Genomic DNA, 414,322 nt, shown 5'->3' with positions numbered 1-414,322 from the left:
CCTCGGTCCCCTCCCGCCGCTGCCGCCTGCTCCCCGGTCCCCCTCCTCCCGCCGCCGCCTGCTCCGCCTCGGCCCCCTCCTCCCGCCCGCCCGCCCGCTCGCAGTCCCCCTCCTCCCGCCGCCGCGGGCTTTAACTCCCTCGCTGCTGCCACCGCCGGCACCGACACCTGCTGCTGCGGCCGGGCGGGGGCGCGGGCCCGCTCCGACCGCCCGCAGCTCCGGCACCGCCGACAGACCCGCGCCCGCCGCCGCCTGAGCCCCGGCACCTGCTCCCGGGGCCCCCGTCCTTCTCAGCCCCCTGCCCAGGGCAGGGACAGCGACAGCGCCCGGGGCACCGACCGCGGCTTTAGCGTCTCCCTGTCCCCGTGTCCCCGCTCCTGGCGGCTCAGGGCTCCCCGGCCGCTCCGCCCCTGCCCGCACCCTCTGCCCTCACCTCCAGGAAAACTCCCGAGTTATCCCAACGCCGAGCTCTCCGCTGACCTGTTGAAATGCCCTCATTCTGACTTCAAGCTAATATAGGATCTTCAAAGTTTATCCAGATAAATAAATTGACTTGGGGGGAAAATTCTTTTGGGGGAAGGTAACTTTGGCGTTACCTTCCACTGCAGAACCCTCCAACATTCATTTTGATTTTGTCTCATTGGTAGTGGAGCTACCCCAGAAGCGCCGTGTCTGGAGGGACTGTGAGCTGCTACCACAAAGGAGCAAACTCGGGACAGCCACCTTCCCTGACGGCAAGGCACTGCTTCAATCACAACAAAAAGTGAATAATGAAGTCCCGTAAGAATTATAGACATAAATTCCAATTTGAAACAGAACTGATCCTTCAAAATTATGGCTTGTTTTCTCTGCAATGAACATTTCCCCATATTTTTAAAGAGTATTTCAAGCCACAGTCAAACTCGGTGGGTGTGAACCCTTATATTTGACAAAAAGCATTAAGAAAACTTTTCCATTAAACTATTTTTACTACACCTTTCCTCTCCCACTTTTGTATTCATGTGCCTACCCACTCTTTCATCCATTCTTCATCCACAACTATCTCAGTCTAATTAATAATAAATAACATCTACAGACAGTAATTAGAAGATGAGCAATAAAACCTTAATACTGCTGATATTCTCCAGGGATCCAGTGAAGAATGCCCAGCCAGCAGCTTTATAAGAAGCTCTCCGTTAGGTAGAGCCCATCCTTTTTGGCTTTACCTTTGTTAATTGAAGAATTAAAAAAAAAAATAGCAGCAAGGCTGATTGGGAGAGCAGCCTTCCACAGATGCTTCCTCTTTTGCAATTTTCTGACCTGACTGGCTCAGCTGTTGCGGGTTTGGTTGATTTGGGATGGCACCACACCCTCTCACAGGTGTCATTACAGTGCAGGTGTTTCCAGTTTAAACAATCTTAACGTACTTAGGTACTTGCCTTACATGTCCAGAAATTAACTTGGACTTCTCAACAGCCAGATATTTATGCTTGGTAGATTTTTCAAAAGTATCTAAATCAAGATTAGTTGCCTAACAACCACTGCAGGCACTGAAGAAGGCACCTCATGTGCTTAGCAGGAGTCAGTGCCTAACCCAAGTACCTAAGAAGTATCCTGGCAAAGCTGGACTCCAGCATCCAAATAATTTTTTTTTAGTTAGGCTCATTAATTTAAGCACTGAGGCACTACTGAGAAATTCACATCTGCTAAGGTTTAGGGCTAACACAAACAAAAACATCTCCAACAAAACTGCTTCCCTTGCAAATGTTTTCATAAATTTCCTGATTTTGGCCTCACCAATGTCTATTTTCTAACCCCCAGTCCTTATAATGACCACAGCAATATGTACTGAAAGCTACCAAATACTCCTCAAAATCAATAAAACCATTAAACAGAGAAAAAAAATTCACAATTGGTCCAAACTTGTAAGCATGTAGTTGTGCATATTTCAAAAGCTAACTGTCCCTTTATTGCTAGATCAAATTACCTACTATATTTTCAAATCAAAATTAGAGCTAAAAAGAAAATGCAAGTCTGTTTAGAAACTTTTGAGGAAGTATTCAGGAACACTGATAGTCTTTAATTACAAAAGTGCTAATTACTGAAGCCATCAATTCTTCTCTGAACAGTTTTCCCTTCTTCTAGAAACTGGTGTCCAGTTTTTTCTCTAGTATTGCTTCACTTTTCTGTCACTTTGATATTGGTTACTCACTCCTGAATGAAATGGCCAGCATTCTGTGGATGTTTTAGAGTATGTCCCAGCTACTATAACAAGTGATGACAGTTTGAATGGAAATAACATTGTCCAGAAAAGAAAGAAATATGGATGTTCCCATGTGTCATACCTCTGTGCCACACCATACTCAGTGCACTTCATTTATATGTTACAGATTGGTAGAGCAGGGATTAGATATATTCAATATTATAATACATTTATTGCAGATTTCCAGCTAAATAACCATCATTCCCCTCTTGATAATATTTACTGCTTCTCAGGGATTTATTCTGAGTAAGGGAAAGAGGCAGATGAAGAAACTGACTCAGGGGTATCATAGAGAGCCCATTAAGAATTTTGGGGTGCTGTGCAGAAGGATAAACCTGCTTAACCAAAACTTCAACCACTATGAACTGCTGGAGTGGAGCACAGCAATGCTGTGAAGGAGATCATTGCAGGAAGCAAAACCAAATCCAGTTGCAATGCATGTGGGAGGAACTTACGTCACCAATATGTAATTTTATAAAAAATGGGAAGCTGCAGAAGTGGCCTCATCCTTAACAAGGGAGGGATTCTCACTCATGCAGGTTAATCCACTATTAATTCTAATAGTCCAGCTGAAGTTATTACTATCCTAATATATACTAAACTATTACTATCCTTATTCATGTGAGGAATATTTTAAGGAAACATGGCTATGTTGCAAACAAGGATTTGCAGGATTAATTCTTGTCCATGTTATACATTTCCTTTTAATTTTGTATATATTTTCATGTGTAGGCTCTCTTCTTGTCTAAAGACTTATATTTTCATTCTACTCATCTAAAGTATGATGGAGCTACAGTTTGAATTTGAAGATTTAGTTCAAATTTTTATCTAAAAAAGACCATGATGAAATTTAAATATGTTCATATATTGTTTATGTCAGATCAGTGAATATCACCTTTCTGATGTCACTGTGAGTAAGGGTGACTCTTTAAAGAACTTAAAATAGCACATTGTTATTGTGGATGTAATTTACATAGAAAAATAGAAAAAGTACAGACTTCTGAAAAACCATTAACTTGGATCTCAAAAGTAGATAAAAATGTACATAAATGGATTTTAAAATACATTAATCCACTATAGGATAAAAATGATGAGAGGGAGGCTTAATTGTCCATGTTATTGACCTTATCCACACTTGAGATTTAATAGGTAAAAGAACTTTCAAGAGGATAAAATGCTGAATTTTTATATGTCCTCTGCAAGAATATTCTTTTATGGTTTTGCATCACTGGGTTTTTTACTAATTTGCATGAGCAAAGTATCCTGATACTAAGCATAATTTTTATTTTCTTCTCTCCTATTTAGCACTTGAAAAAAAATAATTCCAGATACAAGAAACCTACCACACTGAGGTCTTGCCATGTAATCATTTGCATATAATCTCACCAGAAATACAAATTTTTGAAAGGTGAATATAAATGAAGTGAGTAAGACTACTTCAGTCTAGCTGGAGATTTAGCTCTATATTTTGTGAAAAAATCTCATTGTAAAAATTGGTACAAAGACAAGGAGAGTGAGAGGGAGTGAGGGAGAAGGGAAAGAAGGAGGGAAGGCAGCAGGATGCACGGGCAATGCTCTTTTCATTTGTTTGCCTGAGCTGAAGCTTCAAGTGGATTAAAGAAATGGATGATGCTCTCCAGCATGGCTCACCAACTCAACAAAAGTCCAATTTATTTTGTCCATCCCCTCTGCAGAAGTTCATAGAATGGTACCCAGATAGCAAGGAACAACTGCAAACATGATTTTGAATTAAACATTCCTTTTATATATGTCTATAAAAGACATATAGTCTGCAACTATATTGTTCATTATCTCTATATGCAAGTATAAACAGTGTAATCTGCTCTGAACACAATGAAATCTGTCAAATTTAAAATCCAGTTGGACTTTTTCAAAACAAATTACTAAGAATGTAATGAAATGTGTTTTCCTGACTAATTAGATTCTTTGGCTTTGTGTGGCTTCAATTAGGATGCTATTACTCAGCAACACAGTTTATATTCTTCCAGCAGCTCCCTCTTTTAGCTGCAGCTCTTCACTATTTTCAGTGTCTACCATATCTTTTCACCAACTTCTTTTGACTGAAAATACAGCTAATTAAAAGTTGCTCAATATTCTGTTGTTCTTTATCTCAAAGTTTCGTTTCCTAGATGTCAAAAATGAAAAAAATCATCTTCTCCTTGTTCCTCTCTGATCTACAGTCATGGGTTGTCCTCACATTTTTCTCCAGGGATCCCCTGCTATTAATAAATACTTTCCACTCCATGTGTTATATCCACCTTCCAGAGCTCTCTCATGCCTATGCCTGTCCTGCTCCTTTGGGGCCCAAGTGATTTGGCTTTGGTGGGCACCAGACCAGGTTTCCAGCCAGAAATTATTTCCAGCTCTATTACTGTGCTAGCAAGGTGAATTGAAATGGTGACAGCAGGACTACATCACCTTAAATTTAGAGTATCCATATTTAGGATAGAAAATATTTAAACTGTTGACTGCAGGAACACATTTCAAACTGTCATTTAAGTAGATTCAAAATTTTCTCTCAAGAGTTTCATCTCTATTTTTAGTGCTCAGTAGAATGATGATTTCACAGATGGGCAACATAGCCAGCTACCAAAAAAATTCCACTACACATAATTGTGCTTGCAAATGTCACAGCAAAATGGATGGATGACTCACAGTATCAGCACATGTGCCTCATGCAAACAAATAACTTTTATAAATACAAGCCACACTCCAGGTTTTTTCAGAATGTTCTGCTGGTGGCTTGTGATGGAGTTTCGAAACCCCGCACCGGAGGCTGGAAGAGACAACTAAAAACTGCACAGACTTGAGGCAAGCAAACACATCCGTGTGGGGGCTCTCCCCCGGCGCCTGCAGGAGACAGCAGCCAGGCAGCTGCGGCCCCGCCGGGCCGGGGGAGGCTCCGGCAGCGGGGGCGGCCGCTCCCACCGCCCCCAGAGGGAATTCCAGCCCCGGAGCCGCTCCCAGAGCCCCCCGGAGCTGCTCCAGGCGCTGTCCGACCGCCCCCAGAGGGAATTCCAGCCCCGGAGCCGCTCCCAGAGACCCCCGGAGCTGCTCCGGGCGCTGTCCGACCGCCCCCAGAGGGAATTCCAGCCCCGGAGCCGCTCCAGACTCTGCCCGACAGAACCGGACAGGAATTCCAGCCCCGGAGCCGCTCCCAGAGCCCCCCAGAGCTACTCCAGGCGGCCGCTCCGACCATCCCCGGCGGGAATTCCAGCCCTGATGCTGCTCCCAGAGCCCCCCGGAGCTGCTCCAGGAGCTGCCCGAGCGGAGCCCAGCGGGAATTCCAGCCCTGATGCTGCTCCCAGAGCCCCCCGGAGCTGCTCCAGGCGGCCGCTCCGACCATCCCCGGTTGGAATTCCAGCCCCGGAGCCGCTCCCAGCGGCCCCAAGCGCTGCTCCAGGCGGCCGCTCCGACAGCACCCGACGGGAATTCCAGCCCCGGAGCTGCTCCAGGCGACCACTCCGACCTCTCCCAGCGGGAATTCCATCCCCGGAGCCGCTGCAGGCGCTGCCCGAGCGCAGCCCAGCCCAAAGGAGCGCACGCTGTCGGGCACAGTCCCTGCGCTTCCCGCAGAAGCCCTTTGATCTCCCCTCCGAAAGCCCAAATGAACCCTTTCAAATGTAAACTTGCTTGGCAGTTTTAAACCGACTCTATCTGCTGCGCTATCTGGAGGTGTTTTTGCCAGAATAAGTGAAATTTATTGGTTCTGTATGAAATATTAACAAACTGACACAGATATTAGGGAATGTGTAAAAATGCAAGTGTTTTAGCAGAACACAGAGTGAAATGAAATTCTCAGGTTCCTAGTCAAATTCTTCAGTTACTAAAGTCACACATTACCTCGGCTTCAAAAAATATTTCTCTCTTGGCAGATAGAGGAAACTTGAATTTAGCAAATTTCTCTGTAGAACCTTTCCCAAACTGACTTTAAACATTACTTTGAGAGACATTCCTTGTCATAAGAAGACTACAGCTGCATGGCTGAGCACACCAAGGTCAAGAAATGTCCTACTTCATTCTGGGGCTGTGTCATGACACAGTTTCACATGATCCATTCTGCCTTTTGCAGGAATACGTGCTACACCATATGCAGGACAGCCAGCACTTACAGCCAGAAATGAAAGGTAAATACTCTCATATTTATCTTTGCAAACCATTAATTAATGTATTCAGCAATGGATATGACACAAAATGTATTTCAAACTTATTTTGTTGGAAGACAATTTTCTACTGCAGCAAAAGCACACAAGATTTGCCCATACCTGTTTCACAATGAGAAATAGGCACAAACTGGTTTTAAAGTAGGAATTAACAACTGTAAGAAGAAAACTTTCTCTCTATGCTAACTGGCACCTACTGTGGGAAATGCAGTCATGTCTCTTTGTTAGCATTGGCACCCCACACTGAAACAGGAACCAGAGATGATGAGAAGAATCACAGGCCCGTGGAATGAGGGGCAACACAGTAAGTGCATTAGAGAATGGGGGAGGCAAATATATGACACTACTGAAGAGGAACACAAGTCTAGATTTCAGATCTAGAGCAAGCATTTAAAGTAATTTTTGTTTAAAATCTGTCAGTCTTACAAATAGATCCAATGAGCTGCATTACTCACGGGAGTAAAAGATTGCAGTTAAATAATTTAGGAAGTGTGATATAATCTCAATCTGAAATGATATGACATTTTTTAAAGTGCCTCACCAGGTAGAGCAGAGACTGTCACACAAAGGTTCCATCTTTGGCTTTAACATTAACACCTTGAACGAATCATCCGTCTTTGTTTTTATGAGTATCTAAACACGTATGACTTATGCATTATTCAAAAATTCCTTTCTCTGTCTCTCCAGATGCTGTAGGATGTCCAGATTTCTACCTTACCGAGAAGTTTTCTTCCTGACTTTATGGTGACATTCAACAAAACACGGGACCATGTTAGGTCAAACCTCTCACAATGGTGCTTCCACTGGAGTTCAAAGAGCTTGAAAGGACAAAAAAATAAATGAGGAACCAAAGTAAATATCCCATCATATCATAAGGCTTTACTGTGTAGCTCTTGACAACACAAAGACCAGCTTAATAGACTAGGGAAACAAATCCCTATAGAAAAGCACTGAGGGATCACGTTAGTAGCAGACAAGGCAACAGAGGAGCTTTCAATCAGTAATAGAGGAGATGCAAATAACAAAATTCTTCAGCACACGACAGACTCTCTCTTTATGGGTTTCAGTTAGCAGGTGCAAGTACCAAAAGGGGCTTGTGAAATACACTTTGTCACTTAGAGGGTTTGGGGATTTTTCTGTCATCAGAGACATCACTGCCCAAGCACATCAAATGAGGATGTGCTGTGATGTATTTAATTCCATGGAAATATTCCAGGTTTGCATCATATTAATATTTCTAAAACAACTAACAAATTCTGTCACACTTTTGCTTTCTTCTGCATGCCCTTGAAGCTAATTGAAAATCAGGTAGTGCAGCCAAATCTCAATATTTTATAATCACCTGCCTCACACAGTTGGCTTGTTGATGCAGTTCACTCACAGCTTTGAACTCAGGTGTAAGGCTCCTTTCAATGGCTGTGGAACTGAGGTCTCAAGGTAGGGTGCCACTTCCCAGGGAAGGGGGTGTACCCCATCATGGATATCAGCTTGAGACAGCTGACAGACCTGTCAACACACTCTGCAATTTCAAACACAACGGAGCTCTCTGCATGCAAAATAAAACTTAGGATCAGGTGGATTAGGTCTTGGGGCTTTTCCAGTTTGCTATTGTAAAGAATTCTCCAAGCATTTCTCTGTGCAGGAACCTAGCTAGGCAAATATTGGACAGTAATATCTTCAGTCATTTAATATATACATGTTGCCTTTTTTTTTTTTTTTTTTTTTTTTGCTCTGGGGTCTTTTATTTCCTGTCTAATAAAGGGATTATTCCTGAAAATGACTCTCACTAGATTCAGTAAGATTTTTATCCATTTCTACGTCTGAAAGGTTTGCATCATCAAATAAGAAACTAGAGATTATGGCAATGAAAATATGTGAATAAAAGCAAAGAGACAGATGCCGAATCCATAAAAATTACTAAGGCATAATCTGTGCTTGCTGTTCCATATAAATACACAGTTAAAAAAAAAAAGAAACCAAACCACAAACAAAACCAACATAGAGTAAAATCTCAAAATTTATTTTCAGCTCTCAGCTGATTTAGTAGATGAGGGGGTTTTGTTTTGTTCTCTACAAAGGCAAGTGACTGAGCTTATTTATGGGCATATTTTAATTCTTTAAAGATAGAGACTGCTTCCTCTTGCCTCATACTGAATTTAGAAAATTGTAAACAAACCAAATGGTGAATTTCCCTTAAAGGTTCAATTTAGATAAGTTGATTTAGGTTTAAGGGCTCTGTGAAGCTGCAGCACATTTTGACCTAGTTTGTGTACAATACAGTGGGTTAAATAACACTTGATGACAGTGAAATAATTTTTAGCATTTTTAGCCCCCTGAGAGCTAATATAGCTAATATTGTACTTAGCAATATAAACCACGTGTGTGTGCCCTATCATACAAAATCCCCTTCTAGAGTCACACAGTGTGGGTAGGTTACAGCTGTACTTTGTATCTTACACAGCCTTTCATAAATGCCAGCACAAATATATTTAAGAATTCAAGATATAAACCAAGCTGAAAGAGAAAACCACAATTCTTTCAAAAATTCTAGGAAAGACTTTGTCTGAAGCATCACTATTTTTTGAAATTTTTCTGTCTCAGAGGAACCTCAGAACTGCTTTAGCCCTCAGTACACTGTGTTCTCAATGGAAATTCAAATGGCTGTGACCTTTGCCAAGGAGATCCCTGGCTAACAACACAGTTTCTTAGCATCTTGCAGTCAGGCATACACTCCAAGGTAAATTAAAGCATGTCAAATATTAGACCAGCCCCTAGATGTAGTCCTGGACTGCCAGAATGTGAAGACGTACACAAAGTACCTGTCTCCATCCGTGCCATGTCTCCACAGAGCAGCTGTAATTGAAGAACAAATTGTAGTTGAAAGTTTTCTTTCAGAGTGGAAAGGAGAAAAAAGAGCTCAAAAATATTTCAGGCAGTTTTGACAACAACAACTTAAAAAAAAAAATAGGACTGCATGTCTTACACTGCTTTCAGTACCTGGCACAAGAAAAAGAGGCTGATGCTGCCTTCCCCCTGCCCATATTCCTGAACTGTGGATCTCACCTGGGAACACACTGCAGGAGGAACACACAGAGCTCAAATCCACCCCCACAGGGACACTCACTCCAGCCAGGGAGCAGCTGATTAAAAGGAGGCATTCAGCTGTTCCTCATTTGTGGCAGTGAGAGGTGGTGCTGCCATGCCTGGGAGGGAGAGCTTCAGAACTCTGGAGAGAGCAAATGGAACAGGGGCTTCCAAAAAGGGTGCTTGTGAAGATATTTTTTAGAATAATAAGCTGTTTGGCTACATAGAAAACATAGGGAACAAAGCTATACAAAAACAGACAGGAAAGCTTCTTCATTAGGTCGAATTTTTGTCAAAAGTCTACCCTGTAAACCCATGTGAATTATTCTTTTTCTCCATACTTCAAATCTAATTTTGTTTTCAGATACAATATTGCAATGTTATGACTCCATCAGAAAGACTAATTAAATTATATTCAAATATGAAAGTTTGAGGTTGGAGTGTGTGCACAGAAAATGGATTTGATCTTGCCTCTGATGGAGAGGTGCCCACTATAAAAGCAGATGCCACATTTCATAGTGCATTAGCTGACACACTCTGCAGAAGGATGGGGCTTCCTAGAAATACAGCACATAATCTGAAAAACGCAGCAGTTTATTTTTTACCTCTGCCTCAGCATCCTGCTTAAATACAGATTTCCCTTTTGGCAAGCAGAATCTGTATCTCTTCAGCCTGTGCCTGTTGCATCAGCAAGCACCACCTTCTCTGCTGTGCAAATGAGCCAGCAATGCAGCAGTGGCCTGGGGGCAAAGGCTGACTCAGAACCACTGGAGCCAAACATCAATGCCTCCCCGAAATAGGCAGACACTCAATATCATTGACTTCCATGAGATCTGGTATTTCTTTCTATCCAGCCATACCCACTGCTAAATAATGGACAAAGCAGGAGTTGGGGCGAGGAAGGGAGGGCAAGGGATTGCAAGAGCATGAGAAACATCAGCTATTCTAAGCATAAAAGAAGGATGAGACTGATGTGGATGACTAAGAATGTCAAAAGAGTTCTTGAGGAAAAATAGAGGGTATATGACACATATAAGAACATGAAATCCGAAGAGGATTAAGAGAATTATGAACTGGAACTGAAAGGATGCAAAAAACCCCCAAACCCAACAACAGCACTGTGTAAGGCTGCCAGAATTCACAAAGTGAGAAGACTGCAAAGAAAAGCAATAAAGGACCTCAAAATACTGAAATGATATGAAGATCAACAGGGAAACAGCTTCTGAACTGTTAACAGAACCTATGCACAACAGGAGTTAACAAAGCAATAAGATAAACCAAGAAATGTAAATGCTCACTTCTATTCAATAGCTATGCAATAAAGAGAAGTGAAATGCCAGAAAAGAGAACACAGCTTGCAGAGGAGGACACCGAATAAATAAGATTTTAAGAAAAATAAAATAAGTTATAACCTATCTGCCATCTAGAATAACCAGTAACACAAGGAAGCTGTGAGGATAGATTATTTGCAACAAATATACTTAAAATGTCAAACAACAGTGGCCCTTCAATGGTGATTTTGCAGAAAGAACTCAGGCTGAACATAAAAAGTAAGTAATGCTACTCCAGCCTTCAGAAACAGAATTTGAAAGAGCTGGGAAAGCAGAGATGACTCATTATAACCTGAGTGGCCATTGATCCTACTGATATTAAAGCAGAACATCAGTAACCAGGTATGGCACTAGAAGAAATAAAAAGCCTTCCATAGCAATCCACAGTGGGACAGTCTTTGCAACTATGGAGTGTTTCAAATTTCATTTTCCAACTTTACTTTGAAGTGAAGTCAATCTGAGGCAACAGTTTGCAATCTTCCCCTGATTTCTGTCTTTTTTCCCACAGAAACCAGTGGCTCACTACTTAGACAGAACAAAGCAGAGCAGCAGTATCCTTATTTTCAGTGGGAATCTTATGAAAATGTGACACGAGATCTGAAAGAATGGGTGCTTCAGGATCTGTCATGAGCCCTATTTCAGCACCATAAAATAATCCCAAAACTGAAAGTTCTTCACAACAGTGTATTTTTCTTATATTCTACTTGCTTTTTGTATAAAAGGTCAGCAGGCCCATTCAGTATCAGATCCCTGACCTTAAATTCAGCAGCAGGAAGGAAGGAATTCACTGACCCTCTTAGATTCACAAGACGGTAGACAAAATTAAAGAATGTAAAATGTTCTTTGTAACTTAAAGTTAGTTTAATTAAACCCTTTGTATAAAGTAAGTAACTTAGTCAACCAGAGAAAAAGAGAAGCTAGTGCCTTCCTGGCTTCTCCCCACCTGAGCATGCAGTAACACTGTGTAGCTTCTTTGATTAATTCACCGTTTTCACAGCATTTTCTGCCATGGAGAGGTTGTTGAAGTAATGTCTGAAGCCTAAGAACTGCCAAAAAACAGGTTGCGAAATACATTTGATCCAACCATTCTCTTAATCAGATTCAGAATACTTCTGCCCAGGTTTTCCACACTAAATAAACTCACCACTATGCCAGCTGCATTTCTTTTTCTCTACACATACTCCATTTTCTGAGTGCACATTGAAACAACCTGGTAGCTTTTCACCTTTCTGTCATTGAATGCTGCCTAATATAAATGTCTGGACATGCTCCTTACCTCCTGCCTGACCTTTCTCTGAGAGCCTCCACTCTCCTGTGTGAGGCTGTGCTGCAGCTACTACAGATGCTCTATTTGATGACATTACATCAAAGAGATCCATGCCAAAGCTCCTTGGCCACCAGCAGCACTGCTGATGTCAGCAGAGCTGGAAGAACAAGGCTAGTTAGCTAATTGCTTTACAGAGCACTCCCAGGCAGTGCAGAGCTTGGAGCCAAGAGCTTTGCTGGGGCAAGCAGGCAAAATGCCACTGAAGGCTCCTATTCCCTGGGCAGAACTGCCCCTGCAGTGACAGCCAGCACAGAGGTCTCTGCACCTGCTTCTGAAACCAAGGAACAAGGTTTCTCTAGGTTTGCATCCCACATAAGCACAGCAGCAATTGTCTGGTTTAATTACAATGAATCTGATCATTTGTGGGCATCCCTCCACAGTAGCTTTCATTGCCTTGTATTGATTTTATCAGCATCAGGAAGGGTTATTCATTTAGGATAAAATCATGGAATGACTGAAAGCAGAGGAAGCTTTGCTGCTAATTTCAATAGTGTTAAGACTTTCTGCTGCAGGAACCATTCCAGCAGTGCAATGAAGATTAAATGAAAGACAATTCACTGATGTTAGGTAGCAACTCATTGATAGTGCAGTGAACATGCAGGTGGAATCAGATTCCTATTTTTAATAGTCCTATTTATAAGACTATGTTCTAAGTTATTACTATGTTTATGTTATAAAGGATATGTTCCATACGATTTGTCATGATAGATTCTCCACACTATAAAATACATCTTGATCCTACTGTTTTCAATATAATCACTACCACAAGTAATTGTAAATATAATAAATCATGTCAAAATTTATTATTTAATGAGATTAAAATGGCACATTTTAATATTAAATAGTTTTTCATGGAAAGAAGGAAAAAGTTAAATACCTGTATGATAGATTAAAAGTGAAAAATTATGTGATACTACTAAAGTAACTTTTAATGTCTTTGAAGACATTAAAATGGGCACAGAAGTAGAATCAAATTTGTTAAAATAAACCACCAAATCTTCAGGGAAACACGTTGTGCTGAATAAAGTAATACTTTTTATTGGAGGAAAAAATCTTCTAATCATGATACTTCTGCAATGAAGTTGCAGCCATGAGAAACATTAGAGCTTAGTTTTAATCATAGCCTACTATTCAGCATGGGATGTAAAGTATTAAAGTAGTAACTCTCTGGAATTCTACAGAGAAATCTAAGAGACAGCATATTCATTTTTAGAAGCTTCCTAAGTACTGCTTTTCCTTCTCTTTTTTTAATAGTATAAAGACTTTATTCACTATAAAGACATTCTCACTATGCCAATGTATTTCAATCACAGCACTACTAAAATTACCATTTGATTTTTTTTTTGCATCTGCAATAAAGAATTAATGTGGCCATTTCAGAAAAGTCCTCAGTAGTCTTTCACTTCTTTTATATTTAAAAATGCAATGCACACATTGATAAACCAGACTGCTCCCTTGAAGGACCTTCTGAATTCATAATCAACCCATGATGGTTTTGAGTTCTCATAAGCACTGATTTGCTTTTGCAAATAATAACTAGTAAGATGTTTTAACTTGTCATTATTTGACCTCTAAATAAACCTTTATGCAATAATATAACCTATCACCCCAACTTGCCCTCCTGTGTGCAGGAATTCCAGGGCTGCAAAATCATCCTATGCTCACTGACTGCTGGATTAAGCAGTTCAAGAAGATAAGTATTCAAATTCTAACTGCACACAAGTAATTCTTACCAAAATAAAAATCATATTTTAAGTCATTCTCTACTGCTACAGGTTTTTCCTTTTAGATGCAAAGCCTAATTATATAGAAAACCATTTTATATCTCAATTACATATGCTTGTCATTTCAGGATGTGAACAATACAGTATCAGATATTATTTTTAAATTTTCCAAGGACAGTCTCCCAGCTTGGAAGGAGAAATCAATATTAAAATTCAGCTTTAGAGAAAAAAAAAAGCTAAGTTGTGCCAAACAGTGTAAATGGAAGGACCAAGGTAGTTTTATGTCTGTCAGCCTGACAGCAATCCTGAGCAAAATAACAAAAAAGGCAGCACTGGAGTTTTTAGCAAAACTAAGGAGGCAACATGATTTATAAAAGGTAGCATAAGGCAATGGAAAATAAATCTTTCAGACCACCTTGCCAGCTTTTACCCTTTGAGACTAAGAGGTGTCTTGGTAAAATTATATTTCCATTTCTCTCTGGTATTTGACATGTCCTTTTGGTAGCTAAGGCAGGATGATATCAGTGTGGCATACAATGGATTAAACATTGTCTGATGTCCCTTTTGAAGGAAGTGCAAGCTGTGGGCCTGCAAAGGACTTTGCATCACGGTCTATTTTCCTAAAAGCTCAGCTCTCTCTCAGTCATTGCCATTGGACATACTACAATGACTCATTCATAAAATTACATATTTCAAAATAGACATTCACAATAGTCTCTCACAAGTTCAAAATCTATACTTTATATAATCTCATGTAGAATCACTGTAAAGTGGAGATGATTCTTTCAATATCTTTCCAAGGCACAAATTAATGGCTCATGTATCAAGTATCACACATTCAAATGCTATTACTGAAGGCAGAAAAGGCTATTTGTGGGCAGGTAGGATTGTGCTGCTTTCTAAAAAGATCCTGAAATTTCTCCTTTAAGGTAAACATATATTGGTTTGTATTCTAAATTTCAGGAAGTAAATAACCTTAGCAACATTATGAATTAAGAAGGAAAATAAGAAAAAAATTAATAAATCACTATAGGTTATGCAGTAAGTCTGACAGATGTACAGATCTATATTAATGCATCAGTATCTCAACAGAAATCTTGTTTCTCTATAAGAAGATATATTTATCTTCTAGAAAGCACAAATCCCAGATCTTGTAAGATTTTATGGAAAGTATTCAAAAACACCTAGGGAAAAAAGGAGGTCAGTTCTTGAAGAGAGATCCTCTGTTCCTCTTTAATGCCTACATTTAATCATTTCAGCTCAGCAATCAAATATTTGCCTCAGCCTGTGGAGCTCTGGTCTAAGAACAGACATTCACTACAAAAGCCAAGCACACGAGGTCACGTAAGAAGCCACCTGAAGTCATTTCCATGTGGCTGTAGGAGCTCCCAGAGTGACTCCAGGAAGGACAGACAGCGGTCTCAGACAGACAGCTCTTCACTCAGCTAAGCCAGGAGGAAGCAGAAGAGCTACAAGGCATCCGAGGCAAGAAGCAAAGGAATTATGAGCATTAGCACAAGTAAACCTGACTGCAAGTGACAAAGTCCCTGTGCCTGTGTGCTCTGTGAGGTTAAATAAAGCACATTTACATTTGTGAGGAGATAATAAGAGCTTTCTGAGAGAAGGTACTTCTCTCTTGTTGAATTGCCTTTGTAGAAGAGGTTTCCATCCAGAAGGCACAGACCTCCAGAGCTGTGAGAGCTTTCCTTCCTAATAGCAGCCTGTAACAAAACCCTTTTGACTTAGGTAGGTTTGCACAGGTTTTGCACTTTATTCATGCACCATTTATTTATAGAGTATCTACTCTGCATTGTACTTTATTTGCTCTGTTTCCTTTTTTACAAAAATGTTCTCTTTAAGGTTGTCTAAATTTACTGTGATTGTCTAATTCACCTGGGGCAGGTGTCTCAGAAGTAATTTGTTCCAGCTCTGGAAGTCAGAATACAAACTGGATTTTTGCAGGTGCCTGCAGCTAAAGGTATGGCTCACGGTTTTGCTGGAGACTGCCTGCATCTGTGATTTGGGATTTACAATTGAAAAAGGTGCTGAAAGAGAGAGAAAAATGTCATATGACAGCGATCTGGGACATTCTCCTGTCTGCTTAAACTGGCCACTTCACTCACAGTGCTGAAGACACAAACTGATACCTCTGCGCACATTAATGCTGAGCTAGGTTACATTGATTTTTAAAAGATTTCACACTATGTCTTTATTATACATGTTATACTTTTCTTAAAATAATATTAAAATACAATTTTCACCAAAATTATGACCACACACTGAGTACAAAACTAACTAGAAATAGTTTCTTCATATGTAACGTGTTCAATTCCCTTTACTCCTGAAACAGCCAGGGAATATAGTGAATTGATTTCCAAAAAGTAGCAAATTGTTGCTTTGTGATCACACCTTTTCCTGTTCCCAAAACAGCAGCAATACTGCTTCATCTGCTACTACCTACTCTCATTTCCAAACTCGTATTTTAGTGTCACAGCAACAGGCTTTTGCAGAGGAAGTAAAAGACAGTTTCCTGAAGGCTTCTATTAGGAGAAGCTTTTTGCTGTACAAATTCAATAAAAAATCTGTGAAAAAAAGAAGCAACTATTGAACTTCACATCATTTCCCATAAATGTTATCCAGTAGTAATAAGTAAGTGAAGTAATAAAACTTTAGAAACAGTCCTAGACAGAAAGCAGTTAAATATGTGCAGAAGTAATAAAATGTGACTAAAGTATTCCTTAAGTTTCTGTCCCTTTCTGGTAATTTTTCACACCATAAACACTCCTTCATAAAACAGTTTTATAGATTATAAGGAGTCAATCAGTGTGAAGAGGATCAACAATGTGGAAGCCAATATAGGTCTGCTCAGTCTACTACGCCTTTAATTTCAGAATTGTTGTGGTGTATTTTTCACATTTTTCAAGCACAGGAATATCCCACAAAGCAATTTCTGTCATCTGGATACATCATCAGTTGTTTCCCAGTGCTTATGTAAATCTGGGAATTAACACAAAATTGCAGGGTTTAAATTCTCCATCAGCTGTTAATTAGTATCTATTGTGAGTATCCAATAATTTTAGAATATTTTTAAAGTAGATGTTGTCTATGTGTTTTCCATCCTCTTTTCCTATTCTTTCTCACACTAAACAAGACTCTCATTCAGTTTATGTGTATTTGAGAATATGAGTGTGAGGGAGATAATAACCCACATTATCATGCAGCCAGATCACAACAGAAAAATGTCTCTCATATAAAGGCACATAGATGACTGAACTTTTGTTAGCTATTAAATGCTTTCAGAACAGATAAATAACTATTTATTTTTCCTGCCCCTCCAGTCCTCTCTAGTCATGGTTGCTTAAACTGCATCCAGAACAGCAGCCACAATTTCAGCTCAGCATGTGTGGGTGATTTTGGTGCTTAGTTACCATGAGAAAATTATTTCTTCCATTTGGTTCTCTGAACTTTGCTTCATGCCCATAAAGAGAAGCCTTTACTGAAGAAATTAAATGTTCTTGCTTAGTTTAGTTCCTATAAGGTTTTATCTGAACCAGGAGCTCATGCAGAAGTTTAGGATTAGCTCTGACACCAGTGAAGCCAGTTTCAGAGCTGGCCATTTCCATTTATCCTCTTTCTGAAACGGGTTGAGAACTAGGTTTAAAATTCCAATGGACATTTGACTTGGAGCTCACCCTGCACATCAGTCTGGGATGGAAATACAATGTGCAAACCTGTGCAGCAGTCATATGAATTAAATTTTTCTTAACTGCCTGGGAGGAATACCTCAAAATCTTCCCTGAGATGTTTTCATTGAGCTCAGCTGATGAAATAAACCCTGACCTGAATAAAGCTGCTGTTTATAATCAAGAAAATGTAAAACTCCTAAAGAATTGTATTTACCAGGAGATGGATTCTCATTTCAGTAGCAGAGTGACCACAACCCATCATCATGAACACTGGCACTGAGAGGTTCACTGCATGTAAGAAATGAAAGTATGAAACAGTCATTTTTGGTTTTGGCTGCTCACAGTGTATATTGTAGGGCCACCCACTAACACTCAATAGTAAAGCAGAATTCCACAGAGAAATGAAACAGATGTTTGCCAACTGGCATTTGTGAGTCAGGGTACAGTTTGAATGGCACTGTCAAAATATATTTTCACTTTTATGGCCCAGGAGCACAAGAGTGACTTGAAAGCTGAACCATCGCATTCTGCAGGGTTTTCAGTCACAATACTATCAAATGGGTGTAAAAGATATAACCAGAGCTGAAGCTTTTATATTTCCTCAAATATAAAGCACTAAGAATTTGATATTAAATTATGGCATCATTAGGAAAATTATGTGGGTTTATTCCCTTAAAGTTGGGCTACAATTTCCATATTGTATGTGTGAACACAACACAGCACCCCAAACTCTTGCACACCACATACAGTGCACAGTACAACAGTGCATCTAACAGTTGTAGGAGCAGACAAGAGCAACAAATAATTTATTAAATTACCTTCATCTGCCTGCATCATCTGAGAAGGTGAGTGTCTGTAAATACAGGAGTATATCTGTCACAGTGTCACAAGGCTTTATGCAGGGAAAAAAGTGTAAGCAAGGCTGAACTTGAAAATGAAACAAAGGGAATTTGTATGAGATTGATTCTTACAAACCAGAAAAAGGTCCTGAAGACCACATTTGCTACAAAACTGTATTTAACTTTAGAACATTTGGGACAATACTCACGTTTAATTTCAAACTATACAGAACAAATATTTAACTTGTTTCTCACATACCAAATATATACTTGTCCAAATTAAATATTCTGAACAACAAGGATCCTTCTTCTGTCGTTCTGCACTGAGAGACCTCTAAACAGATGGATATCAGGTCTTCACAGGGAACACAGAAGAGTCTCAAACTTCAGGGAGTGGAAAGCAAGTATCCCCGTGGTGGTTGTCCAGGTTTCCAGCTCTGCCACCAGAATAATCTGGAACCTGAGTGCCACTGGTTCCCCCCATTGCTTCACAAGCACAGCTCAATCTCAAACTGCTGAGGAGATGGCGTGGGCTGACCTACCATATCTTTCCCTCAGTGAAGTTTGCAATTCTGTGCTCTCTGCAGTGATGATGAGAGAGCTAATTTATGAATGGCTGGGTCACAAGAGAATTAATGTACCACAGCAATGGAGCACGATATGCAGATCGGAGAGGGAAGAAGAATGTGGAGCTCAGCAAATCCCTTCTTTCTCATATAAGCTGATGCTCAGCTTAGAGAAAAACCATACTAATGATGCAGCTGATGTCTTGTTAGAAAACATCTGAACTGTGACCAATTTTTCTTGACAAGAATTTTTATTCTGTATAAAAATGAGATGTTTAGTCATACAGAAAATAAAGACTAAATCAGTGATGTAATTTCATTCAATGATGGAATTTCAAAAAGGTTGGGTTTTTCCTTTTATTATAAAGAAAATCTTTTAACAAGTCTATTGAACCAGCCCATTAATAAGCTGTTTCCCATCAGTATGAAAAGAGAAGTGAGAGCACAGTGCCTAGAGGATAAACAAGAATATAAAACCTTTTCTCACTGTTTTATAATTCCAAGTTTCCATGTCCCTGCATAAGGCTGCATCTGCATGTTCATGCACAAATAAGAGTGACAAGCAACAAATATCCTCAACAATTTTTAGCCTCTTGCTGTACACAAATGAAGGGCAAATATAGAAGGAAATGTAATGTGTCAGACATCAGCACACTTCTTCTCCCCACAAGATACATGTGAGTGGAGTTCTCCATAGGGAAATCTGCAGGCAAGTAATTCTTAGAATAGAATGCAGACTTGCTGATGATTTAACACATACATTTAAGTGGGGGGAAAGGGAAATGAGCTAAAGTAGCTGGGACAAGTTTCAGCAGCAGTTAATCAAAGTTGGTAAGTGAGCCCTGAGAATGGGAGGCAGAGGAAGGGACTGTTGTCTCCCACAGGCCTTTGCCATAGTCCCTCTGAAAATGAATTTTTAGTTTTCCCTTAGCATCCAGTGAAAAGGAGGCTGCCTGAAAAAAGGTCACTGGGCAGAGGTGGCTGAGAGCACAGCCACATACCTGGTTGCCTCTTTGCAGAGCAATTCTTTCCATGGCAGTCTGGCTAAGACACATATTTGGTGTCTGTATAACCAACAGAGATTGACACATTGCCATAAATACCAGAATTTCCTACTGTCAAATATTGCCTCTGTATGCAGGGATGAAAAATTGTATTACTTCTTAAGCTATATTTATTTATTTATTTATTTTTTCTAAAGCTTTCCACTTGACTTAACACTTTGGACTTCACATAAGCTATTTGGAAAAGCAGTACAAGGGCCAAAAAGTCTATAATTTATTATACTTCTAGTTATGCTGGTATTTTGGAAGTTTTCTTAACATTTACTAGACACACAACAAATCAGTATTTTTTTATACATCAGATCACATCTGTGTCTCAAAGTGCAATCAGAATGAAATCAGAATAATGCTTAACACTCAAATCATACTATTCATAGCATAACTTTGGTTCTACACTCAAGAAAATAAGTGTATCTGTCTCCTGTATGTATTCTCAGCTCTGGAGTCACTGAGATCATCTATCTGTTCTGGAGGTGCTGTATAACTTCTGCCAAGGGCTCTTTATGAATTCTTTATGTCACGCTGCAAACCAAGAGCCCAGAAAATCATTCAAAAAGAGCCACACCTAGATTTTACTACCATTGTCACGCTTCACAGCAGGCTCTTAACCAGCAAATCTTTGGACTCCCATGTCTTCCTCTAAATATTTCAAAATAATGTACAAAGATGAATGGATTAAGCTTCTAATCCTCCTTTTTTATATTAATGAGAACCACTGCACTTTACATGGAGATAAGATGAGGCACTGAGAGACAAAACAAGTTTTGTTGCTATCACAGACAGGTCTGGGTAAGAATAAACTTCCCAAATTTTTTACTTTCCTTCATCTGCTGTGATCTGCCCCAGAGTACAATGATGGTAAAGCCTAATAAAGCAAGGAGGTTACTTGGGGGTTTTCCCATTAAATTTATTTTGCCCATATGTTTATGACCAGCAGAATGCTGTCAACGAAGAGCCCAGAAACCTGTTTTAACTGAAGAGTGAGGCATAACCCAGAGAAGGCTGTTATCATCTAGTTTGCAATTCTGATTCTCAGAAGCTTCTCCTGATGATTTTTTACCTTCTTTAATCAAACCTGACTCAGAGAATAATGATATCACCCCCACTGCTGCTGTTCTCACTCTTGTAAGCATTGTCCCTCAAAAGACTGTTAATGAATAACTGGTGGTAGCTGTCAGCTCAAGAAATCAAGTGTTACACACACTTGTAAGGACAATGTGTCTGTTGCCTTCTCTAGGTAGTGAGATCTTGAAAAACCAAGGGGAGTTAGAGAATGATCTGAAGAGTTTTTGCTGTTTCTCATGGAAAGCAGCATGCAGCAGCGTTCCCCAGGGCTGCAATTGTATTAACACAGTTCCAGGAACCCCACAAGTCATACATAACTCCAGGGAGCCTGAGAAGTGGGTGCAAGGGCCCTGATATTATGCTCTTGTGTGTGAAAAGCAGAAAAGAAAATAAGAGCAAAGGTAGGTACAATGCACAATCATCTCTGTGAATCAACATCATTTCCATACAGTAAAGCAAAGGAAAAGTGGGAGGATTTCAGACAAAGCAGGTGAACTTTTGAGGCATAAGCATTTTGATTCAAAGATTGTATTAAGGATGAGAGAAATACAGAGCTCACAGTGACAGGGAAGCACAGGAGACCAAAGGAAAGCTTGTACCCTAACTTTACTGGCAGCAATGAGTTAATTTGTTGCTGGTATAACACACTTGAAGAGTCTGCCTCAATGATCCTGCCAGAGCTATTAATTCCCTGTAGGCAGGTCTAAACAAGCACTGGGTCAGTAGTTGAGTCAGAGTCACAAAGAAAGGACAATGATTTCACCACTAGTCTTTCCTTCAATAGACCAGAGCAATATCAGATGAAAAGGACCCCTGAAGTCACCTGTCCTATCCCCTGCTCAGAGCAGAACCATTTTGGAAAAGGATGCTCATGGCCTTGCATAGTCAAGTCTTCTCCATGTCATAAGACGCAGATTTCATTTCCCTGATGGAGAAATGGGGCTGAGCTTCATGAGGTTCATAGCAGTGGATGTCTGTGGGCTGCTAAAATCCCTCTGCACAGACATCTTGTTTTATCTTTTTAAATATTTGCATACCATTTTTACTTTGTTCAAATCACTCCTCAGTTAATCTCAGGCAGTATGGGGAGATGCATGGTGGAGCTAAAGGGATTATAGTTTCCTCTTCTTCAGCATTACCTGGTCACATGGCAGAAGAGAGCCACACATCCACCCACATGCTAATTGCAGCTGACTGGAATCAGGCAGAGGCGATTCCTGGAGCCAAATCCTTGTCTAGTGTAAAATAGCAGGGCCTATTCAAGATGAAACAACTTCTGCCATTTTAGAAAAGCTAGAGATATAATCCAAAAGGCATCTTAAACATTTCTGCTTTCACTGAAATCAAAGGAAAACTCCGCAGGATTGTTACTTTCATTGCTGCAACATCAGGTAGAGGCAGACAGGGAATGGGCACTGCAGTACAGATTCATATCCAGTCCATACATTATTTGTTCTGTGTAATGTCAGAAATGTTTTGGACATCTGCTCACACAGGAATGCAGACATCCAGCTTCAAATTACTTACAGGCTAAAATATTAATGCCTACAACATCAACTAATACTTCTTTACTATAAATTAAATTTTCTCACTCTCTGAGGCTTCATTCTTTTCCCATTTACAATACAAAATGTGCTGTTTCTCCCACCTCAGAGGAGCCTGGCCTTACCTTAGCCAGTGTATATAAAATGAGGGATTGTTAGAGGGAGTGATCACAGTGGCCAAAGTTGATGGCAGTGCTGGAATGGCAGTGCAGTATTGACCATCTTGCTGACAGTGTTTTTCCTTCTCAAACCTTGAACTTTTCCACACCTCTAAAAAGAAGGTAGTCCCCAGAGAGAGATCCTTCCACCCCACTGAACAACTCACTTAACTGCACAACTTCTAAGCCATAAACCACTTGAGTAATCCCACTGCTCAACACGGGATAAAAGGAGAAAATAGCATTAAAGATTTAAAGTAAAGAACACAGCAAACTCCAGTGATAGCTGCACCATTCACGTCATTACAGCCAAGGGTTTGTCAGCACTTTCATTATAATGCTCATTCCTCTGCTGTCACTCCAGGCTGAAATTTGGCAGAGCATAAAATTTAAAGCCCAGACAGACACAATAAGAACACAGCAAAAAGGAAAGCAAAGGTTTCAAGGACAGCATCCTAAGACACCTTTGCATGTCAGGAACAAACAGTGTCTTACAAAGCATGATGCAAGAAATTAAGCCAGGAAAACTATCTCTTCTCATTAACATGGTGTCACAGAGAGGGGATTGAACTGGAGGCTCAGTGACACATATTGTTATGAAACTACTATGAGTCCAGAAGGGTGAGTATTACTGCAGTAATTTCAGTTAGATTTATGCTGCAGTACAAGGGAAATAAATAAGTTAGAAAGGCAGACCACACACAAATATTACATCTGAACAGAAGAGATCAGACTTCACTTTGGGAATGTAAGAAAATGTGTAGGCTTGGACTAGTTTGGGGTGCCAAGTCCACCAACATGAGCAATTGCTCTGAAGCACTGTAGAGTACCTTCCTCCCTGCCTCCTTTCAGCATTGAGATTGTTGCTCCAAAAGTCCAAAATACAAGAAAAAAAGAGAACAAAGCACAGGACCAAATTACCTCTTATACTCCAGTAGTAACCCTTACATTATTGGCATGAATTACTTGCCCCTCAATGCTCCTCAGCTCCTTTGTCCACCATGTAGAGCCAGAGTAAAGAACTGAGACCAGAACTAAGCTATGACAGAGACCAGAGAGGCTGAGGACCACTTCTTGCAGTAACAGAGATAGCTAATGCTAACTGTAAAGAGATTACAGTATTAGATACTATTTTTTTTGAAGTTTTTAACGGGGTTGATTAAAAGAACAACAAAGAAAGTTACTGTTGCAGAGACTTAGTGCATTGGATGGTTTAATCATTCTCCATCTTTGTCAGCTGGTGCTGTGGGACTTATCACAAGACTTCTTAATTTTGTTTCAGCATCAATGAAGATGCCTCTTATCTTTAAAAAGCACTTAGAGATGAACTGCACTATCTACACAACATATGATTGCTATTATTATCTCAGTAAATTTTTATGAGGATTTGAAGAATTCCAGTAAGTCAAAAAAGAGTGTGCTTCTTTCCCCTGTTCAGAATTAGTTATAAAAAGACTGTAAGATAACAACTATATAGGTCATCTAATCCCACTGACTTCGTTAGGGTCACATCTTCCTTGACTTCCTAAATAACTGAGAGTTTGGACTGTGATATTCTCCCAGCAGCTTTTGAAGGAGGGCAGCTGTGCATCCTTCATAATAAACATTCAAGAGCTTGAGAAACTCTAGTGCATCATTCTTAGAGCAGTGCTACTGCTGAACATGTAAAAACAGCACTGTGCACATCTTAGGAGAGCTCTGATGGCTGTAAGAAACAGAGTATTAAAAGCAATGTTAAAACCAACATCTGCCCACACAAGATGAGTTTCATTTGGTAGCAAAGGCACTGTAGTAATTTACAGTGCAGGTGCCTAAGCACCACTGTTTTGTCATAAGTTTGTCAGGTCATGCATGCCTGTTATAATGTAAAATTTGTTGTCATTTGTCACAGAGAAGAGGTGGAGCTCCACTCTCCTGCTTGCCTGTGCTGTCAGGGAAGGGCACACTGCTTGCATAAGATACAGGTCACACTTTCAAAAGCATTTTCCTGGCACTCTCAGTCTTTTGCCTTTGTGCAAAACGCTGCTGCTTTAGAGATGCGATGATTTAGCGTGTCACTGCACTGGCAGAACAGATGGCACAGGAGAGTAGAATGAATGAACAATGACCATGTTTCAATTTGCTCAGTGTGCAATCTTTCAGCACTCCTGATACAAGTTATCTGTTATTCACTCTTTTTAAACCAATCTGCTCCCTTTGGTCAACAGTGAGATACATCTTTTGAAAAATTAGGTAAAATGTGCGTGCAGCATGCAGAATTAATGGGGCAAGAGTCAGGACTTTTCAAACCTAAGGACCTTCCTCCCTTCAAGCAGGATTACCACCACTGATCATCTTCATTGTGTGTCTGACCACAGAGCTCCCTGAATGAAACCCAGCTATTTCCTGGTCCTCTGCAAAGCACAACCCTCCTGTGCCACTGAAGCCCCAACCAACACCTGAAGCCAGGTTTTACAGGAGGTTAAACATTTTTGGGCTAAACATAGACTTTGTGATTTATACAAAGATAAGGCAATATAAGGATAAAACTTCCAAAAAGAAAAGGAGAGAAAAGGTTGAAAGTCTTCAAAGCAGTATTCACATGAGTGGTTTATTTATTTATCATATTTACCACCTCACAAAGAATAAAGATGGTGGATTATAAAAACCTGTTCTTACCCACAGGTAAATCAGAAATAGCTGCAGCATGAAATGCAAAGAATAACTTCTCTCCTGTGGGTCAGAAATCATTGATATCCAGCAACATTTTGTCAGACCTCAGGCAGCTGTTGCATATTTTTCAGGGAGTACAGAAAGGAAAGAGTGATACTCCTAAGTACCAGTGCATATGCTAACACAGGAAGTGGATGTATCAGGTAGAAAATTAATTATAAGCTCTTCAAGTGTAAGTATTAAAGCATCAAGCTACAGAAAGCACTGCAGCACTCTGTAGTAACAGGCCAAACATTGCAGTCTAAAAATGTTACAGAAGTGTTTACATAACCGGATCTAAGGACCTAATCCAATGCTCATGGACTTCAGTGAGACTAAAAACCTTGATTCAACTTCCTTTTTTCTTTAAATAATCCCTTGGAACTGTAAAAACTGTTCTATGCTATATATTTGGAAACCAAGGGGTTTCTGCTGATAAAAACCCCAGAAAAGCCATTATCTTCTGAAGCTACTACTGTCTCTGAAGATTAATTAACACTGGCTTGACTTAGTTTTAAGGTGAAAAGAAACATGAATTTTTTGGTCTTGATTTCTTTGATTTTAACCAGTGTGTTACTGATGCCCAGTTCTTACATGCTACACATTTCTGCTCATCTGACAGCGCTCATGCTTTGATCATCAAGACTGCAAGAGGAAGCATGTTGTGTAATAAGGACACAGATCCTACTTCAGGGAGCAGTGTGGCAAAACATGCTTAGTTAGAGAAATAAATTGTCTATCCTTTGGGAAATTCAGGCATTTGAAAGTTTATTTCCATCCTTTGTGGATAAAAAAATATCGAAACCCCAAAATGTTCAGTGAAATGTAGACTGCACTGTCTTTTAATTTGGAAATATCAGCCAGGTCCTGTTGAAATATTTTTACAGTAATATTGAAATGTTATAGCTCATACAGCTAAAGGTTCGCACAAGAAAACATATCCAAATAAAAAATAGAACTACGCTGTTCAATTTCCTTTTTAAAACATTTTGAATGGTTTCCAGATCAAATTCTTCTTGACAGATTTTGAATTTGGTATTTTTCAAGAGTAAAAAAATCTTTTTTCTACAGCTTACTGGAAATTTTAAATGTTATCAGCTTTCAAAGAAGCAGTAAAATAAGATAGAATCACTAAAGCTGTCCTGACTTTAGGAACATGTCTGCACTTGCACATATTTTATAAATTGTGCAATCTGTATCTGTGATCCTTATTAAGGGAGAGAAAAAAAAAAAGAATAGAAACACCTGCTACTATTTTAATGCCTACACCCAAGTAATAGAATATGAAGTTTAAAAGTGTTAAAAAGCCAATTCAGTGAGCATTATCTAAACTCAATATTTTATATTAACAGAAAAAGTGATTACAGTGACACTCTTGAAAATATATAAACAAATACTATTTTTTACAAGATTCATACCTTGTGAACTGCTTAAGACACCTAAAAGTTATTTTATTCCAAAAACAGCTTCCACATCACTTTTTTTTTTTTTTTTGCATAATTTCAAAGCCTTAAATGACCTCCAGCCAGTCAGAAACATGTGTCAAATTATGCAGTACCTATTGCTGTACTGCTCTCCCAACCCCAGATTTTTTTATTGGAATTTTGAGAGAACAGAAGACATTCAAGCATGAAGTCTGGGCAAGGTCAGCATGCTCTCTGCCTGAGCTGGAAATGATGTTGGAACTTCCACTTGGTTGGTCTCAGTGCAGTTTCAAAACAGTGCAAAAGGGATTTGAGAGAAGCAAGGTCATGGAGAGCACTCATCCCCAGCTCTGCAAGGTGGGAATCCTCTGCTGAAAGGCACCAGCAGCTTTTCCTGCAGTGCATCCAGACCATAGCAGGGAAGCCTGGTACACCCAGGGATACGGAAAAGCAGCAAAATGATCTTATGGGGATGCTGCAGCCACTGCCCTGCTCCTGCCCAAGTGCACCTGTGGCCAGAGGAAAAGGAGCCACCTCCATGCAGAGCGCAGGGATGGAGCCATTCCACCTGCTTGTGCAGGGAGTGACAGAGCAGAGCAAGTGCCTCTGAGCCAGGCTGAAATACAGATAGTTGTCCACTAATGGATGAGGGAAAATGGAATATTTCATGATAGTTTTGCAAATTTTTGTCTAGTTGAAAAATTATATTAATTTATTCCTGAAGGTCATTAGATTAGTTCTAAGTGTACAATCTATAAAGTAGGCAGGAACTAAGGTGAAAAAATTAGGAGCCAGAATGAACCTTCACTAGTATACATGTGGAGATTAAAGGCAATTTAACCTCTGCCATCAATGTGGAGGCTGTGCAGTTGTAAAACCTCTCACATCCAAGCCAGTACATTCTAAACCAACACCTTCTTAAGGCTGATCCCTCAGCTGTCAACACAGCCTGGTTTAAAGGCATCTTTGATCCCTGACAAATAGAAAGATCTTGTTGAAAAAAAAATTAAAAATAGATACGGGCCAGAACTTTGAAGATAATCAATTCAGTGGAGGAAAAAAAAGCCTCCTATGCTTTGACAGGTCTTTCTCATACATATGGAGTGTCTGTGCATCATAAAATGTATCAGCCAGCATGTCAGTATTAATGAATAATGAGAAATACAAAGGAGAAGTCAAAGCCTGAGAGCAAAGGCCCAGGAAAGCTTCAATGACTTTTCTATCTCTCAAGTCATAGGTGTGCTTTCTAAAATATCAGATTTGAAACTGAGCTACAAAATCTACTATGTATGGTACAAGTCCTGTACAACATCAAATATGAGGAATCCGTAAACTTACTTCTCTCAAATTAATGATCTTTATATACACTGCTGAAACACCTGAAACTGTGCATCCAGCCAGTGTGAACAACTCAGGATGAAATAAAACTACAGCTTCTTTTGCAAAAACAAAATGCAGCAACTCCAGTGGTCAGTGAGGTACAGGAGCTGCAACAGTGATGAACAATCCTCTAGACCTTCCCAAAGAGCAAACTGGACCCTCCATCTGTAAGACTGCTGAATTATTCAGCGTAACTCTTCATCTAATTCCACTCAACCATTTAATTTTAATGAAAGCATTCTAAAGAACATGTAATAACATTTTAGTAAGGAGGTTTATATAAAATAAGAAAGGAATCATCATCATTTTAAAGTACCTTTACTAACCCCCTCTGCCTCAAAAACTGACTACTCCTTTAAATAAATTTTATAAAATGTGTTTATGGGACCATGGGGTCCTGCTTCTCCTTTACCATTCACACTAGTTCAGTTTTGCTGTTCATATGAAAAATATTCTGAACTGACTCAAAGTCCAAGCTGCTAAAGCCCAAAAATGATGTGGTCTGTGTTGCCCACACCCTTTTACAGACCCAGACGTCTGATCTGTAACCAGAGGACAGAGCCATGTCAGTTGATACGTCAGTTTCAATGCTGTTCTTTAACACAATTTGGTCTTGGTGTGAGTTAGTTTCCTTCATTATGAAAAATTCCTTTGCTGTGCTGTTTACTGCTTTAGTATTCTAATATTGTTGGATGAAACTACAGCAAAACTTCCCCACCACAAACACCTCTAAAGAAGGGGCAGGCATTTAGTCAAGGAAGAACTAATAGACTTAAAAGTATATAATTTAGGTCTCTGCCTATTATGTATGAATATCTAAAATGATAATTTCTTTCTTTGTACCATACGCATTTCATAGAAAACAAAGCCTCATGATTTTACCGAAATTGAAAATGTAGCAGCAACATTCCTTAAGAAACTAAAATGTAAATTATTTTTTAAAATAAAAAATTGATGGCTTTTCTATGACCATACCATGAAATAGTCATGTACATTTAAACTAGAGTTAGCAAGCAATGCTGTGTAGGACAACATTTAACACTTGTTAAAGTGCTGAGTTTTGAAGGAAGCATGTAGTGGAAAGGAGTACCCAAAAAAAGGAGTGTGCTTCCTCCCCACTCAGCAAATCCCAGCATTAAAAGTGACTCTCAGCAATACCTAGGAAACACCTGTGCACACCTTTTTGTGTATTAAGATGTCTTAGATGTGCTGCCAGAACTGGTCTTAAAACAGAGTTAGACTCAACCCTCAAATCTACCGACCTTCCATTTTCACTATTTATACAGTAGTACGTTTTACAGATCAAAACAGAAATCATCTGATAAGACATTAAAAGCAACAAAAAGCCTGTGCTTTTTTTACAAATTGCTGAGAAGAACGACTATGGAAATAACAGCTGCTTGTACCCTGCAGGAAAAGAAGAAAATAATTTGGGCTTTTGGATTCCAGCAGGGGTTCAGCAAAAGGGATAAAGAGCTGGCAAATTTCAGAATGCTGCCGTAACACATACCTGCTACCAGGAGATGTTCTGTTTGTAAAACAGCAGCAAAAATTAGGGGGGTGGGAGGGTGTAATGATGTGACTAGAACTGACAAGTGAGGTGTTGATTCCAGACCATATGTATTGAATTCTCCCCCAGAAACCCAAAGAACAGACACAGAGTCCATCTGCTCTCTGTGCTGCAGAACAAAGCCTCCTTTGCTCGGAGCACTCAGCGCAGCACACGTGTGAGGTTCAACTTCACCTTGCTGTGATTATCTCGGTGCATTCCCCAGCCAGTTTGCCTCACCCACCTGACAGCTGCCCGGTGATGTGGGCTGAGCCCAGCGCTGGCCCCAGGCAGTGGCACGATAGTGACAGCAGCAGTGACAGGGCAGCCCCGCACCGGGCTCATCTGGCACCTCCTCTGCCCACTTCCCCAGCCTCTGCACAAGTGTCAGCACTCGGCAGAGCTGATTCTCCCTATCTATAGCCTTGCTGAGGCTGTGACAGGGATTCCTGTTTGAAATGTTCTTCTGCGTTCCAAACCAGGCCAAGACTGCCTTACTGACTATCCTTTTCTTCTCAGTTAAGTCCTGTAAAATGATGCCCACATCCTCACTTGGAATGACTGGGTCTAATTCACTGAGCTCCAAGAGAAAGGTGTTAAGCAGTGAGAATATATTCCATGTACTTCCTCACATCTTTTTTGCTATTAAATATATCAAGTAATTAGTGCTTTGTTATAAAATACTGTTGACGCTGCCTGAATAGACTTGTAATTATTTAATAAATTACTCAGCAAAAGAGTGAATTTAGCCAGGTGTCCACTGGTGAGGAGACTGCTAATTAACTGATATCCAGGCAGGCAGCAATTACCCTTCTCCTCCCAGACAGGAATATCTCTATTCCAAATATGTGTTGGGAAAGAATCAAGAGCTATAAAATATACATCTCTTCCAGTAGGAAGCAATTTGGAATGGCATAGCAATCAACCTAGAGATTTCAAATTGTATGAACTAAACACAGAACAAGATAAAATAAAGAATCTCTGCTTTATGAAGAGAGTGAACTGGCTTCAGAAATAAGTTTCCAGCTGGGACCAGATTGCAAATGCCTTTATTCACTCTGCAGGAGTGGTTATTCATGCAAACAGTCCCTGCAAAGCCAGGGAAACAAACTCACATGAGCATGTAGTCACAACTGTGAACAAGAAGCTTGCCATCTGACCTCCAAAAGCAACAGAACCTTGTGATGCTTTTACTGAAAATACCATAGGGACCTTGGGGCTGTGTTTATCTTCCTTAGAAATGATTTTTCTGTCATTTCATATATCATGTTTTAGGAGGAAATTGACTGATGTAATATTAATTTATGAGAGTTTTCAATTTTTACACATTCAGACAAATTTCAAGGTTGGTATCTCAACAACAGATTTGTAGCAAACAGGATGCTGGGATTTATCAGGCTTGCATCCCTTTTGGCTTTTTGGATGCCCAACCATCAGGCAGACCTGCCATGGCCAGCTGGGGCTGAGGCTGTGCTGGGGGGCACCCACCCACCTGCACATCACACAAGTGTGAGCACAAAGGAAACCAAGAGACTCCCCATGGTGAGCAGGATCAGGGATTCCTGGAAGAGTGTCCAGACAGCTCTGCATCCTGTTTAATGAGCCACAAGGGAAGGGATGCATTTAGAATCGAGCTGTTCTGATTACAAGAGTTTTACATAAAGGCTGAAAAAGAAATGTAAGAAGTACAATTGGTGCCCTAAGGGGAAAATTTCAAAAGCACATATGAGATTTAAGTGCCAAGCTGCAAGAAGCTGTTAGAGCTAATATCCAAAACTGGAATCCAAGGGTAGGACAAGAGGGGATCTGGCACCCAAAGGCCAGCAGTCAGGCTAAATACCAAAGGTCAGGAGCCCAAGCCAGAAACCAAGATACAAACCAAAGGTTAGGACTGAAATAGGTCCTGGATGCAATCCAAAGGTCACAAAATGAGCATTTTCAAATAGCCACACACCTCAAGCACTGAGTGGTCAGTGAACAGATTTAGATGCTCCCTAAACAGCACTGGGAGCATTCCTGGGCTCAGCCACCAGTCCCTACCAGCCATCACTGAGGCCACTCTGAGGCTGCCACATCCAGACTAAAGCTGGGAACAGCTCCCCTGGATCACACAGATGAGAGAAGCCCATGATAACCACAACTCATCTGCAGTTTCCATTGGAAAAATTAAGTTATACAGATCTGCAAAGTTCCTCTCTTGCATAAGCTCAGTGGAAATGCAAACAAAGGCAGTTCCAGATGAAATATTAAAAAAAAATGGGTCCCACAGAGACTACAGAAGCCTCAAAAATCCCTGAACTAACAGAAGATCTTGTTACAGATCTACATTTCAGTTGCCTTTTTCCTCTATTATCTTTTTTGCTGAGTATAACAGAAGTCCTGCTGCTACTGTATCCCCTTGCCTAAATTCAGATAAGCAAGACATTCACCTCTGATGATTTTACAAGGTAAACATTTTCTAGTGTTAGCTTATTTATAATGGGACACAAGTAACAAAAGTATAAAAAATAATCTTCTAATGTATAAATTAAAATTAAAAATTCATCCTGATGTCCCATTATATCCTCATTAGTTCATCCTCTGGAGAGCACTTGATGGTTTTGGGAGCATTTCAAAAACCAGCACAATTCTGCTTAAAACTACAATTAAGAGAAATCTTAAATAATAATCTCAGTGAACAGTTTGCAAATAGCCCATATACCAGAAAATGTTTTTGCAAACATTCATAATTAAATTCCAACTAGAGATCCAGATGAAAAACCAACTTAAAGAGACAGAATATAGACAATTTCTTTATCTTCCTCTCTGATATTTTTCAAGGTTATAAAGAACTGATGGGGATTGAAGTGAGTTTAATAAGTCTCCCTGTCTTTCTGACATGAGAGTAATAAAACACCATTGGTACAATTATCTTCATTATTACATATTGATTTTTTTCTTTGTCAAAGTGTTTGACAAAGTGCCCCTATTCTGGCAGTCATGCTTTTCTGGTAAAGTCAGTGTTTCAGTTACCATCTTTCACTTGCAGTGCATTTCCCTTACTGAGCCTTTAATTGTTTAAACTCAAAGAAATAGTTACTACCCTTCAAACGTCTCAGCAGTTGGCTTGCTGCCACCAAGCCACAGGCAGCACTTTGCAGAAGTGTCACCACTAAAGAAGCACCATGAAGTAGGCAAGAGACTACAAAGGGAATATCTGAGGCTGGATAAAAGTAAAAATCCAGATATTACACAATATTAGGGGGATTTTCTAAAGGAACAAGAATAACCCTTTTAACTTAAGCATTCCCAACAGCTGTTTGTAAGCCAACAGCATTGCCTGGCTCTTGTGTCACAGAAACTCATGGATCACACAGTGGCCCTGAAGTGCTAAATCTTAGAGCTTTAGACAGCCTGCTTGGCCAGCCCCCACTGCAGCCAGAATTTAAGAACAAGTCCAAAAAAACAAACACTAAAACAGAACATAAAGGGAGAATCCTACCAAAATATATGCCCATGATATTATCAGTTAAACAGTCCCCTTCCCACACAACACACTACAAAGACATGCCTGGTTTTGTCTCCCAGCCCTTCCCTGAGCCTGAGTTCCCCTGCTGTTCCTGTGTGGACACTCTTGCTGCCAAGGGCAGGAGGAAGAGCCTTTCCCTCAGTCCCCCAGTGCAGGAGCATGGCCAGCTCTCCCCTGTACCCAGCTCACCTCCCAGACACAGCACCCCTCATCACTCACGCCCATCGTGAAAACAGAGCTGATGAGAATTTTTCTTAATCCAGTTCTATCTCAGAGTGAAAACACTTTCCAGAAGCAATGTTTTGCTCTATGTTTTGGTAGCTGATTTTGAGTCTTTTTCTGTTGGGCAAATGGTGGACCCTGGCCATTCCTGCCCTGTGGGACAGCTCATCACTGTGGAACTCAGTTCTCCTGGCTGACAGGGCTTTTTGTCATTAAATGTCAAGCTGTGCCACATTGCCCTGTCTGTGCCTGAGCAATGTCAGGTGCACACAGGGACAGGAAGGCCAGCACAGCCAGCTTCACCTCCCCATCCCTGCTTTCTGTGCCAGCTGTCAGCAGCCACAGATCGCACTCAGGGGCAGAGGGGGAGCTGGGCAGGCAGGGACTGTGACACTGCAGGGCCCAGCTCAACCTGCCAGCTCTGCAAGGAGTCACAGCAGAAGGAAAAAGCAAGAGGAGATGGGGTCCTTCAGCTGTTGGTGCATCTGTGCATTGTTTACACTGCAGCTCTCAAAGTCTGTTCCATGTAATTGTTTTGAAAATCACATGGTTTGTACAGACTTTAAATGAGGTAGTAATTCTGAAAATGAGAACTAGTTGTACTGACCATGAGAGTCTTGAAAGAACCTATTACAGCCTGTCATGAGAACTGGTACTCAAGAGGTCTTGAAATAATTATTTGAGATTATTACAATCTATTGGAGAGCTGTTCACCAGCTTGCCAATCCTTACCTGAAAAAAATCTATCACCCCTACGCAAGCTCTTCACATTCAGCATTCCTGTGCACTAACTCCACATACAAAAATTTTATTATGATGTACCTCTGGGAAAGAAATTCTTGTCTGAATGCAAGGGATGGTTTCAACACACAATTTATTTCTTTTTTCCTTTGAAAACATGCCAAAGCAAGCACCCTAATTTGTAGATTAATCTCCCAATTTATACTTCTTTTCCAAATGAAAATTCAGGTAATATCTGCACAGGATTTTGTAGGAAATAGCTGACTGCCATTTCTCTTCACACATGCAACTGCACACAACCCACTTAAAATTAAATAAATAAGATGCCACTGCTTTTATTCTATAATACTTCATTACTATTAGATAATTTATTTTCTAACACCAATGTCAAGGGACATGAAGTCCCAAAATTAAAAAGCTGCAATTGCACTTCCACCACAGCCCTTCAGGCCTGAGCTCCAGCTGTGCCTTAGCTAAGCTTTGTTCCAGTTTGGTTGCAAATTTCCAGAGCACTGTGTGTGAATGCTTTCCCCTGAAACGCCCTTCCTGAGCCACTCCTCACACACCTTATCCACAGGGCTGCCCTACTGATCCTCAGCACACAACTTTATGGCTCTTTTCTGAGTGACTGCAGCAAAGGAATTCTCCATCAGCCAGAACTGAATTGGAGCAAAGAGGCCAAATAAGAGGTGAGGATTTCATCCAGGTTATTCCCTTAGTCATGATGGAACAGTGAGTCCTCCCCACCTGTCCCAGCCTGCCCTCCTCAGCCCTTGCAGGAAAGCCATCCAGAATGGCTGCCTCTACCTCAGAACTGCATTTCAAAGCAGGAGCACATTTATGGATTCTTGACTGAATCTGACAGAGGTAGAATTCAGCACATGACACACACTCAGTCCTTGTGGTTTAAGTCTCTGAATTCTCTTGGACAAGATAGATCCTGGAGAAAGCTGCCAAAGCAAAGATCCCTGTGCTCACAGCAGGAATGAAGGGATGATGTGCTCCAGCCTCTCACTACACCTGTTTCTGTTCCTGTTTTCAGCCCACAGGAGGTGTTGGCTCACTCTGAGGGGCTCCAGAACACCCACCCAGCCAGAGCAGAGCTCCAAAGCTGCTCCTTTGTCCTGGTGACAGCACCCAATGCTGCTGCCTCTCCTTCCAGAGAGGTTCTGTGATCCTTCAGCATCCCAGCAGCCCTTCCCTGGATGAGTGAAATATCACCAGAATGCCTACTGCTCATACTGCTCTTCAGAAAGTATTCCAATTAAATTTATGAGGATGAGTAAATACATTGTACTCATTTTATGGCTGGGAAAATGAAGGTGGAAAGAGATGCAGAGGTTTAATAACCTCTGAAAGGAATGCAGGTTTGCTGATTCCCATTCCTCTGACACTGGAAAACCCAAGAAGCATCAAAGGCAGCCCAAACCACTGGGCTGTTTTGCATTTTATTTGTTTTCAGTCATGTCTGAAAAGCTCTAGAAGCTATTTACTCTCAGAATTGTGCTGCATCTTCCTTATTAATACAGTACCACATCGAGAAAAGCCCATTGAAAAATACACATTTGCTCATAAAAAATTAATCTAACCTATTTTGGAGATGATTGCTCTGATATGGGCATATTTTGAAAGATACAATATTTTAAAATGAAATATTAAAATAAAATATGAAAACAAAATATTAAATGAAAATTACTGACAAATAAAAATAATATTTCTTAAAATATTTAAAAGGAATACTGACTTGCTATTTTACAGCAAGGCTTCAGATATAAAGGAGCATAGAAACCTACATTTTAAAACTTATGTGATGGTCCCAGTATTTAAAGGGCCAGATACATAGAGCCATCAAATGTGGCTCAGGAAAAAAAACGTGCTTTAAGAAGACAAAAATATAACTACACAATAATGCCATAAAGCTGACACTGTATATTTAAGGTAAATCACTCAGTAGTTAAAAATTGGCTGAGTTACAAACCAACATGGTTCTACTAAAGCAGCTTTCTCAAGACTCAGGGTTACTACTACAACGCACAATTATTCCTGATGTATTTCTCAGTTCTGTATAGAGCAGGACCTTGCTAATCTAATTATTTTTTTTCTTTTTTTTAACTGTACAAGGAGACCTAGGGGAACAGGCTATTCTGCTTGTAATAGTAATTTAATATTTTTCCTAACATTATTATAGCAATAAAACAGCAACTACACGCAAAATGAAATAAGCACTTGAAAATCACTGATGGTGCACTTTTGCTATTGCAATATTTTGACCAATAAATATTTGCAATGGAGCTCATTTTCAGCAATTAAATTAGCACAGCCTAATATATTCAACAGCAGGCCTTGAGGCTACAGCCAGATAAAATATCCCAGAATTAGTTAAAGATGTTTGTTCAAAGCCAGTATATCACATTATACACATCAATCAGTAAAAGTTAGGCTGCACACCTGCATCCAGTGGACTTACAGAGGCTGCCATCACTGAAAGGCTTGCATTCAAAATAAGTTGTATTTAAATTTTTCTACCAATTTACTCAGAAAAAACACATTGCTGGACATTATGCAAAAATGCAGAGTCCCAGGAATAACATTTTCTCTCTAGTTCTGCTTTACGTCAACGATAAACTTCTCTCTTTCTTCTGTCAGTGACAGATTCTAACTAAGGGTGAACATGATACAATTTGGAGCTGAACCTCTGTGCCCTAGTTTAAAAAAAAATCATTTTACCTGTCTAATTTCACTACCTACCTTCATCAGAGAAGAGCTGTCATATTTTGATGCAAATTCCAGCAATTTACATGTTTCAAGCTGGCAGGCAATGTCTTCCTAGAAAAACTTGCCACCCTTCCACAATCTCCTGTGAAATGGCAAACCAGGTTAGAAAGATAGAGGAGATTGGATTACCTGTCTGCACCAGATCATTGTTTCTAGGAGATAATCCATAAATGATTAAGCCTTCTAATGTTATTGAGCAATGTAAGGAGGGCTGCCTGTGACCTATTTCACCCTCTTACATTGCTATTGTGGGAGTAGCTTTGCTGTATAAATCGAATTGAGTGTTTTCATTCTTCTGTTTTTATTGAATTGTAACTGTAATTTCATGACTCCTGTTTATTTCAATATTATTTCAGAATCTCTTGGAAGGACTGTAACTGTTGGCTACACTCATATCCAAAATGTCAGTGGACACATAGATGGCTAACTGCTTTTTTTTCCTGATATTTTCCTTGTACTTTATTAAGCTATATTATTTCAGAAAGTGATGGTTTTTTCATGTTTCATGCTTCACATTTTCTAGATGATTTTTCCAATTGTAAAAGAAGGGAAAACAAGAAAAATTAAAGTCATCCATTCCTTTACAGAATCATTACTGCAATTATTTCATTACAAAGAAACTTCAGGTTAAATTCACATTTCACTATTGCAACAGCTGAGAAACTCAGATGTTCTGCAAAGCAGTTCTGTGTTATCTCTGTTTTATACAGAGCATGGAAACAGGAAAAAATCCCTACCTACAGTGGGTAAGTCAGTAGTCCCAGAACAATATTCCTAAACCTTGACACTCCCATGTGATGGTCCTGCCAAACCTGGAGTCCCTTTACACACCATCCTATCCCACCAATTTCAATTGTTGGGATTAACACTGCTGCCCTACGGTACTGTTAATATGCTGCAATTTGGAAAACTTTCCTCTGAAAGAGGAAGAAGATTTTGTACAGCTAAAAACAAATGTGTCACCATGAATATGCAATAAGGTACCTGTGGCTGCAGCATTAGCGCAGAGAGAGCACAGGGCAAGCTGGAGCTCCTAGGGAAGGCTGCTGATCCACTTGGCCCTCCAAAGAGCAGAACTGTCAGGGAAGGTAACTACAGACCCTGAGCAGTTTATATCATATTTACACAAAGGAGGAAAATGCTCAGGTAATACCACCTGTGAAGTAAAAGGGTTTTTCAAATAACATGTCAGCACTTCAAAAATTCAAGCATCTCCTGCCCCTTGGTTTTTATCAAAAGAATTAAAATGTGAAATAAACATTCATTAAGTTATTAAGGAAGTTATGTCCAGGACATTTTGTCCTGTCTAGAACTGCCCAAACAAACAGCCTGTATAATCACAGCCATTAATCTGAAATTTAGGGTATGGATAACAATGCAATTATTAATCAATAACCCAGAAATTGCCTCCCATTACAAAACAAGGAAAGCATCTGCAAACAAACCAACAGGAGCATGTAATTTGGAAAACAGCTCATGAAACCAGGAATATCTAGCATTGTTTTGAGTGGAAAAATGTACAGATAAACCACAAGCTCTGTGAGTCACTCAGATTTGCAGGACTCCCTGGACCCTAATTCAGCCTGGAGTAATACCAGGAAATGCACTGACTGGGAGCACGGGCTGCGCTTCTCCCTCATCTCAACAGCAGCAAGAAATATTTTGCTGAGGATATTCAGCCAACAAGGGAAAAAGAAAAAGACTGAAGACTTTTTCTGCAGGAAGTTGAAAGGAGTGACTATTGTCATCTTACTGCAGGGGTTCCATACTGTTATCTCCTTATCACAAAAGTTTCATACCTTCTTGGTGCTTCTCGTGGGCAACTCCTCAGAGCTCTGACTCTTCCTTCTTCACAAAGCAACCAACTGACTCCAGCTCCCTTCTCACCCAGCCACCCCACTCTTTTATAGTACTCTTCTTCTCATTGCTTACAGCTGTGGCCTGTTAAAGTCAGGCCTGTTCCTAATCTTTGATAATTAGCCCAGCTGCAGCTCCTTAGGGGTAAGATTACTTTCTACACTATCTTTATTTTCTTATATTCTATCCCCCTACAAGTGACTTCAGCCCAAATAAGCTTTGGGAATACACCAGTAATCTACTGTGTAAAAGAAGGGCCAGAAAAATAGTTTGTATAACAGAACTGCCAACAGCAGAGCAACAGAGACCTAGCATGGTGTCACAAGCAAATGAAAGAGAAAAAAAAAGAAAGAAAAATCTTTTTTACTTCATCTACCTTAATATTTACATAGATTAAGTAGACAACAGTACTTAGGGCAATAAACTATCATATCCTGTCCTACAAAACCTCAGCAGTGTAAGTGAACTGTTAAACATGATGTTCTCTTCACTTGTTGAAACACAAATAGAATCTCTCCTGCTCACAGACACACATGAAAAGGGCATCCCTGAATCACCCCCTTGTGCCTGGCTCTGTGCAAGAACAGGAGCAGGGAGCAAGACAGGAACCTTTGCACCTCACAACACTCCCAGCACACACCTGAGCAGCTGCAGCTCCCCAGTGCAGCCCCAGACTCTCCCTGCACATACACTGTGCTGTGCTGCCAGCTTATCACAGGGAGTCCATACTGTTATCTTCTTATCACAAAAGTTCCATACCTTCTTGGTGCTTCTCATGGACATCTCCTCCAAGCACTGACTCTTCCTTCTTCACAAAGCAGACAACTGACTCCAGTTCCCCTCTCACCCCTCTCTTTTATAGCATCTTCGTCTCATTGCTTACAGCTGTGGCCTGTTAAAGTCAGGCCTGTTTCTAATCTTTGATAATTGGCCCAGCTGCAATTCCTTAGGGGTATGATTATTTTCTACACTATCTTTATTTTCTTATATCCTATCCCCCTACAAGGCTGAGGACAGGCTGTGCATCCCTTCTGATATAAAATATTTTATTCCAATGCAACAATGGGGAAGACAGGCAAGGAGAATAAATTCACTGAAATGCAGAACTCGAATTAGCAGGTGCTGGAGGAAAACAATCCATAACCAGGAAGCACTGCTTCCCTTTCTTCCCTGCTGCTCCTTGGGACTCACTTTTAATGCAAGATGAAGCCAGGGAGCTTTCACAACTGAGATCTCACACAGCAGAAAACTTCCTTTGCCAGTAAGTTTTTAAATTTGAAAGATACCTTTTATGTACAGTAATCTTGCAAAAAGGGGCACTTTCATGCAGACATTTAAGATGCCATTTAGAACCATTTTTTTAGAAAAGTTTTTTTCATTTTCTTTCTGAGTTCTTAGAATGTTCTTGCTCTGTAAAATAATTTTAAAACTTTAATTTCCTCTTATTGTCTTTCTGTAATATAAACTGTTAGACAATAATGAAACATTTTATATCAAAGTATTGCCTTTAAGAGGAAACGCTACAGAACTAGGGAAAATCTAAAATTTATGGATTAGGCTCTTCTGTGGTGAAACCATTAGAGAGACGTGAACTATATATGGAGCTCTAACACATTCCATATGACTTTTGTTAAGGTTTTTACTGATGCCTATGCTCTGGGGTTCAAGGGTGAGTTACTGGGATGAAGTTTTCTCTCTAGATTACTTTTTTCCTAAGAAAAGCATTTTTACTTTACACTAGAACTGTTTGACACCAAAACAAGCACATTATTGTTCTGCCCCAAAAGCTTTACAGTTTAAAAAAATATATTAAACTGGAACTCGATATTTCCACTTCTTAACAGAAAGACTTTTTCTGGAATCACACAACTGCTGGGTCCTTGTTTATGGTTTGTGCATTAAATGTCAGCCATCATGGCAGAGGACTAACCTGTAAAGCTGTATTAAAATCAGAAGTTTGTCCACTTGCAACAAAGAACATCACCTGTGGTAAAACAGAGCATGGCACACATTCTTTACAGTCTCAGGAGGGTCAGGAGTTTGCCACCAACAAGGTTTTGTTTAGAAACTTACAAACTAGGTTTTGTTTAGAAATTTACAAGGCTTTGATTTTTTCCTGTCAGATTGCACAAAATGCTACAAAGTACTTGAACTTGGATGAACTTATCTTGGAAGTAATTAATGCCTTGGTTATGATGAATTATCTATACTTTCCTGTTCCTAAAATCACCAGCAATTGACGAAGCTCAGTGCACTGCATGTTACTTTGTTCTCGTTTCAGCAAACGTAGACATGTACTACATAGCGCTCTACATATGCCAGTTTACTGTCCTGTGTACCTTTACCTGAGAAATGTATCTGGGGATGCTTACTATACCTGAAAGAAATATTTAATCCCCAAATTCTTCTAAAACATTGAAAATTCCATATCCCACTGCAGACTGTGAACTACTGACACACCAGCAAAAGACAGACACGGGAGCAAACAGCATCACCCTCCAAGTGCTGGGAGAGAATTCTGAGCCTGTGACCGAGCTCATCGCGCTTCCCAAGGCAGCCTGCAGCAAACCCCGGATTCTTTGCGTTACTGTTGGAGTAAATAAATAACACCACGATGCTGCGGGGGCCGGCCCTCAGCCCTGCCCACGCGCGGCCCTGCCCGAGGCCCACGGGCCCACGGCCCTGCAAGCGCTCATTCACGGGAACTGCGAGGGGGGAGCGGGGAGCCGGGAAAGGGCTGCGGTCTCGAGTTGAGAAGCGAGACTCGGGCAGGGCCCGAGAAGGGCCCGGCGGGGCGGGGCGTGGGCCCTGGCCGGTGGCGGAACTGCGGGCGCGGGCCGGGCGCTCCGGGCGGCGGCGGGGCCGGGCGCGCCGCTGCACCGGCGCGGCTGTTGCCGTTCCGCGGGCGGGGCTGCCCGGATCCAAGATGGAGGCGGCGGGCAGAGCGGGGCAGGAGATGAGCCTGGCGGCCCTGCGGCGGCACGACCCCTTCATCACCGGCATCGCCGACGTGACCGGCCAGGTCGCGCTCTACAGCTTCAGCCCCAAGGACAACGAGTGGGTGAGTCCGGCGGGGCGGGGCGGGCCCGGCCGTGCCCGTGCCCCGGCAGCCGCCTGGCCCGGCGCGCCCGCACGGGGCCCGCGCGGGGCTGCACTCGCCCGGGGGGCGTTCGGGGTTTGGGCGCGTTCCCCCCGCTTGTGCTGGGGGAGAGCAGAGAGAAGGAGACGAGGAGAGGAAGCGAAAGGGAGAGCAGAGAAAGAGGAGGAGGAAGAGGCAGAGGAGGAGGAGGAGAGAGAGGCGAGGCCGTGTGTGTGCTCGGGGAGGCGGCGCCGTTCCCCCTCGGACCGGGCTGGAGGGCGCTTTGGCTGCTGGTGGCCATTGGCTTTTTCTCTTTTTAATCGTACTTTGTTGTTGTTGCTCGCGCCTGTTGCACAGAGCCCTAACTGGGGAAGAGGGAGATTTAAGAGATGTGAGTGTTCGTCGTTGCATTAAAGCACAGTTTGGCTCGACTGCCGGGTTCATCACGGAGCCATAAAAAGGGGAATACGGGAACTGCGCGGTGTCAGGGCAGCCCTGGAGCTGCAGCAGCTTCCCTCGCACACGCCGTGGGGAGGATTGCTCTGGGAGCTGGAGTCTGACACAGAGCCATGGCCACAGTCCTGCCCTGCTCTGCTGTTCTCCTTGGAGCTCAACTGGAACACAACCTCTGCCAGATTTGGAGCCTGCCCCGTCAGGCCCAGCAGGGCAAGGCTGTGGAACGCTCTGTGTGTATCACATCGACAAACAGAGAGAGTGAGCAAAGTAGTTTGGCAGCAGGTTTAACTTCCTGATCTTTCTAATAAAAAAACCTAGTAGTTTCTGAGAACAGCAGAGCATATTTTTAGACCTGTGATGTCAAACCTTATGGAAAGATAAGGATATTGTAATTCTCTCATTAAAACGCTGTCTAAAACCTACTTGTGTGAACAAGCTCATCCCTGAAGTGCTTTTCTTGTTTTTTGTAGGAGAAAACCGACATAGAAGGGACCTTATTTGTGTATAAAAGGTAAGAGGTGGTTTGGGTTGGTTTTTTTGGGGGAGGGGGGATATAGTGGTGGTGATGTTTGTTTTCTTTCCTTAAGAAAACAAACTCCAGATGGCTTCCTGCTGAGCTTTCATACTCATCATTTTTTGCTTGTCCAGCTGTTAACTGCTGTGTACTCACTCAAAAGAATAAATTCTGCACATGGGTGAATAACTCTGTCAAAAGCCCCTAAAAGTATTGCTGAGAAAGCATAAAACCTGAATGCCACATATGTACCCACATCAAAAACTGGTTTATTGAGCTTATTTTATTAATCCAGTAGCACTTGTTAGTGCATTGAGTTTATTAAGAGACAAGTCTCCTTTTGTCTCCTAAAATCCATAAAGCTGATTATGAAAGCAATAGAGATGAGAAATTAAATAATATGTTTTAATTTACTCCTGGAATATGGCATAAATTTTTGTAAATGGACGAAGTTGCCCAAAAAGTGGAGATTTTGTAGTGTCTGGTTTTGGGGGCTGATTGATTTCCTGTCCAAACCATGGGAGAAATTTCCAGTTCTCTAGGACAAGTAAAAGGGGTGAGGAGGAGAACCTGCCCATAAAATCAATAATAAGTTTAAATTATAGACAAATAAAAAAATATAAATGAAATAACACTTTGTTGAAGGTAAGAAATATAAATAACGCAGACTTAAGCCATCCTGAAGCAAACTGTTACAGTTGTTCATTACAATATTTTATCCTGGCACTGTGTAGGGATTTGAGTAACCACTTCCTGCTACTTCAGCTCCCAGTTTGGAAATACTTACAGTGTGAGAAAGTGAACCAAACTTAAAAAAAAAAAAAAAATCAAAGCAAAAACCAAAGCAAAAGCTTTCAGTGTCACTAGCTGATGATTCCAAACAAGTTCTCTGTGGTGCATTAAGAGATTCACTTGTGATGGTAATGGTTGTTTACCCTGTTCTTGGAAGCTCTTGACAGGTTGTAAATCATTCGGTAAAAGTGGCCACATTGTTACAGAAATATTTATATTTACCAGGTAAGTGTGTCCGATTTTTAACCTGCCTTCATTGTGCTGCTGTTGTTGGTTATACACCAGTTTACAGGCACAGCTGAGTGGTGACAGAACATTCATGCAGCAAGAGAAAACACATCTAAAACTGTCTTGAACTTTCAGTGCTTGCTCAGTGTTCTCTGTTTCCACTTGGTGTCCAGAAAAAAATATAGATAAATAAAAATTGCTTCACTAAGCAGTACAATTCTGAATAATTTACTTTCAGGACTCTGGGTTAAGTCCTTACTTCCAGAGTCTCCCTTTAGGAGGAAATTGCTGTTTATGGTTCCCCCTGTAAGTGTACTTCATGCTATTTAAGACAGGAGCTCTCTTTTATTGTCCTGTCTATTTGCAGTAAGGTAATGGTGCTGTGTAAGTGGTTTGGTTTTTCTCCTCTAATAAAAAAATTCTGAAATGCCTCAAAAGGATCTTATGTCAAGTATTGAATACATTTACATTTTAATGGTGGACCTGCCCTAGTTTTTTTGAATATATTTTTCAGAGGCATATCTTCGATTCAGCAGTTTAACAGTGTAGAACTGTAATGTTAATCCTAATCCTGCTTTGAGGTAAGTGTAGTTTGAAATTGAAATTAGGTGGCATGCCAAGAAATGGCATAGAAAAACAACTGCGAGAGCTGCAGGGCTGCTAAAGCTTCACATAATAAAGCAATGGAAATTTGAAGATTAATTCATAACTTGGTTTCAGAAAATTCCTTCTGTTGATGAAGATATTAATCCTTGGTTTTGTTTTAATTGACACAATAGGTCAGCTTCTCCTTATCATGGTTTTACGATAGTGAATCGACTGAATATGCACAACCTGGTTGAGCCAGTAAATAAAGATTTGGAGTTTCAGCTTCATGAACCTTTTCTGCTCTACAGAAATGCCAGCTGTGAGTATAACTTTCTCTAATCCAAATAAACTTCAGGTTCAGTTTTATAACCTAGATCACTTCTGATTACTGTGATGTCTGTTTCAAATACAATGTAATGAGGAGGGTTCCAGTGAAATATCTGATGATGTTTTCTGTCTATGATGCTAAATTTACTTAAATTGCTGTTCTATTATATTATCATGACTGCCTGCTTTCAGTAAAAAGCAAATATACTACCAAAGTGCAATATTGCTTTGGTCTTTAATTAATGATTTGAAATATTTAGATTAAACTTATCTCCCTCCTCCATCAGCATGTCCCCTTGATGGGAACACTGCTTTGGCTGTGCTTTGGTGTACCTAATAGACCAGTCAAATGTTAATCCCTTCCATTTTTCCTCATGGAAGACCTCTGGGATCTGTAAGAAGCAGGATAGATTCTATCATGGTGGCAAAGAACAGCCTAAGGCAGATGATCTCATCTGTTTCATAATCTTGGCAATCTTCCTTCCATAAGTGTCACAAAGAGGAAGAAGTCAAAACTGATCAGTAAGTTGAAAAGTCTGGGAGGTGAGGGAAGTGACTGGCAACAGACTGGGAGAAGTACTGTGTTGAGTTGGGTGTTTAAGCAGATTGCTTGGTTTGCAAAGAAGGGGAGCTGTAGATGGAGGCAGCAGGGGTAAGATGGACCTTAAGGTGTCAGGAAAGAATTGCAGCTCTGAGGTTGGTGACTTAAAGGAGGCAAGAATTTGATTCATTTGTTGGGACTGCTGATGGTATAAGGAAGCAGGAGCTGCTGTGGAATCACCATGGTGTGTGACAGTGACTAGAGGATCATTAGATCATCCAAGGAAGGAATCACAGGATCATTTAGGTTGGAAAATACCTTTAAAATCATCACACCAAACCATTAACCCAGCACTGCACTGTCCACCATTAACCCACATCCCTCAGTGCCACATCTACACATCCTTTAAACATCTCCAGGGATGGTGGCTCCACCACTGCCCTGGGCACTGTTCCAGGGCTTGACAACCCCTTCCATGAAGAAACTTTTCCTAATTCTCAATCTAAACCTCCAGTGGCACAAATTGAGGCCATATACTCTTGTCCCATTACTTCTTATTTGGCAGAAGAGACCAAGCAGCACCTTGCTACAAGCTCCTTTCAGGTATCTGTAATCAGAGAAGGTACAGGCTGTGGGTGAGTTCATTAGAAACCCCTGAAGCCAATTGTTTTCCTTGATAAAAGCTCTCCTTTTCCTGTGGGACATAAGTGGGTAAGATCTGTGGGAGGGTCATGGGTTCAGGATAGAGGTGACATAGAATAGTACAAGGAAGGGAAGAAATCATACAAAGGTCAGCAAGGAAGAAATTACAGCCTGGATGTGGGAATTGCATTCTGAAGTAATCAGGAGTATTTTTTTCCTCTTATTTCTTTGCCATTGACATTTTAAAAGACTTTGGTCAGAAACTCTCCTTTCTTTCATTACCCCATCCTGTCTCCAGTGATTGCAGATGGAAGATGTCCAGTGCAGTTAGTATGTCATGAGTTATTTTCTCAGGTGCCACAAATAAACTGCAGATGAGTTTTCCTGCCCTCTGAGTGTGTTCACTTCGTTCAAATACAAGCTTAAAAGCATTGAAAATGCCATCTAAGCTTTTTATTCCTTATAACTTCCACATCACTTACTCCCTTACATTTTGCATTAAGCTATTTTGTTTTGGATTATTTTCCTTACATAAGGTTTTCTAAATTTTCTGTCCTCTGAAAGAGTTGGAAAACAAATTATATGGTTGAATTGTGTTAAAGCTGTTTGCCTCCATTTGCACAGTATTTGTGAATTTGCAGGCAAATTTGGATTTGCAGACAGATTTCAACACGTGTGTGTTTTGTTTGTCTGGGTGGATCAGGGGATTCTTGTCCAAGTTCTCTTCATGCAGAAGGAACTCCACTTCCACTCATTGCCTGCTGGCTTGAAAAACCTTTGCATTTTTGGAACTAATTCAAATCAGAGGTTTAAGCCAGTGGTTACTATAATGTGTATTTCCAAGGGCTTAATGTCATGTGTCTCTAATGGCTTAAGGTGAAGTTCTTCTGAGAACTCTTAATGACTGAAAGAGGATGGGCTGCTAGTTTGTGTAAGGAGCAGCTTCCTCTTACACAACCCTGTGTCTTGTAGAGTGGCTTTTACTGTGTCCTTGAAGAAATCTCCTGTCATCATTAGAAACCCTCTATGAGTGAGGCTGATTCTGTTTCCTTAGTTTACAAATGGGTGATGGCTCAGACTATCCAGTAAAAACCTAAAATCATGCTAACAGTGCTGTTTGTCAGAGACAAATAGGTACTTTGTGCCTCTGTAGTTACATTGTAACGGGATCAGTAACAAATAGAGATTTGTGCTTCACCAGGGCATGGCAGAAAAGTAGAAAATGATCAAAGCAAAATTATGTCACCATGCATTTGGGGAAGATTCCATGTCAACAATATTTATATTCCATGTGGTACTACTGTTCTACAAACTTCATGTTCTCACTTTGTTCTGGGGTTCTGTCTTGACTTAAAATGAGGCCAAGTCTGTTCTGTGCAGCAGATCAGACCTCTGGCATTTCTGTCTTCAGCAGCACAGGAGCTGTTCTGGGACAGTGAGTAACCTGCTCCAAGCTGCTAATGACTTATGGGAGGAACTTTGCAAGCACTCTACAAACATTAGTTTTTGCTTGGCTGGAGGCTGTAAGAATGATTTGTCTGTCATACTAGATCATAATATTTTGGTGGGGTTTTACTGTTCTTTTGTAGTTTGATTTCTTCAAACACACTTACCATACAAAGGAATTGTTGGTTTGCTGCATATCAGAAGTTACTTTGTTAAGCTGTAGATGTGAGATATTTTATCCAATTGCGCAGAAGCATTTTCATACTCTCAGACCAAGACTGGGTAATGGTCATTTTATTCTTATGGGAAATTACTGATTTTCACAGCTCTTGAGGGGAATCCTCCCATTTTTGGCAGGGTGGGGGATGAAGGAAACTTCCATGGGCATTTTGGAAGAAGAGCAGATACCTTTCTTATATCTGCCTTTTGCTGTTCTCTGAGCACAATGGAAGACATTTGGATCAGTTTGTTATTATTCTGTGAGGTTCCCCCCATCCCAATCCTACCTTTTTCATATTTCAGCTTTTAATGGGGAAATCTTTCCTCACTCCAGAATTTTTGTTCTCAAAATTATTTTGGCTACATAATGTGGTTCCAACCCCAAAAGAATACCAAATGCAAAAAGTTGGACATAATGCTGCCTCAAGACTTACTCCATTTATTTTGTTGGGCATAAGACCCTAAAACAATGATAACAATGTGACTAAGAAACTGTGAGACTTTATACCACTTGCAGTAAATAGAAAAAAGGCATTCTTGTTTTCACTGTTATAAAGAACTAAGGAAAGCAAATATCACCAAACATAAACAGATAAGAAATTATCAAATTGAAAAGACATTGTTTGACTTACTGTAACGTATTTTTAAATTAGAATTACTCTTAAAAGGTAAAAATTTTGAGATTATACTCCATACATAATGTGCCATATATTATTTCTTAGTCTGGAATAGGTATTGCTGGGTATATTTGATCCTTGTTGAACTCTCCCTCTGGACACATGCACATTCTTTAGAGAACTCAGATTATTTGCTCATTAAATACTGAATACCATTGATTATTTTTTTTTAATGAACCTAAACTTGTTTTCTCTTGTCTGTGTTTTGTGGAAAGCATATTAAACTCTATTTTAAAAAATGCATACAGTTCAGCCAGTAACTGTAATAACAGTATAGTCTGAAGTTCAGTACTTCCTTTCAATCTGTAATGTGAGAATTTGGAGCTGTTAGTTAATAGTTTGCTTAATAATTAAGGAAAATTAGTCAAAGTTTTAAGCACTATTGTACTTACCTCCTAAAGTCTGCAGGAAAGATTCTTCTGACCCTTTCTCATTTATAACTTTTCCCTTGTATCGGTGGTGTTGCTCTTGATAAAAAGGGTTTTTAATCCAAGCCAGTTCACCAGACAGGCTGATTTCCATGGTGCACAAAAGACAGATGTTTAGCATAAACGTTGGGCATTAAAATAAATGGTCCTTGTTTGGTGTGGGGTTTTTGTGGTGTTGTGGTTTTTTTCCTTGCTTCTTATTCCTGTCCAAGGGAAGAGTTAGTAATAGAAAAATAATGGATTTTGGAGAGGTTTATATGTATAAGTGGAAAACTCAGTTACAAAGTGCTGTCTTCTGGTCTTGTTGTATTATTGATGAAAACAACTTGTATCCTGAACAGCAAAAGAGAAATGAGTTGCATTAGAAGTGTTTCAAAGAGCTCCTGACTGGTTTCAAAGCTTTAAGGAAAGTCTCTTATCACACATGTTCCATTAAGTGTAACATATCTGTGATTGCTGAGGCTGCCTGGCTCTCCAGCAAGCACATTAACCCAGTGGTTTGGTCTGAGATAAGAAAGGAGCCTTTTCTTCATATCTTCATAGCAGAAGAAGCAATGCAAGCTGGGGGAGGGGGGGAATGATTGAAAACTGTGGAGACATTCTAAAAATACATTGTTTGACCTGAAAGACAGCACTCTAACTGCAAGAGGTTTTCTTCTGTGGTTCAGCTTGCAAAGAAGCAATCCCTCTCCCTCTGTATAATACTGTGGTGGCAGTTAAAGTGTTCCTGAGTTTGGGTGCTGCTTGGCACCTGCTGAATTACTCCATGCTCCTGCTTCTGGGATTTTGCTCTGTGATATATTTGTGAAATGCCTTTAGGTATTGAAAACAGCAAAGGGAGGAACTTCTCCCATTGATTCTAATGGTTTGTAAGTCTATGTGGCAGGCTAATACCTCCATGTAGGAAATATATATGAAGAATGTCAGTGATACAGAGCTGACTGACTGAGGAGAGGTGGCATTTCAGCTGACATTGCTGCTAGAGAAAGTACAAGCTTTAAGAGAGAGAGCTTTATGTCATTTTGCCTCAAACTCTATTTGAGGTGTAAAATGATCATATATGTGCTTTTCTTTATGGAAGTGAGATGGGGTTGTTTTCCATGGTTACATTATAGGAAGGGTTTCAAAATACAAGTCCTTTTCTTTCAAGAGTTTGAAAAATTCCACTTCCAGTTGTTCTCCTTCACTGTATGACAACATCAAAACTGGACCTGTAAAATAAAACTTTTCTCTCTCTTCTACCAGCTCTTCCAGATAGTTAATGGAAGTTTTAACCAAATCATCTCTTTGAATGAGTTGAGGATGTATTTGTACAAATGGCTAAACTGCCTGGGGGAAGGGAGTGACAGTGTCTGGAATTGCTGAAACTGGCAGTGCTGATGAGTCCGTGTGCACTTCCTCTGGCACACAGTTCCATTCTAAGCTTTCCCTTCCTGTGTGTCCCAAGCTTCTTGTTTGTGCAGTCTCATGCTCCAATGGCCTTTTGTGAAGCTGATGCAGAAATGGGATCAAGGATCTGGTCTGGACTGGAATGTACCCAGCTGGCATGAGGGAGGGGGGCCCCTTGGGGTACAGTGGGTTAACAAAGTTGTGGGAATGTGAGGGTGGGGACACTGCCTCTTGCTGCTTACTTAAAATGAGAGCTGAAGTGAAACTACAATTTGGGGATGCAGCTTCATTTTATGTTGGCAAGGATGAGGCTTCTGTCTCGCAGTGGCACTTGGCTATTCCCACACTTAGTCCAGATTATAGAAGAGCCCAAGACCTTCCTTTTGGTATTATTCAGTTGTTAGGCTTGAGCAGGAAGTCTTCCATAATCCTTCTGTTCTCTCAAAAGCTCTTTGGTTTCCCATTTCAGTTTTAATCAGGTTTTAAGGATTGATGCAGACAAGTTTGGAGGGACGTTGAGTGTTATATGTTTAAATAAATATTTATGGGTCAGTGTCTCTGACAAAAATTACATATGTCAGAGAAGAACACTGATTACGACAATGGATGACTTCTTTTAGTTTTATGAAACCTGATTTGTCTGGGGTATGGGTTACTCATTACTCCAGGGGTGTCAAAATGCAGTGTGAATCCTACTGAAAGAATTGCTGCTGATGATTACAAACTACTGTTACTTGATTGCTAAAGATGCCACCCAGCATTCAGTGTAGAAAAGCTGGGTGGAAAAATTCAGTGGCTTCTGTTGGATGAAACTCTTGCAAGAACTGCAGTAGAAAGGTACCATCAGACATAGGAATATTCAGCTAATATTTATGCTGAGTAAAGCAAAAAATCACATATTTAAAAGGAGCTGGTAAGAGCCAACTCTGTCTTTGCTATAAGGATGTTCTTTATTGAAGTTACATGCACGGAAGGAAGTGTATAGGCAAATATATATTAAATAGTAATAGTAATGCTGTTGGGACACACACTTCTGGGGAAGGGAGCTGAACTGGCAGTACAGGAGAGCACTTGGAAAAAGGAAGATAAACATTCCAGCCTGTGGACTGTACCTGCATTAATGCCCAAGTTGTAATCTGCTGTGCATCTTCGTCATATTGTGTAAAATTGTTTTGCAGTGACTCCCTGTGATTGCTTGCCAGTAGTACAAAGTGGAAAAAACCCTCATCTTCTACACCAAACAGAGATTTGGATCTACTTGTGGTCTTGTCTAGGCCTGTTTCTGGCAGAATTGAGTGTGACTTTTATAATTTTTCCTATTTAAATATTATTATAAGTTCCATATCTTCATTTCTTAAGCAAGTATGCTTTTGAAGCAGCTTTCTCCTCTTGGCAGTTTGTCTGGTAATGAAGTCTTTTCTTTAGTGTTAAAGTATGAGCTACTTCTTTAGTCATGTAGCAACCTGGAAACTTTGTAGGTTTCTATGCAACAGAAAATCCAGTTGTATTAAACTGCAAAGTTTAATAGAAGCATTTCATGAGCATTGGCTACATGTGTGAAATGCTTTTTATTGGTTTATGTCTTTTGTGCATTGATTTCTTTGTTTATTACTCAAGAAGCTTTATTATCTATTACTTAAGCTGGAACCTCTAAAGATATAAACACCCAAATTAATACAGCTGATATTTAATGAAAGAAAGAAAAGTCAAGAACTTTTGTCCTAGGATGTTCTTCTAGAAATGAGATGTCTACCTGACTTCTTGAGGATTTTGGCACAACAGAGTACACCTGGAATAAGTTGAAGGGCCAGAAAAAGTTTGGTAAATAATTGCCCTCTTTGCCATGACTTGACATTAGTTTGGGTGGGCTTTGCTTGAGCTTTTTGAGTATCTTGTGGAGAGAAAAAAAGTGAGTAAAGAAAGAAAAAGGATTTCACTGCGAAATAAAAATCTACCTCTAATGGGAAATGGTTGTGTAAAATTTTTTTAGCAGTCCTTTCCTTCACTTTAAGTGTATTTATAATCTGTGATTTCATCTACATAAAATCATTGACATGAACTGCAGTATAAAGATGAGTTTTAAAAGGCTTGAAAGCATTTTTTCAGAAATTCAAATACTTTAATGGTACCATGTGTAAAGTGTCCAATTGCCTTTGATGTTGTAGCACTTTATGCATTGACAAACTTCATAGGTGAACTAAGATTTAAAGTAACCTGCATTGTGGGCTGGATTCAATACAATTCTGAAAAGAGTTGTGGAGCTTTGTGGCTTTGGTGCAGCAGGAGCAGTGGAGCTGCTGTGTGGGGAAAGGCCCTTGGGAGGATTGCTGGGGAAGGAGCAGCTCGGGGCACTCCTGACAGAGTTTCTCCCTCTGAATGGAGGCTCAGTGGTCAAGCTCCAGCTCTGCAAACTTTCAATGGAATTTTACTTACTCTGAAACCAGAATGAGGCTGTCTTGCTGAGCTGGAGTCCTTTTGCTCTCATTGCTTTGTCCTGGACACCTTCAAAGAGCAGAGGTCCCTATCATTGTAGTTTTAAGCTGTTCCATGAATGTGGCTGTGTGATGGGAGCTTTGGTACTGCTTCCTCCTGGAAAGGCAACTTTCCAGAGAGGCTCTGACTGAACTGTCATGCTATAATTCAAATGTTAATGTTGGTCTTTGAATTTGACACATTCAAAAATCAGTGGGTTTTTTTTTAATGGATATTCCTTGGCCTAGCTTAAATGATAAAGTCAATTCAAAAGAGGAGGTTGCAACTGTAGTGAGAAGGCACCTGCTGGTTAAAACATTTTCCTGTCACTTTTATTTACAAACAGTATCAAGATTCTATAGTTCTTCCATTCAATCTGACTAAAGTTGTACTTATGTTTGCACATGTGCTGTTTCTGATTACTTTATAAATAGTAGTTGATGACACAGTATTTCAATGGAAACTGATGGAAATTTGTATGTTGCAGATCTAATGGACTCCTGTTTTTTTCTATTGATTTAATTACTTTTTTTTGTCTTATACTTGCTTTCTTTTCCTTGTTTTCTAGTGTCAATTTACAGTATTTGGTTTTATGACAAGAATGACTGTCATCGAATAGCAAAGCTCATGGCTAAGTAAGTATTGGGGCCTTCTAGAGATTATTCAATGTGTCTGCTTTTTTCCTCACTCTCCTAAAAATGGAGGAATACAACATTCTTGCTCATACAAGTTTTTTTAACTAATGAAAATTACAGATTTGTTTTTTAAAAAACCTGCAGCATTAATATCTTCAATTGAGTGATTAAAAAATGAGTTGAAAAGTTAGTTGGCATTCTCTAAAGAAAGCAACTATGTGCACTGTGTGCTATTTTATATTCTGTTTTGTAGAGGGGTGCTGGTAAAAGATTTTCTGATGCAAAGAGTGTAATTAAATAAACGATGGTTGGGGGTTTTTGCTTGTTTTGTGGAGAGCTGTTTTTTTCTTGGAGTTTGTGGTTTGTTTGGGTTTTATAAGACTTAGCTGTTATTCTTGACTAAAGTGAAGAGACAAAAAATTAGTAGGAGAACTAGGTAGAATTTTCTAGAATTGTAGTGGGTTCAGGAGTGCAAGCAAAACTGTGAAATAATAAGAGCTTGGTGTTGCTAATTTCTGGATTTGGGATAGTTACTCTTGCTAAAATGCAGATTGTAGGTGTACTACCCAGGGTATCTTCTCATCCCTCATTCTCAGCTTTGCTCCTCTTTGCTATCACACTGCTTTCCTGAAGCCTCTTATCTCTTGCATGCCTTCAGCAGCATGTCAGGGCTTGCCAGTCAGGCTGTCCTGAAAACTTGCATAATTTAATTACATGGAAATATATAATATCTAATTATATTAAAACTAGTCACAGTGTAGATATTTCAAGCTGAATTCTGATTTCTTAGTGTAGGGGGTTTGGTGTGGGTTATTTTGGCTTTTTTTTTAGTTATTATTATCTTCACACAGAAGCAGTGAAAGAAAACACAAATGACAGACATTAGTATCAAGATATCTTTCTAATTCCTTTTCTTTTTTCTCATCCTTATAACCCCATTTCCCACTTTGATTTTTTTCTTCCTAGTTATGTTGGACTTCTTATTGTTATTTGGTTTGTCTGTATCTAAGGATTAGTGGGAAACAATTGTGTGAAACTGACTCTTGGATGTTGTTACCAAAACAAATAACAAAACATCTACTGCCTCTCCTCTTTATAAACAGAGCATCAGAAGGACATGGCTTTCTCTTCTAATCTAAACCCATTAGTTAATGTTTGAATTGTGAGAGAGAGCTGGACCTGTCAAACTCTACCATATTCACAGCTGCAGTGCAGATCTAACTTCAGATAGCAAACCTTGAGTCCATTTGAGCTGCTCTGGTCACTGTAGCATAAGTGATGGGATACAAATGATAATTCAGGAGTCTTAAAAAGTGGGATCAGGTAACAGACCAGTCTGGCCATGGCACAGCAGTCCATAAAGCACATTTACCCCTTTGGCTGGATTGCAATATTTACATTTTCTTCCAAGAGTATTAATTTTGTTCTGTAGTTTTTTGTTTTTGGGGTGGAAATTTGGATTTGCACCCTATTCTTAAGGTGGAGTTTTTCTTAATCACTGATAGGAAAGAGTGCTGCCTTTATAATACTTCAGCAGTTCCAAAACATAACCATAAAAGGTTTCAAGGAGATTTGCGTTCTCTTCCCTGCATTTAACTTGACCTTATTGTGCCAGACTGAGTTAACAAGATTGCAGGCCATCCATTTGTATTTTGGTGGCTTATCTTTGAAAAGAAAAGTAAATTAGGCTTTGTAATCACAGACTTCACTTCTCACATTCTCTCCCTCCCCCTGCCCTTCTGTGAGGTTGTGCCAGGTATATTTTCAATGCTGCAACTCCAGATATTCTTCAACAAACTGTCACAGCAGCTACTGTGTCCCTGAAGGAATGTGTGCCTCTTCCACTATCTGATATAATGGAAAGAAACAGCAGGCCTTGCTTAAAAAAGATTTAATCCTGGATTGCACACGGAGCATGTTCAGTGTACAGATTTGCAGCAGTTGACTTTTTTGCCTCCAGGAAGGGTATTTAGGTATTTGATTTACAGATTTATTTTTTTTTTTTTTAGGAATTCTAGAATTTTCTGAAATGAAAACATTTCATGGGAGTCAAACTCCTGATTTGAGAAAAAATTAATTTGTGTCAAGTTAAGATGATTGGTTGAAGGATGGCCTTTCTAGAAGGAGTAGGGCAGAAACTGCAGGGCTTCAAATATTTGAAAAAACTATTGCGTTCTGACCTGTAAGTTTGTATGGGGGGGTTATTTTCAATTTAGTTTATAAGCTTGTTTTACCTTGTTTCAATAGTCAGACCCAAATTGGCTTCTGAGACAGAGGAAGCAGACTAGAATTGGGAAAGAATCTCAGAGTTCTGGGGATACAGTTTCACATTATATTCCATCATCACCATTGAAATGTGGTGCACAAGACAGAAGATGGAGTTTAAGCTATTGGACAATTACCTAGATGAGAAGAGAATTTGTTATTCTTCAAAAAGAAAGTAAACTTTAAGCTTTAAAAAGGTAACAAACACTTCATAATGAGCAAGAGAAAAATATTATGAACTGTTTTTCACATTTTTATGAAACATTTCTGTGAAATGCCTGCACAGGTATTGAAGGTGTTTTGCTGTGAGTTCAATGAGTACTGGTTTCAGGGGAGGATGTTTTACTGAAACCTTCTGGGCCAACTAATTAAGGCAAAAGGAAAGTCTCAAGAGTGAAGCGTTTGCTGTGCCTGCCAGGCACCTTGTGTGTTTTCACTTTGCCCAGAATCTTCCCTTTAACTGAAGTGTTTCTTTTTTCTTATACAATTGTGCTGGCACTTTACATCTCAGCAAAGCATTCTGATTCTCTTACCTTGCTCTTTCTCACCATTAGTTTTGGAGTTGAGTTTAGAGAGGTCCTAAGCCAGGACTGGGTGACCACGTGAGGTGCTAGAACAAAATGTTCTCTCAGGGAATCACCATAGAAACACTTGTGGAGTATTGAGCTGCCTCATCCAAACGAGCACATGCTGCAGTTCTCAGAAATTATCAGGGTTACATTGGCCTCCCTATTGTGAGTTACCTTGCCAGGTGACTGCTGCTTACAGAGGAGGCTGGAAGTAATCAGGAGCTGGTTAAATAACCAGCTTGTATGATGAAAAATTGTGAAAGCAACATTGAATTGTTAAAAGCCAAATCTAACCCTTTTTCAGCTAAACTCTAGTGAAGTAAAGAAGCTTGGTAGCTAGAAAACTGGGAAGAAACTTTCAAAACTCAAACTGTTTTTTCCTCGGAAATGTAAATGTAGAGGTACATATAAATAATTACAAAATCTAGATTTTGTCCTGAATCCTAACTGACCCAAAGAAACTGGAGGCTGGGATGATTGACACTTTCTGTGATTGTTGTGATGGCACCTCTTGGCTCCCCCCTCAGCCATCAGTTCCACAGCATGAGAGTTCCCAAGTGACATGCCAGCTCCAGAGCTCTGCCCTGTTTACAGTGCTTGTTTTTTCTTAACATATTTGATTAATGCAGGCTTAAAAAAGAAGGGATTACAGGCTGGTGTGTGTTTATTTCAAGAGGATAAGCTTCAGCGCACTGCACAGCCATGTATATCTTGTGAACTGCATATGGATTAGGAGTATATGCTGCTTTTATTTTTATTAATGAAATGAGCAGGTGCACCTCACCTTCTTGCATCTCTGACCTATCCTTCAGATGGAGGGTTCTGGATACTTGAGGCAGGCAGGGGTGGAGTAGAAGTGGTGAATGAACCATAGGCACCAGGGGCCAGAGGTAATGCAGGTAATTGGAATGACTGCAGGGCAGCTTGAAGAGGAAATGGTTTGCTGTTCTTTCCAGAGCCTTAGGTGGGGGTGTGAGGGGTGACTTGCTCTAAGTCTTCTTGCAGACTGACTCCAGAGACATCTGGTGTGAGCCAGCTCTCTTCTTTCCTATTGTCTCTGTTGCATAATGGTAGGCCTCATCCTAAATTAGAACTATTTGGTAATAGATTTTGTTGAATGACATGGCTTGACTTGGCTAAATATGGAGAAATGCATGATAGGAAGTAAAGAGTAAAACTTGTATCTTGGTGTATGGTGTAAAACATGTGCTTTTTGTGTATCACATGCTTGGATGTCCACATATTTCATTGTAAAAATGTCTAAACATGAGAGTTTTATAGGAGTAGTGTTTGCTGTAGGCAAACTTTGAGAGAGACAGACCAGTGCTCTGTGAATGGGAGATAAATCGTGCAGACCATTTGGCAATTTGTCTTGTTTGAACCTTGTAGCAAATGAAAACTTGTGTAACTTTGGTCAGCTATGTGTTAGGCTTTTATTCAGGCAGAAAAATGGGTTAATGTACTGGGAGTACTTTTTTCTTTACTGCTTTTTGCAAGATGTTAACTCTAGTTAAATTTTTAAATCCTGTTTCTCCTTTTCTTTTACAGAGTGGTTGAACAAGAAGCTCAGAGGTCGCAGCAAATTTCTCAGGACAGAAAAAGTCCCAGCAGAACCAATGGCTGCAATGAAAACAGGCCCATTGACATCCTAGAGATGCTTAGTAAAGCCAAGGATGAGTATGAACGAGTAAGTAAATGTCTCTTCTGGAAACCAGTTTTTAGCACATCAGCTGTGCTTTGTTTCAAGGGTGGGCAGTGTGCAATAGTTCCAGCAGCCTTGTTTTCAGAGTGCTGTGGTGCTCCCTCCCTCAGGAGCACTGTACTAGGAAACATTCTGTGATTTCAGGCAAGATGGATTGAATCCCCATCATGTGGTCCAACTTGAAGTGTAGCAGGGTGGACCCATTTTATAATGATTTCTCCTGCTGTGAGAAAATCTTGTCTCTGGGAATAGCAAATAAAAATTGTACCAAACAGCATCTGTCTCTTAGTCTCAAAAGATGAACTGTGGTGTTAGAGACTGAGGCATTCAGTTTGTAGACTTTATGAAGCATATTTCTTATTAGCTGTAGACTAAGTGTAACAATACTGTTCCTTTGTCTTTTTGTTCTCCAGTTTATTTCTTGTGTCCTGTCTACTGTTTCTCCCTTTAATAAAATAATTCATCTCAGAAGGAAAAGCCTGTTATCCTTTGCCAGTGCTAAATCCACAAGATTACATAATGAGGAATGTTACTTCTCTTAAGAAAGAATTACTTTATATAGTCATGAGGACCAAATTCATACATGCAGGGTGAATATAAAGGTAATGTGTGGGAGATCCAAAAATGGAAGCAGAGATTCTGAACACGCCTCTTCCCAGAGTAATAATACAGGAATGTGCCATAGTAAAGCAATGTGTGAGTATTGCATTGCAGAGCCATGGTGTGGCTTCTGTGCCTGTGCTGCTGGGAGAAGAGGGAGCACATTTGTACAGTGCTTGATTCCTTGCAGGAGTTGCTTGTGCTGCAGAGCTCCTTTGAGTACTTGAAATTGAGTCTTTGTGAGATTCTGAATGGTTACAATACAGTGTGGGATGAGAAGAGAGCAAGCATGTGGATTAAACCTTGTATGAGCCATCTTAGCCTGTCACTGTGTGAGGTACATTGAGGTCAGGGCAATGTGATAAACAACACAGTATCTTTGACCCAGGCTAGATACTCATCTCTGGAAATCACTCCTATGTTCTTTTAATGCTTTAAAATAGAGATGAAAACAAAATTAATAGCCAGTGTGTGTCAGTGCTGTTTGGGGAGAAGGTGTCTCTGGATGAAGGCCAGCATTGTGCAGGTAGCAGCTTTTGTGAGATCAGGGAAGGAAACATCACATTATGGTTCATCTTTCAGTGCTGTATCAGTCTAGACAGATTTGAAGAAATTGAGGTCTTTTTGAAAAGGGGAAAAGCCCATACCACAGGAATGCACTGCTTTGGTAGTGCCCTCCTGGGTGTGGTGGAGCTTTTCTCCCTCTCTGTCCATGCAGTATTGGATGCACATTTCCAACAGATGGGTGACTTGGGATATTCCAGCTTCTCTTCTAATTTTCAGATTTTTTTCATATGAGAGTACTGAAAAGCTTTTGCTGTAAACAAAGTTCCTGAACATCATGGATGAAGCTCTGTAGACAAGTAAAATTCTGATGAGCAGGAACAGATGCAGATATTTTAATGGACAGACAATATCTGTGGTGCCAGTAATGCAGCAGTGAAATAGGCAGGGCATGGGCTACAACAGAGCTACTTTAAAACTGGGGGCTTTGTATCTTTATTTCTTCTTATTGTTATATATGTGTGTTTCTTTCTTGATATTTTTTGAACACCTGGGAAACTGGAATAATTACTTCATTTCCTTTTTGTGTACATGAACCATAAATGAACCTGTCCACGGTGATCCCATCAGAGCCTGCTGTGACTGTAGTGCTGTACAGTTGTCAGAAAAGCAGAACTGAACAATGTTGGTCACATTTCAAGCAAACTTCTTTGGAGAATGTTCTGTTGACCACCTCAGCTTTAGAAACAACCCCTGGCACGTTAATTTTGGAGCTCTTGTAGCCAAAGTGTGCCAGTGTAAATGTGATGAAGTAACCAGCTTGTTTGGAAGGCACCTTCTTGAGAGACTTTTCCTGACTTAATTTTTTTTTTAAATAATTTTATGGCACTTGGTAATTATGCATGAATTTGTATTTAGGAGCAGAAAGTACTTATCTGCTGGTACATTCCAGATGGATCATACAGTAATCCTTGTGTGCAGCCCACATGAGATTGGCAGAGTGTCAGCATGAGAAGGGGGCAGAGGGAGTGAAAAAGAGATTTATGAAGGTCTGAGTGCTTTAATCTAGGATTCCAAATCAGCTTAATCCTTCAAGTACACACTACATCAAGCCCATATGTGAAAATGAATGAACTCTGAGATTTTTTTTTTTTAATGAAGTGAATGGATGCTTTTTATAGTGTGGTTTTGTGTTTGTATTTCAGTTTGAGCAGGGAAACATACTGCAGCTTATCCTCTAGTGAAAACAAGAGTCTGCCTTTCCTGATTTTATAACTAAAAGGCCTCCAGCCTTTCAGGCACAAGGAGTTTTGACCTTCAAGTTAGTGGCTAAAAGTCAGAAAGATGCAAAGTCTGCTTCTCTCCTCTGTCCTTAACTCACAATATGTAGGCTTGGTTTTGTATTTATTGCTTTCAGTTAGAATTTGAAAACAAAAGAATAAAGCTCAGATTGCTTTTTAATCCGTTGCTAGAAAGTTTAACCCATATTTTACTGCTCTGGGTAAGATACCAGAGCAATCACCATGTGTTGTACCAATGGTTGAACTCTATGAGATGCATCTGGTGTAGTTTACCCATGAAAGCTGGATTATTCTACAGTCTGGGTTTTTCTGGTGATTTTAACAGTAACAGAATATCTGTGTTTGTTTATTTTTATGCTTATTAAAGATGAAAGTCAAATCTGTCTGAAACATACTGTGTCATAATGCAGCTCTCTTGCCTGGTTTTGTCTTGTTCACAGAAAACCAAATTAACACCTGAAAAAAGATGTACCTGGTTGGTTAAATCTGGTGGAAGTAAATCAGTGACAAGCTGTTTTTCCATCCACTTAGAGTGCTTTCTGGCAGGATTGTTTTTTCCTAAGCAGTTCTAGTTTGGGTTGTTGATTGAAGGAAGTGTAGCAGACTTCTGTTAGCAGCCAATGCAGATACAGGATTTGAAAAGCCCACCTTTTCTTTATTGTATCATTTTTGGTTTTGGTGAAAAAGTATAAAATCAGTTGTATTTTCTTGTTGCTTTTCTTATAATAATAAAGAGTAAAAGTTTTATGACTGCATACCAGATTCTGGATGGCTTGGTATGATTTTTATTTCCTAGAATAAATAATAATATTTGTGAATTCCACAGTGTCTTACAAAAACCAGTGCTTTGTACCTCATCTGTATTTCAGTCCCAAGTGCCAGGGACTGCATAGTGGGTAAATGTAGACTGAAATTCATGTATTTATATTATTTTTTTTTCCTCCTCAGAATCAGATTAGTGACCTAAGTATTATATCAAGTTCTGGAATGCAACAGAATTCAAATCCTCCAAAGCCAGAAAGTACAGAGCCTTCAGAACAGAAGCCTTCATTACCAGTGCAAGAGCAGGTATGTTTGATCCAACCCTAAATGAGGGGTTTTTTTTCATTTAATACTTTGTTTTGATACCAAAATTGATTTTTTTCTTAAGATGCCTTCAGTGTTTGCCCAGTGTATTATCACTAAACAGATGAGTTTGAAGACTCTTAGGATCCTAAATTCTGTCTTATGAAAAATGCTATGTCCCCACTAGTGTGAATATTCAGGTTTAAATGGGCCCACTTGGTTTCTGGAAGAAGTGAGTCTGTGGTGATGTGTGTGGGATGACTTGGAGTGACAGGAGGCAAGAACAGATGACCATGCCTGGTGGTCAGGTCTCTCCCTCAGGACCTCAAGCCCTGGTGTTCTGTCTCAGGCATTTACTGAAGGTTTGTCTGTGCTTCAGAGCCACAGCTGTGTACCTGTACAAGGAAGCTGGGGCTTGATACAAGACTTTGTAGAGATAAATTCAGAGAAACAAGTGAGTGAACTGTGCAGTACCTGGATTGCCTGTGACAGGGAGGTGCCATGGGCCTGCTTGCAGTGCCACCCAGTGGGCACGGGACCGGCACTGCTGCTGCTCCTGGAAGTGCCCCATGGAAGACTCCTCTCCCTGCCAGGCTTCTCTGGGGGGCTTCTGATGCAATAAATCACCGTGCCTGAGAAGTGACATCTCCTAGGAAAACGTGGGAAATCTGCATTTAGTACTTGTAAATAATACACACAGTTTGGAGGGGTAGTTGTAGTTCCTGGTTTGGGTCAGAGCTGGGGCAGCAGGAATCTGATTTAGGGTAGGGTAGTAACAGTTAATGAACTAAAATGAGGGGTGGGAGTTTGCTGGGATTATTTCTATCCCAGCCCTTCCAGCCCCTGAGCAGCACCTCTGGTTTTGACCCCTGGCAGCCAGCTCTGTTTGCTGCGTGCCATGTCTGGAGACCTGGCACCAGGGCTGCCTGAGGCTTTGCTCTCAAAGCTCATATTTTCTTTGGGTCATTCCATGTAGACTGTCCAAAATCAGCTGAAATGCTCCACCTGGCAGTGCATGGAATTGCAGAACAGGAATCAATTAACGAGTAAAGGAAAAACTGGAAATATAAGATTCTAACAAATTTCTCTGACGTAATTAAAGGGAAAGTTGATTTATAGAACATGTAGAATGTCATATTTTTAATTCTGTTGAGCTATTTAAAATAATAGCTGCAGAGATATTGGAAAAATTAATTGGGTGCCATAAATGATAGTTCTATAAAGCCAGTTAGCTGGGTTCAAATATATCTGAGGTGTGTTGGTTCTGAGTCACATTTTGAGTAACATGGACAACTGAGAGACTACTGGAAAAACATTCCATTTCAACTATAAAAATATACAGTTTTCATCTAATTAAAGCAGATGGCCAGTGAAATCAAAAAATAGTGTGCATATGATAAGTACAGTGAGATTGCTAAATTCCCTCCAAAATGTCACACTTGCATGTTGATTAACTTCATCTCATGCTAAAGATACCACACATTTGGGAATCAAAATAAATGTCTCCTGTATGATGTTGTGTAGTTAAGTGTTATATATGTTGGCAATTCAAAATTAAATTTAGTTGTATCATGAAATGCTTCTGTGCTAGCAGACTGCAAAACTGAACCAGACCACTGGTACTGAACCATGAATAAGCAGAGCTGGGACTGCAAAGCTTAATTTATCTGAAATCATTTCTGGAGAAACCCTCTGAGCAGCAGCAGCACTCTATTCCTATGAAATAAAGTGATCTTGTGGCCTTTATGCAGCCCCTTGTGGTAAAGGTCTTCATAAACACACTGAGTTGATGAAATGCTCAAAGTACACCTCAGCCAGACAGGGTAAAAGAGGTGTTTTATACTCCATGCTGGAAAGTAACTTGATGTTTGAGACTATCCAGTCTGAATTGGATCAGGGCATGGTAGAGATTTCAGTTTATTACTTGACTATTGCAATGTATTAATAAAGGAAGGCTGGTCAATTAATCATACTGAACAGCTGAGTTTGAAATGATCTGGAACAGTGATTTTTCTCTTAATGGGATCTTTATGCTTGAAGGACAGGTCTCCAGATCAGTAGGATCAGTGGAAAAAAGTAAGAACAACTTTCTAGGAAAAGATTGCTAACATAATTAACAAATTTTATAAACTATAGCATGTCCCAGCCCCAAAATGAAAGGGTGCCAGGCTTTTAACTAGCTAAAATTGAATAACAAGGACAGTAGAGATGAGTAACCTGGGAAAAAGACAGTGTGACTTCAGGCTCAAGGGGCTCTTGTTGGGCTATTTGTGGCACCTGTGCTGCTGTGCTGTCCTGTTCTCTGTGCTGGGGAAATCAGAGCCAGCAGAGCAATGTCATGGTGCAGTGGTTGTCATAGTGAAGTAGCATCTTTGTTTAGACATACCATCAGAATACACTGGAATTATGCTTCAGGCCATTCAGTCTTCTGAACAGAATGTTGTATTTCAGTCCAGCTGTTTTACATAACTTCTGGTCCTGTGCAACCTCAAAAAAAAAAAAGGAAAATTTTGAGATCACTGGTGTTAATAGCTGTTTCTTTTCTCTTTAATGAAACACATTTTGAAATATTTTCAGCAAAATATGATATTGTTAAAACCATATTTTTCTAACAGTGTCAGTGGTGTAGGCCAGATGTATTTTTTTGGGGGAAAGACTAAAGGACTGTTAGATGCAACTGTGTACATTTAACATACTTTTCAAGGAGATACATATTTAAGTTTATAGAAATTCTCTTACCTATTGTAACATCTACTGCACTAGGGCTAGGAAAACTGTCTGACATGTATTGCTAGTTCAGTTTTGCAGCTTCTGGTTTTTATGTTCCTTTCCCATCTTTTCGACCATTTCACTATTTCCAATTCTGTAAGTTCTGTGAGGATTTTTTCAACATGCATGATTTTCCCTCCACTTCCCTAAAGTGCCCTGTGTAGTTAGGGCTGATGGATGATGGCAGGTGCCATGTTCCTGACAGAATCCATTGCTATCCCCCTTCCTGACTACTGCTGCAGAGACTGTCCTGAGATGGCCCTAAGGAAAAGCCATACATAGCCAGGATGTTCCTCATAAATTAAATTAATTTTAAAATTCCTATGAATGGGGCACTCTTGATATCCAAACTGTGTTTTATATGCATTTGACCTAGTTGTCTCTCCTAACTTCCTTGAATTTGTAATAGACTGTGTGAGCTGCACAGTGTTGTGTCTAGTTCTAAACTGAAATCTTCTTCTCCCTTCTTTTTAGCCATTTCAGTCAAGGCAGAAGCATCTGACTTTGGAGGAACTGTTTGGAACCTCTGTCCAAAAGGAACAGCCTGCAGCTCCATATCCCAATCCAGAGAGAATGGAGAAGCTGCAGACAGATGCATCTGCCAGAGAGCAGCACAGTTTGCTTTTGCCTTTTTCCTTTGACCAGTCACCAGTAATGCAACAATCCCTGGGGAAATGTGAAAGTCCAAGCATTAAAGCCAGTGCCAGCCAGCAGGACTGTTTGACACCTATGATAATACCTCCAGCTTCAGTTTCCCAGCCTGAGCTGAAAAACGTTCCAAGCTATTCAGTTCGTTTAAGCCCTGTTCTTAATTCAGCCTCGACAATGGAAGCTGCCCCTGCTCAGATGCTTCCTGGCCTCAAACAAAGCAACAGCATAATGCAAGTTATGCAGCAAGCTGCCAAGCCCATATCCCCACTGGTGAATCAGCCGCCATCTGACGTGAACCACGCTCCACAGAATCTCATGGCTGGCCAAAGCCAGCTCATAGCACCCTTGACTACAGCAAACACAGGGACTGTCTCCAATGCATCTCACACAAGTGTTGATCTTCTCCAGAAACTCAGGTTGACCCCACAGCATGACCAAACACAGCAGCAGTCCCTCGCTAAGAGTCCCTTAACACCAAACATCTCTGCCTCGGTTGGCCAACTTGCAACACCAGAAAGCTTCAAAGAATCTCACAGTAAGCCATCAGCCTTGAACAGCAAGATAATCTCTCCCCTTCAGGTATTCTGTGGGCTTTGATATCCATGAAGCTTTGGACTACATGTATTTTTCCCCTGAAAACTGTGCTGTTATATATTAGCTGTTTGAAGATAATGAAGGATTTCCACTGTGTGGTATTGATTGAATGGCTAAGTTAGAAATGCAGTTCCATTAGTTTTGTATCATTAGCATCTGCTCTCTAGTGGAGGAGGTTTTTCAAACTGCTGCTGGTAGTGGGTGAATAAGTCCTAAAGATTTCACCTTGTGTCAGAAAAGTACTGCTAAGTGCTGGGGATCTGAGAAGGGATGGAAGGTTGCAGGCTGAGCACTGTAATGGGAGATGATGTGTGGAAGTCTACAATACAATTAACAATTTCATTTTTCTGATTATTTTGCTTTGAGTGTTTTGTACTCCTTCAATTTTGACCCACTTCTTCTGTGGACTACATTGAGATATGGCTTTATAGGTTTGCCATAATATTGAAAGCATAAAACATAAGTTCAGATTTTTTCTCTTTTTTTAGCTTCCCCTTGATTATATCAGTTTTACAAAATTGATTGAATTATATCTAAAATCTTGAAATTTTCATTTTTGTGGCTTCCTTAAAAACAGAGAATGACCTCTAGAAATTGAGCTGTGAATGGTAACCTGTAAATTTTGCTTTTTTTTTCCTAACTCAGACTGTACAGCAAAACAAGGAATCAGAAGTATTTCCACAGCCGAAAACATTGTCTAAAGCCAGTCAAGTAAGTGGATAAGTACCTGTGCTAATCAGTCTCAGGGGTTTTCTTAGGGGGAAAAACCCACTGCCCATATTGAAGGAGCTGTTATGAAACAGCACTGGAGGAAGGGGGAGTTGCTGTCAGTGCACTGCTCTTGCACAGTCACTCTTACTGTTGGTTCTAATGCAGAAATGAAAACACATTTTTTGGAGTTGCAGCCCTGCACTGAGCTTGCACCATTTGAACTGGGTTTTTTATGTTGTAAGCAGGGAGTACTTAATGCCATAATATTGTAGGAGGGTATTTTAGCATTGGCCCAACCTTAAGCACCCCAGAGGCTTAAAATGCTATCCTGGCCTTTGTGTGTCTCAGTTTTCTTGAGATACCTTGTATCTTATAAACTGATACAAAGCAGAAAAAGTTGAAGATGGAGGAAAAAAACCCCAATCATTGCTACTGCAAAACTTGCGATAGCAAATTTTAGCCAGCTAAAAGCAGGTTTAAGCTTCTTAGAACTGCCTTGGATAACAGTTTAAAATAGTGTCAAGTTTAAGTTTCAGGTTATAGTTACAAAATAACTTGATAATAGTCAAGTGTTCAAGAACTGGTTTTCATTACCTTTTTGTTATGTATTCATTTTAGGACACCATCTGTATTTTATTTCTGCTTTTCCCTTATGCACCCAATCCTTTTTCAGATATCTTGTCTCATTCTTGTCAAACTTGTTCTCCATGAAAGCAATTTTAGTAGCATGCCCAGATCTGATTGTGAAGGCAAAAAAATGGTCCTACTTGAAGTAAAATGCTGTTTTACCCACTGGGATGCTATAAAATCAGCTCTACAGTCTGATCATGACCCAGTTAGTAAATAATTACCCAATTGAAAGCATTTTATATGGATTTGGGAATTTTAAGAAACATGTGCATGTTGTGTAGCAAACTGTCATTTTAAGCACATTGTCTTCAGCTGACATCCCACACTGTGAGTCTTCACAGTTTTGACTACAAGAAAATCAATTTTCTAGTTCTGCTGTTGTTGATGTTATTTTATACACATTAACTTTAGATGGCTTTGGAGGGCTTTTTCCTCTGAAGATTGTTGGTTATCCAAGGTGAGCTCTTTCTGCTGACATGTCAAACATCTTTATAAATCACATTTAGTGTTGCTTTTCTTTGGAGTGAGATTGGCTTATTTATTTTCTTTTTTTTTTCACCACGTTGATCATCCTGGAAGCCTAAGCAAGACACAGATTATCAGCCTGAGTAACAATTGCAGTTATCAGGAGATGTCAGAGTTGCTCAAAGAGGGCATTTATTTGTGCCCAGTTGATGCAAATGTAATAGTCCTCTAAATGTGCAATTTATGTTTAAAAGAAAAAGTGGTGTAGGCAGTATGGGCATTTGTGTAGTGTAATGGAGACAGACCTGTGGAACAATGAGGTGGGAAGATGGTCTTTAAAATATTTCCATCCTACACCCCCCCCAAGGGAAAACAGAATGAGAATATTTCTGTGTACTCCAATGGTTTAACTATAATTCAGCAGTTTCTTTAAATATGTTTGAGATGCACTTCAAATTTGAAGTATCTGTGGGAGACCATAGAAGTGGGGGTGCAGGAAGCAGGACTGATCTTTCTGAAAACTCCAGAGGAAAATAATTTGCACAGCTCCTTAGATTACTGAGGTGAAAAGCTCAACTTTTGTTGTATCTGTTCAGTTCTAAAAATTCTGGAAGGTAGCAACCACATGAGTAGAAAGGAGTCTGCATACAAGATTGTTCAAGGCTGCTACCTTCTTCAGCTTTGAAAATGAGAAGTACTATTGGTACTAATATTAATCTTCATAGGTAGATATTTCTTGATTAAGAGCAGCTGTTCTGCAATATCTGACTGAGTACATGTGGCTGCAATTTATTTCATTTTCTTTATGCTTATCTCTCCAGCCTTTACAGCATCATTCATTCTTGCTGAGCACAGTAGTTATTAGTCTTCTGTTCTTTTACAGGTTGCACCTGCACAGTTTGTTACAGCCACGACCACAGTAACACCTTCAGTGCTCTTGTCTCCAAGTGTGTTTCAGCAATCAGCTACAAAAGCTACTGAAGTGGAGAATAAACCCAGTTCTTCTTCGCCTTTAACACTTGGAACAACAGAAATTCAGACTACACCTCCTACTGTTCTCAGTAGGTCTCAGCTTCAAGAAGCACTGATACATCTAATAAAGGTAGTGTCTATAGAGAGCTCAGAGTTTCTGAGGGATGGGGTTGCAAGCACAGAAGGCAGCACTGACAGATTCTGTACCCCTGGAACTCCTTTTGCCCTGAAAGATTACAAAAGATGTTCTTTTCTTTTGGAAGGGGCAGGTTACTCCACACTGTACACAGAGTTTGGCACAGCTTGCTCCTTTTGGTCGATGTGTCCTTTCACATCCATATGAATTTGTAGAGAAATGAAGAGTGACTTGCAGTAGTAGAAGCTGGTATGGGGTGGGAGTTGATTTTGCTGTCTTTTTAAGTGTTCCACTTCCTCAAGGAAAGATTTCCTGTTTTCAGTTCCCTAGAACCTTTCCTTATCTTTACTTTTAGTGTGTTTCTTTGAAATGGAAATTGCAAAGTTTTAGCTCTGCTATTTTTAGGGACTAAAAAGTTCTGTTGAATTCAATCTGTGATGTTGGGAGCAGCAGTGCATTGAGATGATTTTGACCTCTAATGTCATGATGAAGTTGCCATGAATGACAAACTGTTCTTTCTTAGCTCAGGATTCTCTTGCTCACTCCATGCTGGTGTTAGTACAGCTTATACCCAAAATGCAAAAATAACAAAAATGACAAACAGCATCTTCCCAGTGACCACGTTGTTAGGACCAAAAAGGTCATTACCAGATCCTATCATTAGGTTGCTTGATTTACCTGTTCCATTTTACATAACCTTTTCTTCTGCTGGTATGTATGGGTTTTCTAATTAAGGGCTTAAACTAATCTTGGAACTGAGCTCACCTGCTAATATTCTGAGTGGTGATTTTAGAGAGCTGACAGGGATATTTGTCTCCAGTCTTTACTGAGACTGAAGAAGACTGAATGAAGACCAAAACTGATGATATACCAGTTTTGTAACTTGTCATTTGAAGGAATTAGACTCGAGAAATATCTGTAAATATTGTCCATAGATGAAACCAATTCACTTCCCAGTCATGCTTTGACTTGGGAATTCTTGTAGAGCACGCTGCAGTCCCATTCAGGCTGCTCTGCCCGACAAACAGCATCACACCTGACACTCAGGCAGACTTGATTTGGGAGCCTGTACCCAGAATGGGATTCTCTGTGCCTGAGTGGATGGTTTGGGCTCTGGAGGGAAGCACAATGTGGCCAGGCTGACACAGTGACCCTGTCTGTGTTTCTGGGCATCCAGAGTGCCTGGTGGTGCCTTCAGCTGCTGCCCAGCTTCATGGTTCACAGCCTGTGTGTGTTCCAAAAGCACCTTCTGTGCAGGTACACAGCTCCTTCAAACCTTATCACAACTAAAATGACTTCAAATTCAACTTTTTTTGGCATCTTTTCACTAATGTTTCTAATGTGTTTCTATTTTTCCTGCAGAATGATTCCCATTTTCTCAGCACTATCCATGAAGTCTACTTGCAAGTCCTCACCAAGAGTACAGACAACATTAAGCTATAATTGAAGCTGAATCTACTTAAAATATGTTCATTTTAGAAACAATTATGCCTCATCTATAAAACTAATATTTTTGTAAAAGAATATTTAGTTTTCAATGTCTTGAATTTGAACCTGTTAGGAACTATTATTCCTTAAATACTTATGAAAGTAATGTTCTCAGAATGATCTAGGTTTTCACTGTGATCATCACCAGCAAACCTTTTTTTTATTGGGGAGGGGACTTAAGTTGCATTTGGGCTCTCATTAGCATTAAGTGAATGTGCAGATGTTTGCTCTGGCTCTCATTCCTGGCTGTATTCATTGTTCAAGGATTACAGACTCAGAACTATTTCAACCAGCAAATGCACAGTATAATACACTACAGCACACCAGAACCAAATTCAGTTGTGGGAACCTCGTTCCAGTTTGTAGGACTGAGGAAAATGAGAGCAAAATGCCTTGTGATGAAACTGGAAGGTGTGGGGAGGGAAAGGGTCTGGAAGCCAGGCCATTGGAGCTAAATCTTTAACAAAAGGTCTAAAAATGTGATTGGCTCAATACATTGGCAGTCTCTAGCTAATGCATGTAAATTCATCCTTTCAATATTTCATTAATCCTGTTTGTTTCTGTGTTACTGACATAAAACACCCAAGTGGGTAAGGCCATTTTCTCTAAAGAGGCAAAATTTGAAATATGCAAAATCCTCAGTGATTGTACTTTTTTTTAAACAACTAAGGAGTTGCATGTTGAAGTTCTCATTTTAAATTTATAGTTAGGCGACCACCACTGGAAGACTCTCTTCCTATTCATGAGTGTTTGATAAAATTTAAACATTTTGTTTCCTTTTAGCTTAAGGATGGACCACACCATAGTTGGCTTTCACTCCTCAGTTGTGTTGGAACTGCAGTGTTAAAAACTATGCAGATGGGAAACAAATGCATGCTTTTCTTCTGTTGCCCTCTCCCCAAATAATTAGTGTAAACTTCATAGTCTGAAGTTAATCTAATTAAAATGTTACTGCTTTGTATATGTGATTTAGTAAGTCACTATTCACTAAGAATTGAACTGGGTACTTTTCCCAAATCAGAAAAATTTTAATTATACCTTCTTATGCTGCTGTGTTGGTTTACCCATGGGTTATATTTATTTCTTAAAGGCATGCAAAGGTAATTAATCTGAGTTCAGGTCCCAACATTTTCCAGCAATAGTAGTTTAGTTTTTCAGTAGAAAAGTGTTGGGTTATTGAGTAAAAAGATAATCTGTAGTCAGTTGTGATGCACTGCTTCATTCTTTTCCCTCAAGCACTATTGAAATATGAAGAAAAATATTGTTTGGCTCCTTACAACATATATGTAAGTATAGATCTCCTAAGGATTAGTTAATGTTGACATAGTCAAGGTGCATGGCCATTTCATTGGAAACTAGTAATTGAGCTTTAATTGTGACTTGTTCACAAATCAGGATGTTTTAGATACAACAAATATTTACAAACATTCAAATATTTTTATCTATTTGAACTATTTTAGGTTTTTTTCTTAGCTTTTTAGTGGAAAATATATTTTGTTTAGCACTACCTGCCTTCTGAAAAGCTCTTCTCAGCCTTTGAGTTCAGTGTTTCCAATTAATATAGTATATTGTTGGAAAAATGCTCAAGATTCAGGGAAAGATGCTTATGTGCATTCATCGAGAAATACATTGGATTTAATGGTAGCATCTAAATTCAGCAATACAAACTCAGACTTCTTAAGGAAGATAGGAACTTCCATAAATTCTGGAGTTTGAATACTGTGTATGCACATAAACAGTGAGATTCAAGTTAGATTGAAGGTCTAAACTGATTTTATGTTGGGCTTTTTTAGGAAAAGTTTCACTGAAAGGGAAACTTTTCCTAAAAAAAACAGGGAGCAGTTCCTCTGAACAAAAATGAACAGTCTAAGCCAAATAGAGGGTTGCTCTTACCTAGATTTAGCAAAGATGGAGTCTGTAGCTTCTCACTTCTCATGGACAGCTTCTGGTTTCTTCAATGCAAGATTTGATAAAGGTTTGGAAGAACAGAAATGTTGGAAGCTGATAGCACACATTGGTACTGTTTGCTAAATCCAGTCATATCCAAAGATCTGTACAAGTGATAGGAAGGAGTTGGATTTTGAGTTCTTCAGCCATATACAAAAGTAATAATACTTTCAATATCCTTAACTTGGGAGGGTTCCTGTGCAGCTGGAAACAAGAAGTTGGCAGATCCTTACTTCACTTTGGTTTTGTAGTGTCCTTGTAGCAGCAGGTTGATGGTTTATTTCCCTGCCCAAACTTTCCAAAGGAACTGGCAGAGAACCAGGGTTGGAATTGTAGTGTCCACAGCAAACTTTCCACCTTGAACTTCACAGCATGTGTTTGTTCCAACCTCTGCATGGGGCCAGCAGACACAGGAACCCCCCAGTGCAGAGGTGTGACAAGTGCCAGGGAGTGGCTCTGACAGATAAACTCCTTTAATTAAAAGCTCATTGTAAAACACAAGCTCAGTTACAGTGTAAAAGCTGATTTTCTTTATGTGATTGCTATCTTTAAAAACTTTTTTCCCTAATTGTTTTAAAATTTTTGTGTAAGTTTCAAATGACCAGCTTGTTGAAGTGCTTGATTTGTGTTTTCTGCATGTAGGGATAACCAGTGTGTAGCAAAAAATGATTGTGACCATTCTAAAGTTGCTGGTTTTTTTTTAATTGCTGGCTTAATGGGGATTTTATCTATTCTTTCTGGGAATCAAAATATTATTAGTTCAGACTGCACACCTCAAATTATTACCTAAGCATGTTTTTCGTGGCTCATATTAAGTTACTTCAGGTTTGAGTTTGGATTTTTAATTTTTCCCTAATCAAAGACAGTTTTAAAACCTACAACTGCTGAATTGTTCAGGAAAATCAAAATTCTCAGTTTTGTAGTTAGACTGTATCTGTTGTTATTTAACAATGCAAAGTTTATATGAAAGGTGCCTAACAGTTATTAACTTTAGGAGAATATCTTTCCAAATTAAACAAGACTTGCAGAATGACTGATAAAAATAATTCAAGTAATTCATCCTGATTTAATATAAAATGTGTAATTCTGTGTATAAGTACTCAATATTTAAACACTTGCTGCTGGATGTATCATTTTTGCTTGCATTTCTAATTGCTTCATTTTGGTTTATTTCTGAAATCCATTATGCCATGTGTAGTCACTGATAGAATTTCTGCAATGTTTTGGAAAGCAAACTTTAATTTGGGACTTCTTGGTTTTTAAAAGTATTTTAAGCAAATCAGCCACCTTTTTGCCAGGTATTTGGGTTGCTTGTACAGCATATCTTAACAAGAGGAATGTGTGCAATATGTATCACCTCATGTTTGTCTGGCAATGTTACTAAAATGTTAAGATGCAATATCTTCCTTTCACTTCAAGTTGGAAAATTTGCAGTATCTCTGATTTGGTGGTGTATTTATTTTTATCTATTCAGTGTATGGGCATATGGTTAGTTAGGTTCTTTTATGTGCATTATGTGCTTTTAGTAATTTCTGAGTTTTATCACTTCTGCATATGCACCAGTTGTAGCCATTTGCATGTTCTTTCAATATGAAGACCATGGGGAAGGGGGGGCTTCAAGGAAAAATTTCTGGAAACCTGAATAATTGTAAGTCAAAAAATGTAGATACTGCATCATTAACGTTTTTGGTATGGTGTGGGTTTTATAGCACCTGTGTATGTTTGCAGTTATTAAGTTATTGCATAAATGTTTAAGAATGAGCATTTTTTTCATCCAAAATTTTGTATGTTTGCAAATATATTTTTGTAATAAAACTTCAAAACAAATGTTTCAGCACCTCCTAAAATCTTGTGATGTTTCTTTTTATTTCTAGAACTCTATTAGCCTACTGGAAGGTTCAGTTTTTATTTAGGATTAATATTTTCCAGAGAAAAAACTCAAATTCCTTTACTTCATTCAGGGGGTAGAGCCAAATTGTATTTGTCCACAAAGAAAATGCAACCTGACTGCTTGAAGGGCAGTGGGGAACAGCTTCTACAAGGCCCTCTGCAGCTGTCAGCAGCCTTGTGTTCTGAATTTGATAAACAGATATCTTTCCTCTCACATTAAGAATGCAGCTGCACTTTCGCTGGTTTGTAAGTACAGCTCTGTGTTTGGTGCCTTTCTGTAGCACTTTTTTATGATATCCCCTTTCACCATCTAGACATGGCATTTGATTCTCAGTCCAGTGTTGGTCTTTGATCCAAGACATTGGAAATTGCAGTTGTCCTCCTACCATATCTTATCAGTATCATGCAACTGGTTGATCCAAGTTTCACAAAGTAAAACAGGGAAGAAAAACATAGAAGTTCATCTTGAAATTAAATAAAACCTTAGGCCTAAATCTTAGCTAGATGCTAATTCCCATTCTAACTCCCCACAGGAGCTGGTGCTTGCAGGGCAGGTCAAATGCCAGGGAGGCCAGTGAAGAATGGCATTTGTTGCCCTGATGGTTCATTTTGCACTGATTCCTGTACTATGTCCAGAAGCAGATTCTTCTAATAGAAGACTGCCATACAAAACAGGTACAGAAGTCATGGATTTACTGCAATATAAGTGGGAAAAAAAGTGGAAAACTGCTTAGAATCAAACTTTAAATTCTGGAATCTAGATCTAAATTCCATATTAGGTGTGTTACCTGTCTGGTTCAATATCAAGAATATTTTTTCATTCTGAGTGCCATTAATCTATTTGTCTTCTCTGGTGCAGGCGTTCCTCTTCACTGATACTCACAGGAAATGCTGTCCTTTGCTTTGGGAATGAGGGAATACTTCTGAATGTCTCTGTATAGCTCCAGCTAAGCCAGGCACTGTACACTTGATCCTGGTGCTCTACAGTCATGTTTTTTTTTCAAGTGTATGACAGAATGAAGCCAATCCCTACTACAGTGGTGATATGTCTTGGATAGGATCAGGGAATAGGCATTAGGCTTCCTAAAGTTCATTGTCTAAAATCCAAATTTCATTTACAGGCTTGCAGAATGAAATAACAAGTTGTAGCTCATGTTCATGGGCCAAATTAATTGAAGGTGGTGGACTCAGGTTTGGTAAGGGTTCAGCTACACTTCCTTCTCACTACAGAAGGTAATACCAACAGTAAGAAACCTGTCATTCCTACAGTTGGGGTGTTTTTTTTGTTTGTTTGTTTGTTAATAGGATGCCTTCAAGTTACTAAATAGTCTTTATTATGACTGAGGTAAATTTCAGTTTAATTTTCTAACCAAAACATTAGAAAGTATAAGGCATGTTATTGAAAGATATTTCCAGTGCCCAGTAGTGGAATTTTTTCACTTATCTTCACACAACTTCAGGTGTGAATCAGCTTTATTCTATCTTCTAGATTTTGATTGGGGGATTTATTTTTTGATCTGACCTACTAATTTAGGAGAATTAAACTCCTGTGATAGACCTGTAACTTAAAATACAGCCATGTAAAACTCATCGTTGTCAGTTATGCAACAATTTTTTCATAAGACATTCCTTATCAGGCTCAAAAAGCATTGAGAAAAGAGGGCAGTGAAGAGAGATTTTTATCAGTTGCTGCATTTTTTCAAAGAGTACTGGCAATAAAAAGAGGGAAAGACAATTGAATAGAAGATTGCTGAGAAGAAAACAAGGGAAGGAATAGCAAAAGCATCCATGTAAATATGAAAGGGGATATTGTGGAGAGAGAAGTATGGCCTGTGAAGGTATTTCCTGAAGCACAGAGGAATTTAAGTTACAGTTTTGCTTCTGTACTGCTGCTTGTCTTCAGGTGTTCTCCAAGCTCCAATGCAGATTGCCTGTGAGAATGCAGAGTATTTCAGGGTGTGTTCAGAAAATGACTGGGTAGGCATGATTTCCTTGCTCCAATTCTTCAGGTCTGCTGTGGAGTTTTTAACCTCTGGTAATGAGGCAGCACAGTGGAGCTGACTGATCACAGCAGTACCTAATTTTTTGCTTTGTGGCCTCCCATTACAGTTTAAAATCTGTTACACAGAACAAGGCTGCTCATACCTTGTTGCCTTATGTCTTTTATTTTAAACAGATCTTTAAAAATATTTTGACCAGAATCCATTCTTTAAAATTCAAACAGTTCATTTTTACAAAATCAACCTTGGGAAATAAAACCACAAAATAATTAGATTTTTATGCTGGCTGAAATGAAAGTACTTGCCCTTAGGCCTTTCTTGGAAACACGCAGGGATGTGATGTAAATGCACAAGTTTTACTTCTTTTCTCCTCATAAATAAGTTATGAAGCTTTTAAGAGCATCTACTGAGCAAAGATCACCCAGCCTGGCTCCTGTAAACAAAACTCTATGTTGGTCTTAATTTAGACAGCATATGACTTGCACATCCTGCTCGTACTTGTTGTGGTTTGGAAGAGGGATCAGAGAGGCTTAGCAGGTTATCCCGCGTTCTCATGGAGGTCTGAGATGTGTGGGAGATGCTGAGTGCCTTCTCTGGTTTTGTTCTAAGCATCAAACAGATTCACTTCTGTCCTCTGGGGACACAGCTCTCCCATGTGACAGCACTGCTGCACAGGAAGCTTCTGTCATCTTACACTCCCCACTGGAGTTGAGTACAGGAGTGCAGCTGAAGCCTGCAGGGGCTGGATGTGTACAGAGGCTGTTGTGGTTTACAGCAAGCCCTGCTCCTGATGGGATCTTCAGGATGGGAGGCACAGGGTGCCCATTATAAAGAGAGAGCTCTGCTTTTCAATGGTTTAGTAGGAAAATCCTGCCACAACAGAAGCTTTTACAGAAGGCCCAAAGGTTTGGTTAGAAACATTTGCAGTACTTTTAATAAGGGTTTGAAAAGAAATTAATATTCTTCAGATATGAGGACAGCTGTCTGAGGGAAACTGCTAACATAACAGACATATGTGAAAGTAATGTAGACTCACAGTCTGTAGTGCCTGAGCCTGTGATGTAGCTTTATCTGTAACATCATTTTAGATAAAAAAGCCTGATCTTATTACTGCTCCTAAATCTGTTTTCATGCAGTACATATAATTTCTTACAATTACTGGTGATGTGCTGCACAGACATCAGAGGGTTTTTTTTCTTTTTCCTTAAATTCATTAGCAGCTAAATAATGTTATTACTGGAGATGAGCTGAACAATCTGTTCCATGTCTAACTGAAGTCACTGTTTTTGCATGTGGAAGGATGTGCTGGTGGCACATAATGAGAGAATGCTCTGGCATCAATCCACTTCATCAATTCTTGAATGATTTTCTTCTCAAAGGGCTTCTAATGCAGCTGTTCTTTCAAAGGAATAGTCAAACCCTGTTGTGCTGCAGGGGTCAGGCTGAAGAGGATTTTTTCACTTTCTCTCCTATGCATTACAGCACAAATAAATCCTGCTTTATTTGGTCATTACAGCTCTCTTACACCTTCTTTCTAATGTGCACACCCTGTGAAAGCATTGCTGTTTGTTTGTGCAAGTTATCACCAATAACTTTATCCTTTCAATTTTGTCACATTCAGTTAATTGAGTACAGATATTCAATTAAACAAAGACTAAAGAAATTAATTACTTCTGAGCTTGTTTGAAGAGTGTCATAGAACTTGAGTCAAGAACCAAATAGAAAAGCAAGCATGGTGAAGTAACTGTGGAACATCTCTATTCAGTAGGCCCTTCAAGTACAGATGCAGGCAAAGGCCTCAAACTCCTACTACATGAGTACTTCATATTAACATAATTTGAAGAAATTGCAGCAAGTAAAAAGTCAGATTATAAATTTAAACAGCTTTGTAAATAATATCTTTAACTGGTCATACTAAACCAATCCATATACACCAAAACACTGCAATATTAGCATTGCAAATTTTGATTTAAATACTGTAATTTTCTTGCACTGCTAGTGGAAATACTTCCCTTAATATCATCAAAAACAGCCCAAACCTTATCACTGTGAGTTCCTTTTAACTGTGTGAGACAAAAAATGCTTTGGTTTTTCTCTGGCAGGCTAAAAGTTAGATAGACATTTAAAAGTCTCACTGTGTAAGAGTTGTCTTATTTGGCTTAATCTAAACATTTTTCATGTGTAATAAAACTGTCATAATATTTTGGAAACTTTGCAGGTTTTGGGTTGGGTTTGGTTTTTTTAGTAAATAACATTTTTATTTAGAGGCAATGTAAAAAGAACTATGGTTTAAAATTGTTTTCATTCAACATTTGCCTGCGTGTAACTCAAAAATGGTCTGTTCTTTTATGAAGATTTACATACACATTTTTGGTTTTGCAGACAATTTTGTCAGCTGAGGAGAAAGTTTTAGTTGAACTATGAATCTATTGTGTTTGTATGTATCTTGTCCTTGTATCTTGTTGTTACATACTTCAGATGTGGATGATTTCCCTTCTGGATGTTTCTGCATCAGGCGCTGCACAAGAACTCTGCATTTTCCAGGTTGCTGGTTATAGCTGTTTGTAGTCTCTGTAGCACAAACTGCTGTTCTATGGCAACTAAAGGATGTTGAGAGTGTTTTTCATGCTCCAATGGGAACTGCAGAGCTGATCATTATTTCACAGCTTGCTGAATATTCTTTTCACAGGGTGTTTACTTGAGTGTTCACTTGTGCTTATCTAAAACCACTTGCTATCACTGATGAAGGAATAGAATTTATTTTGAGTCAGATGTGACAGTAAGGACTGAGTCTCTGGAAAATTTGCAGCACCAGATTTGGTCTGACAATGTACTGCATTCCCATCCATCAGGCTACAACGATTGGAATTCCACTTCTTTTTTTTAAGCCACTCTGCAAATGACATTAAACCCTGTGCACTACATGGAGGTGCTCAGGACTAGGAAGGTGACAGTCCAGGACAGCAGTGACTGTCAATTCCATTTCAGTTTGGAACCCATACAGTGCTCAAACTGCAATGCACAGCCTGTTGGTCTCCTCCCACATCTCCAAGCATTTTCTTTACTCACTACTGTTTGGATTCTGTAGTGATGAGGTCTTACTAGACTTGGATTTGGCAATCTTTTGAGAACAGTTTTTAAGGCAAAATTGGGCACATAGCCCCGTGGTAGCAACTGCAACTGGCCTGAATTCTAGCAGTGCTGAGTGCCTGCAGCTCCTGCTCTGGTAAACAGGGTTGCATGTACTTATGTCAGCAATGCATTTTTGCAGTATCTCAGCAAATGTCAGTCATTGCTGAGCTTTCATGCTTCTGCTGCGCATAATACCCTGATGCTGAAATGTGGATGAAGGGATGGAAAAATCCAGTTATCCTGTGTATGTATTTAATAAGCTGTCTAGTCTAGTAGTTAATTCTGAAGCTAACAAGATGTGATTGTATGTTCTGAAGCAAGGCTGCTTGTCCATACATTTGCATCCTTGGTTTAATCACATGGTACGTGGTTCCAGAGGCAAGGCTGAGGAATGTGGAAGAAACGTTGCCTGTTGTATGCAATGTATACCATGACTGCAGCTATTGCTTTACAGTCCATCACACTTGGCCAGAGGTGCAGAAATAACATGCCTCTCCAGTAGATCAAAGAGGAGGCACTGACACAAGGTGGAATTTCATCCTGTGAATGCTTGAGCTGCTGTTTTAACAGCACAATACCACAATAAGCACTCGGTGATGCAGCACAAGGATTCAGGGAACTGAGGGGGAGTCGTGGGCAGTCATCTCCTAATGACATTGTCTAAGCTAAGTCTATCTTAAAGTCATTTTACCATTCAGATCACAATGGAGGAAACAAAAGAAGTTGTGAGCTGTAGTAATACTGGACTGATTCAGATCATCCCCCTTATTTTCTTACAGGAGGGGAACAAGACAGCACCATATGTCCAGGCAGAGAAGGCGCTTGCTAAGATTGCTGTTGCCAGTACACTTGGGACAGTTTGTGAGGGAGCCATACAGGGCAATTCAAGAACACATCATCACTGTGATCACAGAGACTCAACCACAGGCCTTACCCTTCAGGCAAAGAATGGAATCAGCCTGGGCCAACAAGGCAAAAGCAAGGCTATGATCTGTTGTCATCTTATTGCAAAACTCCCATACCTTCTCAGTGATTTCTCATGGACATCCCCTCACAGCACTGACTCCTTCTTCTTCACAGCACAGCCAAGAAATCCAACTCTCTCCTCACCCAGCTCACTCCAACTCTTCTGTAGCACTCATCTTCTTATTGGACACAGCTGTGGCCTGTTAAGGGCAGGGCGGTTCCCAATCTTTGGTGATTTGTACAGCTGCAACTCCTCAGGTGTGACACTACCTTCTGCACTATCTTTTCTTACATTCTATCCCTCCACAATGATCTGGCCAGTTTATATTTTAAAAAATTTTGAGAGAAAACAAAGGGCATTGACAAAGGAGTGGGGAGTCCCTGAACTCCACATTTCACTTGACTTTGCCACTATCAATGATATATGCAGAGAAGAACAGTAACAGCCTGGCAATGTTCACCTCTTAATCACACTGTATGGACAGAAAATAGGGAATAAATTAATTTTGAAATTTGTTTTCTGCAGCTGAAAGTGGGTACACAGCCATGTTTTCTTAATGTACCTTTGGTCAACACAAAATACTGTGGAGTTTGGCATCATAAACATGATTTCACTTACACTTGGCCTCATTTGAAGAATTTACTTTATGCACCTCTTCTAAACCACAGATTAGAGAAAACCAAATTATCCTGCCTAACATCACTCAGCTGACATGGATAACTCTGTGTCAGTGAGATGATGGTCAAGCCAAATGTCAACATCTGTCTAAAGAACAGTGTTTCAAGAGCAGGGGTGATAGAAAAAGTGTCATTCCCTTCCTTGCAGCCAGTATTTTAACAACTGCTCTCCAATCTGTGAGCATGGTACAGAGCTCAAGCTAATAAATTAATAAATGCTGCTGTGCTGCTAAAATGGTTCTGTGCCTTTGACTACACCAGCAGGCAGGAGGTTCCAGTGGAGCAGGTCTATGGAGCACATGACAAAGAGCTGAGGACTCCCCATCTGCACTCTAAGGGAGTTTGAATTCTGCTCCAGACTGGCTCTTGTCTGTCCTGTTGAACTGAATACTCATTAACAGCTGGGATGCATTAGCTGCTTTCTCAGACTGAATCTTCTGTTTCATCTTTATTTGAAAGGAATCCAGTTCATGAGCTGTGGGAGTGCTCAGCAGAGAAAGCCAGAGCACAGTGAGCAAGGAACAATCAGGAAATTTGATCTGAAATGGTGGCTCAATGGTGGCTGCCTGACTCTTACCCTCTGACCATATGGCTGCAGACAGAATCAAGTGTGCTGCTGCCTTGAGAAGGCTGACAGGTCGTGGAAAAGATTCAAGAATAGACAGAGGAGGAGAGGAAAAGTTGTGCAACATGCTCAGAGAAGTTGTCACCCTCACTCTACAATGTTAATTTGATTTTAGGTAATTAATTTGATTTGAGGCAATGGCACAACCAGATCCCAAGCAAGGTATTTACTGGAGTGTAAGGTTCAATTAAGGATCTTGTACTTAGGTTTGAATTCACTGTTACCTCACCAACAGTTAGGGTAGATTTTATAGTTTAAAATTTGCAAAAGAAGAGGAAAAAAAAATCAGCATTTCTCATAGATGTAATTCTAAAAATCTCTTTAAAAAATCAGCATTTCTCACTTGTAACTCTTGAGATCTTTCATACTCCCCTACTGATAATATTCCTTTGGACATCAGAGCTCCAGGAGGACAAAAGAAGTCGCTGTCCTGTACCAAAGTGGATTTTAACAGGAATGTTGTGGGGAAACTGCTGTTAAGAATGGCTGTTGATTGTTCCCACAGTGTCTGGCAGTCCTGTGTCTGTTTCCTCAGCTAGGATCTCTTTGGTATATTTCCTACACAAGTAGCTACTTTCTAACTATCACGTGTTACTTAATTTCCAAGCTGCTGTTTAAACATAGTGGGTTACAAGGTGTCTTTCTGTACCCTGAGAGGAAACCTGCACAATGAAAGTGCATTAACACCCTCATTTCTTGGCCGTCTGCTCTGCCACTGAAAGCTCTTGGCATTATAGCCCATATCTTCAGAGCTCCTAAATTTAAACCAAGGCTTGTGTGATTCTCATCAGGCTCTACCCTATCCCAATTTTATTGTCCATATAATTTCAAAGTGTATTACTGAAATGAAAAAATTTTGGTAACTGGTTTTGCAGAAAGAAAAAAAAAAAACCAAACAACAAAACAAAAACAAAAATAAAACAAAAAACCACCAAACCAAAACCACCAAACCAAAAAACCCCACCACAGCTAGTAGGCCTACCCTACCCAATTATTTGAAGGTCAAATATAGACTGGGGCAGAGCAAATGGCAGTTGCAGCAGTTAACCTTTGTATAGTGTTCTCCAGAACAACCTCTGCACTTTGCTACTGTCAGGTCTGGTTGTTTGGCTCTCTTTTATCCTTCCTGGCCTATTTCCAGTCTAGTTTTTCTTCTGAAGATTTTTATTAAAAGGATCTTCAAGAAGACAACTGATAAAACAATTTAAGAAAACAGTTAAGCTAAGGGAGTGGTGTCTGCTTTTATTTCTTCTAATAAATTGCTTAGCTTATGGAAAAAAGTTTTATCATACCTTGCTGAGAGTTTCACATGCTACTCCTTACTGGCAGTTTGCCAAGTGAGCATGGCTGAATGTTCTGTGAATTGAGGTCGTTTCCTTTGTTTCTGAAACCCAAAGTCTGCAGAGCCTGGAAGGTGAGGGGTTTTTAATGGGTCCAGTGTCTTCTGGAAGTAGATGATGATAGCATTAGGTCACTAAAAGTAACTAGGATGTTTTTAAATCAATACAATACAGTTTCTAGAACAAACTACCAGTAGACAGAACACTAAAATACAGGAGTGCAGGGCAGGAATATCAGGCTGAATGAACAAGATTTGAGGTATCTTAGAACGACAGAGACATCAAGGTTGGAAGATACTTTCAAGATTGTCAATTTCAACCTGCAACCTAGCACTATGACTTTTTTGTCATGGTTGTCTGATTAACCTTTTGTTTGTTTGTTTGTTTCTAGGTTGTGACTTCTAATGCCACTTGAGCTTTCTAGAACAAACATGAAGTATTTTACTTGCCTATTTAAGTCTAGTATTAATGCCGTAGTGTTCAGAATTGCTAGGGAAAATGTATTGGCTGATTGATGGCTGGTGAAGTCAGTATTTTATGCAAGAGTCTCTGTGTTCATCACATTTTTTAACATATGTTATGGAAATATGAATTATATCCTGACAGGAAGCCACATGGGGCAAGTCTGCTACTGTTTCTCCTGTGTGGAAGAACCAGGTTACTGTTATGCCGTGGGATACTGTAACATTCTTTTAGACACAAGAACAGACTGGGGTGGCGACCAACAGCTTTAAGGAGCAGGGGTTGAATCAAATGTGCCGAGAGAGGTGATCCTGCCCCTGAACTCGGCCCTGGTGAGGCACACCTGGAGTTCTCTATCCAGTTCTGGGCTCCTCAGTACAAGACAGACAAGGCACCACTGGAGAGGAACAGTGGAGGCCACAAACATGAAGGATCTGGAGTGTCTCTTATGAGGAGAGACCGTGGGAGCTGGGCCTGTTCATTCTGGGAAAGACTGAGGGGACCTCCTTAATGCATATAAACATCTAAAGACAGGTGCCAAAAGGATGGTGCCAGACTCCTTTCTGTGCTGCCCAGCAACAGGACAGGAGCAATGGCAAAACTAAACCATACGAAATTCCACCTCAACTGAGAGAACTTCTTTACGTTGAAGGGGGAAGAGCACTGGAGCAGCTGCCCAGGGAAGGATTGGAGTGCTCCTCCCTGCAGACATTCCAAACCCACCCGGACCCGTTCCTGTGTCACCTGCCCTGGGTGACCCTGCCCTGGCAGGGGCTGCACTGGGGGATCTCCAGAGCTCCCTTCCAGCCTCACCATTGCTGTGATTCCCTGAGCGATGGCGGGCGGAGAGCGCGGCTCCCTCGCCCTCAGCGCCGCCTCAGCGCGCGCCGCGGAAATGGCGCCCGCGGGAGGAGCCGGGGCCGCCGCGGGGCCCGCGCAGGGCGCTGAGCGCAGAGCGGGCCCGGCGCGCCCCGCCCGCGGGCGGCGGGATGGAGGGAGGGAGGATGGAGGCGGCCGCTCCTCTCTCCGCCCCCTCGCTCCTCTCCCCTCCCCCGCGCTCCTCTCTCCGCCCCAGCGCTCGGCCCCGGTGAGCCGCGCCGCCGCATCGCAAAGCCCGTCCTCAGAGCAGGTCCAGCCGCCACCGCCCGAGACCCGCCGCCGCAGCCCTCCCGCGTCGCACACATGGAGGATTACCACAAACCCGACCAGCAGACGCTGCAGGCGCTGAAGGACACGGCCAACCGGCTCCGCATCAGCTCCATCAAGGCCACGACCGCGGCCGGCTCCGGGTGAGTGAGAGAGGCGGGCGTGGAGCGACTCAGCCCCGGCCGCACACCAGAGCCGCGCTCCCGCATCCCGGGGCTGCATCCGGCCTCGGCGTGGTGCGGGGAGGGGCCGTGCCGGGCTCCCGCTGCCCGAGACGCTCCGGTGCCCGGGGCACAGCCCCCGGTCCCGCGGTCCGCTTCCCGCCCGCAGCGCGGGGATGCGCCGGGCCCGGCCGCGGGAGCGCTGGGGCGGCGTGCGCGGGGATGGGCAGCGGGCAGGGCCGATCCCGCCGGAGCCCCCGGCGCTGATGGATGCGCAGGAGACACGTGTGGAAATGGCGGCCGGGGGCTCCGCGGGCACAGCCCGCCCGGGCCGGGCCACGCCGGTCGCCGGTGCCGCCTGGTGTTGTGACTGGGAGAGAATGCTAAGTTGGGGCAGGACTGGAAACCAAAGAATTTGTGCCCGAGGCGCAAGCGGCTTCTTTTTCATTGCGTGCCCGTCAGTTGGAACTAATTCTGCACAGAATTTCAAGTGAGCCCAAGTGGGATTATCTGTGCAATGCCCGCGGTCTCCAATGGGCAGTTTATTCAAGCCTCTGGACAGGATTTAGTGTGGGCTCTGATGTGTGCAGATTCCAGGGTTATCCTTTCTTTGATCGTGCTTTACCTATGGAAAAAAAAAATCTCTGCAAACAATCAGCTTTTAGTCATGTAAAATCAAAGCCATTTTTTTTTTTCTTCTTGAAAAATATATGAATGCTTCCATATAAAGTGCTGGGCTTTTTTTCTTTTTTACACATATTCCATCTTGTTGCAATTTCCTCCTTTGGCTCTCTTTGAAACTAGCTGCAGTGTTTAAAAAAATCTGACTGAATCCCTTGGATGCTGAGGTTTCTGTGAAGAAGGATGATGTGCAAAATATTATAAAGCTTCTTTGAATTGCCTTCCAGTCCCCACCCTGTGCCTGGCATGAGCTCCCTCACATGGCTCTCGGAGCTGAACTTTACTCGTTCCGTTTGCAGCCAGCAAGTGAAAGTGCTGCTGTTGTTCTTCCTGTGAAATGGGGTGTTGGATGCGGGAAAGCTCTCAGCAAGTCAGAGCAGTGCTTTTTTACAAATCTGTCTTGTTGGGTCCAGTCTGGAGAGAGAGGTATAGAATACCCAACAATTGCCCTTTTAATTCTTGATTTGTTTCAGAGCTGCAGTGTACAGTATTACACAAGTCTGTGTGAAAGTGTAATTTGAAAACTGTGTTTTGTAGAGCTTGGGCTTCTGTGTTCAGTTTCCAGTAATTATTTTAAGCAAGCAGCAGGGATGTGTGGTATCAGTTGTCACATCAACAGATAAAATTATTTCTCTGGTTTGTCTGATGTGCTGTTAAAGAATAAGGATCATACTACAGCCTCTGTTTCTCTTCCGTGGTCCACAAAATTCACCAGTAAAACCATTCTCACCATGCTGATGAAACAGTAAAAGTAGTTTTACTCAAGCTTTTTATTCCCTGGTTCATCTGTGCTACAATACTGAGTCCTTCTAGCACAAAGGCATTTCAGTAATCCCTCTGGTTTATTCTGCCACTGGAGTTGTGTAGTCTGAAATTATTACACAACTTGATAACAAGCAGATTATGAAAGATGGGCTCTTGAGAGAAGATTCTGTTGATAAGTAATATATTTTCTTAATAAGATTTGGTTGCCAAGATGATGGTGTAGTAATGTGCCCAAAAGACATTCAGTCTGTTGTGGAGTTAGGCAAAGCATGTACATTTCCAAAGCAGCTGTGCATTATGAATGTTTCCCAAAAACTGAGACAGTGTGCTTTGCTTAAATAGCTGGTGTGCACTGAGGATGGGAAAAGATGCTTGAATGGAAGTTAAGGTTAAATATAAGCTTCCAGTTAGTTAGAAATGTGAATTGTCATGATGGCTTTGATTTTGTTAAGGAAATACATGTTTGTTAAAGGTGTAGCTTGTAAAAACTGCAATAAAAGCACTTCAGAAGAAACAGGACCTGCCTACACTTTCAAGGAAGTAATTTCTGTGAACTGTGGCATGTATTGCAACATAAATGGTGGTGTGGTAGATATGTCACACCAGTTCTTGCAGTCTTTACTTCTTTTACCTTCTGCTAAAGAAAGTACAGTCTTTGTCTGGGCAAGACCTAACTCAGTCTGATCCTGAAGTTGCTCAAACACATCACTGAGTATTTCATCAGCTGGAGTGGAAAAATTCAGTGAACTGGAAAAAAAATTTTGCGCTCAAAATTACTTACGTGGGCAAAAATTTGATTCGTTTAGTTGTAAAGATTGACCATACTTGCTTTGGGGTGTGGAAGAGCTTTCTCTTTTAGATAAGTAGTCCACACATTCCCATTGAAATGGGTAGAGTGTCTGCTGTAGCTGATGATAAATTTCTGCAGTTTTGAAACAGTGTCTTGGCTTCCTAGAGCAGGATGGATACATTCTTAAAAGTGGAAGTTGCAAGAGTTTCTTAAGAGGCAGTTAAGTTTCATAATGGGTGATGTGATCACTTGTTGCAGATGATTTTTTCTTCAGTTTTTTTTTTTTTGTTTTGACTCAGTGTTCCATTTTAGCTTTCCACTGCTATCCTTTGAAATGTGTGGATACATGTAGATGGAACAAACATCAGTTGATTCACAGTAATAAAAAAAAACCCACAAAACGAACCTGGAGTATTATTTTACCCTTGTTTTGTGTGGATCCAGGATTTTGGTGTTCCAGTATGCTTTGGTTTGGTTTCCTATCGAAGGACGGTATTTCAAAGTTAAGGTTTTGGGGGTTTTTTATTTCAAATAGTAGAAATTAATTTAATTAACCTGTAGCTTTAACAAGATGTTTTTCCAATTTTCAGGTAATTTATTAAATTTTTCTACTTTTTTTTTTTATTTCCACATGCTACCATTTTAGGTGGTTTAAAACTTTTTTAATCAAGACCAGGAGTTCATAGAAGTATGGTTAAGTATAAAGTTAATAAAATTAAAGGAATGAAAGCTTTAAACAAGCATGTAAGGCTTATTGATTAACTCAAATATATGAATATTTACTAATATGTTTGAACCATGGTTTAAAGCTAATTCTCTTGGTTCCCTGTGTGTGAGTACTTACTAAGGGATCAACACTAACCATAATTTGTATTTTGCTAGTGTTTTGCATGTTTTTATTCTTTTATTACAGTTATGTTGGGGATATTGGGTGGGAAGGTTTATTACTATCAAAAGAAAATATTCTGGTTCACTTAGTGAAAGTGTTGTCTAATCCTAACATGCATGGTAAATGTACATGTAGGAAACAAAAGTGACACTTTCACAGTCAGTTTATCCTGTTTTACAAGGAGGATCAAATACTTGAAGAATAGCCTGCAAAAGATGAAAAGTAAATGTGGGTAGAAGAGGAAGTGAGAAGAAACAGCTTTTTCAACCTCCTTACTATTCATCATCCACTTTCCTGTACTTCAGTAGTGATGGCTGATGTCAAGAATTATGTTTATATCAGTAAAATCTGAAAAATGCTATTTTCCATATTCAATAAAGATTTTTAAGGAGCCTCCTTACCCCTTTTAAGCTTTATGGCAAGAGAAAACCAAGGCTGGTACCCCCAAGTGGTCAAATGGTGCCACCCACTCCAGGTGCATAAGAACTACAGTGATTATTATGTAAATTACAGTAATCTAGAGAAATAAAAGTAATTCTGTGTCCTTCTATTGCACTTCCAATGAAATATATACCTTGTCATGGAATAACTCCATATTTGCTACTTGCATGACCTCTTCACATAACTTTATGTTCACTTGGTACTTCATGGCACAGCTGCCTGTGAAATGGGCCTGTGTATTCCAAAGGCAAGTTATAGTTGAGTATGAATTCATGTGCTGTTATCCCAGACAATTCAATGGGAGAGACTACACAGATACTGAAAAATGTTTGATAAACCAACACATATAATATTTCAAACTTAAAGATGTAAATGTAGAAAATGTTAGTTCCCCTCCTAGCCAAAGATTAAGCAATTTAGTACTTTACAACATGTATCTGGGTGTTTACTGGAGACAGTAAATTTCCATATCCAGTTTCAACAGAAGATGAAAAAAAATTGCATTATTTAATGTCCTCTTTAAAAATCAGAATTCTTATTCTGTCAGCTCTAATGTGGTACAATGAAATGGTTCCTAAGTTATACTATTATAAATGTTCCAGAGCTCTCTGCAGAAGTTAATCTTGCATTACCAATCCCTGCACGTGCACCAGAGCCTGAACAAGTCCTGATGCCATGCTTTCAATTTCTCCACTCAGCGAGTGGCTCCAGTTCTGTGGAAAGCTGCCCTTGTTTCCTCTGCATTGGTGTGAATTTCTGCCACCAGATAAATCAGTGGAGTCTGATTTCAGGCCCAGGCTGAGTGTCCTGTGCTTCAGCCACCCCTTCAGGTGGTGGTCCTTGGCATGGAGAAGAAGGGAGACTTCTAAAAAACAAGTTCTTGAGCTATCAGCAGGGTCTTGATTGAACACCCATTTCAACCAGATCAGAGGCTCCCTCTGCCTCAAAGTATCTGATTAGCACAGGGGTGGGATATCAAACACTTCAGATTTGTGCATTTTAATGCTGGGGAGTTGGGGTCTGATGAAGTGATACTTTAAAGATGTGGTCCTGAGCAAACAGTAACACAAGTGGTAACCTTGGGTCTTCTTGACTTGTAGCCACCCTACATCATGTTGCAGTGCAGCAGAGATTATGTCTGTGCTGTTTTTCCATACCATGAGGTACAAAGTGCAAGACCCCAGAAACGCCAGCAACGACCGGTTTGTCCTTTCAAAGGTAAATAAATAATTACTGGTTTGCTGTCCTGTTACAGTCTGCTAGCAAAGAGCTGTCTGTCTGTAGATTTAATTGACTTGTCTTCTTTGACTTGTGTTTACATACACCTACATCTGCAGAGAAGTCTGTTGGAAATATCTGAGAGCCTGGAATTTGTCTGCTTCAGAAAGAAAGAAACTGGCTGAATTAAGTTACAACATAACTTAAAAACAGTTTTAAAAGGGTCTTTGTAATGTGTCCTGATAAGTCTTAACTCCACTATGTCAAGTTGTTATAATGTTAAATAATAAATATTATATTGTCTATACAATCTATCAGGATGCAGCAAGGTCTATTTTATTTTTCTAACAAGGCAGTTGCAGTTGGCTTTTGTGCTCATTGTTAAATGCAGCCCTGCTGTTCTGCCTGCAGCCATGTCACAGTGGGCTCCAATTCCTGCCAGCTTCTCAGGGAGCATTGCATGAAACAGGGCAGGTTAGTGAGTAGTTTGTAGATTGCACTCCTACTGTGTCAGCATGGTACTAAAGTCACTGTTACATCTGAAGCCACTGTGGGTCAGAAAACACTTAAACCCCAGTCTGTGCTGCCTGTTAGTGTTTCTGTCCCCTCCTACATTGTGTCCTTGCAAATCACAGGGATATATTATTCATATGGCATAAAGGCAGGTGAGGGCCTTCAGAAAACATAAAACATGGAAAAGATGGAAAACGTGGCAGATGAAGTGCTCCTGTGATGCACATTCCATCTCTGAGTCAGAGTCCCTCAGCAGTGCTGTGGAGCCCATGGTGAATGTCCTTGTGCTGGATGTAACTGCTGCCATGTCTGGTGGCCACTCTGAAAGAAGGAACTGAGTGAGAAGCAAGCAGTTGATGCTGAGGTGGTAAAACACTGAAAGTCACTTCCTCATGTTTACTTTAGCTCTCTAATTAATCAGTGTTTCTGTCCAGAGTTGCTAAATGGCTTCAAACCTCTGCCTGCTCTTTTGACTCCTGAGGACTCCAGGGGTGGAAGATGACTGCTCCACAAAGATGGAGTGGAAGGAGTGGAGTGGAAGATGACTGCTCTGAGTGTACAAAGCTTAAAACTTTGCCTGTTGTCACTCACTGCATTTAAGCCTGAGTACATTCATTCTGAAGGAAGCTCTAGTGAGATAACACTGCTCATCCTGCTGGGGTGCTGTAAGCAGGGGCATGGGGAACTTGGAAACAAGCATCAATGTGGTGTGTGCATTGTAAAAATGTTCAATAATTCCATGTCTTCCTGATGGGCACAAGAACCTGATTTCGGGGTCTGTCAGCTTTGTAGAGTTTTGTCCTGGTAGTTAGGAATTGTGAAACTTGTGTTTTGTTTACAATTTCTGTTTCTCTCTAGGGTCATGCAGCACCAATTTTGTATTCTGTTTGGGCAGAAGCTGGCTTTCTACAAGAAGCAGATTTACTGAACTTGAGGAAAATTGATTCTGTCCTAGAAGGACACCCAGTGCCAGTGAGTGCTCATAATCTTTGATATGAAAGTGTTTCCTCCTGTGAAACAACAAGTGTATGTATTTCACAGTGATTTTGGTTGCTAGCTGTTCAGTACAGGAAAGAGAGACTTCTAAGAAGGATGATGGCATTTATGGCTTCACAATTGAATTTGAATTTGAACTGTGTTTGAATGAGCATGTAGAAATGACCTTTATTGTAGTAGTAAAGTTCCCCTACAGCCCTGCATGGCAGTATTTTCCATTTCATAATAAATGTTTAGGTAAAGTTTCATCCAGGCTTCACTTGCCCTTTAAGCAGCTTTGAGGTATTTCAAGAGTTTACACCCAGCTTGGCCACTTCATTGGTCTTTCCATTCCCAGCCAGTTGTTTCAATTGATTCTTTTTTACACAGAATCATCAATTCTTAACTGTTGCCACCCAAAGAATAGCTGAGAAATTCCATTCCCTCTCAGAGTGCCCAGTTAGCTTGTGACAGTCAACATGAAGGAAATTGCATTGCAGGGAAATCAGGGGTTCAAGATTTAGAGGGACTTGCACATTGTTATGGCTGAGAAGCTGCATTTTGGTGCATGTTGAACCAGCTTCTAGCACTGGAAATTACTTCCTCTATTTCATAACTACAAAATAATCATCTTTTTATTCTCAGAGACAAGCCTTCACTGATGTGGCTACTGGATCCCTTGGGCAGGGTCTTGGCGCTGCTTGTGGAATGGCATACACTGGCAAATTCTTTGACAGAGCCAGGTAATTCCATTTTCATACTTCATGATTATTTAATGGGAAAATTTTGTTAAAATTAGATAGATAGATAGATAGATAGATAGATAGATAGATAGATAGATAGATAGATAGATAGATAGATTCATTCTCCTTTATTCAATCCCAAATCTGATTTCAAATTCAGGTTTTAAATGATAGATAATTACAAAGCTGTTGCCAGTGAAACTACCAAGGGTTTAAAGCTTAGCAACAATTAGTGCATATGTGTGTTTCTTTTGTGACCTGACAGCATTGCAAGCTGATGTTCCTGAACAGAGAAGACAGGGAGTTGTTGGAGGAGCCTCTAACTTCCAGAGAGTAACTGATATCCATTTTGAGACTGGATGAGTCCCTTTAGAAGGAAAGTGCAAGCTGGAGAGGTCTGTTCAAAGTCAGATGACAAATAATGGAGAAGGTTGGATAAGGACCCGTTATGGTCAATAATAGCATAATTGAATCATAAAGTAGGGCTCCAAAATGTTATCAGAAAGGCACTCAACTCCACAGAGACAAAAATGACTGCTCCTGCCATTTGTTTTGTGCACAAGAAAAGAAGATGTCTAAAGGCAAATCTGTATGAGGAGGAAAATAGCCTGATGTGGTTGATATATTTTATTTGACAGTTCTAGTACATCCAAGCATAGGCTGCCCAGTTAATGTGTCCTACACTTCACTAGCTTGAAATCATTTCTGTGAAAGATGACTTGCTGATTTTAATTGAGTTTAGCAGATGCTACGTGTGGAAAAAATCTAACTAGTGCTTACATGACAAAAGGAAAAGGTGGTCTTGCGTGCAGCACTGGGGAGCAGCTTAAGTGCAAGGAGTTCACATTTAGCTGAAGGCAGGTAGGAATCAGATCAAAAGTCTCTTATAGCTTCATGTTGAGTAAAAACAATATCACTGACAGCCATCTCAATTATTTTGTTTTAAAATTATATATTTGAAGAATAATTTACCTTTTTTTTTTTTTTTTTTCTTTTTGGTGGGTAATAAGCATTTACAAAGTTTTGTTGTCCAGAAGAAGAGTGGAAGTAAAAGACAAATGTTGTGGCTGAATTTGGTAGAGGTGATTCAGTACTCCTGCTGAGTTTTATCTAAATAAAGGGCTTCAGTGGTTGGAGAAATAGTCTACAAAGTCATTTAATGTTGGTTATCTTTTTACTGAACTCTGAATTTGTTATGCAGTATGCTTTAATCCATAGCTGAGCTCATCTACAGTTTTAGAGTTTCCTGGAATTAATTCCTGTTGGTTGTCCTTCCAGAGGGTATATGGGAGGAAGGAGGAAGCAGAGGTAACTGTCCCTGCATTGTTCAGGATCTTGCTGAGTCACAGTGACAGTGTTCAATGGGCTTGTTCAGTCAAGCCTTGCAGTGGGAGGCTTAAACTTGATTTTTTTTGAGACAAAGGCTTGGAAAGGAGTGCAGTATTTCTCATCTTATTTTTCTAACGTGTAACGGCTCATAACTATTTGAATTTGATTTGTCTAAGGTTATGTAACTTTAGCTGAGGTGAATGCATTGAACAATGGGAACTGAGTTTGGGATAGAAAAATGAGATGAATTCTTACCATGAATTATTGGAGGAGTTTTGATTTAATAGTGCTCACAAATCAAACCTAATTTATTTTCATTTTTAATTTCTTCTAGCTATCGAGTGTACTGTCTGCTTGGAGATGGAGAGTTATCTGAAGGCTCTGTTTGGGAGGCAATGGCCTTTGCTGGCTTTTACAAGCTTGATAATCTTGTTGCTATATTTGATATTAATCGTCTTGGACAAAGTGACCCTGCTCCTCTGCAGCATCACGTTGAAATCTACCAGAAACGCTGCGAGGCCTTTGGGTATGTGAGTGGGAGAAGCTCAGGATAATCTCTCATTTGAAAATGTATGTTCTGTTTGCTTCTCAGAATTGTTCAAATGAGCTTTCAGCTCTAAAGGATTCCATCAGCATGGAAGAGGGCCTTTCATAATGCCTGATATTGGTCGACTTTAGGGCTGCAGCAGGAATATTGGAAGTGGCAAAATTTGTTGGTTTTGAGGAAAAATAAGGACTGCTTGCACAGATAAATCTGTCAAGGGTCTTAAATCTGTTTTTAACATATCAAATTCAGATTTTATAACTGTGACCACATGTCCTATTATAGCAAGTAGATCAGAAAAAAACAGCATGGAAAGAGAATTCTTTGTGTATTGACTTTCATTTAGTTTCATATTTCTATGCAGATGCAAAATCCATGCTAAAAAAATGTCAGATACAATAGAAACCAAATCATGCCTGAGTGTTTGGGGTTTTTTTAATCAACGTCTATTGTCAGTTTTCATCTTATTTTTAGATGTTTGATTTGCTCTTGTGATTAAAAATGGCCATTATATCTGAAGAAATGTAGGATAACTTAGTTATCTGTGGGCTGTGAATTTTGCTCATAGTTGTTGATCCCCCTGTGACTCATTTTGCATTATAAAAAAGCAGCTGTGCTATTTTTTATGGTCTCAAATAAATGCTAGTTCGTGTTTCTGGCATACTTTGGGTCTCTTAAAAAGACACTGCACTGGAATGAAGTTAGTATTTGTTATTGTTATTGCTGACTACCAGAGAGTGTCACATGCTAAAACCCTTTAGAAACAGTTGATCTGTTTGTGTTCTTAGCTGGCATGCCATCATTGTGGATGGACACAGTGTGGAGGAGCTTTGCAAAGCCTTTGGCCAGGCCAAACATCAGCCAACAGCCATCATTGCAAAGACTTTCAAAGGCAAAGGCATATCAGGTAATAAAACAATTCTTGCTTTGCATACACACATAGATATGATGTACACCTAGTGCTGCAGTGCAGAGAGCTGCACATCTCAGCAACAGCTGCAGAAGGTCTTTGACCCTCTCTACCTGTCAGCAACATTATTGCTGAGAAAATTGGTTTGGTCCTGTCAGTGGGACGTGTGCCAGCTACGGAGTGTTCTGTCCCTGGGATGGAGCAAATGCACACTCAGTGTGTCAAGGGTTGCCATGATTTCCTGTAGCCACAGCTTTTAGCAGCACTCTGAGCTTGCCTTTCTGACCAGATAAATATTAGTAACAGCACAGAATATCATTCCTTTTCATTGAGTAAGCAAGCAAAGTTCATTATTTGCATAATAAGAGTCATCAGATAAGAGTCATCAGAAGCTATTAAAATAAAGCTGTAAAATATCAGATCTTGTTTGAATTGGACACCTTGGTTAACTGTTGTTTCAAACTTACCTGAGTTTGTTTAAATAGAACTGTTGAAATTTCATAGGAAATGTAAATGCTGATTTACTGGTTGCTTCCTGCCACACTGAGGTCTATTAGGGGCAAATTTACAAATCATTTCTGTAGAAGGTGCTGGGATTTTGTCACAAGTTTGGAATATATGTAATTTGATCATGTAAAATTCCTCCTCTTTGTTTAAATGTCTGTCTTAATGCAGCTGAATACTACTGCAATTGTTCAAGGAATTTCTTCCTTGGAAGAAAATACTGGACTGTCATACACCACTGCACTTTCATCTGGATAAAATCTGAAGCTAAATTGTTTTTATATTCTTACTTGTAATGTGACTTTAAATACACAGGTGTTGAAGATAAGGAAAGCTGGCATGGAAAGCCCCTTCCAAAAAATATGGCTGAACAAGTCATTCAGGAAATAGATGACAGAATCCAGAACAAGAAAAAACTTTCTCCAGCCCTTCCAGAAGAAGATGCACCTATAGTAAATATTAGAAACATTAAGATGCCATCTCCACCAACTTACAAAGTGGGAGAAAAGGTATTCCCTTCTTTTTCACTGATAGTCAGATATTTCAAAGTGTGAGACCGTTTAACAGGATGGCAGGAGGTTTTGTGTTATCTCTTCCCCCAGTTGCAACTACCCACCTCTTCTCAATAGGCAGACATTATTTCTGTAGTGTGACACAGTCAACTTGCTGGGTATCGAAAGGGTATATAAATATATTAAAATATGGAGATTCAAATCACTCTTCTTCATTTCATGATCATTATCAATTTTATAAACTATTTTATGTGCCTTTGAAATTGAAGAAACTCCTTGAGGTTCAGTGAATTTCTATGATTGGAAAGCAAGGTTTAAACATTTCCTAGTCAGATTGGTGGGGAGTTGCCCATTTCAGAACAGATGTATTTCTAATGCTTTGTTGTGGGTTTGTTTACTCTTCTGTGTGTCACCATTCTCATGTGTACTTTTGATACTGCTATCATTTGAAAACAATAAAACAGGAACAAAAAAGCAGGAAGCTACAGCAGCCCTGGTGTGTTTTCCTTTTGCAGTGGGCCACCCGCAAGGCTTACGGGGTTGCGCTTGCAAAACTGGGCCACGCCAACGATCGAGTGATTGCCCTGGATGGCGACACAAAGAACTCCACCTTCTCTGAGCTCTTCAAGAAGGAACATCCCAGTCGCTACATTGAGTGCTACATTGCTGAGCAGAACATGGTAACTGCTCCCTTGGCTTTGTTGAAAGATCAGTATGACCATTCAGTGTGAGTCCCCTCACGGTGGGGTCTAATACTTGTTTTTCAAATAAATGTGAGGTAATTGTAGCTAAAACCAATTTAGGAACTTTGTTCTAATTTCCAGTTTGCTAAAGAAGGGCCCTTTTAGTAAATACCAGTCCAAATAACACAGGTAAATCCATTCCCTCTTACTAATGATGATTTTTGTTTTCTGGAGATAGCAAGACCATGTCCATTGGACTGAGAACCTAAGCCTTTGATCCAGGAGAAGAAAGAGAGGGATAAGTCTTAAAAATCTTTGAATGGCTGCTTTAAGCAGATAAAGAAAAGAAGCTGCCAGTAAGAGACAACAATAACAGCTAGCAGTTGAAGCATGGAGCAGAGGAGATGCAGGAGAATAGATACTGGGAGGGTGAGTTGCCTCCTTTCCTTTCTGGAAATGCCAGCAATTAGAAGCAGGACTAAACAGAGATTTTTAATCTGCATTGAGAGCTTCTTGCTAAATTTTTAGGGCAAGAAGTCGCACAGACGATGTCCTAGGAACCACTGATAAATGAAGAATTCACTGTTCTTACCCAATGTCCAATTTCAGGTGAGCATTGCAGTTGGCTGTGCCACTCGTGACAGGACCGTTGCTTTTGCCAGCACCTTCGCCACCTTCTTCTCGCGGGCGTTCGACCAGATCCGCATGGCCGCCATCTCCGACAGCAACATCAACCTGTGCGGCTCCCACTGCGGCGTCTCCATCGGTAAGGGAGCCACAGTGTCCCCAGGCACTCCCTGGTGCCTGGCTGGCAGCCAGATGGACCCTGCTCTGGGCAGGGAAGCTGGGCTCTAGCTGGGTGCTGTAACAGTGGCAGCAGGGATAGCAGGAAGTTGTATTTGCAAGTCCACTTCTGTTGTGTTTAGAAAGAATGGGAAAAATTTCAAGCTGTCATCGGCCTTGTTTTGCCTCTTTGGCCCGATGAAAATAGGACTTTTCCCTGCAAGATTTCCTACTGTACAAGTACAGACTGATATATAGGGATTGGACTGAAACTGAAGGGTTCAGGTTCCATTTCATCTTTGCAGTTGATGAAAAAAAGAGAATATTTTTTCTGTGGAGAGAATAGTCATGTGCTTACTGTACCATTGTTTCCCAGTCTCTTACTGGGAATCTCTCTCTTACTAATGATAACTGGTTTTGCACAGATGCTCTTGTCCATCAATCTCAAAAACACTTTAGAGATCACACATTTGAAATAACTACTTCAACTTATCCCAGTATTTTTACTACTGAAATTGTTAATATGGTGATTAATAAAATCTGAAATCTCTTACATACTAATGAAACAGGAACTGTGAAGCTGTTACATAATTCAGAAAATTGAATCATAGAAAGTTTCGGTTGGAAAGATCTTAAAGGTCATCTCCTTCCAACTTCTCCCACTAAACTAGGTTGCTCAAAGTCAGGCAGGACTTACCCTTGGCTGTCTTGAATCACCTCCCTCTCCCCATGTGCCTCAGTACAGCTTCTAGGAGGATGGGTTCCAGGATCTTCCCAGGCACAGAGTGGTAGTTGGTAGTTCCCAGGATTCTCTCTTTTCCCCTATTTGAAACCAGGTGCAGTGTTTCCCTTTTTCCAGTCAGTGGGGACTCCACCTGGTGCTGCTGTGACTTTCGCTGGGGAATGTCTTGGCAGCTACTTCAGCCAATTCCCTCAGGACTCTGGGATGCATCTGCTCAGCTCCCATGGACTCTGTAGGCTGAGGTTCCTCAGGAGATCACAAGCCTGATCTGTTGTGGTTTAATCCCAGCTGGACACCAAGTACCACCCAGCCACTCACACACTGCCTGTCCCTGCAATGGGATTGGGAGGAGAATCAGAAAAAAACTTTAAAGTTAACTGCTACTACTACTAATAATAATAATTATAAAAATAAACTGAAAAGCACAATACCATTTCTCAACACCCACTGACCAATGCCCAGCCTGTCCCTGAGCTGTGGTCAGCCCCTTGGAGCCCCCCTCTTTCCCAGTCTCTATGCTGAGCATGGCATTCTGTGGTATGGAACATCCTTGTAGCCAGTTTGGGCCATGGTCCCTCCCAGCTATTTGTCCATCTCCTCCCTGGCAGAGGATGAGGACACTGAAAAGTCCTTGATTTAGGGTAACACCACACAGCAGCAACCAAAACATTGGTGTGTTATCAACAGCATTCTCATCCTAAATCCAAAACACTCCACTGTACCAGCTAAGAAAAAAAAATGAACTATCCCAGCCAAACCCAGGATGTCTGACAGCAGAAAGAACTTTGCTTGTCCAGACCCTGTCCTGGTGTGGGAAAAGGGTTTGCCAGTGGAGACCAAGGCAGCAGAGTCAGCACACCTCAGTCCAGCTGGCTGAAGGCCCTCACCAGCAGAGCCTTCTCTGGTCTTGGCTTCCCACTGTCACTGTTTGGAGCACGTCAGATCATAGTGGGGTTGGCTTTGGTTTGAAGGAGGAAAAGAATTTTATTTTTAATCTGAAATGCATAGACATGACCCATGAAAACAGGAACAGACTTGCATACCAAGAAGAAAAATGCAAGTAGACATTCATGCTTGAAAAACTAGTAGGTATTTGTAGGGAAAGTGAAAGAGAAGGAGAGCTGACAGGGGTAGTAAATTAAGGTTCACTGCCTACATCAGTTTTTCAGTTGATTTAATAGTTTTGGCTGGCAGTAAGGTTTGGCAGAGTTGGATGGGGGTTTTTTTCATTTAAAACAAAATAGTTAACTTGATCTGTAATATTGGTAAAGATTTAAAGATGCTTCATAAACACGTGTAATCTCATCCCAAACTTCAAACTTACCTGTAGCAGTGCAGTTCTCTGGAGCAGACTCTGTACATATTGTATATGTAATTGAGGGAGGGATTCTATTACAAGCCTCTTTTTAAAATCAGTCCTTCCACTTTCAGACTTCTAGCAAGCAGAGTGTTGATGTAAAAGCCAAGTAGCTTTGGTCTTTGCTGATTTAGGAAGATGAAACTCTTTTGGGTTACCCAAATTGTCTCCTAGAACTACACTTCCAAGTTTCAATTTTCAGCACATGAAATGTTCTGCTGGGAGCTGTGATGGTGAAGTGCAGACTTGGATTTATAAAGTTGTTTGAGGTACAAATCTCATTCAAGCCTCAACTTGATTTTCAAAAAAGAATTTCAACTGAAAGTTTTGCAACTTATATTAAGAGCTATATAAAGTTTTATAAAGAGTTATATGATGTTAATGTAAGTTTTGCAATTTATATGAAGAGTTATAAAGAAAGTTATTCAGAGAAATCCTTTAGCAGTTAAAAAATTCAATTTTAAATGAAAGGGTATGAATGAAGCATACTTCCTATTAGAACTTTGGGCCTGCATGGAACTCCAAATCTGCATGCAATTCAGAATCCAATCTGGACCTGTGGTGAAAATTGAAGTTTTATGTATGCAGTTCTAGGCAGACCTGGGCTTCTACTGCACTGAAATTTGAACCATTAAACTTATGAGAAATAGCTATCACAATGACCTTCTGTACAAGTTCACTCCTAGACCAATAGTTGCTGATGGACTGAAACATTAAATAAGTTATAAGGTCATAAAAGTATAATGGAAAAATCTGTATTTTTCAAACTGAACATACAGAAAAAGAAATCATAGCGTACATGTGTCAGAAATAGAAATATCAATTGTTTAGACTGTTTTATATTCTGGACATTTGCTACTGCTCATATTAAGCATTTACTTCTTTTATTAAGCTATAAATCTAAGTTTTGCAGATGTAATTGAGAATTATACTCTCATTTGATCTGTTGTATTCCAAAACCATATAAATTTACATTTTCATAAAGACTTGGGGCCAGACTCAACTTGATTCCAGTCTGTAAGTTACTTTGAATTGAATTGAGGAGCTTGGAATGTTGGTGGTATTGGCACCACCATAGCAAAAGCAGGACAAGCATAAGTAACTCTCTGCATTCGATAATATTCAGATTCAGGATATTAAAATTATCACCTGATAATTTTATTCTTCATCATTTCATTTTCCTTCTATGCCTTCATTGTGCGAGTGCATTTTAGGAAAGGAAATGCCCACTGGATCCCTCTCACTCAGAGTACACTCATTTAGAAACTGTGATGTTGAGAGGGTATCTTCATGTCATGATTGAAAGCCAAGACAATTCCTTTTCCTGGTCTGTGCTTACTTCATTAGTAATGTGCAGTGGCAGAGTTCAATAATTGATCTCTTTAACGTGTTTAAAGTTCTTCAGAATTTTGTGCTGCTCTTAGGAACATATTCTCCTCCTTCCTCGTGAACTCGTCCTTCTTGAATAACAGGTAGTGGGTGCATGTGGGAAGGCTCCTAGCCCTGCTGCTGCAGGCTGTGACATGAGTGGATTCTGGGCTCTGTGCATGGCTGCTTCGGAGCAGTGCCATTCCCAAAGCTCCCTTACATAAGGTCACTGGGGGCGGGGGGTGTTGTGGTGGTTGTTTCTTTAACCATGGAAAATCATGGCACCCAGCACGTGTCCTGCCTAACAGTTCCTTTTCAGAGATCTGTGCTATGAGGTGCTTGAGTTGTTAAAATAACAACACAGATGCCCTATTGCTCCTTAAAAGACCTTTTTACAGCATTAAAAAGTACATACATACCTTTCATTTAATCTTGAAATCAGCCTAAGAATTTGAGAGTAGTTGTGCTAATTGCACTCTCCCTTTCCTATGGGACACATGCAATTCTCCCTTCACATTTCCAGCAGTTTAAATCTGGAGGAACACTTATTGACAAGTATAAATTTTGCCTCAGCACATGTAAATCTAAAGATGTTCGGATATCTTGTGACCCTCTTTCTGTATCTGTACCCCTCCTATTTGGTTATATTCCTTTTGTGTTGTTTTATTGTTATACTTTATTTCCTATTTTTTCTTTTTAATCCCAGTTTTCTTTCTTTTTAGTCTCTTTCTATCCTTATTTACTGTTTAGATGGTTCCAAGTTTAAGGAGAAGATGATTCTTTTCTCAAGCAGGTAGACTTGCATGTTGTGTGTGTGCCTGATTTTATCCTTTTCTCCTTTTTTGCTTGGTTTACGTTGAACCTCACTTCTATATTGAGTGATTGTCAAAAATGTGAACTTGCTCCCTTGTAACCCTGCTTTAATTCTTCCAGGTGAGGATGGGCCATCTCAGATGGGGCTGGAGGATCTGAGCATGTTCCGGGCTATTCCCAACTCCACTGTGTTTTACCCCAGTGATGCTGTAGCCACTGAAAAAGCAGTGGAAATAGCTGCCAACACCAAGGTTTGCATCAGAGTATTTCTGAGCCAGAAAATAATTCTGGCTTTTGTACTACTCTTGTTGCTTCTGGCATGTTTCTTGCATGTCTCTACCCACGTAAATTCTTCCCAAGGCTCCACTGGGGCAGTGGGATGTTTTCTTTTCAAGGAAAGGTTGCAGACATTCTGTCCAGGCTGGTGCAGAATGAACAATCTTGAATGCTGTGGGCCAGATTTGGGGAGATGTAAATGATTGCACAAGTGCAGTTTGAATCTATATTAAATTAAAGTGTAGGTCTTTAGCAAACCTAAAAGTGCTCTCCTAGTACCTTATCTCTGGGTTCAAACTTGAAGCTGGATATGGAAAGATAAATCTCTATATTGAGGATTTTGATCATCTCCTTGATCAGTATTTTCCTTGGCTGCCATGAAGTTTTTCTTGAGAAAGGAGAAAATTATCTGAAAAAATCCAATCTTGCTACTACAGGTTTCTAGTGAAGGAGTGTAACAAATATGATGAGTGGTTTGTGGAAAAAAAGATGGGAGGTGGGGAAAGAAGTAGGAAGAACAGATTAAAGTACAAGTTTGCTACTTCAGGGCATCTGAACTTTAACTGATGAAAAGCCTTTTTCCTTGCTTTCAACCAAGCATTCTTCTCCAATTTAAAATTGACAAAGTGAAAGTTGCACAGGTATGGTAAGGTTCCAAGAGTCTAATTAACTCAAGTAGGATTCTCCATTTCCACAAGAGAACAAAAGAGAGATAAGTATCTTGGAATCAGAAAGGAAATTGCGAGTTATCAGTGTGCTTTAAGAGGAGGTGAAGTGTTTTGTACTGCTTGAAGCAATCAGCTGTCACAAGGGACTAATGGGAATTGGTGGGGCAGAATTTACTTATAAGAACCAGAGGCAACACAGGAGGGTGAACATCAGACAAATAGAAAAAGTCATTTTTTCTGTATTTTTTGTATAGGATTTATCAACTAGAATGTTAACACTTTTCTGTTTTATTAAATTCTACCATGTTTACCTCGGAAACAGGGCATTTGTTTCATCAGAACCAGTCGTCCTGAAAACCCTGTCATTTACAACAACAATGAGGACTTCCATATTGGACAGGCAAAGGTAAATACTGCACAGATAAAGAGAATCAGAAAAATATGCAGTGTTCCCTTTGTAAAAGCCCTTTTGCCTCTAAAGTGTTGCAAAGATTTGATCTTTTCATTAAAATCTCTAGAAATGTAAAAAAAACCCCAGTAAGATTAAGTGTTAAAAACACATGGACATGTTTTCTTGCAGGTGGTTTTGAAGAGTAAGGATGACCAAGTGACTGTGATTGGAGCAGGAGTCACTCTGCATGAAGCACTGGCTGCAGCAGAGCAGCTGAGAAAAGGTGGGGCTTTTTTCCCTTTGTCATGTAACACCAAAAAAAATCAATACCAGTCAGCCTAAGTGCTCACCCTTTGTACTGGTAAACATGAATGACACTGTTCAGGCAGCTGGTCAGGCACTGTTAGCTGAAACTGCAACACAGCATGCAGCTGCCAGTCTCACCTAATGGAGGAGGTTTTCGTTGGCTTAGCAGCATCTGTAGCCATGAAAATTGACAACAGATCACACCAGGGTCTCATTAGAATTGCTGATCTGTGGTAGGGCCCTGTGGGCAGAGCCTTGGGGACACTGTGTGAGAAGCAGGAGTGGCACCCAGTCTGCTACAGCACAATCAGCTGCAAACAGGCTGGAGCCAGGTCCCAAAGCACAGCTTGTCACCTGTGTGTGCCCATGGGCACCTGGCCCTGGGCTGGGCTCACTGCTGACCTGGGTTCCTTTGAATGCAGCAACTCTGAACCACTGTGGGAGGGGCACAAATCTATGGCAGTGCTCAAGCCACTGACATCTCACAGCAATGGTAACCCTTCAATGACACAAGAGAAAGAAACCATCAAAAACCCATCTGTGAGTCAGGAGCCTCTCCTCAGGAAGAGATTACAAATAGCAGGAGATAATACAGTAATGCTGCTGTGGCTTATGGGGAGCTTTGTGTGCAGCATCTGGGTGGACTGATACTTTGTCATGACCTTCAGTCACCAGGCTTAGGACATTTTGAAAGTTGTATTTTCAGAACCATTGTTATTTTTCTACACTTACCATGCTTTACAGTGCTCTGCTGCTCTTGAAGTCTGAGTAATCACCTCTGGAGAGATAATCCCACAGTGCAGAGGCAAAGTCTAATATCTAAAATGTATTGGCCACTAAAGAGCCTTCAGTCACAAAATGACAATAGGGCCTCTTCATGTGTAGGAATCCAGCCCAGTGTTCAGCCAGCCAGGATCAGAGACAACCTCACACAATTGCTATTCTTTATAAACAATTGCCATTTGTGTGCAGCTTTAATGAGCCATTGGGCCTGCCTTACGAGGGCAGGGCAGATCTGGGTTTGGTGCCAACAAACCTTAAGGGTGCCCTGGTAGGGCTGGGCAGCTCAGACAGGCACGCCTGAGAGGTGGCAGCCTGCAGTGAAGAAAGAATTCAGAATGCCTACACACCAAAGAATCAGGTGGAAATTGCACTTGGCTTGACAATAAAGGTTAAATAAAGGTCTGGGGAAAAAATTACAATTGACAGCCTGAGTAAGGAGGATTTCTCTGGTGACTGAATTCTCTCTTACCTGGGGAAAGCCAGTTACATTACTTTTTACCAGGGTGCTCCTGGTAACCTTGAGTCCCTCATCCAAGCCTCCTCCATCATGTCTGTGAATAAATGGGTATCACTATTCCACAAGGTCCATGGAGAAAGAATACATATAGAAATTAGGCTTGGCTAGGTTCTGTGGTAGATGAGCCATAGGTACAGCTACCTGGCAGTTCATGTGGGCAGTTCTCATAATGGTCTAGGAGATCACAGCCATTGTCTGTACCACTGGCATTGTCTTGCATGTTGCAGTTCATTGTTGCAAATAATTTTCATTTGTTCATGCAGAAAAGATCTACATCCGTGTGATTGATCCCTTCACCATAAAGCCCCTGGATAAGAAGACAATACTTGAAAATGCAAGAGCAACCAAGGGCAGAATCATCACTGTTGAGGACCATTACCATGAAGGTAAGAAGGGTCTGGGAAGTCACAGCACTCAGAAGCTGGAAGTTCCCAGCTTCTGACCTGACAGAGGAGTATGAGACCTGATGCTGTCATCTCATGAAAGCAAAAGAGAGATTTCAGTTTTTTTTGGTGCTGTTAGAATTATAAAGTGACACTGAGGATTGAAAGGCTCCAAAGATTTAAGGGGTAATCAGGGCTGTCTTTCTGATTCACTTGGCCTTGTGTGCCCTTTCTGTGCTTGGTCCAAGAGAAGTCTGGATTCATTTGTGCCCAGTGAAATTGTAAATTCCTGCTATGCTGCAGGGGATCTGCTCAGAGAGCTCTCTGAAAGGCTGCACAGCAGCTTCTTTGCAGATGTGAAATTGCAAGAGAGACCATTGCTGTGCAGGTTTAAGTACTCCATGTGTCCAAAAGCTTGGCTCCAGGTTACCTGAAATCAGATGGTTTGGGCAGTTTCCATAGTTTTTCCACAGTTACTCTGGGATAAATTCCTCCCTATTTCTTCTCCACCACCATAGATATCTACTAACAGAAATCAGTAGATATAGTTATGAGAATATTATCTTAAATTAAGGTGAACATCACTCCGGCCGGGTACCTGAAGTGAGCTGGTTCTACTGTAAGTGCTGGATACTCCATGCTTTTGTCCCAGACTATGGATGGTGATAGATACCTGAACCTCTTCATTTTCTAGCTCAATGTTCAGCTCTGGATAAGCATTTTACTGCTTGCAAGACAGCAGAGTCTTAACTGTGAGGTGCTGAGCAGCGGCTCTGTGCTGGCACAGTGCTCTGTGGTGCAGGCAGGGCAGGTGTCTGTGCTTGCAGGCCCCATCCCACTGAGCTCACCAGCTGCATCCACAGAGGGGCATCTGGCTGCAGGCTCAGCTTGGTTAAATCCCACCATGCCAGGAGCTGTGAGCAGCCCTGTGATCCTGGAAACACTCTCTGAAGGGTAGCACTAAGGTGTCCCTTCTACCAGGTTTTACAGCACATGCTTTTGACCCAAGTCCTGTTTTCTTCTTCCTTGGTACCTCTGCTTCCAGTGTCTCTCCTGCCTCCATGCAGTGCCCATTGCATCCTTTGTGCTTGTGACTGATAGTGAGTCAGAGGTGAGCTCTGAGCAAAGGTTTGAATACATTACATAACCCAGAGAGGTGCCCAGCAGCACGTACAGACATGTGAAAAGATGGAGCTCTGAGCTGCTGAGATTGGTTGGAATTTCAGCACGTTAAGTACACTTGTAAATGCTCTTCAGTCAAAGTGTATTTTTAAACCTGGCTCCTGGTGGCTGATGCTGAGGTGGTGAGAGCTTGCTGACAATCCTGTGCCCTTGAGAGGCAGGTGTGTCCTGCTGCTTATGGCTGAGTACTTCAGAAAAGGCAGCCTGCTTGTCCTCAGGATGCCTTTGGCACAGGACAGGCTTTTCAGTTCGCAGTCAGCCCACTCAGACACGTGTGACTGGTGTTCTCCTGAGGCTGGGATGGAGGCTGGTAGGTGCAGGCCCCACACACAGTGTGGGTGTTCTGCTGGGACGCTCCCTCAGTGCCGTATCTCCCTCTCTCCGCAGGCGGCATGGGCGAAGCCGTGTGCGCCGCCGTGGTGGGCGAGCCCGGCGTCACCGTCACTCGCCTGGCCGTGTCCCACGTGCCCCGCAGCGGGAAGCCAGCGGAGCTGCTGAGGATGTTTGGCATTGACAAGGATGCCATCATGCAGGCGGTGAGGGCAGCCCTGTCCAAGTCCAGGAACGCCGAGTAGACGGGAGCATCTCGTGCTGTGTAACAAGGAGCTGCGTTCGGAGAGGTTAAGGCAGGCAAAGGTGCTTTATGTAGAGAGTTCTAATAAAATACCAGCTTAAAAAACTTTCTGGGGTTTCATCTCTTCTTTTCTATGTGAGGTTTGGCGGTGTGGGGCAATACCTGCATGTTTAGAGCCCCTCCTCTCTGCACTGCCCCCAGCCATTTCAAACCAAAGGCAAGGAGGCTGTACCCAATGTGCTGGGTGGTGCTGAGGTGGAATGAGATGTTCCAGGTCCTGGGGAACCAACGGGGAGGTGAGGCCCAGCTGGGCTGAATGGCAGCGCAGACAGCACAGGTGAAGGAAAAAAAAATTGGAACTGCTCATAGGAACTTGTAGTTTTGAGTGCTTGGCTGATGCTACAGCAAGGGTGATGCTGAGAAGGACTAAAGGATCTGGAAGAAGAGCAGGAAATTCCCAGGTACTCAAGAGGATGCAGCTCAATGTGTAAGTTGCTTTTTTGTTGAGAACTGACTTTTCTCATGGGACCTGCTGTAAGTGGCTTAGCTGTTCATCTCACACGGTGGGATGCACTTGGTGACTTTTTAAATGTTTTGCAGTTTTTAAATGTTTTGCTTATTTTACCCTTAAGCAGTTTCTGTTAAAATTAAAAATTTATGTTTACTGCAGAGTACCAAATTTAAAACATTAAGTATTGAAACATGTTTCTCATCTTGACTGTTCCACAAATTGCCTTTCAGAAAGACATTAGACAGCAGAGGACACCAAAAAAGCCCTTTTCATCAGAGCAGGGTGACTGTAGTTTTCAGTTCACCCAAAAGCCATTTGCCTCTACCATGGCTACAGTGCTCTGAGCAAGGCCTTATTTGCAGACTAACACAAAATATACAGTAGTTTGGGATGGTGAAATATTTCTACAAAGACATATAAAGGAGCATATAAATACTATGAAATAATTTATATTCATCCTTCTTGCACAATTTAGCCCTTGAGGCATTGGGTGGCAGCTGTGCTGTGTTGGTGCAGGCCTGAGTGCAACTGTTGGTGTTTCTGGCAGTGCAGCTGGAACTGCAGGCAAGAGTGACTGGCACTAGTGCTTCAAACCATGTACAACAAAAAGTAACCTTTCTAATTTTCTGAGCACGGCTTGAAATTGTTCCTGTAAAACTCTGAGCTGTTTGGCTTTACAGCCTTCAGATTTACATTTCCTTAAAAGTCCATGTTTAGGGCTTTTTCTTTTCAACTGGTTGCCTTCATCATTCTGTGGGTATGAAGACCTTACATTTTTACTTAAAATGTAGCTTTGTTGCAGTCTTCCTATGGTTGCATTCTTGCAATGTGTAACATATCCTATAATGTTAAAGTTTCATGTTTATTTTACTCAAAGAAAAAAAGGTTGGGAGATGAGTCAAATCAAGCACTTTGTTTTTCCCCTGAGAAAAGATGAAATCTGCTGTTGTTAATAACAATCTCATTACTGCAGCACTCTGTCAGTGCCTGTAACATCTCCCCAGCTCTCCTCGGGTGGAACCACTGCCCGCCCACTGCTCCGAGTTCTGCCACAATCGATTCATCAGCCCCAGTGCCGGCACCGCGGGGCTCAGCTGGGACAGCAGGGCCCGCCTCTGCCTGCTCTGGGCAGCACCAGGGGGAGGAGGAGGAGGCCAGAATCCCGACAGAAACAGCCAGAGCCTGAGCCAGGACCAGCACAGGCCATTGGTCTGTTGGTTCTGGTACACCACAGGCAGACTGATGAGGTTTGTAAAATGAGAGCTGCACCACCACATGGCTGCCTGGGGCAGGGAAGGTGGCTGTGTTTGTATTTCAATGGAATTGAACACAAGGCTGTATTTCCATTGTCTTCCAAGCTCTGCTGAGCCCCAAACCACTTCAGAATCCAGAGTGGGGCCCTGTACCCCAATTTCAGGTTTATTTTGGAGGGAAAGGAGTGAAGTTTTTCAGAGGTTTCACATTTCAGTATTTCACATTGGCCATTTGGTTGTTAGGTTCACCTCATAAAGCAGTTCCTTTAGTACTGGAAATCTGGACAGCCAGGTTTGAGGAACTCTCCTGAAATACTCCTCCTAGGCAGCTTTCCTCAGGCCTGTGGGATGAAGAAAAACACAGCTGTGAGGACTGCTGTGTTCACTCTATCCATGCAGCTTTTCAGTATTCTTTGTGTTTTGTGTCCTTAAACATGAACCAGGAGTCTGTCTGAAGACCCAACAAGTGAAGACTCCCTCCAGCCCTTGAGTTTTTATTTAAGCTCCAGAATTCTTACACAGATACTGCCAGGAAATAATACTCCATAGAGGGTGGAGTATTAAAAATGTGAAAATGTTCTGCCACGGGGAAAGAGTCAAGACTAATTAATTTTCAAACCCAAGCAGCTGTAATAAACTGTAGTAAATTTTAAGACAGAAAGATGGGAAATTGTAATTTAAGTGAGTTGGTCTTAACTCTTGACCAAACCAAGGTCTAGGGAAAATATGCTGTCAGGAAAAAGAGCACTGTTACCTCTTGGCCTGAATCTGTTAATCAGAGGAACAAAGCTGTCAAGGACACTCCGAATTCGGTACACTGGGTGTGAAAACAAACATATAAGGTAAGCAACGTAAAACATAAAAAAGTAAAAAATGGCAAAACCCAAACACTGACACTTGTTTAAACAAGCACATCTGCAATATCATTAATAAGAAAGATCAGGCTGAGTCATGAGAGAACCATCCATAACCTCCCACCACATTAACATGAGATTACAGAGGAGACAAGTTCTTGGTTGGGGAGCCATAACTTGCTGCTGGTGGCAGCACTCCTATACCATTCTTAAGGATTGTCAAAATGCACAGGTTTTAATATTTCCAGTAGCTGCTGCCCCAAGCTCATCCTCAATCCCAGGGGAATGCATGGCAGCCAGGATGCACAGCATCTTATCCAGTGGATCTGGGAAGACAGGCCTGGCTGCTAAAATTACACGTTGTCATGGCAACACAGCATTCGGCCATTGCTGCAGAAAGAGGTGACTCAGGGCCTTGTGATCACTGAGAAGGAAAAATGAGTCAACCTCTCCCTTCAGTAGCATTAAGGCTGCTTGTCTGCATCCCCTCTGTAATTGGGAGATGTTGGGGGAGTTTCATGGTGAGTACAGAATCTCAGCCCCAGCAGTTTCATGGGCTGTGGCAACTGTGTGACCTTGTCCTTAGTGGAGGGACACTTACCTAGACCAAAGTATATCCCAGTGGTTTCCAGGGAAGCAAAGGTGATTAAACCAATCCCAAGAGAAATGGTCCAATCTAAGGCAACAAAATAAATGTCAGCTTTGCTCATTTTTCTACAGTGCAACAATACATCCTTCAATTGAATCCTGCCTTACCTTTGTGGTAGTAGTAGCAAACAAGTAAAGCTCCAATTGCAAAGCAAAGAATGACAAAATGAAAGAATTCATCTGAAATTGAGAGGGAAGGTTAGGTCACAACTGCAGCCATGGCCCTTCCAAATTCACCTTTAGGTACAGAGTATCACTCATGGAATTAAATCAATTTCCCTGAGATTTCTCAGGGAGTAGGCTAAAGATTGTGAGAAGCCTCTATGATTTTCATCCTGAGGCCTTGATGCACTTCAACAAAGCACTGATGTTGGAAAAATAAAGTTTTTTTTGAACCAGAGATCTTATTCTTTGACTAAGGTTCAACAGGTTTGCCATCAGTTTGATTCAATAAATCAATTACCATCCTTCCGTATGCCCATCCACCGTACTGTGCACTGAGGGGGGTGAGTGCTCTCCTCATAAGCTACAAAAAAGAGAAGTCTTTTAGTGCCATGGAACTGTGAAATTAAGGAGTTCAAAGTTTATTTCCCTTTTTCTATCTAAAATAGATTGTCAGAGCAGAATATATGTAAAACTGTTTGTTGGTCTGCAAACCTTTCAGAAAGATCAAATTAGCAATTTTAAAATCACTCCAAAGAGCATGGGTTTAAAAATGAATTTTAAAAAGTACAACCAGATGGCTGCATTAACAATACTGAATTGTTTTAAAGCACTCTGAGTCTTTTCTGCCTCTTCTGGGACAAGCCATAGTCTCAGAATGACAGTGGGGGAGTAAAGCCACAGTACAAGGCAGCTTCAGTTTGATTCCTGGGTGCTTTGCACAACCACAGGCACAGTAAAAGGCTCCCCTTCATTACTGAGGGTGTGAGAACCATCCCTCTACTAACACCTGACACCAAGTACTTCTGCACCTCCCAGAATGAGACCTGCTGCTGAAATGAGTCTCCTGCAGCTACGTTGGCATAGAGAAAAACAACATAAGAACAAATAAGGTATTTTAGAAGTTTAAACACAGAGCAGTTTGCTCTTTGTCATGAGTGGACTTGCCAAATTCTCTTTTTTCTCCACCTGTATTGCCAGAAAGAGCTCAGTCTTTTACCATCTCTCCAACAACAGGTTTAAAGCAGCAGTTTTTTCCTTTTCTCTTTGTTGGTGGTTTGAGCAGCCCCTGAGGCACGTGCTGCACCTAAGCCTTTGGGAGTTCATTCAGAACAAGTTTCAGGTGCTGATTTCCCCTTCACTGGGCAGCCTCTGCCTGGCAGTGAATTCTCTCTAAAGATGTAACAGGTGAGTACTAGAGGGGTCCTTTACATGAGATGTAGACTTTTGCTGTGGTGCTTTTGAACCACAGAACAACTAAACCTTGAACAGAACCTCTGCTCTGGGTTACCTGATACAGACTTCAGATCTTTGCCTCTTTGAGCAGTCTGGATTGATCACATTCTGGTTTGGGGGCAAACTCAATTATTTTCTTATTAAAAACACAGTATTGCATTATTCTGACTCAAAGATACAACTCTGTGCATTTGTATGAATGATATATAGATAAAGAATTTAGCAGGACATCAATTCACACATGGCAAGTGTCTGTCCTGCATTACTCTACTTCCTAAATGCAACAGTCCCACTGTAACTTGGCATCATGGAATGACTTGCACAGTATGTTTTGTGTTAAAGCATTCCACGTTATTACCTGTTTTCAACCTTCAACTTTTTGATTAGGCAATCTCTAGGCATCAAGGAGCTGGTATTACCCTCACCACATTATGCAAAACTCCTGAAAGAACATCCACAAATAAACTTCTTTATTTGCATGTTTGTACTCACCATCTACATCTGAATCTTCTCTTCTGGCAATCTCTGAAAAGAAATATAGTTCTGTTACTTCTGATGGAAAAAATACAAATATAGAGCTTCCCACCATACTCAGCACCAAGAAGCACAGTGAGCAATCACCTACCTGCAACAAAACTGGGGTGAGTGGTAGAGAGGACAAACACCAAGGGGAGAAGTACCATGACCCTTTCTGCACCTGGCAGTGTGGGGAGAATATGGCCCTGCAATGGATCCCTCTGCCCTGATGTTCCTGTGGCTCCTTGGGGATAGGTAACACAAAAACCTCCCCAAGGGATTATGCTGCAATTTGTAACTTTCCACTGCACAGAACAGAAGTGGAGCAGATGTCCTCTCCAAAGGCTGCTCCACTGGGCTGTTTGTCTCTCCTAACTCATCCTCTGGCCTTGGCCTGGGCACAGGAGGGATGAGCTCAGTAATGCAATTAAGCTGTTGGCAATTTCCTGCTGTGGGCTTTTACAAACATTCTGGGGCTGTGCAGAGTGTCTGGTGGGAGGAAGTCTGCCTTCACACTGCCTGTCTGTGCAGGCCTCTTGCCTGGCACTGTTGCCCTGTTGCTGAGGCTTTCACCTGGCACCTCCTGCTGAGAATGCTGTGCACTCAGAGCCAAGCATCACTGCTGGCAGAAAGCAGGTTCCAGCTCCTCCCAGACTTGCAACCCTGCTCAGCAGGGGACAGAGGGCTTCAGGGAATGCTAAAAACTGCCTCTAGCTTTTTTGGCAAAAACGAAACAGTTGCCCAACAGAACTGCTGGGTTTTTCCCTAAAGAATGACTGCTATGAGCTGATCTTGTGAGAACCTGGCAGGCCTACAAAAATGGGTTAATCTGCCAGAATACCTTGTGCAAATCACCTGCTGTCAGCCAGGCACTACCACAGCCTTGCAACAGAATGTCTGCACCATGCCCAGGCCCAACACCAGGCTAACTGGAAACCAAGGGATTTACAGCCTGAGTTATTTTTAAATGTCTCAGCAGGTCAGAAAGAAGACACTGCAGTTATAGTCATTCCAGCAGGATGAGGTGACCTGGGAGCACTTACCTGAATCTCTGTAAGGAACCATCTCTGCTGGTATTCCTAAAACATGACACAGAGATGATGTGGTTAATACCTGCAGTGAAGGTATCTGTGCCAGCACCAGAGCTGAAATCTGTGCCAGCCCATCAGCTCCCTGAAATCAGTGTGAGTGTGTAACAGAGACAAGGAAGAGACTGACTCTAACCCCTTAAAGAGGATGCCTCTGCTGGGGGTTATGCAGTAAAAAAGTGGGAAATGAGTGAATTCTTCCCCCCTGCTATTCCATCCCTCCAAGTATCTGGAGGGATAGAATGATTCAGGTAGAATCAGACTCCTGTGAGACAGATTAGATCTCCTAATGTCAATTTTAAATTAACTGCTCTTACATTTGGGCTGAGCTCAGTTTAAGACATTAATTAAAATATTAACGCTTTACATTTTTACAACCATAATTCTATAGGTATTTCTGTGTATTGACACAGCACATTTTCCTCATCTGCACTGTACTTATTTTCCACTTTTCCTCTGGTAGGAAAGGAAAATCCTCAGGAACAAGATGGTCCTTGGTGATGATCTCCAGTCAGTGCTGTGGGCTGACTGCAGCCCCTCTAAGCAGTGGCTGTGACAGATGTTTTCAGAACCCTCTTGCTGCATTTCAGTGGCAGCTGTGCAGACCCAGGCAGCAGGACTCCTCCCACAACAGCAGATTTTGCTGCTTTCCTGGTTCAACTCTGAGCACAGGCCATGGCTGAGTGTCAACATTAGTTGAGCTTCATCTTGTAGGAAATGTCTTTCCTACAGCCAAATTCTGACTTGTCTTTCTTTTACATCTACATATGTTAATATACCTTTGTTCAACAGCTAAAGCAAAGAATGCAAAAAATAGTCCTTTTTTGGTTTATATTGGTTGCCTCTAGTAAAAGCCAATACTGTTGTCACTTTGTCCTACCTCCAAGTAACTGGCCTTCAGTCTTCTGTATTCCTAAGTCTTCCTCATCACTGTCTGGATAGGAGAAAGAATTGTTCATCAGAGTAAAGAAAAATGTGCTAGCAGCATCAGAAACAACAGCACTGCAGTTGTTTGCTCACAATGTAACCATATGAAGGTAAAAATCAAGGCTCTGAAATGCAAGGATCACTATTGGCTGCTTTTGCCTCACAGCTCCCTTCAAAGCTGGCTGAATAGGTGAAGCTCAGCAAAACCTGAAGTTGGATTAACTTGTATAAAGGGCTGTAGAGAGAAGTTAAGATCTTTTATTTGGGGAAGGAATCTTGCAGCAGATTTCTATGTTTCTGAAACCAACTTCCACAAGAGTGGGTGGCAGCCACTGTTTTGCTGATTATGAATCAGGTACTGATGATTTTCTACATTCTCTCTTTTGCACAATTTCTTACTTTATTCAGAGCTCTACAGAATTGCCACATCTCCTTTGTCAATCCTTACAAACATGCAGTCAGACTAAATTATGTATCAGGGAAAATAAAATAAATCCTCTTTACCTTGTGTATCTTCATCCATGGACTCCTGGGCTGAGTTTTCAGACTTTTTGTCCTCTTCTGAATATACAAAATTCCTTTCCAAACTCTTCAGGAGTTTCAACTTTTCATCTTTTTTTATAAAGAGAGAAAAAAAAAAAAAAAAAACATTATCAGTGACTACATTTTCTATTTTACAATTACAGATTTCCTAATGCTTTATTAAAAGTTGCCTGACAGGAAATCAGACCCTTTGTCTAATTTCAGTTGTGGTTTTGGCACACAAAGGGTAGTAGTACAAAGCATCAAATGAAAGCATCAAACACACTACAGTTTAGACCTTCTTAAATGGTTGTGGTAGACACCTAAATTTTCATATTCTGGCGTTTAATTATTCATAATGTTACCCCTGTGCAAATTCCCACTCCCTGAAGCAGCAGCAGCTGAATGATGAGGAAGGAGAGCAGGAGAGGAGTGGCTGACCCGGCCCTGGGCTACTCCTGCCAGGGCTCCCTGTGCCGACGCCGCGGCTGCAGCTCCCTCTCGTGGCACAGGAGCACAGCCCTGACAGCCGGGCCACGCCAGGATCCTCTGCTGCTGCCTCCTGTGGCCAGGGGTGACCCTGAACACCATGTCTTCATCAGGAGGCACAGGCAGGTAGATGGGATTCCTTCTCCTCCAGCTCCTCGAGGCTGCTCACAGCCCAAGGGTCTTGTTACCAACATTCCTGCTCTGAGAGATGACCAAAGCTGGGCTGTGCACCAGGCTGGGAGGTCTCCCCCCTTCAGGAACATGTTTAACCAAGGCAGAAGGAGGAACAGGATGTCCTTGAGGGTCTCCAGATAAATTTAGGGTCATCTTAAGTGAGTGCTCCTTTGTCATCTGTTAAAGACAATTAATGACTATGGACCCTGTGAAACTGCCTGTGGTTTCTTCCTGCACAGCCAGGCAAATAAGTCTCTTTTAACTTGTTGCCAGGTTCAGCACCCTGTGTGCCATCCCCTGTCCATTCCATTTAGTTTTATATGTGCTGCTAGGGAATTATATTTGTACAAATATTTTCCCTTGTAGTTCTACATGTGCTGCTAGGGAATTGTATTTGCACAAATATTTTACTGGTTCAGCTCTGATTTCCTACCACTGGGAGTGCTCAGGGGGGCCCTGGCTGGCTGAATAACAGCCTGTGCAAAAACATCAGGGAAAACGTTCTCAAGTCAGAGAAACTTCCTTGGCAGCACCATCCCAGGACATGCTCTCTCCCTAAACACAGGTGGGTTTTCCCCAGAAGAGGCCAAGTCTAACTGCAGTAAAATACTAACTTTGGCTCTCCTTACCACCACACCTAACTGCCTTTCCTGAGCAGCACTTCCAGACAGTTCAGTTGTTCACTAATAATCACTTCCAAGCACATACCAGTGTTCAAGCTGTTGTCAAGTCCCACTGACAGCTGACAGGAGGACAGGTAGGACTCACCCTTTCCCTTGGAGCTGGGCAGCTGCCTGTACCCAGATGGGTTGGAAGTCTTCAGCAAAAGGTAAAGAAGAACCATTGCCCTGGCTCCTTTCTTCTCTATGGCTTTCAGGCAGGCAGCACAGCCTTCAGGGAGCACATCACAGCTGTTAAGGAGCTGGAAAGGAGGTCAGTAACTAGCAAATGGTCTTTCCAATAAAACACAGCCTGTAGAAGCACACCCTGATGGGCAAATGAGTGTATCCCACCCTGTGGGAAATGTAACCCCCTGTTCCTACTATGCAAAGGGAAAACTGGGGACAAACAGTCATGTCAAAGAAAGGAAGAGAATGTAAACTCCATTCAGCAACTGGGAGCAGAGCCATCAACTGGGAAAAACAGCATGGTGGGCAATAGTTAACTATTCAGAGAGCTGGAGAAACACAGCTATAGGGTCTGAAAAAGGCCATGCAATTGCTGCAGTATCTTACAGCAAAATATGACTAACAATGGTCCTGCCTAGAACACACTGAGCTGAGCTGATCCTGAGGAATTTATACAGAGCCAATTATTTTTGCACATGGAGAGCAGTGAAGTAAAAAGCAGTGGCCTGAACCTCATTTGTCTAAGTGCCCTGTTATACCTTTTAATATATTTCAGTACATCAGCTAGTGAGACTGTGCTCTCTCTCCCCAGAGTATAGGAGAAAAGTAAAATAACAAGGATAAGTTGTTCCTTTGGTAACTTACATTGTTCTTTTCTTCGGTATTGAGGATAGGTGGGTCAGTAATGGCCAAGCATTTCACAAGTGATTCCCAGAAGGACTGGTTCATTTTCTCATGATTCTCCAAGTACTTGGCATCAGCAGCAAAAGCTCTCTGAAAAATGTCTGTAAGGAAAACAAACCTGTCACTGTGCAGGAGCAGAGGGGGGTTCATGGCAGTGTTCCTGTGGTGCTCAGTGCAGGTATGGAGACAGACACCAGGCTGTAACACACTGCCCAGTAACAGCACACAGGAAAGAGAGTGCTGCTGTATTGTATAAAGCATCTCAGTCTGTCACAAAACACTAGACAAATGTCAACAGTCCATACAAATGACTGATGTCCCTGTGATGCTGTTGTCTCAGTTAGAGAAGCATGGCAAGTGTTCCCAAAGTATTCCTAGCTATTTAACAAGTGTTTATTCTGACCCTGCTGTTTTACAGACAGGCACAAAGACCCCAAGGACTGCATACCAAGGCACTGAGATTGCTCATCAAGCATTTAATGCACAGTAAAGTCTCCTTCATGTATCTAAATTCCCACTTGCATGTGCACAAAGCCTAACAGGAGCCTGTGGAAGAGCTGGGAATTGACTGCTGGTCTCTCTTTACAAGCAAGGAGATGGATAGGATGTGTTTTCAGAGGAAACAGATTTCATTGACTCACGCCCACCCTGGCAAACACTGCTGTGCACTGTGCATGAGCCAAAGCTCTGATCTTTGTGTGCTTCCCTCACCTTGCTGTTCTTCAGTAAGGTCTGGGACTGGGACATCCAAATTCTCCATTGCTGTGCCTGTTTGAGAGGGGAGAAAAAGCACACTTAGAATCAGGTCACTGACCTTCCTGGTTTTCTGCCTGTGATTTTCTGCAAACACTGTGTCTGTCTCTGGGCCTTTCAGTTTTGAAATCACTTCTCTGTTTCACATCATGATTCATTTACCCTCCTGGGACCCAATTCTTGACTCCTCCAAGTGAGCCCTATTGGCCTTTGGTTATTAGGAAAGAACAAAAGTCTGATCATCATGAGTAAAACAAAAAGAAGTCAGACTTGATCATTCACATTGTTGTTTTGTAAAGCTACCAAGGTGTCTAATTAAACATTTACCACAGATGTGAGTAACCTAATAGGCTGGGTTCCATTCACGAAACAGAACAATTATCCTGCAGCTTTTACATCCCAATACTTGAAATGTATCAGCCAGGAAAAAGAGCAGAAATAGTTCCTAGGAAAGTCCCACAAGACTTTGAACTCTTGCCTCACAGAAGACTTTGATACTTCAATGTCTGTTCTTCCCAAGTTGTCATGAAATTTCCATAAACTTTAACTTTATGAATTACAAACTTTTAAGTGTTGATCCCAGACTAATTATTGGTATTTGCCAAAGAAACAAATGTTCTGACATCCCCAAAATTCAGCACTTCCTTTCATTTTGATAAACTTGCCACAGAACTTTTGGGCTGAGGCTGGAACATTCTGATGGTGCACATTTTGTGGTGGCTGTGGTTCTGAATTGTTGCCTCTGCCTAGCATGGTCCAGGCATTCTGCACTGATGCATCTGCCCTTGTGCAACACTGCAACCAACCAACAGCTGCACTGAGAGATGCAAAAGAAGGGTTTTGGGGAGCCTAAAGCACAGTTTCCACTATGCAGGATGCAACAGGAAAACAGTTTGTATGTCCACACATTTTCTTACAATATGACTTCTGGATCCATTCAACAAAACACTTCCAATCAAGCAGTTTGAAAACTAAGAATACCCTTCAAACTTTCCAGAGAAAAACCTGTTTCCTTTCTCATTGGTATTAAGACAATCATATAAGTTCAAAAAACATTCTAATACAAAACCCAAAACAGGTCAGTAAATATCTTCAGAAGGATACTGTAACACATAAGCAAACACTCAAACAGAACAACTTTTTAGGGTGTCAGTTCTCAGACAGAGGAACTTAGACACAGACTTCAAAAGACTTCTGGGAAAATTACATAACCACTTTCAAAGGATCAACTCAGAAAACTTGGCTTACCTGCCTCCAAAGTGTATTGAGAGAGAACAATATTTTAACAACATTTTGAAATTATTCCCAGTGATGAATCTATGCAAAAGATCTACAGATCCTCCCCTTCCCCTGACTTACATCCAGCCTTTGCTGCTGTAGCTGTGGCAGCAGCCCTGTGGGAGCTGTGAGCACCGATAGGGAATGCAGGAAATGCATCTGTCCCCTCTGTGGGTAAGCAGCAGCTGATGTGGAAATGTAGGAACCCAGCACGCCACACCCTGGACAGACTCTCTTGGCCACTCAGTGTCAGTTCACAGCACTCAGGTATCTCCAGCTACAGTTTTCTGCCTTTTCCAGTCCCTTTCTTGCCTTCCTATTTGCTCAACTTAGACCTTGCAACAGTTGCTTTTTTAACCTAAATCCTTTAGGCCTCTCTCTGGACTGCATAATTAAAATACCAGAGCTAAAGGAACAAAAGTACCTTAAATATAAACATTTTTCCCAGCTGATTAATTTAATTTCAGAAAATAATTCAAAAGTATTCTGATATTTTACTGTCTAATGAAACTCAGAAGATTTGTCTTTGGGGTTCCTCATACCTAGTGACTTTCAGTGGCATTTAAAGGCAAGTTGCTGTTCCCCTGACAGGAACAAGTCACAGCAGCTGCCCTATCCCAGCTTTGCATCATCCCAAAGACAAAGTGAGCAGGTTGGCACTACCTGACCTGTCCTGCCACACACACAGGAAGAGCAGATTCAACAGTGAAGGCAGGGCAGACACTGCCAACATCATCTTCATCTGCTATCAGACTGATTTACTTCAAAACTATTCATTTGCTGGCCCAAATGAGCCAGCAGACTGCTCAGCTGTTCCAGCAACAGAAACACAGTTGCCCAATGCACTTTTGTATCATGCTGTGGTAAGACCTGGATGCCACAAGAGGATCCAGGAGCACTCAGCATCTGCTCCCATCTCCCTTTCTGTGCCTCCAGCACAGCTCAGCCCAGTAAGTCACCAAGATTTACATTAGCCAAGGAAGTTGGGTAGCTAATTTCTCTTAGACTATGCACATTAATTCCCTTGTGGCTCTTCTGGAAAGAAAATCAGATCTAAACAAAGGATAAGTATAGGTGCCTAATTATTGTATGTTTTAAAAGTGACTTAGTTGATTATACCTCATAATGAGAGAAGGATGATGATATACAGGTATTTCAGCCTGGCCATGAGCTCACTGGGGAATGACATGAACAACAGACCTCACCTTGCTTTCCTCAGTAAATCAGAATTTAATTGTAGTGAGGTCTTTTTAACGTGTTAGAATAAAATTTGTGTGCAGAGTCAGATTTAGAAAGTGAGGCTAACAATTTCCATACATGAAGTTTTGCTTAGCTGATTAAATATATCTGAGGGAAATTGCTCAATGGGAAAACAAAAAATATGCAAATAAAATAAAATAAAATAAGATTGTTTGAACTTCAAGACAAAAATCAGATAATCCCAGACCTCTTCCCTTTGAAACTGCTTTCACCTTTCATTTTAAGTTATATGCTGACACCTAAGCATGCTAAATTTTATTTTAAAGTCCCTCAATTATTTTCTCTCAAATCAAACCAAACCAACTTCTTAAAGCACACCTGCAAGTCTCAGGTTGGTCCTAGCTGTTGGTTCCACAGGAAGACGTCCTGGAGGGCCGTGGTGAAAGCTGAGTTTCTTCCTGTGAGACAACAAAAGCTGATCCACACCAGTTCCGTTTGAAATCCTTCCTGCTCCAGGCTCCTCGGGCTGTGGTAATAATTCTGCTACCCTTCTCCTTCCCTTCCTGTTGTCAAATGCAGCTGAAATGTCACAGAGAAGTAGCAAAACTTGGACTTTTCACTCTCCTTGAACACAGGCATGTACAGAGACCCAGCAAGTGCAGGTCTCCGCAGCAAGGGCAGCTCCCAGCTCTGACAGCCCCATGGGGGTGAGCAAGGAGCAGGCACAGCCCAAGCACTCCTTGCAGCTCCAGCACTTCCTTCCTCCCTGGCTTTCACAGCAGGCCCAGACACGGTGGCTGCACTGCTGCCAGCCCCACACCTGTGAGCCCTGGGGAGGTTGCTGCCCATTTTCCAGCTCTGCCTTAAGCATTGACGTGCAGCATTTGAAATTACTCAGTTTGTGTTTCTCCTTTCACACCCTGTGCCTCTCTGTGGTTGCTGTAAAGCTCTGAAGGAAGAATATTAACTCATCAGAAGCCAGAAATGTTTATGCTCGTAGCCTGAGTAAAATTAAGGCAAACAAACCTTTCTCTTTGCATAAAGTATTGGGCTTGCTGCGAGGATTTTAGAGAAAAAAGCTATTTAAAAGATGGGGAAGTTGAGTCAAAAAGACTCCAGTTGAGTCAGTAAGAGAGGTTATAGGGAAGTCCTGTAATCCCCACAGCACCAGCACCCTTTTCCTGTACAGTGGCTTGATGCCTCAAACAGCAGCCAATAACCCAGCAGTACCAAGAGCCAGCAGGCAGCCCCCCAGCACCCTCAGGCTTGGCCCCAAGAAGCCCCTGCAGCCCTCCCCAGCACTCACCTGCAGGGCTGTGTGGTGGTTCAGGATCCTGGCTCAGGGATCCCAGCCCAGGGAAGACGTCGGGGCCGGGGCCTCACGTGGCCTCCCTGAGTCACGGCTGAGCGGCGGCGGCTCCGTTGTCCTGTGGCTGCTGAGGTCACACTGCAGGCGTGTGTCCCCATGTCCCTGAGCCCTGGGGATGTGCCCAAGGGCCAGTCCCACTGGCACAGACAGAGGAGCTGTGCAGCTCCCAGCCTGCCTCAGGCAGTGATGGCCCTCAGTAGCCCTGAACAGCCAGGATCCCTCACTCCTGCCCGTGCTGCTCCAGCACAGCCCCGGCTCAGGCTGGAGACCCAGCCCCACTTGCTTGGCCTTCCTGGGACATCAGGAGACCCCAGCCCCGCTTGTTTGGCCTTCCTGGGACATCAGGAGACCCTGCCCCACTTCCTTGGCCCTCCTGGGACATCAGGAGACCCTGCCCCACTTCCTTGGCCTTCCTGGGACATCAGGAGACCCCAGCCCTGCTTGTTTGGCCTTCCTGGGACATCAGGAGACCCCAGCCCCGCTTGTTTGGCCTCCCTGGGATATGAGGAGGGCACTGGGGATGTAGAATCCGCTCTGTGGGGAGCGGCCTGGGCTCTGCTAAAGCTAAGCAGGGACACCATGATGAGGGTGTGGAAGGCCAGGCACGCTCCCCTCCTGCTCAGGGCATCCCAGGATGGCACAGATAGACTGCCTGTGCAGCTGGGCCAGTGGCAGCAAAGGAAACGTGCCCTCCACCCCATCTGTCCCCAGCAGCCACAGAGGGTGCTGACAACACAGACCCTGTGGCTCTGCCCATCCTATACCCACTGTAAGGTCATTGGTGCCCCCCCCAGCCCTTCTCAGCCACTCTGACACACATCTTACAGCACAACAGTGTCTGCAGCCACCCAGGGCTGTTTGCTGTTCAGGACAGCTGCTCCCTCACTGGCAGGTGATGCTTCCTGAGCCAGCCAGCCTCCACCACAAGGAAACAGGAGTAGGAAAGGAGGGGATAAATTCCTGCAGTGCACCACAGCACAAAGGTGGCAGATGTTTGTTCACCTGAAAATGTATGTGAGGAGAGACAGCCAGTGTCAAAGGAGACTCCTTGGGACACTCCAATAGCACAGTGGCTGTTGATTCCACAAGGTGTGGTCATGTAAGTCATTTGTCATATTCCGCTAATGGTTTGACCCTGGTGCAGTTGGGATCCCAGGAAGGATTGTACTCCCTCCCTCTGCTCTCCTCACTTCATCTCCTGATGCTTCTGGAGTGACTGGGACACAGGTAAAGTAAGTTATACCTACTAAAGTAGGTGTGCATTTATTTTTAACAGTTTGTTTGGCTGTTTGCTGTGGGTTTTTTGTATTTTTTTAGAGGGGGAAAGGACTGGGGTTTGTGGTTTTTAAGCCAGGTATTCCACTACTTTTCTACAAGCACCTATTCAAGTGCCTTGTCTCACCTCCCCTGACATTTTTAATTACATGTAACATTGAACACTTAAAGCAGCAAATACCCTGCATCTACTGCTGGGAAGATTATAATGCTTTATCATGTATTACATGTGTTTACCTGGCCATTATTTGGGAACTGTCCTCTGAGAGATTAAGGAGAATGGTGATTTATTCTTTGTATGCTGGGAAAATTGCTTCCAGGAGGAGTTTAGCAAGGTGAGACACAGGCAGAGCAGCTCTTATGCTTGACACTAATTGGGTGCAATGTGTGTGTGGATTTGTCACACAGGCAGGTTGCATGAGAAATGTAGAAATACTGCTAAGTGAGTGTAGGAGGGGCCCAGTGATGGAACATAGAGTAGTTATTGCTCATTATGTCATCACATTTCTGACAGATTTAAACAGTCCCATGACTCCTCTTGCCCTACCCTGACTTTCATCCAATGGGTTGGTTAAATTACTCCCTCCTGTGCTACTTACTTACTTGCTACTTATTTTGCTTTAAATAAAGTCTGCTTCAACAATTGTTGTGAGCCTGTGAAGCACAGGTAAGTGCAGGGAGATTATGCCTCACTGCCAGCTGTACTTTGCAGGCTACAGGTAGTTTACAGCTACCTTTCTGCTTTGAGAGAGAAGAAAAAAGCAACAAACAGTGAATACAACTCACTTTCTAACCTTCCAAACCATCATTGAACCAGTAACACCCTGTTATGCTGAAATCAGGTGAAAGATGTTTGCTTTTGGCTGGGACAAAGCCTGAGATTTTGCTATGAAAGCTTGTGGAATCATGAGTAGATCATGTTGTACCTTACTATGATTTTTGGAAATTTTTTTCTCATTCTGTACCCTTCTGTGGGATTACCTGCCATAATAAATAATTCATTGTATTAGTATTTTAAATTAACACAGTATAATTTTTACTAAAGCCCGTTAAATTGAAGAACTAGGCCTGTTTGAGCAGGCTAAATCAAAGGCCAGGATATATCACTCACTTCCTGGAGGATTACTGAGCTCCTCAGGTGCTGCTATCAACAGCTCCCGGGGCAGAAGAGTGAGTGCTTCCAGTACTGACAAGCACAGGATCCTCCCCTTAATGGCTGCAGGTAATGGTGGAAATTCCCTCATTATGGGAGCTCCCCTTTACTATGGTCAGCACATAGCAGGCTCAGAAATGGCCTCTGAGGGATGAGAGGGAGGGTGTCTGACCTCTGGGGCACTCTGGGGCACTCTGGTCCTTCCAATTTAGTCACAAGGGCACTCCTCAGTTACAATCTGGCTGCTTTAGCCCAGGCCCATCAGTAGGACAGACAGTGCAGCCCCAATACAAAGCAGAAATCCAAAAAGGACAGGCTGCTGGCTGACAGAAGCAGGGAACAGTGAGCTCTTCCCAGCCCCTGGCCTGGGTGAGCAGTGCTGCAGCAAGCACAGGGATCAACACAGGGTCCCAGGATACTCTCCCCACCCACTGCCCTAACTGGAGAACTGCTTCCATGAGCAACCTCCAAAAATATCTGCTCCAGTATCTGCTCCTCTCCTCTCCTCGTTCTCCCAGCTCACTGGGCTCCCCTTCCATCCCCAGTCTTCTGGTCTAGCAATAGGGCTGGAAGTGCCTGATGGGAGCAGTCAAAGGCAGGAGAACACAGATGCTCCCTGGGACAATTCCCAGCTTCAGCTGATCCTCCCTCCTGACAAAGGCCTTTTCCTCAGCACTTTTAATCACACAGGCAACACCAAGGATTTCGATATTTAATCCTGATGTTTTGTGGGATGGGTTTGGTCCTGGATCCATTTTGTAACTCTGTCAGCAAGGCAGGCTGTGACCTGTCCCCAGTGCTTTGTCAGCACTGTACCTGCCAGGAGATGGCAAGGCCAGGAAGCAGAACAGCCTGCAAGGGTAAGGAGGCACGGGGTGGTTACCTGGTGGGTTATCTGCTGGCACAGGGGCAACACAGGGAGAGTCACAGAGCCAGGCTGGGGCTGGGCCAGCAGCTCTGTGCAACACTGACCAAACTGGCTGGGGCATCCCCTGACAAGGTGAACCTCAGAGCTCCCACCCAGAGTGGGAATCAAGAGTTTGATCTACCCATTATTTCCCCAGGATATTATTTTCAAGCTTTTGCTCCAGGACATACACAATAATCCTCTCCTCCTCCAAAAAGAGGGTTTTGTCAATGACTGGCTTCACACTGCTGTGATATGAAGTGAAAGCACACAGGCTGTGTCAGATTGCACAGGGAGAGGATGGAGAAGGTAAGTGGAAAGGTGAGCTCATGGTACAGCCACTGTAATGCTTTTATGTACTCCAAGGCCAAGTTTCCAGCTCCCAGGACCTGCAGAGCTCAGAGCAGCACTGCTGGCAGCTTTTGGAAATTGGACACAAAGCCTCAGTGAATCTGGAGACCTCCCACTCTCCTGTGACCTTCCCATCTCACTGACCTGGGGAGCAGCAGCCGTCCCAGACTGGCAGGGCCAATCTTCTCCTTGTGAGACAGCTACTCCAGTGACATCAGTGATGTGGGTGCCTTGGCACCAGGATGCAAGCAGACACCATCTTCTGGGATCTTTACAATTCAGCCTTGCAAAGCTCTTAGGATCAAAGTGCAGCTGTCCCTCAACAACTCAGCTGTGTCCTAAAACATTCCTCTCTTGAAATGGCCTCAGCTCACTGAATTATCAGGTTCAATCACCTGCAACATAAAGGGGATGAAGGTACATTTCACTTCTAAACTGTTTCCTAAAATCAAGGGTCTGCTCACAGTAGGCACTGAGAGCCCAAAGGGTATTTACTAAAAGCTAGCACTATTTGAGAAATCTGGTCCAATCCATTCATCTTAAAAGATGTACTCTGGATCAGACTAAAACTTTTTTGGGCTATGCAAAGCTTGAATCAAGTTCTGGGTCCCTGTTCTGCTGATAGCACACAAACATGTCTTCCACCCAGATGAAAACACTACATTCCCAAACCTTGGAGCCTCTAATGAGCACTGCTGGACTGCTCCCATCACTGCATGAGCCTGGCTGCCTGTCCAGCAGGCAGTGAGCACTACCAGCCCACTCTCTGTCATCCAAGAGTGCAAACCCTTCTCAAGCTACAGACTGGCTCAGGCTCTCTAGGTCAATTCTGGCACCTTCATAGGGGGCTTCAAAGCAGCTTCTCTGCAGTTCAGACTCTGGGAAAAGGTCTCAGACCACCAACAGGTCTCTGCTGACCACAAGTAGAGCACCCAGCCCTCTCAGGAGATGAGGACAGCATGGTATCAGGACATAGAGGACACAGCCATCTCTGCTACATTAAATGTGTGGTGGGAAGAACAGCACCACTAACACACCACATAAATCAGTCATCTAAATTAGAATACACAAATCCACTCCAGAAAAATTTAATGTGGGTTCCTGGGGCATCATATTCTAAAAAAAAACAAACCAAAAAAAAAACAAACCAAAAACCAAAATACAGTACAAAGAAAAAAGGCAAACAGAATTCCCCAGTATTTGAAATAATGAAATGTATCAAAGCTCCATCTATTACAAGGCTGCACATCACAGCAGGTGCTGGAGGAAGCAGTACCAGCCTGAGGACCAGGAGGCTTCACCTCCCAGAGATGGCCTGGAGTAAGCAGCACCCAAGCAGAAAACCTGGCTCCTTAGGGAACTAGTAAGGCTTCTTGAAAGGAAAAGGGCAGAACTCTGAAGAGCAGTGAGCTGCCCAGCATCCCTGCTGCTGGGGGATGAACCAGACAGGCTGATCCCACAGTGCTGAAGCTCTGTGAGAGCACAAATCCTGGGGGGAGTGGCAACTTCCAGCAGATCCCACCAACTGCATGGCAAACCCCACTCCTCTGAGAAATCCTGGTATGAGAGGAGAAAGTGCCATTCCAACAGCCAGTGAGACCAGGAAGGGATTGAGACACACCGTGCCACTAGCTGGGAACAGAAACAAGCAATGGATCTCGAGTTAAGAGGTCAGCCCAGTACAGACACAGTGCCAGAGACTGTCTGTGGTACCATCTCTCCCATTCAGTCTTTGGATTGAAGAATCTCAGCATAATTTAGGCAAGAACCTCTGCTGGTCTCTGCCTCAACCCCATCCCACTCAACGCAGGGCCAACTTCAACATCCAATTAGTTCAGGGCCTTCTCCAGATAAATACTGAGTTATCTCCAATGATGGAGATCTCAGGACTCCAGCACATGCACAGTAAGCAATGCATGGCCATGGCAGTACTTCTGATGTACTACAGAGCAGCCACCTTGGAGCCAAGGGAGAGCTGCTTTCCTACCATCTATCAATCTTCTTATGACAACAGTATAATTTGATATGGCCCCTACACCTAAGGGCAGTGAGCCATGGCTGTTCTGCTTCACTGCAGGGCTGCTACAAAGCACTCATTTCCACAGCCAAGCCTCCCTGATGTGCAGCCCAAACTGACAGTAACCATGAGAGCTGAGGGAAAAACTGGAGGAGCACTTATTCAAACAATGGAAAACAGAGATTCCTATGGAGAACAAAACTGTGAGCTCGGAGGAGGACCTACATCAACAAGGAACCAGCTGATGTCAGATAGCATCAAAAATATAACAAACATTAAGTAACTCAGGTGCTCAGTAAACACTGCAGGCATGACAGTGCCATCATGAAAAAGCTAAGATTACAGTTGGAGAACATACCAAGACTTTTAAAGCCTGCTGGGAAGTAATAAAACCTTTGCTGACACCAATTCCATTGACTCCCCAACAAACACTAAATATGAGCAGTGAATCTGCAGATTTAGATGCCCACTGAAAAACTGAGATAAATAGAGGAGTGGTGGGGAAGGGCTGAGAGACTTCCTTCTCCTTGCCACTTGCCTCGCAGAGAGGAGAAACTCCTCTTCCCGGGTGCTGGCAAAGGGCCCTTTCCTGTGGCATGTGCACCACGCCAGGTGAGCCTGCTGTCCCCACACTGCCCTGACATGTGCACATGTGAAGGCTGAGACACCCTCCAGACCACAGGGACCATCAGATTTTCTATGATCCCAGCAGGAGCACAAAGCGCCCCAAAGGCCAGTCAGGTGCCTCCAGGAGCTGACAACAGCCTGGCCCACAGCCCCTGTGGTGCAGCCCCCACGCGTGGGGAGGAACGTGTGCCCAAACCCCGCGAGTCAGGCGGATGGAAGGGCAGGCTCTGGACATCCAGGACGGTGGCAGGGAGCCGGGCATCCCGCGGCCCGGCCCCAGGCAGGCACGCAGAGAGCAGGCAGGGCAGGAGCACAGCGGTTTATTGGCAACACGAGCAGAGGCGGCGGCGGTGGCGGCGGGCCCCGAGCGGGGTGAGGGGCGGCGGTGCTGGGGCCGCCCCGGGCCTATGTCAGCGTCTCCCCCTTGGTGACCTACGGGAAAAGGAAAAGCCTCAACCAGAGCCGGCCCCGGGCCCGGCCCGCACCCGGCTCACCTCCCCCGCTGCTCACCCGGGCTTCGATGTACTCGATTCTCCGCTCCAGCGCCGTCAGCTTCTCGTTCAGGGTGGCCAGCCGGGACCGGCACGACATGTCTGCGGGGAGGCGGCAGTGAGACACCGCGGGCCGCCGCACCGCCCGCCCCGGCCCGCCCGCAGCCCCCGCGCCGCGCCCTCACCGAAGGAGTTGAGGAAGTCCGCGATTTTCTTGATGGAGCTGGTGATCACCTCGATGTACTCGCGGTTGGCCCAGTCCTGGTGGATCTCCCGCTGCACCGGGTCCTCCTGCACCGACATGGCCGCCGCCGCCGCCGCGCCTGCGCGGGAGCCGCGCCCCGCCCGCCCGCCCGGTGCCTCAGGGCCGCGCCGCCTCACGGCCGGGCCCGGCCCCGCCGCGCTCCTCGCTGCCGTCCGTGTCGCTGCCGCTCGCCTCCTGCGGGACGGGCCCCGTCAGTACCCGGGCTGCACCCCCGCCATCCCCCGCCTCGGAGCAGCGCAGCCCGGCGGCCCCTGAAGTACCTCCTCAGCGGGGCCCTCCGCCGAGTCCTCCTCGTCCCCCGAGTCCTCATCCGAGCCCCTCTCCTCAGAGGCCTGAGTCAAAATTTCTTCTCCCTAAGTTGAACACAAGATCTGTACTGAGCGTACGTGAAGCCGAGAAAGCATGCCAGGGTGGGATGGGAGAAAAGGGCATTTTGTTGCCTTCTTAAATAAAAGTTTTAGAGTTTAAAAAAATCAGGTTTTGTTCAACTGTCCTGCTTCTACAGTGAAAAATGAAGAGCCAGAACTGGCTTCTTTTAAAACCGCACATTAAAGTGTGTGAAGATGTTCAAATGGCCTTTACATTCTTCCCTCTTGTGCATGTAGTTCTTGTCAGGGAACAGCCAAAAATTCCCTGTACCTGTTAATAATGATCAAATCTGACCCCTCAGTGCAAGAGCCTAGAGATGCAAACTCTTAATCTTGAAATAAAATTCTTCTTTTTCCTGCACTAGACATGGCTGCACTGTGGTCACACTGAATTTGGCCTTTTAGCTATACCCACACACACGGGGAGAGTTAGAGATGTCTCTAGTGTTGGGCAAGATGAGCATTGTCCTCTCCCAGATTTTAAGTGCCCCAGGCAGGGCAGTGGCTCACCTGAAGATCCCGATTTTTGAGGATGCCGACCCAGAAGGCCTCCTGGCAGTGGTTGAATGCCAGCATTGCCTTCACTCTGTACACAAATTGTTCCAGAGACTTCTTCAACAAAGGCACATGGTTGGTCAATCCAATGTCTTGGTGAATCTATGCAACAGTAAAATGTGATGAGGATTGATTCTTGCCTGAGTGTTCTGGCTGTTTAAAAGCCATTGGTTATCAGGTGGGATGGACATGACCCCCACAAAGCTTGCCCACATGACATCACTTCTTGACCAAATTATGGCTATTGTTAAAAAATAAAGCTCAGATCAGTATTTTGTCTAAACTGATCCCTGACAACAATCCAAATATTCACATTCACCTGGATTAAAATAAATCTGGTTTTGTCATGAACTCCAGAGAGAAGCTAGTAACTTCTCTGCTGAATTCCCAAGCTCAGAAAAAACGAGAAAGGTATTAAATATACCACTTCCATCACAACCTTTTCTTCCTCACTGCCTCAAGCAATTCCTTTACATGGAATGTGTGTGCACTATAATCTCCAAATCCAGCTTCTCTGGAGCAAAGCAGCATTGGCTTTTAGAGAACTAGGACAGGAGGAACAGATGGAGTTGCTGTAAGCAAAAACCACCAGAGGAAGGGCAGCTATGCCAGGCATCCTAGAGATTTAGCTCTGGGTGAGCATCTCCTGCTAGGCTTCAATCTGCAGTACAGAACAGTCACTGCTAAACCACAAATCCTGTCAACCTGCCAAAACCTGCACAATTATTTTGTATGCAAGTATTTTCCTCTTTCATGAGAATACTTTGTAATCTTCTGGGATTAAGGTGCTCTCATTATCTGTACTCTGAATTCAGGTCACCTGCATTTCTTGGAAGAGTTCAACATGCTTGGGGCAGAGGGACACTGCTTTGCTTCAAGTTCTGCCAACAGGGTTGAAGCAAAGTTGGTAACTGCTTACCGACAGCAAGCTGTTCTCTAGTCTATGTAACAGGCAGGAGCTGGCCATCATCAGCACTGATCAAAACCCAATCAGCAGAACCCTTGCTAATGACACAGTCAACACTCACAATGCTCCCTGGGCCCTGGAACCTGCCCCACTGTGTGCAGGCAGTTTGGAGACTCAACAAAGTACAGCACTGGCAAAATTCTGTCTCCAGAAACTGTCCACGTGCCCAGGGTTAGGTATGTAAACAGAAAAGAGGCTTGGTGTGAAAGGGGAAATGACAAATACTTAGGGAATGACAGGGGAAGCTGACTGCTGTTGCCTGCTGTGTAATGCTCTTTAAAGACACATGTATTGAGGGAGAGTGACAAATCCTAGGTCACCCTGCACCGTGGGTTAGTGAGCTCCCTGAGGTTTGTGTGAAAGTGAAATCAAGGCTGGTTTAACAAATGTTGGTGTCAACTCCTCTTCAAACAAGTATGGAACATTCATTGCATACATTTACTTGCCCCAGATTCAGTTTCTGCCTTCTCATTCTTGCAAAATGATTTGGTACAGAGATCTGTACCAGAGAAGTGGTAGAACACAGGTGTTCATTAATTGCAGCCCCGTGCTAACAAGGACCATGGGCCACAGCACTTGAACATGCTGGCCAAGTGCAAAGATAAAGATTACATGAAAAGCTGCAATGCTGCTTTTCCTGCTAACAAGGTGAATTGTGACTTTAAAGCAGGCATGAGGATTTCACTTTGAAATATGAGGACTTTTTAGCATTGTCAGGGTTTGTGCCAGCTTCCACTTCTCTCTCTGTGCTGAGCGGTGCAACAGCATCTTCTGATCTTCAGCTAAATATCTATGCTTCTGATGCCAGCTCTTGCCTAAATGGGTAGCAATTCTGGCTTGGGAGCCAGGCTGGTAGCTGGCTTTCCCCCTTCAGCTACTTTGGCAAAGCTCCCTTCTTGGACAAGTGTTCATGAACCTTTTAGGAGTCAGGAACAAAGCAGCACACAGGAAGATCTTCCTATCTGCTCCTGTGTGATTCTCTCTTGCAACACACACTGTCAGCAAAGCTCTAATCCTCTCCTTCCTTCCTGCCCAAGTCTCCCACAGAGACAGACTGTTATCACTGTCCTCCTTCTCCCTTTGCCCTTACCAACATAACATAAAAGCCACCTCAAAAGGACTTTGAGCAGGGTTTTTCCCCATCCACCTCCTGTTGCTGATTCTTCTGAGTCACAAGGCTGTTCATCTTTGGCAAAGCTTCTCTCCTATATTATCAATCTGGCATTTGTACTTTGTTCAAGGTCTCTAAGACCTTAGCTTGTGTTCTCAGAAACAACCAGCAATAGATGCCAATAACTAAAGATATCCAGAACCTCTGTGTTAAAAAAAATATTATGCCAACCTGACCTAACATTCAAGTCAGCCACTTCCAGAATAAATGCTTCCACTTTTGGCCATTAAACAAGGCTATTTCACCTTCTCTCAGAGCTTTTGCTTGCACAGACCCTGCTGGAAGCATGCAAGTAGAACCTGCCAATGCCCTGGAAAAGCAGTGGAAGGGAAATAATACCATCCTTAGGACAGGAGTCTGTGCTGAAAATGGAACTTATCTTACCTTGGAATGGCCACACATGTGATGAAGTTGTCTGGTACTCATCTGCAAGGTTTTCAGCAAACTCTGCACATCATCCTGCAATAAATAAGCAGATCAGCAAATCACTCTCAAAGGACTTTTCCATAGGGAAACAAGAATATTGAACAGCCTTAGTCCTAGCAGTCCTTTCAAAGGGTTATGGGATAGAGGTGAGATGTGTCTATGGAGGCAGTATCAGTCATGATTCCCAGCTGGCTGCAGCCATTCTGTCCCCAGGATTACCGTGTGCTTTTTAAAGCTGTGGTCCAGGAGAGGCATGGCCAGCTTCAGAAATGCTTCCACAAAGAGGCGGCCATACTGTAAAACAGAGACAAATATGTCAGCAAGCAAATTGAAACTCCTTCTCAAAGAACCATCACAGAGTCAGAGGAGGTAATGATACAATCTTCCAAGTACCCCAGAGACTGTTCTTGCTTAGAAAAAGACTATATTCATGTGAATATGTACTGTACATATGTGCTGTACTGGAATATGCAGGGTCAGTAAAGGGTCCCACTTAAATCCCGGCAAAGAGAGGCAAGAAGGACCAGGTCTCATCATTGTACACATTCCTGGTTTTATCCACCAGGCATCTGGGAATAATACTCAACTAAATGCAAATGTTAGAATCACTATACATATATATGTATAGCAAGGTGTATGGAATACAATATGTGCTTCTTCCTGAGAACCCAGTACCCACTCTACTGCACTAGAGGCAATGAGTCAAGAAAGCTGCTACTTAAACTGCTCTCTTTAGTTATCTTGAACTTTTGCTTACCTTCAGGCAGATGCTGAGTACAGGCCTGCTGTCAAATACCTACATGGACAAGAGGAAAAAAGAGTCAGATCAGTCCACAAGTTTAAGGAAAACTGTGTAAGCACAGCACACCCCTGTGAATGTGTGAATCCTGCTCTAAAGCAACATCCATTCTCAAGGATTCTCTCATTCAGCAGGAACACCACATAAGCACATGAATTGTGGTGGCTCTCAGCTGGAAGCCTTTGGCAGGATTGCTGTTCAGTGAGCTAAGGTGCACCTTTTGCAGATGGCACAAAATTATCTCAATGAGTCTAATGTTCTTAACAGTTTGGGATTTGAGAGACCCAAGCCCAGCTGATGGGCAAATAATCACATAGCAGACAAAGCAAAACTGAGATGGGCAAAATAATGTGAAGGTAACCCTGGTGCTGCTGTGGACTAAACTGAACTATGGGCAAAACTGAACTAAGTGGCCCAGCTCTACCCTTTATGCTCTCCAAAGGCATCTGGTACACAGGTAGGGTTCCAGTGAATGCTGCTGTATAGAAAAACCTGGGCTTGCCAATTATCACTTCAGATATGTAAAAATAAACAGTAATGATCAACCTAAGCAAGGAGAGAAGTGGAGCTGTACCTATCACCTTCTGGCCCAAACAGCGTCACACTCAAGAGACACTGGATGAACCAGAAGGGGATATTTTGTCCAGTGGGACAGGGCACAGATTATAACTGGCTTTATAATGGCTAGCTCCAGGTTGTTCCACAGTCACACTTTGTTTTTCCCCAGTGCTCCTGAGCCTGTGAACACCAGGCCTCACTGAGAATTTGGGGGCAAAGGCAGAAAACCAGCCAGAAGCTCACCTTGACCAAGTTAACAAGGATGTGGAAGTTCCGCACAGCGATGTTCCAGCGCAGCAGCTTCTCCAGCTGCACCTATAGGATGCAAGGGGACAAGAACCCAGGAGGCTGCATTTCCTCTCACTGCTGGATGTGCTTTCAGCATTTGCTGTACATAAAGCACTGTTGTTGTTGAAGGCAAAGGAACAAAGCTTCACCACAAGCGTATTTATCACAGCAGAAACACTCCATGGCAATTCCAGCCTGATCAGTGGCTTTAAGTGCTAGGAGTTAACTTGCTTGCTCTCAGAGAAGCTCTTGGTTGCAAAAAGTTGCTGTCCTCCCACACAGGTGTGCAGATCAACTGCACAGTTAAGTATTTTGCTGATTAATGCCTATTTTCTGGTTGCAGCTTCTGCTGGATTTACTAGATTTTTGACATGGTGCAAACTGGATTTACTAGATTTTTTCCTGGTGCAAACCAGGAAAAAAAGATGTTACTTATATGTTACCCTGCATATCAATGTCAATATACACTGATGAAGGAAGGTGTCTGACTGCATTTCCTAGACAAAGTTCAGAAGTAAATTCCTTTCCAGTTTATACATCTTTATTGTACTGTCCAGTTTAGCCTAAGTTTTCTTCCCCTTACAAAGTCCAGTGTATTGATATTCCTACCTCACTTGAGTCTGATGGTTTCCCAGCTGGGATGCTTTTCACTGAACTCTCCAGCTGAGCCATCATTACTCTGAAGAAAACTGGGAATGTCTGCCTATGGAGAAAATGAAAAAAACTGCAAGTCAGCTCTGGGCATTTTGATAGGCTGTTTGTGACCAGAATGATGCAGAAAAGTCAAAGGTTGCCCAGCTGGGCATCCTTCTCAGTAGGAAATCACAGAAGATTTGCCCTAGGACTCATAAACAGGTACAGCCCAGCCTAATTGCCCAGACAGATGAAGAATCCTGGGAAGTCACTAGCACTTCCTTAGTGTGAATGACACTTAGACACCACCACTTCCTTGTAGCTGTAGGGGTGCACAGTGGAAGGATTGCAACTCTCAGCATAAGATAATTTTGGAAGTTTCAGAGTACAGGAACTTTCTTCACCCCTGCTTCCAAATTCCCAGGCTAGGGCAGAAGCACCCTGAGTGTGTTTTTGCACACTGCATATCTGCCCAGATTGCCTACAGCCATCTCAGGCCTCTGGGGCTGACTTTTGGAGTGCTTTATACCACAGAGACAACACTGATGACAGACAGCAGTTCATTCTCCAGTTAAAATGGCTCACAGAAATAAACTCAGCATCATATTAAACACAGAACATTCCACTTTGGCATAAAGCTACCCCATGCTACCTGTTGCATAGTGCCAAAACAATGTTTACAAGTGTCCAGAGTAGCCATCACAGTACCAACATGAAATTACAATAGGCCACAAAATAAGAAAACTACATATTTAAAAGCAGAAATTATCATTATATATATCATAGAATTCAAAGTTTCTATTGCTACAATTACCTGCTTAGGGTAGGATAAGTAGAAGAATATGCATCTTTGGGAGAGTTCATCAGTTCAGCAACACCAGCACTGGAGATTTCCTCTATGGCTTTCAGGATGTTATCTGTGTGCTCCAGGTAGACACTAAATCCAAAACCAACATAGCTGATCAGTAGATACCTCACAGAATGACACAACAAGGCCTTGAACACTGCCCTACCTGAAACATGTGGCCTAAAACTGCCAAGCTTTTCCCTGGCAAAAGCAATCACATGCAGGAAACCCAAAGCACTACTTAGAACTGTCACAGTGGTGTCATTAAAAGCTACCATGATCTGAAACATACATGGATTCACTATTCCCCCATTTCAGTATTCAGGAAGGACAGGCTGGGAAGAGGATGAGATGGAATTGCCCTTTCTGAGAGAGAACACCCAATCAGTATGGGTGACACTTAAATGGCTGCCTGCTATGGGCAACCTGGATCAGGAACAAGCCAACAAAGCCTTCTACAGACAGCCAGGAGTACCCCCATGATCCTCATGGCAAACTAACCACCATGACACTTGCTGGAAGGACAGCCCAGCAGGGCATAAGCAATCCAGGAGACTCCTGGAGGCCATTGATGAGAACTTCCTGACACAAGGGACAGAGGACCTGATGAAGAAAGGTGCTCAGCTGGACCTCAGATTTCAAACCATGAAAGAAACTGAGCTTTAGAAACAGTGCAGAAACAGGGCTTCAGGCCAAGCTGTGCAAGCATGAGGGTTATGATTCAGAGGGGCCATTCCTCTGTAGCAACAGTAATCACTAAAAAAATAGAGTGTCTTGGTGTGCCTGAGAGAATGGTTTGAGCATTACCAGAGCAGGGTGTGCAGGGCACTGTTGAACTGGCTGCCCTTCTCTCTGTCTCCACTGGGCTTCACCCAGGACTGGCAGAGGAACTGCTTTGCTAGAGAAGCTGGGAAACATAAGGGACAACTTAGTGAAAGAAAAATATTAGTAAAAAAAATCCTTCTTCCATATAAAATCTGCATATTCAAATGATTTTTGAAAGATCACAGTATCACTGCCCCTCATGTGCCTGACCTTTCTAAGTCAGAATGCATTTTCCCTAAAAAGCTGCAAGGCCACAAGGACATATATCATGATAACAAAGTATTTGCACATCCAGCATGTTCCTGGTCTGGAATACCTGCTCACATCAGAACCATCATCCACCTCTGGCCACTTCTGACAAACTTAAGTTAAATCTTACTTGTTTGGCAGCTTCTACAGTGTGCCATCTATTTGTTTTTAATTAGGCCATGTGCAACCCTTAGGATATCCATCTCCAGAAATGGAGTTCCAATAACAAGTGACTTGACCTTTTGGCCACAGCACTATAGTAATAAATGTGAACAGACAAGTTTAAAATCTTACCAGATTTCTGAAATCAAAACTGCTAACAAACCTGCTTGTCTCTTGCAGAAATGTTTAAAACCAGGAAATGATTAGTTAAAATAGGTTATTGCCTGCCACAATCAGTCATTCTCCCAATGTGGGACTGTTTAAAATAGCAAAATTGTCTTTAAGGAGGGAAGTTACAATTCTGTGTGGCTATGGGGATTGGAGAAGGACAAATTCTAGAGGTGTCTTAGTATGACAAGGAATGGCTGAGGGAGGCAAGTGTCTGGAGTCTTTATGTCAGTGCTGAAGTGGAGATCAAGTAGTTTTCTTGTATATTCCCTGCAACCATGCCTATCCTTTATCTGCTATTTATCTTATGTAATGGGTCCTAATCTATGAGAGACTCTTTCTTAACTGGAAACATTTGTTGCATGGGGTTAAGAATTTACAGGTTTTCCTCTCTCTGCCCTGGAGTAACAGCTGTATTTGCAGCTCATTTCAATAAATTTTGGAAACAAGCTGTCACAGACATCTGTACTTAGAGTAGGAAGGTACATCAGATCAAGTCTGTGATCACTCACCTCCATAACCAGTGATTAAACTGGTACCAACACTGAACAGCAGGCTCATGCTTAGAACTCCTGAAAGTTGTGAAGCTCTGATTTTTAAAAACACCAGCTGAGAGAGCTGAGTCTGCCTGCCTGCATGTGACTGAGGCACAGCAGAACACACACCAAAGAGTGTCCCATATATTTACTGCTGTTCCCTTATTAATGGCTAGGACTGTTCACCCAGTAAGATTACCAGGATGTGAAAGGGAAATCTCTCCCTTAAAAGGCAAAGACCACACAAAAACTCATCTGAGATGAGTGACTCTTCACACATTACCCATTTTCTCCCTCTTCCAGCCAGACATGGGTTTCTCAGCAATGGCAATCAGGAGCTGAGTGAGGATATAGGCACAGTGGAAGCTGGGAACACTCTGCTGGAAATTCAGGAGGTACTGAAAACTCTCACTGGGGATGAAAGGAAAGGGAGAAGGTAAAAAAAGTGCAGACAGGGTAATGTCTCAGACACACACAAATAAAAAGGAAGCATTAGACTATCTCAGATTCAAGGTCTCCATATCCCAGTGTTTTGTCTCTGGCAGTGCCCTTCTGAAGAAGGGGTGATCAGCCAGTAATACATAGGAGTTCAATCACTGAAAAATTCTCTCAAGCCCCAGCCACTCAGAGTCTAGCAACAGCTTTATATACTGCTTTTGCCTAGTGAACCTGTAAGCATTTTAACTCTGCAGAACATAGCCATTCCTTCTGGGAATCCTACTAATCTCCTTGTCTCAACAGCATACAAACAAATGAAATTCACAGATTCATGCATATTTTACATTTTTTAATCCTTTAACAAGGTTTGACTACACTGCCATTCAATTAAACACAAAGCTCTGTGTAGTCTCTATGACAGCTCCCAAATACACATTTGCCCATAATGCCCACACAAAACAGAGAAAAATCCCTGAAATTTGTTCATTTCAAACAGTGTGAAATATAGATTCTACCTTATCAGTTCCTCAAGAAGAAGAAACTCTGTCTCTCCTGGCTTTAGTCTGTCTGCAAGCACCTGGAGAGCTGACCTCAGCAAGTCAGTATTTTCATGCTGAGAAAAACCATTCCTGAGGGGGAAAAAAAAAATCCAGTTCATCATCAGAACAGAAGAGATATCAGATGCAAATGCATATCTAAGCCTATTTGGCAAGGTGAAAAATAGAGAAGCTGGATACTCAAGATAAGTCCTGCAATATGAGAGTTATAAAGGGACACAAAAAATTGAAAAATCAATGACAATGGAAAGCATTGAGCACAAACAACATCAATTTTTCAGTTAGACTGCAGATCTAGCTTGGTGAGGAGAGGCCATTTCCCAGAAGTGGAGGTCCATATATACTAAACCAATGCTATGCAGACCTAAACCACAGGATGTATAATGATAGCGGCTGTGCAATGCACTGACCATGGGTGGTCACCTCCTGAGCAGCTGGTAGGAGCCTTACAGGGGGAAAACTCTAGGGATCTTCATTATTTCTCTGAACTCCCAGTGTCTGTGAGGATATCTATGCTAGAAATAATCAAATACATCCACATGCCAGTTCTATAGACTGAACAGGTAGACTTGATAATGATAATGATCAAGTGCACCAGTACCACAAAATCTAATTAACCATTGGTAATGTAAGAGGCCTTGACTAAACAAATGTAAAAAGAGCTGCAATTTGGTTGTTGAATTTCAGTGGACTGGACAGCTCATTCCAATATATAAGGCTGTCTGACCTGCAGCAAAACAGATTTTATACTGGACAGCAAAACTGATGTTGGATTGTCTGGTACAAAACTGACCAGGTTCTCTGATTTACAAAATAGATGAACTCAGGAACAACCAACATTCACACTGGCTAAAGAGGGAATGACAAATCTGGGAATGGCCAGGAGTGGATCAGGGGCCCTCAGTCTCCAGTAGAGATCAACAGGAGACAAACCTCAGACATCTTTTTATGCAGTTACTGCTGTTCATGAAGTACAACAAAGCTAAAATGCTTTCCACAAGCAAATCCAAATTGGGGTTTAGAAAAAAAATTTTTATGATACTATCCTGGATTATGGTAGCAGATGCAGAAGTCTGCAGAATGCACAAGCATTTCTGAGTTGGATATTTATGAATTCAGCTTGAATGCATCAACAGTGTTGGCTTTTTGCCAGTGAAATACACCTTCATCTTTTCTCATTGGCAAAAGAAATTCTTCCATCACTCAGGATTCAGGCAGTGACAATTTAGCAAAGGATAAGGGGAAGGAAATGGGAAAGGATGGGTAAGAAAATCCAAGATCCCTAGGCAGACTGGAAATTGCTCAGCTAGGTGTACCAGTGTGCCCCTTATGCTGACCTTGACCCAAAAGCCAGACTGAATTCTACCCAGTCAGTGCTTCATCACCTACAGCTTGAGCACTGCTCAGAATCAGGCAATGAAGCCTGGCTTAACTAAGAAGTGCTTAGAAGCCTCCACCCACTGCAGTGGGTTGTTTTTCATGGCTGACAGGCCTTTGGCAGGGTGCAAACACTTTAAAGAAAAGAAACAAGAAGAAGAAGCAATAAATGGGTACAACTATGGACTTTTATTTTAAACTCACCAAGCAAATAAGGAGCGAAAAGTCAGTAAGAGCAGTTGGTAGCAGGAGGACATCAGCTGGTGCTCCTGGATGTTCTCTCCTGGTTCACCTTCTGCACCCTGATTTTGTACAGCTGCCTTTAATACAAATCAAATAATCCATTAAACACTATTCCAAATAAAGATAATGGCACAAGAATCCATTCCCATAAATTCCACATTAAAAAAACCGGAAGAAAACAAAGTGACTCTTTTTCCCCTCAAACCAAATTAAAAGTATCTTTACAGGAGACAAAACTTTAGGGGTTTTTTAGTCAAAAAACTGCTGTCAACTAACCTGGAAGTAGTTATGCATGTTCTCCATGTGCTTACACAATGGCTTGAGTAGATCAACCACACACATGGCAACTTCCTTGGGAGATCTCTGACACAGATGGGAAAAGCCAATATCCTTGTTGCCTCTCTCCTGCAGCAAACACAAAAGATAAAAGTTGCTTCATTAGACTCTCTTGAGAATAACTTCAATTGTTACATCTCAGATGCTGCCAAGCAGTGCAATCCCTTATGCCATACAGGGACAGGAAGGGTCACAGGGTAGGAAAGTTGGCTTCTACTGAACCAGCACCACCAACTCACACAAATGGATAACATTTGACTAAAAGGATAAAACTGATCTGACACACAGCTCTTATAGAATAATTTAGGTTGGATGAGACAATCCAACACTTTACTCAAACACTAAGAGAAGACAGTCTCTGCACATGGGAATTAAGATAGGTAAAAAGACAAAGAGAAAGAACAATGACCATGAAAAGCCCAAAAGCCCAGCCAATTGCAGTGCATTTCTCAGTTTAATGCAGTGGGACATGCATTTACTTTCCTCCTGAAGGCATCAGCAAGGAGTTTCTGCACTCAGAGGGGCTTCTAATGCAGAAAAAGCAGAAACACGGATGCAGCAGCTTCTGCTGGCTGCTGCAGCCATCTGGCCTGGCTAAATTTGAGCAGCACAGCCAGTGTCCCCAGGGAGGGCTAGGAAAAGGGTCACCTGAGTTTTGAGGCTACAAGACTGCCTCAGTTAAATACCCTTTCCTGAGACACGCAGAGAACCAGAGGCTGCAAACACTTCAGCAAGAGCTGTGTACACAAGACTTTTTCAAAAGTGCTGCTCTGGCACACAGCTGGGTGTCACACTTCCACTGAACTAACAAGTGAAGTAATTCTGAAAAACATTTCTCAGGAAGCCCCTGATGTGCTGTGCCTCAGCCTAGGACCCACAGCCTGCTGCTGCTCTTGCCTTTGGAAAGGGCACCCTCCTTGTGGAGCCTGAGGGCAGCACATGTTCCAGCTTCCAGCACAGGTCATCCAGAAGGAAGCAAAGCTCAGCAGGCCCCAGCTGCACAACTTCACGAGCCTGCAATTAAAAGAACAGTCAGTCCCAGGACCCAGATGTAGCTGTAGTGCCTTGAAGCTCAAGTTTACCCTGTTTCCAGTCATGACTCCTGGACTAGGTTAACCTCAGGACTTATTTGGTAGATGCTTGGTTTTATGCTCCCCCATGGCAGGGATGAGGCATTGGCTCTGGTTACTCAAAGCATGAAGCCATCCTGATGCTCTAAACAGCTGAGGCAATGTCAGTACAACTTAACAACTGAGAAAGAACAGATTTATATACATTGACATTGAAATAAGCTTCTAAAGATAAAAAGAGGTTTAAGCCCAGAGAGTCACAGAATTCACCAACTGAATAACAGGCAAGAAGTATTTTGAAATAATGCCACATAGCCCAAGAGACTTGTCAAACAGCCTTCCAGCTGGCCTGTGACCTGCATGCACAGAGACAGCTGTCTGCAGGGACAGACCAGGCTGTGCTCCAGCCTGCCATGGCCTTCTCCCATCTCATGCATTTTCTGACAAAAGGAGACTCCAGATGGAGTCAGCCTGCCTACAAAGAGGGTATTAACAAAATTAAGCATATCTATTTTCCACAGCCATAGCAATACAGCTTTTACAAGCTCCCAGATGATACACAGCACCCTGCTCACTGAGAGCACCTCCATGACTCCAGTCCAACATTTGTGCTGTTCATGATTTCCTCATGCCTTGAGACATTTGAGTTTTTGCGATACAGGCTTTACTTTATGTCATAGATTCTTTTTGACAGGCAATACTTAGTGTATCTACCACCCTGTATCTTACCTGTGGTCAGTATTAAAGCCCCTTTCTTTCCATTAGGTCTATGCATGTTGTACAGTATCTTTCACCTTTTATGCAATATTTATATTAGTTTGTTATTAACATTACTAGATGACATGTCTGTTCTTCTCAGGAAAGTCTCTTTTTCTCAGTGCCTTGAAGTACTTGGGGCCAAATGCTCTCCTGGTCCCCAGCTCACAGCCCTGGGCCAACACATCTTAGCACCAGCCCGTTGTGCACTTCAGTGGAACAGGAAGGGTCAAGGTCCCTGAGAGAGGCCATTCCACAAAGCCTCATCAGTGTGGGCTTCAGGCTGCTCCACTCACCTCTGTGTGCATCTCTGTGTCCAGCACAGACTTTGTGAGCAGCCCACAGTGCAGCACAGTGAACACCTCGAGGTCCAGCTCTCGGAAGTACGGGCGGTAGCTCTGCAGCTGGGCCAGAGGATTTCCTGCCTCTCTGTCAGCAGCACTCTGAAAAGGAAATTGCAGGAGAATGGGCACTGCAGGCATAATTTACAAAATTAAGATGGGAGGCAGGTGCCAGAAAGCAGAACTGAACCACTGACTGTGATTAACTTTGGAAGGAACAACCCCTCTCTCAAAGCTTTTGTTTTTGCTTCCATGGCATCTTCCCTGCTCTGGCTTCCTTGCAGTGCCCAGGGCTGCACACCTACCTTGTCCAGCTCAGAGAGCTCAGTATCAGGCTGGATTCCCTCAGAACTGTCTTCTGCTTGAGAACGATCTGCAGAGCCAGCTTTGCTGCCATCAGCCTTCTTTTTCCTTCCTTAAACACAAAAGCAACTTCAGACTCAAAGGTTGCACACTGTGCTCAACACTAGGAGCACTTGAATCAGCACAAAGAAAACATGGAGCACAGGTCCATAGATTAAATGCTCCTTCAAAATACAGTATCTAAAGTGATGGATTCTCCTCTTGTCAAAACTTTCCTTCTGCCTCCAACATGCTCCTACATAACAGGCCCAGACCCTGCACAATGGGTTTGGCACAGGAGGGAAAGGCTGTTCTCATTGAATGGAATGTGAATTTTTGTCCACTTTGGCTTAAGGCAGATATGTTCCCAGGAAATGCTAATCTAAACTAGAAATAAATCTAATCTAGAAACAGAACTAGAGACAGGAAAAACAAAGCAAATCTGATTCAGCTTGAAAACTGAGAGGGAAGTTCTGTCTTCTCTGTGGGAGCTAGCAATGGGAAAGGATGAAGGAAAGATTTCCTTGTGCAGCAGAGCCATGCCAAGGTTCCCAGAACATTGGTAAGGTACAGCCTAAAGCTCAGGGGTTTACAAGGCAGCTCAAGCCACAGATTCAGCACCAGGTGATGCCACAAACCCATCAAAGACAGAACTTGCTGCTGCAGTAGCAGAAAGTACTTTGGCATGTGAAAGCAATCAATGAAAGCCCTGGATTTTCACTGTTAAATGCAGCAGCTCTCCCAACGAGACAGACTATCCAACACCTATTTGGTGTAGGTTATTTTTCCATCTCCACTTCAGCTGCAACAGGAGTTGATGAGGTAAAATTTCCAGCTAGATGGACTTTGCCAAAAATTTAGTGCTTTAGGCACACACAAGTGCTATCTGCCAGCCAACCCCCATCACATCTGTCTGCTTAAACATTTTAAATCTTCTTTACCACCTCTTTTCCTGGCTGGACCAGCAGCATTCATGGATGGTGCAGCCTCCGGGGCCTCAGAGTCAAAAGTAGCTGGTGGTGGGACATAGCCAGGGGTTGCTGAAAGAGCCAAAATGTAGAAAATTGGGTTAATTCAACTCCTGAATGACAACATACAGGCCAGATACATATCTAAAGGAAGTACCATAAATTTCACTGTCCTGGGGAAAGTGTGGAGTGGTGAGGTAAGTGTAAGAATTTACCTGCAAACGAGCAGTGAGCTGAAATAGCAGTGAGTGGGAAGCAGTGGAGCAGATCAGAGTGCCTGGGATCTGGGCAGGCTACTGGGAGATGGACAAGGTGTGTCTTGGGGGATCTGCTAAAGTTTGTGTGCTTGTGACTCTAGAATGTGTAATTTGTGTGCTCCTCACTGAGGAAATGATTAAGAAGAGCAGTTTGGATTTGGACAAATTGAAAATTATAGCTGCCCATGCACAAACTTTTAAAACTGTAAAACTGCAGTGTGTGTTACCATTTGTTTCCTCCATTGATGTCTAAGGCAACCCCTGGTACAGGCCCAGAATGTACAAATGTTTCATACTCACCTGCCAAGCATTTTCCCAGCACATTCTGCAGCTCTGTGATGTTCTGTAATCGAGTTAAAACTTTCCCTTTCATCTCAGCATCCTGTTGCTGGCAGAAGGCATTTACAACCTAGAGACACAAACCAAGCTCACTCAGTCAGGGAGATTTGTACCCACTTTGCTTCTTTTTCTTTTCTGAATAATATTCTCAAGTCCTGAATAAATACACAACACAGCACAGGTGGCCTGTGTGACCAGGTTCACACTGCATGAACAAAGCTCTTCAGAAGTCCATAAGAACATGGATACAATTGGTGCAATCTAAAAAAAGCAAGAGGACAACACCTATAGATAAAATATTAATTGAACAAGAGGAATTAGCAGACAGCACATTGTCAGGTTCTGTGATACCTGTGGCTCTGAAGATCCCTTGGCATTTCCTAGGTCTGCCAGGAAAGAGGCAGTCCTGGGAGGGGAGCAGAAGGACCGGGAATGTGGAATTGCACCAAATCTGCCCTTCTCATGTTATGAGAATAACTGCAGCAGGAAAAATCCCACTGACCAATACATTGTCCAAATCTGCATGAAGGCATTGCATTTTACTCTTCAGAGGTATAGAACAGAGAGTACAGAGCACTCCAAGAAAGGGAATTTACAGCCTCTCTGAAAGTGGAGCACAACCTTTCTGTTAGGTAAAAGACCACAACATTCCCTCCCCTCCACCTTCCCCTTTCCTGGCTGACCAACCCCTGCCCTCCTGGGCTTCCCTCATCCCTCCACCCCAGAAGCTGCAGACAAAGCTCTACTCACTTCCCGGAACCAGTTGAGAGCATAGAACAGGAGTGAGCACAGAAATTCACGCTCCTGCTTGGACAGAGAGTCCAGCTTCCCTTCAACCTCCAGGTCAGTCAGGTACAGGGGACAACCTGGCACAGAGCAAGAAAAGTATAGGTAGGACTGTGTGCTACCCATGCTTTAGTTTTTGCATTTACCAGGCCTCTTACCACAGCCTGCCCCAATTCCAGTGGCTGTTTGGAGTAAGGCCCATCAGCCACTCCATCCCCAGACACAGCAACTGTCTCCCTGCCTCCCTTCCACTTTGTGGGCACAGAGCATCTCAGCCTCCTCACAAAATGCACAACCCCTCCTGCAGCTGGAGGAAATCTGTGCAGATCTGGCACAGGAGCAAGGCAGGCAGCCAGGCTCTGTAAAAAGTGCATTTCCCATACCTAGTAAGGCATCAATCTCCTCCAGGCTTCCACTGTTCTGCTCTGCAGTGTAGAGCCTCAGCAAGCGGAAACAGGGTGACAGACACAGGGGTGACACTGCCCTGGGGGAAAAAAGAAATGGAGTGGGTTTGATGTTTTATATAACTCCAGAATGCCCATCACTTTTCCACTATGTCCTGTGTCCTTCCCAGGCTACCTTGCCTATGCCTTCTATTTTGCTTCTTGCAAGTCCCAGCAACACAGAACAGAAATGCACCATGTTGGTTAGAAAAAAACTCCCACAAATTAATAACTGGTGATTACCAGTTTTCTGGAAAAGCATGTAAGAGCAGAAAAATGGCTGCAATGAACAAAAAATGGGGTCAGATTTACTTCTGGTGGAAATCAAAAGTTGAGTAACTCAGAAGGAACTCTAAGAAATTAGAGTTGTGTGCACAACACAGTTATAAGCAGTGGAGAAACCTTCAATGTTTCAGTGTGCCACTGCTCCAGTTCTGAGTGATTAAAATTAACATTTTTCCAGAGATGCATGCAAAGTAGCTATATTTTCTCTCATTTTAAAATGATCATGTGTTTTTTAAAGAACAATTAAAATCTCAACAAAATCTTATGACAACAAATTACAAACTATGTGCATAAAATAAAAAAAAAGAGAGCCTTTTATAACCTTAACAAGTCTATGACTCTTATGATTCTTTTAACTTTGGCATGCTCCTGTTTACTTAAGAGATTTTTACATCTTAGAGGCTTCCTGTTCCATTTGCCAAAGACAATGCCCTGATTCTTGAGTTGAATTTCATTTTTGGCTGCATGTTTGTGGGTTTAGCACCATCTGTCACCATGACACACCCAAGATTACCTAAACAGCCCAAGCCAGAACAGACTGCCAGCTCCCAACCAGACTATGCCTCTAAACCTATCTGAGTATGTTTAACATCAAAAGAAGAAGAACACTGGAAATTGGTAAATTCTTTGACCAGCTCTTATCAGACACCTGAAGGGCACAAATGGAAACCCTTCCTTCACCTTTGCAGCTATCCCACAGATAAGGGTCAAATACCTTTTACTCTGGTTATTTGCTCCAGCAGTGACCCTGCCAAGCTCACTCTGTGACACCAATGGCAAGAGGTTAATGGCAATTGCATCCTGACTTTGATCTTCATCCAGATTGTACAAGGACTTCAATGGGAACAAGAATGAACTGCAAGGAAAGACAGACAGCATCTTGTTGGTGACTTCAGTTCTCAGTGACAGAAACACTACCCATGCTTTATTTGTGATTAGCATACCCATGCACTGAGGGGCTGAGATCCACCACAAAGTCACTGGGAAAATCCTCCACCAAACTCTTCCCAAACTCATCCTGTTATAAAAAAAGGAAAAGAAAACTTGCTCAGCAAAGGGGCTCAGTGAAGAAAGCTCCAGCAGCAGCAGTGGAAGATGCAGAAGATAAGGCCAAGCAGAAGTATCCTGGAACCATCACAGTAATGAAGCCCCATGGCCTGCAAGGAGAGCCAAGGGCTGCCTTAGAGACAGAGCCAGGAAACATCGCTAAGTGTGCACAACCAATTTCTTCCCTGCTCTTTGGATGTGGGCTTGACTACAAGTTCCAGAGTGATGCAGAGAGACAGAGCAGCTGGCTGGAAGAGGAAAGCAGCCCACATGTAAAAGGAGCTCCCAGCAGGAAGAAAGAGTTGTCCAGAGGCCTTCACAAAACTCTTCCTATCACCATAAATACCATTTATTTATTCAATTATTACCATTAATGACTGTGGCTCTTCCAAGATCTTAGGGATTAGATAGTCTTAATAGTCTGACCCAGAAACCAATTCCCATACTAAGCTTAAAGTTCTTTCAAATTCTATTTTTGTCTATGAATAGGAACAGCACGCTCTCAGAAATGTCACTTAGTTTCCTTTAAAAGGCTTCCCCTTGTCATGTAAAATTGTTATGTAAAATTTCACAAAAAAGAAGCTGTTAAAGCACATGAGCACATTCCTGTTAATGAGGAATCTGCCACAACCAAAAAAAGCCCAGAGAGCTGAATGAGGATTTTGTATCTGACCAACCACTCACAGAACAAAACAAGTTCCCAGCTAGAGTGAAATCCTCAAATTGACTCTATTTTGCCAATGTTTGAAAACTAACATTTTTCCTGAAGAATTCATGTAAGTGATTAAGTTCAAAATGCTCTGCAACATACTAGGAGCTGCAAGTCCAAATTGCCCTTCTGCTTCTCAATCAAACTGGCAAACTCATCGTAGTACAGAGCCAAGACCTCTGGTGTTTGCTCACAGCAGAAACCCACAAGGTCCAGCAGGGTAGACAGCTGAAAAGAGAGAAAACAGTGCAGAAATGGGTAAGGTAAATGGATTCAGTTCAAGTTTTTACCTTCAGTCCTTTTTACATTAATTTACTGTGAGGCATATTCAAAGCTTCATCTCTAGAGTAACAACCCATGGTGAATATTCTTGAATAGACACAGACTTAAGAAGGAACATGGGCCTTTTAGTGTCCTCTGTCATGAAATAACAAAAGAGTTTGCCTAGGATCACTCTTAAATAGACTGTCAGCAGAGAAGAAGGCTCTTTAACAGAACCTAAGGAAAAAGGCTGCTAGGCCAATCCTGTGGAACAGAACTGCTTTGTCTGGATGGCAGGAAAGGCACAGCTACCAAAGCTGAGAGGATGGACATGGTCACCCTTGGCTCCCTGAAGCAGATTGTCCTGCTTCTCTCCTTTGTATTTGAAATAACAACTGGACAGAAGACTTTCACTAAATGGCTGCAGTGCTGCTTGTTCTGGTGTAGCAGAGGCAACACCAGCAGGCACCTTTGTTTCTCCAAAACCATTTTTAATAGACTCTTGGCTCTGCAGTCAATGTACAAGAATCCCAGGCTCAGGAAAGCCAACTCCCAGACCCACAGAGTTTTTCAGCTAAGACTGCATTTCCAGTCACCCCTCCTTGCTGACCATGTCCTCCCTATGTCCCACACTGCCATGTTCCTGGCACTCACCTGCTCATCACGTTCACTGTTCAGCTCTGGTCTCTCCCGTGAAGCAGCATCTCCTTCACTCCTGGAAGCAATTGATAGACTTGCTGTTGTGGCACAGGACTCAAGAGACAGCAAAACCCATCACACACAAGGTTCTCTCTCCAGAAATCAGAGAATTAGACAATAAAAAGATTTCTTTGGAACACATTAGGAAAACACCTGGTGCTGTTCGGGACTTCTCTTTTAGACTTCCCTGGACTCAAACACAGAGCACCTCAGGTTATTCAGCCTAGAGGCAGAAGCTGATCTGTAGTCAGTCTCCCAGTGTTCTATTTTTTTCCAAGCAACAGGTTGTGCAGTGTGGTCAAGGGATCCACAAATAGGCATTAACAAGGAATTTGGGATGCCTTTCAGAGCAGCAGCAGGTGAGCAGCACAGGCTGAAATATCAAACTGCACAGGCTGAAAAATCAAACACCACAGTATGCAGAAGAGAGTTTTAAGATCCTGGATTTGCCCAAGATGTGCCTGAACTCAAAGGCAATGCCCTCCTGTCTTTGTTTCACTCCAGGCCTGAACTGAAAGCCATGTTCAATTCATCTTTGCTACATTTTCTCTCACCTTTTTAATGCCACACTGCCTATCATGGAAACAGCACCAATAATCCCCATTTGTTTGTGGTTGGGAACTGTGCTGGAGAGCCATTTCCTGATCACCATGTGCATATCATCCTGAAAAGAAACACAGACCATGTCACCACAGAGCTACCTGTGTCCATCACTCCCAGTTCTATTGGCATCTTCACTTAATGTCATCTCCAAGAGCTACAGAGGGATGGTGTACAAGGACTTTTGCTTAAGGAATGCACATTCTGACATTTCATTTATTATGAAAATACTGGTCTCAACTCCAAGTAAGGTTGTAAGCAGCATTAAAAGTGATTTGGTTTGACTTTGCTGTAACTACTACAAAGAACTACAACACAGACACAATTGCTCCAGATTTCAACCATAATTAATAGGAGAGTATGTTAAAAAACAAATGGTCTTGGAGCCTGTCACACCCAAAGAGCAGCTGCAGAGCTGCACTCCAAAACACTGTCAGCTTCAGGAGGCTGAGGGATGGAGCAGTTTGTGGTGAAGGTCCAAAGAGAATCTGTGCAGTGCAAGGAAAAATTCCTAATCTGCCTGCAGAGATCCTCATGTCTAAGAGGCATCAGCTTAGAAGAAAAGAACACTTAGAGATGGCAGAGAGGAAGTTGGCTCTCAGGTACTGATTTCTTTAGTGACCTACCCCTGGAGTCTTCAGTAACACTGAGGATAAGAGTCAAACTGCCAACCTTGGATCTCCACAGTTACAAACTCTCAGCTCAAACTAAATTCTAGACACTCCTCCCCTTCTTTTCACAACTTCTGAGGGTGACAGGCAGAACATCCTGATGGCAAGTCCTGCAGGGCTGCAAAGTCACACTGTTTGTTGCCAGGGCAATTTTCCCAAGTCACATGTAAGACTCAGGGTGGGAGGTGGGGAGATCATTGAGGAAACTAGATCAGAATGGAGCTAAACCTGCCACACAACTGGGAATTTTGGCAGTGAAGAGCTCCAATTTAACAGGGTAAGTGGGAAGGACAAAATGGCTACAGACATGCTATTTTACATGCCACAAACCAATCAGGAGAGGAAGAGCAGTTTTCCTTTATAGGCTCAAGTTAGCATGTGCAAACATAGCTACAATTACAAACTACACAGGGACTCAAAGAAAGACAAATAGTCCTAATTTCTAGAGCTGAACTTTATGAATGGGAAGATTTTAAACCCTAACATCTCTGTTGTGGAATAAATATCTCTGAGTTATTTCTTTATCTGCTCTGCTCAAGGATTCAGAAATCCAGACAAAGGTACCACCACTGATATGCTGCAGCTGAGTCACACAAGGTATCCTCTGCAAGATGAAAGTGGATTTAGACAGACCAGGTCTGACAGCTTCTTATGTTTAAACCAGAGGCACAAGAGGTGTGGAGTCTACCACTTCACATACTCTGCTCTGTGCACTTCAGCTCTTCTAACAAAAGAGTCTTTGTTGTCTCTGGTGTGCAGAATTTAAGCGGCTGAATCAATACAAACATCTCAGGGAGGAAGCTCAACTGTGCTTTCTGAAGGTTTCCAAGTGATGGAGGAACAGAGCTGTGCAAGGAGGCTGCTGAATTTACACTTCTGCAAGCCTTCAAGGCTCAGCTAGACAAAGCAACAATCAACATGACACCATGCTGGTGACAGTCCCACTTTGACTGGGAGGTTAGGTTAGGGACTACCATCAGCACCCTTCCTACAACACGTCTAACAACTCTGCCTTTCTCAAATGTGCAAGAGAAGGGGACCTTTCTGGGACAGATGAGAGGCACAGTCACTGTGATAAGCCCTTGATATCAGGGTGGAAAGTCTAGAGCCACAAGCTGGTTTGCAGACACTGGAGGAGAAGAGAATTTTAAACTCAAGGCTATCCTGACATCAATCCCTGTTCATAGATGATGCCAGTATTTAGTTAACCTAGCAGAAGAACCAAGGCACAGATTGAACAACTTTCTGTTGTGTCTCTGCTCACCTGAATGTAGCTCCCTTCTTGCTTCTGGCTGAATGCTAAAGTGCTGAGGATGTAGAAAAGCTTCCGGATCTGGCATGGATTCAGTTTCTGTGTAGAGTCTAAAATGGTCTGGAAGAGAAGCCACAAAGTAGCTCAGAATATCAAGAATCCCTTTCCATATTCTCAAAAACACATGAATTGTCAACCTCAGGGAAGATAATTACCTTTTTTGTACATGCATGAAAAAGCTACATTCAAATTAACCAAACATAAATGACAGATTATTGCTCTGGCCTTACTTATGGGATTTCATTTTATCAGAGGCTGAATGGAAAGAATAACTTGGCTACAATAAGCATTTTAGGAGTGCTCAGGACAAGTGGCAGCTGTCAGTTTTCTATCACAGGTTTGGTCACAGGATTCAAATATTTGACAAGCAAGTAATTAAGCAAGTACTTTTCATTTAGCAACCAACCAACTAAACAGCAAAAAGTATACACCTTTCTCACAATGTATAATTAAATCACCAGGAGCACCAAAATATCAGAGAGGTGTGGGAATACCCACACCCACCCTCTTCAAGGGCTCTTAAACACAAGCTGTCCTTAAGCTACAAACCAACATGGATGGGGGAGTGTTCAAGGAAAGTATTGTTACATGCTTGCTTTACTGTTTAACTCTTCCTTCAATCTCCACTTTTACTACTTTTGGAAATAGGCAACTCGGCAGGTCTGACCCTGCTTGTGACTCTTAGAATTCAGTAGCCCATATTTTTTCTCCCCACTGAGTACTTCTTTTAAATTTTAGGATATGTCTTTTTCCATCTCTGCAAGCAATTTTGTCTTAGGATTCAAATACTGGCTGAAGTACTGTCAGTCCTTCAACAGACAGAATGTGCAGTCCACAAAGGGGGCGAGTTTTTGCCAAGTTTTGAAATAGCTCATGTAAATAAAGACAACACTTCCATTGTAGGCACCATTCCATGCCTGTAATTTAAGCATTGTCCAGTTAAAGGGAATTGTCTATCTCAATTTCCCCTGTCAAAAAATCATTCAGTCCTATCGTACAGCTCACACTTTGACAGCAGTTACCTTTCACTTCTGACCACTGCCTTTCTCCAGGCAGAAAAGCTTTACAGGTACAAGTTTTTCCAATACCTGTATTTTGGAGAAGTACTGGCCTATTCTGGATCTGAGGCACAGTAGTGTAAGGGCCCCAAAATGTAGTACAAACCCAGAAAAGCAGATACCTTCACAAAGGTGGCATAGCGCATCAGCAGCGACGTGTGCAGCACCACCAAATCCGTGAGCACATCCAGAGAAATGTCCAGCTCTGTCTCACTTCCACTGCACACATGAGTCACCAAAGCACTCACAACCTCCTAAGGAAAAAGCCACCAAAAGAACCACAGTGCAATATCACCAGAAAAATGTCTGCCTTGCTCTGCTCATATGGACCACGTTGATCAAGAACAGATAATCACAGCAATCTTTGTGCTTGAAGTCACTTGCTATCACAGTCTTGCTATGATTGTTCCCCATCTTCTTCTTGTCCTACTGTTTGGCACAGACCTCTCTCCAAAGGCTTCCAACTGCCTGAAACCCTGTCCCCAAAGGATTATGACATAAACTCTAGAACAAAGTGCAAACCCAAATCAGCTGCCATCCATCACACTGTACCTGCTGGCAGTAGGAGTCAAAGGCTGCAAAAGCTTGTTTGTACATGCAGCTGCCAAAGGAGACAACAGCTGGGTGTGCTGAGTGCAGAAATGTCTGAGCAAGGGCTAGGATTGAAGGGAAGAAGTCTTTGATAACCTGAAATACAGACACCATGAAAGAGGAGATTATTGTTGCTTGTTTTCAACACATCCAATGCTGAGGAAAACTCAACCCCAAAAAAACCACATGACAGTTACAACAGAGAACATGTGCCTTGGGACACTGATCTGGACTAAAAATTATAAAAGAGAAGTACATGAACATTACTGGAAAGGTATAAATAATGCAGCACAGGGCTAAATCATCATCTGACAAGATCTTTGACAGACGAAAGAGAGAGTCCCAAAGCAGGATCAGCACTGACCGTTGCATGGTTTTGGAAGGCATTCTGCATCAGCTGTTCTGGCATGCAGCCCAGTCGGATTTTGCTCCTCAAAACCTTCTCAGTTTGCTTCCTGTTCCTGGTGTTTGTAGAATGGATTAGCAGCAAAACTATCAGATCCAGAACCTTTTAGAGGAAATAACCACCACTCATTATGCTGAAATATTAAACAGTCCAGATAACTCCAAGTCAAAACTTGAAGTCCAAACTGAGAAGAAAAAAAGAGCTCAGAAAGTCCCAAGAGTTACAACTTAAATAAAACTTTATGAGTACAACAGTACAGAATTAAAGCAGGATTAACTCTGAATTAACTCTGTCCCTTAAGAGAAGGGACAGGGATGAACCTGAAGGAAGGGATGAACCAAGAGTTACAAGAAAATGGCTGGCTGTTATACTTGGAACAAGTCCAACACCAAGAGAACCATCCATGAAACATCACCAGTAAGTTTCTGGTCCAAATTCAAATATCTCCTAATCTACAACCAAGAAGAAAGTCCTTGAGAAATCAAGAGAAGAAGACACTTACAGAGCAGAACTATTACCTTATGGTCAGACACAGATGTGCTGTTCTCAATAGCCTGAGAGGAAAAAAACCAAGCAAGCTGTTAGGTTACAGTATAATTCTATATTCCAAAACCAAATCACAAAAGGTAGACACCAGAAGTCTGTGACACCCTGCTCACAGATTTCTCTCCTCTACAGCAGGATACCCATCAAAGTCAGCAAACTGGATCCTCCCAACAACAGAGAATCCGGGAGGTATTAAAAAATAGCAGAAAACTGAGTTTGAACAAGGATATTCTCAAGTAATATGAGGCTTGAGAAAGGAACTGAGATATTGAGGACAAGAAACAGCTTCATGGTTTACACTAAAATGCAATTTAAAATTAAATTTAACCTAATACCAGCTGATACTGATTTCTAGCAGGACATTTTCTAGCACCTTAAGGCCTCACATAGCTCAGTCTCAATATATGGTATACATTTTTCCTCTCTTGTAGAATGAAATCTGTATCAGTAAAATGAAGGGCTAACATCTGTCTTTTAATACCACATTTGATTACAAGAAAAGCTCAGGGTCAATCAAGGAGCCCAAATAAATAAGGAAACAAGGACTGAAGTTTGTCTCTTACCTTAATCCATGCTTCAGAGACATCTTTCTGAAATCTCACAGCTAACTTGATGACATCAAAAAGTAGCTTCACACAGTTCTGGCTGGTGGTTACTTGGCTCATGGAAGAACTGCAAATCATCAGAAAAGAGGAGACTCAGTCCCTGCAAATACTGTCCCAGAAGGAGCAAGGCAGCCCAGCAGTCACAGAGTAACTTAAAGCAGCCATTGTCCACAGGGAATGCTCTGGGAAAGACAGGGAGTTTTCCAAGAGGGTGGAACCAGAGGTTGCAGAATCAATGGAACACATACTGGAGGGAACTTAAAACAGATAAATTGGTAGCAATATTATTATAAATGAAGTTGCTTATCCCCATGCAGACATGGAGGCAGATGGCTCAAAAGGAACTACAGCCATGGCAGGGGAAGCTGGCTAGGCAAGGAGTGACACATGTATTGCATTAGCACCAAGCAGGAAGGAATAAATGTGTCCTTGCCTTTCCACAGGATAAATTAGGCTCATGTTTGTAGCCAATTGTGCCAGAGAGACCAAAAGAGGAACAGTTTAAGTTATCTTGCCTCATCCTACCTTTGGAGAATCAAGTAAACTTCTTAAAGTACCTGGCCTGGACTTGGCTTTTAATCTTCTTCTGGGAACTGTGAATCTGCAGGGGCAGAACACACGAGGACAGATCCAAGTTCTTCCGAAGATCAGAAATCACCTGTAAAGCACAAACCCATGCACAAATCACTGTGACAAATGAGGGAAGAACAGAAAAAGCTGAGGAAAATAAAACTATTTCCTATAATAACCCTAAAATTACAAATCAAAACTCATATATTTGTAAAGATTCACAAGTATTTAATCATGCCCAAATTTAATTTTAACTCAGAAAATGAACCAGCAAAACTTTTCTCTTCACCTTTATGTCATACAAAAGACAGTTTTTCAAGACCTACTCTGTGAAATTCCCACCAATATCTGCTTTACATTGCTGTGAACTGTATTTGTTCTGTTTAGCAGCTGAGCAAGATACATGACAGCCTCGGGAACTCTGGGACATGCAAGTTTACCAATGTGACTGCTGTTCAAATGCAGCGTGCCAGCACAGACTGGCTGCCATGTCATAGGCACAGTTTTTTACAGGGATCTCCCTGAAATGTTTGGGTAGATCTCAAACCTCACTTGGCTTAGGCTGAGGCTGCCTCAACATATGAAACAAAGTGTGCTTGATAGCTCAGCAAGGTTGGCTTTGATCCCTGGCAATATTAAAATTTTACCTGAAAACATTAAAAACATACAGCTCTGTGTATGAAGCAACTTCCCTCTATTAAAACACACACTGGTGTGGAAATCATATTCATTATGAAAAAGATACTGTACCTCTACTGCATCTGCTGCCTTGACATTCTGGAGGATGAATTTTACTACTACAGGCAAATCTTCCAGTTTTACAGAAGGCACAATGGTCATGGCAGACTGTCTCACCTGAGGAGAGAGCAGCACTGCATCAGCTGGAAGACAACACTTCACAGAAACATAGTCATGCCAGTGGGAAGGAATCCTTGGAGATAACAGTCCAACCCTCTGCTCAGAGCAGGAATATTGTCAGTACCAGATCAGATTCACCTTGGCTTTGTTGAATCTTGAAGGATGGAGGAAGCCTCCAATCTCTGCCACTTCTTTGATAATTTAAGTTAAGGCTGCAGATCTTAACTAGTTTTTCCAAATGTCCAACTTAAACCTCTTGCTGTGGCCACTGCCCCTTATCAGTCTTCAGCAGGAAGAGCTTGGCTCCACCATTTTGTAACTGGCTTTCAAAAGGGAAAAGCATGGAGGATGTGCAGCCTGCTATGCAGCACCAGCCTTTTGGCACTATGTAAAACACTATGTACTCAAATGAACCAATTTTATTTTATCCATAAGAAGCCCAACTCCAAAAAGTGCAGCAATGCAACATATCCAAAAGCACAATGTACATGATCATCTCTTCTCCTTTGTCAGCATTCTGCAGAGAAAATCTGTTTAATTATTTAATCACCAATCTGCCTTTCCTTAGAATACAACAGTCTAGTCTGGTCACTGTACTTAAAAAAGATGAGATAATGACAATAAGATTTAAGATAGGCAGTAAACAATTACTGCAGCAGGACAAAGTGCTTCTGCATTTGCTAAAACAGCTGTGATTGAAATTCCTGGCTGTTACAGCAGGCATTCAGAAAACCTCTCTGCTCTTCACTGAACCCCTCATACATGTTTCAAAAACCAGCTTTAGCTTCTGACCTCTTTCCAACTTCAGGAGCTCATGACTTTTGAAGGCCTACAGGAGTCAGATTTAGCAAAACACTGGGAATGAAGAAACAATTCCAGTTCTTGTGTTGCTAAGCAGGGGCTGGGGTGTGCTGAAGTGCTCAGTAAATGCTCTCACCTCAGCCACAAGTTCTGCATCAAGATCCAGACGAGAAAGGGCATCCAGGATTGGCACTGTCAGCCGTCTGCCCTGCTTCAGCAGGCAGCTGATACACAGGGAAAAAGAAAACAAAGGGTCCTCTTAACAAAACCAAGAATGTATCTTTAGTGTATTGTATGATTCCAGTAGTTTTTGTGGCCACTGCAAAAAAAAAAAATCTCTGAAACTGACAACATATGCCACTGGGATTATGGAAAATTTGTTCTCAAAATGATTACTCCTCATGTAAGAACTGCACCTGTCTTTAACAGCCTCATGGACTTTCCCAAAACTCATGTAATCATTCTTGGCTGGCCTCTGAGTTTCTTACAAACTTTCTTAAGTAAGAAGTTGTACTTAAATTTTGTTAGTTGAAAAACAGCTCATCTGCAGCATCCTGGTAACTGTGTTTGTGCTTCCTAACTCATTAGAAGTAATGAGCTGTTTTCTGCATCAGAAATAGGTAGAGGCTATGGAGAATATGGAAATAAGTATGCCCTGCTGATACTGTTTGGATCTCAGCTTTCAAAATACACAAACAGAGAAAAGAGAAGTCTGAGGAGTTTGATCAGCATAGGAAAAATGTGTGGAGTTTTTTTATCTAGAAGCTGAGGCAATAAACTGAGAATGAAAACAAAGTCACAATTTGAGAGGGTACAAGGAATAGGATGCACTGCTTGCAGTAATAATCTGCAAGTGATCACAGGTTTGAAAAGGTGATTAACTCCAGTAGAAATGTAAGTGCAATAATAAGAATTAGAAACACTTAGACTACTCAAATTCTTGTGTAAAATGAATACATTTTTAAAGCAGACAGATGTAAGGACTAGCCTATGGCAGTGCTCCCTGGGAGGGTAACTCTTGGCATCAGGCTCCCCAGTTGTTTGGATCAGTAAATATGCTTGAGAAAAATATATAAAATAGCCAGAAAGTTCTGTTTCATACAAACATTTACTGTGTTGTGGATCTGGGGTTTTCTTTATTAATAAAAACCATGTTGATCCTTAGCACAGCAGAATCCAAGACAAATCAGAAGCTGTCAGCAGTAATAGCCAAGTGACTGACCATAGACTATCGAGCAGAAGTAGTGACTACTTAACTGGATGCCACCTGTGCTGCCTCCAGGTAGTCAAGAGTTTAATCATAATTTAGATAAAAGCAGTTTTGGAGCATTGTCTAAATGCAATGTCTTTTGCTGGATTGCCTGTGCTGTCTTTAGGAGCACAACAGTACAAATGGAATGTCCTAAGACAGTGCTGGGTGTCCCCAGATGCTGCAGTTAACAGGAACACAGTGCTGTCCTAATATTTCAGTCAGCCCTAGAGTAACCTGCATTAAGGCATCCTGTCCTTTTCTGCTAAGTGCCAGGGGGAAAAAACAAAACAAAACAAACCCTCCCAACCAAATCATCCATACCTGAGCTCTCTGGCAACCTCACTTTGCTGGGAATCCTCCAGGATCTCAGGCAAACTGGTGATAATATCGTGCTGGATTGGTACTGGAGAGACACTGACCATCTGCATTAACTTCCTGACCAGATCCTGCAGACAACAGGAGCACTGCTGAAATGCACAAATCTCTCAGCACAACAATATTATGTATCTAAGGTCTCTCAGTCCAACATCTGCTTGAGTTTGTGCCAACTGTCCCCTAACTCGTTGTCCTGCTGACATCATGAAGCAGAGCAGAGATTTTTGTGGAAAAAGGATATTTTACAGCTAGGATATAATGATCTTGGTGAGCAGAGGAAACTGGGAAACACAAGAAGTTTCCCAGCATTTAGTACTCCAGTAGAGTAACCCACAGAGACCAACTGACTTAGGGAAAGAAGGGAAAGAATTACCAGAACAAGAACAGAGAATTCATCCCCACACACTTGCAAGTATCCAGTACCTTGTCAAAATTAAACAAGAGGGGACTGCAACTTCCTGCCAACAACTTTAAAATGGGGCCATCTGTGTAATACACATGCACAGATATAAATTTATGTAAAAGAAGACTCAGACCAAGGAAAGAAGAAAAAGAAAAAAAAAAATAGTAACAAAAAATAGTAAAAGATGTTCAGATGTAACTCAAGGCAAACATAACAAAACAGAAAAAATTAAATCTCTCCTTCAGCATGTAAATACAAGAACAGAATCAGTTCTCATCAGCACAATAATTCAATCTAATCCCACCTGAGAGGCATTCCAGAAGTTGTTTGGAAAAAGCATCTGTGTGACTGCACCTCTGGCACCCACCTGGCTGTCAAGGAGCCTGTCAAGCCACTTGAACTGATTGATGATGAGCCGGGGGAAATTTGTTCCAAAGGTGCCCACACTGGAACGGCAGAAAAGGATACACAGCTTAGTCACACCTCCAGAGTCCAGAGCTCTGCTGCTGGGCAGCAAGAACAACTGACCCCATTCTTAACTGGTCACTAATACACAGAAAGGACTTCACTCTTCTTACAATTTGATAGGAGACAAATGTAACAATATCCATTTTCCAGAATTCCCAAAGGATTCACAGCACAATTAACAGCTTATCACTTTTACATCCAAGATCCTTTAGAATTCTTGGGTGAAAACAGTTCAGACCTTGTGACTGTCTATGTTAAACCCTCCTCAAACAAGATTTCAGTCTGAGACAATTTCTTCCCTGTGCAGCATTTGTATGCTGTATTTCAACACTGGAACAAAAGTTGCAGCAGGAACAGCCTCAGCTCCTTTCTGCCCCTTGGCCTGCCCCACTAACTCTGCAGGGAGCATCCAGGGCACAGGGAGAAGAGATGAAAAGAAAGAAAATCGTATCTATATCTTGGGGCTGACATGCAGCACCCAATTTTACTCAGACTTTGGGAACATCAAGGAATCACTGTTAATTCTGTCCCCCCAACTACTCTTCTCCACTTTGAAACGTGCGGGTCCACCCAGAGATCTTTGTGAAACAGAAAAACTCCACATGACTGCAGTGAAGGGTTAAACATTTGGACATTTTTTGGACTACACCCCTGTGCAGCATTTGTATCCTGTATTTCAGCACTGGAACAAAAACTGCAGCAGGAACAGCCTCAGCTCCTTTCTGCCCCTCGGCCTGCCCCACTAACTCTGCAGGGAGCATCCAGGGCACAAGAAGAAGAGATGGAGTGGTCAAGTCTTGCCTGTGTTACACCTCAAGATCTCTCACTCCACTGTGGTGTTCTACATTCAAAAACCAAGAGATGATCTTTCAATTTCCCTAGTTTGAACACAACTTGGGATTTTAAAAGGAGATTTGTTTGCATCTCCCAGCCTCCTAAACTCTGCCAGCAGCCACTTCCATCCTTTTTAAATGATGACACACTCTCTAGTTCCTCTGCTGAAATAATTCCTCAGCTTGTGTCAGTAGCTGTGAAAAGCACAACCAATCAGTGCACAATGTCTGCATTTCACCTTCTAGAAATCTGTCTTCTGCTCTATGGACTCACCAATTTATGGTACCTCACAGATTATTTTACACAGGTATGAAAAAAAACCCCACATCAGTGCAAACTGCCAGCCAGGTAAACTTGAAGTACAGCTAAAGTCAAACAGCTGGTGATTGTCCAAAAGAAATTTCATTTCAAGGCAGAGAGAAGCCAGTTTATACTCACATGTCAAAAAAGAATTCAGGGATCTTTTCCAACAACAGTGTTATGACAGCAGGCTAAAAAAAGGAAAAAAACAATGTTAAAAGGCAATGTTAGGGTGATTTACTGGTTGTGCTGTGGTACTGCCACCAAAACTGACCTTTCAGAAAAGATTAAATACACACAGAGAATGAAATGCTTGAAAGGCTCAATAAAGCATTGCCTGTATAAGAAATCTCTTGCCTAATGCCAGAAATGAGGCACACAGCCTAAGAAGTGAAAATCACTTTTCAGAGGGTAGTATAAACTACCCACATAACCCAGCAGAATATGGCCATTAGGGCAGGATGTACAATTCCTCTGGGTTAATTAATCTCTTTTTCTCAGACCCTGAGCTGCTCTTCACCACTCAGAAAATTAAAGCACCAATTTTAGATAAGTTTGAAAACAGTGCTCAGCTCTAGCCCTAAAGATTCTCCACAGTGGAAGTGGTTATATCTCATCAGAATTTCCTGTGGTTGACCTGAGCCATCATCTCTCATTCTGCCCCTGTTCGCCTTTGAGGAGAGTCTGGCTCTGTGCTCCCTACACCTTGCAACCAGGTATTTGAAGACCATGAAATTTCCCTTAATCTTCTTTTAAAACTGAACAAACCCAGTTCCCTCTGTCTCTGCTTGTCTGCCATGTGTCTCAGGCCCTAAGCATCTTTGTGTCCCTGCAACAACAAACTGGACACTATTCCAGATGCAGCCTCACCTGCCTCGAAACCAGCTCTATTAATCCTTTACTGAAGTAAGCAAAATGTTCCCTACAATCAAAACATTGTAAAGAGCAAGGTAAGGTTCCCATACCTGTAATATCTTAATCCCAAGAAGCAGTTTAATGAGGCTTTCACAATATGAGTGCACCAGATTCCTGCAAGATGAAAGATTCCACCACAGTTGTGTCAAAAACATGCTGGGAGAACATGCTGTAAATCTTCCCATTACTGTTTTCTTTTAAAAACTACATACAATGACTTAAGGTAGCACATGGCAATCACAGACACATAAAAAGATTTACAACTGCACTTTAGCTCTGAACCAGCTCACTTTCTACAGGATTAAAAATGTGAAAGTCTGTGGTGAAGCTGTATCTCCTGGGGAAAAAAATCTTAAAAAGGAATTGACCTCCACCAGCCCTGGCAAATTTTTTTCACAGTATTTGGTTGTTGCCATAAAATGCTATAGAATCCAATGTGTGCCATGGACAGGTAGTAAATTCTGACACTTAACACTCTAAACTCCCTGCAATTAAACAGCAATTGATTACACCAGCCATGCTGCCTTGGTGTGCACCAGCTGGAGCCTTTAGCTGCACCCTGGTCAATGTCCCAGCACATCTCCAGAGACTGGCTCTGACTGAGGGGAAGGCAAAATTCATTGTCTCTACCTGGACCCCTCAGTCCGTACAGGAGTGCAGGGCAAGAGGCAGTTCTTGAACTGGTTCCTGTCCTTGATGTGAGACTCCAGGCCACTGATGAACTGCTTCACCACCTGCAAAGCAGAGAGAAGTTATCCACCCTGAAGGGACACCCCAGTCAGCTGCTGTCCTTTAGGATGCAATTTGCAAGCAGATGATGAGAACCAGGGAGAGCTAATCTGGGAACTGCAGACAGAAACTGTGGTGGAAGGCATGCTGGATAATAAATGAATGCTAGTCTAGACTATTTCCAGAGGAAAGTGATTGCTCTGCAAAGCAACTCTAAAGTAAGTGTCTCACATTTTACTTTGATTTAAGAAGACTTTGCCTTTCTTCCTGTTCAGCTGAGATAATGTGACAAGGCCTACACCCAAAAAACATTTTCAGTCAAGTCATTTGCCTCGGGACTTTCACCTGGACTTGGTGTCTGGGGAGGAGCACCACATCATGGCAGTGTCAATGCTGCCAGCTCCCACCCAACAGAAAACCAAACCCAGCTCCCACCAGAGAGCTATGCAAGTGATTTGTCTGCTCTAAGAGTCTTTGTCTATTGAATAATATTGCCAATGAAAATTACTTTGACAGTCAGAAAAACCGTGGGACTAAAAGGCTGGAACAGCAACACTAAGAGGACTGGAAAATGTGAACCACAGAAATCCAAGACAAGCTGCTGTGTTGCACACTTCTGTCTGGGCCTAGCAGGGACAGGCAGATGCATTTGCATATTTTCCTACTCAGCAAGCAGCTTTAAAGGTGGCTCCTGCCAGAGTTACTTACAGCTGGGTAAGTAGGGTGCTTCTCCAGGGCCAGGCAGAGCTTCTTCTGAAAAGCTATTTGATCAACAGCTGAGGAAACAGTTTAGAAAGGAAATAAAGAATGAGACACAGTCTGTCCATACAACATCCTAACAGCTACACCAAGTACAAGCTCTCAAGCCCATCCACCAACATTTTGCATTTGCTCTATTGAGAAGTGCAGTTGGCAGAAGCCTGAGTGGCATCAGCACTTGTGCTTTCTCTAGTCAGGGCTGAGAGCAGCATTGAAACACTGAATACAGGGCTCCCTGAAGGCATTGCCTGAAATGCAAGGCAACAATGCCGTGTTTGCTTCCCCATTTCAGAGCTCCTGCCTCTGTAATTAATTCAACACTGTAATCACAGATGCAGTCTAATACTTTTCTATGTACCTCCAATAATCTTTCAGAAGTCTTTAGACTTAACAGGTATACACCCAAAGAGGTGGAATAATGAGTTTAGGTGCTGCACTGAATTCAGCAGGAGCAAGAGGTATATAACAAATAAGAGGCCAAATGAAGGTTTGCTGGACTTTTGAAACAAGCTGGCTCAAGCACTTTTGTGCTGCAAGTAAAACACATCATTGCTTTGTACTATCCATCCTTGCAGGTTTTGATCTGAAGCAGAAACAGCAAATGATGAACTCATACCTATTTCATTCTGTCCCTCCCCAGCTTTCAGCACAATTCCTGATGTCCTGAGGAGCTCTTCAAAGACTCCCTCATTCTCCAATCCACAGAAGGCAGAGGCATTTTCCTTATCAGAACTCCGTGACTTCTTAGTTTCTGAGAAAACAACACATGCTACATCAAATAAAAAAAAAAAAAAAAAATCAGCAGTTTCATTAACAATCAGCATTATCAGAACTGCCATTTTGGCCTTGCCCCTGCTTGGGAGCTGCTGCCTCTATTAATGGGTCTCCACTCCACTAAAATGATACCCAGGCACCTACTTGCCAAGTCTGTCTTGCAGCTCTCTTCAGAAGCATCAACTTTGGACAATTTCCTTTTTGAAACCATGGTAACAAAACCTTTGTTGCTGCCTAAAAAAAATGCAGGAAAAAGACAAGTGTTTTATTAATCTCTTTTTTAAGCAGATCTAGGATGTGAATAGAAAAAGGGAACATGATAGAAATTGAGAGTGCTCAAAGAAAGACAGATTGCCTGGGTAACCAATATCACACCACATTTTTCTACTATGCAGGTTGAAATTTTAGAGCTTGTCATATTTCAATAGCACAATACATTCCTTTTTCTAAAATTCAGTTCCTCATAAAGCAAGGCTTGGTCCTTCATTCAGGCAAATTAAATGGCATATTAAAGTGAGCAACTATGACGACCCAGATTGCATCCACTGAGCTAAAGTCAAGCTCTACACATGACAAAGCAACAAAGGATTCACAGATGGGTGTTCATGGGCCCAAACACATTAAGTGATCCTGTTCATGCCCCTAACCACGAGTCACAGCCAGTGAGCTCTGTCAGCACAAACCTCCATCTCACCATCCTCTTTTGGGGGGTGGCAACAATTAAAAAGAAAAATAAACTCAACTCACCTTTAAAACTTAAAGGTTATGAAAAAAAGATGTGTGTGCATCTCACGCTAAATTTCAGCTGCTTGGCAGAGGCTGGTAAAATGACTTATTTGAAATACCAGCATGGAAGTGGAACAGTTTAAAAACAAAAGTGCAATGAGCCTTTCACAGCTGTTTCAGATGTATAAATATCTGAAAGATGGGCGCCAAAGCAATGGTGCCCGACTCTCTTCAGTGGTGCCCAGTGACAAGATAAGGAGCAATGGCCAAAACTAAAACACGAGAAGTTTCATTCCAACATGACCAAAATCTTCAGTTTGTGGACGGCAGAGCACTGGAACAGCTGCCCGGGGAAGGCACGCCCAGGCATGCCCAGGGAAGGACTCTCCCTCCCTGCGGACACTCCCAACGCACCCTGCCCCGCTCCTGTGTCACCTGCCTTGGGTGTCCCTTGGGTGTCCCTGCCTCGGCAGGGGCTGCCCTGGCTGATCGCCAGAGCTCCCTTCCAGCCCCACCGCTGCTGGGATGGTGTTGTGGGTGCGAGGCGCAGCCTGACAGCCCAGCCTGGCCCCCGTCCATCACACCTATTGCCAAAGGCGGGCAGTGCCTCAGGCGGCCGTTCCAGCTCAGCTCAGCTCAGCTCAGCCCGTCTCACCTGTGCCCACCTCACCTGAGCTGAGCCGAGCCGAGCCGAGCCGAGCTCACCTCCCGTCCTCTCCGGGCAAGGCAGGACAGGGCAGGGCAGGGCGGGACACGCCGCTGTCCCCTCACGCCTCTGTCCCCTCACGCCGCTCCCGCCACTCGCGCTCGAGTTTCCCGCCCGCGGCGCGCGCTGACGCCGTTCCGCCGGGGGCGGAAGGGCCGGTCCCGGTTCCGGAAGCGGAAGCGCGGCGTGCGGCGGCGGCCCGGTGTCGGCCGGAGCCGGGCCCGAAGCGGCACCGCCGCGATGAGCGAGCCCGAGCTGCTGCTGGACTCCAACATCCGGCTATGGGTGGTGCTGCCCATCGTCTTCATCACTTTCTTCGTGGGCATGATCCGGCACTACGTGTCCATCCTGCTGCAGAGCGACAAGCGCCTCACGCAGGAGCAGGTGTCCGACAGGTCAGGGCCCGCCTCACCCCCGCCCGCCCCGCTCCCCCGGCCCGGCCCGGCCCGCCGCTAACGCCGCGTGTCTCTCTTCCAGCCAAGTCCTGATCCGGAGCAGAGTCCTTCGGGAAAATGGAAAATACATTCCAAAGCAGGTAGGGAGCTGCGCGCTCGGGCTGTACAAGGGTGCCTGGGGGGCTCTGCACGGGCAGTGCCGCGGGACCCGCAGCGCCCGCGGGCTCGGACGCTGCCGGGTCACCCCTGGGCACAGCAGTGTCCGTAAGGGCACATTCCCGGGAATCTTGGATACAGCACTGCTGTTTATGTCTTTTCCTTGAAATTTATGTTAGCTGTCACTGCTCGATGTTTTAACTGCCTGCTGACATGAGATGTGCCTCCAAACTGCTGTGTTTAATATCTGCCAGCAAGCACACAGGGATGTAATGCTAGCATGGGATAACGAGGTGGTCATACAATGTCAGCTGAAACATTTGCTAAACTAAAAATGCATCGCTCATGTTGGCTCTGTTGGTACAAAGTGTGTATTTTGTGAAATCCAGAGGTCAGTTGGGCGAGTGAAGATGTCCCGTGTATCAGTATTGGTGCTCCCCGGCACAAAGAATTCGCACAAAACACTAAAAGCTCTTTAATTAACATGGGTTTCTCTTCAGAGAATTCTTATCATTACTTTAAGAATTTTAGAGAGCCAGAGATCTGGTACTCTGGATGCAGAAAAATGTGATGAGCTTCAGAACACATGGGCAGTGAGGCACCTATCCCAGGAAGGTGTGTTGTGAAAGAACTCACGAGATGTCTGTATGTCTGAGCAAGAACTAATGCTTCTGTCCTTTTACTTCTTACGGTGTTGGCATTGTCTTTCTCTGCTTTCAGTCTTTCCTGTCCCGGAAATATTTTTTTAATAACCCCGAGGATGGATTTTTTAAGAAAACAAAAAGAAAGGTAGTGCCTCCTTCACCAATGACAGGTATGTTAAGGTACCCCAACTGCAGCCAGGTAGAAAAACCTTCAGTGTCTGCTGAGGGTGGAAGGTGAATCAGCTCTGCAGGGAGCTCGGGCAGTGTGAGGGAGGGGGTGGGAGTGAGATCCCTCTCTTGGATAACAAAAACATTAGATTGCTTCATGTTGCTTAACTTCAGTCTTGAGCTGCTTGCAGCATCTCAGGAGGCCTGACCTCCTCAGGGTAGCCAGGAGTGGGAGTGCTACTCTTGTCTCCTTCTGCCAGTGTTTTGCTCCAGCTCCCAGAGGGTCTTCTCTAAAGTGATTTAATTTAACTAATGTATACAGCAAAATAGGAGCTTGTCCTTCCTCTACCCAGGTCAGCTCACGGAGGTCAGGCAAGTCCAGAGATCTGGGGCAAGGGATGGGGTCAGGCACAGCACAGAACACAACACCTCTGTGGCAGCAATCTCCACCACACTGGCTGCTCAGTTCCTTTTGCAAAGTATTGTCAGCAATGGAAAATTGTAGATACTGGAACAGGAGTGTTGTCTCATGCAGTTTCTTAATTAAATTATCTGACATGTAATGGCTTGTTTCTCTTAATGTGATGTGCTGCTACTTCACAGCCTGTCTATGATTTGCAGATCCTACCATGCTGACAGATATGATGAAAGGGAATGTAACCAATGTTCTGCCTATGATCCTCATTGGTGGCTGGATCAACATGACATTTTCAGGATTTGTCACAAGTAAGTGTCTGGAGTAACAAGGGTTTGCTTGTGTTTCTGAAGATGGCCTTGAGGGTCTGAGCTGCATCAGAGGTTTGCTCCTGGACCTGAGAGCAGTCAGTTAGAAGCAGCATAAATATTTGGCTTGTGGCACTGCTGCTCTTCACTCCACAAACTGCACAAATTTGCTTGTCCCATTGCAAAGGGTGGAAATTGTTTTCTGAGTGTTGGTCATGCTCTCCAAGAAAATAGCTCATGTATTTGGGAACAACTGTAGTGACAAAACCAGTATTTTATTAAAACTGCCTGAAATTTAAGTTGATGCAGTGGATTTTCCTCTGAACCTGTCCAGGGAATTGGTTACTGTGTGGAATGTACACATCAAAAATACTTACTTAAATTCATAATTCTGGGGGTTTTTTTTCTATACTGTTAATGTGATAACTGTTTCTTTAACAAGGGACCTTCCCCTTCACAGTGTCACTGAAGTAACACCTGTGAGGGTTTGGTCATCTGATTCAGTTTCAGAAAGTCTTTTCATGTTAAAATGAATAAGAACTGCAGCTTTTTCAAAAATCCAAGTTAATTCTTTATTGTACACATTGCAGACTACATTAGATGTAATAAAAGAGCTACCTGCTCCTTTGCAATCATGCACTGTCACTTTGTGAAACTGGGTTTTTTTTCTTTACCCTGCAGCAAAGGTCCCGTTTCCCCTGACGCTGCGTTTCAAGCCAATGCTGCAGCAGGGAATTGAGCTGCTCACTTTGGATGCATCCTGGTAAGTCCCTGTCCTCAGCAAGCAAGGTCCAGTTCCCACTTGGAAAATGTTGAAAGTGTTAATAGCCCTTGGCTGGTCTGTGTGTGCTGCTGGAATGAGGTCATGAGCCAGCTTTGAACTGACAACAACTGTGCTTGTTCTGATTTGTCAGGGTGAGCTCTGCTTCCTGGTACTTCTTGAATGTGTTTGGACTCAGAAGCATTTATACTCTCATCCTGGGCCAAGATAATGGTAAGGCACTTGCCATTTCTGGGAACTGGCTGCTCCTTCCATGGGATGTTGTCTGGGGGAGGCTGGAGGAAAGATTTCTGTGTTTACAGCCAAGAAGCTCCTGAATTCTTCTCTTGTTTCTGTGATATTACTTACTGTCCATGGGCCAGGTTTGACATCTCCTGCACCAGCCACTGGCTCATAAACTCCCATGGTTGTTAGCCCAGGCTTGCTTTCCCATCAAAGCAGTGTGCAAAGGTTTTGTCCTCAGGTTTATTTCTAGCAAGTACTGGTTTTAAGGAAAACTGCAGAGATTTCCTAATGTTGCATGTGGGGCAGGACAGATGTGCATTGGGAATAGAAAACTACTTTCTTCAATTTTTCTGCAGGTTTTATGTAAATCTGGCTAAGACAGCAGGTTGGGAGCAAGATGTCTTGTGAGGACTCCTGGCACAGCAGTGTTGCATTCTGGCTGTTGCTGCATTGTTCTCATCTACAGATAAAAACCTTCCCAACTGCACCATGCTCCAGGAAATGCTGTTTAATAGCACAGAAATCATCCTCTCGTTTCTCATTTGCAGCTGCAGATCAGTCCAGGGTGATGCAAGAACAAATGACAGGGGCAGCAATGGCCATGCCAGCAGATACTAACAAAGCATTTAAGGTACAGTATTCCCACCTGCACTCCTGTTTGTGTGAGCCTGCAGGGTTGTAAATTGCATGTAACTCATCTCCACGTGTCAAGTAAGGGAATTGCTCTGGATTCCTGTTCCTAAAATTAGAGCTGACAGCTTCTGAAGGCTGTGGGAGTTACTCTGGGTCTGGCAGAGCCCAAATACCCTGAAGTAAACCTGACAGATCAGTCATTGCTGGTACAAAAGCTGAATTTATGTCCCATGCTTTGCTTTTGCTGAGGAAGGGGTTTTTTTACCTTGAGGTATAGTTCCAAAGCAGAAGCTGGCTCTTCAAAAGTTGTGTTAATAGTGCAGCTGAGCATGAGTCCAGCATGATCCTCATTGAACTTGGGTGAGAAAATCAAGTAAGCCAGTCAGTTCAGTGGAAAATCCATCAGCAATTTACTGTCTTGCAGTTCTCCTGAAGCACTTTCCACAGGCACTTGCTTGTTAGGCTGCCTGTGCCTTTCGCAGGCCTGTTCATGGCCAGGTTTATGCACGAAGGACACACCTGGTTTCTGGTTTTGTGTGCTGTAGAAGATGTTTAGCCACACACATCATCTGCTGCCTGGGAAGCTGGGATGGTCTGCTCCTGCACTTTGTTTTCAGTAACCTTGCTGGTTAAAGATCCAACAGTACCCAGGCAGAGGCTCAGCCAGGGCAGAGGATGGCTGCAGCAGTGCTGGAGCACTGGCTGTTCTGCCACACTCAGCACTGAGGTGCAATTCCAGCCAGGACTGACTCCACTTCCACCCAGTACCAGCTCTCCACAGCATTTCTGCCAATTCAGCCTTGCAGGGACCAAAACCCACTACATGTTCCAGCAGAAACAAAAGGGAAAAAGCCCATATTGCAGGAGAAGTGTTCTGGCCAAGAAATACAAATCCCTTGCTGGGCATCATGTGACATGGTTTTTTGCAGGCTTTGTGCACAAGTCTGTGATCAGGTGCAAAATTTTTGGCCTCTTACCTGTTGTTATCAAGTAACTCTGAACTAAAGAATTACCTCACTGCAAAGCACTTGGCCCACCAGAACAGAACTGGCTGTTACAAAAGCTATGGACTGTTCCAGAAGGTTAGAGGGTTGGCAGAAAGTAGATAATGTAGTTTTTCTAATTTCTGTGATGCAATTTGTATTGAGCAACTAACATCTAATTAAGCATAAACCACTGATTTCAGAGAGTTGATATGATTGCCAGGTTTTTAATAGAAATCAGTGTTTGTTGCAGTTTTCAAAGCAAGCACTGCTTTGTGTAGTTCCTGTTTAACTAATCCTGTGTTACTTTTCCTTCTCTGCTTCTGCTCACTGCCAATGCAGACTGAATGGGAAGCCTTAGAATTGACAGATCATCAGTGGGCCTTAGAAGATGTAGAAGAAGAGCTCATGGCAAAGGACCTCCATTTTGAAGGCATGTTTAAGGAAGAACTTCAGACCTCCATCTTCTGAATTTGAGAATATGCTTTTGTCACTTCTTGTAAAAGTTATTTGAAAAGAAATCTGTTATCTAGAACTATATAATGTATTTTAGCAAGGCTGCAATTAAAATAAAAACATCATGTTCAGAACTGCAGTGCACTCGCTTTGATTTGAGCCCACAGACACACACACACTATTTCCCCATTAATTTAATCCTTCCCAAGTCTATTTGTAAGCACCTGAGTGCCCACACAGCCTCTCCTGCCTGTGAGCAGAGTGTTGTAGAGTGCCTGGCTGTTATTTACTGGGCCAGGTGGGATAATAAATGCTTTAAGCTGCCCACCTTGCACTGTAGAGAACAGGGAGCAACTGCTCCTGGCTTATCCCTCTGTAGAAACTCCTCAGACCTCTTCCCCAACCTAGAGAAATGCTTTGCAAAAAGCTCTTCCATACTCAGGCTGTTATTCATTTCCCCCTTCTTTATTCTGAGCAGCTTTTTCTCAGGGTAACACTGTAAATCCTCTCCAGGCAGGAGCTGTGCCAGGACTGTGACACTGATTTTCTGTTCTCACCAAATACAGGGAACAGGGAAGGTGCCCCTTTGCTTTCCCTTCTTCCCACAATGGGTTTCATGTTTTGGGGACCAGCCCTTCACAGCAAAGCTCAGCAGCCCTGGTACCCCTGGAGAAAATGGACAGAAGGAAGACCAGAACTCTCAGGAGTTTGCAGAGGAAGGATGAAACCATAGCTGAGGCTGTCCAGTGCCACAAAAACGCAAGGACAGCTTTGCTAGAGCACCAGGTACCAGCAACCCAGCACTGCAGAGAGAAAAGGCAACCCTGGAGCAGAGTGAAGCCTCAGCTGTGCAGAGCTGTGCCCTCAGCAGCTGATTTCCTCCCAGATCCCCACTGGCTCTGCAGGACTCACCCTCCCCCAGCCCAAATTTCTCCTAGAGCACCAGGAATCCCCACAACCAGCAGTGCTAGGCCACGTAATGAAAGCTGAAAACACAACAAAACCCAGTTTCAGTGCAAACCACTCTTTAATTTTCCTCTTTGTACAACAGAGCCAGCCACTTACAAAGTGCTAGTCTAAAAAACAGTCTGGTATTACAGCACACACACACCAGCCAAAGCCCAGCAGCTCAGAGGCAGAGAAAGCAGAGCTGGGCTGCTTGTTCTGCAGTACAACAGTCTGTTCAGGATCTGAGACTGAACCCCACAGATGCATTTCTCAGTGTCAGCACAGGTAGGGAGGTGAGGAGGAGGACAAAGGCTACTTCAGATTGATTTATCTTTTAAAAAGGTCTTTTACTGTCCTCCCTTTCCTCTATTCCCCATTTTGGAATGCCCACATGACTTACTTTCTGGGTAAAACAAACAAAAAAATGCTGATTAGAGTAATTTCAGTGCAGCGCTACAGCTTAAAAGTTGCTTTTTGCATGCTCCCCTCAGTAATAAGGAAAAAAAATTCAATATTAAGAGTTGCAAAAATAAAAATAAAACAGCAGAAGCAACTAAGCAATTGTGACCTCAAAATTTAAATTTTAATGCTTTAAAGCTAATCCCACAAAGGAGAATCACATCAGCAGCATGCTGGCTAGAGACAATGCCCCTTCCTCCTCCCCATCACTTTCCAGTGCCCTGGCCAAGGGCTGCCTGTGCTGCCCTGCCAGGGTGCAGGGACAGGCACACTGCAATGTCAGGCACTGCCTGGGCTGCAGAAAGGTGGGGCTGAGGTGGAAAGTTTGGAGTTGAATGGATGAGCACTGCTGACCACCACAACAGCTGATGATGGCAGCACTGAAGCCACAGCAGCTGCAAGCACATATTCCAGAGGGAACAAAAAGCACACTGAGCCAGTCTCAGCCTTTCATTCTGCCAACACACTTGGATCTAAAAGGAAAAACCCTCCTGTTTGGGTCACTACCTTGAGCTAGATGTTCCCCTAAAAAATACAGGCTAAGGCTCTGGAATTTTTCCCATTTTTCACATGGAAGACCAGTTCTCCACTGAGACTCACAGGAGTCTCTTTTCAAGAAAGCTGGACTTGAATCCTAAAAAGCAGCACTCAGTAAAGGAGGACAGAGGGAAGAGCATTTGCCAGTTGTGAGAAAAGGATGGAGCAGAACCATTGAACAGCAGAGGCCAACAGGACCTGGGACAGGACTGTGACACCTGCAGCCCCACAGAGGGTGATCAGGTGAGGATAGAAAGGCAGCACTCAAGGGTGGTGGAGGGCTGAAAGAGCAGTCCAAAAAAACCAAAGTTGCAAGAGAAAAGGCTGAAAACTCACACAATCCATGGCATTGGGCTGTCACCTGTACAGGTGACAGCTCTGGGGACACAGTGCTGAGCTTGGCTGGAGACATAAATGAGCAAAAAAAGGATAAAAATGCTGTTACTGCACAAACCATAGGAGAAATGCTGGCAGCAGAAAAGTGCTTAGAGCAGCCTGGAAGTGAGGGGTGTAGGAGATTGAAAAGACAAGAAATCATCAATGTTATGGATGGTATTTTCTCTGCAGAAGAACAGGAGCCAGAGCAGCTGTAACCTGCATCTCCATGGGGATCAGCCTGCACATATGCCACACCACAGGCAAGTATGATTCACTTCTGGCCAAGATTCCTGCATCACTAGATTCAGTGTTCACATAAAAAATGCTGAGTCAAAACTGCCCAGGAGAGCCTCAAATGCATCAGTGAAAGGATGCAAGCAAGAGAAACATTTGTTGCTTTGCCAGGGGACCTAGGTACAATGGCAGAGACTGCAACAGACCAGAAGTACAAAGATTTGAACTGAGCTCCAGAAAAGGTGCAGGAGGCCTCCCTGCCACAGGCAGGGCCCAACAGCAACACCAGAGGTGGCAGGAAGCCCCAATGCCGATTCACAGAATCGTACCCACCATTCTCCTCCACGGGCCCCTCAAGGCTCAGCTGTGCTGGCCTCCAGCTCAGGCTGTCCTCTCCCAACCCCAGCTACAACCCTCAGCCCAGGAACCAGAGCCCCAGCCCCTGCCTCTAGCCACACAGCTCAGCCAGATTTTAAAAAGAACTTTATTGAAGCTCCAATATATATTACTTTTGGCCTCTAAATACCCAAGTGTCAGCACCTATTCCTGGCTCTTCAGTGCTATTCTGCAACCCCCAGCACTGACTCTCTCAGTGCTTGATTTTCTGCTTGACCCCTACAGAAGGAAGAAAAATTTTCAGGCGCCTCAGGCATTGCTTTACAAGAGCAACCACTACCATGGTGGCTGAGTGCTGGAGGTGGTGCTTAGTTGGTGTCCATGCCATCACACTCTTCCTGGGGAGCAGAGGGGGCAGAATGTTCCTCGCTGTTTCGGCGCTCATAGAACAGCACATACGCAGCTTTTGTCTACCAAACAGAGAGAAAACCCACCTGAAACCATCCACACAGCTTGGCTGCAACGTCACACAAAGCAGGGAACCACACAAAGCACAGAGCTGGAACAGCCTCAAGCCAAATACTCACCACTATTTGGTCTTCTGAAGCCACCGAGACGCTGCTGTCGTCGAAGTAGTACCACTTGTCATTCACCTTGTTCTTGGCATAGGCAGTGTCTGTCAGGGAGGAACTGCAGCTCAGCAGGCTGGCCAGGGCCAGCAGGGAGGGAATGCACACCTGGGAGGGACACTGGGACTCCAACCACGTGTGCTTGGGAGGCCAGGAGCCAGCTTTGGCATTGCCTGCCCCAAGCCTAGTTAACCAACATGAATATCTACAACATGCCAGCTGGCCCAGCTAGTCCAGGACCAGGTTCCACACACCAGGCTTAGCCCTGCCAGCTGAGATACAGGGAAAAGAAACTTAGGGGAAAAAAATAGGCTTTGTTCACTGCCCTTGAGTCAGAGCTTTCCCAAACACGCACAGTTTAAGACTCTGCATTTTCACTAGAAAGGAAAGTTCTCTGCTGCTAATGGATCTGATCTGATTCTTGCAAGAATCCTCACTCAAGAATGAAGTTAGAAGTCCCTCAACATCTTTTCCAGCCAAGACTTCTTGGCTGTGATCTCCAGCCTCACAACATGTGCCCCTTCAGCTACAGGAGTTCATCATCCTCTCAATGGTAAATTGCTTCTGGGTGGTTTTACAAGTGTCACCTACAGCATGGATCTGCATGGACACCTGATACAGGGAACTCACAGACACTTTTCATCTGTGCTGCAGCAAAACCAGTGACAGAAAACACAGACTCATCATGTACAAAACTTGTATGTAAGTGGGTTTTCTCTTGATGAAATGACATTTTGCTATGTCAGTTCTTATCAGTGCAAAGGTGGAGACATTCTGTCAGCCAGTGTCACAATTTCAAGTTCAGCACTGAAAAATTTGGACTCCACTCATAAATTGGGGAACACCATCACACAAACTAATGACAACTAACCAGGGTCCCACAGGCATCAGTCAGACCTCAGGCCAAAGTGCTGCTGCCTATCTGGCCTCCAATCCTAACAGGATCCCAATCCAATACTCACCTGCACACAAACACAGGTCAGTTTTGCACCAGTCACCTTAGGGAGGGCTATTGAGGTGTCCCAGTGCAGAGCCCTCCCATGTCCCCTGTGCCCAAGGACACAGCAGCAGTTACTCACAGTGGCCCACTCCCATGGCTCCATAGTGATTGGATACTGCAATGAGGTCATACACGTATGAGCCTGCTCTTGGGTCACAGACAAACTCAGACATGTTCAAACCCCTGGAAGGAAACACAGAACTATCAGTACACCAGTAACCATCACTTTTTAGGAAATGAAGCATGGCACCAGTGCTGCTCTGCTGCTCAGGGGCCAGGTGTTGCTAGTGTGAAGACCAGGCTTGTTACCCCTCCCACACAAGGCAGGTCCTGACAAACACACCAAGCACTGCCAGTTTAGAGGGAGGTGTTGAATAAAACACAGCTTGGGAGTGTCCCTGTGTAGGCATGAAGAGTGAGACAGGAATAGTAAGAGATTTGCTTCATCCCACAGCAGGATGCAGAAGCAGAGGGACAAGGCAGGCTTTCATCTTGTAATTGTGCAGTACTCAATACTGCAAGTGCAGCACTGCCAAAAAAAATTGCCAAAATTGCTACAGAAGTTCTCTTGGTTGAATGACATGGGCTTAAGTGAATTTCAGAACAGTACCTGCTAGTAATTAATGCTCTTTGAGATGAATAGCATTAACAAAAACCACCCCCCCAAAGACACTAACCCTCTCAACTCCTGCCTGCTGTCCAGCCATTCAAACCCAGAAAACACCTGCTCCACTTACAGCCTTTACAACAAGCCCACCCAACAGAAACATCAGAAGTACATCTTTCTTGACCAAGATCTTCCTGGCTTGAGAGAAGAATCCTACCTGATGGGGAATTCCACAACCGTGTCAAGTTTATCCCTCCAGTATCTGCTGTACGAGAAGCGTTTTAAATGTACCACCAAAATCCTGGGCAAAGACCACAAGTCAAACTTCTTCGTGGCCTGCTGATGTTTCTTACAGTTAGGGCAGTACCTAAGGAAGGAGCAACAAGCAAGGAAATTAATGACTGCATGAAAGGAAAAGCTTCTGGCCTTCCATTAAAGATCCTCACTAGCACAAGCACAGTCCATGCCTGACAGAAGGCACACTGCCTGTGGAATCTGCAGGTGAACATTCTGCCTCAGAGAATTCCAAACTCCACTTGCTTTCATTTTATAGTCCTACAGCAAGTATGTTGACTGCACATTGTACAAAAACCAACTTTGAAAAACAGCCTGGTTATTGGAAGCTGCATTCCCACTGATACTTTTTTCTTAAATATAGGCAAGAAACAAATACTTTTATTAACCCATGCCCACAGCCTATTGAGTCAATGACTTAATACAGATCTGACAGACTTCTCAAAGATAAGGACAAAAGGACAGACCTGGGAAATGATAAGAATCCCATGAAAAATCATATGAACTCAAACAGTTACATTTGATGGTAAATATGGCAGGCAGACAGTGGTTCTTACCACGGGTCATGTTCACCAAGTGTTTCCATAGTAGTGAAGAGCTCTATGCAGTCTCTGAGGGCTACAACAGCCTTCTTCTTCTGTACTTGTAGCATGCTTCCATGTTTTTCAAATGCCTAGTGAAAGAGACAGGTGCTTTAGTCAATTCCACGTACTCTGTAATCCCTGACATCAAGAAATTACATGCTCACTTTCCCCACAATGCCTATTTCTGCACCTCCTTCCCCACCCAGACAATCATCTCCAGCTTCCAGCCACTCCTTTCTTATGCTAAATAGTCCTTAAGAGAAAATATATGTCCTCACTTGGGTTTAGAGCTTTTACAAGACAGTAAAAACTGTCCTATTCTGTTATAAAAAAAAAACAGTTCATTCTTTTAAAACCATGACCCACCAGAACACTGTTTACTATCACCTTTTAAAAACCATGCAAATTTACATAGATGTCTTATGAAAAGAGCATACTACAACCTGTGCCTCCTGTTCATCATACAGCAGCCTCCGTGTCTCAGAATCCCAGTCAATAGCAACTGCAGAAAAAGCTGCCAAAAAAAGGAAATAGTTATTGTACAGGTGTAAAAAGAAGAAAGGGGAAAAAAAACTAGCACGAAAATAATTACCATTCAGTTTTAAGATTTTTCCTTCAACAATGGAGTTTATCTCCGAGGTCCCAGAGGAATTCACAAGGCTTAAAGTGAAATGCTGTTTCTTGCAAGGCTGCAGGTCTCTTGCTGACTCCACTTGCATACAACCCTCAGAGTGGCAGGGGTCAACTTCTGTCAGCTTTTCCTTGCCTTCCTCTCCACCATCCTGATGCTCCATCTCTTCAATGTCGCCTGGACAAACATTTCAAACAAGGACAATGTAACAGGGCTCCAGTGACACCTCCCATGGACAGCTGTGTGCATCAGCCTGTACAACACACACCACTTGTGTGGGAAGCAATGAAAAGGCACACAGAAAAAGAAACCTCTGCTTGCTAACCACTCCATCTGAAGTTGTGTTTTCTCCTTTAGCAGATGCCAGTTTAGGAGAGTGCTCAGTTTGCAGGTTAACAATGACTCCTGGCAGCACACCCTGAGAAGCATCCCCAAGAGAGAATCAGCAAGGTTGCAGCTGGGTGTCTTCACAGAAAGGAATATGTAAGTCACCAGGAAAGTTATTTCCACTCTTTGGGGGAAATGGGCAGGTTTTCCCCCCATTTAACTTAATTGCAGCTGTTACCCTCAGGGCTACACTAGGGAATCATTTCAAACAGGGAAGGGAAACACTCATGTGCCATCAGCATTAAAAGCCTCCTAGAGAGCATGTGGCCTAGGAATGAAACTGTTGATTCTATGTCCTCCAACAGACAAATTTCTCCACAATCTTTGTGACCTAACAGGCCAGTTTTCATCACCAAAGGGCATGTCAGGAAGGGTTGCCTCTGGAGGGAGGCACCTGGACACCTCAATTAAGTAAGGACTTCTCTAACACTGGTCAGAATGAATGCACATCCACACCTTGTTCAGCAGCTGCTGCACATCTGATCTCCCTAGGAAGGAAATGGCCTACAAGATTCTCCCTGTACCAAGCAGATACCCAGCACAACTGTGTGGTTTAATCATGGTGGAGAAACAACCTGTTAGAGCTTAAGCCAAATACATACAGCACAAACCAAAGCTGTTAGAAAGCTGAAGTGCTGAAAAGCTTCCAGCAGATTTTGAAAGGGCTTTACCTTCAACCACACCATTGGAGCCATTGCAGGTTCCTCTGTCTGGGCAGGGTGGAGAGTATTCTTCTGCCAGAGGGAGTTTCACACAGCGGCTGAAGAGAAGGGATACATTTCTTACACAGCCATACTGGAGCTGTGCACCAGAACAGCAGCACAGCCCTCTTTAATCAGCTCTTGCTGCCCAGTTCCCACCAGCAAACCAAAACCCAACCTGTACAGCACCATGTACATTTACATGACAGCACCAAGAGCCCTCAGAATGAGTCAAACAACAATTCCCTGAATCTTTGCTCTCACTGCTTGTTCCATGTTTCACTGGCTGTATATTGAAAAGGCAGAAGTAAGTTATGGTGGCCCCATCTGTGAGCCCTGAAAACATGCCCTCAGTTCTGCTCCTGATTCCTTTTGCAAGGCTGAGCCAGCAATATCTGTTACAAAGCCGAAAAAAACAGGACCTTGAAATGTCCCTGGGGCCTCCAGACACTAATGCAATGCAAATCCTGGTTTATACAACCCACACAAATTAAGGAAAATTCTCCCTGTAACAAGGATTCAGTAATCCTATTACAGTGTAATTGAATAAGAGACATCTAGAGCTTGGCACAGGATTCAAAGGTACAGCCATGACTTACCTGATCTGCTCCAACACCACATTGTACAGGTGATCCACAGTGAGCTTGTGTTTGGGCACAGATATTAACAGTGGCTGCCCAAAGAGCACAGTCCCTGAAGTGTTGCTGGATTGCCTCACTGTCTTCTCCCGAAAGTAAATGGAGAGAGTGACATACTCTGAGCCATCCTCACTTGGCTTGCACACTTCATACCTGTTTGAAAGATAGGTATTTCCAGGGGTTATTCCCACTGCCAAGAAGCACAGCAGGACCAATATGAACTCAGTTCAAGTCTCTCCCACTGTACAAGAGGGCTGTGCTGTCCTCATGCTACAGAGCAGTTTTCTGAACACACCCCATGGCTCACAGTGGCACCTGCAAATGACTCAGCTGCCACCTTCCCTCTGTCTTTATTCCTAATTCAAACCCCTGTTACCAATCACCTCCCAAGACACTACCCTGACAACTCCACCAGTGAAAAATACTAAATGAACTTTGAAATTCCTCTGACAGTGTTTGTTCCCCCTGGAGAAAGAAATCTTGTTGATACCTTGGGTCTTGCATTCTGCCAGCCTCTCAATCAGTTTTATGGCCTGAGCTCACATCACTGAGCAGCTAATGTTTCATAAAACCAAGAGTCTGGAAACATCTGCTTCACAGAAAAATCCAAGGACAGTAAACAAACAAGAAAAATTCTGGAAGACAACAAACAGCCTGGGAGAACAGTGAGGAGACTGTGACGCAGTTTGTGCCCTGGGTGAAACAGCAAATGAGGTATTCGCAGCTGTCAGAGGAGACGCAAAAGTAACCACATGCTCCAACACTATCACACTGTTTGCTTCAGGCCTATTCATTACAAAAGATTCATTTTCAGGAATACCAAGTCACAGTGTTCTTTAATTTAGTGAGTCACCTGTCCCAGACTTACCTTAAAACTGAAAGAGAAAGAAAGATTTCATGAAAAGATGTCACTACACATAATGACCTAGACCACAGTCACATATCTGAATGCCTCAAACTCCTAACAATTCTCTTCCATTAGACAAACACTCCCCTTCTGTCAAGAGCTGGGAAACATTTTTTTATTCCTGTGTTCAGAGCAGGGAGGAGAACAAATTTCAGAGCTGTAACTCTGCTTCATCCTACTTACAACAAAAAACGATCCCAGCTTGGGACTTGGACTGAGTTCAGTAGAGCACAGAAGGAAAACATCCTGCCAGGGAGTCCCAGCCCACCAAGAACACAAGAGCTCAGAGTCAGCATAAGAGTCCAATGCCAGCAGCTGTTGAGGTTTTCTGGGCTGTCAATGCTACTCAGCTGGACACCAGCACTGCATACAGCCCACACCTCCTAAAGCTTCCTGAGAAACAGCACTACAAAAAGGTGAATTATTTCACTTAGTACTGTTTAAACCACAAAAGGCCATAATCAGTCCCAGAATATAAGCTGTGATTAACACCAGGTCCTATGAGACCCTTAGCCTGGACTCCTGTAACACAGCTCAGCGCGTGCCACTCCTGTGACTCCTCCCACACCACCTACACTGCTCTGCAAGCAGCAATTCATGAAGCCCCATTTACACTCCACCCTCAAGCACCTGAATGAAGCCCTGCCCATGAGAAGGAATAGATGGGACAGAAATAAAAGGTTATTTCCACAGGTAGAGATCATCCATCACAAAGAGCCAGCATGCAGCACCCCACAACACTCTGCAGAGAGCATCTCACACACTTCTCACCCCAACACAACAGATTATGCAAGTGTCCCTCTACCCATTCCACCTCAGAACACCTTTTATATACTAGCACTAAAGCAGACACATCAGAATCAAGATCTGTCATTTTTATGATCTCCTGAGAAACAGCTATCCCTTGAAAAAACCCAAAGCCAAAGTATTTTAAGTACAGTGTAACAGGCCATAGAGCTGATACTGGGAATTGCTGGGCAATACTCCATAATTCTGTATGTTACAACCTAATTGAAATAATAGAACATGATGGTGATGCTACTCCAGAAGACACAACATGGTTTTAGAAGTCAGAAACATTAGCTCAGCTGCTACCACATTGCTAGATACTGGCTAATTGCCTTTATAATTCATGACAACTCAGAAGTGTCTGAAAACTACTAAGTAATAGGGTAGGACTTGACCAGTCTTTATCAGCATTATGGAGGTTCAGGTGTGTGGTTTTAATTCAGAAAGGAGGCACGGAGCAATGAGGTAACTTTGTTCCATTGCACAATGAAGGTAAAGCAAGTGCACAGAAGAATGGAAAGCTATGAAGGACCAGAACTACAGGAAAGGACAATGAGCTGAACACCAGGCTAATATATAGGTTGCATGTCACTGAAACATTCCCTCACAGGTGCTGGGATCTGTGATACTAACTCCAGCTGCAAAACACTATGTGGACCACGAGTCAGTCTACAGCAACAACCAAGAAGTCTATTTTGAAAAAGAATGAAGAAAGGCAGGAAGAAATGCTTTGCAGAAGCTGCCAAACAGATCTGTCTGAAGGAGTTACTACTGTACAATAACCCAGAGATGCTGCTGAGAAACCACAACAGGGTCAAAAGTAGATAGTAAGAATAAACACAGGATTGGAAAAAAACTGGGAGAAACTGTGGCACATATTCTGATCTCTTCTAGAAATGGAGATACATCTGATCTGTTTACTTCCTCTCATAATACCAGAACACATACAAACAAGTCAACTAAGAGATCAGAGACTGAAAATGCAATGTTCTTAAGACAATGGACAGTTTGCACCACAGAACCTGGTCAAAAGATTTTCCCAGTCTTTCAGAGGAACAAGATTAAAAATGATGAGGAATTCACACAGGAGATTTATACTTGGCTTAAAAAAATACAAGTTCATTTAGGAAAGGACGCAAACCCTCATTGCAAACAAGAAAACCCCAGTTTTAATAAGTGTGAACAAACTTCACAGATCAGTCTGCTACAAGATCTCAAATGTCTTGTATAAAACTGGACTTGCTGGTCTGCTGACCTCACTTACTCAGCTCAGTAATTGCTGTAGGCTCAGTCACACTAACAAACCTGACATCTCTGCAGCCAGTGATGTTTGTTCAAGACCATGAACTTATCTGAATGTAATACACAGCATGTTGTAAGAGAAGGCAGAAAACATGGCATGTATGGCAAACTGAATAGATCCTATTCAAATATGCACACTTTTATAGGTTAAAGGTGACCTGCAAATCAATTTGTGAAACTTTTATCAACATAAACAATACATGTTCTGTAATATGCCCCATGAGCCAGGCTAAGAGAACAGGGGTATCTAGTCGATCCATCAGATCATTTTTCTTCTTAGTTCCTCAGAACTAAGAAGAAACACTAAGAGCAATGTCCCTGCAATGGGCTGTGGAGTTTGTTTCCATGTGGGACTTACCTGAGCCCTTGTAGGCCGGCTCCAAGCTCCAGCAGGATCCCTGGTGGTGGGACAGCACCAGCAGGTCCATGTGAGGGGTTACATTGGAGCGGGAGCCGGAGGTCCTAGGGGGGCTGGGCTTCCCAGGACCTGGGGAAAAGAAACAGCAAGTGTTTGGGTTGTGTGCTGAATGCTGTGCTCTGCTTAGCCTGGGCAATGAGAGCATTCAGCACAAACACTGAACTACTGGCATCAAATTGATTTGCAGACCACCTTTACAGAGATTTCTGATTATTTGCCACAAACCTCCCTGTCCTTCCACAGAACAACATGCTTGGAGAGAACCATTTCCAGCTGTGAGAAGTGGGATACTCCCATCATTCTCTGGCTGCACTGCCCCTGCATGGTGGATCAGTGATCTTGTTTCAAGACTTCTAGCAACCCTCTCTACTTCTGCATCTCAGCTCTTCTCTGATAAATATTAACACAACTTGCTCCAGGTCTACCTGACAGTTCCAAACCTGTCAAGATGAGAAAGAGATGTGTGCAAAGCCTTGTGAAAGAACAGGCTTGGAGAACTTCCAAAATGTCCGAATCCTCCTTCCCTCTCAGTGGAGAAGAAAACGTGGTTTTGTCCTCTCGTGTAAAAGGTGCCAGGCAAATTTTGGAATGCATTTCAAAGTTACTTGAAGTCACCTAAATATCAACCAGTGTGTATTTGCATTTCTTCTTTTTGAGGTTTTACTATCAGAGAGCTCAACAGGTAAAATTATAAACCAGAAGAACTGATGAACCAGAAACTGAGCACCTCAGAGGAAAAACATATCTTAGAAATCCAGGGCACAGCACATCTTCATTTTCCAAACTGCAATCCATTCAGCTTAAGTTCCAAATGGAGTCCCCCTTTCCTCAGTCCCCCAGATTCAGTATTCCCAACCACTTTAGTGGCACATTAAAATTCACAATGCACATCTCAAGATGTCCAAGATGCCTTGCAAAAACTGAATGTGCCTTCCCTCATAACCCTAGGGTGAAAACCAGAAAAAAACCCCACAGTTCTTCCTGTCACTAAAATATCCCATAAAAGGTGGCACCTCAATATCCATACGTCCCATATACAGCACATTTCCCAAATTTCACCAACAGTCTGGACTACAATACCTATTCTGCAGGCCGTGTCCTCTGGCAAGCAAATGCTCAGAAAAGCCAAGGCCCATCCCAGCTGCTCTATTCCTGCTGCAATGTGTTGTGAGAGCTCCTGCTCCCTCACATTTCCAACCCAAGCATTTCAGGGAAATCCATGATCTGCTCACTAACAAACCAACAGAGGCCCAAATGAAAAGCTGAGACTTAACAGACATTGGTGTCAAAAGCAAGACACCAGTACAAAAGTACTGACTTTAATTTTTTAAGTCACAACTCTGCTGGAGCACCAATCTCCTGCAGTATTAGGAGTTTTTGAATTCTGAATTGAGATGTGTGTTGCCAGCTGGCCAGTGCACAATACAGTAAGAGGTCTGGCAAACCACAGAGGTATTGTTGTCACAGGCAGGCCTGGCTACTGCTCTCAGCAAAGCAAGCCTGCAGAAACACTGCAAGAGACTGACATTCATAATTAAATTTTTCAATCCTGAAACAACTTAATATGATGCTAAGAAATGTACAGAAGGCAAGAACTGCCAGTTTAAGCTACAAGCAGATCCTGCAGCTTCAGAACCACCAACACAACCGATTTCTGTTGCAGGAGACAGCCACAAAGGCGATCACAGGTGGGAGATCTGAGCAAGGTCATGTTTAGAGGGGAATAATGAGAACAAGGAACACAGGAACAAGTGGATGGCAGCTGCTCATGAACTCAGCCCCAGGGCTCTGTACTGCCCTATCATTACTCACTCATTCTTTGGATCCCCCGAGTCCAGCAAATAAGTACAGATGATTACTAAAACAACCTTGGTTTGCTTCGGCCAGTGGAAGGGAGGAGTGCTTCTCAGGTAAGGAAACTGTTACATCTTTAAAAAAGTCATTTAAATGGAAGGGTGTGGCCTTCAGTTTATCACAACTTCTCTCAGAATTCACTCAGTGTGCAAGGAATCAGGAAGAATAAAAGAAAAGGCCTGTGAGCCTACCTCAATTCAAAGACCAGGCAACAAAATCCTTCAGAAAAAGACCTCAAAAATCAATAGAACCCACTGAGCCATGTGTAATTTCAAAATGTAAGTTTGGGAAATGCACACAAGTTTTGGGGAAATACACGTAAGAAATATCTGTTTCTGAATATGCTGTACTGCTTCAACTCTGTTTTGGATAGTTTTTCCCTTTGTTTTCTAACCAGTGAAAGAAACTTAGCATTTAACTGCAATTACTTAAAACAAGGAGCAAGATATACACATTACAGTTTTCCCACAGGGAGGCCTTGTTACTGAACCTTACTGGGAAATAAGAGCACATGATGAGTATATAAAAGGGACAGGATCAATAAAACATGAGTGAGGAAAGAGTTCAAGCACATGAGACAGCAAGTATCATGAAGTATCATTTAAATACAAGAGATACTTTGATTCTAGAAAACATCTTTTACTTCAATAAAAAAATTAATAGACAGTATTCAGTCATATCCCAGGTTCCATTATATGTCAACTTGAAGCACACCTACATTAAGATTTAGTGTATAAGAACACACCCTGCACAAGGTGCCAGGACTACCAGATAATCCCTTTCCAGTTTGTTTTTCACACCTGATAGCTGACATAGCTCTCACTTGGCTTTACTGCACTGAGCCCAACACCCTGAAATGATGCAGCTTCCCTATTTGATTTATAAATAAGTAATGCTATTGAAAACCCATCTGTTCTGTAACTTCTATCTTCCTAGACTCAAAGCTGGTATGTTTTAGTCTTACCATACAAGGCCATTAAGTGATTCATACAAATCTCAGGAAAAATTTAAGTTTTCAAAACATGGTAGGCAAGAAGCTTCCAGAAGAATTCTTCCTTTCTTAAAAAGCAATTGCTATCTTTTCAGCCCAACACTCTAGAAAGTGTTCTTAAGAGTTTCTTTTGTGGTAATATCCAGTATAAATGTAGTGCAAACAAATGTTTGATGAGTTAGCATTGTTTTATTGAGTCTTTTTTAAGTTATTTATTTCAACTGTGATTTTTGGGTGAAAATACTGTGATTGTAAAACCCTACACTGCTGTACTTTCTAATAAAAGGCATCTGTTCCCCTTCATGAAGTGATACAAAGCCAGTTTTCTTCCAGAACAGCAGAGAGATGCATCATTCTGTGTAACCATTACACACCCCACAGCTCCATCACCAGTACAGGAGATCTTTTCCAAGCTGAGCATTTCATGGACTGTGCAGGCATACAGAGCATCCTCCAAGTCACAAGCAGCAAGTCTTTTCCTTGAGGCAAGAATTTGCCTCAATTTAAGAAGAAAAAAATTCTTTTTAGTGAGAAACTCTTCTTCATTGACTCTGGGGAAATAAAATGTTTCTCAACATTTCAAGTGGAAACAAGTTTGTTCTTTAAAGGTGGAAGGTTTTGAAAGACCTATTTTTTTTGAAGTATTTTTATTCCTCTTTTTAATAAACAGTGAGATATTTGCCAGTAATCTAAGAAGTTAAGTTGCTGAGACATCAGAAACTCCTGAAGCTATTGGCAGCAGCAACCTGAACAAAGCACCACACACCACATTCCCCAGCCACACACCACACAGTACCTGCAGGAGGCAGAAACCTGCTCTGCCAAGGCATTGCCTGAAACTTCTGGCACAAACACAACAGCTTGAGCAGCACGTGACAAGTTCCTCTTTAACTGTAAAACCATCTTTTCTGCAAGAAGCAGAAGGCAGAGAGGTACATCCACAACTAAAAGTACATCCCCTAATGGAAAACAGGTTTTGAAGCTGGCAGGACAAAAAAATTATACATGGAAAGAAAGTGGAAGTCAAGAACCTTCACACTACTCTAACCATTCACTGAATGATCTTAGAACACCTAACAGCAGACCTTTTATAACCAGGCAAGGCAGGTAGATTGCCCACACTAGAAGTAATTATGCAATTGCCTTTTAAATACTTTCCTCTTTATGAACAAGTGTTTCTCTGCTCATTTTTTTAAACAAGACTTCTTTCAATAAAAGAATGCTGGTTTTTAGCTGTAGTTAGAATATTACTTTACATATCTTTTTCCTGGCAGCATTACCCATTAAAAGGACTTCCTATGAACAGCTTTTTCCTAATTCTTGCCCTGGTGCCTGGCTTCTTGCACTTGCCTCTTAGTGCTGAAAAGATCTTGGAGGGTGTACATGGAAAAACAGGATTTGCAAAACTTCCTCCTGCTACCTCTCCTCTTCCTCAGAAGGTTATTTTTAACCCAGGTCAGTTCACTCACTGTGACTCACAGCAGCACCTCATTTACAGTTACCCTGCACAGAAAAGGAAGAGGCAATTGCAAGGGAAAATACACTTGGAGCAGTTCAGCCAATGCTTGCCCCACACCAGACCTGATTCAGACACACAGTTACTTTCTGGGGAGGGATTTACAACATGTTATGCCTGTATGAAAGCAGAGGTTTTTTTGCAATTACCACTGTAATATCATGCTTCTTGATTTTAAAATGTTTTACTTGCTGCAGAGACAGACAGACTTACAAACTAACACTCTACAAACAGATTTCATAGAAGCCAAACTTCCTTCCCAGAGATCCCAACTGGTGATGAAGACATGAAGATGAAGACAACAACTTTTACAGAACTCCTTCATTACATCTCAGCAATAAAGTCACAACAGACAGCATGACAGAAGAGCACCAGGATGTCACAGCATCCCACCCCATGAAAGGTTCACAAAGCACCACAGGATGTCAGTGCAAGTCTCCACACAGACCCAACAATTCCATGGCAGCAATATCCTTGCACTGGAATGTTCTCCTATTTCAGCTGCAATAGAGGATCACCTTCTGCTCTCCTCACCAGATTTCAGAGGTGACTGAAAATATCTCACTCACCACACACATGTAGAACATCAAGCAGGACCAAATCCTCAGCTTTGCCCTCACAACAACAGTTTGGATACAGTGTTTAGTAACAGTCAAGAGCCCATAAAAACGCCCAGTCAGGGTGTTCTAACACCAATGATGGATTTTGGAAAGGCAGAGTGCAACAACTTAGACTTTGTACTATCCTACTAATGGTGCAAAGCTTTTGGCTGATTTGGAAAACATAAGAACAACAACCTTGAGCAAAAGTAAAAATGTCAGTAAGAGCAAAACTGTAATCCAGATGTAATTATGTCCTAAAGAGGCTTGTAGGAAGTTCTAAACTGCATAACACAGACCAGACTGAAAGTTTACTGTGATCCAAGGGCCATGTCCTCCTGTGTTAGAAGAATGCCAGCTGAACACTGCAGATGTTGACCTGCTGGTAGGAGCAGTGCTGCTGAGCCATGCAAAAGGTCTACAAGAAGGGCTAGGTCTTGTGAGGGGACAGGAACTGGGTTTTAGACCCTAAAATCAAAGGAAATGTTTTGCAGTATTCTTCACATGGGGCATTTTCCCAGTTTACTCACACAAAGATGTCGTCTTTTGGCATGATATGATTTAAACCTTCATCCATTTGGAAGATTTTGTGGAATCTGTGATTATACACGTCTGTCACCACCATCTAGGACAGCAAGTGAGATTTGCAAAGTGATTATAGTAAAAACTTACATAAATTTTGGCAAACTACCTTTAAATTCAAGCTACAGTTTATTCCAATTCTCTATCACAATTGTCAGCATACCAACATCAGCTGCACTTTGCTTTTCTGTCCCTTCTCTTAAACCTCTCTACTGCAATGGAATTATCAGAATATAGACTATTTCATGCATCTTTTTAATCTTCAAGCAAAGAACAGCATTTTAATTTGTTACAGTTTTGTCACTAACCCATTTAGTTCAGCTTATCACCCATACAAAAGCTAGGCCACCAAAATGCTTCAAGAAGAATAAACATTTATCAACATTACTGTCTCCATTTATCCTTACATTTTCTGCAGGAACACCAGAGAGTTTGGAAAGTGCTTCACACAGATCTGAGATGGCCCCCATCATTGGCACCACAACCCGGTACTAGAAACAAAAATAATGTTATATTAACACCAGGCAAAAGAAACCCATACAAGGCAGAGAGCAAGAAAATGGAAATAAATTCTTAAAACTCTTAAATCTTTAATTTACAGGAGTTCTGCTGAAGTTAAGGTCACAGCCACACACTTGAAGGTCTTCTGGATCTCAGCTTTGCCTTACACAAAGCAGGGATTTGGAGGGAATGAAAGCCATGAACAGCCTTCTGCGGTGATCAGGCTCAGCAGTAGTAAAACCCAAGAAAAAACATAATCACCAGACACAGCAGCTTGCTTAGAACATAAAATTGCTGGTTTTTTCTGTGATAAAAAACATCTTAGAGCCATTCTCTTCAATGCTGCTGAAGGTCAAGGCAAAAATCTTGACAGACATGGAAATGCTGCCAATCAGCTCCTCCAGAACTGCATCAAGGACATCCACTCCCTCTCCTTGGGTGCCCCAGCCTGTGCTTCTGTGACATGTGGCAAGCACAAGGCTACTTTAGGGATGTGTGTATCCATTTGAAAATACAGTGGGGGCAAATTTAAAACAAGTCTATTGAGGAGGCTGATAAGCAAACGTCATTTTTCTTTTTTTATTTCCCCAAGAGGAGTTATTTTTCAATTCTGTTTGAAATTCAGCGGCCTTACCCATTTACAATCACAGAACCATAGAATATGCTGAGTTGGAAAGGACCCACAAGGACCATCAAAGCCCAACTCCTGACCCTGCACAGGACACCCCAACAATCCCACCCTGTGCCTGAGAGCATTGTCCACACATTCCTTGAATTCTGACAGTGGCTGTGATCACTCCCCTGGGGAGTGTTCCAGGGCTCAACCACCCTCTGGGTGAAAAACCTTTTCCTGGCATCCAACCTAGACCCTCCCTGCCTCAGCTTCAGGCCCTTCCCCAGGGTCCTGTCACTGGTCTCAAAGGTGAACAGGGAGCCTGCCTTTTCACTTCCCTCTGTGAGGATGCTGAAGACCACAAGGTTTCTCCCCTCAGTCTCCTCCCTCTTCCCAGGCTGAACAAACCTGTGATATCATAAGGCTTCCCCTCCAGCCCCTTCACCATCCTCATGGCTCTCTTTGGACAGTCTCTAATGATTTGTGCCTTTTTTGTATTGTGATGATCTAAACTACCCCCAGCATTTGAGGTGAGGCTGCCCCAGTGCAGAGCAGAGGACAGTCCCCCCCTTTGGCAGGCTGTGCACCCCAGGGCACAATATAAGTTACATCTTTACATTTTGTAAGCACACTGCTGCTTTCAGGGAGCAGCACATCACACAGGTCATCTCACCACAGAAAACCACTTCCAGCTGACCATGACCCTTAGTTTCATGAGCCAAGATTTTATAAAGTCTCTTGATTTCACATCTCAAATTTTTTATCACCAAACCCATACTACCTCACTCAAAGGTGGACATCAATATCCTTCAGATTACTTTCAGAGTCTCGATTTTAAAATCTCATAGAACTCAGATGACTTCAAAGAAATGTGTGTCTTCAGCATGCCTCACCTGGACAGGTCTGCGCTGTGGGTCTGCATACACCAGGGTCACCTCCATGAGCCGGTCCCTCCGCAAGGGCAGGGGCAGAGTTAAGTAACAGAAGGGATCAAAGGTCACAGAAACTTTAGAGCATTTGGGACAAACAAGGGTAGACTTGAAAAGACCATGAAAAATATCCACAATGATGGAATCATTCCTCAGCCTATGATTCTCCCATGCCTCTTTTGCCACCTCCTATAAAAACAATTAAAAAAATGTATTAGAAGTTATTTCTTGCAAAGATTTCTACAGTGGATTGAGCACCAGGATCAAAGAGAACTTGGGAAATTGATACTGATAGGTCAATTTCAGAGGGAAGGAGCACTACCAGTATGTGTACATCAAGCACCACACACTGGGATTTCTCAGTGAAATTAATGCCTAGCAACAAGTAAAATTTAATCTATCTGTTCTGGCTGAGTTTGATCAGGTATTCCTTGGTGCACACAATGCCAGAAGCATGAACAGAGCTGAGGGGACAGTGACAGAGTCACATGCTGCTCTTCAGGACAAGCAGGTTTGCTCCACTCTCCAGAAGGAATGGAGCACTGCCTGTTGCTTTGGAAAGGCAACTGCAGTTACAGCTTTCAAGAAAAAAAAAAACAGAGCTTTTTTGTCTTGGAAAATGATGGCCATGCTTCATAAAGACAGGCTAAAAGGAGACAAATTACAATTCCCTGAAGACCTTCACAAGACAACTTATAAACTCCTTACCAAAGAGCATCTGGCATTTGTCTATTCAGGGCAATCAGAGGCTGCTCTTAGCATGAGACTTTTAGTCTCAGGAAGAAAACTGAAAACAAGAAACTTATTGAGCCTCTACCAGGTAAACCTCATAAGATAATTCCTTTTCTCTATTTAGGTAGAGAGCAACAAGGCATGACAAGTCTGTCCTGTGCCAAGGACACTGCTCTGTGGGAAGGATGTTTGTGTGGCTTGTGAGCAGAAGGAAGGCCAGGAGTGTCCCAGAACCCAACTAAAGGCCCTGGGAATCCTTAAGCAAAGGGCACTGTACCGAATCAGGTCTGCCATTGGCATCCTTCAGCTCCAAGTAGGGCTTCTTCTTCACTCTGTTCAAATCCTCATGCAAGCCATCCAGCAGAAAAGCCAAGAGCTCCTGGGAGTCCTGCTGCTGGTATCCTGAGAACTGAGGAGCAAATCGCCCAACCTGTGTCTGAAACACCAAGGCAACAGTGAGGGCACACAGAACACTCAGGCTGTGCTTTTGGCAGAGCTCAGCTCAGCACCACCTTCTGCTGGCAGCAGGCCATGGTGAACTGGATGCTAATGCAGGGAAAGGTGCCAGAACCATTTCCCCAGCTACTTTCAGTATTTCAGCAGAAAGCAGCTCTTCACACTGAAGCAATGAGAACATTACACCAATAAACAAAGTTATAGACAAGGAGATGTGTTTTGATGTTCACTTCATAATTTAAATGTTTAGATTTATAACTTGCACACCTTTTCTCACTGACCAAAGTTCACAGCTGGCAATTCATACGACCTTGCTAAAGTCTTGCAGCAAAGACCATTCTGATTCATCTGTAAACAGCCCCCAGGCTGGGAGGTCATTTACTAAGTAACATTAAAGAGCAGTAGCAAACCCTGAGGAAGGACACTGCTCACTGACAAGTTCCTCCCAGTACCCCAAAAAGCATTCACAAACCATGAAACACTGGAGCAATTCTGTCCTTACTGCCTTCATAACATCAAAACACGTGGCAGGCATGTTAGCTTTCACTGTTTCTGCTGTCCAGAGCTGTGCCACAGGAACAGGACACACTTACTTTGAACATCCGTGGGGCCACGTGAGACTGCCTCCCAGACCACATCTGTTTAATGAGATCTGCATAGGCTTCTGCAATTTCTCCCCTCATCCCCAGGGGGTTGTTCTGATTTATTTCAGCTTCATATTTATCTTCCAGGAAGTAGTCAGTCAGAGGAGGAGTATTGCTCAGGCACTGAGAAAAGATTAAGAAAATTAATTTACTGCACAGGACAAGAGATTTGTGTGACAATGAAACAACAAAACCAACTTTCACATCAGAACATGTACCAAGTTAACAAAACTGGTAAGACTGAGAGTTTGTTTAGTGAAACAAAGAAAAAATTAAGGCAGAAATTTGCATTTGAAAGACTGATATCTAGAAAATTAAAGCATAATGGTAAATACAAAAAAGAAAGTAATTGGTCCTTAACATGACTAGTTTGCATAACAAACTAAGATTGAAGTACATTTGATTTAAGTCACTTGGATAATAAAAAATTTTAAAGTTGTCTCTTAGCTAAGTCCAAGAAAACAGAGTAGCTTAAGGATACCATGACACAACTGAAAATAAAATCATGTTGAACAAAAAGCAGGGCAGCCCAAGTTTATTGTGGTGTCCTGAATACCATGTGCATAATGCATTAGTTATTTTAAGACCTGTTCCAGATTTCAAAGCCATCACAGAGTGACTGAAGTAATTTCACAGCATTGGTATCACACTAGAAGTTTGCCCATTCCTTAAATCAAAATTCATACAATTTGTCTCATATTTTGTTTTAACTTCTTAGCAAAAAACTACCCCAGCAAGTTTTTGCATTCTTTAAAATGAACAAAATAATCCTAAGAAATTAAGTTCAAAAGAAAAGAAATAATTATTAGCTTTGCATCACTGTTTCAACCTTAACAACTTGTACAATGAACCTGAACCCTTCCTGTGGCTTTTCATGCTCTTCATTTTTCAAGAATCTTTACACAGGCCCAGAACCGCACACAGTGAGCTGCTCATGTATTTGTGCAGCCCACACAAGCCAAAACATCCTCCATGTCACACATTTTTGGCAGGGCACAGCACTGGGACCTTGTGTTACAGTCAGGCACCTGCTCAATACAACTTCCCCTGGCCATTTCAAATGCCACATATTTCAGATTCAGTCCCCAACACTGTAATCTGTTTTACAGTACTAATGAGCTAAATATAAACCAAACTAAACATGATTTTTTGGTCTGTTTATTTTTGAGGTGTAGTCTACCCATGGAATCACATTAAATATTCTTTTCTTTTCACAGATTTTAATGCACAATATTATGAGACTGATCTTTTATTTAATTCTAATGAGGGCTCTTTCTAATTCTTACCTGTAATGCAGAATTCATGAAGCAGGTGTTTCCAAGGTTACTGAGTCCACAGAGTCCAGGCTGTGAGAGGGAAGCACTGTCCCTGCAGTTGTAAGAGTTACAGCCAAACCCAGAACCTCTGCAAGAAAAGACAATACAGTGAACTCCACAATGAGTTTGTTGAGTCTCACTACTATTTAGAAGTCACATCAAATACAAGTCAGAAAACTGTTTACTGAATTTTTTTAATCAGGCTACCTGTTTGCGCTACCTCATAGGGGCTAATGCTGCATATCAGGAAAAAAATGTACATGCTAACTTTGGAAACATTAATCCTTACAAAGTCTATTATTTATTTATGGCCCATAACACATTCATTTCCTCTGTCTGTAAGTAAACAGCACACTACCCTAACACAGCAAGAGTCTAGATAATGCACTTTAAGGAATAATAAGAGAATTATGATCTGTACCTGGAAGGCTTCTACCACAATGGCAGACAGACAAAAGAACATAATCCCTTCCCTCATGCTCTGAGTCACCACAAAAAACAGGCAATGCTCTGGCAGTTAGTAAGCTCTGGAACATGCACTACTTTTGCAAGTCAGCAAGGAACAGCAGAAGGCAGTGGTTTCAAAAAGCCAAGTTTGATAAACAGGTACACAAGAGTAGTAGAAGTCCTCTAGGGCACCATCACACTCCTTTTCTATACAGGCAAGGATGCATGGGATCACACACATGAAGGGTGACAAAACAAAAAGAACATTCCTGCTCTTACCCCCTGCCCAGGTGGGAGCTGTTGAGTCCATAGGAGTTACTGCTATCACCGTTAGTAATGACAGAAGTGGCAGACACTGAGGAATAAGAACTTGCTGATGATTTTGAAGAGGTAGTAAAGTTTCTGCTAGTTGCAGTGCTTGATCTGGGAGAAAGGAAAAAGAAGCAGAAACAGTGCTACTACTTTCTTTATCCCCAGCCCCACCTCCCACAAAACTCTAAGGACTTGCTGAGCTATAGTTAGTTACCCCACACAGAATTTACTGCTTTAATCTGTTTGATCACATTTCCAAACAATTGTCTGGAACAGAAATATCAGGAAAAATGTACCAGAAGTAGGAGCAACAATTATTGCTTAAAGGCAAATCTGGGTCCCAGACAGAAATAAGTAGCAATTCAGTGTGAGAGGGAAGCAAGCTTTAATTTTATGAGCAAACCACCTTGAAATAAGCAAGCAAAACCTCCCAAATCAGAAGACCACAGAACACTCTACCTGCATTAGAAAGTGACCAGGTCAGTCCTTCCCTACCTGAAACTCAGACCATCTATTCAAACACAACATTCATCAGGAAGAAGATAACCAACAAGGCACTAAAATTTAACAGTGTCCTGTCATCGACAGTTCCATAAAAAAAAGGCAAAACCACAAGACAGTACTAATTTTGACACTAATTAGTTTCTCTATAGTAAGAGTTGACTGGTCTAATCTCTCCATCTCTGCCCAAATAAACACACAAAACCAAAAGTAAAAAGGTGCAGGACACCAACAGCCACACAACAGTTGCTACTAGCCCCAAAACAGAGCAGGGAGCCAGTAGAGGATAGGGCTCTCAAACTTCAGCTTGTGAATTTATTCTTTTTTATTGTGGCCCTTGTTTTCAAATGATACAAACCAAAAATGCATATTCATAGCTCAGATGGCACTAAAAAAATTGTTCTGGAAAACTTCAGTGGAAAAAAACTATAGAACAATAAACAAGCCATAAATGCCATGACAAGGCAGAACAGCTGGATAGCCTCAACAGTTTGGAAATATAATAGCAGTAAAATAAATACAGAAGTAAACAAGTTACAGATGAAACTGGAACACCCCAAACACAGTCAAAGCCTGAAGCATGCTAAAAAAACTCACCAGCCAGCACAACAAAAAAGTATACAGGAAAGTATCCTGGAAAGAATGAGATCTAGCAGAATAACTGAGAGAACCATGTCTGGGACAACACACAACATTCTGTTGTTCCATGCTGGAGGTGGAACTTCAAGATTACCTGGACACCAAAGTAAAATCAATGGGAAAGCAGAAGGTCTAGACTACACAACAATTATCAGACTCATGTTCATATGTGTGGGTTTCAAGGGTCAAGAATAAAACAGTTTAGGTAACAACAGCATGTAAATCCATTAAGAACACATTTTAAAAGTCTGAAGTAGTGAACTACCTAGAAGCAAAGGGGAGCAATCTAGAAAATGCTAGACTTGAGAACTAAGCATCTCTGCTTCACACATTTGATCTCCCAGAGTGTGAAACTCAGAAAATCATAAGAAGAAAATCTACTGGTGAAAAAGGAAAATGAGGACAACCTCCTAAGGGATTGCAAGGTTTCCAAGAGAAGCATAGAGACAGTGTTTCATCAAGTCACGTGGCAACTAAAGAGTTCCAAGTACCTCAACAGCATCCTACACAAACAAAGAAAAAGCTAAGAATTACAAAGGAAGATAAAAAAACAGATCAGAAAGCAAAGGTAAGACACAAGTCAAGAGTCTTTTCACAAGGTGCTACCTACAAAGTCATCCAGGATCTTGAGTGAGTTCCAGCTAGAAAATTGGGAAGGTTCATGTAAGTAGCAAAACAACAACAGAGGTTAAGAGCTTTCCATGTGAGAATAAAAGAACAGAAACCAAATGTATTTGGGAAGATAAAGAATTCTACATACTCCTACATTTTAGAAATTACTCATCTGTGTGTAACTACTGAAGAAAGGATTTCCTGAGGACAGCTGCTTCCCCTCATTTCACAAGATGCTCACAAAGGCAGCCATTGATTGCAGGTGAAGGGCACAGAGAGAAGCAAAGAAAAACATTTTTCTCTGAAAGCTTCCCACTTGAAGCCTGGAAAGCCATTGTTAATGACCCCAGAGTACTGCAAGCTCTCAAGGACTGCCTCACTCACACACAGTGACAACAGACAACCTGGATGCCAAATATTTATCCCCAATGCCACAAAAGGGGTTTCTGTGGTACATGCAGACTTTGTCTGGTCAAAGGCATCTGCCACCTCTCAGGATGTGACTTCTGCTCCCTCAGAAATGGGGGCCCCAAGACCTTGCTCTGAAGTAAGAGAACAAAGTTATTTCATCTTTGAAATTTATGATCTGGGCTACCACTGAAACCCAACTTCATCTTCACAACACTGAAGCACACTGTGTCCCCATCTGCAGGTAAAGACAGCTGCTTTGTTTTGCTACAAAACCTGTGGGTTTTGTGTCAAAAACCCACACAAATGGCAAGTGAGGAGAAATCTGGAGACTTACAGGACAAAGAGGATAAAATCAAATTACTCTGAGTCCATATGGTAAAAAACCTCCTAAACTAAACAACTTGAAAAATATTGTAAAAGGCTTTCAGGTGGCTGAAAGGCACAGATAGAAAAAGTGTTTCAATTCAGCTGAGGCCACCTTTAGAGCAGTAGAGTCATTCCTCCTTTACACAACCAATAATAAAATAGCAATTTTGTGACAAAAAGTTTTTGTCTGAGCCAGATTAGCTGGGATTTTGTTCAATTGACAAAGCAGAGGCAGTAATGGATGCTCATTTAGAAAGTTCTTACAGGCAAAAGCCTCCAGAACTTATGTTACATCCTCAGGGCTCCTCTGCAAGCCTGGCATCTGCTGCAAACTCAAGCACTTCAAAGTCAGGGAATAAAGATCTGCACACAAAATATTTAGCCCAGTACTGAAGGGGTCCTCTGAAATCACACAGTGCCATGAGTAAACAGAGGAGCTGGAAGAGGAAACAGCAGGAAAATTCTAGCTCCAACCAAAGAATCAAAAGGTATTTTACTGCTGCATATTGAAAAGGGAGAAATACCAGGCAGACACTAAATACAACTTCACTTCAGTTTGCAAGTACAATCCCAGGTGGAAAAGTTGTTCTTTTCAAGAACTAACACAACTTCTTGTTTGCCTTCACTAAGAAAATTATATCCAGGATGAAAGAAAAAAAAAAAAAAAAAAAAAAGGCAGGGGAAAAAAAAGTGTGCTAGGGCTGAAATGGAATTCTGCTAGTTCAGGACTTTATTTTGCGAGTCCTGTAAGTAACAATTTAAGAGTACTAAATTCCACAGAGTCATTGACAATCTCCCTTCAGAAACAAAGTATGCCTCTAATTTTGAAATTCCTAGAATAAGTAAAATCCATTCCCTCTTCTGAAACTTTGTCTAGAAGTAAAAGCAGTTTCAAACTACAGGAAGAAGAAACTATTTTGTTCTTTAGAAAGCAGCAAACTAACAGCAGTGGCCAAGCACAGGCTGAATATACCACCCAGGGACTGCTGTGGAGTTTAAGAGCATTTTTCCTGTAAAATGTCAGCCAGATTGATGGCTGGGGAAACAATTTCCACAGCTGCCAAACCTGTGGAAAAGCTATTTCCTCTGCTAGGGGGCCAGTGCCTCTGACAAACTGCAAATGGTGGGGAAAAATCCTGATGGCACAGAACCACCCAGCCCATGGTCACTTTGCAGCCACCCTCTGAGTGGGGAGGATATGAACTCCCAGCTTGCCAGAACCTCTCTTGGCACTTGGGCAGTGATGCAGGTGCTCTCCAATTCTCTATCAGCAGCAGGGAGCTCTGCATTCTGTTTGGTTGATGTCATCAAAACTCTAAATTCATAAAAAATTCCCTCATAAGCTTTCAGTAATAAACTCGTGCAGCCCAGAAAAAAAAAAAAGCTCCAAATATTAATTTTCCCATGTATTTTCTGGAGCTGAGAAATAGAACACTGAGGCAAAAGCTTGCCTGAGATAGGACAAAGCATAAGACAAAGTACAAAAGAACATATAATCCTTGTATTCCTTAATACACTTCTTTCAGCCACCATTATCAGTATCAAGTCAATTTCACAAGTTTCATGCTATATAATCAGTAAATATTTTTATGTCATTAGAAAATAGTAATCTACATACCAATACCCACTTTCATTTATCTATCACTAGAGGTTAAATCAAACCTTTACATATCAAACTAGCTGCTGACAAAGGACTACTCTGAGGCCTGAGAATGCTACACAGCTCCTTTTTAGCTTTGTTTCCTGTAGAAACAAAAGGTTGTGATTGGTCTTGCACAGCTGCATCTCCCATACTGACTTCAACCAGGTACATGATGTGAATGTTCAGTTGCTTTCCACATGGCAATCCTATAGAAAGTTCATTGTAATCTCATTCAGGGCATTCTCCTGATTAATTTCCACAGTATGATCTCTCAAAGTACTGTTTCAGAAGAGGTTTCACTGACCTATCTAATCAACTCTTCAAGTTTAACACTAGTGTATCCTGATTTCAAATGAGATCACTTGGCATCAGGCTCTCTAAGTGAACTGATTGTACAGAAAAGCATTTTCTTTATCAATATCAAGTCAGATGGCCCCTGGAATGGCACCAAGCAGGCAGCAGACAGGGGAAGTCATCAAATTCTACTTTCTGTAGCAGGACTTGATATGAGCAGTTCCTTATCATTGCAACTTCCATTCTACACCATTCACTCTATACACATCATATTTCACCAAGCCCTGCAATACCCATCTCTTCTCTAAATCAGAGAGCACTGAGGGAATCTGGGTCACTTTTACAGGCTTCTGTAATTGTCTTTTGTGGGAGAGGTGTTAGTCACCTATTTTCTATACCCTTTTTAAGGGGGAACTACCAGAACTCTGAGCATTCACTACTGGCAGGTTTGGGAACACACTCCAAGATCCTTTCTGTTCTACAACAGCAAAGGACAGATTATTTATTTCACTGTGCAGTGTGCAGAGATAGCTTTTTAAGCACACCAGCTCAACACAAATAGTACTTTTGCCTCCTAAGCACTACAGAAACCCTAAGCTATTTAATCCTTACACAACCTGTTTGAAACAGGCTTTAAAACACACTCTTGCTAAGAAAAGAAACCAGCAGTAGAACCACTGAAGAATATTTGTATTTGAGATTTTCTCTCCTTCAAAATAACCAAAAAAAGGAAGCCACAACAGCCAGTGATAACCAGGCTTTCAGAGAGAACATGTGGTCACTAAAGCCTAGCAAACAAGCTGCACAAAATAACAGAAACCTTTAGAACATGCTTGCTTACTTTGCCAGGCAATGCTGTCCAGGCCACGTGCCATCTTCATTTTTCACTTCTATTAAAACAACCTGAAAGAGAGTGCAGGTAATAAAGGTAACTGCAAGTCTGTTACACATTTTGCAAAAGCATTAGCAAATCCCATTGTCAATGTTTGCTTAAAGTACATAAAAGCAAGTGAAAAAATATACACATCAGCAAAAGTACTACATTAAAAAAAAAAAAAAAAAAAAAAAAAGAGAGAGAGAAAAAGTTATGCCCCTTACCTGACCCTGATAGAGCCCTGCATCTTGCACTGTGCTATCCAGCTTGCTGAGCTGCTCATAAGTGTTACTCATGTATCTGTTCCATAGCCTGGTTTCCTTCTCAGCTGGGATATTGAATAGTTTTCTCATTTCTTTCTCAATGGTAGCTGTTCAGGAGAAAGTAAAAACACCAAAATTCCTAAAACATGAGTGCTTTAGGAGAAACACTAAGACATTCATTCAGCAAGGACGTACATCACTTGTCCTTCAAGATCCTTCATGCAGAAAATATATTACGGAAGTTATAATTGCTCATATAGTTTGCCAAATATTAAGTCTGAAAAAATTAAAAACTTTTGTTTTCAGTCATGTATTTGCTTGTCAAGCCCTCAAACCAATAACATGCAGAACACTCTGAGAGCTTTCTGCCCAAAGGCCAACTTCTCTTCATCTGAAAACACAGGGTCAAGTTTTCAGTTACTACTGTCAAGGTGCCCATAAAGATGCTGTGCTGCTTTGGCATGGCCTGCACTTTGGTAGGGGGAGAGGCCACAGAGGTGGCTCCTGTGAGGAGCTGCTGGAAGCTTCCAGCAGGTCCAGCAGAACCAATCCCTGATGGCTCTAAACAAGGACATGCTGCTGGCCAAGCATGGGCCAGTTAGAGAGGGTGGTAACATCTGTGATTACATATTTAAGAAAACCAAAATAAACTGCATAAAGTTATTTCCTAGTCAGAGAAGTGGAGGAGGTGAGAACATGTGAGGGAAACAACATGGAGACACCAAGATCAGCGGAGAAGGAGGGGGAGGAGGTGCTGCAGGTGCTGGAGCTGAGCCTCCTCTGCAGGCTGTGGTGAGACCAGGGTGAAGCAGCTGAGCCCCTGCAGCCCATGGGGATCCAGGGGGGATGCAGAGATCCACCCACCGTGCCTGCAGGAGGCTGTGATCCAGCAGAAGCCCCAGTGGAGAGAGAGGGCCCTGCTTCCAGGCTGGAGCAGCCTGTCCTTGGAGGACTGCACTCCATGTGAAGAGAGACCCCCATCACAGCAGTTCTGGGAGTGCTGTGTGCCCATGGGAGGGGCTGACACTGCAGCAATTTGGGAGGGCTGTGTGCCCCTGGGAGAGGCTAACATTGAAGCAGTGTTAGGAGGACTGCTGCTCATGAGATTGGAGAGCTGTCACCCGTGGGAGGGATCCCACAGCCCCACAGGGGAAGGGTTCCTCTCCTGGAGCAGCAGAGGAAAACCTCAGATGATAAACTCACCAAACCCCCATGGCCTGTTGGTAGGAAGGAGGGAGGGGCTGGAGGAAGAAAAGGTGTTTTTAAGGGCTTATTTTTACTTCTCATTATCCTCCTGTGATTCTGTTAGTATTAAACTGACTGTATACCTCTAAATTGCGCCTGTTTTGCCCTTGCAGTGTTTTCTCTGAGTCCTTATCTCAACTCATTAACCCTTTGTTAATTTTCTTCTCTCCTCTGCCCAGCTGTGGCTGGGAAGGGTGAGTGAGCAGTTTTTGAGGGTGCCTGGCATTTTGGCCAGTGTCACACCACAACAGATGCTTTCTTCAGTTTAGTACTGTAGATACAGGACAGCTGACATTCAGCATTTTAACATGTGAAAAATATAGCAATGAGAGAGAAAAGTCAGATTTGCTCCAGTCTGGAGGTTTTGGAGGGCAGAGATTATCTCCTGAGACAGCCTCAGAGCACAGCTTCATCTGTCAGAGAATGACTTACCAACAGTATCTGCCTTGCTGAAGTGGCAGCTGATGACATTGTCGGGATCGCTGCTCTCGCACAGCTTCAGCTCCAGGAGATAAACCTCGACCTTGTAGTGCTTCACAAAGAGCCCATACTCCACCACCTGCACAGGGAGCAAGGCAACACAGAGCTGCAGCACTGAGCCCTTCTCTGAGGCAAGGCAACACAGAGCTGCAGCACTGGGCACTCCTCTGAGGCACACAGCTCTAAATGCTGTGAGCCTTGTGGAGAACTGAGAGTCAAGCCATAAACTGAACACTGATTGCTCCCCACATTCAGTCACCAGCTTGTTTAGGGGGTTTTGTTTGGTTTTTTAAATGGGAAATCCCAGTGCAAAGTTCCAGAGGTCCATATCACAGCTGAACTGGCAGTGTCAGCTAACCACTCATGAAAAGTCCTTGATAACACAAAGCATTCTAGAAGAAAATTACCTTTTGCCTCTAGTATTTGTTAAAGTTTTATAAAAGAATTAAACCAGGCTGCAACACTGGAGCAAAATCTCTTCTACCAGAAGAGAGCAAACCAAAGCATTAATTATTTTTCTGCACAGTACACAGAACCTGCCTCAAAACTCCCTCCTAGCAAGAACAGAAAAGTACCTCTGAAGTTGTTTGGATGCCACTGCTTTATTTCAGAGTACCTTTCAAATCAACTCTGTATTTGAGAGAATATTCCAATAGGTACATTTACTCATGCCACTAGCTTTCAGCGTATTTTTAAAATAAATTCCATAAAACTGGACACCATTCTTCACCTACAGATCACAGAACACATTATGCCAGAAAGAAAAGCACATTTCACAGGCCAGTTATGAGACAACTGCAATGGAATAGGAAGAGTAAGAAAAGAAAGAAAACCCCACACCTCAATTCTCTCCAGAGTTCTTGGCAGCTACAAAGCCTCTGAAAATGGGAACATATTTCATTGAAAAAGCTGATATAATTTTTAAAAGTAACAGTGAGAGGCATTTGGACAATGCCCTTAATTTGCTTTAACTTTCAGTCAGACCTGAATTGGTCAGGCAGTTGGACCAGATGATTAAGTCCCCTTCAACTGAAATATTCCATTCTATTCCTGTGACACCAAACTTGGTATGATCTACACCTAACATATGACAGAAAAAACTACCCAGCTTTGGAAAGAAATAAAGCATTAAGACCTAGACTTATAGTGACAATTCTACTAAATTATGCTTCCATTTCTGAGGATTGCTGCTTTTAGAAGGTTTTATTAGATATGCAAGGTGCTTTAAAGGTAAATAATTAACAAACACATTTGACAAGATCTTCAGTACTTTGCTGTTACAACAGAAAGTAAAACTCCCTGTTTAAACAGCTTCTTGACAAGCAGAGCAGACTTGTTTTCAGGAAAGAAAAGAAACCAAGTCAAAAGCTTCCATTTATTTTTCAGAATAAATGTCACTAAACGTGACTTCCTGTTCTCCAGCATTCTGTAGTTAGAAACAAATAAGAGCCATATTCAGAAAAGAAAAGAACTCTTTCCAAGAAGTTCCTGATCAGATCATTGTGTCCATCAGGATGGAGGAATAGAGTCTCTAATCACCTGCAGATGTCTGTTAAACTGCATCTGAGCAGCTTCCTTGTTCTCTGCCAAAGGACAGCTCATGTCATGCCACTGCCCAGCAATCCCAGCACAACCCAGCTGCTGAGGAAGCACATCAATAAACCTTCCCACAGGACTCCAGAGATGACTGCCCAAAAATATGGTTTGAGACTATCAAAAGAAACTGAACTACAAATAAATCAAATCTAATCCTCCTGTACTTGGCTCTGATCATCAAACACAGAGATGGAAGAAATATCTTTTAAAACCATAAAGATGCCTGAAAATCACTTTCCATATCCTACTTTTATGGATGTTTTTATGTATGAATTACAGTTGATCCATCTTTAGGAAAAGTCTTAAGGCACTCAAGGACCACAAGTTTAAGTGCTTGACTTTTAATGCAGTCTGGGGAATAGTGTAACCAGATCCTGCCCACATCCTACTCAGGTGCAGCAGGGCAGCTTCTGTGTCTCACTGACCTACTGGATTTTTGTAAGATGCTCTTACCTCCCACAAACCAACCATTCTGCTATATTTTAGTATCTCCTTAAATATAAAAACCCCCTTCAGTTATCAGGTTAACAACAGAGACTGACAGTTTCATAGCAATTCAAAACTTGAAAAATTTACTCTTAACTAGACTCAGAATAACCTGGCATGTCAGGTCTGTAACCCAGCACTGAGCTCTACCCCCTTGGTTACTGCACCACTGAAAGCAGCATCAGATACCACAACAAAAGAAGGCTCATGCAGTTAAGACCAAGTGTTTCTCCAATAGCTCCCAAATCTCTTGTCAAATTTCAATTTTTTCAGAAAAGGGAGTGTGCCACAAAAAAAGGGCTTTGTGACAGCCATCAGCCAGCTCAGGAAGGAAAGCTCCCTCACTTGGAGAGGCACTGAGCACTGACAGCACCAGTTCTCCCTCTCAGCACAGACTCACAATTCCTCAAGATGTTACATGTTTCTCTAAAACCACATCTCCTTTAATGCTGTAATTATTTTCTCCTCTCCTGCTTCCATGGGAGTTCTGTCTACTCAGCTGAGTGAACCTGAAGTAACCCAGGTGATCTTGGGTTAACTCACCACATCAGAATTTCTTACTACCTGCAATTTCTAGCCCACACTAAATGACAACATTCCAGCACTTCCTGATCTTACTTCCCTTCTGGTGCCACACTTTGCTAGGTCTTGCACACCTGAAGTAACTCTTACTTACAACACAGTGCTGCTTAAACATAAGTGGTGTTAATTCCATATTACATCAACACTTGGTGTAGTGATTAGTTTCTTCATGAGCCCCACACACTGGCATTGCTCAATTTAGTCTGAACAATTGGCTAAAACTAAAATAAAAACAAAACACCCTTTTACCGATACACTTTCCAAAAAAAACAACCAACCAAAAAAAAAACCCCAAACAAAATGAAAACAAACACTTGTTAATTCCACCTTACAAAACAGGTTATATATCCAGAATGCATACCTGACTGCAACTGTCAACCAAATATATGACTTACAGAACAAAACCATATATCCATCTCTTTAGAAAGATTTTAGAATCACACAATTTTGGAAGAGAAAATAAGAATCACCTTACACTCCAGAGGAAGCCCCTAATCCATCTGCACTAAAAGACTCATTCTGTCCTGGAAGATAAACTATTTTGACCAATAACTTACACTGATCCACAAAGTACAAACTATTCCATGCAATATAAAAGCACTGTACTAGCCCAAAGAATCATAACCTGAACAAGGTTCAGGGTTCTTGCCCCAGATAAACCATCAACTCAGAACCCCTAAACATTCAGGCATTTTGGCTGAAATACAGGCAAGCTGTTCTTTCAGACAAAGCAAAAAGACATCACGTTATTATCTCCAAAGAGCTACTGAGAATCCTATCTTAGCTGGCATGTGGCAAAATAAACCGTTTACGTTTGATGGAGATCAAAAAATGAAACCAGGAGGAGGAGAAGTTGATTCAGCCATACTTACTTTCCTCACAATAGGCTGCTGTCCGTCTATGCAGCCGTACCACGCTACTAGTTTGTTCCAGGCTTCGGTGGGCACCAGCACGTAATCCAGCTCATCAATGAGGTGCTCTTTCAAACTTTGAGTTTGCGGATCTAAAAGGAGACAGACAGCAGAGAGCAGGGCATCACAATCAGCGCCTTTTCCTCTCCAGAGGGACACACGTAGTGCCGGGACACGGAGGAACAGCGGCGCTCCGGGACGGCAGAGCCCGGCCGGTCCCCTCACGGCCAGGGCGGTGCGGCCCCTGCAGCGCCCGGCTCCGAAAGCGAAAGCGGCGCGGGGAAGTTCCCGGCCGAGCCCCGGCCCGAGCCGCGGCCCCGCTGCCCGCAGCACTCACCGCCGAACAGGCCCGAGTTGTCGATGGGCCCCGGGAACAGGCCCGCGTTGTCGACGGGGCCCGGGAAGAGGTTGGGATCGCCGGCGCCGAACATGTCCCAGCTGTCGAAGCCCACGTACTTCTTCCATTGCTTGAACCACCGGCTCTCCACCAGGTACCTGCAACACACGGCACCGCCCGGCGCGGCCCCTCAGCGGCGGCGCGGCCCGGTCCGCAGGCCCCGCCGCCCGCAGGGGAGGGGGACGGGGAGGGAGGGGAGGCGCGGGTGTGCTCACCAGGACTCGCCGGGCCGGAGGGCCGTGGCCAGGAGCGGCCCCAGCTCGGCCCGCTGCTCCGCCGGGTCCGGCCGGGTCCGTTCCCCGCCGGCCGCGGCCGCCGCCATGTCCGTGCGCGAGACCCGGCGCGGGCGGAGGTCGGAGCGCGCGCGAGCGCGCGGGCGGGCACGCGCTGGGCGAGTGGGAGGGACCCGCCCCGCCCGCGCGCGCTCCGTGACGGGGTGGGCGGGGCCGCGCGCGCTATGGCGGCGGCCGCCATCTTGCGGCGGCACCGTGAGGGCGCTTGGGAAGGGTGGGGTGTGTGCCGCGCTGAGCGCCCGTACGGGGGCTGCAGGGGGAGCCCGGGGAGCGGGAGCGCTCTTCCCGCGGGTATACGCCTCGTCCCCGAGGGAGCTTCGTGGTCGAGCGGGCTCCCGGGCCAGCCTCTCTGAGTGCTCAGATAAAAACACTTGTGCGAACACTGTGCTCCCTTCCGCCTCCGCAGCAGCACCAGCCCAGCCCTCCCCAAACCTGCCCAGGGTGGCTCCTGCCAGCCCCTTGCTCTGGGCTCCCGACACCCTGTGCTTCACTTTCTCAGCAAGAATCTCTTCCCTGAATTATGGCTCAGTGAAGATCGAACCCAAGCGAAACCTTTAGTTCTTCATAAAGAGTTTATTTTTCTTTCTCTCTGTCTACACTGGTGGCAGAAACATTTGGTTGGACTGTGGTTTCGGTTTTAGACGCTCCATTTTCTGACGTGGGGCACACTGGTGAGGGCGTTGCACTTCAGATTGTTAGGGGTATAAACGGGACAACGGGTGTGTGAGATCGACTGGGGCATGTCTCAGGAGAGAACTGCTCCAGGAGATTCAGGCATTGATCCCTCCAGTACCGTGTCGAGTCCTTGAGAAGGAGGGCTCTTGGGTAGAATTCAAAAAAATCTGCCTTAAACGGATGCACCGAAGAAATCCCTTTACCTTATGTGAAAAAAAGGCGAGGGTGCTGTGGGGGTGCTGTGACTGCCTGTGCCAGGAGCCTTCTGGCAGCACCATGGGCAGGTGGGCTCTGCCAGCCTGGCATTGCTGCAGCAACCAGGGTAACGTGATAAAAGCCTTTTATCTTCCTGACAGCAGGGCAATTCCATTCAGTTAACGCTGAAAGAACCATTTTCTCCTTCCAGTAAGAGTTGAGTGTTGTTACTTCAGTTTTTCTCAGAGGGTAGGGCCCCTTCAGGCTCTAACACACCCTATTATGGCAAGGCTGGGTGTGTTTTTAAAATGAGTCAGCTATTCTGAGATAGTGCTTGGTGGCTGACCTCACTCTGCTAATGAATTACTGACTCCTCATAGAAAGTGTGGTAAACAATTAAATGGTTTAATTCAGGGCTTTCTGATTCAGTGCAAGAAAATTACATTGTTCCAGTTTCACTGTAGACAGAGATGTCTGTGTTCTCCTCGCTCCTCAAGCACTTTCCTTTCAGCCATGGACTTCTGCCCCCATCTCCAGCTCATCTCGATGGGTGTGAAAGTGGCACTGACAGCAGCAAAGCCCCCTCAAGTACCACAGGACTGAGGCAGGTGTTCCCAGCCTGCCTTGTGATGGCAATGATCAAACACAGTGACTGAAAGCTGCCGAGGAGAAAAGGAATTTAAATAGCTGAAAGAACCTTGTACAGGCTGAGTAAGAAAGGTCTCAGGCTGATGGCACTTCTGTTGAGTAGACACTTCTGAACACCACATCTCATCAGCCAGGATTTCAGCAGATAGCCCAGGGTTTGGTGGGCAGAACACTAGGGAATCTGGGTGAGGGAGAAAGGGCCAGGAAGGATAATTTTTCTTCGAACTAGGTAACACTCCTGAAAGCTTCAAATATTTGAACTTGTTTAAGTATTTAAGAAGTTGGTAGTGACTATTAGCAGCTAAAGGGGGGAAGAATCACTGGGAAGGGGGACAAGTAGGGGACAAACACTTTCTGTGAAGGAGAGAATATATGAAACTTTGATGTGCAGAAGAATGGAAAAACAGGAACACTAACAGAGGGATTAAGTGTTTGCAATTAAAGTGTAGTGTAGGAGTGTATATGTGACAGACAGGAGATGTTGAAAGGACAACTTCCTCAAGCCACAGAAGCAGCCAATTGTGCTAAAGTAGTATTTATTTTAAGGTTGCCCTCTGAGTCAGTCTGTTTCTCTCTGGAATTACAGAAATAGAACTGGGCTGATTTATAATACCTGAAGAATTGCCTGGGATCCTTCATGCCTCCCCTCAGTACAGAGCTGCTGCCTGTGGTGAAGTGTTCACCTCCCCTCATCACAGCACCAGCCAAGGTTTGGGGTGAGATCCTGTGTGGGGACCGTGGTGCCCTGTCCCTGTCACTGCCCGGGAGCTCCAGCCAGTGCCCTCTGTGCTGCAGCCCACTGACCCCAGAGCCAGCTGCTGCAGGGAGTGCTGAAATGAGACTGGGCGGCTTTCAGCCACGCTGCTGAGTTCCTGCTGGTGTGCTTACACTGGGATTGTTCATCTTCCTGCTGGCATGGCTCAGTTTTGTCCTGGAATCGTGTCACTGTGCTGCTTCTGGCACAGCTGGAGCTGTTGCTTTGTTGTTCTGCTAGCACAGCCCCAGCAGTCAGAAGGTAAATAAATCCCTTGGCCACAGGCACAGAATAAGCACAGTGCAAGGTGCAAGAGACCTTTTTTGGCATGATGGAGCTGCAGTAGGTGTTGGGCTCTGCTCCCTGTGGGCCTTGGCCAGAGCCAGAGGCTGGTTAGGGACAGAGGAGGCCCCACTCAAAAGCTCGGGTTTGGTGAGTCAGGAATGAGGAAGTGCCAGAGCTCATGTTGAGAAAGATTTTCAGTGCCCTAGGTTTCTGCTGCTCCTGATCCCCTGTACTTTCCACCTATTTCAACATCTTGCATTTATGAAGGAAGTAGAACTAACTGAAAAAATAATCCCCTACACCATGCATCATCTGCTGCAAAGCTACAATAGCTGCTGAAAACATCCTGTTTTTTTCTATGAAGCTGTTCTGGGATTTAAGAAATCCCCCGGTGAGGATTGTGCAATCCGAGTTCAAAGCTCGATGACTCAGGGGTAGCAGCAAGCAGGGTGGTGCTGGTTGCAAGGTTTACCCAGTCTCTCCTCAATCTGGAGAGATCCTTGGATATAGGTACAGTAACAAAGCAACTGTGAGTTTGTGAAGTGAAAAGCTACAAACAAGAAAAAAACCTTACCAAACCCTCAAATCCTGAGTGTTTTTATTATGAAAACAGTGCATGAATGCTTGAAAGCATTATGCCTTCCCTTGGAGAGCCCAAGTTTTGAGTCAGGGTTAGGATTCCTCAGTCCCACACCAAGTTTATGCACAGTGCTACAAGGCCTTGTGAGGAGTGGCTTGCAATGAAAATGTGCTCACAGAGCAATTGGAGGAGTGAACATTTTCCTGTAGAAGGAGTTGAGCTACTGGGCAGAAGGATGGCAGGTGAAATTTGGCAGAGGTTCATGATTTCCCATGGGAAACCAATCATAATTTCAGTCATTTAGCAGCAGCCTGTAAAACCAGGATTGCTGAGCAGGGCCAATATGTCAGAATTATTACTGAATCATAGAATCATTAAGATTAGGAAAGACCTCCAAGATCATTGGCTTCAGTTGTACCAACCTCTCATTAAGTACTTCTCAGCTCCATGGTTGCCAGGAGTCAAAAAACTGTTATGGAAGAAGTGAAAAGGAAATATTTCCTGGCAGATCTGCACTTGGGAGTGTCATATGCAATTCCTGTGCCCAAAGGAAACAAGGACACTGAGGCAGGGCACAGTTCCCATGGGCCAGGTGGTTGATTGGGGTGGTGTTGCTCTGGGAACATGAACAAACTGGTTTGTCACAAGATTCCCTGCATGGTGCTTCGGTCTCATGGAGGACTGGGCAAGCATGTGAGGACCTGTGCTGGGCCACCACTAATGCAAAGTGGGGTAGAGTCAGCGAGGGGACAGTGGCTCAGGGACAAGGGGAGGGACAGTGGGTGCTGCTCCTGGTCTAGGTCCCCCCAAGCTGCAGAATCGCTCATCTCCCTGCCCTAGCAGTTATCAGCCTGTTGTGACCTGTTGCTGGTAGCCACACTGGGGATTCAGCCAGTGTAAAATCACCCCCTGGCCACATGCCCGGGTGTTCCCTCTGCACTTAAGGGTGTTCCGACAGCCTTAAGGGAGGCCCAGTGAGCACTGGGGCAAGGTCTGTTTGTTCCCCACCGCCCTCCCGCTCTGCCAGGCTTGTTACACGTGGGGCAGGACATGGTACTGATTCACAGCCTGCAGAGCTCATGCCCTCAGTTTAGTTCAGCCTGACTGCACGGCCGTGCTCGAGTGCTCCAGGTGAGCACCCACATGGGCTGATGAACAGGTAACAGACCCACCACGTTTTACCCAACTCACACAGATTTATCAAGCCACAGCCTTAAAGAAACTACACAATTTTTATTCAGAGAATCACAATGAACTACTGAAACTCACAGCTGCTTGCCCTGGCATACCTTCCCAAACATTCCCGTGCAACTTTTGAAAACATCAGGCACACTTCAAGGATTTGGAAGATGCACCATCATAAGCAAAATCTGCACGAGACATTGGGATTTCTGCCAAAGCAGCGGCTCCCTGAAAGAAAAACAGCCAACAGCAAGGGCAAAGGGCAGAGAACTTTCTAGTCAACCTTCTGCAGAAGCATCTCAATGTCGTCCTGGATCTTGATGGTTTCGAAATGCCGGCTGTAGCGTTTGAAGGGCATGCCGTCGGGGCGAATGAGGAACTTCTCGAAGTTCCAGGCGATGTCATTGCGGCACACCGGGGACCAGATGATGTATTGCGGGTTGGTCATCAGCGACGAGGGGTCGTCGTGCGGGAAGGGCAGCGCCTCTTTCAGGAAGGTGAACAGAGGGTGCGCGTCCTTCCCGTTCACGTCGCACTTCTCGAACATCATGAAATTGGGCTTGAAGCCGTTGCCAGGGCGAACGTGCTCGAGCATGGGAAGGATCTCTTCGTTGGTGCAGTTTTCCTAAGGAAACAAAGGTAAAATCGCGCCGAGAACGGCCCGTGAGAGCCCGGCCCGGGGGACGGCTCCCCTCCGCTCCCCGGCCCCACTCCCGGCCCCGCCACCCGCCCTACCTGGTGACCGAACTGGTTGCAGGGGAAGCCGAGGACCTGGAGCCCGCGGGGACCGAAGCGCTGCTGCAGCTCGTTGAGCTGCTGGTAATCGCGCTTGGTCGTGCCTCAGAGCGACGCCACATTGACCACCAGCAGCACCTTGCCCTTCAGCGAGCCCAGCGACAGCGGCTCCGCCGCGCCCAGGGGCTTCGCCGCCAGCTCCTCCAGCCTGGCCACACGCCCGCCCGCTCTCGCCGCCGCCATGGTGCGCAATGCTGAGGGAGCGGCTCCGCTCCCGCCGCTGCCGCGCTCCGCCCGCCCCGTCCCGCCGGGAGCCGCCCCCGGCGCCGCCCCGAGCCGCCCCGAGCGCTGCCCCGCCCGGACACCGCCCCCGCACCTCCTCGGCGGGGCCTGCTCTGAGGGGCTCGGGGGCTGCGATCAGTGAAATGCGCAGAGCGGGGTGGCTTTAAAACCACAGCTAACGGGGAAGTGTCACCGATTTTCCGAAACGCTGTGGAAAAGCAGCAAAACACAGAATGGTCCAGCCTTCGTAGTGACAGGCCACCCGCACAGTGTGGCACCAAGGCTGCAGCATTCTCCGAGCACGCCACTGCCACTGAGCGTGGCCTTGGGGAGAGAAACATCTGCAGTTTGTGCTTCAGGAATGGGAAAGATGGAAGTTTGACAAGAAAGTCTCACAAATATGGATGCTTGGCAGAAAGATTTTTGAATGTAGAATCTGAAGAAGGAACGGAATTGAAAGCAAGTTTTGATATAGAAGGAAATAATTGCTGAGCCAGTCTTACTGGGTAACCAAGAAGGCAAAGGGTGTGTTAGTTAGAAGGGGTTTTTATGGCTTAGAGCAAAGGATAAACCCACCTCAAACAAGAAGGTGTTTTTACCAAGCAGAAAGATAGCACAGGCAAACAAGCCTGCTGATGTTGCAAGTAGAAAAAAGGTCTCAGAGTTTTCCACTGCAAGAAAACTGAAAAACAACTTCTAGCTTAAACTGTAACGTACTAACTTTAGTGATTGGTGAACAGTAACATGAATATGGTAATTATAGTAGCTATGATAGGCTATAGGTAAAAATTAAGGTATAGATTGGTCCTTCTGTTTTAAGGTGCTCAGCAAAGAAAAGTATATAATGCATTGTAACCAAAACCAAAGGGTCTCCAGGCCTGCCTGCAGCTGGAGCTGACAGCTGTAGGCACAGGCTCTGTCACCCACAACCCTGGGCTGCTGTAACATCTTGGATCTAACACACTACATTATGAAGAGCTGCCTGGAGTCCCACATCCCTCATTACAGCTCTTACAGAAGAAGAACAGGAGGAGCACAAGAAAGAAGGGCAACAAATTCCCTTCTCCAGAGTCCTATAATTTTTCCACTTATTTGAGGGTGGTAAAGTCTACACACAGGATTACAGCTGGTATATCCTCACTAGATAAAGAGAAGTAAGCTCCTTTCTCAATTTCAGGCGTTGCTGTTTCCCATCCTTGGCTTTTCCATTTCTTGCCTAACTGCTTCAGTCTGTTTGCAGGAGTGTTATGTCATGCAGTATTGACTGCTCAGTTCCCCACAGACCGAAGGCAGCCCTAAGTGAGCTGGGCTGTTTCTTGTGCTCACACCAAGCAAGTGGCCCAGCTGTCCCTCCCAGGTCTTTGTGAGCCACTGCCCTCCCCCTGAGCACCCTGTGAAGAGGCAGGTCGGGGTCAGGCCTCGTGTCCATGTCCGTGGGTTGGACCAACAGTGGAGCAGCACAGCCCAGCAGGAACAAAGAGCCAGGGCCTCAGCTCCAGTGCAGCTCCCAGGGGAAGCAGGGAGCCCCTGCTGAGCCTCCTGCCTGCATCTGTGCCAAGCGAGCTCCTTTCACAACAGCCCAAGGTCAGACAGCTGCTTATCAGCGCTGGCCAGCAGCCAAGGCAGCGGGGCCCCCACGCGGGGGATGCGCTCAGCCCGCCCCGCTGTCTGCTCTCCTTTGTGCTTGGGAGCAGGGACTTGTCACCAAATGCCAGCTGTCACCAACAGGCACCACATAATGTGCCTCTCTGCTCTGGGTGCCCAGGTGACTGCAGGATCTGGGGGGCTGCTTTGAGCTGCTCTTGCCACCTGCCCCCAATGACTGGGAACTGGAATAGTTCCAGTTCCCAGCTGTGGCAAGTTTTGGGGACTTTCCTGATTATCTTGCATCTTTGGGGACCTGCAGTGTGTTGCAGCAGTGATGGCAGGAGCCATGTCAAGTGTCCTGAGAGAGATTAGTGCTGAGAAATGGCTGATGAGCAGAGGCACATGATCCATGTTTGCTCTTGATAAAATTGACAGTTACAGTCACCACAGACTCCTCCTCACCCACCCTGGGCACAGCGAGCCACAGCTCCGAAGAAGAGGAATTTCCCTTCAGGGTGACCTTTACGGTGGGGCCACATCTCTGCTGCCACTTTTGACCTCAAACTGGCACCTTCACTTTTTTGTCTGGTCCCACGGAATTACTCTGAAGTGGAGGAGTTTACTTCTGGGGCCCTGCCCTTTCCAGAGAAGCACAGGTTAGGGCTTTCCCTTCCTTGATGAGCAAATCTAAGGGTATGGAATGAACTTCCTTGTTGGCTCAGAACTATGGCCTGTGCCTGGACACATTCTGTGCAGCCTCCTCAGCTGGGATCCAGAGGAGTGCCAGAAGTTCCAGGGGGACCAGATGGGTTCAGGGGACCCCTTTTGGGCTGTGTGACAAGTGACAGTTGTCCTACACGGTCAAAAAATTACTGTTCAACAGCAACAGCAGCGAGTAATCACAAAGGCCACACCTTCTGGCCTCCTGCTTACATCATGTCCCCACTCCTGGTAGGGAACTCCCTCCCCTGCCCACTTGGCTCCTGGCTTGGCTTTTTCCCTGCCTCTTCCACAGCTCCTTGCCTGCCTGGATCACTCTCCATTAATGCTGAGCTCTCATTCCCCAGGTCAGGTCTGGCCATCTGTGTCCTCAGCTCAGTTTCATCCAGAGCAAATGTGGCTTCACATTTGTCCAGAGGTGACAGATGTGGCAGGAACCCAGAGGGAGCCAGGCTGCCAGCCCTCAAAGGCAGGAAAGCTGACTGATAACTGAGATGATGGCGTAAGTCAGCAAAAGCTTAGTCACACTGGGCTAACAGTCACTGCTGGGTTGAAGAAAAGCAGCAGACACACAGCCACGGGCTTTGAGGAACAGGCAACCTGACTCCAAACCCCTGTAAGAGCTGTTCTGTAACTGTGGCCACAGCAGACTGCAACCCCACGTCCCTGCAAGACTGAAAACCCCCAGATTTGCTTAACTGCAACAACCCCCCAGAAAAGGGAACTGCAAATGAGCCACTAAACTTATCAACAGGCCAGCAAATTAAATCCTCCCTGGCAGCCCCACGGCCACAGCTGAGAACTTCCTGCTCTGTTCAACCCAGTCACCCTGCAGGGGGAGGACAAACACCCAGGAGAGGAAGGAGGGAAGGGTGGGGTGGGTGAGACGCTGGGGCTGTCAGACAATTCACTCTGGGTGTCTGTGGCTGAAGAGGAAGGACAAGGACCAGAGGTACAGGGCATTGCTACGGCTGGGTCTGCTTCTCCTTTGCTGCAGGAAAAGCAATCAGGAATTGATCAAAAAAAAAAAAAAAGTGACACAGGTGTTTTGTGTGCCATTATGGGATGCAGCCAGGTGCTCAGACATGACTCCCTCCTACCCAACCCAGCAAGGAGGCTCTCAGCTCAGCAGCAGCTGCTGTTCATACCAGTGTGAGCACAGAGATGCCCACTGCTGTTCATACCAGTGTGAGCACGGAGATGCCCACTGCTGTTCATACCAGTGTGAGCATGGAGATGCCCACTGCTGTTCATACCAGTGTGAGCATGGAGATGCCCACTGCTGTTCCCTGGCCTTTCCTCCCCAGGAGCAGCACAATCCTCTCTCCAGCATGGGTGCAGCACAGGGCCCACACCGTGAGCCCAGCCCATGCTGCAGGGCTTGAAGGCCTCCCTCATGCAATGCCATGGCAAACACCATGCCTCATGCAACCTCTGCCACTGCTCCAGTGCAGCCCAGCTGCTGCAAACCATCACATGCTCCCACAGCAACACTGCACCTGCTCCTCCCTTCCTCCTGCACAGCCTCCTCCTGCTCCTCTAGTCCCATGCTCAGGACTGACAAACCCAACTCAAGTGATGCACTCTCATCCTGCTGGTATCAAAAGCTCCTGGGAAGCTTTGCTGCTCCCTGTGGGGGCCAGGTGAGATACTGCAACTCGGCTCTGCTGCAGTGTTTGGAAAGCACCACAAGCAGCAGATGGGTGTCCCTTGCTGGGAAATAAAAATAAGTATTAAAGCACTTGCAACTGCTCAGTGAATTCTCTCTCAGCTTTATCAAAAATGCTATTTCTAATTCAGGCTGTCAGATGCTGGGACAAAAACCCAGAGTGAGGAATACAGACACCAGGATACAGGGAGCTTAGAAAACTGCCTTTATTCTATTAGTTCTTGGAAAAATGAAAATACAGAAAGAGTTTAGTTGGCTGCAGAACAGCAAGAAGTTCACAGGTTAGGAGTCTGATCACTACATGGTAACCAAACTTACACAAAAAGTTTCTTTTTTTTTTTTAAGTTTTGAAACTGGGTCCAGCAATGAATTTAAGGCAACTGAACAGTTCAGAAGCTTTGAGTGTGAGCAGGCTGTCTTTTCTCATCCCTACAGCACGTTATGGAAAAAACTCCTCCTGGGTGTGCAGACCACTCGTATCATTCAAATGGGTCAGACTCTTACAAATGAACAGGGGAAGAGGATCAGCTGCTTTCCACCGGACTTTATTTTCAAATACAGTTTCTTAAAAAACCCAGAACACCTTAACGCAGAGGTTACAAGTAACAGTATTAGGAAATCCAATTATACAAAAAATACTACATCTAAGCTGGGGTAAATAGATTTATTTTTGGTAACATACATTTAAACTGGCACTAATTACACAGTAACTAAAAGGTAACTAACATGAAACCACAGAACCCTCACTTTTCCTTAGCTGAATGGGACTTGGTCATTTCAGAGTGATCACATTTTCAAATTAATGTTTTACACCAAGCCATGAAAATCAGATCTTCCTAAATGTGATAGCACTGAAGCTACTCTTGATTCCATACAGCCATGTAACGGTTGTACTCAATTAGAATAGGACGTTAGTTATAAAGTAGTTACAGACCAATCCTCTGTGCTGACAGCTTTTTCTCTTTATAGAGACAAGAAAGAAGATAGAGAATTGTCTTCAATTAGCGCCTGGCATATCCTGTGAGTGCAGAAAAGGTTTGTTAGAGGAATGTTGAGGTTAACCTTGGGTGCACAGATGAATTTGATGCAGATTGTTATAAAAATCATGGTTGGCTTCTAAATACTGGTAGCAAGATGACTCGATTTTTAAATCTCTTAAGTAAATTATAGATAATGAAAAAGGCCAGTAATCATACACTAAGATTAATAAACAGCACTTCAAAATTACTCAAGTGCAGGGTGCTGCTTTGGCCATCTTCCTCTGGCCACGCTTTATAAGAGAAGGCACCCGGACTTTTTCTTGCCACGCCGGGCTTGCAAAGCAGCTCTAGTGGCCATTTCAAACACCTCCCTGACACCGTCTTTGGTCTTTGCCGAACACTCCATGTACCCGAATGCACCAATGCGGTTTGCCATGTCCCGGCCCTCCTCGGGTTTCACAGGCTCCTGCAACAGCACAAAAGCAGCAGGTGAGGACAGCCCAAAGCCACACTGCTCCTCCCCTTCCCACCCAGCTTCCCAACAAATGCAAAGAATTTCTGGATTAAGCACACATAATGAACTGGTGAGTTAAAAATCCAATGCCAGAGGACACGATCAGTTTTCTGATACCTCTGAGCTTGAAAGCTGCAAGCCTTATTAAAACGAGCAAGTGACTGCCTATTTCTGATGAAGCATTTATGCAACTCTTTGCCACCACTGTAAAAGAGCCTATGAGCAAATCCCCAAATCAATGCCTCAGTCTTTGTATACAGGTGTTGATCAGACAGCCCACAGAGACCAGCAGCCAGCTGTGGGTGCCTGTTTAATGCTCTGCTGCAACCACCACACACTTCTGTGTAATACACCATTTATTGTAAGGCTCTGGAAGGAACCTGCCTGCTTCATTTTGGCCAGCTCTCGTCTTGTGTGCTCGTCATTCCTCAGGTCCTTCTTGTTTCCTACCAAGATGATAGGCACGTTGGGGCAGAAATGCTTCACCTCCGGGGTCCACTTCTCTGGGATGTTTTCTGAAGAAAATAAATTGAGGCATGACTGTAAAAAAAAATCCCACTTCTGGGGAGAGTTTTATTTTAAAGCTTTTACACGCTGCTTGAGTCATTGTAACTTGATAATCCACACTGATGCCCTTTTTTCTGCTCTTCATAAGGAAGCAAATAGAGCTGTTCTGGTGTTACCAAAAAAGACAAGCCTGTGTGTGGTAATTTGAAGGCTGAAGGACATGTAACATTTTGGCTTCTCTCAGCAGCTACCTGACAAGGGTTAGCACAAGAGACTTTAAAGAACAGCATGCAGATTTCTGGACTGGAAAGTTATGGAATATTTTGCTTCAAGAGAAACATTTTATTTATCTCCAGAAACTAGAGGTGGGCACAATAATGAAGCCTAAGTTTTAACCTCACTTCTTTTCCTAAAGCAACACAAAACAACCCCTCTCAGTTCTCCCCTTACTGCAGCAGAGCTGTTCAACACACTAATTACACACACACAGAAACAAAGGCTTAGGGTAAGTAATTTTCAATCTGCCATTTCTCCCTACATGCAGCAAATGAATTTGTTCTCATATACAAGCAACCTCCTCCTCACATTGCTACGTGACTTTCGTTTTTTCATGAAAGGAGGACTTGGGGGCTTTTGAAAGCAAAACCTTCACAAGTTCTGTACAGCAGGAAGTGCTGAGCAGCCTAAAACATCTGGCTGTGCTTTCATAAGCTCTTAGACATTTGAGATTCACCAGTGGATGTACCTGCAGGCTGCATAACCACTTTTTATCTTCATGAAATTCCATTCAGCTTTTGAAGAGACATTCACTATTATGTAATATGGCATATTTTCTTGCTTGAAGGAACAACTTAAACAAGGGTTTTGAAGGTAGTTTTTGCACTACAGCCAAAATACCAATTCTGCAGCTGCACCTGGAGTGCTCAGGTGTGCTGGCTTCTAGATGCTGCACACCTGAAAAGCTGCCTGGCAGTTCACTGCTCCCAGGGACCCTGGCACCCAGACACTGTGAGCAGGAAGGGAGGAGAGGGAAGAGAATTGTTACAATCTGGGCAAACAGAGTGCTGCTGCAGCTCTCAGTGTTGCTGCAGAATTCCCTACTGTCTGAAAACTACAAACTCAAAGCAGCAGCAATTCTGAAACTAGGAAAACCCCCCAAGGGAAAATGCATTCTACAGTGCAATTTCCAAGGGGAATATATTGATATAGAGAAGTGGTTCTGATTCAGTTAGAGATCTACTTACCTAAACTATCAGGACTATCAATTGAAAAACACATAAGTATAACATCAGTATCTGGATAAGAAAGCGGTCTAAGTCGATCGTAGTCTTCCTGTCCTGCTGTATCCCACAAAGCCAACTCAACCTGCAGAGTTAAGATAAGGGGTTAGTCAGATCACCAGGAAAGTTCTGATTCAGAAGCCAGGAACACAACAGGAGTGAATAAAATATTTCAGTCAATACCACTCAAAAGGAGGAGACTGCAAGTTCTCCTTTGCCAGGAGAACTATTAGGCATTTTACATTCTGTAACTCCAAAAACCAACTTATTGCTGCTTATGAGTATTTTCTTTATACCTATGACCACTAAAAGGCTTATGAGTATTTTCTTTATACCTATGACCACTAAAAGGCCATAAAAGCTACCAGCAGGAAAGCAAGACAAAAGAATTGAAGGGAATCAGCTTCAAAGGCTGGGAGCTCTCTGACAACCATCCCAGAAATACCAGTTTTCAGTGAAAGTGGACTAAGTATATGCTTTTTAGGATTATGCACATTTTCAATGGGTTTACAGCTGGAACATTTAGTGACTAAGAAATGTCAAGATTGTACTTATTTGTGCACAAATTTAACAAAACTGATTTGTGTGTAAAGCTTCTTGTTACTAAGAAGTAAAGTACTTAATGTTCTCAATTTTTCTACTTTTGCTGGAGCTAGGTGAGAACACCCCAACAGGATTGTTTAAAACTGTAGAAGGACTAGCCAACATTTAAAGCAAAGAACTTTAAAAACTATAATCAAGCTCTTTAGGTACATATACTCTTGCTTCAGATTCTCTGATGTGTCTGCCTTCATAATGGACTGGGTGCCTTCTTTAAACTCTTGCATTCAAAAATTCCAGGAAAAAGGTCCATAGAAGCTCAGATAAAGACAGATGGGCAGAACTGGGACCCAAATGTGAGCCTGCATGTCTGTTTGAACTGTGAAGAGACAAAGCCTTGAGTGCACACATATACAAAAATAATCTTCTGTATTTCAGTCAGAAATACTCCTCCTCTCAGAGTCACCTCTGCAGCTGCAAATGTGAATTCTGGGGCAAATGTTGATATTTTTAAAGTGATGTCTATGATGCTGGAATCAGCTCCTAAAACACCACATCTCCTACCATCACCTCTTTGTCTTCATATGACTTCTGGACATTTCTGGGAATGCTTTTCTAGGAAGACAGAGGTAAGTGGCTGTCAAACAGAAGAGGTTTAAGCTCTCCTACAAACTTTTGTCATCAAATTTTCTGAAGACCAAGAGCTTAGGTAAAATATATCCTCTAGTTACAAAAATAAAATCAGCTGATACTGCTCAAGCTGCTGATGCTATTTTCCTTTAGCTACTGGCTGCATCTAGCTGATAGGGCATGACTCCCTGTTCTCTCATTCAGAGATGCAGAGATTCAGGCAGAAAGGAATGAGGAAGTTAGACTTGGTGATGAGACAGAGAAATGGATATCATACATATTTCAAACAATAGTCCTTAGAGTCTAAAATACAATATAGAAACTGTAGAACCTGTCACTTAGGGAAAAAACATGTCCTAATATTAGTCTAAAAGTAAATTTTATTTTACTGATTCACATTATGGGAGAGGAAAGCTCTTTTTAAACTCAAGTAGCAAGAGTTATCATGACTAAATCTATAAATAACCCATCCCTGCAACACCGGGAAATTAAATTTAACATAAGAAGCTCAAAAACTTCTTTTTCTCCAGTCAGGATTGACAGTCACTGCATCTGAACTGGAATGGACTGAAAAATGTCCTGGCTGTAGCTGAGGCCAGAGCCAAGGCAATGACCCACAGGGACAAAACAAGGGAGCTCAGCACCAGCAGCACCAAGAGCTGGCACCTGCCTGAGGTGCAGTCCCATGGCAGAGTCAGCTCTGTGTGCTCACAGCACCCAAACAGACACAGGCTGTGCCTGCCTGACAGGGTTTGGCAATAGCTGAGCTTTCAGGGTGCAAAGCTCCTGCTTTGTGTGCTTCTGGAGCAGCCTGGAAAGTGACAATTTTGCACATCACCCAGCACCCTGCTGACAGAAGTGCAGAAGGCAACCTACCCAGGGATCAGCACCTACAGCTGCCCCTGGAGCAGGTGTGTGACATGTCTGCCTAACAAAAGGACTCAAGAGGTTCCCCTGATTAAAATCTGATTTTCAAAATATTTAAAACTAAAATGAAATATTTTAATAATTAGTTTACTGAAGTACAAGCTGAAGATGAAGCTCAGTGAGCTGTGGCTACACTTGGGTGCTAAGAATTGTGGTCCTTCAGACAACCAGGACAGGTGATGCTGATGTACACTACAAAAATCAACCCCCTTATCAACCTGTCTGTCATCTGTTCTCAGAAGGATGCTGGATGTTGCCAGGAGTAGGTATTAAAAAAATCCTCTCAAGGAATTAGTCTTTGTAATTACAATACCAGGTCCTTATTAAAACAGGGACTCTGTTCCAAAGGCCAGGAGCCTCAGCATCTTTGCATTGCTCCATCCCCTCCCACCTGCTGCAGCATTCTCCTCACACTGATTGCATGGCTTTTAGAACCTCAGCTTGTGTACAGCTAGAAGCACCTTGTTAGACAGACACTGGATATGAGCACGTTCTAGCAAGGCCAGTATTTTTTTCCACAGGAACATCCTTAATATGTGGCTAGTGCTTATATTGTAAATATATTTTTAAAAATGAAGTAAGTGTGAAGATGTCCATGCTATTCTGAACAAACACCAGTTCATTCTGGCTCTTAGGGAAGGGTTCACATACCTGCTTTCCATCCACTTCAATATCTGCTACGTAATTTTCAAAGACAGTGGGGACATACACTTCAGGGAACTGGTCTTTGCTAAATACAATCAGCAGACAGGTCTTTCCACAGGCACCATCTCCCACTATAACCAGCTTTTTTCGAATGGCTGCCATAGCTGAAAAACAAAACAATGACTTGTTAATTCAACTGATACAGCTTTTAACCGAGATGCTAATAATTAATAAACACCAAGTCTTCAATTAATAAGACCTTTTAAATTGGTTATACATGACTGTTAGAGAGACAGACAAATCTGGACTTGGGTAAGTTCAGATTCCCATTCTTTTAAGAAAAAACATTCCCCAGCACTTATAAACACACCAGTGAGCCCACTAATGCAAGAATAATAGACAGGAGAAGAGATGGGCCTGGTTTAGCATTTATTGATCTGTCCTAAAGGCTGAGATGGCAGCACCCAGAGACAGTGAGTGTGTGAGCAGCACTGTCCCAGGGTACCCTCTCAGAAGTGGATTCCAGGTAATCATATACAGGATGCTGCAATTGAAGGGCAGTAACATTTTCTTATCACACTGAGCTGTGTTAACCACAAAGTGCCAGTCAGCTGCACTGAGGAGCACCAACAGAAGGATCTCAAGGTAACCAGTTCCTCAGATTACAACCACCACTCTGCAAAGGATTTTGGCAGGACACATCTCACTCCTCAACCCCCTTTCCTGGATATTAACCTGCTCCCAGGTTAACAGCCTGCTGTCAGCTGGCACTGAGAGAAGGGGGTACTCAGAAGTGGAGACCCCTGTGATACTCCATGCAGATCTCTGCTGTGCAATGAAATGATCAATGATTAATTGATTGGTCTGTATCAGGACCACACAAATCCATGTCCTGCTCATGAGCAAACCTGGCCTCAAAAAGCCAGTACAAGAGCTTGGAAAGCTCTAAGGCAAGCCTGGAGTCAGGGTGGGGCCGAAGGAGATGGTTGTTTTGGATCTGGCAAAGCAAACAAAAGCAGCACTATGTATGTGCCTGCTCTCTCTTTCCTCCAGGTGTTTATTTGTGACAAGCCAGGGATTCAGGGAGTGACCTGCCTGCAGCAGAGTGCACTGAGGACAGAGCCAGGAGGACTTTCCTCTCCAGAACACAAAGGCACTCCAGGGGAAGCCGCTTAGTCATCCCATGAAGCTTCCTGGAAATGGAGCAAACGGCAACCCCACCACAATACCTATGGCTGCACGACCAAAACAGCACAGAGGGAGCACCCTGTGAGGTCACTTTTGCCATGACAAACCCAGAACAAAGATCTATGAGGATGATCATGGCTGCTGGCAAGGGGAGAAGGCCTCAAAGAAGCACAGGAGAGATTTAGAGGACACAGCAAAAACTTTTTATCCTTTTCACCTCTTCTTCTGCCTCATGAAATGAAGTAAAAAGGTAAAACTACCATCTAAAAGCAAACTTTGGTACTGTTAGGTGATGAAGAAACATTGGATATTACTGAGAGATTCTGTACTTCTGCTCCAGGTACAGAGAATGTTCCAGGTACCATTTCAACCCACCAAGCAGCAGAGGTCAAGGACAGCCCTGTCAGACACCACTGCTCAAGTGATCCAAATCCATGTCTAAAGTGAGTTTCTTTCACCTTGCAAACATATATGTACACAAGTTAAAGTTATTTACTTTAGGGACTTGGGGCAATTTTTACATTTGTGGAAGGTTTTAAATGATCCAAGCCTTATAAAAGTTTTCTTTCCATTGTTTGAGATGATTTGGAATCCTTTCTAGCAATGGTAGTATTTGAATTTTACAGAACTGGAAATTATCTGTTGTCTGTACCAACTCAAGATCAACTACTTGTAACTTTTATTTAATGTCAGTTTTGGCTAATCTGCCCTTCAAGTCCTACAAAACCTCTGAAGTAATCTACTCATGTGCTCCACAATATTTACAAAGAGAAAATGTCCCTCAGTGAGTACCCCTGCCCTTCTTTGATGTAATATACACCCATTACTGTTTATGCTGGTTTTTGTGGCCATAAGGAAATTGATTATTCCCTTTCCCCAGTGCAGCTGAGAATACATGCCTTCATTTAGTCTTCTCTTCAGGCAAAACAATGCCAGTTTATTCAAACCTCCTCTGTAAATCATATTTCCTAGGCTTTCCCATTGCTCCCTTCTGGGCAGAGTCCAACTGGCACAAATGTACCCAAGTGTGGAGCCCAAAAGCTGAATCCAGTATTTCTCCTAGGGCTCTGTGAAGAGTGCCCAGAGCTGAAGGAATAATTTCATTGATCTTCTGGGACACTCTGCTTAAACACCAATTTGGAATTATGTGTCTTTCTCTTTCTTCTTGCTCTCCCTTGAAGACAACACTGTTGATACAGTCAGCTTTTAATTCCTCATAGCTCCCAGACTTTTTTTCATTCAGATGTCTCTATAGTGAATAGTTCTCTCTTCACACAGCTGAGTATCCACTGCCACACTTTTATTTATCCTTACACTGACTGATTGTTTATTCTACCTTCAGGTTCTAGCTCTGTCCTCCAGTTTAACCACGGTATGTTGGATGCAAGTTTAATAGCAGTGATCCCCAGATAATTATCCAGGCCACTGATGAAACCACCCTGGAGACACAGTGGGTGGCTGACAAAACCTGTCCTTCCCTGCCACCCTCCCTCCTTCTCCCTTCTGGGCTGGTGGCTGGGCCTGGCCTGGGATGCCTTGAGTTCCCTGCAGGATCACCCAGGGTAGGTGACCTTTTGGCATCACCTGCAGATAACTGTATTTTTCAATGGAGTATCACACCAACTCTATCTTCTTCTAAATACTTTCACTCACATTATTTTTTAAGTATTCCTTCCCAGTTAAATTTTATGTTTTGGCCTGCTACATACCTATGCCTAAGGTCTACAAGGAAACTACAATTGTGTAAAAAAACTCCCACAAACCCATTATTTAATGTAGATCTTTCTAAAAATCCTTCCCCAAAAAAGCTTGGAAAATTTATGGATATATATTTATCAAAAATATTTCAGGAGCTTTAATTTATCTCCTTTGTTTTTCCTGAGAAAATCCTACCATAAAACTCTCTGCCTGAATGCTTCCTGAGATGTGCTGATATCATTTGGACCCAAGATGCCCTTCAGCAATGTGAGCTCAACCACTTCCTTCCCACTGCTCAGCACCTGCCCCATGAGGCTCTCCAGCTCACAGTTCTGTGCAGGACCATCACCAGAACAGATCAAACCTGCCCTCAGTTCCCTCCATCTAGTAAATTCAAAATCCAGGGAATTAAAATTCCCTCAGCATCAGCTTCTAGAGGATCCTTCTGGACCATCTCATAAAGCCTCAACCACATTATCATTTTTGGTGACCTATGGCATCCTTGTATTTTTTACTTTAGTTTCACCTTCCACAGCATTTCCACAAAACAATTCCTTCTAGAACAAGTGTGTTGTATAAAATTCAATTCAGGAGGCAAAGATCACCACTAAAAATCTCCAATTTTCAGAAGCAGCCCAGATTATAAATGCTGGGTAGATATAAACACCTCAGGATGTCAGCTCTGATCACCTCCACCCACCTCGGAAGGAAGTCACCAAACATCACAACCACTTCTTTCTACTTATCACTATCAATGAACCACAGAAGGTTTGGGCTGGAAGGAACCTCCAAGATCATATAATTCCAACCCCTGACACAGGCAGGGACAGCTTTCACCAGATCAGGCTGCTCAAAGCCTCATCCAACACTTTCTAATTTAGGAATTCCTTGAATTTCCTAATTTAGAGGATTCAGTGTACAGATCAGCATATTCCAGCTAGTTATTTTTAGCCAAAATAAATACACTCCTTTCCAGTGGACAGCTGTAAGGGGTTGTCATGTCTGGCAAAGATACAGAAAAACAACATCTTGGTAGCACAATAGAGAAAAAAATGGATTGTTGGAATGGAGCTGCATTTTAGTGGTGCATGTAGCAAGACAACACTAACAGCATTCACAGCAGCTGGGTCTTCCTGCTGCACTCTGACATGCTCTGCTTTTCTTCATCAAGTATTCTGAAACATGGAAATACATCAAATTTCTACCAGCAGTATGTGAGTATCAAAGCACTTTGTTGGCCTAAAGAGTTTCATTTAAGATGCACATTACACACAATTTACTATTTGCTGCAGCACAGCTTTTCACCAGGGCTAAAAAACCTCCATGAGCTACCTGAGAGGCTGTAACAAACAGCTACTACTGCCTCCTGTAACTGAATGAAAGTACATTCATCCTTTTACACAACACACAGAGCAGGGAGAGTCCAATAAACCCAGAAAGCTGCTGGAACTGCATCACTGATGATGCACACACAACATTGAGCAAGAAATAATTTATCCCAATTAGTGTAGCAGAATGGCTGCAGTGATCTTCTAGGAGAATCTGTGCTGTCTTCTGCAGCAAGGCAAGAGATCTGCAATTTTTCCTACTCTTAAATAAACCACTCTTCCCTCTTCCTTTGCATTTATAGGATTCTCAAAACCAGCTAGGCTGCTAGATTCAAAGTGGAAACTCTCACAACATGACTCAAGTGACTCATCTGAATGGAAGAGATTCAATTATGACATTTCCCCAGCCTCAGCCAGTGTCTTTCACAGGTATTACAGGAGCTTTAGACATCATTTGCTCAATCCCACTAACATCACAGGAGGTTACAACACAAGGAGCTCCTGTTTGCAGAGTTGCCACACTAATATCCTTGTTACAGGAGGCTGCTGTTTCTAAGTGCAGTGAGGCTCCAAGACTCCTGCAGCATAAAGCCCTGCTTGTTAAGGGAATCCACCAAATACTCCAGAAGAATTAGAAATAGGGAAAGTATTTTTTTCATGTTTTAAACATACTCCCCCCAAGTATTACTCTTTACTGCAAGGGAATTTGCCTCTTCAGCATGCTATTTGTTTTTCCAAGGAACAACTTTTCTAGTGCCACCTCTCTGGCAGGTCCCAGGGCCACACAGCATGAGTGAGGACTGTGGACACTGCTGACATTCTGAAGTTGGATAGGCTGACAACAAACATGCCAGGTTTGTCTGTCTCACTCTGGATCTCATCCTGGAGAAAGTAACTGATGGAAGAAACAGCCCTTTACCATCACAGAGGTACCACAACTATATTTAATTTCAATTACCAATTAACTACTAGTAACTTTATGTTGCCTGCTATGCTATACAGGCAGACCCTTGGCATAATACAGAATTTTGTAAAAACATAATTCTGGATTATTGCACGTCAGCAAGAACTCAGCAGATGCAGTTCAGAAGCAGTTCAGCTTGCAGTAAGGATGCTGCAGGGGATGGGGGGAGAACATCCTTTAAATTCTTTCCCACTTAATCTTGCTGAAGTTCTTAAAACCAAAATGTTGGAAGGCAAAGGTTTTGAAATCTGAGAAAGACTGCCTTGCTGCTGACTCCTCTACACAGTACTGAAGCAGTTTGCTGCTGAGTGAATCACAGCCTGGCACTCTTCTCACTTGCTGTGCTTCCCTTCATTCAGTCAGCCCTGCCCTGGGCAGCAGGAGGAACAAGAGCTGGGCTGAGGGACCAGAAGAAGAAACCCTTCCCAAGTGTCTCCCACCCTGACCAGTGAGGCCCTGCCCTCTACCTACCACAGGGGGGAACTGACTCTGCCCCAGCCCTCAGCTGCTTCTGCCTCAGTACCCACAGTCACTCCTAAAATATCCTCACTTTTGTTCAAGTCTGAGGTGGAGGAATGAAGAGTTTTCCTCAAAGACTCCAGGGATCAAGAGGGGGTGAGCAGGCTTTTCTCAGTTTTCTTCTGGCCATTTAGCAAGGATGGGCATTAACACTGAGAACTAGCAAAGCAGTTTGGAGCCCAAAGTAGATCAGCCCCAAAGCAAACGGGCCTGATTTTACAGCAGCTGTGTACAGTGAAGAAAGAGACTGAACACAGAGCATCTGAGTGGGTGAAGTGGCCCAAAGACTATGACCAGGGAAGGAGGTCAGACAAACAGGCCAGGAGGAAACAGCAGAAGGATGTAACCACTCCTCTAGAGCACAATCCAGGATTCCCACATCTCCAACAGCAGGCAAGAGTCTCAATCTCCTCCTCCACTGAAGTCCCAATGGAGAATGTCAGCAACTATACATTCTATAATCCTTTTTGCTGCTCACTTCTCATTAGTGAAAGCACATATAAACAAATACCAGAAATACTGCAGCTTGCTGCTGAAATACTAATCCTGCTACCTTAAATCAGCTTCCTTCAGCCTATGTAAGCCTATGTGTGCTATCTTGCCACTTTTCCCCCCATAACCAACACAGGATGGCTCTGCTCTTCCATAGCAATAGCTGTGAAGTAAAAGAAACTGTGACCCAAATTCACCTCTTAGAGAAGCTGCAAACTGGGAAATCAACAGCCTTGGGACTGAAATAAAAGTAAGAAAAAAAATATGGAGAAACATGAGTCAGTCACATAAAGGAGTCAGATAGAAACCATGTTTCTGTTCCAGGGTTCCAAAAAGATCCTGGAAGATGTACATACCCCAAAACATGCAGCAAGTGACCACTTATTTACTGTCTGAACTGATCTGTACAGCCAGACACACTGAGCTCAGAGTGATCTGCTCTTCTGACACCATGAACAACCTGAAACCAAGCATTACTGGGATGGAACCTCAGTTCAATTCCAAGCCACTAGAATCAAAACACTAAAAACATGAATATGGTCAATACATTTCATTATAATGGTTGAGATTTTCTTAATTCTGTGCAAGTCTGCCTGTGGACACCTCCACTCATAAACCAAAAAGCCACATTATTTAAAGTGTTGCTAACAAGACCTTTGAGAAATAGCTATAATTATATTCCTTACATGCAGCCAGTACATAAAGCAGTTTGACAGTACTGCAAAATAGACCTATTTCTAACTACAGCACTATGTGGGAGCAGTTGGTGAGAAAAAGAGATCTGCTGGGGCTTTTGGGGAGGGTTACATATGAAATCTAACATTTGAAAAAAGTTCCAAAGGTGGCAAAGCATAGGGCAGGCTACTGATATTGCACATGAAATTCAACCCACAGAGAAATAGAATTTTTCTGTTGTAAGACTGAAGTACAATTGAAAAACTGACACAGAAGGTCAGCATAGTATCCAACAGGATTAAACACTAAACACAGGTCCTTGGGAAAGGTCTTTGGATAAGGTAAGCTGAGTGTTCAGCTTTCTGATAACAGTTCATTCAGCCTACATCAACCAGGCTCAAGTCTGGCATGTTTTACTAGCTTGGAAAAAAGGTCTTGCAAATAGAGCTGTACATTTCCAGAGGCAGCTTTAAATCCAGAGCAGCATAGCTGTGCTCAGCCCCAGCTAATAAACCTCCCCAGGTCTCAGCTAACTCCACAAATAACCAGCTCAAGCCTCTTTGTACTACATCACCAGAACTGGGAACAGGGTCAGCTTAACTGCATTAGGTCTTAGCAACACTGGTTGCCAGCCCCAGTGAACCCTTAATGACTGATTAATTTTATACAGTCATTAAGAGTTATCCAAAAGTACACAATAGGTGTTTTACAGGCATGGGCATACAGTGAATCTTCATTAAGGACACAGAGTGCTGTTCATGCTGCCTGTGCAATGGCTGTGATGGGGCAGGAGGTTCCTCATGCAGTATAAAGCTGCCAGTGCAATGTTTGGGAGGAAACCTGAATCAGCTGTCAGCACTAGATCCGTGCTGAGTGTCATGCGGACACAGCACGTCTAATCTGAGATATCATGTGAAGCCTCAAAGTAGGATTCATCCTATCAAATTACAGCCTTTGCCCTTGCCTTCCTCTTCAGGAAAAATCCTGTGTGACAACAATTCATCTTCCACAATTCATCCTCCTCTCAGAGAAGAAAATTGTTTTGGATTCTAATAAATTTGCTTGAAAACATTTTACTTTGCTCTCCTTCCCTGTACAGAGCACCTGCCTGTGCTTTACAGGAACGAGCCTCAGCACTGCCAAGTGCTCCCAGGAACACACAAACTATCTTCTGTGAAAATACCCAAATCATGACCTGGGCAACCCTCTACACCCAGCACTGTGTCCCACAAGCAGCTCCAACATGGACACTGACCACGGGACCAACTTGTTTCTGCACCTAAACTTACACCTAGAGACTCACAGACCATCTGTTACTGCAGGTCTACACACATGGAAATGGGGACATGGACTTAGGAGTTGGGGCTCTCCACCTCAGTGCCTGGCATTTCAGATAAACTCAGGACTGGATTCTTGCACTAAAGAAGAGGAAAAATGAACAAGAAGCTTCTCCCTGCATGTTCTCCAGCCTTCAGCTCAGGAGCTTCTTGGGTCAGATGTGGTTCCCATGAATTTGGTAACCTCAAACAGATTTCTCCTCCATGAGCTTGTCCAGACTCCCTTTGAACCCATGTAAACTTCCAGCACACAAAACATCCTGTGGAGGGAGTTCCCACAATTTAATTACACATTGTCTAAAGCCACTTCCTTCAAATTCAAGATTGTCCCTATTAGTTTCTTTACTGCCTCCTAATTCCGAAATGGAAAGGGAGTGAACAATTTGCCTCCGCTCACCATCTTCCTGCTGCTCACATAACAGCCTTTCCAGACTGCAGCACCCTAGCAATGAGCTGGTTGTTTTTTGGTTTTTGGTTTTTTTTTAATTACCTTTACACCTTTGACAGGAGTGCCTGTCTATTCCTGGCTTAAGGAGTAACAAAGTGGTAGAGGTGTCATCATCCCACATTATCCACCCCAGCTCCAAACGCCCCAGGGCTGCTGCAGCCCAGCTCCAGGAGAGGAGCCTTAAACCCATTCACTCAGTATCAGAGAACCACGCCCTGAGATGCGTTTCAAGTGCAAACAAGCCACTGCTTGGTCTTTCCCCAGCACATTTCACCCCGTGCATTAATTCAAGTGCAGATCATCTTGACTTTAAAATAGCAGTAACAGAGAATGCCATACACCATGCTCCTCGCTCCAGCAGCCAACTACATTTTCTGCATTATGATGAAGTCACTTCTTCAGCCTCTGCAAATTTCCCATTATTGGCATTTTGCATTTCTTCCTGGTGACCACTCAAAAGCACAGCCCAAGAGTCCAACTCCTTCATGCTCTCGCTACACACAGACTCACTTGAGCCTCCACTTGCCTTTCTACTAAATTTAATATGAACCATATTGATTTTGTTCTGGATTCTTTTCTCACTGAAAACGACATGTTATTACTGTCAAGTACTAACTGAAGGTTAAGATGAACATTTGTACTTAAGAACCGAACTAAAACAATTAACACCTCTTGTTTCTATTTCCCCCAGTCCAGGCTGAGTGACACTGCCTTAATTCTTTCCTGAACACTTTGTTACTTATTCCATTATTGTACCTGGGATTGATGTCTTAAATCCGATGGGATTACAATCATTAAGACTGTCCTAGTTGTCTTTATTATTACTGCATATTAGCATTCTTTCAAACTCAAACTGCTGCAGTATGTAAAGAGCTTTCTGGAAAAAAAAATTACATTGCCCCCCTCAATTTTCAGGCCAGAGATCTTCAGAGCTAAGATATATATCAAAACAGGTGTCAATTACCAAATCTGGTCAGATTAGGTGTGCAATATCATTCAACGTTTTTCTTTTAAACTTAATGAGATAATCAGAATACCTGATTACACGGAAGTTCTCTGTGTATAGATAAATAAGTGCCAAAAGATAGGAAACCAGGCAGAAGGAAATGCTCAGCGCTCTCAGAAAAACACCCGTGGAACCTGCACAGCTCAACGTTCATAAATGACCTGAAAAAGCGAAGAAAAATAGCTATACAACAAAACTTACTGGTGATATCAATAAAGGCAAGGGTTAACTGTGATGGATTTCAGAACTTTAACAGGCTCTGTGCCTTGGCAATAAAATTTGAAAGAGAGAAATGTGAAGTGATATGCAATGCAAAAACCAGACTCAACTTTCTACACAAAATGATGGACTGGGAGCTGACCACTGCCACTCAGGGACAGCATTCAAAGGTTATATAGTTAATTCCTTTAAAATAAAAGCTCAATACTCCAAAGTGCCACAATTTTAAAGATTCCAGTATTAAGAACTAGGAGAAAAGGAACAAACCAGAAACCATTAAGATGCTGTCGGAATCCATCGCATGACTGCATCTTCTGATGTGTGCAGCTGTGATCCTCCCATGTCAAAAGGCTATAAATGAACTGGAAATGACTCAGAGCAGGGCACACGGATGATTAAACTACACAGCAGTGACCATATGAGGAACAACTACAGCAGGACTGGGAAAAGGACAGTCTGGAAGAGACACAGCCACAGAAGAAAACAACTGGATGCTTCTCTCAGACCCTAAAGAGCAGTGAGCAAAGCTGGGGCCTGAAACAAGGACAAGAGCAAATGGGATGAGCCAGCTTGAAAGCAAAGGCAGGCAGGCCTCCCAGCAGGACACATTTCTACTTTTTAGATCCATAATTTCATAGTTATTTGAGCTCCTTTTTCCTCCCAGTTACTTTCTACAATTTTGAGCTTCTGTTTTCTATTTTCTATGTTCAGTTACTACTTTTCTCTTATTTCATCTGTAGGGCTTTCTTGCACTTTTTTTTAAGTGTGAACAAAACAGATGCCTTCATTTCCTTTCCAAGCCAGGTTATTTAATTCACATTCAACACTTGGAAGGAGAAAAACACTGCAAAAGAAGGTTCCTGAAAGACCTTTTTAAAGCATGTTTAAGTCAATTTTTTTTAAACTAAACCAGCAATATGTGCAAGCAAAACTCTGTCTTAACATTGTCAACATGCATCCTGTTTTGTTAACAACAAACTTAGCAGGGTGCTCCTGATAACTGCCTGCAAAGTTCACCCCTATACTGTTCACCTCCCTACTGGTACATAATTAGTAAATTAACACCATTTCAGAACCCAGGGAAGAAGACTAATTCGAGCATTTCTCCCTTGTCTTCCTCTACCATGACAAGTCCCTCTCCAAGGCTGAAGGCAAAGTTTGGATTTTGGGGGCAGAAAGAAGGATTCTGTCCTCAGGATCTGTGGCTGCTGTTGCTGTCCTTGCTCCCCCCATGGAACATTCTTGCTCATTTGCCCCCACTGACTCCATCTTTGCTATCTGCAGGCACGACTTACGAGAGCACTTCTCTTACGCAATACCGAGTCCCAAGATTACTCTGCACAAAATGAGATTAGGGCTTAATATTGAGGTAATTATAGTAGATCTGTGGATTTCCATGCCTGTGTAATCTGCAAAAAGCTTTGCATTTCAGCCAGTTTTTTCTTGTTGTCCTCTCCTCCCAGACACCTGCTGCATGTCAGATGGGATGTGGGGCACCTCATGCTGAGCAAGGCAGGCTTCTGCTTGGGTGTGGTGGTTCTGTCTTCAGGTGCTGGCAGCAAAGAACATATGGACAAGAAAAACTAACACTAACTTCTCCAGACAGCCACTTGTACCCACAACTGACACTCAGCTGTGCTCCTTCCTCCTCTTCTCCCACCACAAGACATCTGTTGAAACTGCACTGGTTCAGATCAAACACCACTGCCTGACACTGCAGGTATGTCAGAGTAAAAGGAGCAAATGCACTGATACCACCACAAGTGTATTTTCTCAGTAGACAGCTTGGGGGTAATTATTTATTTTTATTCTTTATGCCCAACAGCCCAACATTTGACAGTGTTTTCTGCTGTCATTCCACCTGTTTGGTTCTGGAGCCGTGTAAATCACTGTCATTCAAAGCACTCTGTGGTCTCAGTGCAGACTGAGGGAGAGGCACCTCAGTTTTGATCTAGACCAGACTGCTTGGTCATGTCTTTGCCAAGCTGAGGAGTTCAAATCTTTTTAAGCATCCCTTGTATCGAATCCATTCCTTATCTCTGATCACTATTTCCAGCCTCATCTTTGCTTTTCCAGTTGCAGTGTATCTCAAAGCACATCTTTCTCTGTGGCACCCCACTGTAATCAGTGTGTTGAGGACTAAGAGCCATGATGCTATTCCTGTTTTCCTTTTTATATTCCTTTCCCAAAGCCCCTCATACAAACTCATATGATCACTGTTGAACACTAAACTTCCATTTTCACAGAATTCTGGCAAGCTCTTCCTTCTAAGTGACAATAATTAACTTTCAACCCATCAGTGCATAAACAAATTAAGACTATCCCCCTGCTTTGTATTTATCTGGAACAAATTTCATTTGGCATTTTGCTGCCTGTAATTCAGTGAGAGAAGGACAAGCTGCAATTCTTCCTAATCAGCATTGGTCTTTTCCTCCCTTCATCCTCAACACCTTTCTCACCAGATCATTTATGCATATGCTGAACAGTAGAGATGTAACACAGATCCCTCTTCTTCTCTTCTCCCAAACTTCCCTTCTTTGTGCTTCTCAAGTAATTACAAACCTCCAGCAGCTATGAGCTGCACCATTTCCTTTGCAAAAGCCACACTGGCTTTCTGCTACTCTCAAGTTGTTGGTCCATCTGGTTAGCTTTTTTTTTTGTTTTCTACTTTTTAAAAAGGCACTGAATTGTGATATCCTGCTGAACTATCTTTAAGAACTGCTACCACATAAATCCTCCTATATTTCTGTGGCTTCAAGGTATTGAGAAGTTACACAGTGTAATTAGTAATTCGGTCATTTCAGGCCTGAGTTTCCTTTGGAACCCTTGGGCAAGCACCATCTGGTCTTGGCATCTTGTAACTGTATTTATTACTTTGCTCTATAAATTACTTTGCTGACAATTCAAGCAGAGACAGATCTTCCAATGAGTCCTGTTCTCCATAACGAGAATATCTGGCACAGGGAACTCTTTGGACTCCTGGACTCCTCCACAGGAAACAGGAATAAGTCATCTTCCTACTCATGGCTTCATCATCAAATATTTCTTTCACTTTTCCATCTATCGGCCCTCCAGAATCCTGAACCTTTCTTGTTTCTGATGAACTTGGAAATTTTTTTTTTTAGTATGATGTTTCTCAGAGTCTCTCTGACAGGTCCTTGTATTTTTCATTTGACTTGCCAGACTTCAGGTTCTTATTTACTTTTCTGGTCAACTTCATGACTTAAACTTTCTGAAGGCTGTATTCTTATTTCTAATACTTTCTTTATCCCAAACTGCATGCTCATTCTCATCTGTCAACATTCCACAGTATAATTTAAAATCCTCCCAACAACATTTCCAATTTCAAGCGCAGAAGCCTAGTTCTGCTGTGGTTTGCATGGAACCCAGCCTTTCCAAACAGCTCTTGGACTGAGGTTCAAAAATGAGCCAATTCACTTGGTCAGCACCCAGTCAAGATCCCACTCTGAGACAGCCTTCTCACTTCACACAGTTTCAACAGAGCAAACGGGAGGTGAAGAGTAAAGAATCTCCAGGTGTAAAATATAAGAAAAATGAAATGCTAGCAAAGAATGCAAACAGAGATAACTGGTACTTGGACAGCTGCTAGTTCTTTCAAATCACTGACACATGCAAAGACAATCTTCCTTAAAACTGTGAAGATGAGGAGGAATCCCTTTGTACACATCCACGCTAGCAACCTGCTCCAAATGTGACAGTTCAGGCCAGGTGAGACAGAACTATTTATGGTTGCAAAACACTGCTAATTAACTGAGCAGAGAGACTGAATTGAGCTCTGTTTCTGATTAAAAAACAACAATAAAAAAGCAAGCAGAAAACCCACAACTGTCAGAGCCTGAGGAAAGCAAAACCTCATATTTGGTGTACTGCCCAATTTTACTGGGTATACTTGTGACTCTCCACCTGTTTGTTTTACAAGGGACCTTGGTCATGAAAGGTGGTCACAGAAAGACAGCAAACCTTCTTCTGATTAGTTTAATTAGCTGACTCACTTAGAAGGACTGGCTGTTAGTTGTGTGGATGGCAAACATCTTAATTAAAAGGTGGTCTATAGATATTTTAATTCAACTTTTATAATCTCAAATGTCCTTTCCAAATGAAAATATGGTGATAGGAAAAGGACAGAAGAGAGGAGGGACAGGGCAGTGTCACTCTACCAATTCCAATTAGCCTTTGTTACTTTATTCACTGTTCAGAATGAGTGGTAACAGATCCCACCAAGACCAGAAGGCACCAGACACCAAACGGGAGTGTAAAAGTAGTAGTAACTTAAACCAGTGTACCACAGGCAGTATTTTGGGATATTTTTGCTTATTTTTGAGATTTACCAAAAAGTAATAAGCAACTACCTCTTTCTATTTAGCTACCCACTATTTATAGCAGGAGAGGAATTATACCAAAAGGCAAGGAGCAGAGGATTTTCATCATGCACTCAGGTGTGTGCAGGTGCATAGCTGTACCCTGGGAATGGAATGAAGGTCAGCTGTCATTTGGCACATTTATTTTGCATTGCACTGTTCTCTATTATAGAGTTTCACCCTTATTATGTGTTTTACTAGGACAAGCTCATCAGGGATTAAATTAAAATTTCAAGGGCACACTTGCTGTACTTTATCAACATGCTCACTTCCTCAAACTCACCCAATTACACTTCTCCACAGTTCAAACTGCATTTAAAGACACTCTGTAAGGCAACAGAGCAGAACAAGAGAGAGATGAGATTTAGTATTAAAGGTAAAATATGGTGGCTGAGTGGAGAATTGGAAAGAACCTGAAGATGCCACAGCAGCAGGGAGTAAAATGTTAGAGAAACTGAGAAGGTACACTGGGCTAATGAAAAGGTAGCCAAGGTCAGAAATATCTAGCACAGAGCAGACCACAGACATGGTGTGAAGAAGAGCCCACAGGGTTCTGGGCAACTTAAATACATTGAGAGAAAAAGATTAAGTGTAAAAAAACAGAAAACCCAAGAGTTACTGTCAGAAAAATGAGGAAAGATTATGGTACTCCCAAGACCCCTCCAAAAGGTTTTCAATTTGGAATTTGCTTATCTGAAGAGCCATCCCCAGCCCTACATCCTGGTGGCAGTTAAGATCATTTAGGATGTTTTTACTGTCAATTCCTGGCTCGGAGAACTCCCCGCCTCTGGCGCTTGGCTGCTGTGGCACTCGGCCAGGGCCTGAGCCTGGTGAGCGAGGAGGGACAACATGGGAGCTGCTCAGCTCACTTCTGCTGGGACTGAATTCATTCTGCCCCTGGTGTGACACTGCATTCATGTCTTGAAAAATTAGTTCGGAAAAATCCATGTATGCTAGTGTTAAATGATACAAAGCACCCAAATTTATGGGTGATTGTACAAATCACTCAAATTTATGTCAAACATTTATGCTGAATATGCTGTTAAACATTCCAGTGAACTAATTAAAGGGAAATAAGGCTAAGGTTTTTCTTTTTTTAAACATGTAGCCTTGGTCCAAATCAGTGCCAGAATTAGACTCTATATTTGAATGAGAAATGCCAGTGCTGTGTGGCTGTGTGGAGACCTGGATAAGACCAGAAGAGGGCAGGGAGAAAGCACGCATCTATCAGAAAAGCTTTAAACAGCAAGCAAATATTTTCACAAACAGTCTTTTCAGGGAGGGAAAGACTTAATATTTCCATACTGGGAAAAAATCCCCAAATAAAGCCATCAGAGACTTAATCTTTGAGTCACAAACAACATTTAGGGCACATAAAATTAACTTTTGAGATTTCTGAGATAAAAAGAAGATCAACAGAAGTCTGCTTCTTGGAGAAGTTCACCATTTCAAAGTCACACAGATGGCAGAATTGACACTTAGGCTAAGCTCTGGAGGGGGAGGAAAAGGCAACAACAAACTTAACATTACCTATGGAGGGCTTAGTGTTTGATTTTGTCCAAATACTGTGTCACACAGAGAAAGGGTGGGTGGGAACCACCACTCCTCAAGGGTTCCCTGCAACAAACAGGTGAACTGTACCAGGAGAGAAACAAAAGCTGGATATGAGGCAGCAAATAAAAACAAACAAACGCCCGTTCCAGACACCTCTTAAAGGGATATTAAAGCAGATGTGGTATCATTGGACTGGGAACAATACTTCATCCTGAGGATCTGCACTAACTAACTCCCCAGACCTCTGGGAGAAGTTTTTAGGTTTTATTTTTAAAACCCAAACAGTGGTCTCGAGGTTCCTCTCGCCCTCGAAGGAGTGGGTTTCCTGGCAGAAAAGGTTTGTGCAGATTTCGTTGAACACCGGGCAGTTCTCAGCCAGGTGAGGCCCTGGGGGCTCCGGCCGTGTCAAACCACCCCCGGCGTTTCCCGGCCTGTGCAGCCGCCCCACCGAAAAACACCGCCCAAACTTTCCAGTTTCGCTCCAAAGGCCGATTCCTCCCCAAGATAAAAGTTCAGCGGCGCACGGATCCCGGCAGCCCTTCCGCAGGGATCCGGGCCCGGCCCCGTGTGCCGCGGGGGCCCCGGCGCGACCCCCGCCTGCGACCCCCGGGGCGCGGCCCGCCGCGGGTGACGTCACACAACGCCGCCACTCACCGGGGCAGCCCCGGTGCCGCCCGTGTCACCCCGCGGGGCCGGGGCAGCGCCGCCGCCGCCTCCCTGCGCGCCGCCCACGGCCGGGCGGCGGTACCGGGGCCCGGGCGGGGCGCGGGCGGCTCCCGCGGGAGAGCCCCGGGGCCGCGCCCCTTCCTCCCCTCCCCCGCTCCCGCGGCCCGGAAAAGGCCCCGTTACCGGCCCCGGGAACTCGCGGAGAGACCACCCCAGCCAGCCCTCCCCTTTTGTGCGCGGCGGTGGCGGCGAGAGGCCCGGCCGGGCCCGGCCGCCCCCGCCCGCAGGCCGCGGACTCCCGGCGGGGGCGGGCGGGCCCCACCCGGCGACGGCGGCGGGAAGGGGGGAAGGGAGGAGAGAAACCGGCGATCCGCTCCCCCCCGCGCCCCCCGGTCGGCCGAGAGCCCCCCGGTACCTGCGGCCTGCGCTGGTCCGGCTCCCGCCGCCTCCTGCTCCACAGGCCCGAGCGCGAGCGGCGGCGGCGGCGGAAACGGGCGGGGCGGGGCGGGCCGTGCGCGCTCCCGGCCCCCCGCGCGCGCCGCGCTCCCGAGCCGCCCCGCCCGGCCGCGCGCGCCCGCCCGCCCCCCGGCCAATCGGCGCGGCCGCGCGCGGGGGCTGCCGGGAAGGGCCGCTATAAAAACGCCGGTGCTATTTACATCGCGCCAGTTGGGGAGCGGCGGGGCTGGGTTGCGGGTGGTTCATCAGGGAGCTGCCCGCCTCCTTGCGGCCTCATCGGTGCCTACCGTGAGAGGAGCTCTCGATGCTGGGCACGGCCCCTCCGCACCTACTGGGGGAAAGGCGGCTTGGTGGGGACCTGAATCGCGATGCCCAGTTTGCCTATGGGTGGTTCGTTTCCCCCTTTCTTCCGGCGGAGTCTCACCGCAGGTCCCGTGCGTCGTTCTGGGCCCTCAGCTCAGAAGAAGATTTAAGGGGCTGGAGCAGGTCCAGAGAAGGGCAGAGAAGCTGGGGAGGGGTCTGGAGCACAAGTCCTGTCAGGAGCAGCTGGGGGTGTTTAGCCTGGAGAAAAGGAGGCTCAGGGATGACTCTGCCACCCTGCACAGCTCCTGGCAGAAAGCTGTGCCAGGTGGGAATTGGCCTCCCCTGCCTGGGACCTCATGATGGGGTGAGAGGATGTAGTCTTAAACTGCTCTGTGCTGGACATAGGAAGAATTTCTTCACACCAAAGGTGATCAGACCTTGGAACAGGCTGCTCAGGGAGATGTGGGGTCACTGTTCCTGGAGGTGTTTAAGGAAAGGCTGGCTGTGGCACTCTGCCATGGTCTGGCTCACATCCAGGAGTTTGCTCATCGGTTGGATTTGATGACCTCGGGTCTTTTACAACCTAATTGCTTCAGTTAAAAGTGGGTGGGGGCAGTGGTATCAAAGTGCCCTGTTTGTCTCTGAACCTTATTGTTCCCGTGGAGGAGATGAGCTCTGCTTCTAGCAGGCACTGAGCTGTGCTCTTGGCTAGAGAAAGCTGAGGGGCTCACAGGCAGCACAAAGCAGGGCCTGCAATGGTTGGACTCACTGACAGCATCTCCTGAGCATGTCTGTGGTGAGCTTAGAGCCAAGGATTGCCCTCATCCCAGGGTGCAGAGCCCTGTAGCTGATGCCCTGGAGGAAGGGTACTACTTCATCATTTCCTTCCTTGCCCCCCTGAGAAGGTTCAACATGTGGAACTGGCCTCAGAGGACCCAGGGTGGGGACATCACTGCAAAGGGAATGTGTGCATGGAGGAGGGTTGATGACAAAAAGCCTCTGCTGTGTCTCAGGGCTCCCTTGTGAACAGGCGCAGCAGCTTTCAGCTGGCACCTGGGGATGGCCTGTGTAACCTGGGCACTGTAACAAACTGGTGCTGTGCTGCCTCTGATGTGTGATCTGCAGTGTTTGTCCCCATTCCATCATTTGACAACATTTGCATTGCCAGCTAACTTTAGCCTGACCTTTTTATGGGCTGCTCTGGTGCCTGTGGAGGAAAGGTGCTGCTTGGCTCCTCTCAGTAAGCAGCTCCCCGGGACTGGCTTGTTCTGTAGAGCATTGCAAGGAAGGGGACTTTTCCTTACCAAGCAGACATTTGATTCAATGGGGTAAATGGTTTTTACAGCTTGGCATCAGTTCTTGGTGGATGACTGACAGTGTGCACACTTTGAGGCACATGATGGTTTGTTCTGTGGCTGACCAGTACACCTCCACCTCTGATGCTGAGACAGAAGTTCATTTTCCTGAAGTCCATAGGGAAATTACCTGTGATTTGAACACTGGGTTGGTGAGGCTTGAACCAGAAATCAGTTATTTCTAGGCCATGGGTTCTTTTCATAATTGTTTTTATTACTGTTTGATGGAGATCCTTGTGGCCTACTGGTTATTTTTCATGATCCATTGGGAAATTTGGTTTTGTTTACAAAACACTGTCAGGTGTTTTGATCACAGTGTGTGTGCTTCCTTTTCCTGTAAGTGGCTCCTTGCCCAAGGGAGAGCACTCACTGAATGTGGATGGTTCTGTGGCCCCAGGTCCTGCTCTCTCAGGTGGGTACTGTTTGGGCATGATGTTAATGAAAGCACTTCAGGAGCTGACTTTTCCCAGTTTGGTGAATAGGTAGCTCTTGATGAATTCAAAACTGATTTTAATCAAGGTGGCCAACAAGCTCTACTGCCAGCAATGAGGATCCTCAGTCTATCTCTCTGTAAACCACACCTTCTGAAGGTGTCTCTAGTGTGAGCTTGCCACCTTCTCTTGTCTTGTGTTACTGTTGAAAACAGTTTTCATCCTGACTTTCACGATGGTCAGGACCCAGTAAGTTTTCTGTGTCAAGGGTGAGAAAGTTGCAGACAAGCTGCAGAAGTGCAGCTCTTCTCACACAAATTTGGAGACTTTGTTTATAAATTAAAGGCAATGTATTCTGAAACTATTAGTTTGGTCATAAACATAAGCCCCTCCCTCCCTCTGTCCTCCTCCCCTCAATTTAATTTTTTTGCCAAGGTAAGGGCCCATACGGGGGGGAAAATGGTTTATTAACTGAATAGCTAAAACACCCCTGAATATCTTTTGCAGATATTTTTATTGCAGAGATATATTTTGCAATCAGTTCTGCTTAACTCAGACAGTCTTTCAAGTGTGTTTACAGCTATCAGAAAAAGAAAAGAAGCCAAAAACAAGGACTGAGAAGAAATAATAGCATACTGTAGCTGATAAGTTTTTTTTTTCCCTCAGGGAATATACCATGAGTTATATTTTTGGTCAAGCTATACACTTGACTGAAGAGTAAATGTAATTCCTGTGCCAGGGAACTGAGAACTTCCTTCAAACATCACAGCATTCACATGATGTACTAAGAATGCTTCCATAACTTGCCCATTAGTTAATTGCATTGTAATTTGTTTTTAAAAGTCTTGTCAGAAACTGGGAGTAGTATCTAGAAGTGTTTGCCAACCAAACCTGATGGTATGTCAATGTTGTCTTTGTTCTGGGGCTATAAGCTGAGCAGTGTAAAGCATCTTGTCTACCACAATAAAAATGTGGGTTTGTGTCTGCTGTAGAAAAAACAAAACCAACCCAAAATCCCCAACACCTATCCTTCCCAGCTGATTTGGGTATCCAGCTCCTACTGTTAAGAACTTTTATCTGAGCCCAGGTGGCTCAGATTAATAAACAATGAAAATTAGCAGGTCAAGCCAAATATGCCAAGTGTCTTTCCTGTTTCCTCATATGTGGCCTAATTAAGCAAATGGAACTTTCCCAATGGTGCCAATAAAAAAAAAAAGTAAAACCAGCAGAGTCCAAACCAAAAGGAGGTCTATTTCTTCTATGTAGGCCGTCAGTCTTCCTCTCTGCATAGCCTACACCACATTTAGGCCAAGTGCAGGCCTTGATGGATTTAGTTTTTGATCTGCCTCACAGATAAAGAATCCTGAAGGGCAAGTCACCTGTCTGAAGTCCTAAAGGAAGTGGCCACCTTAAAAGCCAGTCCTTTAGCCTCCTCCTTCCCTCCTGCTGTAGCAATTAGCTCACTTGTGTCTGCCCATGGGTGCTTTGATGTGTTGCTGTCATGACAGCCCTGGTGAAGGGAGCAGTCCTGTGCTGTGGATAGGATTTTAACAGAAGAAAATTTTACTGTTCACACAGATATGAATTCCAAAGCCTTTGATATGCAGAGGGGGAGTAGAAGCTCCAAAACTTTGCTGTCTCTAGCAGTGGTTGGGGACAGGCTGCCCAGAGCCCCAGATCAGTGCTGCTGAAGTGTCTGGCTCAGGCACCTCCAAGGTGGCATTGGCACCTCCTGTTGCAGGAGAAAGCAGCAGGAGAAAGCAGCTCTGTGCTCCTGCTGAGAGAATCCTGGTTGGAAGGCCTTGAGGCTCAGAGGAACACCAGCCTCCCAAGGACTGTGTGTCTCCCTGCCTGTCCTCTGCCTCCATGGGGGCAGCCAGCACTCTAAAATCCTGCAGCCAAGGCATTAGAGCACTCTGGGGTCTGTGTTCCCTGTGCCAGTGTGGGCTCCTGCTGGTCTCCTCGTGTGAAGGTGATTTACTGCCTGAACTGAAAGTTATTTTGTCCTTACCTGGGAATGTGCATCCAGGAGGCTGCACCCCTCAGGGACCCTGGCTGGCCCTTGGGCTCAACAGCTCCAGACTGCAGTGACTTGCACGAGCTCATCCCTTAATCCTGGTGTGACCCACCTTCCTGTGTTCCACAAATAGGGCACAGGCTCCTCCTGCAGCTCTGAAAGCCTTTCCTGTAGTCATCTTGTTGCAAGTCATTTCTTTTTCTACACAATTCTTTTCAGCTTGTGTCTCAGTTGAAAACTGAATAATGTAGTTTATTTCACAGCAATACAGCAGCTTTGCTTTAAGCTTGTATATGGCATTTTGCTGTCTTTCAGTGAGCAGTAGCTGCTGTGGCAAGAAAATGAAATGGCAATAACTTTACTTTGTGGGATGTTCAGAGAAACTTAATTGACTTAAAAAACCCTGTCAGAGAAGTGAAGTTTGACTAATAGGCAGCAAACAAGACCAGTGGAGTTCAGTTTATGATCAAACCCAAAATAATTCCAGACCTTTGAGTTTGTAAATGGAGCAGAACACAGAAAATTCAGAGATATTTTGTAGAATCCAGCAATAACTCTATTAGACAAATATTAATGCTTTGTAAAACAAAAGAATATAGAATAGAAAGGGAATATATTTCAATTGTACAGTAAGGCATTTAATATTAAAAACTTTCTGTGCACTTTGAGATAATTTTTCTTCCTCTTTTCTAAATTTAGAAATACTTGGAAGAGCTCTAGTAAATTGTGCTAGAAATAAAAGTGAAGTAAAACCCCTTTCCCTTTTAGTTTTAAAGGGTAAACAGAAGAGAACATAATGATGCAACTTGATCCTGAAATAATTAGATTTCTACAACATTCTATTATGCCAAAGCTGTTTTTTCTGTGAAGTGCCCATGCTCCCCTTTTCCAGTTTTGTTTCAAGAACCAGCGAAAAACTGGTTAAGTGTGGGGCACAAACATTCAGCACATGCAACACTTGACTTAATCCTAGCAGAGGGGGCACATCAGGGAAAACAGCTGAGTTTTCTTATGTGATTTTGTCCTGCCATTAAATGCTCATTAAATCAAGTATTTCCCTCACAGTCAGAAGCAGAGGACCGGTGGTACCCCCTCAGTGTGAAACCGTGGGAAGGACAGACAGAGCTGCCAGTGACCACAGGAGCCTGCAGTCCTGCCTGAGCAGGGCTCTGCCTGTGCTCTGCTGTCTCCTGCTGCATCCTGGAGAAGCCAAAGCACAGCGGGACCACAGCAGGAGCCCTGGCGTGTGCTGACACAGCTGGAGGGCCTGGCCATGCCCGGCTGCCGTGGGAGGTTCCCCCTGGTCAGCTGCAGCAGGGCAGGATGAGAGCTGCAGTTTTAAGAGCTGGTTGTGTTTGGCTGGGGAGTCCCCTACCACCGGGAAGCTGTTCTGGAGACTTCTCTGCCTGCATTCAAAAAATGGGAGAAAATGCATGATATCCTCGGTTATTCAGGTGCCCTGCTCCGAGGGACACTCGGACAGACTTCAGGCCGCTTGTATTACTTTCTGTCAGAGGAGGGAGCTGTCAGCTCAGCGTTGAGCATTTCAGCAGGCAGCGGTGCCCACCTGGGAGCTGCCTATGCTGTCCGGGCAGCCCGCTGGAGGGACGTGTTCAGCTTGATGTGCAGGAGATGGAGCTGATTTGGAAGGGTTAAAGTCTTCTGCTGTAAGTGCATGCATGGAGTGTTTGTGTCCCCGTACAATGAAACCGCAGCCGTGGGTCTGCAGGGACAGTGGGAGCAGTGGGACTGAGAAGCTGTTTGGAGGGGCAACGTTTGGCAGTGGCACCTTGCAGTTTCTGTGGCTGTAGCAGTGTCCCCTTCCATTGTACCAAGAGTCCCCAGAAACCTGAACAACACCTTCCTGACCAGAGCCAGAGCACCCTCCTCTGTGCCACAGCAATGCAAGCAGCCCTTTTAGCTGGGAGACCTGCCAGGCAGCAGAAACAGGCAAGGAAACAGCTACATTAAACTGGTCTGAGGCTGGCTCAAGCCAATGTGGACTGGTCTGAAGTGGAATAACAACCTGATTCCATCTCCTGCTTCTCCTGGTACAACCCACAGCAGCCTTCCTGCCTCAGCCAGTGGCAGTGTTGCGAGGTATGGCTTAATTACAGCCCTGAAATGAAAATAATTTCTTCATTAGATGTTGCTTTACAACTGCATCAGTCATCTCCTGTCCAGCTGCTGGTGGCAGGGCTCCAAGTGGGCTGGATGGGGCTGGTTTGGCAGGTATGTGGGGTGGTGGTGGTTGGAGCGTGCAGCCAGGCAGAGCAGGGTTAAGTCAGGAGCTCCCAGTGACGTTGCTAGATTCGGTTTGCCACAAAGATCTTTTTCTCCTTCATGCTGGAGCTGTGTTTCTGCAGTCTTTCTGCCTTCAGAAACGTGGCTCAGCCCCAGTTTCTGCGAGTCACAGGCGTTCACTTGCTGGCCCTTGGAAAAAGGGCAGTGAGGAAATGTGGTGTCTGTGTTACATGTTTGGGACTGGTTTCCACCATGCTTGTCCTCTGGCAGCAGTTAGGTGACAAAGATTGAAAGTATGTCTTCCCACCCAGGGTATTGTCCTTTATTTCTCAAGCCACAGAGATAATCCCTGTCAGATGACTCCATTTTAAATTGCAGTGAGACCCTGAACTGATGATTTAGGAGCACACACTCTCTTTGTTGTGGTTCTGAGTTTGGTGTGTTGCTTTGTGCCCAAGAAAGATGGATTGTTACTCAGCCAAGGCTAAATGTGGAGGTAATAGCAAACGCTGTAGGAAATGGAATCTCTTCCCAGCCCCAGTGAGTCCTCCAATCCCAAATCCTTCTTTCCCCCAGGAACTGGTGCTAGAAACCAGCAGCCTTTCCTCTGCCCCACTTAATGTACCAGCATCAACTTAATGTTTTGATCTGGTCTGGATTAATGAAAAACGTTGTGTGTTGTGAACAGCAGGGACTGACTCACATCAGCTCGTTTGATCACTTATTCCAGGAAAAATAACACTCAAGTTTGCCAGAGAACTGTCCCTGACACCCTGAAATATTTGTGAATTCAAAGCTTTTGCAACTCAGAATGACAATTTCTGGACATTTTCCTCTAAAATTGTTCGTACTGAAATGTGAGGATTGTACAGAGAGTCTTGACAGACTCTTCAGTTTGAGAAGAGTTTAAAATTGATCACTTGAACCAGTAGGAGCCTTTGTTCTAGGTATTAGCTAGGTATCTAGCTCAGACTAATGGAGAGTTGCACAAAAATCTCCCAAGGAAAAATGAAAGTATAAACTTGAGATTTAATCTCAAGTTCATGGAGAGGTTTTTTAAAGAATATTTTAGCCTCAGTAACCCAGGAAAGGGCTGTATCTATCTGGAAAATATTGCTTTTCTCAGTGACAGACTTGATGTGACCCTTTCATTGGGTATTTTTTTTTTCTTTTTTTGGACAAGAGGAAAAAGTTACAGGAGCAAACACTCCACAGGCATAAAACTTCCCCTCTTGTATGCAAGGAGCAGAGGTTTCATAATTAAATGGAAAAAAGACTTGATTTTGGGCTTCTGAGTTTTGGCAGAAGCTCCTGTGGGATCTGTGTGACTCGCCCTCCCCAGCCTCTGCACAGTGTTGCATTTCTTTACAAAAATAGGACCTTTGCTGGTACTGGAGTAAACAGAGGAAAATGTGGGGAAATGCACTGGGAAAGGGGGAGCAAACTGGGTGTGAGGTGAAGTGGATGGCTCAGAGTTAAATGCTGCAGCTCAGTACCTCCTTTTCATTTACTTAGGAGTAAATTAAATATGAGTCCATATAGTCCATATCCCAAGGCTGGAGACCCTCCTGCACTTTCAAAGTGATTCTGTAAGGGTTGCTCAGACGTGGCTGACTGATCCTTGACTGGTAGCAGGACTAGAAACAAAACAAAACAAAACAAAACAAAAAAAAAAAAAAAAAAAAAAAATCAAAATATGCAAAGTTAAGCCCATGGCTGTGACACTTGGAGGAGAGGAAGGAGGTCACATTGAGGTGGAATAATGTCAGAAATCCTCTATGTTTAATAGCTTTTATTATGAATGGTGTGTCCACTACACCATGAGGTAGTAGGAAGAGAAAGGGAAATATGAGAGTATAAATAATCAGGGTTTCTCAAAGTCCTTTTGGAAGCCTTCCCCCTCCTCAGATTCACAGCAGCTCTCCACAGATGTTCTGTAGTTGGAGGAGTCTCAGAAGTATTTTTGCAAGATGGTTTTTCTTTGCCAGAAAGGAGATGAAAATCTTATACCAAAAATGTCTTTTGACTTTAAATTTGGAGCTGTTGTTGCAATGTAGTTCTTCAGAGAGCTGCCAGAGAGGTTTTAAAAAGCACTATTTATACATGTGTATTAAAAACAGGAGCACAACATGGCTATAAGAAATTAATTTTCTGGTTTTGAAGCTAGCAATTAAGGTTGGAACAAATGTTCCTGCTTGTTGTTTCTTCTGCAGTCACTCTAGTAAAACTAAAGGAGAGCCATTGACATGAAAGCTCTGTTGGTATCATTACTGCTGGGCTGCTTTGCTTTGTGGAGTGCCAGACTCTGGTTACAATGACATTGTGTAAGGCTCTTAAAATCCTGCTGAGATCCCTGAATCCTGTTAGGGGATTCCTCATTAAAAATTCTGGAAGACAGTCTAAATTGTCACTTGCTGTAGAGAATGAGCTTGTTGACAAGCCCACATTAAACCCAGCACTTTTTATGAGCACAGTTTGCAAACCCAGAGAGACAAAGTGTGGTGTGTTCCTGATTCCCTTCTTGGTTCTGTCTGGATGGAAAATGGAAAAACACTCTGGGTAAACTATCTCATGTTTTCAGCAAGAAAAACACCATAAACTTAATCTAGACTTCATGTACTAGAGAGGAGGTGAAGAAAAAAGAGGAAGGAAGGGCCTGGTTGGCCTGGTGAGTTAATGTGTATTCTGTAGCTCAAAGCCAATGGAAGATATTCCTCAGGGTAAAGAAGGAAGCACACAGTTGCTGCTATGGCAATGCAAGTTGAAGGCATGCCACAGGAGGAGAAAGAAGAGAATATTTCAATGTAAATGTCCCTGTAAAATACATTTTTCACCAGGAAAAGGTGTGGATAGCCCCGTGCTCTGTGTGTGTGTGACAGGGCAGTAGGAGGTAGCAATATTCCCAGCATGGGCAAAGGGAGGTGCTGTGCTCTGGATCAAACACAGGTGTCTGTGAGAAGCATTGCCACCAAGGAAAGAACAGATCCTCCTGAGCATGGCCCCTGCCTGGCACCTCAGGAGGAATTTGGCCAGTCCTGTTTGGTCATGAGTCAAAGCTGTGCACCCAAGTTCCAAGTGACTGGAGCTATAAACAGCTTAAAATGATTTTCAGGGGAGTTCAAAGATGAATAATGCATCTCTTCAGGCTTGTAAGTGATCTTTTATTCACAGAAAATCAAAGCAATGTACAAAGGTAGTTGCTGGCCTTGGGGACAGGAGTCTGAATGACTCCTTGTCATTCACAGCAGCTACCAGAGATGATGTGACATCTGAAAGGAAGAGATGAAAGCTCCATTGCAATTTGTTAAATAAAAACCACCTAAGTATCTTGCTAAATAGATGATGATCAGAGGTGCAGAATTCCAATCTGCAGTTTAGGGCTTTGGTAGCAAAAAGAGGAGCTCATAGGCTACAACCTACAGGTGTTTTTCTTCCATAACTTTATGGAAGTTTGCTTGTAGTATCCATGGAAATTCCCCATGTCAGAATTACTTGTCCTGCCACTCTGTGTCATGGCATTACTGAGTGTTTTGCCTCCATTACTGAGTGTCACTGCCATCCATTCTGTTTGGTTTGGTGGCTAGTTTTGTTTTACTGGATCCTACAACACCCAAGTTTGTGTGGTTCAGGACTGGGATCTGAACACAAGGTGAGAATCTAAACTTGACCCTTCTGGTTTCCAAAGGCAGGAGGTAGGAAAGGTTATGTGTCTGTACTTCATACCTTAAAAACTGCTTTTAATTATGAGACCATTTTTGCTAATAGATCCTGGGGGGAAATTGTTTGCTGTTTAGCATTTGTGACCTAAATAGACAGTTAGCCATAAGAATAATTTGCATATTTCTTAACTTTTAAGTTTGTCTGAAAAGATATGTGTGCCTTTTCTTACTCTGTAACGCTGAAATTTTTATTCCTCTCATGAGAAAGAAACATTTCTGTCCTGCAGTGGGAAACGAATGTAAATCTGAGGGCAAGCCAATGGACCAACACTTAATCCTTCAGTGCATCTCCTCTTTTGTGTTAGCAGAGGCACCAAAAGGTCAGGGGCTGAAGTGCTGCTGAGCTCTTCACGCTGTTTGCCTTTCACAGGCCTGGCCCTTATGGGATGCCAGGTTGTGTGTGAGCCCTTCCTGGTCTCACCTTGAGGCTTTCCCATCAACAGCAGCTGCATTTCAACAAAGGAATGATCTTTTAGAAAATGGATGGATTGTACAAGAAGCTCCACAGTGGCAAATATTAAAAGTTTATGTGTGAGTACTGGGTGCTCAGAGGGATAAATCCGTTATGCAGAGGAGCAAACCTGTCCTGTCTTGTGCAGCCTTTGTGAGGGATTCCCAGGGAGCTTCCTGCTCCCAGCACCACTAACCCTGTGTTTAGGGAGGCCAGTGGCCAAAACCATACTGACTTGAGTGAGCCACACCCTGGTCCTGGCAGCCCCCAAACAGCCCTTTGTGTCCTCACTCTGTCCACACAGCCCAGTCCTGCCCTCTGCCAGCACAGTCCCTCCCTCTGCAGTGTCTCTCCTCTGAAGGGGACCTACCAGGGAGCATTTCCATGTGCCTGTGCTGCCTTCCTTCCAGTTTTTCCCACAACTGATGGTCTCCTTTGGTTGCAAGGAACAATGTGCCAGTCTTGGTTCATCAACAGTAATGCAGAGTTGCTGTTATGGGCCTCCAGGAAGGACTTGGGAGTGGAGCCCATCTGTGTCTGTGCTGATGGAAATTGCTCAGGGCTGTGTGATCTGTTCTGGCCTCTTGCCTGCCCCTCTAGGGAGGGTATTTCCATGCAGAGTTAGTCAGAGCCCTTTGTGTTTTGCCATGTTCCCAGGGTGATCAGTATCCTTATCACATCTATTTGCTTACTGCAAACCTGAAGTGACCTTTGCAAAGCTCAGCTCACCTTGTCCAGCAGGTGAAGGCAATGGAGAGAGGAAGGACAATGAAGTATCTTGTCCTGGAGCAGAGGATAGAGGGTCCAGCAGGTGTGAGCAGAACTGGAAAGCCAAGGACTGGGCCAAGGCTGAGCTGAATATCCCAGCACAGGTACCCTGCTGAGGCAACTGTGGAGTATTGCAGGAGTCAGATGAGGTCACTGCCCTATTAAACATCATTTCTGCCTGCTAATGCTGGGATGAAGCTGGAGTCCCTCCATAGAGAGGCTACAGGAGATGGAGAAATGTTGGCTGGAGCCACATTTGCTCGCTCACATCTGCCAACATCTGCTTCTGCTCACAACCCACCTCCACTTCTGACTGCCACTTAGCATTCAAATGAGAATGGGCTGATCTGCATCCCCTGTTAGAGATGTTAGGGCTCAAACAAATCTGCTGAGACCTCTCCTGCCATGTGCTGGAGAGCACATTTTACCTGCCTCACCTCTCCCCAATGTACTGGTTCAGAGTGAAGGCACGGAGCTGTTAAATGAGACCCAAATTTTAGTGTTAGCTGTTGTAATGGAGAAACATACGTGTTATGTACTAAATGTGTGTAGATTTAAAGAACTTTAAGGCTGGAGGAAGGAGAGGTGTCTGATGGCCAGAGCTGGCAGCTGCAGGGCTTTTGGGTTCTGTTCCTCTTGCCAGTGATTCACTGCATGGCTCCAGGCAAGACACGTAACCAAGCTGGAATATTTTCTTCCAGCTGCAAAAGAGTTATAATGCCAAATACAAGGAGGGCCTCTGAGGTTGAACTAATTTCAGGTTATGGAAAGCCTCGAGATCCTCACAAGGAAGCTGCTGGAGAAAGGCAAGTATTGAAGTACTGCAGTATTTCACACTGCTGTTTGTAAATGAGCACATTGGTGAAAAGCAGTGGCTGGGCTCCCTCTGCAAACAAAACAAAAAAACCCCAACCCCAGTGAAGGGGGTTGGGATGCAGGGAAATGGATGTGAAACCACAGCAGGAGAGGCCACAGCAAACTCCACTGCTCCTTGTTGCTGCATCTGGAGGTTGCTCATGGACCAACATAGAGCAAACTTGGAGGTTTGAAGAGGCTGAAGACAGTTCAGAGGTGTTAAGTTTGCTTCTGTGCCCTGCTGGTGCTCCCCTTGGTGGGCACTGCTGTCTGAGATGTCTGGCTGATTTTCCTTCCAGCTGGGCAGTGGGAAAACCCCAGCACGGGCAGAAGCCAAGATATTTCTGCCAGGTTGCAACAGCCCCAGCGATGGAACCTGCGGGCAGCTGGTGAAAACCCTCTCAGGGTTTGTTGGGAAGGGTTTGGGTGCTGCAGAGCAGCTCTGCCCGCTGCCCGGACCGGCCAGGCCGTGTGCTCAGGGCCCTGACTCGGCTGCAGGCTCAGGGCCCCTGCTTGTCTAGTACCCGGGGGAAGGAAGGAAGGGCCCGTTCACCGGGGGCTCCTCACCAGGCCTGGGGAGCCTGAGGCACAGCTCAGCCGGCAGGGACGAGCCGCGGGATGCCGCAGCCCCGGCAGGCTGCAGGACACGGCGTTGGTTGGCGATCAGCGGTGCCCTGCAGGGCGCACGGCTGAGAGGGGAGGGGGGAGGAGAGCCCTCCATCCACAGCCCTCCTGCTCGGCTCCCGGGCTGCAGGGCTGGGCAGCCGGCGAGGCACCGGAGGGCTCGGTGAGCAGCCGGGAACTGTGAGGAGCCTCGGGGGGCTCGAACCCGTGGCCGCACTGAGGCCGGGCCGTGCCGCCGCCCGTCCGCCAGAGGGCGCGCTCCCCGCGGGGCGGGCAAACCCTCGGGCTGCCCCGCCCAAGCCCTGCCCCCTCGGGAAGCCCCGCCCCTCCCTCTGGTACTGTGCCCGTACGCCCCGCCCATCCCGCCGGCCCCGCCCCCAGGCCCGGCGCGCAGCCGCCCCCTGGCGGCGGGGCGGGGCGGCGCCGGGATCGCTCCGGGCCGGCCGCGCCGGGAGCCCCGGTGAGAGCGCGGGGGGTGCCCGGGGACCCCGCCCGGCACCGCGGCGGGGGCGGCTCTGCGGGGATCCGCGGGGCCCGGCGGGCAGCGCCGCGCCGATCCGGTCCGGTCCCCCCAGGCTGCGGCCTGCTTGGAGCCGGAGGGCGCCGGCCGGGTCCCGCAGCGCTCCGGCGGTGGGCGCGCCCGTGGCGGGGGCTGCACCGGTGCCGGTGCGAGGGACGCTGCCTGCGGGCAGGCGGGGCCCAGGGCTGCGGCTCCCGGCAGGCAGGCCGGACTGCGGGGCCGCTCGGGGCAGACCCCCAGCCTCGGCCGGGCACGGGCACCGGGAGGGTCGGCATCCCGGGCCGAAAGGGGAGGTGACATCCCCGGCCCGTGAGGAGGGCTGGGGGGAACCGGCAGTGCCTGCCTGTGCCGGCGGGGAACGAGCCACGGATCCGGGAAGAACGGCCAAAAATACCCTTCTCTCCTCTGGGGCGGCTGCCATCAGGGCCCCGGGGCTGGGCGTGGGGCTGGCAGCTCGGGGGAATCACCGGGCCGTGATTGGAGTGCCGGCTCTGTGTTGGTTACCGGGAGCCGCGGAGGCGCTGCGGGAGCGGCTGTGTCCCTCCGGGAGCTCTCTGCTGCCAGGGCACCCGGGAGCGGCTCCGGCCGAGGCTCCGGTGTCCCCGGGGGCGGCCGGGCTGGGACACCCAGCAGAGGCAGGACATCGTCCTCTTTCACCGTTCGTTCCCCGTTTCCACGTTTCTTGGTGCCCGTGCATTCAGCCGCAGAGTTTTGGGAAGAAACCTTGGCCTGCGTGCTTCTGCAGGAGCAGGTTCTCCTCGGGACACCCCTCCTGTGGGGAGCAGGTCGGAGGTGACCGGGCGCCTTTCGGCTGCTCTGCCGCAGCTGTGTTGCCTTTGGTCCTGTGAGTTTGAGAGGAAGCAATGATCCTTATTTTTTCCTGCTGCAGCGCCACAGATCCTGCACCCCAGTGGATCAGATGTCTTGAAGCGTTTCAGGGCTGAGCTGGTTTTTCAGGTGAGTGGGGTCATGGTGCGAGATGGTGCCTGGCCCAGGAGCGCGGCCCCAGTTTGGGCTCAGCAGGGTTTGGTTTTGCCGTGTATCTTGCCGGGCCAAAGCAGAGCTGCCTGCGCTTCCTACCAGGATGTGGCTTTTCTCTTGTAAACCTGAGTGAACAAGCAGCAGCCTCGGTGAATGACACTTTGTGGACGAAGTGTGTTTATAACACACAGAGGTAAAGGTGGATTGTTTACTTCAGCGCTCACTCCCAAGCCTGCCTTGTGTGAAAGTCCCAGGGGAGCATCGCAACCGTTCCCTGTGTGACCAGAGCTGTGTCTCAAGGGAGTGTAAAACACAAACAACTCTTCTGGAATGGTTGGGGTTGCAACTCCCCAGAGTGGTTGCACTTGGTGGGTGAAAACAAGCAGGAGGCATTCACCAGGCTGCTGTGTCCCACAGTCAGCACAAGAGAAAATATGCCAAACAAAACAGGAAGCCTTTGTTGAAGTTATAAAAACTCTTTTAGTTTAAAAAAAGCCCTCTAAAAGAAATACCAGTAATTCATTGTACCTGAGTGTGTTGGAAATGCTTTTTCTAGCTGGGTTTTCAGCTTCCTCTGAGCCTCTCTGGGTGCTTGAATCTGGACATTTGGATCATGGCAGGAAGGTCTGGGCTTCTGGATGTATTGACAAAGGGGCTGCCCTGCTTGGAGTGGGCCTGGTACCCATAAATGATAAATTATTTTGTTATGGTTCCCTGATCCTTAGCCCAGTGCTGTGTATGTGTTATCTGTTGTATGATGCAGGCTCCCAGGGTGGTTTTTTGGTTTCTCCTGGATACAAAACTGGATTTGAACAGTTTTGAGGAGCTGGAGATGATGCCTCTCTGTCCTCCCTTCCAAACCACCTCATTCCCAAGTGGCACTGAAGCAATATAATTTGTACCTGGTGACCAATTGGAGCAGGCTGATGCAATGTAGCACTAATATACAGCAGGCTTCTGGAGGACTTCCACTCTGTTAAGCTTCACGCATAAGAACAACTGCAAGAGAGTGCATTTTGCCGCAAATAAATAATTTTAGAAAGCTATTCTTTGCCCAAGTGGTAGCTTGACTGCCCTTCTTTTCTCCTCTGCTCTCGCTGCAGTGCCAGAGGAGCCATGGTGCCCCAGGTGTCCATCATGACCGACTGGGTGCTGCTGGGGCTGATCGCGGCGCTGGTCGTGCTGCTGCTGCTCACCGTCTTCGGCTTCGTCGTCTACTCGGGGCTCTTCACCGAGGTGGTTGTGAGTGCTGGCTCCCCCCCCGTGGGCAGCATGACTCTGGCCTACAAGTTCAGGGTGGGCCCCTATGGAGAGTCCGGGCAGCTCTTCACGGACGGCTGCAGCATCTCCTCGAAGCTCTGCTCCATCGGGGTCTACTATGACAACCCTCACACGGTAAGGTGTGCCCAGCATGCTCTCATGGCTCCCAGCTTGGGATGCTCCCTAAACGTGCTTCAGGCACGTGCAGCTCATCCTCTGTAGGTGAGCACTGGGGTTCACATGGTCTCCCAGATCTACAGAGCACCCTGTGTGGGGAAAAGCACCTGAAATTTGCATCAGGATTTGCATAATCCTGATTGAAAGGCATTGGGTGAGCAAAGCTTGGTATCTTCTGATACCCTGTTCAGCAGAGGCTATCAGCAGGATAACAGAGCTGATTATGGAACAGAAACCAGTGTTCACGACCTCAAGGTGAGGCATTCCTTGGCATGTTCCTTGGAAGTGCAGCCAAGGCTCCTTCTGGACTTGCAGCTCTGTGGTTGAAAGCAGATGGTCGCTTCTCAAAGGCTTGGTCTGTTCTCATCCATACTTCTCTCGTTTCTAGTGTTCTCATGTGTTTCTGAGCTTCCCTGTAGTTCTTCCATCCCCTGAGAGTTCTTATTGAAAGCTCAGGTGCTGCGTGCTGAGGGCTCCTGTCTGATGAAACAGTTGCTCCATGATGCTCCCGGGCTGAGGCAGCCACCAGAAAGCACCCTGCCTGGTGGCTGCCAGCCAGAGCCCAGTACTCCATGGGAACAGTTAAAGACAAGGAACAAACAAAAGTGCATCAGAACTTGCTGGGGGGGTGGAACCTGGCTGCTGATGCTGAATGACTCTGGGGTTTTCAAATAATGGCATGTGGGCATTTGTCTGGGGCAGACAGCCTGGCTCCCTGGTAATTCTGCAGTAGCTCGTGTGACCGTGGAGGAATCCGTGGGGAGGAGGGACAAAAGAGTGGCCAGCAGCTGTGCATGTGTGCTTGGGCTCATGTGCTGGGGGCTGGTGCAGGGCACAGGGCTTGGGCTGATAGCTCTCACCCAGTGCTTCTGCTCTGGGGGTGTCTGTCCTGTTTTAGAAACTTTGTTTTGTTGCTTGCAAGATGGTTCTCCCAAGGATTGGACCTGCTTTGAGGGAAGAACTTGTCCATGAAAGCACAGTACTGAATGAGCTGTGACAGGAGGATATTGGAGGTGAGAAAGCACTGAGCTTGGCTGTGCACAGAGGAGCCTGCTGTGTCCAGCCTCCTTGTGTCCTGTGGTGCCCTGACAGGGAGGCTGAGAAGACACCATGGTGCCTCTTCCTGGCCTGGGAAGGATGATGGCAAGGATGACTTCTTAGGATGAGCTGAGCAGAGGCAGGGTTTGGCTAGACGTGCTTGGACACTTTTGTTTGGAGGAATTGTCAGGTTTGGAGCTGGAGCCATGGTGCCCATGTGGTCAGAGTGGCCATTTCATTGCCACTGATTTGTCTCCTTGTGTTGAGGGTCTCACCTGGAGCTGAGAACTCTGATGGTGCTGCTTGTTCTGCCATGGTCTCTGGGCACAGAGCATGCAGTCAGTGCTGTGGGAAGGGCTCAGTGTCCATTCCCAGTGCTGTCCTGCTCCAGGGATATGATGTGCACATGCCTGTGGTTGCCCTGCAGCCTTTCAGCTGACATTGTATCAAGGGCCTTGGCTCTTTGTTTGCTAAAGCCTGGGCCAGTAAAAGCCTGTTCTGTACTGGCTCATGGATACTGATAAGGCTATTTGTGCTAACTCCTGCCCTGGCTGGCACAGGGAATGCTTTCTTTCCCTGCTAGCACCAGGTGAGGCTAGGAAGGAGTGACTCTGACCCCACCCTGAAAATTTGGGCTGTCAATGCATGGTCAAACTGCCTCCCCTTCCAGGTCTTGTCTTTTTTTCTCCTGTTCCTGCACCTCCTCCATCTCTGCTTTTACCCTGTGGCTGGAGAAGGCAGTGGGGCTCCAGGCCTTGTCTCTGGTGGCCATCCAGGGCTTTGGAAGCCAACTGTTGCTGCTTGTGCAAGAGTCTAACCTGCCCTCCAGGGCTTGGCAGGCAGCCCCACGGACCTTGCCCCTCTCTGTACCAGCGTCCTTTGCTCATGGCACTGAGCAGGTGACACTGGCCTGAGCCTCCTGTCCCTGTAGCCACTGTGGTGGCTGGGGCACAGGGGGGCTGTGCAGGATACAGCTGGAGTGCCTGCAGCTCTGCATAGTGACAGGAGCCTTGCCTGCCATCCATGAGCACAGTGGGTGAGCACAGTGCTGGAGCAGCTGGGCTGCTGGTGGGACCTTCCACGTGCTGATCTTTGGCTCCCCACAGAGATCCACATCTCACCCACAGGCAGGTCAGGCCAGGCAGGGTGCTGGGAGTGAGAATGTGTTTGGGCAGGTGGTTCTCTTGCCTCTGGGCAGGTGAAGAAAGGGCCAGCTGTGGCTTGGTCTCTTGGGTGGAGACTGCAGTGCTCGTACCTGATGTGCTGCTCAGGTGCAGACACCCCAGTGTCCCATGGGGCTCCCTGTGTGCTCCTGTCCACTGAGCCATGATGGCCTGGGAGATGCTGTGCACTGCTGGCTCGTCATTCCTGGAGGTTCCACAGGGTGGGATTGCTCACCCAGGCTGCCTTTCCCCTGGGAGGAAGAGATTATTTCCTCCTCTTCCTCCTCATTCTCAGTGCTCTGCTGACCTCGGTGAAGCACCCTCTGGCAGAGCTGGCCCGCCCAGAGCTGGCCACTTGCCACGGATGTTGACTTGTCTCTAAAAATAGACCTTTGTCATCAGGCAGCAGAAGGTGCTGGCTGAGTCCTGTGTCCTGTGGCGTCGGGGGTGGAGCACTGGGGGGCTCTGGCCAGACATCCACCCCAGCCATGGCTCATGGGGGATTTGGTGCCCCCAGCACTGGGAAGGAAGGGGCTGGTGGCCAGCAAGTGGCAATTACTGTGCTGGTTGATTCGTGGTCAAAGGAAGCTCTGGCTAGGAGAAAGGGTGGGAATGCTGAGCTGGAGAGCAGCAGCAGTATGCTGCTCTTGGCTGGGAGTGGGGCTGGGGGGAGCCCCGTGGCCTGGAGCATGTGGGCTGCCTCAGGGTCATGCCAGTCCTCAGGGCAGCCACTGCCACCAGCGTCCCTGGGGCTCCCTGCTGACTCCTGCCTCTCCCAGCATTCACACAAGGATGCTCCCCGAGTGCTGCCAGAACCCTGCCAGCCATGTTTATGTGTTAATGGACGAGATTAATATTAATTTAATCTTCTTTTTTTTTTTTTTTTTCTTTTTCCTTTTTATTTAATATTTAGCAGCCCAGAGGACTTGTCCCTCCTTTTCCCACCTCTGTCAGGAGCAAAAATAACTCCTCAGCAAGGAGTGGATGTGGCGGGTGGGTTTGTGCTCAGCTCCAGCCAAGCTCCTGCTCACATATAGCTGTGGGCACATGCCAGGGACTTTTCCTGCAGTCCATGTGCTCAGCCACAAGCCCGTGCCCAAGTGTTGGATGGATAAGACCAAAATGCTCTGTGAATGCAGAAATAGGTTTTGTTCCAGCTGGCAAAGCTGATGGATAGGTTAAGCAATAATTTCCAGAACTCCTCTGTCAGGATGCTTGGGGGACCAGAGGCTTTGATCAGCACCTGCCTACTGGAAAAGACAAATCTATTAGGGAAAGGCTGGTTTTAAATGGAGCCTTTTCCTTTTCCTTTTTTCCTTTTCCTTTTTTCCTTTTCCTTTTACCCTTTTCCTTTTTTTCCTTTTCCTTTTTTCCTTTTCCTTTTTTTCCTTTTCCTTTTTTTCCTTTTCCCTTTTTCCTTTTCCTTTTTTCCTTTTTTTCCTTTTCCTTTTTTCCTTTTTTTCCTTTTCCTTTTTTTCCTTTTCCTTTTCCTTTTTTCCCTTTCCTTTTTTTCCCTTTCCTTTTTTTCCCTTTCCTTTTCTTCCTTTTCCTTTTTTTCCCTTTCCTTTTTTCCCTTTCCTTTTTTCCCTTTCCTTTTTTCCTTTTCCTTTTTTTCTTTTCCTTTTTTTCCTTTTCCTTTTTTCCTTTTCCTTTTTTTCCTTTTCCTTTTTTCCTTTTTTTCCTTTTCCTTTTTTCCCCTTTCCTTTTTTCCTTTTCCTTTTTTTCCTTTTCCTTTTTTCCTTTTCCTCTTTTCCTTTTTTCCTTTTCCTTTTTTTCCTTTTCCTTTTTTCCTTTTCCTCTTTTCCTTTTTTCCTTTTCCTCTTTTTCTTTTTTCCCTTTCCTTTTTTCCTTTTCCTTTTTTCCTTTTCCTCTTTTCCTTTTTTCCTTTTCCTCTTTTCCTTTTTTTCCCTTTCCTTTTTTCCTTTTCCTTTTTTTCCCTTTCCTTTTTTTCCTTTTTTCCTTTTCCTTTTTTTCCCTTTCCTCTTTTTCCTTTTCCTTTTTTTCCTTTTCCTTTTTTCCTTTTCCTCTTTTCCTTTTTTCCTTTTCCTTTTTTTCTTTTCCTTTTTTTCCTTTTCCTTTTTTCCTTTTCCTTTTTTCCTTTTCCTTTTTTTCCTTTTCCTTTTTTTCCTTTTCCTTTTTTCCTTTTCCTTTTTTTCCCTTTCCTTTTTTCCTTTTCCTTTTTTTCCTTTTCCTTTTTTACCTTTTCCTTTTTTCCTTTTCCTTTTTTCCTTTTCCTCTTTTCCTTTTTTCCTTTTCCTCTTTTCCTTTTTTCCTTTTTCTTTTTTCCTTTTTTTCCTTTTCCTCTTTTCCTTTTTTCCCTTTCCTTTTTTCCTTTTCCTTTTTTTCCCTTTCCTTTTTTTCCCTTTCCTTTTTTCCCTTTCCTTTTTTTCCTTTTCCTTTTTTCCTTTTCCTTTTTTTCCCTTTCCTTTTTTTCCCTTTCCTTTTTTCCTTTTCCTTTTTTCCTTTTCCTTTTTTGCTTTTCCTTTTTTCCTTTTCCTTTTTTTCCTTTTCCTTTTTTCCTTTTCCTCTTTTCCTTTTTTTCCTTTTCCTCTTTTCCTTTTTTTCCCTTTCCTTTTTTTCCTTTTCATTTTTTTCCTTTTCCTTTTTTCCTTTTCCTTTTTTCCTTTTCCTTTTTTCCTTTTCCTTTTTCTTTTTTTCCTTTTCCTTTCTTCCTTTCCCCTTTTCCTTTTCCTTTTTTTCCTTTTCCTTTTCCTTTTTTTCCTTTTCCTTTTCCTTTTTTTCCCTTTCCTTTTTTTTCCTTTTCCTTTTTTACCTTTTCCTTTTTTTCCCTTTCCTTTTTTCCCTTTCCTTTTTTCCCTTTCCTTTTTTCCTTTTCCTTTTTTTCCTTTTCCTTTTTTACCTTTTCCTTTTTTCCTTTTCCTCTTTTCCTTTTTTCTTTTTTTCCTTTTCCTTTTTTTCCTTTTCCTTTTTTCCTTTTTTCCTTTTCCTCTTTTCCTTTTTTTCCTTTTCCTTTTTTTCCTTTTCCTTTTTTTCCTTTTCCTTTTTTTCCTTTTCCTTTTTTTCCTTTTCCTTTTCCTTTTTTTCCCTTTCCTTTTTTTCCTTTTCCTTTTTTTCCCTTTCCTTTTTTCCCTTTCCTTTTTTCCTTTTCCTTTTTTTCCTTTTCCTTTTTTTCCTTTTCCTTTTTTACCTTTTCCTTTTTTCCTTTTCCTCTTTTCCTTTTTTCTTTTTTCCTTTTTTCCTTTTCCTTTTTCCTTTTTTCCTTTTCCTCTTTTCCTTTTTTTCCTTTTCCTTTTTTTCCTTTTCCTTTTTTCCTTTTCCTCTTTTCCGTTTTTCCTTTTTTCCTTTTTCTTTTTTCCCTTTCCTTTTTTCCTTTTCCTTTTTTTCCTTTTCCTTTTTCCTTTTTTTCCTTTTCCCTTTCCTTTTTCTCCCTTTCCTTTTTTCCCCTTTCCTTTTTTTCCCTTTCCTTTTTTTCCCTTTTCCTTTTTTCCTTTTCCTTTTTTCCTTTTCCTTTTTTTCCCTTTCCTTTTTTCCTTTTCCTTTTTTTCCTTTTCCTTTTTTTCCCTTTCCTTTTTTTCTTTTCCTTTTTTATCCTTTTCCTTTTTTTCCTTTTCCTATTTTCCTTTTCCTTTTTTCCTTTTTCCCCTTTTCCTTTTTTTTCCTTTTTCTTTTTTCCTTTTTCTTTTTTCCTTTTCCTTTTTTTCCTTTTCCTTTTTTTCCTTTTCTTTTTTTCCTTTTCCTTTTTTTCCTTTTTTCCTTTTCCTTTTTTTCCTTTTCCTTTTTTTCCCTTTCCTTTTTTTTCCTTTCCTTTTTTCCTTTTCCTTTTTTCCTTTTCCTTTTTTCCTTTTCCTTTTTTCCTTTTCCTTTTTTCCTTTTCCTTTTTTCCTTTTCCTTTTTTTCCTTTTCCTTTTTTTCCTTTTCCTTTTTTTCTTTTTCCTTTTTTTCCTTTTTTCCTTTTCCTTTCCCTTTTCCTTTCTGTTCCATTCCAAGAAGGCAAATCTGCCTTGTTGCTACCCTTGGAAAGATGTCTGTGGAGCTACATGCTGTGAAAAGGAAAGGTAGAAGGAGGAGGGAGGAAGCAAACATGCCTGGCCTAGCATTGCTGCCCACTCCAGCAGCTCTGGTCCCTCTGACGGTTGCTCCAGGGGTGGGATTGAGCTGTTTTTGCTCAGGACATAAATGGAGATTGAATGTTTAAAGGAATTTAATCTAGATTTCCATATCTCCTAGTTTCATCTGGCTCTTTTCCCAGGGATGCCATTTATGGCTGCCTCTTGCTGTCTTTGGGGTGGATCTGCTTCTGCTTCCCTGCCCGGAGCAGTGATGGATGCTGGGCACAGCCCTGATGCAGCTCCCTCTTGCAGCACAGGAGGGCAAGAGCGAGCCGTGAGACCGTCCCCAGCCTGGTGGATGCTGCTCCGCAGGCTGCTCTCCTCCCTCCACTCACAGCTGCTCGTGTTCCCTCTGGAATGCTCCTGCCCTGCGACATCAGAAGGTGTTTAGGGGAAAGGCAAGGCAGGGAGTGCAGAGAGGGTGGTTGCACTGCAGGAGGAAGCTTTGGTGGGCTTTAGTACAGCAGAGTTGGGGATGGGATCAGGGAGCACAGATCCCCTTGTGGTGTTGCATGGGGATGAGAACCTGTAAAACGCTGGCCTTGGTGCATCCTCTGTCTGCTTCACATGGTCCCTGTGGGAGTTTTGTCACACCTTTGTGGCCCTAGGTTATATCACGGAAAGTGGCTGGGTTGTCCAGCCCCCTCCCACATTCCTGCCCAGGGCTGTGTGTAAGCTTGAACTCAAGTGGTGGGATTCTGTTGAAAACTAGAAATGAAAGTTGTGCATGGGTCAGCTTTGGTGTGGAGACTGCTGGAGTCCTGTGGGCCATCTCTGTGCTGGTGGCAGGGCTTTGAGCACCCCCATTGCTGGGCTGCACCCCCTGTCTTAATGGGAGGCATCCTCAAATCTGTAAAGAGAGCATGCTCTAGGTTTCCTATGTTGTTGGGGTTGGGGTTCAGGACAGAAGTGAATATATTTCTCTTTGTGTTACTACAAACAGCTGGGTGACTGCATGCAGGTTTTACCTGCCTCAGTTTCCCCACCCCAAAACTGCCATACTGGGTGTGCCTACCTTGGAAGGACCTGGGAGCCTCTGGATTTCTCTCCAGCTTAGTGCCTGTGGCCCATGGTGGTTGGTGGCATGTGCACATGGCTGCAGGGGACTTTCTCAAGAGTGGGATGGAGGCAAACTTGGCAAGCTGTGATCACATCTCTAAGCCCCCTCCCTGAGCTGCAGGGGTGTCCTGCAGAAGGGGATGGCTGTGACAAGTTGTTGACAGAAAGGTGTCTGATGTGAGATCAGGAGAGACACTTCCTGCAGGGACTGTCACCTGGGACAGGTTTGAGTGAGCAGCTTGGTGGGGTTTAGCTCTTCTCTGCTGCAAGTCCATCTACACTCCAAGGAGAGAAGCAGCACCTTCCCCACTGGGCTGTGCATTTAGGCTGGGAGGAATGTAGATTATTTAGGCCTGGATCAGCCTGGGTTAGGACTGGGCACCTGCTTTGGTGTGCCTGATTGCAGGGCACATTGCTTTTACTTGGTTTATGGTCATATCCTGCCTCCAACCTCAGCAAGCTGAAGTTTTGGCCAGTTCCAAGCCTCTGTCTTCTGACACTGTCTGTCTGTCTGTCCCCTTCCATCAGGTGTCTCCGGAGAAGTGCCGCTTCGCCATCGGCCGCATCCTGAGCGAGGGGGACGCGAAGCCGTCGGAGGAGCAGATCAAACGGTTCCAGAAGTATGGCTTCAAGATCTTCAGCTTCCCTGCTCCCAGCCACGTGGTCATGGCCACCTTCCCCTTCACTACACCGTTGTCCATCCATCTGGCAGTCAACCGTGTCCACCCAGCCCTTGACACTTACATCAAGGTAAGCGAGTGTGGCGTGAGGAGCGTTGCCGGTGTTCAGTGGGCTGTCAGAGGCTTCTCTTCCTGACAGCTGATGGGGCTGCTCTGACGTGCCATGTCTTGATATTTTCCCTTGGGCACTACCATCAAGATCTCCTCCTTTTGCAATCTGGCAGGTAGTTCCCCAGCAGGGATGTCCTTCCATTCGCTTGGTAGGCACAGGGGTGTCTTTTCTGCTGTTTCGTGTTTATGAGAAACAAGTTCTTGTCTAATAACTTGCTGTTTTTCTCCTTAACACAGAGATAAAAGCTGATTTTCCCCTTGAGTTTCTTTCTTGTTGTTAGGATCTGGCAGGTACGTGCCCTTCGGTGTAATGCTTCGTGCTATGGAGCTTCTGTTTTGAGTGCCAGCCTCACCAGTGGGGCAGCTTGTCTTCTTCAGGAACAGGAGGAAAAGTTAGAAACTTTCTGGCCTGTGGGCTTATGAAAACTTTCTTTCAAGCAGTACATTGAAATCTGTGGGCCTTGGCCCTGGCTGGGCAGCTGGCTGCTGTGGGCTGTGTTTGCCCTTGCCCTGAGTGGCCATCCCTGCTGCTTGTGGTCCTTTTGAAGCCAGCTCTGCTGCCTTGCTCTGGCTGCCAGCGCAGCTGGGGCAGGGGTGTTCCCAAGCAGCACATCTGCCACAGACACCTCCAGATGCAGGCTTTCCAGAGAGCATGGAAGGTCCTGGCTAGCTGGATGCTGGAGGAAAGGGACTGTCCTTCCCAGTGGGGGAGGATGCTGTGGAGGGGCCATGTCAGCCCTTGGCTTATCTGACTGTCGAGTTCTGACGCTTTGGTTTGTTCGTGTTGAAACACACTATTTATAAACTTGCTTTTCCTGGCGAAACTCCCAGCCTTGTGGGGGAACCGTGTGAATCCCTCCAGCCTGCGCTGTGCTGCAGCATGGCTGCCTGGGTGCCAATCCTGGAACTTCAGCTGGGGGCTCTCTGCCGACCCTCTTGTCCACCCCAGCCGCAGGGAGCTGCCCGCTGCTCCTGGGGGAGCGTGCATTAGTGCTGGCAGTAGGTGACACTGCTGTTCCCCCCATTGTGGGAAGCAGAGCCCATCCCCTGTTCTCAGGCTGTGTGTCTCCTGCTGGAGCTGTGCCCGTTTCTCTGTGGGGGCACCAGGCAGAGCTGCCAGCCCTGCGGCGGGCGTGCACGGAGGGGGCTGAGCGGGCGGGAGCGCTCGGAGACACCGGGCTGAGGCTGCCTGAGCTGGGGAAGGGCCCAGCAGCACATCTGTCACGGGGGAGATGGAGCTGTGAGAGCTCAAAAGGGAACCACAGGCTGCTCTGGGAGCACCTGGCAGTGTGTAATGGGAGTGGTCCATTTCCATTTACAATAACTGAAATCATAGGGAAACGGACACCCACGGGCACTTGCAGAGGGAGGGGACACATTCTGATCTTGGCCCAGTCCCAGCAGCACGGGGGTCAGGGTGCCTGTGTCTGTCTGAATGTCCTGCAGCACAATGGGATCAGGACTGAGGATCAGGCCCTGCCCATCTGGCACTGACCATGGGGACACAGGCAGGAGGAGGGTGGGTTTGCCATGCCAGGACGGGCAGAGGGCAGTGGGTGCTGCTGCTCCCTGCACACTGCACCCTGGGGATGCCCTGCCTTTCCCCAGTGTGGCACAGGGCACTCAGGAGACTGTTTGCAGCCCTGCCAGCAGCATCCCTGCCACTTCTCCCTCAGCCTGGACTGTCTGCACCCCTGGGGCTGTGCTGGCACTTCCTGGGGTGGAGGGATGGGGAGGGAAGGGGGAAACTTTCATGGAAACAGGTGACCTGTGCCCGCTCAGTGGTGGGAATGGGGGTTGCCATGGAGACAGCTTCTCCAAATAGCATCCTTCATCCCACCCCCAGAGCCCAACTCCCTTAAGCAACCCGAGAGAGCAGCGAGACAGATTTGCTTTATTTATTTATTTATTTATTTCCTGTGTGCCTGCTTTGGGAAAGGTGCTGTTCATGAGAGCTGGGGGTCAGGCCTGCCAAGAGCAGGTCCCTCACAGCTCTCCCATCTCAGGAGGTTGGAAGGCAAAAGCCATGAGGCATGAAAGGGGACTCAGTGGCAGGGATGAAATGCTGGCTCCCATGGAGAGAGGGAATTAGCTGAAGTGGAGGGAGGATGACATGGCTGCCTAGTCCTAGAAAGAAGGTGTGGGAGAGCTGGGGATGGAGAGGGAGCTGAAGGAGGCAGGAAGAAAGTTGCAAGGTGGGGAGGGAGGGTGGAGAAAGCTTTGGAGATGCTGAAAATAGAGAAGAGGAATGGGAGGAGAAGGGGACTGGAGGGGGTTATGTTGGGCAAAGGAACTGAGGGTTTGGGGTCCAGCTTAGGGAACAGGGCAGTGAGAGCTGGAGGGGAGCTCTGGGCCGGAGTTGAAAGAAGCCTTACCACAGATGGCACTCCAGCAGCCTTCCCATGGCATCTGTGGGGTTAACTTGGGGACATGCAGTCCCAAAGGCTGCTGGATGAGACCTGTGGCTCCCTCTGGGCTTGCTGCTGCTGCTGTGCAGAAGTTACCAGGAGTGTTTGTGGCTCGTGTTTCCCAAGCAGTCGGGGTGGAGTGGTGCTGGCTTTTGGCAGTCTGAACTTTGTGTTTCCCAGTCTGCCATGGCTTTGGAGGGACAGGAAAAGTTAGAAACAAATTTATAACAGGAATTTAAAAAGAGCAGTAGGGTGACAGTCTCCTTTCATTAAGGGTGGGAGGGGAGATAAGCTGGCATGGAGCAGGAGGTCTCATGTCCAGAGTGTCATTGCAGCCTGCATCTCTGCCCCCTGACTCTTGTGAGCACAGGAGCTGGCATTTCTGTCAGACTTTAGGTGCAGGCCTGGCTTTTGGGAGCTGTGGGGAAATGGTTGCAGCCATCCTTTGCAGGTAAGAGGACATCCTTCCCCTCAATGGCAGGCTGGCAGTGAGTTACTGGCTAGAATTGCCTTCTGAGGAGCCCAGGAGGGGCTGCTGGCTCATTACTGTGAACATGGGTTATTTAAGGCATAGGCTGGGGTTATTTAGCGTCCCTTAAAAGCATTTCCTCCCTAATAACCTCTGATGTTGCTTCTCTCTGCCTCCAGGCAGGTATGCCCTGCTTTCCTGGGATGTGCACTCCTGGCCCACACCACAGCTGCCTGTCAGACCAGGCACTCCCAGCTCCTGGGAGCAAAGGAGAAAGCTCTTCTCTGGTGGGGACTCTTTCTGACAGCTCTGGGAGCAGCTTATTCCCCTGCAACCTCCTGCCATTTCAAGGAGTGTTTCTTCTGCTTTAGCTATAATGAGCTCTCTGTGGTGGGCTGTGTGTCCCTGCATCTCTCTGCATCCATTCTGGCACCTGCTGGGCCCTCCTGGCTGTTGGTCTCCTCTGGCATAGAGAGGTGGCTAATTGCATCCCAGGCAGAGCTGGCAGGTGTCTTTCACTACAGCCCTAGAAGTGCCTGCCTCAACATGGTCTCTTTTTGTGATTTTTTTGGGGTCAGTTTTGTGATCTTCAGCCAAGGCAGATGTGGAAGTGGATGCCAGTATCATTCTGACTGCTTTGCACCCTCCAGAGCACCAACTGACTGACCTCAAACTCTGACTGCCTAACTTGGAAAACTGGGGTTTTATCTCTTTGGGTGGTCTTTTAAAGGTATCCTCCAAGTTCAGCTAAACTCCCAGCTTTTTTCCTTCCCCTGGTCTCTGTAATCACAAGTTTCCCACTTCCATGGGCTTGTGAATCACTCCTTTACAATGCAGATCTCAGGCAAGAATGGCTGGCGTGGACTCTGTGATGCCAGGAGATCTTTGGGAGCTGTCAGGTTGGCTCCTGCCTGACAGAGGCTGTCGTGCTCCTCCACACCTCAGCTCCCCATGAAAGGAGCTCCACAAGGTGCTGGAAAGATGTGGCTTGTTCCTGTTTACAGCCAGGGAAATGTGTTATTCCTTGGACCATCAGCTTGGAGCAAGCTTTTGTCCCCTTGTCAGCTATGGCAGTTTAGGATGTGGTCACCTCTTACCTCTCTCTTTGCTAAGCTAAATACAAAAACCTTTTAAAGTTCCCACATTTTCCAATGTTTTCCATATTTTCTGACCTTAATTTCCAGTTTCTTTTTTGGACCTGTTTTGAGCTTAAAAAGTTCTGTGACTTGTCAGTAGCTCAGGCAGATGCTTTTATTTCAGCAATGGTCATATTGCTGTAGCACATGAATCTCTGGTGGAGACCTTGTCCCCTGCCACAGACCCCCAGTCCTGGGTTTGATCTGAGCCAGCTAATAGCAACCTCAGACACGTGCCTCTGCCCTTTGATGGAGTTGTGGTTCCTCAGTTAAAGATGGGAAATGATGCCAAGCCCTGCATCTCCTCTGAGCTGGATTGAATGGCGCAAATGCTGGTTTGTTTATCAGTCAAGCCCTCCCTCCCCACTAAAACAAATCCTGTTTGCCAACAGGATCTGACAGCTGTAAACAAGTATTGGTTGGCATTAATTATGATGATCTCCTTTGCTTCCTGGTGATCTGGCCCAGTTGCAGCCATCCGTGTATTTTGTCTTGGCTGGCTTTGCCTGGGCAGTCTGTGCTTGTTCAAGTCAGTTATTTACCCATTGAATGTTGGCAGGTACAGGCTGCTGTCTCTCCTGGGACTTTTTAGCATCTCCAGCTGGCCAGAGATCACCCTTTGACATGTGGACAGCTTGTCAGCAGGGAGTTCAGCATGTTGAAATGTGTGTTATCTGGGCCTGCGAGCCATGCGTTTTATCTTGTCATGGAAGAACAAACATTTCACCCACATCCTCTGCCCATGTCGTCTGACTCTGTCCTAATTTCAGTGCAGAAATATTCAGTGAACACTCCTCCCTTCTCACTGGTGCTGCTGAGGTTTCCCCTGGCTGACCTGTCCAGGGTCTGTGCCATCCTTCAGACACTTCTCCCCTACCTAGTGCTCCAAACAGCTCCAGAACATGGATACCTCTGTCTGGGGGGAGTGGGAGCTTAAATGATCCTTTATGGCAGCTGAGCCTCAGCACCCTTGTGAGGCTGCACCTCATCTTTCCCCTCTGGCTCCCCTGACCACGCTGCTGAGCCTGCTGCCTTTGCTCAGATCTGTTGAAAATCCTTTTCTCCCAGCAGTTTTAAATGAAGGTCTGTGGAGCTGTGTTCCCATCCCAGGTGGTCTGTGCTTTAAAGGCCATCCTTTTGCTTGGCAGTGTTGGGAGGCTGGGATTGGGGGTTGGGAGCTGATAAAACATTTACAAAAAGGACTCAATTATTGGGATGTTTTTCCACTTAAATTCTTTCTCCTGGATGATTTAGTTTATTTATTCCGGGCTCTGTGCATGAAGCATTTTTAAATGCCAGCTTGTCGTGTGTGAGCAGCTCAGGCTTCAGTCTGCACGTGCGTGAGAGCTGATCGCAGTGGCAGCTTCAGCCAATCTACTGCTGCCTGAATCTTCCTCCAGAGGTCCAGGAATTACTAACAGATGCTCAGTCCTGTGTTCTTGGACCACAGCTTCATTTGTCCTCGTGAGCTCCTTGGCTCTCCTGCAAGCCCTGGGGACCAGAGGCTGAAGACTGCTGCCCAAGGTGGAGCCCTTGCTGAGCCAGGGCCACTCAAAGCCACATATCCACATCTCTAGAGAGAAGGAGGAGCAGGATACCTTTATCCAAACTTATCACCTATAACCTGGGGCTTTGCTGCCCTCAGTGTCTCATCATGTGGGTCTGGCAAGACTCATGCAGTTCATGTTCTTCTTCCTCTTTGCATCAATGGCTTACTCTGCAGAATATGCCAGTGAATTTCTGGGAAATGGAGCCCTGGATCTTTCTCCTGCCTTTTTCCCATGCCCCAGTGTGACTGTGGGAATTGATTAGCTTGAAGAGGGTGCTGGGGTTAGGGGTGGTGGCACAGCTGCCTGGCTGGGTGGGATGACCCTCACTTTAAGCCCATGTGCTCATGGGTGTAGGTCTTCAGGGTTCCCTGGGAAACAGGAGGTTACCTGACACTGCTGGGAAATGATCCTCACACATCAAATAATAACGGGGGAAAAATCCTAGAGAGTCATAGAGGATTTGATGTGTCCATCTTCTGTTGATGTTAGGGACGAGACCAGAGCTGACAGTGTGACAGGCTGCGTGGCTGTGGGCTGTCATATATTTGGAGTAAGGATAGAGGCTCCAGGGAAAGTGTTTTGGGAGCCCTTGCATGGTCCCAAGCTGGGCTGTAGGTCATGTCACATGTGGCTTGTGCACTATTCATGGACCCTTCTTGGCTGATGTTGAGGACAAGGACCAGAGTGGCTTGTGCAGTGCTAGAAAGCACCCTTGGCTGGTGTGTGCTCTCTGCCAGGAGCAGTGAAGCTCTGGATCTCGGGCTGGGCAGGAGGAGCAGGTGAAGGGTGGGCACTGTGATGCTCCAGCCTGTCCCAAAGGTGACATGCAGTGGCAGGGAGTGCAGAGACCCCGGGGTGTCTGTGCCTGTGCGGGCGCGTTCATCTCTCGCTGACCTGCACTGACAGCTGGTTTTCAGTGGGCTCTCTGCAGCACAGCCTGCTCACTGCTGGTTGGCACCCCCCAGCTGGATGTCACATCACATCAGTTCTCACGTTCACAGCAGCTTTTAGTTATTAAATATTTTTAGCGACAAAACAAAACCACCCAAAGATGTTTCAGTCCCGCGAGCGTGAGCGACCTCGCCCTCAGCGTGGGGAGGGCAGGATGCCCACGAGACCAGGCTGGGGGCTGAGCCAGGTGGAGGGGGTTTGGTGGGCAGGGTTGTGCAGTGCTTTGGAGCAGGTCTGTTTAACCTGTGTCTGCAGGGACTGCGCTCCTCCTGTGCAGCTAATGGAACATATGGGGCCCGGGGCTCTGCGTCACAGCTCCTGCCACCCGCAGCAGGCAGCCCCACTGTCCCTTCCCCAGAGGAATGTGGCAGCCCCAGGCCACTACTCATCTGCTGTCACCTTCTCCCTGGTCCTTGTGGGCAGGCTGTGAATTAACACTGACCATGCTTCATGTGCCAGGCACGTCGGTGTGCACCAGTCAGTGTGTGCTGGTTTCCCAGTCTGTGCTGGTGCCATTCCTGCTGCCTGTGCCTGCACACACCTTTCCTCCTGCAAGCAAACTGTGCAGCTTCTGTTTCAGCTCTGCTATTCGGCTCCTGCACGGGAGCAGGTGCAAACTGCAGCTCTGACAGCATTGCTGCTTTGAGCAGGAGAAGTTTGCTGACCAGTTTTGAGTTTTGGTAGTTAAAAAGGCTCCTTCCCTGCCTCTGCAGCTTGTGGCATGTGTGAAATCTCCCAGGTTTTCCTCAACTTTTTGTTGACTCTGTGCAAGAGTCTGTCCTAGCAGCAGACAGGGGAGTCCTGATTCTAGGGATGCACATGTGTGGGATGCAGGCTCCTGCCACCGTGGCCTCCCAGTTCTAATTGATCACAAAATGGGAACAGATCAGGTTAGAAGGGGCTTGCAAAGAGAGTCTGGTACAGCCTTTTATAGGAAAGGGTGTGTGGTTATGTAGCACCCAATTGCACCTTGAAAGCCTCTGGCTATGGGGCCTCCACCACATTCCTATGGAGGTTTCTCCAGCTGGCAGCTCAGCCCCAGATTGCTGCCACAGTGGGCACTTTCCTGTGACATCCAGCATTTTGAGCCTATTGCTATCCCAGCTCCTTTTTCAGGAACATTTCCAAAGGCAGCTCCTGGGAGAAGAGTGAACTTCCAGTGCCTGCCCTCCCATGCATGCCAAACTGTGTGGGCATCCCTGATGGCCTGGCAGCCAAAAGCCTGGACCCCTGTTGGCAGTCACTCAGTGGTCCTGTTTGGAGGCATTTTGGTCCCAGGAGGGAGTAGGAATCCACCTCACCTTCCCAAGCTGTTGCTTTGGAAAGTTGGGAGAGCAGCCTTGGAATGACTTGCTCAACCTTGCAAGATTCTCACAGAGATGAATCTTCTCAGACAAAAGATTTGCTTCCCCTTCTTTGCAGCGAGGATTAATGATCACGGGAGAAGCCGGGGATATTTCATACAGCTGTCCAAGGAAGAGAAAGAACTGAGATGGTTTGCCTTGGGCAAGGAGGGAGAGTAAAACACTACAGTGCTTTTCTGTCAGATCTCTTTATCGACTTGATCTGTACGTGTGCTCTCCCCAGATGTATTTATAGAGAATCCCAGAGGATGCAATCGGTTCGAAAGGTTTTCTTTGTCAGGCATTGGAGACGTGTCCAGCTCTTTCCAGCAGCCACAGTGTCCTGAACCTTGGGGTCTTCCCTTCTGGACAGCTAGTCAATTAATTCAAGGATGAGATTGATTTGCCTCTCTGCAATTATTTTATCTGAGTCCTAATGAGTTTTGTCTGGACAGGTTCTTCCCCATAGCCCTATGAGCCAGACCTTGCCAGCTGTGCCAGGCTTAAGAAATAGGAAAATGAACCCGATCAAATGAGAAACAGCTTCACAGAAATACTGCTCTTTTCCAACAAATGCTGTTGGCCCAGTTTCCCTGGCTGTGAAGCTCCCACTTTGAAACCTGTGGAGCAGGCAGATAATACACTTGAAAGCAGTGGCATTTTTACCTCCAGAAAAGGGACCATTGTGCTATGACTAACTTGCACTTTTTCAATTCTAGTTAGGTATAAAACGGTAGGAAAGGCCCCGCTTTGGAGAGAGCAGGAGAGTGAAAACATTTCTCTTCTGCAGTGAGTCAAAATATGGATGGATGAGTCGCGAGGTTGGGTGGTGATCAGATCACAGGGATGAAAGAACAAAATCAGTTCTTCCTCCTCCTCCTGCCTAGAGCCTGTGTGCCATAGGCAAGGCACAGCTTTGGGGCTGCACCAGAGGCTGGGGCACCAGTGAGGTGGCAGAGCCCAGCTGTTTGCTCTGAAGCAAAGGGTCACACTGAGAGTCCCTCAGGGTCTCTTTGTTTGACAGGGAGATACACAGGAGATACACACACACACACAGAGCTCTGTCAGCTCTGCCTGCCTGCAGCAGCTGCTGCCCTGTGGATGCTGTTTGAATCGATGCTGCTGTGTGCTGGTGGCCCTGGGCAGAGGCAGCAGCCTGGAGGTGTCCAGAGTGGCCACTCCTCATGGCAGTGACAGGTGTGGAGCTCTGTGGAGCTGCTCACATCCTGGGGAGGCCTTCATGGGCTCAGGATGTGCTTTTCTCTCTCTGTGCTGTTGCCTGCTGGCTGTCACTCTGCCTGGACCCACAGGGCCTCAGGGCCTTTGGGGAGTGGATGCAGGGTATGGTTCAGTGCAGACCTACACACAGCCAGTATATCCCATCCTGCTTTGAGGAGCAAACTCCCACTGCCTGTTTATTGTCAGGACAACTTGGATTGTCCCAGTGGGCTGCCAAATCCTGGCCCTCTGAAATCCTCTGGATTTGCCAGGACTGGGTTCATCTTCATGGTATCCAGCTGCCTCAGCTGTTGAGGGCTCCAGAGCAGTTTGCAGACTGGTCTGTGAGCTCCTTGAAAGTGGAAGGTTGAGCTATGCTTAATTATTGCCTTGCAGGCTTTTGGAGAGTGCCTGTGAGCCCTCAGTCTAGAACTCCTTCTGTGTCTTTTCCAGCATGTGGCAGTTGATTTCAGCCTGTGCTTCAGCCACACCAGGGAAAATCAGAGCCTGTAATAGAAATGTTGACAGTTTCTAACTCCACCACTCATGCCTGGGGCTGGAAGGGATTACTCCAGATCAGAACTGCCCTGAGGCAGCTGATGGAGGTCTGCAGCATGGCAGGATGTCCAAGCTTCCTGAGCTGCTTCCCCTGCTCCATTCCAAGTGAGCAACAAGTCATGGCAGCTCTCTTCACCTTCATGGCCCTTGTGCTGGGTGGGTCACCTGGCACCTCTCTGAGTGCATGGGAACAAGGAAAGGCATCTGTTCCCCTGCTGTCAGACCACAGTGGGCAGAGGGGCCAGTCTGCCTGGGGAGCACAAGCCAGTGCTTGTCCTCTGTCACTCTTGAGCTGATTTCTCTCAGGATCCAGTGCAGTGCCTGGTGTTGGTAAGAGATGGAAGGTGCCTGTTTACCCTCAAGAGTGATCAGCACCTGATGGTGCCTCTAGTCCACCCCATTTCTTTGTCCCCAGCCCACCCAACATTCACCTTTCTTGGGCTCCTCAGTGCTGTGGTGAGTGTGAGGAGGCAGAGGCTCACACCTGGCTTGAGCAGATGCATTTCTGCTGGGTTTGTCAGAGACAAGCTCTCTCTTAGGTAGAATGCCTCTGCCCTGCCAGGTCAGCTCAGCTGGGTGCGTAATCCAAAAAAGAATGTGCTTCCAGTATGAAGGAGAGGAACAAACCTTCCTAAGAGGGGAGATGATGATGGGAAGTCAGCTCTCCTGGGTACCAGAGAGAAACTAGTATTGATTTGGAGCAAAGGGTCAATACAGCTTCAGGGACAGAATCAGCCTCCTCCCAGTGCCTCCCTCTGCACTGGGATGGCAAAAGAGAGATGCTGGGGCCATGAAATGGAGTTACTGATGAAGCTTGGAGTGTGCTTGTCTTCCAGGCCACTGACATCTGAATCTTGCACATGTATGTTTTGCATGGCTGCCTCCTCCTAAAGCTCAGCAAGGCTCTGCTGATCTGAGGCTGAGCTCCAAATTAAATGACACCAAACAGCATGGCTTTACATTTCAAAGGCTCAGAGCAGAAGGATGCCTGGGACTTGCTGTCGCTATGGAGTAATTGGAATGATTTTTTTTTTTTTTTGGCGGCTTGTACAATGACCACCGGGTGCTTGCTCCACAGACAGATGGTTTTACCTGCATCTTCTGCTAATGGGAGGAATTATAACAACCCTGCAGGGATGAAGAGGAGTGACAGAGCTCAGTACAGTGGAGACAGCAAGTTAGTAGCTGCTCTGAGTCCCCGGCTCTGGCTGCTTATCACAGTGGTAACTTGTGGATGGGCACATTTGCATCACACAACCCCTGGAAATTTCTGCTTCTGTTCCCCTATTCCACACACCACCAACCAGAAAATCTCCTAGTACATTTTAAATTGCTACTGTGTCTCTTTCCCTTATCTTCACAGGGATGGACTCAGCAAAGGGGCTGCTTGAAGGTCAGAGGTGGAGGTCTAAGGCAGCTGGGAGAGTGGTTGGTCTGGGAGCCCCAGTCCCAGCACTGGGGGCTGTTGCCTTTCAAATGAAACCTGAAGGAGTGTCCTGGCCCTGGGGGAGGAAGAGAATGTGCCATGGCTGATCGCAGAGTGGCCCTGTCTGCAGCTGCCTGTTGGCTTCATTCAGCATTGCTGACAGGCTCTGTTCCCACTCTGTAGGGCTGTAACATAACAGCACTCTGGGAGGGAAACAATGGCCTCATTCCCACTGTGGACACCTGCATTTTTTCCCTGCTCCTGGATGGCCGGTTGCTGTCATTAACTCAGGGGTTTATTTCTGCCTGGAGCTGCTGGCAGGTCCTTGACATGCAGGAAGGTAGATATCTATCATCTGCTGGGGCCAGCTGCTCTGCTCTTCACGCTGTGCAGATTCACAGCTTGGGGTAAGGTCCTCCCAGTGATTCAGTAACCAGCCCGTGAGTTGGCAAAAGCTTATCAGGAGGTCAGTGTGGAGAAAGACTTGCTCAGGTACTTCTCAGTACAGGAATGAGCAAAGCAGAGTGGTGCTGTGGCTGCAGGAGCTGCCAGATGTTGTGGGCTCACAGTGGAGGAACACAGCCATCAGCTCCTCTCTGTTGTTGCATCTTCCTCCTCCTCTCTCACGTGCATCTCTAGTACCAAGTTCACTTGTCCTGCCCAGGTCCTGCCACCCCAAGAAGCCACTGCCTTCATCTCCCAGCAGTTGGCCTTCAAAGCTGTTTCTCCTGGTGGGAGCTACTTTGGGACCCATAGCATTGACTCAGCTCTGGCTTTCTGCTGTGCCCTGAGGCACAGGACCAGTGTCCTGGGACAGAGCTGCCCAGGCAGAGCACACTGCCTGCCCATGGCAAGCTGTGGCTGCTTGGGGAAGGGCACAATGGGACAGAGGTATAGATATGCTTCCCCAAAGGCCTCCCCATCCTCCAGGTACCCAGAGTGTGAGGAGAGGCATCAGCACTGGGAAGAGGGGGGATGTCCTCCAGGTCTCAGGGCACTAATGAGGATGTGGGGCAGCTCTGGTGGCTGCAGGTTTGGCTGCTGTGCTGCCATCAGTGGTGTTACACAGGGCTGTGTATGGTTTGGGCTACCTGAGAGGGCAGAGCAGCGGTACAGATGGGGAGTTGGCTTCCCAGGATAGAAAGATCTGGAAAGCTGAGTGGTTCGATGCATCTCCAGAGCATTACCAGCTCATGGAGCACATCTGGGAACATATGGGATCATTGTGGAAGGACAGAGTCAGGCTGGGCTCTGTCCTTGCCTAACTGCTTTGATTTCTCCTCCTGATTGATCTGCACAGTCAAACTCACGATTCTGTGCTGGCAGAGGAGCAGTTGCCAGCCTGCAAAGGTCGCTGGCAGCAGCTGCTCCCCTCCCTCCCCTGCTGCCCGTGCTGCCGGCAGCGGAGCCCGGCCTGGAGGCGCTCAGCTCGTGTCCCTGCTGCCTCCCTGCTCTGTGCTGCTCAGCGGGTGCTCTGCTCTCCACACCAAGGTAATGAGCCCGCTGGGACTGCACAGGGTCCCTGGTGAACCGAGGAGGAGGAGGAGGTGAAAGCTGCAGAGGAAAGGCAGCCTCACCTCACCTCGCCTTGCCTTGCCTTGCCTTGCCTTGCCTTGCCTTGCCTTGCCTTGCCTTGCCTTGCCTTGCCTTGCCTCGCCTTGCCATGCCCGCTCGCAGAGGGGCCGATGGAGAAGGGCGGCCAGCACGTGTGGCCGCTGAAATGGCGTGTGTGGGGACACCTGGAGCTGCCCCTGGTGAATCTGCCTGGTACCGCTGGTTGGCCTCCCTCACAGCCCTGCTCCCCAGCTCGTCCCGCATTGCAGAGCCTCAGCCCGCCCGGCCGCGTTCGCTCCGTGTTCGCTCCGTGTTCGCTCCGTGCCCGCCGGCTCTGTGGGTGCGCTGGGGATTTCCCCGGGCCATCGGTACCGCCCGCGGCTGCAGCGCTGAGGGCTCCGGGGGCTTCATTAGCCCAGCTCACCCGGGGATTGTCAGCACAGAATTGTCAGCACAGAGTTGTCAGCGCACAGGAGCCCGCCGGAGTCGCTTTCGCTTTGCCCTTTGCCAGGTTTTTGGGGAAGAGAGGTGCAAGCTCTTGGATGTGGGGGTTTGAAGGTGGCTTTGCTGGAAGCCTGCAGGGAAATGCCTCTTGTTCATTTATAAACATTCAGGAAGGAACTTGTTCCAAGCCCTGGCTTGCATTTAAAACGTGGAGATAGCTGTCACTGGGGCAAGGGAAGGAGGAGCAGGAGGGGCAGTGAGCCAAAGGTAACCGATGGCCCATGGGTGTCTGCCCTACAGAGAGCCTGGTTGGGATCCCTGTCACCCAAGACAAGCCTGTGAATGCAGGGTTTCCCTAATCCAGAGCTCAAACAATCTTTCTGCATAGTTGGCTGCACATAACTGATAGCTTTGAAGATCCCTCTGTCCTGGAAACTTGCTTTCTGACATCAGATTTGTCAATGTGTTGTAATTGAGATGTGCTTAGGGATGTCGTGATCAGCTTGCCTATTCCTCCTCAGCAAACCAGGCTGAAACCCACTTGATCTCTTCCTCTGGATCTTCTTGCCTTCCAAATGAGGCCAATAAGCCTGACAGTAAGTCCCTGTGGGTGGGGAGGGAGGACTATTTTGTCTGGGAATCAGGCAGTTGCATCGTGGCTTTGCCCTGGGCTGCTGGTGGCTTTATCTGTGCAAGTTCAACAAGGTTAAGTTCTTCAGCTTCCCTTTTTGGCTTTCTCAGCTGTGAAGGGATGGTGTGAGGCTGAGCTTAGCTCATCGTGAAATATATTCCATGAAGCCTGGGAGCTGGGGGCGTTGCAGAAAGACAAGGTTGTTCAAGGAGGTGGGAAGGGACAGGGAGGGTATTTATTCCACTCGACCATTTTCCTCCTGGGGCCATTGGTGTGGCACCAGAGTTTGTCCTGGTGATTGAGGCTGTGGAAGAGCAGCTAGAGATGCCTGCAATCCAAAGAGTAAAGAGTTGAGGTTTGGAAGGGGCAGCTCAGAGCTTGTCTCAGGAGACTGAGAGCCCCCACGTGCTGTGGGTACCAGGCACTGCTGCTCCCGCTCCATGGCTGTTGCTTTGGCTTTGCTGCAACAGGATTTCATGGCAGGACTTGTTGCAGGTGAGGACATGTGTGAGAAGGCTGTGAACCACAAACCTCCAGCCTCTCTGGACATTCTTGTTGCAGAAGGACAAGTACTCAAGTGAATGGTGGCCCAGGAGAGCAAGCCATCAAGGTGGGTTGGGAATGTCCACCTAATGAGGAGCTCTCCAAGCTATCCATGCAAGAAGATCTGTCCCCACAAGAGTCTCATGGCAGGGTGAAACAGGTCACTCTAGATTAGGATTTACTCTCCCTGTGAGGAACATGACAAAGACACAAGTTTTGGAGAGGCTCTTTTTACCTGTGTGGTGTCCCATGCAGGGTGGGAGGCTGCAGAGGGCTGCCTGGCTGAAGCAGAACAACAGGAGATGGTCTTGGATGATGATCCCTTTCCTGAAAGGCCCTGTCTTGACAGGAGACAGAGAAATTGCCACAGCTGCTGCTCCTGGCAGCCTTGCCAAGGCAGCAGAGCAGGCAAAGCGATTTAGCATTGCTCCAGTCATCCGTGGTGGCAGAGATCATTGCATCAACCCCTTCAGCATTGTGATTAAAGCTGGAGAAGCATCCTGTGAGGGCTGGGAGGAGTGTGGTGGTCCCTGGAGATCCTCTCTCTGAAGCAGAGGCAGCCCTCTCCAGCTGTGGTCCTCCTCTCCCACAGTCTCATCCTCCTCCTTTCGTGTGCAGCTGTTGATCCATGTGCTCCCATAGTGATGGAGTTCCTAGGACCTGGGACAGGAACCCAGCACTGGTTCCTCAGGAGAGGAGAGATTATGTGGATTTACACAGATTCCTTGTCTTGTGATGAAAATCTGGTGTTTGAGCTTCAGGATGGTTAAAATCAAAGTCCCCTTCAGAGAGCTTGTGCGTGGCTGTGATGGGGAAGGAGGAGGAGAAGATGGGAGGTGGTGGGGTCGGGTAGGAGGAAGAGTGTGAGAATGTTATTATGGAGCTCTGGGAAGCTGGTGAGTACCATCTCCCCATCTGGTATTTTATCCATTGTGGGTACTGGAGCAAGGCAGAACTTGGGAAAGTGGAAAGCACTGAGTCTTTAGGAAAACTAACTTTTTATAGTGCAAAAGTTTCCTTTACTTCTGCAACTCTCTGCCTCAGGGCTAATTACCAACAAATAACCGTAACACCAGGGGGGACCCAAGCCCCATGAATTGTGTTTGTTTGCACCATCTGCTCTTTATTCTGCAGGTGACATTCCCATAGTTGGGGGCAGTACCATCCATCCCTGGAAGCACACAGATTGATGTACCTGAATGTGTCTGCCCTGAATGGGCTGGCAGTTTGTCCAAGGCTTGTCCTGCCCCCACTGGGGGCTCTGACTGCCTCTGGCTACTTTCTGAGAGGTTTTATCTCGCTGGGACTTGCTACCTGGCTCATCTCTGAACATGATGGATGCCTCTTTGTGTGCTGCAGGATTTCTCTTGCAGCTCAAGTGGGTGCTGGAAGAGGGAAAGATCCAGAGTGTGTCAGGGCCTCTAGTGAGGTAGGGCTGGAGCTTATTTCCTTTTGCTGGAGAATAGAATGGAATCTCCATCCCAGGGAGGAGAACAGTGTTCATGACTCTTGCAGTAGCTGCCAGCATGACCTGGGAGCCTGTGCCTGGTCCCTGCCAGCTGTCCCAGGGTGCTGGGATCTCCTGCACCCACCAGCTGCCCCGGGCTCACTCCTTTAGCTCTCAGTTTGTCCGTGCCTGGCAGCTGCCACTCTGCAGGTGCTGCCTGGAGGAGCCCTGGCAGCAGCTGGGTGGCTGGGCCTGGGAAGCGCGGGCGGGCAAGGTGTAAATTGCATGGCGGGCTGCCTTCGCTGAGGTGAAAATGAAAAACTCTCCCAAGCTATCAAGCCCAGTGTTTCGCAGCTCCCACGGTCCAAATGCCCTCCCACTCCCTCTCACTGCTGCAGGGAGGATCTCGGGGGCTGGTTCTCTCCTGCCTGTCCTGGAGCCATGGCACTGCCACATCAGCAGGGCAGGGTGTCCTGGTGGCAGGCAGGATGGGGAGCCTGCCGTGGGAAGGGGGAAGTGTGCTGAGGGCAGGCAAGGATGCTGGTGCTGTGGGAGGTGCTAATTGCCAGGCTCTGCATTCTGCTACCTGGAGGATTCGTTATCCTTTGGCGAGACTTTGTTTTCCGCTGCCGTAGTGCTGGTGGTGGCACCCGTTCTTCCTGCTGCCTGATGGAAACGGCCTTTTCCTGATTGCAATAATATCACCTTCTGTTTCTGAAACACCTCACAGCCCAGAGGATTTGAAAGTAAAGTGCACGTGCGTGGGAGCAGTCTCACCAGCCCTGAAGTGTGAGTTTCTCCAGGCTGGGAGGCAGCAGCTGTTCCCCAGCCCTTGGCAGCCTGGTGCTGCTGTGCCGTGTGCTGGAGCTGGCTCTGGCCTGCCTGGCTCCATGTGCACCCTGCTGGAGCTGCAAGCTGAGATGTTGGGGTTTCCTTGATGTTTGAGGTATTACTGGTGTAAAGCATGTCTGCCTGCCTCTCCCTCCAGCAGTTTGCTTCTGCCCAGCCATCTCTGGGGCCAATGGCTCTGCCCCAGCCTCTGGCTGCCCTTCATTGAGCAGCCCTGAGCACCCAGGCTTCATCCCTGTCTCCTATTGGTAGGCTGTGGCCCAGCAGAGAGGACCAGAATCTGGGTTGGGTTTGGAAGGGACATGTAAAGGTCATCCAGTCCAGTCCCCCTGCAGTGGGCAGGGACATCTTTCACTAGCACAGTTTGCTTAAAGCCCCATCCAGCCTGGCCTTGAGCTCCTGGCTACGTCCAGGGATGGGGCATCCACAGCTTCTCTGGACAACCTGTTCCAGTGCCTAACAACCTTCAGCACAAGGCATTTTATGTCCAGTCTAACCTGCTAGCTTTTGCTTTAAACCCATTGCCCCTTGCCCTGTCACTACAGGCCCTGGTAAAAAATCTACATCTCTTACAAGCACACTTCAGGGCTCCTCAAAGGCTTCTCCTCTCCAGGCTGAACAACCACAACTCTCTCAGCCTGTCTCCATGGCAGAGTTGTTCCAGCCCTTGGACTGTTTCTGTGGCCTCCTCTGGACCTGCCCTGGCATGTCCATGGCTGTCTCATGCAGGGGTCCCCAGAGCTGGAGGCAATATTCCAGGTGGAATTACAAGAGCAGAACTGAGGGGAAACATCTGTCCACACCACTTGTAGTGCAGCCCAGGAGACCCTTCACCCCAGGGGGAAGGGGTGCCTCTGTTTCTTTGCTTTCATCAGCTCATGTGGATGACTTGAAGCAATGCCTAACCCCAAGCTGCTGTCTGAGCAAAGAGGAATGGAAACAGGGACATTCCCAGTCTGAGCCTGGGACAGAAGGATGGCCCAGCAAGGAGGAGAACACCAGAGAGGGCTGAGTGCTGTGCAAATGAATTGCAAAGCCTCTCAGGACTACCTAGCACCCGTGTTCTAAGATAAGCAGGGATGACACACCGAGCATGGAGCGTGTGAGGAAGCGAGGAGGATGTGGCACACAGCACAGCTCCCCCCAGTCCTAGCTGGTGGCTCAGTTTCAGCTTTTAATTTTAGCAACTGATTTAGGGCCGTTCAGCTCCACGCAGTTTTGTTGTTCCTTTAAAATCCCTGGGACTGAAGCGTCCGACTCCATCGCTGGGAGATGGAGAGGATGGCTGCCTCCAGCTGGAAGGAAGGTGTGGGGGAGTTGTGTTGTCTGGCGTGTGAGGACAGGGCTGGTGGGTCTCCTGGGGGTCTCCCCGCACTCTCCCAGGTGCCAGCTGACTTGCTGGCAGTGCCCAGAGCAGCCCCAGTGCCAGCAGCACAGGCAAGGGGAGCCCTGTGGCACTGAGGCTGTGGTGGTGCCCTGGCTGGCTGGGGGGATGCTGGTGAGCCCCCCCAACAGGGAGCAGTCCCCAGCGGTGGTCACAAGCCCCCTGTGTGTTTGCACCCTCCATCTATCCCTTCTTCAGGTGTGGCAGCATAGTAAAGGGAAGGGACTGAGCCCAGCTGCCTGTGGAAAAGCTCCTCATGTGGTTGGTGTTGCTCCAGTGTCACAGCCAGGATGTGGATGGGACCAGCTCCATGTGCCCTTCTGCTTCCCTGCAATGGCAGCAGCACCTCCTCTCACAACAGGAGCAAGGGTTCTAGGCACAGTTGCACTGAGTTACTGGCACACTGTACCAAAATGAAGTTTAGACAATCCCTGTGAACAGCCCAGAGCTTCTCCTTGAGTCTGGCCCTCCTGGCCACATGTCCATTGGCCCCTCTGTAAGTTCTCTGGACTGGCTCACTGTGCAGAGAGCAGGCAATGCTGAGGCTGCACCCTGCACTGTCAGCACTGTTGGTTTTCCCAGTGCCTCCAGCTGGGGGCTGCCTGGTTCCCCTAAGGGAGAAGAGGGTTTTTATCTGCTGGGTGACCAGTTGCTTGCTCCCCATGGTTTTTCCAGTCCTGGCTGGGGTTTAACAGGCACGTTTTTCATGTGTTGCAGGCAGAAGGTGCTCTGGCAGGGATGGGTGCCAGGCACAAGCAATGGCTGTGTTCCTGTGGCACACAGGTGGCTGGAGCATGAAGTAGACATCTCTGCAGTGGAGCCAGGAGCTGCTGGGCAGCATGAACAGCTCAGCCTCCAGCTCTGCTCCAGCAGGAAGCTTGGTGGTGGCGTGAAAAGCCTCTCCTCAACTGTTCCTACAGCATCAGTCCTGAAACAGGGACTCTGCAGGCTGGTGTGACTTAAAAATCACCTTGTAAGTGATTCCAAGAGGTCACAGTAAGGAGTCGAGGGTGACAGGGAACCTGTGGGGTGAAGTGGGGTGAGGACAGCAGCTGCCTCCCCACTGCCTTCCTGGCAACACTGGAAGTGTTGTGGGTTCAGCTGGAGCCTGATTGCCAGCGTGCCCGTGCATGGCGAGGATCCAGAGAGCATCCACAAGGCTCGTTTGTGGTCTCCTAACAAGATGAATTCTTGCAGCAGTGGGAGATGAAGCAAATCCAGTTGGTGACATTTGAATTCCTGAGCAGTTGAACCTGGCAGAGTGACAAAGACAGTCCCTGCAGTGCCCCAGCTCATCTTCTGCTTCCCAGCAGGTGCTGAGGGCCATGGTGTGACACGAGCACCCTGCCACCTCCTTCTGCCTTTGCACAATTCTGCCTGGATTTTAATGACTGCAGGTCATGGCTCGGACACCTTGTCATGTCCTCTGCAGCCCTGGGACTGCTCTCATGCTCACCCAGGAAAGTGGGGGCCTCTTCCCCCTGGGAGGCTGTGCCCAAGCCATATCATGAACACACATTGAGACCTTATGGACGAGTAGGGGGAGGAGGATTTGTGCTGATGAATAGCTGGCACCTCCTGCTGCTGGGGAAGGTCTCCCAAAAACCTGGTCATTGCATAACCCTGTCCTTTCTGATGCATGAGGCATGGGATGCTCCATTCCTAGCAGGATGAGAGTGACCTGGAGGAAATCCTGCCGTCAGTACGTGGTGGGAGGTGATATGGAACCCGAGGTTAAAGATTGGGCGAGGTGCTGTTCCATCTGGGAAAGAGGAGTGCAAGAGTCTTCCCTTACGTAACGCCTTGCTCCCGAGAAGGTGGTGAGCAGCACCCCACCACGTTCCTCAGATGGGCTGAGAAGGAGTTGGCTTCATGGGAAGCATGGGTCTGATGTGGCAGGAGTGTGCTGGAGCTGCTCTTCTGTCAGAACTGAACTTGTGGACTCTGGGTGCATTTGTGTGTGTAGATGGGCTGCATGGATTATGTGCAATGAATCAATCCCCTGTTTCAGGTGCCATGGGGAGGGTCCTGCACAGAAATGAGCCCTGAATGCTGCACTGCTGCCTCTGTCTTTGCTGGCCATGGGAAGGGAGAGCTGCTGGCAGAGGCTGAGGAGGGAGGTGGCCCTGCACGACCTTGCAGAGGGACAAGTCCTCTTTCCTGCCCCACTTACTGGTCCTGTTGTCACAGCCAGCAGCCTGACACTGACAGTGTCCCACTGTTCAGCTCTCGCTGAGCTCCTCCACCCGTGTGAGACTGCTTTGGATTTGACTGGAGGGCTCTGCCTTGCAAACTCCACATTCCCCTTGCTGCTCCATCTGTTGGCTTGGTGGCACAGCCAGCCAGGGGCTCCCTTCTCAGTGGCAGTGCTATGCTGCCTGTTGAGCCTTTCTGTTGTTTTGCCATGTTGTTGAGCCTTTGCTAATTCGCTCTCTTCCCACACCTTTGCCTCTGGGCTCTGCTCTCCAGTCTCTCTGGGTTGTTTCTTTTCATTGCAGTGTTTCTCTCCGTGGGGATAATCCCAAACTCACTGTGTCACCAGCCTCTTTTGCACTTTGCTGCACTATTCTTGCCTGGCCTCTGCCTGCTTCCTAATCTCCTTTGGTATGATCACAGGGCTGATATCCCACCCCCTTTAGATGATCCCCTTATCCATTTCCATTGTCATGGCTCCCCACCTCATGGCTCATTTCTCAAGCCTTTATGCAGCCTCTTCCAGGCTGGACAGGACAGCATCCCCAGGTTCAACATCCCTGCTCCTCCTTGGGGACATTGTGCTCTCCTGAGCCCACCTGCCAGTGCTGAGCTCTGCAGCAGCCCTGCCACAGGCTGGGTTTCTCTGGGAAGAAGCACAGAAGCAGAGGCCAGCTCACTGGCCTGGCTTCCAGCTTGATTTGTACAGACATAAACTAGCACCCCCAGGCTCTGGTTTCCCTCCATTTCATTTTGGGAAAACCCTGGATGAATTGGGAAGAAAGCAAGTATTGCAGCTGTCCCTAATGAGGCAGGCATGGGTATTGACAGGGAGTGTCCAGCCACTTTGGCATGGCCCCACCATGGTCCCCAGCCATGGGCTTTGGGCTGGACACCTGGGCTGGTCTGGCTTCAGGGACACAGAGCTGCTCCTGGCAGGGTGGAGCACCCTTGTCTCTCTTGTAGGATAATCTTGAGTGTGAAGCAGCATTTGGCTCAAGAGCCAGTCCTGCTCTTCATTCATGTGCACATTTTTATTCCTTAAAAAGCCAAGATTCCCACATTTTGTATGGGCAAGAGGGGGTGTTGTTTGTGTTTTGGGGGTGCCACTGCTATGCTTGTATAATTGGAAGTTGTAGCAGTGTAGAGTAGATTGTATGGAGAGGGTATGTCCCAGATCCATTCTTTTGGAACCTTAGGAGGGGGTTTGGAAAGTCAGCTTGGGATGTCTTGAAGGCCAGACTGGAGCCCTGAGGATCTGGACTGGTTGGAGATGTCACATGAAGTTAATGAAAGTCTCTTTGCTCTAAGATCCTTTGAGTTGTCCTTGTCTGCATGAAGTGATGGAGGGCCAACTGGATTTGTCCAAAAAACCCTGCAAATCCTGGAGGTACCTATCTCTGGTGTGTGTTGCAGTAACCTAAATAGGGAGCTGAGCTGGGGGTTGGTGGATGGGCTTGTGGTTGGCAGAGCAAGGGGCAGAGTGGCGGGGAGGGCTCCTGTCTGCCTTGCTGCTGAAAAAGCAGCAGTGATATGAGCCGCCTCTGCTCTGCTGCTAAAAACAACCCAGCTTGTTGTTATTTAATGCAGTTTTGATCTGCAGGCCCCAGTGTTTCACCTGCCTGCAAGTGGGAACTCCAAACTCCAAGTGCCTTGGAAGCCCGCCTGCGTCCCTGCGTGTCCCTGCAGCATGGGATAGGAAACGTGGTTCCTCCTCGGCTGGAGGAGGCACTGCTGAAATTCAGGCTGGGAGGCGTTGGGATGGGACAGGTGAAGCTTCTCTTGGGGTCATGTTCCTGCCACTGAGGTGTTTCTGGGTAAACTGGGCCTCTGCATTGCCAGATCCTGCAGGCTTTCCCAGGAAAATGGACCCAAAAACTGCTCCTGTGGGATTTCTGCCTGTATTTCTGGTACAGCATCCTGGCAGTGTGAAGGTGGCTCTTCAGGTGGTACAGCTGCCAGCACCAGGAGAGGGTCAGTGTTGGCTCATGTCTGTTGTGGATCCTGCCTGGTGCCAGCATTAGTCTGGGAAATAAATGATTCTTAAATCACATTCATCCATCCCCAGGGCTGAAAGGAGTCAGGTTTTTCTAAGGTCATGATTGATATGTCCATAGAGCTCATTCTTGGTGTGGGGCCAGCTCTGGCAACAGAGAGCCCCAGAGGGATGTGGACCCTGCTGGAGGATGTGCACACAAGCCACACCAACAGGCCATGACAGAGGAGAATAGTTGAGGCAGAGAGGAAAATCACTGGGTCAAGGAAGAAGAAGAGGATAATCAGGGCAAGAGGGAGGAAGAGAATAGCTGGGGCAGGGAGGAGGAGGAGCAGGAGGAGGAGGATGTTAACTAAGGTGGTTGCAGGGTTAAATAAAAGCTGTCAGTGATTTGAAAAGGGGAAAGAAAGAAAAAGAAAACCCGCTAAAGAGACACTCTCCTTTCTCACCCGGCTTGTAATCAGCCGCCCCCTCTGCCAGCGAGCAGCTGGCGGGCGGGCGGGCGAGGAGGGGGTGGCAGGAGGGTCCAGCTGCTCCTCACCCAGCCCTGGCGCCCCAGGAGTCCCCAGAGCCCCGGCTCAGCCCCTGTCAGGGGGCCCTGACAGCCTGGGGTCTTGAGGGGCACTGCCAGGGGGAGCTGGGGTGAGGAAAAGGAGGAGGGGGACTTGTCTGAAATGCCAGGGATTCATCTCCCACTCCCCCTGCCCTCGTGGTTCTTAAAGGAGCTGCTGGAGCTGTCGGCTCTGGATTATATTAATTAGCAGAGAAGTGCCTGTTCATGGGGCTGTGCTGCTCATGGGGCTGTGCTGTTTGTGGGGCTGTGCTGCCAGCAGGAGCTGGAGATCTGGCAGGTCTGTGTGAAGCAGCTGCCTGGCTCCCCAAAACCTCTCGCTCCAGCCCAAAATAAGCACATCAAAACCAAGGCTCAGCTGGGGGTCTTCAGCATCTCCTCCTGGAGCCCAGCTGGCTGCTTACCTTCAGGGCCAAACCTGCCTGCCCTGGTACCTGGGGCTGCTGTGGTAGGGAAAGCAGCACCATGGTTTGGGATGGCACCCTCTGCTCCTCACTAGGTCTCCACACCTGTGGGCAAAGAGGACCAGGCTGACCTGGCTGGCAGGTCAGTGTGGTGGGGCAACTGCTGGGGTGGGGGGCAAGGACACATCCCTGCCCATGGCTGCTTTGTGTCTTCCAGGAGAGGAAGCTGTGTGCCCACCCCCGGATCGAGATCTACAAGCAGGACCGCATCTACTTCGTGTGTCCCCTTGCCCGCCAAGGAGACTTCTATGTGCCTGAAATGAAAGAACTGGAGAGGAAGAGCAGGGCTGCTGCAGCTGTGGCTGAGGACGCCCAGACAGACATCACAGGTATCCATGGCTTGTGCAAAGGCTCCATCTTCATCATCCCTCACAGAGTTGGGGTCCTGGTGTCCCCAGTCCTGCTGCCTGGGCAGAGAGGGACTGGCCTGTGCCCACCTGGTACCCAGCCAGAGTCTCAGCACACCTCTTCCCCTCACCCTGTGCTGATCCCTAGGGATCTGAGATATCATGGCATGCCTTGGGGAGCACCCAGGAACCCTTGCAGTTTTGGGTTAAGCCACTGTTGTTAGCACAGAGCTGGATCTCACAGCTTTTAGTTGCAGCTGGGCTTGTTTTTCTCTTTGTCATATACATCTTCCTTGATCTCATCTTCATCTGTTACATGTTGGGATTGCAAAGAGCTTAAATACCAGGTTGCTGTAGCTCGTGGTGGAGTTGCCTGGGAGCATCTGCTCAGCAAGATTTGTTGGAGCCTGGATGTATTCATACAGGAAGGGACCACAATGGCTGTAGGCGCAGAGCAGCAGTGCTATAGTAACCCAAAATGCTGCTTGCCTTCAGCAGCCCACATGCTCCCGTGCCTGTGAGATGTAAGAGCTGGCTGTCCAAGCATTCCCAGGCACTGGACAGCACATCTGAGCTGGCTGCTGGCAGGGGCCTCCCTCCTGCCCCACGGGTTGGCCACACTTGTGTAATGGGCATGAAAAAACCATGAGGGCTGTGCTCGCCTCGCGGGCACTTGGGTCATTTGCTTCAGCACATCTCCAGGTTTGGGTCGCTTTAATTCTTAATCACATAAAAGCAAGCCTGGGAATTGCTTTCTGGGAGCTGTGTCCATTTAGTGTTGCAATGAGGAGTATAATTGGAGCTGTTTCCCAGCCCTTCCAGGGCCCCTGTTAGCACGGTGCTCACTTGGCTCTTCTCCTCTTTGTCTGCCTTGTGTTGGGGCAGCACCAGCCCTGCTTGAGCAGAGGTGCCCAAAGGCCACTCACTCTGACAGCTTCCCCTTGGTTTGGAGAGGGATGGCAGGATCCATGGGAGCAAAAGCAGCTCCATAGCTGTGTGTGCTCATGTGCCTGCTCAGGGGGTGCAAGGTCCCACAGCACAGCCAGGGGTGCTCAGAACAGCCACTGCCCTGTGGCTCTCACTGCTTTCCCTGGGGTGCCACTGCCAGCATGCCCACAGTGGGGAGTCCCCTGCCCTGCTGGAAGAAGGGCTAGGAAGATCTTCCCAGTTTTAGAAGGCAAATTACGCTGGACTTTCTCACTCTGGGCCGGGGTCCCCAGCAGCAGCTCTGGGCCAGCTCTTCCACCACCCTTTCCTTCCAGGCACAAAGATGAACTTTTGTCAGTGCAATCTGATGCAGTGCCATCTGCTGAGTCTGCACAAAACCAACTTCAAATTATAATAATACCTATGAGGTTGGCCCTGCCTGTGAGACTAAAGAGCTGTTGCACTGTGATTGTCACTGCTGGGCACAGTGGCACAACCACATCTGATGGGGTGTCACATCCTTGCTCTGGCAAGCCTATGGGTGGCTTGTGCAGCTCCTGCCTGAGGGATTTGGTGGTCCCATGAAGATTACACCTTATGGAATGAGACTGATCCTCCCTTCCCAACAATTTTATGTGCTGGGATCTGTGCAACCACCCCTGAGTTGGAGAAAGAGAAGCCTCTTTTCCCATCCTTTTTAGCCTTCCTCCCTGGGCAGGAAGCAAGCTCTGCTTAGTCACAGCCCCTTCAACAGGCATGATGGACATGAGATCTTGGTGACCCAGGAGATCCCCGGATGTCTGTGACAGTTTTCAAGCTTTCCTCTGCCAATTGGAGGGTGGGCACAGCAATGTCCCCATCTGCCTGTCAATATGATCTCTGCTCAACCCCAGTTGCTTGTATTTGGGTTATTTCTTGATCCTTCTCAGGTTTGAATGGATGTTTCAAATGGTCCTGCTCCGCTGGAGGCTCAGGAAGTGCTCCTGGGACAGTGGGGGCAGGTGGCAGTCCCTGATGGTGGCTCTCAGATCCTCTGGCTGTGCCAGAGCTGCACAAATCCAGGTGTGGGGCTTTGATACCCCGTTGTGCCTCAGTGGATAAGTGGAGACTGGGAAGGCTCTGAGCCCCATTTCCTCTCCCAAAGGTAGCTGAGGCTGCTCTGTGCACAGAAGCTTTGGCCTATGTGTCCTCATGTGGTAGCAAAGGAAGCCTCCTCTTTCCCCCTCCCAAAATACTGAGATAAGGGCACTGAGTGTGATTTCAGCATGGACATCATGTTGAGTAACACTCTGTGTGAGCACACCATTGGTCATCACAGCTCAAGAAACTCCCCACCAGCAGCTGGATTTTGCTTTCTTTGAATTAAAGACTTGAGAAGTTTCCAGTGGAAGGTGTTGCCATTTCTCCTCACCTGTCACTGTGGCTGGTGCCAGACGCTACCAAGCGACTTGGAAGTGTAAGAAAAGCTTGGATTTGTTTTCTCGAGCCTCCTGACCTTGGAGCACATCTCTCCATTTAGGCTGTCACCTGCTGTCCTTGCTCCTGAGCTCACCCTGGGAGGTGCTGGGTGCCTGTGGCTGTGAGCGGGTGGCACAAAGGCTGTGGGACATGGTCTGGGCTCTCTGCTTTCTGTGCCAGGGTGCTGCCAGCTCTGCTGAGGACACACACACTCAACACACAGGGCAGGGGCCGGGGGCTGTGGCTGCCTCTGCACCAATTCCGTCCCTTCTTCGCCACGCTCAGGGTCATTGGAAAGACAGGGAGCGTTTTCTGAAGGCGGCTGATGGGTCTGCAGGGGGCAGTGTCAATCAGGATCAGTTGTTTGGTATTTAATTGTTGTCTGGGGCGGGTCCTGGCTGCGAGCTCCCTCCCAGCGCTCTGCACTGACCCCGCTGCTGCGCCTGGAAGGTGGAAGCAAACTAAAGCAGCCTCTCCACACGGGCTGGCATGAACACAGATGGTTCCCGAGCATGTGGCTTTGCCCAGAACCTCAGGTGCTCATTTTCATGGGGCAGAGTCTGTCCCATGGCATTCAGGTACAACTGATGGCATCACACGCTGAGCTCCAGTGCCACAGAGGAGCAACTTTCCTGGTGTGTTTCTGCCTCATCCTTGCTTGCTTCCATCCTTCAGAGAGCCCTGCCTGTTCCTGCCTGCTCTGCATCCTGGGAAGGGCCCCAGTCCCTCTCCTGGTGGCTTGTGTGTGAGCTTCAGCAGTCATGGACGTGCTGTGCCCCCTGGCAGCACACTGTATTAGGGGTGATGAATGTTTGATGGAATGAGGGGAAGGAAAGGGCCCAGGAGCACCAGGAGTGGAGCCCTGCTCAGGCATCAGTGTGGCACAGGGTGGTGCTTGCCCTCATTCTGGATTTGGGAATGTCAGTGCCTGGTATGGCACAGGGCTGAGCTGTCTGGGGAGGCAGCTCCCCACCAGGCTCATTGGCAGAGTGGGGTGAGTGGTTCCCATTGCACCCACCCCTGGCTGGTCTCTTGGAGTTGGCTGCTTGATACCCCTTCTTCCTGGCTTTTGGGGACTCCTTAACACCCTGCCATGGCTTCAGCCCAGGCTGTGCCTCTGTTTCCCAAATGAAAACTCCTGGGTCCCATGTTCCTGCTGAGTGATAGTGCAGTGGGATGGCTCTGCCATCCTTGAGGGAGCAAGGTCAGGGGTGAGTTTCAATAGAGGATGGCTGCTGCCTCACAGAGTGCCAGAGGGAACAGCCATGCTGGGTCAGGGTGCTGGACTGATTCCTGGTGTAAGGACCAGCCTTGGGAAGGTGGATGCAAGGAATGGGCCATGGGAGGACAAACAAGGTGTGTGGGAGGATGGACAAGTGGGTGTAACAGCTGCTGGAAGGGTGAGCTGTGAGATGGGGGCTGGATCCCTGCTTGCCCTCCCCCAGGGCTCTGGTTGCCCTCTCAGAGCCCCTTGCCCTGCCTGCCTGGCCTCCCTGCTGGGACAGCTGGGTGTTCCTGCCACGTTCCCCTGCCACAGCTGGCCCCACATGGTCCCTGGCAGCAGCAGCTCTGCTGCCCTGCCCACCCCAGGCATTTATGCTGGCCAGGCTCAGGGGCCGTGCCAGAGCCACCCTCTCCTGTGCAGGGGAGAGCGAGGCTGCTGAACTGGGCAGATTTGCCAGCTGAGGCTGCTCGAACATGATCAGAAGTGACAGAGCAGTGACAAAGTGCCTGGCTGAAGGGAAACAGGACTGGATTTACTGTCACCCTTGGAGCAAGGGACGGGAAGGTGGCCATGAGAGCAAGGACAGCAGAGCTTTCCCACAGTGGTGGCTTGGAGCAGTGTGTAGGTCAGCTTCATCCCTGTCTTCTTCTTCCTGAGCTGCTGCTCCTCTCCTCAGGAGCTTCTTTGCTCTGTGTCATGGGATTACATGACAAATTCTGAGCCAAAATGTTCCCTGGGGTGCCAGGGGAGAGGTGCTGAGCAGGAAGGGCACTGCTTGGGGGGCTGGTGTCACTCCTGTCCCCTGGGATCTTAGAGGGACACAGGATGGCCACACATGATATGAGCTGTCATGAAGCCATGGTGGGAACATGTCCATGCCACCTCAGGCCACCAATTTGGCCAAATCAGATTATTTCTTCTTTTCAGATGACCACTAAAGACCTTGCAAACCCTAACTTGTCTTCAAGGCTCAGGGTCTTCATCTCCCTTTCATCCCCCACAGCTCTCAGTCTTCCCAGAGGCTCCCTGCTGACCCAGTGCCCTGCTGAGCTCCTGTCAGGTGGGACAGGACAGCATCTCCCACCTTCCTGCTGCCCACTCAGTGGCTGCTGTCCCCTTCAGCGAGCACAACATCCTTTTTAACTTAGAGTAAATGTAGTTTCCATGTCAGCTGCTCCCTGATGCTGCAGCAAAGGCAGTGTGTGTCAGTGGGCAGTGGTTTTTTCCTCCTTTCCATGGGAGGGGTCACCTGGCATTGCCTGGGCTGAGGGCTCGGTTTGTGCCAGCTGCCCAAAGCATTGCCAAGGTGAGAGGGTGAGGCTCAGGTTCCTTTCCAGGATGAAGCCATCCAGATGGGATGAAGCACTGTGTCTGTGGATCTTTTCTGGCTGCCCCTGATCCTGCTGCCACTGCTGGGTCCTGGGAGCAGCCGTCACTCAGGCGGCTCTCGGGGCCGTGGGATGATGATGCTGCTGCTCAGGAGGCAGAGTTCTGCCATTTACAAGCAGCTCTGCTGGCAGCTGCCCAGGCTGGGAAGAAAAACAGCGCAGAAAAAGGTTTCAAGGATGTTTGGAAGGAAAGTTCCCTCCTTGGTGAATCTCCTTCAGGAGATCAGTGGCTGGCACACAGCTGCAGGAGAGCAAGCAGCCCAGCCTCGGGCAGCCTGGCTGCAGGAGCTGGGGGAGGCTGGAAACTCCCGTGGGAGCCCAAGGCAGCCCCATGGCAGCAGCTGAGGATGGAGCTGCACCAGCAGGAGACAGTGTGGAGGAAAGGGCTCTCCTCTCCCACCTAGGATGGTGATGCTCCCCTTTGCCACTTCCCAGCCCTGCTGGTGGCAGGCCCCAGTCCTCCAGGAGTGCTGCTGCTCCTCCTGGTTTCCCTTCTGGTGTTGGGCATGATCCTCAACAGGGGTGTTCAGTCCAGCATGGATGGAGGTGCTGGGAAGTGACAGAGCCTGGCACTCACTTCCCACTGATGCAAGGCAGGCAGGGAGGAGATAGAGCAGGCAGGGCCATGATGGAAGCCTGTATTGTAATTAACAATGAGGATCTGTGATGTCATAATAAACCACGTGGATCTGTGATGTCATAATTAACAATAATTAATGTTTAACAGACAGGAGGGTTTTGTCTCCTGGCTGGTTGCTCTGGCAACAGCACCGAGCTGCTGGTCTCAATCTGACACATTCCTCTCCTTGTGGACTCCTTAATTGTATTGTCGATGGAGCTAATGAGGCAGGGATCTGGGGAGGGGGAGCTGGGCCCAGGGCCCCACCTGGGCAGGCAGGGACAGCCCCGGGGGCCTGGCCATGAGATGGGGTTGGCTGGCAGCCAGGTCATGTGCAGAAGCGCAGAATGAGCTGGGAAGGCTCCCCCTGTCCTCTGGCACCCCGAGACCTGTCTGCTGCTCCCCTGCCTGTCTTCACACTGCTGCCAGGGCTGCCGGCTCTGGGGGAGCCATGGAGGGAGTGGGAGCAGCCTGTCAGGTGCTGGAGGCACCAGGATGCCCTGGCATGAGGCTGGACATCCATACCTGCTCCTGACAGCAGGACATTTGAGTATTTGCACTTGTACCATCATCCCCTTGAGTGTTTAAACAGTGCTGTAGCTTCACACCACCCTCACAGCACAGTGTCCTTCCTGCCCTTTGTCTCATTGCTGGTGCCAAGCCAGAGACAGGCTTGCATTCTCCCCAAGGAAGGGCCTGGCAGGTCCTTGCTGTGTGCACAAGGAGCAGCTGTGGGGCCATGGTGTGGCCAGGTCAGGGTATGGCTGGAGGCTGGTGCTTCTTTGGGGGTTCCTGATTTCAGGGAGCAGTTTGAGCTCACCCCATGCTTGACTTGGTCATGTCTCAAAGGCATAGGAGGGACAAGAGGTAGGAGCTGGTCTCTGATAGCTCAGAGGCTTCTGGTGGCTTCGAAGGCTGTGGCCCCATCTTCCCACAGCACTCACTGTTCCCCATTCTCTCTCCATGCCAGGGGTGGACACCATGAGCGAGACGAGCTCCGTCAGCGTGGAGGCCACGACTGACAGCAGGGACACGTCGGTGGCCACGTCCATCCTGCTGCCCCTGGCCGGCAGCCGCGGCCGGGAGGAGGCGGACACGCGCAGCGAGCACAGCTACAGCGAGTCCGGGGCCAGCGGCTCCTCCTTCGAGGAGCTGGACCTGGAGGCTGCCGGCGACGGGGAGGGAGCCCCGGGGCTGCTGCCTGACGCGGGCAGCCAGGAGCTCACAGACAAGTGGACCAAGGAGCCCATTGCTGCTGAGAGAGGAGAGGAGTGAAGAGAGACCGGCTGCCTCGCCTCCCACCGGGGTCTGAGTTATGGGAACCAGTTGCCTTTCCCACCTCCTTCCTCTCCAGCCAAGAGATTTTGGCTGCTGATTCCCCCCAGGACCTGCTCTCCCTCTTTGCAGAAAGGGTGTTTGACTGTTTTTGGGGGTGCTGGGAGGTGGGGGGGGGATTTCTGTGGTGCTTGGTGGCGCAGGGTTAGGTGCAGGCTGGGGGGACATGAAATGCATTTGCTCTGTGTGTGTGTGTGTCCAGGCACGTGGCAGGATCCTTGCAGGTGTCTGGGGGATGGTGGTGGATGTCAGGGATGTCCCCCCTCATCTCTGCTGGTGCCCCTCTCACCCACAGCTTCTCTCTGCTGCACCACCACGTTTTCTAGCACCAAAGAGCTGTGAGTTGGGTCAGTTGGGTTTGTTCCCCTCTTCTCTTCCCCTTGCTGAGCAATGGAAACATCCTGTGTAAATGTGGTCCTCCTGGCACTGCCACGGGCACTTTGGGATCTGTAATAAAGTGGATGCTTTTCCTCACTGGTGGCTGGTGCATTGCTGACTTGTCCTTTGGCCAGTTGTGCCATCCTGTCCCATGGTGGGGAGTGGGCTGTGGGTGGGAGCTGCCCCCACAGCCCTCAGCTGAGCCAAAGAGCTGCCCAGGGGCTCTGCATCCCTGCTGCTCAGGCTTCCTCCCTGCCTGGGCAACCCAGCTTGTGCCAGCTGCAGGGGAAGGAGGGTCCCAGATGCTCTGCTGAGCTGGGCAGAGCTGGAGGGAGGTGGCATCCCCACTCCTGGGAACCTGTGGAGAGTAAAACCAGTATAAAGCCAGATATAAAGCTGCTGCTGGGCCTCCTCCTGTGGCAGGGGACACCAGGTTGTCTGCACTGTGCCTTCCTGACATCCCGCCTGTCTGTCCTGCTGCTGTGGAATGCAGGCAGGGAGGGCTGCCTGGGGTGGTCCCTGTTCCCTGTCTCTCAGCTTGGGGCAAGGGAGCAGCCTGGACATCATGGTGACAGTGCCACGGGGCAATGCCAGGTGCCAGAGCTCCTGCTGAGTGCCCTGGGTGCCTCCAGCAGCCCAGGGATTGTTCCTGGCGGTCAAATGTGGCAGCCCAAAACTGGGACTTGGGTTGGGGGTGTCAGGGCTGGGGGAGGTGTGACTGTCTCTCCATGGTGGGAATGTGTCCTCCCTGGCTTGGAAAGGTCATGATTAGTCCTCAGCCAGTGATTGACATGGGATTGTTCATAAATATTTTGTGCTCTGAGTGATAAAATATTAAACTCCTCCAGCCCACATGGAAAAATATTGCTCTTCCCGGTGTTTATCTTTGTTGCTGGTTATTACAAAACTGCCAAGCCCCCTGAAATATTTATGCTTGGCTGAGGCTCCCGGGGGATTGGAGCCAGGCAGTGGATGGATACTGACGGTGCTTGTCCCCTAACCCCACTGAAGCTGGGCACCAGGGGGCTTTGCCATCGTTCTGGAGCAGCAGCCGGTGCCGAGGTGTGTGTGAGGCTGGAGCCAGCACCCACCTGCTGGGGGGAGGTGGGACCACAGCAGTGCCACATCCCTTGGCACAGCACACCTCCAGTCCTCCTCACCACCTCTGCCTGCACCCTGGCCTGCAGTGGTGAGCTCCCCCAGCCCAGACACCCTCCTCTGCCCAGTGTCCCACCCTGTCTGTGCCAACAGTCCTGAAAGGACAGGGCTGGTGTGGTCTGGGGTCCTGCTGCTGTGGATGTTCCATATTATCCCTCCCCAAACCAGGATTGCCGGAGGGAAGGGGGTCCAGCAGTGTCTGACTCACTGCAGTGCCCTTAACCCACAGCCTGCGAGTGCAGAAGCTGGCAGAGGGGAAACTGAGGCACACGGTGGTGAGGTGGTTACTCGGGGCAGTGCCCAGAAGGACCCTTGTTCCCTGTGTCATCCCCTGTCCCCTTCTTGTCTCTGAGTGATGGAGCTCTGAGGATGCAATGCTGCAGGATCCTGGGCAGCTGAACGGCTCTAGGAAGAGTTGGGCAATTGGTGGAGATCTGGGACACAGCCCTGCCCTGCCCGTGCCCCTTTTTGTATGGCCCAGAGCCTTCCCCAGCCGGGTGCTTGGGCTGCCGGGGAGTGCTGGGGCTGTGTGGAATGCAGAGCTGGGCAGTGGGGTAACGCTGGCCGCCTCAAACCCTCACAAGGACTTGGGGAGCAGAGGGCAGGCCAGGCAAGGGGGGAACAAACCCTGGGGCACCAGCTTGTGGCTGTGGGATTGGTTTGGGGCTGGGTCCCCTCTCACTGTCTGGGAATGAGCTGGGGGCTCTGGGGCCAGGGCAGCAGGTGCCGAGCTGTGCCCTGACAGGTCTGTCAGTGTGCAGAGCAGCTCCTGCCTGCTCTGCCCGTGTCCTGCCTGCTCTGCCCGTGTCCTGCCTGCTCTGGCCATGTCCTGCCTGCTCTGCCCGTGTCCTGCCTGCTCTGGCTGTGTCCTGCCTGCTCTGCCCGTGTCCTGCCTGCATCCTGACGGTGTTCTGGCCCAGTCTGACCATCCCTTGCTGGACCTGGCTGTGTCTTGCCTGTGTTTTATCTTCTCTGTTCATGTCCTGCCCGTGCTCTGTCCGGACCCGGCCACCTGCCCCGGCTTTGCCCCATACCGGCCGTGCCCTGCCCGGCTCGGCCGGTGCCGGAGCGAGCGGGGGGCAGTCGGGGCGGCCCCGGGGCTGCCGCTGCCCACCGGGCCGGGCCGGACCGGGGCGGGGGCCGGGCCGGGCCGGGCGGGGGGTGGAGCGGCTCCGCTCTGCTGGGGCTGGCGGAGTGTCAGAGGCGGCGGCGGGAGGCGGTGGCAGCCGCAGCTCCGAGACAGCCGCGGCACCGGCACCGGCACCGGCTCCTGGCACAGTCCGCCGGGCCCAGGTAAGGGCTGCGCTCCCACCCCGGCACTCCCATCGCCGTCACCTCGGTTCGCGCCGTGTCCCGCGGCGCGTCTCCGTCTCCAGAGCCCCGGTGCCGGCGGTGGAGCCGCACGGAGACCGGCGACATCCCGCTGCCGTCGGGGTCGCGCCACGGCGGGGCTCGGAGCCCGGTGCCCGGTGCCGGGGCTCCCGGAGCTGCGGGACGAGAGCAGAGCACGGGCACGGGCACCGGCACAGGCGGGGCCGGGGATGCGGGCGGTCGGGGTGGCACCGGGGCTGCTCCCGCCGCTCACCCCTGCCCGGCGCAAGACGCGGCGCTCCGGGAGAGCGGCTTGGGGAGTTCTGGTCCCCCGGTGATCCGGCAGCCCCGAGCCCGCAGTGGCGCTCAGCAGGACCCGCTGCTCCCGGCCGGGGCTGCCCGCCGGCACCGGGGCAGGGACGCGGGGTCACCGCCCGGCCCGGCGGGGACAGACCCCGGTCCCTGCTGTTCCCCCGGTCTCCCGTCCGTCTGTCCGGGCCGGGGAGAGCCGGGGCTTGGAGGGGGCTGTGGGGGCGCAGCCGGATCTCGGGGCGCGCTCGGGACGGGATGCGGGGCGGGGGGCGCGCCCTGGAGAAGCGGCTCGGCCCCGCGGGGTCTCGGGGCTGGCAGCCCTTGAGCAGGGGACAGCTGGGGGCTCCCGGCAGAGCTCGGTGGCCGTGGGACCTCCGGGACCTCCGCGGGAGGCGACACTGTCCCTGCGCCCCCGCAGCCCCGCCGTTCCCGCACACGCCCCAGGTGTCGCGCAGCCCCTGGGATGCGGTGTCCCCCAGGTGTCGCACGGCCCCTGGGATGCGGTGTCCCCCAGGTGTCGCACAGCCCTGGGATGTGGTGTCGGCGGGGTCGGGGCTCCCGGCACGGGTGGGAAGCGCTCGGAGCGCGGCGGAGTCGCGGCCCCTTCTCACCCACCCCGCTCGCGGTGCGAGGAGAGGCTGCCCGCTGGAGCTGCCCGCCGTTCCGTGGCTGTCGGGCTGGACTTGGCTCTGCCCTGCCCGGTGCTTCCATTCCCCGGGCGTTCTCCAGCGGCTCCCGCGGGCTGTCAAACCCCCGGCACTGAACGAGCCGAGGGGAGCAGCTGCGGGAATGGCGGGAGCCCTGCTCGCTGCCCACCGTGGCTCGCTGCCGGGGGATGGTGGTTTGCCCTTCACAGGAGCTTGGCCTGAAGGTGCCTTTCATCTGGTGGGTCCTGTCAGCTGCCCCAAACGATCTGGATCACAGGGACCCGGGTTCCCAGTACCACCGGGCCCCTGTGCCAGGCTCAGCCTGCCACTGATGGGCTCCATCAATAATCCATGTGCCCGTGGCCTCTCCCCTGCCTGAGGAGACCCCGGGTCCCTTAGAAGCATTTATTCCTAAAATAAGGCAGGGACCCTTCCTTCTCTCATCTCCAAAGTCCTTCACACTGCGGGGTCAGGTAGGAGATGCCCTGAGACAGATGGGGACTCAGCAGCAGCAGACAGCACCTGAGAATAGGCAATTAGGGGCATGGAGGAAGAGGAGGAGGTCAGCCGGTGTCACCCCACCCCACCCCTTTAGGCTCTGTGCCACACTGCTGCCTGCAGCCCCCTGGGCATCACTGCCAGCTCTGGCTGCTTGCTGGAGGGCTCCCCAGCACAGCCATCACCTGTCTGGGAGCAGCACGGGGGCATCAGGGGGTCCCCTCCTGCTGCTCAGGGAGAGCAGCCTCAGTAGAGCTGCAGGGAACTGCAGGGGGGCAGCACTCCCTGGCATCCCCCTCCCACCCTCTGTGCCCCCACAAGCGCTGCTGGGCTGTGGAGGAGGCCGTGGTCCAGGCACAGCATCAGCAGCTTCCCGTTCCAGAGCAGCCTGAGGCTTCTGGACTGCCAAGGGGTCTCCTTCTCCTGTGGTCCCTGAAATGCCAGCCCCGAGGGATTTCAGCAGTCAGCTTCAAATGGGAAAAAAATCTCTCCTGTGATTTGGGAAAAGACAACCAATCTCGGAGGGGACTGCATCCTCTGCCAAAACAAGGCCTGCCTGCTGCAAAAGCCTTTGATTCCCCCGCGCCTCCGTGCTTTCTGCAGAGGGAGTCAGCAAACCTGGCTCTTACTTTTACTGAAATCTCTGAATTTAGTATACAGGGAAGGAAGGGGCGGTGGTGAGAGAACAGACTCTGAAGCACCGCGGCTGCCAGAACCTGCGCCTTGCCGTGTGAGGGTGAAGCCAGCGGAGAGTCCCTGCTCCAGCCCGGTGCCACGGACACCTCTGGGGGCAGCAGCAGCCCCATGGCTGTGGGATGGACATTAAAATACTGTGGGCACTGGGTGCTGTGGGCACTGTGGGCTCATGGCTGGCTGCTTTTGGCAGGGCTGTCGGCTAGAGGGTGGCATCTGTCAGCACCCCCGATGCTGCTGCGTGGGTCGGGGGCTCGGCTTGGAGCCGGCCTTGGCTCTGTGTGCCCAGCCTGGTCTGCCTGTGCCAGGTGACATCCCTGGCTCTTTCCCCCTGCACGATATTTTAGGGCTGTCAAGCTGTCCCCCTACAGGCTGTTCTGCCTGATGCTGCCAGGGGGGCCAGCTCTGTGCCCACCCTATGCCAGTGTGTCCCTGGGAGTGCTGTGGGGAGGCTTGTCCTTGTGCCCCTCCATGTGCCCTGAGATCTGTGCCACCTGTGTGTGTCCTGGGGGTTCTGGGTCACTGTGGCAGCTATTGCAGCTCTTTATCTTGCCTTCCAGCAGGGGATTTCTTCTTAAGGGCATCCCACATGGGGGGCACAGGCAGGCTCATGGCCTGGCTCTCCCGTGCAGCACTGACTGTCCCAGTCCCTGTCATCCCTTGCATCCCACAGACCCAGCAGCTTTCCCCTTTGCTTTTCCAGGTGCCGAGGGCTCTGCTGGGGTGACACCACCTCTCTCTCACCGACACCACGCCGTGCCACCCCCCACCACCCGATGCCTGGGGACTGCCGGCCCTGGCCTTGACGGGTGGCAGCGGGTGACGCGGGGTGGCGTGGGTCCCCCAGCCAGCACCAGCACCCCCCATGGCGGTGCCCCTGGCCGCCTGGCTGGGGCTGATGCACCTGGCCACCTGTCTGGCTGCTGGGCACGGCATGGCTGGCAAGAAGGAGATCAGCATGGATGGGGACCTGGTGATTGGGGGCCTCTTCCCCGTGCATGAGAAAGGAGTGGGGAGCGAAGACTGCGGCAAGATAAACGAGCACCGGGGCATCCAGCGCCTGGAGGCCATGCTCTTCGCCCTGGACGAGATCAACAGGGACGGGAGCATCCTGCCGGGGGTGAAGCTGGGTGCTCACATCCTGGACACCTGCTCCAAGGACACCTATGCCCTAGAGCAGTCCCTTGACTTCGTGCGCGCCTCCCTGACCAGGGTGGATGGTTCTGAGCACATCTGCCCCGATGGCTCCTACGCCGTCCACGATGACGTTCCCACCGCCATCACCGGCGTCATCGGCGGCTCCTACAGTGACGTCTCCATCCAGGTACCTCCCTGAGGGGCAACAGGGGCTCTCGTGGGGCTGGGGCTTTGAAGTGGGGGAGAGGGGTAAAACCTTGGCAGCAGTGCAGTGTGGCACAGGGAAGCTCACTCATCCCTCACGGTGATGCTCTGCCCCTTCCTCCAGCAGGGAGGGAATGCTAGGTGGGCACCTGAACGAGCCATCTCTGTGACTGTGGGGGATGTGCCCAGGGACCCCTGGGGGCTGCATAAATCCCCCGACATTCCATTAGCCACAGGAGACAAGCCTCACATGGGGACAGGTGTTTATTCCTCTCCTGGGTTCAAGGTGGCAAGTGCAGCTCCTCAGCCCAGCTCATGTCCGGACTGTGCCAGGCAGGGCAGACCAGTGTGAGGGGGCACTGTCCCCCTTTCCCTCCCAAAGGTCAGCCCATGAGGTGCTGCAAGGGACATGCACCTCAGAGGGGCTCAGCCATAGGGCTGCCTGGCTAAGGCAGGCTGTGCTCAGAGGATGAGTGCCCCTGTGTCCCCAGTGATCCCACAGGCACCTCAAGCTTCAGACCTGGCTGTGCCCCTGCCTGGGGTGCATCTCAGTCCCCAAACCCACAGCTCTGTGGATCTTGAGGCTGGTTTCAGCAGGGAGAAGAGCATCCCCTGAGGACGCAGGACTCAGCAGGACCGGCTGGGTCACGGGGGTGGCCGGTGGGCCACATGCTTGCTGAGATTTAATGAGTCCCCAGCATGTGCCAGACTGTGTGTCCTGGTCCCTGGGGTCCCTGCATCCCCCAACATGGTGTAGAAAAAGCTGGGACTGCGTGATGGAGGCAGCATCCCAGCCCACCTGGGCACTTGTCCCTTGCCTTGCTGCGAACTCATCATGTCCCCATGTCCCAGTTCCGGGCAGGCAGGGTGAGCAGGGGCAGAATGTGGGCTGGCTGGGCAGCTCAAGGGGCACTGGAGGGGCATGGCGGGCTGGCAGCTCCCATGCATGGTGAGGACAGGCAGCAGCATCATTGCGCTCAGGGACACTCTTGCCATTAGGGGAATTTGTCGTCAGGATCATTTGTCCACGTTAATTAAGCCGCGTCTCCTGCCTGGGGAGCAGTGAGATGTGGGCAGGCTTGGCAGCCCCGCTGGCACACCCGAGGTCCCCTTGCTGCCCCCAGAGCCTGGGTTTAACAGCCTCATTAGTGGGGATCTTTCCCCTTTGAAGCTAACGAGGATTCTGCTGAGTGCTGGAAGGTGCCAGTCCCACTGAGCTCCTGATGTGGGATGCGCAGGCGCCGCTCCCCTGACCCACTTCTGCAGCATCCCCCAGCCTGCTGGGGGGACTCTGCCCTGGCTCCCAGCCCCTAGAACCCTTTCCCCTGTGCTGTAGGGCTGCCAGGCATCCTGGCTTTCTCCTTGCCATTGAGAATCTCCCACAGGTCACCTATGGCAGACTTTCTGCTTTTGTCCCATCCCCAGACCAAAATTTCAAAGTGTAGTGCTTGAAACACTAAAAAATATATAAAAATAAAGATTAATGAGCATGTCTGAGGGCTCAGGCACTCTGTGAATGTGCCAACCATTCTTCTCCAGTCCCTCCACAGATCAGGATGCTCTGGGATGGCATGGGCTGCTCCTCAGCCCAAGGGTTGTGTTTGGGAGCAGGGTGGGGGTCCCCCCACAGGAATGTCCCTTGCTGGCCACCCCTTCAGGCACTCACCTCTCCTCCTGCACGCAGGTGGCCAACCTGCTGCGGCTCTTCCAGATCCCGCAGATCAGCTACGCCTCCACCAGCGCCAAGCTCAGCGACAAGTCCCGCTATGACTACTTCGCCCGCACCGTCCCTCCAGACTTCTACCAAGCCAAGGCCATGGCAGAGATCCTCCGCTTCTTCAACTGGACCTACGTGTCCACTGTGGCCTCCGAGGGCGACTACGGCGAGACGGGGATCGAGGCCTTCGAGCAGGAGGCCCGCATGCGCAACATCTGCATCGCCACCTCCGAGAAGGTGGGGCGCTCCATGAACAAGAAGACCTACGATGGGGTGGTGCGGGCTCTGCTGCAGAAGCCCAATGCCAGAGTGGTCGTGCTGTTCACCCGCAGTGAAGATGCCCGGGAGCTGCTGGCAGCTGCCCAGAGAGCCAACGTGTCCTTCATGTGGGTGGCCAGTGATGGGTGGGGAGCCCTGGAGAGCGTGGTGGCCGGGAGTGAAGCGGTGGCAGAGGGAGCCATCACCATTGAACTGGCAGCCTACCCCATCAAGGAGTTTGCTTCCTACTTCCGTAGCCTCCACCCCTACAATAACAGCCGAAATCCCTGGTTCCGGGAGTTTTGGGAGCAGAAGTTCAGGTGCAGCTTCCACACGCAGGACTGTAGCCGGTACTCCCTCAAGACAGGCAAGTTTGAGCCAGAGTCCAAGATCACGTTTGTGGTCAATGCGGTCTATGCCATGGCTCACTCTCTGCACAACATGCACAGGACACTGTGCCCCAACTCCACCAAGCTCTGTGATGCCATGAAGCCTGTCAATGGCAAGAGGTTTTACAAGGACTTTATACTCAATGTTAATTTTGATGGTGAGTCCAAAGTGGAGATGGGGTTTGGCTGCCAAACTGGAAAGGGATGGGTGAAGAATAGGAAACACGGAGTCCCAAATTTGACCCAAAACCCTCCAGTTCCTCCAGCCTGCTCATGCTCAGGGCTGTGGCTGTCCTGAGGTGCCAACAGCCAGCCCACCATCACCCTTGGGAGGCAATCCAGGCCTTCTGTCCCCAGTGGAAACATGGAGAAGCTGGCCACCAGCTCCATCCTGCTACAGCTGGGTGGGACCAGCCCCACCCAGCCCCAGGGAGCCTCGAGAACAGGGTCCTTCCAACCATCATGATTTATTTACATTTCAGGGATTAGACTGGTGGGGTACCCTTGATCAGGGAACCCATGTAGTTTGGGGTGCATTAGAAGCATGTCCTCTGTGACTTGGGCTGAGGATGTCTTGGCTCCCAGGAGTCACTGAGAGCCATGGAGGCTGCACAACCACCCTCTGTCCCTGCAGAGCTGGCTGGGGCTCACAGGCTCTCAGGCAGGTCGGTGGTTCTCCACCTTTGCTTTCCTGCCCCTGACGTGCACAGGCAGCAAGGATGGGAGTGAAGGCAGGAACCAGGCTGGGCATTTTCCTGTGGCCGTGGTGGGATGTGACCCTTTGGATGAGCCCTGCCTCGAGGCTGGAGTGAGTGTTCTCCTGCCCTGGGGCAGTGACTGTCTCCCCCTCTCCTCCCTGCAGCTCCTTTCAGGCCAGCGGACACTGAGAGCGTCGTTCGGTTTGACCGCTACGGCGACGGCATCGGGCGCTACAACATCTTCAACTACCACCACACGGACGGGCGGTACCGGTACCAGAAAGTGGGCTACTGGGCAGAGGGGCTCGTGCTGGACACCAGCCTCATCCCCTGGGCTGACACCTCCATTCCCGTGTCCCAGTGCAGCGACCCCTGCAAGAAAAACGAGATCAAGAGCATGCAGCCCGGAGACATTTGCTGCTGGATCTGCATCCCCTGCCAGCCCTACGAGTACCTGCTGGACGAGTTCACCTGCATGGACTGCGGCCTTGGTTACTGGCCCAACGAGACCCTGAACGGCTGCTACGAGCTGCCCCAGGAGTACATCCGCTGGAAAGACGTCTGGGCCATCGGTCCCGTGACTATCGCCTGCCTGGGCTTTATCTCCACCCTCTTCGTTATCGGGGTCTTCGTGAAGAACAACGACACTCCCATCGTGAAGGCCTCTGGACGAGAGCTGTGCTACATTCTGCTGACTGGGGTGCTCATGTGCTACAGCATGACCTTCATCTTCATCGCCAAGCCCTCCACGGGCGTGTGCACGCTGCGGCGCCTGGGGCTGGGCACCTCCTTCGCCGTCTGCTACTCGGCCCTCCTGACCAAGACGAATCGCATTGCCAGGATCTTCAGCGGGGTGAAGGAGGGCGTCCAGCGCCCCCGCTTCATCAGCCCGACGTCACAGGTGGTCATCTGCATGGCCCTCATCTCCTGCCAGCTGATCATCGTCATCATCTGGCTGCTGGTGGAGACCCCTGGCACGGGCAAGGAGACTGAGCCTGACAAGAGGTACATTGTCACCCTCAAGTGCAACAACCGGGACTCCAACATGCTCATTTCGCTCACCTATAATGTCCTCTTGATTGTCCTCTGCACGGTCTACGCCTTCAAGACACGGAAATGTCCCGAAAACTTCAACGAGGCCAAGTTCATTGGGTTCACCATGTACACGACCTGCATCATCTGGCTGGCCTTCCTGCCCATCTTCTACGTGACCTCCAGCGACTACCGTGTAAGAGCTGGAGCTCTGAGGGGCTCTGACAGGGCTTGGTCTAAGTGGTCCTGGAGATCTGGGCCCCGCAGGGTCCATGATTAGGAGATGCATGGGCCAGGGGAGTGGTCTGCATCCACACACCTGGTGATGGTCACCTTTGCACTGGGTAACTCAGGACCAGGTGGAGGGTCCTGAAGGGCTGTGGCTGATGGGGAATGAGTCCTGGAGAGAGGACCTGGCCCTCTCCCTGCTTTGCTAGGATGAGGATGGGAAATGCCCTGAGATCTCCAGAGATCCCCCATAGCCATGACTGTCATGGAGCAATGATAGTCATCCTTCAGCCTGGTGAGACAGCCCCTGGCTCACCCAGACACCACAGCCCAGGGCATGAGTGCCAGCCCCAGGGAGAGCCTGGTCCCTGGGCTGGAAGCAGTGCCAGGAACTGGGTAGCATGTGGCACATCCTGGCATGGACAACCAAACACATCCTTGAATGGGCCTTGAGGACTTGGTGGGGCAGTTAGTCAGGGGCTCCCAGAGAGGACCTGCACCCCCAGAGATAGTGGGCACCGGGGTGGGGGAGTGCGGGCTCTGGCCCTGGGCAGTGCCACAGAGCAGCATGTTGGCAGGGCTGGGGTGTACCTGCTTTGCAGGGGCAACTTGTCCCCACCAGGGCAGTGTCCATACTCTGCCCATGGGTCTCCTGCAGGGCCACCCTGACAGAGGGATGTGGTGTGGGGTGGCATGTGCCTGCAGGGTGCAGCCTGTGCCCAGTGGGGCTGGCCAGCGCCACAGCATGGGCTTCATCCTGCCCTGCTTGGGGCAGAGGGCTGACGGGTGGAGCACCTGATGCCCACCCCTGTCTCCAGGTCCAGACCACCACCATGTGCATCTCGGTGAGCCTCAGCGGCACCGTGGTCCTCGGCTGCCTCTTCACCCCCAAGCTGCACATCATCCTCTTCCAGCCGCAGAAGAACGTGGCCAGCCACCGCGTGGGCACCGCCCGGTTCAGCGTGGCAGCCGCCAGCTCCAGCCAGTCCCACGGTGAGCACGCTGGGGCTGGGGCTGGGGCAGGGCTGGGGACAGCCCCCCTGTCCTGCTGGGAGGGGTGTGGGCACCCCAGCATGGGCTCCTGAAGAAAAGGAGGTGTGGGGTAGGGCAAAGCGGGAAATAGGGGGAAATGGTGGATGTGCCCCCAGGGGCTCTTCCCTGTCCTCTGTCCCTCATCTCCCAGCACAGCACAGCTGCCAGAGGGACTCTGCTCCTGGGGGGCCCTCATTGCCCTGAGGGGACACTCTCCACCCCACACAGGGGGTTCAGCTGCCCCCATGTGCCTGTCACTACCCGAGGCACTCTCCCCTTCAGCTCCAGGGGGGACATGGCCATCCTGGGCACCCTCCACCCCAACTCCCTGGGCACCACAGCCATGGGATGCTGGGCAGTGCTGCTGCCAGACCCCAGCCCAGCCCTGACTGCTGCCTTCCTGTGCAGGCTCAGCCTCGCCGTACGTGCCCACGGTGTGCAACGGCCGTGAGGTGGTGGATTCCACAACGTCATCCTTGTGAAGAACAGGGGGCCAGGCTGTGGTGCTGCCACACAGCACCCCCACTGCTCCCCAGGGAGGGCAGTGCCCACAGCACGGCCTGCTGAGGTGCCAGGTGCAGCCGGGAGGCTCACTCCCTGCCCCAGCACGAGCTACACATCAACATGTCGGGTCATGGTACGTGTCACCCCTCCCTTGCACTGAGCCACCTTACATGTACCCTGTCCTCCACACCCTGCACTGAGCCTTGGTGAACACCCCCTCCCTGAGCTGAGCCACGGCGCACATCCCCAGGTCCCCAGCCCTGAGCCATGGCACGTCCCTCTGTGTCACCTGCACTGAGCCATGTGCCCCCACAGCCCTGCACTGAGCCATGGTGAATGTCCCCATGTCCCCCAGCCCTGCACTGAGCCGCGGTGCACATGGCACGGACCTCGCACTGAGCTGTGCACAAATACCCCGTCCCTGTCCCTTGCACTGAGCCCTGGTGCAGACACAGCCCCTGGCCCTTGTCCCCAGCCCTGGGCACACCTCCACTCCCTCTCCAGCCACGTTCCACCTCCTGCTTTTGGCTTGCACCCATCCCACTCCCTCACTGTGGTGCCACACACTGCCTGTGCCCCAAAGCCCACCCCAGCTTCCCAGGGATGCCTTTGCCATCACCTCCTGTGCCAAGCCTTGGATCACATCACCCTTGCCCCAGTGCTTTGCATTTTCATGTTTTCCTCCTGGTTTTGGCCTCAGGAGAGCCACCGAGCGTGGCTGGGCTGGGCCTAAGCCTCCCCCATCGCTTCCCTCACTGGGTGTGGCGCTTCCCATCCCTTACTGGGAGACAGGGCACGAGTGGGGGCAGACAAATTCCTGCTGACCCCAGCCCCTGCAGAGCCCAAGGGGGCATTGGAGGCTCAGGGCAAGTAACAGGACCCAGGTATTTGAGCCCAACCAAGTTTTTAACAGTAGACTTTTTCTGTGAACAAAAGTGTGATTTTTTTTTTTTGTAATTTATGTAAATAAAGTGGTTTTGGTGTTGTTTTTTTTTTTACAAAACGGATTGTTCCAGAGCTCAGGTACAGCCAAACCTGAGAGAAGGGAACAGACCCTCGCAGAGGGCAGAGCCACATCAAGACATGGGGGCCAGCAGAATCAGGGGCCATGGGACAACCCCCACTCACATCCTGCTGAGCACGGTGGTGGCTGCACCAAGGATGGGGGCACAGCTCCAGGGACAGAATGACCTGCTCCAGTGGCTCCAGGGACAGAGGGCTAGGAGCTGCCCAGGGATTCAGGGCTGGGGGTTGTGGTCTTCTGCTTCAGGGGGATGATGTAGATACTGTTTTTGGCTTCTTTGATTCTCCACCACCGTCCAAGCCTGTGGGTGAGAGAGATGAGGGTGTCACCATCCAACAAGACCCAGAGGAGGGGGAAACTGCACCCACAGGCAGCACCAGGGAGGGGTGACAGTACCGGTGCTCCTGCCCGATGCCAGCCACCAGGAAGTCACCAGCTGCTGAGAACTTGAGGCTGTTCACAAAACCCACCTGGAGGGAACAGGGCAGGGTAAAAGGACAGGGCAGGGTGAGGGGCTCCCACAGCTTCTCCTGCTGCCCAAGAAGGGCAGTCCCTGCTCAGAGACCCTCCAGAATTCCCAGCCTGCCCATCCATCCATACCAAGGGGATGTCCAAGAGGTGCTCCAGCTTCCGAAATCCTTCCCCACACTTCCAGAGTTTCACGCTGCCGCTGTGGGACCCTGGGGCGCAGAGAGGAGCCTGTCATGCACCCCAGCCCAGGGGTGGGAGCAGGACTGGTGTCCCCCCAGGCTGCCACCCCACACACCTGTGGCCAGGAGGTCACTGTTGCGCAGGGCAGCCACGGCTGAGACCCAGCAGGGCTGCTGCAGGCCCTCGGTGCCCTGCTCGCCGTGCGCCTGCCGAGCCAGCGCCAGCGGCTTCTTCTTCGTCAGCCCCCACAGGGCTACAGACCTGCAGGGATGGGAGGGATGAGGGGGCTGAGGGGGCACCCTGTCCACCCCAGGCATCATCCTGGCCCCGTGCTCACCCATCATCTGCACCAGACACCATGTGCTCCTCGTTGATGAGCTGGATACAGTCGATGGAGCCCCTGTGAAGAGAAGAGGTAAGTGCCAGCAGTTACAGGTGTGCTTTGGGATCCTGCAGGGCTCCTGGCACCCACACAGCACTGCCCCAGCTGGACACACCTGCCCACAGCCCCCTCTGCCACCCCAGACCTACTGGTGCCCAGAGAAGACGAGCTGTGACTCCTCGGGGATCTTCCAGAGCCGCACGGTGCCGTCCCGTCCCCCCGCGGTCACACAGCACTCCCGGCTCAGGCTGTCCAGCCCTGTGATGACGTCCTGGTGTCCAAACCTGCACAAGGAGATGATGACAAACAGCTCTGGCAAGCAGGGCCCTCTGCCCCCTCACTCCCCAGGGCTGCTGGGCACCCCCTGGAGGGGTCAGTGGGATTTCCCCAGGTCTTACAGGGTCTCCACGTATGCGTTCTCAGCCACGTCCCAGACCTTGACGCAGCGGTCGTGGGAAGCGCTGTACAGCTGGTGCGTGCCCTTTCGGAAGGACAGGCCCTGGGACAGACAGACAGACACGGCACAGCAGTGAGGATGCCGAGCAGGACACAGCTGCCTGGCCCCACAGACACTGTGCCCAGAACACCCCCAGCTCACCGAGACGGCGTCGCGGTGCCCCGTGAAGATGTGCAGGCGCTTGCAGGTGGCGGCATCCCAGATCATGATCAGCTTGTTCCTGTCTCCCGTAGCCTGGCAGGCAGCAGGGGACACCTGAGACCTGCACCCTGGAGACCCACAGCCCACCCCTGCCTCCACCCCCACTCCTGGGCTGTGGCTGTCCCAGGGACCTATTCCTGACCCAGCAGGGGATAGGGGCTGCTTTAACCCAGCAAGGCACATCTGGGCATGAGGCTGTGCCCCCAGAACCCAGGGAGAACACTCCCCAGGGCCATCTCTCCCCTCTGTGCCCGTACCAGGTACTTGCCGTCCGATGAAATGGCCATGCAAAGGACGTGGGACGCGTGCCCCATGTGCCGCTCCTCCGTGCCCTTCTTTCCCCCGGGCACCACGCACAGCCTCTTCCCACTGTCCACCTCCCCTGCGGGAAAATCGTCACAATCACCCTCTGGGAGCCTCCCACCACTCCCAAAAGTGTCAATGAGCCTTCCACAGAGCCTGGAATTATGCACAATCTAATAGTCAAGGGCCAAGCCACCTCAGAGGGCACCTGGGTCCCTGCAGGGGTTGGGCTTGGCAACAGCCAGTCACAGCCCCAGGTGAACACTTGCATTTGATGAGGGAGCCGTCCTTGGAAGCAGAAAAAATGAATTTGTCATCAGGAGAGATGACGAGACAGGTAACGGGCAGCTGGTGTCCCCGCAGCACACGGATCCTGGCTGGATCTGGGGGCTGTACCTGCAGGAAGAGCAGGACGTGAGCCGGGCTGCCCAGGATCCCTCCCCGCGCACAGCAGCACCGGAGCACAGCGCCCTGCCTGCTCCAGGGACAGAGGCTGCACTGTGCCGGCCGTGCCCCAGTGTCCCCGAGGCTGGCACTGGCAGCCTGGCACCCCGGCACTCACGTCTTTGGCGACCAGGCGCTGCAGCCGGCCTCTCTGCTCCAGCTGGGGAAGAAGGGGCACGTTCAGCAGAGGGGGCGGCCTCAGTCCCGGTCCCGCGGGAAGGGAACCGAGCCCGCTGCCGCCCAGGGGACCGAGAGGCCGCGCCCGCCTCCCCGCTCACCACGTCCTCCTTCAGGCGGTCGCCGATGAGATCCGCCGGCTCGAGCTCCTCCTCGTCCTCCGCCCGCTCCTCCTCTGCGGCGGGACAGTGCGTGAGGCTCGGCCTCAGCGCCCGGGGCCGCCCCGCGGGGCACCGGTACCGGGCGGGACTCACCGAGCTGCCGGAGCTCCTCCAGGTACTGCTTGGCCAAGCGCAGCTTCTTCTCCTGCGGCGTCTCTTCCACCTCCTCCTCCGCTGCCTCTCGCCGCCGCCGCCCCAACAACGGGCTGCGGGGACACGTGTGCGTGAGCACCGGTACCGGCACCCCACAGGTACCGGCACACCTCCGGTACAGGCATCCCCCGGCCCGGCATCTCTCCGGTACAGGCATCCCCGGTCAGACACCCCCTCCGGTACAGGCATCCCCCGGTCCGGTATCTCTCCGGTACAGGCATCCCCCGGCCCGGCATGTCTCCGGTACAGGCATCCCCCGGCCCGGCATGTCTCCGGTACAGGCATCCCCCGGTCCGGTATCTCTCCGGTACAGGCATCCCCCGGCCCGGCATCTCTCCGGTACAGGCATCCCCGGTCAGACACCCCCTCCGGTACAGGCATCCCCCGGTCCGGTATCTCTCCGGTACAGGCATCCCCCGGCCCGGCATCTCTCCGGTACAGGCATCCCCCGGTACCGGCGCCCCCTGCGGTAGCGGCACTTCCCAGGCGCAGCCCTTACCTCTCTGTCTCGGAATCGCTGGACACTTCCTCGTCGGCGGGCCGACCGGCCGTCGCCCGCGGTCTCCCATCGGCGCCCGGTGCCTGCGGAACAAAATGGGGCGATCGACGGGACGGGAATGGGGATGGGGACGGGCGCAGCGAAAGCCCCACGGCGGGGACCCCAGCGGGGCAGCCCTTCCTCGCCGGCCTCGCTATCTCCCTCCGGCCCGGTCCTTACCGCCGGTCGTGGCCGCCGCCGCGCCGCCGCCCCGCGCGGGGCCTTGGCCCGCCTGCCGCCCGCCGCCGCCGCCATGCTGCCGCCGCACGTGGGCGCCCCCGGCCGCCACCGGGACCCAGGCCACGCCCCCGACAGCGCCTATTGGCTGTGGCCGGCAGGTCCCGCCTCCTATCGGTCCCGCGGCACCGCCTCCCGGTCCCGGAAGCGCGCCCCGCCCTGTCCCCGTCCGACGGCCGCGCTGTCACTCCAGCGTGACGTCACGTGTTAGCCCCGCCCTCTGACGTAACCACGCCTCCATGGTTTGGCCGCCTGTCCCTCCAGTGCCGGTACCGGGGGTCCCTGCTGCCGGGACCGGCCACTCGTGCCGGGGACCCGCAGCTCGGAGCGGCTGTCAGAGCCCCCGGGCCCCCGGGCTGCCTCCTCTGCCCCCATGGCCCTTCGGGCCCCGTCCCGCAGCTGGCAGCCCCCGTGGTGACAGTGGCAGTGGGTTGGTGCTTCCGAAACCATGATCAGCTCGTCCTGCCCCTCAGGGACCCTTAACCAGCCTCCACTGCCGGGCATGGCCTCTGCTCCCTTCCCATGTCCTTTGTGGAGTGCCAGGGACCCGTCCTTGGCCATGCTGGGGTAGCGTCTCTGTTGGGGATGGATAGTGCTCTGAAGAGCTAAAAACCGCTTTTGTGCAGAAATTTTATTATGTGCAAACAATCTCTTTTCTCTTTGGCACAGGGGAATCAGGGAAGGACAGTGGGAACGTCCTGCACTGGTCTCTGCAGGGCAACAGAGCCTATCCCAGCCTGCGCAATGGGTGCACCAGTGGGGACTGATGCTGCCCCCAGGTTCAGCACCCCAGGGCATGACAAGAAGAGCCACCGTCTCTGGCTGGAAGCCTGTCTAGGCTATGGAATTGGTGGTCTTGGTGGCCCCAGGCTGCTGTGGAGCTGCTGCTCAGGCTCTGAGGCTGCAGGAACCCATGCCAAGGGCAGTGCTGAAGGAGCTGTGTGGACAAGGAACCCACCCCCCATCCATCCAGGCAGCAGGAGCAGAAAGGCAGCTGTGGTCATGGAGGGCAGCTCTGCCTAGGAACTGAGCAAGCCAGAACCCATGGGGGCACATCTGCAGGGTCCAAACTGCAGTACCCAAAAGGCAGAGCCAGGTTGGGAATCCAATCTTGGCCTCGTCTGTGCCTGGTCATGCAAGTGAAGGAGCTGTCCTGCACCTCCTCCTTCATTATCTTCAGGGTGCTGCCCTCTGTAAGCCCCATCGCGACGTGAAGGAGCGGGATGGAGAGCTCCCGTGCAGTGTATCACTGCTTGGGGAGAGGGGAGCGTAAAGATGGACATCCCAAAACAGCCTCGGGCCGCCCAGCTCCAAAAGGGAGCGGAGATGCAGCACCGCACGTCTGCCCAGTGGGGCTGGGTGTCCCCAGCCAAGTCGGGGTAGGATGTGCCGCCGTCCTGCCGCGGCCCGGGATGGGTCGGTGCGTCCGTGCGGGAGCGGCCGGAGCCGAGCGGCAGCGCTGGGGCACGGGCCGTGCGCCCTCCGGCCGCCAGAGGGCGCGGGCGGGCCGGGCCGGGCCCAGGAAGTGACGGCGGCGGCGGGGCCGGAGAGCGGTACGGGCGGGACCGGGCTGGGCAGGGACAGAGACGGGCAGGGACGGGGGCTCGGCCGTGCCCCAGGGATGGGCCAGTGATGGGTCAGTGATGGGGTCACTGGTGGGGTCAGTGACGGGTTGGTGAGGGGTCAGTGGTGGGGTCAGTGGTAGGGTCAATGACGGGTTGGTGAGGGGTCAGTGGTGGGTCCGTGGTGGGTGAGTGGTGGAGTCATAGGTGGGTCAGTGCTGTGTCAATGCTGGCGTCAATGACGGGTTGGTGGGGGGGTCACTGATGCGACAGTGATGGGTGAGCGTGGGGGTCAGGGATGGGGTCAGTGATGGGTCAATTCTGCGGTCGCTGGCAGGGTCAATGACAGGTTGGTGGAGGGTCAGTGATGGGGGTCAGTGATGGGTCAGTGATGGGTCAATGACGGGTTGGTGCGAGGTCAGTGATGGGGTCAGCAATGGGGTCAATGGCAGGTCAAACGACAGGTCAGTAGTGAGGTGACTGTTGGGTCAGTGGTGGGGTGGGGACCCGTGTTCAGGAGGTGCAGCCATGAGGTGGGAGCAGCGATCAGCTGCTGTGTCTGTGTGTGAGTGCTGTGTGGTGTGGAGCAATCAGGGTGCAGGCATGCTGAGTGCCCCGTGTGGGGGTGCAGTGTGGGAAGTGGGGGGTGCTCTGTGGGGCCCTGGACAGACGTGTCATTCACACCGGGGAAGCAGAACGAGGCGCTGTGGTTGGTCATGAGCCTGGGCTGCTTCCTGCTGCGCTGGCACCCGGGGCAAAGGAGCCAGCAGCAGCGGGCAGGGTGAGTGTGAGCAGGGTGAGCGTGAGCAGGGTGGGTGTGAGCAGTGACTGAGCAGGGTGAATGTGAGCAGGGTGGGTGCAGACAGGGTGGGTGGGTGAAGGCAGGGTGATGTGGGCAGGTGGGTGGCAGGCAGATGCTGTTGAGGTCATGGCGAGGCTTTGCTGGGCAGGCAGAAGGAAACCATCACCTCCTCAGGAGTGCTGGTGGGGTCTGGCCTCTGAAGGGGACAGTGCAGGCTGGGCTGTGAGTCGGGAGTCTTGGAGCTAGGGGGGTGACCCCACCATGTCTCCTAGAAGAACCTCGGGTGTGGGAGGGCAGACTCAGGCCCTCCCCAACCCCCAGAGAGGAAGTGGGGCAGTTTGCTCAATCCTAGTTAATCAACTGGCGTGGTGGTTGCTCCTGCCTTCTGCCTGTGGCTTGTTTGCAAGGGGAACTGCCAGGCTGAGAGAGGGGACCCCACGGCATGGTGTAGGATAGGGGTTTTCTGACCCCTCAGAGGCTATTTGGGCTCCTCAGAACCCTGACTGAGGACATGTGTGATGAGCTAGCTGGTCTGATGGGTGCCAAGGTGGCAGGACGTAGTGGCAGGGGCTGGGGAGGAAGCACTGTGCCTCCTGCCACGCAGCTGATTTGGCAGTGCTAGACCTTTCTGTAGGTCTCATGGCATGATTTCCTGGAGCTGGCACCATGTGCCACTTCCCTGCCATGAGTCTCTTGTTTGTTCTTGGACCTGCCAAACCTCCATGAACTCATCTGGCTGTGCTGCTGGGGCACTCTGGGGCCAGTGGCAGGGCGGGGGGAACACACACACACACGGTCTGTGCCTTACTGCCTCTAAGCTGTGACCTGCTTGGTTTCCTGTCAGTGAGAAGAATGGGTTCTGTGTCAGAGGAGCTCAGCTTGGTCCCCTTGCACCAGAGGCCGGAGCTGCTGGAAGCCTGTGCGGAGCTGCTGGGCGAGGAGTGGGGGAAGAGCCGTGCGTCGCGGCTGCACTCGCTGCAGCGCTCCTCGGACGCCTTTCCCGCCTGCCTGCTGCTGCTGCGGAGCCGCGGCCCCAGCGACAGCCCTGCCACCCGGCAGGGGCCCTGCGAGCTCGTGGGCCACGTGCGACTGTCCCGCGTGCTCAGCCGTCCCCGTGACCTCTTCGTGGAGAGCGTGGTGGTGGCGCGGGCGCTGCGGGGCCGGGGCTACGGGCGCCGGCTGATGGAGGCCGCTGAGCAGTGGGCCCGGGCCCGGGGCTTTCGCTGCCTGCGCCTCACCACCCACGACAAGCAGCATTTCTATGCGCACCTGGGCTATGTCCTGGGCGAGCCGGTGCAGAGCGTGGCCTTTCTCAGCCCGGCGATATCCTCTGAGGTGCTGCGGCTCTTCTCCGCCCCTTCTGGGGCCGCCGCTGCCACCAGCGCCAGGCCGTGGGTACCCGCGGTCCCCCCGCCGCCCCTCGCTGTGCCCCCACCGCCTCCCCCACCCACTGTGATCTGGGCGAGGGGTGTCCTGGCTGAGGGCGGCGAGCAGCAGAGCCTCCTGCAGACCCCGCACCGCGATGCCAAAGGGCTCCCCATCTTCTGGATGAAGAAGGACATCTGAGGGGCCCCGAGCAGTGATTAAAGCAGTGCGGGTGGGAGCTGGCCCGCCGCAGCCCTGCCTGACTGCTGCCATTCTTCAGGGCTGGCACCAGCTCCCCCAGCCTCTGTGGTTCACCCTGGCCCCATTGCTGGGGCAGGGAATGGGCAGAGTTCCCGTACTCTGCCCTACCTGGGCACGCTACCTCTGCTCCTGCCTGGCCCCCAGCTCGCCTGGCTGGGGCTCTGGGACCACCAGCATGGTGGGGAGCCAGGTCCACTGCAGGCTGTGGGGTTGGCACTAGTCCCCAGGAGCACTGCCCAGTCCCCCCAGTTGTGTCCTCCACTCAGGATTTGTTGTGGGGCAGCTGGGGCTGATGGAAGTTTTGGCCTCCAGCATGGCCACAGCTGTCCTCACTGAGCAGTCTGGGGAAACTGAGGCACAGGACGGCTGGGGGGGCACTGTGAGAGTAGGGCATGGTGGTAGGGCTGCAGAATTGGGTCCCCTGCACTGCACAGCGAGGGGGGCAGGTGGCCAAATCCCGCTAAGGCAGCGGGTGTCAGTGAGGGACAGGCATGGGAGCGGGAAGGTCAGAGAGAGTGTCCGGCCTGGCAGCGAGGGATTAGCGCTGTCCTTGCTGTGTCACGCGGCCCTGGGCCCATTCCCCGCCTAATCCCCTCATTCTGGGCAGCTGGCCAGTGCTGGGCAGGGGCACCAGACCCCTCTGGCCCTGCCTGGGCTGTGAGGGACAGAGCTGTCCCTTTGGCCCCACACCATGCCTCTTGGTGGGACTTGGTCCTTCAGCAGGTCAGCCAGCCTGGCTCAGCACTGTGCTGAAATGGGGACCAGGAAGTCTTGGTGCCTCCACTACAGGCAGGACTGGGAGCCAGCAGGGAAATTGAGGCACAAGGGTCAGTGGCTTGCAGTGCCACTCCAGAGCTGTGCCATGGCTGTGGTGGTGCAAGTAGGATCACAGCACCAGAGAGCAGCAGGCATAGGGTAACACTGGCAGTGCTGAGGCAGGAGGGATCTCAAAGCCCCAAGTGTACCCAGTCCTGTCAGGTTTTGGGGTGGGCAGCATGTGCTTGCAGGACAGCCCAGCCCCTGTGGCCAGTCCTAGTCCACCATGTGCCGGGGGGCAGTGCCTGCATTGCTGGAATGCCCACTGCATCCCACAGCCTCATCCCCACGGCTCTCCTTTCCTCGCAGGGTGCCGGCCCCGCAAGCAGCTGGTGAGGCGGGATGGTGCTGGTGCTGGCACTGTGGGCCTGCCTGGCACTGGGCACAGCCAGCGAGGAAAGCCCGGCACCCGAGCCCCTGGCAGGCGGGCAGCCCTTTGCCGTGGTGTGGAACGTCCCCACCGAGCGCTGCCAGCGCCGCTTTGGCATAGGGCTGCCCCTCGGCGACTACGGCATCGTGGAGAACCAGGGTGGCCACTTTGCCGGCCAGAACATCACCATCTTCTACAAGAACAAGTTTGGGCTGTACCCCTACCTGTCACAGCACGGTGTGCCCCATAACGGGGGCCTCCCCCAGCGTGTCTCCCTCAACGCCCACATCAACAGGGTGGCTGAGGACATCCACCTCCTCCTGCGACCTGCTTTCCATGGCCTGGCTGTGGTGGACTGGGAGGAGTGGAGGCCCCTGTGGGCCCAGAACTGGGGAGCCAAAAGGATATACCGGACAGCCTCGGAGCAGTGGGTGCGGGAGCAGCACGGCTTCCTGCCGGCACGGCAGCAGCTCCGGCTGGCCCAGCTGGAGTTCGAGCAGGCGGCACAGGCTCTGATGGAGGAGACGCTTCTGGTGGGCCGAGCCCTGCGCCCCAGGGGGCTCTGGGGTTTCTACCGCTTTCCCGACTGCCTCAATGGCAACTGGGCCAAGGAGGCAAACTACACCGGGCAGTGCCAGCCGGCGGAGGTGCAGCGGAACAACCGTCTGGGCTGGCTCTGGGCCGCCTCTTCTGCCCTGTACCCCAGCATCTACCTGCCGCTGGCGCTGCCGCCCACGCTGCGCCGCCGCTTCGTGCACCACCGGCTGCGCGAGGCCCTGCGCGTGGCTACCCGCGGGGCCCGCGGCCTCCTGCCCGTGATCCCCTACTCCCGCCTCTCCTTCCGCCGCTCCGCGCGCTTCCTGCAGCTGGTGAGCACTGTGGGGCCGGAGCTGGCTGCCGGTGCCACGCGGGGTTCTGCTTGGCGCGGGGACACAGGCCGTGTCCCCCAGATGGGTCACGTCTGTGTTCCTGGCAGGCTGACCTGGTGCACACCATCGGGGAGAGCGCGGCGCTGGGAGCGGCTGGACTCGTGCTCTGGGGAGACCTGTCCTACTCCCACTCGGCTGTGAGTATGGCCCCTGCAGCGCCAGAGGCTGCGGGACGTATGGGGTGGCCACATCCCCCGTGCCCACCAGGGTGGGCTGGCCAGGTCTCTGTGGCTGGGATGGGTTCTCACTGGTGCTTCCTCCCCAGGAAAGCTGTGCCAGCCTGCACCACTACCTCGTGTCCACCCTGGGTCCCTACGTGGCCAACGTGACGGCAGCAGCCCGAGAGTGCAGCTACGGGCAGTGCCACGGGCACGGGCGCTGTGTGCGCCGGCAGCCCCACGAGCTGGGCACCCTCCTGCACCTCGGCCCCGGTGCCAGCCCGTGGGCTGCTTTCCGCTGCCACTGCTACCGTGGCTGGGCAGGGGAGGGCTGTGCCCAGCGGGTATGGCTCAGCCCTGCCACCTCCTGCCAGGTGCCCGCCCACGCTCACAGCCTCTATGGGCACAAGGATCTCACATCCTCTGACACCTGCCTGCCACAGGGCACGTGGGGCTGGTGACAAAGGCCAGGGGCCACCACGGTCCCCTACCCCAGCAGTGCTGCTGCTGGCACTTCCTGTGGTCCCATTAACATAAATAAATTCTCCTGGCACAGCTGGCATGGTCTTTGTGGGCAAAGCTGGGGGACTCTGTGGTGTCCCCACGCTGGGCACAGTTGCCGTTGCTGCTGAGAGGCAGCACAGCCCCCAGTTTGGCTCTGGATGGGTCCAACAGTGCATCAGTTTTCCTGCATGGGCTCTGCCCTGATCCCGTGAGCTGGCAGCAGCTTTACCCTGGGAAAGGGGGCATGGGGCACTGCCACAACCTGCTGTCCCTTTGCCACTGGCACTGTGCTGCCCGCAGCTCTGTCCACGCCACCAGGCCCCCCTCCCCACAGCTATTTTTATCGCCCCCCAACCGTGTTTCTCACTGTCCTATTTTAAGCGGCGCAGTTGGCGCACCGGGAGCCCAGTGCCCAGCTCCTGGGGGCCCTGCACCACCTCACTGCCCGCTCACGCTGCCCAGCACAGGCAGCCATGCCCAGGGAGGCTGCAGAAGGTACTCAGGGGAGTGGGTTTGGGGCTGGCAGGGGCTCTGGCACCCCAGGGGATACTGGGCGATGCAAGGCTGTGGGGTTGGCATAGGAGCAGTGGACAGATGGTGCCCTCTGCCATGGGGGCTGTGGGCAGAGATGCCTGCCCAGGGAAGAAAGGGGTCCTGGAGGGCTGCAGGTGTAGGGCAGCAGGGTTTAGGGAGGGTACAGGCAGCTGGCACACACAGCCCCCTGCAGCAAACCTACGTGACCAGCTGTGCCCCCATACCTGGGGCAAGTGGGTGCAGGGGTGATGTGGGTATGTGTGCAGCGGTCCCTGGCCAAGGGTAGGGCTGTGGGGAGGGTCTGAGGGGGCCCTGGGTACCGGCTGAGGCCCCCCAACCCTGATGCCTGCCAGCCTGTGGGTGACACACAGTCTGGACAGCAGCAGCACGGCGCCACGCTGCCCTGCGACACACCACTGACCCCGGCAGGGATTGGGGGTGGGCACACTGCCAGCCTGCCATGCTCTGCCAAGGGCACAGTGCGTGGGCCCTGCACACCACTCAAAAATACACAAACACCTAGAAAATAGTCTTTTCCCTCTACCCCAATGCAGGCATGGTTGCTTCCCAAAACAGTGCTGGAGGAATGCCTACTTCCAAAAAGCCCTCTCAGTCCCGTGTGACATGCTCACTAGGGCAATGGGCACCAGGGCCCCCTGGCACAGCATATACCCAACATCTCCATCTGTGCACCCCAAGCAGCACAGGTACCTGCAGGGCAAGCCGGGCCACATGGCAGACTGGCACTGCCCTGCACCTGCCCACCAGCTTCCAGCTGGCCCTTGGAGCCCCAGCCAGTCCCACAGTGCCTGGGCTATCCTGGCTGGGGGGTGGCACATTCCTGCCCCCAAGCCAGGGCCAGATTCCAGCCCCACTAACAAGGCTCCGGGATCGTGGCCACCAGGCACCCGCTAACTGCTGCGATGACAGCGGTGGGGCCGGGGGGGCACAGCCAGGGCTTGCCCACGGTGGCTGCGGGGCTGGGCCAAGGGAGCACCAGCCTTGGCTGCCCGCCCTGTACAGCGCCGGGCTGCTGTGGCTGAGATCCCCCCAGCAGGGCTCTGGTCCCACAGGGGTGCCCAGGGCAGGGCACAGGCTGACCCTTTGCCTCTGTTCCAGCAGACACCATGGGAAGGGCTGAGGGTGCTGCACCAGCAGAGCCTGGGGACCCCGAGAGCAGCGAGTCTGGAGCCATCAGCCTGCGCCCCGTGGAGTCCATCAGCGACCTGTACTGGGCCTCGGGCGGGCACAAGGGCACAGAGGGTGAGAGGAGGGGCAGGGGGGCTGTGCAAGGCCCGGCTGTGCCCGTGGCCAGGCTCTGACCCCTTCTCTCCCCTGCTGCAGGCAATGGCCCGGCTCCCTCCAGCAGCCTGCAGCGGCCCCCAGCTCGGCCCGTGTCCCCCGTGCCCCCGCCGCTCCTGCCCACCCTGCGCCCCGTGCCCCCCGCCAGCCCCTGCCCCTGCCTCGGCCCCGGCCACCCCCTGCTGCTGGCCCTGCTGGCGCTCCTGGCACTGTCCAGCCTGGTCCTGGCCACGCTGGCCATCTACCTGAGTGGTACGTGGCACCGGCAGGGTGGGAGATAGGGAATGTGGGGGACCAAAGTGCCCCCGCTCAGCACGCTCCCGTCCTGTCCCCGCAGTCCTGCAGAGCCAGTCGGTGAGGGCGCTGGCCCAGTGGCTGCAGAGCCAGGAGGACGCCGTGCACCAGCTGCGGGCAGCCAGCAGGCAGCTCTGGGCTCGCCTCAACGCCAGTGCCCAGCCGGGCGGGCACCGCTGAGCTGCCCCTGGCCCCGCCACGGGCTCTGGGCCGCCGCGGGAAGGGGCACCGAAGGGCAGGAGGGGGGAGCGGCAGCCTTACCCACTGAGACCTGGCAGCATTACCCCTTGGGGCATAGAGGCAATCCCAGACCCTGTCCCAGGCTGTGAGAGAAAGAAACTGGGCTCTAAGGACCTTCATCCGCCCCAGTGACAGCCCTTCCTCTTAACAAGGCAGAAGGCATACTTTATTTAGCCTTTTAATTACCTCTTACAATCAAAGTCTTAGAAAATCACCATGATAGATACATTCCCAGGGTGGCGGGCACTGCCAACTGGCATGGCCCCATGTCCGCCTGGGCAGTGGCCCCCCCATAATTAATTTCCCACAAGATTACTATTTCATATAAAGCATTTGGCTGCAAAAGGATTGAGAGTAGGCAGCTGGCAGGACTGGGCAGAGCTTCCCACTCCACACTGCTCTGCCACCATCACTGATGCCAGGCTGGCTGGGGAGGCAGGGGCTGTACCCAGCATGGCAGGGTGGGGAGAACGCTCCTGCCACAGGCACAGACACCAGGACCAGCTGCTCTGCAGCCCTGCACAGCTCTGCCCTCCCACCCACTCTTCAGGCTGTGCCAAGCCACCCTGGTGCCCCTGCAGGTCTAGGGAGAGTATACACAAGCCCTGCCACTGAAAGTGGCTGCAGAAGCCTGGGTGAGACCCCCTCCCACTGTGCCACATGGATGCCCAGCCACAGAGCAGGCACACGGCAGCAGGCCACCACCTCCCCCTGCTCTTCTTTTATCCTTCCTATTTTTGGTTAAAAAAATAAAAGAGGGGGCAGCCCCCCCTTGGGGCAGCTCCAGGCATTAAATACTCTGCTGTACATGAATAAAAGCCCGAGGGCTGGGGGCACCTGCCCCTCACAGTGCAGGGTCTGCAGTCCAGGTGGGCTGGGGGCTCTGCCCCCCGTGCCCATCACAGCACATCCGCCCGCTTGTCCCGCACGCGGCTCCGCGCTTTCGTGCGCGCTTTGAAGGCAGCTGAGTTGTAGAGGTGCTGCAAGGAGAGGGAAGGAGAGATGAGGGTTGGGAATGCCCCTCTGCTCACCTCCCCAGCAGCACCCACACACTCAGGCACTCAGCTGGAACCCCTGGTGGCAGAGGAGGGGACTGTGGGCACAAATGTGGGAGGTGGCACCCACCTTCTCGAAGCGGGAGACCTTGCTGGCTTTCAGAGCAGCCGCATCCAGCACCAAGGGGGGCCCGAGGCCGAAGATCTCCCGTAGCAGCTCATTGTTCTGTGAAAGCAGGGGTCTGTCAACGCCCACCAGCACCAGCCCAGCACTCCCCGGTGCATCTGCCAGCCCATACCTGGAGGTGGTGGTGGATGCCGGAGCCCAGCACCTCCTTAAAGGCTTGGTAGGTGCGCTGGCGTGCCCAGCTGTCCAGGTACATGCACTCCAGGCCAAATCGGACGGTCTCCTCCTGGTACTCTCCAGTCTGAGCAGAGAGAGGGGCATCAGCAATAACCTGGGCACCAGCCCTGTGTGTCCCCTGGCTGTGCAGAGAGGAATCATCAGGCAGCTGGGAAGCAGGGGCAGAGCAGGGCAGCCTCAGGCTCCGGTACCTCGATGAAACGCAGGATGTCCCGGAAGATGGATCGCTGCCTCCGTCGGTCTGTCTTGGCTCGGTACTTGTTGCTCTCAGTAGCCAGGACCTTGAGCTGGGTACACAGGAACTCTGTATCTTGGTGGCACAAGTCCTCCTGCCAAAAAGCAGGGGATTTAGAGGGATGACCTCCAGGCACTGCCTACAGCCATGGCCAGGGCAGGGCTGGGGGATCACTGGGGCCAGCCCCTCTGCCTGGGTGCCTGCTGGTCAATGCCAGCTCAGCCGGGGCACGTCAGGGTGTCACAGCAGCTCCCTCCCTGCTGCCTGCTTAGTGCCCACCCACTGCTCCATGCCAGAGCCCATGCCTTACCTCCAGGTCCTGGGCCAGCTCGAAGAGCAGCGCAATGGTTTCCCCAGCCAGGATGCGCAGGGCAACGCTGCTGCTGGTCAGCAGTGGGGGCAGCTGCAGCCAGCGACTGGGACAGGGAGGCAAGAGGGCATCAGAGAGGCCAAGCACTGCCCCAAGGGCTGTGTGCTCCACAGCTGGCTGCCCCACACCAGCCTCCACTCACTTCACACCCCACTCACTTGTCCAAAATGCTCCTGAGGTGGGAGGGGGGGCAGATGGTGAGGAGCAGGGACCATGACTGGAGCGCGCTGCAGTGCAGAGGCCCGTGCTGGGCAGGTGCTGAACCCCCTTCGCCTGTGCTGGGGGTGCCGAAGATGCCCTCCAAGCAGGACAGGCATGAAACCAGGTCCTGGAGGAGAGAAACTGTGCCAGTCAGACCACAGCTGCCATGGAGATGCCACACTGAGCTGTGCACTAGGGACCAAAGGGGGACACACTATACCAAGAGGTGCCAGGAGCCCCTTGGGACACGGGAGGCTACTCCACCCACAACACCCCATCTGCTGGCTCCCCCCAGCTCAGCTCCAGGCTGCCCAGGGAAGGGGGCTGGGCTGTCACTCATGTCCCCGTACCCCTACTCCAGCTCAGCTCCAGGCTGCTCTGGCACTGTGGGCTGAGGGCAGGTGGCATGGCAGCCCCAGGGTGCCCTCTTGCAGGGGTACAGACAACACCCAGGCGCAGTTACCTCGAGGTCAGCAGCAGCAATGTAGCAGCACATGCCCAGGGCCATGGCACACTGGCAAGAGAAGTTAGGGAAACAGTTAGATCGGGCCCAGGATCATGCCAGGCCTGATCCAGCACCCAGCCAAGGGGCAGCCGGGTTGGGGTGCCCCTGCTTTGCCCCAGCGCACTCCACAGCACCCAATCCTGTCACCCTCCCGGCACTGCAGGGGCTCCCAAAGGCATTGCCTGGGCTCTCCCCAGCACGGAGGTGTCCCCAGGAGGAAAGGGGCCAGGCTTACGCTCTGCCGGGCGCTGGGGCTGGCTGTGCTGTCTGTCAGGACGCTGACGAGCAGAGGCTTCAGGCTGCGGAACAACTCTTCTCCCTCCGGGCCGGAGCCCATCTGGAGGCAGAGGAGGGTGAGGACGCAGCCCGCCAGCGCCTGTTCTTCCCCTTTACCTGTGGGCAGCACCAGAGACCTGCCTCAGACACGGCCCAGCGGCCCCGCCGCCCCCGCCCGGCCGCCCGGCCCCTGACCTTTCTTGAGGCACTTCTCCAGGGAGTCGGTGAGCGTGAGGCGGCGCTCCAGCAGGAACTCGGACAGGGTTCTGGAGGACAGGGCCAGGCGCAGGCCCTGCAGGGCCGCCTGCCGCGCCTTGGCGCTGCGAGACACCGCGGCACGTCACGGGCTGGGCTGTCCCGGCACCGGGCACGTCCCTGCCCGCGGCTGGCAGCGCGCCCGGAGCGCCCGCCCGCGTGGGGACACCGCTCCTCACCTCTTGTCCAGGAGGGTGTCCATGTGCTCCTTCAGCCTGTCCTCCGCCTCCTCCTCCTCCTGGCCGTGCTCACTCGCCGCCTCGCTCCCTGCCCGGGCGGCACCACGTGAAGCCGGGAAGGCCGAGGGCGGGCACACCGCGACCCACGTGGGGGTCACCATGGGCTCCGCGTGCCTCACCTGCTCCCTCCTCAGCGGGGCCGGCGCTCTCGCTGGCACTGCTGCAGTGGCTCAGCACCTCGCTGCCGGCCTCCTCCTCGCTGCCGGGCGAGCTCGCCCGGGCGCTGCCGGTGCCGCCTGCGGGGTTGGGAGCAGACTCGTGTGAGCCCGGCGGTGCCAGCCCGGCGCTGTGAGCCCGGCGCTGCCAGCCCGGCCATGTCACACTCAGACCCGACCCCCGGTCCCCTGTCCCGGGCCCCCCTCACTCACGGCGCGCGGCGCGGCGGGAGCGCGGCATGGCCGGCGCGCGCGGACCCCGCGCCCCGCCCCCGCCGGGAGAGCCCCGCCCACGCCCCGCCCACGCCCCGCCCCTGAGAGCGCCCCCGCTATCTGCGCATGCGCCGCGGGACCTGCCCGAGTCCCCCGTCCCTGTCCCTGTCCTGGTCCCTCTCCTTGTCCTTGGTCGCCTCCCTGCCCCTTTCTCTGACACTCTACCTGCCCTTCTCCCTATGTTCATCCCTGCTCCCTCAGCATCCCTGCCCCTCTCCTGTCCTGACGCTATCTTCATCCCTGGTCCCTGATAAGAAAGGTGCCTACTGATGTCCTTATAACAATTTGATGGGTGCGGGTCTTTAGGAGAAATCGGTGTTCATGTATTTGAAATGGGTCTTAATGTCTCTTCTAAGCTCAAGCCACACAGGTTTGGTACAGAACCCCGACAGTCTGAATACAGCTCGAATTCCTGAACTTTAAGGCAATAGATAATTGGGTCAGCACAAAGTCTCTTGAAGAACTCAGCCTGAACTTCTGAACTTCAGGTGCAAATGACAGGTTTAGGGGCGGAACACGTGGTAGGCGGTCCGGGAAGGCTGTACCTTCCTAGTACCTCAGCCAATGGGGAAAGGAAGAGGACAACAAGTAGCTGGGAGTTAGGATAAAAGGATGCTGCATCGTGAACGTCGGGAGAGAAATTCCGTGGGGATATGGCCCAGTGGAGTCTCTCCCTTTATTTGAATAAAGTTGCAGGACTCCTCTGTCTCCTTTATGGACACTGGCCTCTCCTAATGTGATTTTCTGCACATCCCTGCCCTGTCTGTGTCCTTGCTCTATCTTCATCCCTAGCTACTCTCTATCCCTGCCTGTATCCCTTCTTCTGTCCCTGTCCCTGCCTGTATCTCATTAGGAAAATCTCATTCCCTATGTAAAGTACCAATTAGCCTTTCTAGTATGAAATGGTTTGGCCCTTACTAAGATCTATACATCCCCTGTACTGCTGTACACTGCATTGCTGTGGCAGATAAGGCCCACACCCTGGGTCCTCCCACCATCTGGCCTCACAGATAGGCACCCCTTGGCATAGTGAGACTGACTCCAGAACGAGGAAAGGAGGATGCCAAAGCCACAAATTGCACTGGCTTTACAAAGCCATGGGGACAAGCAGGCAATCTGTGGAGCCTTGTTGTACCCCAACACTTGTAGGGTGTGAGACCCACATGTGAACCACATTCGGGGTGCCTCTGTTTGGCTGGGACACCCCCTGGGTGTGAATAAAGAACATCTCTTGTCATGCTCACCTTGGTGTCCTGGCCTTGCTCCTCAGGTGTGAAATTCTCATGACACCTGTCCCTGCCCACAGCTCTGCCCCTGCCTGTAACCCTGTCCCCAGTGCTGGTCCCCTCCCTGCCTCTCCTCCTAATATCCCTGCCCCTGCCTGTATTCCTGCCTTGTTGTCACCCAAGACTCAGGGACACCCCTCCCTGCTCCTGCCTGCATCCCTGACCTGGCCATTGCTGCTGCTGCCAATCACAGAATCACAGGGTTGGAAGAGACCTTTGATATCACCAAGTCCTACCCAGCCCTAACACCTCAACTAAACCATGGCACATCCAGCCTTTTTTTAAACACATCCAGGGATGGTGACTCCACCATGTCCCCAGTACTTTATCACTCTTTCTGTAAAAAACTTTCTCCTAATATCCAGTATCTCTACTCCTGTCCTTGTCCCTTCTCCTGACTGTATTCCTGTAACCCTGCCCATCTCCCCTCTGTTCTATCTGTACCCCTGTCCCAATCCCTGACCCCAAATGGACCCTATCTCCCTCTTCTTCATATCCCTGCCCCTGCTGCTGCCCTTTCCCTGCCCCATCCTTGTCCCCATCCCTTCTCCTCCCTCCCTGCCTCCCTCTCCCCAGCCTCTGCCTGTCTCCTGCCCATGTCCCGACTCCCTGCCCCTTTTTGCTCTTTCCCGCTCTGTTACAGCCCCCGCCCATCCGCCTGGCCCCGAGCCGAGCTCCCAGGTGTGTTTCTGTCATTTGGCTCTTCCCTGTTTATTTGGGCCACGGGGGCACTCGCGGGCTCCTTCGCACTTTCGTTTCCAGCTTGGCAGAGCCAGAAACTGAAAATTGCGTCGGGAACAGAAACCGAAACTCCCGATCTCCCGGTTTAAGGCAGCACGGGCTGAAACATCCCACACGTACTGCCTGCTCCCGGCGTCGAGGGGCTCCGGGGGCTCTGCTGGCGCTGCACCGGCCGCATCCCCCTGCAGGGGACGGCACAGCCTCCCTGGGGATGCCAGCATCAGCCGTGTCCCACCGACGGTGCTGCCACCAGGAGCCTCGGAGAAACTGGCTATGTCTGCATCTCATTGCCTGCAGCGGTGCCGGGCATCTGCTGGCACTGGGGACAGCCTCATTCCATTGCCCGTGGTGGCACTGCCACATCCCTTGCCCCTGCTCACACCATGGCACAGCGTGAGCCGCGTCCCAGCGCTGGCTGTGCCCCAGCCTGGACACTGGGGCTCTGCCTGTCAGGGGAGACCCTGTGTCACCGAAGGCACGGGGCTGTGAGACCCTGTGTCACCGAAGGCACCGGCCCATGAGCCCCACGGCACCCCAGGGCCAGCCTGCAGGCTGCTGCCTCTCTGCCACGGCCAGCCGAGCTGGGTGTCAGGGTGACCGCAGTCCCCTCCCAGCCCCCGCAGGGTGGCACCGGAGACACCCGGAGCATCCCGGGGAAACGACCAGGGGCCACCTTAAGTTCCCCGCCGTGACGCATCGGGGCGGCGGCCCGGGAAGGTTTAAAAGCTGCTGCCGGCAGAAGCAGCCTGTGAGGGTGGGGTGCTGCGGGCAGGAGTAGAGGTAAGAGGCAGCAAACCAGAAGAGGGCAAAGGGAGCGATACAGCTGTCAGGATGGATGTGGACCCGGCGGCATCCATGGACGGACTGAGAACAGTGACTGCCAGGGAGCTGGATGGCTGGATCGCCAGAACCCTGCAGCCCAGCCCGGAGTTCTCTGCGCAGGTGAAGGGGACAGTGTGGAAAATCTGTGAATTCCTGAAGAGGAAGTGCTTTGAGGATAATATCCACGTCCAAAAGACCGTCAAGGTGAGTGCTGCCCAACTTGGGGGCTAGCTGACACCCCTGCTGCCACCCTTCCCACTGCTCCATGCTCCAGCTCCTGCCCTGCCTCAGTTTCCCTTGGCAGCTCCAGGAGTGGTGGCAGCCGATCCTGGTGCTGGCAGTGGTGCTGAGCAAGCAGGGCCTCTCTCTGCAGGGTGGATCAGCAGGAAAGGGCACAGCTCTGAAGAACAGCTCTGATGCTGATGTGGTGCTCTTCCTCAGCTGCTTACCCAGCTACGAGGACCAGAGGAACAACAGAAGGGTTATCCTGGATTTGATCATGATAAGGCTGAAGGACTGCAGGGAGAGCTTGCAGTTCGATGTGTGCATTGGTGAGCCCAGGTACAAAGGTCCTGACAGCACACCGCGCTCCCTCAGCCTTTCTCTGTCCTCCCCGGAGACCGGAGAGTCCATTGATGTGGACATCCTGCCTGCCTATGATGCTTTGGGTAAGGGCTGCAGGCTGGCACAGGGACAGGCAGTGGTGTCAGTGCTGGGATGGCTCTCACCCTTCTTCTCCCCCTCCTTCTCACCCCACAGGGCAGGTGACCCAGGATGCCCCACCAAACCCAGAAGTGTATGTGAGGCTCCTGCATGCCGACAGCCAGCCCGGGGAGTTTTCCCCCTGCTTCACTGAGCTGCAGAAGCTGTTTGTGAAGCATCGCCCTGCCAAGCTGAAGGACCTCCTGCGCCTGGTCAAGTACTGGTACAAGAAGGTGAGGGCTGCCCAGCTTTCCCAGTTCCCAACAGACACCCATCCCAGCCAGCTCTCACCTCCATCTGTTCTTCTCCCCAGCTGCTGAATCCACAGTACCCCGATGCACACCTGCCCCCTAAGTATGCCCTGGAGCTGCTGACCATCTATGCCTGGGAGGAGGGCACAGGCTCCTCCTGCATCTTTGACATGGCTCAGGGCTTCCGCACAGTGCTGGAGCTGCTGGGCCGGCACCGGGACATCTGCATCTACTGGGAGAAGTACTACTCACTGCAGCACAGAGACATCGGTGCCCACGTTAAGGGCTTGCTGAGCAGTCCCCGGTGAGGACTGTGCCCAGTGGGATTGTGCCTGCTGGCCCCATGGTACTGCCCAGGGCTGACAGCAATGCCCACTCTGTGTTTGCAGCCCTGTCATCCTGGACCCTGCTGACCCCACGGGGATCCTGGGCCAAGACAAGGACTGGAACTTGATGGCGCAGGCAGCTGCCAGCTACTGCCGCTCACTGCCCTGCCTTGCAAACGTCCAGCCCTGGAATGTGCAGGTAAGGCTGCTTGACCCTGTGAGCATCTTGTCCCCCACCCCTGTCCCTGCTGTCTTTGCCCACCCACTCTCCCGTCCCTGCAGCCAGCCCGGCCCGTGACCATTGAGGTGATGCAGCTGTCAGGCACCAGGCTGACGCAGCGTGTCAGCCCCTACACCACCATCGGGCAGCTGAAGGACATGATCCACCGGAGCTGGGGCATCTCCCCATACCAACAGCGCCTGGCACAGCAGGAGCCAGGCAGGAACAACATCACCCTGCAGGACAGCGATACCCTGGCCACGCACAGCATCTTCTACAACACCACGCTGGTGCTGCTGCAGACCGAGCTCCAGAAGATGCAGGTCCTGGTCAAGGACGATAAGAACCGGACCACGACCTACACGGTGCTGCCCACCGACACCGTCCGACAGCTGAAGGAGCAGATCCAGGCCCGGCAGGGGCCCTCTGCCAACGAGCAGCGCCTGACCTACGGCTCCAGGGAGCTGCAGGACCAGCACACGCTGCAGCACTACGACATCAGGCCCATGAGCACAATCTACATGCTCCTGCGGCTCCGGGGGGGCGCAGGCCCCCAGCTCCCCCAGCTCCCTGCCTGCTTGACCTCCTGAGCACTGCCCTCAGCACCAGCCCATGCCCGTGTACCCTCCTGTATGCTGGAAATAAATACTTACTAGATCCTTGTGCTGCTTGCTCTGTTGGGGACAGTGACAAGTGTCACGTGGGGTAGTCAAAGGGGTTGGGGTCGCCAACACTTTGAGGGGGGACCTCAATGCCACAAGCTGCCGGGATGGCACAGGGACACAGAGGTGCAGTAAAGCAGTGCTCCCTGACCCCAGGGTGCCTGGTGGGGTGAAGAATGCCAGCCTGCTGCCAGCTGGACCTCAGGAGAAAAAACCATCTGCTTTATCTGCCTGCTCCTGCCTGCACCACTGCCTGCCTGTGCTCAGGCTGGGGGGCAACCAGCGCTGGGACATGGTTTGTGCTGGTAGCATGGTGTCACTGCAGGCCGTGGGACATGGCCAGTGCCACCAGGGGTCCTGATGCCAGCACAGACAGCAGGAGGCAGCAGACTCCGAGGTCACCTTCGGTCACTGCCTTAATTGCTGCCTGCTGGCACCGGGGAAGTTTGGTTTTCATCTTCCAGAAAGCAAAGTGGAGCTGAAAGCACGGGCAGCTGGAAGTCTGGGGAAAACCCATCAATCTTGGCAATGTCCCTGCAGGTCTTGTCTCCCCTCAGCCCTCCAGTGTTGCCAGGCATCCCACCCCTCCAGGCTTGGGTGCCTGAGTGGGTCTGTGCTGTGGGGCACCGGGCTGCCCCTGAGCGCTTCTGGGGCTCTGGGTCAGACGCGGGAGCCTGGGCGGCTGAATCTGCTTTATTGTGCTCAATTAGTACAAGGTCCCCTGTGCCACTGTTCTACACCCAGAGCAGTGGGTGCCACCTTTATGCCCCCCAACGTCTCCCCTTTATGCCCCCTCCTCCTGCGTCCCACCAGTGCCTGTGCTGCCCCTCCGTGCCCCCACTGCTGCCCGTGGCCCTTTCGGGACCCGAGCGTGACCCTGCTGTGCCGTCCTCCCGCAGTGCCGTGCTGGGGGGGCACCGCCTGGCCCCGCAGTTTACATTCATAGTAACAGTCGTTAATAAATATTTCGGTGACTCTGCGATGCCGGCAGCCGGCTGGGTCCCCACCGGTGTTGCAGCCGGTGGCAAGGGCGCTCGGCAGCCCCTCGGGGGGCGGCTCAGCCCGGCTGCCCTCCTGCGGCCCCGGAGCCGCTGCCAGCCCCCGGCAGTGCCCCCGCGGCCCCGCTCCTAGGCAGAGCCCGGCGCCCGGGGCCGGCGCCCGGGTCACCAGGGGGATGCGCTGCGGGGCCCCCGCTCTGCCCGCGGCCCCTCGTGGGTGCGCCGGCGGCGGGCCCGGCGCGGCTCCGAGCCCTGCCCGCGGCCGGGGGGCCCGGCGGGGCTGCGGGCCGGCGCCGGGGGTCTGCCCCGGCTCCACAGCCTCTGGCACGCCTTGTCCGTGGCTCCCAGCGGCGGGCGCTCCACCAGCTGGAGGAAGTCCCGGTACCAGACCTTGCGGCCGGGGATCCCGGCGGCGAGCTGGGGGTCCCCGGCAGACGCCGCGCCCGTGGCCTGCCCGGTGCCGATCACCTCCAGAGAGAGCCGCAGCAGGGGCTGCGTGAAGCCGTGCTCCGTGGCGTGGCAGAGGTAGAGGCCGGCGTCGGAGCGCTGCACGCTGCGCAGCAAGACACCCCGCTCCGTCCGCACCACCCGCTCGTCCATCTGCACCTGCAGTACCCGCGGGGATGGGCGGTCAGCTCGGCACGGCACGGCACGGCACGGCCCCACCGGCGGTACCTGGCCGGGGAGAGCCTACCTCTCGCTGAGGATCATTCAGGGTGCGCTGGTATGTCCAGAGGATGTGGGCTTGCAGGGATTTGGGGATGCACTCCAGAAAGACGGTGCTTCCCTCCACCCCATAGAGCTGCTTCTGGGGCACGGTGTCCCGCCTGGGATCTGTGGGGACACAGCCTGGCTGTCAGCCTCCACCACGGCAGGGCAGCCCCAGACTCGGGCTGGTCCCAGCTCACCTTCAGAGCAGAGCACGTTGGGGTCCCCGTTGCGGACGTCCTGCCGGCGGAAACGCCTGTGGGAGGGCGATGGAGGAGCAGGGGCTGCACAGCCTGACCGTGCTCCTCGCCATGGCCTGGGAGCAGGCTGGCTGCCCCAGCACTGCGTCCCGGCACGGCATGGCACCTACCTCTTGGTGTTGGGCACGTAGCGGGTGCAGGTGTTGCCATCCCAGGCGCAGTACGGGTCCCGGGCCAGGCAGCACTCGGCACAGGCTTTGCCATAGGCGCTGCAGCGGTGCAGGGGCAGCTGGGCCAGCGCTGTGGTTGAGCCAGCGTAGAGCTGATGCTGGGGGAAGAGCAGAGCTGAGCACCCCGTGCTGTGGCACGGGGCTAGGCAGAGCCATGGTGGACCTGGGAATGCCCAGGGGTCCCCCTTACCCGCTTGGAGGAGAGCTGCAGGCTGATGATGGGGGAGGAATCCTGTGGGCAGAGCATGGGCAGGAGTTAAGGGTGAACGGGGCAGCCTAGGGATGCAGCATCCTGGCTCCCACATGCAACCCAGAGCATGGACAGCACATGGGGATGCTGCAGGGAAGTCTGACTGGTGGGATGTGGAACCCTGACCCTCACCTGGAAGACCTGCAGCTCCTCCAGCAGCAGCGGCTCCATGCGGTGCCAGCTCTCCTTGGGCACTGAGACCACCTTCAGCACTGTGCCCACATCTGCAGGCAGGGAGGGGTGAGGCCACAGGTCCCAGCCCCAGCATCTGCCCGCTCTCCCTCACTGCCCCATCCCTAGGGTCACCACGTGCCTGTGCCAATGAAGAGGACGTCGTAGTGGCCATCGGCAGCGGTGACACGGTCCACAGCTATGCGGGTGAAAGTGTAGGGCACGGTGGCTTGCAGGAACAGGGGGCGCTGGCCATGGGGCAGGACAGGGTTGTACATCAGTGGGTGGTGACGGGCAAACTGAATCACCTCGTCTGGGAAGTCCTTGGTGGAGCCAAAGGTGCCGAAGGTTTTGCTGGGGCACTGCAGGGAGACAGCAGTGGCTAAGCAGGGTCTCACAGCCCATGTCCCCACCCCACGTAGTGGCATCCCAGTGGTGGCAGCAGCCAGGACACCCCTACTCCACGTACCATGCCTGGGCGGGGGTATGGCACCCGGCCCTGGTATGACACCCACTGGTAGTTGGGACCTTCCTTGTGTGCAAAGGGGCCCAGGAAAGCCCGGCGGATGTCAGCCATGGTGTAGACACAGACAGCTGAGCCTTGGAAAACAGAGCTGATGGGAGAGAGAGGGGAAAGATGTGAGAGGGCAAGGGGGGGCACCGCTGGGTATGTGCAGGGTGCTGGGGAAGGGGCTCGACCTGGAGGTGGAGAAGAGGGCGTAGATCAGAGGGTTGCGCTTGTCTCTTGTCTGCAACAGGAAAACATCCCCTGCAAGCAGGGAAGGCATCAGTGCTGCCAGTGCTGCCCAAGCTGCACTGCTGGGGCCGCATCCCCGTTCACTCACGGAGCTCATCAAAGTGGGTGTCTGCCCCGTCGGGCCCTGGCACAGCGCACACCAGCCGAGCCTTCAGGAATGTCGTCCACTTGTTCACCAGGCTGCGCTGCCCGCCCATGTCGTTCTGCCAGGGCAAGGGGGACACCGGTGTCAGCAGCAGCAGCAGCAGCAGGTGGCACCCCTGGGCACCCTGGCCCCAGCCCCCCTGCCCGTGCCCGCTCTCACCCGGCAGATTTGGCCGATGCGGGCGAAGCTGGTCTTGCCCAGCCCCTGCTGCCGTTCCACCGCCGTCTCACGGAAGAAGAAGTAGATCTTGTCATCGTCGGGGTCCTCACTCTCCGGCACCAAAAAAACAGCCACGAACTTGGGCTCTGGGGACAGAGGGGTGGTGCTTCCAATGCCTCCACTGGCTGTGCTCCCCAGGGACCCTGGAGCACCTGTTGGGGTCCCAGGGGAGGGTGCAGAACCAACCCTGCCCAGCTGCAGAGTAGAGGCATAGTGAGGATGGGACTCCACCAGACATTGAGGGTCTGGAGGCAACACACGAAGCCCTGAAATCACCCTCAGGAGGCAGTAAAGACATATCTGAGCCTGGAGGAGTCCTTGCCCTGATGCCTCCAGGCAGCAGCACTGCTGTGCCAGTGGCCTCCCTGTGCCCCACCCTCCCAGTGCCCAGCACTGACCGTTGAGCCAGCGAGAGTCGTGCTGCTCCGTGCGGATGGAGGGACGCCGGCCCAGGCTGCGGAAGATGGTAAAGTCACGGCCCATCAGATCGGTGGCCACCCCAGAGTAGAGCTCCTCGCCTGACAGGCACCGAGGGAAGTGTTATAGGGGCCCCCCTGGCACCCCTGTGCCACGCTGCACCCAGCACCAGGCTCAGAATGCCCTTACCCACAAGGACAGAGGCCGCTGTGTGCCGGGGGTCATACGGGCTCTTCCCCTTGCCGTCCTCAGTGTGGTGGGGGTCCAGCTTGAAAACGGGCTCCTGGAGAGGGTAAGGATGGGAGGTGGGCAGGTGGCAGCAGCTGGAGGCTGTGGTGGTGCCAGGGGAGGCTCACTTCTGCATGCTGGCCAGCCTCGATGAAGGCACAGACTGGGTGGAAGGCACCGGTGCCGCAGGCGTATAGGTGGGTCCGGTTGTAGGGGTGCAGGATCTTCACAAAGTTCATGCACTCAGCCTGAGGATGGAGGGAATGAAGGGTGAGGTAGTGCCGGGGCAGATCCCTGGCACAGTCCTGGCATCCCACAACACTCCCCATAACTCACAGTGATGTCCTTGCCGGCCCAGTTGCATTCTTCCCTCCACTCCACGGGAGCCGGCCAGTAGATCTGCGGGTGGAGAAGGGGATGCTCACCACACCTGGAGCACCCAGCACTGTCCTGCCAGCCTGTTCCCCCCGCCCCGTTACCTTCCTGCCCCGCTGGCTGATGTCATCCAGGGCCAGAGAGAGGAGGTGGTTCTTGGCGCCCACGAAGAGACGGCCGCGCTCCTCGTCCAGCAGCAGGGCCTCGTAGCAGCAGGAGTGCTCCAGCGAGAAGAGGTGCAGCCCATGGCGAGCCCGCAGCTCTGCCGGGAGCCAGCGGCGCTGCTCAGCCCGGCCCCGCCGCTGCCCGTGCATCCCCGCTGCCCCGGACACGCTCCGAGGCAGCCCGGGTCAGGCCACGGCCCCCTGCCCTGCCATCCCCTCCCCCAAACCTGTCCCACTGGCTCGACCAGGTTCACCAAGCCCTTGCCTGCCCAGCGTTCATCCCCATGCCAGCCCCACACCCACCCCCGTGTCCCCAAACCGCTCAGCAGTGATTCCCATGCCCTCGGCACCCATCCCTGCACCGCTCACCCGGCAGCGGGGGAGAAGGGGCCATTCCCTGCCCCGCGGAGCTAATCCCACCGTGGCGGGAACAAACAGCCCTTTGTCAGGCTGCGAGGAGAGCTCTCGCTGAGCCCCGCCGCTGGACAAAGCCCCCTGCGCCGTGCTGGAGCCCCTGGAGCGGCCGGTCGGGACACGGCAGCAGTTCTCCAGCTGGCACAACATTCCCGACAGGTATGGCACAGCGGAGGCCAGGGAGTGCCACCACGGTGCACACAGGGAAGGGGCACCTGCGCCTGCACATGCCGGGGGATGGGAGCGAGGTCCCAAGCACCGGCGTGGCCCTAAGGACGGGAAGGTGGCCCTGGAGGGGCTGGCATGAGGTCAGGAGCAGTACCAACACCTCATAGCCCGCGGGGAGGGCGGCGGCAGTGCCAGGGATGTGCCACTGCTCGGCTTGCACCCACCGCGCGGTGCTGCCCCCGGAGCGGACCCTCCCGTCCCTGTGATGGTGCTGGCTGTGCTGACACGGAACCAGCGCACCCAGAGCTGACCCCGCACCCCCGCCCTGCCCGTGTCCCGCGCTCACCGGGGAAGGACAGCTTGAGGCGGGGGGTGGCAGCGGCCGGGGGCCGGCCCGCGGAGAGCCCGCGCAGCAGGAGCAGGAGCAGGAGCAGCGTGCGGCTCATGGCCGGGCTCTGGCTGGTGGCGCCGCGGCTGGGGCACAGAAACAACACCTCAGCTCGGGTTACAGCCCCCTCCCCACAGCCCCCAGACCACGATCCCTCCCCGATGCTGCCGAGTGTCTGCAGAGCCCTGAGCATCAGCACGGGGCAACTCCAGGCACGGCACAAGGGGATCCCCCACTGGGCTCGGCCTCGTAGTCGGAGGAGATGTGAGCCAGCCACGTCCCTCCCTATGTTAAAGTCCCCATTAATCTAATCCCAAACATAATGGGCTTCAGAAACACCCCTCCTGCTCCTGCCCGTGGGGAAACAGAGGCAGCCCAGCCGAGCAGCATCCAGCCCTGCCCATGCCTGTCTGAGCCCATCAGCAGAGTGTGCCGGGCTCTGCTCATTCCTGCCTGCACGCACGGAGCTGTGCTAGGAATGGGGACAAGGACAGAGCAAGCACCGAAGTGGTGACAACCAAATAGGGCACGCTGGGCAGTCAGTGGGCTCCTGAGCACTGGGCAAGCTGTCCACGATGGTAGTCATGGGGTCCCATGCCTCAGTTTCCCCCGCTGCTACAGCCCCACCATTAGCCCTTGGCCTTTCTTCTACCACCATAGAAATGAGAGCAGGATTTGGGGGCTCTGGCTGAGCAAGTGCCCACAACACCCAGAGGGACCCATGCTGGTGTGTCTGCCACTCTGATGGGTGCTCACCACGAGGTAGGAAACTCCTCCTCTGACTCTGGCAGCAGCAGCTCTCCCCTGGGGAGTGGGAGGCGATGGTTATCAGGGCACTGTGCCAGAACACAGATCCCACCTTGCCTCCTGGCCATGCTGCGGTGCCTTGTGCAAGGCACACACTGAGCCATGCCGATCATGGCACAGCCACTGGGGTCTCACCAGGACACCGGTGACAGCCAAAGCCCCACCGCAGCCCGGGGCTCGGTGCAATCACCCCAGGCTCTGCTGCCCTGCCTGAGCTGGGAGCTGGTGGATGCTGGCCGGGAGGGTCGCACACACGCGGCACGGAAGGGGCTCCTGCGGGCAGGGCAGCCCCTCTGGGCTGGCCGGTGAGCCCGGGGCGGGCAGCGGGCAGCGGGCAGGGCCTGGCTGGGCGCAGTGCCGGCTACGGCTGCCCGGTGTCCGGCACGGAGGCGATCGGCGCTAATGGCATTTACAGAGGCGCCGGGATGAGGCGCGGGACCCGCCGGGCTCTGCCGCCAGCCGGGGCCGTCCCGGGGCACGGGGGAGTTCCCGCCTGCCCTCACTTACGGAGCGGCCGGGGCAGACCCCCGGGCACGGACCCGCGTGGCTCCGACCCTCCCGGCGCGGGGGTCGGGCGGGGGGCGGGCAGCAGCGGCAGCACCACGGACCCTCGCTGCCAGCCCTGGCAGATCCAGCCCGCGAAACTCCTCGTGCCAACCCCGACGCCAGCCCGCCGGTGCCCGCCAGTGCCGGAGGGGTCACGAACCCCGCCGCGAGCCCCCCGACACCAGCACGGGCCGCCCCCCCGACGGCAGCGCAGAGGCCCCGTCACCCCGGGACACTCCCCGGTCACCCCCGTACCCCGCCGGCCCGCGGCCCCGGCACCCACCTGTGTCCCGGCTCGGCTCGGTCCGGCCCGGCCCCGCCCGCGTCCGCCGGGAGCGAGAGGGGCGGCCCCGCGGGGCGGGGCGGGGCGGGGCCGGGGGCGCGCACAGGGACACGCACACGAGTGTGCGAGCACACGCTCACGAGCGGGCACCTCACACATGTGCACACACACACGCACAGGCAAACACCCACGGCCCCTCACACACACACACACACACACACAGAGAGACGCACACAGCCGTGCTGCCACCCCCCAGCGGCCCGGGGTGACACCCACGGGGACACCCACGGTCACACCCGCCGCCCCGGGGCAGAGCTGAGGGTGCCCGGCTCCGCACACGCGTGGCCCAGCCCACGAGCGGTGCCGGGGCTCCCTCCTCTCCGGGACAGGCACTTGCCTGCCCGAGCGTGGGGGCCGTCCCGGGGGTGCCGGGGCCGTACCGGGGGTACCGGGGGCCGGTCCCGCGCCCCGCTCAGCTGCAGCCCAGATGTCTGGCCCGGGCCCAGCCCGGAGCAAACAAAATTCCTCCGCTGCCTCCCATTTTCCAGCTGCCGCTGCCAAGAATAGCAAGTGCCGAGCGGTGCCGGCAGCGGGGCCACGCGTGCCTCGGCGGGCAGGGCTCGGGGCGGGGAACGGGAGCTGCCCCGGGGGCCGCACCTGCCTCGCTCTCCCCGTGCCCCCGTGTCCCTACCTGCGGGTGCGGGGGTGCAGGGAGGCGGGTCCGGAAGGCGTGGGGAGGCAGAGCTGCAGGCGGGCGGGCAGGGGTGCGGGCAGCAGGCTGTGCCGGCAGGTGCAGGGGGAGCAGCAGCGCGGGCAGCAGCGGGTGCGGACAGGTGCGGGCAGTGGGTGCCAGCAGGCAGCGAGCGCAGGTGGGCTGGCAGGGAGTGCGGGCGGGCCGGCAGCGGGTGCGGGCAGGTCAGGTGCAGGTGCAGGCAGGCAGCTGGCACAGGCAGGCAGTGAGTTCAGCAGGAAGCCAGAGCCGTGCAGTAGGCAGAAGCTGTGCCAGGCAGGGTGCCCGGGAAATGCCCTTCTGTCCCGCTGCCAGTAACCCTCGTGCTGCCAGCCCTGGTACTCTGGCATGCTGGCAGGCTCTGTTCCAGCACCACATCTTGTTCCTCTCCTGGCTGTGCCGCGGTGCTGAGTGGCATTCAGCCCAGCCCAGCCCAGCCCAGCTTTATGGCAGCAAGGAGGACAGAGACAGCGGGGGGACGGGTGGGGCAGCAGGGGAGCTGGCACCGGTACGGCAGGGTTACTCTGCTGTCAGACTTTGACCAGGCACCGGCAGGACTCTGGGCTGGGTGGCCCCACACGGGCATTGCGTCCCTGTGCCCGCTGTTACAGGACGGCGCTGAGATGGTGGGGACAGGGATGTCGTGCGCAGCCCTGCACAGTGGGCACCTTCCTATTCCAGAGCCGTGCCTCAGTTTCCCTTCACCCAGTTGGGACCTTTCCAGCTACCGCCGCTCCCGGCAAGCGTGGCGAGGTGACCGGGTGACGTCACCATCGCCCGGAGCCCTGAGGGGACCTTGCTGGCAGCGGCTCCGCCTGGAGAAACCATCAAGCGTCAGGAGGGCCGGGCTTCCATCCCGGAACAAGCGGCGCGGGAGGGATGCGCCACGTCGCCCGCCGGCCACCCCTGCCCGCCCCACGGGGTGTTCTTGGCCGGCCCGGGAGCCGCTGGCACGGTGGCGGTGCCCGTGTGGAACGGGCACGGCCGCTGGCATCCCGCCCCATCCCCGCGCTCCGCTGCCCGCCGAGGGTTTCACAGCCCGGTGCCGGCGGCCTGGCTCCCCGCCAGCGCGGGGGTGTCGCTGCCCACGGCACCTGCAGGTGCTGCCGCTCTCGCTCTTTGATCCCGACCCTGCCGCTGGCAGATCCGCACCCGGGGATCGCTGCCTCGGCCAAGTCTCCCCCGGCGGTTCCGGCTCCGGAGAGCATCTGCGGCTCGGCCGGCAGCGCCCGGGCCCGCGGCGGTGTCAGCGGGAGGAAACGGCTCCTCCGCACCCCCGCAGGGCCCGGCGGCGGCACGCAGAGGCTCCGGCATCTCCCGTGCCGGGCTGAGCCAGCAGGGCACGGGAGGTGCCCGGGGTGACCGGGAGCTGCTGGATGCCCTGCATGCAGGGAGGAGGGCTGGGACTGGCGTCCACTAGCCCTGAGGATGGGTACCAATCCTGCATCCCAAACAGGAATGGTACCTCACCAGAGGAACCCTCCTGATTCTGTGGGGTGACTCCCCCAGGGGCGCTGCAGGGTGGTTCCCCATGTCCCTGGGGCCTAAAGCGCTTCCCTCAGGCCTGGTGGAGCCATCGTGGCTGGGACATAGCAATCCCTGGGTCCAAGGGTCAGGGTGAGCTGTGCCATGACAGCTGGTGCCATAGGCATCCCTGTGACACATGGGCTGGGCACGGCGCTGCTCCCCAGCCAGGAGATGTGTTTGTGCAGCAGGGTGGCCTTGCCAGCACTGCTAGTGACACTGCCAACTCGTCACAGGGCAGGAGAGTGGTGGCATCCTCACCCCAGCCTACACCTGTACCCAAGCACAGGAATATGCTGCTCAAATTAGTCTCCCTGGGTCTGGACACCCCAAAAAACTGCTGGTGCTTTGTGATGGCACTAAAGATGTGGCTTTAGGACTTCTTTGGGAGTCTGTCTGTGGTGGCCCACATCCATAATGTTGGGCCATGAGATGGCATCAGGCCTTGCACGGCTGCCACATTCCTGGTACAGGGGAAGGATGTGCTAGGCAGGGGACAGAGCTCATGGCATCCCAAGTGGGCCAGCGTGAGGGCTTGGCTGGCAGCAAGCAAACGTGCCTGAGACAGCTGCATCCTTGCAGCACAGCATGCAGCAATGCCCCAGGGCGACACCAGCTCTGGGCTCACACCCTGTCTGTGGATACACCCTGACCTTATGTCCACCCCCATCACAGCAGGCTGGTGAGACCCCAGCCTCAGGGAGCCCAGTGGCCCCAGTGCATTCCTGCCGGGATTAGGTGCCGGCTCCCGGCAGTGCCATGCTGGTGTAGCCCAGCTAATCCCTTTTTAATTGTCCCAACCCTGTTCTGGACTGATCTGGGCTGCCCAGGGAATGGGGGCCTTGTGTGCAACCCCAGTGCCTGAGCACCTGTGGGGTGCTGCCATCGTGTGTCCCTTCCGTGGCACCAAGCCATGGGGTGCATGATGAACCTTTGGGGTGGTGATGAAGAAGGGGGTGTCCCTCCTCCAGGTGCAGGGCAGTGGCTTTTTGGAAAGGGAAAGGGAGGGATCCTGGTCTCATAGGATCCTATCCTCCTAACCAAGGTGACCATTTGCCCTTGCCTTGGTGTCTGCCAGCAGCCAGGCTCTGGGACAGGCAGGGCCATTGCCCTGCACTGAAAACCACCAAAGCTCCTCAAAGCCCTTCGTGGGGCAGGAGCAGGACACCCAGGCTTTCTGCTGCCATGCAAGCACTCTTCCCACCCCAGCAGGAGGGCAGAGGGAGATGCTGGCTGAGTCCCCCTGCCTGCTGTCCTGCCCACGTCCCTTTGGCCCTGCCCTGAGCCACACCAACCAGCGGCATCCAGCTCCTTAGGCTTTAAAAATAGGATGGTGTCCCTGCCATGGGGTCAGTAATTTTAGCCAGGGTGTGTCTTGTTGGGAAGCATGCTGATCCATTCATCTTCTCCGGCTGGCCCCGCTGCATCCACGGACACAGGGCTGATGTCAGCCCCTCGCTGCCCATTGCTCCTCCCTGCCCCGGGGCAAAGCAGCCCAGCCACGGCCTCCTCGGGCACAGGCAATGCCCTGGAGGGATGGTGAGGGTGGGGAAGAGAGGACAGGGGTGTCCAGCTGCCCCCCGAGCCTGCCTGCTCCCTATCGTGGGCTTATTGCCCCCAGAGCTGGTGGCAGCAGGGAGCACAGCACTCCTGGCACCCAGCAGCACCCGGACAGGCAGCCGTGGAGCAGTGCCGGCACCCTGCCCTCTCCTCTCACCCTGCTCCTCTCACCCCGGAGCCCAGCACAACAGGCACTTCAGCCTGCCTCCCACGGTGCTCCCGGGGGGCTGTGCCGGCTGGGAAGGCTGCGGGGGCCGCCACCGAGCATAATGGGACCATTGAGGGCCGAGCCGGCACGGCACAATGGGGCCTTGTGTGCTGGCCCCGCTCCGCTCCTGCCCAGCCCGTGCCCAGCCGCAGGACACCCCCTTTGCCCATCGCCCCGGGGCTCACCCAGGTGCCAGCCCCTGCCTCGGCCGAGCCACTGAGTGCCGCGAATGAGCAGCAGGTGGGAGGCCAGCAGGGCAGCTCCCCTTCCATAAACCAGTGCCAGGGAAGGAGCACGGCTTGGGAAACTTCCCAGCGTGCTGCTGCTCACCCCTGCCACCCCCGCTGGGACAGGGCTCGGGGGTTCCTGCCCGGCTGTGGGGTGACGGGAACAAGGAGGTGGCACCTGCCCAGCGATGCCTTCACTTCCCTCTCAGCACCACGTCCGAGCCCGCTGGCACCCGCTGTGGGGACTCAGGGACCTCACAGCTTCCCAGGGAGCCCCGTTGTCCCAGGTCCCCAATGCCGCAGCCCCCCTCATCGGGCCGGCCCGGCTCCCCAAACCCATCTCACCTGCTGTGTGCAGCGGTGCCTCTGCCTCCTCGCCCGCCTCCTCGCCCGCGGTTCAGCTGGGCTCTGCCTGCCGCCGGCTCCTTAAACCCCAAATCCCGGCGCTGGGAGCCAGTCCCGCCGCCGGCGGGGGTGGAGGGAGGGGATGCAGAGCCCCGGTCCTGCTCCCGGGGCCGCCACCAACAAAAGGCGACTGTGTCGCGTGTCCTCCCTCTGCACCCAAGGACCTGCCTGGGAACGGCCCCTCGGGAGCGCGGGGCTCTCGGGGCGCTGCCACCCCGTCTGCCTGCCCTGGGAAGGGAGGAGAGGTGCGAGCAAGCCCAGGAATCCCGGTCACAGCCGCGCTACATCCCGATGTCCCCACGCTCCCGCTCCTGCCTGCTCGGTCCTGTTCCTGCCTTGGAGCAGCGCCAGGGTGAGGGCACTCATCACCGTCCCAGCGCCTCAGCTGCTCCTGCAAAGTCCAGCCCAGCCGGGCTGCAGGGGGAGGAAGGGGATGCGGCTGCTGCCATGGTGCCGGTTCTGGGGGGACTCACGCCCCGGAACCCCCATGGCTGCCGTGGGGCCGGGGGAAGCGCCCCTGCGGTCCGAAGGCCGAGCAGCCGGCGACGCCTCATTAGTGCGGGGTAAATGTGTAACAAGTTCTCGGCTGGGCTGGGGCTGTTTGAGCCGCATGACTTCTCCTGCCTTCCCGGCACCCTGGGAGCAGGGGATCGAGTGGCTCTTACTGCTCTTTGCTGCTCTGTCGCAGTAAGAGCCGCTCAGGCAGGGCAGGAGGGAGGAGGAGAGTCCGCGTCGTGGCTGGACACGCTGGGGTGCCCAGAGCTGGCGGGGCGGAACACAGTGGGCAGCGCTGGGCTGGGCACAAGCACATTGCTGGAGGGACACGATGATCTCAGCCCATGTGCCCTCCAAGAGGGCATGAGGTGAGAGAGCAAGGGAGCAAGGCTTTGTTCAGCAGTGCCTCCCAGCACGGGAAGCAATGGGCACCGTTCTAATAAAAAAACAAAACAGGAAATTCCATCTGGAGGCAAGGGAATGTGTTTTTCTTCTGTGGCAGTGGCCAGGTGCTGACACGGCTGTGCCAGAGGCTGCAGAACATCCAGCCACGAGGATCTGTGCCCAAGCAAGCAGTCGGCACCAGCTGAGCCCCTCCTGCATTGGGATGGGCTCAGGAGAGCCAGGGACTCTGCCTGAACTGTGCCAGCCCCAGCCTCCCTCCTGGCAGCTGTGGCCATGCAGGTGGAGAGGGGCTGGGGCACATGATCCTGGCATGTCAGTGCCACCACAGGGCTGAGCAGAAATGACAGTGGATCACTGTGCTGTGCCACGTGGTACCGGGTGAAACCCCAGAGCTCCTCTCAGCGTTGAGCTCCATGGAAAGCACTGGGGTGGCCAAAGGCCTCAGGAAACAGATGACACACACTGGAGATGTGCAAGGCAGCACGGCCACCACTGCCCATGGGATAGATTGAGGGACTGGGGCTGTCCCACACAGGGGCAGCCAGAGTTTTGGGGTGCAAGTGGGGCGAGAGGGCTTGTTGGGACACACATCTGGGGGAACATGGGCTGGAGTCACACGGGTGTGACAGGGCAGGGGGTGCTGGGGAAGCCCGAGGCACGGAGCGGGCAGAAGTGGGCAGGGTGCGGGCAGTGGGCAAGCAGGGGGTGGGAGGGGGCAGGCAGCGGGCGGTGGGCAGGGCACGGGCGGTGGGCAGGGCATGGCCAGTGGGCGGAGTGCGGGCACCGGGCAGGGGCCGGAGCGGGGCGGGGCCGGGGGCGGGCCCGGCTGTGCCGCCGGTGGCCGCCAGAGGGCGGTGGCGCAGCGGTGCCGGCCCTGCTGCTCCGCCCGCGCTCGCTGCCGCTGCCCCCGGTGCCCCCGGCGCTCCCGGTGCCCCCGGCGCTTCCTGCTGCTCCCGGCGCTCCCAGGCAGGGCATCGCCAGCCCACAGAGTCACGGGACCGCCATGTGCCGCGTAGGTGGTGTGGGGTCACCGACGCCATGCCCGTCCTTGCAGCCGGTGGGAACCGGGAGCGGCTGGCCGGTGATGGGGATGGCGGGGCCGTAGCACCGCGCTGACCTTGCCGGCGGCAGCGCTCAGGGCAGAACCGGCGGAGCTGGAGCAGCCGCCCGTGGCCTGGCACCCACGGCCTGACCTTCCCAGGGACAGCCGTAGTGCCGAGAGGGCAGCTGGGGGCCCTTATCCCCATCCCACGCCGCTATGGTGTCACCGTTGTGTCACCGTTGCGCCACGGTGGCTGCTCCTGCTGGTGATGCCATTCCCCATCCCATCCCAGCGCTCATCCGTACTTCCTGCCGCCCACCAGGCCGGTGGAGCGTGGCTCCTGCTGCTCACAGGCAGGTGGGGGTCCCAGCAGTGCCACGGAGTGGGTGGTAGGACTTCGGAAGGTGTGGGATGTGCCCAGGGACATGGGACTGGAGCTGGCCTCAGGTATCCCCCTGGCATCTGGCGGGACTGGGGTGGTTCTCCTGCGGGGGAGCTCAGGGAAGGGTGCCAGGGGCACTTCTGTGAAGCACCGTGCTCTGCGGGTGGGAAAAGGCTTCAGGGAGTTGGGCTGTGGGGGAAACATGTGAGGCGGCTGGGCAAGGCCATGGCACGTGCCCTGGGCTTGTGCTGCCGCCCAGCCGCTGCCCCGGCCAGCCTGCAGCCCCGGGACTGGCCCAGCCCCACGGCAAACAGGGCTCAGGTGGGCGAGCTGACCCTTGGACTGGGCGAGCAGGGACGACCCCGCGCCCAGGGCCAGCGGTCACAGCGCCACCCTGGCTGTGCCTCAGTTCCCCCGCTGGGGACAGCCCCTCTGCCAGCGCCGTGCTGATCCCGGTTTCTGTTTCCTCCTCCTGGCTCAAGCCCTGCAGCCCCGGGCTCACTCCTGGCTGTGGGGCGGGTGGGTCGGTAACCATTGCCCCCCCGGCAGCACCAGGCAGGGCTGGGTGGCAGAGCAGTGTGGCAGAGCAGTGTGGCAGAGCAGGGTGCCAGGGCAGCGTGGCAGAGCAGTGTGGCAGAGCAGTGTGGCAGGGCTGGGTGGCAGAGCAGGGTGGCAGAGCAGCGTGGCAGAGCAGTGTGGCAGAGCGGGGTGCCAGGGCAGCGTGGCAGGGCTGGGTGGCAGAGCAGCGTGGCAGAGCAGTGTGGCAGGGCTGGGTGGCAGGGCTGGGTGGCAGAGCAGGGTGCCAGGGCAGTGTGGCAGGGCTGGGTGGCAGGGCTGGGTGGCAGAGCAGGGTGCCAGGGCAGCGTGGCAGAGCAGTGTGGCAGAGCGGGGTGCCAGGGCAGCGTGGCAGAGCTCCGGGCACAGCAGCCCTGGCCGGGGTGCCGGGCTGGCCGCCTGCCGGCGGTGGCAGGAGCGGCCGGGGCTGTTTTGCTCTCTGTTTGCTCGGCCCTGGGGACGGCCAGCAACGCGGATCAAGGCCGGCGTCCTTCGGGCAGCCAATTGTTGTACAGCTCGGAGGGGAGGGAGAGGGGCAGCTGCCCCTGGGCTTTCCCAACCCCAGAGAGGGCCACCATGCCAGCACTGCCCAGCCTGAAACAGCACCACGTTTAGTCCACCCAAACACAAGGCTGGGTGGTGCCAGCAGGGACCCAGGGGTGCCTGCCAGACCCAGCTCCCCGGCTGGCACCCACATCCACCCTGGGGCAGCTCAGGAGCCCCGGTGCTGTGGGACATGGCAGCCTCAGTCCCGAGTGCCAGCACCTGCTTTTGTGCTTTTCTCTGAATCCTTTCCCCTGATGGGCCACGAAAGGGCCATGAAAGGGCCTTTATCCCCTCTCCTGCTGGATCTCACCAGGCAGGAGCCTGTGGTGGGCTGTCTAGCCCTGGCACTGACAGTCACCCCAGCTGGGGAGGGGGTTCAGGACAGCCCTGTGGGTGCCTGTGCAGGGAGCCAGAGCAGGCTGCCCTTTCACTGGGGCTGCAGGGACCAGATCTGCTCCTTGGTCAGCTCTGGACTGACCACAGCGCCCTGGGGAGAGGAGGGACACGGCTGTGGCCACAGCTCCATTTTTGGCCCAGTTATTTATAACTCTAAACAAGGATGCTACAGTTGTGTGGGCTGAAAGGTGTCCCTGCTCCTCCCCTGCTCCCTGGTCCCCAGCTCCCCAGCCATCTGCCACCCTGCTGCCCAGGCCCTGGGCACTGTGCCTGGCATCCCCCAGGGGCTCCCACACTCCTGGCAGCTTGCAGGGAGCTTGGAGATGAGCAGGAGAGCCCCTCCCCAGGGACTGGAGACCCCCCAACACTGCCCCATGCTTCCTTCCCCTGCCCCATGCTGCACTGTGGCCATCGTCTTGTGCCTCCCCAGAGGTTCTGGCAGCTGCCTGAGCTCCCTCCCTGTCCTCAGGAGGCCTGGGTGGCTGCAGGGTGCAATGCTGAGCTCCCTGAGGCTTGGGGAGCTGATGGAAGGCAGCTCCCAGCCCGGAGAGACTCAGGCCCTGTGCACATGGCGGGGTTCCCCTGTGAGCAGGGGTCCCCCTGCAGAGTGGAGCCAGGTCACCATCCTGGGGGATAATTGCCAGATCACCCCTCCAGAGGCTGATGGAACCCAACATCTCTCTGCCCACCCAAGAGAAAGTACTGCTGGCCCCATGTCTGCCTTTCCAGGGGGATGTGGGGAGCAACAGAGCCCAGCAATTGGGGTCACTGGGGAAACAAGCCAAGACTCAGGGGAGCTGGGTGCTGGATGTTTCAGGAGCATCATGGCTACTTGGGTTTGTTTGGCTTGAAAGGCATTTGAAGGCATCCAAGTCCTTGCTAAATCCTTGCTTAATTACCTTAACAGCATTTAAGCCTTTGCTGCAGGATTGTCAAGCCTCAGAAGCAAAGCCCCTGGCCCTGGTGGGGCTGTGGGTGCTGCCTGTGGGGATGGTGGGGACACGGCTGCCCAGGGTGGGTGGCAGAGACGAGCAGGCTGCCAGCAGGTGCCAGCACCTCTGGAGGGAACTGAAGGGACAGCGTCCCTGTGCCAACAGGAGCAGTTTATTCCCACACCTGATGGCTCAGGGCATCCTCCTGTCCCCAAGTGCTCCCAAGCAGCCATGGTGCCTGATGGGTTGGAGCTGGGGGAGCCTGTGTAGATCCCTCCAAACCCCTCAGTGGTGCAGGGAGAAGCACTGGGGTTACCCCGGGGCTCGTCCTGCAGCCCTTGGTTCCCAGATTGAGCGATTGAGCACAGAGATAACCCACCCTTCAGGTCTGCTGAGCAGTGCTTTGCTTCTGGCTTCTGTAAAGTTAATTGGTTTCGAGGTTCCAGGAACAAACGAAGGAGAAAAACCCACTCTGCGATGTGCGGGATCATTGAATGCTCTCTGGTGAGTTATAATTGCAAATCATGTTTTGAAATCACATTAACCAATTAGCCCGTGTTGTTGTTGTGCCCTGCCACATGACAGCATGTGCCGCGAGGGAGGCGGCCAAGGGCGAGGCGGGGGGCACCAGCTGCTCCCCAGCCCCTCTGTGTGCAGGCACAGGCACCAGCACTGGGCTCTTTCTGAGCTGGGAGGGCTGGGGGAGCAAGGCTGCAGCCCTGGACATGGCCTGGGGTCACTCTGGAGCCCACCCAGCCCGTGCTGCTGGCCACAGGCATCCCTCTCCTCTTACAGTCAGCATTCCTTTTGTGCCTCACTTCTTCATGCTCCAGGATGCAAAACCCTCTGCAACTGGTCCCTCTTGGAGCCCCTGTGTGTGCTGGCGCTGTGTCTGTGGGATGCCCAGGGATGGGGACAGAGGCACCCTCTGGAACGTTCCTGGAAAGGGCAGTCTCCGGAACGCTTCTTGCTCGAGAGGTCACAGTGGCGGTGAGGGGAGCGCTGCTTGGGCTGCAAATGTCAGCATTATCTCTGCCCTATCTTCCTGCCATCTGGGCCCTGGGAGCAGCGGGCAGCGGCAGGCAGCAGCGGGCTCAGGGCTGGGGAGGAAGCCGAGCGTGACAAGGAGAGCGTGTCCTGGCCATACACAGCACCCACTGCTCTGTGCCCGGCTCCTGGGCTGGCCTTGTCCCTGCTGTGACATTTGAGGCCCGGGGTTTTATGGGTTCCCTTTAATCTCTGATCTCGAAGCACGGCTGAAGGATAAGAAACAGGGCAGCTTTTGGCTGGGGGAAATGGTGAGAAGGCAAAGCCCACGGGGCTGTGCTGAGGGCAAGGCTCTGGCACAGCACTCGGCTCCCTGCCATTGGTGAGGCTGCTGGAGAGATGAGCCGTGCTGGGCCGTGCTCCCCTGAAGGCTCCTCACATACGGGAATCCGGCGTCAAACTTTCCAGCCAGCTGGAGAAAACCGCACGGCTGCAATTTTGCAATCCACTGGAGCCCTGACACCAGCAGAGCCATTGGTGAGACTGGCCAGAGCTGCACTGGGGCAGCCCTGGTGACCAGAGGGCTCAGGGGTCGAGACAGGGTCTTAGCTCCCCCCTCTCATGGCTCCTCTCTGTGCTGCCAGCCCGGCTGCAGGAGCCTGCAGCTACCGTGTGCCGAGTGCTGGGACAGGCTTTGGCAGGTTCTGGGGACATCTTCGCTCTCTTTCCCCCCTCTCCTCACTGCTTTGATTCTTCACAAAGCTTCAGCTTGACACGGTGGAGCCCTTGTCCTCTGCCCACCTGGAAAGTGGGAACACCAGTGAGGCTGTCACATGCTGGACAAGAGAGGGGACGGGACAAAGCAGACATGGCTGCATTTGTGCCAATAGCAGGGGAAGAGCATTGGAGGCTGGGAAGGAGCGCACAGCCTCCAAATCACTTCCCACAGCTCCTCCAGCACGCAGCCCCAGAACAGTGGCTGCACCCAGTGCCCCGGGCCCACAGTGCTGTCCCCAGGCCCAGCACCTGTGCTGTGTTTGCTCACAGGGCGGGAGCTCCCGCCGCCTTTTCCAGCCCCGCTGAGACGCGTGGCCGCCCAGCCCGGGACGCTTCTCCGCAGGTGCCACGTGGCTGCACCCGCCTTCAGCAGAGCAGGGAAAGGGTTAAAGTGATGGCCTGAGGCCAGCCATGCCCATCCTCTGGGTGCCTCTGGCTCCCCCGTCACACTGCCAAACCTGGCTGCCTCCAGTCCCCCGGCGTGCCAGCCAGCGCTGGTTCAGCACTTACGCATGCTGCTGTTATTAGAAATTAGTTAATGGATGTATGTCTGCAGCCAAAGGAGAGCGGCAGTAACAGGAGCCGCGGGATTGCCGGGAGCGGGAGGGCAGAGCTGCCACTGAATTTTTAACATCCCTCGATGTCCAGGCGAGAGGGAGGGTGCCTCTTCTCCCGATGGCGACGCTCGCTGCTGGCTGGCAAAGCCGTTTCCATCCCAGGCTGCCCGAGGCTCCGCAAGGATTTATGAAAGATATGCATAACACAAATAAAACCTTCCAGCAGCGTGAGGAGCCATTCTGCCCAAGCACAGCAGCTGGGCAGGGTTTGCAGCTCGGCATGGCAGCTGGGGGGACTCCCAAGCGTGGACCCCCAAAATGTTCCTCTGAAGTAAAAGCTGGGCAGGACAGAGGAGCAGGAGGTAGTTTGGGGGGGGCAGACCTTGTAAAGGTACAGGGAATCTTTGGGGACACAGCTGGTGACTCTCCAGAGCTCATGGCTCTCCCTGAAGCATATGGGATGCACTTGGGAGAAATTTCTGCTTTGGGGAACTGGGGGTTTGTTTCTTCATGAAAATAGACATCTTTCAGCTCAGGTGGGGAGGTTTGATGGAGATTGGGGAAGGGGGCTGGCCCAGTTACTCTGGGTCTTGTTGGGATGAGTCCACATGGGTTGTTTCCTCCCAGTGTGCTGAGATGCTGGGGTGAGAACTCTGGGGGCAGCAGGCACCATGAGCAGGGCGGGCAGCTGGGCTGGCTCAACGTGGGAGCAGCCTGAGCGTCCCAGGCCAGGGAGAGAATCTGACTGAAGGACGGGGAAAACCCTGTCCCCACACTCAGCATGTACTGGATTTATCCCTTCAGGTAGATTAGAGCAGCTGCCCCAGCCCTGCTTCTTTGGAAGCGGCCCCTGGCCTCCTGCAGGAGCCTCGGCTGCTGTAGGCAGGGGTGCCCGGTGGGGTGTCAATACCTGGCAGGATAGGGGTGCCCCATACAGTGATAATGCCGTGAGGGGCACAGACACCTGGTGCCATGAGGGGCACAGACACCGGGTGCCGTGAGGGGCACAGACACCGGGTGCCATGAAGGGCACAGACACCTGGTGCCGTGAGGGGCACAGACCCCGGGTGCCGTGAGGGGCACAGACACCTGGTGCCGTGAGGGGCACAGACACTGGGTGCCGTGAGGGGCACAGACACCGGGTGCCGTGAGGGGCACAGACACCGGGTGCCGTGAGGGGCACAGGCACCGGGTGCCGTGAGGGGCACAGACACCGGGTGCCGTGAGGGGCACAGACACCTGGTGCCGTGAGGGGCACAGACACTGGGTGCCGTGAGGGGCACAGACACCGGGTGCCGTGAGGGGCACAGACACCGGGTGCCGTGTGCGGTGCGTGGGGATGTTGGTGACTGCCCTGTTCCAGACAGGGCAGCGCTGCTTGGACGCTGACAGCCCGAAGGGGATGATGCCTGGTGCGGGGTGATTCACTGGCGGGAGGCGATGCCCAGGGACGCCGATGCCCGGCGGGGGCGATGCCCCGGGGGCGGCCGTGCCCGGGAGCGGTGGTCCCGCCGGAGCGGGGCGGGGCGGGGCGGGGCAGGGGTCGGTCGATGCGGGGCGGTCGCTCCCCAGCGCTCCTCCCGTGCCCCGGCGGAGAGCAGATTGGGAGCCTTCGCACTGGGGGCGGGATCGGGTCCGGTTTAATCTCGGGCTCCGCCGGATTACGGTCGCAGGATAGTCTCTAATCCGCGGCACCGGCCACCGGGGGCTGCTCGCCCCAGCCCGCAGCAGAGGCACGGCGGAGAGGGGCAGGTAGGTCTCTCCGCTCTCCCCTGCCGCTCGCACTCCCGGGCTCGCTCCTCCCTGCAGCTCCGTGGTTGGAGGCTGCCGGGCGCTCGGACCCCTCACCTCCCTTAATTCTCCTCCGCACCCCATCCAGTCCTTTCTCTCATCTCTCTCTCGCCGGCCCCGCTTTCCTCTCACAGCCCGTCTCTCTCTCCTCCTGCGTTTCCTCCTCCTCCTCCTCCTCCCGGCTCCGGGCAGCACGGGGAAGGCTCCGGGGCCCGGCAGCTCTGGCAGGTGCTAGCGCCCCGGGGCTGTTTGCTTTGCTGTACTCCTGCCGCTTGCCAGCGGCTGGCACCTTCCCACGGGTGGGTGGCAGATCCCGCGGGTGCCGGGGGAGGCAGAGCCCAGCGCCCCGACACTGCCCCTGCCCGGAGCGCGGTGTGGGGGCTTCGGCGTGCATCGTTCCGCTGATCCTCACAGTGGCACCAACCCCCAAACTCCCTTCACTTTCCCTGTTTTCTGCTTTAATTTTTAATCGCCCGTGGGAATGACATATGTTTCTGAAGGCTGGAAGCGGCTGTGGGCAGGATCGGGTGTCAGGGTGCCGGGGTGCCGGGGCGGGGGGCACGGGCAGGGAGAGCGGTGCCGGCCGTGCGTGCGTGCCTGCGTGCGGCGATTCCACGGGCTGGGGTATTAATAGAGCCTGGCTGGCCGGGCCAGCAGCGTGGAAAGGCGGGCAGCACACTGTGTTCCTGTCGGCCACGCGTGTCCTGGGCCAGCCGGCGTGGTGTGGTGGCTCTCTCTGCCGTGTCAGCTCTGAAAGTCCCACTGGAGAGAAACCTTCCCCAAGGGAAACTGAACCACGGCAGGTAGTTGCTGGACTTGTGCCCCCCAAGCCGTTTGGTGGCACAGGTGAGACAGGGGACCTGGCAAGTCCCCAACAGGTGGGATGGCAGGGACGCAGAACCCTGACTGGCTGCGGAGGGCATGGCTGCACTGAGCTGACGCACAGGAGATGGGGAATTTTCCACTGGTGCTGGACCAGGCCCAAGATGAGGTGTTAGACCTGTCTGGTCCCTGTGGCTTCAAGGGGGTACCCCAGAGAAAGGCGCCTTTGCCTGGCAGCACTGCCCCGTATCCCAGAACAGAGTGCCGGCGTGCCTTGGCTCAGGTGCCAGGGATGCTCAGGAGCAGTGGGACGCTCCGTTCCACTGGGGGGTGGCACGGGGGTGCTGGCACTGCTGGACCCTGGCCGGGGCGCAAAGGGCCCCACAGCACCCGGCCGTGCTGCAGCTGTAATCACACACCGGGGCCGCGGCCACGGCAAACAAACAAGCGCCGGCAGAGCCTATTTTCCTTGGCGCGTGGGGACGGGGGAAGGAGCGGAATCCCACGGGCTCCTTTGGAAGTGCAACCCTTGAGAAAACAGAGGCGGGTCGGGGCCAGAACGGACCCCCGTGCCCCGGCTCTCCTCGCCGCGTGGGTCTCGGCCGCCGCGTGCCTCCCCAGCTGCTGACGCAGCTCTGGGACCGGCTGGGTCCCCCATGCCAGCGGGGCACGGCCAGCCCGGTTCCGCTGGCCCTGTGGAGCAAATGTCCGGCTGGTCCAATGGTGAGAGTGCCATGGGCAGGCACAGCGGTGGTGCCACGGGGCTTGGGCGAATCGTGGCTCCTGATTGCCACAGGAGGCTGTGCTGGAGGTGCCAGAGGCACGTGAGGCTGTGGCTGAGGCCAGCTCCTCCTGATGGAGGGACAGTCCCCAGCACTGCCAGCAGCAAATGGAACCTTGGAGGTTTTGCTGTTGACCCCTCCGTGTCATCCCACTCAGGCCGGTTGTGTTTTGGAGAGTGTGAACTCCTGGAGAGCATCATGCTTCCAAGGCAAAACAGAACTCCAGAGGCGTGGTAGGAAACCTGACGTGTCCTTTTTCAGGCACTGTCTGTCCATCAGTCTCTGCAGTGCCACTACCTGTGCCACCACCTTCCCCGGGCGGCCCTGTGTTTCTGGAGGGGCGTGTTTGAAGTTTATAGCAAAACTCATCATACAGCCTAGCACTGCCTGAGATGCTTTGGGCTCAAGCTGGTGTCTCACCCAGCCTCCCCAAGAACCACACTGAGTGCCATCGGCCCCGTGCTGTGCCCACCCTGTCCCCAACCCCGTGCTGCCAGCCACCTGACCTTGTACCACACGGACTCAAGCTGGCAGGTGACAGCAACAGCCCGGGCTGTCCCAGTGCTGGACATGACTCCCCTTGCCTGGCCTCAGCTTCCTCACTGCTTTTCCCAGCTTGCCTTGTCCTGGTGCTTGGATGTTGGAGGATGTGGCAGGATGGTGATGGCTGACACCTGCAGCCATCCTGGGTTGTGTGCCTGGCAGGTGATGCCATGGCTGAGCTGCACCATGGTTCTGACACTGGAAACCCTCTCCATGGCCCCACCATGATGTTTGGCTCCACCACTCCCTTCCCGGAACTGCCTTTCCCTTCCCTGATGTGTCCCAGACCCCATTCCCAGGCTCAGGTACAGCTGTCCCCCAGGAAAGAGATGCCACTTGTGCTCTTAGAGGTAAGACCCTGGATGGACAGAGATGCAACAGAGATGGCCAGAAGTGCCCAGGCAGCTGCCAGAGCCCTGCTAGCCAGGACAGCGTCTTCAGAGCCACTTGTTCCTACTTGCTACTGCCAGTCCTGCCCTGGCTGGAGCACTGGGGGGATTGCCTGCCCCAAGGCTGAGCCGTGGTGTGGTGTTTGGGGTGAAAGAGGTGAGGTGAGCCCAGTGCCTACTCTACCCACCTTGTGCTGGGGGCGTGAGTGGGGCTGGCTGGCATGACCAGCTGGTGGGGCTGTCATCTCCAGAGGATCCCAGGTGGATCTATCTCAGGAGAATCTCCTGAGAATCTGTTTGGGGAAGGTCTACAGCAGGGCTACCCAGAGAGGTTCTCCAGCCATGCACCAGGCAGGTTTTGCCTCCAGTTGTCTTTTCCCACAGCTACTGGGGATCCCATGCCCACATGGGCACCCCCCAGAACCTTTGCCCCAAAGTGGGGTGCCTGGCCATCCCCTGAATGACTGGATTTGCCCCTTTGGGTGCCCCTTTCCTCTGTGGGAGGTGGCACCCTGGCATTGCCTTTGCTTGGCTGGTAGGTGGGGGGTGGAACAGCACAGGTTAAATCCAGGTTTGGGTTACTAATTTTAGGAAGACAGGCTGGGAGGAAAGCTTTGCCTGTGTGTGCTTCAGGGGAAAGGCAAAGATATTCCCAGGGCAGCTCTGGAGAGCAGTTCTCAGTGGAAGGCAAGGAGAGAGGGGTTTCTCTGCTGTGTGCCCTGCTGGGGTCAATTTCCCTGGGTAGGGGTTGCTCAGGGACTCCCCAGTTTGGGCTGTTGCCCAGCTGTGCCCACACCCCCCCTGTGCCCACAGCGGTGCCAGAGGCTGACCAGGGACCCCAGGCTGGGCTCACCCTGGGCTCAGCACTGGGGGGAACCCCAGGGCTGGGGCTGATGGCACCGGGGGAACACGGCCGGTGCCATCCCTGCCCATTGCCCTTGCTGCCCGTCTCTCTGGCAGGGCTCGCTCGCCAGCACAGCCTCAGGGAACATGAGACCGGTGTGCCAGCTCTGCTGAAACCCGAACGGCCACCTGGGCCGGGGGGGCTGCGGTGCCCGGCGCACAGCGGCGGGATGGGAGGGATACCTGGCTGCCAGCACGCAGGGCAGGCCGGCAGCTGCGGCTAAAGCCGGATTACCACCCGGAATAGTCCCACGGCTCCAGCTGGGCCGGATTAACAAGGATTCATCTACAAGGAGAGGAGATGGGGAGGGACTCTGTGCCCTGTGGGGGTCCCCGGCCTGGGGGAGCACCCACCTGCTGCCAGGGACACCCTGTGCCCTCGCTGGGCACAGGTGGGTGCTTGCATGTGGGTGCTGCGGGCTGTGGGGACACTCAGGCTGTCACTGTGTGGCACAGGCAGGGCTGGCAGGACTGGCTGCCTGTCCCCACGTGTGCTGCTGGGGACCGTGTGTGCTGCTGGGGACTGTGCCGGGCTCTGACCGGGGGAACGGGCACAGCGCAGGAGCCAGGCTTGCCCAGGGTCATACACATCCTGCTGGCCACGTTGCCTGATGCAATGGACCTCCCATCCTGCGTATCTGCTGGCACTGCCGACGGAGCTCCCCTGCCCAGCCCCCAGCTCCCGCCTCCCGCGGGGATTTTCCACCTTTTCAATGAGGTGCGTGGAAGCGAGGTGTGCGGCAGAGAGAGGGATGCGGTCCCTTCCAGGACCCAAACCCTCCCCGTGGTGCCCTGGTCCCCGAGGAAGGCTGGCCGGGGGCCGAGGTGAGCCCAGGACTGCCCGTGTGCCGGAGCAGGGCCGGGATTTGGGAGCCGGGCCGCCCCACACACGTGTCCCCATGGCAGCGAGGGCGGGCAGGCTGTGTGCTGGCCGGGACGAGCGTGCAGACCGAGCGCAGCCTGCCCGGGAGCGCAGACGTGGCCGGCGGGACGGGACGTGCCGTCCCACGCGTCCGGCTCCGTGTTCTTCTGCCGGGGCTGCGGGACAGCACCGGGGCCCGGCCCAGGCTGCCTGGCCACCCCGCAGTGTTGTGGGGTGTCACCAGCTCTGGGAGCAGCCTGGCAGAGGTGGGAGGTCTGGCTGCAGCGCTGTCCTTGTGTCCCAAAGCCCGGCAGGCAGCAGAGAGGCACATGCTGGGAAATCGATGCAGCTTGCCCAGCACCCCCAGGAACGCTGCCCTGGGTGCCACAGCCTGGAGGGTTCTGTGCCCATGCACGTGGCCAGGTCCACACCATCAGCTGGGTGAGTGGGCACTGGAGCTGCTGGTCAGGAGTGGGATTATGCCGGGCAGCATGTGGCTACCCAACATGGCAGGGAAGATGGGATGGCAGCATCCCATCTGCATGGTGGCACCCTGAGGGGAGGAGATCCCTGAGGAGATGCTCCTTGCCCAGAGCAGAGGGTTCCCAGCTAAGGGGGGCACACAGTGAGGTGGTGAACCCACCAACCCCACCTGGAGGGGAACCAAGCCACCCCTTCAGGGCCGCCCGTCACTCTGTATTTGCTGTTCTGCCTTATCGCAAGGCAAACAGCAGCAGGCAGGGCTCACACTGCCCGATCGAATCGTCTCATGCTCCCTCCTCTTTCATCTCCCCCTTGCCCTGGCTACTGCCACCAGGAGAGCCTGGCCGGGGGGCAAAGGCCAGGGCCAGCTGGGGAAGTGGCAGTGAGTGGTGCTGGGCCCGTGCCAGGGCTGTGCCAGGGCCGTGCCAGGCTGCCCGGCGGGAGGAAGCGTCTGGGTGGCAGCACGAAGCCCGGTGCATGCTGAATGAGCCCGGCCGTGCCGCTTGCTATTCCGAGAGACGCTTGGGGGAAGAAGTTGGTATTTCCTGAGCTGCCCAGAGAGGTGTAATTATAACCTGGGAGAAGAAAGGGGCTGCAGACGAGAGTGCCCAGCCTTCCTGGCGCCCGTGGGGGAGCGGGCAGGGGAGTGGGCAGATGCTGCGTGCCACCAGCGGGATGCGGTGAAGCCCTGCCCGCCGGCAACCCAGCGGCACTGGGGGGCTTAGGGAGGTGTTGGAACCTCACAGGTCTGGTGCCCCCACTCAATCCCACGCTGGGTGAGCGGTGGGTTCAGCGATGCCTGCCCGTGGTGGTGGGAAGGCGCAGAGTTAACGGTGGCTTTTGGACGTGCTGGCAGCCTTGTTCATGCCTGGATCCATCCCAAGCGGAGGCCTAGTGGAGGGGATAAATCATCACCCAGAACCCGCCCTGCGCTTCCCTCTCGTCCCCCGCATGGCTGAACCTTCTCATTTTGGTTCCTGCTGGCCTGTGTCCTGCCTCAGCCTCCCCGCCTGGCTGGGTGCTGCAGGTAGGGTGACCCAAATATGTGCCCACCACCCCGGGCCAACCGCAGGGGTTCGGCCCCCCTGGCAGTGCCAGCAGCCAGTGTGTGGCCTGGGATGACCCTGCCAGGTCTTTGTGGCCTGGATGGGCAGGGACAAGCAGGGCAGCAGCTCAGGAGACCGGAGGTGCTGGCACCCACACCCTGACGTGTCATCCTTCCCTTGCGTGCCAGCAGGACTGCTGGACCCGACTGCGCTGTGGGAAGGCTCCTCAGATTTCTGGGGACACCAGTCCCCTGGGAGCATAAAGATGGGCATGTCCCCTGCTCACCCCATGGCGACCCCCGGCAGCGGGGTGGTGGGGCAGCAGCATCCTCCCGGTACTGGGGACCACGCTGCATCCCAGCCAGGCCTACCCTCCAGCTGGGTGGCAGCGGCCCTTGGCTGGACATAGCCCCATGTGGAGCCCCCTGGCCAGCCGGACAAGACCCCAGCCCCTCGGGGCAGTGGGGGGTGGCGGGACCCTGCCCCGGCTGCCAGCCTGCCCCAGAAAGCCACCCTGTGCCGTTTCCCAGCGGGGCGGGGAGGGCCGGGGCTCGCACAGAGGCGGCTTTGTGCGGCGTGCCAAGGCGTCCCGCGCTCGGCAGCCCGGCCGCCTTCCCCTGCCAAGGAGCTGTCTCCCGGCCCCGCGCTCTTTCCTGCTCCGTTTGTCCAGCCCTGACGTGCCCCCGAGCCCCCCGCCTTGGCACCCCGGCAGCGGCGGGACGCGGGTGATCCCTTCGCGCCGGGCAGCGCCACGGGCTTTACATAACGGCGGCCGGGGGGTCCCTGAGCTCCCTGCCCCGTCCTCAGCCGCCCTCCCAAACGCCCCCACTCACTCGCCTGCTGGCACCCGTCTGCAGGAGGGGAAACTGAGTCATGGAGCCGAGAGCTGCGGGCAGGGGAGCGGAGGTGGGCAGGCGGTGTGCATGGGGACTCTGGGGCTGGGCGGTGCTGTGAGCAAGGGGACGGGGTGGGCTGTGGGATGTCTGGCTGGGCGAGAGGGCACCCGCACACTGGGGCTCTGGTGGGGCACTGGAGCTGGGGCTGAGTTCCGTGGGACATTGTGTGCTGAGCAGGCAGAAGGGAGGAGAAGAAGCACACCACCGTGATGCCTGGCTCAGTGACCCTCCCATCCCTGCCGTGCCACCAGCGCTGGTGCTGAGCCCAGCTCCAGAGTCCCTGGTGGAGGCAGGACTTGTGAGGCTCCAGGCCAGCCCCTCCGCTGCTCCTGCCCAGAGCTGGACCGCTGTTGCCTCCCTCTTGCAGAGCCTGAGCAGAGCCCATAGCAATCCCAGCTGTCTCCCAGCCATGGATACCACGGACGTGCCCCTGCAGGCTGAGATGGTGGAGCTGGTGCCCAACGGGAAGCACACGGCTGCACTCACCGCCTCCACTGTCCCCTCACTGGCGGGTGACAGGTAGGGCACTCAGGGCAAGGGGTGGTGCAGGGACTTGGGGGGTCCTCCGAGCTGCTCCCTGCCCGTGAGATACCAGCCAGGGCTGATGGTCCCTGTCTCTGCTTTGGCTTCACTCCTCTCCCTCCATGGGCAGATTTGAAGAGAACCAGACTGGCGTGGCAGAGATGGAGGAGTTCCTGCCCCACGGTGCTGAGAAGAAGCAGACACACTTCACTGATGTGAGTAGCAGCACGGGCACAGTGCCTGGGGTGGCATGGGGCAAGCTCCCAGTGTGTGACTGGTGCATCCCCTCCCTGTTGTGTCCTGTAACAGTTTGAAGGGAAGACGTCTTTCGGGATGTCCGTCTTCAACCTGAGCAATGCCATCATGGGCAGTGGCATCCTGGGGCTGGCCTATGCCATGGCCAACACCGGCATCATCCTCTTCCTGTGAGTGCCATGGGGGCATGGCGGGGATGTTCAGGCATGGGGGGCTCCTCCAAGGGGATCGGTGGGTGCAGGCAAGAAAGAAGTCTCTGGCTTGGGATGATGCAGGGACCAGTGTCCTGCTGGCTGAGCTATGCCCACTGCTGGCAAAAGTCTGCCTGAGTGCCATGCCCCACTTGGGGGGAGGAGGAAGAGGGTGAAGGTCTGCCTTCCTTACTACGAAGTCAGATTTTCAAAAGTAGCTTGAAGGAGGTGAGTGATGGCTCCTTTTGTGTGTGGACACATGGACTGAATCTGCCCCATGAACACCCAGCTGGTGCTCAGGCAAGGGGGTGGTATCCTGGGGGTGGTATCCTGGGACAGCTGCCCACAGGTAGAGCACATCTGCATGGGGTTTGCCCCACAGCCATGTCTGAGCCCTGTGCTGTGACCCACTGGTAACTGTGCTCTCCTCCTGCAGCTTCCTCCTCACAGCAGTGGCCCTGCTCTCCAGCTACTCCATCCACCTGCTGCTCAAGTCCTCGGGCATTGTGGGTGAGTGCCAATCCTCAGCAGGGCCATGCTGGGGCTCCCACCCTGACTCTCACCCGCCACCACTGCTCCCTGTCCCACAGGCATCCGTGCCTATGAGCAGCTGGGTTATCGAGCGTTCGGCACGCCGGGGAAGCTGGCAGCGGCCATCGCCATCACGCTGCAGAACATCGGGGGTGAGCTGGGGCACCTGCCAGGGCTGGGGATGGGGTGGCACCAGAGAACACCAGTGCACCAAGACCTCCTTCTGCCCTGCAGCCATGTCCAGCTACCTGTACATTGTCAAATCTGAAGTGCCTCTGGTCATCCAGACCTTCCTGAACCTGGAGGAGAAGACCACGTGAGTGCCTCCTGCCCACGCTGCCTGCGTGCCTTCCCCGGGCAGGCGCCGGGGCTCTGGCTCCAGCTGTGCAGCCCGTGGCAGGGATTTACTGTCATTAAGCCACTACTATTTTTGATAACTGTCAGTGCTGAATAAGCCCCTGGGTGAGATTAAACCGAGCTGAACTTCCAATCCCTGCTCCTCACATCCCCTTGGGATCAGGCTTTCCTCCTTGAGCAGAACCTGGGGCTGCAGGGTGGGGGTCTGGTTGGGTATAGGTCCCCCCACCCCATGCCCACATCCCCACTAGCAACTCTAGCCCTTGTGGGTGCACCACTGTGGGGGTGGGCAGAACCCTGGTTCAAGGGCCCCTAGGGATGCTGGCCTCAGGGTCTCCAAGGATGCTGTCTCAGGGGTCCCCAGGGATGTTAGCAGAGCAGGAATGCCAGCCTCAGGGGACACCAGTGCCCCTGGGATTTGCCAGCTGAAGGGTCCCTAGCAATGGCAGACAGCCCCCACAGTGGCTGCCTCTGCCTGCTGCGCCCCAGCAGACTGAGGTGGTGAGCAGGCCCTCTGCTTCCAGGGACTGGTACATGAATGGGAACTACCTGGTGATCCTGGTTTCTGTCACCATTATCCTGCCCCTGGCACTCATGAAGCAGCTGGGTAAGTCAGGGAGATGCTACCCATGGCACTGGGGCCTGGCACCCTGGGTCTCCCACGGGGCGATGGTGCCAGCCTGGATGTGCCGGGCAAGGAGGGGACACTGAGCCAGTGCAAGGGTCCTGCCCGCACCCAGCAGCCACTCTCCTCCCTCCCCAGGCTACCTTGGCTACGCCAGCGGCTTCTCCCTCAGCTGTATGGTCTTCTTCCTGATCTCGGTGAGCGCCCTCTGGCACTGGCAGTGCCTTGGGGTGCCAAGCATGCCTCCTGCCGGGCTGTGAGGCTGGGCTGCTTGCTGTGGGGACAGCAGAGGCAGCAGGGACAGCGGGTGCTCGGGGCTGCAGAGACGCTGTGGCTGGGCTGTCAAGCTGCTGGGTTATTTTCGGCTGAAGGAACCGAATGTTGTGGAAAGGGAGAGGGGGGAAGGTGCTGGAGGGGCATCTGCACATGTGGCCCCTCCACGTGCTGCTGCCTGGCTCTGTCCTGCTGCTCACCCCCACAGGGACAGGCTGGGGGAGCAGCATTGCCACAGGGCAGCACTAGCAAAAGGTGTCCCTGGGAGGGGTCCCAGTAGGGTCACTCTCCTGCTGGGCATGTGGGCAATGTGTGCTGGGAGCTGGGGGCACCAAGAACTGACTGGCCCCATGTCCCCTGCCCCACCCCAGGTCATCTACAAGAAGTTCCAGATCCCCTGCCCACTTCCGGAGCAGGAGGGGAACATCACGGGCATCCTCAACGTCACCACTGTCAGCACCAGTGACTACCAGAATGGCTACACAGTCCTCCAGGCTCCTGAGCAGGACACTTGCACACCCAGCTTCTTTACCCTGAACTCACAGGTAAGGAGCTGAGGCTCTGGGTGAGCCCCCACCCTGTGCACCCAGTGAATATGGGTGGTCCTGGTGCTGGCAGCCCCTGCCTCTGGGCCCCCAGCAGTCAGTCGTGCTCCTCTCACACAGACAGCCTACACCATCCCCATCATGGCCTTCGCCTTCGTCTGCCACCCCGAGGTGCTGCCCATCTACACCGAGCTGAAGGAGTGAGTCCTGGGTGGGGGCACCCACGGGGAGGGGTGGGCTTCACCCGGCGCCCACCCAAAGGCAGTGCCATCCATGTGGGGACCTGCGCCGGGGCAGCGTGGGGAGGTGGGTGATATGACCCTGGGTGGGGCAGTGGGTGGGTGCATGGTGGCTGATAGCACCTGGGATGGGTGGTATCAGTCTCAGGAGGTGGGTGATACAACCTGGGGTAGGTGGGTAGGCAGTATCACCCCTGGGAGGTTGGGGATATAACCCTGGGTGGGCGCTATCACCTCTGGGAGGTGTGTGATATGACTCAGAATGGGTGCAGGGATGTTATCACCCCTGGGAGGTGGGTGCCATGATCCAGGAGTGGTGGTGTGACCCCTGGGAGGTGGGTGCTGTGACCCAGAGAGGGTGGGTGGCTGGTTGGTGCCACCCTGCCCAGGAAGGGGGACGTAGCCCCTCTCTGCACATCCCCCACGCACCCCAGAGTGTTTTGGCATCACCTCTCCTCACTGGGTGGGTGCTTGGTGTCAGCGGGTGCCACGGGGCTGTGCTGAGCCCGCCGTGTCCTGCAGCCCCTCCAAGAAGAAGATGCAGTGCATCTCCAACATCTCCATCATGGTCATGTACCTCATGTACTTCTTGGCTGCCCTCTTTGGCTACCTCACGTTTTACGGTGAGCCCTCGGGGAGGGGACTGGGCTGGCACACCTGTGCCAGGGGGTGATGGTGCTGGGCTCACTCAGGTGATGTTCACAGACCGTGTGGAGTCAGAGCTGCTGCACACGTACAACAAGGTGGATCCCTTTGATGTGCTCATCCTGTGTGTGCGTGTGGCTGTGCTGACGGCTGTCACCCTCACCGTCCCCATTGTCCTCTTCCCGGTGAGTGACCCCACAGGAATGCCAGGTGGCTTCAGCAGCAGGCTTTGAGAAGGGAAACTGAGGCAGTGATGAAGGCGGGATTGGGGAACAGGACATTCTGGGTGCCAGGAGCAGGGCTGGGGCAGAGGCAGGGGTGATGGGGCAGAGGCAGGGCCACAGGGACAAGGCTGTGAAGGGGTGACAGGAACCAGAGGGGCATCACGGTCAGAGCTTGGGAAGGGAAAGGGGTTATAGTGACCTGCAGGGCCGTAGGGACAGGGCTAGAGTGAGGGCAATGGGGCCCAGCAGGACTGCAGGGACAGGGTACGGGTCCTGGCTCCAAGGATGGAGTGTGACACCCTGTCCCTGTCCCCAGGTCCGTCGGGCCATCCAGCAGATGCTGTTCCAAGGGAAAGACTTCAGCTGGATCCGCCACATCGCCATTGCTGTGATCCTGCTGACCTTCATCAACCTCCTCGTCATCTTTGCCCCCTCCATTCTTGGCATCTTTGGCTTGATTGGTGGGTGGCAGTGCCCTGCTCCTGTCCCTCCTTGATCATGGGGTGTTGCAGCAGCATGCCAGCCCCTGTCCTGACTGGTGCTCAGCTGTGACTGACCCTGCCGTGCCTCAGTTTCCCTGTCACCTGCCAGGACCAGGTGGTTGTGTGGCTCACCCATGCCATGGCTGTCCTGTTCCCACAGCGCAGTGCCTGCACTGCTCTTCCCTGCGTGTTTCCCTTGATCCCCCCGGCCAGGCTCCCCCCCCTCAGAGCTCAGCTCGGTGCCAGGGCTGCGGGAGGGGTGTGGGGACAGTGCCAGCACACTGCGTCCCTGGGTTCCTGGAAGGCTTTGCCAGGGCTGGGGAGGGCAAGGAGGGGGTGGGGGTGGACAGGACCTGTCCTGGCAGTGGGGCTGGCAGGGCTGAGCTGCAGGGTGGGAGGCCCCTGCCCACTCTGTCCCTGTCTTCTCCAGGTGCCACCTCCGCTCCCTGCCTCATCTTCATCTTCCCTGCCATCTTCTACATCCGCATCATGCCCAAGGACAAGGAGCCGCTGCGCTCCACCCCCAAAATATTGGTAAGCGTGGGCAGGGGTACAAGGATGGGGACGGGCATGGGGCTCTGAGCCTGGCTGGGAACCCTGTTGCCCTGGCCATCCCTGAGTCCCTTCCTTGTCCCCACAGGCTGCCTGCTTTGCCCTCCTTGGAGTGGTCTTCATGATCATGAGCTTGAGCTTCATCATCATCGACTGGGCCACGGGTGGGGGGAAGAGCGGCGGCAGCCACTAGCCACTGCCGGTGCCCAAGCCAACCTCGCCCCCGCCCGCCCGGTGCCCAGGGAGAGCCCACCCTGGGCTCAGCCCCCATGCTGCAGCCCCACCAGGATTCCCTGGGGACTTCCGCTGTTGCTGCCCGTCACCTGTGGTGATGGTGAGAGGGCATGAGCCATGGCAGGCATGGAGACTCCTCGACCTGTGTCCGGGATGGGGCAGTGAGCCCGGGGCAGGTCCTGTGCCCCCCAGCCACTCCAGCGGGCACCTTCCCTGCTCTGCGCCTCAGTTTCCCCCGTCTGTAAAATGGGGAGAATAATACTGCCCTACCTCACCCGGAGCTGGCTGTCAGGTGGAGCTCTTGTGCACCCCAAGAGCCACCAGCAGCAGCAGGCACTGCCAGGGGCGCAGGGCACTGCCTGCCATGGGGACCAAGGCTGGGCACTTCCCTGGCCTCCCCCAGATAGCATCAAGAGCCTGATGAACAGTGTCCGTGGGGGCTGGAATCCAGCGGGGCGGTCGGACCCGTGACAGCACCTGTGCCCAAGCCACCTGCCCTCTCCCCTGCCATCCCCCATCCCCAGAGAGATGCCACCCGCTGCCCTGGCATTGCAGGGGCACCCCGGTCCCTGTGGACAGGCGTGGCCCTCGTGCTGTGGCTGGTGGTGCTCAGCCTGAGGGGAACTGTTTGCTCCGGGTGCCTGTGGATGGGACCCTGCTGACCCCTGGGCACGTACGGGGGGGACCAGCTGCATTGCTCCAGGGAGGTGGCACACATGCCATGGGCTTGGCATCCATGCTGCGGCTGGGCTGCTGGGGCCTGGTGCACCCAGGGGGCATGAGGGGGATTTGGGGGCGGGCTGGGGGCAGCACTCGCTGGGGGCAAGCTCGGGGCTCTGGAGGCACCCCTGTCTGCATGCCCAGATGCCAGGGTGATGGGCACCCCAGCAACACAAGCTGTCCCTGCTCGCCCTGCACCCTGGGCCAGCACTCAGACCCTACAGCCCTCATCCACCCATCCATCCATCCATCCATCCATCCATGCCGCTGGGATCATCTATCCCAACCATGCCAAAACCCGGAGAGCGGCTCTCCCACCCCCCAGCTCCCCTCCCAGTATGGGGGGCAGCCCGGCAGGGTGGGCAGCACAGGGCTGGGGGGTCTGTCCTGCGGCAAAGTACATAAGAGACGTATTTTTTTATGAGGTGGTGGAGGCTGGGATGCTTTTTATAAATACTGTACATAAGAGTAGATCTTTTTTAACGTGTTGTGTTGCTCTGGGTAGCTCTGTATAATGTACATATCACATGGGGGGGCACTGGACTCTCACCATGTGCAGCGTGGCCCCACTGTTCCTGTCACCAGCCTGGCTGCCCCAGGGCCACCCTGACACCTGTAAATTATTGCTGGGGCTGATGCTGGCCGTGGCAGGAGGCCTGAGGTGAGAATAAAGATGTGAATGTGCCCAGGTCTCAGGCATCACTGGGGCGGGTGAGGTGTTGGCATGCAGGCTGGCACCTCCCACGGGCATCCTGAGGTGGCACGGACAGACGGACACGAGCCACACGGGTGCGCAGATGTGTGCGAGGACAGCGGGGATATATGGACATGGATGTGCAGTGTCAGTGCACACGGATGAACAGCAGGACAGAACAGACACACGGACATGAATGTGCAGGGACCCCTGTGGGAGTTAGACCCTGGGGAAATTGGACTGTGAGGGAGTGGGATCCCTGGGGAGCAGGACACCTGTGAGAGCAGGATCCCCAGGACAACAGGACACGAATGGGAGCACAGCCCTGGGGAGTGGGACTCCTGAGAGGTGGGATACGTGGGAGCAGGAGCCCAGCAAGTGCCATGGCAGTGCTGGAGAGTGCTGGGGCTGCTCTGGAAGCAGGGCTCCAGGAAGGAGGTGCTGGGGCGTCTCGTGCGTGGTGCCAGGGCAGTGGGTGCCCCCAGTGCCCTCAGGGCCAGCCCCCAGCCCTCGCCCATGGCACAGTGCGGAGTGAGGGTGAGCCCCCCCCGGCCCTGGCCCCTCACTCCCTCAGCTGGCCCCAGCTCTGGGCTCAGTGCCAGCTCGTTAGCAAAGCCTTATTAGCTCGGCAGCCCGCTCCCACGGGAACAGCCCTGCTCCCCCACAGCAGGCCCACGGGCACAGGCCTGCAGACCCCACGGGGAATGCTGTACCCTTCCCCTGGCATTCTGAGTGGAGAGCATCCCTGGCTGCCCTCATCCTGCTCAGCCGGTGCCAGTGTGGAGGGGCTGCAGGGCCTGGGCAGGCATGAGGCAATGCTGTGGGGCTGGCATGGAGTGAGGGTGGCTGCCTGGGCACGGACCAGCCCCCTGGGTCAGTGGGCACACCTGGCCCCCTCCTCAGGACCTGTGGGGAGTTCTGGTTCCTCAAGGAGCAGCCCTGGGAGATGGGGGACAGGGCAAGCGCCTGAGGGAGCCCCTGTTCTGGGAGAAACCTGGAGATGCCCCATCCTGCCCAGTCCCATCCTGCCCCATCCCCTGTCACAGGCACCCCCAGCCCCAGAACTTGCCAAGGAGCTCCCTCCCCTGCAGCAGGGGACCCTGAGGAGTGAGAGATGCTCAAGCTCTGAGCCACCACCCTGTGACGCCGAGACTCTACAGAAGGTAGCCCTGAAACACAGCATCACCCAAACCGCTGTTCCCAGGGCTGCACCCACTGCTCGGCACCCAAAGGGCCCCAAAACGCAGCACCCAGACTCCATCTCCCTCCAATGTGTGTCCTGGGACACACCGTGTCCCTCCCTATGTCTATCCCGGGACACACCGTGTCCCACGCACACGTCTATCCCGGGACACACCGTGTCCCACGCACACGTCCATCCCGGGACACGCCGTGCTTTATCCCGGGCCACCCCGTGTCCCTGCTCCCTGCCGTCCCTCACAGCCCGTGTCCCCCCGCCCCTCCCCCGCCGTTACCGGCCGCTGCCGCCTGAGGGCCCGCGCGCCGACACCGAGCGGCCCCGCCCCGCAAGCCGCGCCCACCAGCCCCGCCCCGACAGCGCCCCGCCCGTTGGCCCCGCCCCGTTGGCCCCGCCCCGGTAGGCCCCGTCCCCGGGCTCGCAGGGCGGGGCCTGTCGGGGCGGGCCGGGCCGGGCCGGCAGAGCCGCGGGCGCGCAGCAGCCGCCGCCGCCGCCGCCATGGGCTGCACCGTGAGCGCCGAGGACAAGGCGGCCGCCGAGCGCTCTCGCATGATCGACAAGAACCTGCGGGAGGACGGCGAGAAGGCAGCGCGGGAGGTGAAACTGCTGCTGCTGGGTAAGACCCCCGGGCCCCACCCCCGGGCTCCCCATCTTGGCTGCTTCGCCCGGCCCGGCTCGGCCCGGCCGGAACCGGGCGGCCTCGCCGCCTCCGCCCCCCGCTGCCCCGGGGCCATCCTGGGTACCAGCGCCCGGAGTGCCCCGCCCCGCCCCGGGGATCCCCCGTCTGTGGGATGCTGGCCCCAGCCCAGGGTTCGGGCTCTCCCCACGGTGAGCTGTGGGCTCCATCTCGGGCCGCGGGGATGTCCCCGGGAACCGGGGCCTGCCCCGCCCCAGGCTTCCGGGTTCCCCCCCTCCGATGGAGCAGCAGGCCGTAGGGTTTCCCCCAGGAGTCGAGTGTTGATCCCATCCCCGGTCTGAGGGATCTCCCCTAGGAGTGAGGTGTTGATCCCATCCCAAATCCCAGGGATCCCCCCCAGGACTGGGGTGTTGATCCCATCCCAGGCATCCCCCCCAAGAGTGAGATGTTGATCCAATCTGAGATCCTAGGGAGTCCCTCCAGGAGGGGGTTATTGATCTTATCCCAGTCTCCACGGATCCCCCCCCTCCCCAGGAATGGGATGTTGGCTCCATCCCAGCTCCCAGGGTTCCCCCACAGGAATGGTGCCCTGTACCCACAGCAGACTCTGGGTCCCCTCCACATTGGGGTTCTTTCCCCACCCCTCTGTGAGCAGGATGCCAGCCTATTCCAGGCTTTGGGGATCCCCCTGGCAGTGGGGTGCTGGCCCTACAGCAAGCCTTGGGTGCCCCTCAGAGAGGCTGCCACCCCACCCTGGGCTGTGGGGATCCCCCCAGAATTAGCTGCCACCCCACTATGGTACTGTGCTCCCGGCTGGTCATTGTCCATCCCTTTGGGACAAAGGTGGGGGCGTCCCCACTCACCTGTTGGATGTCCCCCCCCAGCAAAGGTCCTGCAAGCTCGGGCACCCTGTCCCAGCTGCCCAGGATCCCTGGACTCCTCCCTGCGCTGCTCTTACCCTGGCCTCTGGCTGTGGTGGAGGTAACGGGGCTGAGAGCCACCCATTGCCCCGTGTCTTCCCCGCTGGAGCCCTGGGACAGGCCCGAGCCTCTCCATCACCCTGCCCTCTCCGTGGGGCTTTGGGGGTCTTGGGCCATTGCCTGCCGTGGGCAGGGCCCCCCACAGCCCACGGGCTCTCTGATAACGGGCCGCTTTCCTCTTCAAAGCACCCTGGTGATGCTCCCATGGGCGTTCACAGCCCTGCCCTGTGCCTGCGGGCAAGGCAGCACTTCGTTATTTTAATTCATTATTTCTCTTAATGACTCTCCCAGTTGGGTTTTTTATTCCCTTTGCGAAATTCCCAGGGAGGGCCTCCCGCCAGGTGCGAGCTGGGAGCTGCGGGGCTCCGGTGGCACCGTGGGGCAGCGGGACAGAGGGAACCCTGACAGAAAATGTCTTTGGACTCATCTGCTGTCTGCAGAGGAAGCTGCCAGCAGCAGGAAGTCACGCTGAAATCCGGCAGGCCTTTATTTGCTCAACCCCTGCCTGCCTTGAGAAATACGTAATTAACGCCTCAAAATGCTCCTTTATCAGAGTGCGGCTCTTTTGCGTTCTGTTTTATTTTGATTCTTTTTGCCTTGGCACGAGCAGTGCTGGCAACAAAACCCCTCCTGGGGACATTGGGAGGGGGTCTGTGCTGTCTGGGGGGCTCCATGGTTGGGCACACTCGCTGCCCCGTTTTTTTCCTGTGGAAGGGAGAGTGAGGGGAGTGGAATCCCGTGGGATAGTGGAGGAGCATGTGGTGGCTCTTTGCCCTCAGCTGCTCCCGTGCTGGCTTTGCTGCCAGGTCTGCTCCTCTCAGCCCAGGGCCTGGTGGGGAGCAATGGGGAGGTCGCTGGCCAAGGGGGTTTGGCACCTGCAGCCTCGGGAGGCTCCTGGGACTGTGCAGGCAGTGTCACCTGGTGCTGTGAGCTCTGGGTACCTGGGTAGGGAGGGCCCATCCTGTTGGTGCTGAGCGTCACCAAGGAGCAGGATTGTGCTGTAGGCTGACTGGCTGACATCCCTTTCCCGGGCCTTGCTCTGTCCTGAAGTGGAGGCAGGAGGAGGAAGAGGATGTCCTCACTCCCTTCTGCTGGGGCCAGTGTTTACAAGCGGCATTTCTGATCTCAGCTGCTTTCTAAAGCCAAAAATAGAGCAAAATGGCTCTTTTTGTACATTAAGAAAAATGGCCTTTTCTTCCCCTTGCAGCTGTTCAGGTGTCAATAGCACCAGAGCCTTGGGTCAGCACTGCCCATTTCCGAGCTGAGCCTTGGCCGGAAAATCCTCCCAAGCCAGCAGGGAGCTGCTGGGCAGGTGTGGCCAGCACTGTCCCCTGGGGCTTGTGACATGTCCCCTCTGTGAGGTGGGACCCAGTGCTGGGGGGATGCTCCCACCTCCCTGCTGCTCGTCCTTTGTATGGTTTATTTTTTTTTCCCATGGTCAGGGGAAGCTTTGAGGAGACCTGAGGCCTCACGTGCTGTTTGGTGAGCACCACAGCTCCTCATCACTCTAGCAAGGCAGAGCCCCAGGGTCCTCCATGAGGGCTGCAGCCCTCCTGCCTCCTCCAGAAAAAGGGAGGCAAAAACTAAAGAGAAAAACAGCTTCACCCTTTGTGCTGCATCAACCTACAGCATGAAGAGGGAATGTCTCTTCCAAGTGTGGCATATTTTTGGTGTCAACTCATGGTGTCCCACAGCTGAGCTTTGGAGCTGGGGCACCACTGCCAGGCAGGGCAGGGTGTGAGTGGAAGGCACCAGTCTCGGTGTGTGGTGATGGCATCAGCAGTGTAGGAGCAGAGAAGGCTTGGGGCTGACTGCTGCAGGTGCCTCAGGTCTGTGCTGTGCTCTCTATGTGGGCATGAGCCGCCTCCTGCCTTTCCTCTGCCCTGGTGGCTGAGCTGGGGAGGCATGGACACACTGTCAGGGCAGTGGGGACAGCCAGGACCCGCCAGTGGCACACTGTCAGGGCAGTGGGGACAGCCAGGACACCCCGGTGGCACACTGTCAGGGCAGTGGGGACAGCCAGGACGCCCCAGTGGCACACTGTCAGGGCAGTGGGGACAGCCAGGACACCCCAGTGGCACACTGTCAGGGCAGTGGGGACAGCCAGGACCCGCCAGTGGCACACTGTCAGGGCAGTGGGGACAGCCAGGATGCCCCAATGGCACACTGTCAGGGCAGTGGGGACAGCCAGGACGCCCCAGTGGCACACTGTCAGGGCAGTGGGGACAGCCAGGACGCCCCAGTGGCACACTGTCAGGGCAGTGGGGACAGCCAGGATGCCCCAATGGCACACTGTCAGGGCAGTGGGGACAGCCAGGACCTGCCAGTGGCACACTGTCAGGGCAGTGGGGACAGCCAGGACACCCCAGTGGCACACTGTCAGGGCAGTGGGGACAGCCAGGATGCCCCAGTGGCACACTGTCAGGGCAGTGGGGACAGCCAGGATGCCCCAGTGGCACACTGCTCTGCAGGCATGGGCACACACATGCTCCTGCTGTGGCTCCTGTCCATGCCTTCAGGTTTTCCTGTGCTGTTTGCTCTGGCAAAGTGAGTGTCTGCCAGATAGTTTGAAGCTCCAGTCTCTGGTGGAGAGAGGACTGGTGAATGAAGCAATATCCCCCAGGCAAAGCAATTCCCACCAAACAAAGAATGTGTCCCTTCCTGCTACTGGAAACCACCAGTCTCCCACGGTTTTGGTGCTGGGAGGGGCCAGGAGCCATCACTGACACCTAAAAGCACCTGGAGCATCTGCCCCATACTTCCAGCACCTCCTGGTGCCACTGTCAGCTCCTCACCATCCCTAGCACACAAAGCCCTGCAGTCAGTGGCTGTTTCTGCTGGGCAGCAGTGTTCTGGCCTGTGGGAGCTGGGATGCTCCAGGGGGATTGAGGATTGGCAGCAGACAAGTGATTGCTGTGCTCAAAGCCCCTTATTTCTTATCTTTGGAGGATTAGGAAAGTGAAATATTTCCCAGCTGTGTTAGAGGTTGAGAAGGCACTGGTAGGGTGATGATGTTCATCCCCAGGGGTCTGTGCAGACCCTGGGATGAGGGCACTGCCCTTGCTGGCGTGGTGGCACCAGGGTACGTCATGTAGGACTGCCTGTACCAGATCCTGCCTGGGACAGACAGCGGCTGGGCAGGGCTCGGAAGCAGCTTTTTTTTTTTTCTTTTTTTTTTTTGGGGCTTGCATAAAAATAGAGGAAGGGAGGGACCAGCTGTGACTTTCAGAGGTTGTGTCGCTCCAGAATTGCCCTGGGTTCTGTGTGAGCCGCCTGCTTTGCTGTGCTTGGTCCTGTCTTGGGGGTTGTTTCTGCCCTTGCTCCTTCCTCTGTCCTGGCTGTTGAAGGGCTTGGGTTCTCCCTTCAGTGGGAACACTGGGAGCCCTAATGCTGTTTTTTTGTGATGGGCTAGGAGGTGTCACAGTGAGGGGGACCAGGGAAGAACTCAGTGCTGTTAAATCCAGAGGGATATGATGTCCAACCCCTGAAGTTGGTGTATCAGCTTGGGATAGGTTGGGATGGGATGGGTCACTACAATGCCCCTACTGGTGATGTCCTAGGGGCTGGCAGCTGCCCTCTGCTCCAAGATGAGCACTTAGACTTTGCCCAGAGGAAGCAGCAGGCTTATATGTTTATGTTTAGCATATATTTTTACAGATGTACATTAGAAATGCATTTTATATTTTAACTTTTGTGTGTGTATATAGATATACCTGCACTATCTTACATTTTTATGGAACAACGTATACATTGATTTACATGTATCAAAAAGCACATAAATATATATATCTGTCTTCACCTATATATATGTATAGCTTTATGGTGTCCCCTGGTCTGAGCCTGCCCAGGGCAGGGATCACAGTGTCCCCAGGCACTGGTGCTGCAGCCAGGGCTGGCCTGGCCTTTCCGCAGCCACCGGGTTTCCTGCTCCAGGCCGGAGCACGGCTTTCCGGCCCGGAGACTGCTTGAATCACCGGAGCCAGGGGAGCTGAGTAATCCTCCATCCCTGGTGGAAAACCCAGCCGGGGGGATTCAGGTGTGGAAAACCCAGCCAGGGGGGGATTCGGGTGTGGAAAACCCAGCCGGGGGGATTCGGGTGTGGAAAACCCAGCCGGGGGGATTCGGGTGTGGAAAACCCAGCCGGGGGGATTCGGGTGTGGAAAACCCAGCCGGGGGGATTCGGGTGTGGAAAACCCAGCCGGGGGGATTCGGGTGCTGGCAGCATCCCGGCTGTGCCAGAGGGTGAGGCCCCATCCCGTCAGGGTAGGGTGGATGGGATAATGGCACCCAGGCCTGAGGGCACATGGCAGCAGTGGTGCAGGGGGAGGGGGAGCACTCTGGCCATGGCAGGGGCAGAAACAGAGCAGCAAAGTTTCAGGATTCCTGGAAAAAGCCCAGCACAAGGATAGTTTTGTCCAGCTTGTGGACACCAGCAGCCCTTGTTGGCACCGGGGGTGCATTTTCCATGCTCCCTCTGGGAAACCATCCCCAGCCCACCTCCTCTTTGTGTGCCCTGAGCATCCTTCGTGCTGCCAATTTATTTCTTTCTGTTTTATTTATTTTTGTGTTGGGTTTTTTTTTTTTTTTTTGTATCTTTATCAGCTGCCTTGGACAGGGGGTCTGCACCCCCCAATTTTTTGAGGTCCTGCCTGAGGACGTGGCATTCCACCAGCCAACGATGCATGGCTCCTTCTGGGAAGCAGCCAGCCCTGTGCTGGAATGGGATGGCCCTTGGGAAAAACGCCCTGTGTCACTGTGGGGTTTTAAAAAAATGTGATTATTTTTGCAGCAATTTTCCATCTATTTTGGGTAGGAAGGAAAATGTCGAGGGGAATCTCTTTTTGTTATTAGAGTCTTTTGGGTAACTCTGCTTTTAACACACCCCTTTGTCCGTCCCATTTGATGGTGGGGACCTCACAGGTGCCAAGGGGGGTGGGCTCTGCAGCCGTCCCTCTGTCCTGCTGTCTGTCTGTCCTGCAGGGGAGGGGATTGGTGGGTTTGTCCAGAGCTAAAACCCATCTGTAAATCCATGCTCAAATAATAGCTGCTGTTTGCCAGGTTGGGAAAGCTTGCCGGGACAGCAGCAGGGGATGGGCCTCTGGGTGCTGGGGATGGCTCTGGACCTGCTGGTGGATTGAATTTCAACTTTTCCCCCATAATGAGAATTTTCCAGCTATGCATTGCTTCCATCTCTGCCTGAATATTTGAAAGGATTGTGCCGTGTGAAAAAATGGAAAATTCCCTGTCAGTGATGGGGGGTGAGGTGGATCCTGAAACCTGTGGCCAGCTCCTAAAATACAGGGATTATGTAGGTGCTGCCCAGAAGTATGTGCATATATTGCACTAAATATCTGCTGTCCAGAAAGCACCATAAATCATGGGCTGCAGAATATATATGTTGTCTCAATAAAGTTTTTGCCAGTGGATTAGCAGGGAGTTCTGGAGCCAGGCAGCTGCTTGCTTATTTTAAATTTTTGGAGATTATTTTTAACAAAGAAAGGAGGAAATGAGCCCAAGAGAGAGCTCTCGTCCTGTTTTTGCCAGGCTCTGCCCTGGGAACAAGCGCTGCCTGCAGAGAGGCAGGGCTGGAGGAAGCACAGCCCTGGGGTCAGCCCATGCTAATGGGGGGTCTTCACCCCACCCTGAATGCAGGCACAGGAGTCCAGAGCTCCTCTGACACTGCCTCATCCTGCCCGGGCTGGGCTGCAGGGTGGGAACTGGCAGTTGGCATCCAGCCCAGGAATTGTTTTGGGGCTGAATGGGCGGCAGCTGGGGTTTTCCGGGGATTGGAAATCCTTCCCCTCTGCTGTGCTCATGGAGGGGGCTGGGGAGGGTCCCCCGTGTGGGGAGGGGGGGGGCTGCTAATTCACATCCAAATTCCTGCTCACTGCAAGTGTGCAATCTCCTCTGCTGAGAGGCAGAGGTGCTGACTTGGAACATGGCTGCCTTCCTCAGGGGGATGGGAAGGAGCTGGGAGATGTGGAGGAAGTTTGCAAGGAAATAGCCAGCCTTGGTGACGGTCACTCTGTGACTGTCACCCAGCCCGGGGAAAGCAGGAGGCCCCGGCAGGGTTGTTCCCTCCTGGCAGGGAGAAAATGTCAGGCAGGGTCAGAGAGAGGAGGAGCTGGGAATGGCTGTCTGGCACCTCATCTCAGAGATGCTGATTATCCAGGTTCTTGCTTGCCACCTGCCTCAGTTTCCCTGTCCAGGCACCCAGTGTGAAAGGATTGAGTGAATGCCACTGGCCACCAGACCCAGTGCTATGGGATGGTGTTAGAAACTAGAGATACTTAATGGAAAAAATGAAGGGCTACACCGAGTCCTTCCCCCTGCTCCCAGCTCCAGGCAGGAGCTGCCAGCACTGACCACGAGCGCTGGCCGGGCTGTTCCCGGTGCCGCGTCAGCATCCTGGGGGAGGATGGCTCAGCAGGGCTGAGAGCCCCTGCTGTGCTGGGCTGTGACCTCTGAGCTGAGCAGAGCCCCTCCCTTGGCACACACAGCATGGGGACCCCGGAGCAAGGTGCTCCAGTGGGAAATGCAGGGTCTCTGTAGCCTCAGTATGGCCCCAGCATCAGGGCACTCCATGCCCTGAGCACTGCCTGCAGTGGTGTCCCTGGGGGTGCATGCCTGTCACCTGGTGGTGTTCAGGCTGCTGACATGGGTACAAGGAGTTTGTTCCCGGCCACCATGTCTCAGCTGGAATGATGGGCCCTGTTTTTCCCAGTTAATTTTAGCATAATCTGCTGCTTTTTTTTCTGATTTTTTTAACCTCCTCTGTAATCTCTGCCCCCTCTGTGGCCATGCTGGCGCCATCTTGCTTGGGGCCCCCTGTAAGGGCAGCTCCAGGGCCGAGGGTAGCATTGGGGGGACCCACAAGAAGGGCTGTGAGAGGACACAGGGATGGACTTTGCTTGGGACATCCTCTGGGATTTGACCTGGAGGCAGGGACCACACTTGTCCCTGGCCAAAGGGGCTTCATCCTGCTGGGGGTCCTGGGGCAAGACGGGCCAGGCACTCATCCATCTCGTGACACTCCCTGCACAGAGAGGGGACAAGGGACATGCCTCTTGCAGCTTCCCCTTTTGGCTTCCCCTTTCTTGCAGCCAGGGTGACTTTGCTTGTTCCCTGCTCTCAGCCAGCGGAGGGAGGGCTGAGCTGAGCTGCACATTGCCTGCGTGGGGTGACGTCCCTAGGGGACAGGGTGGGGGAGGGAGAACCTTAGGCACTCTGGTTGTCTCGCTGAACTCACCGAACCCTGCGATTGGATGCTGAAAAACAAAACGACCCCAAAAGCCGCCGGCTCTCCCTGCTGGCAGCCGCCTCCACAGCAGGCTGGGGCTCAGGAGCCGGCAGGCTGGGAAGTGCTCGCTATTCAAGAGCCAGCCTGGGGGCGGCTGAGCCCGCTGGGATCGCTTGAGCTGCTGCTGGAGGTGGCAGCTTATTCCCCAGTTCCCTGCCTGTACTTTGTGGCACAAGCATCCCTGCATCCTGGCTGCTGCATATGTGCTGGGGCTGGTGCTCCATTGTTCCTCAGCACAGAGGGGATGTGGGATGTGGCATCTCAGGTTCTGCCTGGAGATGGGATGGCAGGTGATGGACAGGGCTTGGTCCCCTTGCCACAGGGAGTCCCCAGGTTCAGCCAAAGCCAGAATTGCCCATCAGCTGTGGCATGTGAGGATTGTGGGGAAAACGTTAGTGTGTTGATGCCATTTTCCTGGCCCAGAGCAGGTGGGACCTTCTTCCCTTCTTCCCTTGGGACCTATTGTGAGGGCCCCCCAGGCTCTACTTTTGTTCCCTCTTTTTTTGGTCCTGACGTTTCCAGTGTAGATCCAGTCATCTGCTCTGGCTAATGCTGCTTCTCCAATGGCTGAAGCACCTGCTGCACTCCCTCTGTGGGCTGGGCAGGTGTCCCAGTAGGGTAAGGGTTCCTGGCTCTGCACAGGACCTCATCCCTTCTCATTTCTCCACAGGTGCTGGCGAGTCTGGGAAGAGCACCATCGTCAAACAGATGAAGTGAGTGGTCCCTGCGCTGTCACTGTGGCTGGCACTGCTCAGGCATTGGCCACAGGCTCCAAAACCAGTGTCTGACAGGGAAAGCTCCCAATCGGTGTTGCCACAGAGCATGGGTGGGGAGCAGCATCCTGGGATACCCCACAAAGGGCTGACCTGTCCTGTGTCTTTTCCCTGCCCCAGGATCATCCATGAGGATGGCTATTCAGAGGAGGAGTGCCGGCAGTACAAAGCTGTGGTCTACAGCAACACCATCCAGTCCATTATGGCTATCATCAAGGCAATGGGGAACCTGCAGATTGACTTTGGAGACTCCTCCAGAGCGGTGAGTGCCATCCTTCTCCCACTGTGCCTGGCAGCGAGGGAGGTTCTTGGTGGCTAAAACAGATGTGCCCAAGACTGGACTAGGATTAAAGGTGGCTCAGCCCAAGCCCTGCTGTTCCCTGGTGGGCTCCCATCAGATCCTTTGAGTGAGTGAGCTTCAATAAGTCCGTGCCAATGCTCAGCTGTTTTATCTCTGCAGGATGATGCTCGGCAGCTGTTTGCACTCTCCTCCACTGCTGAGGAGCAGGGCATCATGCCTGAGGACCTGGCCAACGTCATCCGGAGACTGTGGGCTGACAACGGGGTGCAGGCTTGCTTCAACCGCTCCCGAGAGTACCAGCTGAACGACTCTGCTGCCTAGTGAGTGCCCCCTCCTCTGCCCCAGCTCAGTGAGCCCTGGGAGCCACAGTGCTTTTATCAAGCAGCAGAAATTCCCCCAGGGGCTGCTGTTCACCCTCCCCAGGCTTAGGAGCTGGTGCTGCCACTTCCCGCAGGGTGCTGGGGCTGAGCCCGAGCGGAACTGGGAAGGCGGATGTTTCGAAAGCTGTTTCCTTCTCTGGCGGGGTGTGTGTACCCTGGGAGGGGGGCACTGGGGCATCCCCCTCCTGCCACTGCTCTGTCCCCTCTGCCCTTCCCCAGGAGAGGCTCTCCACTGGCTGCCCACTCATGAGCACAGCCCATCCTCATCACCCTTCATGGGCTGTCAAGGCAGGAAAAATTCCCAAGGAAAGCCCTGGAGACACTCTAGGTCTCAAGAGGATGAGTAGGATGCTCAAGAGGCTTCTCTTTTTCTTTTAACTGTTTTTATGCAGAAAGACTTGGCAGTATACTTGTGCATTACCCAGCAAATTGGTGTTTAGGTAGATTGCTGAAGCTGGTTGGGTTTATTTTTGAAGAGATTAATAAATAAAGTTAATCTGCCTAATGTACCATTGCTGGAGAGAGCAACACAGCTGAGTCTGTGTTCAGCTTGCACAGTGCCCTCCTACCCTCTCCACCCAGACCCTTTATGGTAAAGCAGTGTGGGGGGGAGCTCATGGTGTGCCAGGAACACCCCATGAAGCCTGGTCTTGCCTGGGATCCCTGCACACTTGGGACTTGCTGCCATCCCGTTCCCCAGCTGTCCCCTCATGCATAGCAGTGTCAGGTCTCTCTTTTGCACTGAGGTCACCGTGGGGAGGAGACTGCAGGAAAGCTCCTGGCAAGCCTCAGACCTGGAGAAACTCCTGTCAGCTCTTTCCCCCAGCACCCGCAGCTTTCACTTCCTCCTGATGGTCACACCCCACCTTCCCCAGCCCCTGTCGGCTCAGCCCCATCACTCCCCAGCCAGCCCTGGCATTTCCCTGGCAGTGGGTGCTGGTTTGGAAGCACAGAACACCCAGCAGGTGCCAAGGAGCTTGCACACACACTTGGAGCAGGTGTATCTGCACAGTGTCTGCCAAGTGGCTGTCGCTGTCAGTGCCATTATGCAGCGTTTAGCACATGGTGGGGGTTGGACAACCATTAATTAGGAGCACCTTCAAGCTGTTGCTCCAGCCTTTTTCCAGCCCTGTGGAGATCCCTGTGCAGTGGCCAATCCTTTGCCCATCACACAGGGATGATGTGCCCACGGTGCTGCTAGAGCAGGACAGTGTGGGACTGAGGAGCCCCGTGCCCACCCAGCACACAGCCCACCTGTGCCCCAGCCCTCTGCAGCACAGCAGCCCCCATCCTGGTCCTCCTCTGCCTCTGGGAGTTCCAACAGTGCCGGGGTGGTGCTCGGCAGCACCCTGGGGCTGGATGCAGTGTCCAAGAGCCTGTGGCGCTGCGCAGGGCCCTGCTGTGGCGTTTCCTGTTTTTCGTAGCCAGAGGCCATGTGTGTTTCCGGCTGTTTTTGAGCTGCTCTGCAGCAGTAATGTGCAGGTCCCCCACCCTCACACCCACAGCAGGCTCCTGGGGCACCTCCAGCCCTGGCCTTGCCCTGACACGCTGCAGGGTTTCCCAGCAGCTGGCGAGTGGCTGTGCTGCAGTCGGAGCCAAGGATCCCTGTGGCCTCGCGGGCTGTAATCTGGCTTTCACCAGATTACAGGGCCACAAATGCCTTAATTAAGACAAGCCTAATTTGCTTAAAGGAGCCCGTTTGTAGTAACCCAATTAAAGCAATGTGAGCGGGAGAAATCAAGACCTGCCTTGATCCCCCTCATCAGTCCTGGTGGGTGTTGCACACTGGGGACCCGGCCACCACCTGTGGCTGTGCGGGCAGCCAGGTGGGCGATGCTCCCGGGGGGCTCAGGACTCCTGCAGCCCCCCACGGCGCTGCTCCCTGTGTCTCCTGCCTCCCACCTCCTGCTTCCTCCCAGGACGCCGTCCCTTTGTGTTTTTGACTATAAATGGCACGGCGCCATCGATTGTTTCCGCCGGCACTGCGGCTGGTTGCCATAGCACTGAATATTTTCCTCTTGCCATTTCCCCCCGTGCAAACGGCCAAGGAAACGGGGTGAGCCCCTCAGCCCCGGCTGCATCCTCTGCCTGGCTCCCAGTGCCAGCACACTGCCCCCAGTCCCTCGGTCCTGTGCGTCCCTGGCCACTGGTGTCCTGCCCTGCCTGTGTCTGGCAGGGATGTGGGGTTACCCAGGGATGCACATGGGGACTCTGCTGTGCACCCCAGCTTGGCACTGCCCACCCCAACTGAACAATGCTGGGAGATGCACAGGGGATGTCTCATGGGATCTGGGTGGATTGTGCCCCACGGTCCAGCTCCCACAGCGCTTTTTCTCTTTGTCCCCAGCTACCTGAACGACCTGGAGAGGATAGCCCGTGCTGACTACATCCCCACCCAGCAGGATGTGCTGCGCACCAGGGTGAAGACCACGGGCATTGTAGAGACTCACTTCACCTTTAAGGACCTGCACTTCAAGTATGTCTGACATTTTTCCCTTTTGCCTTTTTGAAAGCAAAAAAACCCCTTCCTCCCCCTGTTCAGATGGAGCATGGTGCACGCTGTGTGCACTCAGTTCTCCCCACCTCCTGGTTTGCTCATGGCGGGAACTGCTGCTTCAGGGAGCGGAAACCGCTGAAATAGCTGGAACAGCCTCAAAAACACTTCAGAGAACACTTCAGAGATCCTGGGGGCGGATCCAGGCTCTGGCGAGGAGGGGAGGGGGAAGGCGTCCCTCCTCCCGCTGCTGTGACGCTGCTTCCGCTGCAGGAAGGGCGCTGGGCAGGAGCTGGGGGCTCGGGGTCAGGCAGTGGCAGCGCTGCCTGCTGGCACCCCGTGGTTGCTTTCCACTGAAAACCCAGGGGAAATAATAAGGGCTCCAGTTTCGGAGGCAGAAAGCTGCCATTGTGCACATCCCCAGGGAATTTAGTCCCATGGCAACAGAGCTGATGTCAGAAAGATCTGCTGGGGTCCTCTCTGAATGCAGGGGGCTCACAGGGACCCCGATGCCACCCTGGTAGAATGGAGACACTTGGTTGTGCTTTGCCAGGGCAGCGCTTTGGGGGTGGCAGTGAGGGTGGTCTGGGGCAATGCAGCGTGTCCCAGTGGGGAAGCCTTCCCTCCAGCCAAGCAGTTGGTATTGGGCATGGCAGTGGATGTGGAATGCTGCTGCTGGGCTCTTCTCCATGGAGGCAGGGCATCCTCTGCTGCCCGTGGAGGGAGAGGCACATGGTGCATCGGGATCATCCCCGAGCCCTGCTGCTGCCACAATCCTGCTGAGCCCACGCTGACTTGGCTCCCCTTGGTCCAAGGTCTCTGGCAAAGCTCTGCTGTGCCTGCTCTGGAGCAGGTCTCTGGGGACCATGACACTGACAACCCCTGGGAAAGGTCGCCTGATCCTGCCCCAGCTCACGTCAGGGATTTGCTTTGGCTGGGAAATGAGCCTGGGCACTGTCCTGGCAGCAGGAGCCAGGGCAGATCCTCAGTACTGGCAAAATCCCTGGGGCAGAGGCACCGTGCTCTGCCTGCACCAGTGCTGCTCCTGCTGCAGCAGCTGGGGACACTGAGGCAGGGCATGGGGTGAGGGTGGTGGAGCTGGGAGCTGCCATCCATCCCGTGTCACCCCCTGCTGCAGGATGTTCGACGTGGGAGGCCAGCGCTCGGAGCGGAAGAAGTGGATCCACTGCTTCGAGGGGGTGACAGCCATCATCTTCTGTGTGGCCCTCAGTGCCTATGACCTGGTGCTGGCTGAAGATGAGGAGATGGTGAGTCATGGGCATGGAACCAGTGCCATGAGCTGTCCCCTCTGTGGGGGGCTGGGGGGGCAGCCCCTCCTCTGGTGGCCACCAGTGCCCTGGCCAGGGTGGCCCAAGCCTTCCTTGCAGGGCCATTGCCGTCCCCTGCCCAGGCAGGCAGGAGCATGAGGGGTGGCAGTCTGGGGAGCAGTGGGGTGGGTGCTGCCTGGGGGTCCCTGCCTGGCTCATGCTGCTTTCTTCCCTGCCAGAACCGGATGCATGAGAGCATGAAGCTGTTTGACAGCATCTGCAATAACAAGTGGTTCACAGACACGTCCATCATCCTCTTCCTCAACAAGAAGGACCTCTTTGAGGAGAAGATTGTGCACAGCTCCCTCACCATCTGCTTCCCTGAGTACACAGGTATCACTGGGAGCCTCTGTGCCCCCTGCTCTCCTGGCAGGAGCAGTGGGTTGGGCCAGCAAGTGGGGTGTGATGGGTGCTTGGGTTGCCCCAGGAGATGTGGGAGGAGTGATGCCCAACACAAGGGGCAGCTGTCTTGAAGGGGGGTTATCTGGGGGTCATTCTGCCTTTGGAGCCTCAATTTGGCAACAGGACAGTGGCTGTGGAGGGCCAAGCCAAGCCCAAACCCTTTGGTGGCCGTGGGCAACTGTGGGGCAGCCCAGTGTCTCTTCTTGCCCAGGGGCCAACAAGTATGATGAGGCAGCCAGCTACATCCAGAGCAAGTTTGAGGACCTGAACAAGAGAAAGGACACCAAGGAGATCTACACCCACTTCACCTGTGCCACGGACACCAAGAACGTGCAGTTCGTCTTCGACGCCGTCACCGACGTCATCATCAAAAACAACCTGAAGGACTGTGGTCTCTTCTGAGGCTCAGGTGGGTGCTGGTCATGGACCATCCTTCAGCTGCAGGCTGCCCTTCCCCAGACCCTCCCCTGCTCACCACCTCTCTCTCCTAGGAGCTGCAAAGGAAGGACCACACCATCTCCCACTCCTGCTTCTCTTCTGATTCATTCCTCCGCCCACCACGTAAAGAGACTTTTTGAGTGTCAGCATGGTGGCAGGGCCCACGTACCCCCTGCTGGCCGTGTTTGCCCCCCACCATTGTCCTCCTCCTCGCCGGCGTTGCCCTTCCAGGGAAGACAAGTTTTTAATCTTGGTTTGTACCCCCTCAACCCTTCAGCCCCCATTTCATTCACTCCGAGCCCTGGTGCTCTCACTGTTTACATTGCAAGTGTTCCTGGCACGGGGGGCACAGGGTCCCCTCAGGGATGCCCACCCAGCCACAAACACGACCGATGACATTCCTTTGAATAACCAGAAAAGAAAGAAGAAAGAAAAAAAAGAAAAAAAAAAAAAAGAAAAAGCGACAAAACCAAACCCAAAACCATGCAAAAAAAAAAACCACACCACACCGGTTGGGCACAGGTTACTTTTTAAACAAACCTTTTTACCAAACTATTTAAAAGCATCAAGTGCTACGTGGTGGTGGCATCCTCCGTGGCCAGCCCACCCCCCAACCGTGTGCCTTTGGGGGGGAGGGTCTGCACCCCACCCCGCCTTGCTGCCCCCCTGCCAATGGGCAGCTCGGGCAGGAGGGTGGGCAGGGGGTGCTGCCCACTGCCTCTATCCCCCCCCTCTTTCTAAGCCTAGTTTTTAGGGCTAGCTGTTGCGTTGGGCGAGGAGAGCCCGCTGTACAGAGCGGCCCCCGCTGTCCCCCCAGCCCAGGGGGACCCTCCAGCCGGTGCCTGCGGCCTCGCTTTTCCCACAGGATGTTTTACCAAACTGTTCACGTCGTTTGAAATAATAAAATGTAGAAAGGAAAAAAAAAAAAAAAGAGAGAGAAACGTCATATATACTGAAACGCCCTGTGTGGCATGGGAGTGGGCAGGGGGGCTTCACCTCTGTGGGAGGGTTGGGGTGGGCCCCAGGGGTGGGAGAGGGACACAGGGTGGGTTGGCATCCCACTGGGGTCAGGAGAAGTCCCTGGTCGTGGGAGGTGAGGGCAGTGGGGGGACCCTTGGGGGTGTAGCTGGGATGCTGCTGCAGGGCTGAGCCCTGCCCCGAGGGGCTGTGGGGTGGGGGGAACAAACACATGACCACCCCCTGGCTCTGCAGCGGTGACATGGTGGCAGCAGTATCACACAGTCAGTCCCTGGGGTCGCCCAGGACCCAGAAACACCCAATGATCTGCAGCCCAGAGGGACATGTAGCACCCCTTGCAGCCAGCAGCCCCCAGGAACCCCCAGCCCCAGAGATCACCCATGGACACCCCACACCCAAAGGACCCCCAGCTCTGGGCTTTGTGGAGACTCCCAGTACCTCCAGCTCCAGGGGGGCACCCATGGACACCCAGCAGCACCCAAGGGACCACCCCAGCACCCAGAGCTTCAGAGGGCACCTGGACCCCCCAGCACCCAAGGGAACCCCTAGCACCCCTCAGTTCCAAGGGGTACCAGGGACTCCCAACACCAAGGGGCACCCAAAACCCCCAGTGTCCCCAATGCCAAGGGTCATCTGGGAACCCCAGCACCTGTCAGGCCTAAAGGGAACCCGGGGACACCCGAGGATCCCTCAAGTACCTAGGGACACCCAGGACCCCCAAACACCCCTCTGCTCCAAGGGGTACTCAGGGACCCTCAGCACCCAAGGGAACCCCCGTCCCCCACAGCTCTGGGGTTACCTGCAGCACCCCAAAGTATACAGGGCTATCCAGGTGCCCCTGGGACCTGGGGCCCCAGAGACCCCCAGCAGAACTGGGGACCCCACAGTGGGAGAGTGGGTGGGGAGGGGGTGTGAGATTGTGCCCCCCCAGCCCCCCCACTTCACCAGGGGTGGCTTTGGAGCTGGGCAGGTCAAATCCCGGGGGTGTGGGGCAAGCGGGGATGGTTGTGGAGGTGGAATGGGGTCAGCGGTGGGGCTGGTCCCGGGTGGGGGTGCTCGGCCGGGGCTCAGAACAGCCCGCAGTCCTTGAGGTTCTCCTTGATGATGATGTCAGTGACGGCGTCAAAGACGAACTTGACGTTCTCGGTATCGGTGGCGCAGGTCATGTGGGAGTAGATCTCCTTCACGTCCCGCCGCATGTTCAGCTCCAGGAACTGCAGCTTGATGTAGTTGCCCGCATCGTCGTAGGTGTTGGGACCTGGTGGTGGGGCAGTGAGCAGGATCCCTTCCCGGGCTGGCCCCCCGCCAGAATGCCGGCCCGGGATCACCCAGGGCTCCCTCAGGTGGGTAAAGCTTGTACTCTCCCTCAGCGAGGCTCATGCAGCACCACTTGCGTGGGGTGCTGAGGACACCTGGTGGGGACTCCTGCGGGGGTGGTGGCACCCAGCCCTCCGGCAGCACCCCAGCCACCGCCCCACTCACCGTCATAGTCGGGGAAGCAGATGCTGAGGTGCGCCTTCTTGATCTTCTCCAGGAAAACGTCCTTCTTGTTGAGGAAGAGGACGATGGAGGTGGTGGCAAAGTAGCGGTGGTTGCAGATGCTGTTGAAGAGGTGCAGGCTCTCGTGCATGCGGTTCTGCGGAGGGACACAGCCCCGTGGTGACACCCGTGTCATGGCTGGGGCGAAGCAGAGGGGCTGTGAGGTGGTGAGCGTTCCTCACCACTTCATCATCCTCCACCAGGACCATGTCGTAGGCACTGAGCGCCGCGATGAAGATGATGCAGGTCACGCCCTCAAAGCAGTGGATCCACTTCTTTCTCTCTGAGCGCTGTCCACCCACATCGAACATCCTGGGCAGGACAAAGGAGGGTCAGCACCCCCTCCCTGCCCACCCCCCAGCACCAGCCCTCGCTGGGGCCTGGCCCCCACCTGAAGTTGAGGTCTTTGAAGGAGAACTGGGTCTCGATGATGCCGGTTGTCTTGACGCGGGAGCGCAGCACGTCCTGCTCTGTGGGGACGTAGCCGGGGGTCACCAGGCGCTCCAGGTCTGACAGGTAGCTGGCCAGGCACGCGGTGGGCATGAGACACGGGTTGGAACCCCCTGATGCCCGTCCCACCCGCGCTGCCCGAGCCCAGCACGTACTAGCCCGCGGAGTCGTTGAGCTGGTACTCGGAGGCGCGGTCAAAGCAGGCTTGGATGCCCGAGTCCTTCCAGAGCCGCCCGATGATTTCTGACATCTCCTTGGGCATGGTCCCCTCCTCGATGGTGTCTGAGAGGTGCAGCAGCTTACGGGCATCGTCCTGTGAGGGACAGGGGGTCAGCGGGGTCTGGGGGCTGCAGAGAACCCCTGTCCCACATGGATGCTCCTCACCTGGCGAGCCGTGTCCCCGTACTGGATGTTGAGGGTGGTCATGGCCCGCACGATGGACAGCATGGACTGGAGAGTGTTGCTGTAAATGATGGCAATGAACTCCAGGCATTCCTCCAGCGAGTAACCGTCCTGGTGGATGATCCTGGCCAGGGAAGATCACAGGCATGGGGCTGAGCTGGGTGCCATGGAGCTGAGCCACAGGATGGATGCACCCCATGGCAGTGGCACGGGGCACTCAGGCACAGTGGGATGGGGCACACCATGGCTGCAGTGTGGGACAGACACTGTGCATGGTGGGCACCATCAAGTGACCCCCCCCCCTTGGCACTTACTTCATCTGCTTGACAATGGTGCTCTTCCCCGACTCCCCCGCTCCTAAGGGGACAAAGCAGGGTCATGGTGGGGCCATGGGCACTCCCAGCTGAGCCCGGGCTGGCTCTCTGAGAGCCTTGGTGCCTGGCATGGCTGTGGGCACTGCTGGCTGTGCTGGCTCCGTGGGTGTGCAGGGGGATTAACGGCCTGGTGCCAGTGGCATTAAGGTTAGCCTGAGCCGCTGCATCTAATGGGATCTGAAGCAGCTCAGCCAGGACGCTCTCAGGAGCCCAGGGGAGGGGTTGGGGACATGGTGACATCGCAACCCTGCCACCCACCACGCAATGCCCCAAACCTGTGGCTGTGCAGGCAGACGTGTCCTGGGCCAGGCTGTGAGGACAGTGATGCCACCCAAGGCCCCACCACACACACAGCACCCCAATCCTCAGGCACCCCTGGGGGACTGGGAAGCACTGGGAGGGACACACAGCACCAGGGGGCTCCAGGGACAGGCATGCAGTGGTGGGATGGGCTGCATGGGGGTCCCCAGGAGCTTGGGGGTGCTCACAGGCTGGGGTGGGGGTAGGTAGTGTGGGCGAAGGCTCTTAAGGTGGTTTGGTTGGGTTTGGGACCTGGGCGTGGGGGAATGTTAGCAGGGCTGGTTGGGTTGAAGGATATATGGAAAACAGGGGATCTTAGGGTGGATCTTGGGACCTTAAGATCTCAGGATCTCATCTTCTTGTTGAGATGGTCTGTTGTGTTTGGGGCACGTGGTAAGGGGTGCTGAGCAAGGGGGGATGAGCTGGTTTAAGGGATCCTGGGAATGGGGGGGCTGTTGGGGTGGCTGGTTGGGTTTAGGGGTGCCGAGGGAAAAGGAAACATTGGGTGGGCTTTTTGGTTTGGCTGCTTGGCTTTAGGGGTGCTGTGGGAGTCAGAGGACTGCTAGAGTGGGCTGACTGTGTTTAGGGGTGCTTAGGAGCAGGGGCCTGGGGACTGTTGAACTGATTTGGTTTAGAGTGGGGCCAGGGAAACTTTGGGTGTTTTATTGGGGAGGGGTTGGTTGGCATTAGGGATGCCTGGCAGTGGGAGGCTGTTGGGGACACTCCTGGGTTGTGCTGGTTTGGTTCAAAGGTGCTGGAGGGATCAAGGAAACATTGGGTGGGCTCTTGAGAAGGGGAGGTTTGGTTTAGGGCTGCTGGGAATGGGGTTGATGTTGGGGTGGGCTGCTTGGTTTTAAGGGTCCTGAGTGAGTCAGGAGAAAGTTGAATGGACTGTGAGGGTGGGCTGCTTGGGTTTGGGGTCCATCTGGGAGCCAGAGGAATGTTGGATTGGCTGGTTGGGTTTGGGAGCAGTTGTGGGGTGTGCTGGTTGGGTTGAGGGGTGCTGGTTGAGAGGTGCTGGTTGGGTTGAGGGGCACTGGTTGGGTTGAGGGGTGCTGGTTGGGTTGAGGGGCACTGGTTGGGTTGAGAGGTGCTGATTGGGTTGAGGGGCACAGGTTGGGTTGAGGGGCACTGGTTGGGTTGAGGGGCACAGGTTGGGTTGAGGGGCACTGGTAGGTTTCCGGGGTGCATTGGGTGGGCTGTTAGGGTGAGATGCTCAAGGGATGGGTATGTCCCCCCGGGTTTTGTGTCCCCCTTACCCAGCAGCAGCAGCTTGACGGTCCTGGCATCCTTCTCAGCATCTTCCTTGAGCTTCTTCTCCAGCTCTCGGGAATGCTTCTCCTCGGCGCTGGCCCCGGCTCCCATGGTCAGCCCCGCAGCCCTGCGGTTCAGCGCCCGCTCCTTGGAGGTCAGCACCAGGATGGGCAGCGAGCTCCAGCCTCCCGCCGCCTCCAGCGCTCGCTCCCGCGCCCGCCGCCGCCGCTGCCGCCGCCGCCCGCCCGTGTGCGACAAGGACGGGGCCAAGGTCCCGCGGGGCCGCCCGCCGGGGGGCTTAAGCTGGGCCCCCCCGATAAACCCCCTGCAATCTGCAGCGGGCTGAGCTCAGCAATCCCGAGGTTCCCGGAGTCAGCACTTCTGCCGGGAGGGTGCCCCGGCCCCACCGGCCCCCGGGGATGGGGCAGTGACCCGGCCACCCTGGGGCAAGTGGGACTCCTGCCCATCTCCAGCTCTGCTGTGGACCCCAGGGGTTTGGAACTGAGGGTGGGATGGTGTGTCTGCCGGGATCGGGTCAGAGGGGGAGCTAATGTCCCCACTGTCCCCATCTCACCTGGTCAAACCCCCTGCTCTGGAGCAGTGCCCACTGTCCCACCCCAGTCAGCCGTGTCCGTGTCCCCATGGGCACTCCCCACAGTGACAGAATGTCAGCCTCAGTCAGCACACCCTGTGTCCCCAGGGACCCTTCCAGAACCCTCCACTAATGTCTCCATGCCCTCTGGGTGCACTTCTTAGTGTGCCTGCGCAGCCGCTCCCAGTGCCACCAGTACACTCCCAGCGCCACCAGGCCAGCTCAGTGTCACCTGCACAGTGTCCCCAGGCCCTGCAGCAACACCTGCACCATGTCCTCGGGGATACCTGCATACCCTCCGCAGGGTTCCCAAAGCCTCTCCAGTAACACTGTGCAGTGACTATGGAAGAAATCCCAGCGCTCCCAGGCAATTCCAGTTCCTGTGTGGGGACCATGCCCCTCCTGCCCCAGTCCAAACAAACCCAGTCCAACGCCCAGGGACACTGCAGTGCCGCCTCTGTGTTACCACCCCAAAGGCAGCGAGGCCTCCCAATGTCTCTGGGTCCCTCAATGTGCCTTCCCAGTGCCCCGCTCTTATGGCCCTAGTGCCCCCCAGTGCCACCGCGCCCCCCATTGCCACCACCATGAGGCCACCGCAGCAAAACTGAGTATCCCAAGGAACTCCTCAGTGTCCCCCCACCTCTGGTGGCTCCAGGCCTGGCCAGGGCTGCCCCAGTGACCCCAGTACAGCCCAGTTCTCCCCTGTATCCCCCTTTTGTCCCCAGCGCTCCCCGTCCCCGCACCGCGGCTCTCCTGCAGTGCCCCGCTCGGCCGCCAGAGGGCGGGAGCGCCCAGCGCAGCTCCAGTACAGCCCAGTGCTCCCAGTACAGCCCAGCGCAGCTCCAGTACAGCCCAGCGCAGCTCCAGTACAGCCCAGTGCTCCCAGTACAGCCCAGTGCAGCTCCCAGTACAGCCCAGCGCAGCTCCAGTACAGCCCAGTGCTCCCAGTACAGCCCAGTGCAGCTCCAGTACAGCCCAGTGCTCCCAGTACAGCCCAGTGCAGCTCCCAGTACAGCCCAGTGCAGCTCCCAGTACAGCCCAGTGCTCCCAGTACAGCCCAGCGCAGCTCCCAGTACAGCCCAGTGCAGCTCCCAGTACAGCCCAGTGCTCCCAGTACAGCCCAGTGCAGCTCCCAGTACAGCCCAGGGCAGCTCCCAGTACAGCCCAGTGCTCCCAGTACAGCCCAGTGCTCCCAGTACAGCCCAGCGCAGCCCCCAGTACAGCCCAGTGCTCCCAGTACAGCCCAGTGCTCCCAGTACAGCCCAGCGCAGCTCCCAGTACAGCCCAGTGCTCCCAGTACAGCCCAGTGCAGCTCCCAGTACAGCCCAGTGCTCCCAGCACAGCCCAGTGCAGCTCCCAGTACAGCCCAGTGCTCCCAGTACAGCCCAGTGCAGCTCCCAGTACAGCCCAGTGCTCCCAGTACAGCCCAGCGCAGCTCCCAGTACAGCCCAGTGCTCCCAGTACAGCCCAGTGCTCCCAGTACAGCCCAGCGCAGCTCCCAGTACAGCCCAGTGCAGCTCCCAGTACAGCCCAGTGCTCCCAGTACAGCCCAGTGCTCCCAGTACAGCCCAGGGCAGCTCCCAGTACAGCCCAGTGCTCCCAGTACAGCCCAGTGCTCCCAGTACAGCCCAGTGCAGCTCCCAGTACAGCCCAGTGCTCCCAGTACAGCCCAATGCTCCCAGTACAGCCCAGTGCAGCTCCCAGTACAGCCCAGTGCTCCCAGTACAGCCCAGTGCAGCTCCCAGTACAGCCCAGTGCTCCCAGTACAGCCCAGTGCTCCCAGTACAGCCCAGTGCAGCTCCCAGTACAGGCCAGTGCTCCCAGTACAGACCAGTGCTCACAGCAATGCCTCTCAGGACTGGCCAGAGGAGCACAGCACCGCCTCCATTGCCCTGCCACAGCCCAGTACTGCCCACTACGACCCCCAGTCACCCTAGAGAACCATCACCACTTCCCCTCCGCTGCTCCCAGTACTGCCCAGTACCACCAGCTCCGACAACCAAACCCTAATGCCTCAGTACTTCTCCCAGTTCTCCCAGTATCAACCTCCAGTGTGCCCAGTACTACCTCCAGTAGAGCCCAGAACTTTCAGAACTGACCTCAGTGGCTGCTGTAACTACTCAGAGGAGCTTGGTACCACCCCCGTATCAATCAAGGTGCTCCCAGCATCTCCCACTACCATCCTCAGTGCCCTCTGCTGTTTCTCCCCCGCTCCATGCTGCCAGTACCAGTATCCTGGTGCTCCAGAACTTTCCTCAGGGCCCACAGCACTTCTCTGTGTCCCCAGCAGTGACCCTGAGTGCTCCCAGTGCCTTCCTCAACACCCAGTGGGGGCACCAGCCCAGCCCGGTGTACCCCAACACACAGCAGTGCCACCCACTAGTGGCACCTGCCCACAGCCCCAGCACAGTGAGCCAGAGCCCCCAGGGCAGCCCTGGCAGGGCTCAGAGGGTGTCGTGATGGGGCCAGGCCCGTCCCCTACAGAGCACAGCAGGCGCCCACGTCTGTCCCAAAGCCAGCCTTTATTTGGGGGTACCCCGGGCAGCACGGGCACTTATCAGCCCTGGTCACCCCTGTGTTCCCATGTACAGCTGTTTACAGCCCTCCACACCCACCGGGGTGCCCAAGGAGGGTGGCTGATGGGCTGGGTGCCCCAAACCCCTCTGGGTGCCACTGTCACCAAGCTCCGGCAGCTGCTCAAGGTTTTACACCAGTGTGGCTCCTTCTCCTTCCCTTCTGCATCCAACGACCCTGGGGCCAAGCCCCCACTATTGCCTGGACACCTCGGTCCCACCTTGAGGTCCCATCTCACCCCTGCCAAGCCCACAGGGAGGGGACAGAGCCATGTACCCTTGCCCCTCCTCCTCAGCTTGCCTGGTGGTCTACAGCTTCCCCACAGAAAGCACTTGCTCCTCCATAACCCTGTGGGGAAACTGAGGCACAGAACTATGATGGTCACGCCCAGCTTGCAGCGGGCAGCCCTTGTCTGGCACTGCCTCCCCCCTGCCCTCCCCAGGGCCTCCCACACAGGGACATCCATCCCCCAGCACGGTGTCCCAGCCGTGTGGCAGAGGGGCTGTGGTGACCCACGGTCCCTGCGCAGCAGGATCTGGGGGTCCTTGGCAGGGGGAAAGACAGCGATGGTGGCTGAAGCCACCTCAGGGGCCCCTGCTCCTCCCTGGAGCTGGGAGGTGGGGGCAGCACCACCCCAGTGCCTATGTACAGCCTACAAATAAATACCACCTCCTGTGGGAGGGGAGAGCGTGTGCGTCTGCGTGTGTGTGCGTGCGTGGATGTATATATATATATATATATATTTATTTATAGATATTTTTAATATTAAAAGGGGGGAAAAATAGACCACTGTGCTAGCAAAGTCCCTGATGACGGTTTCATGTATGCCCATAGGTCTCTGGCTGGTGATTCCGGCGGTTCCGAGGCTTCTTCTGCTCCTGCTGCTCCTTGGCTTTGAGGCCGGCCAGCGGCTGCGGGGGGCTGGCGGCCGTGTGCCTCCAGTAGCCCTGGCAGTACTGGTCCAGCAGTCCCATTTCAGGCTGGCTGAGGAGCTGCAGCAGGTCCTGGTAGCGGGGAGTGGGGGCGCCGGGCAGGCCGGGGGCCGGGCTCTCTGCCTGGACCAGCACGGTGTGCACGGCGCGGCTGCTGAGGACGCGGAGCTGCACCTTGGTCACCGTGTGCTTGAAGTTGTTCTCGGTGGCGGTGCAGGAGTAGAGGCCGCTGTCGCTGAGCTGCAGGGCGCGCAGCAGCAGGCCCTGCTCCGTGCGCAGCACCCGGCCCTCTACGCGCACCTGGGGGCACAGCACAGGGGCACGGCTCAGCGCTGGCACCCCCGCGCAGATGGGGGCACAGCACAGGGGGCACAGCTCAGCGCTGGCACTCCCGCACAGATGGGGGCACAGCACAGGGGCACGGCTCAGCGCTGGCACCCCCGCGCAGATGGGGGCACAGCACAGGGGCACGGCTCAGCGCTGGCACCCCCGCGCAGATGGGGGCACAGCACAGGGGGCACGGCTCAGCGCTGGCACCCCCGCGCAGATGGGGGCACAGCACAGGGGGCACGGCTCAGCGCTGGCACCCGGCACCCCGCGCCCAAGCGCTGCCCTGCCCTGCCCTACCTCCTTCCGCCGGTCGCTGTTGTCCTTCTGCAGCAGCCACTTGATGCTGGCCTGGGGCGAGCGGGGCTGGCACTCCAGGAAGGCCGTGCTGCCCTCCACCCCGTACTGCACGGCCTCCACCGTGTTCTTGTTGGCTGCAAGGGGGCCACGGGCAGCCAGGTCACCCCCAAACCCTCTGCATCCATGTTCAATCTCCTCTCCAATGTCTCCATCCATCCATCCATCCATCCATCCATCCATCCATCCATCCATCCATCCATCCAGCCATCCATCCATCCATCCAAATATGTTCCATCTTCTCCCTAAAGTATCCATCCATCCATCCATCCATCCATCCATCCATCCATCCATCCATCCATCCATCCCCGAACCAACCCATTCATCAGTGCTTGTTCTCATTCCCAATGTTTCCACTCTTCAGTGCTCATCTTCCCCCCTACAACTACCCACTCATCCACCACCCACCCATTCATCCATGTATCTTCCCCTACATCCACCCACAAAACCATCCCTGCCAAGGAATCCCCGTGTCCCCAGGCAGCCCTGTGCCCTCAGCCTCCCCTCCCGGGTGTCCCATGCTGGAGCCTTGTCCCAGCCGCGCTCACCGTTGGAGTTGTAGCCGCGGCACTGCCGGATGGGGTTGCCGTGCCGCACGTCCTGCCGCCGGCTGCGCCTGCGGGAAGCGGGAGCTGAGAGGGGCAGCCTGTGCCTGGGGTGCCCCCTGCCCTCCCTGCCCTCCCTGGCCACGCTGTACCTCTTGGAGGAGGCGGAGTAGCGGGTGCAGGCGCTGCCGTCCCAGGCGCAGTAGGGGTCCCGTGCCAGGCAGCAGTCGGCACAGGCCTCCCCGTACACGTCGCAGCGGTGCAGCGCCAGGTGCGTCACGCCTACGGCCGAGGACACATACAGCTGTTGCTGTGGGGAACAAGGAGGACAGGCTGAGATACTGCCTCATCCCCACTGCATCAGGGCCCTGCAAACACCCTGCTCAGGCGCTGTGGTGATGCCGGGCAATGCCACCGCTGGGACAGGGACGGGGATCTGCCCACCCAGCCTCTGCTAGGACTCACCCTCTTGGAGGAGATGGTCATCGTCTTGATGGGGGCTGGCACCTGGATGAGAGCAGGAATGAAGGAGATGGAGGGATAACTGCTTGGACTGATGCTAACAGCCCTGGGGTGGGCACTCCAGACCCCCCACAGGCAGCTGGAGCAGGCAGAGCAGGCAGGGGGAGATGTGAGTGGGCAGCAAGCAGGAGGACCAAAACCTGGAGTCCCTCCAGAGCTAGCACAGAGGTAACTAGTGTCCCAAGGGACTGGCTGATGTCCCAAGGGGCTCTCTACCGTCCCAGGGAATGACTGGTAACTCAAGGGACTGGCTGCTGTCCCAAGGGATTGGTTGGCACGGTCAAGAACACTCAGCAGAGGGTGGAGGACATGCCAGCCCTTACCTTGAACACTTCAATCTCCTCCAGCATGAGCTCCTCTGTTTCCATGTCATCCCGGGGGAGCACAATGACCTTCTGCACGGTGCCCCGATCTGCAAGACACCACAGTGTCCAGGTGCTCAGTGCTACCCTGGGCACCCATGCCCTCCCTGTCTGTGAAGGGCATCCCTGCTGGGCCTGTGGAAAGGAAGGATCCCCCAGGCCCATCCCCATCTCTCTCCTGCTGTGGCAGCTAGCTATGTCTGCGGTGGAGTGTGCCAGCTCAGGTAACCAGCTGTGTCTAGAGAGTGCCACCAGAGTGCCAGAGAGTGCCCAGAGCAGCATGCAGACATGCACCAGGGCAGGAGAAGGACCAGGATGGATCAGGGGTGCTCTGGGATGCAGGGGAAGCACTGGCCTGGATGGTAGTGCCCCTAGGATGGGCATTGAGATCTGGGAAGGACAGGGCTGGATGTCAGTGCCTCTGGGATGGGCAACCGGGTAGGTAAGGCGCAAGGCTGGATGAAGACGGGCTCAGCATGGGCAATAGGAATGGGTGGCTGCTAAGGTCAGGAAAGGATGAGTCTGCATGATGAGGCCCCTGAAACAGGCACCAGGACAGGGGGAGGATCAGGCTGCATGGCAGGATCCCAAGGATGGGAAGATCATGCTGGATCACTGGCTTCAGGGACGGGAGCCGGGCTAAGGGAAGGACCAGGCAGGACAGCAGGGTCTGTGGGATGGCACTGGGACAGGGAAAGAACAGTCTGTAGCCTGGAGGAGGGGCAGAGGGCTCTCAGGGGGGCATTCTCAGCCCCACACCCCGCCCTAGCGGTGGAGGGCACCGTGCTCTGGCCAGCCCTGGTGGTGCCCGTGCCCTCCGGGCCGCGGCGGAGCATGCTGCGTTCCCGCGGTGCGCGGCGTGGGTACCTGTGCCCAGGAAAAGCACCTCATAGCGCCCGTCTGCCGCGTCCACCTGGTCCACGGCCACGGTGGTGAAGCGGTAGTTGACGTTGGTGCGCAGCACCAGCGGCCGGCGGTGCGTGGGGTACACGGCGTGGAACATCAGCGGGTGCGCGCGCATGAAGTTGATCACCTCGTCGGGGTAGTCCTTGGTCGACTTCATGGACGGGGTGAAGGTCCCCCCAGGGCACTGTGGCACAAACATCGCCGGGGCTTGGTGAGCTGGTGCCCGAGCACAGGTCTGAGGGTGCCGGCTGCCTGGCAGGCACTGGCTCACATACCCATGGTGCCCGGGGGTAACTTACGGTGCCTGGGCGGGGGTAGGGCATTTTTCCTGTGTAGGGCATCCACTGGTAGTTGGGTCCCTCCTTGTGGGCAAAGGGCCCGTTGAAGACCATGCGGATGTCAGCCATCGAGTAGACACACACAGCAGAGCCTTTGAAGACCGACCTGGGGGCAAGGACCTGCTGCCACCCTTTGTCATGGCATTGCCAGGACAGACGCCCAGCTGAAACCCCCTCCTCTCCTGCACTGTGCCAGGAGGGTCAGCACTCACCCTGAAGCAGAGAACACAGCGTAGATAATAGGGTTCTTGGTGTCCTGAGTCTGCTGGATGAAGACGTCCTCTTGGGACAGAAAGATGGAGGCGTCACCATAGGGAAGGTAGGCAGGGACACCAGGGTACAGGCAGAGCAGTTACCCATGGAAGAGCAAGAGGCAGGGGGCAGCAGGGGTGTCCCCAGCTCTGCCCAGGGTGCCCCCCAAGCCTGCAGGGGTAGAGAAGGCTCCCATCCCTTTCCTGGCACACTCACGGAGCTCGTCGAAGTGCGTTTCAATTCCATCGGGTCCCGGCACAGAGCAGACCAGCCGGGCCTTCAGGAAGGTGCTCCACTTGTTCACAAGGCAGCAGTGGCCCCCATCGTCATTCTGCAACAGTGAGACCCCTGTGCTGAGCCCTGCCTGTCCCCCTGCCCACCTCCTGGCCTGCTTCCCGCCTCTCCTCCGCTACACCTACCAGGCAGATGCGCCCGATGCGGGAATAGACCCCAGGACTCAGCGGGGCATCAGCCGACTTCTCTCGGAAGAAGAAGTAGAGCTTGTCATCATTCCTCTCGCTGCTGTCAGGGATGAGCTGGGCACGGACAAAGGCTGGGTCTGGAATGGCACAGCACAGCATGGCACCATCAGCCCAGTGGCACCCATGCTCCATGTCACAGCAGGATGCTGAGCCCCCCTCTGCTGAAACATCACATCTCTCACGCTGTCAGAGTGAGAGCTACATCTCTGAGTGTCTCTTGTGATCTCTAACACACCAGGAGAGGCTTGAAGCATCTCTGGGGCCCCTGGGAGCATTCCTGAGGTCCACAGGTTGAAGAGATACATCAGCTCTACGAGCAAGGTGGTGGGAACCAGTCTTCCCCAGGAAGGAACCACACAGCATGGAAGCTTCTCAGGAAGCTTCTCCCTGCCATCCATCAGCTCGTGTCCAGCCTGTGCTGACAGCTCCCCCTCTTCAGGTTACCACCCTGCTGGCTGCCCAGCCCGGCAGGATCATCCCATCTGCTCTGCTGTGTTTACTCAGCTGCTGCCCCGCAGGCAGGGGTGCTCCGAGGGGGGCAGATGAACATTCGGGGTCACCGACTGCAGGCGACACGGGTGACATCTCAGCGCTGCACAAACCCATGCACTGATACTGACAGGGCCAGCCCCATCTCTCACCAGTCTGCTCCCTCCACCCAGTAAAGCTCCAGGCACGTCTGTCACTGCCCCACACAGCTAGCCCTGCTTCTGTGTGCCTTCCCATCCATCCATCCATGATCAATTCATCCATCATCCATCCATCTGTCCATCAATTCATCTATCCATCATCAATCCATCCATCCATGATTAATTCATCCATCCATCCATCATCAATCCACCCATCCATGTACAATTCATCCATCATCCATCCATCCATCCATCCATCCATCCATCCATGATTAATTCATCCATCCATCCATCATCAGTCCACCCATCCATGTACAATTCATCCATCATCCATCCATCCATCCATCCATCCATCCATCCATCCATCCATCCATCCATCATCAATTCATCTATCTATCATCAATCCACCCATCCATCCATCCGTCCATCCTGGCTGCTGTCTCCGTTCTGGAGACGGAGGCAGTCCCACATGTCAGGTCCCACCTCTAGGCCTGGAGCCACGATGTCCCCAGAGCACCTGGGCCAGTGTCCCCTGCACTCACCGTTGAGCCAGCGGGAGTTGTACTGGTCTGTCCTCATGGCTGTCTGCTTGCCCATGGTGCGGAAGATGGCCGCGTCCGTGCCCATGAAGTCGATGTACACACCAGCATAAAGCTCCTCATCTGCAGAGGGCAGAGGTCAGCCAGGAATGCCCACCTCATCCCATCCACCCACCTTCTTCAACTGCCAGCCCCAGACCTGGCCAGTAGCCACCAGGCAACCGAGAGCCACTGCCTGTGACCATCCCAGAGAGTTCTGGAGGTTGGCACTGGTCTGTAACCACGATCTCCCCCTCTGCTGGCTCAGGTGCTTGGCCAGCTGAGGCAGGCAGGGGTGGCAGAGCAGGAACCCTGCTCCTCTGGGAGCAGCTGTTCCATCCCACCTGCATATTCCCTCTGCCCAGAACAGGAAGCACTGGCTCCAGGGAGCCACAGGACTCACTTATTAATGCAGAGACAGTGTCTACTTTGGGGTCGTAGGAACACTTCCCCTTGCCCGACTCCAGCTTGTCTGGCTCCAGGTAGAAGATATAATCCTGGAGAAGGAAGCAAATAGAGCAGCTGGTTAGACTTTCACCCCTCCACTCATGTGACAGCTCCCAAAGCCCCCCAGGAGAGGCAGCCTCCTCCAGGACGGTGCACAGCAGCGAGGACAGATGTGGAAGGGGTCTGCAGGTCTCCTGAGAAGCTGAAGTTCCTGTGAGCAACTCCTCCAAAGATGCTGGCTTCTTCTCCATGCCCTCCACCACTTGGAGACTTGGCTGAGCCATCAAGCTGAAGTGGGGCATCCATCCTCCAGGTCTGGGAAAACATCCCCCTCTGACAGCCTCTTCACTCCAGCTGGCTATGCTGCACATTGTCACTTGCCCAGCAAGGTCACACAGCCCCAGCAGCTTCAGCAGGCAGGGCCTGCCCTGCAGCATAGCTCAGCACAGCTTGGCTGCTGGACCCACTGCACTTCTCTTGCCAGGGGCCATTTTCCAGTGCTTTTCTTCACACGGTGAGATGCTGTGTCTGCTCCATGGGATGCCTCCCTACCGTCGCTTCTGCCTTCCCGTGGCCATCCCTGGCACCATCACACATTCCCAGCCAGGAGTGAGACCCACACTGCCTCTGGAGGCACTTCCAAAATCCTCTGTCAGGCTGGCCCAGCCAGGTCACTTCTCACTGTGGCAGAAGGACCACCTTCAGCTGAGACAAAGCAGCAGCACAGAGCACCCATGGGGAGCCTGGGCATGGGGGAGCTTAAGCACCGAAATTGGGCAGATGCCCACGGGCCCTGTGCCCTGGCTTTGGCACATGGGTGACAGACACAGTGACAGCCACCCTCCACTGAGAGGCCAGCAGGGTCCTGGTGGAGCCCAAGCTCTGGGAAGAACAAGAGAGGGTGAGGGGCTGGGATCTCACTGTGGGCATCTCCCACTGGAGGGTTTGCTCACACCAGCTGCCCAGAGAAGGGCACAGCCATGTTTCACCATCCCCATCACGGCACTGTGCAGTCTGTGCCACCATCACCATCAAAACACCTCTGCCCACTGCTGGCCCTGCTCCTGAAGTGGGCAACCAGCTCACATGGACAACCTCTGTCTCTCCAGCACAGCCCTGGCACTGGCTGCACCATCTCACCCTCCTGATCAGGCAACACAGGAGCCATTGTGGTGCTGGCACTGCTGATGAGCTAACACACCTGGAAACGCACCAGAGCTGCCAGGAAGCACGTGCTGGCAGCCCCAGGGAGCTCCTGCTGGGACACAGGGGTGACCATGACAGGCCCAGCAGGGGTGACCTGAGGGGGCTAAAATGGACACGGCCTTTTCCCAGCTGGCACTGAGGAACTGGCAGCAGGAGCTGCCCACAGTCTGGGAGATGCTCACTGCCAAGCATCACCCTTTGCCCCCACCCACCCGAGGAGCTGGGGGAGCCCCAGGCTGCACCAGGGTGCCCATGTCCCCCATGCTCCCCAGCCCATGCACTGCCCGTGTTAGTCCGGGGGGAGAGGCTGGGGGTGACACTGTCAGGGTGGGCTGCACGCTGGGGTGCTCCCAGGAGCTGGGGATGCTGTCACCTCCCTGAGTGCACTTGACTGCCAGGATGACATAAGCCCCTCTTGGGGCAAGGTGAAGCAGCTGCTCAGTAAAGTCTCTGTAGGTCCTACCCCAACACATTCTGCACATTACTGGGGCATCCTCCCCGAATCATTCCAAGCCCCGTGGCTCTGCTGACACACAGTCCCACTTCCAAGGGACACAGCAAGCCTGGAGTAGGCAAAGGCAGCGGTGGGTGGAAAGCCACCATCCCTGACAGTGTCCCCCCTAGGATGGGGGGATCCTACACGGGCTGGGAGGAAGGAGTTAGTGGGAGGAGGAGGAGAGCCGCCGCCAGGCCGGGGCCGGAGATGCTGCGCTGGGAGGGAAGGGGGTGGTGCCGGCCATGCCCAGGGTCCAAGCATGCCAGTGGGAGGAGGAGCCCGCAGCTCTGGCATGGCGCCCCTGTGCCAGGCGGGCTCCCAGACCCGTTCCCACCTTGCTCTGTGCTGGTCTCGGGCTGAGGGGGCTGTCGGTGGAGCTGCTTCCCCGGCCTCCCGGCTGGCTCGGCGGGAACCCCTGGGGAAAAGGAGCAGGGCAGAGAGTTAGCACCAGCAGGGGAAGGACCCCCAGGGCAGGGGGGAGCAGGGGACCCCGGGAGATGGGTGATGGATGCCCACTGAGCAGCAGCACTGCTGTCCCCCTGGGCTCCTTCATGCTCCAGGCCGGGCTGGCCTCCAGCAGGAGCTTCTCCAGGATGGATCCTGCTCTCTCCCACAGAACTGGGGTGCCCTTAGCATGGGGTAGGAGAGAGTGGAGAGATGGTTGCCCACAGCCAGCCAGGCTGGGCTCACACCTGGGGGCTCAAAAATAGCACCTGCCACCTTGTTCCTCCTGCACTGATGAGCAACGCCTCAGCATCAAAGCTATGAGCGCCACGGGGTCACTGAACACTTCCACACTGCCACTGACCCTGCTGGCCAGCCAGTGCTGTCCTCCACTGCACTGGCACCCCAGGTTCTCCTCATATGCTGCCACTCCCCAGTTCAGACCCAAACCAATCCAAATTTGGGATGTCTGAGCAGCATCCCCCTGTCTCAGTGCCCATGCCAGGTTTGGGGGGCTCTGAGGCAGACACCCTTCTTTCATATCCAGCGCCGTGATCCTCCATCAGTGGTGACTCCCTCTCCAGCCTCAGGAGAAGACACAGCCTGGGACCTGTCACTCCAGCACAGAGAGGACAGACACCTCACAGGGCTTGGGACCCCTGGGATGCTCATGCTGCCACTTGCAGAGACCAGCTCCCTCCCAAGGCTGTCCTGGAGATGCTCCTCTGTCTGCCACACCTCCTGCCTGGCGGCATGCAGCTCTGCCACCCTCTCACTGCACGCTGTGGTCCTTGGTGCTGGGTGACACCCATCCAGAGGTGTTCCTGACATGGCCACACGAGCTGGCACAATCCCTGCACGGCTCTCCCTGTGCAGCACCGGTGCTGGCATCCTTGGAATCTACGGTGAGGGGCTCAGGAGACTGGCAGCAAGTGGGAAGTTGGGTTGGCATGTCCCTTGTCCCAGTGGAGATCCAGCAGTGGCTGCAGCCAGCAGGGTGGGAGGGCACGTTGTGTGCGAGCTGCCACAGAGTACAGCCAAGTTCCAGCGTGAAGAGAAGTCCTTGGTCTGTGGAGATGGCTTGGCCCCTCTCAGCAGCACAACACTGTTAGCCATGCTCACACCCAGACTGCCCTTGCCCACAACCTTCACCTCCCCAGCAGCCAGCAGAGATGAGCCAAGCACGCACCCCACTGCAGCCTCCTGGTGGCTGTGCCAGCACCCCTGTGGCACACAGCAGCTCAGCATCCCTGTGGCACACAGCAGCCCAGCACCCCTGTGGCACACAGCAGCCCAGCACCCCTGTGGCACACAGCAGCCCAGCATCCCTGTGCCAGACAGCAGCCCAGCACCCCTGTGCCAGACAGCAGCCCAGCACCCCTGTGCCAGACAGCAGCCCAGCATCCCTGTGGCACACAGCAGCCCAGCACCCCTGTGCCAGACACAGCTCAGCACCCCTGTGGCACACAGCAGCCCAGCACCCCTGTGGCACACAGCAGCTCAGCACCCCCGTGCCAGACACAGCTCAGCATCCCTGTGGCACACAGCAGCCCAGCATCTCTGTGGCACACAGCAGCCCAGCACCCCCGTGCCAGACACAGCTCAGCACCCCTGTGCCAGACACAGCTCAGCACCCCCGTGCCAGACACAGCTCAGCAGCCCCGTGGCAGACACAGCTCAGCAGCCCATCCCTCCCGCCCCTCACCTGGGCTTTGCGCCCGCGGTTGACGAAGGCACAGATGGGGTTGTAGGCGCCGGTGCCGCACACGTAGAGGTGTGTCCGGTTCCAGGGCTGGATCAGGCGGATGAAGTTGCCACACTCCCCCTGGGAAGCAGAGGAGAACACATCAACCCAAGCACGGGGGCTGTAGATTGCTGTGGGGTGGTGCTGGCGTGGGCATGGAACAGATCATTGGATGGCATGTGGCATGGGGCAGCATGGATCAGGGGATGGCATGGTTCACAAGTTGGCAGCCAGAGGGCCCAGTCCTGGCTGGTAGGAGGAAGCAGCATGGGGAGCTTGGCCTCCTACTGCCCAGAAAGCTCTTCAGGACCTGCCTGGCTGGAACAGAATGGGTGACAGGACACTGCAACACTCTGGAGCACCACCCCATCCCAACACAGCTGTACGTGCTAGGGGGTGGCGTTTCCAGAGTAGGATACAGGGACACAAATCCCACTCCAGTGCCAGGCACCAGCCCCACCCCACTACCAGAAGGGGGTTCATGGTGGTTACTCACATTGCTGTTCTTGCCTGACAGGATGCACTCCTCGATCCTCTGCTGGGACGCGGGCCAATGGATCTGTGGAAACACCAACCCAGGGAGACCAGGACTCCCACCTGGCCCCACCAGCACCAGCTATGCCCATCGAGCTCCTGCCCTGGCACCCAAAAGGTCCCCAAAATGCCCCATTCCCCCTTCCACCTGCTCGCCCTGCCCTGCCCTGCCCTTACGATGAGGGGCTCGCGGTTGATGTCGTGCAGGTCCAGCGACAGCACGTAGTCCTTGCTGCCCACGTACATGCGGTCGTGGTCCTCATCCTTCAGCAGGATGCGGTAGTCGCTGGAGTTGAGGAGGAAGTTGAAGAAGTGTGCTGTGCCCGTGGCCTTCAGCTCTACAGGGCAAAGGGAAGGTGTCAGTACCCCAGGGACCCCAGTGGCACCCCTGAGTCCAAGCTGGGCCCAGCTGGAGGACAGCCCATGAGAGGAGGTGCCCGCTTTCCACCCCATGAGCACCGTGATACTGCCGCCTCTATGCGGGACAAGGGACAATGACAGAGATGCTCATGGCCAACTGGGACAACTAAGAGTGGCCAGCAGAACCCGGGTTCAGGAGATCCAGCACCCCACAGCAGGGAGTGAAGGTTGCCATTGAGATGGGGCAGGAGACCAGAGCTCTCTGCCACCTCAGCCCGGAGACCATAGCTCCCAAAATTTCCAGCATCATCCTCCCCCTGCACCATGACTAGATGTTCCAGCCAAGCCTCTGGCTCCTAGGATGGAGAGCTGGGACCCCAGGGAACCAGCTCCAGGGGAGGTGATGAGCCTCCCCCCCGCCCCGCACACCCCATCCCCCCCTGGAAAGTTATTTTTAGTCTAAGTGTGGGAGCAAGGAGTGAAAGAGGATAATGAGGGTCATGAATATTCACAAGTGCAACGAGGCAGCCAGATGGAAGGCAGAAGTGCTGCAGATGATGTGGGCCAGTGCCAAGAACCACGCGGCAGGGCCAGGGCACGAGTAAGACAGAGCACCCTGCCCCAACAGGATACAATGTCCTGGAGGCCACCTCTTTGGAGATGCCACTCTTTGGAGGAGTCACTCCCCTTGGAGGTGTCACCCTCTTTGGATACCACCCCCAAATATCAGATGCCACCTCCATGGGATGACATCTGCCCTGGATGCCACCCCTTTGGATACCACTCCAAGCCATCAGACGCCATCCCCATGGGATGTCATCTTGCCCATATGCTTCCTTTTGGAGGTGCTGCTCTCTCAGGATGCCATCAACAGCCATTGGATGCCACCTCCACGTGATGCCATCAGCCTCTGAAGCCAACGACTTTGGAGACACCGCACTTTTAAAAGGTGTCACCCTCTTTGGATGCCACAAGCAACAATCAGATGCCATCCTCAGCCATTGGATGTCACCCTCATGGGATGCCATCTGCCCCCGATGCCATACTCTTTGGCGTTGTCATCCTCTTTGGATGCCACCAACAGCCATCGGGTGACACATCCAGGATGCACTGATCCAATGAGCACCTTCACCCTGTGGAGAGTGTCACAGGAGGCACCAGGAGCAGCTCTGGGGACCCTTCCAGGGGAGGAGCAGAGCAGGGTCCTGCAGGTCAGTGTCAGGAAGAATCACCCTGGCTTCCAGGCAGCACCGGGCAGGGCTCCAGCAGCCAGCTTCCATTGCCAGCACGAGGCCAAGTGCCTGCACATCCCCTGACCTCCGGGCTGCACAAGGGACTGGAGTGTCCCACAGGTGCCCCCAGGGTCCCTCCCATGCAGGGCAGCCCCTCTGTCCCACGGCTGGCAGCGGTTGATGGTCCCCACTGCCGCCCCTGCGCAGATCTGGATGTGCTCAGCCGCAGCAGCGAGGCCAGAGCACACACGTGGAATGGGAACTGTGGGGGCTGGCTGTGGGAACGGTGTCACAGCTGTGACAGGAACCCCTGCTGGCCTGGGGGCTCGGGGCCTGCCTGTGTGCCAGGGCTGCAGGGAGGGATGAGCACGGTGGGCATGAGCAAGGGCTGGAATTTGGGCTGCAGGCGGGGGAGCCATGGCAGAGGTGCTGCAGTGGAACAGTGCCAAGGATGGGGGGCCAGCTCACCCACCCACCCAGGGCAGGCTCCTCCTCCTGCCTGCCCCATCTGGGCTCCAGATGCTCCCTGCTGCTGGCTCACATGCCACCCATGGCGTCCCCAGCCTGTGCTGGTCCCTGACTGTGCCATGGCACTCTGGGGCTGCCCCCTGCCTGTCCTGTGTCCTGAGGCTGCCCCACTGGGCTGTACATTGTGTGTGTACAGGTGTGTGCAGGTGTGTACCCCTCACTCTGGGTGTGTGTACAGGTGTGTGCCTCACACTGTGTGTACAGGTGTGTGCCCCACACTGTCTGTGTGTACAGGTGTGTGCCCCATACTGTGTGTGTGTGTACAGGTGTGTGCCCCACACTCTGTGTGTGTGTGTACAGGTGTGTGCCCCACACTCTGGGTGTGTACAGGCGTGTGCCCCTCACTGTGTGTGTGTACAGGTGTGTGCCCCTCACTGTGTGTGTGTACAGGTGTGTGCCCCATGCTCTGGGTGTGTGTGTACAGGTGTGTGCCCCACACTGTGTGTGTGTGTGTGTGTGTACAGGTGTGTGCCCCATGCTCTGGGTGTGTGTGTACAGGTGTGTGCCCCACACTCTGGGTGTGTACAGGCGTGTGCCCCTCACTGTGTGTGTGTACAGGTGTGTGCCCCTCACTGTGTGTGTGTACAGGTGTGTGCCCCATGCTCTGGGTGTGTGTGTACAGGTGTGTGCCCCACACTGTGTGTGTGTGTGTGTGTGTACAGGTGTGTGCCCCATGCTCTGGGTGTGTGTGTACAGGTGTGTGCCCCACACTCTGGGTGTGTACAGGCGTGTGCCCCTCACTGTGTGTGTGTACAGGTGTGTGCCCCATGCTCTGGGTGTGTGTACAGGTGTGTGCCCCATGTTCTGTGTGTGTGTACAGGTGTGTGCCCCACACTGTGTGTGTGTGTACAGGTGTGTGCCCCACACTCTGGGTGTGTACAGGTGTGTGCCCCATGCTCTGGGTGTGTGTACAGGTGTGTGCCCCACACTCTGGGTGTGTGTACAGGTGTGTGCCCCACACTCTGGGTGTGTGCCCCACGCTCTGGGGGTGGGCTGGTGCTTCCCTCAGTACAATGGTGGTGTCACAGAGCTCGGGATCAGGAAAGGCAGGGTGGCTCTGGCAGCGAGTGACACAGGCAGAGCAGAAGAGCTCCGTCCCCAGCTGCCAATGACGGAACTGCAGGCAGAGACAGGGATGGCAATTAAACTGGGCAGGAGCCCCCATGCCAGGACAGCCCCTCATCCGTGATCCCTGCCAAGCCTGGGAACACCAGCACCAACAGCCCCGGGATCCTGGAGCGCCGGGACACTGGGTGGTGGAGGGTTCCATGCCAGTGACAGCCCCAGATATCCCACATCCAGGGCCTGCCAGGGGACAGGGCCAGCAGCACAAAGGGCCCTGGTCCCCCGCCGGTGTCTCCATTCAGCCCCCACGGCCCAGCGATCAGAGGGGCGCTCCCGAGGCAGGGCGGTGCCGGACCCGCTGCCCCGTGACGCCCTCTGCAAACACAATGGTGGGGCGGCCAGGACCCTGCCACCACCTCTGACCTCCAAACCGCCACGGCCCTGCCTAATCCCCAGTGTCCCTGTGCCCCCAGAGCTGCCCCCGCAGCCATGGGGTGTCCCTGGGGATGCCGAGGGGCAGGGGCTGCACAATCCCGCTCCCACCGACGCGCCCCAACGAGCAAATTCCCTCCTGCTTCGCCATCGCCAACCCCAGCACCGACACAGCTTCCCCGGCTGGCCGGGAGCCTAATCCTATTTTAATTGCCGAGCACCGGAGCCAGGAGCCGCTCGGCATCACAGCCAGGGTGGCCTCCGTGGGGACCGTCCCCTCGCAGCATTCCGCGGAGCCCCCACCGAGGCGCCCCCGGGACTCCGCTGCCTCCATGGCCCCGTGTCCTCGGGCTCTGCGCCGCAATTACCCCGCGCCCCGGAGCGATGCCGGCGGCCAGCAGCCCCAGGCTGGCAGCAGGGCGCGATGCTCAGCCTTGCCCGCGGCACCGCCGCCCCGCTGCAGGCTCTGCAAAGCCAAATTCCCCCTGCAATGCCAGTTTCGGGCCGCATTCCCGGCTCCGGCAGCTGTCCACCATCGCTGGCCCCCATCGCGCAGGGGTGAGTGGTCCCCATTCATCGCCCACTGGCACGGAGAGCGGCGCTGATCTCCAAAGGAAAGGGGAGATTTTGGGGGTTCTCGATAAACCGCGCACCCCGTGGGACTCCTCACCCCAGCCCAGTCCCCCAAACCCTCCCGACTCCCCCGAACATCTCCAGGGCACCCTCATGAAGAGTTAATGCCATTACGACCCGCGCGGGTCACCTCCCCAGGTGCACCATCACTGCATTCCCCAAAACCAATTACAGCCGCTCTCACCTAATTAGATTCTAATTATGGGCTTGTAGCGCATTCAACATAATTAGCATGTAAATTACACGGCGTGTTTATATTCAATAACCGCACTCCCGCCCCCCCCCACCCCGGCTGGCGGAGCCAGCGCCTTTCGGGAGCCCTTTCTTTGCATGGGGAAGAATGAATTCACTTTAAATGCCGATGGAGAAGCCCAGCACTGATCCCAAGGGAGCCTGGCACAGCAGGGATAAATCCCATCTCCATCCTGCAGCGTTTCATCCCACAAATGTAAAAGCGTGCCCCAAATTTTGATTATGTTCCCTACTAATTTTTTTCCCTGCTCGGAATTTGAGATGCAGCTTTTTGGGTATGCGTCAGAGGGGCAGGATGGGGAGCGATGCCAGGAGAGGGATGGGGGGGCTGGATGTGTCCCCTCTCGTGGTTAAAGCATTTGTTGTTATTGGGGCTGATCAAAGAGCTGGGTGGGTCGTCCGATGAAAGCAGAATTGCTTATTTGTTTGAGCGTCACTCCGCTACCCCTTGATGGGTTATTTATGATGTAATTAAGCTAATTACATGTAATAAGAGAGTTTCCGTGGCCCCCAGCCAAGCTCTTTTCCCATTTAACCGATTCACAGGTGGGAGGAAACCGAAGCTGCCTTGCAGGGGCTCGGGAGATGAAATAACTCCTGTTCCCGCTTGCTGCCTTCCAGCCCCGGCCATCTCCAGCCCGCTGGAGCACCGCCCCGTACCGGCACCCGCGGCACAGGACAGACAGACAGACAGACAGACAGGTGCTACGGCCGCTGCCCTGCTCAGATCCCCCGGGATGAAAGAGGTGCCGGCCGGGTGCTCCCGCAGCCATCGCAGCCCGCCCGCTTGGGCGCAAGCCAAAAAACAATTAAAAAAATGAAAAGAAAACCCACATTTTTTCAGCGGAAACCGCTGATTCATCCCCGGGCCAGCCTGCCCCAAGCGCTGGTGTGTGCCTGTGCCCCAAGGAGCAGCGCTGCGAGGGGAACCCATCCCGACCGAGCATCCCTGAGCAGTGGAGACCGGGCTCCTGGCTGGGTCGGGGGATGCTCCAGCAGCACGAAATCCCCTTCAGGAAAGAGCCCGGCTTCAGCAAAAATACTTCAATCACCCCAAAAGCAAAGTGCTGAGCGGAGGTGCCCTAAGCCACTGCTGTTTGGGCTCTTTTGTTTAATGTTTGGACACGATTTCTTTCCGCAGCCCCCGAAGAGAGGGCACGGTGCCGGGTGGGAACTGCGGCTGCTCCAGGCCCTCTGCTCTGTGCCCCAGCACCCCTGCCAGGACCCCGGGAAGGGCCATGCTGTTCCATAAGGAGCACTGTTAATTTGAGGGATAACTGGCTTATTAGAGACAGGCTTGGGGGGGCTGAAATAGCGCAGGGTTTTTGGGGGAGGGAGGGTTTAAGGAGCTTATGGAGCCTCGCAGCCGGAGCCAGGGAGCTCAGCCCCAGCAGCAGCCGGTCCCAGCGGGTGGAGGGGCTCTGCCGCAGCCCCCCACTGTCCCAGCCGGGGAAATCCTCTTAGGGGTCACAGGGTTCAGCCCCATGGCCCCGCCCCTTCGGGCACGCCAAAGGGGACTGCGGCATCCCCCTGACCTTTACGGGGCCTGAGGAGCAGCACGGGGCACCCACGGCAGGGTGGGCACCAACAGGGCCAGTGTTCCCTGCACATTCCCAGCACTGGCTGTCCCTAAGCCCTTGGCCCGGCTCGCACCCCCTGTTTATCCCATCCTGCTGTCACCAAGCAGTGCCCACAGCTGCAGCAGCTTAGGAGGGCGCCTGGGTGGCCCCCAGGACATGGTGCCCTGCCCGGGCTCCTCTCCAGCCATCTGCCACCCCCCGGCCCGGATCAAGCGTGCCGGTATCTCCTGGCCACCAGCAGAGATGCCAGCGGGGCGGGAGGGGAAACTGAGGCACGAGGCAGGCAGGAGTGAGGCCAGGCAGGGGGCTGGCAGTGCAGCCCAGAGGAGACTCCACGCTCAGTTCATTCTTTTTAAAGTAATTTTTTTCCCCTGCAGGAACTGCCCTGCCTCTCACCCCGGCCCTCCCCGCCGGGGCTGCCCCCGGCTGGAGCTCAGCCACAGCTTTTCCGAGAGGTGCCAGCAGGGCTGCTCCCCTCGCTGCAGGAGCAGCTCCCGTTTGGAAGCCCCACGGAGAGCCCTGACCTCGAGGGCTTCCCGCCCTGATGCGGGGCCGGAGCCCACCCTTCCTTCCCGCACGCTGTTCCCACGCTGGACAGGGAGCAGGACACGGAGGGATGAATCACCATCATCACCATCACCTCCTGCATGCCCGTGGGGAACGGGCCAGCCTCTCCGGTGCCCGAGCCCCCGGCCCGGAGGAAGGCCCGGAGCAGAGGGGAGCGCAGGATGTGCACGGCAGTGTGGGGAGTGAGTGGATTGTTAGCACGGAGATGATTAAAAATATCCACCCTATTTCTGGCCAGCGCTGGGCTGGGATCTGGGAAGAGCTGTTGGCAAAAGGGAGCTGTGCCGGGGCCGCTCCCAGCACTGTTCTTTCCATGCTGGTCACCTTCCTCCCGCCGACACACGGACAGGAAAGCCTTGAGAGGAGGACAGACGTAAAGAGACCACGGGGGGAGGACTGACCCTGCCCGGCCATCACCCTGCACAGGGCACTGCAGCCCAGCTCCCACCCCTTTCCTATCGCTCCAGCACTTCACAGCTGTATTTTTTCCCTGCTCTCAGACGCCGGGGCTCCGTGGAGGATGACGCAGGCCCCGGGGAGCTGCGACAAACCCCTGGCGTGCGATAACAGCGAAGGCAAACAAACCCAGAGACGCTCCCGCGGCTGGCAGCGCTCCAGGCAGCACAGCCACCCGGCCACGGCGCCGGGGACACCCCTGGGGACACGGCCCCTCCTTCCCCAGCAGCCTGGCCACAAGGCCACCCCCATCCCACCCTGCACTGGGATGCTTCAGCCAGAGGGATGCTGTGCTGGAGACCCAACCCCAACCCAGCAGCTGTGACTGTACAGCCACACTGGTGCCCTGTGGCAGCACAGCCATCCCTGAGAGCAGAGCCCAGCCCAGCTCATCACAGCAATGTCCCCAGCCCAGACCCATCACTCCCCACCCCACTGTCTGCAGCTGCACTGGGAGGTTTGGGGCATTTGGGTATCATCCCTGCCTCTAGAGGCAAGAGAAGGGGCTGGACCATCCACCAAGTGCCACTGTCACCCCATATCTCATGGCTCTCGGGCTTCAGGGAGGCTGCACATGGATGATCACCTCAGGAAGCTGCTCACCAGCAGTTTGGTGTGAGGCTCCCAGCTGGCCCTCGAGGAAAACCCTGGGAGAATCCTCCACCACTGCCACCCTTGCCAGAGTACAGGCAGGAAGGAGGCGAGAGGAACCCCTTCCCAACCCCAATGTGCTTGGATCCAGCACACCACTGGCATTTCTTCTCCTTGTGCCAGTGCAAATCAGCCCTTCTCCCACCACAAATGCCCCCTCTAGGCAGTGAGAGCAGGGGGAGCCCTGCCACGCCTCAGGCAGGAGGGAGAAGGACAGCAGATCCTGAGCACAGCCAGGAACCATTGCTCCAGCCAGCTGGGGCCGAAAAAAACCAACCCCAAACCAGCCCCTATCTTGTGGCACAGCAAGCTTAACCATGCCTATCCAGAATTAATCTCACTCCTGGAGCACACCGCGGCAGTGGGCACCAGGTCCAGCTGGGACTGCTGGAGCCTCCCCTCTCCACAGCTGCGAGGATGAGGTGTTTTAAGCCAAGGTAGAGAAGCATCTGTACAGCAGCTAAAGTGCCCCAGCAGCCCCCAAACCCTCTAAAAACGCTGTTTGGAGAGGAAAGTGGCGCCTGCCTCTGGGGAGGAACTTGCTCACTGCTTTCCAGCCTGGACTTGTCCCCAGACTCTTCATACCAGCCATTTTTTCTGTCAAGACCAGCCTGTAACACCCATGGCTATTGCTGCTTCACTGCATTTGCTGTCAGCCCCCCAGCCCCTCCTGCCTGGCTCTGCTGTGCTCACCACCAGCTCTGCCACCACGTCCCTGGGCTCACACCTTCAGCAGGTGACCAGAGGGCAAAGGCACAGTGGGACAGCAAAGGAAGGGCACAGGCAGCACAGCCCCAGCTCTCCCACAGACCCCGAGGGGAGGCAGACATGAGACTCCTCGTGTCTGTCACCTCCTGACACACATCCAAGCAGGCAAACCCACAGCAGGAACAATTCCTGTTCCACTCCTCCAGGTTTGCAGCCCTGGGACCTGCCTCATCAGCCTCAGCCCGCCCTGCTCAGCAACCTCCAAACAGGAGCTCAACACAAACCCCTCGGCCAATGCGCACCCCAGAGCTGACCCAGGGGTCCCCCCACAGCTCCTGGAGCGGCTGGGTGGGCTAAGCAGCCCCGGAATGAAAGGGTTAAGCCCCTTCCCCCCACCCAGCACCCTCCCCTGCTGCCTCTCCCGGCTCCCTGCCAGCTCCCAGGCGTTAATACCAGCTGGGGGGGTCGGGGCGGCGTCAAGCTGCTGTCTGGAACCGGGGTGCTGCCGGGGGGGCTGCTGCACCTCAGCACCCAGCCTGGCCAGATGGAGGGAGCCACCCACCCACAACAGGGAGCACACTGGGGGCACTAGGCAGGCACCAGCACCCCAAGACTGCACCGAGTGCTGGTGCAGATTGGGAGCGCAGCCACACCTGAACATGGATCCCCGAGGAGATTGTGACGGTGCAGATCACCGGTGCCCCCCAAACGAGGAGGAAGAGGAGGAGGAGGAGCCTGTACGGGGGTGCCCGTGGTTTCCTCCACCTTGGGGTCCCACCCAGCCCCCCAGTCCAACAACCAGACCCTTACCTTTGAAGGAGAGCTGCACCCTGGGGGTAGCGAGGCCGTGGTCCTTGGGGTGGGCAGCCCGCCAGCCCAGAGTCAGCAGGGTGGCCCAGAGCAGGACTCCGACCACGGGCATGGTGGGCACGCGCCGGGGCGCCCACACCGAGGGCAGCCTGGGGAGCCGAGCCTGCCAAGGGGGCACACGTGGGAGGGAGGTCAGTGCACTGCACCCACCACCCCCGAGGGGCACAAGCCCCTCATCCCGCTCTCCATCCCCCACAGCATCCTCTGGGTGCTGAACCCCGCTCTGCAGGCTGCACAAATCGGGGGGCCACAGCCTCGCCTCCCTGGTGAGCAGCAGGGCGAGGCAAGCACGGCGAGAGCTGCTGCAGCACCCTCCTCCAGCCCAGCTGGCCAGGTGAGGAGCATCCCTCCATCCCTCCTCGCTGCCCCCCTCAGCTGCAGCATCCCCAGCCCCCCACTGGGCTGGCTCTCCCTGCCCCAGCACCCAAAAGGGTCCCACTGCCAGCCCTTGCCTCCCCACCTCTCCTCCCAGCCCCCAGCAAAGCCACAGCAAGCAGAGCTGGGATCAAATCTTTCCAACATGAAGGAAATCTGGACTTCATTATTCCAAGAACGTACAAAAAAAAAAAAAAAAAAAAAAAAGGATTTTTTTTTTCATAAATAAAAGAGGAAGAAAAAGAAGAGGGAAAAAAAAAAAAAAGCCCTGCCTGTGTGCCAGGCAGCTGGACTCCCTGGGGCTCCGGCACTGAGCGGAGCCCGCCAAGCTGCCTCCAGCGAGCCACACACGCACCCCGGCACGGGGCACGGGCACGGTGCCCCCCACGTGCCCCACGGCCCCTCCTGGACACACCATGCCCCGGTCAGGCCCCTCTCCCGAGGCAGCACCCTCCTGCGGGAGTCCAGGGCACCTCAGGCAGGATTTGGGCGGTGGGAAGCCCCTGGTGTCCCCAGGGAGCTGCACGCCGGGGTGGGATGCACTGTGCCACAGCACTCAGGCATGCGGGGAGCATCCAGGCAGCCCGGGCACAGGGGGCAGCTCTGTGGGAACAGGGTCCCCACCGTGACACCCCGGCGAAGCCATGCCCTGCAGGGCTCTGCCAGCTGCCACCCACAGGGGACAGGCACACCCACAGAGCTGGATGGATGGTGGGAACCCTTTGGGGCACCCCGGAGAGAGATGCTGAGCTGCAAGGGGAGCAATCCCGCACCCCACCCGGGTGGTCTGGCTGGCCTCCCCTGCCGTGCACAGCACCCACACCGCCAGCCCCCAGCACTGTCACCAGCAGCAGGGCAGGACCCCGAGTGCGGTGGCACCGCTGCTCCCTGGGGCTGTGTATTTTTTTTTTTTTTCCTTCTTGCCTTTGGGGTCAGTAAATATTTCAATTTGCTCCTCTGTCCCTGAGCACACCCAGCTCTGCTCCATTGTACTGGTATTCGGTCCCTTTTCAGGCTCCCTTCTCCCACCCATTCCCAGGCTCTGCCCTTCCCATCAGCGCCAGGCCGGGACAGCCTGCACCCCCAATTCCTCCACCAGCCAAAACTCCAGTTGGTTGCAGTTAAATAACCCCCCTCCATCCAAACCTCCCCCCTCTCCCCGGCAGCTTTAGGAAATAATTCTGGCAAATCCTACTATTGCATTTGGATGGAGCGGCGTACGCGTCAGAGACAGGGAGCGAGATGGCAAACAAAGGAAAAGAGGGAGAGGAGGGGAGCGCAGCGAGCGCAGGGCGAGGAGAGGGGAAAGGGCCGGCGGTGAGTGGGGGGCACACAGACCCGGCTGGGAAAGGCAAATTCCAAGGAAGCAAAAAAGGGAAACGGGCCGCTGGAGTGCACCTTGGCCAGGAAATGTCCATTTCCAGGGTCATCTGCACTCGGGGGAAACGGAGAACTCCAGGGGAGAGCGGCCGCATTCCTGCCCTCCAGCCCCCGGGCTGTCTGGGCTTGGAGGAGTTTTTTAGCAATTAAAGTTTGGCCATTGCTTGTGCTGCCGCAGGAAGATCAAAATCCCACTCGGCTTTATCCCCCCTTCCCCGGGCTGGTCAGCCCCGCGCCGCCGAGCCCCAGCAATTAGGGAAAGGTTTTCTCGTCTGGAACGGGGACTCATTTTGGGATCGAAGCCCCAAAGAGGGCTCAGGGGATGCCTCGGGAGAAGCCGGGGGGACCCAGGGGTAGTAGGGCTGCCTGCACGCCCGCTCCCCGCGGCCTCGGGAGAGAGCAGGAAACATTTCGGGAGGGAAAAGCAATAGAGGCAGGATAGGCAGTGGGAGGGGAGCCTGGCCCACCTCCGGCCACGGCGCGCGATGCCATCAGTGGGAAGGGGGGAAAAATAGGGGGAAAAAAAAAATAACATAACATAATACAATAACGCTAACTGCCCAGCGCGGCCCCGCGCACACGGGAAATAACTTTGCACAACTTTGCGCTCTGGCACGCCTGGCCTGTCCCCAGGGAGCGCCGGCTGTCCCCTGCGCCCCCCGCCCGGGCGCCCTCCGCGCAGCCCCAGCGCGCCCGGCTCCTGCCGGGGCTCGCCGTCCTACCGGGCGGGCTCCGCCAGCCTGCTCCGGCTGCCGGCCGTTCTCCGGCGTGTGCGTCTGCCCCGGCACCCCTCCCCGGGCACCCGCTCGCCGCCGAGCCCTGCCGCAAGCCCCGTGCCCCGGCAGCTCCCCTCCAGCCCCCGTCCCTTGCGCCGGTCCCCCCGCCCCGAGCGGCACCGGGGCGCGCCCGCCCAGCCGCGGCTCCCGGAGCAGGGGCACCGGCAGGGTGTCCCCACCCCGGTATAACCCCGCTGCGAGGCGGGGAGCGGGGGTCCCCAGCGCGCCCGGTGCCGCCGGCGGCTCGGGGACGGGGTCCCGGCACCGCACCGGCGGCGGCAGCCCGAGCCCCACCTGCCCGCTCCACCGGCAACTCGCGGCGGGGGGGACCCACACGCGCGAGTTCCGAGCGGCGGAAAGTTTTCCCGGGGCGCCCCCCGCGCCGGGCATCGCTCCGCCGCCGCTCTTACCTCCGCGGGGTCCCGGGGCGGCGGGGCGCTGGGAGGGCGCGGGGCTCAGCGCCGCGCCGGGGTCCCGCGGCCCCCCGCCATCGCTCGGCCGCACTGCCGCCGCGGCCCCGGCCCGTGAGCGCCGGGCGGGGCGGGGCGGGCACCGGGCGGGGCCGGCCCCCACTGGGCCCCGCTCTGGGCCCGCCGCGGGGGGCGTCCCTCGCACGGCCCTCCCCCGGCCCCTCCCACCGCCCCGGGCCGCAGGTTCGAGCCCCGGCGCCGCCCCCGCCGCTCACCTCCCGCTCCGGCCCTTTGTTGCGGGGTGCCGGCGCTGCCCCGCCGCGCCCTGCCCGCCCGCCGGTGCCTCGCCGCACCTCCGCAGCCCGGCAGCCTCCCGCCGGTCCCGGGAAGGAGGCGGATAAATAAGTGCCGTCCCTCCTTTGTCTGCCGCGGCGGGGGGCGGCCCGGGGCGGCGGGGTCTGCGGGGAGCCGAGCCCCGGCGAGTCGGCGGCTTTGTGAGAGCTCCGGCTCCCCTGAGAAACCAAAACCGACTCCCAGACGCGGCATCTCCAGATGCCGGGAGTGGGGCGACGTCCCCAGCCCCACCTTGCCCATTCTGCCGCCCCCAGCCCGGGTACCCCCACGGGTGACCCCAGCCCTCAGCCCGGGGCGGGAGAGTGAGCCCTGCCCGCTCTGGTTGCACGGCATCCCGCCGCCCTGGGGCTGCTGGCACCTGGGGATCCCTGCTCGGTACCTGTGCCTGGCATCCAGGACCTGCTGGCTCCCGGGTATCCCTTCCTGGCACCGTTCTCTCCGGGGCTGGCACTGGTGATCCCTGCCCAGCACCCAAGGCAGTGACGGGCAGGTGCTGTGCACTGAGCTCTGTAGCTCTGCTCTGGTCCTTCCTGCCTGAAGGGGACACCTTGGAGTCCCCCAGGTGCCAGGCGTGTGTCTCAGTTCCCCTGCTCTGTTTCTGCCAAGCTGGCAGCCTCTGCCAGGGCCTCCTCACCCAGGTGTGGGTACAGCCCCCTGCAAGCACCACAGGGCTTGGCCCCATGCCCCCCAATCCCAACAGGACCTTCCCCCTTGGCCTAAGAGGATCCATGCAGAGGTTTGCAGCCTCTCCTTCTGCTTACCTGCTCCCAGATGGGGTAATGAGGCGTTAAGGATGCTGAAAAACTACAACGACGCGTGCTGGAGCAGAAGGTGCCCTGATCTAAGACCCATCATTTCCTCTGAGCCAAGGCTTCTTGGATGGGAGCAGGGCAGGGGGAGCCAAGGCATTCCAGCACAAAGACCAGGGAATGGAGAGCAGCAGCCACCCACAAGCAGGCATTGCTGCTGGAATAACTCCTCCCCTGAGCACAGACCCCTGCCCTGTCCCAGCGCCCCTCCATCCCCCTAGGTACCCCACAGGAAGAGGGGAAATCCACAGGGCAGGGTTCCCACCCCCAGGGTCACCTTGTCACCCAGGCGCTGCTGCTGCCTGAGGAGGGGGCACGGAGGCTGTCTGCTCCCAGCCCCGCCGTGATCTGCCCCCTGCTGCCTCTTCTTTTCCCAGGGATGGCTCCGCAGAAATAAGCTGGCGCCGTCCTTCACCCTCGCACATCTGCTCTGTCTTCCTCTGAAAAATGAGGAGTTTGTCACCAGATTCTCATCAGCAGCCACTCTGTGTGCGGGAGGGCGGCAGCAGCGGCCCCAGTCAGCAGCACAAATAAATGGCCCGAAACACGATACGCGGGAGCTCCCTGGGATAAAAGAATTTCTAAGGAGAGGTTTTATTTTCCCCTCGGAGCCCCAGTCTCTCGTGATCTGGTCCAAACACAAAGGCTGTCCTGAATTTCCAGTCTCGCTTTCTCTGCTGGCAGCTGGTGAGCTGGATGATGCTTTGGGGCACCTTGTCCTCTGTGCTGGCACCTCACACACGGGGCTGTGGTGGTGGCAGATCACCTGGCCCCCCCAGGCACTCCAGGGCCACTGGGCTCCGGTGCAGCCTCCAGTTTCAGTTCTGGGGGTGGTGACACACATTTGGCAGCGAATTTAAGTGGGGCAGCCACAGCCAGAGGCTCTCAGCGCCCCTGCACTCCCTGCCTGATGCTGGGGGGCTGCGGGTGCTCCCCCAAGCTGCATTGGTGTGATGCCAGAGAGCACCCACCTCCCGAGACCTGGCCCCCAAAATAGGTGTGGGTGTCCTGGAGAGCCACAAAGGAGCAGCTGGGTCCCCACCATCCCCTCCATCCCCACGGTCCATGGCTTGCTGGCACGGAAAGGGTCCTGGACCTCCCTGTGTATCATTAACCCAGAACTGAGCCATTAACTCTCCCAAGTCCCCATAGTTATAAATCAGCCTTCCTGTAACTTCCTTCTCCCCTGCTGCAGTTTAAGCCTGTGGCTTCCTGTCCTAATTAGCCAGTGAGGTTAATTGGCCCCCAGCTTCTTTACACTTCCAAGCCTCTCTGAGGGGTGGGTCGCTGCATCCTCTGTTCGTGCACTGACCCTTGGACCCTTCCCCACTCCATGAGCTCTTCCCCCAGCACCAGGGATGGGAAGTGCTGATGTGGCCACATCCATGCCATGGCTGAGAGTGACTGCCTGCCTCTTCCAGCTCCTGCAAGCTGCTTTTTGCCTCCTCAGTCCCTGGTAGTCACTACCTACCCAGCACCCTATCCCTGTCTTCATTCTTGTTCCTGTTCCAATTCCTATCCTCATCTTTATCTCCATCCCCACCTCATTCTCATCCCTATACCTGTTCCCATTCTCATTTGTATCCCTTTTCCTGTCCCCATTCCCATCCCTATCCCTGCCCTCATTCCCATTCCCATCCCTTTTCCTGTCCTCACCATGATTCCTGTTCCCATCCCCATCCCTTTTCCTGTCCCAATTCCCATTCCCCTCCCTATCCTTGTCCTCATCCCCGTTCCTGTGCCCATTCCCCATTCCCAGCCTGTCCCTGTCCTGTCCCTGCTGCGTGGTGGTGCAGAGGCCCTGGCAGCTCTGGGATGCCTGGGCTCAGCCCGTGCCAGCTCCATCTCTGGCCATCTGTGCCCCACCTGCCTGTCGTCTCGCACCTCCTCCTGGGGGCCAGGGGTCCCTGTCCCGCCTGCCCCAGCCGGGGATGCCGGGGAGCAGCGGGGTGGGTGCCCAGGGAGTGCCACGGTGCCAGGGGGAGCTGGCACTGCTGGTGGCAGAGCACTGCAGAGGTGCCCGGGCTGGATTTTGTGCCCCTCTGAGCCAGCCTGGGGACCGGCCCGCTGCCACCCACCGCAGGGACCCTGCAAGGACCTGAGGGGTTGCTCAGCCCTCTGGGCCGTGCCCCAGCACCGGAGTGTCCCCAGCACCCCGTGTGCCCTCAGTGTCACCCCAGGGCGGTGCCACCATCCCCTGCCGGGCTGGCAGGCATTGCCTGCCCTGTGCTGCTCTGGGGGAAGCATTCCTGCTTTTTATAACCCTGCTGAGGCTGCCCAGCTGCCAGCGCCGTGCCAGCCTGCCTGCCCTGCTGCCTGCCCTGCCTGCCCTGCTGCCAGCGCCGTGCCAGCCTGCCTGCCCTGCTGCCTGTGCTGCCTGCCCGGGCACGGCCGGGAGGGGCGGCGGGGCCGGGGGCTGCAGGGCCCGTCCGACCTGCACAGCTGCATAGCTTGTCTCCAGCTATTAAACAAACTCCTCCATCGCCCCCCTCCTCCCGGTCCCCTTCCCGCCGCCAGACGCCGCTTAACCCTCTGCTGCCCCGCTCCTCGTCCCGCAGCGGGAAGGGAAGGGAAGGGAAGGGAAGGGAAGGGAAGGGAAGGGAAGGGAAGGGAAGGGAAGGGAAGGGAAGGGAAGGGAAGGGAAGGGAAGGGAAGGGAAGGGAAGGGAAGGGAAGGGAAGGGAAGGGAAGGGAAGGGAAGGGAAGGGAAGGGAAGGGAAGGGAAGGGAAGGGAGCGGCTCTGCCCCTCGCTGCCCGCCGCGGGTCTGACTGCCAGCAGCGACCCCCGCACTGCCAGCGCCCCCAGGGTGCCCGCAGCCTGGCACCATCCTGGGCACCCACCCTGAGGAGAGCTGGGGCTGGGGAGGGCAGGGGGATGCAGGCTCTGCGGGATGCAGGCTCTGGGGGATGCAGGCTCTGGGGGATGCAGGCAGGGGGGTGCAGGCAGGGGGGTGCAGGCAGGGGGATGCAGGCAGGGGGATGTAGGGAATGGTGGATGCAGGATGGGAGAAGGGAAGAGCTGTACTGCGGGGCAGGGATGCTGCGAGGGCTGCAGGGCAGGCAGAGGGGTGAGAGATGAGGGGCTGGACCTTCCCTGGCCCATCGCCCTCTGCCCTTCCCACCCCCATGAAGCCTCTGCCCTTCCCACCCCGCTGTAGGAAGCAATTCTGGGGGTGCCCCAGCCCCCAGCAGAGCTCCAGCTGCAGATGTCCCTGCAGATGTGGGACAGTAAAGGGGGCAGGAGGGCTCAGCGGCTCCCCCCAGGGTGGCTCCTGATATGGGCACACCTCGGTGCACAGAGACAGCCGTGCCACAGCCTCCTCTTCCAGTCTGGCTTAGCCTGGCAACGCCACGAGAGCAGCCTCCATCCCCCAGTCCCCCCCAGCTGCCTGTACCCCCCTGCACAGCTCTCAGAGACACCAGCTTCGCACGAAACCTCAGCAGCTCCCAGCTCAGGAGCCGCTGCAGGGGACGGGATGCGAGGGAGGAGCGGGATTTGCCCCTCCAGGCTGAACCGAGCCCTCTGGAAGGGCTGACGTGGTGATGCCACGCTCTGCTGCCACCATTTTAGGACACTGCGCAGAGGACAGACCCTGCCCGGCCCCTCCAGGACCTCCCTGGCTGCCCTCTGCCTCCCACGCTCCCTCCCCCAGATGTTTGGGATATCTGGTCCTTTCCCGCTCCAGCCCAGTGACAAATGCTTGCCCGAGCTCGGTTTATTATTGTAAGAGCCTGGAGCTGGCTCTGGCCAACTTTCTGCCTGGGGCTAAGCCAGCAGCTGCAGGGCACCCTCCGGCACAGCCCCCCCGGGGACGGGCTGGCCCTGCCGGGCACTCTCTGCGTGCCCAGGTTGGCACCGACCCCTGGCATTGCCCATCGCCCCGGGGGCGTCAGGAGCCCGAGGAAAACCCCAGTCCCGGGCAGGGTATGAGGGTGGGATCTGCACCCCCAGCTGGCAGGGCGGGGAGAGGCGAGGGGGGTTCATTGAGACCCCCCCAAGCCCCCTCTGCCCTGCTCTGCCCGCGGATGGGGTGCTGCGGGCTGCGGCACGGCGGGCTCGGTGATCGATGGCCGAGGCGGGGACTTGCCAAGCCCTGCGTGTTTGGAAGGCGCCGTGTTTGTCTTGGCAGGAGCAGGGATGTCATCTCCTCCGCCTCGCACCGTGACGAGCTGGGAAAGCCTCCGGGGGGCTGTGCCGGAGCGGTGCCCCTGCGGGACCCCGGGCGGCAGCGGAGGGGTCTGAGCCCAGGGGCTGAGCGAGGCCCCAGCGAGGCCAGAGGCCGGGCAGAGGCACCCCCTGGGTGTGTCGAGGGGGACACGGGGACAAACCGAGCCTGTCATCCCCTGGCAGAGCAGGTTCGGCCATCCAGGTGTGCCTGCAGCTGGCAGAGCTGCCCCCAGCCCGGGCAGTGCCCACAGCGTCCCCGAGCTCTGAGCTCTGCTGCTGCTGCTGCTGGGGAAACTGAGGCAGGAGGGCAGCGGGCAGAGGGCCATGGACAGGGGGCTGAGGGGCCGTGAGTGTGGCAGGCGCTGGCCAAAGCAGCCTCTTGTGCAGGGAGCAGCCCGGCGGGAGCTCGCAGTGCCCGGAAAGGTGCAGCGAGGACACGAAAGGCCGTGATCGATGTGCTGCCCAGCGCCCGCGGCAAGGGCGTTTGAGGAGCAGCTCCCGCCGGTCGATAGCCGCCTGCGAGGGCCGGCTCGCGTCCTGCTGGGGTCCCCAGGCACAACGGGACACCGAGAGGGGGGAGATGAGTGCCTGGTGTGTCTGCGGTGTGAGGTACTGATGGGCATGGGGCTGGGAGAGGCTGAGGCTCCCGAAACTGCTGCAGTAAGCGCTGCCTCGGGACTGAGGCTTTTCCCTTCCCAGCTGCAGTCAGGACTCCTGGGATGGCAGTGCTGACACACGAGCCCTGCCCAGGACCGTGGGCAGAGGGTGGCTGGTGCTGCCTGCACCAAGCCTGACCGTGGTGCCCATCCTGCTCTGCCCCGTGATGGTTTCTAAGCCAGAGGGACAGGAGGGATGCCCACTCCTGGCATTCCTGCAGTCTGGCTGGCAATGCTGAGGTCACCCATCCTTGCAGCTCTCCGTGCTCCAGAGGAAGGAGCCATCACCCACCTCTGGGTGAAGCCAGCCCCACCTCACCCATCCTTCATCCATCCAGCCTGGCCCCACAGGCACAGCCCCAGGCTCTGCAGCAGCAGCATGGTGCCCGTGCCTGGCCATGCCTGAGGATCCCTGGTGCCCTCTGGTTCACATGGGACCAAAGCATGGTGTGGGACCACATCTGTGTCACCCCACAGGCTGCCATGGGAATGGGCAGGAGCTGTGCCA

General features: G+C 50.2%; 22 protein-coding genes and 1 long non-coding RNA gene across 36 annotated transcripts; 11 read left to right on the top strand and 12 right to left on the bottom strand.

Moving 5' to 3' along the window:
- Window positions 1-41,875: 41,875 nt before the first annotated feature.
- DCP1A (decapping mRNA 1A) lies at window positions 41,876-73,610 on the top strand. 2 transcript variants are annotated; one of them, XM_063164640.1, is made up of 10 exons: window positions 41,876-42,022; window positions 42,967-43,007; window positions 44,810-44,937; window positions 53,328-53,394; window positions 57,777-57,915; window positions 61,284-61,403; window positions 64,644-65,399; window positions 66,060-66,125; window positions 68,104-68,322; window positions 69,691-73,610. In XM_063164640.1, exons 1-10 carry the CDS (start codon window positions 41,888-41,890, stop codon window positions 69,769-69,771), a joined length of 1,752 nt encoding a protein of 583 aa, XP_063020710.1. In that variant the 5' UTR covers window positions 41,876-41,887; the 3' UTR covers window positions 69,772-73,610. The 2 variants fall into 2 exon arrangements, with proteins under 2 accessions (XP_063020710.1, XP_063020711.1); XM_063164641.1 differs by lacking the exon at window positions 66,060-66,125.
- Window positions 61,397-83,733, bottom strand: LOC134422516 (uncharacterized). Of its 3 annotated transcripts, XR_010028822.1 has the most exons (6): window positions 83,670-83,733; window positions 82,347-82,498; window positions 71,710-71,867; window positions 63,787-63,887; window positions 61,875-62,049; window positions 61,397-61,795 (listed from the first exon to the last, which is right to left on the bottom strand). It is a non-coding gene; the product is annotated as an uncharacterized LOC134422516 (long non-coding RNA). The 3 variants fall into 3 exon arrangements; XR_010028820.1 differs by having other exon boundaries at window positions 61,397-62,049; XR_010028821.1 differs by having other exon boundaries at window positions 61,397-62,049; window positions 82,347-82,495; window positions 83,670-83,719.
- Window positions 83,734-83,936: 203 nt separating this feature from the next.
- TKT (transketolase) lies at window positions 83,937-105,911 on the top strand. The gene is made up of 14 exons (XM_063164630.1): window positions 83,937-84,145; window positions 88,830-88,947; window positions 90,319-90,432; window positions 91,081-91,178; window positions 92,842-93,033; window positions 93,840-93,958; window positions 94,781-94,974; window positions 95,493-95,657; window positions 96,270-96,426; window positions 100,844-100,974; window positions 101,990-102,073; window positions 102,248-102,341; window positions 103,928-104,050; window positions 105,617-105,911. The coding sequence occupies exons 1-14, from the start codon at window positions 84,039-84,041 to the stop codon at window positions 105,802-105,804; spliced, it is 1,884 nt and encodes a 627-aa protein (XP_063020700.1). The 5' UTR covers window positions 83,937-84,038; the 3' UTR covers window positions 105,805-105,911.
- Window positions 105,912-107,162: 1,251 nt separating this feature from the next.
- On the bottom strand, window positions 107,163-124,941 carry TMEM40 (transmembrane protein 40). Of its 3 annotated transcripts, none has more exons than XM_063164638.1 (14): window positions 124,146-124,941; window positions 119,325-119,404; window positions 116,427-116,483; window positions 115,677-115,816; window positions 114,952-115,105; window positions 113,503-113,610; window positions 112,952-113,005; window positions 112,027-112,062; window positions 110,960-110,992; window positions 109,533-109,595; window positions 109,178-109,249; window positions 109,023-109,097; window positions 108,322-108,384; window positions 107,163-107,908 (listed from the first exon to the last, which is right to left on the bottom strand). In XM_063164638.1, exons 3-14 carry the CDS (start codon window positions 116,473-116,475, stop codon window positions 107,889-107,891), a joined length of 867 nt encoding a protein of 288 aa, XP_063020708.1. In that variant the 5' UTR covers window positions 116,476-116,483; window positions 119,325-119,404; window positions 124,146-124,941; the 3' UTR covers window positions 107,163-107,888. The 3 variants fall into 3 exon arrangements, with proteins under 3 accessions (XP_063020708.1, XP_063020707.1, XP_063020706.1); XM_063164637.1 differs by lacking the exon at window positions 124,146-124,941 and adding an exon at window positions 120,253-120,718 and having other exon boundaries at window positions 119,325-119,525; XM_063164636.1 differs by lacking the exon at window positions 124,146-124,941 and adding an exon at window positions 120,253-120,718.
- Window positions 121,196-359,748, top strand: SLC38A3 (solute carrier family 38 member 3). Of its 4 annotated transcripts, none has more exons than XM_063164631.1 (16): window positions 343,203-343,355; window positions 353,037-353,188; window positions 353,322-353,406; window positions 353,501-353,616; window positions 354,074-354,147; window positions 354,228-354,320; window positions 354,403-354,484; window positions 355,050-355,132; window positions 355,289-355,347; window positions 355,795-355,968; window positions 356,089-356,168; window positions 356,730-356,830; window positions 356,913-357,037; window positions 357,393-357,537; window positions 357,989-358,092; window positions 358,199-359,748. In XM_063164631.1, the coding sequence occupies exons 1-16, from the start codon at window positions 343,218-343,220 to the stop codon at window positions 358,301-358,303; spliced, it is 1,716 nt and encodes a 571-aa protein (XP_063020701.1). In that variant the 5' UTR covers window positions 343,203-343,217; the 3' UTR covers window positions 358,304-359,748. The 4 variants fall into 4 exon arrangements, with proteins under 4 accessions (XP_063020705.1, XP_063020701.1, XP_063020703.1 ...); XM_063164633.1 differs by lacking the exon at window positions 343,203-343,355 and adding an exon at window positions 345,755-345,904; XM_063164632.1 differs by lacking the exon at window positions 343,203-343,355 and adding an exon at window positions 352,572-352,679.
- On the bottom strand, window positions 125,074-127,469 carry BRK1 (BRICK1 subunit of SCAR/WAVE actin nucleating complex). Its single transcript, XM_063164639.1, has 3 exons — window positions 127,322-127,469; window positions 127,156-127,238; window positions 125,074-127,077 (listed from the first exon to the last, which is right to left on the bottom strand). The coding sequence occupies exons 1-3, from the start codon at window positions 127,437-127,439 to the stop codon at window positions 127,051-127,053; spliced, it is 228 nt and encodes a 75-aa protein (XP_063020709.1). The 5' UTR covers window positions 127,440-127,469; the 3' UTR covers window positions 125,074-127,050.
- FANCD2 (FA complementation group D2) lies at window positions 127,498-162,264 on the bottom strand. The gene is made up of 43 exons (XM_063164302.1): window positions 162,179-162,264; window positions 161,877-162,011; window positions 161,210-161,277; window positions 160,403-160,506; window positions 159,823-159,886; window positions 158,996-159,048; window positions 157,623-157,701; window positions 156,799-156,923; window positions 155,362-155,449; window positions 154,317-154,421; window positions 153,554-153,654; window positions 152,955-153,063; window positions 152,364-152,399; window positions 151,804-151,947; window positions 151,401-151,535; window positions 150,971-151,102; window positions 149,743-149,850; window positions 147,762-147,871; window positions 147,163-147,223; window positions 146,350-146,475; window positions 145,436-145,509; window positions 145,207-145,347; window positions 144,147-144,247; window positions 143,728-143,843; window positions 142,939-143,047; window positions 142,358-142,453; window positions 141,377-141,486; window positions 141,027-141,173; window positions 139,802-139,918; window positions 138,845-138,973; window positions 138,530-138,645; window positions 136,907-137,020; window positions 136,237-136,364; window positions 134,821-134,920; window positions 133,981-134,103; window positions 133,143-133,236; window positions 132,489-132,560; window positions 131,646-131,684; window positions 131,108-131,182; window positions 130,847-130,921; window positions 128,280-128,426; window positions 127,662-127,754; window positions 127,498-127,575 (listed from the first exon to the last, which is right to left on the bottom strand). The coding sequence occupies exons 1-43, from the start codon at window positions 162,243-162,245 to the stop codon at window positions 127,498-127,500; spliced, it is 4,344 nt and encodes a 1,447-aa protein (XP_063020372.1). The 5' UTR covers window positions 162,246-162,264.
- On the top strand, window positions 163,651-168,764 carry EMC3 (ER membrane protein complex subunit 3). Of its 2 annotated transcripts, XM_063164628.1 has the most exons (8): window positions 163,651-163,861; window positions 163,944-164,001; window positions 164,738-164,831; window positions 165,451-165,555; window positions 166,234-166,315; window positions 166,467-166,546; window positions 167,107-167,189; window positions 168,517-168,764. In XM_063164628.1, the coding sequence occupies exons 1-8, from the start codon at window positions 163,707-163,709 to the stop codon at window positions 168,643-168,645; spliced, it is 786 nt and encodes a 261-aa protein (XP_063020698.1). In that variant the 5' UTR covers window positions 163,651-163,706; the 3' UTR covers window positions 168,646-168,764. The 2 variants fall into 2 exon arrangements, with proteins under 2 accessions (XP_063020698.1, XP_063020699.1); XM_063164629.1 differs by lacking the exon at window positions 164,738-164,831 and having other exon boundaries at window positions 163,664-163,861.
- USP4 (ubiquitin specific peptidase 4) lies at window positions 169,639-203,522 on the bottom strand. The gene is made up of 22 exons (XM_063164627.1): window positions 203,416-203,522; window positions 203,141-203,298; window positions 202,765-202,895; window positions 199,181-199,307; window positions 197,465-197,610; window positions 197,208-197,269; window positions 191,869-192,012; window positions 191,113-191,230; window positions 189,776-189,949; window positions 189,004-189,162; window positions 187,959-188,183; window positions 186,359-186,442; window positions 185,900-185,994; window positions 176,955-177,146; window positions 176,326-176,414; window positions 175,229-175,444; window positions 175,080-175,150; window positions 174,610-174,725; window positions 173,976-174,125; window positions 173,231-173,334; window positions 172,110-172,198; window positions 169,639-171,992 (listed from the first exon to the last, which is right to left on the bottom strand). Exons 1-22 carry the CDS (start codon window positions 203,520-203,522, stop codon window positions 171,891-171,893), a joined length of 2,859 nt encoding a protein of 952 aa, XP_063020697.1. The 3' UTR covers window positions 169,639-171,890.
- Window positions 207,844-208,805, bottom strand: GPX1 (glutathione peroxidase 1). The gene is made up of 2 exons (XM_063164626.1): window positions 208,548-208,805; window positions 207,844-208,437 (listed from the first exon to the last, which is right to left on the bottom strand). Exons 1-2 carry the CDS (start codon window positions 208,788-208,790, stop codon window positions 208,087-208,089), a joined length of 594 nt encoding a protein of 197 aa, XP_063020696.1. The 5' UTR covers window positions 208,791-208,805; the 3' UTR covers window positions 207,844-208,086.
- Window positions 212,988-235,810, bottom strand: RHOA (ras homolog family member A). Of its 3 annotated transcripts, none has more exons than XM_063164622.1 (6): window positions 235,717-235,810; window positions 228,515-228,644; window positions 218,835-218,992; window positions 216,051-216,171; window positions 214,684-214,814; window positions 212,988-214,251 (listed from the first exon to the last, which is right to left on the bottom strand). In XM_063164622.1, exons 3-6 carry the CDS (start codon window positions 218,988-218,990, stop codon window positions 214,078-214,080), a joined length of 582 nt encoding a protein of 193 aa, XP_063020692.1. In that variant the 5' UTR covers window positions 218,991-218,992; window positions 228,515-228,644; window positions 235,717-235,810; the 3' UTR covers window positions 212,988-214,077. The 3 variants fall into 3 exon arrangements, with proteins under 3 accessions (XP_063020692.1, XP_063020693.1, XP_063020694.1); XM_063164623.1 differs by lacking the exon at window positions 235,717-235,810 and adding an exon at window positions 234,612-234,693; XM_063164624.1 differs by lacking the exon at window positions 228,515-228,644.
- On the top strand, window positions 248,926-290,491 carry TEX264 (testis expressed 264, ER-phagy receptor). 2 transcript variants are annotated; one of them, XM_063164620.1, is made up of 6 exons: window positions 248,926-248,984; window positions 249,934-250,001; window positions 251,129-251,420; window positions 259,321-259,542; window positions 282,876-283,047; window positions 289,653-290,491. In XM_063164620.1, the coding sequence occupies exons 3-6, from the start codon at window positions 251,142-251,144 to the stop codon at window positions 289,955-289,957; spliced, it is 978 nt and encodes a 325-aa protein (XP_063020690.1). In that variant the 5' UTR covers window positions 248,926-248,984; window positions 249,934-250,001; window positions 251,129-251,141; the 3' UTR covers window positions 289,958-290,491. The 2 variants fall into 2 exon arrangements, with proteins under 2 accessions (XP_063020690.1, XP_063020691.1); XM_063164621.1 differs by lacking the exon at window positions 248,926-248,984 and adding an exon at window positions 249,629-249,829.
- Window positions 292,749-303,203, top strand: GRM2 (glutamate metabotropic receptor 2). The gene is made up of 6 exons (XM_063164619.1): window positions 292,749-292,846; window positions 295,718-296,338; window positions 298,040-298,877; window positions 299,582-300,645; window positions 301,496-301,670; window positions 302,118-303,203. The coding sequence occupies exons 2-6, from the start codon at window positions 295,880-295,882 to the stop codon at window positions 302,189-302,191; spliced, it is 2,610 nt and encodes an 869-aa protein (XP_063020689.1). The 5' UTR covers window positions 292,749-292,846; window positions 295,718-295,879; the 3' UTR covers window positions 302,192-303,203.
- RRP9 (ribosomal RNA processing 9, U3 small nucleolar RNA binding protein) lies at window positions 302,892-306,959 on the bottom strand. The gene is made up of 15 exons (XM_063164328.1): window positions 306,885-306,959; window positions 306,666-306,748; window positions 306,107-306,219; window positions 305,954-306,027; window positions 305,794-305,835; window positions 305,501-305,627; window positions 305,186-305,310; window positions 304,869-304,961; window positions 304,669-304,769; window positions 304,420-304,554; window positions 304,226-304,288; window positions 304,004-304,149; window positions 303,838-303,917; window positions 303,634-303,707; window positions 302,892-303,538 (listed from the first exon to the last, which is right to left on the bottom strand). The coding sequence occupies exons 1-15, from the start codon at window positions 306,957-306,959 to the stop codon at window positions 303,433-303,435; spliced, it is 1,437 nt and encodes a 478-aa protein (XP_063020398.1). The 3' UTR covers window positions 302,892-303,432.
- Window positions 308,326-310,878, top strand: NAA80 (N-alpha-acetyltransferase 80, NatH catalytic subunit). Its single transcript, XM_063164327.1, has 2 exons — window positions 308,326-308,494; window positions 310,150-310,878. The coding sequence occupies exons 1-2, from the start codon at window positions 308,326-308,328 to the stop codon at window positions 310,869-310,871; spliced, it is 891 nt and encodes a 296-aa protein (XP_063020397.1). The 3' UTR covers window positions 310,872-310,878.
- HYAL3 (hyaluronidase 3) lies at window positions 310,878-313,759 on the top strand. Its single transcript, XM_063164615.1, has 3 exons — window positions 310,878-312,986; window positions 313,094-313,183; window positions 313,312-313,759. The coding sequence occupies exons 1-3, from the start codon at window positions 312,090-312,092 to the stop codon at window positions 313,663-313,665; spliced, it is 1,341 nt and encodes a 446-aa protein (XP_063020685.1). The 5' UTR covers window positions 310,878-312,089; the 3' UTR covers window positions 313,666-313,759.
- LSMEM2 (leucine rich single-pass membrane protein 2) lies at window positions 313,905-316,873 on the top strand. The gene is made up of 4 exons (XM_063164618.1): window positions 313,905-314,203; window positions 315,365-315,505; window positions 315,587-315,796; window positions 315,882-316,873. The coding sequence occupies exons 1-4, from the start codon at window positions 314,182-314,184 to the stop codon at window positions 316,016-316,018; spliced, it is 510 nt and encodes a 169-aa protein (XP_063020688.1). The 5' UTR covers window positions 313,905-314,181; the 3' UTR covers window positions 316,019-316,873.
- IFRD2 (interferon related developmental regulator 2) lies at window positions 316,223-319,631 on the bottom strand. The gene is made up of 10 exons (XM_063164617.1): window positions 319,459-319,631; window positions 319,220-319,344; window positions 318,984-319,141; window positions 318,707-318,757; window positions 318,201-318,370; window positions 317,983-318,088; window positions 317,629-317,766; window positions 317,373-317,501; window positions 317,204-317,299; window positions 316,223-317,058 (listed from the first exon to the last, which is right to left on the bottom strand). The coding sequence occupies exons 1-10, from the start codon at window positions 319,617-319,619 to the stop codon at window positions 316,978-316,980; spliced, it is 1,215 nt and encodes a 404-aa protein (XP_063020687.1). The 5' UTR covers window positions 319,620-319,631; the 3' UTR covers window positions 316,223-316,977.
- On the top strand, window positions 322,710-324,955 carry LOC134422499 (2'-5'-oligoadenylate synthase 1-like). Its single transcript, XM_063164613.1, has 6 exons — window positions 322,710-322,999; window positions 323,169-323,463; window positions 323,555-323,730; window positions 323,811-324,052; window positions 324,138-324,273; window positions 324,357-324,955. Exons 1-6 carry the CDS (start codon window positions 322,805-322,807, stop codon window positions 324,882-324,884), a joined length of 1,572 nt encoding a protein of 523 aa, XP_063020683.1. The 5' UTR covers window positions 322,710-322,804; the 3' UTR covers window positions 324,885-324,955.
- Window positions 326,120-337,693, bottom strand: SEMA3B (semaphorin 3B). Its single transcript, XM_063164614.1, is given in 19 exon segments — window positions 326,120-326,560; window positions 326,649-326,788; window positions 326,863-326,918; window positions 327,033-327,190; window positions 327,283-327,324; window positions 327,475-327,566; window positions 327,656-327,875; window positions 327,983-328,127; window positions 328,213-328,282; window positions 328,359-328,473; window positions 328,575-328,720; window positions 329,033-329,152; window positions 329,241-329,334; window positions 329,408-329,527; window positions 329,616-329,678; window positions 329,759-329,916; window positions 330,747-330,874; window positions 337,552-337,588; window positions 337,591-337,693. Coding segments are annotated over 19 exon segments (2,445 nt in total). The 5' UTR covers window positions 337,691-337,693.
- A 1,667-nt stretch (window positions 359,749-361,415) lies between the features above and the next one.
- On the top strand, window positions 361,416-376,551 carry GNAI2 (G protein subunit alpha i2). The gene is made up of 9 exons (XM_063164611.1): window positions 361,416-361,572; window positions 370,544-370,586; window positions 370,767-370,908; window positions 371,107-371,267; window positions 373,675-373,803; window positions 374,960-375,089; window positions 375,329-375,482; window positions 375,763-375,960; window positions 376,043-376,551. Exons 1-8 carry the CDS (start codon window positions 361,455-361,457, stop codon window positions 375,951-375,953), a joined length of 1,068 nt encoding a protein of 355 aa, XP_063020681.1. The 5' UTR covers window positions 361,416-361,454; the 3' UTR covers window positions 375,954-375,960; window positions 376,043-376,551.
- Window positions 376,552-378,034: 1,483 nt separating this feature from the next.
- Window positions 378,035-381,397, bottom strand: GNAT1 (G protein subunit alpha transducin 1). Its single transcript, XM_063164301.1, has 8 exons — window positions 381,292-381,397; window positions 379,673-379,715; window positions 379,341-379,482; window positions 379,112-379,269; window positions 378,898-379,026; window positions 378,689-378,818; window positions 378,450-378,603; window positions 378,035-378,225 (listed from the first exon to the last, which is right to left on the bottom strand). Exons 1-8 carry the CDS (start codon window positions 381,395-381,397, stop codon window positions 378,035-378,037), a joined length of 1,053 nt encoding a protein of 350 aa, XP_063020371.1.
- Window positions 381,398-385,178: 3,781 nt separating this feature from the next.
- Window positions 385,179-404,984, bottom strand: SEMA3F (semaphorin 3F). 2 transcript variants are annotated; one of them, XM_063164609.1, is made up of 18 exons: window positions 404,828-404,984; window positions 395,731-395,891; window positions 395,516-395,578; window positions 394,981-395,100; window positions 393,166-393,246; window positions 391,086-391,179; window positions 390,647-390,766; window positions 389,413-389,552; window positions 389,210-389,324; window positions 388,954-389,023; window positions 388,703-388,847; window positions 388,365-388,587; window positions 387,459-387,547; window positions 387,079-387,120; window positions 386,766-386,923; window positions 386,617-386,684; window positions 386,012-386,145; window positions 385,179-385,684 (listed from the first exon to the last, which is right to left on the bottom strand). In XM_063164609.1, the coding sequence occupies exons 1-18, from the start codon at window positions 404,937-404,939 to the stop codon at window positions 385,271-385,273; spliced, it is 2,349 nt and encodes a 782-aa protein (XP_063020679.1). In that variant the 5' UTR covers window positions 404,940-404,984; the 3' UTR covers window positions 385,179-385,270. The 2 variants fall into 2 exon arrangements, with proteins under 2 accessions (XP_063020679.1, XP_063020680.1); XM_063164610.1 differs by lacking the exon at window positions 393,166-393,246.
- Window positions 404,985-414,322: the final 9,338 nt, after the last annotated feature.

The sequence above is a fragment of the Melospiza melodia genome, chromosome 10, assembly GCF_035770615.1.
Source record: "Melospiza melodia melodia isolate bMelMel2 chromosome 10, bMelMel2.pri, whole genome shotgun sequence".
Taxonomy (NCBI): Eukaryota; Metazoa; Chordata; class Aves; order Passeriformes; family Passerellidae; genus Melospiza; species Melospiza melodia.
The sequence above is the reverse complement of the archived record's forward strand: the minus strand, read 5'-3'. Positions and strand labels throughout refer to the sequence as shown.

Bases quoted from the DNA above. Each gene is read 5' to 3' on its own strand.
- DCP1A (XM_063164640.1), top strand. From the start codon at position 41,888: ATGGAGGCGGCGGGCAGAGCGGGGCAGGAGATGAGCCTGGCGGCCCTG. The intron at 57,916-61,283 runs GTAAGTAAATGT...TTTCCTCCTCAG, and splicing joins CCAAGGATGAGTATGAACGA to AATCAGATTAGTGACCTAAG. The intron at 66,126-68,103 runs GTAAGTGGATAA...GTTCTTTTACAG, and splicing joins CATTGTCTAAAGCCAGTCAA to GTTGCACCTGCACAGTTTGT.
- FANCD2 (XM_063164302.1), bottom strand. From the start codon at position 162,245: ATGGTTTCAAAAAGGAAATTGTCCAAAGTTGATGCTTCTGAAGAGAGC. The intron at 145,348-145,435 runs GTATGCTAATCA...CTTTCCTTGCAG, and splicing joins CTCAGCCCCTCAGTGCATGG to TTCATTCTTGTTCCCATTGA. The intron at 134,104-134,820 runs GTAATGCTCAAA...TTTTGGATTTAG, and splicing joins GCCCTGCACACCCTGCTCTG to TGTCTACCTGGAGCACACAG.
- LOC134422499 (XM_063164613.1), top strand. From the start codon at position 322,805: ATGGATGTGGACCCGGCGGCATCCATGGACGGACTGAGAACAGTGACT. The intron at 324,053-324,137 runs GTGAGGACTGTG...CTGTGTTTGCAG, and splicing joins GGCTTGCTGAGCAGTCCCCG to CCCTGTCATCCTGGACCCTG. The intron at 324,274-324,356 runs GTAAGGCTGCTT...CCGTCCCTGCAG, and splicing joins TCCAGCCCTGGAATGTGCAG to CCAGCCCGGCCCGTGACCAT.
- TEX264 (XM_063164620.1), top strand. From the start codon at position 251,142: ATGGTGCCCCAGGTGTCCATCATGACCGACTGGGTGCTGCTGGGGCTG. The intron at 251,421-259,320 runs GTAAGGTGTGCC...CCCTTCCATCAG, and splicing joins ACTATGACAACCCTCACACG to GTGTCTCCGGAGAAGTGCCG. The intron at 283,048-289,652 runs GTATCCATGGCT...TCTCCATGCCAG, and splicing joins CGCCCAGACAGACATCACAG to GGGTGGACACCATGAGCGAG.
- NAA80 (XM_063164327.1), top strand. From the start codon at position 308,326: ATGTGCCGCCGTCCTGCCGCGGCCCGGGATGGGTCGGTGCGTCCGTGC. The intron at 308,495-310,149 runs GTACGGGCGGGA...GTTTCCTGTCAG, and splicing joins GGCGGCGGGGCCGGAGAGCG to TGAGAAGAATGGGTTCTGTG.
- SEMA3F (XM_063164609.1), bottom strand. From the start codon at position 404,939: ATGCCCGTGGTCGGAGTCCTGCTCTGGGCCACCCTGCTGACTCTGGGC. The intron at 389,024-389,209 runs GTGAGTGTGCCA...TTCTGTCCCAAG, and splicing joins AACGCACTTCGACGAGCTCC to AGGACGTCTTCATCCAGCAG. The intron at 385,685-386,011 runs GTAGGGCAGGGC...CTGTGCCCCCAG, and splicing joins ACAGCGACCGGCGGAAGGAG to GTGCGCGTAGAGGGCCGGGT.
- GNAT1 (XM_063164301.1), bottom strand. From the start codon at position 381,397: ATGGGAGCCGGGGCCAGCGCCGAGGAGAAGCATTCCCGAGAGCTGGAG. The intron at 379,027-379,111 runs GTACGTGCTGGG...GTGCCTGGCCAG, and splicing joins CTCAACGACTCCGCGGGCTA to CTACCTGTCAGACCTGGAGC. The intron at 378,226-378,449 runs GTGAGTGGGGCG...CCCCACCACCAG, and splicing joins CTGCTTCCCCGACTATGACG to GTCCCAACACCTACGACGAT.
- TKT (XM_063164630.1), top strand. From the start codon at position 84,039: ATGGAGGATTACCACAAACCCGACCAGCAGACGCTGCAGGCGCTGAAG. The intron at 94,975-95,492 runs GTATTCCCTTCT...TTCCTTTTGCAG, and splicing joins CTTACAAAGTGGGAGAAAAG to TGGGCCACCCGCAAGGCTTA. The intron at 95,658-96,269 runs GTAACTGCTCCC...GTCCAATTTCAG, and splicing joins ACATTGCTGAGCAGAACATG to GTGAGCATTGCAGTTGGCTG.
- SLC38A3 (XM_063164631.1), top strand. From the start codon at position 343,218: ATGAGCCGTGCTGGGCCGTGCTCCCCTGAAGGCTCCTCACATACGGGA. The intron at 353,189-353,321 runs GTAGGGCACTCA...CTCCATGGGCAG, and splicing joins CCCTCACTGGCGGGTGACAG to ATTTGAAGAGAACCAGACTG. The intron at 355,969-356,088 runs GTAAGGAGCTGA...CCTCTCACACAG, and splicing joins TCTTTACCCTGAACTCACAG to ACAGCCTACACCATCCCCAT.
- HYAL3 (XM_063164615.1), top strand. From the start codon at position 312,090: ATGGTGCTGGTGCTGGCACTGTGGGCCTGCCTGGCACTGGGCACAGCC. The intron at 312,987-313,093 runs GTGAGCACTGTG...TGTTCCTGGCAG, and splicing joins CCGCGCGCTTCCTGCAGCTG to GCTGACCTGGTGCACACCAT. The intron at 313,184-313,311 runs GTGAGTATGGCC...CTTCCTCCCCAG, and splicing joins TGTCCTACTCCCACTCGGCT to GAAAGCTGTGCCAGCCTGCA.
- GRM2 (XM_063164619.1), top strand. From the start codon at position 295,880: ATGGCGGTGCCCCTGGCCGCCTGGCTGGGGCTGATGCACCTGGCCACC. The intron at 300,646-301,495 runs GTAAGAGCTGGA...CCCTGTCTCCAG, and splicing joins TGACCTCCAGCGACTACCGT to GTCCAGACCACCACCATGTG. The intron at 301,671-302,117 runs GTGAGCACGCTG...CTTCCTGTGCAG, and splicing joins CAGCTCCAGCCAGTCCCACG to GCTCAGCCTCGCCGTACGTG.
- GNAI2 (XM_063164611.1), top strand. From the start codon at position 361,455: ATGGGCTGCACCGTGAGCGCCGAGGACAAGGCGGCCGCCGAGCGCTCT. The intron at 370,587-370,766 runs GTGAGTGGTCCC...TCCCTGCCCCAG, and splicing joins ACCATCGTCAAACAGATGAA to GATCATCCATGAGGATGGCT. The intron at 375,483-375,762 runs GTATCACTGGGA...CTTCTTGCCCAG, and splicing joins CTGCTTCCCTGAGTACACAG to GGGCCAACAAGTATGATGAG.
- RHOA (XM_063164622.1), bottom strand. From the start codon at position 218,990: ATGGCAGCCATTCGAAAAAAGCTGGTTATAGTGGGAGATGGTGCCTGT. The intron at 216,172-218,834 runs GTATGTGAACCC...TTAACTCTGCAG, and splicing joins TTGAAGTGGATGGAAAGCAG to GTTGAGTTGGCTTTGTGGGA. The intron at 214,815-216,050 runs GTAAGTAGATCT...TATTTTCTTCAG, and splicing joins TGATAGTCCTGATAGTTTAG to AAAACATCCCAGAGAAGTGG.
- LSMEM2 (XM_063164618.1), top strand. From the start codon at position 314,182: ATGCCCAGGGAGGCTGCAGAAG. The intron at 314,204-315,364 runs GTACTCAGGGGA...CTGTTCCAGCAG, and splicing joins GCCCAGGGAGGCTGCAGAAG to ACACCATGGGAAGGGCTGAG. The intron at 315,797-315,881 runs GTACGTGGCACC...CTGTCCCCGCAG, and splicing joins GCTGGCCATCTACCTGAGTG to TCCTGCAGAGCCAGTCGGTG.
- USP4 (XM_063164627.1), bottom strand. From the start codon at position 203,522: ATGGCGGCGGCCGCGGCCGGCGGGGAACGGACCCGGCCGGACCCGGCG. The intron at 203,299-203,415 runs GTGAGCACACCC...CGTGTGTTGCAG, and splicing joins CTCCGGCCCGGCGAGTCCTG to GTACCTGGTGGAGAGCCGGT. The intron at 174,126-174,609 runs GTAAGAACCACT...CTCCTTCCTTAG, and splicing joins CTTGGTGAACATGACCCGTG to GTACTGCCCTAACTGTAAGA.
- IFRD2 (XM_063164617.1), bottom strand. From the start codon at position 319,619: ATGGTGACCCCCACGTGGGTCGCGGTGTGCCCGCCCTCGGCCTTCCCG. The intron at 318,371-318,706 runs GTAACTGCGCCT...TCTCTCCTCCAG, and splicing joins TTGCTGCTGCTGACCTCGAG to GACCTGGTTTCATGCCTGTC. The intron at 317,502-317,628 runs GTACCGGAGCCT...CTCTCTGCTCAG, and splicing joins ACATCCTGCGTTTCATCGAG to ACTGGAGAGTACCAGGAGGA.
- EMC3 (XM_063164628.1), top strand. From the start codon at position 163,707: ATGAGCGAGCCCGAGCTGCTGCTGGACTCCAACATCCGGCTATGGGTG. The intron at 164,832-165,450 runs GTATGTTAAGGT...TATGATTTGCAG, and splicing joins GCCTCCTTCACCAATGACAG to ATCCTACCATGCTGACAGAT. The intron at 166,547-167,106 runs GTAAGGCACTTG...TCTCATTTGCAG, and splicing joins CATCCTGGGCCAAGATAATG to CTGCAGATCAGTCCAGGGTG.
- RRP9 (XM_063164328.1), bottom strand. From the start codon at position 306,959: ATGGCGGCGGCGGCGGGCGGCAGGCGGGCCAAGGCCCCGCGCGGGGCG. The intron at 304,962-305,185 runs GTACGGGCACAG...GCTGCCTGCCAG, and splicing joins CATCGGACGGCAAGTACCTG to GCTACGGGAGACAGGAACAA. The intron at 303,918-304,003 runs GTGTGTGGGGTG...TCTGCGCCCCAG, and splicing joins CAGTGACCTCCTGGCCACAG to GGTCCCACAGCGGCAGCGTG.
- TMEM40 (XM_063164638.1), bottom strand. From the start codon at position 116,475: ATGGAGAATTTGGATGTCCCAGTCCCAGACCTTACTGAAGAACAGCAA. The intron at 113,611-114,951 runs GTGAGTCCTACC...TTATAAAAAAAG, and splicing joins GCCCAGCTCCAAGGGAAAGG to ATGAAAAGTTGAAACTCCTG. The intron at 109,596-110,959 runs GTGAGTACAAAC...TCTTTTTTGTAG, and splicing joins AGAAGATTCAGATGTAGATG to CTTATGAGGAGAGCACTCAC.
- BRK1 (XM_063164639.1), bottom strand. From the start codon at position 127,439: ATGTCGGTGCAGGAGGACCCGGTGCAGCGGGAGATCCACCAGGACTGG. The intron at 127,239-127,321 runs GTGAGGGCGCGG...GCCTCCCCGCAG, and splicing joins GGACTTCCTCAACTCCTTCG to ACATGTCGTGCCGGTCCCGG. The intron at 127,078-127,155 runs GTGAGCAGCGGG...CTTTTCCCGTAG, and splicing joins TCGAGTACATCGAAGCCCGG to GTCACCAAGGGGGAGACGCT.